This window comes from Cynocephalus volans, chromosome 2 (assembly GCF_027409185.1).
Source record: "Cynocephalus volans isolate mCynVol1 chromosome 2, mCynVol1.pri, whole genome shotgun sequence".
NCBI classification, from domain to species: Eukaryota; Metazoa; Chordata; class Mammalia; order Dermoptera; family Cynocephalidae; genus Cynocephalus; species Cynocephalus volans.
In genome coordinates this window covers 55,048,572-55,460,000 of record NC_084461.1, presented here as the reverse complement: position 1 = coordinate 55,460,000, position 411,429 = coordinate 55,048,572, and the positions used below count along the sequence as shown (strand labels likewise).

Here is a 411,429-nt window from a genome sequence, read left to right as displayed (position 1 = left end):
ACAGAAATAAGGCAATGGTTCATGCCTTCAAGGAGCTCACAGTCTAGTTCTTCCCTGTCCCGAAGACAGATATGGAAGCAAACAACTATAAAATAATAGAATAAATACTTGTACTGATAGAGGTAGGTGTCAAGGGAGAGACAAGTTAGGAATGTCTCATCCTGAAGGGGATTAGGAGGTGATGCTTGAGAGAGTTTTGAAGGATGAGTAAGAATTTATTGGGGAGAGGGCCACTCCAAAGAGCAGAAAGGAGTATGAACAGGGAACAGAGGCAGGAGAGAACGGACGGCACTTGGAGAAGGGCACATAGTTCGGTGCAGCTGAAGCACAGGATCCTGAGTGAGGAGACAATCCTGGAAAGATGGGCAAGGGCCATGTTGCAAAAGGCTTTACATGCCAGTCTGAGGGTCTGAACATCATCTACCAGCAATGGAGAGTTTTGGAGGGAATTTTTGTCTTGTAATAATGTGTGGCAAGTAGGGAGTGACATGGTAAGATTTGCTTTTAGACATATTGCACTAGCATTGGTGTGGAGGGGAGAAAAGAGGAAAGGGAACCAGTTAGGAGGTGGTTACCACATTAGTCAAGACCACAAACTATGAAGACTAGCACTGAGTCAGTGGAGGTGGGTAGACTTGGGAAATACAAGATAGTGCTTGTTGACATCTGTGATGCTTTGTGGCTGCCAGGCATTTCTTAAACATCTCTATGATTGGGGACTTTCCCAACTCATGAGTCCACCCTACTCAAGGAAGAAGCCAGAAACACTTTTCATGACTTCTCTGGCGGATGGCACAAGCATGGGACCTGGTCCCTGCCTATTGAATGCCATCAAGACTCAGATTTGGATATGAAGAAGATGTTACTTGGAATGCATTCTGAGCAAGGATAGTGGTGGGACACTGCATTTTGAGAGACAAGGGTCCTAGCAGTTGCTTTTCACCCATAGTTGACATGCAATCTGCAGCAGCAGCAGGTTTTCCACTGGACAGCTTGGCAGCGGGATTTGGGTACTGTTCCTGTCTGCAAAGCTTCCAAGTCAGGCCTTTGGGCCCTCTTGAAGATTCTGTGTACTACCTTGTAATTTAATGAATTCTTTTTTTTTTTTTTTTTTTTTTTTTTTGCTCAAGCTAGCTAGAGTGGCTTTTGTTGTTTGCAACTAAGAACACAATCTGATAATAAGTAGAAGTGTCAGGGTTCAATGACAGATTGTAGGTGAGGGTGAGGGAGAAATTTGGAATGATGCCAAATCTCTATCTTAGGAGCCTGGGGTAAAGGATAGAGCTGTTAACTAAGCTTAGGAATGACTGGAAAGAGCAACTGGGAAGAGAATGGGAAGTAATAATGAGCTCAGTTTTTCACATGCTGAGTTTGAGTTTCCTTTGGGACATGTGGTCAAAGACAGTAAGAAATGTGGATGTCGATATCAGCAAGGAAGGCTAAAAACAGATTTTAGACTTGTCAGAATATATTCACTTATTAAGGTAATACAAATGGAGCACTTACAGCATGTCAGACAGAGGAAATAACTATGAATATCACAAGATCTCTGCTCTCATAAAACTTACAATCTAATGGGATAAGTCAGAGATAAGTAAACATGTAAATACAAAATATGATCTTGGGAGTGATAAGTGCTACAAAGAAAATAAAGCAGAATAAAGAGAAAAAGGGTGGTGGTTGGAGGTGGGGTTTGAACGGCTATGTAGAAAGGGTGTCCAGGGGAATTCCTCTCTGAGGAGCTGACTGAATAGAATTAGAGAGTGAGCCCTGCCAAGGTTTGGAGATCAGAAAAAGCAATCTAAGCAAAGGGAACAGCAAATGGAAAGAGAAAAATAAGTTTAGGGTGCTTAAGAAACAGCAAGAAGACTAATGTGGCTAGAGTGAAGTAAGCAGGAGGAAAGTGGTAGAAGATGACCTAGAAGACATGAGCAGGGACAGATCATATAGTCTGTATTGTTGACCACAATGAGGAATTTTTATTTCATGCTAAGTTTGGTGAGAAGCCATTAGACTATTCTGAACAGGGGCAGAAGCGAGATCACCTATACTTTTAAAGATCACAGTTGCCATGTGGAATCCTTGTGGATGGCAAGAGTAGAAGAAGGCAGACCAGTTGGGAGGCTAGTGCCATAATCCAGGCAGAAGATGATGGTGGCTTAGACTAAAGAGGTGATGGGGCGGTGGTATGGTTGTGGGATGCTGGATATCTTTAGAAGGTACAAACAATAAGACTTGTCAATGGAATTGCTATGGGTGTTAGGGAGAGAGAAATCTAGGATGACTCCCATGTTTTTGGCCTAAGAACTAGGTGACCAGTGGTTTGATTTAATGAGGTGGGCAAGAGCAGGTTTGGGTAACGATGATGGAAATCAAGCACTTTGGTTCGGATTTAAGCTGGAGATGCCTATTAGTCACCAAAATGGGAAATGTTGGGGCTTGATTTATCAATTTGGAAATCATCAACTCAAAGACAGTGTTTAGAACCACAGGATTGGATTAAGTCACCAGAGAGTGAGTGGGGATAGAGAAGAGGACTCAGGACTGAGCCTTTGGGTTATGCCCATTGATAGAGGTTGAGCAGATGAGAAGGAGCTAGTAGCTTCTATCAGAGAGTAAGAGGAAAGACTGCAGCACCTCAAAAGTCAAGGTTGAATAAAGAAAGGTCTAAGAAATGATCACTGGATTTGGTAACATGGAAGTGGCTGGTGGGACCCTGACAATTACAATTTAAGGGGCATGATGGAGATGACAGACTCCCTAGAGTGGGTTCGAGTGTGAGTGCAAAGTGACAAAGTGGGATCAGGGAGCATAGAACTCTGACAAGGGACAGTGCAATGGGGGACAAGTGGTTAGGTGAACAGTTGGTAGCTGAAGTTGTGGGCACAGCTGAGTCCGCCGAGAAAATGTGTACACTGAAATGAGGACAGAGTTGAAGATAGAACCTTAGGGAACACGAAGGAGTAGAGACAACTTCCTCCGAAGATAGAATGAGATGAATTAGTCAGTGCGAGAAGAAGCAGGAGGGAACCACAACCCAGAAACCAAGAGGGGAGAGGCTGGAAGGAAAAAGTGGCCAGTGAAGTCAAGTTGGAGCTGGCTGTTGAGAAGTTCTTGGTGATCTTAACAGGTGGTAATGGAGGTGGAGGCCAGGCTGTGCCCTGCTGAGGGAGGGACGAAAGGTGAGGTGTGAAGGGAGAAGGGAGAAGTTCAGATCACTCTTTGAGAAGGAGAGAAAACTGCTACAAGGAGGCACAGTTGAGGGGAATTTTTAGTTTTCAGGAAGAGGGATTTCAGCGTAAAGCATATGCTGAACAGGAGGAGCCAACGTGAGTACAGAAGGCAAGGGGGGTGATGGATGGAGGAAGGAGGACATGGGGTGTAAAGCACAAGGAGAAAGATTAACCTTGAGGGAGGGATTTCTTTTCCAAGATAGGAGGAAGAAGGCAAAGATGGAAAGGGATGCAGATGATAGTGTGAGAGGCAGAACGTTCTTACCTGATGGCCTCTATGTTCTTCCTGAAGTAAGAGGCAAGATTCAGTGAGGGGTGGGGAAGGTGGCGGGGATAGGGAGTAGGGTGGGTGGGGGTCAGTGATAAGGAGAATTGGCAAAGAGAGCTTCAAGGGCACTACCCCAGTGTGCTCACAATGCCCTTATCTACCTTTTTGGTGTTTGTATGTCCCAGCAAATCTCTCAACTCCCGTCCAATGAGCACCTCCCTCCCCTCCCCTCCCTCCATAAATCCCTTCTCAAATCCCACCTGCAGCCTTGGGGAAGCTCCCTGTCATGGGTGAGCTATGGAAGGAATCTCTATTTTTCCCCTCTGGCACAGGTCTTTTCCCAGGAGGTCTGTGCTGAGCCCACCACAAGCGAAACAGAAAATAGGAAAAGCTGAAAAACAAGGCAAAAAATTTTAAAGACAAGTATTTTGCAATGCATCATACACTTAAAAATTGTAAGTTAAGTGAATATATAATAGGTGTGTGCTAAATATTTTAGGATTTAAACTTCTGTAAGGCAGCAATTGTTTTGTTTTCTGTCTCCCTAGGGGGCAGTTTGGCTAAGTGGTTTAAGATCACTGGCCTTGCAACCCCACTTCTTAGGTCCAGATTAGAAATGAGTAATCTTGGGCTAGTTACTAAATCTCTCATTGTCTCAGTGTCCTCATCTGTAAAATGAGAATTATAATAGAATCACTCCCTTAGGACTGGTGTAGAGATTAAATAACTGGGTGTATGTAAAGCCCTTTGAATGGTACTCATGGGGTAAGCAGCCAGTAATGGCTAGCAATTAGTCTAGAGTATTCTATAAGAATGTAGACATATTGTGGACCCCACATATGAAATGCTCAAGAAGAGGCTAAAATACTCCTATTAAGATGTCGTAGGGGGAATATCATATCAGAGTGGTGGTGGAGTCCTGGAACTAAGTCTTTCTAATCCTAGATTCTTTTCCACTCTACGAAACTTCTCTGCTGCCTCGAAGTGCAATGTGTTGACTTTAGGACAAAGTGTGAGGCTGGTAAATGAGGAACTTCTCAGTCCCCATTTGATGCCACCTCCTTTCTTGAGAATGCTTACTCTTGTCCCAGATGCTTGATGATCTGCTGTGGTTCCTGCTTATGTGGGTTCCTTCTGCCTTTCCACTCACCCCATCTGGGGAAGTCCTTATGACACATAAAACACCCGTCCCCATCAACTTGAAAAGTGACCTATCCTGGTTCCCACATCTTCTGGTGAGAGTCTTCACTACCCAGCTGAACAGAAGGACTAATCTATGATCCTTCCTTCTAGGCAAAATTTGCTTCTGATGGAGACTATTATGAAGAGGTACAGGGCTCACCGATTCTGGGCACCCTGAGAGAGGGAGGGGATTGCAGAGCCCACCCTGGGATTTGGACAGTTACAGGTCCCCATGACCCATCCTGCTTGGAGCCCTTAGGAGAGTTATTCTAGAAGGGATTGAATTGATTTAAACTCTAAACCCTGGAAAACAGGAAATGAAGTCTGTACACCTAGTGGGCATGCACCATGCTCGTATGTAGCATTAGACTCTAATCTCCCTGGAGAGAAAGGAAAAGATCTTTAAGTACAGGAACAAGAGCAGCAAAACTTCTTTAAAGCTATTTTAGAATATTGTGCTACTAACCTGAGGTAGGCACTATATCGCTGATGGTAAATGTGTGTGGTTTGCATAAAAAAACAATAGAGCCCAGCCATTGTCACTGTCTCAGCACTTTACTGTGTCATCTCCAGGCACTTTCTTCCAGAACTAACTGTACAAGAAGACACCACTTTCTTCCCTGTCTCTCCCTTACTGAAACTGTGAGAAGGGTGGTCCATGTCTAAATTTTGGGGGGCATCTCACAAGGGGAAATCTCAACACTCTCACTGGATCTTTGTGTAACTAAGGGAGCAGCCAATAAAAAGTTCACGTCCTCTGCCTAAAGAAACATGAGAGCCAAATGTAATGGACAATTCCCACCTAAATCCTGAATGAGAAAAAAAATAAGAACTATAAAAGAGATTTGGGGACAACTGAAGACAGTTGAATATGGATTGTATATTAGATCCTTGCTGCTCAGAGTGTGGGCTGTGGACGAGCAGCAGTGGTGGCATCATGGGGAGCTTGTCAGAAGCGCAGTTTCAGCCCCTACGCAGGTGATTATACGCACAGTTGAAAAGCACTCTATTATATTTTGTATCAATGTTGCACTTGTGTGTGATAATGGTAAGGCAGGAGAATGTGCTTGTGTGTGTGTGTGTGTGTGTGTGTGTGTGTGTGTGTGTGTGTGTGTACATGTGTGCCTTCCCAGGTGGAAGAATTCAGAACCATGTCTGCAACCCATAATGAAGGTGAGAACTTCAAGGGAACTGGACCCCAGACTTCTCGGTGGCACCATGAATTGTCCTGCTGGAGCCTTTAGAATCTTCTAGGTTGTGTAGGCCAGGCATGAAGATGTGTACTACACCAGGAAGAAGAATGCTGGAGTTAGACCAACCCTCAAGAGATGAGGCCCCTGAGTCCCAGAGGTGCCCAGAGATTTACTCCTACTACGGGACAATAAGTCAACAAGGTTAGGAGTTTGGGTGTGTCCCCTAAACTTGTTGGAATTTTTTTTTTCCCCTTGTTGGATGACACAGTTTAAAATTCCTTCCTTCATATGTTGTAATTCCCTTTGGTTTTCCCCAACCCTTTATCAAGGTTGGACCCACCCCTACAACTTTGTGTGTTGGTGACAAAAGAGAAGTGAGATCTGCTCTGTGTTCACGGCCCTTGGTGGAGGCCTTTGAAGAGGCAGCAATGTCACTCAAAGGGGTAGAGGTCTCTGAGTTCCAGGCTGCACTTTCCAGAAAAGGAGCTAAGCTGTTGCCAGCTCCTTGATCTCATTTAAGCGTCTCTTTCTCCTTAGCACATTTGAGTACTGTGTTCAGGATTGCTAACCTTTTCTGGGACCTTTTCTCTAAATGCCAAATCACATAAGGGGAAGTGGTGAGGATGGACCTTCCCTAAACCCCATATTTCTGTAGCCCTGGAGGATACTGACTCATGGAGGGGCATTTATTTAAGATAAAAACCAGCACAAACCAAAAAGACCTAAGGAAGTACCTCCTCCCACTCGTTTCCAAATTGCATTCCGGTTTGGAACATATTTGAACAATTTTCATTTTGAAACATGAAAAGGTGGAAGATTCCAACCTCTTTCTACTAACAGTAGACAAAGATAAGCATCTTTCCACAAAGGTACAGGATTATGTTACCCTTCTGGAATCCTGGTAGCCAATTCAAGTTGTTTTTGAAGCACAATGCTACCCATGAGGCCTAAACCAAAAGAACCAGACATTCCAGATTGACTCAAATAATTCCATTTTTTAAATGTAATGTTCTGGCACCTCTGTGATTTCCATATTTGTTCCAGTTTTCATCACACCCAGTGTTATTGAATGGCAAGACCAAGAACAAAATGCTTCTTTGAATAACTCAGCTGCCTTCCTTCCTTGTGGCTGTCAGGTATAGGACGCAGTTTGTCAGGAATTAAAGGAAAACAAAATTTACATTCAAGAATTTAACTTTCTTTCAACAAATACAAAGAGGAAAAATTATTTTGTGGTTTATTGTGGGGAAGGGGAGTCTTAGAAAAAAAACAAAGGAAGGAAATTCTCAATAGAAACTATGGATCTTTGATGAACTTTTCATTTCTTCATGATTAGGGAATTACTAAAAGCCAAAACAAAACCTTTTCTCTCTCTGTCTTATGCAAGTATTTAGTAGGGAAAAGAAAATGACATTAGTAACTACTGAGCCTTATGACTCTCAAATACATAGTAACTTAGCTTTGAAGCAAGTCACAAAGCTTCTAGAAATCCCAAGATAGGAAAGTTAAATACTTTTCATTCTCTTTGGAACTATTTGGAAACATTCACAGCTCGGAGCTGGGATGTCCGTCCTACAGTCCATGTAGTGTAGCTGTGTTGTCTCTGACTCCACAAAACAAGAGTTTCCAACTGAACTGGAAAAGAGTTCTCCTGTACGACGTCTAGTCTGTGTAGGCCAGACTTTATCAGTTTTTGGTACTCCGTGTGATAATTACCCCTTGCCAAAATGCTTGTCTGAATTATTCCATAAAACACACTTGATAAATGGGCTTATCAGGACCATTATGTCTTGAAGAACCTAAATTGGTCCCAGATGACTTTCTTTTCAGTTAAAAAAAAATTAAATGAAACGTGAATGTAAACGTATTTCCAACTCAGAGTTCCATTTCTGAAGAACCGTTGAAGCACGTTCTGGCACTAAGTGCTATATCTATTTTTGACATTTATGACTTTTGTGTTTGTGGGAAACAAACAAGATCTCAGGTGGCTGTATCTGTTTTTTATATTTATGACTGTTTTGTGTTTGTTGGAAACAAAAAAGTTCTCAATTTTCTATCTGCAAAATAAAAGAACAGCTGCTTCATAAGGATCTTAGGATGATTAAATAAGATAATAGACATAAAGTACTGGGCAAGTAGCGAGTGTTCCATCAGTGTTATGACTTAATTTCTTTAGTTCTGCAGTACTCAGACTTGGGGAGATGATTTAAGTATATAATTTTCTATATGTTTTCAAATTAACATATTTATCTTTCATTGTAGAATAATGGATTTCATAGTGATTCGGAGTTAACTTCTTGTCTATTAGTTAACTTTTAAGCCTCTTCCTGACTTGCTTTTAAGGTCCTCTGCTCTATCTGGTCCTACACCCCTCCTTTCATGCTCCAAATTCACCAGTCCCTGTCCTATCCTTCTACACACTGTCCAGTCCTTTTACACACTCCACAGCTTCTTGTATCGTGTCTCCCCTGCCTAGAAATCTTCTTTCTTATGATTTCATTCTTTCTTAAGGCCCAGTTCAAATATCTTTTCTTCTTCGAAGTCACTTCTGACACCCTTAGTCCAAACATAATCTCTTCCTCATAGTCATTCTCGTGACCTTGAATGTCTTTTTATAAGCAAAATTTTAAATTTAGAATAGGGTTAGATTTACAGAGAAGTTGCAAAGATTGCATACAGAATTCCCACATCCCCCTTACCTAGTTTCCCCTAATGTTCAGATCCTACATTATTATGGTACGTTTGCCATAACTACGAATCTAATATTGGTATATGCACTGAGCACTTTTAGCTTATATTGTAGATAGATGACTATAAACTGCAAAATTCTTAAAGTCAGCCCCTGTGGCTCCTAACTTACTCACTTTTGTAATATATATGAAGTCTATGCTTATCTTTGAGCACCCACTGGGCATTTAAACAATGTTTGTTGAGTGAAGGAATAGTTGCTTTCATTGCCTTAATTGCCTACCTTACCAAAAACCCTCAGTTTGTTTGTTCATTTTAAGTAAACTTTTTCCTGAAATAGAACATAACGTACAGGGAAATGTGATTATAAATGTAGAGCTCAATGAATTTTCACAAAGTGAATGCATTCATGTAACTATCACCCAGATCTTCAAATAGAACCTTCCCCGTACCCCCCATGCGCCCCTTCCAGTAACCACTGCCCTCCATCTTGACTTCTTACGTTGCCCTTAGTTTTATTTTAATAATGAGATACAGTGTCATGGTTCATGCTTATAATGTGACTCACTTTAATATTGTTATTATATCCATGCAAAGTGGCTTGAATGTATCTATTAAAAAATTGGCTGCCTGATTATAGGAAGTACACTGCAGTTGATTTTCCAACAGCCAAACAATGTCCATTGTCTTTGCAGTTTAAATAGCTTTTGCATTAAAGCCCAGCTTATGGTTGGGTGTACCCACTTTGAACTGAAGGACAATTCCAGTTCTGACAACATCAGTCAGGCTTGTGTAGGAAGCAGGACATAAACCATTTTTGTTTCTGTCCCCTTAGAAATACATGGAACAAAATAAAGTTTGCCAAATGGAAACATACGGAACCACTGGGGAAATAAATGTTATTTTAAGCTCCTAAGAGGCTATCACAAATAACTGGGAGGAGAGTGGGAAGAATTCAAAAAGATGACCTTCTTACAGGTGACCTGTAACAGGCAGAACACAGCAGGGTCAGCAAGTGCCTCGAGAATGTTGGGACTTGGAAGAAGGGATGCTGAGAGCCCAGGCTGGAGGGACTGACCTCACTGGGCATAATGAGAACAGAGCTTGCTTTTCTCCAATCCTCTGTGAATTGGGTAGCAAGAAGGAAACTATCCTCTAGAAATGAGAGCAGCAAGAAGCCCTGGGTACTAAGAAAAGGAGCAGATTTGGAGATCTGGGAGCTGGTGGGTTTGTTGCTGGCAGCCAGGTCTGGAGTGTAGCCCTCAGAAGGCTGGGTATCCTCCACTCTGAGAGCAAATCTCACCCTATGGAATCACGATGACATGACTTCTAGGTAGGGACCACAGATGCAAGGCAAATGTGTTAGAAGGAGGGTGACAGCTGCCCTGTCAGCAGAGGGAGCTGTTTGGGAAGAGGATGGGAAGACAGTCAGGCACCTCTTCTGGGTTCAGAGGAAAAAGAAAGCCACCATGGCCAGTCTCTCCCTTTTGAAGGTATATCACTGCTTCACTGCTTCTTCTCAGATGGCTCAACAATTGACAGCTAGTTTGCAAAGTATATGCCAATTACACAAAATTGCCTGCTTTGTCATGCAAATTTAATCAAGACAGAGAATGTGGCCAGTTGATCAATCTAGCCTCTCTCACAGAAATACTTAACATTGAGAAAACGGGCTCCACTGGTGAGAGTTTGTGCTGCACTTTCTCTCATAAAGAGAAAGTTGCCTCAGACCAAGCATAGAACAGTATGCATGCCAAGAGCTGGTTATCGCTTGGGTTACAGATAGTCACAACTCTGAGCACAGGGGGGGCCTAGGGTGTTTTGGTATTCATACAAGTAGTAGGGTTGCATGCCCTTTACTTTACTACTCAGACTAACCAACAGTAGAGAATGTAAGACCTTCTGGACAAAAGGCCTTGGGAGCCTGAATTTATTCTCAAACCTCCAGTCTTTCTCTCTCCATCTCTTTAATTACCACAACTTTCAGTCAAGGTGATTTGCAGAAGAAATATAGAAATATGCTTATTCAGGAGCCCACAGAGAAGTTTTGGATGCCTCATGGCCTCCACTTATCTTAGTTATCTGCAGTCTTACAGAAACCTTCAACCTCTTTCATGAAATGGGACAGTGACTTTGGAGAAGGGGCAGATCACAGCAAGGCAGAAAATGCACTAAGTAGTGGTACTCTTCTTTCACCTAGGCCAAGTTCTTTCTCCTGTACTTCCCCGATCTTTTAGTAAATGAGACAAGGACAGTTTTCCCAAATAATACATCGGAGCTGTGACTAACAGAATTAAAACTGAATGTTCAACATTAATGTTCCAACAACCATCAGCCATTTATCTTCACGGGGAGTTTTCCCCTTAAGGTGCAGGCTTACTGGCTTCTCCTGGGCCTCTCTTTCCTACTCCTCTTCTGCCGCCAGCCTCCATCCCCATTGCAAAGCTTTCCTCCTTCCACTCAGGTTGGGGCCTTGCTATACAGGCATGAAAACTCATCCTGCAAACAATCAGACAACCCTGGTCCTCCACAATCAGCAATACGGAAAAGAGCAGAAGTTTCCATGTTCGGTCACTCTAACATATACTAGATCAAATTCTTGAAATTCTTGGTTGGGGCTTGTATGCTCCAGCAACTATCAAACCCTGGCAAACGTGAGGAAGGATGGTCTACCTACTACCCGTATACTAGTAAAAGCTGGAAACCTCTTAGATGCCCATAACTGGAAATAAGATTTAAGTACTTAATGGTACACCCACTGAGGGGACTCTATGAGCTTTAAAGCCTGTTTGATAAAACTGCATAAAATGTTTCTACTACAGTATTAAGTACAAAAGGTACGATGCAAAATTACATATTTATAACGTAACCAGAACTAAGCAATGTTAAAGACCTGAAAGTCTGTTGCAGCGAAGGCGGGGAGGGGGGCTGGGGGAGAAGACTGAAAGAAAATGCACCAAAATTAATATAGGTTGAGTCTGGAGGGTGGTGCTTTGGGTGATGACTTTTCTTTCTCTTAATAATTTCCCACCTTTTAAAAGACCGCGTCCTATTTTTTATAATTATGAATAAAGGAAAAAAAATAACCTCGAGCATTTCATCAGTCAGCAAAAGCAATAAACATTACAGGCGCGGTGGCCGGGGGGCACCCAGGACTCCAGGGGCCACAGGGCGGATGTGACTGTCGCCGCGTGGGAGGGACGGGGACCTGGGACAGCCTCCTGGGCCCGGGCCCCGCGCGGGCAGGAGCCGTCAAAGACCGGCCTGTTTTATCTCTGCGCGGAGATGACGTCACCCTAAGAAAACCCGAACGTGCTGATTAACCGTGATGTACTAATCCCTGAAAAGGAGTCGGTTCTGGGTTAGACGCGAGGGTGCTCCGACTGCCATCGCGGCCGCGGCGGCGGGGCCGGGGCTTGGCGGGTCCCCCCCGTTCATTCCGCCGCCGCCGCCTCCGAACCTTCCCGGGCGGGCCGCGGGGTGGCGCATGCGCAGCAGCTGCAGGCCACGTGCTCCCGGGCGCGACCGCGTCCCTGCCCGGCACGTTCGGTCTGTGCAGCGCCGCGGTCGCGCCGCGGCCAGCCGCGCTGAGAGACGACTGTCGCTACGGTCATGAGACAGTTTTCTGGCTTGTTGGAACAGAGAGCTGTTCCAGTACCAAAGCCAAGAACAGTAAGTTAGATCCCGGACCGTCACTGGGGAGACAGGGGCGCGAGCATTCTTCTTGAAGTGTAGGGTCTGACAGTCATCTGTTTTAATGAGGTCTGTACTCTAGTCACATATTATTCCTGATGCTATTTTTACTACAATCGTTTCTACGGTTTCATTCCGTGGTTAGAACACAGCGGTCCGTGGCCTGGGGAGTCGCTGGGAGCTTTCTGAGCCGCTGCCGCAGGATGGCTCCCGCCAGGCTGGACGCCGACCTTCCCCGTGGCCTGGCCACGAGGCACAGCAGGAGAAACCAGGGGTGTCTAGCAGCGCTGCGGAACAGGCTTGCTGATCCCCGGGAGGCCTTCTGGGAGATAAAGGACCCTTGAGGTGGTCACACTTTCCTTGCAGAAAGTACTGAGAATTTGCAAAGAAGCTGTCTGTGCCCTTGAGGAGAAAAAGTGATTACAGGCCTGGGGGTGGTGGAGCGATCTGAGATGTCAGTAAAGATACCCAGCAAAATATTCTAAGAATAATTCTGGAGGAGGCCAGACACTGTTTTTAGGCCGGTCAAACAGAAGGAAGAGTTGAAGCATATTACGTGGGAAGCCCCTGGGCCTGCTCAGGAGGAAAGGTCAGGAAGAGCGCCCAGAAGCAGGGGGAGTGAGGGACACCTCCATCTTGTCTTCACAGCATTTGATCTTGCAGGAGATTCTCGAAGGAACGTGGCCTCATAGTCAGTCTTGAAGGAGCTCGCACCTTAGCGCCTGCACTTCAGTGCCCCAGCAGCCCCATACTGTGCTTTTTATCTAGTTGATTAGGCAGAATTAAACAAAGAACCACAGAGGCCCATGGTCCGGTGGGCAGGATGTAGGAATGTACCTAGAACCCCGAGATGAACGGAGATAGAGCTGGAGTTTGGGTCCAGGTGGGCAGAACTGGCACCTCTCAAAAATACCCAGAAACACAAATTGCCCTGCTCATTTGTTCTAATCCAATTGAGGTTTGTCACCATCTTTCTTCTATTTTCTTTTCTTTTTTCTTTCTCTTACAAAACAAACGTCTCACTAGGGTTGCTTTACGAAGTTCACCAGTACAGTAAGTGCTAGGCTGCCTTGGCAGGGAGAAGGCCTTTTATCTGCTTTTTATTTTATTTTTTTAATTTTATTTTGTCGATATACACTGTGGCTGATTATTGTTCCCCATCACCAAAACCTCCCTCCCTCCTCCCTCCCCCCCTGCCCCCCAACAATGTTCTTTCTGTTTGCTTGTGGTAACAACTTCAAGTAATTGTGGTTGTTATATCTTCTTCACCCCCGGTTTTTTTTTTTTTTTTTTTGTGTGTGTGTGTGTGTGTGTGTGAATTTATATATTAATTTTTAGTTTCCACCAATAAGTGAGAACATGTGGTATTTCTCTTTCTGTGCCTGACTTGTTTCACTTAATATAATTCTCTCAAGGTCCATCCATGTTGTTGCAAATGGCAGTATTTCATTCGTTTTTATAGCTGAGTAGTATTCCATTGTGTAGATATACCACATTTTCCGTATCCACTCATCTGATGATGGACATTTGGGCTGGTTCCAACTCTTGGCTATTGTAAAGAGTGCTGCGATGAACATTGGGGAACAGGTATACCTTTGACTTGATGATTTCCATTCCTCTGGGTATGTTCCCAACAGTGGGATAGCTGGGTCATATGGTAGATCTTTCTGCAATTGTTTGAGGAACCTCCATACCATTTTCCATAGAGGCTGCACCATTTTGCAGTCCCACCAACAATGTATGAGAGTTCCTTTTTCTCTGCAACCTCGCCAGCATTTATCGTTCAGAGTCTTTTGGATTTAAGCCATCCTAACTGGGGTTAGATGGTATCTCAGTGTGGTTTTGATTTGCATTTCCCAGATGCTGAGTGATGTTGAGCATTTTTTCATATGTCTGTTGGCCATTTGTATATCTTCCTTAGAGAAATGCCTACTTAGCTCTTTTGCCCATTTTTTAATTGGGTTGCTTGTTTTTTTCTTGTAAAGTTGTTTGTGTTCCTTATATATTCTGGATATTAATCCTTTGTCAGATGTATATTTTGCAAATATTTTCTCCCACTCTGTTGGTTGTCTTTTAACTCTGTTAGCTGTTTCTTTTGCTGTGCAGAAGCTTTTTAGTTTGATATAATCCCATTTGTTTATTTTTCCTTTGGTTGCCTGTGCTTTTGGGGTCGTATTCATGAAGTCTGTGTCCAGTCCTATTTCCTGAAGTGTTTCTCCTATGTTTTCTTTAAGAAGTTTTATTGTTTCAGGGTGTATATTTAAATCCTTAATCCATTTTGAGTTGATTTTAGTATACGGTGAGAGGTATGGATCTAGTTTCATTCTCCAGCATATGGATATCCAGTTATCCCAGCACCATTTGCTGAAGAGGCAGTCCCTTCCCCAGTGAATAGGCTTGGTGCCTTTGTCAAAGATCAGCTGGCAGTAAGTGTGTGGGTTGATTTCTGGATTCTCTATTCTATTCCATTGGTCAGTGTGTCTGTTTTTATACCAGTACCATACTGTTTTGGTTATTATAGCTTTGTAGTATAGCTTAAAGTCAGGTAGTGTTATGCCTCCAGCTTTATTTTTTTTGCTCAGCATTGCTTTGGCTATGCGTGGTCTTTTATTATGCCATATAAATGTCTGGATAGTTTTTTCCATTTCTGAGAAAAATGTCTTTGGAATTTTGATGGGGATTGCATTGAATTTGTATATCACATCACTTTGGGTAGTATGGACATTTTCACTATGTTGATTCTTCCAATCCAAGAGCATGGGATATCTTTCCATCTTCTTGTATCCTCTCTAATTTCTCTCAGCAGTGGTTTGTAGTTCTCATTATAGAGATTTTTCACCTCCTTGGTTAACTCAATTCCTAAGTATTTTATTTTTTTGGTGGCTATTGTAAATGGACAGGCTTTCTTGATTTCTTGGAAAGAAATCATTAAGATCAGAGCAGAACTGAATGAAATTGAAACCCAGAAAACAATTCAAAAGATCAATGAATCAAAAAGTTGGTTTTTTGAAAAGATAAATAAAATTGACAAACCATTAGCATGGCTAACAAAAAAAAGAAGAGAGAAGACTCAAATAACAAAAATTAGAAATGAAAAAGGCGATATTACAACTGATTCATCTGAAATACAAGGAATCATTCGAGACTACTATAAACAACTATACGCCAACAAATTTGAAAATCTGGAGGAAATGGATAAATTTCTGGACACACACAAGCTCCCAAAACTGAACTGTGAAGACGTAGAAAATTTGAACAGACCAATAACAATAAAGGAGATTGAAGCTGTTATCAGAAGGCTCCCAACAAAGAAAAGCCCAGGACCAGATGGATTCACAGCAGAATTTTACCAAACATTCAAAGAGGAATTGACACCGATTCTTTACAAACTATTCCAAAAGATTGAAACGGACACAAATCTCCCAAACTCATTCTATGAAGCAAACATCATCCTGATACCAAAACCAGGTAAAGATATAACCAAAAAAGAAAACTACAGGCCGATATCCTTGATGAATATAGATGCAAAAATCCTCACTAAAATACTAGCAAACAGAATACAGCAACACATACATAAAATTATTCACCACGATCAAGTGGGATTCATCCCAGGGATGCAAGGTTGGTTCAATATATGCAAATCAATAAATGTGATACACCATATTAATAAACTCAAACACAAGGACCATATGATCATCTCTATAGATGCTGAAAAAGCCTTTGATAAAGTTCAGCACTCATTCATGACAAAGACCCTCTATAAGTTAGGTATAGATGGAAAGTATCTCAACATAATTAAAGCCATATATGACAGACCCACTGCCAATATCATCCTGAATGGGGAAAAGCTGAAAGCTTTTCCTTTAAGAACAGGAACTAGACAAGGATGCCCACTCTCACCACTCCTATTCAACATAGTGTTGGAAGTACTAGCCAGAGCAATCAGAGAAGAGAAGGAAATAAAGGGCCTCCAGATTGGAAAAGATGAAGTCAAACTGTCCCTGTTTGCAGATGACATGATCCTATATATTGAACAGCCTAAAACCTCTACAAACAAACTCTTGGAATTGATAAATGATTTCAGCACAGTAGCAGGATACAAAATCAACACACAAAAATCAGTAGCATTTCTTTTCTCCAATAGTGAACCTTTTATCTGCTTTTGATCACTGTTGGAGTCTCAGGCCTTTAAATCATTTGAACTCAAGTCTATTGTTCCACACTAGCTGCTACTGATTCTACAACTCCTGTTCTCTCTTGATTATATTTATTTGGCTCAAATATGATGTCTTTTCTGTCTCTTGGGCTCAAGGGACTGGGTGTGGGGAAAAGAGATTCCTAAGTCATAATCAGCAGCTTGATTCCCTATGACCTTTTCGAGTTCGTGGTAACCAGAGTCAGCAACCAACTGGGTTTAGGAGAAACAGCAGCAGGTTCATGTAACTCAGGAAAGATAACTCAGCTTTGGGCTAGCTGGTTAGCTCAGTTGGTTAGAATGTGGTGTTGATAACACCAAGGTCAAGGGTTCAGATCCCCTTACCGCCCCCCCCCCCCACCAAAAAGATAACCCAGTTCCAAAACATGGAAGGAAAAGATAGGGATGTTTGGTAACTGCTCAAATCAGAGCGTCTCTAACTGGGATTATCATCAGAATCACCCAGGAAACTTAAAAATACAGAGTCCTAGGTCTGTAAGAGTGGCAGACATTTGTGGTTTTGAAAGCTCTTGGGTGATTCTGACATCAGCCAAGGCAGGGCAACTGGCTTACAGCTCAGGCTACCTCGAATCCGGGGCAGCTCTCAGCTTAGGCAACACTGCGTACCTAGAGGTAGTGTTAGTGGTAAGAGAGCTTCCCAGTTTGGGGAGATACATTTGGCCCAGTTTTCCAAAATTCTGATCTTGCTGTTGGGGATGGCCTTAAGACTTGGGACTCAGAGTTGAAGGAATATGGGAAAAAGACGAAAGCACCTGACCTCCTGAGTGAGCAGGAGAAAAAGGCTTAGCAGGTACCTAAGGCACAGGGGAAGGATTTTAGGTTCAGCTCAAAGAACCACCAGAGGAGAGAGACAGTAACAGGAGAGTCCAGCATGGCTGCACAGCTCCGGGGAGCATCTGCCCACTGGGCTTCCAGTTTAGCCAGCAGGCAGGAGCTGTAAGGTAACGCTTGCTGGAGTCTAGAACTCAGTATTAGGTAACGGTTCTGAACTACTCAAGCTTGACTAAAGGAGAAAATAATATTAATAGTAGCCATTACTAAAATGAATGCTATTGTGATTAGCCTTTATTGGGCACTTTGCTAAATACTTTACAAGTATTTAATCCTAATTAACTAATTTAATCCTCACAACACCCTTTGAGGTAAACTGTATGTTCAGTTTTCAAATAAAAAAACTGAAGCTCAGAGAGTTTATGTAAATCGTCTAAGGATTCCCAGCTAGTTGGTGGCAGAGAGAGAACTTTGAACTTAAGGCTGTTTGACTCCAGAGTTTGAGCTCGTTTGATGTTAGACGTCCCATTTCCCAGGCCTGTTTAGTCTCAGAAGGGAGTGGAATACAGACTGAAGAGCGGGGATAGGGGTGAGAGAAGCCCACAGAATGAATGGTAGTACTGCTAAAAAATGCAAAGAGTGATTAATTTTAAAACTCACACCTTACATATTTGGGGTTGTTTCAATTTGGTTGTTCATAGTCTGAGATCTTAGTAGGTTCATGACATCTTAATGTCAACCTGAGGACATTAGACGGGTGCATAATACACCAAAGCAGTGGACCTAGAGGATGATTAGGTTGTAAATCATATTTTTTATAAGCAACTATTCATACCCTTCCAGAATCATTTAAAAGGAAACTGGTGTAATTTTGTTAGTATAAACCCTCACATTTTAGCAGTGTCTCTAAAGTGCTCACCAACTTGGTTTGAGGAGATCAGCAATGACTTGGAAACCATGTTTTCCTTGTAATGTGGACTACAGAGTCCAGTGAGGGAAGAGTAGAGGAAATGACAAAGCACCCTTTGAAGGATGATGACAGAAATATACGTATAAAAATAATCACACCTTGGGGATCTTGGAGGGTCTGCAAGCACTACCGATTACTCACCAGTTGTAAGATCTCCCAGCATTAATCCATCTTGGCAGTGGGAAGGACATTACCAAATGACTACATTGCCTGTTGGCTTCTTCTGAACTCCTGGCTAGAAAAGCAAATGAGTGAGTATTCACTCTGGAAGATGGAATTGTTTCTCGCACAGAGCCTACCTCATGGAGGTCCTTCAGGCAAGGTCCTTCAAACCAGGATTTGAAATTTTATTTTTCTGTTTTGACCACATTCCAACAAATTATGGAGCATTTAAGTCCTGTCTTGGAAGGAGTTTCCTTAAGGTTTAACAATACACATCTCAGGTCAATGACCATCAAGGCCATTTTCAAGCCGAATAGTGATTTTCTATTGCTATATAAATATCAGACCTTGCCCCTATTACATTGGCTGAGAAGGGAAAAAACTGCTTGGTTCTTGAAGGTCAATGTTTACTTCACTTCCAGCACATAAGGTGGTTAGAAGAGTGCATTTGTAAAAAAAACAGAAACAAAAACATTTCTCCCCCGTAAATGGGATAAATTTTACTCACCAACAGTAAGGAAAATGCAGGAAAAAAGGCAAAGAGAGCTGGTATTCTGATGCTGGAAGACTTCTTTGATCACCACAGATTTGAAATGATTGCCTCTTATTTGGTTGGTTCTTTTTTTTTTTTTTTTTTTTTTTTTTTTACAGTTTATTATTATATTTTATTGGAAGGTTTAGTTATACATACTTGTGGGGTATAGTGTGTTGTTTCAATATATTTGGTTGGTTCTTGACAGCATTGTTAGGAGAAAAAAAGAAAGCCCTGTATTAATCAATAAGCCTCAGGAGACATTGAGCGTTTTTGAGAGAGCAGGGGGAGGGGGGGGAGAGAGAGAGAGAGAGAGAGAGAGAGAAGTGTACCATTCTAGCACATTACTGACCCTTGTTAGCATGGAGGAGATTTTCTTTGGAAAGAGGCACTAAATACATTACCCACATTATGCATACAGAGAGGGTTCACCCAGGAGCTAGAGGGAAGCCATGGGTCATATCAGAACGTCATCCAGGAACACAACGATTCCCCAGCCCAGCAGGTCATGACGACCTCATTCTTAAACCTGATACTATCACCAGCCTAAAGAAGAGAAGCGTTAGCTATTCATCCGGCCCATAAGGCTGGGAAGAATATATTTGCTCCTCATCTTACTGGGTGGCCGTTGCATTGCAGACTCGGTGAAGAGCCATTTTCCCCAGAGTGCTTCAGAAGGTTGGGGGCCATAGGCAGGCCTGTGGTCCTGGACAGGGATAGCCCTGAAGTCTCTTTAGCTACTACTGAGTCTGAACTTTTATGTCTTTTTTTTTTTTTTTTAATGAATAAACCATGGGTCTCTGCAGGTGAGATGGAACATCATGTGGCCCAAGTCACAGATTCTTGTCACTAAATCTGGAGTTCTAGGCCCCATGTTTTCACAGGAAGACAAGTATTATTTGAATATTTGCCATGGGAAATGATGAAGTAGTGCAGGCTAAGTCACATGGACTGGGCAGCACCTGCACCTTCCACCTGCTAACCAGCGTGGCTCCAATGGCCATTTTATCTCAGGCAGGATTGACCAGATTCCTCAGAACTCGAGTCTAAGAATGGAATCTACAGAAAACAGGCACAGGACAGGAACTGCTGGTAGGAAATTGTTGGTAGGAAAGGGAGGAAGGGAATCAGGATTAAGAGAGGGGGGTGAGAATTCCAAAAAGGTAGACATGAATTTGGCAGGAAGAATATCATGAGTGAACTTTGAGAGAGCAGTTTAATAGAGTTTCAATAGGGGTCTAAGGCACCTTTGGGCTGGCTAGCAAATGCGGAAGGCTGACAGTACAGGGGGAGGGAAGGAAGAGCTGTGCAGTGGGCACTGCACAGGGTGCCTCACCTAAAAGGACATGATTCACGTCATAAACAACAGAGATTTGGTATTTGGCATGACAATTTTTCTTGCAGACTCAGTAATATGTCTTACTCAACCAGAATCAGAATATGACTGCGATTTTCTGACGTATGGAAGTAAAGTATCTTGAGGAATGGGTATCTTTTTCCAATTCATACAGAGGCATCCTATGGGCTAACAATGGCCCTGAGGGAAAATATTATAGTACTCAAAAGCCATTCCATGTAATAAATTATATTAAAGCAGTAGAATCAATGCAGTACCCTAAAGAAGAATCTTCTGTTTATTTCTTACCCTCATCAATATTATGGTTCAGATGGACATAATGAAGGTTAATATTTTCATGTGGGGGTAAGAGATCAGTGGAAATGAATCTTTCTCTCTATTTTAACCTGTATCAGAACACAAGTACTTTGTACTCATATGTTCTGAAGATTCCTAAAGGTTTTCTTTTGCAATCCTATCTTGTCCTGACTCCTTCCCACTAGAGCATGAGACCATCTGCTGTGGTTGCTACATGGGATTTGAAAGTGGTGGGAGAATGGATAAGTGGGAAAGAATTACTACTCAAGTCAAAACTACCTGGCTTAAGTATGAAATCCTGGATGTGTTTCAAAAGCATCATTCAAAGCAAGTTAAAAGTAAATGTGACTTTCAATTGTGATACCTTAGGTAATTAAGGGCCTCTAATAAAATTCTACTAATTTCTTATTTTCTTCCATATGTCTTTATGAAGAAGTAGTTTAGGGAAATGAGTTGAGTTGAAGGCAAATGGAACCATAGTATCAGAAGAAAAAAAAATCCACTAATCTTTCTTATAGGCATAGTAGGTGCTTAGAGGCACCTATGAGATTATATGCAGAGAACAAACACTCTAGTTTTGATGTTATGATGTAGGACATTTTAATGATTAGTTTTTTGAATTAGTAGTTTGCATCTGTTAACTTTGAGGTATTTTTAATAATATGATGGCTATAGGAAGGGTATATTGAAACACCTGGATAAATCACTTGTTTCAGTGAACCCAACTGTTTTTTCCTATCTGATAAACAAGTGACTCACTTAGCCTTGGAGCATTAGGAAGACTTACTAAGATCATTAATTACATTTCTCGATCATGTAAACATAGTGTTCAGGAAGGGGCATAGTAGGCAGTTCTGGGAATTGAGAACAGACAAGCTTCTGGGAATTGAGAACAGACAAGCTGTCCTACTTGTCTTCTGGCTTCTCAGGTTGATTGCATAGATGTACTTAACTTGACGCAATTTCTGTGAAAAATTCTGCATATCAAAGAACACAGTGAATTTCCCTAGGAGCTCATTATGTAAAGGGGTACTTAAGGGAATGTGACTCTTGGGTAAGAGAGAAAATGGTTTTTATGGCCGTTCTTAGATTCTCATGTCCATTGCATGCTTTTCATTTTTTAGCTTTCTGCTTTAGAGCAGCATCTGTCTAAGTCCGATCGTCAGAGAATAGACATTGGAATTACTTGGGGGAGCTTATTAAAAAACAAACAAAAGCAACAGATTCCTGGATTCCCATCCAGATCAATGGATTTGTCATTTCTGAGGCCTAGGAAACTGATTTTGACAAGATCCCTGATCCCTCCACCTCTTCTAGGGTGATTCTGAAGCACATTAAGACATTTATATCTCACCTGTGTTGTTTTTCTGGTGGTGGATGAGGGAGGGAGGGAAGAAAAGAGAGAGACAGAGAGATAAACAGAGACGGATGGATTTTCAGTTCAGTACCAAATCATGAACAAAGAGAGATTAGCCCCTGTTGAAGGTTCTTTCTCTGTTGAAATGACCGAGAAAGTAGTAGGAGACAACATGGGCGTGTTTGCAAAGGGCACACAAATGGCTGTGTGGGCTGATAGGCCTGGGGCTGGAGATATTTGAAACTGCAAATTTGCAAACCATGAATTGCATGGAGATTTAGAATTTTTTTTACTAAGTTGGAACACAGTCTATCATACAACTATCATAGTTTGAATCCTAATAAGTTGGAGTTTGTGACTATTTCTAAAGATAAACTTAATTCTAATCACATAAGATATTTGGAATTAAAAAAAATTCTGTGAGGCTGGTTAGCTCAGTTGGTTGGAGCGAGGTGCTAATAATACCAAGGTTCAGGGTTTGATGCCTATACTAGTCAGCAAAAACAAAAAAGAGAAAAGGTTTGAAAAAAAATTCTGTGAAATATCTAAACCAAGATTTGTACATTCCAGGGTTTCATAAATTAGGGATTTAAAAAATATCATAAATTCTTGGATTCAGCCTTAAATCTTGCCTATTAACAGCCTTCTCTAATGCTAATCTGTCAAGTAATATAGGTACTGTACAATTTCTCATAATCTCATTTCTCTAATTTACTTATACCCTATACATCTTAGTTTATATTATATATCACATAAAAGCAAATGTCATCATAATATTGTCTTTTTAGTTTCACTGAAGTCGCATGTACCTGATAATCTGAATCTAGCATTCTCAATCCTTTCATGAAATTGGGAATAAAGGGAAATCAATTTAGGTGGCTGTAAGATGATTAAGGAACTTGAATGTGAGGGTGGAGTTTGTGGTTGCCAAGTTCCCTGTGCCTGTAGGATTGGTGGTGGCCCTGGACACGAGGCTGTGGGGAGAGGTCTCTTGGGGACTCCCTCTTGGTTTACTACAGTGGTAAAGATGACGGCAGCTGCTTTCCCAGGCCTCAAAGTTTCCAACCTCGGGGTGATGTGCATTTCACTCCCTTGTCTAGCCCATCATGACTTCCTGTTCTTTTTCTGTAATGTTTTTCAGATCCACTTCTTCCTGTTGCCTTCCCAAGCCTGATTCTGGTCCTGGCTCTAATTACCTCACACACACCTGCACTCTCCTAATATCCTCTTTCCTGTCTACAACTTTTCCTTTCACTGGTGTTTTTTTTTTTTTTTTCTCTTCATACAGAATCCTTTTCCTTAAGCATCATTTCTATCACACTCCTCTCCCAGCAGCTCCCAACTACATCAGATCCAAGCTCCATGTCCTCTGCTCCCAAACCCCCTCTCATTGCCCGGACCGTCTATCTCCTTTACAGCTGGATTCCACTCCAGCCAAGCAAACGTCCTGACACTGTGTCTATACGATCCTGTAACATCTGGTTAATCCAGTCAAGTCTGTCAAATCTTCAGTTAATCATCTGGATGTTTTGTCTACAAGATGCCAAACATCTGGATTGACTGAAGAAATTCACTACATTGATGGAAGTTGTATTTTTTGTTTTAACTGAATTGACCAGATGTTTTGGCATCATGTAGACACATTGCTGTCTCCTACATTTGTCTATTTTAATAGCTTGTCTGCACAACCTGCTTTCCACCTGGAACGTGACCTGTCTCCTCAATGCCATGTTTTCCCTTCCTTCCAAATTATGGAAAAAATTTCCTCTGCCACGAAGCAGTTCTATATTAATCCTACTAAATCCATCTTTTGATTCACTCCAGCATTCACTTAGTTTTTACATATATAATTTTTTTCAGCTGAAATCACTATGTTTTGTGTTTTTATTTTTGAGCGTTGCCTTCCTCCTTCATCCCATTAGATTATAAACTCTGTAGGTAAATGTAAAGCGTACCATAAAACCAATTGAGCTTGTGTCATGAGAGGCTTGGCTGCCTAGAGATCAAGGCCAGAAGCTCTAAAAGTCAGTCTTGTTTTGTATTCTAGCTCCTCTACTTACTGTGTGACTTGGACAAATTTTTTAACTTCTCTAAGCCTCAAGTCTATTCTCCATTTGTAAAATGGAGATAACAATAGAGCCTAGTTCATAGAGTTGTTTATAAATGAGTTAATACAGTTGAAGTGCTTAGAAGAATGTCTGGCGTAAAGTAAGTTTTCACTAAATGTTAGCACTTATTATAGTGTTGTTACCTTTGTAAAAGCTTGGTTTTCTTGTCTATTTCTTTTGTCTGTGACAGCACCTTGCTAGACAAGCTGTTCTTGTTCTTATATGAGAGAAGAGAAAATAGATATCAAGAAGTTATATCATTTGCCTATTAAATCAGTTGCTGGTCTAAAGCCTTATAGCCTTCCTTTCTGTACATTATAAGCTGGTCCTCAGTTCTTTCTAGTCTTGGGTATTAGAAGATTGCTTTCTATAACAAGCAGTTACTCTAGGAAGCAATTTAAGTAGAAATGTGTTTCCTACACACCAGTGGTTCTCCAAAACTGGCCTGTGAATCCTTGCCCATCTGTGACAAAGTGTCTTGTGCTGAAGTGAGAAAAGGACAATATGGTGAGTTTCCCGAAAGCTACATTTATTCAATTGTTAGAGCTGTCCCTGAACTGAGGTTGTATCCTTTCTTCATTTTTAGTGTAAACATGTCCTATCTTTATGAAATGATGGTGATATTCAACTATAAAGTATGTAATAACCCTGTATTGGATCCCAAGGAATTTATTTTGAAATGTGCTGGTTGATTCATTAATTCAGCAGATATTTATTAAGTGTCTACTGTCTGTCAGGCATGCTGCTAGGCACTGGAACAATACTGAAGAAAACTGACGAAAATCTTTGTCCTCATGGAAGGCATTCTAGGGTTGAAGATGGTTGATAAACAATAGATAACTTATTCATCTCTGTAAGGCTCAGTTTCCTCATCTGTAAAATTGATAGCAAGAGTTCCTACTTCATAGGGTTGTTTGTAAGAATTAAGTAAGTTAATAAGTCAAAATGCTTAGGAGTTAATAGTGGTGTTGAATACCACTGAACAGGCAGATTGAGAGACTGAGTGTGTGGGGAGGGGAGGTTGCAATTTTAAAGTAGAGGAGCTACTGCAGGCCTCATTGAGAAGGTGCCATTTGAACAAAGACTTGGAGGAACTGAGGGAGCTGGCCATGTGGCCATCTGTGGGAAGTGTTCCAGGCAGAACACAGAGGCCCCGAGATGAACCCCAGGTAGCTTATTTGATGAACAGCAGGAAGAGTTGTGTGGCTGGTGCAGAGTAACGATGCGGAAAGGAGTGAGACAGGTCAGTGAGGCTGAGCGGAAGGGGTGGAGATTGCATAGAGCCTTCTGAGGACTTACAAGTACATTGTAAGAACTTGGGCTTTTACTCTGAGTGAAATGGGGAGCAACTGAAGGGTTTTGAACAGAGAAGTGTAACAATGTGACTTGTGCTTTAAAAGGTTTCATTGGATCCTATGTGAATAATAAATTATAGGGAGACCAGGGTGAAAGCAGGAAGACTAGTTATGGTGCTATTATGGTAGTCCACAGGAAATTCAATGGCCACTTTAACTAGGGTGGAAGCAATGGGAAGTGGTAAATAATGGTGAACTTCTGGATATAATTTGAAGATAGAGCCAACAGAATATCATAACAAACTGGATATATGAGATGACAGGAATCCAAGCTATTTGGCCTGAGCAATGGGAAAGATGGCATTGCCTAAAATAACAGAGACAGGAAAACTGCAGATGAAGTGGGTTTGGTGGAGGCAGGGCTAGGAAGTGTAGATGACAATTCAGTTTTGGACATGTCATGATGGAAATTATGAAATTCCACTCTGAAAAGGAACTAGGCCTCATACAATGTCATGTGTAACTTTTCTAAATTAATTTAAAAATCATTTGTTGAAGTCATTGGTTGCTTGGGAGATAGTACCCATTCTTAATCAGTCTATCCATTTATGCCAATATATAGTATTATCATAAAGTTTTAGAATAGAGATAAAATGGTCACATTCCTCTTACCCTAAATAAAATATTTCCTCAAAAATTTCAAATTAAAGAGCAATTTATACATACCACACACAAGAGAAAGAAACCCATGAATTGTAAGTTCACTTATAACTGTTGAGAACCATAGAGCATAGACATTAAAGTAGTCATTTATTTTCTATACATGGTACCCTTCATTTCAAATATATTATTAAAATATTTGAATATCATGGGCTGGCCCATGGCTTACTTGGGAGAGTGTGGTGCTGATAACACCAAGGCCATGGGTTCGGATCCCTATATAGGGATGGCCAGTTGGCTCACTTGGGAGAGCGTGGTGCTGATAACACCAAGTCAAGGGTTAAGATCCCCTTACCTGTCATCTTTAAAAAAAAAAATTTTTTTTGAATATCATAATAAATCTCCAACTTGATTAAATTCAGAAAATAGATAGGAAAGTCATTTAAGAGTTTCTTGCTTTCAAAATTATCCTGACTATTTAAAAAGTGCCAGAACTTTAGCAATGACTATCATTTTTGGCATCGGGAAAATGAGAAAAGAATAATTTTCTGAAAGATCAAGAACACCTTCTTTTTGACTGGTGCTGTGAAGAAAGCCTCCAGAAGATGTTTTTGCTGATCAAATAACATGAATTAATACCATGATCTAATCTTAAGGGACTAATTCCCAGCAGATGTGGAAGAGAGAGACCAGACTCCTGTCTGCATTTCATTTAGAAGCCAGTCTTTTCTCTCCAGGTAGAAATTCCTACCCCCTAACCCCAAATACTGCTGGTTTAAAAAAAAAAAAAATTACATGATGAATTTGTATATTATCACTTATAGGAAATAATTGGAAAAACTATAATTCATTTCTTCCCCCCATCCCACTTTTTTTCTGTAAGATTGGTTGCTTCTTGAATTGGACATATGACTAACAGGAAAAAAAAAAAAAAGCAGCGGGAAAAATAAATGTGAGACAAGTAGTTTTGGAAAACTCCATTAACAGAGTGTCTAAAGATACAAACTACAGTAGTCACACAAACATAGGTAGCAGATGTTGCTAGAAGTTGGAACTTGACCAAAATGTGAAATACAGTAATCACGTAAAATAGAAATATGCATGAAGGGTTAAAACCTTGTGTGAGTACTTTAGGGCCATTGCAGGAGTTACTATATAAGTTTTTAGCTAGAAATGAAACAGAACGGGAAAAATATCCAGTTGTATCTGGAGCTACCTTTGGTGGCTTGAAATCACCTACTATGAGAATACTTACACCACGGAAATTGGCAAATGCTACAAAATCAGGGCTTTTTTCCTAGTAAGATTTGGTGTTTTATTATTTCTCTTGGAATTCAAATGTCATCGGGTCCTTATTAGAAAGGATTTCTCTACAATATGATTTCTGTTTCACTTCTCTTCATTAAGAGCTAAAAGAAGAAAGCAGATAAAATATATTGGAAAGGGAAAACCTCTTGCTTTCTAGTAAGCAGAACTGCTACCACCTGATAAACTGTTTAGAGTTATTAGAACAGAGTCAAAGCCATAGAGAAACCAGACCTGCTCTTTTTTTGTGAATGACAGTGTTAAAGAATGTAACCCCTCTTAACTTCTCCACACGCCGTACATACAAATTGCTTATACTGATACAACTCTCAATGGTAACTCACTTCACACCTCCATTTTCTTTCTTGTTATCACCAAGATTAAGCAGCATGTTTGGGCAATATTCTGCATTTATCTAACCTTTTCCATACAGACCTCACTGATACAACAGAGCAGGTTTATGTACCTCACACATCAGATCTTGTCAAGAAACTTGGTAGTGACAGTTGGATAAGAAACACCATAGCTTATTGAGCGTGTTCTAAAAACAACAGCAGCAAACCACTCATCTCCTTACACTTTCTAATGACCTTGTTCTATGGTGTCCCCATTTTTAGATGCATTTTTGACTGTGTGGCCTCAGAGCAGACAGAGCTGAGGGCATATGATGAGGTACATTTTGATATTACACATTAAAAATTCTAGAGATTTGCATTTACTTCAATTACCTTCGAAGAAAGGAGAAGTCTAGGGTTAGTTTTAACTTTGTCAACAGCTTCAACCAAAATGAAGAAAATGGCTCGTAATAAAAAGAGAAAAAAATTTGCCAGGAGTTGCTTTTCTCTTTGCTCTCCAGAATGTCCAGCATGGTCACAGACAATGAGCAACAATGCTAACAGACTTCACTGTCTCAGGACAACATCCTTAGGGCAAGACACAGAAAAGAAAAATAACCCCCAAATATAAAATTAGAACAAAATTTAAAGGCTAACTTTCTAACATGTTTTTATTATCTTGTCTTTGAATTTTTGTGCAATTCATTTGGCCCAAACACGTTCCTGTGACATTTCCGAAGACTTTACTATCAGTGTGTTTAATACAGTATTTAACAGATAATTTATGTTCTTAGGTTTTTGAAAAATTATTATTGCTGTTATTCAGGTAAGTTTACAGTGAATTTTATTATCATGGTGAAATTCTTCTGGTAAGATTCTAATCTCCATAGAATTTCAGATCTTTCTGTTCCTTGCAATTAAAGCAGGATGAGGAGGCTTCAGTCAAACTGAGGTTTTAATTTTGTCATTCGGTTATCATTTTAAATCTACATATGTTATTCTCTGGTTTGTGCCCTGGAGGTCTGGGGTTCCCTTTGTTCTTGGGGTAATACTGCACTGGTGCATGCATACATAATACTGCACTGGTGCATGCATACATAATACTGCACTGGTGCATGCATACATAATACTGCACTGGTGCATGCATACATAATACTGCACTGGTGCATACATTCAACGAGGAATGGTAGAGAAACCTATACGATACGGTACTTGAATACAGTTTCAGTGGTAATACATTTCATAATAACAACAGAGACTTTATGAGTTTGGGAAACAGAATTCTGGTTTGTGAATATCTAAAATAAAATGGATATTACAACCTTTGTGGTGAGGGGAAGATAGGGCACAATTCCAAACACTGACTTATTTTTTGGTGGCTTAGAGTCTGATCACCCTGCATTTGAGTGGGCTGACATTCCCCCAGAGCACCTCCATCTCCCTCTCCTCCTCTTTGAAACTTTCTCCCTTTTCCTGAAAGAAAAAAAAAAAAAAAAAATCTAGCTTAAGAAATAAAACATTACGAACACAAGTGAAGCCCTGTATGTATTCCTTCCTCCTCAGGGGTAGCAACTATTTTCATACATGTTTCTAGACTTTTGCTACGTATGTGTACATTCAGGAACAATATATAATGATGTGTTGCATGTTTTAAATTTTTATATAGGTGGTTTCCTTTTTTTCACTTTACTTTTAAGATATGTTAATATATAGCTCTGGTTTGATTTTCACCTCTATAAAGTATTTCATAGTATAGACATGCAACAACTTATTTATTCATTCTTTGGTTGATGCTTCGATGTATCTTAGCGCTTGTCTCCTTGAGCAATGTGTGTGAAATTTTTTAAGGTACAGACCTAGGATTAGAACTTTTGGATTACCGGATATGCACATCTTTAACTGCACCAGATATCGGCAGTCTCCCAAGAGCTTGAACCACCAGCAGTGAGGCCCATCAGTCTGTTTAACAAGCTGTCAGGGTTCAAAGTTTCAGACTCAGTAGTCTGGAAGGGGGGTGGTGGTTGTGGGTAGTAGGTAATAATTTGCATTTCTTCTTTTTTTTTTTTAAGTTTCTCTACAAATGTTTAATTTAAAAAAATCTGATTATTTTCTTAATATCCAAAGAACATTAGGAGAAAATGTCCTCTATTTTTAACCCCTTAACTATTCCTTCTTAATTTAGGCTAGTTATGAGCTAAGAAGACAGTGAACTAAAGACTGAATAGAATTTTAATCAAGAAGCTTCTCTAGAGAATTGATTCCTTCATAGAGTGTAGGGTTAGAAGTTTATTTAGGGAAGAAGAGGGCAGAAAGAAAAGGTGGTAGTCTCCCAGATGGGTTTCTTAGTGTAACTTCATTATTTACTTTGAGGGAGTACATATGCCCAGGAGAGTGGATACATCTATATTTGGATACAAATATGAAATTATAGAACAGGATCTCTGGTTTGTAATGATGTTCTGAGCACAGATCTCTGCCTCCCCTTCCTCCAAAGGTCAGTTTGGAGGCTGAGAAGTCCAAGGTCCAGGGAACATATCTTTTAAGGGCCTCCATCGTGGTGCAGAGTCCTGTGGAGTCGCAGGGTGTCATATGGTGAGAATGGGCTGAGCAAGGGCAAGAGTTTGCATTTCTAACATACATTACATTTTGAGCACCTGTGTTCTGAAGAACACTTATTAGGTTTCAGGTTTTTTTGTTTGTCTGTTTGTTTTAAGATTGCATTTTGGAAGAGAGAGCTGATGAGACACTATCTGAAAAGATGTGATTGGTGAGGTTTTACGAAGTGACTGAAATTATTCTGTGGTACAATTTTAGCATTCAGATTCTAGAATAAATAGCCTAAATATAGATACTATATTTGCTATAGCAAATAACCAGTATAAATGATTGTCATCAAAGGCTAAATTCTTAATGAATTATACTGCCAGAATGGGACCTTTGCATGTGCTCTGTCTATTACTGTGCTGAGCAGAGCAGAGGAGTGGGCAAGTGGCTTGGCATCAGGCCAGTGTGTGCAGGGAGCTCGGCTGACATTGCTTAGAATGTCAGAGTGTCCTGACTGCATCCATAAAACCCAGGCACTGGCCTTGATGGAGGTATTGACATTCACTTGGGGATTCTTACTGGTTTGGATATTATTAGATATTTATATGCAAAACAAAAACATGAATATTTTATAATTTTTTATTACATTTTTATTTATATTTTATAATTTTTATTATATTCCAAAGTTAGTGCCAGGGAGGTTTCCCCCAAATATTCTTTCTGCAAGATCTTTCTTATAAAAAATCTTGAAAAGGAAGCTTTCACATATTTTAGGGTAAAAGGACAGGCTTGCATAGTCTGCAAATGGTTAACATGTAAACTGGAAGGAAAGTGATTTTATTTCAGATTTAGTGATATAAAAGGTCAATTAGGAAAAAAGCATGTGCCAGTAACCAAAAGCATCTCAATCCATCATTTCACAATTTACAAAACAAAATAATTGTTTTTCAAAACCGGACAACAGTTTCAAAAATATTTCTTTTCACACCCCTAAGTTGGGAACTATAGCTGTTATAAGGCCATTTACGGCAGGCACATTCCCAGCAGGTTCTGGCTATCGCTACTCTCATTTTATCTTCTTTCTTTTTTCTCTCTCATCAACTTTTTGCTTTCTTCTCTTCTTCTTTTATTCACTGGATTCCGAGGATCATAGATTTCAAATGTGTCTGAGTCTTGCATGCTTGCATCTTTCACTTTTCTGCTTTTATCCTCAAATTGAAGTACATGTGACATCCTAAAGAGGAAGAGAGATGGTTCAGTGATTTTGGCATAAGAATGAAAGCAGAAATTCTATACTCCACTATCACTGGCATAATGAACCACAAGGGTACAGAACACCAAAATGGGCTTATTGTTTACTGGTGTTTATACCACATGGAAACCAATTTCTCAGAAAACACTTAAATTTGAAAAACATGTCTGGAATTTGTTCTGCTAGTTTGTATTTTTAGAAGTGAATCTCTTTGCCTTGGTCTTCACTTGAGGTTCCTCCCCTGATGTGAGGTTACAAGAGTTTTACCCTACCCAGAAGTGTTCCTCAAACCATATTCAGAGAGCACTCTGTTTCCTTTAAAGAGAACACTCACTTGGCCGGAGTGAACTACACTGCATAGCAAAACGCTATACAATAAACCAGTCCTATCTGATTTTTTTTTTTATCAGTAGTAAAGATAGGTCAAGAGTAGGGAATATGTTTAAGAAAATTTAAGTGAGGTTCAAATGGCATTATGACTCCTTTTTCTGGGGAGTTGCTGGGTTAAAAAAACCTTTTTTTCTTTTTTTTAATACAAAAGGAAACTAAACTTTTGGCATAACTTATCTTACTAACATAACAGTAAGAGGACTAATTTCCTCCTCTTACTGTTGATTACAACAAACTAACCATCCTGCTTTCCTACTTTATCAAATGCTACTGGTCTTAAAGTATCAACATGTGCTTGAATCCTAAGTGGCCATAAGCTGGCTATCCTTAGCAGCAGGGAAATGTGTAAGTGATTAGCTGTGCCCCCATTAGGAGGTGTCAGGAATAAACGGAAGACTTTAGGGCAGTTGAATGAATTTTGGAAGAGAAAAGTTCAGTTTTTATACAAACACAACCTTAAGGCTTTTCCTACCACTTACTTGAACAAAAAATTTTATAGGCATATCCTCTACACACTTTTCTTCATTACAGCAGATAGAGCCTATAGGATTAATACTCCTGTATGCCTGTTGTAACTTTCAGATGAAATCCAAACGTGACATTAATTTCTTTTGCTCAATATAAATAGACATTTGGGCAGTAGGTACTAGCAGAGATCTGTACTGTTTTTTCCCTGCAGTAGCACAAGTGAAAGGTGACCTTTGCTTGTGTGGCAAACTCTCTCATGGATATACCCAGATTTTGAAGAATCCAAAAAAGATTTTGGGAGGGAAGTACAATGTCACAATATTAGTGATGCTACCATTACTAAAGGTTTAGGAGCTGCTGCTCCCCAGAGCTGACAAGTTGAGGCTTACGTGCCATTCCCGCCCTTTCTACCCTACTAGAGAAAGTGTATTGGAATGCAATGAGTATAAGTGATATTATTATACGGATGACCTAGAATCTACTTTATTAAATGAGGTAAATCACATTCACATCTCTATACTTTATTATTAAAAATACATTATTTGTATCAAATTTCATAACTGATTTACACAAACATGCATGTCACACGTGACAGCTGCTGACTTTTTATACCTCTGTTGCATTAGTAAACATCCTTTCTTAGAAGTGTTTCATACAATTGTTGCATATTTAGATGGGTTTCCCAGAGTCTGATTTTTTCTGGTGCTTTCAATTTTCTACTTTTTAAGTATTAGCTTCTGCGAGTAAAACAATCTCCAACTCCTAGAAAAAGGCTGATTGTTCTAAAGCCATGGTTACAAGCAACCACTAGAATCAGTTGGAAAAACAATTAAACTGGATTTAATCAATTAATGATGACTCACCTAGGTCATAATTATGATCAGTGACAACTCACTTCAGCAAATATGCCTCCCAAGGTCAACTAATCAGTGACAACCTTATGTTTTTGGAAGTTGGTCAATCAGTGGCAGACTCACTCCAGTGAACATGCGTCTGAAAGCCAGTCAATCAACGACAGTCTCTTTTGAATAATGGTGCTCCTGAGGCTGATGCCAACCCCTAAACAATTCCTGACTACAAAACTTTGTATAAGACTTGCAACCTGCTTTGCTCAAAGACCCTGGGCCTAAAAGCACAGCTATTCCTTACTTAAGTAATAAATTAAGCCTTTCGTTTCAGATATTGAGAGGGGTCTTTTTCTTCAACACTTCTTAGAGTGTCCACAAAGTGTGCTCTTTAGAAACTGTAAGTATTCTACCATTGATGAGAAACAATTTAGAAGAGTGGCAAGACTGTCCTGTGAAAGATCCTTTACCATACCACAGGGGGAGCCCAGACCCCTATTTTGCATTTCAGTAAGTGCTAGCAGCTTTCCAAGTGCTTAGGGGTTGTGTTGATACCTAAGACAATACCAGAAGTAGCTGGACTCATATCCCCTATAGATCAACTTTATTCAATACTCCTAGGTCCATATCACAAAACAAAACACACTATCTTAGTTAACTTATTAATACCTTTCTGTATACACATTCTTCTATTTAAAAAAATTATCACATTCTCTGCCCCAAAATATATGAGTTTATTTTTTATTTTTTGGTAGCTGGTCGGTACAGGTAGATAAGTTTTTTGTAATACCTATTTCTAGTAGAAATTGTCCATGTTTCAAAAATGACTTTACCAGAATTTGTCAATTAAAAACATAAAAAGGCACCTTCCTCCTTCCTATGCCGTAAGAGAATCATGCGACTGTTGGATTTCCTTTGTTCGGATATAAGAAATGGAATCGAGACATGTGAACAACAGCGTAAAGTCCACAAGAAGAAACTGATTTTCTTACAAACTTGAAAAAACAGCTGTAAATTAAAGGAGCTGTCTTTTTCAACTATTTGTTTCATACACCACTGCACTAAATAAGTCCAATGTTTTGATTAATAACAAACCTAAACCCAGAGGAAAGAAGGGGCTATCAGCTTACAAACTACTTTAGCTTTAATATCATAATACTTAGCATGGCTGGTTACTTGGCAGTAATATTTAATGTTTAATAGAAACAAAAACATAATCATAATGCTTCACCCATTTATCTTTCAACATGCTTTGGTCACTTCATTTAAAAAAGCAAAACAAAACAGTTATTATGATTTTCAGCATAATAAACTCCTGACTTAACGTGCCTCCATAAATCACAGACTGCATGGATTGAAAGCCTGCCTTCATTTTATAGTCTCCTTTGAGGATACACATAACAGACTTAGAATACATACTTAATTCGAGTGCAGCAGGGTCTGGTAGTTTATAATCTTATATGTCCAAATAATTCAATACTACCCGCACTACGGCTGGTCATGGAATCGGCCCAACAAGAGCAATGAATATTTTTGGAATTAATTACTCATTGATCATTTACATATGAAAATTTTAGAACTTGATCACTTCAAGGCAAAGACAAAAATTTAGTTCTGATTAATAAAAAATTTCACTTAGGCTCAGATTCTCAAATAAGAACATTGGCTTTAGTGTGTTACAGAAATACGGAGGCTTACTGTTTTTATAGAGGTTGTGTTTGACAGGAAAACTTTTTGGGGTATGGAACTGTGTAATTATAAACAAAAGTAAACAACTGATTCTTCAAAAAGGACCTAGACATCGACTAAGCTTGCTAACTTGACATACAGTTTTTAAAGTTCTCACACATTGTGAAATAGATTAAGATATGATAGCAATTAGTATCAATTTGAAATAGCAAGAGAGAAACTAATTCTCAGACACATAGTAAATAGCCCAATATAGCATTCTAATATTATTAATTCATTTTTGATTGAAATGCATTTAAATTACTTATGCTTATATAATGTGAACAGCTATCTTTTTCATTGGGAATTCTATAAACCACTCCTTCCCATTTCCTAATTTGGAAACTTATCACCCAACCCTTAGATTGTTGCAGGTGTCCTAATTGTTCTACATCTATACTATTTCTCCCTCTTCAAATTCTTCCAAAGTTTCTAAAATAATCTTTCTAACACATTTCTTTTATAACATTCCTTTAATCAGGAATGATTGGCTATCATATTAGACTGAAATACCTCAGTCTGACCCTTGAAACCCTCTACCAACTGGTTGCTTCCTATCTCACTAACCTTCTTTTGTTTCTTTCATCAACTCTCACCATTTTGTAATTGCCTGTTTACTTAATTGTGAACAGACTGTCAGTTGTTTGAGACAGTTTGTGTCTTGTTCACAGCTGTATTATCAGTGCCAAGCATGGTGATTTGTGTTGGGAATGAAGCCCTTAGACCCTCTATACTGGCTAGGCCTGCTGGCTGGTACTAGCAAATTTACTAACTCTTGACCTCCTTTTGTGGGCAGGGACTGTCTTTTATTACAATAATAAACTCCCTAAAACATCTAGCAGACTCTGCAGAAAGTCTCACGCTCAACACAAGTCCACCTTTTAATGACCTCTCACAGCTCAGCACATCCTGATAGCTGCTTTCTCACTGCACTCACATCAGTGATTGCTAGTTTTTATTCCTTGATAGACAGCAGTGGGAGCATGCCTTATGTTCTTTTCCATCTCCTATAGCACCTCATGTAGAACTGGAGAGACACCATTTTGTTTTTTAAAAAGCAATGTTTCTGAAAGTGTGGTTCTAGAGTCCTTGTATCAAATGCAGGCTGCATGTTAAAATCACCTGAGTAGCTTTAAAAACTATCAGTGTCGGGCTTTCACCTCCAGAGGTATTAATTTAATTGTCCTGGGAAAAGGTCTCAGCATTAGTAATTTAAAATTTTTCCTGGTTATTTTTAAATGCAAAGCAAAGACCACAGAACAAAAGTTTAAGAATCTTTACACTTTCAGATTGATTGATTTCATTAGCCATTTGTTCTTGCCCCTTCAAAGATGGGGAACAGCTGGTTCCTAATGACTCACATTCTTGAAGAAACTTAAGTGGCCTCTGAGTCTATTATTTGAACTAAATAATCTCAAGTGTTATCCATTTCTTATATGTGGTTTGAGGATAAGGTAATGAGCTAGACACAATTATTCATTCAACAAACATCTGAGGGCTTTTATGTGTGAGACTAATGCTAGACACTGGTGACACAAAGCCAAATATGACCCAGGCCCTGCTCTCCTGAGGTGGACAGTCTGTTACAGAGAAGAACACACAGACACCACAACATGGTAAATGACATTTTGGAATTGCCTGCAAAATGTGAGACAACAATAAGCACCCACTGACATAGAACTCTACAAAAAGCTTCCCCATGCTGTCTGGGAGCTCCTCACAATAACTGGATGGGGGAAGCAGGAAAGAGATCATCACCCCTGTTTCTTGGCAGTCTCCCAGACTGAGGATTGAGAAACTTGTGGCTAGTAAATTGCTGACCAGGTACTTTCTTGAATATCTTGAGAGGTAACAAACTTTCATCCTGTGAAGATGGATTTAATTTTAGGAATAAATAAGCAGTTAATTCACTGCTAGGTCTAGTAAGGAAGATCAAAATTCAGATTAGGTAGTGCTTATTTTGGAGTACACATTTTAAAAAATGCAATTCTACAGAGATAAGAACAATTACCTGTGTGGCTCCCGGGCTGGCCTTTAAGCACTTCCAAAAGAGAAGTTCCAAAAGTGTCTTGAGCAATGTGGGAGCACCTTTCTTTTAGGCAAATGTTTACTTTAAAAAAAAAAAAGCACTTTTTTTTCCACTGTAAATCTTTATCCCCTTATTGCCTTTAATCATTGCTCTCTGGAATCTCAGCCCTAGTTTCTCCTTATTCTTCCTAAAATGGGATGCTAAGGTAGGGACACTGCATTCACAGAGAGGTCCAAGAAGGGCAGAGCCAAGGGCTGAGGGCCTGCTCCTACGAGGGTTGATGTCTGGCAATCTCCTCTCAGGCATCCAATAACTAAGGATTGCTTGTGGCGAATGTTGATATCCAGGTCTTTTCTGCTATATATATTTTTCAAAAATGCAAATCTAGACTTGAAAACTCTCTTGTTTTAAATCCTTTTGTGGCTCTCTGTCATCTATACAAGGGAACCCAAATTTCTTTTTTTACCAGTTGTATTCAATTTATTTTTGTGGGTACAGTGTGTTGTTTCAATACATGCACATACTGCACAATGATTTACCTAGGGTAGATAGCATAGTTTTGTGCCCATTAGTCCACCACTTCTCCTCCTGCCCACCCCCGTTCCCTCCAGCCTCTGGTAACCGTTATTCTACTCTCTACTTCTATGAGAGCCACTTTTTTTTTTTTTTTTAGATTCCACATGAGTGAGACCATGCGGTATTTGTCTTTCTGTGCCTGACTTACTTCACTTAACATGATTGTTTCCAGTTCCATCCATGTGGCTGCAAATGATAGAATATCATTTCTTTTTAAAGCTGAATAGTAAGTATTCCATTGTGAATATATTCCACAGTTTTTTATGCATTCATCCTTTTTTTATCCTTATATCTGATGGACATTTAGGTTGATTCCATCCCTTGGCAATTGTGAATAGCGTTGTGATGCACATTGGAATGCAGGTGTCTTTTCTATAAATTGATTTCATTTCCCTTGCATATATCACCAGTAGTGGGATAGCTGGATAGTAAGGTAAATCTATTTCTAGTTCTCTGAGGAACCACCATACTGCTCTCCACATTGGCCATACCAGTTCACATTTCCACCAACAATGTAGGAAGGTTCCCTTTTCTCCATATCCTTGTCAGCATTTATTCTGTCTTGTTGATTACAGCCATTCTAACTGGGGTAAGATGATATCTCATTGTGGTTTTGATTTGCATTTCCCTGATGATTAGTGATTTTGAGCATTTCATGTGCTTGTTGGTCATTTGTATGTCTTCTTTTCAGAAATGCCTACGTAGGCTCTTTGCCCATTTTCAAATTGGGTTATTTGTTTTTCTGCTGTTGAGTTGTTTGAGTTCCTTATACATTCTGAATATTAGCCCAATGTCTGATGTGTTATTTGTAAACACTTTCTCCCAGTCTGTAGGTTGTTTCTTCACTTTGTTGATAGTGTCCCTTGCTGTGCTTTTTAGTATGATGTAGTTCCATTTGTGTAATTTTGCTTTAGTTACCCATGCCTTTGTGGTCTCATTCAAAAAAATGCTGCTCACTCCCATTTCATGCAGTGTTTCCCCTATGTTTTCTTCCAGTAGTTTCATAGTTTCGAGTCTTAAATTTAGGTATTAGATCCATTTTGAGTTGATTTTTGTGTATAGGGAAAGACAGGAGTCTAGTTTCAATCTTCTGCATGTGGATATCGTTTTCCCAGCACCATTTATTGAAGAGGCTGTCCTTTCCCCATTGTATATTCTTGGCACTTTTGTTGACAGTCAGCTGGCTGTAAGAGTGTGGGTTTATTTCTGGGCTCTCTATTCTGTTCCATTGGACAATTTGTCTATTTTTATGCCAGTACCATGTTGTTTTGGTTACTATAGCTTTATAGCATATTTTGAAGTCAAGAAGTGTGATGCCTCCAACTTTATTCTTTTTGTTCAAGACTGCTTTAGGGAACCCAAATTTCTTATGTGGCCTCTATAATCTGGCTTTTGCTCCCCTCTCCAAGCTCCTATGCTACCTTCCCCCATCACATCTTATGCTCCAGATATCCCAAATTATTTGTACTTTCCTGAACAAACCCTGTACTCTCCTGCCTCCTTGCTGCCTCTCTATACACTATATACTTCTCCTCTCCTTCCCATTAACTGAGGTGTCATGCCCTCTGAGAAATGGTCCCTGATTCCTCTCCTGGCCTATCCTGCTCTTTCTTCAGCAGGGTTAAGGCTGTCTGTGGTCTCCCACAGATTCCTGTATATGTCTTTAGCTTATACACTACAGCATAACCACTGTTTCCCTCACTAGGCCACAGGTGCTGTTGAAGGTAGTGGCTGTTTTACTGGCCTTTGTACCAGTACTGGTCAGAAATGCTTGGCAAGAAGAATGCCCTCAATAAATGTTTGCTGAATAAATAAGTGTTTTGAGGTAGCCAGTCACCTCTAAAACTTTTGGTTAGAATTCTGGTTTTGTTCACCCTTCTCCTAGATAGTATTAATATAGGAGGGTACTTCAAAAAATTTGTGTAAAGATTTATATTATCTTTTAATTCTATTTTTCCATAAACTTTTTGAAGTACTATCATATAATTTCAAATTATTTAGCAATTTTGTTTATAAATCCTTGGTTTTCCAGGTAAGTAACTCACTTTTAAAACTCCACAATACCAGAGATAAGGCTAATACTCAAAAAGCTGAAACAAGGTATTTCTATCACCACTAACTTTATGCTATGAAATTCCAACACTTATCTTTCTCAAGTGGGCCAGTTAAACTGCTTAAAGATTGAGATTTGCCTTGTGTACGGTAGTCTTTGAGATGGGGGAAAATGCATGTATTGTCCTCAGACAGCCTTCCCCCACATGGGTAAAAAGACCTTGCCATTCTTTGTGAAACTTTGTCATACACATAATTTGTGTACTGTGTTGATAGCTTTTCATTGCTCCATTAAGTGAAAATTCTTAAGAAACCCAACTAAATAGCTCTCAGTTATTATTTGTTTGTCATTCTATGGGACTATGGATCAAAAACTTAAATGATGTGGTTTAAGTTTTATTGGGGGGGGGGGGGTGGTTGAAAGGAGACTTGTATTTGAAAAAAACCAAAAAACAAAACAGCCCTATCACTTCCTTCCATTGGTGTATGGCCCTGGTCTTTTCAAAGCCCAGTTTAATTCCATTCCCTCTTAAAAATCTTTTCTGACTGTCCTGGGCTTCAGGACCTGCTCCTGCCTTTGAGTTTCTATAACAATTTCTATGGAAACCTTTGTACACTGGAAAGAAGTTACTATGTGCAATCCAGACCTGAGGAGTGAGGTGAGGAGTTATGCTCCCTTGTTCTTTTCATTAAAAATTTTCTTGGCTATTTTTGCTTGCATGTTTCTATCCTTCTTTTTACTGGTATTTTTATTTGCACTATATTAGGTTTACAGAATCATTTGGAGGTAATTTGGATTTTGTTAAGAACATTGCTAAAGGGCCACAAAATATGAATGCATTGTGTAATGACAAATACAGTAATTATCCTGATTTGAGCATCATCTATTACACACAGGTATTGATATTCAATGCTGTACCCTACAGGTACAATCAATTATGTTTCAATAAAAAAAAAATTAAAGAATGTAAAAAAAGAAATTAAAAAATTAAGTATTCTAGAAACATAGCACGATTGACCCTGGAACAATGTGGTGGGTGGTGATGGTGGTTAGGGTCACTGACTGTCATGCAGTGAAAAAATCTGTACATAACTTTGGTCTCAGCTGTGCTGCCACACTGTGTGCCTGAGCCTGGTGAGGGGAAGGGAGAATGCAGTGCCATTTTGTTACTTAAGTAGTATAATGGTCTACTAATAGTCTACTGTTAGGTAGGCTACTTTACTGGTTAGTATGCATGCATTCATGAATTTTCCAATATGTATATGGAAAAAAATTCACATATAAGTGGACCTGTGCCGTTCAAATGTGTGTTGTTCAAGGGTTTGCTGTCTGTTTATCCCTATTTATAATAGGTTGCAGTTTTCTTAATTTACATATAGGTTCTGATAATTCTTTATTAAGTTTATTGCCACATAATTTATATTTGGTAAATTAGATTCTTTTAAAAATTATGTTTTCTAAGTGGTTCATTCAGAGCAATTTGTGTGTTTATTTTGTATCTGGCCACAATACTAACTCTTAGAGCTTTTGGTAGATTCTTTAGATATACAAATAACTTGGTTTCCTGTATTCCATTTTACTGATAAGCAACTGAAGAGAAACTACTGAATGTCATAGTTAGTTACCAAGTGGAAGCCAGATTCCCAGTTCATAGTCTAGAAAATTTGGAAGCCTGAATATGACTGATACTTTTACAGGTACTGTTGTTGCTAATGAAAAAGATGAAAATAGCTTCTGGAGAATTTGGTAAGCATGCCATAACAAACATTTGGTACTTATTACAATTTTAAGAAAGCACAACTAATACAAAAATCACAAACTTTTAGATTCACAACTAGCCATATAAAGAATAATGACATTATTTACCCCCCAAAATCACAAGTACTTTTTCTTCTATGATTCTCAGTTTACTTTTTTCAACTATTTAAAATATAAATGGCTGTTTTGTTTACAATTTTTAACATTTTTCTATGATTTCTAGAATATATTTAAAAACATCAATTGGATGCTTTCAGTTCTGTATTTTGACTATCAAAATGTAATTTTCAGGTTAAAAATCTTATACATTTTTAATTTTAGAGTTTTTCTCCATCACTGATTACAAATAACTTAGGGTTCTGTTTTTAAAAATGTTCAAAATTTCTTTAGGAATTAATAAATAAGAGAGTTTAAGTACTAGCACATATGAAAAAAGTGTAAATCTTTTTTTCAACATGAAGTAGATAGTGGAGATCACAGTAACTCATATAAATAGAGACAGACAGACAAAACATGAATGAGCTCAGAGATCAAAGTATGCAAAAAAAAGTCCTGGAAAATGAGGTCACTGGCACTCTTCACGTCCAGCAGAGCAGGGCAGCACAGGACAGAGACGACTGTGAGAAACAGAAGAGGCCAAAGAAGAGAAAGAACTCAAGGAAGAGAAGTAAAGATGAAAGAGGAATGGGAAACAGAAACAGTGACTTAAAGAAAGCAGAGAAAAATACAGACAAAAATGGTAAAAAACTCGGAAGAGAAATTTAAAAGTTGACAGTAGGAGAAAAATAAAAACAAAAAATATTTAAAAAGTGTTTGTTCAAACACAAACAAGAACAGGAAAATACAGCATTAGGAAGACCAAGCAAAGAGAAAAACAGACACTGACTTTTGGGAGAAAAAAAAACAAAGATATAAACCAGTGGATTTTCTTATACTGTTCACCACTAACATGGCAAAATTTCCTTTGTTCTGAAATTTAAAGGAATGTTAATATTGCCTCCTCAGTTTAGGGTTTTTAAAAGCCACCGCTAAAAAATGTCTTTTGTTTCCTTTAGTTACAAAAAAATTCTCATACAGTGTCTTTAGTATATATTGGGTATTGTTGGAGTAAATGTGAAAGGTGTAATTTTCAAAATATCTTCAGCAACAGGGGAATGCAGTTTCTCGGCTTTCTTGCCTATCAAACATGCTTAACACTCAGCAGGCACAGGTGGGAAAATTTAAGAGACTTTCCAGAATAAATCTGTAATATGCTTTCTTACACCTGCCCTCGAGTTTAACCAACTGTTCGGCCAGTAACATTTAATCTATGGCCAGTAGACTAATGGAACAACGTAGGAAAGATGGGAGTTCCCAATCAAAAAGGCCTGGTAGGCAGCTACGGTGTGTGGCTATCTGCCAGTATCTCCTGAAACAGATCCATGAACAAAGCAAACTTCCCTAACATGATAGAAGCCTATTTCAGGGCAAATGGTATGAAAGCACAGAGTTAATACAGAAGAGTTTTCTTCATCCAGAAGAAAAGGCAGAGAAAGAGGTGACCTCAGGGATTGGACAGAGAGTTAGAATTAAAATAATCACCATTTCAGGGTCAGCAACTCTGTCAAGGACCTGTTTATAAAGAACCACGTTGGTCTTTTGCAGCATTATTTATAGTCTTCTATAAAATGAACACTAACCAGGGAACCTGGTCTATAATCCTATTCCTTCTTGCTTCATTTTATCACTACCTTAGAACTTGGCTAAGAGAGAGGAATGGAATAAAAACATTTACATTACACTGAGCTTATAATTCTATCCTCTCCAAAGTGATGATATTCTTCTGCTTTATATTTAAATTGTATTTACAATGGATGTTCCTTCATATGTGCATCCTCCTCCCCCATCCCTGCTTTTTTAAGATTAACCTCAAGGAAAAAGCCAATATTCCATTAATGAGGCATTCTGTCCACTGAAAAAATATCAAACCTCAAGTTTATTTTATCTCAGGATATTAAGAATTAGGATAGAAACTAAAGCTAACCACTGCCAGTTAGTGTGGGTTAATTAAGAAAAGGACACAAAAACAGTCAAATGTTATAGAAATAACATAAATTCCAATCACCATCTTAATAGCTCTACTGACAGTGGTGAAATATAGAGAAATAATTCTTAAAAATAAACGTTAAACATGAGAACAAAGAAACATTTATTGAGCACTGATTGTTCAGACGCCTTGCTAAACCCTTTATAAACAGTATCTCATTTAACCCCTAAACTGACCTACCAGAAATGTACTATTATTACCCCCAGTTTACTCTTTAAGGAACAGGGTTAGAAAGGTTGTGTAATTTGCCCACGATCACACAGCTAGTAAGTTTCCAAGCTGGGATTTAAATTCAGATCTGAGTCCAAATCCCATACTCATAACCACTTTACTATTTACATTCCTATGAAAAATTATGGGTAAATGTGGCAGGAACTTCTTGTTCAAGTAAAACAAACTTTTAAATAACTTTCTGAATTTTAATTCTTCAAATAATATAGGGAATATAATATTAGGGATATAAATTTAACATCTTCCATAATTTAAAGAGGGTTAAACAATTTTTGACTAAGTGTAAATAAGGTCTTGAAGTCACTTGTTGGGCATTATTATTACAGTTTAAAACAACAACAACAGAATAATACTGCTTTATTAGAAAATATAAAACATATGCAGGATAGATCAGTTAGAGAAATTGTTGCTTGGTGGCAGAACCCCTGAAAGTGACGATATTTTATGTAGAATGCCATGGAATACTGATGCATTAAGTTTCACCATATAAACTAGGAATAATTTTTTTTCCAGTAGAAAATGTGGTATTACATATAAGCAATACAAAATCACAAACAAGGGAGAATGTCTTCAAAAACAAATGGAATAAAAAACTATTGAGCCAGGCATGATTGGCTATTTCTGGGCTTTACCACTCCTAGCTATGAGATGTTGACCACTTTGCTTAACCTTTCTGTGTCTCAAATTCCTCTCATATAATTTGGGAATAATAAAATATCTAACTTATAGGTTTAAAAGAGATTGGTGCTTTGTAAATGTTCAGTGAAAGATAAATTCTTACTTTAACTTTTATTTCTACTAAAAAATAGCTCAAGCCCAGAATTTTATTTATCATGGTTAATTGAATTACCTGCACACCAAGAACAGAACATTGCTATATTTAAGTTGATTATCTGCATTAATACCAGAGAGGAGAAGGGATATTAATAATTCAAAATGGCAGGTAGGTAAAAAGTTACTAACAAATGTCTTTGGAAGAGAATTTTGTGGCTTGCATTTATAACTGGTCATCCTGGATGTCCGGGGGATCCACATCAGGTAAAATAGAAGGAAATGAGATGGTGTCTACTCTCTCACTTTGTTAATCATTTGTGCTTTTGTTCAATATAATAGGGAGATGGAAAAAATTCTGATCAAACTTCTCATAAAAACACATACATCTATACTAGAAAATGACAATCAAACATGCTAGATTCTGTTCTTTTTTATTCCTCATGCTACTTATTTTCCACATGTGATCTTTTCCGTTACTTTGAAGGGTTTGTCTAAAGACTAATTATTTCCTTCTTGGCACTGGGGCTGCAATTCAGGTAGCAGCCACCTGTTAAATAATGGGGCCTTTTTATTGATTCCATGGTCTATTATCTAACTGAGACTTTTCCAGGTGTGGAAAATTAAAAGAAAATAAGAATGTAGCACATTATCCACTCATTTAAGTTTTAAAAGTAAAAATATACGTGTAGAAAAATAAAGGTCCAATTGCCTTACCAGATACTAAACAGTATTATATTGCTACAATAGTTAAGCATTGAGGTATTGGAACAAGAACAGACAAAAATATCAATGTAAAATAATAAAAATGGACCTTTTTTTATTATGATAATAATAAAATGGACCCCAAAATATACACAAAACCTTACTCAACAATAAAGGACAGGATTACTCCGGTGTGGTGACTAGCAATTTAGGAAAAATAATAAAGTTATAACATTAACCTATTATAAAATGCCAAGTCAATTACAGGTGGATTTTTGATGCAAATTTTAAAAATCCATCAGAGTACTAGAGAAAGATAAACCTGGGTGTATTACTCCATTTAGGTTGCTTATAACAAAATACCTCAAACTGGGTAATTTATCAAGAAAAGAAAATTTATTGCTTACAGTTTCTGAGGCTAGGAAATCCAAAGTCCATCTGGTGGTGGCAACAGTGACCCTGGGGTCTCACACTGCAAGATGGTGGAAGCAGAGAGAGCAAGAAAGACAGACTCTCCTGTTTTTTAAAAGTCCTCAGAACCATGCCCCTGACCACTGTTTTTAATCCATTCACTACAGCATGGTGTCACAATCCACCTTTCAAATTACCGTAATAGGAAAATCTCCACCTTTCGATTACCATAATAGGATTTCCCACCCTCTTAACAGTCACAGTGCGAACCAAGTGTCTAATACATAAAACTTGGGGGACACAATTGAAGCTTCAGGGAGTTTTGGGGGACATAATTCGATACAGTACACTGGGTATTTATATAATCTTGGGACTATAAAGACCTTAAAAATGACACTGGGCAGAAAACAAGAAGGAAAAGATTGGCAGATTTGGCAATGCAAATATTTAAAACTTCATGTTAAAAGCAAAACAAAATTTTAAGGCAATGACAATCTGGTAAAAATATCTTAAGTAAAAAATAATGTTCTCAATATTCAAGAGCTTTTGTAAATCAACAAGAAACATAAAAACATAATAGATTAGACAATTAACAACCACCACCACAACAATGAAATATAAATGGCCAGTTAACATATTGACAAAGTTCAACTTTACCAGCAAACAAAGAAATATAAGTTAATACAAGGTAGAAATTGAAAAAGATTAATATATCCATAATTGTAATTTATGATATATTACCACACATACATAATATCTAGGGTAAGAAGAAATGAACAACTCCATACATTGCTGGTACAGGTATAAATAATTCAACTTTCTGGAATGTAATCTAGCCAAAATGTTATCAAAGGCATAATTGAGCTGATAGATATCACATGGTGGTTGTGGGGGAGGGGACTAGCTAGAAAGGAACACGAGGGAACTTTCTGGGGTGATGTAAACATCCTATATCTTGTTTTGGTAGTCTTTACATGGGTGTATATAATTGCCAAAATTTATCAAAGTGAACAGATAAAAACTGTTTTCTTATTTGTAAATTATACCTCAATTTAAATAAAATTAAAAAAAGCCTACCCGACAGCAGTTTCACTTCCTTTAGCCTAAGGAAATAATAATGGACTTGTAAAATATGTAACTACTGGTTTACTCAGTGATGAAAGGCTTATAATTAAAAGTGGGATTAAAAAAAATGGAATGAATTTTTCCAAAAAAGACACATGTTAAATTATGCTATATCCTCATGATAGAATATTATATGGCCATCAAAAGGGATGTTGCAAAAGAAAATATAATGATGTAAAAACTGTTGATAATATACTGAAAAGAGAGAAAGGAAAAAAAAAAAAAGAGGTATGTCATGATTCCATTCTTAGGAAAAGTATCTGCATATAATGCCTGGGAGGATAGACAAAAACACTATGATGATTATCTTATGGATATGAAATTACTAGTGATTTTTTTCTTTTCTTTTCTTTTTAAATAATGTTTTATGTATTGAACATGTATTATAAACACAAATTAGGTTATTCAAAAAAATTAGTATGATAATGAGTATTAATTTCATTTAATAACTATAAAAGAAAATGACACATTGTTTAAAACTACCTTTAAAGAAATACAAAAATCTGTGCACAAATTATGCATCTTCTTTCACTAAACTTCACCTGGAATCTTACTATTTGGGTTTTTCTACCCTGCTTTAAGTATCATTTAATTTTCTCTCAGATATGGTTAACATATCAGAATGCTTGTTGATAATTTCTTGGTTGCCCATGTACAATGGTAACTCTCATTTTGCACTGACTTTGTTGTTGTCTATAATAACCATTGTGAAATGACCTTTTTTTTTTTTTTTACTACATTATGCTAATAATCCCAAGGATCTTTGCTCCTTAAACTTTCTTTCCAATAGAAATAAATGATTTATGCATACACAAATTCTCCCTGTTCCAAGATGCTGTCAGGCAAAAAAAAAAGATTCTGGAGAGAGTCCACAATCCATGACTATATACTCCCAACACAGAAAAGGTAATCTCCTCTCTGCTCTCTCTGCTTCCACCATCTTGCAATGTGAGATCCCTGGGTCACTGTCACCACCACCAGATGGATTTTGGACCTCCCAGCCTTAGAAACCAAAAATCACATTTTGTCATTCCTGCCAGATCTGGATTAGATGGGAGAAAGGAGCTCTATGTACCATGTAATGACAGGCATGGTACTATGTGCATCCTAAGTGCGTTATTTAATTTAATCCTCATTACTACCTTCTAAGGCAAATGTACCAAAAAGAATTTTTTTTAGGAAGTGGAAGATGGCAGAGTAGTCGGTTCCTGGTGTTGCTTTCTCCCACAAAGCAACCAATTTGCAGCTTTTGAGGAGCAGCAACAGAGGACCTGAAATCTGTTCTGGAATGAACAGGACCCACCCACTGCAGGACCCTAGCTCTGGTTGCTCCCCATTTCATAGAGAGACTTTAGAGCTTTTGGGCTCACATGCTCTCGCCTGCCAGCCAGAGAAGGCAGATGGGGCTGGGGAGGGGCTTCTGACGGAGGCTGTCCCGTCTCTGTGAGCGACCTGAGAAGCATGGGTTCCCAAGCTCTGAGCAAGACGAGCTGGTGAAGGCTGATGGGGTGGGACTTCTGGCCTAGGCTGTCTGTCTCCACGAGTGACCTGAGAGGCTCTGGACTCCTGTGCCACCCGATCAGCTGGTAAAGGCAGGTGGGGTGGGACTTCTGGTCCAGGCTAGCTTCTGTTGTCCAGAAGCAGCAGACCCTTCAGGATCCAAGCCAGACCTCAGTGTGAAATGAGTGAACTGTGATGACAAAATACCAAAGGAAAGAAACCAGAAATATGAAATATCAAGAAAGTACATTGCCACCAAAGGAAATTAATAAATTACAAGTGCTAGATCCTATAGAATAGGAAGTCTTTGAAATGACAGACAAGGAATTTAGAGTAACTATGCTAAGGAAACTAAATGAGATACAAGAAAACTCAGTGAAACAGCACAATGAAATGTGAAAAAACATACAGGATCTGAAAGAAGAAATGTACAAAGAAATCAATGCCTTGAAAAAGAATGTAGCTGAGCTTGTGGAGCTGAAGGATTCATTCAATGAAATAAAAAATACAACAGAGAGTTTAACCAGCAGACTTGAACAAGCAGAAGAGAGAATTTCTGACCTCGAAGATAGGCTGTTTGAATTATCACAGGCAGACCAGAAAAAAGAAAAAAGAATCAAAAAAATTGAAGAAAATTTCAGAGAAAACTGACAACCTTAAGTGCTCAAATATCCAAATCATGGGTATTCCAGAAGAGGAGGAAAAAGGAAATGGCATTGAAAACATACTCAATGAGATAACAACAGAAAACTTCCCAGGTATAGGGAAAGTCACAGATCCCCAGATTCAGGAAGCCCAAAGATCACCAAACACATTCAACCCAAAAAGGTCCTCTCCAAGACATGGGATAATCAAACTAACAAAAATCAAAGACAGAGAATCTTAAAAGATGCAAGAGAGAAGCGGCAAGTCACTTATAAGGGAGTGACCCAATCAGAATAACATCAGACTTTTCATCAAAAACTCTAAAAGCCAGAAAAGAATGGGATGATATATTCAAAACACTCAAGGACAAAAATTGCCAGCCAAGAATACTTTACCCAGCAAGGCTATCTTTCCGAAATGAAGGACAAATAGTATATTTCTCAGACAAACAAAAACTGTGGGAATTCACTACCAAACAACCATCCCTACAAGAAATTCTCAAGGAAGTATTGGGTTTGATACCACAAAAACAGCTATCACTACCATGAATACACAAGAAAGAACAATAACTACCAGCAAAACAAAAATGATAACAAAAGAGAGAAAAAATAATCTATCACTCCAAGAAACCAACAAATACAGAAGGCAAACAGAAAATTTGAAAGAAAGGAACAAAAGATGCTTAAGACATCTAAACAAAAATCAGTATAATGCTAGGAGTAAATCAACACCTTTCAATAATAACTCTGAATGTAAAGGGACTAAATTCCCCATTCAAAAGATACAGACTGACTGACTGGATTAAAAAGATGGACTCAACAATATGCTATCTCCAAGAGACTCACTTGACCTGTAAAGACATACATAGACAAAGAGTGAAAGGATGGAAAAAGATATATCATGCAAGTAGAAATGAAAAATGAGCTGGAGTAGCTATTCTTATATCAGATAAAATAGACTTTAAAGCAAAAACCATTAAAAGAGATAAAGATGGCAATATATTATGATAGAAGGATCTATCCATCAAGAAGACATAACAATCATAAATATATATGCACCTAATGTCGGAGCAGCCAGATCTACAAAGCAAACACTATTAGATCTAAAAAAAGAAATAGTAACACCATAATAGTGGGGGACCTGAACACCCCACTCTCATCATTGGACAGACCATCTAGGCAAAAAATCAACAGAGAAACACAAGATCTAAACAATATTTTAGACCAACTGGATTTGGCAGATATCTACAGAACATTCCATCCAACCTCAGAATATTCATTCTTCTCATCAGCACATGGAACATTCTCCAGGATAAATCACATGTTAGGTCACAAAGCAAGTCTTAACAAATTCAAAAAAATTGGAATTATTCCATGTATTTTTTCTGATCACAATGGATTAAAATTAGAAATCAACAATAAACAAAACTCTGAAAACTATACAAACTCATGGAAATTAAGCAACATTCTACTGAATGACATGTGGGTCCAAGAAGAAATTAAACAGGAAATCAAAAAATTTCTTGAAACTAATGATAATAATGACACATCATACCAAAACTTGTGGGATACTGCAAAAGCAGTTTTAAGGGGGAAATTTATTGCATTAAATGTTTACTTCAGAAGACTGGAAAGATGACAAATAAAATAACCTAACACTTCACCTTAAAGATCTAGAAAAACAAGAACAATCCAAACCTAAAGTTAGTAGACGGAAAGAAATAATTAAGATCAGAGCAGAACTAAATGAAATAGAAACACGAAAAACAATACAAGCAATCAATGGAACAAAAAGTTGGTTCTTTGAAAAGATTAATAAAATCGACAAACCTTTAGCAAGACTAACTAAGAAAAGGAGAAGGCCCAAATAACAAAAATTAGAAATGAAAAAGGTGATATTACAAGTGACACCTCAGAAATACAAGGATTCATTAGAGAGTACTATAAACATCCATATGCTAATAAATTTGAAAATCTGGAGGAAATGGATAAATTTCTGGATGCATACAAATTACCAAAACTGAGACAAGAAGATATAGAAAATCTGAACAGACCAATAACAATAAAAGAGATTGAACCTGTTATCAAAAGGCTCCCAACAAAGAAAAGCCCAAGATCGGACAGGTTCACTGCAGAATTCTACCAAATCTTCAAAGAGGAACTGATAACAATTCTCTACAAACTGTTCCAAAATATTGAAACAGAGGCCATTCTCCCAGACTTGTTCTATGAGGCAAATATCACCCTGATAACAAAACCAGACAAAGATGCATCAAAAATAGAAAACAACAGGCCAATATCCTTGATGAATCCTTGATGAATATAGATGCAAGAATCCTCCAAAAAAAACCTAGCTAACAGAATACAGCAACACATACAGAAAATTATACACCATGATCAAGTGGGATTCATCCCAGGGATACAAGGTTGGTTCAACATATGCAAATCAATAAATGTGATATACCACATTAATAAAAGCAAAGGCAAAACCACATGATTATCTCTATTGACGCTGAAAAAGCATTTGACAAAATTCAACATCCTTTCATGATAAAGACTCTCTACAAGTTAGGCATAGACAGAAAGTATCTCAACATAATTAAAGCCATACATGATAAGCCCACTGCCAATATCAACCTGAACAGGGAAAAGCTGCAAGCTTTTCTCTAAAAAACAAGAACTAACTAGACAAGGATGCCCACTCTCACCACTCCTATTCAACATAGTGTTGGAAGTACTAGCCAGAGCAATCAGAGAAGAGAAGGAAATAAAGGGCATCCAGATTGGAAAGGATGAAGTCAAGGTGTCCCTTTTTGTAGATGATATGATCCTATATATTGAACAGCCTAAAGTGTCTATAAAAAAACTCCTAGAGTTGATGAATGATTTCAGCAAAGTTGCAGGGTACAAAATCAACACACAAAAATCAATAGCATTTCTATACTCCAATAGTGAACATGCAGAAAAAGAAATCAAGAAAGCTAGCCCATTTACAATAGCCACCAAAAAAATAAAATATTTAGGAAGAAAGCTGACCAAGGATGTAAAGAATCTCTGCGAAGAGAACCACAAACCACTGTTGAAAGAAATTAAAGAGGACACAAGAAGATGGAAAGATATCCCATGCTCTTGGATTGGAAGAATTAACATTGTGAAAATGTTCATATTACCCAAAGTGACCTACAAATTCAATGCATTCCCCATCAAAATTCCAATGACATTTTTCTCTGAGATGGAAAAAGCTATCCAGACATTTATATGGAACAGCAAAAGAACATGCATAGCCAAAGCAATCCCGAGCAAAAAAAAAAAAAAAAAAAGCTAGTGGCATAACACCACCTGACTTTAAACTATATTACACAGCTATAATAACCAAAACAGCACGGTACTGGCATAAAAACAGACACATGGATCAATGGAACAGAATAGAGAACCCAGAAATTAACCCATATGCCTACAGCCATCTGATCTTTGACAAAGGCAGCAAGTCTACATACTGGGGAAGAGACTGCCTTTTCAACAAATGGTGCTGGGAAAACTGGATAATCATATGTAGGAGAATGAAACTAGACCTGTATCCTTCACCATATACCAAAATCAACTCAAAATGGGTTAAAGAATTAAATATACACCCTGAAACAATAAAATTCCTTAAAGAAAACACAGGGGAAACACTCCAGGAAATAGGGTACAGAATTCATGAATAGGACTCAAAAAGTACAGGCAACTAATGGTAAAATAAAAAAATGGGATTATATCAAACTAAAAGCTTCTGCACAGCAAAAGAAACAATCAACAGAGTATAAAAATAACCAACAAAGTGGGAGAAAATATTTGCTAAATATACATCTGACAAAGGATTAATATCCATAATATACAAGGAACTCAAACAACTTTACAACAAAAAACCAAATAAGCCAATTAAAAAATCAGCAAAGGAGCTGAACAGACATTTCTCAAAGGAAGATATACGAATGGCCAACAGACACATGAAAAAGTGCTCAATATCACTCAGCATCCGGGAAATGCAAATCAAAACCACACTGAGAGACCATCTCACTCCAGTTAGGATAGCTAACATCCAAAAGACTGAGAATAAGTGCTGGAGAGGTTGCAGAGAAAAAGGAACTCTTATCCACTGTTGGTGGGGCTGCAAAATGGTGTAGCCTTTATGGAAAATGATATGAGGTTCCTCAAACAATTACAGATAGATCTACCATATGACCCAGCGATCCCACTGCTGGGAATATACCCAGAGGAATAGAAATCATCATGTCGAAGGGATACCTGTTCCCCAGTATTCACTGCAGCTCTATATACAGTAGTCAAGAGCTGGAACCAGCCAAAATGTCCATCATCAGATGAGTGGATATGGAAACTGTGGTACATCTACACAATGGAATACTACTCTGCTATAAAAAAGAATGAAATACTGCCATTCGCAACAACATGGGTGGACTTAGAGAAAATTATAAGTGAAACAAGTCAGGCACAGAAAGAGAAATACTACATGTTCTCACTTATTTGTGGGAGCTAAAAATTAATAAATAAATAAACATACAAACAAATAAAGGGTGGGGGGAAGAAGACAGAATAACCACAAAAATTCCTTGAACTATTTAAGTCAAGTGCACAGATACGATGTGGGGGTGGGGTGGGGGGATAGAGAGGAATGGGTAAAGGGGCATGAAAATCAAGTACAATGTATTTTGAGAAGTAAAATAAAATAAAATTAAATTAAAAAAACAAAACAAAACAAAAAAATAAAACAAAAAAGAAGAAAAGGTAATCTCATCCGCTTTCCTCCTCTTTCTCTATGAATGCTACATTTATATTAGCTAAACTCTGCCAGCCTCAGCATTTTATAAGCTGGATTCAGGTAAAGCACATATTTTTTTTTTTAACAAAGCTATACTCTTCTTTTCTACATGGACTATAAAATAGAACCATTGAGAACTACTAGCAAACTCATGAATATATCTACATTCCCTCTAGGTCAAAGATAATATAACTGACATAAATTAACATTTGCCTTTTCTTCATATATTACTTTTCTTTGAGGTTAGTAGATCAAGAGGACTGTATAACTGACGTTTTGCTAATTTAATTTAGAATGTTTAGTTTGTGCTGCTTGAGTAATAGGTCAAGCCTTACTACCCCAGTACCATGCACCCCCCTCCCTCTCTCATATCTAGTATTTCCTGAGCTTTTTCCGAATCAACACTGTGTTGACTGCTTTACGTGAATTATCTCACTCAATTCTAATAATAACTCTGAGGTAGGTATTGTTATCTCCACTTTATAGGTGAAGAAATTGAGGCTCAGAAGTCGAGCTGCTTGCTCAGGTCATTCAACAGTCATTGTCAGCGCAGGTATTTGAACCCAGGCTGTCTGATTTAGACAGCCCACTGTATACTTAGGTGATAATTCAATATGTGGGATTATAGAGTAGGTTTTGGTCTCAGAACTCTCAGAGGAAAAAAAGAATGATTGTTTTAGAGGGAGCCTCCATGATGGTACATTTCTTTAAAAAATGTGGAAAGTATTCTATTTATTTTATTTTATTTTTTAAATTTTATTTTGTTGATATACATTGTGGCTGATTATTGCTCCCCATCACCAAAACCTCCCTCCCTTCTCCCTCCCCCCTCCCCCCCAACAATGTCCTTTCTGTTTGCTTGTCGTATCAACTTCAAGTAGTTGTGGTTGTTATATCTTCTTCCCCCCCCCCCCGGTTTTGTGTGTGTGTGTGTGTGTGTGTGTGAATTTATATATTAATTTTTAGCTCCCACCAATAAGTGAGAACATGTGGTATTTCTCTTTCTGTGCCTGACTTGTTTCACTTAATATAATTCTCTCGAGGTCCATCCATGTTGTTGCAAATGGCAGTATTTCATTCGTTTTTATAGCTGAGTAGTAGTGGAAAGTATTCTAAAGATGAGAATAGGTGATATATGCTATAACCAGCTCCAGGAGATGGGTATTATTATTTAAAATCAAAGGCTTCTGAAACTCAAGCTGAATTTTTTCTTCCTTGTCCTAGTGATTATTACTTCACGTTGGAATCACTGTTGGTGGTGTTCTAGAAGCAGCATGGGCTCTTAAGTGTGACAGGCAGCCCCACCATTTACTACCTTGTATTCTTGGGCAAATAACCTAATTTCTTTGAACCTCAGTTCCTCATTTATAGAATGGGAATAATACTAATTATCTGATGGAGTTGTGAGAAACACATCCACCATAGCTGGTCTCTAAATCTATGAGCCCTGTGAGGCTCTTGTGAAGGATAAATGACATGAGATAGAATAAAGATCCTAGCAGGGTACCTGAAATACAGCACATGAAAATATTTGCTTCCAGAATAAATCGGTGGGATCCAGAGACCACCTTTATCTCCTATCGCCAGTAGAAGAATTAGAATAAAAAAGGACAAAAAAGATTTATATTTAAAATCAAGTATAAGTGATTCCTACTCTCAGTTATATTGTATAATCTTCTTAATCTGAATAACTGAGAATTGGCTAAAAATATACTTAACAAGAGGTTTCTAAAAAAAAAAAAAAAAAAATTAATGAAGGGATTTCACAAAGCAACTATTCAAAAATGCCCAAACAAAAAATTTGTTCATTTTCAACCTTTAATTTGTTTCCATTTGCTTTAATGTAGGAACTTGACCTAAAGAATCAAACTTGAGTTAAACAAACAATAGTAGAGTTCAGAAACCTCTCTTAGGTCAAGTAAATATCTAAATAAACATTGAAGGGACATTGTAGAGTACTATCCAAAACAGTCTTGGGTTCCTGCCTCTGGCATGTTACTACCCACTACATCGTATGATCTTTGAGCCTAAAGTTTTCTCTTATGTAACAAGAGGATAACAGTCCCAAGTTACATGGGAAGGGTTAAACCCCATCAGAAGAGTTAAAAATTCTATGTGAATGCAAGATTTCTTGCCAGTGACTGTGAAAGCACTTCATAACTTACTCCAATATCTGTTCTAAGCAGAAAGCTTCTTCCTTATAATGACATCTTATCTCACTTAGGATATTAGACTATAAATCAATGGGGATGGGTGTCATGTCTAACTATATTCCACATTCCACACCTCACACATTATTTACATTAAAAACATTAAAATGAAATAACGATAGTTTTCAAAATATGCAAGCTGAATTAATCTGACCCATTTGAATAAAGTGAGCACTTAAATACTGTTACAGCATTAATGCCACTGAAAAATTTTAGTTTCACTAGATCCTAGTATTCATATAAAGCTTGAGGATTAAGAATTACTTATCACAGGCCCTACTTGTTTTAAAGCACATTCTAAGAAAAAAATCATATTGTTTAGATTTCTTAATTGATAACCAAGGACAGTAGTTGTATGACAGCAGCAGTTTAGTGAATATAAAAGGCTCATTTTTGGAACTGTAAGAAAACAGACAGCACAATTTACCTATAGGCTGGAAATTAGAGAAAAGTTTCTGAATTAAGGATGACATCTAAACAAATAAAAACTCTAGAGCTTTGGTAAAAGCTGCATAAAGCATATTTACAGCAACTACTGAAAATATTACTCCCCAAAAGCTGATGAATAAATATTTGTCTTGCAGTTGATCACTTAGTTGAAATTCTTGGCAAGAAGAACAAGGGGGAGTACTTTATAACTAGTGAATAAAAACCAGATCGACTTCTTTAGAGTTATTTAGCAACAAGCTTTTACAGCAAAATACACTCTCCTTTTGACTCATGAACTACCAGTATTGCTTTCTTCAGATTAACTGAGCCAACACATTTATTAACTTGATTTAAGGTTATAGCTATTATCCTATTATGAACCATCTCTCAGCTGGGACCTTTGTACCCCTTCACAGCCCACAGAAATCCAAATCCCTCCAAGGATTTCTGCTATTGCTAGCATGACTTGTGATCTTTAGGCCTCCTTTTCTTTTGTGCTCTAGCTTCCTCTGGTCTACACCATGCAAAAAGAATCTGAATCTCAGTCCTCCTGAGAGTCACTAACCAAACACCACTCACATAAGCACAATTTCACTGATGGCTGTTAAGAGATCCTGATCACATCAGCCACTGCACCTTCCAATTCCAATCATGTCACTTTCCTCTCTTCTTGTCTCAAGCATAGCAATTTGGTGATCACCTTTTGCGAACTGAGATGCTCCTAAGGTACTGCTCTTCAATCTGTGAGACTTATTAGGGCATAGTACTTTTCCTAAAAAACACATTATTCTCTTTAAGAACGATTCAGTGCCAACCATTAAGATAAAATTTTTAAAGAAAAAAAATTATTCATGCTAAGAAGAATTCAGTACCATCTGAATTTTCTTTAAAAAAAAAAAATGGAATCTTAACAAGTAGCATCTGAAAGAAATGAGACATTCTGCTAGGTGAAACAATTCAGCACAATCTAGTTTGTGACAATTTACTAATCATGCATAAGTCTTAAAAAAAAAAAAAAAGAACAGCAGCACAGTGCAGATTTGTGATTCTCCAAAAAAAGAAAAAGGGGTGGGGTACGGAGTATTGGTAAAGAACTCTGAGGAACTGTGGCCCCTAGAGGGTTGGATAAAGCTCTGTTACTTTTTTTCCCCTCTCTGTTCTACCACAGCTTGGCCCTGAATGTGGGCACAGTTGTAGGAAGTGTACGGCAGAACAGTGTAAATAAAGCTCCAACTTTCTGGCTGGAGGACAAAAAAGAACAGGCCCAGCACAGAAGGTACTAAGGAGACTGTAAAGAAGGAAAGACAGCCTGTAAAGTTGGAGCATGTGTGGGTGGATCTGATCCTAAATTGCATACCAAGGACTCTGAGGGACAGACCAACAGCCAGGTCCCAGACTGGCCACTGGGTGGCACACACACGGGACAGATATAAGCATCAATACAAAGGGCCCTGAAAATAAGACTGATATTAAAACCAACCCCCACAGAAAGCTGGTCAGAACTTGTGACCTGAACCCAAATGAGTTGATTGTCTTCTATAACAAAATATTAACATTTTTCATAGAATTTTAAAAAGACCCAGAGACTCATAATATTCAAAATAATTAGGATTTAATAAAATATTACTCAGCATATGAGGAATCAGGAAAATCTCAACCTGCATGGGAAAAGAAAATCAACAGACACTAACACTGAAAGGACAGACATTGAATTCTGACAAAGACTTTAAAATAGCTGTTGTAAAAATGCCCAGAGAAGCAAGGGCAACCACTCTTAAAATAAATGAAAAGACAGAAAGACTCAACATAAAAATGGACACAAATAGAAGTTTTATAGCTGAAAAATACAAGAATCAAAATTAAAAATCCACTGGTTGGCCCCAGTAGCAGAATGGATGGGACAGAGGAAAAAGCCAGTTAATCTGAAGGCACACCATCAGAAACTATCCAATCTGAGGAAAGAAAAATGATTGAAAAAAATCAACAGAGGCTGGGGATCTGTGGGAAAACACCAGAGGTCTAAAATTCATGTCATTAGAGTCCTAGAAAGAGAGGAGAAAGAGTGTGTTGAAGACAAAATATTTGAAGAAATAATGGCTGAAAACTTCTCAAATTTGGTGAAAGACACAAACCTACAGATTCAAGAAGCTCTGCTAACTCCAAACAGAATAAACCCAAAGAAATCCACACCCATACACAAAAATCAAACTTGTAAAAATAAAAGACAAAGAAAAATATCTTGAAACAGCTACAGAAAAATAATGTATTACTTATAAGGGAACAACAGTTTGAATGAGTGCAGATTTCCCAACAGAAATCATGTAGACCAGAATTTGGTGGGAAAAACATCTTTAAAGTGCTAAAAGAAATGAGGTGTCAACCCAGAATTCTATATTCAGTGAAAATGTCCTTCAGGAATGCAGGTGAAATAATGACATTCTCAGATGAAGGAGAACTAAAATAATCTGTTGCCAGCAGATCTACTTTAAAAGAATTGTTCAAGGAAATTCTTCAGATTGTAGATAAATGATACCAGAAGGTAACTTGAAATATCAGGAATGAAGAAAGAGCAACAAAAAGAGTAAATATCTGGATAAGTATGACAGACTGTTCTCCTGTTGAGTTCTTTAAAACGTGTTTGATAGCTGAGAGCAAAAAATTATAATATTATTTGAGGGGATTTTCAATGTATGTAGATGTACTACATAAGATAGCTAGAACAGAAAGGGAAGAGATAAAGGGACCTTCATGGTGTAAGAATCCTATATTTCACTTGAAGTACTAAAATATCAACTCTAAATAAACTATGAAAAGTTAAGAAAGTATATTTTAATTCCTAGATTAACCAGTAAAACAAAACAAAACACTATTCAAAGAGATATTGTCAAAAACACAGAAGATAAATTAAACTGGAATACTAAAATATGCCCAAATAATCCAAAAGAAGGCAGAAAAAGGAAAGAGAGGAACAAAAAACAGAGGGAGGACACTTCTGGTTTCACTTCTAACATGTAAAGAGTTTGGAAGTCAATCTATCTTTCCAACAAGGAAAAAGTTAAACAAACTGGAGGAAAAAAAAAAAAAATTTTTACTTGGAGTCATCAAAGAATTGAGGTCACGGGGTAAACTGTCATTCCCAAATCTGGAAATACAGGCAAATACAAAGATCACTGCCCAGATTAGCTGACCTGAAGCAATTGCTACTGGAACATTTAAATGATAATTTTGATGAACTGCAGGAAGTTGAGTGTGGATTACTATGACAGTGAGAAACTCCTGGGGACCCAGCCCCAGGGGGCCCTGACATTTTCCCAGGGTTTTATCTCCATAATCAGCACCAGGTTCTTAGAGTAAAGATCCCAGAAAATCCTCTCATGTTTAACATTCTCCACAAAGAAAGGTCTGCTACTCAAGGGAAATGACTTTAACAGAGCCTTAATTACCTAGTGGAAGGGGAACTAGCCAACTCCAGTCCTCTCTAGTCTTACTATCTCATCTAAGATGAGGGGAGAAAAAAATGGCTAAGAAACACTCATGAATGTCACAGCCCAGGGATTTAGGCCCACTTGAGATTTAATTATAAGATTATAGAACACTTCTCCTCCCTAAACCTTACCATCACATCACCAGGGCTCCAGTATAGTAATAGAGAATTACAACTGAAACAGCTGTGAGACATAGAAACTATGGCAACCTGAAGACAATAAGGGGTAAAAAACAACAAGGACAGTAGAGGAAACAAAGCTTCTGGCATCTACAGCTGCAGCGAACTTTAAACACAGACCAGCTCTTCTTCAGATCAACACAAAACCTCAAATTAAACGCCTATTCACCTCAGTTCCTATTATCAATACAACATGTTTGGCTTTCAACAAAAAAAATTACAAGGAATGCATGCTAAAAAGGCAAGAAAAAAAACCCCCACAGTCTGAAGAGACAAAGCAAGCATCAGAAATAGACTCAGATATGATAGACATTTTGGAATTATGAAATAGGGAATTAAAATAACCATGATTAACAAGTTAAAGGTTGTAATGGAAAAATAGACAACATACTAGAATACATGAGTAATGTAAACAGAGAGATGGTATATTAGGCAGTTTTGTTTTTTATAACAGAAAACTGGGTAATTTATAGAAAGAATCAAAGCTAGAAATTAAAAACCTTGTAATAGGAATGAAGAATGTCTTTGATTAGCTCAACAGTAGACTGGACATGATTGAGGAAAGAGTCAGTGAGCTTGAAAATATGTGAATACAAACTTCTTAAACTAAAATGAAAAAGAGAAAAAAGAATAAAAAAAATAAGAACAGAATATCCAAGAGATATGGGACAATTACAAATATGTAACATACACACAATGGAAAGAGAAAAAAGAAAGGAGCAGAAGCAATATTTGAAGTAATAATGCCAAAAAACCTGGTTCTTTGAAAAGATCAATAAATTGATAAGACTTTAGCCAGGCAAACTAAGGAAAAAAGTGAAATGACACTACTTGAAAGACACAATCTGCCTAAACTAAACAACAAAATAAACAGATAAATCAATTAAAGAAATTGAATCAGTAATTAATAACTTTCCAAAACACAAAGCCATGGGTCTAGATGGATTCACTGGTGAATTTTACCAAATATATATATTTTTGTATTAAACACTGTAATTTATACTTTATTTATTTATTTATTTATTTAAGTTTATTTATTTATTAATATTATTATTCTTTTTACATTCTATGATGTTGTTGTGGAGTAGTTCTGGGGGGAAGGGGAAAGGGGAAGGAAATAGGGTGGGAGAAAAAGGAAGGAGGAGGGGCAGGGTTGAGGCCTGTGGCACCCCCCTCATTTCTGCAGAGGTGAGACCAGGGGGCTTCCAGTGGTGGCTTGGTCGTTGCTGGACTGGGTGCAGATGTCAGGGGTGTGTGGCTGAAGCCCTCGCCCCACCCCTCATGCCATCTCAGGAGCCTGGGGCACTTCTTGTGGCGGCTTGGTGGTCAGCAGTGGGCTTGTTGTGGGTGTCAGGGGTGTGTGGCTGAGGCCCTCAGCCCCCCACAACCCTAACTCAGGATCTCTAGGCGCTTCCTGTGGTGGCTTGATGGTCATCACTGGGTGTGGGTGTCGGGGAGGCATGGCTGAGGCTTTGGTGCCCCACTGCTGGCTCAGGAGAGCCTGGGGCACTTCCTGTGGAGGCTTGGTGGTTGTCGCTGGGCTGGTTGTAGGTGGGGGGGGCGTGGCCGAGGCCCTTGCACCCCCACCCTTGGGACTGGTTGTGGGTGTTAGGGGATATGGCTGAGGCCCCCAGTTCCCCCTCTCTGGCTTGGTAGCCCAGAGGATTTCCAGTCCTTCTAGGTGTTATAGGTGTTCCTTGGTGATGTGAGACCTTTACTAGTTAATATCAAACTTTGTCTCTGGTCTGTGGGTATTTTGTTTTTTCTTTCAGTTCTGTGTTGGATTATTTGCTGTTTCTACCACTTAAACCCTGCACTGGAACTTATTTGTTGTCCTTTGCTTACATCTAAAATGGGGGATCTTCCTGTGGGGACCAGCACTTGAGCTCTATGGTAGAGCTCAATTGCTATTTTGCTGCTGATTCCCTGGGAAAGGCTTTTTGTGCAGCTCAGGTTTTAATGGTTGACTTTATTTTTTTTTCTTTTTTTTTTTTTTTGTCGTTTTTTCGTGACCGGCACTCAGCCAGTGAGTGCACCGGTCAGTCCTATATAGGATCCGAACCTGCGGCGGGAGCGTCGCCGCACTGCCAGCGCAGCACTCTACCAAGTGCGCCACGGGCTCGGCCCTAATGGTTGACTTTAGAGGTACTTCCAGATCTTGTGAGATCCAGCACTTCTGGGTTGTGTAGAAACTGGTGCGCCTGAGTCTTTTCAGCAAACTGTGCTCCTGCACTTCTATATTCCTGACCAGTCTCCACTGAGTGGTCCTATGCTGATTAGGGGGCAGATCAATTGTCCATGCTGTGCTCCAAAGTTCCCCCAGTGGCCTGTCTTCCCCATCACCTGCACTCCAAACACTTCCCATGGGACAGGCTGTGCGCCAGTCCCTTGAGATGACTCACCAGCCTCTGAGTTGCTCCTTTTTTTCAGTTTTTGTGGCTCCTTGCTCCTATGTGGGTCCATGGGAACCCTATTAATAGTCTTTCTGGCCTGGGGGCCACCAAGGCCCTGTTCTCTCCTGCTGCCTCCAAGCAACTTCATCTGAAGGGCAGAGTTGTGGCTTTTGCCAGCTCCTGCTCTGTGTGTTCACCAGCTCCAGTTTTGAGGCAGCTGGGGCTCAAAACAGTCAGAGCAGTTCTTTCTTTCTCTCACTGTGGCTTCTCTTGCCTTCATGCATGCTGTAGGTCTCTCCTCCTCTTCCCCTGAGCTCTAGTGGTCCCAGCTTGCCTGTCATTGCTTTTTAATAGTTGTAAATTTGTTGATTTGTGGGAGAGAGTGATGCTGGGGACTGTCTATTCCACCATCTTGGCTGGAAGTCTCTTGACCAGATACTGAAGGAAGAAATTATACCAATATTCTGCAATCTTTTTTAGAACACAGAAGTAGAGGGAATACTTTCTAACTTATTCTAGGAAGCCAGCATTATACTAATGCCAAAACCAGACAAAGACAGAAGGAAAAAAAAAATCCACAGACCACTCTGTCATGAGCATAGATGCAAACATCCTCAACAAAATAGTAGCAAATTGAATCCAACAATATATGAAAAGAATTATATGACCCAGTGGGATTTATCCCAGGTATACCAGACTGGTTCAACACACTGGCAAAAGTGTGGAGTTACAGGAATTCTCATTCATTGCTGATGGGAATGCAAAATGGTACAGCCACTTTGGAAGACAGTTGGTCAGTTTCTTAGAAAACTAAACATACTCTTGCCTGTTAGCCAGTAATTGCTTTTTGCTATTTATTCAAATGAACTGAAAACATGTCCACACAAAAACCTGCATACAGATGTTTATATTAGTTTTATTCATAATGGCCAAAACTTACAAGCAACCAAGATGCCCTTCAGTAGGTAAATGGATAAACTGTGGTACATCCTCGCAATGGAATATTATTTAGTGCTAAAAAGAAATGAGCTATTAAGCCATGAAAAGACATGGAAGAACCTTAAATGCATATTATTATGTGAAAGAAGCCAATCTGAAAAGGCTACATACCGTATGGTTTCAACTTTTCCATGATTTTCTGGAAAAGGTAAAACTATGGAGACAATAAAAAGACCAGTGGTTGCTAGGGTTTAGTGGGGAGGGAGGGATGGATAAATAGAAGGAGTACAGAAAACTTTTAGGGCAGTGAAACTATTCTGTATGATACTATACTTGTGGTTAAATGTCATCATATATTTGTAAAAACCCATAAATATACAACACCATGAGTGAACTCTAATGTAAGCTATGAACTTTGGGTGACAGTAATATGCGAATGCAAGTTCATTGATAGTAACAATTATTACTCTGATGAGAGATGTTGACAGTGGGGATGGCAGTGTGTGTGTGTGTGTGTGTGTGTGTGTGTGTGTGTGTGTGTGTGTGTGTGTGTAGGGGGAGGGTATAATGGGGACTCTGTACATTCTGCATTATTTTGTTGTGAACCAAAAACTGCCAAAACAAAGATTATTTTTTTTTAAAAAAACCTTCTAAAAAAGAAATCTCCAGATTCAGAGGGTTTCACTGGCAAATTCTACCAAATATTTAAAGAAAACATAACACCAATTCTATATAATCATTTTTTTTCCCCAGAAAATAGAAGCAGAAGTAACGTTTTCCAACTCATTTGAGACTAGCATTATTGTTATTTTTTGGTGGCTGGCCAGTATGGGGATCCGAAGCATTATTTTGATACCCATATCAGACAAAAACAGTGGAAGAAAACTACAGATCAGTATCCCTCATGAACACAGACACAGACACCATCAACAAAATATTAGCAAATTGAATCTGACAATGTGTAAAAAGAACTATACACCATGACCAAGTGAGGTTTATTATGGGAATACAAGGTAGTGAAAGTGCTGAAAAAATCAATCACTGTAATCTACCCTATTAACAACCAAAGAAGAAAAAACACAAGATCATACCAATTAATGCAGAAAAGTATTTGAAAGTATTTTATAAAATTCAACATCATTCATGTTGAGAACTCTCAGCAAACTAGAAGAAGGGAACTTCCTCAACCTGGTAAAGGGTATCTAAAAAAATATCCATACCTAATATTACACTTAATGTTGAAAGACTGAATGCTTTTCCCCAAAGGCTGAGAACAGAGGAAAAATGTCTACTCCCACCACTACTACTATTCTTCATACTGGAAGTACTAGCCAGAACAGAAGAGCAAAAAAAAGAAAAAGTTAACAGAAAAAAAAAAAAAAAAAAAAAAGAAAAAGTTAGCAGAAGACATACAGACTAGAAAGGAAAAAATAAAACTGCTTGTATTTGCAGACAACATGATTACGTAGAAAATTCCAAGAAATGTACAGAACAAAAACAAAAATCCAAAATCTTCCTAAAACTAGTAAGAGAGTTTAGCACAGTTGTAGGATATGAGGTCAACACACAAAAACCAATCATATTTCTACATAACAGTGAAGAACAATTGAAAACTAACTAAAATAAAATTTAAAAAATACTATTTACAACAGCTCCCCCCCCAAAAAAAAACCCCAAAAAACTTAGGTATGAATTCAACAAAATATATACAGAATATGTATGCTGAAAACTACAAAATGCTGATAAAACAAACCATAGGATATCTAACTCATATAACATATATGCTCATGGGTTGGAAACCTCAACACAGTAAAGATGTCAATTCTTCTCAGATTGATCAATGAACTTAAATTCAAATAAAAATCCCAGCAGAATTTTTTTTGCAGATATAGACAAACTGATTCTAAAATTTATATGGAAAGGCAAAAGAACTAGAACAAACAATTTTGAAAAAAGAAGAAAGTTGGAAGAATCATACTACATGATTTTAAAGCTTACTTAAGAGCTGTAGTAATCAAGACAATATGGTATTGATGAAAGGGTAAACACACAGATTGGTGGAAAAGAATAGAGAATCTAGGAAAAAACCCATATAAATACAGTCAACTGATTTTTGACAAAGGTGCAAAGGTAGTTCAATGGAGAAAGGATAGTCTTTTTAACAAATGGTATTGGAACAATTGGACATCCGTATGGAGAAAATGAACCTTGACCTACATTTCACACCTTATACAAAAATTTACTGAAAGTGGATAATAGATCTAAATGTAAGATGTAAAACTATAAAACATTTAAAAGAAAATGTAGAAGAAAATCTGTATCGCCTTGGATTAGGCAAGTTCTTAGACTTGACACCAGCAGTGTAAGACATAAAAGAAAAAAAATCAATAAACCTGACTTTATCAATATTAAAATTTTTACTCTGTGAAAGACACTTAAAAAGAGGAAAAGTAACCAATAAATCAATGAAAAAGTAAAAGAAATTTGAAAAAAGCACTATAGCATGGGAGAAAAATCACATATATGATAAAGGACTTGCAAATCACATATCTGATAAAGGACTTGGATCTAGATTATATAGAGTTCTCTCAAAACTCAATGGTAAGACAACAAGCAATTACAAAATGGGCAAAAGATCTGAAAAGACACTTCATCCAAAAGGAAACATTGAAAGCATACAAGCATAGGACAGATTAAAAATTACTACTGGATCACTCACTATAACATGTGAAACAACTAAAAGACATTTAAAGGAAAATTTAATTATATCTCCTTTCCATGGCCATTTGTGTTTGTTATCCCAAACCCTATTTCCAGCTAGTCAGTGATAACAGTATGGTATATATCCAACCATGCCTTTCCTCAGGACAGATCTTGATGCACATAAAATCAATAAATATTTTTTGAAAGCTGACTATATGTGCCAGGCATTAGATGAAGTACTATAGGGACCAAAAAGCAGACAGATATCTTAACAGTGCCTCAATTCCCTCATGTGTAAAATGAAGATATTAACGCTTACCCCACAGAATTATTGGGTTGAACAAATGAGTTAAGGAAGCACTCAGAATCAATAAGTTATTGTTGTAATAATCTAGGACAGACTAGGAGAGATGAGGCACAAATATAAGTAATATAATAATGAAAAACTATAAATAATGCATGATATATTCAATATCCAAACAAGCATCTGACTTCTAAAAACAGAGAGAATGCTCTCTGTGAGGTCATCACAGAAAGGAGCCTTGAAAAATGGCTAGGATTTTGCTAGGTCACAAGTAAGGGCTGAAGAAAGGGGGACTTTAGGCAAAGGAAAGTCTGCTTAAAGGGTGGAAAGGGTGAAAGTGTGACTAGTGGACAATGCATAGATAGCAAAGCACCTTGGAGGATGTGATATAAAAGCTAAGACCTGAAAAAAGTAAGGATTAACAAAAAAGTAAGTGTTGGCCAGGTGATTCAAGGAGGAGGAGGGAGGGGAAAGGGCAGTGAGGCATTCTAAGTAGAGGGGACAGCATGTGCAAAGGCACAGAAGAGAAGAGAATATGTTTGTTGAAAAACAGGTACCTCAGGGAGACCTCAATATGATAGATGAGGACAGAGAAGTAAGCAGAGGCTTGAATTTGGAGGGCCTTGTTAAACCAGGCTAAAGGTATTAGATTTTATCCTGAAGACAAGGGGAATCAAGGACAAGTTTTAAACAAGGAGTAGTAAGATCCAATTTATGAATTAGAAAAGTCCACTTGCTTGCATGGCGATGAATGGACTAGAGAGGAGTGTGACTGTAAGCAAGGAGATGAGTCAGAAAGCTGTTGCAGTAATCCAGGTGAGAGATAATGGTGGCTTGAACTAAGGTGACAGTAGTATATTGATGGCAGGGAGCACTGATGGCAAGGAATGGGTAAATTTGAGCAAAAGGCACAATCATAGTATTCAGTAATGAATTAGATGTGGGCAAATGGAGAGAGAAAGATGATATCTAGGTGTTTGGTTTGAATAACTGGGTGAAATATGGTACATTTTTAAAAACAGAAAATGCATGAAGAGCAAATTTAGGGTTGATAAGTTCAGATATGTGAATATTATGTTTAAGAGACATCCAAGTGCTTAGGAGACATCCAAGAAGAGGTGCTTAGTGGGAGGCTGAATATTTTGCTGTATGGTTTAGCAAATAAATCTGTGTTGGAGGTAGAGATAATGCAGGGAACTGCTATCAGTGTACAGAAAACTAACTGTATAGGTAACTAAAAATAAATAAGATCACTCGGTTAGGATGGAGTGCAAGAGCTCACCAAAGGAAGAAGTTTGATGTTCCAGAAGTGGAGAGAAGCCCTAACATTAAAGGTGTGGGAGAAGAAGAGCATTGAGTGGTGGGTCTTGGGAAGTAACACTGGTGAGAGCACTATAACAGTAGTAGTGACAGTGAATGGGACATATCAAGCCAGCAGAGATGGTGAGGAAGACACTACCACACAACTCTGCTCATAAAATGAGGGGCAGAGGCAAGAAGAAGAGGTTGTCATTCTTATTTTTGATTGGAGAGGGATTTAAGTATGTCTCAACAATAATGGGGAGATGTCAATGAGGGACAGAAGGATACAAGAGAAAGAGAAAATAACTGATGAAGCAAGATTTCCGGAGAGAGAAAAGATATGGGCTCAACAGTACATTCTCACTAGAATAGGAAGGGAGAAAAGGAGGAATCCAGACAATTACTGGAAAAACTATTAGAATTACCACGGGAATTCAAAAAAAATGTCCAAACACAAGATAAAAAGATTCAGTAGCCTTCCTAGATCCTGGAAATAACCAACTATAAAATGTACTAGAAAAAACAGTTCACAAGAGAGTGTACCTGGGGTCCTAGGCATGGAGCAGCTGCAGCCCCCTCTGCCTGGAAGTAGGCAAGAGAGCATGCCCAAGGTCCTAGGCAAGGAAGCAAGGGCGATATCCCCAGCCCAAAAGCAGGCAAGAGAGCATGCTGAAAACACCACTTCCAAGCAGGTGGCCCACCACAGCCACTGCCACAGCCACGGATGCCAAAAAAAAGCAGCTTGACACCACAGTGGCAGCCACAGTCACCATACATGTGGCCCTCTGGACATTTGACTGCACTAACACAAGGAGATTGATCAGCGGAGACTGGAAAAACAAGAGGACATCTCTCTCCTCACAGCCCACTCCGGAGTAATAGAAGAAGCAACTGCTCTACCAGATGGCCAGACATCAACACAGAGATACTAGAAATATGAAAATCCAAGAAAATATGACACCACCAAAAGAATACAGTAATTCTCAAATACCAGACCCTATGGAGCAGGAAACCCTTGAAATGACTGAAAAGGAATCGTGAACAACAATCCCAAGGAAACTCACTGAGATATGAGAAGACTCAGACAACATAATGAAATGAGAAAAAAAAAATCTAGGATATGAAGGAGGAAATTTACAGAGATTAATACCTTAAAAAAGAAAGTAGCAGAACTCTTGGAATTGAAAGATTCACTCAACAAAATAAAAACACAAGTGAGAGCTTAAGTAGCAGGATAGAACAAGCAGAAGAAAGAATTTCTGATCTTGAAGATAGTCTTTCCAAAATAACCAAGGCGGAGAAAAAACAGGAAAAAAGAATTAAAAAAAAATAAAGAAAATCTAAGAGAGTAGCAGACAACTTTAAGTGTACAAGCATTCGAATCATGGGTGTTCCAGAAGGGGAGGAGAAAGGAAAAGGTATGAAAAAAATTATTCAATGAAATAGTAATGGAAAACTTCCCAGGAATAGGGAGAGACATGGACTTTCAGATCCAGGAGGCTCAAAGATCCCCAAACAGATTCAACCTGAAAAGATCCTCTCCAAGACACATTATAGTCAAACTGGCAAAGCTCAAGGACAAAGAGAGAATCTTAAAAGGAGAGAAAAGCGTCAAGTCACCTATAAGGGAGCCCCTATCAGACTAACAGAGACTCTAAAGGCCAGAAGAGAATGGGATGATACATTCAAAATATTAAAAGAAAAAACCTGCCAGTCAAGAATACTATATCCAGCAAGGCTATCCTTCAGAAATGAGGGAAAAGTACTGTATTTTCCAGACAAACAAAAGCTGCGGGAGTTCACCACCACACGACTGGCCCTACAAGAAATCCTCAAAGGAGTCCTGTATCTGGAATCTGAAAAACGATAATCACTACCACAAAAACACAAGAAAGAACAAAACCCACTGGTAGAACAAAAATGCAAATGAGAAAGAGAGAGTAAAACTTACCACCACAAAAAGCCATAGTAACAATGTAATAATGCCCCTACTTTATTTTTGTTTTTAGTTATTTTGGTCTTCTCTCTTTTTTTCTTGGTCAGTCTAGAGAGGTTTGCAAATTTTGTTGATCTTTTTAAAGAATCAACTTTTGGTTTTGTTGATTTTCTCTATTGTTTTTTAATTACTCATTCATATATTTCCATTGTAATCTTTGTTATTTCCTATTTACATCTGCTTTTGGTTTAGTTTGCTCTACTTTTTTTATTTTTGTAAGACGGGTTTACATTAATGATTTGAGATTTTTCTTATTTTTAATATAGGTGTCTACAAGTATAAATTTTCCTCTAAGCACTGCAAGAGCCCTGCATCCTATAAATTTTGATATGTAGTTCTATGATCTTTATCTCAAAGTACTCTTTAATTTCCTTGAGATGTTTCTTTTTACCCATTGTTTATTTAGAATAGTGTTGTTTAATTTCCACATATTTGTGAGTTTTCTAAATTTCCTTCTGTTATTGTGGTCAGAGAACATATTTTCTATGATTGTAGTCTTTTTTTTTTTTTTTTAAAGGAAAAATTTAAAGTTCATGGAAAGATTTTCATTATCTTTCAATTCTATTTTTTCCATGAAGTTGTTGAAGTGCCCTTTCTTCAAATTGCTTTATTGATTTTTTAAATACAATTTATGTTTCTAAACTTAGGTATTTAATTTCTGTTATCAATTTCTTTTTATTAAGTGGATTTGTTGATTGCTTGGAAATTAATTTGCCTTTGAAAAGTATATTTGTCTTCCTCTGTTGAAATTAATTCGATATTTGCATGCTTTTGGAAGACATTAGAGAGCTATTTCAAATAACTGTCAACATTGTAAAATGAAATATGTAAATTTTAATAAGTTTTACATCTCCAGTTTTTGTGAAAAAGACAACTTTCTACAAGGTATTTTGTTACTTATCTGTTATTCAGTTTATGTATTTGTTATTTGACCAAATAAATGTGCATATCCTTAAAAATAAATATATACATAAATAGAAAAAATGGTTCACAACAGCACCGAAAAATGTGGTGCCTGGTAATAAACCTAATGAAAATGTGTAAGACTTTAATTAAGAAAATGACATAAACTTTCTTTGAAAAAAAATTTATAAAAGAAAAGCATAAAATCAAATAGCATGTCACAGACTATTTCAAAACAGTAAAGGGCCAGTATGGGGTTGGTGTGGGAATGGTAAGGATTCTGTTGTAGCAGGCCTAGGCCAGCAATGCTGGGCACACTTAGTTCAGAAAATACCACTTTAGTACTACTTGAAAACAAGGATCATAAACTGGGACCTGGAAGAAAGCTTCCTAGGACCTATAGACTGGGTCATAACCCCTGATGAATAAGAACCATAATGACACACACAATGACTAGAGATGTCTTGTCTAGAGGTTCTCAAAGTATGCCTTGGGGATCCCTGTGTCTGCAAGGTTAAAATTAATTTTGTGTGAATATTAATACAATTATTTGCCTTTTAAATTCTCATCCTCTCCAAGGATTTTTCAGAGAATACATGATGTATGAAATCTAAACAGAGTAAAGCAGATATGAGAATCCAGCTGCTCCTGTTATGCCAGACTTTACGGCTTGACAAAAAAGTGTAAAACAATGCCACTCTTCTCACTAAATTTTTCTGTTTCGCAGATATAATTATCTTTCATAAAAGTATATTATTTATGTTAATATGTAATGGCTTATTATTATTTTTAAGTGATTTGTAACTTCTCAGTTTTAATTTCTAATAAAGTAAATATTGATAGCTTTATTTTATAGAAATGAAAACACTTTGGTGGTTCTCAATAATTTTTAAGAGTATAAAGGGTTCAGAGGCTAAAAGTCTGAGACCTGCTGCCTAGCTAACACTGAAGGGTAAAGAACATCTCTCACTCGGTTAATCTGGGCGTATTCTCACAGCCTCCGTCCTTAACAGCTGTACTTGGCATTTGTCCACAGCATCCTCTTACTCAGGCCTGGCAATGTCCTGTCTGAATGAGGTGGGGACTAAAATTAAAATACTCATTTGTTGTCATTGCACCCATCACTCAATACATGACTGAATTACACAAATTATATAGTACATACTACAAATAAAAGGTGTTTAAAGCTTTGCTAGTATGAGCAATGAGATGAAGCTATATTTTTAATGGTATCTTATTTTGAGGTCTGCCTGGGTCTAAAAGTCAATAATATATGTATATATATCTTATATCTGCATTATTAAAATTTCACTGTTTTAGATACTCAGACAACTAGTGCTTGTTGTTTCTGCACTCCAGAGGAAGCCTTTAAAACTTCTTCAAGGCTGGTCTTGGTTCTCAGAACTTCAGTATCTAGGAGAAACAAACTGTCTGACTGATGGATAAAACTGATTTTTAATACAAGTCGAGGTACAGTAATAAAAGTGAAAAAATAAAAAAATCCAGATCTGGAAGTTCTAACCAGATTATTTTAGAAGGAGAATTTTTCAGAAACAAGAACAAGATTACTTAGAGATGAGGTTCCCGAGAAGAGAAGCTATGTTGAAACCTGTACAGTTTTATTAAAAATAGAAACAAACCAGACTTTATTTGTATTTTTAAAAAATTTACAAAGGCAAAGCATTTCTTTTAAAATGTTATTTTCTTTCACTAAGCACTGCAAATAACCTTAATTAATCCTTGAGATTCTAACAGGCCTTAAGGCAAGTCTTAAATGATATTTACTTGGGAGTATAAATTGGAATGACATTTTGGGAGAGCCATTTGAAAATATTTATAAGCCTAACATGCACACTGACTGACTAAGCAATTCCAGTTTTAGAAAATTATCCTGAGAAAATGGGCAATGACATAGATACAAGGATGTTTACTGCAGCATTGTTTATAATCATAAAAACTGAGAAGAGCCTAAATGTCCAACCAAATGGTCAAGTAAATTTGTGGTTCATCATATAATGCATACTACATGGCCATGATACAAAATATAAAATTTATATCATAAAATTATATATGACAAGGAGAAGTAGTCACTACATATTGCTGAGGGAAAAAAGCAAGTTATAAAACTGTAGTCTGCTTAAAATATGTATGTGCATAGAAATATCTGGAAGGGTATAAATTAATATGTATAAATTAATAGTATACATATATACTTTTACATATTTAGTGTAAGTAGTATAAATGTATAAATTAATAGTATTTATCTTTGAGTTTGAGATCACAGGTGTCTTTTATTTACTTTTTTTTTTCTATTTGAAAATAAGTTTTCATTTATTTATTTATTTATTTAATTAATTTTTTAAAAAAAATTTTGTCGATATACATTGTTGATTATTGTTCCCCATCACCAAAACCTCCCTCCATCCCACTTCCCGCCTCCCCCCAACAATGTCCTTTCTGTTTGCTTGTCGTATCAACTTCAAGTAATTGTAGTTGTTATATCTTCTTCCCCCCGCCCCCCCGGTGTTCTTTGTGTGTGTGTGTGTGTGTGAATTTATATATTAATTTTTAGTTCCCACCAATAAGTGAGAACATGTGGTATTTCTCTTTCTGTGCCTGACTTGTTTCACTTAATATAATTCTCTCAAGGTCCATCCATGTTGTTACAAATGGCAGTATTTCATTTGTTTTTATAGCTGAGTAGTATTCCATTGTGTAGATGTACCACATTTTTCGTATCCACTCATCCAATGATGAACATTTGGGCTGGTTCCAACTCTTGGCTATTGTAAAGAGTGCTGCGATGAACATTGGGGAACAGGTATACCTTCGAATTGATGTTTTCCATTCCTCTGGGTATATTCCCAACAGTGGGATAGCTGAGTCATATGGTAGATCTATCTGCAATTGTTTGAGGAACCTCCATACCATTTTCCATAGAGGCTGCACCATTTTGCAGTCCCACCCACAATGTATGAGTGTTCCTTTTTCTCTGCAACCTCGCCAGCATTTATCATTCAGAGTCTTTTGGATTTTAGCCATCCTAACTGGGGTTAGATGGTATCTCAGTGTGGTTTTGCTTTGCATTTCCCAGATGCTGAGTGATGTTGAGCATTTTTTTCATATGTCTGTTGGCCATTTGTATATCTTCCTTAGAGAAATGCCTACTTAGCTCTTTTGCCCATTTTTTAATTGGGTTGCTTGTTTTTTTCTTGTAAAGTTGTTTGAGTTCCTTATATATTCTGGATATTAATCCTTTGTCAGATGTATATTTTGCAAATATTTTCTCCCACTCTGTTGGTTGTCTTTTAACTCTGTTAATTGTTTCTTTTGCTGTGCAGAAGCTTTTTAGTTTGATATAATCCCATTTGTTTATTTTTCCTTTGGTTTCCGGTGCTTTTGGGGTCGTATTCATGAAGTCTGTGTCCAGTCCTATTTTCTGAAGTGTTTCTCCTATGTTTTCTTTAAGAAGTTTTATTGTTTCAGGGTGTATATTTAAATCCTTAATCCATTTTGAGTTGATTTTACTAAATGGTGAGAGGCATGGGTCTAGGTTCATTCTCCTGCATATGGATATCCAGTTATCCCAGCACCATTTGCTGAAGAGGCAGTCCCTTCCCCAGTGAATAGGCTTGGTGCCTTGGTCAAAAATCAGATGGCAGTAAGTGTGTGGGTTGATTTCTGGATTCTCTATTCTATTCCATTGATCAGTGTGTCTGTTTTTATGCCAGTACCATACTGTTTTGGTTATTACAGCTTTGTAGTATAGCTTGAAGTCGGGTAGTGTTATGCTTCTAGCTTTATTTTTTTTGCTCAGCATTGCTTTGGCTATGCGTGGTCTTTTATTATTCCATATAAATGTCTGGATAGTTATTTCCATTTCTGAGAAAAATGTCTTTGGAATTTTGATGGGGATTGCATTGAATTTGTATATCACTTTGGGTAGTATGGACATTTTCACTATGTTGATTCTTCCAATCCAAGAGCATGGGATATCTTTCCATCTTCTTGTATCCTCTCTAATTTCTCTCAGCAGTGGTCTATAGTTCTCATTATAGAGATTTTTCACCTCCTTGGTTAACTCAATTCCTAAGTATTTTATTTTTTTGGTGGCTATTGTAAATGGGCAGGCTTCCTTGATTTCTCGTTCTGCATGTTCACTATTGGAGACTAGAAATGCTACTGATTTTTGTGTGTTGATTTTGTATCCTGCTACTGTGCTGAAATCATTTATCAATTCCAAGTGTTTTTTTGTAGAGGTTTTAGGCTGTTCGATATATAGGATCATGTCATCTGCAAACAGGGACAGTTTGACTTCATCTTTTCCAATCTGGATGCCCTTTATTTCCTTCTCTTCTCTGATTGCTCTGGCTAGTACTTCCAACACTATGTTGAATGGGAGTGGTGAGAGTGGGCATCCTTGTCTAGTTCCTGTTCTTAAAGGAAAAGCTTTCAGCTTTTCCCCATTCAGGATGATATTGGTAGTGGGTTTGTCATATATGGCTTTAATTATGTTGAGATACTTTCCATCTATACCTAACTTATAGAGGGTCTTTGTCATGAATGAGTGCTGAATTTTATCAAATGCTTTTTCAGCATCTATAGAGATGATCATATGGTCCTTGTGTTTGAATTTATTAATATGGTGTATCACATTTATTGATTTGCGTATGTTGAACCAACTTTGCATCCCGGGGATGAATCCCACTTGATCGTGGTGAATTATTTTACGTATGTGTTGCTGTATTCTGTTCCTAGTATTTTAGTGAGGATTTTTGCATCTATATTCATCAAGGATATCAGCCTGTAGTTTTCTTTTTTGGTTATATCTTTACATGGTTTTGGTATCAGGATGATGTTTGCTTCATAGAATGAGTTTGGGAGATTTGTGTCTGTTTCAATCTTTCGGAATAGTTTGTAAAGAATCGGTGTCAATTCCTCTTTGAATGTTTGGTAAAATTCTGCTGTGAATCCATCTGGTCCTGGGCTTTTCTTTGTTGGGAGCCTTCTGATAACAGCTTCAATCTCCTTTATTGTTATTGGTCTGTTCAAATTTTCTACGTCTTCATGGTTCAGTTTTGGGAGCTTGTGTGTGTCCAGAAATTTATCCATTTCCTCCAGATTTTCAAATTTGTTGGCATATAGTTGTTCATAGTAGTCTCGAATGATTCCTTGTATTTCAGATGAATCAGTTGTAATATCGCCTTTTTCATTTCTAATTTTTGTTATATGAATCTTCTCTCTTCTTTTTTTTGTTAGCCATGCTAATGGTTTGTCAATTTTATTTCTCTTTTCAAAAAACCAACTTTTTGATTCATTGTTCTTTTGTATTGTTTTTCGGGTTTCAATTTCATTCAGTTCTGCTCTGATCTTAATGACTTCTTTCCGTCTGCTAACTTTAGGTTTGGATTGTTCTTGTTTTTCTAGTTCTTTAAGGTGAAGTGTTAGGTTGTTCACTTGCCATCTTTCCATTCTTCTGAGGTGAGCATTTAATGCAATAAATTTCCCCCTTAATACTGCTTTTGCAGTATCCCACAGGTTTTGGTATAATATATCATTATTTTCATTAGTTTCAATAAATTTTTTGAGTTCCTGCTTGATTTCTTCTTGGACCCATATGTCATTAAGTAGAATGCTGTTTAATTTCCATGTGCTTGTATAGTTTCCAGAGTTTCGTTTGTTATTAATTTCTAGTTTTAATCCATTGTGGTCTGAGAAAATACATGGGATAATTCCAATTTTTTGAATTTATTGAGACTTGATTTGTGACCCAATATGTGATCTATCCTGGAGAATGATCCATGTGCTGATGAGAAGAATGAATATTCTGAGGTTGTTGGATGGAATGTTCTGTAGATATCTGCCAAGTCCAATTGGTCTAGAGTATTGTTTAGATCTTGTGTTTCTCTACTGATTCTTTACCTAGATGATCTGTCTAATATTGATAGTGGAGTGTTCAGGTACCCTGCTATTATGGTATTAGTGTCTATTTCCTTCTTTAGTTCTAATAGAGTTTGTTTTATAAATCTGGCTGCTCCAACATTGGGTGCGTACATATTTATGACTGTTATGTCTTCTTGATGCATCAGTCCTTTTAAGTAGTGTCCCTCATTGTGTCTTTTTATGGTTTTTAGTTTAAAGTCTATTTTGTCAGATATAAGAATAGCTACTCCAGCTCGTTTTTCTTTTCTGTTTGCATGGTAAATCTTTTTCCATCCTTTCACTCTGATGTGAATCTTTATGGGTGAGGTGGGTCTCTTGTAGGCAGCATATAGTTGGGTCCTCCTTTTTAATCCACTCAGCCAGTCTTTGTCTTTTGATTGGGGAATTTAAGCCTTTTACATTAAGAGTTCTTATTGAAAGGTGTTGATTTATTCCTAGCATTTTATTGGTTGTTTGGTTGTCTTAGGTGTCTTTTGTTCCTTGCTTTCTGATTTACTGTTTGGTTTCTTTGTTTGTTGGTTCCTTAGGTTGTAGAGAGTGTTTTTGTTTGCTTGTTTTCTCTTCATGAATGCCATTTTTATCATACTAGTGGGTTTTGATTTTTCTTGGGTTTTTATGGCAGTGGTAGTTATTTTTCAGGAACCAAACCCAGTACTCCCTTGAGGATTTCTTGAAAGGGTGGTCATGTGGTAGTGAACTCCCGCAGTTTTTGTTTGTCTGAGAAATATACTATTTACCCTTCATTTCGGAAGGAGAGCATTGCAGGGTAGAGTATTCTTGGCTGGCAATCTTTGTCTTTTAGTATTTTGAATATATCATCCCATTCCTTTCTAGCTTTTAGGGTTTGCGATGAAAAGTCTGATGTTAGCCTGATTGGGGCTCCCTTATAGGTGATTTGACGCTTCTCTCTTGCAGCTTTTAAGATTCTCTCTTTGTCTCTGAGTTTTGCCAATTTGACTATGTCTTGGAGAAGGCCTTTTTGGGTTGAATACGTTTGGAGATCTTTGAGCTTCCTGGATCTGAAGATCTGTGATTTTTCCTTTACCTGGGAAGTTTTCTGCCACTATTTTGTTGAATATGTTTTCAATGCAATCTCCGTTTTCCTCCCCTTCTGGGATACCCATGACTCAGATATTTGAGCGCTTAAGGTTGTCTGATATCTCTCTCAGATTTTGTTCAGTGTCTTTGATTCTTTTTTTTTTGTCTGCTGTGTTATTTCAAACAGCCCATCTTCAAGTTCAGAGGTTCTCTCTTCAACTTCGACAAGCCTGCTGGCTAAACTCTCTGGTGTGTTTTTTATTTCGCTGAATAACTTCTTCAGTTTGGCAAGTTCTGCTACATTTTTTTTCAGGACATTGATTTCCTTGTACATTTCTTCTTTCAGATCCTGTACACTTTTCCTCATTTCATCATGATGTCTAGCTGAGATTTCTTGTATCTCATTCAGTTTCCTTAGAATTATCACTCGAAATTCCTTGTCAGTCATCTCAAGGGCTTCTTGTTCTACAGGATCTAGAGTTTGAGATTTATTAACTTTTGGTGGTGTACTTTCTTGATTTTTTGTATGTCTGGTATCTTTTTTTTGATGTTTATTCATTGTGGCAGGGAGTTTCACAGTCCACCGGTTTAAGACTAATGACTAACTAAGATGTTGCTGTTGTTGCCAATTTGGTATGGCTACCTCCGTGACTGCTCAGTTGGCCTCTAGTGCCTTGTGTGTGTGGTTGCCTCAGGTCTTGGGCCTCTCTGGTCAGCTTGGACTCTGCTGGGCTGCTGGATCACGGGGCAGTACCGCAGGGTGTGTGGTCTCTGCTGAGCTTCCACTTCCCATGCAGGACTTCTCCCTGTTCCGTGTGCTCTGGCCCGGGCTGCTGGATCACACAATGGCGGCCCCACAGGGTGTGTGGTTTCTGTCGAGTCTCTGCCTCCCTAGCCGGACGTCTCCCCACTCTGTGCGCACTAGGCTGGGCTGCTGGATCTCGCAGTGGCAGCCCCGCAGAGTGTGTGTTTTCTGCCCAGTCTCCGCCTCCCTAGCCAGACGTCTCCCCACTCTGTGTGCACTGGGCTGGGCTGGGCTGGGATGTGTCTTTTGCAACCCTCGTCTATCAGCCAGGCCTTCAAGACCCTGCTCTGCACGGCCTCGCCCAGGAAGTCTACCAGGTTTCTGGTAGGTGCAGGCGACCGGTCGCTTTGGGTGCCTTTGTAGCACTGTGTATATCTTTCTCGGGACTTATTACCTTCCTCCTGGTATCGCGGTTATTTGTGTACTTGTCTTATCTCCCACACCACAGCGTTTGCTCCTCGGGGGAGGAGCCCGCAGCACACGGTTCACCTTTGAATCCCCCTGGCACAAACCGACTATGGTGCCCGCCCGCAGTCAGCTCTCCGGCAGGTTCAAGCGAACTCGGGAACGCTTCAACCACACTATTCCTAACCAGAAATTGGTTAGGTGTTTTTCCGAACTGGTGGCCGCAGAGATGGTATCTGCCTCCCAGTAACAGGAAATTTACTGGGGGCTGGAGCCCAGGGTGCGGTGGAGTGCCAGTCGGCCTAACCCATACTTCCTTGCCCTCCCAACACTGGCTGGGGACGCCCCACGCCACCAGCCCCGCCAGAGAACCACAGAGGGAGTAGGAGGGGAGGCCGGCCCGCAGGCCCCGGGAAGCCCCGCGCCGTGGCAAGCAAGTGGGAAGGCTCAGTGAGGAGCCGAGCCGGGCGAGGAGGACAGGCTTGGCCGAGCTGGGCTGGAGCTACCACCGCATGAGAAAATGGAGGCAGCCCCGGGTCCGGTGAGTGGTCCGGTGGGGCAGGCGGAAGCCGGGCGGGCGTCTGCCCCCTGAGCAGGGCTGGGCCGGTGGTCACTCACAGGTCTGGGCCTGGCCGGGCGGCTCCCTCTCTGCCTCCGTTTCGTCGCCATCCCCGTCCTCGGCCGCCGCTGCCACCGTCCTTGGCCGCCGCCGCCTCGAGCTGCTCACTTGGTCCCATGGTGTGGCTTGGGCACTCCCAGGAATCTTCTTTTATGCCGGCCTGAAACCTTGAATCCTGAATAGGGCAGCTGGCCACTGCAGCTAAGAAACAGTTCTTTTCTTGCTCCACACTTCAAAGCTGTTGCCTGTAAATGAGGCAGCCTCTCCTGCCAAGGGCCAAGTGGCGATCAGCCCCCACGACTGGCCACCAGCAGTGGTCCTCCCTTAAGAGACGGCAAGGGGAAGGTCCACAAGTTTCCTGGCTGCCTAAGGCCCAGTGGCCGCCTTTTCCACCTCAGCTACTCAGCGCCAACCGCCGCAGCCACCGCCATCTTAGGATCCCAGGAAAACAAATGGAAAGTACAGAGGGAAGAAGATGAACTGCAGCAAAGCCTTTGTTATATGATAGTGACCTCGCAGGTTTGCTGGGAGTGAGGGCGTGTGTGTGGCTCGCCCTCAGCGGCCAGTCGGGGTTTCTCTATGGGAAAGTGGAGAGGAGCTTGCAGAGCCGCTCTGCCTCCGCTCCACTGTACCTTATTTACTTCTTTTGAAGGAGCCTGTATTCTGATTTTTCTGTAGTGAATATCTTTTACTTATATAATAATCATTAAAATATTTACTTGAGGCAACCATGCAATTTTTAGTGCTTTTCAAATTTTTATAATACTGAATACTGTATGTACTATGGAGGAAAGTGGTGGAGGGGGGAGAGAGAGAAGAGAAAGAGGGAAGAAAGCACAAAGACCATTACATTGTTTATTATTTTATCAAGTACATTTGTTGCAAAATTTTAAGTTAATCTTAGATTTAACAATGTGGAAATAAACCTTCAATAGAACATAGCAGTGAACAGTTAATGTTCACAAGATCTCAGTCTACTCCCGTAGATTTAGTTTTTTTCCTCTCCTTGGAAATGCCAATTTTGTTGTGTAAGGAGCAGGTGGCTTTCTTTTTTATAATTCTCTCCACTGTCTCGTGAGATACAGCTTTCTCAAAAATTGTTTTTGAGGGTTAACTAAGCTTTACCTAACCAAACCTACACTGGCATATGGACTTCACCCACATGGTCATATGAATCCTTTGGTCAAATGCCTCCTGCCATGTATCTAACTGGTGATATAATATCCATGCTTGACAATGGTTCTGTGATGCTATGAGACTAAGGAATATAATGGCAAAGAGACTATTCTAGCTGCTAAACTGGAATCTGGTGCCATCACTGCCACCCAGTATTGGTGGTATGTATCTAAGCAAAGGAAGAATCCTAGTAACTCTGTGTGAAAAATTTCTCTCATGCATTTCAGCTTAGATATAGCAATAACACTTCTTTAAATGCCTTGTTAGACAGTGAAATCTGGGAATAATTATCAAACACCATATACACTGTTTACAATAGAATCATATTTCTTTTCTTTCTCTCTCCCACTTTTTATTTTTTATTCTTTTTGCATAAAAAGTAGAATGCTGCTGAATGGTACCCAAGTGTCTGTTGTATACCATGCCAATACAGCAGCTTAGCCAAAAATGCGAATAGAATAGTTTGCCAAGTAAAAGAAAACAACAAATTGGTAATGGTTTCTATCTTGACAGAAAATGAAAATGATCCCTCAATGTGTGGCCACTCATGTGGACACATAAAAATGTCTTAAGAGCAATCATTTTACCTCAGATAACAGACCCTGACAGTGTAGTACAGCACATTGGCTGACTTTCACTTCTTAGAAAAGCGGCAACCATGACCTACAAAATAGTCTGGGAACCACGTAATTTATGCATAACACACATGCACATGCCATGCAGTCATAATATTTGCTATAAATCATTCTGAATACAAGACTCCTTTCCTGGGTAGAATATACTTTATGAAGAGGGTCTAAATCACCAGAGACTTGATTAAGCTGAACTGGTTTATTTATGAACAGAAATGATGTTGCTTATCAGGGTACAAAAATTCAAAGGTCTATATTGCAATAAAATGGTATTATATATGCGGCCCTATGTATTCTATATGATTCTGCATAGTACCTTGAACAGTAGGTATTTTTATTACATGTTATATGAAAGAAATACCAAAAAAATTGTGGAGGTACATAGTGTACAGCTTTGACTTTCTGTTAGGAGACTGCAGTTGAAAGCAGAAATAAACCCCCTGAAGACCTGCTAATGGTTCCTTTAACTTATTGCCTCCTCCTTCACCAATTATTTCTTCCTCCAAATGGAGAATTAGCCAACATCACTGACCAGTAATTTTTGCCTCCCTGTGTGGTGAAGTTCCCTCATTTCTTTAACTTTCTAATAAGGATGTTAAGATAGAACATTGATTAGATTATCAAATCACATCAAAACCAAGAATGACACTTAAAAAAAAACACAATTGATATTTGAAGCTAAAGAAGAATTCACAATGGGAGAACACTGAACCAAGGGGCTAGGAAGAACCTTTGGAAGTAAAATGGTCTTGCCAAGTTGAAAGTAAACTTGAATACTGTGGGTTATGAGTTTCAAATGAAACTTCTGGGGTTTGAATTTGTTGGTGACTTTCCTGTTCAATAAAAAAGGACTTAAATGGCTTATAAAAAGGTTAAAAAAACTTATTGGGCATCAAACTGCTCTTACCAAACTCCATCTTGATGAGTTAAGTGTAAATGAATCAGAAACACATGGGTCATATTTCCGTAAAAAATGCATATGGATTCAAAAATAAGGGGAAGAGGACTTGGCAAAACATTTTTTTGTGTGTGGTGGCTGAACCGAAAACATTTGAAAGATATTTTGAGACATTCAAGGAATCCAATATAAAACTAAACCTGTCCAGTCATATAAAAAACAGAAAGTTCTTCTGTGCAATGTGCATTTATCTCTATGGGTCAATCAACACTCACTGAGCCTTTGCCTTTGGCACAGGACTATGGGAGAAGCCAGCTTCTGCCTTCAAGCAACTTTGAATTTAAGTATAAACAAATATATATAAGTAATAGAAACCCATTAAAAGCCATCCAGGATTATACAAAAATTGGCAGCATAACCCAGGTCATATGGAAACCATAAATTAATTGAGAAATATTCAAGTGTTTTCAGGGTCCTAGGTTAGGTAGAATTCATTCCATTCAAATCATCATCAAATCTCAGCCCTTTTGATTAAAGTTTTATACAGTTGCAGAGTGGTACTTGTTTAAATGTTTTCTTAATAAGGGTTTTTATGTCTTTTTTAATGTGTGTCCCAGCCCTCCTTCCTCCACCCTCTAAATTTGTGAGTGCTCAACAAATCTTGCTGACTGGTTTCCTGGAGGATGGGAGTGTTGAACAGAGTTTTGAAATAGGGGAGATGCTGTTTGGCAGAGAGGACTCAGGCTATGATTCCGGGTTGGGGTAATGGCACATGTGATGGTTCAGAGGCTCCAGAGGGTGAGTCATGTGTGGGGGGTGATACACTGGCTTGCCTTCAGCAGTGTGCCTGAGCCAGGGTGTAGTGGGAGGTGGAGGCAGTTAGGTGTGGGGAGGCCTAATATACTGCATGTGAAGTCAACTTGAGGACAGTGGGGTGTGATAAGGGAAAACACAATTCTTCTTCTTCTTATTTTTTTTTGCCAATATAGGATAAAGTTCTAAGCACAGGACTGAACATCATTAATTTCTTTATTTCTTATCAGTGCCTTAAAAAGCTGAACAATATCCAAGGATAAAAATAAAATTAACTATGTATGTGTTGCTAGGATCCCATAGATCATAAATCTGAAAAGGAAGTTAATAGGATTATGAAATGGATTACTGAGTTCTAAAACATTTGTGGGAAACTGTAAAAAATTATTGATTTATTGTCTTTTCAGGTTGTTTTCTAGCTGTTTAATGTGTCTTATCTTTTCCACAATATTAGAAAGTTACCTAAGAACAGAGATAGTGTCATACATTTCTTGTGCATTTTCCACTTGCTAGTACAATACTGGGAACACATATCAGCACTCAATAAATGCTTGTTTATTGAGTGTTTGTTTATTTCATTTTATACTGAACTGAAATAAAGTAAAAGGGTACTGAGGTCCTATAATGATGATAGTAAAGCCTGAAAAAAAAAAAAAGGGATGATACTGTGGAAATGTCTCAGTAGTGTCTCTGTTCTGAGCTTATTTGTTCATGGTTAATATAAAAGAAACCAAAGCCCTTACCATCCTTCATCATCTTCTACTTCTGTTTCAGAAACGTCATTTTCAGGAGTTTCAGCAATTGCTTGAGTGAGTTTAGATTTAAACTGGTTCAGCAGCGCAAGGGTCTGAAATAACAATTAGACTGCTAAATTTTTGGATAAAGATAACTATAATTTTAAAAGACACATAAATTTGATAGAAAAGAAAATTACTACTTGGATGTAAACACTTAGATAAATAAATTTTATCTTAAAGGAGAGTAACAGAACTGTCTTCAACAGTGATATTATTAAACCTCTACAATATCCTGTTGGCTTTGCACTGACACTTTTCTCAAAGATGGTTGGCCACTTTCTGATTTTGGTTACATAAATTTACTTATGTAGAAGACATTTCGACTTTAAAAATAAATGCTTATGAATATTTAACGTTTTAGGGCCAGCCTGTGGCTCACTTGGGAGAGCGTGGTGCTGACAACACCAAGTCAAGGGTTAAGATCCCCTTACCAGTCATCTTAAAAAAAAAAAAGTTAACTTCTTAAATGTCTACAAGACAAGGATGGAATTCACCACGATATGTGGAATCAAAAATAAAACACCAACAGTAAATGTTATTTTTCATGTAACAAATTTCCAAAAACATAAAAATATCAATATTGGGAAGGTAGAATGAATGTACACATTAATTCTTGGGAGATGGGTTAATTGGAATAATATCTTTAGAAAGCTGTTGATATGTAGCAGAAACTTTAAGATGATCATCCACTCTGATTCAGTAATTCCAATCCTGGGAATATATTCTAGAACAACTATCTGAAACATAGAAAATGGCTTATGAACAAGATGTGCATTGCAGCAGTATTTCTACAAATGGAAAAATGGAAAAGTTAAATGTCTGTCAATAAGGAACTAGATAAATTTGGTAAAAAACAAAGAATATGCATCAATATCTTTAACAAAAAAACAAAGAATATGCTATTATACTGTTACTAAAAGCTACATACATAAAGCATTGCATTCTATTGTTAAGTAAAAGAAGGAGATACAAACATGTTGAGTATGTTAAAAAAAGGGGGGTTATGACATTACTCTAAATTCTTATTTGGCTCCCATAGCCTTCGTGGGCAAGAAGAAGCAACAAGTGGCTACAATTTTGCAATCACTTTGTTTCTTGGCTATACCTTCATAGTCTCCTCCAGAATTTGCACAGAGAACACAAGCTAAAAAAATTTTCTATTCTACAGTTTTAAAGAGTGCATCATTATGAAACCTGTTTGAAAAATCAAGGACCTAATCAAGATTTTGATATGTTGAATTCAATAATAAAATCCTCACATTTCATAAGGAAAAGGGTATGTAGTAGTTCAACATGTGAATAATAGGTATAATAAGGAGTCACAGTAAATTACTCGGCTCCAGAATTTATATAGAAAATATCATTAAGACCACAGTTCACGAAAAAATAAGGTAGGTTCTGGCAGTCTAGAAAATAAGCTCAAATAAAGACAAGTAGTGGCAAAATAACTGCAATAAAGAAAGGCAGTCATTGCTAAAAAATGATAATGAAAAAGTACCTGACACTTTTCTGCAAAATTTAATGCCCACATAGACAACAGCAGAAAATATACAAATTACCATAGCTGCTAAATGAGATGAGTCTGGGGGGAAATTTATAAATTCCTATAGAATATCATCATAGGCATTCTGAGGGCTATTCATTAAAAAAAAAAGAACATTATTCATTAAAAACACTCCTATTATTTATAAGCTTTTATTGTATTTGCTTTATCATAAAAAAGGTTACTATAGAAATATTGAAAAATAGAAGCAAAACAACAATAACTATTATCCCACTACTCAAGATACCCATTGTTAACATTTTGACATATATCTTTCAGTGGTGTGTGTGTGTGTGCACTTATATATCTACATCTACATCATGTAAATATATACCTTCATACACATATCTTTATATCTATGTATCTACCTAATCTATAGCCTAAAAGTAAACCCTATCAATTTTTAATGGTGGACTTTTGTATACTTGGAAATGTCTTTTCTTAGGGCATAAAGAACAATGAAAACAAAGACTTCTCAGTGGAATGAATTTTCTATTGGCATTTACTCAAAGAAGGGGACTGTGACAAACAAAAAACATCCTCTTAGCCTTTCTTAGCTTCTCCTATATGAAAGATTGGACTTTTCTCTAGCTGCATACTAAAGGTAAGAGAAGACACTGGGCAGAAAAGAAAACATCACAAAAACAATGGGGCACATTACAGGGTGAAGAAGGTAGGATCAGTAGGGAGGCATTTCTGTTCGGCTTCGGCAGGGGAATCACTCAGTCTTCTGGCTTTTGCTGAAAGAATGAATAGCCAACCACGTACAGCATGGGTCTTTAGCACAATGAGAGCCTTACTAGCATGGAGATGCTATTCTGAAGGTGCCCAGCCTTGGCAGACTTTGTTCATGTATATCTACCTAAAAGTCTCCCAACTAGCCTCCACTTTATCTGGCTATTGCCTATTCAACTGTATTAGTCCGTTCCTGTTGCTTACAGCAAAATACCTGGAACTGGGTAATTTTTAAGAAAATAAAATTTATTGCTTATGGTTTCATAGGCTGGGAAGTCCAAAGTCCAGGGAACACGGCTAGTGAGGGCCTTGGTGGTGGCAGCAGTGACCCAGGGTCTCATATGTCAGAAAATGGTGAAGCAGAGAGAGGTTAACCTCTCATGTGCTCTTCTTTTAAAGCCTTCAGAACCACGCCCCTGACCACCATTTTTAATCCATTCATTATGGCATGGTCCTACAATCTAATCACCTCTTCAAGGCCACACTTTTCAACTACCATAATAGGATTTCCCACCCTCAACAGTTACAGTGGGAATTAAATTTTGGGGGGACATTCAACCCATGATATCCTTCAAAGCTCAGCTGACAAATCATTTTCTCAGGGAGGCCTTCCTAGATTCTTAGGCCATGTTAGGTCCTGCTGTTAAATATTTACGTAGTTTCCTGTACCTACCCTTTCATAATGCTCACCCCTTTTTTTATTGGTATTACTTTTTTAACTCTTTTCCCTGACAGCTCAGAGAGGGCAGGGAAGTGTCTACCTGTTGATGACCAAACACAGTGATTAGTACATGCTAGGTTTTTAATAACTATTTGCTACAAGGGGGGAAAAAAGGAACGCATGGGTAAGAGTGATCCTTAGATCTTTGGTAGTATAGTCACTACAGTTGCTATTCAGAAGACTTTGTGACTCCACAAAAACAAGTTAGTGATATACTTTTTCTTCTTTTCATTTCATGTGCCATTTCTTTTGAAAGTTGCACATAAATTAGCTTTCTGTAATTATAATTTCCTATACCTGACATTCTGTTCAACATTCCCTATGATTATTTTCACACTAAATACTGATGCATGATCTTTCATTACCAGAAATTAGTTGTCATTTATAATACAGTCCCTGATTAACTTACCCAAAAATGCTTTGGCTTTTATTTTATTTTATTTTATTATTTATTTATTTATTTATTTTTTTGTCTTTTTCGTGACCAGCACTCAGCCAGTGAGTGCACCGGCCATTCCTATATAGGATCCGAACCCACGGTGGGAGCGTCGCTGCGCTCCCAGCGCCGCACTCTCCTGAGCGCGCCATGGGCTCGGCCCGTGCTTTGGCTTTTAAATTTTCTTTTATTTTGCTTGTTTTATTTATATGCCTAAAATGGCATATCCTCATATATATATTTGGCAGCACCAAAAATAAATGCTTTCAGTCTGCCCCCTAGCTTTTCAACATGCAGAGCTTTTAAGAAATTTGTTTTATCAAGTACCAACTGCATGGTGTATATACAGCTGACTCCCAAATTGTTGAGCTACCTTCCTATCTCTGTTCATTATTGATTTCTTTCTTTCTTTTTTTTTTTTTTGTCTTTTTCGTGACCGGTACTCAGCCAGTGAGCGCACCGGCCATTCCTATATAGGATCCGAACCCGCGGCGTGTCGCTGCGCTCCCAGCGCTGCACTCTCCCGAGTGGCCACGGGGCTCGGCCCCATTCTTGATTTCTGAGGATTTGCTCATATTATTCCCTATGGATTCAGGAATTACTTGCAATAAACAGAGTTCTAATACAGTGTAAGTCAACTAGTAGACCAAATGCCTTATTTCCAGGCAGTGTACAATTTCAAGCCACGCTGGCTGGTCAGCATGTGAGATGCTGGGCTGGGAGAGATCCTCTTGTCATTTACAATCACTACGTCTCCATTTCATAATACGGTATTCACTTAGACAAAGGTTCTACCTGAGTCTTTGAGGCTATGTGGCTTTACAAGGTTCCTATGCTTGACATGGGAGCACCAAGTTGAAACTTGAAAGTTTCAGGCTTTTTTGCCTAAAATGTCTGTTAAGAAGTCTAGAATTAGGACCTTTACAAGAGTGGCCAAGGTACTTGGTGCTGCATCCTATATAAATATACCCTTTTTCATTTTTAAGTGGCAGTGCTTCTCCTGATATATAATCAAATTGGCTACATTTAGCAACATTTGAAGACAATAAAAAGGCAATAAATAATTTACGGGTTTTGGTTTTTGAAGTTACCTGGTCTTCCCTGGAAGTTCCCTTCTTTGCCTTTTGCTTCCTCAAAGCTTCATACTTCTGCTTCTCTCTTCTGTATTCTGCAACAGCATCATCTGGAGCAGCTTCTTCCTCTGAAGAACAGTAGAATATTCTTAGAATAAGTAGTAGAAAGGCTCTGTAGATTCATCATCAATGTATATGCTCATGTGATTAAAGAAGAGGTCAGATTTTGGGCTTAGCTTACCTCCATTTAATTTCAAAACAAAACCAATAAGCTTCACCAGTTCCACAACTATTTCATAAATTAGAAAGTGATTCATATTAATGTATCAACCAATTTTATAAATACATTTGTTTTATACTGCCCTACTGTAATTGTTTTTCTCACTTGTACTTATTTAAGTTGACAATAAAATCACCTATCTCGCTTTTAAAACAATTAAGGTTTTCTTAAAATTGAGTAATATCATTTTACATTGTTCCCTTGCCTTATAAGATACAATCTTTCAAATACTGATAGATATTCCAACTACCTGCCATTTTTGTTCCTCAGTTACAACAGCAACTTCAATTTGATGGCAGCAAAGAAAATAAATATATGTCACAAACTAGTCAGTTAGGATAATTACCATAAGCAGACAAAAATAATTTTTACTAAATTAGAAAACAGATCTATGGCTTTGATTCTGCAATGATTCCATGTGAAGATCAGCGAACATCTGGTTTCACAATATAGTTTGCCTCAAAAAAACAACTACAAACATCTTACAATACCTTACGTGCATATATGTTAATGAAAATTTGTGACAAAAACCAAAACCAAAAACTACACCTATCTCCTCTTATCTTTGGCTGGCAAACCAAGATGAGCCAGAGGTAATCAACAATACTAGTAATCTTTCTACTCAAGCCTTATTTACTTGCCTCTTTGTTACCTAGTTTGAGGAACATTATGAATGTGCAACATATTAACAATTAGCTATTTTGTTCAAGATATTTTCTAGTTAAAAAAAAGTTGTGTGAGCTAAGAAACAATTTGTCTTTTTGTAGTTACCTAATATAGAACTTGAAAGGAATGATCAGTTTTATATACAATCTTATATGGATTCTTTCAAAAGTATGTTTCAGACTGCTTTCAAGACTGACAACTGTAAAAGCTAAAAACTGGGCACTTTAATGAAAAACCATTAAATACAAAAATAATATCTGAGGCACATATCCTTAGCATAAGTGAAGAGAGGATGTTATCATAATTGGTATATATAAAGTGATTCTTATAATAGGTTTTAAAATACTTCTTTATTTTTCTTCTTATCCTATAGTAGTTGGATTTGCATTGTCATAGGGTACAGACCACGCACGTTAACATGACTTTAGATTCCTATATGAGACAGTTAATGTTTACCTTTCCAGCCTTACCACTCACAACTTTACTGGGTCCACCTTGAACTGCTTTCATTTGGCTTATAACTATTACTCTTGGAACTCACCTCGCTCTCTTGACCCCCTATACTTTGCACATGCTGTTGCTTTCTTCAGGAATACTGAAGACTCCATCTCTCTATTTCCCCAATTAATTTTTCTTGCTTAATTCCTGCTCATCCTTTAGGTCTCAGCTTGGATGGCACTTCCTTCAGGGAGCCTTTTCTGATTCCACTCTTGAAATCTGGTTTAGATGTCCCTCCTTTTGAGCTTCCAAAGCACCCTTTATCACTTATCACACTTTATGGTAATTTCCTATTTACTATTCTTTAACCCTCACTATACGTTAAACTCCTCGAGGAAAAGTCATATTTCTCTGGCACTTAGGACAATGCTAGGCAATTATTAGAAGCACAATAAATAGTCAAATAAATGAAGTAATAATGAAACTGGGGAAGGGGAAAATAAGAAGGTAGTAGGCCAATTTGCTGTCTACTTCAAATCCCCCACCTGCCACTACCCAGCTTCACACAGTTATAACCAGTATCTGCCATGCACCTGAAATCTCATGCTCTGTTACACTTAGGGAGTCAATAGTATTTGTTTTCTGCCATTTCTCTATGCAGAATTTTGTAAAATCCTAAGGAAACTTTTGATGAGTATCCTTAGAACTGTCTTATGCTTAATGGTTAAATGCAAAAGAGAAAGGACAAGTTCTTAGATTTTTAGCTACGAATGACTGAAAATCTTTGTGGTAAGAATTTAAAAGTAAATGGAAAGACTAATATAGATGAATTCAGCTATCTCATATCACAGGTAAGTTAAACTTACAACCTTCAAAACAGATGCTTATTTTACTGTGTTTAACATGTATCCCCTTAAATTTGGTCCCCTTTAGCAAGGACCAACCACTTAATTTCACTTTTTAGACATGTGTAGGAAGCAAAAAAAAAAAAAAAAAAAAAAAGCCATAAAGAAACCTTAAAAATCAATTTTAAAAAGTCAAAGACCAATTTAAGTACATAACAAAGCAAGGAAATTGTATAGGTATGTTATAATATTAAAAGTACTTTTAATAACTTAGAAAAAGTAGTCATTTCATCTTGCAAACTACATGGTAATGACAGAATTTTTAAAAATACCTGTAATGAGGTATACTTTATATATAGTAAAATTAACTAGTTTTGAGTATACAATTTGATGACTTTTGGTATTATAAATAGTATTTATAACGTCTACTGCAATCAATACATAGAATGGCTCCATGGCCCCGAAAAGTATATGAACGTCCCTTACAGTCAATTTCCCTCTTCTGGCACCAGGCACAAGCACTCTGCTTTCTGTCACCATAGTTTTGCCACTACTAGAAACTCTTACAAATGGAATCATACAGTATGTAGTCTTTAATGTCGACTTCTTTTACTTAGCAAATATTTTTGAGATTCATCAATGTTGTTGGATATTCCTTTTTATAACTGAGAAGTATTCTCTAGTATGGATATGTTTAAATTTGTTTATTCTTTTACCAGATGTTGGGCATTTGTGTTACTTCCAGTTTTTGGCTACTACAAATAATGCTTCTGAGTATTCAAATACAAGTGTGTTTGTGAACATATACTTTCATTTCTTCTAAGTAAATGCCTAGGAGTGAAATTGCTGGGTCATATAAGTGCATGTTTAATTTTATAAGATACTGTCATACTGTTTTACAAAACGGCTGCACCATTTTGGCTGCATCATTCCTATCAGCAATATAGGGGTCTGAGTTGCTTCACATCTCCATCTATACCTGGTATTATCATTTAACTTTAACCATTCTAGTGGGTGTGATATCATATCTTATTGTGTTTTCAACTCTCATTTTTCTGATAACAAGTGATATTAAACATTTTCATGTGCTTACTGGCCATTCATTTATCTTTTTTTTGCAAAATGTTCAAATCTTTTGTCCATTAAAGTTTTTTTGTCTTATCAATGAGTTATAAGAGTTCTTTACATTTGATACAAACCCGTTCTCTGATATAGATTCTGTAAATGGTTTATCTCAGTCGGTAGTTTACCTTTTCATTTTCTTTAATTTGCCAAAAAGCAAAAATCAAATTTTGATGGACAGCATTTTATCAGTTTTTTATATTATAAATCACACTTTTAGTGTCTTATATAAAAATCTTTCTTGCCCAAGGTCACAAAAGGTTTTTCCAATGTATTCTCTTTAAAGTATAAAATTTTAGCTCTTTTGTTTAGGTATTTAATTTATTTCAACTTAATTTTTGTGTATAGTGTAAGGTAAAGTTGAAGTTTTTTTTTTTTCTTCTTTCTTTTTCTACACAGATACTAATTGTTCCAGCATAATTTGTTAAAAAAGGCTCCCCCCACCACCATTGAAACATGTTGGCATCTTTCCTGAAAATCAATTGTCCATATTATGTTTCTGTTTCTGGATACTCTCTTTTGTTTCATTAACTGATGTCTCTCCTTATGCCAGTAGTACACTGTCTTGATTACTGCAGGTTCATGGCAAGTCTTAAAATCAGTTAGTGTAAGCCCTCTAACTTTGTCTTCTTTATAAGATTGCTTTGGTAATTTTTGTTCCTTTGCCTTTCCATATAAATTTTAAAATCAGCTTGTTAATTTCTTCAAAAAGGTCTGCTAGGATTTTGACAATATCTGCACTGAATGTATAAATTAATTTGGTGAGAACTGTAAGCTTAACAGTATTAAATCTAATATTTTCTTGAATTAATCTGTCACCATCGTTGAGGTCTGCATTGCCGTCCTCTGAGTTGCAACCATCATGTGGAGTTGTGGTACTGGTTGTGGGGGGAATGAGTTGGAGTAGTTATTATCATTTTTGTAACTATCCCAGGATCAGTATTTCAGAGATAGGAATGTTTTGAAATGAATACAGGTAATTGTAAATTGATTGGCTGCTATACATTCTAGAAGAAACAACATGAAATAGAAAAAATAAGGAATAAGCAATTTTTACAAAATGGAAAACAAATAGTAGTATCTCTCTTCTATCAAAATATCATGGGAATATTAAAAAGAAGATATGTGCAATGTAATTAATTCTCATATCAAGAGAATTACCTGTATTACACCAGTAAACAACTCCCAACTAAGATGGGTTAACTGGTCATAAGTTATTCTTAAAAAAACAAAAACAAACACAATTTTTTTATTATGGAAAAATTCCAACACAAATATAGAGAGAACATATAATGAACCCCCTTTACCCATCATCAACTGTCAACGGTATTAACTTATGGGCTATCTTATTTAACTCGGAAGGTATTCTTAAGACATTTTAAACTAACATTCAAACAGGAACCCAGAGTTCATACATATCTTCTCGTGGGCAAAAAGGAAAGAGCATGTACTCCTAGCTTCTATTACAGAAGGGGCCACTGAGCATGGCATGTTTAGAACATAGACTTTGTAGTGAGACCAATATGAATCCTGGTTCCACAATCTACTACACATGTGACACAGGGATAAGATGCATCACCTTTCTGTGCCTTAGTTTCTTCAGCTGTAAAATGAGGATAACAATATCTGCCTTGGGCCGAGCCTGTGGCGCACTCGGGAGAGTGCTGCGCTGGGAGTGCGGTGACGCTCCCGCGGCGGGTTCGGATCCTATATAGGAATGGCCAGTGCACTCATTGGCTGAGTACCAGTCACAAAAAAGACAAAAAAAAAAAAAAAAAAAAAATCTGCCTCAATTGCTGTGGTGAGGATTAAATGAAATACTGTTGGATGTGTGGCGAACATTAAACAAACTACAGTATTGTTATTCTCCGACACACATTAAAAATGTTAAGATACCAAAATACACATTCATACATACTGTACATTTATATGTTAACACTATATATGCTTTTCTTTGTTATGATTGATTTTAATAAGCATTCAAGGGATACTGCATACTCTTGCACAATTTGGGTACATCTTTCTCTACATCTCTTTCTCTCTCCATACAAGTACATTCCTTTCATATTACAGAATTTTTTACTTTAAGGGAGGGGAAGAAGAAACTATTTTTCTGCCAGATTATAAAGCTATATGCATTTTTTAAATGTTTATAAGGATTCTTTAACTGGGATACTCTTAGATACGTTAATATTTTTATTTCACTTTTCCCCTGCACTTCCCACTTCTTAACCTATATTGAAGAGTTAATTAAGACAACTTTAATGAATCACTTTATTTCCTCAGTATTCATCAAACCACACTCTATATTTTCTAGCTATGAAAATAAAAACACGGGTACATAGTTCAGATACCCTGAATATATTTGCCCTGATAATATCTTAATATTGTAGCATTAGTCATTCTTCTTAAATGTACAGTTTCATAAATGTGTTAATAAGGCAATTAGCAGTAGTGATGGCAAGCATCTAGAAAATTAAATAAGATTCACTCACAAATTTTAGGATTTGTTTGATACAATTTCTTTGGTGATAGGAATTAAGTTTAAAACAGTGAGGAGAGATTTACATTCTCTAACTCATGTAAGCAATGGATTGCAAAACTAGTTTTACTTTGAAAAATGTTAAGGAAAAAGTTGGGTAAAACTGTAGGGCTTTTCATCATTATTTAAATAATCTCAGATCAAATAACTAATATAAATTTATCTTTTCACAAGGTTTAAGTCCTGATTCCAATACTATTTTCATCTCCCCCATCTTTAACTATATTCCATTCTTAGCAAAGCTCCAGGTAAATAATTTTGAACAGATGGACTAAGAACTATACAGAATTCTAGAAAGCCATCTATACCACAATTGCTCATCAACTGTCATCTGAGAAAGCCTTGGACTGTAATCTTATCCTCACTGTAGCTTTTTGCTTTCCAAGAGGCAAAGTGTGTAAAAACTAGACTTTTCACTCTCTGATCATGGGTGAGAGACCATTTGGACTTCAATGCAGTTGACTTGATTTTGTAATGAAAGTTAAGAACCCAAATACCTAGCGCCTTAGGGTTGAATTGGATAAATCACAGGCTACATCCTATCATTACATAGCTGTAAATGCTCTGCAACTCCTTCTAGTAGAGAATGCTCATAAGAGATCCACAGATTCTGTGGTTACTTAGGAGTTGTTTTTAGGTTGCAACTATCTTTGGGTTTGAATTGAATGTATTCTGGAGCTTTTAATTTGATTTTGGTGATTAATCATTCAATTCCAATTTAATATATCTTTTAAAAAATATACTCAATAGAGGTATGAAAAAGTTCCATTGAGCACCAACTACAGGTGGACTAATAAGAGCTGAGAAAAATGGTTGAATTACACAAGTTTGATGTTAGGGCAAAACAGATGGTTGGGCAACAGAGACTGTTTTAAGGGTGGAAATATTAATTAACCTATTTCCAGAACACTCAATCTTACCATCGACACATGTACTACTTTGGTTTGGGCTGATTTTATCTTGTGATAATTTTCTCACAAATGGCTATAAAATAAAAGTAGATGTTCTCTAAAGAACTGATGAAGGGCAAATTGGTGCTACTTTGTGTCTGTATGCCTGTGTGTAGAATTAGTTCATTTGATGTAACTCCAAATAATTAAAACTCCATATACTACTAAATGTTCTTTACTAAATTATTCTCTTTCAACGGAATAAAAGGGACGTACTTATTGCTCATTGAAATGGCACTTCATCCTAAAATTTTAAAAGATTTTCTAAAGTTAAATTTCATAAACAAAGTTAATATTAACCTAAAAATTCCAACTAATAGAATACTTAAAATCTTTATTTCTTGCAAAAGCAATTTCCCTGTACAAATTAATATTTGAAATTGCCTCACAGTAAATGAGACATCAATTTGCTAATGAATTTTAATATTCCATCCATAAGATAAAATGTGAAGATTTAGTTGACAGCATTCATAAAAATTTCAGGTAGAAAAGACCTATTGGGTAATCTACCCATCTGCCAATGCCAATGAAAAGTTTAAAAATGAAGGCCAGTTTTGCATCAAGAATGAAGGTAATAAAATTTAGCTCAGGAAGACTGACTCGATTCAGCCAACTGTCTGAGGTCAGTAAAGCTGGACAGTAATATTTTTCATAATGTAGATGTCTTACAGTCCTTTACCAAAATGAAAAACATATCACATAAATACAGAAACCCAGACAAATTCATGGTCTGTCAATTTTTTTCCCACAAAGTCATAAATCTAAGTCTTCAAAGTTGGACAAGTCTAGGAAGTCATGCCACCTTGGTATGCCCACTGGTTGTTTTACTTCTTTGTCTTGTGAGATTTTTAATCACCTGGTTTAAAGATGTTTTCCCTTCTCATGTTTTCATTTCTAGCCAAAATGAACAGGCAAACAGCTTGAGAACAGCTGTGAGGTCTGCTGATATTTCATTATATACATCTGTGAATCCAGGATTAAGCCTGCTAAGATTCCATTTGGACTGCATGGAAATTGTAACTCAAGCACTTTACATGGTATATATAGCTGAATGCAATGACAACTGCTACATAAACCCAACTGTGTGAAAAATCTGGTCAACTCTTCTATTTCTTAACTGGGTATATCATGTTAGTATAAAGTACTTCTATTTACAGTGTGATGAGCTATGAATAATCACAGCACATTAATTTTTCATGTTTTTATTTATCATCAGAATACCCTGAGTAATTTCCTTAGCTCTATATTTCAATTCACTAATTCTCTGTTCAGTTGTATCTAATTAGGTTTTAAGTCATAAACTGAGTCAATGATTTTTTTAATAACTATATTTTTTATTTCTAGATATTCTATTTGGGTCTTTTTCAAATTCACCCACTATTTTTCATAGCCTTAATCTTTTATTATACTTTTTATTTCTTTAAAAATACCTTTAATTATTTAAAGCACACTAATTATGTTGTATTTTTCAGATTGTTCTTGGAGATCTTTCTGTTGTCTTTTGACTCTTTCCCTATAGTGATCACTTCTCTGTTTTCTAATTTTTTATTGTGAGTTTATTTTCTGCTAGGGCTACATCTCCATCATACTCCATAGGAATCCTAGGCACTCAAGACTGTGTAAGGCTTCCTACAGAGAGGTTTGGTCCAGAGTCTTTTTTTTTCCATGTTAACTTCTTGACTAAGGATTCCTATTCCATATTTGTACACTTAGATTTTATAGCCTTGACTGGAAGAGGTTTAGAGTTTTAATTTTTTCATGAGAGACTTTGTTTTTTTCTTCCACATACAGTTCTAAAAACTGACAAGGTTCTTTGTGGCTTCCTGACCAGGTAGGCAGTTTTTTTAGTTCCCACTCTCTAACCAAAGGCCAAATCTTCTGTCCAAGTGTGAGACTGAAACCCCAGCTTTTAGCTATTAGAGACTACATCTGGGTCCAACGTTCTTCTGGACAACTGTAGTATCAACTTGCTCACTTACGGTTATGCTTCTCTTTGTTTCTGGTATTTAGGAATTTTCTTTTCTTTCTCTCTTACCTTCTTTTCTCTCTCTGTTTTTTTTTTCTTTCTTCCCCCCCCCCCCATCAGGCTTAGCTAAGTATTTAAACCAGCTGGGATGAATCATATTTTATCCAGCATTTCTATATATTTGTAGGAGAAGGAAGTTCTGTGTTCACTCAGTGGCCAGAACAGAAAGTAGCACATTCATTTCTCTTGTACTTGAGTCCTTCTGAATAAACAAAAATGGAATAGGTGACTGGAGACTTCAGTGACATAAAACTGGTTAATAAAATACATAAGAAAACTTTAAAATTCAGTTTCTGTAAGTACAGAGTGCTTTACTTTTACTTTTCTTATAAATCTCATTATACACTGGATGATGATTCATAAATAATAATAATGCTAATAACTGTAGTAATGTAATAATAACTATTTATCATTAATTGAAACTTCTATGAAACATGTTAAATAAATAGGAATAAAGGATGGAATAAAAAAGAACATTTATTAAGGACTTACTATATGTTAGGTACCATGCTAAGGTGCTATGATTATCCATGAAGAAAGTACCTACAAACCTATTTCACAAATGAGGAAATAGGACCACTATTAGAACACAGAAAAGTTGGGATATAAACCTAGGTTTGTATGATACTAAAGCCCCACACTGTGTCCTACTGTCTTCAATTAAAACTTCAATTCAGAAAATAAAATTCACAAAGTGTCCTCCATGTGCCTGTTACTCTCAGAGATGCTTTGAAAAACATGTAAGACACAGATGGTACAGGCTTTTAACTCCAGAAAGTAATCTAAAGGATAAAATGAACTTAACATATGTGAAAATAGTTAAGTAATCAAGCCATTGTTTAGAATTTTAAGTATAAAATTGCAAATTCGTGGGTATAATACCAGGATCCTATGCAGCTTAAAGATTACCTACATTATGATATTAGAATAAAATTTTTAAATTATATTAGCTATCTATGGGATAAAATTAGATAATATATATGAAAGGGCTTGGGAAAATGAATGTCTAATTTCACTATAACCATTAGTTTACTACTGGAGCATCAGTTTACTAGAGCTCCAGAGCTAGAAGTTACCCTGAGGACCTGCTACTCTAACTTAGTTTGTAGATGAAGTAACGAAGGTCCAGGTAAGTGAAGTTACTTAGCTAGTGTCCCATGTGGGTTAGCAGCAGAGCCTGGGTTAAAACTTGTATTCCAACTCTTAGTTTGGTTGTTAAGTACTGTACTTTTGTCCCTGCTTGTTATAATGTCCCAAACCCTTCCGTATTAGCTAGTCAGAAACTTAATCCTTGCTCCACTTGAATCTCTTCATTGGCTAGTTAACTAATAAACCAATAATATCCATTCGTGGATCTCATTTTATAAGTAAAAGAGCTTATTCCTTTTATTATCTCAGAACCAGAACTCAAGGAGCTGTCAGATTCAAGTAGCTGCAAATTCATTTGTTAAAAAAATGTTTATTGAGTGGCTATTATGTGGCAAAAACTGTTAATAAGGCTGTTTATGAATGATTTTAAATGGTTCTGGATTTACTACTTCAAGAACATTTTTGCAAAATTCCCATAATACATGAAAATTTTTATATAAATAAAGGTGATGTGGTAATGATAACAGTAAATATTTGAATAACAAAAGGGATAGACTTTAGTAGACATAGAAAAATATTAATGCTACTGATGTCTGATTATATCTCATCATACTTTCTAGAAACTACAAAGTATGTTTTCATAAAATTTAAAAAATATACCAGATCTTAAATTAATTCAAGGAGAAGTGCCAGACTTTAAAATAGCTAGCACAGTAGCTAACATTTCAAATACTCACTATGTGCCAGCTACTAGTAACTAAATTTATTTAATCCTCATAACCAACAACCCTATGAGGAAGGCATGTCATTAACCCCATTTTGCTGATGAGGAAACTAAGGTAGGAAGAGGTTAAGTGATTTATCTCAGGGATTATAAACCTGGGCATATAAATCCATGTAGTGTGGATGTAAAGTACACACTCTTAACCAGCTTTGTTTTTTTTTGTGTGTGTGTGTCTTTTTCGTGACTGGCACTCAGCCAGTGAGAGCACCGGCCATTCCTATATAGGATCTGAACCCGTGGCGAGAGCGTCACTGCGCTCCCAGCGCCGCAGTCTCCCGAGTGCGCCATGGGGTCGGCCCTTAACCAGCTTTGTTATTTCTTCTTCATACTTGAGAAAAAAGAAAACTTGGAAGAAAATATTCTAATTTGACATAAAAAGGCAGCGGGTAATCAACTGGATGTATCCTGATGAAATAAAATCCTATCAAGAAAAGGCCCTAAATTCCTGCTGGACCATAATATATGGTTTGATGGATAATGAGGGAATAAAAGCAGAGCAGGCTGCCAAACAGTGGGTTTACTGAAATATGTTCTACCCAGGGAGAATCCTGCATGAATTTTTCTTGATTCTCCTTAATTAATCATATTTTTCTCTCATTTTAACCTTTAAAATACTTTGTAGCTCCTAAGCACACTGTATCAATAACTGCCTCTTTGTCCGTATCACCCTGTAGGCTGTAAATTCACATGGCAGGAACTGTTATCTGTTTGTGGCCTAGCATATGCCTTGCATGTAATATCTACTCCATACACAGTAGCTGAATCAACAAACAGATTGATCATTTTTAGGTCCTGAATTACAGCACTGTCTAAGGGGTACCTCACTGCTTTTGATGAATGAAGTAGCTCCTTGACAAGCTTCAACAGATAGTTGTCTAAAGAAATTGAGTTATAAGGAATTAGATAATTTCAGACACCTGCTAAATAGAGGTGAGAGAAGTTGGTGAAGTCAACATTAAGGGAGTTATCCCTAATTAAGGCCCCTGGGCACCAAGCTTTCTGGACAGAATCCCTGCAAGAGTTACAGTCGTTCAATGGGGTTTCATCACCTCCTTTACCGTCTCTCTTGAGGAGCTTCTGGGGATAAACTACATATTTCCCCTCTCCAAGTCAGAATAACTTTTGTTTGTTTTATTAAGAAAATCCCTTAAACAAATGATTAGAATGGGAATATTCTGTGACACTTAAACCAGAACCTACATGCAATATATTCTCTACTATCTTTTTTTCGTAATTACAACCTATAACATTTATTCAGTGGTCAGAGATTAAATCCTTACCAAGTTTGTTTTAAAGTCATTGAAAGTCGTTCAGATGATATCTTTAAAAAGTAAGAAGAAAATTGGTCTCTCTATCTGATGAAACTGCCAAAATGAAAACTTATTAGTAAAAAAGAAATTATTTAATGTGGGGGGTTGTCTCTGCATATGTGCACATTCAGAAAAACTAGCCAGAAGATGCTAAAAGTTTAATTTTTTCCGTACTACAGACTATGATAAGAAACCTACCATTTATTCATTGTATTTAAACAATACTGGCTCCATCTGGTGGTCAATAAGCCTTTGTAGTTCCATAAAAATTAGTCAAAAGTGGTTAAACAATTTAGGGGATACCTGAAGTGTACTTGAACATGGAGCATTGAATTATGCCTCAACATCGAACATTGATTAAGTATAATTCAGTCTAATTTAGATGGAAGTGTTATTTTTTTCCTCCATAGTTCATCCTAGCTTCATTGCTTCATGTCATTTTGGTGCTTAATATATTTCTCAAAATAAAATAACACAGAATGTCTTCCTCTGTGTTTTTCTATTAGCTAATTTGAGAAATGTGCAAGTAACAAGCTGTTTCAGAAAATATATAACACAGTTAAAACTTATCCAGTTTTTGAGATTGGATTCCATTTTGAAATATAAACTATTAAAATACTCACTGATTTTCAGTTACATTTTCTATTAGACACTTCCAGAAGGGTAGCTTGGGAATATATGAGTGTTCATATCTAGGAGTTCTGTGTATTTACATTCTACTGGATGCTTACTCTTGTTTTAAAATTCTGTATAAAAGGAGTATTTCCAGAATCACAACATAAAATATTAGTGCTAAGAAGTTCAGAGAGGTTAAATGATTATACTAAGTTGGGAATATCAGAAACGAGATTTTCTGACAAACTAATATTGTCTCCTCTCCATATAAACTACCATATGCATTTTCTCTTTGTAGTATATACTCATCACAGATTTATTTCATTATAATCAAATAATCATTTTGGAATTATATACATCTATAGCACAGTATGACCATTTATGAAATGGAATGTATCCCTAATATAGCTTTAATTCTCTGATTAGGAATTTTCTTAAATTTTACTTTTGTTATTTTCTGTTAAAATGTTAGGAAATTTTAAAAACCTGTTTTAAAGCCCCAGTCCTATCCAAATACAAAATTTTATCTTTTCTTTTAGGAGTATATTGCTTTGTTGAGTTTGTAATTCAAATAGCAGTCACGTTAGTAATAACTTATAAGTCATAATGGCATATAATGTAGGCTACCACAAAGTATTATACTAAAAATCAATTCAAATGAATTTGAGTAATCTTACCTAATATATTGAGATAAAGAGAACTTGGATCAGTATAGACAGGTCCTGAACACAAAACATTAAACTGGTTTAAGTTGGGCTTAATTATCTTATCTTTACTAATAATGATTTTTATTAGAATTACTCTTAAACTTACTACATAGACTCCATCAGATAGACTCTATCTGATAAGTTGCTTTTTATCAGATGTTTCTTTGTTCTTAATAATAAGCACAGGAAAAAACTGCAATATATTAATGATTATTGAGAATTATTGAAGGACAGGAAAAGCTTTTCTTCTGGTAGCTCTAGCTTTCTACTTATCAGCTATAGTTTGTTGCTCCTGTTCAAATTCACACGGGTCTCTGGACTAGCACACAGGTTGACTGATGTTGCCCCCAGGTCTCTCAATAGAGCACACTTCATACTTCTCCAGATGGTGTGACCCACAATTCTTGTAGTTTGATGGCCATTTTGACAACATCCCCATGTTGCCCTGCCATTCTAGATGTGGAAACTACAAATTACATACCCCATGTTGTAGCAATAAGAAAAAAATAACACAAAATTCTTCAAGATAAAAAGATTTCATGAAGCCAGTCAGGGAGGAGATTAAGGAAAGAACTGCTACCTAAGGCTATGATTGCCTACGGCTATGATTACCCTAGCAAATTAAACATCTCAGAATATGTTTCTAACAGTACTTAAAGGAAGGTTCTATTGCTTGAGGTAATTTTCTCCAAGTAGTTACAACAATTTACAAACTTATTTAAAATAGTTCTTAAAATACTTGCATGTGTGGTATGACTCAGCGTTCTTTTATATCTCCTATTTGAGGAAATTGAAGCAATAAAGTGGCTTCTAAAATATAAGTAAGACCACTATTCCCAGCACCAGCACCATTTTTTAGGACCTAGCATGTTTGAGATATACTAAGAGTACTGTGCATGCTTTCTCACTTAATTCTGTAACAACAGAAGGGATATTATCATCTTCATTTTATGCATGAGGAAGCAGAGGTTCAGAGAAGTTAAGTCTCTTGCTCCAGGTTTAATGGCTAATTAACAACAGAGCAAGGATTTGAAATCAGGGCTGTCAGACTTCAAAGCACGAAAAAACTTATAATTGGGGAAATGTGGAAAATTCTTTTGTGAAGTGAATGCTTTTCTACTCGATTACACTGCAAATAGTAGTGGTTGTGGTGGGGTGGTACTATATATGGGAGTGAGGAAAACAATGACAGTTCCCAATATTAGGAGATTATATACTGGACATAGAGTAAGACATACACTGTAACAAATGACATAAGAGAGGTCCTGATAAAGTATTTAGGAAATTCATGCAGAGGAGGCGGAGGGAAAGTTGGGTGGAGTAAGTGGCAGCATAACTGGGCTTTGAAGGAGAAATAAGACTTTGCCATAGCAGGTGGAAGAGATATCATAACCCAGGTATGAAGGCAACATAGTACAGGATGCACATGAGAAAGAGGAAAATTATTCTTTGAAATTTAAGAATGAGCAAATAAGATGGGGAATAAGGAAAATAAGACAAAATTCTGATCATGAAAGTCTCTGAGTGCCAGATTAACAAATTTAAACTTTATTTTGGTAAGCAATGAGCAGATGCAATTTATATCTTTCTGGTCTCTACTGCAAAGAAGTTATTCACAAGTGTTTGTGGAACTTTTATAAAACTAAATGGTGTGTTGAACCACCCTAGATGGTTATGCTGTTTGAACTCATTTCTAAGAATTTTTAAAGGGTTATTTTCTTATTATAGTACTAGCTTGAGTTATTCAACAAAGTGGGGTGTAAAGTTCCAATTTCTCTGATGTTCACACTTCTCTTAATCAATGAACAATGCATTCCTCAGCAGTTCAGTGAATGAGAGAGCAAAAACCAGGTGAGACAGAGAGTGAGAGAGAGCGAGTGAGAGAGAGGGAAAGAGAAAGAGAGACTGACCCCCAAAATCTTGTTCAGATTTTTCCCTAATAATTTTAGAAATGAACTTTGGGAAATATCCTGGTAAAATTATTTTTCCATATCTATTATAATATTCTAACTTAAACATGAAAATATGTGCAACTATTTGAAAGCACCATGTCCAGTTGTGGCTGGCTCTGTTTCACTGTTTCAGAATTGTTTACCTGCCTAGACCAAGTTCTCTGCTATAGGTACACAGATTCTAGTTCAGATTTCACCGCTCCTCCCCAATCCCCATGTTTAATGATATCTCTAACAAATTAAATTTTGAGATAGAGTGAAAGTAGGAAAAAGGTTATTGAAGTAAGCTTCATCTGAAGTCTATCTGTGTCCAAATGGGCTTTCTGGAACCTGGGGTTGAAGAGTGAGTTGGATGGGGGTCACCCTGCTCAATTTTAGTGGTAATTCTGTCAATTGTAGGCTAGCACTCAGTCTGCTGATTCTGGCATCCAGTTAACAGGTCATATTGCTTGTGGTTTGTTTTATTTTATTTTTTAAGGAAACAATGCTTTGCAGTTTTACAGTGGAAAGAATATTGGAAGTGGAAAGAAGTTCTGACTCGTCCTCAAATCTACTGTTTAAGTTATGGTGAGTACTAAATATCTTAATGCTTTGGTTTCTTCATTGACAAAATGGAAACTAAAATATTTGTTTAATCTATTTCTCAGGACTGTTACAGAACTAAATTTAATGAAGCATATGACAGGTCTTTGTAAAGTGTTCATGTTATATAAATATGAGGTATTAATATTATTTGGCAGTAAATACTAGAAACCATATTTTATGCCTGTATGCTAGTTTACAGTTATAACTCTCCTCAAATGATTAAATCTCATTTGAAGAAAGAGGGAGTGGATATAATATTTTTCATTTTATTAACATACTTGTTTGAATAAAAAGTATTTCTGTATATAAGTCCTATTTCCAAAGCACGAAAAAACTTATAATTGGGGAAATGTGGAAAATTCTTTTGTGAAGTGAATTATCAAAACATAACTTACATTTTCTATAAATTTGCATGTTCAAATGTAGCATTGCTTATCATGGGGCTTATAATTCTGAATTTGCTAAAAGAATAAATAGTACTTGCTGGTATACTGATTGTGGAGCTCTTAATCATGCCCCAACCACACCAATTGTGGAGCCAAGGCTAAGCTATGGCTAATGTCAACATCCTGTTGAAATCATCAATTGTAGCGCTCTTAATCTTGTTCGTGATGCCAATTGTCTAGCTACTCAACTATGTCAGTTGTTGGGCTCTTTTACCTGCCGGTAATCCTGCCCTGACTGGGCAAATTGCCAAGCTAAGGCTGGGCCTGGAGCCCACAGACCCCTCAAGCTTGTTCATAGACTGGGTCACAAACCCCTCACCTGCCAGGCTGGGTCACCAGACCCTTTACACATAGGTCTATGAGCTAGGTAACTAGCCAAAAGGTCCTTGGTAGCCATAGGCTGGAAAGCATGGCTGTGCTGGGCAGACGCCCAAGGCAGATGTCTGCCTGCCTGCTTCACTCAAACTACTACTCTTCTCTCTCTCTCTCTCTCTCTCTCTCAAGAACACAAGAATAGTAACAAAACTAAAAAGATACATCGGTGCGCATGCGCACTAACTACACACACACACACACACACACACACACACACACACACACACACACACACACACACACACACACACACACACACATACACACACACGCTTACAAAGGATGTGCTAAAACCACACCCAACTGGACCCGAGGAGAGGGCCCTGACCAAACTATTCTTTTTTCCCAACGCTGATATGATGGAAAATGCTTTGCTACTTCTACGTTCTACCCACAGTTAACACTTACATGTATAGTACTTTCCATCGGCCAGACAGTATTCTGAGTGCTTTAGGCATAATATTTCATTTAAAAACAATGGGAAAGTAGTTGCCACTGGAAAGACCAGGGCATTACACATGGACACCGATCCCTTTGGTAAAGGATGAAAGCTGTGGAAAAGTATGTGACAAGTGAAAGTCCATGAGCTCTGCCTGAGAAGGGCACCAAAGTTAGACACAAGAATGTGAGCTCCTTGAGGGCAGAGACTTTTCTGACTTATTCACTATTTTATGTCCTGAGCCTAGAACAATGCTTAAGCTATCTCACATTTGATAAATACTATTTGAATGAATTAACTAAACTTATTTAAAAAAGGAAAGTGATTTTTCAGGGGAGAATGTATTCCTAGAGAAATAATTGAAAGAGAGAATAGGGAGATGTTAGTTACAAAGCAGAGCAGGCTGAGTAAATGGCTTTTCTTGTCTCAAACCTTAAAGACCTGCAATCATCAATGCTATTTTAGGCTTAATGTCTCTGAGCATTTCTTATGAGTTACTGAAAGCCAAAAGAATGATCAAGAAACAACAGAAATATAATGCTTATCAAGGTGACTTGTCAACTAAAGTCAAAGTCTCTGAACTCTATCTTCTAAAAAACATATTTGCTGGGGAAAAAAAAAATAATTATTTAAAAGTGTCTATTTTGAAATGGCATTAATTAATCCTATGTAGAAGGATTATTTGTGTTTGTCTGATTAGTTCCATAAACTGAATCATCACTAAAGTAATCTCACACATTTTTCTTGGTGAAGTGAAAAATTTCTCACCCTCTTATTTTGGATTAGAACATAATTACAGACACATTCTCACTGATTAATTTTTTTTTAATCTTTGACTTAGTCACTAAACAAAGCCAACACATTGAGTGAACTGGGTTCAATATTTTGAGTTAGTGACTTCACGTTCTTTTCCCAGCTCTGTCACCTGAGGTAAAAAAAGGCTTGAGCCTGACTCACAAATGCTTTGTCTCTATTTTTTTGACATAGAAAACACATTATTAATTACTTGAGAAATATTTCTGAGAAACTGAGTTAATTAAATTCTTTCCCAATTGCCTGCCCAGCATCTTCACAAGATACATACCACAGACTAGCAAAGTCTTTGGCAGTAGTAGAGTAAATGTTGCAACCATTTTCTCTTCAACCACAACCAAATGGGTGAGAATAAACATAACTACTCTTCTTATAAATGCCCCATATGGCAACTTAGCATAGTATGGAATAAAGTACAAGGGACTTCTCCATGGGTTTTGTAGAATGGGAAGTACAAATGACTTATTTTTGATGTTGTTTTACTATAGCAGACTCAAGCCAGTCTCCTGAAGTCTTAAATAATACTGCAACTAAGATGTTCAGTACTAAACCAGAGAGTGGGGAAAAAAAAAAAGCTAATTCTTGGTTGGGATTATTTGGAAGGAGCCCAAACTGTAAAGTTGCTTCTAAAGAGAAAGTACTCTTTAGTAACATAGTGTCTAGTATACACTGACAAATAGAAATAATAAAACTATAGAATTACACAGTATAATAAAACTTTTATTTAGTATTCTTTCTTAGGCATTCCAAGAGTATATAGATGTTCTGTCATTAAGCTTTAAGTTATTATAGTGAGGGAAAGGGTAAAACTGACTGCCTAAAAGATTCCATACCCCTTCTACTTTATGTTCCAGACACACAATTTGCAAAATAAGAAAAAGTGCCATGATTTCTCTTTCTCCATTCATTTGCATGTGCCATATCCTCTGTCTGGGACACCTTTATTCAGCTCACTCAGTCACCGAAGCCAGTAGCTTAAAAAATCTGTATAAGCAAGGGGTTTTTAGTGCACAAAATGACCCATGGAGAAGTGAGAAAAAATGTTATGATGCCATTTATATTTTACTATATCTTTTGTTTGTTTGCTTTTGGAGGCTGGCTGTTACAGGGATCCGAACCCTTGACCTTGGTGTTACAAGGTGAGGGTAACCAACTGAGCTAACTGGCCAGCACTATATTTTTTAAACTCTTCTCTTTTTTTTTGGTATATGTTATACACAGTAGGCAATATATTCATTCAGTAGTATCTACACATGAGTCACAAATACATTTAAAAAATACGTATATTGGAAGTGTTCAACATTTATTTTACAACTCAAATGTTCATGAACTGACAAATAAACACAATGAGTTATAGCCATAAAATAGAATATTATTTGGCAATAAAAATGAATGAAGTACTGATATATCCTACAACATGGATAGACCTTAAAAACACTATGCTAAGTGAAAAGAAGCCAGTCGCAAAAGACTATATATTATACAACTCCATTCATATGAAATGTCCAGAACAGAGAAATTTATAGAGACAGAAAGTAGATTAGTGCTTAGGTCTTGGGGAGAGGGGGCTGGGGGTAGGACTGTAGCAGGTGATAGCTAAAATGTACAGGGTTTCCTTTTGAGATCATAAAAATGTTCCAGTGTTGATGTGGTGATTATTGCAGATATCTATAAATATACTGCATACCTTAAATGAGTGAATTGTAGAGTATGTGATCTATATCTCAATAAAGCTGTTAAAAATAATATAAACAAAACATCTTTATTGTACAGGTGTAATAAAACATTTTTGGAGATGACTGATCTCAATAACTGATGATTGTACTTGGGTTACTGTGTCTAAAAAGCTATATTGCCATCTGGATTTAAGTGCCTCTCCTTTGCTCTTTCAAACCTTCACGAGACTATATGCCATGCTTTAGTACAACTGGTAGTTTGCCTCTTTCCCGTGCTAAACCATAAACTTTATGTCTTCACACACATCGTGAACTAAAATAATAGAAGAATATATGAGGACTGAAATATTAGAGGAGTACATAAAATAATCAGAGGAAGATATAAAGGAATTTTTAAATGATATTAATCAGATATGCTGATCAGCAGGTAAATGCACTTCATATAAAGATATCCAATAATAAATGCAGTATCTTAATATTGAAGCCAAGATGTTCAGAAATAAGCTGGAAAGCAATGGTAAAAAAGAAAATCAAGCTTATCTGAGTAAGAAATAATATTAATTCTATGCAAACTCTTCCGAAAAACAGAAGAGGAGAAAACACGTCCTAACTCATTTTATGAGCCAAACTTTACCCTGATACAAACTTTACACAATGACATTACACAAAAACAAACCCCCCAAACTACAGATCAGTAGCTTTCTTGAATATAGATGAAAAAATCCTTAACAAAATTTTTACCAATGAATCCAACAACGTAGAAAAAAAAAAGGTAATACATATTTTCAAGTGGGGTTTATATCAGGAATGCAAGATTGGTTTAATATTAGAAAATTAATCAATATAACATAACATACCACAGTAAAAGACTAAAAAGAAAAACCATATGATTATCTCAATAGATACAAAAGCATTTGACAAAATTTAACACCCATGTATGATTAAAAATGCTCAGCAAAATAGGAATGGAAGGAAAGAACCTTCACCAGATAGAGGATATCTACAAAACCACCTTAGCTAACATCAAGTTTAATGGTAAAAGACTGAATGCTTCCCCTCTAAGATTGCAAGTCATGAAATGATATGTGCTTTTGCCACTTCTCTTTCACAGGTTCTAACCAATGCAATAAGGCAAGAAAAAGAAATTTAAAAACATACATATTCAAAAAGAAAAATTAAATTGTCTTCATATACAGAAAATCCAGGTAGAAAAATCTCAAAGAATCTACAAAAAGGCTACTACTAGTTCTAATGAGTAAGCTTAGCAAGGTTGTGAGATTTAAAGTTAATATACAAAGTTCAATTGTATTTCCATATACTAGCAATGAACATTTGGAAATCGAAATAAAAAATATCATTTACAATAGCACCAAATAACATAAAATACCTAGGGATATATTTTAAAAATAAGTGAAATACATGTACACAGAAAACTATACAACACAGCTAAAAGATAAATGGAGAGATATACTATATTCATGAGAAAAAAACCCACCAATACTGTTAAGATGTCAGTTCTTCCCTATTCATCTATAGATTCAGCACAATTGCAAACAAAACTCTAGCAGGATTTTTTTGTAGAAATTGGCAAGCTGATTCTTGTCTTGGCTGACCTAGAATAGCTAAAACAATTTAGAAAAAGGGCAAAGTTGGAGGACTTACACTAGTTGATTTCAAGATTTATTATAAAGCTGGATTAATCAAGACAGTGTGGTGCTGGTATAAAAATAGATACAGAGATAAAGGAAACAGAACAGTGTCCAGAAATGGACCCATACACATGGTCAACTAATTTGCTGAAGTACTCCAATGGGGAAAGAATAGTTTTTTCAATAAATGGGGATAGAACAAGTGTATATCCATACGCAAAAAAAAAAAAAAAAAAAAAAAAAAGATTTGGACCTTTACCTCACAACATATACGGAAATGAACTATAGTTTAATCATAAGCCTTAAAGTAAGAGTTTATGCTATAAAACTTCTAGAAGAAAACATAGGAGGAAATCTTTGTGACTTTGGATTAGGCAAAAATTTCTTACCACACACAACACTCAAACCATGAAAGAAAATTATTGATAAGCTGGACTTCATTAAAGTTAAAAACTTCTGCTCTTTAAAACATACTCTTAAGAAAATGAAAAGGCAAGCTACAGATTGGGAAAAAAAAATTTGTAAGATATATACATGAAAAAGGACTTGTACCTAGAATATATAAGGAACTCTTTCAAAGTAAAACCAGAAGAGAAACAATCCAATTAAAATAATATGATTAAAACATCAAAAGACAACCTGGATTTTAAAATGGGCAATGGATTGAACGGAAACTTCATGAAGGAATGACAAGCTCTCAGTCCATAGAGCACAGCCTTATAACACTGAGGTCAAGGGTTTGGATCCCCACACAGGCCATCCACAAAAAAAGGAAAAAAAAAAAAAAAAAGGGAATTGCAAATAAGCATATGAAAAAATATTCAACATCAATGATTACCAGAGGAATGCCAATTAAACCCACAATGAAATACTACTACACATTCTCTAGAACGGCTAAAATTAAAGACTAATAATACCAAGAACTGGCAAGGATCTGAAGCAACTGGAACTTTTCTACATCGATGGGGGATTGGGAGGATGCAAAATGGTACAGTCACTTTGGAAAACAGTTTGGCAGTTTTTTATAAACATACATCTACCATATAACCCAGACATCCCACTCCTAGGTATTTAACCAAGAGAAACGGGTGCTATAAATGTTCATAACATCTTTATTCATAATAGTTAAAAACTGAAAATAACCCAAATATCCATCAATTGATGAATGGATAAATGTATCATGGTATACATACACAATGGAATACCATTCGTCAATAAAAGAAAACAAAGCATTGATATAGTAAATGAATATCAAAAGAATTACCCTATAAAGCCAGACACATACTGCGTGGTTCCATTTATATGAAATTTTAGAAATAGCAAAACTATAGTGAGAGACTGCAGATTAGTGAATGGCAGGGGCTTGGTCTGTGACTGAAGGGGATTAACTGCAAAGGGACACTTAGTAACTTTCGAGGGATAACAGAAATAGCCTATGCCCTGATTGTGTTGGTGGTTATATAACTGTACACTTTCGTCAAATTTCATTGAATTGCATAGTGAAAATTGGTGTGAACCTGTTTGTATGTAAAGTATACCTCAATAAAGCTGAATTTTTAAAGATTCCGTACCTTGTCTTAATTCTCCTTAATGGAAAATAGCAATAAAATTTAAATGGTTAAAATCATATTGGCTACAATCTCTGATTCCTCTGAAATCTGTACAGTATTTGGTAACTTTTTATTTTATTTTATGGAAGTATTTTGGTTTTTATTGTCCTTACCTTCCCAGTATTTCATATATAATAAGCATTCAAATGTTTGCTGAATTAAGAAATTAATGAATATTTTATGAGCAAAATTTTAGTGAAATGAAAATTTATGCAATGTTTAGTTTTTTAATGAAGTTGAACAGGATCAGAAAAAACAACCTCATATGTATACATTAAATAGATACCATATATTAATCATTATTAACAACTTATATACTAGCTCAGTATCATTGTGCTTTGCTCTAGACCAGCACTATCCAATAGAAATATAATGCAAGCCACAAGTGAAATTTAAAATTTTCTAGTAGTTACATTAAAAATATAAAAGGAAACAGAAGAAATAATTATAATAACTAAAAATTTAATCCATATGTATATTAGTCCATTTCTGTTGCTTATAACAAAATACCTGGAACTGGGTAATTTATAAGGAAACAGTATTTACTGCTTATTGTTTTGGAGGCTGAAAGTCCAAAGTCAAAGGGACAAATCTGGTGAAGGCCACATCTGGTGATTAACAGTGGCTCAGAGGTCTCACTTGGCAAATGGCAGAGCAGAGAGAGAGAGAGCTCCACATGCGCTCTTTTAAAACCCTCAGAACCATGCCCATGACCACTATTAAACCATCCACTAAGGCTGGGTCCTCAAAATCTAATCACCTCTTCAAGGTCCCACTTTTCAATTACCATAATAGGTTTTCCTACCCTCAACAGTTACAGTGGGAATTAAACTTTAAAGATTTTGGGGGGCCACTCAATCCACTGAAATATATAAAACTACTATCATTTCAACATATAATCAATATAAAGTTATTAATGAGCTACTTCATATTTTTTGGTATTAAGTCTTCAAAATTTGGTGTATATTTCATACTTATATCATACCTCAGTTTAAACTAGTCACGTTTCAATTCATATTAGAATTTCCTTGAGGAGCTTCAGAAATTACTGATGCCTGGGTCTTACCCCTGGTGTTTTGAGATTTCCAGGTGATTCTAATGTGTAGAGAAGTTTGAGGGATCAGAAAAGGCATTTTAGAGAAATGATCTTAATCAACAACTTGAATACTGAGGCAACATGCATTAGATATAGAAGGCATTCCAAGAAGAGGGAGCCATGATAAGAAAGGCCAAAGTGTGAAATACATTTGTATGTAGAAAAATTTAGCCTGTATGGAGTATAGTATCCATAGTGAGAGATGAGACTAGTGTGGCAGGCAAAGTATAGGCAATGTAGGGCCTTTTATGCCATGCAAAGGACTTTATCTTGTAGGAAATGAGATGTCATTAAAAAAATTTATGAAAGGAATTGACACATGATCATGTTTGTGTTTAAGAAAAGCAACACACAGAACTTATTGGAAGGATCTGAGATTAGCAACAAAGATCTGCTGGCAGCCTATTAGCAGGTTGTTAAAATAGCTCAACAGAAAAACTGTGGCTAAAATTATCGTGGTAGAACATAAGGCTCAGACTAGAAACCTGTAGGGAGAGGGGTATAGTTTGCAAGAGAAATATACAAAGAACAGATTTGTTTTGAGGATATCCTAGTATTTTGCAACCTAAATTCAATTCATTTCACTTAGAAAAATATAGAAACACTAAGCCCTCATTAACACATGACAAATTATGTTTTTCTTTAAAAATACTTCTAGGTATCTAGACAATGAAACAGTTCCCCAAATAATTATCCCCAAGGTCTTGGATTTCACATTCATGTTAAGAAATTTATTTGCTAAGTGAAATAATAATTCTCCTGATGTAATGATTTCTACATTTCCCAAGCTTCTTAAAAGAAAAATCATATGTATAGAAAATAAAAAAGACCTAAATAAAATTAAACTTGTTTTATTAGGTACCAAAAGCTCTAAAGTGAGATTTTGTCTTACCAAAGAGTACAACCTTGACTACATTAATGCCAGTGGTTTTCATCATTGAACTGTTTTCAGAACCTGTTTCATCAAAATTATCTACTATTCATGATTTCTGCCTTATCTAGGTTATTTCTGCTATGGAATCAAGGTTCTGTAGACTATGATTAAACTCTTGCTACAAAAATGAAACATGAATATTCTGTCCCCTCCCCTCTAGTCAGACTCACTGCTTCATTTCACCTCCCTCAATGAAGAAGCTTTTCTTGACTAGTTCTAACTGCTCTATTCCTAAATCTTAGTTTATCTGCACAGCAAATTTTAGCACTTGAAATACTGCCATTAATTATGAATACTGATTAATTATGACTAGTAATTATTCATACTGTTTGACTATTAATTACAAAATATTTGTTTTCTTGTTCTACCCAGCAGAGACTAGTTCTTTTAGAACTCAGGGAAAGTGTCTTGTGGATTTCTCCTGGGCCTAGTGCAGTGCTATTAGATATTTATTCTAATCCAGTGGTTTTTCAATGCTTTTGACTGGAAATATATAGGAAATGTATTTTTCATCCGAACTCTACACACATATATGTTTGATGTATGTATCAAATAAAACCATGTAAATAAGGTTGAACAATATGAAATTACTGACATTATATTGTTTTGAACCTACAAAAATGGCAATCATATTGTTCAACCAAATATGAAAAAAAAATCAAAATTTCATAAACAATATTTACCCTTACTACATGTGATGTACCCTGATGTGTTTTGGTCTATGCCATTCCATTAAATAAAAAAATGCTGATTGAGATACACTATTGATTTCATGATCCACCAGTGAATTACTGTCTATAATTTTAAAGTTAGAGATTATAGTTAGAGGTTACTGCTCTAACCTCTAATTTAGAGATTATGTCTGTCTTTAGCTTAAGCCTTAAGCTAACAGGATAAAAGATTTCTTAAAGGTTCACAAGAGGTCCAGAGCAGCAGGATAAATATAAAGCAAGTAATCAAGGTGGTGTAACTGCCTGGAGACTCCGTGCTCCCATGAGCACTTAGCAGGACTGTCAAGGATCATAATAAATGCAGAGAATTCCAGTATTGAAGATTTTACTAAGTCTTTTCTGATTTGATGCAACTAAACTGATTATATAACACAGAAGGTGATTCAGTGTGGTTGACTGATAATGTTCAGAATGAGAATTAACCCTCAGAACAAAGTGATATGTTTTACAAGGCTCTCTCCAAAATCCTTTCCTGAGTCCAAATGAATTATAGGCAATGCAAGATTTCTTTCTATAAAGAAGGGAAGCACACAGGGAATATTTCTATCTGACACTTCTTGCTTTCTAGAAGATCATCACAATGTTAGGTGAACTGAAACTCAGCATGCTGCATGACATTTTCTAAAAGTGAAGCTTGGGCCGAGCCCGTGGCGCACTCGGTAGCGTGCTGCGCTAGCAGCGCGGCGACGCTCCCGCCGCGGGTTCGGATCCTATATAGGAATGGCCGGTGCACTCACTGGCTGAGTGCCGGTCACAAAAAAGACAAAAAAAAAAACAAAAAAAAAACAACAGTATTTCTCAAATATTTAAAAAAAAAAAAAATAAAAAAAATAAAAGTGAAGCTTATCCAATTCTGTTAATAACTAGTGAAAAAGTACAGATGATAACAGATTGCAGATATACTGCTTATATTCTGACTAGGCTTTTAACTTATTAAAACTGATGTTTATATAAAGATCTTGTATAAAAGCTTAATTACTAACCATTCTGTTAATGAAAAACAGAAAATATGTGTCCTTATCTACATGATTCAATTATTAGCAGACAGATACTGATATATGCATGGGCTAGTGTCATCACCAGCATTAAGGTACAGCTAAATTAGACTAGATTTCAAGCAGGAGTATGGGCACACAGTCTAACACGGGAGCAGTAAGAATGCTGTTAGCCTGCTCACTGGTGCTTGACTGTGGGCATGCATACCACCGCCCTCATCCTTTATGTTACCAACAGCTTTATCTGATGGGACAGTGTTGACAGAACTTGAACTAGTGCCAGCCTTACTGATGGGAAACAAGGTGGAACAGTTGCTGGCTGGAGAGAATGTTTCCTTTTTAGGAAGCAGCAGTAAGATGACACATGGAAACATGGTTGGAATAGGATATCACTGCCTGATGATACAAGAAATGTTTTTAGAAAACAGAGTCAAAGAAAGACAAATAAATGGCCAAAGAAAGACAAATAAATAACCAATGTATGCAAGAAGGTACTAGAAAACTGATGAAAAATTTAAGTCTAAAAGAAATAATAACTGACCACATAGTCATGTGTACTAGCAACTGAGCTGAGTTCTACTTGATGTAAAATGCTGTTTGATACTTTTGCATTAGGCAGATTAAGCTTAAGAAAAATAGTGAAGACACAAATAAGTCGTAGTCAGCTGAGAGGGCTGCTATGATTTGGATATTGTTTGTGACTGCCAAAACTCACGTTGAAATTTGATCGCCAGTATGACAGTGTTGAGAGATGGGGCCTATTGGGAGGTGTCTGGGTCATGGGAGTGGATTCTTCATAAATAGATTAATGCAGTCTTGTGGAAGTCAATTCTTGCTATCCCAGGACTGGATTAGTTACCACGAGAGGGGGTTGGTATAAAAGTGAGTTTGGCTTCCTAGACTCTCTTTCGTTTCCTCTCTCGCTATGTGTTTGTTTTTCACCAAGACTGGAAGCAGCCTGAGGCCCTCTTCGGATGCAGCTGCCCGATCTTGAACTTCTCAGCCTTCAGAATTGTGAGCTAAATAAATTTCTTTTCCTTATAAACTACCCAGTCTCAGGTATCCTATTATAACAACACAAAATGAACTAAGACAAGGCCTTGACTACTTACCATGCCAATCAAAACCACACTCAAAGTAGTAAGCCAATATAAAAAGCAGATGGAAAAGAAATTGCTTGTCTAATTGCAGGAAAGAAGTAAAACTTGAGACAGGTAATTTTTATAACTGGAAAAGCTAATAAGGGCAAATGGAAACAGTAGTTTCACTAAAAAACATCTTTTTAAAACTCAGCAAAGATGCATTCATTCTCAAGTCCCAGACCAGGAACCCATCTGCTTTCATTTGCTCCATCCTCTAATGTCATGTCAGAACATGAGGGCAGCCATTTTGTTTTCTTTACTGAATAGCAAACCTGAATGCCCATCAGTCTATTCTCCACGTTTTGCAAATGTGAAGATGTTTATCCACAATGCAATGATAATTGATGTTCCTGATATCCACCCAAAGGAGACAAAAAATCCAGAAATGCATTTTGAATTGTCAAAGAGGGATAAATTACATTCAGTTTAGTTTTAGTGTTAGACATTTTATTTGTTGTATGCATTATATAATGTGTTCACATTTATGCTATGTCTATGTATATATACATAGCTAATGTACTAGCATTTGAGCATACTTGTCTACTTTAAATAATTCCTTCTAGGTAGAAGAGTTTACAAGTATCTTTTCCTCTTTCCATCACCTAACAAAAAAAGTAAAAATCATGCCTGCTTACCTTACATGATTGATTAAAAACAAATTTATTCAGCATTGTGAGTATTTTGACTTGGATTTTTGGCTTGTGGTTTTGGCTAGAATACTTGCTAGAGGACATAATTTATGGTTGAGAAGACAAGGAAACAATGTGGGCAAAATATAGAGGAATCTGATGGCAAAGCAGTATAATCTGCATTCCACTGTGTAAAAAGTACCCACCAGCAGTAAATAAGATATCAGTAACTAATTTCTCAGTTATTACAAAATTACTTTATTCTAAGATATAGAAAAAAACAGAATCTTACATTAAATATGCAGTAAGACTTTTTTCCCCCCCTTCATTTTCAAATGACAGGCAGAAAAAAAAAAGATCGATTAATAATCCCTTTTCTGGAGGTAGAGGTTTGCTCTCTTGCTCATGTGCTCTACCAAAATACAATACTAGATATACATTGTTACCATTATGGAAAAAGGACTTCAGTTACTAACAGGTAATCAAGGTCCTATCAGCTGTGAAGGTGCTCCTGGGGAAAAAAAATTCAATTACCTTATCTGAGCCAGTTTCCTAGTGCAAAATTCTACCTGTCCTACAATCTTCCTGGGCTCCTATCAGGAAGAAATGAGGGGAAGGGCAAAGAAAAAAAGTACAAAGTTTTTCACAAGTATGAGTTTGTGTTAGACACAGTTGATTGCCCAAGTAATAATTCTTCTACTTTCGTTCTTTGCAAACAAAATCAGATTTAGTTTAGACAACCGAATGCTGAGTATCAAAGGACAAATTATGACTGTTTAAAGCCATTTAGTTCATCTTTTATTCACTTATGCATTCTCCAAATTTTTTCTGAGAATGTCAAACATTGTTATAAGTGCTAGGAAAACAAACATGAAGAAAGCAGACAAAAATTCTAGTGGGGAAGGCAGAAAACAAACAGTAAATAAGTAAACCAGTGTATCAGAAGGTCATAAGATAACACAGAGAAGAATGAAGTAAAGAAGGACAATTAGGAAGTAAAGGTAGGGGTGGTCAAAGAAGGTCTCAATAAGAAGATGACATTTGAGACCTGAGAGGTAAGGGAATGAACCATCCGGATATCTGGAGGAAATGCAGTCCAGATAAGGTAACAGCATGCACAATGGCCCTGAGGCAGGGAGCATGCCAGGTGTGTACTTAGATCAGCAAAGAGGCTACTGTGGCTCTTGGTGTGAATGAGAGGGAAATATAAGGAGATGAGATCAGAGAAGAGGAGAGGAGAAAGTACAAAGAGGGTACAGATTATGTACAGCATAGTGGACAAATGTAGGGGCTTTGGATTTTATGAAAACCACTGGTGGAATTTTTGAAAAGGGAGTGATAGGATCTGACTTAGATTTTAAAAGAACCATCCTGGTTACTATGTTGAGAATAGACTTTCAAAGGTCACTGGTAGGAACACAGAGATCTGTTAGGAGACAACTGCACTCATCTGGGTGGGAGATGATTGTGCCTCTGACCAGTGAAAGTGGTAGAGCTATATATCCTGGATTTGCTGATCAATTGGATGGGGGTATAAAAGAAAGAGAAATCAATGATGACTCTTAAAATTAACTGATATAGGGACAATTTTAGGAGGAGCAGGTTTGGAAGATAAGACCAATAGTTTAATTTGGGACACATTAAGTTTAAGATGCCTATTAAACACTTTGGAAATTATCAGCATATAGATGATATATAAATTCATGAGGCTGAAAGACATTGCCAAAGAAGTGTAGTATAAGAGAGAAGAAATTAGAGACCAAGTAAAGCAGGTGATACAAGGATGAAGGAGTGATCAACAGTGTAAAATGCTGGTTATAGATCACTTAAGAAGAGGGCCAAGCAGTTGATTGTGGAGATGGAAGTCCAACTGGAGTAAATTTAATAGGGAATGGAAGTAGAGGAATTGGAGATGGCAAGCATGTATATTCTTTCAAGGAGTTTTTCTGGAAAGGGGAGCAGAGCTAAAAGGCAGTGGTTAGAGAGGAATGTGGGGCCAAGAGAATTTTTTTTTTAATGGAAAAATTACTGCATGTTTTCATGCTAATGGTAAATAATCCAGTAAAAAGACAAATTTGATGATGCAGGAGAGAAAGAAGAGAACTGTTGGAGTGATGTCTGCAAGTAGGTGAGGATCTAAGGCACAAGGGGAGGAGCTGGTCTAAAACTAGGAACAACTCATCCATGGTATAGGAGGGCAGGCAAGCAAATGGCACAGGTACAGGTGAGTTCGTAGTTGTGAAATTAAGAGTTTTCTTCTGGTTGTTTATAGCTTAGACCCAATTATGGCCAATGACATGCAAAGGAAAGTCTGCTAGAAGGTTCTGGGAAAGATTTTCTTTCCCATAAAGGGAAAAGTTCAAGAGGAAAAAACCCTTTTGCTTTTACCTGTCTTTCCTGCTTTGGATCTGTTCTGTAAAGTTGTTATGCTTAGCACTGCTGCAGACATATTATGACCATGAGGGGAAATCTTCAACATGCCAGGAACTTTGCAATTTAGGTAAATTATAAGGTTCATGAGGGCAGAGGGTCTTTATTTTGTTCCCTGGTATATCAAAATTTCCAAAAGAATGACTGGCACATAGTAAGTATTTATTGAAGAAATGAACTATGATCAAGATGTGTCATATTTGTCAGAAACTCATAGTATAGTGGTATACTCTATCTAGTAGGTAAAGAGATTATATTACCATGCTCTAAGTGGTGAGATAAGGGTAGTACAGTGTTCTAAGAGGCTTAGGCAGGTTCAGCTACCCACGACACTGAAATGCAATAAACTTCATCATATAGCGTAGTGAAAATCAGCTTGCCACTATTTGAATGTTAATTATAAAATGCTTTATTCCCTATCAGTATTTTCTGATAACTTCTTTAAATCCTTTATAAAAATAAACTGAAATCAAATATATTTTGTAAATCCTTGCATTTTTCCTAAGTAAAACACACACAGGGCCATGATCTGGGGTAACATTTGTTTTATTCATTAACTTCAGTATTTCCCCATCTCTATCTTTTTTTTTTTTTGACCTAGGAGTACAATCACACTGACGAAACATTTTACCTCAGCTATCACCAGTTTTTATTGAAAAGCATACAAGATGCCCTGTTTTAAACATTTAATAGTTTCAATGTCTGCTTTTTCTTTAGAAGAGTTGTATTTCTATTTTTCATGCCATCATGCTTTCTCTCCCCTTCATTTTAGCAGATACCATTATTTTTTTCTTCTGAAATCATTTTTGTATACTTGAGTACAAAGAGCTCCTTCACAATACAACAGAAGATAAAATATTCACAATTTTATTAAACAAGCACACATGGCATTATATGCACAGGCATAAAATTAAAGCTGAAGTGTCTAAAGTCTGGACTAAAACCATATTTATGCTTCCGAAGGCAAGAAAAATTATTTAGTCTACAGTAACGAGTAAGTAGCAGCAAAACAAATATTTGGTTGACTGCGGAAAGGCAATGTTTTCATTACTTGTTACAAGCATAAAAGCTAAAAACAGACTGACCAAGCACATTCTGACAGCAAATAACACATGTATTCATCAATCTTTTGGTTCATATAAAACCGTGAATACCAACTTATAAATTTATATGCACTGAGGGTATAACCAACTTTACCTTAAATATATTATATATTATGTCTACACATGTATGTTTTCATATTGCCCATCTATTTCACAAAATCTATTGCAAATTTTTTTCTTTAGTAGTATAAGATATAGCACTTCCTGCCCTTAAAAGTGCTTTAACCTAGTACAATATATTCAGCATACTAACCAACTTATAAACTAACATATTAATAAACTATTTGCATATGCATGTAAATAACTGCTTTGATAATCTGCAAAATAGTTATAATTTGCTGACTGCCTGTTGGGCTAAGAAGTCTGTAAATAGTGATTTATATATATTATTTAACATAATAAATTTATTTATTATTACTCCCATCTTACAGATAAAGAAACTGGGGCTCAGAAATGACATGCCCAAGACTGCTCAGCCCCCAAATCAGAGTGAGTAATGAAGTTGTCATCTGTCTAAGATGGCAGGATTCTGTGAAATCATACTCCTGATAGTGTGGCAGAGGGGTAAAAATGCTTCACAAGTGTAAGATTTTACATTTAGCAATTTAACCAACTCCATTTAAAAAATAAAATATAAATATGCATTTTTCTATGTTTATAATACACATGTTCAGAAAATAAAAAGGAATGATAGTGTATATTGCAGTGGATATTTTTATGTGAGAATAAAGGGAATTCTACTTTTTTTGTTTTATAATAAGAATTTTTGGTAATAAATATGTATAATTTTTAAATAATGTATTTGCCTGAGTAAAGGAAATAGCCTAGAGGCATAGGAATGAGCACACCTAGGAACCTAGATCTTGATTTCTAAATGCTATACTTAAACCAAAGCTCCTCAGAAAAAAGGGTGATTTCAGGGCTTGGGCAGGAAAGTATAATATGAACCTAGAACTTTTTGTTAAATAATAAAATAAAGAAGTTCTCAGAAAATAATGGGAACATATCAAAAGAATACAAGAGCCAGCCTGAAGGGGTCTCCCATTAGCCTAATACAAATAAGATAAAACCATTTCTTTTGGGCATCAAAATAAATGATAAAAACAGACTGTAACCCATGAAATAAGATTCCATAAGTTTATACTGACATAATAAACAAATGGGTAAGAAAAAAAACTCTTTACTATAGTGGGATGCAAACTAATGGATGAAAGTTTGATGAGGAATGAGATATTTACATAATTTCAAAATATCTCCCTACTACCAAATTTTCTGCACAATCTTAGATTGGGTCCTGGACCAGGGACCAATCCTAAAAAGGAGTTTATTAGGACAAAAACCAAAACTTGAATTTTGACTGTTTTAGGTGACAGTTATTAATGTTAAATGTCCTGATTCTGTTAATTGTATTGGTTATATAGAAAAAGTCCCTGTTTTTAGGAAATATACACATAAATACTTAGGGTAAAGACCTGATATCACTAAGGTACATTCAAAGAGTTCAAGAGCAAAACAACATCCAGTCCAGGAACACAGCCAGACCAATGCCTGCCCACCCGAGGGTCCCGAGAGACAGGCACAGTGGGTCTCAGCCCTGCTCCCTCCACCGATCTGCAAAGGAGCCAGCCCAGTGCCTACCCATTGGTCCTCATAGATGGGGCCGTGGGCCTCAGCCCCACCCACACTGCCACACATCCAGGCCAGCAACAGAGCCAGCCAATACCTGGGATCCTGAGATGGAAGCCAGGCCAGCCCCCTGTCCCCATTAATGGGGACAAAACTATGCTATCTACCTTAAGTGAATCATTGTGCAGGATATACATGAATTGAAACAATATACTGTACCCCACAAAAATAAATTGAAATAAAGTTGAAAATAAAAAAAAGAGAAAAACATATGTGTGTGTGTGTATATATATATATATACACACACATACATACATACATAAAACAAGCTAAAAGACACATACGTACATTATTGTAACTTTTCTCTAAATTTAAAACATTTTTCAAAATAAAAAGTAACCATCTCTTCTGGATTGAATGCTTTAGTGCCTGAGACCTTTAGAAAGTTAGTTTCTTTAGACTTTGAAAAAAGGGATTTAATTCTGTTCAATATATGTGCAATAAGCAACTCATTTATGAGTCCATGCCAGATCAGCTAGAGCAGTAGTTCTCAGAATGTGGGAACCAGACTGGACCTGCAGTATCAGCATCACCTGAAAACTTGTTAGAAATACAAAAATTTCAGACCCACTCCAGAATTATCTCTGTTTTACTGACAGAACATAGGGCAATAATAAGGAATAAGGTGGTAAACAACTTGAAAGTAAGATAATGGAGAACAAAGGTAGATGATTTTGTACTTAATTTGGTACATAATAAGACACTACTAAAGGTTTGTAAACAGTGGAATAATAGGTGAGTGTATAAGACCTGCCAATTGGCTAAATGTGGCATAGGCACAGGGTATGGAAGTGGGGGTGAGGATAGTGGAAGTGGTGACGAAGAGACAAGAGCAATCAAAGGTTACTGAGATTTTGAGCCTGGATGATTGATAAGACAGTTTGGATACAGATGAATCCAAGAAAACTTCCTATAGCTGGGCCTTTTAAAGGCCAAGACCCCAGCCTTATAATCCTATAAAAGCATGTTCTTCTATCTGCAATTAATTTTAGTTTCTTTTTCCTTCCCATGCTTGTTGATTTAATTTTTTAAATATGTAAAACATGAATACATTTCCAAAAGTCAAAACTATACCAAAATATGAACTCAGGTGTCATTGCTTTCCCATTACCTCGACCCATTCTTCACCACACCCCAACCCCTTGTAATAGCCAACTTTATTGTTTTCTGGCTTCTCTTTCCTGTGTTTTTTTTCTGCAAAAGTAAGGGTGTGTGTGTGTGTGTGTGTGTGTGTGTGTGTGTGTGTGTGTGTATGTGTGTGTGTGTGTGTGTGTGTGGAATATATTGTCTTGCACTTAGCTTTTTTCCCACTAACTTTCAAAGAATAAAAATTTAAGATCCTAAAAAGGCATTTTCTCAGATAGCCTTGGGGAGGAAGTGGTAAATTATGACTCTTTCCCTGCCTTTATTTGAAGTCTGTCCTCTTATAATCCCCTTTCCAGTACTAGTTTTGGAATACAGAGATTGCTAAAAGAAAAACTTTCTGACAATTGAAAACAAGCAGAATTATTATTACCTAATATTATACTGTATGTTTATATGAATTTTTAACTGTTTATTTTTTCTATGCAAGAGTAAAAAACATATTTCAGAGAAGCAACTGGGATCCCTAGGTTGTAAGCCTAAGGAGGCAATGGTGATAAGAAAAAGAATCAATTTCCTTAAGAGAATATGAGGACTCAGGAAAGGCAGTAAGTATGGGTGACTATTGACTTTTAAAAGAATGATTTCAGTGCAGTCAAGAAGTTAATAATCTACATACCAAGAAATGATTAGGGGCTGTGAACAAACGATTTAAGACTATTCTTTTCAGGAGGTTCAATAGTGAAAGGCAGATTTTGGAAGGGAACACACAGTAGAAACAGGGTTAAAAAGTATCTTTAAAGCTAGGGAAGAAATGAACAGGTATGAGACAGAGTGGGAAAAGTTAGTGGATATGGAGAGACTTCTGCAAAAGAACAAGGAGAAGAGAAGAGTTCCTGAAGATTGTGGGAAGCGGATTGGAAAATGCGTGGCATGCAAAGGCCGTGTGGAAGAACACAGTACAGAATGAGCAATATAAACATGACAGTCTATATTAAAATTTCTTCAGCTTTGAGAGTTTAATAATGTAAAGTATACTTACCTGTATTAATATTGGTGATGTCAATGACAAGCAAACTCTTGATTCACTAAAATGTGAAATACTTGCCAGATTTACTACACGATGTAACTGCTTTAAAACCACTGCCCTCCTTCTATTATTGAACTAAAAATTTTAAGCATTCTCAGTCACAAATGTATCAAACTCTAACTAAAGGTTGAATTTTACATATACATATGACTTGATAAATCTGAATTAGAAATATGTATATTTGTGATTATATACACATGTTCTATTTACATGTTATTTTAAACTAGTAATAATACTATCTCAAGAATAATAAAATGAACTGAATTGAAGTTTAATTTTCAATAAATATTGCTATTACACAGTAAAACTCACCATTCTTTAGGAACAGTTTTTAGGAATGCCTCTTGATTTTCTGAGCAATTCAAAGGAACCCAACTGCTTAGAATATAAAATGGTGGCTAATCCCAGCTCAGAGAGAGACTAAAAAGTGAGACAGTTAAAGAAGCTGAAAAGGCATTCTCTGGGATAACACTGGGAAAGAAATATGATCTTTCTCTCCCTTTATTTGAAGACTGCCCCCTAATAATTTCCTTTCCAACACTAATCTTACAACACAGAAATTAAAAAAACAAACTTTCTAGCAACTGAAAACTAGGAGAATTGCCATTATCTAACATTATATTGTGTATTTACCTCTTTATTGACTGTCAGTACTCACCCCCTGCCCAACCGGAATGTAAGCCCCATGAGGATAGACACATCATCATTTTGTTCTATGATTTATCCCCAATGCCTTGAAAAATGCTGAAATAGTCACTCAATAAATATGGATTAATTAATAGAAAATCAAATACAGAATTCTAATCTACATAAGGAAAAAGCAAACCTCAGTGAACCAGGTTTTTTATGATCTAAGTGAAATCTGCATTGTTGCTTACTCAGAATTGACTATATGTTTAGTTTAGTGGATCATTACTAAATATCTAAGATATACTAGGGTCAAGAGTTTATAAAATTCCTTATTAAAGTAAGGTTAAAATTTTGTCTGGATAAGGGGTGCTTTTCTCTGTAAGCTACTTTTGCCAAAAGGGAATGATTGACAAAAATCCCATATAAGTTTAACATGGAGAATAGTCTGTTTTCTGTGGCAATGTATATTTAGGGAGGAATGTGTAGAATTTTAGGGTGTTTTAAGATAATAAAATATTCTAACAAATATTCTTACAAAAAAAATTTGTCTTAAGTAAAATAAATGGGTTTAAAGTTTCATAAATAATGTATATTTAGTTAAAATTAGATTTAATTCAATGAAATAAATATTTATTGTGAGCCTTCAGAGTATATGATATGGATTGATGCTAGAAGATTAATACAAAGCAGAATATGATAAGTAGCACAAGGTATTCACTGGGATATCCAGGTAAACAGTTTTTAAATGTGTGTCGGAAGCCTGGAGCTAGAAATGAAGATTGGTGAATCATCTTTCCAAGGAATCAGCAACTGCATCTTCTGTGGAATTTTGGATAGGATCTAAGGGAGTTTGGGAAAGGTTCATGGGAGGTGAAGGTGCTTGAGAAAGGACATGAAGAACAAAATTTCCATAAGCAAAAATGGGAGGAGGTGTTCAGGCCAACGGAATTGCAGAAGCAACATGACATAGAAAAGAAAGAGTGGGGTGTAGCCAAGGCTCCATTGGGATAGTTTGGTGAGAATATGGAAACTGTTTGGGAAAGTAATGAGAGAAAAGACTTGAAATCTGTATTAATGCAGATCTTGAGGACTCTATATAGTTCACTGGAGAACAGGATGGGCACAGATGGAGAGTTTTGGGTTTTTTTGCTTACTTTATCTGATTTAATATTCCTGATAATCACATGAAGTTGGTGTTACCATCATGGTGAACACACATCTCCCTGCAACCCTGAGTCCATGTGACTCTAGTGGTGCTGCCTCTATTGCTGTCTTGAGAAATGACATGTGATTCAGCTCTGGCCAATGAGAGCCTTTAGTTCCTCAGCCACAGCAATGGATTCAGGAATGGTGACTGACAAAATCAGCAACACTGAGATGCTAAGAGACATCTGGGACAAAAGCAAGCATTCTTGACCACTAGATTAGATTCCGGGAAGATATGAGGAGTTGCTTTGAGTATTCAAACAAGGGGAAAGTCTGTCTCAGAATGGTGCAAATAAGGGTGTGTATATGACAGTTTGTGTGGGGATGTGAAAGCAGAATCAAGAAATGGAGACATAAAGAGAAAATCTGCGTCCACTTGACATCGTTTGAGCTTCTGATTAAGCTGTACCTGAAATCAGTTCTACCTCTAGCTCCAGTGTAAGCTTTACAGCCTAAACCTGATTTGAAACCATGATTCTCAACTGACAGAATGTCATTCCCATTTTACAAATGAAGAAACTGAAGGATAGAGAAAGTGAGTAATTTGTACAAGATCACATAGGTTTATAATAACAGATTTATAGCTCTAACTCATATCTGATGACTCCAAGCCTATAGTATTAACTACAATTTTTTTACTTTGTGAGCTTTCCTATATACGTACGTGTATGTGCCTAAAAAAGAGTGGGAGGGAGAGAGTATATCAAAACTTAACTTTGGTTAGTGATATAGTTTGGATATGTTTGTCCCCCCAAAGTTCATGTTGAAATCTGATTCCCAATTTGGCAGTCTTGGAAGGTGTTTAGGACATGGGTGCACATCCCTCATGAATAGATTAATGTCCTCCCTGAGGGGTCAGGGGGTTTGAGTGAATTCTCCCTCTGTTAGTTCCCATGAGAACTGGTTGTTAAAAGGAGCCTGGCACTGCCTTCCCTCTCTTTCTTGCTTCCTCTTTTGCCATGTGATCTTCTGCCAGCTGCCCTGCCACTTTTATGTTATGAGTAGGAGCAGCCTGAGGCCCATACCAGATGCAGATGCACCAGAATCATGAACCAAATGAACCTCTTTTCCTTATAAATTATCAAGCCTCAGGTATTCTGTTATAGCAATACAAAAATGGATGAGTGCAGTTAATTTTGGTATATAAAAACAATAACTACTGTAAGTGTAGGACTAACTGGAATAGGGAAACAACAGAGACAAGGAAATCAATTAGGAAGTGACTACAATATTTTAGGAAGAGATACTGAACAACACATTTAGAGCAATTAATTAGAAATGAAGGAACAGGTAAAAATTTATAAGATTGGTTATGGGGGTAAGAGTGAAGGATTAGTAAAGAAGTAGAAGCCAAAGATGAAACTAAAATTTTTTCACCTGGCTGACTGGAGGAACGGTGGTGCTGTTAATAGTAGTAGTAGAGATTTAGGCCTGGGGATTGTTACTGTGGGAAAGAAAATACACTTAATTTTGGTCACTATTAGTTTTAAGCAAACTTTATTTTAAAGGAGAGTTGAAAATGTGGGCCTGAAGTTCAGAGGTAGAAAAATGGAATTTGGGAAGTATTTGTAAATAAGTGGCCTCACTGAAGTCTTCGTAAAACATAGGAAATCAATAGATAGATAGATAAAAAATTCAGTATTCCACAAGTACAATGGTTTAAAATAAGAGATAAACACTGTGTTTAATCCTAAAAAGAGACTGCTTTAGATTTCTAATTTTACTCTCATGAGTAAAATTTTACACTTTAAAATTGTCTTAAGGTGGAAAATTTACTGGGCCCAGATGACAAAATGAAGCAACAAAATCTAGTTATTAATTCTACACAGCACACACACATGTGCATGCACGCGCACACGCACACACACACACACACACACACATAGAAACAGACAAAGAAAACATTTATATCTTTAAAAGATATAATAATGTTTTAAATTGTATAGCAAAAATATATGGAAATAACATAATAAAAATGACTTGTACTTATGCCCTGAATTTCTCCATGGAACTTAAGATCCTTTAACAGACATTATCTCATTGTTTTAAGAACTGCTATGAAACAATCTGACATTTCTATAACACCATTAATTCTCAATAATCTTGAAGGGCTTTATAAACCCTGGAAGAATGGCTTTGCTCATGTTCAATGTGCAATCACTGAGGGATGGAGGTAGGGGTGGGTGGGTAGTGAAGTGGACAGGAATGTGATAGATGGTCCATAGAAAATAGTAGTAACATACAACCATTGAAGAAAGAAATGTGAAAGACATTTTTAAATGAAACCATGCAGAAACAAGAGCAGAAAAGCTACAAGCTAAAATTGTATTACTCTTGTTAAATCTGAAAAAAAATATTGAATACTAACTGGTCTTATTTTAATTCTAGTATCTTAGAATAATATATAGATACTTGCAAGGTAAAAAAAAAAATAAGTATCATCTGATAAATTAAGAACTTCATTTTCTTTATCCCTTTTTAAAATTGACAAAAATTTATATATTTATGGTGTACAATGTTTTGAAATATGTATACATTGTGGGATGGTTGAATCAAGGTAATTAACTTACACATGAACTCACATACCTCACATCATTTTTTTTGGTGATAAGACCACTTAAAATCTACTCTGTTAGCAATTTTCAAGTATATAATACATTGTTATTAACTATAGTCACCATGTTGTACAATAGATCTCTTGAATTTACTCCTCCTGTCCAACTGAAATTTTGTATCCTTTGACCTATATCTCCCCAATCCCCACCTCCACCTCCTCCCCATCCCAGCCCCTGGTAACCACCATTCTACTCTCTGAAGAACTCCATTTCCTATAGCGCTTTTTGTTCGGGCAGTAGTCTGTTTTTCTAACTGTCAACTACATTTGAGATACTAAATTATAACTGATTAGACATATATTTGTGGAGGAGGTGGGCTATATTTTTTGAAGACTTCTCTTCCCCTCCTTCCTTCCCTTTTTGGACTGAGGCTAAGCTGGTGAAAAACACTCACTCACCTAGAAAACATAAAAAAAAGTTTTGTTCTGTTTTTATCAAGTATAGAAGACAGGGTTCTCCAGAAAAATAAAACCAAAAGGATGTGTGTGTGTTGTGTGTGTGTGTGTGTGTGTGTGTGTGTGTGTGTGTGTTTGTATATCTCTGAATCTCTATATTTAGAGAGAGATTTATTATAAAGAATTGGCTCACACAATTAGAGAGGCTGTGAAGTCGCAAGATCAACAGTCAGCAAGCTGGATACCCAGGAGTGCCAATAATGTAGTCCAAAGGCCTCTGAGTATTACTCTGAGTCCAAAGACTTGAGACCCAAGAGAGCTGATAGTGTAAGTTCCAGTCTGAAGCAGCCTTGAGACCCAAGAAGAGCCAGTGTTTCAGTTTGAATCTGAAGGCAGAAAAAGACAGATGTCCCAGCTCAAGGCAGCCAGGCAGGAGGAGTTCCTTCTTACTTGTGGAAGGGTCAGCCTTTTTGTTCTATTCAGGCCTTCAACTGACTGGATGAGGGCCGCACACATTAAGGACAATTTACTTTACTCAGTCTACCAATTCAAATGTTAATTTCATCCCCAAATACCTTCATAGACACACTCAGAATAATGTTTGACCAACTATCTGGGCATTCCATGACCTGATCAAGGTGACACATGAAATTAACCATCACATCAGATTGAAGGTTTTTTCCCACATGGAAGGGAAAACTAACAGAATTCAATCTTGCTGAAGCAGTTGGAGTCAATGTAAAAATGCATATAAAGAAGACACTACCAAATTCCCTATTTGGACAAGGAAATATGCCAACTAATGCCAAAAGGCATCAGTGTGTCTTCTCCAGTCACAATATGGAAAGGGCTACAGAAGATGGGTTACACCTCGGTTGGGAACATGGGTGGAAGTAGAGGCAATACAGGGGAAGAGCTAGACATCATAACACACTGCAAAACTAGTCTCCTATCCCTAAGTCATATAGTTATGAGGGAATACAGCCAGTTTTCCAGAGCAATGAGAATACAAGCCTTATACATACTTGGGGACTTTGAATTTCTCCTTAGCCAGCTCATAGTAGAAAGGGGCATAACATCCCTATTAACCCTTCAAAAATACCACTTGAAGTCCTGAACCTTAAGATCATCTTCCAACAAAGAGCACAAATCTACTACTACCACCATTGCCACCAAAGTTATCATATTTTTCAGATGCTGTATACTTTACATACTTAAACCTTAAAATAAACAACTGAATACGTCCATTTCACAAATGAGGAAACTGAGGCTATGAGAGGGCAAATGTTATAGGTATGTTTTTGTTTGTCTAGTGTGTATCTGACCCCTTCTTCTGATAACAGATCATGCCCCTAATGACAAAGTGACCTTTCATTGTTCAGTCAGTACCTGCCTCCTGGGGGCTGGGTGCTCAAGCAGGTTGGAAAGAAGCTAGGATGAGTTGTCTGAAGATAGAACCTGGAAAGAGTAAAAGAGCTCCTGTGTTGAAGGCCCTGGAATCTTCCTGACCTTCCTGAAACTTGACTATTCAGTGCTTAGTTCCGTTTTGTGTGCTAAGTATCCCATCCTATGGCTTAAATTGTAGTTGGTTATAGGCAAGAAACCTTAAATCTGACTTCAAAGATTGTGCTCTTAACCATGATACCCCACTGGCTTTTGAAAACTAGAATCCTGTAATATTATCTACCACCGAAAGAAATTATAGCACCATCTTGATTTTACATCTTAGATTCTTTAGCAAATTTTTTGAAAATACTTAAGCTAACGTGGAAAATCTTGTAAAATTACTCCATAAAATATAACTTCATTGTTGAAAGGGAAAGTCTTTAGTGAGTAAATCTGAGTTGGGTTATTTGGATATTGTATAATAGGGACAGCCAAAGGTATAAGAAAATGGTACTTCAGCTATGCTATTTCTCAATTAGAGAAGAAAGGAGAACCTTCAAAAATCTTCCAGAGAAGCAGGTGAAGAGAGTGAAAAGAGCACAGGCTTTCTGTTGCAGGTTAATGCAATGGGACAAACCAAACACTCAGATTCTTGTAGATCCACAGTTGTGGGAAAGGGCTAAATCAATTTCTCCAAGCTGTAAAATGGAGATAGTAATACTTACTTTTATAGGGTTGTTGTGTGAGAATTAAATTAAATAATATATGTAAAGCTTTTAGTATTGAGCCTGGCACATAGTAAGCTGTTTATGAGAGTGTAGTTGCTATTATTGTTGGTATTACTAAACTGAGTTATGTGACAATGACGAGAGGGCCAAAAGGACAAGGCTGCTGAGAAAAGTCTGGGAGTAACACATAGTTGGAAGCCAAAAGGATAAAAGTATCTAATTGATAAAAATCTAATTCTTTGTTCATATCTCTTGCCTTTGTGTGTGTGTATGTTTAATCTTACATATATTGTGAAATATAACATACTGAAAAGTGCACAAATATAAAATTTATCAGAAAGTGAACACTCAGGCAGGTCAGGAAATTCTTTGGCTTGCCAGCCCTGCAGAAGCACACCTGTTGCCCATCTCAATTACTAACCTCTTCCTCCCCTACAAAAGCAAATGTTATCTTTTCCTATGTGATAATCACACACTTTCTTTTTTTATAGTTTTACCACTTAAAAATGTGCTACAAATACCACTACTTAATTTTTGCTATTGTAAATATATAAGCCCACACCACCCACTTGCAAAGAGTACCTGAACACGTGAATGAGTGTCCTGAGTAAATAGAGAGAGGCTAGAGTGCAAAAAAGAGCATTTCTTCCCCCACACAAAAAACAATAAAACATTGATTTTTTTTTCCCCAGGCATGTGCTTGGTAATATGAAAGCAACAAACCTAAAACAAAAAATCACTACTAAATTTTGCTTTTTTTTTTTCATATTATATAAATGAAATCTTAGCATTTATATTCTTTTGGGTTTGGTTTTTTTTATTCAACATTATGTTTATAACATTTTCCACATTGCTGTGTGTAGTCACAACTCCTTCATTTTCACTGGTATAGAGTATTCCATTATATGAGTATACCACAATTTTTACCCACTCTACTGTTGATGAATATTTGTGTTTTTTCTTGTTTTTGGCTATTATGGATAACGCAACCACAAACACTCCTGTACACATTTCTGATGACAAAGTATGTAAGGGTAGAATCAGCAGGTCACAGAGTATGCATATTTTTAACTTTGGCAAAAAATGCTTATTGTTTTCTAAAGTGGTTGTATCAATTTACACTACCAAAGCCAGAGGATGAGAGTCCCAATTCTCCTTATTCTCAGCAACAACTGATATTGTCAAGTCTTCTTTTTAGCTATCATGGAGAGTGTGCAGTTTGGTTTCAATTTGCATTTCCTGAATACTCATGAAGTTGAGCAAATATTCTTGATTATTGGAAATTGGGTATTTTCCTTTGTGAAGTAACTATTAAAGTCACTTGCCTATATTTCTTTGAGTTATTTCTTTCTCTCACTGATTAGAATAGTTCTTTAGATATCCTGGCTATGTTGTACATTTCTTCTCCTGTTCTGTGGCTTGCCTCTTCAATCATGTTCAGGGTGTCTTGATGAACAGAGGTTCTCAATTTTAACAGAGTAAACATTTAACAAACTTCCCGTTTATGATTCATTCTTTTTGTATCCTAATCCTTAACTCTCTATATCAAGGTCATAATAACATTCTCCTAAAATATTTTCTAGAAGTTTTATTGCTTTTCCATTCACATTTAGATCTAAAGTCTAAATGGAATTGGATTTTATGTCTGGTGTGAATTAGGGGTCAGTCAAATATTTCTTTTCTCAAATTAATAATCCAGTAGTTCCAGTACTGTCACTGTAAATACTATCCTTTCTCCACTGTTTTGAAATGTTACCTTTTACAGCTGTGGGGCTGTTTCTGTGCTCTCTATTCTATTTCACATGTCTGTTTGTTGGTCATTGCACCAATTGCACACTGTCTTAATTACTTAACTTTATAATAAGAATTGATATCAGACAGAGAGAATTGTCTTTCTCACTTTTGATTTTTGTCTTTATGTCATTTTTGACTGTCTTAGCTGCTTAGATTTTCCTATAGATTTTAGAATAAGCTTTACAGGTTTTATAGAACCTGTTAGGTTTTAATTGAAATCGCATGATTTAATCTATAGAACAGTTTGGGGAAAATGACATCTTTACAGTAGTGAATCTATCCAATCCATAAACATGGTATATCCCTCCATTTTTTAGATCATCTTTAATGTTACTCAATAAGATTTTGAGGTTTTCTGTGTCCTGCGTGTTTGTAAAATTTATTAAACGTGTAATATTTATTCCAAGATATTTGGCATTTTTATGCTACTGTAAACAGAATCTCTTTTAAAATTTCATTTCTAAATCTTTGTTACTTGTATATGGAAAATACAGTTGATTTTTGTATAATGAATTTATATGATGCTATCTTGTATACTAACATTAATTTTACAATTTGTCTATAGATTCATTTGGATTTTGAATGTATATAATTGTATCTGAGAAAGATAATAGTTTCTTCCTTTCCAAACCTTTTCATTTCTAATTCTTGTCTTATTAAACCAGCTAGGAACTCCAGTAAATATTTACCACTGTAATAATGTTGAATAAAAGAGGTTAAAGTGTGAGTCCTCATCTTATGACATATCTTACCCACACCATTATGTATGATATTTATTGTAGGGTTTTTTTAATAGGTTAATACTATTATTTCTAGTGTGTTAGAACATTTTATTAAAATCATAAGTGCATGTTGAATTTTATTAAATGCTCTTCTCCATCAAAATGATAATTTTCCTTTGATCCTATTAACATGATAAATTATATTGGTTGATTTGAATGTTAATCCAAACTTGTATTCCTAGAATAAATCCAAATTGGTCAGGATGTATTATGCATTTAAAATATTATCTCACTTGATATGCTAGTATTTTATTTTGAATTTAAGGAGGATGTTCTATAACTTTCATTTCTTATAATGTCTTTACCAGGTTTTCTTATCAAAGTTATTTTGGCTTCATAAGTTAAATAGCAAATTGCCCCCTCTTTTTTCTATTCTCTGGAAGAATTTCTATAGATTGGTGTTATTTGGGAGAGTTTTAAAATATAGATTTGATTTCTCTAGAAATAACATCCAGAATTCTACTTCTTTTGAGATTAGTCTTGATAAGATGCAGTATTTCTTAGTAGCCTCTTGAGAACATTTTAATATTGATAGGATCTACAATTATGCCCTTTTTAAAAATTCGTTTAATTTTCTGTTCTTTAAAAAAAAAACTTCTTGAGAGGAATATTTACTCAATCTTGTCTTTAAACTCCTTGAACAAAGTAAGCATATTTATTTTAAAGTCCATTTCTGATCATTTCAGTATCTGGAGTCCCTTTAGAACTCTTCTGCTTTGTTGTTTCTGCTTTTTTATTGTTATTTATTGTTATTTTGTTTCTGTTATTTAGTCAATTGATTTTGTTTCCTTGTACACATGGTTATTGTTTATTGTATGCTGGACATTGCATTTGCCAAACTGTTTAAAGAAAAATGTAATGTCTGGAATGATATTATTTTCCTCCAGTGAGAATTTACATTTAGCTTCTGCCAGTGCCAATCCTGGATCATCCTAATCCAATTTCAGGGACTAATGTGATTTGAAGCTATATACCTACACAGGCCTTTCCACTAGAGAAAAGGCTTTAAACATACATCCAAAGTAAGACGTATTCATAAACATCCCCTTACCAGGCCCTGGACTCCAGTCCTTATCCCCTATCCTCGAGAGGCTGTCAAAAACACCATACCACCTTTTAGACTTACCACTATGCCCTCTGAATTCAGCAAATACTCCTAAGGGGAGAGTTGCCCCAAACCTCCATTGGTTCTTAGTCTTGAAATTTTTCACTTTATTAGTTCTCTGATGTCTTCAATATTTAAAAAAATTAAAGAAAAATTATTCAGCTTTTCTAGTTATTCTAATTTAGTCCAAATTACCTTGTCCACCTTTACCAGAAGCAAAAGACTCCTTACGCTACCTCACCCTCTCATCACTAAACCATATGTCTCATTTAATGCCACAATGTATACTAATATTTGCATGTATTTGTAAAATAGTGAAAGGTTTTACTCTGTTACAACACGACAGAGATGATGTATGTGCATTAGACAGTGCTCTATGGTCCAAGCTGGTCAAATGGGACAAAGAACAAGAAAGGAATCAAATGGAATGATGGTTAAAATGGAAAGAGGAAAGGGCAGGCAGCCAAGAATCAACCCTCAAGTTTTCAGGTAATCAGAGAAATGTCTAACGTGTGAACAGAATTTCAGTGTTATATCCAGAAAAATTCTCTTTAAACTTTTGATCGTGTATCCTTATTTGAGCATTTACCCTCAAAATTTACATATTTATTTGTAAATTATGTAAATTTTTACATATGCATTACTAGTATCAAGTTCAGACACTGTCTTCTTTTCTTCTAATGGATCATCTTTGTACCATTTTGGAGACTACTGCCCTAAAAGATAGGAAGTAAAGGAACTGGTCTTGCATGGACAAGAAGCCAGAAAAGTGGGGTAGGAAGCGGCTGAAAGACCTGATCTAATGATAAGTAATGTGTTCCTATTAAGGACGTCTTAGCTTGAGTGAGGAGCAGGTGGTATCATAAAGCTTGACTAACAGAAAAGATATGTATTTATTAGTAGTTTAAACATATAGAGATGTTCTAGTATCTTGAGATTGTGTATAGTGTATTATGATCAAATTATTGTGAACTGACAGAGATCTTAGGAAGTCATCTATTGTAACCCTTATCTGAGACATGGTTGTGTTCAGTATGTTTATCGATCAGTTTTATTTTAGGCAAATGATATTTATTTATTTATTTAATTTTATTTTAATTTATCAATACACAATGTAGTTGATTTTCACATCCCACCAACTCCTCCTTTTCCTCTCTCTCTCTCCCCGCCATCAACATCACATCTGTTCACTTGTCTTAACAAGTTCATTGTGATTGTTGTGTCTTGTTTTTTCCCCTTGTTTGTTTGTATATTTATTTATTTTTATTAGCTCCCACAAATAAGTGAGAACATGCAGTATTTCCTTCTGTGTTCAGTATGTTTATCAATCAGTTTTAGATCTCTGAGCTGCTATTTGTGGTAGTTTAAATTATGTCCACAGATTCTTTGAAGGGATTCAAAAGATAAAGCCTAATTTTCCTTCCCTGAATGTGCGCTGGATTAGTGACATGTGTTACTATTTACAGACTAGTTAATAGTAGGCACTGCAGCTTTCTCCTGACTCCCAACCCCTGCCTGCTTGCTCTCACTGCACACAATCCCCTAACCCCTGCCTCAATACTGGAATCACTTGCTCTGGGGAAACTCAGATACCACATCATGAGGACATGAAAGCAGCACTAGTACCACATGGTGAAGAACTGAGACATCCCACCACAGCCAGTGAGGAGTGGAAGCTGCCTATCAACAGCCAGTGAGGAAGCCATCTTAGAAGTAGATTCTCTAGCCTTCAGATTTACAGCCTCGGCCAACATTTTGCCAATAGCCTCAAGTTGTAAGACTTCCTAGGTAAGCTGTTTCCAAATTCCTGATCCCTAGTGACTATGAAATAATAAATAATTATTTTCTTAAGCCACTAAGTTTTGGAGTAATTTGTTACACAGCAATAGGGTAACACAGATTTTGGAATCTGGAAGTGGGATGCTGCCCTAAACAAAAACCTAAAATGTGAGCATGGTTTCTGCTGTGGACAGAAGCTGGAAGGACTTTGAGAAAGTTGTTAATGAAAGCTTGAAGAGTCTTAAATAAACTGTTTATAGAAGCATGATGGCCTTTGAGGAGACTGCTGGTGAGGGTTTAAAGCAGAGTGGATGCATAAGAATGTTCATAGCAGCATTATTCATAACAGCCAGTTGGAAAAAACTCAAATATCCTTTAACTGATTAGTGGATAAACAAAATGTGCTATATCCATACAATGGAATATTATTTGATTACAAAGAAATGAAGTACTGGTACATGACACAACGTAGATGAACCTTGAAAATAGTATAATAGTATGCTAAGTGAAAGAAGCCAGGCACAAAAGTCCTAACTAATGCAAGATGTTAATAATGAGTGAAATGGGGGTGGCGGGAGGTATTTGGGAGGTATATATCTCTGTACTTTCTGCTTAATTTTTCCGTAAATCTAAACTTCTCTAAAAAATTAAGTCTATTAATGTCAAGAGATAATACCACTTACAGTAGCATCAAAAATGTCTAGAACATTATAGGAGATCTTTGTGAACATGGACTAGGCAAAGATTCCCTAGATCCAAAAATTCAATCTAAAATAAAATAAGTTCATACATTAGACTCCCTCAAAATTTTAGAGGTTTTGATTTCTTAAAGACACTGTTATGAGAAGAAAAAATAAGCCACTGTCTGGGAGAAAATACTTGCAAATCATATGTCTCAATAAAAGACTTGTATCCAGAGTACATAAAGAACTCTCAAAATTCAATAGCATTGAACAAACAGCACAATAAAAAAAAAAATAGGCAAAAGATTTAAATAGACGCTGAGCCTAAGAATATATATATAGATGGCAAATAAGCGCACAACGTGATAGTCAACATCATTATTAGTTACAGAAATGCAAATTAAAACCACAAGGTAACACTGCGAACTATTAGAATGGTTAAAATAAAAGAGTGACCAAACCAGGTGTTAATGAGGATATGGAGTAACTGGATATCTCATGTGTTACTTGTGGGAATGTAAAATGGCACAACTAGTTTAGAAAAGTTTGTCAGTTTCTAAAAAATTAAACATATACCTATCAAATGATCTAGCCATTACACTTCCAGATATTTGTCCAAGAGAAATAAAAGCATATAGCTATATAAAATCTTGCAGTATATCTATAAAATGGAGTACTACTTAGCAATAAAAGCAATGAACTAATGACACATAATATGGATAAATCTAAAAATACATATTCTGAGTGAAGGAAGCTAGACAAACAAGGATACATACAGTATATGATTCCCTTTAAATAAGATTCTAGAAAATACAAACTACTTTATAGTGATAGAAAGACTTTAGTGGTTGCCAGGGCATTGGAGAGAGGGATTGCCAGGAGACATGAGCCATATTGGGCCTTGAAGGATATGTTCACTGTCTTGATTGTGGTAATATACATATATCAAAACATGTCAAATTGCTCACTTGACATTATTCTTCAATAAAGTTATTAAAAATTTCTTTTTCTTTGCGTTTGTGGAGTCTGTCTCCTGACTGGACCATTTCTGATACACACCACTATATCACATTGTCCAGTTTTACATTATTTTCATAGCTTTTATTATCTGAAATTACTTTGCGCATTATTTGTGCACCTGTGTCTTCATTTTTCTATGGATTCAAACTCAAAAAAATTTATCTTGAGTTTTCTTCATTCTCATTCTCTTTCTCCTTATCTTATAAATTGTATAATATCCACTTGAATAAAAGCCAATTTTGTTCATCCCTTCAGCAAATGTTTGCTGAGTGCCTATTATTTTGCCAGTCATTGTACCAAGTACCAGGCACACAGAGATGAATCTATGACTCCTGCCCTACAGGGCACCTTTCCAACTGCTGTTTATTTATGGCCCTTCATTCTGCAGTGGAATCTTATCTCTCAAAACATGGCTCAGATACTTGGTCAAGCTTTTCCTGATCAAAGGGACTTCTACCTCTTTGGTTCTTCCTAGGATTTTGTTTATATTATATAAGATAATCTGCTAAATTTCTAAATTTCTCCCTGAATTTAGTCTCCCCTTTTACCTTTCAGTTAAAACACCAACCCCACAACCCCACCCCTGACGTTAAGTTTTAGCCAGGCACTTGGATGAGCAACTGGAGACTACATTTCCCAGCCATTTTTACCGCTAGATGTGGTGATGTGATTTCAGGATAACATGATATGAGCCAAAGTGCTCTGTGCTTCTGGGTCATCTCAAAGATGAAGTCACTTTTCTGGTACTCACTCATTCCTGTTCACCCTTGCTGGAACACAGACATGGAGGTGGGCCAGGTTCAATCATGTGGACAATGATAACACCTTAGGGGATGGCAGAAAAACAAAATGAAAAAAAACTTGGGTCCTCGAATGACCTGCAGGCCCTGAAGTGTTCATCCATGGATTGTTCTGTATGAGAAATAATGCCCAATCTTATTTAAACATGGTTTTTTTTGAGTCTTTATCTCTCAGTCTGCCTTTCTCTCCCTCTCTCTTTTTTAACTTCTTTTGTAGCTCATAAAACTAGCACTATTAAAAGAAACTTTCCTTATGGTATTCTTTGTACATAGCAAGTAGATTTGCTTTCCCTGTATTAGGATATCCAGGAAAGCACAAGTGACAAATGTCCAATACAACTAAATCAAATCAATTTTCTGGTTATTTACTATGTGTAAGGGACTAAGAAGTTATACTACTGGTCATTTTAATTATTATAACCCAGTTCTAAAAACTGTTTCTATTTTACTAATTTCTGCTCTTTATTATTTCCTTCTACTACATGGGGTTAATTTTGCCTCCTTTTCTTTTTTAAAGCTTTACATGGGGGTACTTTGATAGTAGTTGCCCAAAATATTAGCATCTAAAGTAAAGCTGTAAGATTCTAAGTACTGCTAAAGCTTCATTAACATAATTGGAAATCAGTAACTTTTAAAAATCAGTTGTTACCAATTCCAATTCCTAACAACTGCATCGTATCAGAGAATGTAGTGTGTTTGAAAACCATTCTCTGAAACTTGTCTAACTCATTTTATGGTCCACTATGTGGCTACTTCCCATATATGTTTCAAGAGTGCTAGAAAAGAATGTATATTCTAAAGCCATTGATTGTAATATTCTCTTTATGTGCACTACATGAAGCTTCTTAGTTGAGTGGTCCAAATCTTCTACATTATTAATTTTTTTATATGCTTGTTTACTGAGTTACTGAGAAGTATATTAAAATCTCCCACTGTGATGAACTTGCTTACTTATTATAGGTCTTTCATTGTTTGCTTCACACGTTTTGAGTCTGTGTTGCTAGGTTGATTCAAGTTTGGGATTGTTAAATTTTCCTGGTAAACAAGTTTTGTTATTTCATAGGGATCCTCTTTATCCACAATAATACTTTTTCCCATAAAGATTTGATTGTCCAATATATTTAAGGTGTTTCTCATGTAAGTAGCATATGATTAAATTTCTTTTTCAGTCCAGTGCAGTGTGACAAACTTGGTCTTTTAGGTGAAGCAATTGACCTTTTGCATGATTTCAATACAATTATTGATAGATCTGTATTTGACTTCTCACATCTTATTTTGTGCCATATTTTTTTAAATGTCTTGCCAGTCTATGTTTCTTTTTCTCTTCTTCTTATCTCCTTTTGGGTTGATTTTGTTTTTCTAATTCTATCTTTCCTCTACTAGTTTGGAAGTTAATGACCTTTTCCTATCCTTGTAGTAGTTTTCCTAAAAATATTAACGTGCATATTTAATGTGTTAAAGTCCAAAGTTAACTTGTATCTTTACTTTCTTCCCATAAAATACAAGGACCATAGAATGCTTTTCCAAACTCCTTTTACCTGCTCCCTGAATTTATATGCCACATTGTTATGTATTTTAATTTTATCTTTATTTTTAACACAAGGCGTTATTATTATTGTTTTATTCATTCAATGTCTATTTAGATTTACTCATATATTTACTACTGTTTGCACTGCAGATCTTCCATTTGGGCTCACCTATCTTTTACCTAAAGTACTTGTACATGCTTTAGAATTTCCCTTAGTGAAGATTTGAGGTAGCAAAGCCTCTCATTTTTTGTCTGAAGAACATTTTCGCTCAGTACATTAAAGATAATGTTCTGGGGCCAGCCCGTGGCTCACTCGGTAGAGTGCGGTGCTGATAACACCAAGGCCCCGGGTTCGGATCCCATATATGGATGGCCGGTTCGCTCACTGGCTGAGTGTGGTGCTGACAACACCAAGTCAAGGGTTAAGATCCCCTTACCGGCCATCTTTAAAAAAAAAAAAAAAAAAAAAAAAAAAAGATAATATTCTGCCTATGTCCTCACTTGTTGCTTTTGAGAAATCATCTCTTGCTTTTTTTTAAGGGTCACGGTTTTTCTTTTTGGCTGCTAAGATCTCTTCATGTTGAATGCTCTGAAGTATCATAATGTAACTAGGTCTGGATTTATTTTTATTTATCCTCTTTTAGTTTTGGGGAGGCTTCATTACTCTGTGAATTCATCTCTGTCATTAGTTATAGAAAATTCTCAGCTATCATGCCCTTTGATCTCCTTCTGAAATTAGATTTAGACATTTATTAGATCTTCTTCCTCTTCTTTCAGGTCTTCTATCTCTTTTTGGGCTGAGTTCTACATAATTTTTTCAACTCCATTTTTTAATTAACTGAGGCTCTTTTTAGCCATGTCTAATTTGCTATAAAATCTATTAAGTTTTTATTTTATTTTATTTTATTTTAACTTCTCAATATATAAAGTAGTTGATTTTCATGTCCTTTTACCTGTTCCTCTTTCAAAATCTATTGAGTTTTTCATGTCAACTTTATATTTTTCATTTCTAGATTTCCTTTTTTAAAAAATCTGCTTGTTCTTTATATTTTCAAGCCTATCATTTCTTAAAACAAATATATTTATTTAACATTTAGTGTTTGAATAAAATCTAAAGTTTTTGGGGGTCTGATTCTGTGGCCTGAGGTTTCTACTAGCTTTTGGTTAGGGTGTCTGAATTCTCTGTGTGTGTGTGTGTGTGTGTGTTTGTCTGTGTGTTAACTATGAGCTGTTCATTTTCTTTTTTACTTTCTTTGAGGACTGGGTATGAAAGAAGGTTCCTCCTAAAAGGATTTATGTTCACGTGTATCAGGCTTTGGGGGTACTTAAGATCCAGGACTATTTCAAACTAAATTCTTGGCTAGAAGATTTTGAGACCACTCAGGCAGGGTGAATTTGAGCTCCAAACTGATGAGATGGCTGCCTTGTTGCCAGAGTTCCCAGGACATTCCCCTGACCCCAAATATTGTGTGCCATGATTCAAGATAAGCAGTTTTCCTTATAGTCATTTGATGAGGGTGAGGTGACCCTGCTTATTTCTAACTCTTCTTGTCAATAAGAATGGGGTCCTTTGGGCCTCCAACTGTAGGGAAGTACTTAGTACCTCACAAAACAATGTTCTAGTGCACCAAGTTTAGCAAATGTCCTTAGGGTTAATGTCAGACCTAATGCTCCCTTTACTTCTCTTAGTTCACACTTTTACTTGTTCCCTTATTTATGTATTTCTTGCATTTTTGCGGGTCATAAGAACATATGAGAAGATATTTTTGTATTATATGCAATGTTTTTAGCTGTTTTCAGTGGGACGATCAGTTTGGACTCATAGTCTGTCATGTCGCAAAAAAATTGATGCTTTCCATAACATTAACATTTTTTGTCATTCATTCCAAAATTAAATGTTTAATCTTTGAGAAGACACAAGTTTATGGTAATAATGTGATCTCTAAAGGACTTTGATTTTGCTGAGGGGGTTTTAGAAACAATTATTCCAGCCAAAACCAAACAAATGCCATTAAAACCTTAAAGACTGCATCTACTAAAGGTTGGATCAAACTGAAGAACAGAGCAGAGGAAAGAACACTGAACTGGAACCTAGGTGTCCTGAGTTCTAGTTGTACTCCCTTGCTGTGTGATGTTGGGTAAGCCCCTTAATTGGCTGGCTTTGGAATCCTATGTATATAATGGAGAGGTAGGGTCAGATAATCCTTTTAGGACAAAACTGTGATGATTGCACAGAAGTATGCAATATAAATAAAGCACATTAAATATTAGAGTTTCTCATGCTTAACACATTCCTTCAGGCTGGCTTACTTTCACATTTTAAACATACTGTAGCATAATGTTTTAAACAAGTTTATATTCCAGTGTGGTCATTTTTTTCTTTTCTTTAAAAAAAAAATCAATCAATATAAAATATTTTTTGTATATCAAAATAAATTCTTAATGATTTTTTAAATATTTGGACAACTTGTTAGTTCTGAGAACTTCATTATTCCTCTTGTCCTTTCTGGCATTTCAAATTCTTTAACGTAGCAATTAATATAATTTAGGGATGATCTGATTTTTGTGTGGAAAAAATACTAATATGCAAAAGCTGCAACTGTACCATCTGCCAAGTTTATGTGAAGAATTTTGAAAATATAACCATTTAAAACTGTCAGAATATTGCATTAATCATTTAAAAAAATCAACCTAATACCACGCAGATTAAACTGTCCAAAGTAAGTTTTAATGCAGCATATTTACAGGTTTACACTATAAAGTTGTGAAAAGAATATCTTTTTCAAATTTGATTAAGTGCTGCAAGATGTTGAAGAAACTCAGCACTCAGATGAATTATATGTTTGATGTCATTTTTGGCAAAACCTCAGAAAATGTCACATAAAAGAAAAACATCTTACTTAAAACAAAGTTTTGACAGCAGTCTGGAAAAGTTAACAACTCTATTCTCAAATTGTAACACTGGTTATAATCAAACTTTTAATGAGGATATTAGTACCCCCCTTGAGACAATCTACCTTTTTTTTTTTTTTTTTTTTTGTCGTTTTTTCGTGACCGGCACTCAGCCAGTGAGTGCACCGGTCAGTCCTATATAGGATCCGAACCCGCGGCAGGAGCGTCGCCGCGCTCCCAGCGCAGCACTCTACCAAGTGCGCCACGGGCTCGGCCCGAGAGACAATCTAAATACAAAACAAAACAATAAAACATAACATGTGCACATGTGCGTGCACATGCACGCACACACACACACTCACCCTTTATTATCTTTCACTTTCTAAAGCAAACAGATTTGTTATTATTTCAATATTGGCTCCAAATATCCAATCTGATTCAAATGTTTCCTTGCAGAATTATCAGTGGCCATTTGATAAAGGAAGAAGTGGCAGACTACAACATCAACTCAGGATTCTTTTAAAATAATTTTTTAAATGACTGTTTTTAAATGAGAGGTATAGAAAATTCTCATCAGCAGTGGAGATGGATTCCCTGGCTGTCAATGCTCCCAAATATTCTAAACTCTAGAAAATGGTGGGAAACCTCATCTCTTAACTACATTTAAATGGTCTTTACATGCATCATCCTCTATACCTTATGCTGTCTGATATAAAAGAATTAAGAAGAAATACCCATAAAGCAAGTTGCTCCTTTAAGAGTTATTGGTCAATTTCAATAGGAAAGTTTTTTTTTTTTTTAAACATATTATAAACAAAAATTAGAATAAAATGATATTACAGGGAAAAAATACATGCGTGTTTCTGGCATGAAGATAAAAAAAGTTCAGAAAAATACATATCATGAAGTTAACCATGGTTATCTTTGGCAGAAGTATTATGGAGTGATCTTTCTTTTTATCCTTTATGCTTTTCTACAGTTCTGATATTCTTGCAAAGGTATATGTTACTTTTATAATTATAAAAAATAGAGCTTATTATTTTATTTTTTTTAAACAGACAGTAATGGCCCAAAACTAACATTTACCTGTATCAATTAACAACTAATTTTTACTGGGTCAGGAATGGCACAGATATTAGTAATAGGATATGTTTAGCAGTTATTAAAAATATAGCTAAAGGCCCTTGTCAAATTCCCTACATTGGAATTGCATCATCCACCAGACAGAAAGAATGCTTATTAGAAAACTGTATTAAGACACTGAAAAGATGCAAACAGATATCCTGAATACATTGGTTCTTAAAAGTTGCAATAGATGAGTCCTAAGCAACCCCTAAGAGGTCTGCAAGATGGCCCAGAATTTAAGACATTATAAAAATATGTGGATTGGTTAATTTATATTTCATTGCACATAAAAATTAAATATGCCTGTAATGTATGGTTCAAAATGTTAAAGCTCAACAGGATTTGCTCATGATAGCTAATGAGAAAGTTTCAGATGGATTGTCCAAAAAAGAAGAAAGCACTTTGTGGACTCTCAAACTAAAGATGATCATCTCTTATTCACTTTATCAAAAGATTAAATTGTTCATATAATTGTGAGGGTATGCACATCTTTACATGTGCTATAGAATTTTAAAAATCTTGGGCCGACCCTGTGGCTCGCTCGGGAGAGTGTGGCGCTGGGAGCGCCGAGGCCGTGGGTTCGGATCCTATATGGGGATGGCCGGTGCGCTCACTGGCTGCGCGTGGTGCGGACGACACCAAGCCAAGGGTTACGATCCCCTTACTGGTCACAAAAAAAAAAAAAAAAAAGAATTTAAAAAATCTTTACTATTTATAAAATTATATTATTGAAAGATATATTGTTAATAATATAGCATGCTTTCTAGCATGTGAAGGTAGTAATATGTTCAAGAAAATTTCTCTTGAGAGACTGATTATGCTAGCTATAGAACAAAGTTTTATTTTTCCGGGACTTCCAGTAAATGAGGTATTCTACACAATTGAATATTCCAGATAAGGGAATATTATTTTTAACTGATTAAGCCTATTGAATTATTATTTTATTTTTTTTACCAATTATGTATGAATCATTGCCCATCTCTACATTACTAAAGAATAATAAATACCATCTAAACTTTTCTTTATGAATCAGAGTCATTGTAATGAGCATCAATAACTTTATCTTTTAAAGGTACTAACACACTCTCAGAGTAAGTGAAGTATCTACAGCAAATACATCCATAATATTTGACTACTATGTTCTTGTGTTTCCTTACCTAGTGCCAGTGGTTGGCTATTACCTTTTGCTGCTACCAGAATAGATGTCTCTAGGCATGCCTTTCTATTTCACTTCAAAAAAAATTGTTTTAAGCCCAATAAAATAGTGTGCTAGAAAGGTCCATGGGTCAGCTTCTCCTCTGTTTTTTCTTTTGCTTATTTATTTATTTTCTCTTCTAAATTATTGAGATACACTTCATATCCCATATGTATATGGGAGTATACTCTCCCTAATGTCTATTATTTTTTAATCTGTTTTGAACTTAGAAAAACGGATTATCAATTTGTTAGCACCATGCCCAAAGTAAGAAAAAACAGAAAATGACTGGTGGCTTGAGAGGCTGTCTATGAATCAAGTGCAAAGATACTTTCACTTTTCCATGTAAATAAAGTAAAAATTAGCACATAGGTTGAGTGTAGATTATGGGGAAAAACAGGTCTGACACTTCCGGCCTCCAAGAAAAAAATGATGACTCAAAGAAAAAAAATGATGACCTGAAGAAAGTTAACTGCTTTGGATAAAACGGCGAGTTTGCTGAATGAGAAGAATTTATTCGATGTGGTATTAGGCAAAACAGAGCTAACATTCCAAAAGGGTTTCTGTTTCTTATAAAAACCAAGATTAAGCTGGTTAACATTATATGTTAGACACATGAAAAGTAGTCAAAAACTATTTACTTTCACAACCTATCTATCAAGCCTGAGAGTCCTTAGTCTGACTTAATCCAATATTAAAAAGATAGTTTGAGAAACCTGAAATGGCCCAGTTCAACTAGAGAGGTACTAAGCGACTCAGGGATGTGTTTCATGAAGAGACCTTAAATTTCTTGATTACAAGCTCAGATTGCCCTTTCTCCTCTTATTTCTGGTACTAGTCATAGAGCAAGTATTGTCTGCTTAGAAATTTGAAAAAAGGCTTTGACACCTTATCTTCCTAAAGTTGATTAGAGAATATGTCCAAACCTGTATTCCTGTGTGACCATGTTTAGTTTGGTACTTGTTTTGATATGATAAAACTTAAAGAAACCTGGGAAGGACTTGGAGACATAATTTAATGAAAAGGATTACATAGTTTATTAAAGAACTTGACAGAGCCAACACAGGAAACCAACTCTATCTCCAATTAACTATCAATCTTATTCAAAATTTATTATCCCCTACAACAATCCTATGCACAGGCCTGGATGATTTACAGTGGGACTAGAGAGACTCCAAGGCTGTAAACAGGATTGTCCTGCAGTACATCTCTTTTGACATTGCTGGTATCTAAAGTAAAACACCACATTCCTTGTTTACCTAAGTAGGGGTGTTGGAGCCTACTGCAGATTCTGTATTCATCTAAGAAATGCAACTGTTTTGAATTTTACAAAGTCAAGTTTCATGCTATTTAAAATTTTTTTAATTATATGACTATAATAATGGTTTTATTTATTGATATTCTATTTCTTGCATTTACTGAAGCATACTTTTATACATTATCTGAAGTCTTTAAAAAGTAAATAGATGACAAACCAATGGCAAATATTATGAGGTTATATTTATATAATGTATCTTCCTAAGAAGTATAACTCTATCTACTACCTGACAACATCTTTGTGATATACAGAATAGCAGATCCTATATATCTTTAAATTTATATATACAGAAATGGATGGGTACAGACTTCAAAGTAATTCGCCTAATGTGACAGAACTATGACTACAATATAAGTCTGTAACTGTCTATACAAATCTGGCTAAGGATCTGGCCCTCAAACCTAGGTAAAGACTATAAAACCAATGGAATATTAATCCCTTGATGAAAGGTGATTTTCTAAGATCACAGAATCCCTAGAGAAAGTATCATACCTATTAGAGCACCTGGCTAAATGGGAGACCTCCATTCATGCAATAAGGAAAAAACCAGGTATTTTAATGCACAGGCATTAGAACACAAGGCTTTTTTGTTCTTCCCAAGTGCTTTTAATCCAAAGATAATATATTAGATTCTAAAATGAAGTAGCAATAGTCAGCAAGTGTTAAGACTTATCAGATGTATTCAAAAAACCAGGAAATAATATCACCAGAAGCTTTACTTAAAAACATACGCAAGTTCACACGCGACCCTTTTAACAAAGAATATCATTATGGAAACGCAGCTTTGAAAAACATAGAAAGTTTATTTTGAGATTTTAATTTATGTCATATTTACATACAGCCATATTGATTATAGGCTTTAACTGCAACTAATACAGTATTCATATTTTGAATTTGTAGGATTTGGATAGGAAACAAAATGAAAGCAGAAATGGCTATATTTTTTTCTCACAAATTTAAAATTATTTTTATACAGTACTGTAAATTTATTAAAGGTTTTCTCATGATTTCATTTACTTTTTACAGGAAAACTGAGAGGTGGAGAAGGCATGTTTCATCCCAGGACTTATAAGAAAACTGAATCACAAAGCCTTAAATAACTTCACTGCTAGTAACTGTAATTAAGAATTTTAACACTTCCCTACTAATTTTTTGAGAGGATATACTATTCCAAAGCATTCTTATAACCATTAGTGTTACATATAACAAGTATCTAGTATTATTACCAAAATTACTATTAAAATACCAAAATTAATGTATTTTTAGTCTCTCTATTTAGCAGGTGTGGTACATGCATTCAGATGGAAATTCATACAGAAGAGAGGTCTGTATCACATGACAATTTGCTACATCATACTATCCAAAAGGTAAATTAAATTGCTAGACATAGCATAAAATGTTCAAAAGACCAAATCATTCAGAATTGCCAGAATACTCAGATAATTTAGTCTTGGACTAAAATAAAACACTATAAAAGCCTGATATGTAGCCATATAGTCCAATCAAGAAATCTTTCCTGAATAGGTTCGTGAGGGTATTCAGCTCAATTGATGCATAAAGTTACAGAGCCAAGGTCAAATAACACTTTCCAAATTCTTTTCATGTGAGGATCTTACTATGCAAATATGTATGAGAACCTCTGGATCTGTTGCCAGAGTTCATGTAGTTCTAACCTTGGGATATCTGTCAACTGAAAAGACAGGCTAAGTTCTGACATGTGTTCAATGATGCCTGAAACTCTACTTTGTTTCTGTAATGCTATGTAGTGAGATGGCTCATGTTATCATTTTTAATCATGGGGAAAGGAGTACTACTAGACTTGAAAACTTCTTAGAAATGTGAATTTCAAATTTAATATAGTGTTTACTAAAATTCACAAATCTTTCATAGTAAACCATTTTTCATCATCGTATCAGCTATACTTGTCATTCTGAAAAGATCGTAGGAAGTTTAGAGGAAATACAATTCTGAGAAAAAGGTAATCCATATCATGGATAATAGATAGATCTTAAAAAGAATTTTGTTAAGCATTTTAACAAGGTAGTGATTATAAAATATTACTCCTAATAGCATTCTAAAAATTTAGAATCAAAATAATGGCCAAAATAATGGCTCTTTGTTTCTAAATATAATACTTCAATAAGAAGAACCAGAGTTCCTTGGAGAAATCATTGATTACAGGTCCGGAGAAGGGAAAATACAAGATCAGCCTGGAGTATCTTGTGGTGCCAGAAAGTAAGAAAGTGCTTAACGGATGAGGGCAAGTTAAAAGGACACAGGAACCAACCTGATAGAGCTACCAATGGCCAAAGCTGGAAAAACGTTGAACAAAATAAATAATGATAGTTTGGGATTATAATACATAGGGTAATATAAATATTCACAAGCCCATATTGAAATAAATCAATAATAGATGACAGCACTCTTTTTTACAGAAGAATTCCAAGTAATAAAAGTAGTAGGAGTCAGGGAAATAGTTATAGAAAATCACCATTGGACCACCACAGTAAATAACTGTTGCCCATAGGCAAGATCTAATATCTACCAATGAACAATAAAATTAGTGGGGCGGAAGCTTGAGAAAAAACAAGGTATTTGTATAGTCTCCAAGTGTCTTCTTCCGATACCTACAAATCTCAAAGGTAAAAAGAATAACTGTATAGTGTAGCAACTCAACACATACCACTTTAACCTAGTAATCAAGGTAATATCAACAGTAATAAGACAATAGGCATCAGGCTACCCTTGATATAATACACTGAGAAGGAATACCATTTATGTGGTAATCTTGCCAAAAAATGCATAACCTTAATCCAATCATGAGAAAACATCAGACAAACTCAAGTTCATAGACATTCAACAAAATATTTATCCAGGACTCTTCAAAGTGTCAAGGTCATGAAAGACAAGGAAAGATTGAAAAACTGTCACAAACCAGAGGAACCTAAGGAGACATGATAACTAAATACAACATGAACTCTTGGAATGAATGATCGAGCAGAAGAAGAATACTAGTGGGAAAAATGGTGAAATTCTAATAAGGTCTGTAGTTAGTTAATAGTATTGTACCAATATTAATTGCTTGGTTTTGATCATTGTACCATGGTTGTATAAGACCTTAACTTTAAAGGTATACGGAAATTCTCTGTATTACTTTTGCAACTTCTGTATAAGACTAAAATTAATTCAAAATAAAACAATGAAAAATAAGTAAATAAAATGGCCCATTCTGAGACTAGAAAAGAAATGATAGCAACCAAATGACCCAATGTTTTTGGAAGTTAATTTTTAACTGTCACTCAGATTTAGGGCAAATCCAGGTATTTCTATATGATTTAGGAAACATTAAATTCATAAAAATAATTATTAATATAATTCCCTTTCTAATTATGGAATAAAAAGGATTTAACATGGTTAACATTCACATAAATAGACCGAAACAAGCTCTGTAAGAATCATCTCTTTTGTGTTAAGAAATCAGTCTTTGAAGACTCAAACCTTTCTTTACCTAATTGTATTTAGTATTTCAAAGGCAGATAAATAAACATAGCACTACTTATGTCTAATATAGGCCTTAACTATACATCACTATTATAGTAATTATTTACTGCTTTTACTCCAACTAGATCATGAACTAGAGGCAAGAACCATACATCTGTTACAAACCTTATGCCCCTAGTCCAGCACAGTTCTTAAGATATGTCAGTATTTATAATCATTATCTCAAAAGTGAATAAAATATTTAAGCAAAAGATCTTTCTAGTTGAAAAGAATTAGTTTCATATATTTAAAATGCTTTTAATTATAAGAAATAGTCCGGTGGGAAAATTATATATAATCTTAAAAATAAAATAATCCTCATTGGACTTCTTTCAAATCTTAATATTGCCAATTGAGCTTGTTTCTATTGTGGGTTATTTTTTACCTACATTACCTAGTCATAAATAAGTTTATCCTTTCTTTTAAATTCAGTTTATAATTTGTGCCATTACAGTGAGTTAATTTTTCAATAATTAGTTTCATTCAAATATATATTTCAGTGACTTTCAATTCTTCATGAAGTACATGCCTTTACTACAATAGTCACTGGAGATATGGTGCAAATAATCTGTGAACTATGCCATTTAAATTGTTATGTGGTATTACGTGTGATACTTAAAATAAATAACAACAACTATGGCCAAATGTTCTGCATTAGAATATGTATTCCTTAAGGCTAATGGCTGTATCTCATTCTTTGATATGTCTCCAGTGACTGTTACAGAATCTGGTAGTAAAAACACTTCAAGCTTTCCAGAAGCATAAGAATGCAGAAGATATGTGTACGAAGGAAATTTATTAAGTTAAATTTAGTATACATCATTACAGGCAATACTGAGTAAAATTTCTGGTCATGTTCATTGAATCTACAATGCAATTTATTATTGTTAAAAACCAACAGATTTGAGGCTTCTAAGCTATTACTTTGGAAACTTAACATTGTATGCTTTATAGATAAAATGGTTTTAAACTGAATGAAAGATTTTCAGTGAAACAGCTTTTTTTGAAGCTATTCTTGCTTAATAAAAATCACAGTGAAGCAAAAAACATATTTAACCTATATCAGCAGGGTGTTATTCAGCTTTATCTATATTTTATATTTTTTATGTCTTAACATAATAGTAAAAACAAAAACAAACAAAAAACAAGAGTCGGTATTTAATACTATTAAAACCAACATACAATGTTTATACAAGTCCCAGACATAGAGCTTGATGGAGTTTGGATGTGTTGTCCCCTCCAAAACTCATGTGGAAATTTCATCCCCAATGTGGCAGTGTTGGAAAATGATTGAGTCATGGGGGCAGATCTCTCATGAATGGATTAATGCTCTCCCTGGGGGAGGCGGGATTAATGTGTGAGTTCTCACTCTTTTAGTTCCTGCAAGAGTTAGTTCCTGCGAGAGCTGATTGTTTAAAGGACCCTGGCTCCTCCTCTCTCTCTCTTGCTCCCTCTTGCCATGTGATCTGCTTGTACCCGCCGGCTCCCTGCCACTTTCCGCCATGAGTAGAAGCAGCCTGAGGCCTAGGCCAGATGTAGCTGTCCCAGAATAGTAAGCCAACTAAACCTGTTTTCCTTATAAATTACCCAGTCTCTGGTATTTCTGTTATAGCAAAACAAAATGGACTAAAACAGGGCTCAACACTTTAAAATGTTCTAAAGAGTACACAATATAAAAAAATGAACATTCCATCCCTGTGCACTTTTAATCCAGTTATATAATATGGCAACATTTAAGTTTTGCCTGATTTCAAGTTCTCATTAAACTTGCTTAAGAGCAACAGTTATGATCATGTCTGCATTGAATTTACTTCTCAGACAAATGTCCTCGGTAAAAGTTAATTTTAGTGGCTAACTGTCCAAAGAAAGTATTAAAAAATAAAACTAAAAAGACCACTCAACTCAAGAAACAAGGAGGTAGAAAGGAGGGAGGAGAAAAGGAGAAAGAAGGGAAAAGGGAAAGGAGGAAAGGAGGAGGAGAGAGGAAGAAGGGGTAAGGAAAAGGAGTATTAAGTGAAAATATAAGCCTGATAAATGCCCTTACCTTCACTTCTTTTCTCTGCTTGTTTTGCTGCATTTTCTACTTTTTTTTGTTTAGCTGCTAAGAGTTCCCGCTTTAATTGTCTTGCTTCTTTTCTGAGCTCTTCACTATTAAGCAAAAGACAGTTATGTAAGCATACAATATAATGAGAAAAAAGTCGTTTAGCAAAAACAGAACTGTTGATTAAGTACACCAAATCTAAGGAAAACAAAGTGAATAACGTAATTCATTCACTTTGTTTCTGTGTATGTATACTTGTGGTATGGAAACATACTTACAGGATATTATAAAAGTTGCAATTTTTCATAATAGCAACATAAATTACTATATATTCCCGTTCAAGTATGAAACATGAGAAAAGAAGTGATAAAATGGTCTATTGTCCTCCCAATTCCATAGCAAATATTCTAGCTTCAGTTTAATAATTCAAGGAGACCCTAATCTAGACAAAACTTTAAGTATAAATACTATTCACGAAACCTGGACATACACAAAAAATTTGGCTTCAAATTTTATTGAATTCCTAATTAGCACCAGTAACTACCATTTATTAACCAATTATTACATGCTAGGTGCAATGCTAAAAACTTTTAAAACTCATTTGATTTTTAAACTCAAGTTTTTGACTCATTTAATATCATTTTTTGGCATATAATTTCCTCTTCTGTGAAACCTACCAGGCTGAGGTATTCTGATGATTAATATAATCATGTGTTAAAAGCAAACTGAGCCAGAAATGTTGACTTCACTACAAGTCAAGAACAAATGACTTGTTCCTGAAAGCCAGTTTTAGGGAAGGAGATTCAAATTCATACCTTGGAAAAAATGATTAAATACTCATGTCATGAACCCATACGGTCACTTATGAATAGTCAAAACTATGCATGTATTACCTTTGAATGTCAGGCATTCACTCTATTTTCAACAAACTCTGGAGTTGATCATGGACACTCAGAGAAGGCTATAAGCCCAAGCAGGCACCCCCCCTTTGGAAAACATCTCCAAAGATATCCAAGCCAAGGTTTAGGGAAATCTCAAGTCTAGATAGGCCCATACCGATTCAACCTTTAGAACTTCCTCCTGATCCCAAACCCCATATCCTTTTACCACTATCCTATATTAGAGTTATCAAACTATCAATGTACATGACTCAGTCCTCTTTATCTTTTTTCCACATCGGACAGATACATCCACATTGTGTGTCTGATTGACCTCCAAGATCCTGAATTCTGAAACCTCCCTCTCTAACCAAAATCCACTATCTTTTTAAGTCTTTCATTCCCACTGAACTTGCACTCACTTTCACAATAATGAAAGCCAATTACTTAACCACAGTTCATGGTCCACCAGCCCCATTGGCTCTTGATCCATTTTGGATGCTATGGTCAGTCATTTCAGTGTTCTCATCAGAACTCTTAATTTTTGTGACTTGTTTGTCCTGTGGATACATCATAATCTTTGGAAGAACTTGTCAAAAAAATGGAGGAGACAAACCTCCAGAGAATATGATAATTTTAGATGTGGGATGTTGCCTGGGAATTTGCCCTTGTAATAAGTTCCCCAGGTTGATTCCAGTATGCACTCAGGTTTGGGACCCAATGCTTTAGGACTTTACTAAAGAAATTATCTTATCTCTTTTACAATTTTAAGCACTCCTACTTGACTGATCCTTTCATTCAGCAAACAAACATGCTCAAATTTCTCTGTACTCTGCTTGAATCAAGTGATTACTATCTCTACAAATGGACTTCATTCCTGAAAGAATAGCTTATATGTACAGTCTACTTCAACCTCTAACTTGCTAATCTCTTGCAATCTATCCCTCTTATACTCCACTGAAACCGCACCTGTATCATCCAAATTGAGTGGCCTTTTCTCAGTCCTCCTCTTCCTCTTTGTCCTCTCTATCATTCAATGATGTTAACTACTCTTTCCTTTCCGAAATTCTATCTTGATCATGTACCACTTCAGAATCTTGATTCTCTAGTTTTTCTTTTCCTGGTTATTTTTTCTCTTTCCATCTTATAATTGTTAGCATTTTCTCATCTCTATACCCTGTACACTGGCATTTTAATTTAATCTCACAACATCAACTAGCTCTCCTACATTAGTTATTTCCAAATCTAGATGTTTTGCCTTGAGTTGGTCCTGCATTTCTAACTATGTTACAAGTCTCCATGTAGATTAGTGCTGTCCATCAAAAATATAAGGTAAAACACATATGCAATTTTAAGTTTCCTAGCAGCCACATTAAAAAAAGTAAAAGGAAACATGTTAAATTAATTTTAACAACATATTTTATTTAACTTAATATATCAACATGTCACCAATACAAAAAAAATTAATGCAATATTTTACATTCTTTTTTTGTACCAGGTCTTCAAAATCTGGTGTGTATTTTACACTTACAGCACACCTCAATTCAGACCAGCCACATTTCAAGGCCTCAGATCTAAATGGACAGCAGGCCAGATGTCTCAACATAATTACATACTCTGTTCAAACCTGAAGTCATCTTTTTCTTTCCCAAATCTGTTCATTCTCCTGAAGTCCATATTTTATTGTGCAACCATTATCTTCCTAATGACCAGACTTTAAACTCTCCTGGACTGTTCCCCCTCCCTTTCACTGAATCAGTGTTGACTTACATCATTTTTCCAGTCTCTCTGACATGTAACAGTTCCTCTTGACTCTCACCAACAATACCTAGTTTAGGCTCTCATTATGTATTTCTCAGATAAATACAATTACTTCCTATTTCTTGAAGCTACATAAACAGAATTTTAGAAATCCCATATTTAGTCAGCCTGAGGTGAAATGAAATAGTGTATCACTGCACACGGAACGGCAATCACATCTTTGCTCCATCCACTAAACACCTCTATCTTTTTACTATGCTAGTTTTTATAACTTTTAATTTGGTAAGTAATTCCATTATTCAGATGATGTACTCTAAAGACTAAGGTCTTTGAAGTGGAGATTATTTTGAAAGTTGAAGAGGAAATGCTGCATTTCTAGGCAGAACAAACTAGTTATGAGAGAAATTTGAAGTACACAAAGAATGAGGTAAAATAGATACTGTTTAAGATACTACTGTAGAGGCAATACAACATGGTTACTGAATTAATTAACTTTCGATTCAGAAAGTCCTGAATTAAAAGCTAATTCCTATCACTTATTAGCTGGGTTACCTTAGAACAGTTACTTCACTTACCTGAGACTCAGTTTCCTCAACTATAAAGTAGGGGTAAGGTATGCAAAATATTGAGCACATAATATATGTTCAACAAATGGTAGCCATTATTATTTAGGTCATACATTTAAAATAGCACTACTGTTAAGGGCTGTTTGTTATGAGGGAATATTTCTTTATTATCTTACTTGTTATAAATTAATGCTACCTCTATGAGGGTACTTCAAAAAGTTCACGGAAAGATTTGCATTATCTTTTAATTTTATTTTTCTATGAACTTTTTGAAGTACTGTTGTATATGGAGACCAACTCTGTTCATAATTTTAAAAGAACAATGAATATATCATGCTTGCTTCTAAAAATCTATCCTTAAATAGTCAAATATTTAGATACATTATTGAAGTAGCCATATAATATACAAATTGAACAATGATGGATAAAAACTCAAAAAAGACATGGTGAGATATAGAAAGATAGGTCTACACAGATTATTAAAAATTGCTTCATTATGCTGAATTTTTCAGGTGATTGAGAATTTGCAACGTTGCCAAAATCTGTCAGACTATTCAAACAGCAGCATTTTTCAGTACTTGTGAAATGCGTAACTCTTGGAATGAAGTGCAAGTTTTTAAACTAATCTTTAGATCACAGTCTAATTTTTGGGGTCCCAATCTTACATTCTCTGGAATATAATCCTCTCCACTGGCATTAGAATATATTTAAATCTGTTAAAATGAGAATGAAAATTTTAAGCTTGGAGTACATGACACTGTATATTGCCAAACTATGGGCTTGCTTTCGAGTCCAGACGGCATCTTCTTGGCCCCCAGAGCCTAGTTTCTACTCAAATGGTAAAAGAAATTGCTTTTATAAACTGCTACTAACTCTAAGTAATTAATTTTTTTCTTAATAGGTATGTTACTAATTTGAATTCATTTTTATTTTAATATGGTTTGTAAGACATCATCCTTATCCACCACATAATTCTGCATTGCATTTAGTTTTTTAATCTGGTATTAATCTGTAATATGTTCTGCCCTAATGGAAAAAAGGATTTCTTTCTTTCTTTTTTTTTTTTAAAAAAAGCAACTCAATAAAATATCAGTGGCCTAGAAATTATAGCAGCTTTATATTTTAGTAATGGCAAAGAAATTACTATTCAACAATTTCTGGAGCACCTAATATTTGTATAGTACCATTCTGGGTACTGGCATAAAAATCAAGATATATAAGGAGGAAAGGGAACCTAACTTTGCTAGGTTCTTTAAATCAGTTACCTCTCTCACCACTTAATCATCTCAACCTGTGATATGGGCATTTTACCCGGCAAGAAGGCTGAGGTTTATGGAGATTAAACAAACACCTTGCCTGAAGTTACACAGTCAGTAAGTGATAGAGCTAGAAACTAAACATGAGACGATTTGAATTCTAAGTCTATACTCTTTCCATTATGCTACACTGACACCTTGAAAAAGTCTCCAAGGAGCTTAAATTCCAAGGAGGGACATAAATCATGTACATCAAAAATAAAAACCAGTATGTAATAAAAAGCTTTAACTGCCATGACAAATAAATGACTGAAACATTTTGAAATTCAGTGAAGAAAAGATTACTTCAGGCTAAATAAGAGATGGCTTCACAGGGGAGTCATTTGAACAGGGCCCTGAAAAATGCATAGAAACTAGTGATGTAGAAAGGCATCCAAAAAGTATGTCTAAACCCAGACAGGGAGGCGGAAAAACATAGAGTGCATGCTAAAACACAAAGGTATTTGGCTATAGTATAGAATAATTTAAGGTGGGGAGGTGACTTGTAACAAAAGATAGAGGTGAGAAGAAAATATGGGGTCAAGTCTACATGCCAAGCATTTGTGACAGTCAAAGTGAGAATATTTTCCTTCAATTTTTCCACACCCTTGAGATTGTATTTTTTTTACAACCAATTTTTCAACTGCTCTGATTGTCTTCATTTTATCCACTATCCACCCATTCTAATACCTTACTAGTAATCCATACACTCCTTAAGTTGCTCTCTCAGAAGTAACTTATGATCTCCCAATCACAAATTCCAGTGGCTTCCCTTTAGATCCCCACTTGGACCTTCAGAAAAATCTGACTTTGTTTATCACCTTACCTCTCTCCATCCCCTCTACTAACCTCAGACATAGTACCATGCCAGATCTCCTCCTACCTCCTTGATATTCTTTCTCTGTTTCTGCTGGCTGTATTTCTGCCTACTGCTCCTCTAATTCAGGTACTTCACAGTGGTCTAGTCTCAACCCTCTCTATTCCTCTCCCTTCTTTAGAAATATCATCCACATTTAGGACTTCAATTCCATCTAAATACAGTCAATGTGTAAAATCAAGATCATTAGCATGATACTCTTTACACATTTCCACTCTCAGGATTAAACTTACATTTCTAACTGCCAGACGAATGCTTCCACTAGACATTCCACAAATGCATCAGTTTTTACCTTTTTTTTGAACCCTGGGCCTTAGTGTTATCAGCACCAATCTCTAACCAACTGAGCTAACTGGACAGCCTAAGTTCACCATTTTTAAAGTCAGATGGATCATGCTGGCTCTTCAAAAAACACCACCTTATTCCTATGTTTCCCATTTCTGACAAAGCCACCAGAAGGCTGGTTGTCAGACCCATCTTCTAGAATCACTCCCTTACCACATCCTTCCTTTTTTCTTTACGAAGTCTCTTCCTTTCTGTGGTCAGCGAAAAGAGTCTAGTTTGGGCTATCATGACTTCACTATTGCAACAGTCTCCTACTTGATCTATGTGCCTCTGATCTGACCTTTCTTCCATTCACTTTGCAACATATATGCCAAATCCTACAATTCTACTCTCCTGATGTTCATAACTCCTTAAATCCTGCTGAATTATGCACTAATTTCTTCCTCAAGTATTTAAGTCTCTCTCATGAGCTAGTTACAAACAACTTTTTTCAACACTATCTCCCACAATACAGTTACTCTTTCAGTCAAAACCTACTAGTCATAACTACCTTGGCAAATTTGTGCTTCAGCAAACACACCCCTTTGTTCATGCCATTTACATTGCTTAAAATGATGTTTTCCCCCTATTTCTGTCTACTAAAATCCTCCTCATCTTTCAAGGCTTCATGGAGAAAGCAGCGCTTCAGTACATCCTTGGGGAAGGTTGTCAACCTCATTAAACCTCAGTTTTCTCATCTATAAATTGCAGCTATATTCAGCATATATGTTTTAACAAGGCTGATGCAAAGATTAAGGACTAATATGAATAAGCACACTATCAGGTGCTCAAGAGGCAGCTATTTTTATGATCAAACTATACTACAATTAACTGATGTCTATTAAATTACATCAGCAATTTAAAGAATTAAAACTGTAAAAATTAATGACAAAATTATATTTGATTACAACACTAAAGAAATCTACTCTAATGTCATTGATGGGTTATTTTTTTTCCTTTTAAAACTCATGTTTATTCTTAGCATTCCAAAGGATTAAACAAAACATTTGGGTGGAGGGTAGTGGAAGAGACTTTTTTATCATAAGACCTAGACTCAACCTCATTAGACCTAGACCCAATCTCATTAATTAATTACATTAATTGCCACTAGAAAGCAATTAATCCTCCTTCTTTGCCTCAGTTTCATAATCACATAAGAATAGTCTGTGTCAGATGTAAATTAATATTTCTGAAATGCAGTCAAAATTATACGTGTAAAAAGTTATTACATTAGGTACATCATTTTATTTAAATTCCTTTGTATTTAGAATTTTAAAGCCCATTATGAATTAAAACGATTTCCTCTCAGTTCTCATGTCTAAAGAAGAGTGAGGTGCCAAATATTGTCATCTGCCTCCTAGACACACAAAGATGTTGAAATACAGAGATAGTAAGAGATTTTTCAAAATTGTCCAAGTCAATAATGAAATTGTAAATATGACACAGACATCCTAATTCTTTATGCAGTTTCCCACTTAATCTGCTAACTACCCACTGAATGAAAGTACTTTTAGACTTGTATACCTTACTTTTAAACTGAACGTTTTCTATACAACACAAGATACCATGAATAAGTAACTACAAAGGAAAGTTTTTATAAGTACAGTATGTTAGTATGTTTACATTTTTATCAGATTGTTTGTAGTACTTTATTAAAGTAGTTTTCATAAATCCTGTAATTTTTTAAATTGTGCAGCTTTTGAACCTGAGATCAAGGATTTAAAATGGCAATGTCAAGTATTGCATAATTTTCAGTAATTTTTTTTTTTCCCCTGATGCTTTTCTCATTTTCTCTAGTTTCCAGGAAAGTGCCTTAGGAAAATTTTGAGTTATATCTGTTCTTTTTTTTATGGCACGAAAAGTATTATCTTAATATAAGGGTGGTAAACTGAAGCACTGACCTTCTCTAACATTCACATTAAAAAAAAAATTGGTAAAGATTATAAAGACCTGAGTGTTTGACATGACTTTGAAGAGAGCTTTAATCTACAAAAATGAAATGGAACATGTGTAAGTTTCTTATTTAAGATGAATTTGCTTACTAATGAATTTCCTTAGAGATTTTGTTAAACAAGCTGATGGCTAAACACATATCCATTACAAACCATTGTTTTTTTGGACCATGGATGTAGCACTTGCAATTAGTTAGCTTAAGCCTGCTGTTTCCCAACATCTGATAAGAATTTCTAATACATTGAAACGAATGAAAACTAAACAGTACACCCTTCACGGTTTTTAGTCTGCTGCTTTAATCACAAAGATATCAAATCCGTTTATAATGAAACAGCAGCTTAGTTGTTGATGAAATCATAAAATAGCTATAATAAAAGACCATCTTAGATATTAAAACTATAGATGTATCAGTTTTTAGGCTTATGGTGTCATCAGCTAGAGCGGAGATGTAGGTGTACCATATCTCAGAAACTATGATGAAACACTGTAGTGCACACATGAATTTTGAAAATATAAACATATATCCAGAAAATATCTAACAAAACTAAATCAGGGAAACCCCAGGTGTGTTCAAAGCTCTGTCCTACCTATTACTAGCAGTATGGCATTGGACAACTAAGTTAAGCAATCCAAGCCTCAGTTTCCTTACTTGGAAATGAGAATAATAAGGTTGTTGTAAGAATGAAATAAGATTCCATGAAAATTACTTAGCATATTAACATGCTGCTTGGCTTAGAATATGTACTAAACAGAAATTTGCTTCTATTATTATTGTTGTCGTTCTCACCTCCACTACCAACACTACTCCTATTCTTACTATTTACAGAAGCAATTACTCACAAAATGAGATCTCAGTTTAACTAAAGAGATTAAAAAGGCAATTCCTTTTTTTTTATGGATGTATAGATTTCAAAAGCTTACTGATAAGTTTTTGTGTTTGATGCACTGCATAGATTAAATACCAAATGCTATGAAAGTGAGAAGTGTAACAGTGTAAAAAAACTAAAAATTATAAAATTCACTTACTTATCCTAATTATGGTCACTAAACACTTGAAACTGAATTACTTATTTTCTTTCATTATAATCTAGTAAAAAAGGTAAGGAATAAACAAGACAACAAAGAAATGCATATATACTTACAAAATCTATGAGGGAGGCTAACAGAGGACCTATTTTATTTTAGTTTAAGTGATCCAGAAAGGCTTCCATCAGAAGATAAAATTTAATCTGAGATATAATGTTCTATGTGCCCTTTATAATCTACTACATTAATATGAGGTACTTCAAAAAGTTCGTGGAAAAAGAATTAAAAGATAATATGAATCTTTCCATGAACTTTTTGAAGTACCCAAGTAGTTAGGAATAAAAAACCTATATTCACATCCTTAACTATATTGCAATTTAGAAGGAAGACAAGGAGGAATCCAAATGCACTTGCATATAGTCTTTAGACTTACAATCTTACTCCTTTCATATGAAAGATCACATATACTTTTAAATAAAAAGATTAGACATTTGATGCAGATTGTCATTAATCTTTGTAAGATATCTTTCAAGTATTAGAATATTTTATTTTTTTCAAAAGCAGACTAAACAGAGTGAATCCTGCACAAAGTCATAAAATGTCCATGATAACAGTAAGTGATATTGCTAGTCTGTCTAAACACCAAGTAAAAAATCTCAGAATCAAACATGTTACTTTACAACAAGAACTTGGCTTAGCCAGTATTTCACAGAAGCAGAGTAAATTTGTTGTGGCAGAAATCTGGTCTTTAGCCATATGTCTATTCCACCATCCAACTCTACAAATGACATCAATTCAATATGTAAAACAAATGAAATTTCCATTTCTAATAATGCAGCATACTAGATAACCTGAAAATTCTTGTGATCAAACATGTGGCAGTGCTAAATAAGAACATTTTTAAAAAAATACCTTTAAATAAATAGCTTAGCTCACTAGAAATCAAGAGAAGTATTCAGGGTTTAAAAAATGGGGAAGGGTTTGTAAAGAATCGGTGTCAATTCCTCTTTGAATGTTTGGTAAAATTCTGCTGTGAATCCATCTGGTCCTGGGCTTTTCTTCGTTGGGAGCCTTCTGATAACAGCTTCAATCTCCTTTATTGTTATTGGTCTGTTCAAATTTTCTACGTCTTCACGGTTCAGTTTTGGGAGCTTGTGTGTGTCCAGAAATTTATCCATTTCCTCCAGATTTTCAAATTTGTTGGCGTATAGTTGTTTATAGTAGTCTCGAATGATTCCTTGTATTTCAGATGAATCAGTTGTAATATCGCCTTTTTCATTTCTAATTTTTGTTATTTGAGTCTTCTCTCTTCTTTTTTTTGTTAGCCATGCTAATGGTTTGTCAATTTTATTTATCTTTTCAAAAAACCAACTTTTTGATTCATTGATCTTTTGAATTGTTTTTTGGTTTTCAATTTCATTCAGTTCTGCTCTGATCTTAATGACTTCTTTCCGTCTGCTAACTTTAGGCTTGGATTGTTCTTGTTTTTCTAGTTCTTTAAGGTGAAGTGTTAGGTTGTTCACTTGCCATCTTTCCATTCTTCTGAAGTGAGCGTTTAATGCAATAAATTTTCCCCTCAATACTGCTTTTGCAGTATCCCACAGGTTTTGGTATGATGTATCATTGTTTTCATTAGTTTCAATAAATTTTTTGATTTCCTGCTTGATTGCTTCTTGGACCCATATGTCATTAAGTAGAATGCTGTTTAATTTCCATGTGTTTGTATAGTTTCCAGAGTTTCGTTTGTTATTAATTTCTAGTTTTAATCCATTGTGGTCTGAGAAGATACATGGGATAATTCCAATTTTTTTGAATTTATTGAGACTTGATTTGTGACCTAATATGTGATCTATCCTGGAGAATGATCCATGTGCTGATGAGAAAAATGAATATTCTGAGGTTGTTGGGTGGAATGTTCTGTAGATATCTGCCAATCGATTCTTTACAAACTATTCCAAAAGATTGAAATGGACGCATATCTCCCAAACTCATTCTATGAAGCAAACATCATCCTGATACCAAAACCAGGTAAAGATATAACCAAAAAAGAAAACTACAGGCCAATATGCTTGATGAATATAGATGCAAAAATCCTCACTAAAATACTAGCAAACAGAATACAGCAACATATACGTAAAATTATTCATCACGATCAAGTGGGATTCATCCCAGGGATGCAAGGTTGGTTCAACATACGCAAATCAATAAATGTCATACACCATATTAATAAACTCAAACACAAGGACCATATGATCATATCTATAGATGCTGAAAAAGCATTTGATAAAGTTCAGCACTCATTCATGACAAAGACCCTCTATAAGTTAGGTATAGAGGGAAAGTATCTCAACATAATTAAAGCCATATATGCCAAACCCACAGCCAATATCATCCTGAATGGGGAAAAGCTGAAAGCTTTTCCTTTAAGAACAGGAACTAGACAAGGATGCCCACTCTCACCACTCCTATTCAACATAGTGTTGGAAGTACTAGCCAGAGCAATCAGAGAAGAGAAGGAAATAAAGGGCATCCAGATTGGAAGAGATGAAGTCAAACTGTCCCTGTTTGCAGATGACATGATCCTATATATCGAACAGCCTAAAACCTCTACAAAAAAACACTTGGAATTGATAAATGATTTCAGCACAGTAGCAGGATACAAAATCAACACACAAAAATCAGTAGCATTTCTTTTCTCCAATAGTGAACATGCAGAACGAGAAATCAAGAAAGCCTGCCCATTTACAATAGCCACCAAAAAAATAAAATACTTAGGAATTGAGTTAACCAAGGAGGTGAAAAATCTCTATAATGAGAACTACAAACCACTGCTGAGAGAAATTAGAGAGGATACAAGAAGATGGAAAGATATTCCATGCTCTTGGATTGGAAGAATCAACATAGTGAAAATGTCCATACTACCCAAAGTGATATACAAATTCAATGCAATCCCCATCAAAATTCCAAAGACATTTTTCTCAGAAATGGAAAAAACTATCCAGACATTTATATGGAACAATAAAAGACCACGCATAGCCAAAGCAATGCTGAGCAAAAAAAATAAAGCTGGAGGCATAACACTACCTGACTTTAAGCTATACTACAAAGCTATAATAACCAAAACAGTATGGTACTGGCATAAAAACAGACACACTGCCCAATGGAATAGAATAGAGAATCCAGAAATCAACCCACACACTTACTGCCATCTGATCTTTGACAAAGGCACCAGGCCTATTCACTGGCGAAGGGACTGCCTCTTCAGCAAATGGTGCTGGGATAACTGGATATCCACATGCAGGAGAATGAAACTAGATCCATACCTCTCGCCGTATACTAAAATCAACTCAAAATGGATTAAGGATTTAAATATACACCCTGAAACAATAAAACTTCTTAAAGAAAACATAGGAGAAACACTTCAGGAAATAGGACTGGGCACAGACTTCATGAATACGACCCCAAAAGCACAGGCAACCAAAGGAAAAATAAACAAATGGGATTATATCAAACTAAAAAGCTTCTGCACAGCAAAAGAAACAATTAAAAGAGTTAAAAGACAACCAACAGAGTGGGAGAAAATATTTGCAAAATATACATCTGACAAAGGATTAATATCCAGAATATATAAGGAACTCAAACAACTTTACAAGAAGAAAACAAGCAACCCAATTAAAAAATGGGCAAAAGAGCTAAATAGGCATTTCTCTAAGGAAGATATCCAAATGGCCAACAGACATATGAAAAAATGCTCAACATCACTCAGCATCCGGGAAATGCAAATCAAAACCACATTGAGATACCATCTAACCCCAGTTAGGATGGCTAAAATCCAAAAGACTCTGAACGATAAATGCTGGCGAGGCTGCGGAGAAAAAGGAACTCTCATACATTGTTGGTGGGACTGCAAAATGGTGCAGCCTCTATGGAAAATGGTATGGAGGTTCCTCAAACAATTGCAGATAGATCTACCATATGACCCAGCTATCCCACTGTTGGGAACATACCCAGAGGAATGGAAATCATCAAGTCGAAGGTATACCTGTTCCCCAATGTTTATCGCAGCACTCTTTACAATAGCCAAGAGTTGGAACCAGCCGAAATGCCCATCATCAGATGAGTGGATACAGAAAATGTGGTACATCTACACAATGGAATACTACTCAGCTATAAAAACGAATGAAATACTGCCATTTGCAACAACATGGATGGACCTTGAGAGAATTATATTAAGTGAAACAAGTCAGGCACAGAAAGAGAAATACCACATGTTCGCACTTATTGGTGGGAGCTAAAAATTAATATATAAATTCACACACACACACACACACACACACACACACACACACAAACTGGGGGGGGGGAAGAAGATATAACAACCACAATTATTTGAAGTTGATACGACAAGCAAACAGAAAGGACATTGTTGGGGGGGAGGGGGGGAGGTAGAAGGGAGGGAGGTTTTGGTGAAGGGGAGCAATAATCAGCCACAATGTATATCGACAAAATAAAATTTAAAGAAAAATAAATAAAATAAAAATAAAAATAAAAAATGGGGAAGGGACTGAAAACCAAAACAAGAAGCATTGGAACTATTATTGGAACACTATGAGTTAGTGGTCTTGGTAACCTAGGAATGTGGGTTTTAACAATCATGAGGACAGAACTAGTACTCCCAACACATAAAGCTAGCATCCTACACTCATTGACAAGGTTGGAATAAACACATCTACTGACAAACACAGGAGGACCACAAAAAAGCTTGCCTGTCTTAGGTCCAGGCAGGTAAGTAGACTCTCAAGCCAATTAATATTTTCAGGGTATCTAAGGAGGATTTTTAATTAAAATCACAAGTGATCTGTTGTATTCTAATGCATCTATTAGAACCAAAGGTAAATTCTCTCTGAAGAAAGTCGTCCTCAATTCATATTTCACAGAATTTTGAAAAGATAAGTTGTAAAAAAATTTAGCTCCCAATAAAAAGATTTTATAATATGCAAGGAAACAAGGCATTGTGAGTGAGAACCAGAGGAACAACAAATAACAGAACCTGACGGTAAAAATTTCAGATATGATAAAACTAAAACAAGTGTGTTTATTATATGGAGACAAGGAAAGAGAGGATAAAAAATTGAATGAGATATCTATATCAATAACTGGAAAAAGAATCAAAACTTCTAGAAAGAATAAACAGAAATGCTAAAGTTAAACTCAATAAAAAGTTAAATGACTAAAAAAACATAGCTGAAGAGAGAATGGGTGAACAAGGAGATATATCTGAAAACACACACAACACAGGATGCAAAACACAGACAGAAAATAACAAGTATGAGAGGTTAAAAGACATGGAAGACATCAGAGAAGGTCTACTACATGTATAAGTGAAACTACAGAAAGAAAATAGAGAGACTGAGATTGAGACAATACCTGAAGAAAAAAAATCTGAGAATTTCCCAGAATTGATGAAAAACACTAGTCTTCAGATTCAGGAAGCTCAAGGTATTTCAAGCAATATAAACAAAAAGAAAATCCACATGTAGACATGCCATAGTCAAAATGCAGAGCACCAAAGATAAAGCAATTTAAAAACAATCAGCAGAAATTAAACAAATCAGGTAAATTTACTCCCTCCCCCCAACTTTTTTTTAACAGAGAAAGTAGACTGACAGATTGTGGGAATGAAGTAGTCACAGACTTATGCACCATAAAAGATGTCTTTCATTACATCCATTAAAGCAAGCAAAGAACAAATAATGGCTGGATGCTTAAATAAAAATGACTATGGATTAGTACTATCTTAACTATTCCAAGAATGCTAAATAATAGGTCACAGTTAGTCTTAAGATACAATGGACTAGCTCCTGAACCATATTCTGACATTTTTATTAATGACATAACTATTCACAAGTGTGCATTAAATTGGATGAAAAACATTCTTAAGAAATTCATGAATATAAAAACTGAGAGAGACAGCAAATATTTTAAAAGGATCCTAAGAGTACTTGAAAAGGTAATGAAATTTAATAGTAAACATTATATGCTACATTGCATATAAAGCAAAAGTCAAACCAATTATGGGTGTAGGGTGCATGGATAGCTCAAACAGGGAGGAGATTTGGAGTAATAGTGTAGTGTAGTAAGAATAAAAAATATCGAAGGGCTTGTAATTGACAACACAAGTGGAGTCAAAGCTGTGATGGATGTGGCTGCCAAAAAAGTGTACATGATCATAGGCCTCATAAAAAGAAGTATAGTATGTAATACATGTAATGTAACTGTTCTTTTCTATGCTATGCCAATCAAATAAATCTGATTTGAATTTATTTCACACAGGATAGGATTAAATGAACTAGGGATGTTTTGCATAGAAAGGAGAACTCTAAGGGGAATCATCACAAAAGTCACTATCACTATGAAAAAGAATTAGATTCATTTTATATGGATGCAACAAGGTAGAAAGAGGACTAAGGGGTGAAACTTATGGAAGGACAGAGTTCATGACAAAATTAAGTACTACCTGATACAGTAATGAGTTCCTTGTAGTTATGATCATTTAGGCATCACTTGATGGGGAAATTTTAGAGAGGATTAAAGGATAAGTGGTTGAACTGGATAACTAAGAGCCCTTTCAAATTAAAACACTACAATCTTATAAAAATCTAAGTGTTTGATGACTAGAGTATAATTATAAATATTAGATATTCATCAGAAAACATAAATCTTCTATACATATGAACATCCAGAATGGAAAATTAAAATCCACAATTTTCAAAGGCTCTTTTAAGTCAAATGCATCTGTCATGTTTCTCATAAGACAGAAATTTGAACTTTTTCCTTCCTCTCTTCATATGAATATATAAAATGCAAAGGATTTGAATAATTCATCAACCTAGCACAGTCAACACAGGATTTCAGTGAGTAAAATTCACCATTAAATTAACTGACATCCAGAGATAGGATTTATAAGCAAACCTTTGATGAATACTAACAAGTGCCTACATAACTTCTATTAAGATTTATTTTTAAATGCCTGGAAAATCTTTAAAAACACTTTTCTGCTTCTAACAAAGTATTTCTTTTGAACAATTCTAAATAATGGATTAAGGACATTAACACCTTCATAGCTTATTCCATATGTCATACTGCTTTCCAAATGACTAATACCAGTTTATAATCCTGCACACAATAACTTTAGTTTACCAAGTTTATAGATACTTTAGTTTGCATATCTTTGACAAACATTTCCCATGATGTCTCTCTCCCACCTACTTTCCTATTTATTTCTCATCTACATTTCCCTTTCAATAGACTTCCCATTCACATGCTTCAGGTTTTTTTTAATGAAATTAAATGCTTATAGTATTCACATTACTTTTATATTTTCATGCAAATATTTTCAGTCTTATTCCATTCATAAAAATTCAGTGTGTTTTATTATATAAAAATATGGGCGTTAATTTTTTTTATGCTGTAAACCTCTCTATGATCTTTTTCTTTTTCCTTAAAGCAAATATTAAATTCTACATTTTTGACTTGAATTCCTATAATTTGACTTTTCAAATTATAATTTAATTCTTTATTCACTTGGAAGGACAATACAAATCACTTATTTCTTTGATTTTTAAAATCTAACACCACTGATGAGGTGATGCCACAGTATACCTCATTTTAGAGTCCTACATTATCATGTATTAAAATTTTTACATACGGTAGTGCATATTCTGAATTTTCTATTGGGTATTATAGATTTCATTAATCTAAGTTTCTCCTACTGAGTCAGTATCAAACTGCTTTGAGTATTACTCTTTATGACACACAATCTGGGAAGCCTATATTACTACTCTTCACACTGATAATTTTTATATTCTTGCCCGTTTGGTTTCTACAATATCTTAGGATAAGTTTGTAGATTTAAAATTATCCTGTTGGGATTTTTATTGGCATTACAGTTAGAATCTAACTGACTTGAAGAAGATTAGGCCTTTTTACCATCCAGAAATATGGTGTTCTTTTCCCATTAAATCATCTAAAAAGATTTTATAATATTGTTCCTTCTCACAAAGGCTCCACAGTCAGTAGTTTTTGAAAAGAAGTTTTATGATTTTTGTTGCTATTACACTGGCATCTTAAGTATACTTTCTAGGTGATTTCTTCTAGTGTATTGAAATGTCATAAATTTTCTATATTAATCTTTTATCCCATCATCTTACTTTAAAAAAAAGTCTATTCCTATCATTTTAAAGATAATATAAATTATTTTTCTGTGTATATAAACATTTATTCCATTTTCAACAGTAATATTTTTGGTTATTTTTCTCTGACTATATATTCCTTTTCATGTCTTATTGAATTAACAAGAACTTTCAAAACCAGGTAAAATAATAATTGTGATAATGAACAACCTTGTTTCTTAATTTAAGAAGGATGGGTCTATGGCTGTAACATTTTGAATTTTGGTTTAGGAAAGGAACTCCGATTTATTAAAGAGAAGTCCTATTTATATTTAATATTTTTATTAGAAGGAATATTGTTTTTGTTACTTAATTTGTATTAAATAATTTGTATTAAATGATTGAAATATTTCTTGTTCAATTTACTGACACAGTATATCATACTAATAGACTTCCTTTAATAGATTGACTCTTACATTCTTGGGATAAAAGAGTTCTCTCTTAGGCTATTTTAAAAATAACGCCTATAAATAAACAAAACAAAACAAAAAAGGCATGGATTCCTTTTGCAGCAGTGTTCACAAAAGGTCAGGTATGAAGACAGAGAAGGGTAGAAGTTGAAAAGTCCTATCTTTGGAGGGGATCTACGTACTTAAGCAGCATGGTGTACAAGTTAAAGAGACGTGGAATAAGTAGCCAGACTTTACAGCATAGGGCCGAGAGTATGGGCCTGAAGTCTGACAGACCTAGATTAAATTCTGGCTTTAGTAATAAAGCATTGTACACATTACTTATCCTCTCTGTTGATTCTTAGTTCCCTCAGTTCTAAAATGGGAATACTGCTATGAAGCTTAAATGAGATAATTGACCACCAGGTAAAGTAGTCAGATGAAACACAATCACTATTCTTTCTTCCCAAACATCTAGTTAAGGGACATTGCTATCTCTTATGTAGAAAACAAACAAACAAAAAGTAGTAGAGAAGAAATAATTCAAAGATATGTAATACAGAAAAAAACCTGAATCTGTATATAAATTGCATCTGATAGGGTGTATCTTATTCATGAAAAAATTGATACAAAATGACTGATAATGGAGGCATCTTGATTAAATTAATAACCTCCAAGGATAAAGAGAATCTTCAAGTAATCAGGCAGTATAAGCAAGATACTCTAGGTAGAAGGATGAAGAAAGGCAACTGAGAAGGGAAAGTGAAAAAAATTTAAGTATATTAATTTCCTCAACCTTTAAGGCAGGAAGTTAATCAGTACAATCTAAAATTGAATCAAGTAGTTTAAAAGAATGATTCAATCTCTTAATATTTTCATAACTTTTTTTGTAAAATGGAGGAATTTCTTAGGAAATACCTTAAGACAAAGAAACATTTATATAAAACTGGGAAATTTCTTTAGTCTTACTTCCATTTAGTATTTTTATGTTAAACTCAATTAGAATAAAATATAATATTTTTCTTAAAATGTAGTATGATTCTCTTTTAATAAAATTATCTGTTTAACCTTGCTTTTCCCTCTGTGTGCATGCATGAAGAAATGTCTGAAATAATATTCAGTTACTGTTAATGATAGTTATTGCTTGATATTTTTAGGTGTGTTGTTTGGGGTTTCCTATTTTCTTCTCTCTGTGCTATACTTATAATGAGTAGGCATTATTTTTACAAAAAACTAAAGTCATTTGGAAAAACATTTTTAATGAGCTACCTTTATCCCAGTATCTGACACTGTAACTCAGTATGAAGTTGGAGCTAAATAAGCATAAACTGAGGGAGAAATCATATCAGAATACTAATCCTAAAAACTGTCAGAGGGAAATGTGAAGGCTTGGGAAGAAAAGAAATTCAGTGAAAAGAAAGAAATCTCAAATGTAGCACATAGAATAAAAATCTCTGAGAAAACAGCATCAGATAAAATAATGTATACCTTTTAGGTATAGAATTGAGGAATTTTTGAGGAATTTTGAAGAATTGAGATCATTTCTGTGAAGGCCATACTTCCATGGTAACAGATAAGCACTATGTAAATTATTAAGATTTTCGCATTTTCCACAGTGTTCTTGCCTTGCTAAATTCACTTTACTAACATCAAAACTCTTTGAACATTATGCAAAAGAATGAGTATACGAACAAATGGTTTTAAATACTGTATAGTACGTGGCATGAATTAAATAAGAAAAAAAGTGAGGTCAAAGTTTTCCTGGCATTCAGCTAGATTTTCATCAGTATGGATCAGAATTGTACAAAATGGCTTCTAGGGAATCATAATGTTTTACAGTGTTTAACAAATGAGTTGCATGTAGGTAATCCTCTTAAATCACTGAAACGTTATACATTTTAGGTTTAGGGACTGCTGGCCCTGCCTTTCTCATCCAGTACAGAGGTCCCTCCTTCCCCTGGAAGCCCATTCCACTTGGCTCCTGAGCCATTCATTTGTGATGAGGACAAAGGTATATCATGAGCTGCTTCTATTCCACTCAAGAATAAGGTCTAAAACGAGTCATTCTGTTTTAGTTCTATAGTCAAGTATACCTAAATGTAGTCTTCCTGATAATAACTATACAATGATGATGTAGATAATGATATTATTAGGCCTGGCTTTTCTAATTCTAATTTCAGATTCTCTCCTGACTGGGTGGGTGGGTGGGAGATCCCAAGTACTCCAGGAAGCATTTTGCTTACTTTTTCAAGACAGAAGAGCCATTAGATAAACACTGCTTTTGCTCACTTGACTTTGAAAACTGCCCTTCCTTACTGCCTTGTCTAATTGGTAACCTGGAACTCTCTTAGTACAGAATCCTGTCCAAATCAAGTTCACCACATCCTTTTGACCTTAGGGCTCTGTGATTTGCTTGCCTTAAAGTCCCTCTCCAAACTAGAGCCAGGGTAATTTTTTAAAGCTCAAATTTGATCTCCTTACTTCCTTGCTATAGCACCCCTTAATTCCCAGTCTAAACTTGTTAACATTACTATAAGGTTCTTCATAGTCTCAACTGTGCTTTATTATCCATCTCTATCTCTTGCTTCACCCCTTGCATGCAATCTAGGCATTCTAAAATCCATTAGTTTTCAGAACATATCATATTCTTTGATACCTATTCCTCATGGCCTAAAACAATCCTCCCTTCCACTTCCCTTCTTCTCATAACTCATATTCACCCTTCATATCCTAGCTTCCATGCGACTTTCCCCACAAAGACTTTTCTGAATCCTCAATACTGTTGCATAAACTCCCTATATTTATCCTTAGTATCACACTTACTATACTGTATTTTAACAGCCTGTTTACTTCTTTGTAATCCCCAGTAGTCCAATAAAACTGTGTCATTTCACTTTTGCAACTCTAGTAACTAGCACAGAATCTGACACATAAGCAGTATTCAGTACTCAGTAAATATGTCAAACCCAACTAAATTGCTGATACTAATTATTCTATTAGATTGTCTAGTGCTGTAATTTTTCACTATAATGGTAGGTTAAAAAAAAGGACACTTAACACTAAAAATAATGCAGTGCTCTTAAGCACTGGCAAAATGTATCAATGCTAAATGTGTGTACCATTCCACTCAGCAATTCCAGGCATTCATCCTAAGGAACCAAAAGTGTTCAAGCACCTGACAAGCACAATAAAGAATGTACTGGGTGTTTACTATAACATTGTTTATAATGGGAAATTTCCATTTAAAATAATTAGATTACATGATAAATTACAATAATAAAACCAAAGTATTCCACTTACATAAAATCATGTATTTGTGAATGTGTGTGCATGCTAACACATAAAAACAAAAATAAAGATTTGAAAAGTGGTTTACCAAAATGAAAACAATGGTTAGCTCTGTAGAATGCAATATCACATGACTTAATGATTTTGTAAACTATGAATTTTGATTATAAAGATAAACTTATTTCTGTTTAGGAAATTTCTTTTTTGGATGGAAATATTTAAAATAGTTTCTCCTGAACATTCCTTCTGTGCCTTTCTCTAAAATTAAAAAAAAAAAAAAAATCATAATTAAGAAGTTAAATGAAATCAGATAAGAATACTCTGGTGTTCAGAACACTTAATACATCATTTTTTTTTTACCAATTTAAGAATCCAGTAGTTAAAATTTTTTTATTTCCACCATGGTCCCATGACATAATCTCTAAAAAAAAGAAGCTCTGTCTAATATTTTGGAATAGATATATTAAGCCAAGGCCGAGGGCCACAGCCACACCTCTCAGACGTCTGCATCCAGTCCAGAGATGACCACAGAACCACGGCCAGAAGCACCCTGGGCTCCCCTGCTGGAATGAGATGGATGCCACGGACCTCAACCATACCCCTATCCCTCTTTCCTCCTCCTCTCCCCCTCTCCCTCTCCCCCTCTCCCTCTCATTTCCTCTCCCTTCCCCCCCAACTGCTCTGCAACATCTTAGAATATAAAAACAAACAAACAAACAAACAAACAAACAAACAAACAAACAAACAAACAAACAAAGGCTCTCTGCTCTCTCTGCGCCTCCCCATTCCAGACAGCCATGTCCCCAAGACACAATGGTGAAGGTCAGAGTAAACAGATTTGGCCATATTGGGTGCCTAGTCACCAGGGCTGCTTTTAACTCTGGCAAAGTGGATACTGTCACCATCAAGGACCCCTTCACTGACCTCAACTACATGGTCTACATGTTCCAGTGTGATTCCACCCATGGCAAGTTCCATGGCACTGTCAAGGCAGAGAACGGGAAGCTTGTCATCAACGGGAAGGCCATCACCATCTTCCAGGAGTGAGATCCTGCCAACATCAAATGGGGTGATACTGGTGCTGAGTATGTTGCAGAGTCCACTGGTGTCTTCACGACTTTGGAGAAGGTGGGGGCTCACTTGAAGGGTGGAGCCAAAAGGGTCATCATCTCTGCTCCTTCTGCTGATGCCCCCATGTTCATGATAGATGTGAACCATGACAGAGGAAAACACCCACACGATCATCAGCAATGTATCCTGCACCACTAACTGCTTAGCCTCTTTGGCCAAGGTTATGTATGACAACTTTGGCATTGTGGAGGGACTCCTGACCACAGTCCACGCTCTCACTGCCACCCAGAAGACGGTGGATGAACCCTCTGGGAAACTGGTGTGATGGTTGTGGTGCTCTCCAGAATATCATCCCTGCATCTAAAGGTGCTGCCAAGGCTATGGGCAAGGTCATCCCTCAACTGAATGGGAAGTTCACTGGCATGGCCCTCTGTGTCCCCACTGCCAATCTGTTGGTTGTGGATCTGACCTGCCATCTGGAGAAAGCTGCCAAATATGAAGACATCAAGAAGGTGGCAAAGAAGGCATTGGAGGGCACCCTGGAGGGCATCCTGGGCTACATTGAGGACTAGGTTGTCTCCACTGACTTCAACAGTGACGCGTACCTTTGATGCAGTGACCTCTTCCACTTTCGATGCAGGGGCTGGCATTGCCCTCAGTGACCACTTCATCAAGCTCACATCCTGGTATGACAATGAATATGGCTACAGCAACAGGGTGGTGGACCTTATGGTCCACATGGCCTTCAAGGAGTAAGAGCCCCCACGACCACAAGCCCCAGTAAGAGCACAAGAGGAAGAGGAGAGGCCCTCAGCTGCTGGGGAGTCCCTGTCCCAATTCAGTCCCCCAACACACTGAGGATGCCCCTCCTTGGCACAGTTTCTATCCCAGACCCCCTGAAGAAGGGGAGGGGCCTAGGGAGCCCTACCTTGTCATGTACCATCAATAAAAGTCCCTTGTATGCCAAAAAAAAAAATTTTTTAAAAATATTTAGTCAAGAAGAGCATAAAGGGTGTGTCATATCTGAATGCTTACACAATGTTCAGATTTTTCTATTTGCAGAATAAATAAATTTTATCATAGGATGTATTCCAATTTGTAGTAAGTAATAAGTTTATTACTATGAATATACTGAGAATTTAAAAGAGGTTTCTTAAAATTTCCATTGCAATTTTATTATCCATTACTATAAATAAACTGGCTGTGTACATCTGATAAAACTGTAAGCCTAAATCACTCAAAACACTTTGCTCAAATTTGATCTCACATCTCAAAATTAGACATTTTGGGAACTATACTGATATGCCCTTCTGTTCTGGGAATGAGTCAACTCTTGCATATGGCCATTATGCCACTAAGAGAGTGTTTTGGAGAATTAATACAAACCTTTACATTTTTAATTTTTTAAGCCTCTTTCCAACCCTAAGAGCCATGGGGCAGCAGGCAGGGAAGGAAGCAAGGAGACAGTAAGGAGAAAAGAGGAAAGTTTTTGAAATTTTTCCAACAGTAAACAATAAAGCTCCAAATTTAGGGGGAAAAACACCTTATTTTCTTTCCTCTTTAGCCACCTAAAACACAGAATATAGTATAAAAGCTTTGTGGATATAGTAGGCACTAAGCTATAGAAGGATCCATCAATTTGTGTTGCCTGACTTTTGCAAAAATTCTCACCTATGTTGTGGCTTAAAGATTTGCTCTAAATGAACAAATGCAGATTCTCTGCTTCTCAAACCCTGGCTGACATTAAGCTGAAAACAAGCTGCATCCTCAGAGGCACTCAGATGCAAGAGCTGACTCATTCTCAGGCTATTGCTGCAGAAAAGGCCAGTTTTTCTTTTCCATTAGGCTACATAGACTTAACCTCTCTGTGGGTTTCCTACTCTGTTACCACCTGGCAGACAAACAGAACCACGAAACTTGCTTGAACTGTGCTAGACCAACCCTTCAAGAAAATAAGGACAAGATGTGAGCCAGGAAAAGCACTCTGGAAACTACTTGCACCTAATAAAAACATATTCTTAATTTAGTCAATGTGAAATCCAAAGTAGTTCATTCCAAGTGGAAAAGATGCATTATTTATATTTACGTGAGTTCTAAATTTAGGCTTGATCCATGCTTCGTGAATAAAAACTACCATTTTACAGAATAAGGTAAACATCTGGCCTTCATGTACACCTACCGTTCTTCATTAAACCAATATGAGATATGCGGGAAAATTCAATATTTGCCCTTAATTTGTGAATAAACCAAAATTTTCTTTTATGGAATAAATTCATTAAAAAATTATAATCAATAAAGTAATACAATTAGAATTTCACATGGCTACTTTTTTCTTTTTCTCTATTCCAAAAATGTTCCAAGTACTGTGATAAGCATATCTACATATACTTACTACCTCACTGAATCCTCACATCAATAATAAGGCAAGAAACAGCAAGGCAAATGAGGTAACACTTCAGCTTAACTGGAAGATCGTGCACAATAGCTAGAACTACAGAGAATAAACCTGGGAGAACAAAAGTGATATATTTCACACATGCCACACCCTCAACACCAAAACAAAAGTTTTATTAGACATATGAGCTTGAAGACCATTTACGAAAACAATGGGGGTTGGTGGAAAGTATTTTCAATGCAATATAGTTTAAACTTTAGTACATATAAAAATCACCTGAAGACTTGTTAAAACACAGATTGCTGGTCTCTACCCAAAAGTTTCTGATTCTGTAGGTTTGGAATGGGGCCTGAGATTTCCATTTATAGCAAATTCATTGGGAAAGCTGATGCTACTGGTCTAGGGACCATGCTTTGAGAACTAACAGTTCAAAGAAATGTTACATATGTAAATCTGATATTTTATTAATAATTTCTTAGCTTTGAAAATAAACCTAGGCAAGGAGCTCAACAGAATTAGTTACTTTACATTTAATCAAACTTCAATTTTTATAGCTGAAACACTAAACTGGGAAATAGTGGGTAAGTAAATAAAGTTTTGCTCTCAGGTAAAGTCACTAATAAACTTAGGTATTTTCCAGGGGCCAGAGGAACACAGTGCTCCTCTACAAGCTTAATGTGCCTTCATTGTTGCAGTTACGAAGTTTTCAAAATGACTTTTCTTTATGTGGTTTAGAGCAGGATAGTATGTTTTGGGTGAGGGGAATAGTATTCTAGAATCTTGGTAACTTCTTGATGAATTTTCAACACGTTGCCATTAGCTTTGTGGATGGGACTGTGCTCTGGTTTTACAATGGGTATTTAGAACCTGTACCATAATAAGACTACAAGTTCAAAAGGATTCAAATCTGGTATGTGACACGGTGGTGAATGTCCAAAGGTAATGTGGGGGGAAAAAGAAAAAAAGAACAAACAACAACAACAGCAATGACAAATCAGTTCTGGAGGTTATCTCAAAGTATTTCTTTTGGGAAGCCTCCCCTAGCTCTGGGAGAGAAAAGGTTAGGGTTATTGATAGGTCCTCATGTTCTCTACTAAAAGTAACCTCCAACTTTCACTATGTTATATGTACCTTAAGGTGGGTTCTACTATGTTATTCAGTGGAGTGTGGCTTAGACTTCACACACGAGGTCAGGGCAACTTAACAAGTTCTGGAATATTACGGCTGAGATTAATTTCTCATGTTCCACTGATTTGCAGGGTAATTCCTAATAATTCATACTGGAGGTTTATCTTAATGCCTAACAAAGGTTTCTCTGCCAGGACCTCTGACTCAGTCTATAAACTTAGACACACTGCAGTCTTACCACACAGTTCAGATTTTGATCGGCTTTGTTCTCCCAGTTGTTAGGAATAAGTTAACAACAAAGCATTAACTGCTTTATTAGGACATGTCATCTCCTCTCAACATCCAAGTGAAAATTGTGCCAATAAAATAGAAACTTATTCTTGTTAAAGTGCAGAATCACTTTGTAATATCTCTTATATCATAAAACTTTACAACGTATCTATTTACAGTAACAACAACATTAATAAGAATATCAAGAGCAAGTATCACTTATGTCTTCCCATTTGTAAGTTCTGCATGGAAAAAGCACAAGCTTTGCAATCAGAAAGATATGGATTCAAGTTCTGGCTCAAAAGCTCACTAGATGTGTGACACTGGGAAATTTTATATAAAAATCCCTGAGGTTGCTTCCTCACATATGAAAAGGAGGAATATCCACAGTAGTGTTGGGAGTTGCAACAAATCTTGATTCTCTTTTCTTTCTTCCACTCTTAAGACAAACCCAAATTATTCCTCTTTCTGCTAGAAGCTGCAAAATTCTATTTATCAGTAATGCTCAGGTTTGTGAAATATTTATAACATACTTCAGTAGAAAATGTCAAAGCAAAAGTGTCATACTTTTTTTTGTACATTCTTCCTCATATCTTATAGTGAGTGATCAAAAGTGTGAGCTCTAATCTACAGAACACTTCACCCATCAAGAGCAGAATACACATTCTTCTCAAGCGCATATGAAACATTCTCAAGATAGACCATATTCTGGCCCATAAAACAAGCCTCAACATATTTAAAAGGACTGAAATCATATGAAGTATGTTCTCTGACCATATGAAATAAAATTAGAAATTAATAACAGACAGAAATTTGAAAAGTTCACAAATATGTGGAAGTTAACAGCATACTCCTAAACAACCAATGGATCAAAGAAGAAATCACAGGGAAATCTAGGTATTTTGAGTAGAATGAAATCAAAACACATATACCCAAACTTACAGGATATGGCTAAAATGATGTTTAAAGGAAAATTTGCAGCTCTTAAGTAAATGCTTATATTAAAAAAGAAGAAAGATCTCAAATCAATAATGTACCCTTATACCCTAAGAAACAGAAAAGTACTTTATAATGCTTTGGCACATTGTAAGCCTTAGGTAAACATTAGCCATCGATATTATTACTCTCATAGTCTAGTACTTTTTTCTGCTATCTTTTTTTCCCTACTACATATCATATAATTTATTTAGAAAAGAATCAACCAGTGATCTATCTTCTGTCAATTATCAGTTAGGAATTATACTTCTGGGGGTCCTAAAAGACAACGTGATAAACTGGAGACAAAAAACTGGCCTTGGTCTCTGAATCACATATTCAAATTATATCAGCAAAGTGTGTGTACACATATATAATTTCACTGGAGTAATCATAGAGTGTGCAGGGCATGGGCTTATCTGTTTTATAAATGAGAAAAATGAGGCTCTATTTAAGAAGACTTCTTTTTTTTTTTTTTTTTTTTTTTTTGTCGTTTTTCCGTGACCGGCACTCAGCCAGTGAGTGCACCGGTCAGTCCTATATAGGATCCGAACCCGCGGCGGGAGCGTCGCCGCGCTGCCAGCGCAGCACTCTACCAAGTGCGCCACGGCTCGGCCCTAAGAAGACTTCTTGACAGACAGTAGTCTCAACTTCCACTAACTTTTGAAATCTCTTTTTATGCACATTTGTGATTATTTTAACTAAGGTTTTCTAACATGCTTTCATTATAATGACTTCTGAGTTCTAAACATTTTAAATCCAGATCCATTTTCTTGCAGGCACAACATATGACAGATGTGGCTGGAAGATTTCAAAATAAGTGGAGACATTAAAAGATGATTCAAGATGTACTGTTTTTTAAGATTAATCTTTCAAGAAGATAATGTTTATAAAGATGACTAGTCTGACTCATTACTTCTTGAAAAATATGCCCAACATGACTGTTCTTCTTTGCTCCTTTGTTGGCTGTTAGGGCACAGAGTGATTAGCAATAACGTATAGTTGTACAAATAAAAATTTCAATATTATAAAGTAAAAATATTAGGGCCAGCCCGTGGCTCACTCGGGAGAGTGTGGTGCTGATAAAGTAAAAATATTGAGGGATTTAGTCCTTAAAATTAAACAACTTCCCTCTAAAATAAGGCAGGCAAATTTACTCTCAACTTAATCCCAATGACAAAATTAACCAATGATCTAATCATTTAATTTCTATTTGATGTCACCATTTCCAATTAAATCCATTCCCAAAGTCCATGTTTATGTCACACTAATCTATATAAATTCGACAAAGTTATGCCAAATCCTATTGTCATAAACATCCTTTCTTTCCCCTTACAGATTTATACCACAGAACACTCATAGGTGAAGACTGACTGACTGTTCTATTGTAGAACTTCCAACTATTTCTTTCAAAACTGAATATGCAATTCTTAGAAAGAGACTATGAAGTGGGCCACTTGGGTTCAGTCCATTAGCTGCTTGTGTCAGTTGATTAAGTCACAGTCTCTTTTAGGTTATTTCCCAAATATTTAACAACATGGCCACATTCTGTCTCACTGTAATTGTTACTGTAGTCTACTCTGGCAAACAGAGTAATATTTTTCTATGCCTGGTATTACCCCAACAATTTTTTTTAATACACTTACTATGCTGCATTATGTTTTGTGATAGACACATAATTAATGCTTAACAACTATTTGAGAAATAACTATTTTAAAGACAATTTAAAAACATATTTCTCTTTACCAACATTTCAGATAGGAGGAATACATTTTTGAGATCTATTATACAGCATAGTGACTATAGTAAATAATAATGTATTGCATATTTCAAAATTGCTAAGAGTAAATTTCAAATGTTGTCATCACTAAATATAGGGTATGTGAGGAGAGATAGGTTAATCAGCTTGATTTAATCATTCTACAATGTACACATATATCAAAACATCACATTGTACCCATAAATCTATATAATTATTTGTCAATTAAAATAAAATTAAAAAAACATATTTCTCAATCAATGATAAAAATGCACCATGAACCAAGGATTAAGATTAATCCACAATACCACCTGAGACCTATTACAAACAACACAAACAAGTAAAAATACTACTTATCCTAATTCAGAAATTTATAACAATCGTAATCATTCCATAAAATATATTAACATATGAGTACATGACTTACAGGCAATTAACTTTTCAGGTTCTAAAGGAAGTCTTAGGAAACATAGACTCAGAGGCTCCAACACTAACTATGGTGAAGGCATTTACTGTTTTGGCTAAGCAGGACCCAAACAGACTTCGTATTTTAGAAGAATCCCAAGGTAGCTTGAAGGTAGAACTCTGTTTCCCACTACAGAAGCCGATGATCTGGAAAGCTAGAGCATGCATACATGACCTCAGCAGAGACAAGAAGATGCTTTTGCCCAGGACCCTAAATCTTAAAGAAATATTGGATACGGAAAGTAAAAGAACAGGCTAAAGTTGGGATAATTAGAGTATCAAGGAGAATAATTACTGTCATTTATTTAATCATATTGAATATATAAAAATCCATGAGCAATAAATAATACTCATAAAAGAGAAAGCCAAACAAACAAAAAACTCATTTACCACCCTTACAGGTGACTATTGCACTTGTTACTATAAAAGTTGTAATAAAAGAATTATGAATTTATCCTGCCTTTTCAATAAGAACTACATCTCAAAGTAGCCAAAAAGCCTCAGGTGATGAGTGACAGTTCTTCTTTATAGAAGAATGCAAGCTAATAAATATAGAAGAAATGATAAAATGATAGAAAATGGTTATTTTGCAACCCCTACTTTTTTGGGACAAGAATCACCAATGGATGCCAAAATCTCTACATAAAGGTTTAATGGGAAACTAGATAGTCATGTGCTACCAAAGAATAACCTCATAGAATACCTGCCAGGAAAAGCATAACTCTATAGTAGAGAAGACTGGCTATAAATACCTGAATGTACTTCATCAGTCTTGAGTACGTGAGGGACATCACATATCTCCTGATGTAACACTATAGGCAGTGTCATCCATCACAGTATCACCATCCCAACAGAGTTTAATCTGAACCAACCTTTTAAATCTAACTTTCAGGTAGCATAAAATACAGAGGATAGAGAAACAAGTTGAATGATACCACTTAGAAAAAAAATCAAACAAATCCAGAAAGTCAGTCATTCTCTAGGACAAATGGCCTGGCTTCTTCAATAAGCCAATGGTATGAGGAAGAAAAAAAAAGAGAGTGGAAGAGATCTTTTGTTTTTGTCCCCCCAAAATTCTTAAGTTGAAACTTAATCCCAAATTTGGTGGTATTTGGAGGTGGGGCCTTTGGGAAGTGATTAGGTCATCAGGGTGGAGCCCTCATCAATGGGATTAGTGCCCTCATAAAAGAGACCTCAGAAAGCTCCCTCACTCCTTTTATCCTGTGAGGACACATGAGAAGACAGATGTCTATGAATCAGGAAGTAGACCCTCACCAGACACTGAATCTGCTGGTGCCTTGATCTGATCTTGGACTTCCCAGCCTCCAGAACTGTGAGAAATAAACTTCTGTTGTTTATAAGCCACCCAGTCTATGATAATTTTGTTATAGCAGCCTGAATGGACTAAGACAAAAGAGACTACTAATAAAATTCAATATGTGAATCTTGACTGGATTCTGACATGTATCGATCAGGTGTAAAAGATATTTGAGAACACTTGGGGAAACCCGAACATGGGTTGGGTATTCAATGATTATAAGGGAACTGTTATTAATTTATGAGATATAAGAATGTTATTATGGACATATAAGTCCATTTTTTAAGAGAATAATATTGAAGTTTTAGTAATAAAACATCATGACTTCCGTAATTTATTTCCGTGATGAAGTATTTTAAAGCAAACATGGAAAACTTTTAATAATTGTTAAATCTAAGTGATAGGTATATGAGTGTTTTTTCTGTTTTTTGTTTTTGCTTTTTGCACTGCTATCTTTTACTTTCTGGTATGCCTAAGTTTTTTTATAATAAAATGTTTTCAAAGATTATTTGAGCTGGCCATGGTGGCATGGAATTCAGTAGCATAGTGGTAAATATACAGTAGAGCTGTACCAGCAACTGCGGTGGCAGATATGTAATAGTGATGTTGCCAGGAGGAGCAGTCTGTTTGAAGAACCTAGGCTGTGCCTTGCATCCTGCCTCACCCTGGCTTTCCAGCCTTCCCATCAGTTCTGTGAGTCTGCTGATACCCTTCTGATATACTTATTTGTGGCTTAAATTAATCAGAAGTGTTTCTGTTATATACCATCAAAAATTTGAATATACCAAACCTACTTGATGTCTAGCACTCTGTACTCTGCATATAAAAACTTTCCCTACAACGGATTTTTAAATCCTCATGCATAGGATAATACAGGTATAAACATAATATCATTGGATCATTATCATATTTAGTCTTCAAATAGCATGACATTTCTTTGGAAAGTAATGAGAATAATATTTTAATAATGTAAATTCTTATAGAGATGGAAATATTATATGGAAGTAAGGCAGCACAATGGCAGTTTGGATCTGATATTACCTTGGTGCTAAATTATGTATGCATATAGAATGACCTCAATTCAAGGATATCCATTTAAAATAGTTACCTATTCAAGGCTCCCTATTCTTCTAACCTTATCTATATAATAAAAGTTAATATGGCAAAATAAAACAATTCATATAAAAATAATAGAAAAAGTATCTACAAATGTACTAAATGTCCTTGATTTTAAAATCAATCAGTAAATACCTGATTGTAAATACCATACTCAGAAGTGTGCTAAGCATGTTTAGTATACTGTTACATTGGTGGCTCCAGAGAACCAGCACTTCTGATATTCATACCCTTGTGCAATTCCCTCCCACATTGACTCTAGGCTTGACCATGAGATACCTTCTAGGAAAAACAGAACTCTAAAATAGAGCAGACTAGTTGTAAATATCTGATTTGGCCAACAAGACACTAAAAAATGTGATGCAAGAAGAGGCTTGATAATCACTAGAACATTAGGGCTTGTACTTTTGAAATATATCCTGTTGGAACCTGAGACCACCATGTTACAAGATAACCAAGGCTAGCACACAGAAAGGCCACACATGGAGGAGAACTGAGAAACTGGTCCAACAGGCAGAACCAAAGCCTGAGACATATCACCCCAGTTAAGACATCCCATGGGCTGTCCCAGGAAGCTTCCAGCCACTTGAGCAACCTCAGTTAAGGTCCCAGATATCATCTAGCAGAATGAACCATTCACTTTGTACCCTGTCCAAATTCCTGACCCACAGAATTACGGGCTTCTTTGTTTTAGTTATTGAGTTTTGGGGTGGCAATAGATAACTATAACAGGATGGTACTAAGATGTACAGTCACTACATGTAGATATACTAAGAGTACTCACAATGATATCAACTAATGATATCTTTTGAAGAGGTTCACCCTTATTTATAATTACAAACTATGCCCATAAAGAGTTGAACCAAAGTATTTAATGTCATGAGAAAATGTGTTTACAGTACAACAGTTTAAAACAAACTATTATATACATTAAATAGCCACTCAAAAATCTGATGGGAAATTTCAAGCCAGAAAGATTGATGCTGTTATATCAACAACATTAAAATCCAAAACTGATCCTAATGAGGTCCTTATGTTGAATAAGCACCCATCATGAAACAGTCAAAATAACCAAAGGTAAAACTGAAATCTAGCTTAAAAATCTGGAGTCTGGGCTGGCACTTCAGCCTTATCTGATGACATCTATCACATGATAATGATGTGCTTTGAAATCAAATCCAGGGTAGTTCATGGGATGATGTAGGCACTCAGCCCCAATGGCCTGGGCAAGCAAAAGCTTTATTTAGACAGATGTAGATTTTTGGTGCTTCATTTACTATAAATGTTAAAAACTTTTGCATTTTATTCACATTGACAGTTTAAGTATATTTTAAAATTTAGTATCATATTAAATATTGTAATTCTTCCATTAATAATATTTTAATTCATTTAAATATCAACAAATGAATAAAATTGTTAAATTGCAATGACTTGTTAAGGTTAAGAATGTAATTGTAAGTAAAGTATAGCATAGCAGTTAAATGCATGGTTATCTGAAGTGTGACTACAGGGTTGGAATTTTGGCTCTAGCACTTTTTAGCTTGTGACTGTGGTTCTTCAACTCAAAAATGGGCCTAACAATAGTAACTACCTTGTAGGTTTGTTGAGAAGATTTAATGAGTTAACACAGAAGAGTGTATACATAGATATAACAAATAAACCCTTGTAATTACTGTCACATTTTAACTTTACCAACAATAAAATGTTGGTACTACAGTTTCAAAAGAACAATGATATTTTAAACTTTCACTCTCTGTGGAACAGGTCTCGCTAAGAATGAGAAAATGAACAAAAAGAACACAATACAATCCCTTAGACATAATAAGCAGTCATAATAATAATAGAATCCTAATCTATCCTAGAAAAAAATAGGGAAGGATCTTAAAAAATCATTTGAGTCTGTTGTTAGAATGTTGCCTTCTTATTGTTTGCACACAGTGCCTCTCTTGGACAAACTTTTATAAATCGTCTGTTTAGTTTTTAACGATATGCTCAAAACATTTTAGTAATTTTACTATTCTTGATAGGTCTACTTTCTATCACTTTAATTATGTTTGCCATTCCACTCTGAATTCTAATCACATTTTGCTATCTTTTCTTTTCTTTGAGGTATAATTTAGATACACTGCAATGAATTGTATCTTAAGTGTATATAGTTCAATGAGTTTTGACAAATGTATAAACCTGTGTCACTCAAACCCCTTGTGAGGAAAATGGAGTAGTTTAGTCAGGCCCCCTCACCTTAGGTCCGACTGGGTGTGGTGCACCACATCCTTTGTAAACAAGTTGTGTGGGAGTAGAGTTAGTGCACATGTGTGCCCATGTATCCTTTTGTTTGTTGCTATTTTTGTGTGCTCTACAGTGTGTAAGGCAGTGGCTCTGAACTGCTGGTGGGCAGAGCTCGTGTCTAGAAGAAAACCTATTATTTCTTCACCCATGGCTCCAAAGACCTTTTCCTGTTACCTTGCTCATAGACCTGCGTGTGAAGGGTTTGTGACCCAGTCTGGATGACAGGCTCGAGGGGTCTGTGAGCTCCAGCCCTAGATTTACATGCCTAAAATGTTTTCATCATCTCAGAAAGTTCCCTTGTACCCCTTTCCATATAATCTCTGTCATCCCTACCTGCTACCATCACCACCAGCTCCCACAACTATCATCTGATTAGATTTGCTTGTTCTAACAATTCACATAAATGGAATTATACAGTATGTTCTCTTTAGTGTCAGGCTTCCTCACTCAACAAGGTGTTTTTGAGATTCACAGAAATGACTGTAGCACGTATCAGTAGTTTGTTACTCTTTAATGCTATCCAGTGTTCCATACACATATTCCATATACAACTTTTTTTATCCACTCCTGTTGATGTAATTTTGGGTTGCTTCCAGTATTTGGCTATTATAAACAGTTATAACATACATGTACAAGTCTTTTGTGGATAATGTTTTCATTTCTCTTTGATAAATACCTGGGCATGATAAATATCTGAGCACAATGGGTCATCAGGTAGATGCATGCTTAAAAAGTGTCAAATTGCTTGTCACTTTCTACACTCCCATGAGAGACTTGTGTTTAACAGTTGTGGTTCCTGGGCCAGCCCATGGCTCATTCGGGAGAGTGCGGTGCTGATAACACCAAGGCCACAGGTTCGGATCCTATATAGGGATGGCCGGTTTGCTCACTGGCTGAGCATGGTGCTGACAACACCAAGCCAAGGGTTAAGATCCCCTTACCAGTCATCTTTTAAAAAACAAACAAAAAAAAAAAAAAAAGGGAGAGTGCAGTGCTGATAACAGTTGTGGTTCTCTGCATCCTTGCTAACATTTGTTTTTCTCAGTTTGCCAATCTAGTGGGTATTATACCATAGTAGTTTAACTTATGTTTCCCTGAATATGGTGTTAAATATTTTTCATGTGCTTACTGGCCACCTATTATTCTTCCTATAAATGTGTGGTCAAGTCTTTAGCCCATTTTAAAAATTGTCTTCATCTCATGAAGATTCATAATTTTTAAAAAATTGTCTTAGTATTTTTGAATGGTAAGATTCTAGCTACAACTCTTTTACTAAATATATATGTTGCAAATATTTTCCCCCAATCTGCAGCTGCCTATTTTATTTTTCTAATGTTTTTTGATAAACAGCAATGTTTAATTTTGTTGAAGTCCTTGCTATCCTTTAAAAGTGTAATTGATACTGAAATGATAAAAGTGCAATCACAATTCTAATAATCACCTGTGAAATTCAGAAGAAAACACAAGGCCCTAGATGAGTTTTCAACAGGAGACCTAGATCTGTCACTGACTTCTGATACAGGGTTTCTTCCACTACTTTGGTACATCTGATCTGACTAAATGGCTTTCCATTATTAATTATTATTAATATTAACATTATTTCCATATTAACAAATATTAATAATAATATTTATTATTAACAATTCATAATAAAACATGAATTATTTATTTCTGGAATTTTCCATTTAACATTTTTGGATCACAGTTGATATGGGTAACAGAAATTATAGAAAGCAAAAGCATGGATGAGGGGGGACTGCTGTACACTATAACTGACTATAGTCACCCTGCTGTGCAATAAATCTCAAAAGTAGTCAGTAGCTGAGGGTAGTCTGTCCCCTCTACCCAGGAGCAGGCAAGAGAGAGCAGCACCTGGGGGCCTAGGCAGGAGCTGAGGGAAGCACCCCACTGCCTAGAAGCAGGCAAGAGAGAATGCAGAAAGCACCACTTCCACAGCCACCACCACAGCCACAGCTGCCACAAAAGGGGCTTGATACCACACCAGCAGCCACAGCCACCATGAAGGTGGCCCGCCAGAGACTCGGCTGCATTGACACAAGGAGAGTCACCACCAGAAACTGGAAAAAGAAGAGGACAGCTCCCTCCTCAAAGTCCACTCCAGAGCAACAGAAGAAGCAACTGCTCTACCAGATGACCAGACATCAACATGGACATACTAGAAATATGAAAACCCAAGAAAATATGACACCACAAAAAGAATACAATAATTCTCAAATGCCAGACCCTACAGAGCAGGAAACCCTTGAAATGAATGAAAAGGAATTCCAAGCAACAATCTTAAGGAAACTCACTGAGATACAAGAAGACTCAGTTAGACAACATAATGAAATGAGAAAAAAAATCCGGGATATGAAGGAGGAAATTTACAGAGATTAATACCTTAAAAAAGAATGAACAGAACTCACGGAACAGAAAGATTCAGTCAACGAAATAAAAAACACAACCTATAGCTTAAACAGCAGGCTAGAACAAGCAGAAGAAAAAATTTCTGATCTTGAATACAGACTTTTTGAAATAATCCATGTGGACAAAAAAGGGCAAAAATAATTTTAAAAAATGAAGAAAATCTAAGTGAGCTAGCAGACAACCTTAAGTGCACAAACATTTGCATGATGGGAGTTCCAGAGGGGAGGTGAAAGGAAAAGGCATGGAAAACCTATTCAACAAAATCATATCAGAAAACTTCCCAGGTATGGGGAAACACATGGATCTTCAGATCCACAGGCTCAAAGAGCCCTAAACAGATTCAACCCAAACAGGTCCTCTCTAAGACACTTATAGTCAAACTGGCAAAGCTCAAAGACAAAGAGAGAATCTCAAAAGAAGCAAGATAAAAGTGTCAAGTCACCTGTAAGGGAGCACCTATCAGACTAACAGCAGAATTCTCAACAGAATTTTTATCTCAAAGTAATCTCTAATTTCTCTATGATTTTTCTCTTTACTCATTGTTTAATTAGGAGAGTGTTGTTTAATTTCCGCATATTTGTGAATTTTCTTCTGTTATTATTATTAAATTCCTTTTGTTATTGTGGTCAGAGAACATATATTTTCTATGATCTTAGTCTTTTTAAACGTTTCAAGACTTATTCCGTGGCAAAAACAAAACAAAACAAAACCAAAAACCCAACCCAAATACATGTTACATTTTATAATGATGAATATGCTGGCTATCCTGATTTGACCATCACATATTGTACACAAATACTAATAGTCAACTCTGTACCCCACAAATACATAAAACCAATTGTTTCAATTAAAAAAATTTTAAAAATAATCTCAAAACATATTTCTCCTATCTGTCTGAAACTTTGTACCCTTGAGCAAAAAGAAAGGCTTTTAATACTTTAGCAAGGCTACCTTACTTATGCAAATAAATTGAGTATTATCTTGGTCCTTTTTTTGCAAAGTCAACAAATTGAATATTACCTGAAACAGGCACTCAAAATACCCTCCAGGTTGCCAAAAGCTACAAGCAGGTCCTTCGGGGCTGTAATTCTTAAATTATCTAATAGTAAGTCCCTTCTAGCAGTCCTACTTTTATAGGCTTTGTATTGCTGGATTTGTTAAATCTGGTAGACATCATGTAGCCATCCTGACTGCACATATTCTGCCCACACAGATGCATCTGTCTTTGTCTTTTTTTGGACAGTGGTAGAACATCCACTGTTAGTGAATAAACGTGGTAAAAAAGGAAGTAGTCTTTATTAGGCAGTGATGAATGAACTGAATACTGAAATTTAAACTGGTAATAAATAGTGCTGCCTAGACTTTATCTTTTAAAACAATATATCACCCAGCTCTTAACTTACTCAAACCTTAAATCAAGTACAAGGTTACAATGTTTCCAATCTGGTACCTTCTCAGAAAGAATGGATTGGAAAAATGCATTGTCAACTGACACTATCTTCTTTGCTACTAAAATATTACTGTTCTTTGTAGGATTTTATACATTTGTAGATTTTTATCAACACACTTATATTTTCAACCTGGGCTAATAACATTAGCTAGCATCATCTGGTCCCTCACAAAGTAGTATTGTGTAAAGATCACTTATAGAAATAATGAAATTTAATGCAGATCTGATTTGCAGAGTTATAAAAAATGGAATTTATTATACAGAAAGGCTGTGAAGAGACAACTAAGAATAAGTTAGTCAATTTCTATTGTCTCCAAATATTCCTCCAAATGCTTATTTTTAACTACCCCTTAAAACTACCACCTGATTAATATGAGCTTATTTTTTCCTAATGAACACTGTATCCCTGAATGATCCAAGTCCCTAATTTCTTTCTGGAATTAATTTTTGCAACTAGAGCAATAAGTGAACCTCACAAATTTCTTTAAATAGGCTAAAGTATTAAAAATTCAGATTAAAATCTAGGAACCACTTAAATATATACTAAATTTCTTGAAGATAAGTATGAGAGTAGCATAACAATTTTCAAAATATATATACAGGAAATGGCTTTAAGAAGATTTTAAAATGCTAACTTAATCAGTTTTGTAGAAAATTCTTTATAATTTTTTTAGAGAAATTATTTACATTTGCTTTTGAAAATGTAGTCCACAAAAGTTTTAATTAAGACATAAATATATTACCATTTTTAAAAACAAAAACAATTTCAACAAATCAATTGTGTTCATACTTATTGATATTAAGTGGTGAGTGCTAGTGATGAAATTGGCCCATGAAAGAACCCCTATTTGCTTCTTTAAGAGAATGTGAAATATTTTCTAAACAATTTAAAGATATCTGCTAAAAAATATCATTAATATTAGCGTTTGCAATCACCTAAAAAACACAAAATCTGCATCCACCAAGAATGAAATGTAAGCTTTTGAACTAAAGAGGATGGTGATGTTAATGATATTTTCCCTGAGCTAAGCTTCTTCCTAGTAGCTGAATTTATGTTTGATCTGTTCATATTATGGATTTCTTACAAACAGCCATTTTCTTTTTCTGCTTACCTCTTGGAAGCCTAAAACAAGATTGCATTAAATCCAGAAAGAATTCTTTTCTCTAGAAACAAGCGTGAGGGAAAATATCCAACAAAAAAGGTTATTCCCATGTATTCAATCTGATGGTTATTCGTACTTCCATATCCCCATCTGTCTTGTCCTTTTAAGGGAAAATATGAACCTGAAGAATCTTTCCGAAGAAACTTTCTTGTACTCAATAAAATATTATTTGTGAAATGGTCATAATGGGACATTATTAAGTAGGTACAGTATTATCAGATTATCCCCAACTGTTCACTGTGTACACTTGCTTTGGTCATTATTCGATAAACATTTATTTCTGTAAGGTTAAAAGAAGATGTTCTATTTGTTTGAGCCTCATAGCACTTTGTTTTGATTCATAAAGTATAACTATACCTTAAACATTTCTTATATTGCCCTCAAAGAAGCAATAAATTAATTGAATTCTCCTCATTTTAAACAAAGAACTAATGGAGCCCTGCTCTACATCAACACTATCTATACAAGGGAAACAGCTACAAAGTACCTGACTTTATTATGCCAACATGCTCAGAGAAAGATATATATTTTCTAGTTGCAAACACAACAGTCTCTGAGAATGTTGATTTCACTCATTGCTAATAAAATACTACTTACAACATTCTTCTGCAATAATTACTTGGGGGAGAAAACTTTGTGTTCTTTTCTTATTTATTGCTAAATCATTTTTTTCAAATATGACCACAATAATAAATCTCTTTCTCAAAAGGCCAAGAATTGATCATTGTTAGACCATTAATATTGAGGTTACCAAACATTTATTCAAGATAGCAAAAGTTTAAACATGACCACACTAACTATAAACTTGGCTCAGAATACCAGTGATCTCATTATCAGTCTGTAGGCACTGCAGGGGAGGAAAGGAAAGGAGAAAAACTAAATAACACAACTCTAAATGTACTAAAGTAGATTATTTTTTCTTGAAAAGAATCTTTTTGAAAAAAAACTTTGAAAACCTTTACTCCTAGGTGTACTGTGTAGTTTACCTGTAGAGGAATTAGCATGTCTGTCTTTCACAAGTGTTATAAAAAATTGCTAGTGTCAAGGAGAGAAGCAGACTACTAACGCCATGGAGAGATTATGAGCCTAAGCTAGGATAGTGATGGGTATTTATAAAAATAACACATGAAAATCAACATTAGTGCTGAAAAGTGAAATAATAAAGTAATAGTCATAAGAAGAGCTATTTCTAAAACGTATCTTCTTTATCTAATCCTAAAGTACAGAATAGTGACTCTATTAATAATCTCTATCCAAGATCAACTTTATAAAGCAAACACATTATGAAAATATAAAGTTTTGGAACATCTTAACCATTAGCTTTTATAAAGTAGCTGCTGTGTGCAGGGTATTGCATAAGACAGTGAAGTCAGAATTATGTCAATATTCCTCACATCCATTAGGATGGCTACTATAAAACAAAAACAAAAACAAAAACAAACAGAAAATCGCAAGTGTTGGTGAGGATGTAGAGAAACTGGGAACTTTGTGCACTGTTGGTGGGAATGTAAAATGGTGCAATTGCTATAGAAAACAGTATGGCAATTCCTCAAAAAATTACGCATAATATTACCATATGACCCAGCAATCCCACTTCTGGGCATATATCCAAAAAAACTGAAAGCAGTATGTCAAAAAGATATTTACACATCCATGTTCATAGCAGCATTATCCACTATAGCGAAGAGGTGAATGCAACCTAAATGTCCATCAGCAAAGGAATGGATAAAGAAAATGGCATATATCCACACAATGGAATATTATTCAGCCTTTAAAAGGAAGGAAACTTTGATACATACTACAATACAGACAGACCTTAAGGACATTATGCTAAATGAAATAAACCAGTCATAGAAAGACTGTATGATTCCTCTTATATGAGGTATCTAGAGTAATCAAATTCATTTCAACAGAAAACAGAACGGTGGTTGACAGGGGGTAGGGGAATGGGGAAATGAGGAATTGTTTAATGGGCACAGAGTTTGTTTTGCCAGATAAAAAAGTTCTGGAGTTTGGTTGCACAACAATGTGAATATACTTAATACTACTGAACTGTATACTTAAGAATGCTTAAGATGGTAATTTTTTTGTTATGTGAATTTATCACAATTAAAAATAATTTTTTTTAAAAAAGGTGAATTCTGGAAGGGTTGAGAGAAGGAGATTATGTTAGTACTTTGCATGTGATAGGTGCTCAATAATATTAAGTAAATTAAATTCTTGATGTCATGCTGAAATATGGCTCAGAAGTTTTGCCCTGCTACCTCAGAAGGAAGCAGGAGTTCATCATTTGAGCCAAAAAGAGCCTTCAAGTTCATTTCTTATACCACAAATAAAAAATCCACCCTCTAGCACCTCCGTCTGGGGCCACTAACGCCCATTTGAACATCTGTACTTCTTCATGATATGGCAGCCTCATGCCATTTTGGACCTGGTCTATATGTAAGAAGGTTTGTCCTTATTGTTGAGCCTAAATGTGCCTTGTACTCTCACTCACTGATCCTGGTTCTGTCCTTACAAGCTCTAGAGAGGAAAAAATTACCCTAGTTCTTCTTTGACATGAACACCTTTCAATGTAAAGGGGTTAGGGGAGAATGCTATATCATAGCCTCTTTGCCAGCAAGTCCATTAACTCAATGTCCTAAAGAAGAGGCAATAGGACCCATACAATTCTAAGTCTTTCTCTCCTTAAATGGAGTTCAAAATGTCATGATTAGAAGTTTTCAAAGGAATGCTAACTTATTTGACATCATTTAAAATTTTAGGTTTTCTTTCTATTTGAAAATGCAAATACGAAAAGCCTTTAATTTAATAGCTTACACTAATGGTTTAATAAAAGGTTTTACTTCCTGAATCACCTGTGGCCAGATACTGAAATATTGTTTGGCTCTTTTGTTCTTCCCCCCAAGTAGCTCTCAGCTATCTAATAAATGTTATTAACAAAAATGCTTTGGGCTGAAGATTATAACAGAAGCATATCTTACTAGTAGCCATTTATTTCATTTTCATTTGTGTTAGAGATTTTAGCTGTTCAGCACTCCTACAACCTAAAGTGATTAAAACAATTAGTCACTGTGATCTTTGGGTTTATTCGTGTGCACATAAACATGAACTAGTGCCAGGCATTAGCAGCAGATACAAAATTATTGAAGTACTCTAATTACTTTTGCTTTTATCTCTAAGAAAATCTCTTGTATTTTAGTACTAGTGGAAGTTCATTTCAGGAAATAAGTAATTTACGTAACAATATCATGCTTTCTAAATTATACTGATAGGCTATATCAGTCACTGAAATAGTTGTTCATAAACGTTTTTGAAAGGTCTGGCTTCAAGCACTTAACTGAAACTTTTATTAGCTTCTGAAAGAGTTAGAATTCACCTGTAAAGGGAAAAGAAAATAAATGAGACAAATTAAGCATGATTAAATTTTTAACAAAGTATTGAATAAATGAGCACCCGGCATTCTTTCCTACACTTAGTAAGCATTCAATAAATCTTGAAGTGAGCAGATTTTTACTATCTTTTGCTTAACTAGCATTTAAATTAAATTATATGAATAAATTTGATATTTCTTAAAACTTTTCCAGTGTATTTTATTTTTAAAAAATCATGTAGGTATGTGAAAACTATGACTGCATTTCCATTTTGATTTTCTAGCACTATAAAAAATTCTGTTAATGTTCAGAAAAAGATAAGCAAGCAATTTTTTCTTGAAGTACTATGATCTTCCCGAAATCAAAACATACGAGTTCCTTCCATCTTTTCTTCCTAGAAAAATAAGGTTCTTCTGTTCTATTTGAATTCTTTCTACTAGAAGCAAATACATCAAAACATTTACATAGTTTTAAGTTTTATTGGGGTAGAGGGTAAAAAGAGGACTGATTTCTGGATACAACCAATCTTTCCTGGAAATTACGTCATTAATGGAGTGGAGTTTGAGACTAAACTTGCTAACGCCTTAAAACTTAAAAACAAAACAAAAAAACTTCAGTATAATTTATTTAGAATTGAGATGTTAAAATCAATAATCCCACAAATATGTAGCTAATTCTTGATTCTGTTCTCTCTTCCATAGAAAGCTGCTACCTTTAACTTTTTCCATTGTGGTGAATCTGGTAATCAATGAAAGGTTCTCTGAGTTTCCTGATAATATATAGTAGTGGTCTTTTCAGAATCACAAAATAAATGAGAACAGCAGAAGTAGTAAAAATCTTAGAAAACCTCAGAGTTCTTGCTGGACAAGTAAAATTAATGTCTGGCAATAATATTTACTGTTTTCCTTCTTACTGATCTACACAACTGGTGTTTTTCAAGAAATATCATTTCATAAAAGTACAGGTTCATCAAGAAAGCCCCACATAAGACCCTGAAAGATTAAACCTCATAACATTAATATTAATGGAGATTGACTATTTTTATATAAATGATTCCTTTTAAAATAAACCATTACGAAGGACTTGAAGATTGAGATCTATGTTATATTGGCAAAGGCAATTTGTGGAAGAATTAGAATTTGAAAAACTATACTAGAACTCATCACCTGCCATGCTAAGAAGTTGTAGATTTAACACTGTGGGCTGTTGGTAGCCACTAAAGAAATATGAGCAAGGTGGGGGTTGATATGAATAGAACTGTGTTTTATGAAAATCACTCCATCAACACAGTAAGACCAGAATGAAAACTGGAAAAAGAAAACCAGTTATATTACAATATTGTAAGCCAGGGGTCAGCAAACTATCTGTAGAACACTAGATAGTAAATAATTTAGGCTTTGCGGGCCACATGGTCTGAATCGTAACTACTCAACTCTGCCACTGTAGCATAAAAGCAGGTATAGACAAAATTTAATCAAATGAGTGTGGCTATTTCTATTAAACCTTTATTTCAAAAACAGGTGTCAGGCTGGCTTTGGTCTAGGGTCTGTAGTTTCCCAACTACTGTTTTAAATCAAAAACAAATACCTGAACCTGGCAAATACAGTGGCAATGAAGATGTGGAAAAATAGATCTTAAAAACAAGTGGAAGATCTGATGGGTTTTGGTGACTGATTAGATGTAGAGGTAGACATTACAGAAACAAGAGTCTAGACAACTTCCAAATTTTTAGCTTGGCTAACTATGTGGGTGAAAATACATTCTCTGAGAGAGGGAATCTAGGATGGAGAGTAAGTTTGGTAAGAATGATTATAATTTCTGTTTTTGACATGTTATATTTGAAGCTCCTATGGGACATCTAATTGAGACAGTTATGGCATGCTTTTCTAATTCCACAACTTATCTCCATATCCTGTCAATTCTTCACTAATAGCTCTCAAATTCCTTTGTTATCTCACCATTCACCAATGCCTTGGTTAGCCCCTTATGACCTGGCTTCAGAATTGGTATCCAGGTTTCAAGCCTTGCTGCCCTCTAATCCATGGTTCCCATTAAGGCCACAGGCACCATTCTAAAATGTAAATCTAATCATGCCACTCCTGTGCTTAAAATTCTTCAACAGCTCCCCAGCAATGCGTAATCCTTTTTATGATGTGATTCCTGTCTACTTGCTATACACTAATAGTAACAAGCAATCATAGAAGTTCTCTTTTGCCTGTATATGGCATATACTCTTACCTTCAGATGAAAACAAAAAAAACCCCAAAATATTAACGGTTCTATATAGATGGTTAAAACTATTTCCTTTTCCTTTTTTTTTTTTTTTACTTGTCTCTGTTTTCTAAAATGTCCTTAATAAGTACATATTACTTTTTTAATGAAAAGGGGGAAAAAGTTAAAAACACTTAAACAGAAGACTAGCAACATTGAACTCTGTTTTCTGCCAGCTCCTTCTGCTCAATCTTAGGAAAGTCTTCCCATCTATTATCTCTTGACAGTACTGTTGGGGTGCAGCAGTTGTTTCTCCTCTACCTGGCTCCTGCTGCTGGTCCTCCTGAGAATCTCCTCTCCTACAGAGCTCAGTTCTCTGCTCAGCACACTTAACCACTGTTCCCACCACACTGACTACTTGGCTTCTGCTTCCCAGCAACAGAGTTGAAGATTGGCTCTGGAGAACGCAAGCCTGAAGGGCTATGTCCCTGCCAGAGAGCCCATCTGCAGTAGTCCTCTCCCAAAAAGAGCCTTTGGAGACTAGATCTAAAGGATTTTATAATCTGCCGTCTCCTGGCTACAGATGATCCTGCTCAGGCAGTTGCATGCCCCTTATAAGAAGTGGTAGGTGTCCTCTGACTCCTTCCTCTTTGGTCAATCAGTTGCCATGTCTAGTTGCCACTTCTCCTTTCACAACCAACTTTTCCCCATCTTTTCTGTTTTCTTTGCAAGTGCTTTAATCTCTCCCTTGTATGATTGCCATAGATTCCTAACTGATCTTTTGGCCTCCAGTCTTCCTTCGTTGTAATCTATCTTGTTAAGGTAGTGTTCAGAAACCTTAAATAGATTCCCCAAAGAAAGCTGAAATAGTCTGCCTTAAGATCTCCATGCTCCAGCCCAATGCTTCTTTTCCCAGTATCTGTCTATGGACATAGCTGGGACTTTCTCAGTATCCTCCCCTCACTGGGCCCTGTGCTTTCTTGCTTCTAGGAACTTTCTCAAGTCTCTCCCAAAAAGGAATAACCTCCTTCTACCTGTCTTCATCCTACTAAGTTTTTATGGCCTACCTTAAATGTTACTTATTCCATTAAGCTTTCCTTTTTCACAAAAGTAAACTATTTTTGACTTGAATTCCTTTTTGCTGCTTATTTCACACATACCTATCTACCATTATATACTTCCTTATATTACAGCTTTTTTACCCTCATCTTCATTCTTGGAATCTTCACAGGGTCAATACAATTCAATATAAGTAGATGAATACTAAATGAATGTTTCTTCTCAACAAATGTTTTAAGGGCAAAGACTTTGTCCTTACATCTCTAAACTCTGTACACATTTAAGGGCCTAACGAATGTACTCAATAGATAGAAGTACTTCATAATTCACTCATTCAATAAACATTTCCTGAGCACCTAGTATATGCCAGAAATAGAGGATAGGAATTAAAAAAAGGATTAAATTAAAATTTTGAAAATAGTCCAATCTTCCATTGTTTTGAAAGAAACTCTTTTCCTATCAAAAAAGAGATAGAACAGTTACTCAGTTCTTCTAGGGTCAAGTTTTCATAGCATGACTCATTATTTTTCATAAATTCCCTAAGCAGATATGACTGCATTCAAACCTGAGTATAAAAATCATTCTAAATCTAAACATAAGTGATTTTACAAATTTGCTCAATTTAGATGACTATACTTGTTCTTTTCCTTTGATGCAAAAATCAAGAGTTTACTGGATTATTCTACGATTCAAAGTTACAAATGTCAGCTTTAATACTTAAGGGGAAATGGGCTTTCCAGAACACTTGTAAGTTAGAGGCACAGGACACCTGGGTATTAACTCTGCTTTCTCCCTCTGGATGAGAAGTGTCTTTGCTGACGCTGAATTTGGTTCAAGAACCAGGAAAGTCTGGTAATTGTAAACATTCCCTTAAAAGGAAGCCCACAGATTGTTAGTTCAGGTTCTTCTGGAATAGTGATGAAAATGGAATAGCTCACAGACTGTAAGTTCTTTTAGAATAGTGAATATAAAAGGACAGTGACCCAGTAAGAAATGAACTTTCCTGATGCAGGAGTCCTATCTTGCACGTATGTTGTTATTAGCAGCTGGCTATCCCAGGGGTGGTGAAGAGAAGCTATACAGAGATATATTGCATCTACTTCTACCCTGACTTTACTTCTGATAAAACACTGGATCTTTGGTTAATAATATTGAGAACATAAAGCTAAAAGTTAATGTGTGTGTGTGTGTGTGTGTGTTCTTCTATCAGTCCATAAAACTAAGATAGTAAAAGCAATCTAATTACTTTGATTGAATAAGTAATGCTAATTCTGAGGAATAAACCAATTACATGATCAATATTAATTGTGAAAAATGCTTATTTGATTAGTCGAAGAGAGTCACTCTTAATTAAGGAGCTGAACTCTTGCTCAGGATAAATGTAGATATTTAAAAATCTCGGGAAAAATGAAATATTAATAAGATGCTTTTTGAGGGACACAAACTTTTTAGAAATAATACCCAAAAGACTGGAAAGGTTAAAATGCCTTCTAAAGGAAATGCTATTAAAAGTTTTCAATTTCAAAAATACCTTGGAAAGAAAGGGGTTTCTAGAACCAGGAACAATTACTTTGGACTTTATATTTTGGAACAAGTTCAGCAAAATTACACACTAAACCAAGTTGTTAAGCTCTAAATAAGAAAGACCCCTGTGAGGTGAGGTTTTGTTTGTCTGTTTGCTTTCTTTTGGTTGTTGTTGGGTTTTTTTAATGTCAAAAATGGAAAATATAATGGTAAAATGATAAAATGGAATTCTTTAAGCTGGGACTTGTTTCTTATTGGTTTTGCTAAGGGCAAGGCATTTTGCTATTTAATGGAGATAAGACTATAATGCCAGAGATTAAACACAACGACTTCACTGAAATCTTTTCAGGTTTCTCCATAAAAAAGAGAATGATTAAAATCTTCTTATGAGATTTGAAACCAAATTTGACACTTTAGTAGTCAAAGTAAGCAACGAGTCCTATTAGAAACTTATCAGTGTGCAAAATTTCTATTCTAAAAAGTTAACTAAAATAAAGAAAGCTATTGAAGATCTTAACATCTTTAAATACAAGTCCGAACAACCAAAAAATGTTACATATGATAAAGATTAGACGAGAGCCATTTCACACCAAAAGTGTTAGAATTAAAAAATAAATTCACAAACCTTAAAAGCTGAACTCACTCCAAAAATGCAGAGAGTGCACTCATTTTTTGAGGGTGTCTCATTTGTACCTGGAAAAGGCTTGAGCTTGAATGACTTGTGAACCGCAATTACGCACACCCACAAATGGTCTACTGCAGACATGAGTATTTGTTTGTAACATTTGGTGGGTATGAAATGGCAAGCACAAAAGCCATCCTTTTGAAACTATTCCCGGTTAATGGAAAATCTTAGTTTCTCATTTATGTAAACCAGTCCTGTAACTCAGATAAATACAACTCTTTTGGAGTAGAAACATTACAGCAGCCTTGCTTTCCTCAGCTAAACTTAGAGCACTGAATGATGGGCACATTTTCTGGGATCCACCTTCTGAAAACAAATTTTAAAGTATGGAAAAGTAACCAAAGCTTTACATCACAGAATAACAGATTTAGGAATGAAGACTGGAGAAATATTACAAACAGTACTGCTACTCTGTAGAGTGATTTAAACAGTAAGATTTATTGTCTCCTTCCAGTCTAAATTTTAAACCATGGATTTTGTCAAAGTTTCACATTAACTCACATCAAATTAGGCTTGATGTGAATGGGCCAACTCACTTCTAACCACATACTAAAAAAAGGAAAATAATTTGCCTTTTTTTTTTTTTTTTTGAAAAAAAGGTCATATGCCTAGGACCTCTGCAAACAGTAGTATTATTAAAGGGAAAACTCTTTGTGGTTCGAAGAATGGCAAAAACATCTTCACAGAGGAAACTCTTGATTAGTAATTGAATGAAAGTAAAAACATATCAGTTAAATGAAATACAAAAATAGAACATATCACATAATGCCCTGCAAGGCAACAGGCAAACATCAGTGCTATTCTATTTGTGCCTGACAGCCTTGAGATTCACCTCTTTTCTCTTTCCTGCCCATTGCCTTCTAGAGCCACTGTTGAACATTAGGCTACCTCAAAAGTATAGCACTTTAAGCACTTTGAGAAAAAAATAAGACATTTACTGAAGGTTCACTAAATGATACCATTATTATTTGTAAATGTGATAAGAATAATATACTTTCATCCAAGTGCCTTAAATGTAATTAAATATTTATTTTAATATAATATTCAAATACTTGTTAAACTGGATATGGGATACAATTTACAAACTAGTGTAGTACTTCATTAAATATTTTCTTCTTGGATTAAACAATGTAATGTCTATCTATTTTACCACCAAAATTAAACTAACAAGTTTTAAATCTTTGTTTGGTTTTGATTGCTCACATTTCAACAGTCCCAAGAATTAAGACAGGCTCACAAAGTACAAGAGATTTTGAAGCAACATGTATCTTGACAAGACTCGTCTTTTTTCCTTAGGCAAGAGTACAGTGGTCTCCCTCTTAAAAAAATATAAAGGTATTCTATAAAGTAAAAGTCACCAGAGAAGTCTAATCAATTTTACTAGAGCCTATAATCCTGTAGAAGTTCAGAGGAAAAAGTAAATTATTAAAAGAGACTGAATGTTCCATACAACAAACGAATAGCAAAATGGAAATTCAGTTATACAAAAAACTTGACCATTAGTTCATGGCAAACTATTCCTTCTACTACAAATGAATCTACATTACCTATATTTAGCAAGATAACATAATAGAGAAATATACAGCTATTTCTACTGCTAATCTACATAATGGAAAGTGGAAAAGTTTGCTGTTTCCACATCCCAAGCCAAAGTATATAATTATCTTTGCCAAATGTCCAGCAATCTACAGTTTGAATGCATGAGACATCCATAGCCAGGATTACATCTGTTTTATAAACATGCATGCAAAGGGAATACCAATTTAGTGTATAATCTCCTAAAAATGTGATTTAGACTTTTACTTGAGATAGAAAATAATCATTCACCTATTCAGAAACTTTTTGAAAACTAAAATTTCCAATTATAATATTAGAAGATCTTATTATTTAAAGACACTATGTTAATGTACAGTGAAGAATTTTGTGGAAATAGTCTATTATTAGAAAAGTTTCTTCAGTCTACTGTTATGTGCTTGAAATGGCAGCTTTTTATTTATCAAAATAAATAAAATTATACTTACAAATCTAAAACCGACAAGAAAATACGCATTTTAAAAATAATCTCCATTTCATTCTGTTAATCCAAATTTTAAAAGATGTATCTCTATACTATTAAGAGGGAGACCGATGCAGTCTCCAGAAACCTTTAGTCGTTTTGGCGCTGGGCGCCAGGGGAACTCCCAGAATTGCAAATTCTTTTCCTGTTCTACAACTGAATCCAAGGACAATCTTTAGAAACAATTCTTGTTTCACCAAATATGAAACTTGCTTTTGGAGATGGCTCAGGGGAAAGGATTAAGAGCTTAGGTGTACACAAGCCTGAAGAAATAGCATAGTATAAGCATATGAATGGGAAACTTTTGGATCCTAGGTATAGAATACACATGTGTCCTTGGAGTTCACAAAGAAACATTTTAGTTTCAATCAAAACAAACAGCAGAAAATACAAGGAAGGGCAGATGTCAGTAAAAATAAAGATAAGATAAATGCTTGTAAATCTCTCCACTTTTCTCCTGAATGTCATTGCACTGAGCTTTACCTTTTGGCCAGACTAACAGTGATTATCATCTAATCTAACTTAGAGTGAAAGGTGTTTTATTGAACTCCAAAATCCAAATTATAAACATGAGGTTAAAACAAAATATGAAATTATTCCAGATCTCTTGTAGGAACCTAGAAAATTACATCAAAGTTCCCTTAGTTTATAAAAACAAAACAAAGAGAAAGAAAAGTTCCTTTTGTGTTTATAATATGTAGAATACTCAGTATGAGGAGACAACATCAAAGCTCTACAGAAGAGTTCATTTAAAGTTAGAATAAGAAAAGAGCAGGGTTATATGATAGAAAAAAGTTGTACTTATTACCATATTATGCAAATACATGTAATCAATGTGTTGATATTTTTCAGAAAACTAATTTGGTTTTACTTCTTTCAGGATGTGCAATTCTAATATTAATGATACAATATGACTTCTTTAAAAAAATGACAAATTTTGAGATTGCTTTCATAAAAAATTCATAGTTGACTTCCTCTCCAACTCATGTTTAGTGACAGTATACCTATTCAGGTAATTGTTATTTACTATTCTAACAGAATAGTTTCATCCAGTGTGATTAATCAATAGCATAAACACTCCTGTTGAACCCCAAAATATGATTAATCTGCTTTTACTTTCAATCAGAAGTTCTGATAAACATGTCCAAGAAAGATAGGAGAAATCAACAGCTTGCATATTCTGAATAAATGACGATCTTAAGGAAAGACTAACTTTGATTATATTCAGAGACTCAGCATCCTCCTTGTACACTGTGTGGCAAACATGATAAAAGCTTTGTACTAAGACCACAAAGTCTTATGAAAACCATGGGAAAAAGATAATCAAAACTGTTTGAGTATGTCACATAGCTATCAAACTTCAAATAAATCCAAATTGCAAAGAATATATGAACTGAAAGCAAAAGCCTACAGAAAACAATACAAATGGCTGTTTAACTTTTAAGAGTAGCCAAGTTGTACCATCATTTAACACTGAAGTTCAAAACAATCTAATAACCACTTTGTATCACATTGCAAATACCTTTCAAGGCCATTTAAACTGCAGAAGGAATCATCTTAAGAGCATGCATTGGTCAATGAGAGAACCCTGTTATAGAATACAGATGATGGCATTTACTCTTCCATCACTGCTATCAAAGCAATTCAAAGTACAGGTGGCCTCCCACATCCACGGATTCAATGAACTGTAGATCAAAAATATTTTTTAAAAAAATTGTGTCTGTACTGGACAAGCACAGACTTTTTTTCCTTGTCATTATTCCCTAAACAATACAGTAAAACAACTATTTAATTAGCATTTACATTGTATTAGTTATTATAAGTAATCTAGAGATGATTTAAAGTATAATGGAGGATGTGCATAGGTTATGTGCAATTATTTAAGGGACTTGAGTATCTGTGGATTTTGGTATCTGCAGGAGGTCCTGGAACCAATCCCCCACAGTTATCAAGGGACATCTGTATACTCTTTGCCACCTGAAGTAGTATAAACAAGATAGACAAAGAACTGTTGCTGAGGGTCTTCAGAACTAAAATATGTGTTGTTTATCTGACCTGGTTTAAATATGAGCTGATTTAAAAGCAGTAAGATGAACTTGAATAGTTTCAAACATCCAGAATAAATGAATATATACATAAATCTGTGTGTGTGTGTGTGTGTGTGTGTGTGTGTAATAGAAAATACAGTAATTTGCCAAACAGCAGTAGACTTACTGTTTATCAGGTTCTTTTCTAAGAGCTTTGTATTTATTAACTAATTTAATCCTCATACCAAATCTATGATATAGTACTATTATAAACTCGCTTTATAAATGAGAAAACTGAGGTAAGTACTTGCTCTATATTTCTAGATTTCATAGCTAGGCCTAACAAGATTCGTTTGATCCTAGAGTCTATGCTCTATGCTCTTAAATTATTGTACAAACAACTCAAAACTATGATTTGTGGACCCTGGGAAACCCTGAAATCATTTCAAGAGAGTCTGTGGGTTAAAACTATTTTAATAATAATATTAAAATGTGATTTTCCCTTTTCACTGTTTTGACATTTGCACTGATGGTACAAAAGCAAAAGTTCCAGTAAAACTGCTCGAACTGTAGCATGAATCAAGGCAGTGTCAGCAAGCTGTACTAGCAGTCATTGTATTTGTCTCTGTCAGGCACAAAAAGTAGTTAAAAAAAAAAAAAAGTCAGGTTCACTTACAAATGTCCCTGATGAAGCAGTAAAAATTATTAATGTTATGAAATTTTAATCCTTGAGCACAATATTCTGTGTGATGAAACAGAAGTATCCATAAAACAGTTTTACTGCATATACAGCATGACAGTTGATAGAGGAAAAACGCTTGAGCAATTATTTGAATTGTGAGCTAAAAACTGTCAGGTTTTTTAATGGAACACCTAAAATTTGAAAAAAATGACAAACTTTGAAATTTGAAAGAACAACTGACAAACTTTGGTTATTCTGATTTGGAAACAAAGTGAACCTCTCACTTCAAGGAAAAAGACTCAACATAACTGTTGGCAATGATAAAATTTGAACTTTCAAGCAAAAATTAGAATTTTGGAAAACTCATAATCACTACCATGGAATTGACCAAACACTGCAAGACTTTTGGAGACCAGTGATGAAATTAACAAATGTGATTTTTTTGATATTGTATAACAAAATGTGTCAGCACTTGGGAGATCTGCATAACCTAATGGATCAATACTTTCCAAATGACAAATACATAATGCTACAAAATCATACATGGGTAAAAGATCCATTCAAAGTGCAAAATAAACCAATGAATGCTAACGTAACAGACTATGAAGAGTTTATTGATTTGATTTTAGATTTCACATTGTATGTAACTTACAAGAAATTACTACTTGTTGAGTTTTAGAAAGTATCAGAGAGGAATAACCACATTTATCTGAAAAGGCTATTAAATACTCTTCCCTCCTCAAACTACATATATCTTTGTGAGGCCGGATATTCCTCCTGTAATTTAACCAAAACAACATAGTGCATGCAACAGATTGAATAAAGAGGCAGATATGGGAATCTAGCTTCCTTCTATTAAGCCAGTAACTAAAGAGATTTGCATAAATGTAAAATAATGCCAATCTTCTCACTAAATGGTTTTGTTTGGGGGAAAAAAGTTATTTTTTCTAAAATATAATATTGGCTTATTATTGTTATTTTTAGAAGTATTAAATGTTTTTAAAATTTCTCAGATTTAATTTCTAATGAAGTAAATATTGATGGATATAACTCAAATAAACAAAAGCTCTTTGTAGTACTCAATCATTTTTAAGAGGGCAAAGGGTCTTAAGACCAAAAATATTTGAGAAATGCTGAACAAAAGTCCACTGTCTCTCTTCGACACATGTGAGTGTGTATCTATATACACATGGGGGTTGGGGACAGGAAACATTAGCCCTTGGGCGCTTCCACATTCACTACTCATCTTCTGGAGCTTTGTTTGGCTTCTGATGTAGAAGTCTAAGCTTCACTAATGGGAAGAGAATGTACTGACCAGCAAACATGAAAATTAGCTTAGTAATTACAATTCTGTAATTCAAGAAATTGTCATTCAACATTTTTAAAAATGGCAGTAATGACTAAGCAGAAAATAGTAATAATGAATTAGAAAGCTATGAGGATCAAATGACCAGCAAACCAATTTGAACACTACAGAATGTCTGAAGAACACAAATCCAACGTGTGCTTCGCAAATAAACTGCATTTATAACGCAAGGCAAATATTGATAGAAATACAAAGTTATGTAACACACCACCTATTCAAATCCTTGACGATCCAGCTGAGATACAAGCATCTTAAAATGTGCCCTAATCATACATTAGATGCTCAATAAATATAATAAATGTCAACTGAAAAAAATAAGTGAATAAGCTAATTTAAATGGTTCTCCTTCCTCAGACTTGCCACTGAAATTATTGTTAGCATATGTTCAGCAATCAAGTATGTACAGCCTTATGTATAGTTCTAATAGCATTTCATTGATTTTACACACACACATATTTGTATATGTATACAAATACAGGTTACATATTTATTTTTGATAACTATTTTTTTCCAGTGGAGTTCCAATAGATACCAAATTAAACTTCCTAAATTGGGGAAAAGCAATTATTAATTATAGCCCGTTTGAAGAGGAAAATTTTTCTTAAATTCTAAATAACATACAAATAAAATAGCAAGCACGTTCCATTCATAAGTTGAGTCAGTAAGTACCCTGACATTGAGCCAATAATTCTGAAATTAGAAAATTTGGCCTAATTTCCTGGACCTAACAAATAATCTCACAAGAAAAAGAATAAAACACATGAGTCACAAAGGGTACCGGTAAGGCTTGTTTTTAGAAAATCCAATCAAGAAAAATCGTTTTTGTAAGAAATAACATTAGCAGCCTATTTATTCTATTGTAACTTAATTTGTCTTGAATAAATACAAAAATACTAAAAATCACATTTTCATTTTGTGCTACATTATTATTATCACTTGTGTAATCACAGTTCAACATTCACTCATTTTCTTAAAACAAATGGTTCAGTATTTACCATATACCACAGACACTCATTGCTGTGACCAGCTTCTCTAGGTGGCTTCCTGGCCTTTTGTTTACATGTACCTTTTTTATTAACTATTTAGTGGGTAGGGGAAAATGTAAATTTAGTAGCTGCTTCAGAGTTTAATGTGTTGCTGTAGACTGGTGAGTGGTTTCGGAGCTTTCAGAGGATAGTATAGGAAAAAGTATGCCAGGTTCACATTCAGACTCAGACTACCTAGGTTGTTAGAAACAAAATGATCTTAAACAAATAAATCATTTATCTTCTCAAATCTTTATTTGTAACATGAGGAAACTGGGTGCTATGCTCTGAATGTTTATGTCCTCATGTATGGAACCCTCATTAATGGGATTAGTGCTCATGAGGGAATCAAGAGGGGTCCCTCCCCCTCCGCCATATGAGGATACAGCAAAAAGATGGCTGTCTCTGAAGGAGGAAGTGGCCTTCATCAAACACGAAGTCTGCCCATGCCTTAATCTTGGACTTCTCAGACTCCAGTACTGTCATAAATAAATTTCAGTTGTTTATAAGTCAGCCAGTCTATTGTACTTTGTTGTAACAGCCTGACTGGGCTAAGACACTGAGAGACAGTTGACATGCGTCTTCCAATTTTAAACTTCCATAATTCTATTTCAGTGCCGTAAACATTTGGTGTAGGAAGATTAAGTGGCGCTGAAGATTAAATGCTACTTAATAGGAAAACGACAGTAGTGTAAATGATTCATCCTGGCTATTTAAAAAAATATATTATACATTAATGATTTTTCTTAAATAAATTAAAAATGTCATATAGTAAAATGAACAGTATTCAGAAAGAATCACTTGGAAAATTCTGAAAATACATTAGAAAATATATTTATACATATGTAGTATCTTGAAAACAGAAAAGGATATAATTTAAATAGCTATGATTTATTGAATGTCTACTAACTCATCTCATTTTTACAACAGTCTGGTAAGATAGGTTTTTAAAATTTCTGCTTTTAAATGAAGAAACTGAGGATCAGAGAGATTAAATAATGCATCCAAAGACACTAAGTTAAAAAATGGTACAACTGGCATTCCAACCTAGGTGTGTTTAACTCCAAAGCAATACTCTTTCCACTACAAAAACATAAAGCATTTCTGATTCCTACAAATGAATCCCATTTTTATAGTTAAGTTTCAATTACTAATGGTAATGGGAAATGGAACAACATGGGAAAATAAACCTCAGACAAACATGGTATAATAGCTATGGAATAAATTTATATGGAATAAATTCCAGTAAAATAAATTCTGAGGTTGGGTGAGATACTGGATCAGATGGCTTCAAAGGCCACTTTCAAATCTCAAACTTAAATATTATTTTCAATTCATTGAAACTTATAGGTTATCTAATCCATTTTCCCACTCATTACAGAAGTTTACAATTTTGTATCACATGAATTGTAAATTAATCACAAATAGCAAGTATATTATTTAAAGAAATAACATGAGGAATCCTCTAAGGAAAGGATCCAAAGACCTGCTGTTTTAAGTTTCTATTTTTCTTCATTGTGCTCGTTTAAAAGAAGAACACACTGAAAAATTAAATTAACCGTGGTTAGTACCACTTCCTTAAAGATGGAGGAAACTTGCTCCAGAGAAGAATATACTGATTTGATTTTTCATTTCCATTTACTTTTTCTGTTCTTAGGGTGAGACAAAAAAAAAAAAAAAAAAAAAAAAAAAAAGCCACACACACACACACAAATGCCCTGAAGAAAATTAAGTAAGACAAATCCAAGAAAATTTACCAACTAAAAATTTATTCTTGGATAATCAAAAGGAAACTGAGATTTCCAAGTATTATATTATATTTCCAAGTCCTCTGAAAGCAGAGGACATGAAACTAACAGTTGTATTGTATTATGACCTGTAGCAAAAAACAAAGGTAAAAATTACTACTAACATTAATTGAAATAATAAAACTAAAAACCAGAACTTACTACATTGTCCTTTAGTTTTTCAGGAAAGCAATCCTTTCAAAAATCTGATTGAGGAAATCTGTGAGTTGCCAAGTATAATTTAAAAATTAAAATGCAGTCTAAGGTGCCATAAAAATATTGGGGGCATTTATAGAAAATTCTAAACAACCACAGCAGAATACATATAATTTTCAAGTGCATATGGAACATGCACCAAGATATGCCATATGCTGGGCCAAAAAACAAGGCTTAGTAAATGTAAAATAACTGAAATCATACAGAATATGTCCTCTGACCACAATAAAATTAATTTAGACATCAGAAACAGAAAATACTTGGAAAATTCCCAAATATTTGGAAATTAAACAGCACACTTTTAAATAACCCATAGGTCAAAAAAGAAACCACATGGGAAATTAGGAAATATTTTGAACTGAATGAAAATGTATTAACAGGTACAAAGTTACAGGTAGATGGGAAGAATAAGTTCTGGTGTTCTAGGCTGATTATAGCTAATAATATTGTATTGTTATTCTAAATAACTAGAAAAGAGGATCGTGAATGTAATCACCACAAAGAAAAGACAAATGTTTAGGTGATAGATTTGCTGTCTACCCTAAGTGAATCATTGTATAATATATGCATGTATTGAAACAACACACTGTACTCCAAAGATATGTACAATTAAAAATAAATTTAAAAAAAGAAAAAAAAAGAAAATGTGTCTCATTAAAAAAAGAAAGAAATTGAAAACAGAGCTGTATTAGTCCAGGTTCAACCAGAGAATCAAAACTGGTAGGAGACATATATATAGATTTATTGCACGGAATTGGCTTATGTAGTTGTGGGGGGCTGCCTAGGCAAGTCTGAAATCTGTAGAATAGGCAGGCCATCAGGAAGGACAAGCTGGAACTTTTGGGTATGAGCTGAAGTTGCTATCCACAGATGGGATTTCTTCTTCTTCAGAGAAGCCTCAGCTCTGCTCTGCTCCTTGGGCTTTCAACTGATTGAATCAGGCCCCCAGATTATATGGGATAATTTGCTTTACCTAAAGTCACTGATTAAACACTTCAATCACATATATGAAATACCTTCACACAAACACCTAAATTAGTCTTTAATTAAATAACTGGGGTCTGTAGTCCAGTCAAGTTGACATATAAAATTGACGATGATGACAACATATGAAAATTGGTGAGATGCAGAGACAGCAGTGCTTAGTGGGAAATTTAGAGTTTTAAATGCTTACATTAGAAAAGAAGAAAGGTCCAAAAGCTTATGTCTAAGCTTTCATAATAAGAAGCTAAAAAACAGAAACAAAAAACAGACAAGAAGAAGAGAAAGGAGCAAATTAAACAAGTCAAAAGAAGGAAGCTGGAGAACTACCTGGTTTCAAGACATACTATATTACAGATCATGTAAATAGATACCTCAAGGACTTTTAATGACAAACTTGCCGGTTGGGAAAATTTCCAGCCCAAACCTCTCCCTGCTTACCATGTCCCAGATACAACTTTCACAGACATTGAGAGCGCGATGCACTCTTAAAGGTAGCAGGTAGTTAAATTCTTTCATTTTCAAGAAAAGAATACCCAGGGTCAAATAGCTAGAAAAAATATATATAAGAACTAGAACTCTGGTTTCCAAACTTCTTCCGTAGCTCTTTCCATTATAATACACTATCTCCAAGTTGCCTTACATATTACTAAAAATCTGCCACAGTTAGGTCACCATGATGTAGCCACTGGAAAATCATGCCAGTATACCTATATGATCATTTACTTTTACATCTTAAATTTATCCACAGGCTAGCATACAAGGTACAGAGTGGAGCCCCAGCTAGATTTCAGCCTATATTCACACTCCCTGGTTAAGCCCCCCTTTTCAGGTCACAATCTGCCCGACCATCCTCAGGAGCCCTCCTTACTAATCATTGACCATTTTGTCAAGTGCAGAAAATCAAGTAATGTCATTCTAAAAAAATAATCCACTCAAAAAGTCATATATAGAAAAAAACGTTTAAAACTATAATTCTTAAGCTACGTCTTAAACCTCTTGGCATAGCAAAGTTCTAATATTATAAATATTCAAGCAGAATCGCAACATTAAGAGTAGAATAGGAAAACTTTATTACCAATACTTTGTTTTAAAAAGTGATAGTTTGCTTTCTTTAGTAAGATTTGAAATGTTTCTATATAAGTGTTACTTTTAAAAAACACATAGGTGAAAAAAATAAAGCAACATGCTTTCCTAAGCATTAAATGAACTTTCAGCAAGGACATTTATCTTTCTAAAATAGAACAGTTGCATACATTAGCTAAAATCAGAATTTTTATCTTTTAAAATTTGTTTCCTTAAGTGAACCTGCCCATAAATTACATCTGTAGACATGTTATTTTTGTTTTATGAAGTTGTCATGAAGTTTTTATTAGAAACAGGATGTTCTAAAAAATAATACCTTCATTTTTATAAACATTCAAAATTAAACAAGTGAAATAAAAATAGAAAGTAATGATATAAGTAATGCAACAAATTAGGAAACCCATTATCTTAGAAGAGACCATTCCTTTTACTAGCAAAATTACCCCTACATTCTACTTAGTCCTGTTTGTGTTCTGGCTGTTGGCAGTATAAACCTGCCTTAAACCATACCTTCAGGAAAACTCTATTTAACCTTACCTGATAACATTTATTTGAAATTTCCTGTGTATTTAGAGTACTCAGTCTATCTATGCCATTTGGTACTTTTTAATGTATTACTTAAGTAATGACATGTGCCCATGTCTTACAGAGCATGATGTAGGCAATAATCACTATGATGCAGAGTACATTCTCTGTAGTCAAGACAGGAATGTAGGAAAGTAGAAGGTGGGAGAACCAGGATGTTTATGAAGGACAGCAGCTACTAATTTTTTAGGTGGGCTTGGCTTATCTCCCCAAATCATACCCATGGACTGGGTTCATCAATTCTACTTCATTGGTATTGTATCCTTTAAATGCACATAGCTCTTTAAATACCACTCTAGTTGCCATACATGATTAACAACTATTGCCAATTATCTGACAAATTAATTTTTCATTTTACTTTGAAATGTGCCATTATTGGAAGAAGGTACCAGAAAATGAGCTGCTTTGTGGTTGTCAAATGAGAGGATTAGACTGTGGGGCACCAAAGGCACTTTAAGCTTAGGCCATCAATGGCATCATGTTTTAAAAGTAGTCTTATATACATTATTTCATTTGGTCTTACCAAAACCCTATTGAGATAGGAAAGACAGGTATTAACTACATTTTACAGATGAGGAAACATGTTCAGAAAGATTGATTTACTCAGATCTCATTTCTAGTAAATAATGTTGCAATTAGAACCTAAGTCTTCACAGATCACAGTTGTCATTAAATCTGCATAACACTCATTATTAAAATAAAATTTTTAGCATAAGTTCTAGAAATAAAATTTGTTTGCATCTTGCCACTATATAGATTCATTCCTTTCCCTAAACCACTACCCCATTTACTATAGTGATTAGGTATTCATTTTCAAATTATAAAAGTAAAATAAAATAATTATTTAATAATCTCAGCAAACCTTCCTTCTCATATTGCCCCCTCCAAAAAACCAACATTCGCCCAACTTTGAATCTTTCAAATTAATTCACTCTAGTTGAAAAAGTTGATCTATGTTTATCTGTACACTTGAATTAACACATAAATAAAGCAAATGAGTTATATTTACACTTTATTATCCTGCAAGGTACCTTATGATTAGGGCCCAACCTATCTTTCCAGTTTTATTTCCAATTATATCCTCTCCTTTAGTCACAATAGATTGTTCCTCAAATATACCCTGTACTTTTCTCAGTTTCCTCTGTTGGAAATTCCCTTCCCCACCCATTTCCTCTTATTCAAATTCTACCCCTTCTTCAAGGTCTAGTATTAATGCTATCTACTTGCATACATGCAGACTTCCTGATCCATAAAGTCAAAATTAATCTCTCCCACCTCCATGAAGCTACTGTACTTTCTCTGAACTTCTGTTTTACATACAGTTCATTGTGTACAGATTGTTATCTATCTGGCTCAGCTCAGAGTTTTTTTCGTGTGTATGTGTATGGGCAAGGGTAGTATCATTCTTTATATCTATCACATGGATATTGTAGATGTTTGAAAAACGGTTGAATGCAAATCACCTAGCAAACAGAACACTGCCTTTTTTCAGGTTTTCATCATGTCTGCCTCCTCAATCTCTAATTTTGGCTCCCTCCAGTTTATTTTTCATATCACTACAATGGTGATCTCTCCAAAACAAAAACCTAATCATGTTATTTTCCAAATTTAAATCTTTGTATTGTTCTCCACTCTCTAAAGGACAGAGTCCAGTTTCCAAATATAACACACAACGCCCATTATGACCTGGCCCAGTCTACTTCTCTAACGCTTTCTACCAAAATTCGTGCAGACATGCATCCATGCAGACACAAGTTCCTGCAGTTATCAAAATATCAAAGTCACCTATCCCCTTGGGTCTATTATCTGCATCTTTGGAACACCATTCTAATATCTCATTCTTTAAGCCTCATCTCAGGAGAGGTATAATATGGCAGTTAAGACAAACATATCTTTGTTTAAATCCCACATTGTCCATTACTGGGAGAATAATCCCGACTAAGGTAAACTTTGAAAATATAATTGGGGAAAGGTAGGAAAGCTCTCTAGCTTTACCATTCTTCTACTTTTTTTGCAATACCACTCTGTTCCTATGTAAAGGTGAGCAACTTCAGCATTTTCTGCAAAACACAAAACTAAGAGTCAGCAATAGAATCTAAGTTCTAGGTTTCCTGCAGGTAGAAGTAATTAAGTTCTAGATTTTAAAACAAATAAGCTTTAAATTTTGTTTTCTTCTAGCCCCTTATTCACTATATGTTGAAATGTGAAATAACAGTACAAAGAAAATTTTAAATCCCTTTTTTGCTTACAATAATGGTCCATCTCAGCAAGGAAATCAACATATTTTCATATGTTTATTTGCTTCATATGTCTTCTTTGGTGAAATATCTGTTCAGGTCTTTTGACTATTTTTAAAATTGGTTTGTTTTCTTATTGTCGAGTTCTAAGAGTTCTTTATATATTTGGAATACAAGTCTTTTTATCTGATATATGACTTGCAAATATTGCTCTCCCCATCTGTGGCTTGTCTTTTTATCCCCTTAACAGCATCTTTTGCAGAGCCAAAGTTTTTTAAATTTTGATGAAGTCCAATTATCAATTTTGCCCATAGATCATGCTTTTGTATCTAAAAACCCACTGTCAAACCCAAGTTCATACAGATTTTCTCCTATGTTTTCTTCTAGAAGTTTACTAGTTTTACACTTTACATTTAGGTCTATGATCCATTTTGAGTTAATATTTGTATTAAGGCATGAGGTATGTATCAAGGTTCATTTTTTTGCACACAGATCTCCAATTGTTCCATCATCACTTGTTGAAAAGTGTCATTTTTCAATCAAATTGTCTTTGTATCTTTATTAGAAATCAGTTGATTATATTTGTGTGGGTCTATTTCTGGACTCAGTACTCTATTTAACTGATCTGTCTCTTTATCATTTAGCCATCTTTCCCCCTGCTTCTTTAAGAGTTAATAGGTATGTAATACTTTAGATTTTGGTAAAGAGCATATACTTAAGTAGCTCATCTAGTTCATATATAAAAGGATTTCTTTTTGTTCTAAGAATCAGAATGGAAATGTAACAGCAACAACAAAAAGTTTTCTTAAGCAGAACTTGAGTGACGTAAAGCAGATATAGATTGCTGTAGCATGCAACTATACTAAGGCTAGGCTATTTTTCTGCCTGAAAACTGGGAATTTTTCAATCTTTAAGAGCTCAGATGAGGTAAATCCCATTGGCATAGTCTATTCAGATTTATAGCGTTGTAAGGGTTTTAATTGTTTGCATTCTGCTTTAACCTGGTTTAGGGGCCAGGTGTTCATCTATACTCATCTTCAGCAGTTAATGGTGTTTGAAAGAAGAACAGTTCAAAGATGGATACAACATGAACTTTCAAACATTCTTAAAATATTAGGTAAAACTTTTGATGAAATCATTTTTTTATATGCAAATATGCCTTTTATGTTTTCTCTTATCAGAATAAACAGTATTTATCAGTGTTTTATGAAAAGTGCTTTGAGTTAGTAGGAGTTTTTATACATAGTAAGAAGCTCTGAATGACCTTAAACTCCATGAATTAAGGTAATTCAAACATCCTCCCATATTATGACCATAACATCAAAGACCCAAAGCAGTGATGCTGCACTTCAACCATCCTTAGGTTATAATCCCCTTCTGGAGGACAGGGTCCTAGGTGTAAAATTTTTGTTGCAGGCTATACTTAAGTCCTATAAAAGGTGTTTTGTCTCTTTCTTCCCACTAATAATTGTTGTAATTCACTGACAGAGCTTAGAAATGAGGCTAGTTTGGCTAGGAGAAGGAACACTCTCACTTTTTCTCCTTAGGTCTCCTTAGAGAAGAGTGACCATTGTCTTCTGCGAACATCTGAGTCTAGCATTGAAAAAGACAAAATAATCTAGATCCCAACTTGCTTTTAAACTTTATTTACTTTTATTTACCTGTGCTCCCAATACATAGGAAAAAGGTTAAGCAACAAATGTATTTTCATCACTAACTGGCTATAAAAATTATTGGCAAAGACCTTTAAATATCTTCTAAAATGTAAGCACATTTTGTTCCAAAATTCTTTCCATACTACAAAACATAGGCTAAAATGACAAAAGGAACAGAATATAATTTTAAAAACTTCACTGGAATACTGATAAATCCTACCTGAGAATTTAACAGCAGAAAGCCAAACAATTAAGGCTGTTGAAAAATCTGCAATGTTATCTGGGCCTTCAATTTCTGGGCTATTCTCCAATGCCATCAGGATTAGACATCTTCACCTTCTATCATACTAAATGTACTTTTACAGTATGCATCACTTTTTCTAGGTGACTAGGCGAGTATGTACGAACTTCACTGAAAACTGAGTCTTACCAAACAGCAGCAAGATATAAAAGACAAGGACCTATAACACTCTAGTCTTTGTCCAGGCCTACATGATATCTATCTGAATGCTTTGAAGCCAAGCCAAGGGTTTTTCTTTTTAACTTCCTTAAATAAAGCCTGTCTTTATGATATTTCAAGTTATTGTCAATATTGCGAACAAATAAGCATATCCGGAAATTTTCTATTAATTTGTAATGATTAATAAAACTAGAAAAGTAAATGCTTTTCTAAAAGGAAGAAGAAATTGGCAGGAAGTCATTATATAACTTTCAAGGTTAAGAAAACATTCTTTTTCATGGAGTCAAGAAAATCAAATATATAGCAAAGAACAAATCTAACTTTCTATCTGTTGAGTACCTATGAGTGCCCACCTTTGATCTAATGAATTTCTAGAGCAAATCGAAAATACAAATAAAAAAGAAATAATTCAGCAACTTAAGCTCATATGCCATTTAATAGCCATCTTTGACATAAGTACTTTTCAGTAGGAACAAAAACCAACCAATTATCATATAATAATTCTGAGGCTATTTAAACAAGATAACTCTAAAGCAGCAGCTAAATCAACACCATAAATTTTAAAATCAAAAGCAGACTAAGTTAACACAAAATTACGAATTAGCAAAAACAGGAAAATGTATTAAGGATCTTTAAAAAAAATTTGAGTAGAAGAAAAATAAATCAAATATAAATTTACATTAAAAAATGTAGCAAGCCATGATATGCTTCAAAGTAAAAATGGAAATCCCATTTAAGGTTTAACACTTACATCAATACATTTAAATGGTAAACACATTTAAATCAATATATATGCACATGTATATTGAATGACCTGAGACACATGGTATAGCCATATCTATTTAATAAAGACTAAGGAGGGAAGAGAAATCATAATTCCTAACATATCAAAACTGGCAAAAGGGTAGGAAATAACTGTAATGAATTCTGTGACATTCCTATTCAAAGGTCATTACTAAATAGTTTATATTGTGTCCACTTTCAAAAAGATAACCTTAAGCAAAGGTAAAAATGCAATAAGACTAACAAAACAAAATTCACTCATTTAGAAAATTAATATCAATAAAACATTATAGTGGTGGTTTTCAAAAAGTTGTAAAACTTCCTAGGAAAGCTGATTTCTAAATCATATGCTAGACCTACTGAATAAGATTTCTTTTTTTTTTTGAGGGGAATGGGTCTGATCATATGCATTTTATAAAAGTCAAACTTTATAAATTTGTCCCTAGATAACTTGGATATGTACCCCTAGTAGGGATGGAAGCAGTTATTTTAAATAGTATAGTCAGAAAGACCTCTCTGATAATATGGTATTTGAGCAAGGGACTGAATGAAAAGAAGCAATGGTTACTAAGAATATCTCAGAGAAGAAAGTTTCAAGCTGAGGTAACTCCAAGTGCAAAGGCCTGAAAGAGGAATGAGCTTGGTATGTTTGTGGAACAGTTAAGAAGGTCTACACGCCTGGTGCAAAGTGAGCAAAAAGAATAAAAATGGCTAACTGCTTGGCCAAAGTGTGTGAGAAAGTGAAAGGGTTTGAGGACTAGGACACAACGAGAAGGGGTTTCTTTTGCTAGTAAGAAAATGGATTCACATGCAGATGGGTAGATTTAGTGGTGGAAAAATGAACAAGTTCTCGCACTGCTTCAGTCTCTTAATAAAATAGCAAAGTATTCAGCCCAAAATGAGAAGAGTGGTGGAGACATTTGATGCTGCAAAATAATATGATTCTCTTCCATTAAAAACAAGAAAATCAACTAAGAAAGCTCCAAGAAACAATGAAGCATCTATTCATTCCCTCCCTGCTGCATTCCCATCTTAAAGAACCTGCCCTACTCATAGCCCTGAGAGGCAGCCTTACTGTATGAGTTAGATTTAGATTCTGCTGTACATAAGAGAAACCCCCCCCAAATGTGACTGAAGCAATTTGAAGGTTATTTTATCTCATGTAGAAAAAGTCCAGAGGTAGGCAATTCAAGATGGAATAGTAGTGCCACAAAGTCTTCAAGGACCCATGCTCCTTCTACTCCTCCCTTCTGCCATCCCTAGCTCCAGCCATCAAATCTGTGTGCCAGGCAGGAAGAGGAAAGGATTAAGGCAAGCTAGCCTCTTCCTTTCTTCCTTTAAAAAAGAGTGCCTGAAAGTCTGCCACACTTCTATTTCACCTCATTAGCCAGAATTTGGTCTCATGGCCATACTTAGCCACAAGGGAGACTGGTAAATGTCCTTGAGCTAGACAGCCATAAGTCTAGCTAAATATTGGCCTTCCTTTTACCAGGTAAGAAGGGAAGGATATATAATGAAGCGACTAGCTGTCCTTGCCACATCCACATACTTCATGGCTTTCCAACTCCTACTTCACTATCAATACTGTAATTGAGTGGACAACTGACCTAGTCCAAGCCAATAAGATTTTCTGTCCTGAGCATTGGGATTTAAGACACAGAAATCAAGTCAATTTACTTCTTAAGAGCTGAACTGTAAGAGGGAGCAGACTAGAGCCCTACAGAGAAAACACAGGTTTATAGAAAATAACGGAACAAACCAACAGAGAAAAGCAGAGTATCTGAGGCTACACAGGAAGAGAAGAAATATAACTTCTTGACAACTTGCTTTCTGTGAGGACTGTATGCAATTCTTTTGTCTAATTCTGTGCAACTCCTCTATTCCTTTAAATAGAAATCTCTTTACTTGAGCTAATTGGAGTGGGTTTCTATTCTCTACAACAAAAGGATCCTTAAGAAATCCATTAAGAAAATTATATTATGCGCATATGAAATGTTTCTGCATCTTCTGTGAAACTTGTGGAAGTTGTTCATTGTATTCTTCTCCACCACTGGTGTAAAGATTAATACAATAGAATTTCCTTTAGAATTTGGTACTTTTTAAAAGTCTGAAATAACTAGAAATTGATATCCTTCTTTTTAAAATTCAGATAATGATTATGTAATTTTATTATATCTCTTTTTGTCCTGACTGCCAGAAAGATGATTAAATTTATTACATAGTCCCAGGTATCTATCACAATTCCTAGTTAAAGCACAGAAACTATAGTAGATTGCCTTATTGTTCCCAGCAGTTCATTACTACTCTCTGCGAAAGTTTTATACGTCACCCTATTAACACCAGGTTTAGCCATTTCACTTGCTCTGGCCAATGAAATGATAAAATGACATATGTCACTTCTAAGCAGAAGCATTAAGAGCTAGCATATGATTCCATCATCACTCCTTTCCCTCTTCATGAGAGTAGCACATCTTACAAAGGGGCTGTTCCTTCATCTTGGGCCCTAGAATAAAGATGATGTAGAGCAGATCCTCAGCTGCCCACCAGGATGTAGCCAGGGAAGAAAACAAACATTACTTGTTTTTAAACCACTGAGATCGGGGGGGGGGGGGGGGGGGGGTTGTTTGTTACCATAGACAACCTAACCTAAGCTGACTAATAATGAAACAGTTGAATAAGAAACAATTCAGGATGTACATTTATATAGAGAGACATTGAGGAATATAAAGAGAACTAAAAGAACAAAAATATCTGAGGGCAGCACTAGGAACACCCAGTGTTCCTATCTCAGTGCTTATCAGCATTATGTAGCCAGTCATCCAACCCAGAAAACCTAGGTGTTGTTTGGAATATATCCTTTTGTTTCAGGTCTCCTACATCCAATCTGCTACCAAATCTTGATCATTCTACCTCTTTGATCTCTCTCAAATCCATCCCCACAGATACCACCTTAGATAGTTAAACCCATATTACCTCTCCCTTAGACTAAAGTAATAATCGACTAATGTGTCATTCTGCTTCAGTCTCCTTCTTCTAGTCCATCCCCTATATTCATCTACAGTAATATATCTAAAATGATGTCACACCTTTGCTATAAACATTCCATGTCAGAGTCTCTCTTTAGCTGGACACACATGACTTGGCCTTGGAGAACTCCTTTCTAGGCTCTGTAGAGGTATTAAGATCACTGCAGGTTCAAGTACTGGCTTTGCTACATTCTAGCCATGGGACATAAGGCAAGTCACTTAACCTCTTAAAGCCCAAAGATTTTTTTTTGTTTGTTTTGTTGTTGTTGTTTTTGATTTTTTTCATTTGTAAAACAGAATTATAATACAAACTACCCCTTGTATTATATATCTTGTAGGGAAAAAACTGATCTGGCAAAGTGCCTAGCCCCATCGTAGAACAATGATAAATATTTGTAGAATAACAGAATAACTCCCTGGTCAGAGCACTTATGAACACTTCACAGCCTTTATTTATTTATACAACTGTCTCGCTTTATTAGACACTAAGCAGCTTGAAAAGAGACTAAGACTTTCAAATCTGAGTATCCAGGTATTAGCACAGTGCCTGGTACAAATGTAGAACTAAATGAATGTGCAAAAGCTAACTGATATTTGAAGAATGGTAAAATCTCTGAACAGTTAGAGGGAAAGGCAACAGAAAGAGGAGCTAGAGATGGCAAAAATAAAATCACTAACTATAATCTTCCCTCAGGCCCTTGTGTAACTTTATGTGCTTTTAACTGTTGTGCAAAAAAAATAATTTTGCATCGTGAGTGGCCCCTCTCTTCCTTATCTTACCCACACTATACTTGCCAATTTAATTTACAGGTGAATTCACAACATAAGGCTTAGCAAGACAAGAAAATAGTGAATATTTCAAAATTCTTCAATGTGACTATATTTGTTCCTGGGTAGAGAACACTTCATCAAACACTGAATAACTTAAAGAATGGTTTTCTGCATGTAATCTCAGGTACTATGTTTCAAATGTATAATTCCATTGTCTATAAACAACTGATGTTGCAAGATCAATAGATTTTAACTCTCAAGAGTAATACAAATCAATACATTCTAAAAAGATACAAATACTTCTGCTCCATTTTGACAGGAGAATCTTCTTCCACATGTGCACTTCATTGCTTCCTGTCTGCCATACAAAATCTAATTTGAAAAACAGTAGGGTTGTCGTATTTCTGAAGTATATAACTGAAGTTCAAGGATTTTTGTTTTGTTTTGTTTTATTTTGAAGGTGATTCATTGGATATAAATTAACTGGTTCTCAATGAACTGATTAGGTATTTTAAAAGTGGCATTTTATTTCAATCAGCCTAAGAAACAGTTTTGCCCAGAATATCCACAAATTCTTCCTATAAAAATCCAAACAGAAGAAAAATGGAAGCTTGCAGAAATGCCAAATGATGGTATGGTTTATATTATAAATGATACCATTCCAAAATTTAACCATCACAGGTAAAGGCAATAAAACAAACCATCTAGTCTACATTGGGAGACTATACAACATTAATTTAAAGAACTGAACTTAATGCTAAAGTGTTTTCCCTTTAAAATAGTAATTTCAAAAAATGATTCATCTCACTAGCATCAGAGTCCAAAGCTTAATGTCTGCTGTTAAACAGTTCCTGAAAATACAACATTTGGACCACTACTACTCCATACCAAAGAAATACTAACTGTAAATTCTCTTTATTCATAGACCAATTACCCAGTGTATAGTTCTTGCACTTCTATTTTTTCTTTCTCTCTTTTACTGTCTACTTCAGTCCAATACCTTGGGGCAAAAGAGAGTATAAAGAAGCATAAATGCTCTATGTGGTTAATGTCACTCCTTGCTTGTAAATGTTCTGATAAGATGAAGAGCAGACATCCTAGACATGATGATTCTGATGGTTTAAACTGGGTTATTAGAGGCTGGCCGTTTAGCTCAGTTGGTTAGAGTTCAGTGTTATAACAACAAGGTCAAGGGTTTGAATCCAGTGTCAGCTAGCCACCAAAAAATAAACAAACAAAATAAAATAAATTAGGTTGTTAGAATGTCCATGGATTTCAATTTTTGTTACTGTGCTGTCATTTTAAATTTGTACTATCATTTAAAAATGTATACTATCTTTTAAAGTTTTGAAATTTAAATACTGAACTACCTTTTTGAATTTGCTAAGCAAACCAAGTTTATTTACCAAGGACAACTCTGTACTTTCTAGCTCTGATCATAAAGTAAGTGAAAACAGAACACAAAGACTCAAAAGTTTCAAAGAAGCCTTATTAATGTTTTTGAGAAGTCTACAAATCCTGGGGGGAAAAAAAATTATTCAAAGTTCCATAGGAAATCCTAGTCACATATTTAAAACACATTAGAGGAAGGCTTGAGAGACTAAAATTAGCAAGAGCTCATTTATGTGTTCATCCAGGCCTCAGGAGGTATGAAAACATTACTTATGACTCTTTATCATCCTTTGCTCCATAATTTATTTAATCAATTCATAAGATCTTCAACCTCAACTTTAATATTCATATCTAAATTTCTGGTGCTTTTATTATAGTAAGATATTTCATATTCAGTCAAACCCATGCAGCTTATGACTAAAACACAGATACTACTTAACATTACCAAATAATAGTCGTTTCATGAAAAAGGAACAGTGCCACAGTCAACTAAATATAACAGGTAAACCGAACATGGCTGATAAAATTAGAACCTGTTCAAACACCAAAGCTGATACCATTCTAGTTAACCTTAAAAGATTACTATCAAATCTTCAATTATTGTGATTTGAGGGTGTGTGCCAAGATTTCTTTGACTGATATTTTGATTTGATGAAAATAATTTAGAAGAATAATCATAATAAAATTACAGATGACAGAAATTACACAATATAAGAGAACATTTCTATAATGATTATAATCATCACAACAAACAATTGATTTTTAACTATCTGGTCTGCTTGTTACATCTAATTTTATTGTTTAGCCATTTATTATGAATCAATACACAGATACTAAAAACAAACAGGGCAGACAGCACAATTTGGTTTACATGATTAACTTGCAGCAGCTGAGCTCCACCTACAGGCAAAAAAGGATTCTTTACAAAAAGCTTTAAAACAGGACTTTACCAAAAGACAAGCTGCAACTATCTCAAACTTTTAATCGATCTTGGGTGTACATTAGAATAACCTGGGGCATAGACTGTGAGGAAAACCACCACCACCACTGCCACCACCACCGAGGATGTTTTCAAAAATGTCTTATGGCCCATAACAAAAATTCTGATTAACTTAATCAGGGGTGGGACCTGTTTTCAGTTTATTCAAATTTACACACAACAGGATTGAGAGAAATAAATAATCTCATCAAAAAATGGGTAATTGAGCTGAATACACATTTCTCAAAAGATATACAAATGGTCAACAGGTATTTGAAAAAATGTGCAACGTCACTAATCATCAGGGAAAGACAAATCAAAAGCACAATGAGATATTTCACTTCAGTTAAAATGGCTATTATAAAAAAGACAGAAAATAAATGCTGAAGATGTGGAGAAAAGGAAACTCTTATACACTGTTGGTAGGATCATAAATTAAGACAGCTATTATGGAAAACAGTATGGAGGTTCCTCAAAAAACTAAAAATAGCACTACCATATGATCCAGGGATCCCACTGCTGTGTATATACCCAAAGGAAAGGAAATCCATATATTGCAGAGATTTTTGTACTTCCATGTTTGTTGCAGCACTATTCACAATAGCCAAGACATGGAATCAACCTAAGTGTCCACCAACAGATAAAAGGACAAAGAAAATGTGGTATATATACACAATGGAATATTATTCAGCCATAAAAAAGAATGAAATCCTGTTATTCGTGGCAATATGGATGAGCTTTGAAGACATGTGAAGTAAGCCAGGAACAGAAAAAGAAATACTGCATTTTCTCACTCATATGTGGAAGCTAAAAAAGTTGACCTCATAGAAGTAGAGAGTAGAATGGTGGTTACTAGAGGCTGGACAGGGTGGAGGGTGAGATGGGAAACAGTGAAAGGTTGGTTAATGGATACAAAATTATAGCTAGATAGGAAGAATAAGATCTAGTGTTCTATAGTAACATAGGGTGATGATAATTAACAAAAATTTATTGTATACTTTCAATTAGCTAGAAAAGAGGATTCTGAATGTTTCCAACACAAAGATATGATAAATGTTTGAGGTAACGGGAAAAAAAATCACGTGACATGGTTTCACGGGAGGAGAGAGGGAAGGAAGGATAAACAGGTGGAGCAAAGAGGATTTTTATGGCAAAAATGAAACTATTTTGTATGATACCATAAAGGTAAATACACGATATTTAACAAACCCCCTAGAACAGAAAAACACAAAGAATAAACCCTAATGTAAAGGTGAGTTAATAGTAATATACCAATATTGGTTCATAATTGTAAGAAATGTAGCACACTAATGTAAGATGTTAATAACAAGAGAAACTATTTGTGGGTGGGAAGGGGAGTATGAAGGTATGGGAACTAACTGTACTTTCTGCTCAATTTCTCTGTAAACCTAAAACTGCTATAAAAATAAAATCCATACTTAGAAAAAATGTTTTAAAAAATTTCTTATGGCCCTATACCAAAACTTCTAATTAAGTTGATCAGGGGTGTGGCCTGTTCTCAGGTGATTCAAATGTACATACAGACAAGGTAAAAGACTAATTTAGTTCTTTATTGGCACAAGTATTTTAAAAATGTTCAGATTACTCAAATATCATATTTTCTTTCTTTTACAATTACTTGATTCCCACTATATTGACCCTTTTATCTTTTTCAAGATTAAAATCAAATTTAGTTGATATAAATGTCTTAATCCTGTTAGACTATAAAAAGACCTGAGGTGACCCTATGAAATATCCTCCCCTTTTACATTATTCTATACCTCAGAAGTAATCAAGTGAGTATATATTGGTTGGGGAGAGGATTCTTAGCACCGGATGCACATTAGAATATATGGAGAGCTTTTATAAAGTACTATTGCACTAATTAAAGTATGCTCTTAGAAGTTAGAAAAGTGAATGGCATTAAAAAAAATGCTTAAGAGTAAATTTAACAAGGAGGTGAAAGATCTGTATACTGATAACTATAAAACACTGATGAAAGAAATAGAAGACGCAAATAAATGGAAAGATATCCCACATTCATGGATTGGAAGAATTAACATTGTTAAAAAGTTCATACTACCCAAAGCAATCTACAGATTCAATGCAATTCCTATCAAAATTCCAATGTCATTTTTCATAAAAAAAGAAAAACAATCTTAAAATTTGTATGGAACCAGAAAAGATCCTGAATAGACAAAGCAACCTTGAGCAAAAAGAACAAAGCTAGAGGCATCACATGAACTGATTTAAAATACATTACATAGCTAGTAGAATCAAAACCGCATGGTACTGGCATAAAAACATACATGCCAACCAATGGAACAGGATAGAAAGCCCAAGAATACACCCAAGTATTTATGGTCAAATGAGTTTCAACAAAGGTGCTCAGAAGACACAATAGGAAAAGGACAGTCTCTCAAATAAATGGGGCTGGGAAAACTGGATATCCACACACAAAAGAATGAAACAGGACCCTTTTCTCACACTACATACAAAACTGCCGAAGTCCAGCTTCAGCGAGGGGTGGGTACCCAAAAAGGGAGAGAGAGGGTCAGCGAAAATAACAAAAACAGATGGAGACCTCAATGCATCAATATGCATGTTCTCTCTCTGCGGGCTGTCAGCATGTTGCAGCTGGAGCACAGTAGAGCATGAGACAATGCCTTTTATTTAGATTTTTCTCTGCAGGGGTTTTTTGGGTACTATTTTTTTTTTTTTTTTTGTCTTTTTCGTGACCGGCACTCAGCCAGTGAGTGCACCAGCCATTCTTATATAGGATCGAACCCGCGGCGGGAGCGTCGCCGCGCTCCCAGCGCCGCACTCTCCCGAGTGCGCCACGGGCTCGGCCCTGGGTACTATTTTTATTGTATCAGCAAGTCAATAATCCAAAAAAGCAGGGAGGAAACTTTTTTAGAGGTCAGCACATCTTAAGTGATCAACTCGTGCTTCTTTTTCCTGGAATCAGGTTATGAGATTCAAACCATCCCTTCATTGTCTTGAAGTTATCTTGTGACCTTTTTCTGTTAGCAAGTTGTGGTTAATATCCACCCTGTTAACAGGGTGGGAGTCAAATGTAAAAAGAACAGTGGATATTTGAGCAGCATTATCATGCACACTTTAAGGTTATGCATTGGCTGTGGCCCTGTAATCTTGATCTAAATGTTAAAGTGTCCTTGTGCACAGCACCATCCCTCACAAAACTACATGTACTCTCTTATTCTTTTAAGATCTAATTTTGCAGGTTTAATAATTTTACAGAATATATTTTTATCCCAATACCTGATTTTTAATGATTTATTAAAACTGGACACCACCAAGTAAAGGGGGTTCTACAGTTTCATTCCCATATACTTAATTTGTCCCAATCATATAATTTCTCATTAATGCCAACCATTCTCTTGCCATTAATACAATCGCCAGTAAATGACGTTTGCCAACTTAGATCATACTTTGGACGTCCCCTAGGGGAATACCAAATTTTTCCTTTCCCCATATTATATCCCATCTAACCATTTACCCAGATGGTGGGAAGAGGATGGGGACTTCTTTTATTTATTAATTTCTCTGGTAAAGGCAACTGCTCATGATTAATCGTGACCAATGTTTTTGAAACATCCATTGGCATAATTAATTGACTCAAAAGGGACAAGTTGAAATTGTTCAATCTTCCCAGATCTTTGGTGGGACTATCTAATTTTATGACAACAACTATTTGTGTGTCATTTTCTGCATCTTTTGGAAACTCAGGAAACTGCCATGCTGACCAAAACATCAAAAGAGAGAGTAAAAGCAGTACCACTATGCCAAGGCAGAGATCCTTACAGCGAAAGCAAGTGCTCAAAGCCATGGTCCTGCCAGCAGCTCTCCCTCCAGCGGCCTTGCCAACTCAGAGAGGGCAGCCCAAGCTATTCCTTTCAGGACACTGCCATGGTGTGGACCGTGCCACAAAACTCAAATCAAAATGGATTAAACACTTACACTGAAGACCTGAAACTAAAACTACTAGAAGAAAACACAGGAGAAAAGCTCCTGACATTGGTCTAGGCAATAATTTCTTGGATAGGACTCCAAAAGCACAAGCAACAAAAGCAAAAGTAGACAAACGAGATTGCATCAAGCTAAAAAGCTTCTGCATAGCAAAGGAAACCATTAACAGAATGAAGAGACAAGCTACAGATTGGGAGAAAATATTTGCAAACCATAAATCTGATAAGGGGTTAATATCCAAGATATATAAAGAACTCAAACAACTCAAAAGCAAGAAAATAACCCAATTAAAAAATGTACAAAGGATCTGAACAGACATTTCACAAAAGAGATAAGATTGGCCAACAATATATGAGAAAATACTAAACATCTCTAATCATTAGGGAATGGTTAGAATGGTTAAAATAAAAAGACAAAAAATAGCAAGTGTTGGTGAGGATGTGGAGCAAAGGAAACACTTGTACACTGCTGGTGGGAATGTTAAGTTAGTACAGCCATTACGGAAAACAGTATGGAAGTTTCTCAAAAAACTAAAAATAGAACTACCATATGATCCAGCCATCTTATTTCTGGGACTATAACCAAAGGAACTGAAATTGGTATGTCAAAAAGGTATCTCCACTTCCATGTTCATATCAGCACTATTCACAATAGCCAAGAGATGGAATCAACCGAAGTGTCCATCAACAGATGAACAGATAAACAAAATGTAGTATATATACCCAATGGAATACTATACGGCCTTTAAAAAAGAAGAAAATTCTGTCATGTGTGACAACAGAAATGGAACTAGAGGACATTATGCTAAGTGAAATAAGCCAGGTACTGCATGATCTTACTTATACGTGGAATCCAGTAGACACAGAGAGTAGAAAGGTGGTTATCTAAGGCTGGGGGAGAGGGAGATGGGGAAAGAGAAGATGTTGATCAAAGGGTATAAAGTTTCAGTTAGACTGGAGGAATAAATTTTAGTGATCTCCTGCACAGCATGATGATCGCAGTGAACAATGGGGTACCATGCAGTACCCCATAAATACACGAAATTATCACTTGTCAATTAAATTAAAAAAAAAATTTAGAAAGTGGTTACTACTAGGGGATGAGGGAAGAAGTAATCAGAATAGGTTAACGGGGGGATTTCTAGATATGAGGGATTCTTCAAAAAGTTCATGAAAGGTTAATATTATCTTTTAATTCTATTTTTCCATGAATTTTTGAAGTATCATAACGGCTGTTTTCTGTTTCTTGATCTGGGTAATAGGTATATATATGGGTGTATTTAGCTTGTAAAAATTCAGCAATGATTATGATATGTACTCTATGAAATACAGTTCATACAGATATATTCTGTAGGTATACTAAACCTAAATTAAAAATTTAAAAAGTAAAAAAAAGGGTGTGTCCAGCCTTTACGTCAGACCAAATAATTCAGAATCTGTGGTGTGGGGTTTGGGCACTAGCATTTGTTTTTTAAAGCTCCCCCCAGTGAATCTAATGTGCAGTTGCAAGTGAAAACCACTCCTATAATGAAAAGCAAATGTATTAATTCATTTATTCATCCCCTCACTTCACAAATTTTACTACAGTGACCAATTACTACATGGTTTCTGTTCTAGACTCTGTGGATGTAAAGATAAATAAGACAGTCTCTAAAGGGGCTTTAGTTTAGGCAAGAGAAAAGCAAATCAATAAATCCCATGCAAAAATATAAGCAAGTCACTTACAAGATTTAGAGGAGAGTGATTTGTCAAAGAATTAATTCATTTTTTGTTCATTTATAGAAATATTTGGGTAACTATGATGTTTGACCATGGAGATACAAGCATAAATGGACACAATCACTGTCTTCAAGAAAGTTACAGTATAAGAGTACACAAAGAAGAAAAAGAAACATATAACCTGATCCTGATGTCATACTAACTACCACAGAAGTGTGAGGAAGGTGCAGTAGGTATGCCAGGGGTGTTAGAGAACATAGTACCAAGTGGCTGACCATGGAGCTAAGATGATATAAACTTGAACTAGTCCAATAGTAGTTGAGATAAAAATCAGTATTCTAGAAGACTGCTTCTCAAATTTTAACGTACATATAAATCATCTAGGGCTCTTGTTAAAATGCACATTCTTATTCAAAAGATGTGGGGCCTGAGAATCAGCATTTCTGATAAGCTCCCAAGTGATACTAACGCTGGTCCACAGATCACAATTTAAGTAGTAAGGTTCTTGAGAGAGTTGAATTTCAAGAGGGAAGTGATAAAATTTCCACAGCAGAAACCAAAAAACCAAAAACTGGAAAGTAGCCATTAGATTTGTCAATTAGGTGACCTTAGTGAGAGTAGCGTCAGTGGAATGGTGGAGGAAAAGCCAGATGATGTGTATTTAGAAACAAATGGGAAGTAAGGAGGTGGGCACAGGGAATAGAATGGAATGGTTTTTGTTTGTTTTTCTCTTGAATGCTGGGCGAGGCTTAAGCCTATTCACAAGCAGAGGAAAAGATCCAGTGAAGAGAGAAAACTGAAGGCAAAGGAAACAGAGGGTAGGATCATTTCGAATGGGTAGAGGGATTCCTCTCCATTTAAAACAGGGGAAAAGAAGGTAAGAATTGGTCTGAAGGGTAAGGAGGCAAAGAGAAAAGAATAAGAGTTGAAGAAGTTACTCTTCTTTTGTAAAAGAGGAAGCCAGGTGATCTGTTGAGAGTGAGTAAATTTGAGGTTTGAAGTAAACACTGTGGGGAGTGAGTAATACGGAAGCATTGGAAGCACAGCTGAGGCAGGAAATTAGAAATCCTATTATGGTATTACTATATACTAACTTGTACATGCCTGTGTGATCCTGCTGAGCAACATCCAGCAGTCGAGATACAGGCATAGAGAGAAGGTTGGCTGGATAAGAAAGAGAGTGGGATCGATATCCAGTATTTAGAAAAGGGAGGAGGCAAGGGACTAGAAGTCATAAAGAAGTCAAAATAGGTATAAGCATACCTATTCTATAAGGAGAGAAGGTAGGAAGAGTTTTGAATTATTTTCCTTGAAGCACTAAGTGATTTTCAAAGGTACAGCTAGAGACATTGTTGAGAAGACATTATTAGAGAAAGATTCTATCATATGTAAATTTGTTGAAAATTACCTTGTTAAAAAACCATTCCCCAGCTTAAATATTAAGTACTCAATAAAACCACTTGCAGGTTTAATATTCGAATTGATGAACAGCTTTAACAGATTCCAGATGTTTCCTTACCAATATGAACAATATCACAGATTTTCAGTAAAATTATACTTTGAATGGCTCCTTGCCTGAAGTGCTGGTAGGCTAGGCTAGTCTCTGATTCTATTGCTCAAAATGGAAAATGACCAAAGGATAATAGAGTACTTCAAGCACATCTAGATGAAAAGTTTGTATGTATCAAGAGCACTGATTTTTGAACAGATAATGATTTCACATTGACATCCTATCTGGCTGGCAGCTATACCCATTATAACTCAACTTTAAACTGAGTTAGTGGCTTTCCTTTCAATATAATTATCCTTTTTTACAACATTACAATTTTTTAAGGTTATTAGAGGTGTCCTAGTTTTTGTTGTTGTATTTTAAACCATTAACTCCAGAGACTTATACTATAGTGAATGTGGTATAACGGACCAAAAGTACTCATGAATTTGGAAATTTTATGAACTCAAAAATATGGTCATGAGACAATTATGGAAATTTTTAGAGTACAGAGAAAAACTGTATTTTCCCTTTGACATTCTGTAGCTTCTCCTTTCTTCTTACCCCCTTAATTTTCTTTTGCTTCTCTTTGTAGGTAGGAAAGATAGGATAAAGAAGGGAGAAAGGAGGATATGAATACTGAAAATTTGGGGGAACAGAGGGGCAGCTATAAATAAATATTTGCTATTTGCACCATTTATAAAGGCACATTTTGCCAATTATTTTATGTAAAAGAATTCAATAATGTCGACAATACTCATATATTTACCCAAAATTTGTAAGCCACCTTTGTAGATTTAATTTTACTTAATTTACTTTTCCTAGTAGACTTGCAAAGCATGTGAATACAGCTTTTTCCTCTACAGTGAATATGCAAAATGCTCACAAATTTAAGGTTCTGTAGCTTTAATTTTGCAAGTTAGACTTATTTGTAAAAAGGAAAAAAATTACAAACATGAATGGGCATACATGTTCTTATGTAAGAAATTATCACACAAAAAACTAAGCTTCAAATGATAAGATCAAGAATATCTCTTATAATTTAAACATGATATTCATGTGAAATATTTACAATAACCTGTTCAGCTCACCAGAACCTATAGTACCCTGGTTCAGTTAACCACCATCTCTCACATGGATTTACTAAAAAAGCTTCCCAATTTGTCTGCTTCAGCCTTTCCCCTTCTAATTGACTGAATGTTTGTGTCCCCCAAATTTATGTTGAAGCCCTAACCCTCAATATGACGTTACGTGGAGGTGAGGCTTTGGGTAATTAGTTTTAGATGAGGTCATATGGGTGAGGGCCCCATGATGGAATTAGTGTCCTTATGAGAAAAGAAAGAGCTGTGTATAAGCCAGGAAGAGGGCCCACACCAGGAACCAAATTGGCCAGCGCTTTGATCTTGGACTTCCCAGCTTCCAGAACTGTGAGAAATGAATGACCATTGTTTAAGCCACCCAGTCTATGGTATTTTGTTATAGCAACAGAAGACGCTCCTCCACCAACCCATTCTCCACACTAAACACAACCTCAATGAATCATTCACCTCTAAAAATGTTTCCGCGGCTCCCCATTCTTCTCATGATAAAGATCATACTGCTAAATCTCGTCATCAATACCATGTTTGCTCATCAGGCACATACCACAATCAAAGGAATCTTTTAAGGATAACCATTTGTTGTAAGGATGATCATATTTTTGGAAAATGCAAGCTGTTTAACTTTTTTTATACTAGGTTACCAATTTTTTGAAAGACATTTATGAAAGTTACATTAAAAATAAGCTTTATTTAGTTCTTACAGATAATGCAGCTTTCTTAAATTATAATTTATATTAATTATAGGATATACAAGTATTTGAAATTATGTTAAAGCTAATGAGACAGAGTTGAGAGCTTAGGGAATACTTAAATATAATGTAAATAAATATTTGGTTAATCTATCAAAAATTTTAAACATATTTTTGTCACATTATAAAATTAATCTTTAAAAATTCATAATTTTTAAAAATAAAAAAATGCATACAAGAGGAAAAAAAAATTATGTATCCTTGTTTATATTCATGATTTGACTAAAAACTACAGAGCTAATGAGAGGTTCTTCAACTCCATATATATAGAGGAAAGTATATGATCACTAAAATCTTCAGTCAATATGGGCCCAAAGTTAATCTACTATATTAAATTATTCAACAGTGATTACTTGAGTGAATGTTACTCAAGAGAATGTTGCTGGGAAAAAAAGGTATTTAAGATAACTTCTAAGTACCATTTCTGAATGCAAAAAGTTATAATTTCAATGGAAATTTCTGGGAAACACTTTTATTTCTGGTTACATAAAGGAAAAAATTGAGGGAGCTATGCAATGAAAGCATGGAAATTCTTTCTATTTTTAAGTTTTTCTATATGAGGTTGAGAAACATGATAGAAAAAAAGAATATTATTTATAGGTAGTTACATCTCTTATTCCCCAAATGTAAACCATCTGAAGAAAACAAATACTATTATTTTTTAAAGCAACATTATTTTTAATGTATACCATAGAGTTGTAATAATATAATCACAAAGGAAAGGAGTTTTTCAATTAAGTTGAATTTCAGGAAAAGAAAATGTTGAGTACCAAAATCCAACAAACTTTTATCACCAAAGTAAACTTCATCATTTGCTGCAATTTCTTTTATAATACCACTGAGATTAGGAGGGGTATACGGTATTTGCTAAATCAGACTTGAAAAGATACTTAAGAATGTTTTCAGGCCCACACACTTTCTTTACCAGTTTTGACAAATTTTACTCACCTAAATTATTTCAGGATGTCTCTTTTCTTTCCGTACAATCACTCTACTGTTCTCATTGGTATTAAACAAACACAAGCTTCCGCATCTAGCTAATACATTGCTTATCCTATATGTATATATATATATATATATATATATATATATATATAACTTACAGAGTCTTTCTAAAAAGAGATCAGAGAGAAATGAAGTGGGATTTGACTCACAGGGTCATTTGCTATATTTACTTTAAGCCTGGTCTGTTTTATTTCATGCCCCCACATGGGCCAATTTGCACAACTGTTATATTTATCAAGCATTATGAAAATGGTACTTAAAAAAATTAGTTGAATGGAGGAATCAATTTTAATTTAAATGAAGTATACAAAGACAAAGACTCTGATACATAGAAGCATAATAATTGACTCACCTGCGGCTTACTGATTTCTTCTCTACGTCTCCCTCTCCAGCTGACTTAACATTTGCACTTGTATCCTTTTTTAACTTTTTTGCAATTCTGTCTCTCATCAGGTTCTTTTCATCACCATCAATATACTCATCTTGCTGTGCACTTGCATCTTCTCCATCCTGTAGAAATCGAAACTGAGTATTTGCCAGGCATTCAGTTTCCCCTTTCACTTCCAGAGATCCATCTTAGATGCTCCTCATTGCACTCAAGGCCAGGTTCATTTTTTGTTTTGTTTTGTTTTGTTTTGAATTAGTAAGGGCTTGAAGAATCTGCTCCAGGTGGGAATACCCTGGGGTCTGCTCTAGGCCAACTATGTAAGCAGGGGATACCCCAGGAAGGGTTGTTTGCTCAATTCATATTCAGCATCTCTGTGCAGCCCAGACTACTCCCTCTGCATTACCCAGGATATTGTGCCTATCTACATTCCTATTTTAATCCCAGTGTGAAATGTGGCTTAGATTGCAGTTGGCCATCATACTGACCTCAACCTGAGATTAATTCAAGCAGAAGAGGTGTAGTAGAAAAGCTGAAATTTATTCCTATAATCTAAGTCACAGCAATCATTCCTCTTCTGAAAACCCTCCAGTGGATCCTCAACTCACTCAAGGCCATATACAACCTATTCTTCCCTGACATAGTCTCCTACAACTCTAGCTCAGCAGCAGGAGCCAACTTTGGAACTGTTGTTCTGTCCAACACTCCTATTCCAGACATCTGTATTTCATCTCCTTCAGATTTTTGCTCAAATGTTGCCTTCTCAGTGATGCTTTTCTTGATCATCCTATGAAAAATGGAAGAACCACCCACCCACCTCCAGTACTCTCTATTCCCCTTCCTTGGTTTATTTTCAAAGCATTTATCATCCATATTGTAGTGGATTGAATTGTGTCCCCCCAAAACTCCCTGAACCTTGAATTGTGTCTCGCAAGTTTTATGTATTGGAAACTTAGCCCCCACTGCTACTGTTAAGAGGGTGGGAAATCCTACCATGGTAATTGAAAGGTGGGGCCTTGAAGAGGTGATTGGCCTGTAGGACTGCACAGTAGTGAATGGATTAAAAATGGTGGTCAGGGGCATGGTTCTGAGGGCTTTAAAAGAAGAGGAGAGTCTGTCTTTCTCTCTCTTGCTCTCTCTGCTCTCTCTGCTTCCACCATCTTGCAATGTGAGACCCCTGGGTCACTGCTGCCACCACCAGATGGACTTTGGACTTCCCAGCCTCAGAAACTGTAAGCAATAAATGTTTTTCTTTATAAATCACCCAGTTTCAGATATTGTGTTATAGCAACACAAAATGGACTAATACACATATACTATACTATATTCCCTTTCCTTTGTTTATTTCCAAAGCATTTATCATCCATATACCATACTATAAAATACTATACATTTTAATTACTTATGTGTTAACTGTCTCTCATCCAATTAGAGCAAACACTCCATGAGGGCTAAAATTCTGGCCTGTTTTGCTTACTGCTGTATCTTAAACTTCTAGAAGGAAGAGTGAAAGGAAGGGAGTGGGGAAAGAACGAGAAGGAAGAAACTACCCCAAGTGGATCATTTTTCTCTTGTGATTTGTTGATTTGGTGAGTCATGGTGAGGCAGGATTCTTAACTTGAGGCTTGTGGACCCCTAAAGCAGTAGTCCTCCAAGTCTGTTCCTTAGACTACATATTACATGGTTGTTTCTTAAAAACATAAAATCCCTAGCCCTCATCACAAGACTTAGTGAACTAAAAATCTCTGGGGATAGAGACTGTGAATGTTTTCAGCAAGATATTTAGGTAATTCTTAAGCACTAGAAGTTGATAACCACAAACCAAGTCCTTCCATGCCTGGGCCTCAGGAAACCTAAAAAAATCCCCTGCAAATTCATACAATTTTGTTTTGTGGATGTAGCACATTTTCCTGGGAAAGGATCCACAGTTTTAGTCATTTCCAAGGCTCTGGGATACAAAACAGGATAGAAACCATACACTATCCTTAGATGACCTCATCCCACCCATGACCTAAGAGCAAATCTATATTTTTACATCTTATCCTATACATTGATCCTATCTTCTAGACCTATATTATCGTTACAAAGATGTCTCCAAGTTATCTCAATCTCAAAATGTACAAAATTAACCTCATTTTTCATCTTTCCTCTCACCTCAAGCCTATTTTTTATTTTATATCCCTCTAACAAGCTACCCAAACTGGAAATCTTGTGGTTGTCCTAGACTCCTCCTTGCTCACCTCCTAGTATGGAATCAGTTACCTCCTAGACCTTTCTCAAATCAATCTCTTTTCTGTCTCACAGCTGTGGTCTTACTTCAAGCTCTCTTCCTGTAATAGCCTCCCAGCAGCTCTCTATTTCCTCTAAATTGTTGTCTATAATATCACCAACGGTGATCTTCCTAAAATGCAAAGTTGATTAGAGCACCCTTCTTTTTAACAAGTACCTTTCAACTGTTCCTCATTACTCTTAGGATGAAATTACTCCTTACCATGGCCTATGACACTCTAATGCCCATCTGCCTACCTCTTCAAGCTTATCCCACTCTCCCTCCTGTCACTACACTCTTGTCACACTGGCCTGCTTTCAGCTCCTAGAACACACCAAACTCTCCTGCTTCACAGCCTTTTGCTCATGCAGTTCCCTTTACTTTCAACACTCTTCCTCTCTGCTCTTCACAAGGCAGCCTGCTCCAAACTTTAAATCTCAGTTTGTTTTTCCTAAATGAGGTATAATCTCTCCTTATTTCCATACTTTAGCATATACTGTTCCCTGAACTAGAGAGACCCCAATGTTCACCACTTTCTTTTTTTGACCTAATTAACTCCTAATTCTCCTACAGACATAACACAGCATTGTCTTTTCCGGGAAGGTTTACTTCACAAGGTCAGATATTCATCCTCTCCCTACCATACCCTCTCTTTTGACTGTGGCAATAGATGAATCTGTGTTCATGCATGGAAAGTTATGTACTTCTTACTGAATTATACAATGCACAGATATGGGTTTTTACATAAAGTGGCATGTGGATAATTTGAAAAACTTGATCTCTTAAATATTAAAAGAAAATCTTCCTTCTGTTTTATTATTTTTATTAGCCATACAACTGATAAAGATCACTACAGTCTTGAATGAGAATCTTATGAAATATGTATATAAAAAAGGAATACTACTATAAATGACTGATTATTTCCCATATATTGTGTAAGATGCCCACCCATTAACATTTAAATTTTTAACATAATAAAATTATAAAATCATGATTTTGAGTATTCATGAATGTTATGTGAGGGAAGAAAAAGCAGGCTATAAATTAATATATGATTCCAATTTTGTAAGGAAAGATACATACACACACGTACACACACACGGGAGGAAATATACACTTGGAAGGAAATATACCAATAAATAATTTATATTTTTCAAAATTTTTCAAAATTTTATATATAATTACAAAAGTAATATACATTACTTCTTAAGAAAAAATAATTTAATTTTTTGTAAAAATTTTGAACTTTCTGTAAATTATTCAAACTATATTTATACTAAAATTAATACTCACATCATCCAAATCTCCTGCTGCATCACCTTTTTCACTACAAAAAAATAGATAAAACAAATTGTAGCTTCAAAATGAAACTAATAAAATTATTTAATAATCTAAAAATTTAGAATAGTCTGCTGTGATTAACATACCAAAAATTTATTTCAATGTAGGAATTTCAAAATGGCATTGTAGAGCAGATGAAAACATTCTAAAAGGGAGTCATTTTGATAAATAAAGGTCTGCATAACACAATTTCTTCTACTGGCTTGAAGTATTCTGGCTACAGAAACCAAATCCTTCAGAGAAAACATTACATTGAAATAAGATTTTTGAAAATGAGCTAATAAACTCAGTACATTAGTATTTTAGTCCCCCTTTGAGACCTTGGCCAAACATATCACGTGCAATTATATTTAACACTAACACATGTTTTCAAAGAGAAGCAACAAAGATAATAAGACAATTTTCTGTTAGCTCCTGAAAGTATGTGAGCATTTACACTCAGCAGATTGGCCCAAATTGTGGTGACTTCTTCACAAAAACCTTCAACTCTGATTTGCTTACCCATGATACCACCTGAGACAAAAAATGCTTCAAGGAAAAGGTTAACAATGCAACTCCGAATTAAACGTTAAATTGTTAAAGCAAACAGTTTCTAGTACTCAAACTACCCTAATACTTAAAAGTTTAACAATTAATTTTAAATTTTATTAGTTCAGCAGAGGTAGATAGCAAAAACAGTGAAAGTGATTTGAGTGCTTCTCTCTATCATTCCAGAAGTGCTCAATCTCCATTTCAAAAAGCTTTATTTAGGAGGGGTTTAAAAACTTTGACTTACGAAAACAGACTGTTTACTCACAAAAGAAACAGTTTTGAGCCAAAAAATAAGAACTTAGGATCATACCAGCACCAGACTAACCTTTCAACAACCGGAACAGAACTGAGATGTGGATCATCCTTAAGCAAGTCATGACTACTTTTGCTTTTTCCCTTCATGCTCTGGAAAGGAATGTACAATATAATCACAAGTGAGGAAATAAACAGTCTTCCAAAAGGATAAGTTAACAAATTTACATAAAATCTAGTACTGACATGTGATTAGTAATAGATGTGTTCCTGAAAAGTTCAGCATAAACTAAAGCATTATGAAGAACCCTAATCTTCCACTGACTAAAAATACTATTTTAGAAACACCTTCTCTTTCAAAAAGTGATAACTATTAAAAATAAGTCTGTGGACCCAGAACACTGGCCTGGTTTCAGAGCTGCAGTCCCTATCCTACCGACTTCTCCACTGTAGGGTGGGAAACTTCAAACTTCTACTTATTTCTTGAGGTGGGAAGCTGCTCACCTGTCCCAACCCCCCCAACTAATCATATAAAAGTGAATAATGAGAAGTTAGAGTTGACAGAAAGAAAGAATAATTTCATTTATTTTAAAGGAGAATTTTATTTTGAAAAATCCATTACAAAATATGTTTACTGAAATTTTAAAATGTCATATACAGAGAGGTGAAAACACCTCTTTCTCTTGCCACATTCACCATTTAATTTTGAGAACAGGTTCTTAAATTTCACAGGTTTTACTCTGAGGCAGATGTATACCTTCTGAAATGTATTTCCATGATGAAAATAATAGATTTTTAAATTTCTGTATTAACATGGAGTTCTCCATATTTAAAAAATCTAATTGATTAAAACATGCTTAAAGTCTAGTTTTACATAACAAAATAAAATTTTTCTCAGTTGGTCTAAATATGCTAATATCTATAGTTTTAAAAAGTCATAGAATCTGAATTACTCAATTAATCTATGTTTCTTTCTTTCTTTCTTTCTTTCTTTCTTTCTTTTTGCAGTATGTGGATCTGAACCCTTGACCTTTGTGTTAGAACACTGTGCTCTAACCAAATGAACAAACCGGTCAGCTGCAATGAATCTATATTTCTGATTCCATAACCTTATTTAAACTAAGGAGTGATGAAAAGGCAAAATATCAACTAATTATTTGATAATATGTGTTCAATTATGAAAAATGGAAAAAAATGTTCAAAAAACAGAAGGTGATGTAGTAGTAGGAACATAGGACAAGAAGAAAGATAGTAGTTGAACCCAATGGCTTTCAGAATCTAATATTCCATAATTCCATGGGTTCTAGTCTAAAACTTGTGCCATTTGTGGAAAGAGAATGACCTCATCAGACCTCAGCACCCTTGCCTACAAAACGCTAATAATAAAAGCAGTCTTGCCTGATTCACCCAAGAGACTTAAATATGTACAAAAGTGCAGTGATATAAAATGACCTAAACTATAATAAAACTTGAACATCTTTTGTTCATGTACTTTCCTTCCCTAAAATTCCTTCCTCCTACATCTCCAGCCATCAGATTATCTTCATCTACTGTAAGAAATATTCCCTTGTTAATTCTCCCACCCAGCTCCCTCATGGAGTCACATTCATAAACATCACAGCCAGAATTGGCTTCAGACCCTCTATTCTAGTCTTGTAGTTCACAGATCAGAAAAGGAGAGTTACGCTAAGAAAGAGCATGTAAAATTAGAATTCAGGTGTCTAAGCTCTTAGTCCATTAATGAACTATACTATTTCATCTATTTGTAAATGTTAGTTTACAATCATTAATTTGTTAATTTTTAAAAATGGGTTCTTGTATCACATTCTTGAAAATTGATAAGAGAGTAGAGTGTTTTCCTCACAAAAAAATGACAAGTATGTGAGGTAATGCATATGTTAATTAGCTTAATTTAGCCATTCCACAATTTATACATATGTTAAAACATTATGTTGTACACAATAAATACATAAAGTTTTTGTCAATTTAAAATAATTAATTAATTTTTCAAAGAGGGTTCTTGTTTATCTCCCAAAACTTACTTTAAAACAGCTTGAAGGGAAAAGAACAAACTTGTTACATGCAAATTTAAAATAAGACTCAACAATAGGAGAAACTTGTGAATTTTAATGTCAATAACCATTATCATTTCAAATATTAATTAAGTTTTAAAATTGAATTAGCATAGAAATATATGATCAAAAGCAATTTTTAGGCCTCCCTTACCATGATAGTAGACTGCATCCTGCAGAAGAGAGAACAACTTGGAGAGGAACTGAACAGATTAGGAGACAATCCCAAAAAGGGTAAAATGAATTCAGACATTTCTCTGTAATGCCTATACTTTCTGAATTTACCTATTTTAAGGTTCTGGTACCATCAGATAACAATAATTTTAAAGGAAGAACAAATACCAAAAATATTTTAAAGTGTTTTTAAAATTGCATAAAAGAAGCAAGCTAGTTGAAGAATTTAGCTGCTGAATAAAATAGTAAATATATTTTGTGAATTCAGAGTAAGGAGCCACAGCAAATTAAAAACTATCTGCAAGCAAATCTAAAAAGGAACATCAAAGTGGAAAATTACCATCTTATCTGGCACTTCATACTCGAGAAAAAAGAGGCAGCAAAACAGCAAGAAATAAAGAGAGTACAAGTAGAAATGAAAGAAAGAGGCATGGTGGTACAGAGGAACATTTTTTATATGGCCAAAAAGCTGGAAGGTCAGGGGCTCCACCTCTAACTCCGTATGATGGTAAATTTTATGTGTCAACTTGGCTAGGCTATGGTGCCCTGTTGTTAGTCAAACACCAGTGGAGATGTTGCTATGAAAACTTTGTTTATATGAGATTAACATTTAAAGCAATAGGCACTGAGAACACGGATTATTCTCTATAGTGTGGGTGGGTTTCATCTAATCAGTTGAAGGCCCTCAGAGCAAAGCGCTGAGATTTCCCAAACCAGCAGCAATTCTGCCTCAAGACTGCCACATAGAAACCCTGCCTGAATTTCCAGCCTGCAGATTTTAAATTCATCAGCTATTCCCCAAATCCCTGCTGGCCTACTCGACATATTTTGAACATGTCAACTCCCACAATCACCTGAGCTAATTCCTATAAATCGATGATTGATTGACTGATTGATTGATATTCTCTCTCTCTCTCTCATATCCTATTAGCCTATTGGCTCTATTCCTTTGGAGAGCCTGACTAATATACTCTGAGAAATTTAGCATAAAACCAGGAAAACTTAACAGTTAAAAAAGGGATTTTAGAGGCTACATAGTCAATTCTCCCACCCAATGCAGGAATCTCCTTGACTGGTCAACTTATGTCTCAACACCTAAATTAACACACAGACAGACAGACACGGACATACACATACACGAATGCATTTCTTCCATTATTGGAAAATTCTCTCATTGGAAAAAAAATAAAAAATCTATTTGTAATTTCTAACTCTCCAACCAAATCTAGTTCTACCTTCTAGAGCTATAAACAAGTCCTGTTACTGGGCATACTACATAGAGTTTAGTGCAGATATAAATTGGTGGGCAGAATAATGGCCCCCAAAGATGTCTGTGTTTTAATCCCCAGAACCTGTGATCATGTTGCCTTACATGGCAAAAGGGACTTTGCAGATAAATTAAGGATTTTGAGATGGGGAGATTGTCCTGGATTATCAGGGTGGATCCAATGTAATCACAAGAATCCTTATACATGAAAGAGGGAAGCAAGAGAGTCATTATCAGAGTGATGCAGCATGAAAAAGCTTTACCAGTCACTGCTGGCTTTGAAGACAGAGGAAGGAGCCATGCCAAAGGATACAGGCAGTCTCTAGAAGTTGGAAAAGGGAATGGATTATCCTCAGAGACTCCAAAAAGAAGGCAGCACTGCCAACACCCTGATATTTAGCCCAGTGAAATCTATTACAGTCTTCTGACCTCCAGAACTGCAAGATACTAAATTTGTTTTGCTTCAAGCCACTAAATTTATGGCAATTTGTAACAACAGCAATATAAAACCAATAAAATATGTTAACATCTTTTTAAAATTGGTTAAATATAAACAACTAGAAAGAAGTAAATGAAAGTTGAGTACAACTTGATGGGGCAGAAACATTTTATACATTAGACTGCTTAACACTTCTGACAACCTCCCTGCAAGCAGCCTAGCAGCACTCTCCATGCCATGCCCACCTTACTTCCCAACTTTTTGGGAAAGTTTAATTCCATAGGATAAACTAGAATAGAAGAAACATTCTTACTTTACTCTTAAAAGTGGTGAATCTGTCCACCAGTATAACTTTTTCTGTGTGAGAAAAAGACCATTTTATAACTTTGGATTTGAGATAAAAATGTTATGTCTTACAGTGAGAAAAATACCATGCGCATAACTGTGAATGTGGCACAATTTGATCACTGTATTAAAATCTAGCTATTGAGATTCTTTTATAATAGACCTGCCATTTAACTTGCCTCATGAAAACTACCTGCCTGATTATAAGCTTTTACTTATAAAAGCTGATGTTTATGTTTAAGTTATAGGAAGGATTAATGAGTAAATTTTAAACCAATACAGACATCTGAATGAAACTATTATTTAAGAAAGCATTATAAAGGGAGGAATTTCCAGATAAAAAGCTTTCAAATATTTGAAGTCTAGGACATTTTCACTTGGTTTTTACTTCTCCGAGGCATATCCAATTCCTTGAGCATTTCCTGTGTGAGGTGATGTCTGGCATCATCCCCACCCTCCTCAATACCCTTCCACTGGATACATCTAGTTTGTTAATATCTTTCTTAAATATCTTAAGAATTGAAAAACTGCTACAAATGTGATCCAAACAACGCAGAGAATGTTAAATTCCTTATTCCAGAGAGCTTACTCAGTAATTCAACTAGAGCTTACAGGCTATTAAGTCATATCTATTCAGCTGATTTTATCGAACTGAAGTATGGAATTTACATGTACTCCTATTATATTCCAACTTACTAGTTCAAATAATCAGGCACAGGTTGACAACTAAACACCCTTTAGGCAGAAGTATTCAATTAGCTACGAATCCATCTGACTGTACTATTCTCCCAGATCACATTTTTTCATGTCGTCCATAAGAATATCAATAGAGTCTGACAATGTGCTTTTTCAAACTCCAGATATGATTATTACGGCATTCCCCTATCATGCAATCCTATCAAAAAGGAAATGAAGGCAGTCTGGCAAGTCACTTAACCAAAGTCTCAGTTTCCTCACCAATAAAGAAAGGAAGTTGGACTAGATCCCTTTAAGCTATAAAATTCTATGATTCTAAAGAGATTTTATTAGGTAGGAGAAAGACACTGAAATAAATAACGAAGGAAAAACTCATGTGGGAGAGGCACCTTGTCATGAATAAATGAGTAGAGTGAAGGAGTGTCTGTAATCCCACACTGATCCATAAACCAGAGGGGACTCTGTCTTATTTCTCCTTTCACATAAAGTAAAGCCTCAATTCAGACTTTACCAAGTATTAATTTGTGATCAGTCAGACAGGTTCTGGAATAAAGCTTAACACTGTGGAGTCACTGAAAAAAGAAACTTGATAAGCAAATGAATAATAAAACAATTATTTTCAAGACCTTTAGAAATATTTAATTTCATGCAACCACTAAAACTGCAAATTGTTCTTAGTCATTATAAAAGACTCTTGGCTTTGTGTCTAGTTATTTCATACATTTAAAAATAATAAAGCTAAATTAAAAATATATATATTCTATTGACCATACTTTTCCAATATTCAGGCTAGCCTTCCCTTTTCTTACCAAGGTTTGCTTTCACCCAAAAGGTAAAATATGTTTGAAGGGTACTTGTAGTCCAAAGAACTGTACATAAACAAAGTAAACAAAAATACACCTCTATTTGGATTCTCTCCAGAATTTATCTCACATACTCTACAGCAATATATTTTCCTCTAAGCCAGTAAATGTCAAAAATTTTGTTGTTGTTCTACTTTCTCAAATTAAACTTAATCACTAGTCATTACCTAAAACAGACAAAACAGCTAAATTTGTACACCAGAGATTCTGCAGTGTGCCAAGACCCACTTGCTTGTGAAGAATGGGTTGCTGGTCGTAATGCACAGGTGTATATCCAAGTCCGCTCAAGCTACTATCCAGGACCTTATGGGAGTGCTCAGGAAGGGCACTAGGTCAGTTGTTCCAAGCCTATGGTATCCTACCCTAGAAGGCTGAGCTGCTGGTGAACTTTCTCACCAGCCCTCTAAATTGCTTGGGCATAAGGGCAGCAGCTTCCACATAACTGTGATCACATTAGAGATTGTTTGATATTCTTTTAGCTCTCTGAGAATAAAATACTAAAATACCAACTATAACACATAGTATATTGCTCTATTTTATGACATTTGACTTTCAAAGACATTTTTCAAGATTACATACTGTATTAAAATAAGAATTATCCATGTCCTTATCACCCAACCCCAAGTAGTATATATTATTTCTATGTTACAAAAAGAAAAACTGAGACTCAGAGAGACTAAGTCACACAAGATCACAGAGTGACAGTGGAAAGTAAAGTTTCAATACAATTTTGTATAATCCCAAATCCATGCTATTTCTACTCCAACACACTGCCACTCAAAGATGACACAGAGTCTATCTTCAAGGAGCTCATAGCCCAGTACTCTATGCAATTAATAAGGCAGAAAGTAAAGGGTATAATGTTGGCATAGTATACAACGAGAACATAATCATATATTCCTCATGTAACAAAGCCAAAAAGATGTTTTCAAAAGGAAAATGTAAAGTGTCACAAGAAAGGCAAAGATTAGGTCAGAAAAAGAAAAGATTAAGAAAAACTGGAAAAGATATTTAGAAAAGATGATATTTTAGCTGTCGAAAATAAATATGATTTTGACATCCAGAGGTGGGGTGGGACATTTCAGGCAGGCAAAAGAACATGAACAAAGGCATACAGAAACAGAAAAGACAAGGCATACATATAGAACTGCAAATCACTAAGATTTGCTAAAGCAGTGTTTCCTACATTTCCCTGGTATAAATCCCAGGGGAATTCATTAAAAGTACAGCTTCCCAGTCCCCTCCCTTGGAAATTCTGACTCAATGTGTCTGAAATGGGGCCTACGAATCTTAATTTTTAAAAAGTACCACAAATTATTTTTATCAGCAGGGAAGTTTAAGAAGTACTACGCTAACAGGCAGAGTTGGTGAAGGGGAGTCATGAAAGCAAAGGCTTGAATTAATAGACCAAGCAATTTGGCCTTCTTTCTATAGTCAACAGAGAGTAACAGTAACACAGTAACATCTTAAGCTTCAGGAAGGCTACTCTGGTAGTTATGAGCGGAAGGCCAAAAAGAGAAGGGATGGGAGACCAGTCCACAGACTACCACAAAGCCCAGGCTAAGGATAATGAAGACCTGAACAAGGGTAGTAGCAAAATAAATGAAAAGGAAACAACAGATTCGAGATACATTTTGGATGAAAAATTGCTAGGACAGTGCAACTAACTGGTGGTGCTGATAAAATAAGGAAAAAGTCAGGTACTGAGACCAGGGAATAGAAAGAGAAGTAACAAAACAGGGAGAAGTTTGGAGAAAAAAAGATAATGAGTTACGACTTGACCAGTGCTTGGGTGGGCAACTAGTGAGATATTCAAATAGAGAGGTGTCCAGTAGGCAGCTGGAGAAAAGAAGAGGAAGCCAACCTAGAGGTATAGATGTGAGAGTCAGATACAAGTATTTCACGGTAATTTTATCACACAGCACCCCCATTAAAAAGTCAGATGAAAGAAATATGGTGACATAATACTAGGATAATAATACTCACTTGATAATGTACTGTGGGTTGTAATTTTCTTGGCAGAGAGGATTTTACTTAGTCTTTCTAAACTGTTTGAAGTGTTTCTCAGGTTTAAAAGAAAAAATAAAGAGCAAACCAGCATTATCTGTGGTAGTATCCTTTCACGTTTTAATTTTATGGCAAATACAAATTGCTATTGGAGTATAAATTCACAATATTCAGTATAATTCAAATGTTATTTTTTCTACTTTGTATAATATAAAACAGAAGAAGGAAGATAAGCTTTGAACGTTTAACACATTCTGCTGTTACAAATAGAAAAAATTCAAACTAATTTCCCAGTAAAGTCAATCTCAAAGTAATTGTGAACAAAATTTATTTTAGACCAGTAATTTAATTTCAACAAAAAAACTAACCAAAAAACTCCTTTCTCCTACCCTTGCTCTCCAAGGCTGCTCATCCTACTCTCCACAACCCTATGGGACTTAAGAAAGGGCAGTGGGCCAATTGCACTGAGCATAGCTTCTACACTCCCCCCCCACCCCCAGAATGCCAGCTACCAGAGAAACTTTTCACCAGCTTTTAGATGGCTTGGACTTGAGGGAGAAAGCTTCTGTAGCATTCACAATCATATTAGAGACTTCAACAGCTGTAAAAACCAAAGTTCAAAATTCTGATTCCGGGCCGGCCCCGTGGCTCACTCAGGAGAGTGCGGCGCTAGGAGCGCAGCGGTGCTCCCGCTGTGGGTTCGGATCCTATATAGGGATGGCCGGTGTGCTCACTGGCTGAGCGTGGTGTGGGCAACACCAAGCCAAGGGTTGCGATCCCCTTGCCGGTCCCATAAAAAAAAAAAAAAAAATTCTGATTCCATCACCTCCAAATTATATGATCTTGCTCAAGTGATTTAACCCAAGTATTGATTTATCTTCAAAATAGGAATAATAACATCTATATCACATGGCTATGGAATAAATATGATAAAATAAATATTTAACACAGTTAGCAGATGAGAAAATAAATCATTATAATGCAGTATGATAAGTGCTTTGATGGCCATAGACAGATTATCATGGAACAAAGTACCTAGCTCAGCCTGGGAGGGAGTTCAGTGGGAGAGGGAAGTAGAGGTAGTCAGGTAGTGGTAGTGGAGCTAAATCTTAAAGGAAAAACAAAAGGTAGCCAAAGAAAGGAGAGAGCACACTCCAGGCAAAAGGAAAAACTGGGTGGGAGGACTATTGGAAAGGCATGGCACCTTTAGAAACATTAGTGAAACAGAATCTGGCAATTCCCAGATCCGACATTTGTGGCTTTGTTCATTCACAAATACACCCCCAGAATCATGACATATAGTAAATCTTTCATTCTGATGAAGCACAAATTTGAATCATAAACAATGCAAGACTAATGCATTGACATCTAAAGAAGATGACTCCTGAGATATTGAGATGCCAGAGTGACTGGCAATGTTAATAAGGATCAGGGAAAGGTTTCTGTGTAAAAATAAATTTAGTTTTGACATCTAAAGTAGAGACATTTCCTATAGCAATTTAGAATAAGGGACAAGAGTCCAGAAGAAATATTTGGCCTTATCTCCTAGAGTTTAGAATGTTGGTGTACAGGTAGGTGATAATTGAATCCACAGTATCAAATAGATCACTCAAGGAATGTAAAGAGTAGAGAAAATTGTTAACAAAATATTTCTTATACGTGCTCATTTTAATTCAGTTTTAATGTAAGAGGTGTAAGTAGAGTGCTTACTATGTGTCCAATATTAGCCTATCAAAACCATGCTCACTGATGAGGAAAGCACATGGATAAAGAAGTAAAGACAATGGTAACGATAATGTGCTTTTAGTCAATGTTATTGTTACTGTTGGTAAGAAATAGGTGACTATGTTAAGCAAGTAAGGCAATGCAGAGTTTCAATTACTACAATAAAGACTTTGAACCTAATCCTTTAGGTCTCAGTGTTTGCTAATTTTTAAGAATGATGGCATATCAGAACTTTTGGAAGTAAAAACCCTTGAAGATGATTTTCTTGAGGTATATATACTAGAATCACTGCTCTTACTAATGGGAAGACACTGTAGGTGTTACAGCAATGAGTACTCGGATGAAAGTGATTACTAAGGAAAACCACACTTAGAAGCCCATGAGAAGGATTGGTGTAGTAAAAGGCCAGGCGGCAATGCGTAATCCAAAGACACAGCTTTTAGATGTCTTTGGATTATACATTTCCAGCTATAGCTACTTACTGATTATCAGACTTTGAGAAAATTAAAACCTATCTATACCTGAATTTATTTATGAGTAAAATGAGGATAATAACACCTATCTCAAAGGGCTGTGATAAGAACTAATAAAATTAACAAAATATATATAATTAACATTAAAAAGAATATGAGTTTTGGTCTGTGACTATTTATTATTATAATGATAATAATAATCATTATCATCTAGTAAACCAATTAAACAAATAGTAATTAAAATCTGAATCATAAAGTTGAACCATTCAAATAACCTCATCTAGTTCTGATTTTAAAAAAAGCCAAGATTAAAAATAAATATTTAAATACCACAATTTTTGGACAGCAATCACCTCAGAAGTTGCATATATTATTGACCACAAATCATTTTACAAATCAAGTCAATGAACACTTACTGAGTATACATATAAAAACATGCTGGGCTGGGTACAGCATGAGATATAAAAGGAGTAACATATAGACCTTAGTCTCTTTTCTAATTCAGAACAAGGGGAAATTAGGGATTACCTGACTCACTCGATTTACTTCCTCCTCTTCTTCCTCAGCTTCCTCTCCAAATGAAAGTAAACTAAAATTTCTAGTGAAAAAAAGGAACAAAAAAGAAAAATTAGAAGGAAAAGTTAAACAAAACTTATAAATATCCTACTTTCAAAGCAACAGAAAAATTTATAAGAAGAAATACATTCTGACTGTTTTTAAAAAACAATATTACTTATTATTCATCAGAAGTATACTAAGGGCCTATATTTTCAGCATAATACTAAGGGTTTGGCCTCAGACCGCCAGTGTTTCATATATTATACTAAACCAATGACCAAAAATCCATCCTGAGCATTACCGTTATATATACTGAGTCAAGCATGAAGGAAATTAAGATTTTTACATTTATCAAAACTGGTAGCAAAATGAAGATTTTGTTTATACTAATAAACATATAGCCCTGATAGCACTGTAAATGGGAAGCAATTAATCTAGTATTTGGCAAAATATATCTCAATATTTTAAAATTAATAAGGCGCACAAAATTGTCAGACCAAAAAAATATAAGCAATAAACTTAACTAAAATAGCTCATATAGAAAAAAACTTCTTCCTTTGATCCTTCAAACTAAAGAAATCCCAAGTAGAACAAATGTTATCAAAATTCTCTCTCAAATAATAGAAAAATTAAAGATTTTGCAACAAAAGAGGATTTTTTTTCCCCAAAATCTAGATGCAAGCAATGACTACATCATCACTAACACATTTGCTATAAATGAAAACAAAACACAAAAAAACCATCTTTTGTTGTCAAGATAAATCACAGTGATAAAAAACTGTATATGAATAAAGTGACAGTCATCCAGAGATAAATTAGTCAAAATAGGGGCTGGCTAGTTAACTCAGTTGGTTAGAGCATGGTGCTGATAACACCAACCTCCTGTAACTGGCCAGCCACAAAAAAAACCAAAACCAAAAACAAAAACAAAAACCCCAAACAAAACAAAAACAAAAAACCAGTAAAAACAAATGAATCAAAGAATAAAATAAAAATCAAATACACAGCTGTATAAGAAGTTATTTTGCCACAAGGCATCAAGTGCTTATTAAAGTGTCTGGCTCATGTCTGACAGTTTATGAAAGCAACTTACTGATTTTATAGGATATCAAGGAAAGAAACTAATATGTATTGAACACCTACACTATTGGGTATTTTCACAAACCCCTTCTTTTTAATCTTCACAAAACCAGGTGTTGTACTTATCATAATCTCCATTTTGTAAGATGAAACAACTGAAGCTCAGAAAGACTAGCAAATTTTGCTTCTTATTAACTGGGCTTGGCAGGATATACCTAGAATTACCTGAATCTAAAACTTATAAGGTACAATAAAATCCCTAATAAGGATGCTACAATTCAGTAAAAAAGCTGAAATCTAATTCTGTGCTATTTTCACAAAACAGAAAATATTAATAATGTAAAGAGCATTGTCACAAAATAATGAAATTTATTTTAAAAATAAATTTCTGTCTTTTGGAAAACTATCTTCTGGAAATATTCTAGAATACTGAATAAAGCAGCTTTATGTTTAAAAATATTTATAAGATTATTTCTAAAGTACCAAAAAGAGGAGGGAAAATGTTTAATAAATTTATACAATCACATAGTCATTAAAATATTCTTTATACTTTTCTCCACTTCCAAATTCTTTATACTAAGTGAGTATAAATGAGTACTAATTTAAAAACAAGCAAAAAACAATAGTTTCACAACAACTTGTTTATGTAAATAATTGATATAATGATCATAAAATATTTATCTATTTATTAACAGACTTCTGAGAAGTCTGAGACAACACTTTTTTGGCTTAAGTTACATACTACATGTGAATATAAAAAATGATCATTTAAAAATAAAAACACACATTTAGACTTCTAATATCTCCCTGGTTCAAATTGGCCTTTCCCTTGCTAGTAATCAATCACAAAAAGAAATAAAGTAAACTAAATAAATTAGTGTCACTTTTCAAGCTGAAGAAAAATTTTTCTACTATGATTACTTTGTGCCTTTTGGTTTCAATTTCTTTACTTCCTCCTCTGGTTTCTCTTTTTTTGGCCTTTTAATTTCTCTTGGAATGATGTCATCAAAAGGATTAAACAAAACCTATAAAAAGAAACATTTTGAAAAAATTATTGCATATTTTAAATTTCGCAAAAAATTAAAAGTAATACTTAATTGCATTAACAAGTGTCTACATTTTTCCCCACATGAACATTATTAGAATAGTGATATATATATACTACACAAAGGGCTTCCACTTACACGACCTCAGTGGTTTCTCCCAATAATCCTATGCGCTATTAAGTTAGGAATATTTTATCCCTTTATTTAAAAAAAAGAAAAATATTTAAGAAAACTTAAATAACACATAGGAAGAGAGACAAACTCAGGTTTTTTGACTCCAAATCAAATGCTCATAGGGACTTATGAAGTTACTTCTTTGGGCCAAATAAACCTAATTCCTCTAACTTATGAGTCAAGCTTTTTAATTCATCTTTGAATTCAAAATTTTTAATTAAAAAAAGTTCTTAATCAGAAATTGTGCCTAAATAAAATTAAAGAATAAATCTGAATTATGATGTTAATTAGGTATAAAGTCTTTATCAAACTTTTTAAAAATACAAATAATTGATTCGTCTTAAATGACAACTTAAGTGCTGTATCTCCTAATAATCATGCTCCTACCTCACAACTTTTTATTTTGTGTGGATTATGTGGTCTTTCTTCATCACCAATGTCTACTTCTGTCAGTCGTAGCATGTTATATACCGTATCCCCTGTAACCTATCAAATAAAAATATAAAATGTAATTGCAAATTATTGCATTCATCCTTTAAATTAAGGGGAGACTTTTGAAAATACCTTTTAAATAATTAAAAGGAAATTTCATATTATTACATAAAAGCATATCCATTAAATAATGCAAATAAAGCAACTTCACCATAAGGGAGAAAAGCGCAGATAGAGTTCAATACCTCAATAAGCATTTTGGGAAATTCCCAATATATACTTAATATCAGTTTTTATTAAAAATAAAAATATAATGCCAAGTAACATCCTACTGAATTACAACTTTTCACTGAAACATCATAAACAAAACAATAACAATAGCCATGTGGTAAGTGCTCTGAAGACATTAACTCATTTAATCCTCACAAACATTCTAGAAGTAGGAGCTCTCACTACGCTCTTTCTACAGATAAGAAAATCGAGGCTAAAAGAAGTTATAGAGCCAACAGTGATGGGCTTCCTAACTTCTAACTACCATACTATCCATTGTCTCTAATGTGTAAGTTATATAATATCAATTGTAAAAATCAATGCATAATGACAACTGAAATCTCATTTTGTTTTACACTCTTATTTTTAAAAAATTATAGGGGGAAAAATATGTATAAAGATCATACAACCTGTGCTGCAGTAGCTCAAAAGACTATATTTCCCAAAATTTCATATTGTTAAGTGTTAAGCAATATATTACATTTAATGGTTTTAGTATAACTCCTTTTATTCAACAATTCCCAGGAGTTTTAAAACAACACCATGTTTCCAATTGTACTAAATTTGCTTTTTCCATTTCATCATCACAAAATCCAGTTTTGCCTAGGATATGGGGCAACAATTCTTACTAAACCAGCAGAGGGAGCTGATACACTAGAGATGTCTAATATGCCTAAGACCTAAAATACACAGGGATAGATTTATGAGAAGGGAGAAGAATGAGAGAAGAAAACTTTTAGAATCCCCTTTTAAAGTGAATTGTTGAAAATTCTACAGAAAGGACATTCCCTAATATGACATTAAATGTTAGCAAGATTAAATAGGTACTATTCAAAATAATATTTCCAGTAAAAGGTTTTAGTGTCAATACAACTTACACTTTTAACTTAAGAGAATTCATCATTAATAAAAAAAATTTTAAACTACTAAATATTGTCACCTAGATGTCTTTCTAAAAATATAAAAACATTATTGATTGAGTGGTACAGTAGCTAATACCATTAGTATGGTTTCAAAGTAAGAAAACATTAAAATCAAAACTACATGACTGATTTAAAACACACAAAAATGAATTCAGGTGGTCCCTCATAGTTCATTATAACACCAATATATTCCATCACTTTTGAAAATGATAAATAAATATTCTAGGGAATATTTTTATGAAGGCAGCTCTTAGGTAAGTTGATCATAAGTATCATAGGAGCCTAAGGAATAACATAAAAACTGGGCCGGCCGGTGGCTCACTTGGGAGGGTGTGGTGCAGGTAACACCAAGGCCATGGATTCGGATCCCTATATAGTGATGGCCAGTTAGCTCACCTGGGAGAGCATGGTGCTAACAACACCAAGTAAGGGGTTAAGATCCCCTTACAGGTCATCATTATATAGGGATTATTTAAAAAAAAAAAAAAAAAAAAGGAATAACATAAAAAAAAAAACACCAAACCATAGGTTTAAGATAACTGGACACTAACCTTTCCAAAGATGGTATGTTTATTGTTAAGTTCATCTGCGCGACCCAGTGTAAAGAAAAACTGACTGCCATTATCATGAGGACCAGCGTTTGCCATGGCAACCAGTCCTCTCCGATTAAAACGCAACCGTGAATGAAATTCATCCTGAAACATAAAAAAGATTTAGTGAATATCTTCAGTTAGAAAATCCTTTATATTCAGTCACTTATTCAGCTTACCAGCAAGGTCCCATACGACTTCTAATAAAAAACACTGAAGTTTTATTTAACTGATTTTCAAAGTATAATCAAATCCAAAATTTACTATTCTTTAAGTGCTATTAAACTTGAATTCACTATCCTGTATTTTCTAAATATACTTAGCCACAAACACAGTTTATTTTGTGGAAAGCTGCCTACTTACACATACAAGAAGGGTACTCAAAGTGGAATGAATTTGTAAGAATCATTTCCCTATTCTCATCCCTCAAAGTCATCTAAGCTTTTAAAATCTTCTACTCTTTCTCCAAGAAAACCACCTTAGGACCATTTCAGAGTCTTCAACTATTGCTCTTCCTCATCCCATTCTAAATGTCATGAAACAATTGCTTTCTTCTTGTTTTTTAATTCGAGGAATCAACTATGATTGTGTTATGTGATTTTATAGTGTTCTTGCAAGTCCTAGGATGAATCTTCTCTGAACTGGCACTGATCCCATTTGCCAGTTTTTAAAAGAGGAGGAGAAAGGCTTTATAAGGCGGTTTTCATGCTATGATGGGGTACTTAACATTTATGTGGGTACTTCAAAAAGTTCATGGAAAGATTCATATTACCTTTCAATTCTATTTTTTCACAAACTTTTTGTAGTACCCTCATACATTAATCTCTTAGTTAATAGAATTTCCACCCAGACTTGATATGGGACTCATTTATAATGCAGTCACATTATATAATTAATGCTTTTCACAAAGGAAGTTATCTTTCTTTAATAAATTATTCTCAAGAGATCTGAAGTCAACTGATCATAACTCTGTATACTGTATTAAAAATAACCTAATTGAAAAACTTAATAAGATAACTGTATTACCTGAAAATAGTAAGGTGTAAAATCTCAACTTAGGAAGGAATTGTCAAAAAGGGCTATTCTGTTACATCAGATGATAGAATAAAGGAATGCCTCCTATTAGATGGAGGCTCTAAAATCTTGAGACATGTCACGTTGGTAAAATACTAAATAGTCTAACAGTGACATCTGAGAGTTTTTTATAGTCATTTCACATTTTCTAAGGCCATTATCATCTGGAAATTAAAGCAAACTGTTCAAGTATTTTCTCAAGAATCACACAGTGACCCAGTAAAAGATGAAGGAAAACTCTAAACACTCTATCCCATTAGTACTAATATGAAATTTTTTAAAACTCCCATATTTTAAGAGCTATTGATGTTTCCTCATTCAAAGAACATGACATTAGTCCTATTAGATTAATAAGTAACAACTTTTAGATTTACTTGCACTCACTGGTTTTCTTATTATCTTAACTGTAACATTAACTCTGGTTCTTCTTAGATCTATGTTAGCAGTTAAGAAATCACTGACCTATTCTTGATTAATATATCTTTTTCTAACATTTTTAATGTTGCTTTTTTCTTCTGTTCTCCTTGTTATTTTCCATTGTGGCATGCATTTTGTGCTGCAGAAACTTACTGTGTACAATTTGGAGTAAATTCTGCAATGGACTGAATTATGTCCTCTTTAAATTCATATATTGAAGTCCTAACATCCAATGTGACTGTATTTGGGCTATAAAGAGGTAATAAAGGTTATAAGGTTAAATGAGTTCATAAGGGTGGGGCCTTAATCCAATTGGGCTGGTGTCCTTACAGAAAGAGAAAGAGACACCTAAACTCTCTCTCTCTCTCCCAGGTGAGGATATTGGAGAAGGCAGTCATCTGCAAGCCAGGAAGGTAGATCTCACCAGGAACCAAAATGGCAGACAACTCGATCTTGGATTTCCTAGCCTCCAGAACTGTGAAAAATAAATTTCTGTGTTTAAGCCACCCAGTCTGTGGGTTTTGTTATAGCACCGTGAGCAGACTACAGATTCCATTATAGTATTTAAATAAAATGTTTTAAAACAGGACAGGATATGCAAATGTTCTAAAAATATTTTACATTTACAGAGATGCAGAGATTAGACACAGTTAGACATCAGGAAATATGCTTTATAGGCTTCTTTCTGAATCACATTTTTTTCACTACCACCTTTAACTCCACCTGAATTCAATCTAACATAAAAGCTTGAGATAAGTCAACTTAGAATGCTTGGCAGGGTAAGTATTGCTCTTATTCCTATATAATCCTAAATATGTGACACACATCTGATTTTGTATACTAACATGAAATGTTTTTCTTCTTGTGGAACACAATAATTTTCAATTAAGAAATCTGAGCTGACTTGGAAAGAATAATAATAATAATAATAACAATAATTAATTATAATTCAGTCTTACTTTGAATGGGGCTCCATAGATAGACTCTCCACCAGCCCCTGTGCCAGTAGGATCTCCCCCTTGGACTATAAAACCAGGTACAACTCTATGAAAAATGGTGTTGTCATAATAACCTGAAAAAAATGCAAAATAATTTATCAATGTCTAAAACTAAGTATACCTATACTTATCAGAGCTAATACAACTAGAGTCATAAGATTTATTTTCTAGACTGTTAAATAGGCTCCCAAACCAAAACCTTTTCTTCCCTACTTATAAAATATATACTTTTCAAAACAGCACGCATTTCTACAAAAACATGGTTGTTGTTGCTTTGTTTTTATTTCCAAGATTCTCTCAAGCTCTCAATTATTGTTCTCAAAATAAAAAGTAGAGAGTTTTGGTATAGCTCAGTGGTTCTCAACTTGCGGGAGGAGGAGCAGCATCTTTATGTTCTAGTGGACATTTGACAATGTCTGGAAATATTTTTGGTTATCACAACTGGGGGATACTACTGGCATCTACTGGGTAGAGGGTAGGGATACTGCTAAACATCCTACGATGCAAAGGACAGTCCCCACAACAAAGAAAATGAGCCCAAAATGTCCACAGTGCCCAGGCTGAGAAACCCTGGTGGAGATGAATACCTTATTTCCTACTTCTTTCTCTTCTCCACATACAAAATTAATTTATTAATACACCAACAATATATAAACCCACAATATATCAAAATTACTTATTGATTATAGGTCTGGCACCATCAATGTACTCTTCTCAAGAAACTTTCAATAAATAAATCAAATAATATAATATATACTTGAGTCTAATTAGCCTCTCAGTTGCTAAACAATGGAAATATATTTATATATAAATATATAACTTGGAGGTCATAAACATGCAGGAGAAATCATATGTAATCTCCTATAGTATTTATTATCTGGAACCTAGAATTACTAGGGAGACTTCATAGGGGAGAAAGAAGTTAAATTGGGTATGACAGCGTATGGCATCTCAGTGAGGGGAAGCATAAACAAAGAACTTGGTGGGGGACAAGAATTAGGGCTTGACTGAGTAAGAGAGTTTACATTAAGAAGTGGTAACAATAACCAACATGCATAAGAAAAGATGCTCAACCTCATCAGTCAATAGGGAAATGCAAATCAAAACCACAATGAGATGTTACTTCACACCCTCTAGGATGGCTATCAACAAGAAACATTAAAATAACAAGTGTTAGTGAAGATATTAAAAAATTGGGACTCTCATACATTGCTGGTGGGAATGTAAAATGGTGTAAAAAGTTACACAAAGAATTACCATATAATCCAGCAATTCCACTTCTAAAAAACATATATAAATATATATATATATATCTCCAAAATAATTGAAAACCGTAACTCAAACAAGTATTTGTGCACAAATGTTCACAGAAGCACTATTCACAGGTGAAAACAATTCAAATGTCCATTAATGGATGAGTGGATAAGTAAAATGTGGTATATATATGTGTGTGTGTATATATACACACACACAAACACACAAGCAATGGAATATTTACTCAGCCATACAAAGGAATGAAGTACTGATACATGCTACAACATAGATGAACCTCAAAAACATGCTGACTGAAAGAAATCAAACACAAAAGGCCACATATTATATGATTCCATTTGTATGAAATTTCAAGACTAGGCAAATCTATAGAAATGGAAAACAAATTGGTGCTTGTTGAGGACCTGGGGGGAGGGGAGACTAGGAAGCAACTGCTTAATGGGTACAGAGTTTTCTTTTGGGTTGATAGAATGTTTGTAACTACCTGGAGGTGCTGGTTAGGCAACATAGTCAATGTACTAAATGCCACTGATTTGTACACTTTAAAATGATTAGCTTTAAGTTATATAAATTTCACCTCAGTTTTTTTTTTTTAAATCCTTTAAGTGAAAGAAAAGAAATTATTTTATCTCACTGATGGTAGCTTTGTACTTACATTAGTCAGGTAAATACAAGAGGAAAACGTATGCAGAATATATTACGTTGATTGTTTTATTTATTGAAAGTTTCTTGAGGAGAGTATATTGATGGTGCTAGACCTATAATCAATAAGTAATATTGATATGTTGTGGGTTTGTATACTGTCCCTCCTTTTATCAGAGTTTTGCTTTCCATGGTTTCAGTCACTGCTGTCAACGGCAGAATGAAAATATTAAATGAAAAATTCCAGAAATAAACAATTCATGTCTTAAATTGCATGCCATTCTCATTAGCATGATGAAATCATGCTCAGTCACACTCCATCCTGCCCAGAATGTGAATCATCCTTTTGTCCAGAGGATCCATGCTATAGACACTACCACCCATTAGTCACTTAGTAGCCATCTGGGTTATCAGGTTGACTGTCACAGTATGGCAGTGTTTGTGTTCAAGTAAACCTTATTTTACTTAATAATGGCCCCAAAGCACAAGTGTAGTGATGTTGGCATATTGTTACAATTGTTCTATTTTATTATTAGTTATTGCTGTTAATCTCTCACTGTGCCTAATTTATAAATTAAACTTCATCATAGGTATGTATGTTGGGGAAAAAAACCACTACACACAGTTTCAGCATCCACTGGGGGACTTGGAATGTATCCCCTGCAGATAAGGAGGGGGGGACTTACTGTCCACCTAAAGGAAGTACTGAATAAACCAAAGCTATTATTATTGTTGTTGTAAAAACAAATAAACAAAAAACAAGCAGCAAGAGTAGGTTGAGGTGGAGCCAGTTATTGAGTGTGGTCATAATTCAATCATATGGTGAGAGCTGCAAAGCAGAAAGATGGAAAAAATATAGTTCTCTGAGGACTTCGCTGAGCTGCAGAACACCACATTTCTTGTCAGTCAGGGTGATAAGTGTCTTTATTATTTAAATAATTTTGAATTTATTCTTCCATTACTTGCAACTGAATACAAACTAATTCATTCAATGAAAAATATTTATAAAGTACCTACTGTAGCCAGGAATTGTACTGATAAAATTACTGACATAATTCACAAAGTACCTGTTATAGTGGTCTGCAGGCACCCTCATAATTATTTAGATTTGCAAGTATAACTGGATATAAAATCCATATTGAAAAAGATGTAATCTGTACTCTAACAACTGAATTCAGTACATTGGAAAAAACAGAAATAAAGGCCAGCTGATTTTTTTTCAGTTCCTTCTTTCAGTGAAGAGCTGTTGGACTATATTCACAAGAGTTCCCCAGTGTGGAAAAGTTCCCTCTGGTTACAGATAGAAACTGTAAAAATCAGAAGTCTAAAAGTGTCTCTCCAATATCCCTAAGTAACCATTTTGTCAGTTAGACTAACACTGTATGTAGCAGTCAGGAGTTCTAAGTCTTGACTCTTATTAGCTGTACAACATTAAACTCAATTTTCTCAGTATAAAACTAATAATATTGTTCTAAAGATCAAATAAGATAATGTGAAAGCAACCTATACATTTTCAAGTTCAACAAAAATGTGAGGTCGAACTTTAATATTTTCACTCAAATTCTACAAATTCATATTTGAATTTGAATACAAAATATACTCTGGTATATACTGTACATCATAAAATGAAAAAATTCCTTTAGATCCATAATATACAGTCAATCAATATTTTTTAAGCACATAATAAGAACTGCTTTTCCAAAAGATCATTCAAACTCCCAGTATGAAGAATGGATTGGTAGGAGACAGGATTGGAGGGAGGGGGGAAGGAGCAAGAGCAAATGAGAGAGAGAGAGAGACACAGAGAGAGAGAGCACAGCGCAAGTTCAACTATTGTCCCAAGAGTCAAAACAAAACATGACTGTGGTTTACCTTGAGATGCACAGATTCAATAACTCTTTAGGAAGCAAGATCTATGTATGTAAGACCTAGATATATATTACATGTGTGGGAAGGGGGACATGAAAGGTCTTCCTTACTTGTTTTCAGAAATTTTAAAATTACACAATCCAATCTCCTTTTCCTATTTCCCATTAAGTCCTTCAGTGATGTTGGCTTTTTATTTTAAGGTTTTCTTTATGATTATCTTAATTATACTCATGTTGGATGCATAAAATTGTTAAAATACTATATATAAATGAGTAGGAATTTTCTATAATTTCTACACCGTAACATTGTATTCTGTTATGCCTGGAATTACCAATTTCCACAAATTTTCCATATCCACTATTTCTACTTCCTTATAATTTATTAATAATCACTATTGAAGAATGCATTTATAGTTGTCTTTATAACTTACAATGCACTATAACAAATTTTGCTGCTTGCAATAATATTTATCTGGTTTTCTACTTAAATTTCTATCCATTATCCTCATAAGTACTCGGAAGAAAGAAGTCTTATTATTTCATTATACATTTCATAACGTCCTCCTAAATGTTCTCCATTATTGAGAAAAGAAACTTAAATGTATCTCAAATATGAAACAAAGTTCCTACTTGATTGTTGTGATTTGTCATTACAGTTTTTTGTATTTGTCATTACAGTTTTTATTTCTGCTGTACAATGTATGGACATTATGATATATTTCGGCTAATTATACTTCCAACTGAAGTACATACAGGAACTTCTATTTGCATTTTTAAATCAGTTATATGTGTTTCTTCTTCCAGAATCTTGCTTTGTGTTTAATTTTGTATATATTATCATTTATAACATTTCATCTATAACTCATTTTGTGATCAGTCTGCCCTATTTACTTCAGCCTCTCTGGTATTTTTTTAAACAGTTTTGTGAAGAAATTTCTTTTAACTTACAGCATATTAATATATACTTATGTTTGTCACTTCTAAAGATTATTAAACTAAATAAAGGACGTAGGGGAAAAAAGATAACTGATGAAGCATGGATCATAAAGAGACAAGGCTGAAGTAAAATAAAGTAAAACATTTTATTTACCTACTTCTCTTTGTGCTCCCCAATTCGTTTCACAGACCTAAAATTTTATTCCTTGATAACACTTCAGAAGAACTAATTAAATTATCAAAGCTAACAAGCTTTTCTTTCCTTCCCTTACATATTTTTTACCCTACTTTTTAAACTGACAATTTCTTTAAATCCACTCATTTTAAATGTTTGCCTAACTATAGTGCAAAGACCTAACATGCACGATTAAGCCTGTGTAATTGTAAATCCTTTGGTTTTATAAAGGCCTTGAACCTCCCTTTAATTGTGAACACCATTTTAGTTGAAGCAATATCAGAGGCTACGCTCCCACTTCCTCATGTTTTATTCATTGGCTTTTTTACATTCTAGAAACCATGCTTTTTTTATTTAATATTGACATTAGTGTTACAAGATCTAGAAATATAATACTTTAGGTAAAAACTACTAAAAATGGGGTTCTTTGAATTATATTTTTAAAACCTTGACTTTACTCAGTTAGGAATATCTTTATATCAACTGGTCTTCTCAGGCTTCTTGTTAGCCTTTCCAATAATAATTCTATATCTCACTTGTTCAATTAAGGGAATTGCTCTGGTTATTTTTCTTATTATTTTTTGATTCTTTTTTCTTTCTCCTTGTATTCTTGTAAATAGGGGAATAATTATTTGTTATAATCGAGTTGCATCATCACCTAATTTAAGAACCTCATTTCTTCTTCACTGTCATATTGTATCCAGATGTTTTTTGTTTCTTCCTTTCACCTGGTCACGGATTGCAATTTACCATTCATTCTTTCTAATGTTTTTGTAATTTCACTCTCCTCCTGTAAAATTTGAGCTTTTGATTCTTCAAAACTTCTTACCAGAAACAAGTCTGACTTTTCAGTGTCTCCTATGTTTCTCAGCTTTGTTGACAGTTATTTGAAGCCTCTCTGACTACACGACCTGTCTGACTACTTCCTTCCTGCCTGCCATAGCAATTATTAATAATGGTCTTTGCAGATGTCTTTTTTCTTTTTCTTTTTCTTTTTTAGCAGCTTTTTTTTTTTTTTTTTTTTTTGGTCTGAGTATTTTTTATTCCTTAAATATATTTGTCTAATTATCTATTTTGAGAGCTCTCACTATACTATAAACACCTTGCTTCTGACCCAAAATGCCTGTTTCTGATACCTTGAATAATGTATCTGAAAATCAGATATTATTTAGAAGGACAATAATTTGCCACCACTGGAGATATTCAAAACCATATGCAATCGTAGTATAGAAGCCAACAAGAAGCTCTAAAAATGTTTGGAATGTTTAGTTCCCGAAGAGAATACTGAAGGGAAAAACACTGAAGTGGATGTATAATTCTGCAAAGATTTTTTAAAAAAGAAAATAGTCATTTTATGATTCAAATCTAAAACTAGAGACATTGATAATAACATCACTGAATACTAGACGGAAGATTTTGTAAAGAAAGTGGAATTATGAACAGACATTTAAAAATGGGTAGACTTGAACAGTAGAAAAGGGAAAAGAAAGCATACTCCAAAAAGGATAATCAGTATGAAGATAAGTGTAAATACAAGTGGAAGTGGGAAGAATATTCAAGAAATAATGATAATGGTCAACTGAAACTACATAGTTTGTGCAATAAAAAATAAAGTTGGAAAGCTAGGAAGCCAAGCTGCCTCTGGATCAAATACCAAATGAATAAGAAGGAAAAGATACAAAAGATGAAAAGAGAGGAAAACTACTTGTGTAGATGAAAGTCAAGTCAGTCTAGGGAAGAAACTGGTAAATTAGGTTTTATACTGGCTTAGTTGTAGCTTACGGTGGAAGGTTCCAGTAGAAAAGTCCACTATGCAATTACATATGTAAATCAGTGGTCAGAAGTGAAGAAATGTCTGGAGTTCTAAATTTGACAAGTCATTTGGATGCAAGAAGTAACTGAAGAGTGAAGACAACAGAGAACTAGGGACAATCTTAGGGAATACCTATATTTAGAAAATGAAAGTAGAAGATAGCAAAGGAGACCAGAAAGGATCAAAGCATTATTTGTTGACATAATTTCTCCATTAAAAGTATACAGATTTATTTTGGAGAAAGCTTTTATTTCCTTCCTCTATTTCCTGACACATAGCTCAACATCATGTCACTCATATCAATGCCTATCACTAATTACCACTATTTAACACCAGTCATCAATGCTGTGAAAAAAACACTGCAGTTTATTTTTAAGTTAACAAAAATTTCTCCTACAGAATAAAACTCAAGAGTTACAATTACCTTCCAAACAAAGCTGAATGAAATTTCTGCAAGCTTTAGGAGCTTCTTTTGACCACAACTCTATGTCAATATCTCCAGCTGTAGTTTTCAATAAAACCTATAGAAAGAATCATTAGAGAGAATCATCATTATGTTAAATTACCATTTTGCTTGATAATCAGTTGAATGGGAGCTCAACTTGTAGAATTCTCTAGTGAGTTTTCAATTTTAAATGAAATATTAGAAACTTTGCTTGGCTTTTGTTGTTATACTGAACAAAATGTCAAATATTCACTACAACTCATTATACCTTTAGGTCTTTCAACACATCATTTTCAGAAAAAGTTTAAGATATAAGAAAAAATAGCACATACCTATTTAATCACAGAAAAAACCTCTTTCATTTAAAAACTGATAATGCAAACTTGATATAATTAAAAGTTTCCCATTGCATCATTTTCAATAAAATTGGTGTAGCAAATTAAGAAATTAAATAACAATAAACCCATTAAATTGTGACACTATAAGACATTTTTACAATAATACCCTTTTACTCTACCTTCTCATTTTAAATCATGCAAAGGAACACTCATAATCTAATTCTGGGTTGTAACTTACTAAAGTGATATGTCCTTTGATAGCCTTCATTCCACCAGCTCATGACAGCAGTTAGTCATTGGTGGAACCAGCTATCTTGTAACAACCAGAACCCTTACTGACACAGGAGGAAACAGCTTCTAACTGTCTTATTAATAACCTCAAATAACTAGAAGAATATTAGGCTCTAAATTTGAGTATTGTGGCACAGCAGGGGTCCAATTTTTCCATTATCACTTTTTCTCTTTTTTCCTCCAGTGTACCAAAGTAGATCAGTGTCAGTAATTAGTGACAATCATTTAGAATGCTCTTGCAAATAACAAGTATGCAGTTAACCATTCCAAAACATGAGATGATTCTCATGGGAAGTCAGCATCATTTTGTGCCATACTTTTTATTTTCTAAAACTCCTTTATTTAATTTCCACAAATTTACTTTTTTGGAATTGGAGGAATCTTTAAAACCATTCATTTAAGCCCCTGGGCATCATATGGATGCCCCAGAGAAGTTGTAAATTGCCCCTGAGTCAGAAAGCTTGTTAATAGCAAAGCAGGAGGAATAGCATTTATCTCCTCCCTCCCACAAAATGCATTTTTGCTACAGCTGCCTTTCGATTTGTTTCATAAGCCCAGATAATATTGCCATAAATTTATATAACATTGACGAATTAACTGTATCTCTTTGGGCTTTTACTGGCTACATAATTCTCCTATAACTACTCTTCAATAATAATGGGGGTGGGAGAGGTGAAAATACATGTTGTGGTAGATTTAAAAATGGTTTCCTCAACTCTTAAAGAAATATAAAAGGATTAGAAATACAAATGTGCCTGATTTCCTCAATTCATTATACTTCCTCTACAAAAAGAAGGGAACATTTATGGAATGTCTTCAATGTGTCAGCTTCTGTGCCAGACACTACATATCTTATACCATTTAATCCTCACCTACAAGGTAGGTGTCATTACTTCCATTTTACTTTTGAAGAAACAGAAACTCAGATAAAGTAACTTTATCCAAGGTCTCATAGTGAATGACTTAAGCCAAAGGCTGTCTGTCTGGATACAAAGCCTATGTTTTTTCTATATCATCATACTGCCTCCACAAAGTTCTTTGTATATTTTATACAGTACCGGCAAAATAGTCCATCAAGCTCTAGGGCCCTGCCATATGTCTCAAAAGAAATCCCGAGGTTGCTCTGGTCACAATTGATTTGAATAGAGAAGAAAGTCTAAATCAAAAGCAATCATATATTGGCTGAACAAAAGCAAGGCCTTCTGACTTGGCTTGGCAAGAAACACTGCCCAAAGACTACTCCATACTGGATGGTGACAATCCAAAAAGAGATACTCCATATTGGATGGTGACAATCCAACACAACTTGATTCTCACTCTCCAACTGGGAAGTATACACTTGGGATACAAACTGAGAGGCTGGATAACTTCCCCCACCTCAGAATGCATCTGGAACACTATGCAACATCTTCTGATGTTCCATGAGGCCTGATGTACATCCCATTCTTAAAGTATAGTATACTTAGAAAGACAATGTCCTGTCCTACCTGTTATCCCCTTTGTATACTTGAACTAAAGCACTGTTGTTAAAGGGAACCTAGACATACCTTTTTTTTTTTTTTTTTTTTGCAACCCTACGGCAATGGTCTCTGAACTTTTTCTAAGTGTGCATCCCTATTAGCAAAAAAGAAAAAAAAAGGGTGGGAGGTGGGGAGTAGAGGAGAAGTAAGGGCTTGGAGCACACACACTCAAAATATGTATATTTCAATAAACATAGTACTATCTTGCTCTAGTATGTATATGATAGAGTTTGGATATATTGTCCTCCCAGAACTCACGGAAATCTGATCTCCAGTGTGGCAGTGTGGGTCATGTGGCGGATCCCTCATGAATGGATTAATGTTCTCCCTGGGGGAGGGGGGCCTGAGTGAGATCTCACTCTATTAGTTCCCATGAGGCCTGGTTGTTTAAAAGCCCCTGGCACCTTCTCTCTCTCTCTCTCTTGCTTCCTCTCGCCATGTGATCCGCTTTTACCTGCCAGCTGCCTGCCATTTTCCGCCATGAGAAGAAGCAGCCTGAGGCCTGCCCCAGACACAGCTGTCCCAGAATCATAAGCCAAATAAACCTCTGTTCTGTATAAATTACCCAGTCTCAGGTATTCTGTTATAGCAACACAAAATGGGCTAATACAGTATATTATAAAAGAGTCACACAAAATAAAAATTTTAAAGGATTACATAAAAATAGTATCTTAAAATATTCTTATTTTAGTTTTAATGCTACAATGAACATTTTTATAACAGCTTGACTGAGATATAGTCCATGTATCAAACATTTCACCCTTTAAAAGTTTACAATTTGGTGGTTTTAGTATATTTACAGAGTTGTGCAACTACCACCACTATCTAATTCCAGAACATTTTATCACCCCCCCAAAAAAACCCTGTACCCATTAGCAGCCACTCCCCATTTTTCCGCTATCACTACTCCTTGGCAACCACTAATCTACTTTCTGTCTGTATGGGTTTGCCTTTTGGACATAAATGGAATCATATAATACGTGGCCTTTCGTGCCTCGGTTCTTCACTTAGCATAATGCTGCTTTCAAATTATAGAAGTCTGTCCTCTTGTTCTATATACTTAGTTTCTAAATGTCTTGAAAATCACAATGGCTTTATACTCTCACTGATAAAAATTTCAAGATGCAATATATATTTAAGGCAAAGTTTACCATTAATAATAACAAACAGAAATCCATACTTCATATTATCTTCAAAACAATTTCTAATTTTCTGTCAGATTTCCCATGCTGAGACTAAAATGCTTCCATTTTCTTATGATTTGCTTATGTTTACATTATTAATATTATCTTCAATGTAAAATTTGTGAGGCCTGGTTTAGTTTATCTATATACCATAGTCTATAAATCCATTTAGCTAGTCATTAAGAAAAATTACATCATTGGCTTGTCTGATGGCAGTGTGTTATCAGAACTTTTAACACTAGTGTCATTAAAGTTGGTATACAACTCCCCACTGCTAAATTTGACTGGTTCAAAAAAAAAAAAAAAATTACATCATGATGCAAAGAAAAAGTGATGCAAAAAAAAAGTGACTGAATGAGTATCTTATCTTTTTAATATGTTTTTTATATATAATAAGGATCTTGGTATATATATAAAATATTTCATTTAAACAAATAAATGAGAAAACAAATGAAAACATTTTGATTTTCTCCCTGTACCCCATGGATGATTGTGCTCACCTCCTGAAGTATGCACTCACTGGTTTAGAAAGCACTTCTCTGAAGAACAAACTAATCTACATCATCCCTCCCTCCAAACTAATGTATATCAGCCCTCTGGAGTCAGGTTGCCCAAACTCAAATACTGACTCTTCCATTTGCTAGCTTTGTTATCATGTTTGGGCATGATACCTAATATCTCTGGGACTCAATTTCCTTATCTAAAAACAGGGATAATAATATACCTTCATATGTTTGTTGTGAGGACAAAATGAACTATTATACATAGACTGCCTAGAACAGTTCCTGACAAATACTGTGCTCAAAAAATGATAGCCATTACTATTCTAATTATTGTTCGTATACAATTGTTGTAGAAAGCATGCATATATGGTTGGGCCACCTTGCTCACCAGAGTTTCTTAGTCTTTTCACTGGTAATCTACTGAATTAATAAGGATGGTACATGACTCCTTCCTCCTTTAGCCAACCATTTCCTTTGGCCATCACTACTTTGTCAGGCCTTGGTGGCTCTTTTTCTTAAAGCTCACAAATAAGACAACACTTCAATAATATCATGTTTCTTAATAATGATATATTAATAAACAATTTAGACTAAGTGATGATAATATGTGGAAATCTCATTTTCAGTGAGTTACCTTTTACGCTTAAGAAAGTCTCTAACAAGTGCTACATTTCTGTGCCTCATCTTTAGGGGCTAGGATGATAGCATAACACAGCAAAACATAGCAAATTTATAGACAACAGCTAGAGTTAACAACTGGTATCATATGTCAATTACTTCCCAAGTTGATACTTTACTCTTTGAAGGGAGGAATTTTGTCCCATTTATTCTGAATATCTCTGTATCCTTTCAGTTCCTAATGAGCCATTAGACAGTAAAGGCACTAAACAAACGTTCATTGAGCAGACTTGTTATTATATCTGCCATAAATTCTTGCCAGGCTAAAATTCTTGCCATGCTCTCTATGGTACAGAACTTTGAAGGTGCAATGTCTTCAAACAGCCTTATGCTGGGAAAAGTCCAAAATAGTCTTTGGAAGAAAACCTGGGCGCTGCTTTGTGCTCTCCTTCAGCCCCTTTCTGTGCAGAAGAAAGACAGTACTCATCAAAATTTGTAATTACACCTTTATTTGCATGATTATTTCTTAACGTATATTTCACTCAACTGACTCCACAATAACATGGATGATGATTGTTTTTCTTTCCATTATAGATTTGTATTATTGTTTGATTCTACTTTTCCACAAACTTTTTGAAGTACCTTCATATTCCTAAAACCTAGCATAGAACCTGACATGGGCTAGGTGCTCAATAAATATTGGTTGAATCAATGATCTCTTATTCAGGAATGTATCCTTGTTAAAGCTTTTCATCTTTATGACCATGTCAAATCTTCCTCTAGAGTAAAGCAACTAGGTCTGCCCTTGACCAGAAGCAGTATAACCTTGAACTCACTGATGCTTAATACTTCTCAGAAGCTAAGAGAAATGAAGTCTTAATAATCCATCCATTCACTTATCCAGTACATATCTGAACTCCTTCTACCATTTGTCAAGCGTTGTTCTAGATGCTTGTTTCTGCCCTCATGGTGTTGGCATTTTATGTGGGAAAGGGTGAAGGGAGGATACAATAAACAAATAAATATTACAGAAAAAACTAAAGAGGTTAAGGGAGCCAGGGGATACTGGGATGCAAGGCATGATTAAGGTTTGCTATTTCATAGACAGCAGATAAGAAAGGCCTCTATTGTAAGGTTGACATTTGAACCGGTAAAACAGCATGCTAGAGAGAGGAACAGCAGGTGTGAAGGCCCTGCCTGGCATGATGGGCAATCTATTCAATCTCTACCAGTGTTTATCAACTGGGGGTGATAGCACCCTCAAGAAACATTTGGAATATGAGGAGATAGGCATTTTGGGTTTTCACAATGATGTGAAGTGAGAGTGGAGTATAGAGAGGAAATGCTAACTTACAATGCCAGGAGAAGTTCAAACAAAGAATGGAAAGAACTGTACTGTCCAAAATACCCACTAAAACTTTTGCTGAAAATAACAGCATTTTTGTTTTTGCTTTCAAATTGCCCTCATTACAGCACCAAATATAGATAAATAAAAGATTGTATAATTTATGATAGAATCATGCAACAGAATTCTATTTTAGGTAAATTTAGTTGATCTTAATTCACTATATACTCTCAATACCACTATTTTCTCCATTATGCAGGTTCATCACAGTTCACATGTGATACAGACTAGGCTCAGTTCAAGAATTCAAGTGACACTCACTATTGACTCTTGCCTCATACTGTATATGAACACCTTGGACAGTAGTTAACATACATTGGCCATCAAGCAATCAAAGAACCATTCTCCCATTCTAATGTGGTAACATTCCCTATTCCCCATTTTTTTCTAACTGACAATCATCTCATGTTTCAAGACCAGCTCAAGAGATACCTCCTACATGAGGCTTTTTTCCCCATTTTCCCAATTGCTCACACTTAAGTACTGCCATAGCAATACGTTCCCTTCTCCACAACGCGCCTACCAGACATATCATAAGATTTTTCTTTACTTACTTGTCTCTCAACCCAATCTACAAGCTATTCCGCGGCAACAATTAGACCTCACCCATCCAACTCGAGACTAGTACAGTGCCAGAGCGATCTCCAAGGTAAGCAAAGAGTATGTGAAACTCAGAAAAGTACTTAAGAGAACCTAGGATACTAGAAAACGCCTACATCATTTGGGTTAAGGCAGGATATCGGGCCAGATAGCTGGTAGATAGAAATCTCCACTTCTGGACCTTTTCAAGTACACGATGAGACGTGTCAATTTCAGTGTTTCCGATGCAACACTATCCATAGGCAGGGATAAGGACAACACTTTCTGTGGTCTCTTCCAACCCTAAGATCCCTAAACCCCTCCTAATCGAGGCATCTCACTAGATGCCCAGGTATCCTAGGCGAGGTTCTCACCTTCCCGTTCGTGAGAGGCTCCTGAATGTAGATGTTGCTCATCCTGGTCAGTGCTCAGGACTCTGTTCCTTATTAAGAATAGAACGAACGACTAGTCAGTAAAGCTGTCTTCCGATCAGGACACGCTTCCTTAAGTCGGATAGTCGGGAAAAGCTTCAGAAGGTCAATTATCAGTTAAGACGTTATCCAAACAGCTTTTCCAAAAGCTAGCTCCTCACGGACGCCGCCATGTTGCTCCCGGACCCGAGCACCGCTAACCCTGAGAAGGGGAATTCTAATGTTCTCCGGGGAATTAGAAAAGATTCTAAAGTTCCTGTAACTTAATGTAATTCGTATTACAACATTAAAAAGTAACAATCCGTTTATCTTGGTGGTGTTTACTTCACTACACGCGTGTGCAGGTCACACTTACACCCCAAAGCTAGCAATAATGGTTCGGACCGCGTGTAGTCTCAATATGACTCGCCTGGAAACTGCACCCGCGGCTACTTGGTTCCGCTATCGCTAGGAGCTTGTAGGGCCTTCCCAGTCTGTCGCCAAGGTGCCGCGGCCCGGGTAGGAGGAAGTGGCCGCTTTGGCCGTGCGTTGTTTCTGCAGCCGGCGGGAAGCCAACGCGTTCTCGAAAGCTGAAGGCTCCAGCGACTCCTCTTACCAGCGTCATGGCAGTCCCAGGTGAAGACCAACAGCAGGGACCCTACCTGCGTCTGAGCGAGGAAAGGAGCGAATAGGATAGGGTTGGTTAGGGTGGAGTGAGGCAGGGAGTAGTGCCCATGCGGATGGAGGTGGAGGCCTTAAAAATAATGGAGTTGATGGATTTACTTGAAAAAGTTTACATTCCAAAAATAAACTCTTAAGGAAAGAAACCATCTTCCCCTCCCCCCAGCCAGGCCCCAACGGCAAGGGAGGAGTGAGGGGCAATAGCTGTAGGCCTAAGACGGTGGGCGGCCGAGAAAACTGATTCTGATTTTGATAGGCTTGAAAATGAGATTTGAGGTGGGAACAATTGGCGGGCCCAGGTAACCAGAGTCATTGGAAGTCGTTGGGACGAGGCGGGCTAAGGAAGCGTGCTTTTTAGCTCTTGTTTTATGTAGCTGCTGTGTCGTTGTAGGCCCGTCGATTTGTCCTTTGGGGCCTCAGTTCCCATAGCTGTAAACGAAAGAGCTTTGTTAAATTATGTTTAAGGCTCCTTCTAGCGCTGAAATTCTGTGTCAAGAGGTTACTGACCTAAAAATGGTAAACCCTGCGGAATAAGCGCTTTAGATATTTCCTCTTCCACTACTACCAGCTTATTTGGAAGTTCTAGTAGTGGAGGGCATCTCCCTCAGTTGGCTTTGCCACGGTTTGTTCTGCAGAACACTGATTACAGGAGATATTTTGAGAAGTACGCACCTTTCCCTCTCTTCAACTTGGAGGTTCACAATGCACTTTAGGATAGAAAAGATTCTGAAAAGTACTAAGGTTCAGAAGCCCTAATTTGTTTAAGCTTACCCTTACCAGTATTGTTTGACCAGGATCTTTGTATCGTGGTAGCCTATTCTGTCCTTTATTCTATGAGAAGACTATGCTTTTCTAACAATTGCAGTTTGGAGAGGAGCACATCCGGAGCTGTAAGAGAAGAAACATACACTCTATTAGGTGCCTACTGTGTTCCAGGCACCTGGTACTAGGCATTGGGAATGCAGTGGTGAGCAAGATAGACACGGTTGCTCTTCACACAGAATTTAGAATTTAGCAGTGAAGAGAGAGACATTTACAGAAAGTGGGACAGGTGGTATGGCAAGGAAAATACAAAGCCAGGGGAGCACGTAGTAAGGGAACCTAACAGGGTATGGAGGGGCCAGAAGGACTTTCCAGAGGATGAGACCTAAATTGTGGGAAGGGTGAAGTGGGGGGAGGGGTGACTGCAGTCAGAGGGACTGGATATGTAAAGGAAGAGGAAAATATGAGAAGAAATGAAAGATGTTTGTTATGAATGGAATTCAGAATACAAGTGGGAGAGAAGTGAGAAATTAACTAGAGAGATAATAACAGTAGCTAATATTTAATAAGCAGGGAGCTAGTTTAGAGGCAAAGTCACCAGTTGGGAGTAATTCTCGTGGGGCTTGATGATGCCTGAGTAAGGTATGGTCTCAGTAGGAAAGGAGAGAAGCAGGTTGGAGATATACTTTTGGTGGTAGACTCACTAGGAATTGGTGATTGATTCCATGTGGGTGGGTAAAAAAGGAAATGGGGTTTACCTGGGTTTTACTGTTAAGCAGTTGGGTGGGGCTATTTACTGATGTAGGCAACACTTCACAAGGAGCAGGGGTTAGGGGGATGATGATGATTTCAGTATGGACTTGTGCTGAGATTAGTCAGACGTAGGAATGGAAATATCTAATAGTAAGTGATATAATTTGTATTTTAGGAAAGAAGTCAGAGACAACAATTTGGATATCATCCACACACGTAATAGGAGTTAAGGCCATGGAGTAGATGACTTTGCTCAGGTGGAGTGTATAAAGTGTGAAGGGAAGTTCTGTGACTGAGTGAAACCTAGGGAATACCAGCATCTAAGGGACCACCAGCGAAAGATAAGCTTGCACAGTAGATTGCCTAGGCATCCTGATAGGCCAAATCAGCCCTGGTGATCTTGCATCACACAGTTGCATCCAAGGTTGACCTGTTGTCACTGTGTATTTCATTACCCAAGGAAGCTTTTTGAGCACCTATGTGGTATGGGCACTCTGGGGCACGCAAGGTCATAGTCTGTGCCCTCATAAATCTTAAGTCTGATAATGAAAATGTGCTGCTTAAGAAAGAGGACAAAAGTGATTTTTTAAAAAAACCCTTACTGAAATTCCCTTAAACTTAGGCCAGATTTATAGATATGTTATCCTTCTTTCAATTCACAATAATGCTTCAAAGTATAATAATCTAAACTGTGTCATTAAGCTAGATGGCGAGACATAGATGAACTGTTTAAATCCAGTAAAAATTGAGGTAATAGGCATGACAGCACTGTAAAAGTACAATGCAAGTGTCATTAGAAAATATAGATACAGAGAATGTTAAGATAATTTCTTGAATGATCGATCCAGACAGTGTATTAAAGGAAAATAGGGCTCCATCAAAACCTTTTGAGGTGATTATCAAGGAAGACAGGTATTATGTTGTATTCTTTTATTTTAGGTATAATGGATTCAGCTTGGGATTTTGGGGGGTCCTGCTAGTGATTATTACAAGGTATGATTATATAAAGTGACAAGGCTGTTTTCCACAAGCCACACATGAAAGTCTGCCTTGTTTGTTTTTTGGTCATGTGCTTCAGCTGTTTTTCCATAGGCTTGTGTGTTACCTACACTGTTATGCAGATAACACAATGAAATGTTGTAGATTTTTGGAAAAATCTTAGTTGTTATTAGAGAAATGACAAACAGAGGTTTCAGTGAAATTTACTTTCTTTGAAAAACTGGTTTTCCCGTTCACAGTTGTTGAAATTATCTTTGACATTTGTGGCAGTGATTCACCATTCTCCATGAAGAGTTGACCTGGCACAAGTGGCAATATATGTGACTAATGTGGTTGGCACAAAAATTTGTTTGAGGGAGGTTTTCTGGTTTTATCTTTGAAAAGGTAATTCAATCACATTTCATATTTTAAAGGTACCAAAAAGTGTATAGTGACATGTTTCTCACCTCTTTCTCCCCCAGACTTAGTTTTCTTTTCTCAAGTAACCAATGTATAGCCTTACAGATATATATATCTCCATTCTTTTATACAAATGGCAACATACAATAAGCACTGCTCTGCACCTGGCTTTTTTTCCCCTCTTTACAAAATATGTTATAGATCACATATCATTAAATAACGACCATCCTCATTTTTATACCTTATTCAGCCAGTCCCCTATTGATATTTAAATTATTTCTATTCTTTTACTTTTACAAACAGTGCTATATTGTATAAATTTTCTGTTCAGATCCCTCGTGCATTTTTTCCCCTATTGGTTATTGGTCTTTTTAAAAATGATTTGCTGAGTTTTATACAATGGGAATAATTGTCCTTTGTTAGTACTGTGAGGTACAAATGTTTTTTTCCCCAGCTTCATGTCTTTTGAGTTTGGCTTTGGTGGGTTTTGCCATTCAGATTTTTTATGTAGTCAGATTTACAAGTTTTTATTTAATGGCTTTTGGAATACAGGTCATTGTTAGAAATGAAAACTTTGAGGGGAGCGGGCTTTATTATTTTGAACAGCCTTAACAAACTTCAAAAAGGAGTGGAACAGAGAACAGCATGGGAGCTTAAGATGGGGAAATGGATAACTTACTGAGTAAGGGCCTCACAATATAGCCTTCCTCTCAGTTGGATTTCAGGTACCATGTATCGGCCACCATTGTGTCAGCCAGGGTTTTTGTTCCAAACAACAGCAACTTACTGGTTAATGTAAGCAGAAAAGGAAAAATATCAGAGAGTTCACTGAATCTGAGCAAAGTCTGCATAGTAAGGTCAGAAAATAGAAAAGTCCAGAGGAACTCACATCCAAAATCCTGCACAGGCCCAGACCTGGTTAGGGCTTCTGCTGCTGGTGGCATCATTGCTTCTAGAAACTGGATCCTGACAGCAGAATGAATTAACTATTCCCACTTCATTGCATCACTTGTCTCAGATCTATGATGTCAGTTGCCTCAGATTCCGATTCCCACGTAGAAGCATTTAGTTGGTCAAGCAGTCATGAAAATGAAACTGTAATTTAACTAAAGGCTGGCGAAGAAATAGCTGATACAGTTAATATATTTTCAGTTCTTGTTATATTTCCCTTTCATGTAAGTTTCAACTTTGTTAAAGAAAGTGACCTGACCAGAAAGTTTCATATTTTGTTCATTCTAAAAATGAGATGCTTGAATGATGAGTTTTGTCAGTGCCTTTTGTCGTAAATGAGTTCAATTCTAATACCTGCTGAAATTATATTATTTTGGATCTGTCCATTACAATATTTTTGTCTGTTGTAGGAACAGTAATGGTGCATTTAGCACAGTTTTGTTCAGTATTATTCAGCTTCTATGTTTCTGTTTCTATGGAAACAGACCCAACATTGACCTGGATTCTGAGGTTTTTTTCAACATGTAGTTATTTTCATAATGGAAGGGCCTCAGATTATATTATTAATCCAATTTTATTTCCCAGTCAGTTCTGCTAGAATGTGGCATATGCATATACTACGTAGTAAAAACCGCAGGGCTTATGGGAAAAAACAGGATTAGGGCACAACAATCAAAAACTTCATTTGTGACACATACAAAAAGATAGGAACCTAATAAAAACTGTGGCACAATTTTACACGTTAATGGGTTAAAAAGTACCTAAATACTACAATAAATATGGCACTTTACCTTGGAAAAAACCTGGAGTTTGCTGTGTAAGTAGGCTTTAGAAGAGTTACAGCTTTTGAGTTGTTATTAAGTGGTGGTAGGAGGGTGGTGACATGAAATTGATGGGAAGTTATAATCCCAGATGTGGATGAGTGCTGCTCACACACAACACATGCAGTGAACTGAAGTCACTGGAAATGTTTTGAGGGGTATGCCTTTGTGTTCCGTATATTCCTGCAAGGATCGGATCAGCTGGACGCAATTTTCTGCATTCACTCCATGTTTTCCATGGATGAAAAGTCACATTGTGCTCAAATGTTCCCTAATGTGTCAGTTGCATTAGAACAATATTTGCATTTTTAAAACAAGCATTATAGCAGAACTGATTGTATTTTTTTCTATAACAACTCAATAACATGTACTTTAAAGCAAATTAGGATTAGGGAAAAAATAACTAATATTTTAACTTTATAATGTCAGAAAAATGGTTTAAAAAGTTTTAGTTAGCACTATCTTATATTTGCATTGTATGTATTTTAATGTGTTATTAAGTTGGGGTGATGTCTCCATTTTAAGGGTTTAGGAGTTAGATGCTCTTCATCAAGGAAATGAAATAATACTGTTCTGAGCCTCTCGTTGGTTGATTTAAGTCACTAAGTTAAGTTTTAACTATATGTGCACACAATGGAATATTATTCAGCCATAAAAAGGAATAGAATTCTGATACATGCTGCAATATAGATGAACCTTCAAAACATTCCACAAAGTGTAATAAGCCAGACCCAAAAGGATAAATATTGTATGATTCACCCATATATGAGGTACTTAGAATAGGCAAATTCACAGAGAGAGAAAGTAGGATAGAGATTACCAGGGCCTGAAGGGAGGAGGGAACTTGCTATTTAATGGGTACAGTTACTGTTCAGGATGATGAAAATGTTTTGGAAATGGGTAGTGGTTATGGTTGTACAAAATTGTGAATGTATTTAATGCCACTGAATCGTACACTTAAAAATGGTTAAGATGGTAAATTTTCTTACAAATATTTTATCACAATGAAAAAATGTTTTCATTTATTTCATCTTCAGCATTATCTTCATGTAATACTAATTAAACTGGGATACTGTGAATATTTGTAAACATTTATCAGAACCAGATGTATGAGTATTTTGTTTCCTCTTGTCAAAATACGAGTGTTGAATTTAGATGTTCCTTATAGTACCTAATGATTAAAGTAAATTTCTGAAATTTCATTAATTCCTTTAAGAAGACTGGAAATTTTTTTCTCCCAGTGGAAAGCATAAAAACATTTAACATAAATATTCATATATATATCTAGTAAATTAATTATTTTACATTTGAGGAAAGGCCACAGTACCCTGAAATTTCTTCCTCAGTGTCATAGAATTCCTAGAATGTTTAAGCTCTTCATTGTAATGCTGCATTTCTATCAAATTAGAAAAAAATAAGTTCTTGAAGTATTTGTCAACTAATCTGAGTAAATTGGCCTTTCTGTTAGTTTCTAAGAGTCATAATAATTGAGTAGTGTCAGGGATGGACTTTGGGTTTTGGGGGTTTTTTTTTTTTTTAGCTTTTTTTGTGTGATAAAGTTTTTATGTTTTTACTTATTTATATATTTCCTAAAATATTTTCTAATTGTATTTCAGGTTGCAACAAGGACAGTGTTAGAGCAGGCTGTAAAAAATGTGGTTACCGTAAGTACACTAAAAGATAATGTTTTGTGCATTGCTCTTACTGGAATCATTGCCTCTTTGGGTAATATTACTTAGCATCCTGATTTCAGGGGCCCTGTGCATAATCTTTTAGTCCTAAGCTAAGATTTGCATTTGATTCAGAAATTCCTGTTGGTACTAAATGTTCACTTTCCTTCCCTGCTGTAGACCCAGTGACAAGTAGCTGTGTATCTGGTGTCTAGCAAAGATGTCATGAAGTACAAGTGGTTAATGGTAGTTTTAGAAGTTGGAGAAAATATATATTTTTAAGTACATACATACTTATTCTTTTATTCCTTTTCCTTCTAGATACTAAGTGAAGAGGTGAAGGCAATGCAAACTGAAAATTTTTTCATGTTTATTGAATTTACTTATCCCTTTTTGTAAGGATATAAAAAGGTCTCAGATTTCCTGCTTATGGGCAACAACTTGATTTAAACAGTTATTAATCTCCATTATGATTAATATAATGGAATAAAAAGGTAAACTTGAACATGTATAATTGTATACTATAAAATTGCTATTTTATACTGTAAATAAATATCATTTCTCTAGTTAAATGTAACAATTCCTAAAGCTTTACTAACAGCTACAATAGCAGCATTTACTGTTTTCTAAATTGTTTGGAGACCATGCAAATTAGCCTGGATTGTTAATAATGCTCCAGTTCATTGAAGAGTTTTTTAACAAAATAAGGATGATTTAACAAAAAGATCTCCATGCAAGAACATGTGATAAGAGAGCACTCAAGGCATAAATCTCCATCAGGGCATGATAAAAGTATGCGAGAGAACAAGTCACACACTTCCAAGCAAAGACTAAAACTTGGTTCAAGGAAAGCCTGCTCGTGTAGCAAAATTCAGTGAATAAGTATACATATCCCTCAGATAAATGAAAACTGAAGAATGTACTTGGCATGAAAGAAATGAGTGCAATGAAATCTTTTCTGTCTTTAAATTTGTTTGTGTTTACTTCTGCTTTCTTTCAACCATTGCTCATTTCTTTATTAAAGAATTAAGAATCTATTATATATAGAAATACTGTGTTTTCAAAATCTGGAATGGATTTCCCAATCTGCCTACTAATATCAGTTTATCTACTTGGACTTCTTTTAACCTAAGACTTCTGGAAAAAAATTAAACTCATTTTCCAGAAAAAGAGTATTTGTTGATTTAGTCTCCTCATTGCTATTGTTTTAGATAACAGTGGAAACATCTGTAAGTAATCAGAATTTTTTTTAGGGAAGACAAGTCAGCAAATAGTTTTGACAATCCTTCCAAGTTTAATTCTTTCTGCTTTATTATTCAAGTCTTTAATTTTAGTGATTAAATCATCAAACAGTTTATAATTTGTCTCCTGTAGAAAAATTTGGTAACATTTCCCTTATGTGTTAAATTTACATCTCTATAGCAGTTTGAGATGAAGGTCTTCTCAGTTTACACATCCTTTTGGTAGAAACTACATTTTAAAAATTAGCTTACCTTTTATTTGGGGGGCCAGAATCTTTGTATTGCTTGTATAGAGGTAGAGAAAGATCAACAAGACCATTTGAAATATTTTCAGTGCTTAAAAATATGGGTATTCTTCAGTTATTTACAAGAGTATTGTCTCTGTTGTAAAAAATAGGGGTTTAGATTGTACAATTTTAATAATTTTAATACTTGATTAAAAATATTTTGTCACTACGTTTCAATAGTGGATATATTGTTTTTAAAAATTTCAAGTTAAGGGTGAATGTGTTAATAAATCACATGGACTTCTCTTTTGTGGCAGAATCTCCTCAGCAAAATTAATTTAAAAGAAATTTATAGAAAAAGCGTTATTTCTATAATGAGATTTTATTAGAATTTTTTTTGAAGTTGGCAACTTCTGAATACTTAAAACCTTCAAGGACATTAAGCCTTTGTGCAGGGAATTAATGTCTCAAATAATTAAGATAGTTCTCAGAAAATATAATTAAAAGAAGCTCAGTATAGTAGATTTGGTGTGTGGGGGCATTTGATCGCAGCAGGGAATAAAAACAGATACCTAAATACTTTTAACATTTTATTTAACTTAAATGTAGAGTCATTACCTTTTCTTTGCCTATGGGTACGCTTATTGGTGTTACACAGTCTTTTGTGTGCAGAACACTTCTGAAATGCATTTTCTGTTTTATAGTTTGTGTCTTCAAAGGTGGGCAAGAAGTTAAGATACTTTTAAAGAAATCTAAGTGCAGAATTCTTCTGTCGTTAATTTTCAACTAGGGGTGGTACTGTCTCCCTAGAAATCTGCTTTCTTCTAAGATTTTATCAGTTTAGCTCTTATATTTTATGGTATTTGATCCACTTTGAGTTGTTTTATATATGGTATGAAGTGAGTGGTCCCACTTCATTCTTTTGCACGTGGAAATTCACTTGTCCCTGTACCATCTGTTGAAGATACTGTTCTTTCCCCACCGAATGGACTTAAACTCTTATCAGAACTCAACTGGTCATGTATCTATGGGTTTATATCTAGACTTTTGGATTCTATTCCATTGGTCTATATGTCTATTTTTATGCCAGTACCAACCCTTTTGATTACTATAGCTTTGTGGTAAGTTTTGAAATTAGGAAGTATGAGTCTTCTATCTCTCTTCTTTTTCTTTTTTCCTAGATTGTTTGACTATTCGGGGCTTCTTACATTTCCATATGAGTTTGAGGGTTGGCTTTTCCATTTCTGAAAAAAGCCACATCACTTTTTATAATTAGCTACTGAAATGTTATTACTTCAAATGTCTCTACATATTCATGGTCAAAACTTTAAGTTTCTAAGAATTCTCTGCTCATTGTCTGCTTAGAGTTTGTTAAGGAAAGAAGCCACAAGAACTGTAATTTTGTGCATAATTATTTCCTATGCTTCATTCACTTATTCCCCTATAGAAGAAAAAAAAAAAAGTTTTGTAGCTTCACAAGTAATCTGTCTTATTTTACGGTCACTTTCATTGAAGTAAAGGTAAAATGGGTATGAGACAGAGCCTGCTACCAAGTGTAATTATTATTTAAGCATTTTATTTATTTGAAATATTTATTTCAGTGTGAGGTGTTTGGGTGCAAAGCTAGCTTGAGTAAAGTAAAAATTGTATCATAAGGAGTTCTGATCAAAATGGCAAGCTGAACTTGCTAAAGTCCTCCCTTCTGCTTCAAACACCTAAAGACACTGGAAGAAAATAGAGTGAAAACAACAAAAAACCCAGCTCAAAAGAATGAAAAGGAAGTCTCCAGGTGCTGGAAATGAAAAAGAGCTCAAAGCCAGAGCAGGGAATGATAACCGAAAACTTGGTCTGCGGGCTTACTGGGCAGACCTTTCAGAGCTGTGGAATGAAGCCCGAGAGATGGCAGCATGGCTAGAGTGGAGCCCCTCGCATAAAGCCAGACTCCTCAAAAGGCTGTGAAGTGGTGATTAGAAAAATTCCACTCACTGTCTAGGAAAAGTGTACAAACACATACAGTGTGTTTAAGGTCCTATCAAATAATAATTAGTAGAGAAGTAATAATCAGGAATTGAGAAGTCAAGCTTATACCTTGTAAGTACGTTTAAGTATGAAGAGTGAAATTGTACTGCCTCCAGTGAGGCAGGAACTATTTTTCCTGTGCTGAGAAATTAACATAAAAAATTGGTCTGAACTGAGGCCACCAGAGGTGAGAAAGGCAGAGGGGAAAGGAAGGGTTAGCAAGAAATTGGTAAAGGGCCATAAAAAATGATTACATTGTACAATGTTAAATATACTAATTATCCTGATTTCAGCATCACATATTGCACACAGGTAATGATATTCAATGCTGTACCCCACAGATATGTACAATCAATTATGTTTCAATATGTAAAATAAAAGTTTTAAAAAAAGGTCTGATATCAAATTAGATAAAGAAACTAAGTCTAGCTGCATGTTATTAATGAAACTACATACAAAACTAGAATACACACAGAAAACTAAAAACTACACAGAAATTTTCAAAACGTAGGGATGGAAAAGAAAGAGGAGACAGATGTTAGGTTGAATATTATTGATATTCAGCTGTTTTACCCACAAAAGTGGCAATTTCATATGATTCAATAAGTAATAACCAAAAGAGTGCTAGTAGAACAGTTTTAATTTCAGATGTTTGAGGCAAAAGCAGTACTGAGGATAAGGAGAGATTCAAGAACAGTGAACCAAAAAGATAAAATAATAATGTGCATACTAATGAAATCTCAAAATATATACAGCCAAAACTGTATTACAAGGAGAAATAGACAAAATAATAATAGTACAATTTTAAAGTACTTGTCAGAAATTATTAGCCGCTCCCTCCCCCCCCCCAAAAAAAAGGATGGAAAAGATTTGAACAAAGTAGATGCAGAACCCCTTTCAACAAATACATAGCAAATCTTTCCTAAATTTACTACATCCTAGATCATAAATGTCATCAAATACCAAAGAACTGATATCATACCCCATTCTGTGATAGCAGTATAATAAATTTAGAAATCAACAATAAAAGCAAAGTCTGAAAACTCCATATGTTTGGAAACTAAGAAAGGCTCTTTGAATGATTCATTTGGAAGGAAATCATAATGGAAGAAACTTTTTTCCAGCAATATGGCAGACTAGACCCTCCTATAAACAGCTAGGAAACTTGTATAAAATATGCAATAATACATTAGTATACTAGGAAAAAAATGAAGAATTAAAGAATACTCAAAGGCAAACAACGAATAGAAAGCACAAGATCCAAGAGGTAAACTTTGAGGGTAGTTGATGAACCTGGGGTTATTGAACTTTCACTTTCATGGCTGGCAGGATGCAGGAGATAAAAGCAAGGCCCAGGCCCCTCTGCCCAAGCAAGACTGGGACTCTAGCAGGATGTTCTCTGATATAAACCTAGGACTCCTAGCGAACTTCACCCTCAAAATAAGAGAAAACTAGAAATAAGACCTAGCAGAGTTGTGGTAAATCATTTGTGTTTCACAAAATTCAGTTATTTGGTCACTGTCAGCATTGGTTTTTTGAACACTGAATGTAGTAATGCTTTGTATAACTTTTGTTTAAATTTTTGTGTGTTAGGGTGTATTTATTTATGAATGTATGTATGAGTTCTATTATTTTTTACTGTTGGTCAGTCATGGTCAAGAAAATTTGAATGCTGCTTCCCTAGAGAAAACCTGGTATGTGTGCATATAAAGAGACATGTACAGCTACTCATTTCATCATTGTTTATGACAGCAAAACACTAGAAGCAATCTAAGTTTCTAGCAGTAGTAGGATAAATAAATAAATTATGATTTTCATACAGCGGAACATTAATTGTTAGATAAAATGAGAAAATTATATCTACTTATTTTAACATAGATAAGACATAAAACATAGAGTGGCAGAAACAGGTTACAGAATGGTAGGCAGATATAATTACGTTTATTTAAAAAAATAATACATACAATATATTGCTTGGGAAAGATAGACACCATCTTCAGTATTGTTATTTCTGAGGATGGAAAGAATGGAATAGAATTGAGGTAGAATTCCAGAAGGTGATACAAGCTTTCTAACTGTGTGTGTACTCATGTGCAAGCATTTCCCTTAAAAGGATTGAAAGTGAGTATGACGAAATGATAACATGTGGGTGATAGATATTTAGCTATTGGTTGTATTATTTCTTGTACTTTTCTGTTGTTTGTAATATTCGAATTTTTAAAACATTGTATTATACAGTTTGTAGGTAACTTATAGTTTTCATATAGGGAAGGTCTTTAGGGGAATGATGTCAGAATTAAATTTTTAAGTGTCCTTTAGAAAAGCATATTTATTTACATTAGTGCTTGTCTATTATTATGGCAACTTTAAGTAGATGAAAGCTGTGTAATTGCATGAGTACAGTAGTCAAGCTGAGAAGGAGAAGTTATGGGAACAGAATACAGTGTAAAATCCCAAGTATGAGGGTATATTTTTTACTCAGTTTAGTTAGTTAAAAATATTACTGTACTTTTAGAAAGAAACTACAATAATTTAATACTCAGAAGTCCAATAAAGAGTGGCCCCAAAAAGTGCTTTTGAATTAGAACCTTTTCTTCATCAGAATTTCTCTCTGAGCATTGCGTTCAGGGGAAAATTTGAGGGAAATAACCAAACTGCCACCAACTAACTGAATAAAAGTTAAAGCTTTTTACATTATATAATTAAAATTATAACTTGTTGCTTACCATGAAGCAGTGAAACAAAAAATTCATGATGTATCTATACGTTAAATTTTTAGGTGTATTTAATGTATTTTTAATATGTTAAATTTCTGTGGTTTTATTATTTGCATTTTTCTGTTTGTTTTACTTAGCTGGTCACCTGACTTTTGAATGCCGTAATTTTCTCCGAGTAGATCCCAAAAGGGACATAGTTTTGGATGTCAGCAGTACAAGTAGTGAAGATACTGATGAAGAAAATGAAGAACTGAATAAATTGCAAGCATTACAGGAAAAAAGTAAGCAGTACTTTATTTTTTTCCATTCTTTAAAAATGTTTCTGAATGTTATTGCTGTATTATGTTATTCTTGTCATTTTACTTATCATTAAGACATCTTTTATATTTTATGTAAGAGCTACTGAATATGTAAGGAAATAGGCTTTTTAACATTGTAAGTAGTTTGCCTAAAGTCAAGAAGCTGATCCATGACAGAGCCAGGAGACAAGTCTGTTTCTGACTTATTTTTCTTATTGTTTTTTTCCCATCATACTTGGCTGTGAACCTCAGCTTCCTTTATGGGATAACACAAAGGATTGGAATGTCAAATCATACTCACACAGATCAAAGACATTGCCAGTATCAAGCTTTACTAAATATTTCAAGTAATATGTACAACTGATTGTGAGGCACAGGCAGAACAGCCTATGGGGGAAGAGTGAAGTATGCCCGGGACTGGAGCTGACTTCATTCTGGGGTTGCCTGTTTTGTGTGTTTAGTTTGGCTCTGTGCATGGGTCTCTGAGGGAAATGGGCTTGCTATCTTTGTGAGGCATGGAACTCTGCCTTGAACTAAATGATGCTTACAGTGTGACTCTTTTCTCCTCCTATGCTGGGTAGTACTTGAGGTGCTGTATTGTTAGTCCCCGAACAACATAGTTCAACAACAACAGAACAACAGAGTTCAGGGACTGCAAATACAGCTCCCTAGGTATTTTCTTTCTACTTCAGAACCCACTCTTGTCAAGGTTAACGTAAGTTTTTATATTAGTCACACAAAAGAAAGTCAATTTGGTCATGAAACATCTCCATTTTATGTCCAGATAGTTACATTTTCCAGAGAGCTATGCCCCATTAAATCCATAGATTCCAGGTTTGTTTACAGTAAACAGTCTTAACCCAGTTACATCAGCTTTAAGCATTCTGTAAATAAAGATTCTTTAGCTAGCAGATATCATTTATTTATTTCCAGGAGGTTTGTCATTAGTATGTTTTCAAAGAGATTTGACCAAATCACTCTCTTTCTTTCTTGGGGTCATCTTGCTTTCCTCCAATAGAGAGAGTGGATTGCAGACTCACTCTTTAAACATTTCTTTCCCATCTTGTATATAAAATGGCTCATCCTTGCAATGTGGTTTTTAGGGATAAAATGTAACACTGTAAGTGAAAATACTTTGTAAACTACGAAATGCTATATGGTAGATATTACACAGAAGCAAAATGCAACTTATTTGAATATGGTCTTAGGCATGGGATGCGTTACAAAAGTTAAGCTAATTTTAATTTAGATTATTAGGAGACATTGAGCAATAAACATTTTTTAAAAATTTTAAGCTTTCTGTATTATACTCCATTAAAGGAAGTGAAGAAGTTAAATGCAAGGTGCTAGGGCAAGTTGAGAGAAGAGGGAGAGAATCCCAAAGATAGCAAACGAGTCGTATTACACATATACAGCTTTAGGATAAAGAGAGTTGATTGAATACATGCACCTACTTTTGCTCCCTACTGAAACAGCACTAAAAAGACAGTAGAAAAAAAATTTTTTTAAGGCATAAACTGACAAGGACAAAGAAAAAGGGATAGGAGTGAATAGCAACAAAATTTTGTTTTCTTTCTTTTTTTTTCTTTTCTTTTTTTTTTTTTTTTTTGGTGGCTGGCCTGTACAGGAATCCGAACCCATGACCTTGGAGTTATAAGGCTGCGCTCTAACCAACTGTGCTAACCAGCCAGTCCAACAAAATTTTGGAAACTGAAAAGTGGGACAGTAATAACTGACTGCATGCTTTAAAAAGCTCAATCCTTTAGCAGTTGTGAAACAAGGACAAGGATTTCCTACTTCACCATCTTGCTAATGTCCCCCTCTGTGTTTTTCAATGTTGACTTAGTACCTTTTATTTTTAAACAAGCAAAGAAAAGTACTCTAAATGACAAATATAATCAATTATTGATACAAATTAGAAAATGTGAGGACAAGACTTGATATGAATAGGAACAAACATTACTGTCTAATCACACTGTAACTGTCTGGGACCTGTCTAGCCCTAGAAAGTTATGTCACCAGTGCTACGTACAGGAATAGACTGAGCAATCAATTCATAGCAAGGATAAGTTCTTGTTGACTTACTGCATGTGTGTGTGGTAGCATGCTTGCCGTCTGGTATCACTACAGTGCTTCAAGAAGATTAAGATTTTATACTGTATTTTGTACTTCCTGAAGCAACTTGCCTTTGTAATTCTAAGTGGTTGCTTGAAAGATATGCAAACCAGCAAAACTATCAGGAAGAAATGAAGAGTAGCCCTGCATTTATTAAACTTATATATTTAGTTTAAAAATTTTAAACAAAACTCCATGCCCATAGGGCTTCTCTCATTAATTACATGAAACATTTCAAAAAGAAATGATACCATTTCTACAGAAAATCTTTTTAAAAATTGAAAAGAATACTTTCCAACTCAGATAACATTAATTATCCTGATAAAACCAGGTAAAGATACTATAAGAAAAATAGAGACTCACATAAATACAGACACAGAAATTCTTAAGAAAATTTTGACAAATTCAGCTCAAAAATATATAAAAAGGATAATGTATCATGACCAAGTAGGGTTTATCCCAGAAACAGAACATTTGTTTCTCATTCAAAAGTCAATCAGTATAATTCACTGTATTTAAGAGACTAAAAAAGAAATCCTATATGATCATCACAATATTTTTTAAAAAATTATTTGAGGAAGTCAGTCATGTATTTCTAATAAAAATTCCCAGCAAACTAGAAATAGAAGAGAACATCATCAATTCAATGAAAGACATCTATAAAACCAAAAAGTTACAGTGCACTTAATGGTAAAAGACTGAATGTTTTCCATAACATAAGGAACAAGATAAAGATGTCTACTCCTACTACTTCTATTAATCATTCTACTGGCGATTCTATCCAGTGCAATAAGGCAAGAAAAAGAAATAAAAAGCATTCTGATTGAAAAGGAAAGAGTATAAACTGTCTTTATTTGTAGAGGAAATGATCATCTGTGTAAAAATCCTATGGAATCTATCAAAGTTTCTAGAACTAATAAATGAGTTTAGCAAAGTTGCAAGATCCAAACTAGATCAGTGGGCAGAAATCAACTGTATTTCTATATGCTGGTAATGAACAATCAGAAGTTTTGAAAGTATTTCTTACAATAACATCAAAAAATATAAAGTACTAAGAATAAATCTGACAAAAGATATTCCAGACAGAAATGTACAAAACGTTGAGGAAAATTTTCAAAATGAATAAATGGAAAGATATACCATACTCATTCAGTGGAAGCCTCAGTCTTTTTAAGATGTCAGTTCTCCCCAAACTGATCTATACATTCAAAGCAGTCACAATCAAAATTCCATCAGGCTATTCTAGAAATTGACAAGCCAATTCTAAAGTTATTGCAGAGGGCCAACCCCGTGGCGCACTCGGGAGAGTGCGGCGCTGGGAGCGCAGCAGCGCTCCTGCCGCGGGTTCGGATCCTATATAGGGGTGGCCGGTGCGCTTACTGGCTGAGCGTGGTGCGGCCGGTCATGAAAAAGACAAAAAAATAATAATAAAAATAAATAAATAAATAAATAAAGTTATTGCAGAAATGTAACAAACCTAGAATAGCCCAAATACTTTCAAATAGAACAACAAAATTGCAGGGCTAATATAGACTGTTTCATGACTTATTGTAAAGCTACAAGTAATCAAGAAAGCTATAAGGCCAATATAGGGATTGAACCCTGGACCTTGGTTTTATCAGCACCATACTCTAACCAACTCAGCTAACCAGCTGACAGTGTGGTATTCATGTAAAAATATATCAGTGGAACAGAGTAGTCCTATACATATTACATGTATGATCAACTGATTTTTTTAATTAAACTTTTTATTTTGAGATAATTGTTGATTCACATGCAGCTATTGGAAATAATATGGTGATTCCTTGTGAACTTACCCAGTTTCCTCAATGGTTACATCTTCCAAAACTATAGTACACGTAAGACAAACAGGATATTGATTTTGATGTAGTAATAATACAGAACACTTCCATCACCACAGGGATCACCCATTTTGTCCTTTTTTTTTTTTTTTTTTTTTTTACCTACGTCCAGTTCCCTCTTGTCCCGACTACCTTCTTAACCAAAAATTTGCTTAATATTTCTATAATATTGTAATTTCAATAATGTTTATAAATGGAGTCATACAGTATGTAACCTTTTCATATTGGCTTTTTTAACTAACCATACATCCCCGGAGATTCACTTAGGTTGTTGCATATGTCAATAGTTTGTTACTTTTTATTGCTGGATAATACTCTATGGCATGGATATACCACAGTTTAAGTGTTTACCTGTTAAAGGGCGTCTTGGTTTTCATTTTGCACTATTAATAAAACTGGGTGAAGGTAAGTCTTCATTTCCATGGGATGAATACCCATAGTACAATTGGCTGGACTATATGGTAGTTGCACATTTCGGAACTACCAAAAGCTGGATTATTATGGGGACCTGAGGCAGGGAGCCAGGGACTGGACCCCCCCTCCCACAACCAGGCACACTGCACCAGTGCCTCGGGGCCTCCCTGGAGACCTGACGCATAGAGAGGGGGACTGGACTCCCCTCCCACAACCAGGCACACCATGTCTGCGCCTCGGGGCCTACCTGGGGACCTGAGGCATGGAGAAGGGGACCAGAGCCCCCTCCCACAACCAGGCACACCACATCTGTGCCTCAGGGCCTGCCTCGAGACCCGAGGCGTGGAGAAGGGGACCAGACCCCCCTCCCACAACCAGGCACAATGTGCCAGCAACCTGGGGCCTGCCCAGTTACCTGAGGCATGGAGCCAGGGTCTGGACACTTCCCACAAGCAGGTACACCACCAGCACAAAGGAGCATGCCAAAAACATCATCTCCATGTGGGTGGACCACCACAGCCACCACAATAACCATGGCTGCCGTGAAAGTGGCTAGACACCACAGCCACCACGCAGATGGTCTGCCAGCCACTGGAGTGCATTGACACAAGGAGAGCCACCAGCAGAGATAAAGAAAAGAAGAGGACGTCTCTCTCCACAAAGCCCATTTCAGAGTGACAGAAGAGGCATCTGCTCTATGATAATATTGGGGGACCTGAACACACCTCTCAGCATTGGACAGATCGTCTAGGCAATGAATCAACAGAGTAACTATTATTCTTTCAGAAGGAGAGAAGAAATCTAGGGTAATTAGAGGGGGGACTGGAGAGAGAGAAGGGGATAAGGAGAGATTGGACAAAGGGCATAAAGAATAATTATGATTTGTAATTATATATGCTATTAATATTGATTTGATCAACATATCTCAATGTTGAACCCCCAAAATATGTATAATCAAGTTTGAGTCAATAAAAATTAAAACAAAACAAAAGTGCTATAAACAGGATTTGGGTGAAAATAAGTCTTCATTTCCATGGGATGAATACCCAAGAGTATAATTGGCTGGATTATATGGTAGTTCCATGTTTTGTTTCTTGATAAAATGCCAAACTGTTTCTAGAGTGGCTGTATCATTTTACATCCCCACCAGAAATATATGAATGACCCTCATTTGGTGTTCAGCATTCTGATAGGCATGTAGTTATATCTCATTGTGGTTTTAATTTACATTTCACTAATGGCTAATGATCTTAAACATCTTTTCATCACTATGATTGTTGAATTATTTTCATATATTTATACAAGAGTATTTTTAAAAGTTCATGGAAAAAGAATTAAAAGAACGCAAATCTTTCCATGAACTTTTTAAAGTACCCTCGTATACATACACACATATATACATATGAAGGTTTGTGTGTATATATATATATGTGTATGTGTATGTATTATGGTATTTCAAATAGTTCATGGAAAAATGGGAATAAAAGATCATGAGGTATTCTTAACATTGCCAAGATGTTGGAATAGATGGTCTGTGATGTTGCCATCCCCCACAACAGATCAACTTACAGCTATTCAAACACAAAAACTGGCATCTGGAAATCACTGGAACTTGGGGGCAGAGTAGTAGAGACACATGGAGTTCATGAAGGTGTGGAAGGCTGCAGTGACCAGGAGGAGAGATACACTGATCTGCCCAAGCCCTAGCTGCTCCCCCAGCCAGCATGGCACAGAGCACAAAGCAGCTGCCAGCACACAGAAGCAGCTAACTTACAATGGCAGAGCCATAGCATCACCCTTTGCATGAAGCTACTTAGAGTCTGGAGGGGAGAAGGATGCTCTGACTGCTGGCAAAAAGAAAAATACCATTCTGAGTGCACCATTTCATCCCCCAAGGCAGCAAAATTACTCTCAAGCTTTCCCTGGGCCCGCATAGGAGGGAGAGGTTGCAGCTGATGAGGGGAAGAAATCACCCAGAAGTTGGGGAGTCTTCACAGGAGAGGGGTCTGCCCCATGGGAAACATTTGGAGTGCCAAGGAAGAGGGCTGGTCCACCAGGGGAAAATCAGGGCACAGCACTGACAGCTGTTCTTCCTTACATTTGGCATAGGCACCATATAGTTGAGATCAGTCAGTAAAATAGAATTGCAGGGAGCACAGCTTGCAGAAAAGACTCAGTCCTGGGCCAGATTTCCAACACTGCCCAGCTGAGTTTGTGGAGACCCCACATACCCAAAATGACTAAAAGGACAACAATTAAAATCCAGTATTTATTATCTTCTTAGACTGAGAAACAACAGCAAAGCAGCAATTTAGCTCAGGCACAGAGCTCAAGTTCCAGTCCCCACAGGATGTTTCCTATAATTCAAGAACTAACTACAGAACAGCAAATTAGTTCCAGTGCAGTATTTAAGTGGTGGTCGTTGCTATTAATTCACTGCAGAACAGATAAAACCACAGGCCAGAGACAAAGTTCTGAGATTGAGCAGGAAAGGTCTAACACCACTGAAGAACACCTATAAAACCTGGAAGAGGTAGCCATCTCCTCAAATGTGCAGGCGTCAATGTAAAGACACAAAGACTGAGAATAAACAAAGAAATATGACACCACCGAAGGTAACAGCACCAGCAGTAAACCCAGAACAGTGGATTTATGAAATGTCTGACAGAATTCAGATTAATTCTAAAGATGTTCAGGGAGTCACAGGAAATACAGATAGGAAATTAAACGATATTTGGAAAACAATTCAGGAGCAGTATATTAGTCCATTTTGTGTTGCTGTAACAGAATACCTGAGACTGGGTAATTTATAAAGAGCAGGTTTATTTGGCTTACGATTCAGGGACAGCTGCATATGGTGCGGTCCTCATAAGGCCCATCGTAAGGCACATCACAATCAGATTATCAAAAAATAAAGAAAGAATACTGAAAGCAGCAAGAGAAAAGAAACACATAACTTTCAGCAGAGCCCCAATATGACTTTCAGCAGATTTCCTAGTAGAAACCATGCAGGAGAAAGACTGGGATGATATATTCAAAGTGCTAATGGAAAAAGACTGTCTACCAAGAATTCTGTATCCAGTAAAACTAACCTTTGAATATAAAGGAGAAATAAAGTCTGTCCTAGACAAGTAAAGGTTAAGGGATTTCATTAGTACTAGACCTGCTTTACAAGAAATGCTAAAGAGAGTTCTTCAGTCAGAAAGTGAAACAAGAAAACATTCGAAGGTACAAAACTTACTAGTAAAGTAAATATGTAGACAATTTCAAAATTCTCAAATGTTGTTAAGTGTGGTTAATAAACCACTTATATACTTAGTATGAAGACTAAAGGATAAATGTAACGAGATAATAAATACAACAACCATACAAGAGGCAATAATAAAAGATATAACTTGAAACAACAGAATATCAAAAAGTTGGGGGGAATGATGTTAAAGCATAAAGTTGGCTTTGGGTTTTTTTTTTTTTTTTCTTTGTCTTTTACCAAAGGTAAATTGTTGTTAGTTTAAAGTAATCTATTGTAACTATAGCATGTTTTTTGTAAGTCTTATGGTAACCATTACACAAAAGCTTATAATAGACATACCAAAAATAAATAGCAAGAAATCAAAACATACTACTAAAGAAAGTCACTTAATCACAAAGGAAAATAGTAAGACCAGAAAAAAGGATCAACAAAACAGTGAGGAAAATGTTTTAAAAAATGGCAGTAAAAAGTCCCTATATGTCAATAATAACTCTTCAGCCTTATAACCCGAGGGTCACAGGTTTGGATCCCGGAACAGCCAGCCACAAAAAAACAAACAAACAAAAAACAAAACCTAAATTTGAATAAATTCCCTAGTTAAAAGACAGAGTGGCCAAATGGATTATAAAATAAAATCCAACAATATGCTGCTTATGATAAACTCGCTTCACCTATAGAGACATACAATGACTGAAAGTGAAGGGATGGAAAAAGATATTTCATGCAAATGGAAACCAAAAAAGAGCAGGAGTAGCTATACTTATATCAGAAAAAATATACTTCAAGCCAAGGAATATAAACAAACAAACAAACAAAACATACTTATATAATGATAAAGTGATTAAGAAGTGGATATAATGATTATAAATATATATGCAACCAACACCAGGGCACCCAGATATATAAAGTGATTCCTGTTAGACCTAATGGTAGAGATAGACTTCAGCACAGTAATAGTTGGGGACTTTGATACCCCACTTTCAGCAAAGAACAGGTCTGCTAGACAGAAAATTAATGAAGAAACATCAGAGTTAATCTCCACTCCAGACTAATTGGACCTCTTGGGCATTTACAGAACATTTCATACAACAGCTGCAGAATACATATTCTAATCAGCAGCATATGGAACATTATCCAGAATAGACCATATATTAGGTCAGAAAACAAGATTTAACAAATAAAAAAAAAAAATCCAAATCATATTAACTATCATGTCCAACCACAATGGAATAGAACTAGAAATAAATAACAGAAGGGATGTTGAAAACTGTGCAAGTATATGGAAATTAAATGTGCTCCTAAACAATGAATGGGTCAAAGAAGGAATCAAAAAGGAAATGAAAAAATTTCTGGAGACAAAAGAAAACACATCATACCAGAACCTGTATGATACAGCAAAATCAGTTCTAAGAGGTGAATTTATAGCAATAAATGCCTATGTTAAAAAGGAAGAAAGATTTCAAATAAACAACCTAATGTTATATCTCAAGGAACTAGAAAAAGGAGAACAAACCAAACCCAAAATTAGTAGAAAAGGAGAAGTAACCAAGGTCAGAACAAAAATAAATTAGAGATTACAAAAATAATTCAAAAGATTGATAAAACAAAGAGTTGGCTTTTCGAAAAGATAAATAAAATCAATAAAACTTTTGCTAGACTAACAAAGATTAACCAAGAGAGAAGACACAAAATCAGAAATGAAAAAGGAGACATTACTGCTATACCACAGAAGTACAAAGGATCATAAGAGAATATTACAGACAACTATACACCAACGAACTGCAAAACCTAAAAGAACTAAATTCCTGGGCATATACCATGTACCAAGGTTGAAACAGAAAGAACCAGAAAAATTAAACAGACCAATAATAAGTAATGAGATTGAAACAGTAATAAAAAATCTCCCAACAAAGATAACTTCAGGACCCAGACAGCTTCACTGCCAAATTCTACAAAACATTTAAAGAAGAACTTATACCAATTCTTCTCAAACTCTTCCAAAAAATCGAAGAGGTGAGAATACTTCCAAGCTCATTCTATGAGGCCAGCATTACCCTCATACCAAAACCAGAAAAAACCAAACCAATATCCCTAATGAACATAGACACAAAAATCCTCACCAAAATACTAGGAAAACTGAATCCAACAACACATTAAAAAGCCCATTAACCATGATCAAGCAGGAATCATCCTAGGATGCAAAGATGGCTCAACATACAGAAATCAATAAATGTGATACATCACATCAACTGAATGAAGGGGGAAAAGCCCACGATCATTTTAATAGATGCAGAAAAAGCATTTGATAAAATCCAACAACTTTCATGATAAAAGCACTAAAAAAATTTAAGTATAGAAGGAATGTATCTCAACACAGTAAAGGCCATATGTGGTCAGCCCACAACTAGTATACCGAATGAACAAAAGTCAAAGACTTTTCCTCTAAGATCTGGAATAAGACAAGGATGTCCATTTTCCCCACTTTTATTCAGTATAGTGCTAGAGGCTCTAGCCAGCACAATAAAGGAAGAGAAAGCAATAAAAGGCATCCAAATTGAAAAGGAGGAAGTCATGCTATCTGTGTTTGCAGATGGCATGGTCTATACACAGAAAACACTAAAGATTCTACCAAAAAATTACTAGGACTAATTAGCAAATTCAATAAAGTGGCAGGATACAAAATCAACACCCCCAAATCAGTAGCATTCCTATATGCTAATAATGAAATATATGAAGAAGAAATCAAGAATGTAAAACAATTCACAATAGCTACCAAAAGAAATGAAATGCCTAGGAGTAAATTTGACCAAGGAGGTGATAGACCTCTATGATGAAAACAACAAAACATTGGTGAAGGAAGTTGAAGACACAAATAAATGGAAAAATATCCTGTGTTCATGGGTTGAAATAATTAATATCATCAAAATGACCATATTACCCAAAATAATCTACAGATTCAACACTATTCCTATGAAAATATAAACAACATCCTTCACAGAAATAGAAAAAGCTATCTTAAAATTTGTATGGAACCACCCGCACCTCCTATTGCATGCCCCCCAGCCAAAGCAATCTTAACAAAAAGAACAAAGTTGGAGGTGTCACTGTACCTGACTTCAAAATATATTATAAAGCTATAGTAACCAAAATAAACATGGTACTGGCTATATGAACAGACAGATAGACCAACAGAATAGAATAGAAAGGCCAGAAATAAACCTGTGCATTTACATTTACAGCCAACTGATTTTTGACAAAGGTGCCAAAAATATACACTGGGGAAAGGATAGCCTCTTTTGATTTATCTACAGTGACTTTGAATGTTTTTAAATTTTTCTGTGGTGCTTTGTATAGCTTTTTTAGTGGTAGTTCTAGATATTATGTTTTATGTACATAACTTATCAGTCTACTAGTATTGTCATTTTACCAGTTCAAGTGAAATATGGAAACCTTACTTCTCTTTGTCTCTCTATCCTCTTTTATTTACAATACAATTTTCCTAAATATTACTTCTATATACATTTAGAACCACATCAGACAGTGTTATAATTTTTGCTTCCATCCTCAAACATAATTTAGAAATTCAAGAGGAGAAGGAACCAATATTCTTTCTTACTGTGTTTTTTCCTTCTCAGTGTTGCAGAAATCCTTCTTTTATAATTTCCTTTTTATTTAGAGAAAAAATTTTTAGCTGTTCTGTTAGGGTATGTATGTTGGTGATAAGTTCTTTTAATTTTTCTTTATTTGAGGATGTCTTAATTTCTTCTTCATTCCTAAAGGATGTTTTCACTGGATAGAGGATACCAGTTGACAGTTCTTTTCTTTTAGTACTTGAAAAATGTTGTGCCACTTCATTCTGGCTTTTATGAATTCTGATTATAAATCTTCTTTTACTGTAGTTGTTTTGCCCCTATAGATAATGTGTGGTTTTTCTCTGTCCGCTTTCAAGATTTTTTGTCATTTGTTTTCAAAAGTTTAATTATGATGCGTCTTTATGTGAATTTTATCCTGTTTGGGGTTCACTTAGCTTCTTGAATCTGTAGCTTTGTGTGCCTTGCTAAATTTGAGAAGTTTTTAGCTACTACTTCTTCAGTACTTTTTCAGCTCCTACCCCCTTCTCTCCTTGCAAGATTCCAGTGGTATATATTAGATCTTTCATAATTGTCCCACAGGTCCCTGAGGCTCTGTTCATTTTTTCTAAAGTCTGTTTTCTCTACATTGTTCAGACTGAGTGACTTCTATTGTTCTGTCTTCCAATTCACTGATTATTTCTTCTGTGCCTTCTATTCTTTTGCTGAGCCCATCTACTGAGCTTTCAGTTTATGGTATTTTTAGTTAAAAAAAAATTTTTTTTCTTTTGGATCTTCCATTTCTTTGCCAAAGCTTTCTGTTTTTTTCATTTGTTTCAATGTGCATAATTGCTCACTGAAGCATTCTTACAATGGCTGCTTTAAAATGTTTTTCAGTTAATTCTAATATCTCTTTCACTGTGATGTCATCATCTAGTAATTGTTTCGTTTTTCATTCACTTTGAGTTCTGCCTGGTTCTTGATTTGATGAGTCTTTACTATTGAAATTTGGACTTTTAAAAGTTACACTGTGAAACTCTGACTTTTCTTTAAACCTTCAGTTTTATCTGGCTTTCTCTGATTTCACACCAGAAAACAAATAGGCATTGCTGCCTTGTTACTACCAGATAGAGATAGAAGTCTAGTTTCCCCACTCAGCCTCCATCAACACCCAAGGGTGGGCATAGCTCCTTGTTATTGATGGGTGAGGGTCAGAGTTCTAGCTCCCCATGTCTCCCTGACACCATGGTTGGGTGGTCTTGTTACCACCGAGTGATGGTAACAAGGGCTCCTCTGACACCACTCCAGCACGGATGGGAGGGGTGCCTCATTACTGCCAGGTGACGGTGAAAGTCCTGGCGCCACATGTCATCTCCACTGAAATCATTAATGGAGGCCTCATTACTGGCCAGTGGGGATGAAGCTTCTGGCTCTGTACTTGGACTTCTCTTCCGATACACCCAGTTGGGGTATTGTGATCCCTTATCACAGTTTCACAAAGATTGGACTTTGCTGGCATGGGTGGGGGTGGTGCCACAATTTTTTTCTGTAGTGTTTGGCTGGAGTAGGGAAGTTATTTTCTAAAAGTTCTGTCTTTCTAGGCTGCCCCTTTCTTGGCTCTCTTTCTTGGCTGAAGAGAGCAAATTTTTGTTGGAGCATTTTTGTGCTCGTCATTGCCACGTTGCCAGTTTCTTCAGCTGCAAGTCCAAGATATATGAGGCAAAAAGAAACCCCAGGGAACTTACTACTGTATCTTTCTTTCGATTTCAAGATCACTAACTGGTCTGTCTTTTCTTTATCTTTCAGAATCTTCTTATGTTTATAATATCTGGGATTTTTAGTTGTACTTAATAGGAGAAATGGGAAAAGTGCCTCTATTCCATCTTCCCAGAATTGGACGTTCAACTGAGTTTTGACAAAGGCGAAAAGGCAATTTTGTGGAGAAAGAGTCTTTTCAACAAATGGTGCTAAAATAATTATATTGTATTGAACTTTGATCCCTACTTTGTATCATACATAAAAATTAACTCAAAAAAGATGATAGACCTAAATTTAATACCTAAAACTTTTAGAAGAAAAGATAGGGGAAATTTATTGTGACCTTGGGTTAAGCAAAAATTTCTTAGGTAAAACATCAAAAGCACATTTTATAAAAGAAAAAATTGATAATTGCCACTGATTGAGCACTTACCATACACCAGAATAACACTAGTACTTTATACCTTGATATCTTTAATCCTCACGATAACTCGATTAGTATTTTCCATTCCCTTTTTATTGATGAGGAAACTGAAACTTAGGTTGAAACTTGTCTAAGTTGTCACAGCTAGTAAGTCAGGAGGCTAGATGCAAATGCAGGTGTACCTTAACTCCAAAGCTACTGTGCCATGCTGCCTCTCATGCTTGTTCACGCCTGTTTCTCATGATAAATACACAAGCAGTTTTTAAACAGATAAGCAGTGTTTTCTCAATGCAAGTGTGTACCTCTCCTCTAGTAACAAATTCAGGATTGTGAAATAGAAGCTAATTTGAGAGAATGGGATATAGAAAGAAAACTGAGACTGGAAAGCAAGACTGAAGCACTAGTTTTCAGGTAGTAATCAACAGTCTCTGACATACATGTTGGCTTGGACTTCCCCTTAAAAGTCTCAAGCACCCTGTCCTTTCATGTCTAACAGAAGTTACCTGAGCTGATAGAATGTCTGCTCATTCCCAAGTACTGCGTGTAATTGAGATGTTAGCTTCAAAAATCATATTATTCATTCTGCTTAAAATAGCATAGAATCTCTCCCAGCATGCCATCACTTGCACTGTTTTAGTACTTCTCTCATAATAGAAAGAGAGTTTTTCCGGGAATTTGCCATTGACCAGTTTCCTAAATAGCTGCTGGTATAACTGACAAAAATCCCAAATGCCAGAAGTAGAGATAAGTAAGTAGCCTATGGCACTTATTTTTGCAATTTGAGTCTCCACTGTATATTGTCATTTGAGTAGTTTTTAAAAGATGCTTTCTTTATTCCCCCTGCCCTATTTTTCTTCACTTTGCTTTTTATCATTTTTTCAAATTTACTAAGCCAGCCATTGACATATTTCGCTGATGGCACTCAAGAAAGAGGTGCTCCAGACTCAGAAAGGAAGAGAAGTAACTGAGAGCTGAAAGGCGTTAAATATAGTCCTTGGAATTTCAAGATTTTTCTCCCTCTTAATACATTTTAATCTTTGGTCTGGCCATATTTTTTCCTTTTCTCAGTCACATTTTTAGTTCTACATAGAGTACTTCTCACTGATTTTCTTTTATAACTCTCATGTACATCTTTATATGTTAAAATATCACCATCATATTCTCTTTACCATTAATAATGATGTTGATCTATGTTTAATGATACGGGGGAATATCTGCTGTGTTAAGTGAAAGAAAATATTATATATATCATAATAAGTTTTTTAAAGGTGAAAAAACTTGGGACTTATAAGAAACCACAGTTTGTGTGTATCATTAAATATGTGTATTTGGTCTTATATAGAGAAAGCCTAGAATACACACCAAATTGTGTGTTTTAAAAAACAAGTTAGAGAATAATATGTGTTGCATGATCTTAATTTTGTGAACAAAAGAAAATTTTAAAACTATGTACTGTTGTGTTATCCTGCTTTTTAAGGCCAAGATGGTATGCACCAAAACATAGATACTGATTTGCTATAGGAATTAGAAGTTTTTACTTGATATATTGAGCATTATTTGCAATTTTTCTAAAAAGCATATAATACTTTTATTATAAGGTTTTTGTTTTGTTGTTGTTTTAGGGTTTTTTTTTTTTGTTTTTTTTTTTGGCAGCTGGCCTGTCTGGGGGTATGAACACTAGACCTTGGTGTTACAACACTGCACTCTAACCAACTGAGCTAACTGGCAGCCCCTTAAAGTTTTTAATGAATAAAAATAGTTAAGAAGGGGGATTGTTAAAAGAGAAGTACAGTATCCTGACCAGTGAAATTCACCAGCCAACAACTAAAATCAAAAAATATGTACATATCATATTAATATATAGACTCATGGTGACCTGATTTTTCCTTCCCACCTCTTCCCACAGGAGTAAATGAAGAAGAGGAGAAGAAAAAAGAAAAAACCAAAGAGAAAATCAAATTGAAAAAAAAAAGGAAAAGGTATTCTTTAAATAGCATTTTTTTTTAAAAGCAGGACTATGACCCAGGATGGATTACAAAATTTTATTTTTTATGTATAGTCCAGTTAATTTAATATTAATTTTTTCTTAATGGAGTTAGATGTTCAGTTGTTTCAGTAAAATAGCAAAGTCTTTCATGTTAGGAATCAAAAATAATCTATATTCAGCTACCTTAAATTTTCTTCTTGGAACAAATCAAGGTATGAATAACAGCCCTCTCCCACCTTTTATGTATTCTGTTTGTATTCTAGCTTTTTAACTTTTAGAACAGCAGCTAAGCTTTTAATTGGACTCTTTGCATGTGTTTTGTCCTTATATATATGAAGTTGGAGCTTAAATATTTGTATTCTCATAATATCGTCACCATGGCTAAGAAATTAATTAATAGAATTTAATAGAACTTGTTATGTTAAAAATTCCTTCAGGTCCTTCAGAACCTTCCTGAGTCACCTGTGAATTTTTACCATTAACTCTTTTAACAACTAACTGGTTAAAGAAATTGATCAAAATAAGAGGCAACGTCTTCCCTGGAAGAGGCAGTAACTTCCTTTCCTGGTTAATGAGTGCAGTTTCATTCATACTAGCATAAATGTATACATATAGACATTTTTTAAGGAACTTGGTGTAGTTATTCCTGGTTCGGACCCAGTTGTCTCACAGAGTAGGTACTGTAAATCAGGTTTTGTCACTTTGTAGTTTTTATAGAGCATTTAATACATTTAAACACCTTAGATATCTTATAAGTTGGAAAAGTTAGCTTACTTTCAAGTGTTGGGAGTTAAATAATAATCCTTAACATAAACTATGGGATGTAAATAAGATTAAATAGGAATGTAGAGCTTAGGATTTCTGACTAGTATGTTTTTGAATCATTTGTGCTAGCACAGCAAGATGGATTGCTTACAGGAATCATGAGATTATTTATTGTCTTACAAATTCTAATATACTTGTTTTCTAGTAATTTATTATTTATTCAGGTCTCTCTACCTTGAGCCTTGCAGACTTTAGACAGGGCCTGAGATTAAACTTTTCTATGCACCCTTAGCAGAGATAGTGCCACCTAATAGTGTTGCTATGCCAATGCCTAAAATTTTGACTTAAAAATGAGAATCCAGGATCAAAAAGCCAAAGAAAAATGTGCAGGCAGAGAAGAAGCTCTAGTCAGAATCCAGAGGGCAAGTCAAGCAGAGTCTAAAGGAAAGCAGACAAGACTTGATAATAATAGAGTTGAGAAGAGAGGAAGAGAATACATGAGAAAATAAGCTTAGCAGATGTCTAAGTAGACAGACAAGGAGGAGAAAGGAATACAACATTACAGACATGAGGGAAACTTGTAGTCACTAAAAGAGAGGTAGTCAGTTAAGGAATTCGCACAGGTCACTATACAGACACGAGACAGCCTTGAAGCCGTGTAGTCTCATGGATTTGTTGTTAAACCATTTTTATGACTATCTTGGGTTTTCTTAGTTTGGTTTTAGCTCCTAATATTTAGATCACTAAACTCTTGAGATGTCTTTTTAAGTTTTAAATTAACTCAGTTTCTGCCTTGTCACTCATATTTTACATTTGGATAAGATCTTTATATAAGATCTTAAAAGATGGCTTTTTCTGTTTTTTTTTTTCTTTTTTTAAATAGTAGAGGAAGAAATTTTACAATTTGTTTCAAATTTAGCAGTACAGTAATATTAGAAAAGTAAAGTATAATGATAAGTCGTCCTCATCCATTTATATACAGTGTTAATTTAAAAGCATCCTTTCTGTAACTATTGAAAATTATTTTGTAATGCATATGTTTATCTGTATCACTCTACATCCAGAGGGATCAAGTACTTTAACTTGAAAAATCAAAAGAATTAACAAAAGTGTTTTTATTTTGCTAATTTTCAGCTTTTGTGCATTTATGCCAAGGTACAATTATAGCCCTTCATATATACATATATATAATTGCATCCTTTTGTGGTGCTTTTAAGAGAATATGCTAACAAGTTATATACACAAGTAAATTGTGTATATAATGAGGCTTGGTGAATGCTAATTTTCCTTTTAATATTGTGAAGGGTAGGACAGCATGAAAAACTGAAAATCACAGAAAGTATCATCCTCACTGAATTTAAAACTCATTATAGAGTTGAACAGAATAGACGTATTAGTTTTATCAGTTTCTGTGACCAAGCAGCAAAAATTCTGAATTCAGCATTTTAAGAGAATACAAATATATAAGCACATTTGAGTTTCTTTACAAGGGGACTTTGAAAAGTTTGTGGAAAAATGGAATTAAAGGAGAATATGAATCTTGCTGTGAACTTTGTGAAGTACCCTCGCATGTTTATGCTCCACCTTACTCTAAGTAGAATTTAAGGCAGTTCAAATTCCATTTAAAATTGCCTATCAATCATAAGTGCAATTATCAGTCAGTATTTATTATTGCCCATAGGTCTTATTCATCCAGTTCCACTGAACAAGACACTTCAAAACAGAAGAAACAAAAATATCAGAAGAAAGAAAAGAAAAAAGAAAAAAAGAATAAATCCAAAAAAGGGAAACATCACAAAAAGGAGAAAAAGAAGAGGAAAAAGGAAAAGCATTCTTCAAATAGTTCTGAATTCTCCAAAAAGTAACTAAGACTTTGGCCTGATCCATTAAATTCAAAAATTTATTTTAAAAAATTATTTGTCCTTCCTTGGAATTTCCTATATAATTATGCTTTGCAATGAATCACAGCCATTTTCATATAGACATTTTTCATATGTGGGACCATTATCCCTCTGGCAATGTATTTTTAATGTGCTATGACTATAAAGTATTAAATCAGTCTTGTTACTTGATAGTCATGCCCCAAGTAGAACTATTTATACATACAAAGCACCCCGTGTGTTTGGCTAGTGTTATTACTTCATAAGTTGATGGTAAAATGGCTTTACTATAGTTGACACAGGTAATCTACCTACCAGTTAATGAGTATTGCTGAATCAAGTATCTGCCTCCCAGTGATGAAGCTATGTAGAGGTAATGCTTTACTCTTGACACTGAAAAATTTAATAGCTTTATATACTATGATGTAATGTAGAAAGAGTGAAAATCTTCACTGTTTTTAAATCTCTGGGCATTTTTTAATATCATAGGAGATGTAGGTGCTTTACTGGTCTTGACTAGGACTTTTTAAATGAACGGTTATCTGCAAGAAGATAATCATGAAAATATTTATAAAAAAGTTTCTCTGTTTAATGAAATACAGAGTTTCAAGTTCCTGCCTCCTTTGTTTTTGTAACAATTAAAGTATTCCTTCCTTGTTTAAAGAGACTAGTCTAGTTCAGCCTGTTAGTAAGTCTTGCGGAGAGGAGATCGTACTATGTTGGTCAGGATTTTTAAGATAGATTCCTGGGATTTACAGATATGCCATATTGGCATGTCTTAAAGTGATACCTCAAACACAGAAATTTTTATTTAAGAAGACAGCTAAATCTTCATTAGAACTGATTTTTATTGTATTCAGTATGTAAATTTTATGAAGCTTGTTTCTACGAATAATGTGGAAAATTTTTATAAATGTAAGCATATATGTTTATTTTATCTGAAATGATTTGTAGTTTTGAAGCAAGTTTCACACTGAACTTATGGTTTCATAAATAACCACTTTGGATGTTTCTCTCTTTTACTTCAGTCACAAACCTCAGGAGCAGTTACGAAAATTTAGAATTAAGAATTTTATTCTGTACTCTAAAAAATTTAAGAGTCAGGGAATTGTATCATGAAAGCTTTTATATAACAATGGAAATTTTATATGGATGAACATTTTCTTTTTCTTTTTTTTTTTTTTTGTCTTTTTCGTGACCGCGCTCGCACTGGCCATTCCTATATAGGATCCGAACCCGCGGCGGGAGCGTCGCCGCGCTCCCAGCGCCGCACTCTCCCTAGTGCGCCACGGGGCTCGGCCCTGGATGAACATTTTCAAACATATATTAGTGGATATAAATGTTTCTTGCATTTTAAATTTCACAATGATCAGTGTTACTTTGTTAAATACTTATGTATCCCTTATGCCTAATAAGTTAAATACTTATGTTGTAGCAGCATCTAAAGTCAACTGACTATCAAGGCACAGTACCAAAGATTGCAAATACCTCACTGTGGTGTACTTATAAATTTTCTAATTGGTAACCTACAGACATGGCTGCAATGAATTCATAGTGGTGAAATTTTTACTGATTCTTCTTCACCTGGCATGCTTCAGTAAAAGGTGGGGAGCCTCATCACTCCTAACATACGTGTACTCATGTTCAAATTCTATGGAAGCTGCACCCACATCCTTATTCTAAGCATTACAGCCATGCAAGCTCTCACACTTCCAGCTTTTTCATAACCTAATGTAGTTGTTTGGGCCTGTCAAATGAAATTATTTTGTTTAAATATTTCAGTTAATTCGGAGAGAAACAGAATAATTAAGTTTTTAAGGATTTGTTCTGCCTTTGCTGTATTTTCATAATTTTATGAAAATACAGTTCTTTGGTCATCAGATTAAAAAAATAAGTAAAAAAAAAAGCATTTTGAAAAATGATTGGAAAATGCTATATACAAAATGATGGCCTCACCCCATTGAGTGTGTAACATGGTTAAAATGCAAATAATTATAGTGAAACAGTTAATTGAGTTATTTGTAAGTTTTAGTTCTGTTAATTGTACAGATTATAAATTGGCTCATTAGGTTTGTTTTCTGAATGGTGACAATAATGATTCAGAAGAGATATATAAAAACTCAGCCCCCATTAACTAATATAGTATGCAGATTAAAAGATTTTAATGCTCAGTAATTCTTTCCACCAGTAATAATCTTGGAATTATTCTTAAGTAAATTTCCTGTAATATTAAGATAGTTTATGAAATATCTGAATGAAAATAATTTATCTTTACTAATGTAATTTTCTTCCGAAATATCGTTGAGATTGGATGTAAATCTCACTAATACTTTGCAGGAGAAAATTAATGAAATTTCCTCCAAGGCAGGTATGTAACAAAAGCAAAACTGAATTAGTAAAAATCTAAAAGTCCTGGCCATTCTAGCTACCTGTATGACCTTCAACAAAGTCATTTAGCTTTTCTGGGCCTTGGTGTCTTTCATCTATAAAATATTGTACCATATTATCTCTGAGATAACTTCTGGTCTTTAATGTATGTGATTATCAACATTTTAGTAAAATTCAAGTAATATTCATTTTAGAAATTAGTATAGATAAGCAGCTAGCAGTCTATAATACTAAAGGTTGAATGTATTAATACAACTATTAAACACATTCAACTTCTTTACGCAGATAATTGATATTTGGTTCATATTCTTTACACCCAATGTACATCATTTCTGCAGATGCAGATAGAATTTATATTTAGATTTGCATCTGTAACCAAATTATCTAAACACTTTGACACTATTGTTTTTGTGCTAATGGACCTACTCCCCACAAAGATTTCCCATTTCTCTTCTTTCTTTTGGCTAAAATCTCTCAGAGGTACTCCTAGTTCTTTACATTTAATACATCTTGCTTTACATCTTAGGTTCTATGAGGCCAAAACATCAATAAATAAGAAGTAAAACAACTGTGTGTGTCTGTATTTACTACCCACTCTATGTAAAACTATATAACTGTAGGTAACCTTCAGTAGTAGACTAGGTTGAAGAGGTATTAGTAATATTGATAAAAATGCCATTGCATCTTTTCTTCAACATTTATTGAGTACCGGGCATGGCAAACACTATACTATGTACTGAGGATACAGAAATAAATAAGACACATTTGCTTCCTGGAAGGAGTTCACAGTTTAGTTGGCAGGAAAAACACTAAAACACATCATTATAAGTGCAGTTATTGACCTGAACATGGGTTTATAGAAACACAGAGGGGTAACTAACCTAGAGAAATTAGAAGAGGCTACCTAGGGAAAGTCATGTCTGAATTGCATTTTGATTGCAGATGAGAGTGGGCGCTATGGCAGTTCCTGACAGAGTGGGTGCTGTGAGCAAAGTTCACTTACAGAAAAAGCCGTGTTCTGTGTGTGTCAAGAATTACAAGCAATCTGGTGTTGCTGGTGTGTCGTAGGTGAGGCAGGAAGTAGTAAGAATTGAAACTACCATTTTAGGTTTTTGGAAATGAGAAGGATGTCTTGTGTTTGTTGTTCGGGAGTTTAGACCTTAATCTGTAAGCAGTGAGACAGCATTAAAAAGTTTTAAGGAAGGAAATGACTTTTATTGGGTTTGGTTTAATCCACTTCATAATCCAATTAATTCCACAATTTTTATTTTATTATTATTATTTTTTACCTGTTTTATTTTATTTTTTTAAATTTTATTTTGTCGATATACATTGTGGTTGATTATTGTTGCCCCTTACCAAAACCTCCCTCCCTCCTCCCTCTCCTCTCTCCCCCGCAACAATGTCCTTTCTGTTTGCTTGTTGTATCAACTTCAAGTAATTGTGGTTGTTATATCTTCTTCCCCCCCCCGCCACAATTTTTAAAAGATGAAATTGCTCTCAATAGAAGGCCAAATAGAAAAAAAATTGATTCTTTTATAATCTATTATTTGTACTCTTCTTCTAGACCCACTTTTATTTCTGAGATCTAATTATTATTACCAAAACTTACACAGTGACCTAAATTGTCTAAAAACACGTAAAGCTACTGTATTCTTTAGCAGACCCATCCCCAGAATTATATGTACTTTGAAATGTGTTTTCTTTATAATTTTATATTATTTTTGACTGGCTTAAAATAAATGCTATCATTATGTTAGTATTTGTTAGGTCCAGATAAATCATTCAAAATATAATTTTCAGTGTATAGACTGTGCTGTAATTTGATAAGGCTCCTTGTTTTAATATTTTGTCTTAATCTGTGAAGCACAACTGCTTCAGAGTTACAGAGAGACATAACCAGTTAGTCTACTGGATAAGCCCTGTGGCTCTTCCTCAGGTAACCCAGTGATAAGCTAGCTCAGCTGGGAGCACTTCAAGGACTCCAGCAGATTCTAGTGCTGGAATTCAAACTTGCTGGACAGCTGACATCCAAGAACAATAGGTTTCTTATGCTGAAGCTCAGGGTCTTCTGATGTCAGTTAATTCCTCCAAAAATATGAGTATGCGGAGTGACAGAATTGGGGAACCTCTTCTAGAGCACAGCCCATGTTGCATCCAGCCATGCTCTGCCCCAGAATGCCTCTCCCACAGATTGGGAGTCCTCTGGGGGAAGGGAGCAGTGAGCAATTTTACTGGCCTTGAATCTTAAGTTTCCTGCTTCTTGTGTCATTTATGGCATCTGTTCTTACCCTTGAACAACAAAAGTAGAACCGTACTAGTGCCTTAACTAAACCGTTAACCTAGATTTTCACCTGAGGCAGTATAGTAATATAATTGATTCCTGTGTATCAAGATAAATTTTCTGGGATAAAATATCAAAGCTGTTTAAAAGAAAGATCAAGAAGTACCCACAAAATCTTCATGAGCTGTCACAAAAATAAATGAAAATTCTTTGCTTTTATGACCACTTAAAATGTCATTTTTATAATGGAAATATCTTAGCTTTCAAATTTCCCATATACTGTAAGCAATTTTAATATTTAAGCCTTGGTAAAATAGTACTCTTTTTGAATGTGAAATCCAACTCAGGCAGAAAGATGTTGCAATAATGATTTAGTACTACGCTGTCAATACAGCCACATGGTTATTTAAGTAAATGAAATAATTTATGTCTTCAGTTGCATTAACCACATTTCAAGTGCCCAGTAGCCACATGTGGCTAGTGGCTACTGTACCAGACAGTGCAAATATAGAAAGAACATTTCCATCATCACAGAATGGGCAATGCTGGTCTAGAAAATATCTACAGTTCTTGGTAGAAATTTTGACAGCCTAATGATGAAAAGTTTCTAACCCTGAGCTTCGCATGCCCAAGAACAATAAGGCATTCTTTATATATATATATATATATATATATCAGACCAGAGAAGCTGTATTTGGCACATTTTTGAAAGACTAGTCCTTAACTACAGTAACTTTACACAACACAGTAGATTAGTTCAGCAGAGCTGGCTTAAAATTATTCCTTTTTTCCTGTTGAATTCCATTATAAATCCAGGACTATATTCTTATAATAGAAATCACACTTATGAGTAAAAATCTTTTCAAACAATTATAATTTGCAGAAACTAGTTTTATTTCTAGAGGTCTAGGTGGTATTAATGTGATAGCATTAGGCGGGAACAGAGAACTTGTTTCTCATAACTTTCATTACAGAGATTCTTTACGAAATTTATCAGCAAAGGATTTTTGTTATGGTTATCCCTTAAAATACAGAAAATATTTATTGTACAGATTATACATTGTGATTTTTTTTTTGTTATTGAATATTAGCTTTTATAAAGGCAATATGTTGTCTGCCTGCCCAGGAAATCCTCCAAAAAGGCCTGGGTTGATTTCTAAGAGACTTAAGAACATACCATCTCTAGTTTATAAGACGACATGCTCAACTCCCAAGATTTACCTATCCAGTGCCATCTCATAACAATAATTGACTGTATAAAAATTGTGAAATGCTGGTAATGTGACATTAACTTCTCATTGTTCCTCACTGAGATAGGTTTGTTTATATGTGTTTTTGATCAATTCCTTAATTTCTCCCAAATAATTAGCATAATTTGATGTAATGCTGAAACATCTTAATTGGCAAATAAAAGTAGACTTATGCACATGAAAATCGATCAGAAACCTTTGTGGGTATTCAAATAAATTAACTGAATGTTTGAAAATGCAGCTAGCTGTGTCTTGCTTTATGAGTGGCGAATTTTTGAAAAGCAATATTACAAACTATGTTTGAAATGCATTCTTTATTATTATTGCTCCATTTTTCCAGTGAGCTTTTAAAACACTGTTTAGTTAATAAGCAATGTTGATTTGTGTTGTATCCATTGTTTTTTCTTATATTATATCATCAGCTTCATAGAATGTTTCATTTGTTGAATTTGATGCTGCATTTGAAGTGAGGGCTTTGGTTTTTTTATTTGAGTTGCCTGCAAATACACAAAACAAAATAATTATTTGAAATTATCTCAAAATTTGACTTTTTAAAATTTGTACTTAAAAAATAAATTTTTTTTAGCACTATTGAAAATGTGATGTCATGAAAATACCATGTTGGATGAGTGAGAATTGAGTCATTTCAAAATTGCTTTTGAGTATTTCCTCCTGAAAGTCAAATAAGGGAGATATTCAGTAACATAAGTAAAAATTTTATTTTCATGCTTACCTTTCTCCATGCTTCCATGAGGAAACTACACATTTGATGACAAAGTAACAATTTCTGGGTCATTTAATAAAAGCAAGACTCTCTCCTATGTGTAAAGTTAATAAACTACAGCAAAGCCAATTACAATAATTTACCATCTTAAGGCTTTACCATCATAACCAACTTAGAAGGTATTTTTTAAAAGAACACATTTGTGCCACAATCCCATTAACTTAATGCATATAAGTATGAGTCCAAAATGAGCAAAGGTAGAGGAAAACAGATCTTTGCCCATCAGAAGTTAAGCTAACAGACTTAGAGCAAAGAATAGATTGTCATTTAATGAATATTGTTCATGGAAAAGTTGAGTAACTGTGGGAATGGTTAATGTATAATATTTTACCAAAGGCTCAACCCTTGATTCCAGTCACTGTCTCACTCCCTAATTAGACTAGTCTCATTAGTCCCACAGTTTTTAATACCATTTGTATGCTGATAACTCCCGGATATGTATCTCTAGCTCAAACCTCTTCTAAACTCCAAACTCAATTTCCTAGTTGGCATCTGCACTTGGATTGGATATTTAGTAGAGATCTCCAACTTAATCCACAACTGAAATTTGGATTATTTCCCCCTGCCCCCGCCCCCCACCACCAAAAGGCTACTCCTCCATTTGTCTAGTTGTTCAGGCCCAAAGCCTCAGTCATCCTTGATTTCTCTCACACCCTACATCCAATACATCAGAAATTCTGTTGATAATACTTTAAAATACATCCAGAATTCTCACTATCTTCTCACCATCTTCACTGCTACCACTATTCTGTTTTCAGCTCAACACTCAGAGTGGTCCTTTAAAAAATGAGTCATATCACATCCTCTGCTCAGAACCCTCCATTTCACCCAAGTCTTTACAATGGCCTACATAATCTCATACACACACCGTTAATCTCTCTGACTTCATCTTTTCTTCTTCATTCACTGTTCACTCCAACCTCTGATGAAACATCTCAGGCATGTTCCAGGCACAGGAACTTTGCACTGGCTATTGACTGTCAAGGATGCTCTTCCCCCAGATAAGCTGCATGGTAACAGCCATGTTTCCAAGTCCTTGCTCAAAAATCACCTTTTCAATGGGACACTAGCTTAAACACTCTTGTATTTAAAACTGCAACCTATTGCTTCTCGGCCTTTTGGCTAAGATCAAGTGTAAAACTGCAACCTACACACTCCCCATCTCCAATCCCTTCTGCCCTCCGTTATTTTCCTCCATAGCACTTATTTTCTAATAGAATTTATCATGCTTATTTATTATCTGTCTCCCCTCACTAAAATTTCTGTACCACATGCCAAGGGTTTTTTTTTTTTTTACCGTTTTGTTCATTGAGGATGTGTCTAGAAAAATGTTTTGCACGTAGCTGGTTATTGATAAATATTTGTTGAGTGAATCAATTAGAATAAGATTGAAAGTTTAGATATGTGGGTGGTAAAAGACAAGAATGAAAGCCAACTGGGAAAGAAATGTTTAGAACAAATGACTCATGACTAACATATAATGAGGTCCTACATAATAATATGTAAAACATTAACACTTCTTCGTGGGTGAAGAAATGGACAGAAAAGATAGGATGGCTAATAAATATGATAAATCTGCAATCATTCTAGTCAGAAAGAAATGTAAGTTCAAAAGGTAAGATACCACTTTTCATCCTTCAGGCACAGCTAAAAAGTTATTTTTCTTGGTCAATGGTGTAGCATGATGTGATAGTAAATTGGTACATTTTTTTTTAAGTGTGAAATGTTCTTACTCTGTAACTCCATGTTAATATGAAATTCCCAAGGAAACTGTCAAAGATGAGCTCTCAAACTTATACACAAAGATGTTTACTGGTTACTTTCAAGACCAAAAAAGTAAATACCTTAATTTTCCAATAATAGGAGAATTGCTAAATAAATTGTCTTGCATGTAGTATTATGCAGCCATTTATTGTAATAAAGTGGTTTCCAAGAAATTTTTAATTATATGGAAAGTGCTCAGAATATAATGTCAACTGAGAAAGGATGCAAAACTATCAACAATATATAATGATGGTTAATACCTACCTAGCACTTACTCATAGCACTTACTATCAGCCTCTCTTGGCTTAAAACTTTGGGATCAAATCTGAACTTGGTTAGCTGAGGATCTGGTCCTGCTTCCCTCTCCTGGCTCCACTCTTCCCACTCCCTTCCTTGTACTTGGTATTTCAGACACACACAAATGCTGAGTTTCCCCAAACTTGCTCTCCTCCGTCCCTGCCCCAAGCCTTTGCGCACACCCTTCCAACTGCCTAGTGACCCTTACTCTCCAGCTTCCTTTGCCTGAAAAAGTCTTACTTGTCCTTTAGGTTTTAGAAAATCTGCTCCAGACTTCCCTAAGGGAAAGTCCACTGGCCAAATTCCCTCTTCTATTAGAAGTAGATACATCCTCTTTTTGCCATCTAGCCTATCTTCAGCATACTAGTTTTTAGTCTTTTTTTTTTTTTTAGGTAAGTCTAAGTCTCACCTTTAAATGTATTAATACTTCCTGGCTTTGCCCATTTCTAAGTAATTTCTTCCTATAAGCAAACTGCGTTTTTATAAGTACAAATCTAAGTTAAAAATGCTTTTCTATAAATTGCTTTCTAGAGTCAGTCAGGGCATCCTCTACTCTGGGTTGATTTCCTTGTTGAACACTCAAAGAGCAATATTATTTACAAGTTTTGAAGGATGATGTCTCACTGCAGCTCCCAGATCTTGCCTATAGGACTGAAATGTGTGGTATTGATCTCTAGACTAATATTAAAAGTATTGTAAGTTTTACCATCTAGGGCTTAGACTGGTACAACATATAACTTTATTTCATTACTTCTCTTTTAGACTTTTTTGGTGGTAATGTAAGTTTCTTAATGTTTTACTTCTAAACATTCAATAATATTTTGAAACATATAATTTGTTGTAGACACAGCATTTTCTAGCCTGGAAAATAGTCCTTTGCCCAATCAGTAAGCTATGCTAAGATGAATATAGTAGAGAAAGTCAGCATGACAATTTTATGAACTGAAAAATTCTTGACTGATATTTGCAAATTATACTCTTTTTAAAAAATGTTAGATTAAAATTTAGCTACTAAACACTCAAGTAATGGAATATATCTTACATAGGAGCCCTCGAAACTATTTCTCAAATAACATTTGAAACCTAATTTAAGATGTTTGTAGGTTATTTATCACTTTCTTAGCATTGTTTTTACTATTCAGCATCATAGCAGGTAAAAGCAAAAGACCAAGGATTTAATATATAAATTATTTTCATATTATCTGCGTGATATTTGTACCTCACAGAAGAGCTTATTTAAACACATAAAATTTTAATATTTTATTGGAATTCCCAGAAGTCTGAAAACTGTAATATCGGTCAATTCAAATCTTTTATGTTTCCTAAGCTCTTTACATATTTAAATTCATAATATTTTAATCAGATTTTCAAGATTTTTTTTCTGCTTTGCTAAATTCAGGGTTTTTTTGTTTGTTTGTTTGTTTCTTAATGGGAAATAAGCTCAGAAAGTCATTTCCTAACTTAGTTATTCTGGAGTTCTCTCTAAGTTGTCTCCATTCTGACAGCTCTAGTTTCCATTATGTATTTCTCTGGCAACAACAAAGAATTTAACCTGTCTACTGTCCTCAGATTTAAAAGCTTGCAAAATGCATTCAAGTATTATAGATTTTTCTTCACGTGGGACTTGAAAAGACCCTTATCACCAGCTTTGACTTGTTATTTATTTGGCTACTGGATCCTTCTAAGTACAAAGGTAATTTCTTAGATTGGCTTCTTATGACAAGCAATTCCCCTAACAAAACCAATTTGCTATGTGAACAAGAAAAAATCTGTTATATACACAACACTTCTAGTGTTCATTCTCTTCCCACAGCTTAAAAATCCACAGGTGCTATCAATATCTATCCCTCCAGTAACTTAGAGTAATTGGACATGTGGAAAAACAACTGCAATGAGTGGAGCTGTAGCGATAACAAAGTCCAGCTAACTACATTTCTTAGGGATCATTTTAAAAGAGAAGGAAAATCTCACCAATCATATCTTTTCCTAGTTTTCCTTTAATAAATAGAAGCTAATTTCTTAACCAACAAAGTAGGGATAAAAGCAGGTGTCTCTTTTCTGTCACAAGGTTACAACATGGATTCAATTTTAAATAAGAAACCTGTAATACCATTGAGCTCCCAAGGGATTTGTTACACATAAGGAGTTTTTCTTATTTAATTCTTTAGTCGGGTGCAAATTGCCAAGATCCAACATCACAGTTCTTTCCTGGATTGACATCAGTTGCTCTTTCTGCTACTCATTTCCCATTTCCATTCTTTTTCTTTTTTTATTTTTTTGATCTGGTCATGATAGGTAAATCTCAACCTTCCTTTAATCCTGTACCTCCCAGACTGTTACTTAAATTAAAGTTTTGGCCTTTGATAAAATTTAAATCCAATTTATCAAACAAAATCTACCTATCCTCATCACAAGCTAGGCCAATATATTTTTTCTGAAAACAGTCAAATTTTGTATTTATTTTCAGAGCCATTCCTTAGGGATGTATTTATTTTCTAACTCTTCTGTGAATTTTGCTCTTGTCTGCCATTTCAAGATATCAAAGGAGTGTTAAGGACCTCTGTAGGTCTTTATCTCCTGGCTATCCGGCAGAACTGCAGTTAAACTTTTCTGCCATTGTCTGCCTGTATGTCTCTCTCTATATACCTCCTAACTTCTGTGTTACCATTCTGACGTGTCACAGCAGCTTCCAACTATTAATCTATCTGGATCACTTTATTATTGAACAGAAAATCTACACATCCCACTTGATCTGCAGTTCTTTCTAGCAGAAAAAAGCAATCTTAAATTTGTACCCTAAAAGTGTTTACTTGTAAGAGGATGTTTTCCCTTCAAATTTAATATGATGATGCACAGGACTGGTCTCAACTAGATGATGTATATGTGCTGCTGAAGCAAGCACACTGAGCTGGAGGATGAAGTGAGCAAAACTTGCCTAGTGACCCTATTGATCTATTCACCCCTCCCCTTTTTCAAAGCCTCATCAAAGTGTATATATATATATATATATATATATATAGTTACCTCACAGTTATAAACACAGTTAAAAATTCATCATGAAAGAATCTTTGACTTGCCTTCTTGCTTTACCCACCCATCAATGAGTGGAGGCAGCTCTATTCAGAAATTTTTTTCTTACCCTATTTTTTTTCTAGAATTGGTCTGTTATTTTCTCTTTTGCATTGTTAACTTCTTCCAACCATTAATAATTAACATAGCTTACAAAGGAATTTAGCCAATATTTTAAATCCTTGAAATGAATGTTTCACATACTTATTGGTTCCACCATCAGCTAGGATTGCCTGACCCTGCACTCTGAAGAGGACTTACAAATGCTAAACGTAGCGGAAGCGGTTTTATTTTCAACATTCTAGGAACAAAAACAGTCATAGGAAATTCTGGGCTTATTATTTTAAGTAGAAAGTTCCCCTGAGGAGACACAGGTGGCTTTTTATGCCATTGAGTTCAAATTATTCCATTAACTACTAAGATCTCAATTAATTCTTTAAAAGCCTTTACAAAACAGAGAATGGTATTACTAAATAATTTGGCAGTCTAATTAATAAAAGTTTTGAGCAGTTTTTTTGGACGATGTTAAGGCTATTTAGAAAAATGCTAGAGTACTTCAAAAAGTTCATGAAGAGGTTCGTATTATCTTTTAATTCTATTTTTCCATGAGCTTTTTGAAGTACCCTTGTTGCTCCCAAAGTTATCTATAAATTTACTACAAAACCCATCAAAATACCACTTGATTTTTAAAAAGCTGACAATGTGATTCGAAAGTTTATTTGGAAAGTTGAACATTACAAAAATAGCCCAGAAAGTTTGAAAAATAAGCATTATGGGATGGAGGAGATGGAGTCTTGCCTAAGCAGATTTTTTAAAAACTACAGTCATGCACCATATAATGACGTTTCAGTCAACAACAGACCGCATGTACCAAGGTGGTCTGGTAAGATAATAATACAATATTGTTACTGTACCTTTTCTATGTTTAAATATGTTTAGACACCCAAATACTTACCACTGTGTTACAATTGCCTACATTATTCAATACAGTAACATGCTGTACAGGTTTGTAGCCTAGGAGCAATAGGCTATACCATGTAGCACAGGTATGCAGTAGATTATACCATCTAGGTCTGTGTAAGTAATTTCTAATGTTCACATGACAAAATCACTGAATGATGCACTTCTCAGAATGTATCCGCATGGTTAAATGACATATGATTGTATATAGCTATGGCAATTTTTAAAGCATATTACTAGATTAAGCATAGATCAATTTAACAGAACAGGAAGTCTACAAACAGACCACTGAGCATTCCTAATCTGAAAATCTGAAATCTGAAATACTCCAAAAGGCAAAACTTCTTGAGCACCAATATGATGTTCAAAGGAAATGCTCACTCGAGCATTTATGATTTTGGATTTTCAGATTAGAGATGCTCAACGAGTAGGCATAAATGCAAATATTAAAAAATCCAAAAATATTCAGAATTCAAAATACTTCTGGTCCCAAGCATTTTAGATAAGGGATACTTAACCTGTATTTAAAAAAATGAGTTTATGACAAGCGACATTTTAAACTGACAAGAGAAAGATAAATCAGCCAACAAATATTTGGACAACTGACTCATTATTTGGAAAGCAAAAATAAAGGCAGATCTTTACCTCATGTTTAACACTAAAATTAAAACTCCAGAAGTATTAAATATTTAAACATAAAAACAAATGCATAAATGTATTAGAAGAAAATATAGGGGAATATCTTTATATCTTATAGTGAGGGGAAAACTTTCTAAGTATGAAAACAAAAGGAGAAACCACAAAAGGAGAAAATTCTACAGTTGAAAAATTGTCACATACAAAATTTAAAGGAAAACAACTATGAAAACACTTGCAATATATGTGGAAAAGAGTTTAGTTACTATGTGAAAGTTTTTATAAAGCAATTAGAAATGAACACTCCCATTTTAAAAAAAATGTAAAAAATAAGAGCAAGCAATATACTTCAAAAGAAATTATGACAAATAAATATAAAAATGTCCACTGTCACTACTAATTAAATAAATTTAAAATAAAACACTATTCCTCAATGAAATTAGTTACACACACACACACACACACACACACACACACACACACACACACACACACACACACACACACAAAGACCCAGTGTCACATGTCACAGAGGATATAAGGAAACAAGTAATATGTAATGGTAATTTTTTGGTGGACTGTTGGGAACCTGTATCCAAAGCCTTTAATATCTGCCCATCCATTGATCAGCAATTCCACTCCTAGGAATTTATACTAAGAAAATATTCAAGCATTCGATGTATGTGTAATAGAAAAAATGAAAGTGAGCTGACAGTCAGTAACTTAATAAAATATGGTGCAACCACACTTTGATTTATAAACACTATTCCCAACTAAAATGAAGGAGGCTCCCAGGAGAAATGGCAGATTCCAGGGCTGGAATAGGGAGTATACAAAATGCCCTGGAACATGTTGTGGCAGAAAGCAGAAAAGAACTCCCAAAATGATGGGCACATTTCAAAAGGACACAGGATCCAATTTAAAAGGGCTCCTACTGGCCAAATCTGAGATAGTTTATGGATCAGAATAAATAATGATAGCAATAAAATATTTTATAATAAAGAATTTGCGAGTCCATACTGATATTAATAAGTAAATGAATCAGCAATGCTATGATTTAAATATACATGTTCCTCCAAAATTCCTATGTTAGAACTTAAGCCCAAAGTAATGGTATTGGGGGTGGTGCCTTTGGGAGATGATGAGGTCATGAGCACTCCATCCTCATGGATGGGATTAGTGCCTTTATAAAAGGGCTCAAGAGACCTAGCCAGCCCCTCTTTGCTCTTCCACTCCTTCTGCTATGTGAAGACACAGCAACAAGGCACCATCTTGGAAGCAGAAAGCAGACCTCCCCAGACACTGAATGTAGGTGCCTGGACTTTGGTCTTCCCAGCTTCCAGAACTGTAAGAAATACATTTCTGTTCCTTAAAAATTCCCACTGTCAGATATTTTTTATAGCTGTACTAACAGACTAAGACAGGCAAATGGGAAATGAATTTATAGGGAAAATGATAGCTCTTCTTTGTAGTGAAATTAACAACTAACAAATGTAGACGAAATAATGAGGTTAGAAAATCACCATTTTACAACTACCATAATAATAATAATTGTCAAGAGACATCAATGGGTGAGTGAAAGTTTGAGGAGGAACAGTATATTTTCATAGGCTAAAAGTACCTCCCCACAAATTACTTAGTAATCACAAAGGGAAAAATAGTAACTGCAACAGATTGATTCAGCAACTACCACCTTAACCAAATTAGTATCACTAATGATGGAAAAAACCGGCATTGCACGCTTCCTGCTATGATGCCCTGAGAATATAACTTCTGTGGTATTCCTATCAAAAATTTATAATTTCTCTCCAATCATGAGAAAACATCAGACAAAAATAAACTGAGGAACATTATACAAAATAGCTGGTTTTTACTTTTCAAAAATGTTAAGATCATGAAAGACAAAGAAAGGCTGAGAGTTAAAGGAGACTAAAGAAATATGACAACTAATTACATTATATAATTCTGGAATATCCTAGATAAGGAAAAATAGAGCTTGTAAGGAGATTGGCAAAATTTGAATATGAACTCCAAATTAGATAATATTACTGTATCAATGTTATATTTCCTAACTTTGATAAATGTACTATGATTATGTCAGAGAAAATTCGTGTTCTTAGGAAATACACACTAAAATATTTATTGTTAACAAAACATAATATCTGCAAATTATCCTCAAATGGTTCAGAAAATATACATAAAGAGAGAGCAAATGATAAAACAAAGGAGGCAAAATATTAACAGTAAATCTGGGAAAATATATGCAAAGGTTATTATATATACTTTTCTTGCAACTTTTCTGGAAGTGTGAAATTATGTCAAAATAAAATTTTTTAAAAATCATGGTACTCCATTAAAATAATAAAATGAAACCATTAAAAATGATGCCAAATGTATTTATTTATTGACAAAGATGTCAATATTTTGTAGTGAAAAAGAGCATGTTGTAAGTCCCATTCCTCCCCATTTTGAGAAAAAAATCCATGAAGAATATTCACCACAGTGTTAATATCTGTTATCTCTGGGTGGTGGGATCATGAGTGACATTGTTTATGTGTTTGTTTGTTTGTTTGTTTCTCTATATTTTCTAATTTTACTGCAATGAACGTGAATTGAAAGAAAGGTTTTCTTTCTGGTGGAGCGAGGGTGTCTTCTATGACAAAGAAATACGGTAGACCATTCTGAGCCAATCCAAGTCCTATTTCACTCACAAGCAGAATAAATGATTAAATGATCTTCAAATTTACTTCTTCCGTAGTATTCTATATATAATTTCTGTTTTTCTCCATGACAACTGTGCCTTACTGCTAGTTTACTTGCCCTTTTTCATTCATATCATCTGTCTTTACAACAAAGACCACCAAATAGAGGCTCGTGGTTGTTTATTATTCCTATACAACTGTATTACTTTGTGCCAAGCAGCTCTACTAATATCTGCCCTTCTAATTTTTATCAAAAACTCTGCTTCTAAGAGCCCCTCTCTTTGCTTCAATGGATATTCAAAGTTACAGGATGAATATGCTTTATCTTCCTGGAACATCAATTTTACTCAGATATGTGAAGGAGATGTTATTATTAAAGCAAGCCATTATATTATGCACTCGAGTTGAAAATTCCCATAAATTTTAAAAATAAAATGAGAAACTTCAAATAATTTAAAGCTTGTAACACTCAAGGCAGGTCTTTTCACTCTAGCTCTTAGAATTTGGGGACACAATTCCTTTTTCTATATGTCTTTAAGGATTTTCCAATGGAAAAGTTTGAGAAGCAGGGATCTAAGACATTTACCCTTTGAACTGCTTTTCTATTAGCCATGAATTCTTCCATAACCTGTGAAATGAGCCTTCACCTTCAGAAGCATCTACTCAGAAAGATGCCCTTCCCACAGTCATCTTTTTCTCAGGAACTGTATGTTCTATAATAGACAATTTACAAGCCATGGTATTCTTTTAAACACTGGCATTTGAAATGTCCGTAATCCAAAATACAAAAGTTAAAAAAGAAGAAAATGGCTATGGGACACAATTTAAAGGCCGATCAATTGCTTAGCAATAGGTCCTCTGTATAGAGTGAGCCCTGGAGGTAGTCCAATTAAAGTCTACAGTCTCTATTAACGACCTGGTTTTTTTCAAGAGCAATTCAAAATGAGTAATGCTTGAAATTGCATACATAAAAAAAATGAAATCCAATAGAATAAAGATACACTATGGAAAAAATACTGGTAAAATAGTCTACAGTTAGACTATTTTAGAATCAGACTATTGTCATTTACAGGAGAAAAAAAGTCCAGCACTCTAAGTCAATTTAGTATGTGCACAAGAACATGTTTCCATTTAGGCTATTCAAAATGCCTGTAATGAAAAGTTTCAATTGTAAAAATTAATCTAAAATAATTGGAGATAGATTCTTAAGAACAGATAGTTTTGAAAGAAAAGGGCTGTAACTAGTGAAACCAATTTTTGTCTGATGTAAGGTGTACTTGCTTGATTTATTACGCAAACATTTTATTATGTTCCTATCCTTTAAGACATTCCTTAAATGCAGTAAAGCCCAGACTTGGTTTCTCAATAGCTAGAATGCTGGAATCTATTGCTAAGTGGGAGAATCATTGGAATAAAACATGCATATTTAATAAAGGGTAAGCAGTGTTTAATTATCACTTCAAAGGGTTGCTCTCATGTATAAACCATTTTCTCCTCCTATTTTAGTGACATTTGGATTACCTATTTTGTTTTGGCTTTCCACTATGTCTGATTTGGTTAAAATCAACTCAAGGGACCTCAGTCACATTATTTGAAAACAGTGGGAAAGCACTGATCATATAAGATCCTGCCTTACCAATAGCAAGCACTCAAGAAAGCTATATTAAATTAATTTGCCAACTCAATAAATACAATGTTTTTGAGGGGGCAGGGTGGGGATATTTCATTGCAAGAAAGCAGCCTCAGCTGACTATATAGAAAGTGCATTAATGGACCTCCTTAGCTAAACAGCATTAAGATTATGAGATTTGAATCAACAAGAGAACTAACTCTGTTGCTGAGTTCTCAGAGCCAATATGAAATAAAATTTTGGAGCAGTCCCTGAGCTAAATCAGGAAAAATAACCAATTTTTATTTAGCACAACACATCGTATAGAGGCACTCAGTGAGTGAGTGATGACTGTAATGGTGACAATACATTGTCATTGTTTCTCAAATTACACTCCTTTGATCACTGTATTAATGTTTCTGTTGCTTATAACAAAATACCTGGAACTGGGTAATTTGTAAGAAAATAAATTTATTGCTTAGTTTTGGAGGCTGGGAAGGACTTTGCTAGTGACAGTGACACAGGGGTTTCACATAGCAGAATAATGGAATAGAGAGAGAGAGAGAGATTAATCTCCTAATTCCCTCTTCTTTTAAATCCACCAGAACCACTGCCATTATTCCAAGAATGGATCAATCCATTCCCAAAGGTACAGTCCTCATAATCCAATCACCTCTTCAAGGCCCCACCTTTCAATTACCATAACAGGACTTCCCACCTTCTTAACACTGTCACAGTGGGGACCAAGCCTCCAAAACATTAACCTTTGGGGGGACACAATTCAAACCACAGCAGTCACCTACAATAGAGATGCAGTGCTACTCCACTGAATTCATTCAAGGAGTATTTGTTAAGTGTTCTAGGCACTGGGGATACAGTAGTGAACAAACAAGACAAAAATTCCTACTTTCCTTGAACTTAGTTCCTAGTTGGAATGAAGAAAAGCTAGACAATAGATAAGTAAAATATATACCTTGTTAGTGGTAAATGCTTAGAAGGAAAATAAAGGAGGAAGGGGGTATGAGATGTTAAAGAAGAATTAAAAATGCAGATAAGGTGACCAGGGAAGAATTCCAGGGAAGGTGAATTTTGAGTAAAGATTTAAAGAAAGTGAAAGTGTAAGTCATGCAGATATCTGAGGGAAGAGCATCATAGACAATGGTGACACTATGTGCAAAGGCCCTGAGACAGGAATTTCAAGGAACAGCAAAGGGGTCAATGCGGCTAGACATGAGGAGATGAGAGAAATAAGAGTGAAGAAGGCAGACCACAAAAGTCCCCATAGTTCACAGTAAAGACTTTTATCCATTGAGAGAGATGAGAAGCAATTAAGATTTTGAGCAGAGGACAAGAGACAAGACCTGACTGGGGTTTTAACATGCTCACTCTGGCTGCTCTGTGGAGAGTAGACAGCACAGGAGCAAGGGTGCTGGAAGGGAGCAGGAAGAGGCGCAATGTTTAAAAATCAGAGTCTGGCACATATATTTTTAGTAAGCTCCCCGGGTTATTCTTAGGCACAGTAAAATTTAAGAATTGTGACTTTAAATTATCTAAGCAATGGAGATAAATATTGATTTTATGACCTGATTATTTTATAATCACTAATCCACTGCTTCACTTTGCCTGTGGAGAAATGGGGTCTAAGTCGTTCAAACTAAAGTCAGCTACCAACCTGTCAATTTGGCCATGCAATTTCCAAACTGTGCTTGAGGAAGAGAACTCCAAAGCGATCTTGGCCCATTGCTCTGTCACACAGGATACCCTGTGAAAGAGGCCTCCCCCATGGAGAAGGAAACTAGAGCTAACGCAATCATGTGGTGGGGATGTATTGGATAAGGTCACAGAGCACGCACTCTAAAAGCATGGTGAATTCCAGGATTTGGCTAACATAGAACATATGGGCAGGGACTTTTCTCAATTTTTTAAGAATAAAAACGTTCATTTTCTTTTTAAAAGGAAGCAAGTGAACACTTGTGTGTCATTCTAAATATATACAGATTCCAAATTTATATTCTAAATGTATAGTCTCTACATCTCCTGTAATATGCCTTCTAAATTTATATGTACCTCAAAATAAATTCATGATTAGTGCTTTTTATTACACAAATAGAAATTTATACTCACAAAAATGTTAACAGTTCTTTCTGATTGAATTTCAAAATAACAACTAGCATTTATGCAGCACTTGATAGTTGAGATAATAATGAGACCCAACCCAGTTCCACAAACTGTACATAAAAATTCATTTCTACTTTATAATCACACCACACACACAGCCTTATATTTTAACTAGTTTCTAATCTATTCAATGATAGAGAACAAAAACTGCCTTTTACTTATTTTTTATATTTGCTTTACATACCTCTGAATTATTTTATATGCCTCCTCCAAATTCTGCACATAGTAGGCACACAGGTAAATTCTCAACTGACCACTAACTAACCAATCTGGAGCAATGCAACCCTGAAAATGACTTATTAGATATTTTGTTCCACTATTTATTTGACTTCTTTGGCTCCATCCAAAAACAAAATTTAAGAATTTTAAGAGGATAAACCTTGATAACTGAAAGGGACATAGATATATTTAAGTGGATTTACTGGATCAATGATGTACCTTTCATGAGAACATTTATATCCTGCCGCTTTTTTTTCTTGAGCACAATTTCCTTAGGCATTTCATCATTAAGGCCTGATTCAATATGAATTTTTACAAAGACACATAATAAATTGCATTTTAAAAAGGCATTTATTGTTAACAATATGATCTTTTACCCAGGTACAAGTTATTCTTTTGGATAGAGTACAGGTAATTGGTTGCAAATAATGGATACTGATTACCTTCTTGAGTAGAAGAAGCCTCTAGGTGTTGAAGTTTAAGGCCAGTGTCTAATCTTTGAGGCTTTGTATACAGCCATAAATAACAAAGGACACAGACGCTGATGACAAAGGCAAGTAAAACAAGGGCAGCAATTCCCAATCCAATCAGGGCACCAATGCTGAAGAAAATAGAAAATAACATTATGTCATACAAATGGTTTGCACATAAACTAAAGAGAAGGTTTGTATATCCTTAATTCTTGTTCTTAGTTATTCATAACCAAATTATATTTTAGCATGAACAGTAAATGACTGAAATCTACAGCTCACCTTTTTCTACCATCAAATTCTTGTTTTACTTTCTCTACAGGTTTCTCAGTTCCTTTTAAATTTATATGTTAATATTAGTAGGGAGGATCATGTGAATTCATATTACAGATAAAAGATCACATGATTCTCTAGAGATAGCTCAAAAACATCTTAATCCAATAGACCTCTATTATTAATATATCTTAGGAAGAAAGATCAGGTTTACCGGTAAAAGATGAATAGAAAAATATTTGCTTCTGCAAAAGTAGTGAAGCAAATGTTTACCAAAAATATAAAACTTTTCTTTTGGAAACATATAGAAACATATATGCAAGATATCATTTATTGATATACAAAACCACAACTATTACAAAAGAGGAGAAAAAGGTCTGAATTAAAGGAAAACAGTACTTATGAAATTCATGTGAAGTTCCTGTTTGGTCTGAGTTTTTCTTTTCTTTCGGCATACCACCAACAGCTTCTGGCATTAAGGAAGAAACCCTTGTGCTTTCCTCTAAAAATAAGATGTATGTCCAGTTGTATCTGCTATGCACTAAATTTATAATAATTCCTTCTGGTGCAGCTACTCATAAGGCTAATCGTTTGAGAAGTAATATAGTTTTCATAAACCTGAGAACTTAATACAATTAAATAAGAAAGGAGGTTGGGAAAAAAGCATTATCTTGAAAGGCCTATATGCAAGCATATGTACTTCTGCAACTGTGTGCGTGCGTGCGTGCGTGCGTGTGTGTGTGTGTGTGTGTGTGTGTGTGTGTAAATGTCTACAACTAGATTTTAAGCTGTTCAAGAGCAGATATTTCTGTTGACTTTTCCACAATGTTGTACAGACATTAAAAGTGTTCAAGTGCTTAACTTGTAGAAGATGTTCAATAAATGGAAGTAAATAATAATTGACTGCTGATTGATCTACCTGTAGTAATTTGGACAATACGACATTGAAAAGTAATAATTTTTTTCTTCATTATCTTCCTGGCTTGCCATTAGGCTTCTTCTCTTTCTTAGGGATTAGGTCCCTGACAAATTTGACCTGTACCAAAAGAGAGGGAAGGGAGAACTTGACCAGGGATGCTAGGAACATTGCTGCTTTGGGAGGAAGGAGAACAGGATTGAAAGTGAAGGGCTCAACTCACCCCACTTATCCTCAATTTGAGGAGATAAAGCCCCCCTGCAAGTAAGAGATTGCCTCCTGAGCCACCCACATGGAGTCAGATTTCCAGAGATTCTTGTGCTTGGTATATTAATGTCAGTCCATTCCACTAGTCCTGCCCACAAGTAAAGACTAGGTAATTTTATGGTTCGAGTTAGTATAAAGTTATATATTTAAACTTGGGTTTTGCCCTCACTTGGTGCACTCTCTTCTAAGGGGTAGACTCCCTGAGTCTGGAAGCTCCTTTTTTAACCTTATTTGTAGATTGTAAGTGTCAGGGAGGGTTAGGATCACTTCACTACACACACACACACACACACACACACACACACACACACACACACACACACACACGGGAATGTAATCCACTTAATTAATATTCTCTAGTACACAAGGCAGATAGGAGGCTAGACATCTGGAAAGATTCCTGAAACAAGAACCCAATTATTAAAAAATCTTCAAAGGAGAAAAGTAATTTAGTTAATTTAAAAGTAAAATTGTCAATTTAATTAAATTCAACATACATATTGTGAGCTTTTAATGTACATATTAAAAAACCAGACCACGCAATTATCTAGGAAAAACAAAAACAAAGCCTGCCACTTCAGCTTTCTGTTACAAAAGCATGTCCTTCATAATCTTGGCAAACTGTTCCAATGTCACAGTTCCACTTTACAGAAATGTTGCTTTATGCATGCAAAACTCTAGGTATAGACTCTGGGTAAAGATGAAGCTCTGAAAGTCTCCTAAAATATTCATTTCAGCAAATACTTATTGAATATCCACTCATGCGCAGCTCTGTCCAATACGCATTATTTTCCTAGGTCCTGGAGAAGGTTACCAAAGGAAATTAGCCAAACAATTTATTGATTTATAGGAGGAGAAAAGATGGGAGTGGACCAGACATAGGAAAGAGAGAATTATCCTTTCCTTGCAGCACTACCAGCTGTTGCTTTTCAAACCCTGAGAGAGAATGTGAAGCTGTCATCACATTGATGCAGCAATTCTGCTACTTAGCATGTTCACTTACCTTGTGGTAGCTAAAGCTAAAGCCTTTCTCCAGCCATGGCAGAATCTCAAAACAAGGGCTAGGGACTCCTGGAATATTTTCCACAGTTGGACTATTTTAAATAAAGAGTGGAGAACAAAGAATAGGAGGGAAATGAAGATCTAATAAATTTACCTCCCCATTGTGTTCTCAGAGCTCAATAACTCACAGGAACCCCAGGTTTAACATTGCCAACTGACGTCATCAGTTGAAGTGATTTTTCTCTTTCCAGGAACTGGACTGCGCTGTCCATTTTATCCGTGCTGAATGAAGACCCTAGCAAACTGTTCACTTCTCTGCGCCCTCACAAATTCATGGAAGGTTTTATATCTTTTGCTGCTTGTCACTTCAGAACTATTCAGGGCTCTAAGAATCCCAGGCACATTTTCCAATTGAGTTTGAGTTAGGATTTGCCAGTTCCTGTTGGAGGTGTTTCAGCCATTATTAATCCCTTCAAAGACTCAGATACAGAATATTGTGTTATTTTCCAAAAAGCCAGATAATATGTCAGTGCGATATAGATTTCTTCCCCAAATAATCTACTAGTGTTGTCATTATTTTCTGATATTTTGCCCCACTCCAGCACAATACAACTTTGTGAGTTGAACTTATTTGAAAGTAGGCATTCTTTTTGAGACTTTTTTGAAGCTTGAAATATAGAAACAAATATTTTATTGCTTCAAGAAAAAAAGTTTAGTCATTTGCTATAAACTCGGCATGTGTGCCAAATTCTGGGTCATGGTAGGAGATTGCAAGAAATAATAATCTGCCTCTTACTAGCAGAATCTCTCTCCCGCGCCCACCCCCTCAGTAATAAGCTAATGTTTGTCAGAAACATTTAAGGTGGCGGTGGGAGTTCTTTCCTACAGTCTTGGGACCCCATTCATTCTCCAGGCAAAATGAAAGAAGCAAGTTCAAAATTTTTCCTTTAGAGTGGAAGGGAGAAAAAGCACTTCATAATGAATAGGTCTGTGTAAATACTAGCTGGAATAAGTAAAATTCCCATCATAGAAAAAAGAAACAAGAAAGACTCCACCTTTTAGAAAGTCTCTTCACTTTCTAGCAATGGCCAAATGGCTCAGGTATTGAGAAAGTGATTGTCCTGGAAAGGTTCTAAAGTGTGTAATTATAGCAACTAAAGTTGTCTCTCTGTGGGTATCTCTTCAGTTCTCTTCGGGGTTAGTGTCAGATCATCTGAAAAGGGCAAGTTATAAAGACCCATCGCTTGCGCGCTCCTACACGAAGACATACACACACGCGCGCACGCACACGCACACACGCAGGCACACACCTACTATTGATATTTTAAAGAATACATCCAATTCCTTCACACGCGCAAGGAGACTTCAAATACTCTCTGGTCCTAGGTTAATGCATTAAAAGGAATCCCAAAGGAGCCTCCTTTTTATTCAAACGCACTAAATGACCAAACACACCCAAAAGAATAGAACCTCTCCCTTAAGTTATCTGCCTCTTCTCTCTGTCAGAAGAGCCGTCTGCCTGGAACCGGTCCCCGCGAGACAGGAGAGCAGTCAGTCGGGTAGAAGAGGCGGGTGGGGAGCTAACTGAGCGGGGCCAGCCAGGGCGGCCCCGGTGCGCCCCGGGCGCAGAGCTAGCGCTCCTCCCGCGCGCTCCTCGCCTTGGTCCCGGCTCCCGGAGGAGTTCCAAGCTGGGGCGACATTTCTCTCCCGGACCCTCTCCTGCCCTCGGAGGCTCCGCGTCATTTCAGAGGAACCCGACCAAGGCGGGTGGCCGGAACGCGGACGACCTCCCTGCCCCAGGCGTGGCACTGCTGGTCGCCTCCCCAGCCCCGGGCCCAGCCCGCCGCCGCCGCCGCGCGCGCGGGCTCCCTGCTCTGCCCACCTGAGGCTCCACATGTAGCTGTGCTTGTAGGGGAAGTAGCTGCCCGGCTCGCTGCAGCAGTACTTGAGGTCGGCGAAGCCGCAGCAGTAGACGAGCGCGGCCCCCTCGCCGCGCCGGGGGCACTGGAAGGGCTCCACGAAGCTGCGGTTGAGGCTGTAGTAGCCCGAGCACAGCCGGCTGGCCTCGCTCATCGCGGGCGGCTGCCAGGAGGGCGCGCGAGGCCCCCGAGGTGCCCTCGGACTGCACCGTCCCGTACCGCTCCCCCGGGCCCGCCTCTCCCGCGCTGGGGTCTGGGCGCTCCACCGTGCTGTCGCCTCTCCCTCTCGCTACTGAGTGGTCCTTGTACCTGCCGGTCTCGCCCTCTCCCTCTGCTCCCGCTCCCTTCTTCTGTTCCTTCGCACTCCGCTGACTCCCCTCCACTTGCCCTCACTTCATCAACAGCCTGGAGACCTTAGCTGTCCCCACTCCATGCCGGAAAGTGGAGGTGTGGGACAGGTTTGCCATCTGGCAGAGGCAGCCAAAACTGCAGTTCTGTTTGCCCAGGGACAGGGCAGGTGGGTTCCGGGCGAATGGGGCAGGGCTTGGCGGAGCCCTTACCAGCCGCGTCCACGGGCCATCCCATCGACCCAAGGCGTGGGGTAGAGGGCCGAGCAGCTGAACCACTAGTGAGGGGTGCTGGTGTTTAACTTCTTTAATACGTGCACGCGAAACACTGAAATCTGCCATTTTATAAATCCAAAACAAGAAGCAAATGTTCTCAGAAAGCCAGCATGCGTGTTTGAAATCCATGCTGCAGCTGCATTCTGTGTTCAGCTAAAAAACCTGGAAAGGGAAGGCAAGGCAAGTGATAAACAGAACTTTCTAGAGTTTGTAGAGAAAGAGAAGGAAGCAGGGGAAAGAGGGAGAGACCTTCCATCAGTTTTGGAGTGCTGGAGAACCTCTCCTGCCTCCTTTTTGCTTGTCATTCTCATTTTTCTTGACTGGTTTGTTCACAAAGTCTTTTAAAATAACAGTAGTAATGCACGCTTGTTGTAATAGGACAAATGATACTTAGATGTATAAAGGAGAAAATAATAGCCTTAGGATGGGAGAACGGAGACTGTAGCATCCATAGAATTTCCAAGCTAGACAAAGAAAGCATTGTCTCTTCCTCCTCACTTTCTGCTTCCTTTCCTTGGCCAAGGGCTTGATTGGATGCTACACTGATGAATTTTACCTTGTTGGGTGCTGGATATTTCTGTATTTCTATTAATATTCTCGAGTTTTGTTCTGGGATGCAGTTATTTGGAAACAGTTGGATTCTTTTAGATTTACTTTTAAGCTTTGTAAGCAAGATTAGAGCAAATTTAGGACTAAATTTTTCCCGACTACTGAGGCAATATCCTTCTGAATATGCCACTTGATACCTTGTGGATTGCAAAGCTTGCCATTCTGACTGGTGGGAACACAAACTATTCCTGGCCTTGTAAGAGCTTCAAGGATTGTTCCCTCTGCTTCTCTCAGGTGGTTCTTTTCCTGGCCTTGGGTAATGTCCTTTCAGGCTTGCACTGATCAGTTCTCGGCTGGAGACTCTCTCTCTCTTTCTCTCCAGCTCTCTCCTCTCTGGTGCTCTGTACTGCTACCTGTGGGCACCATGGCTTCCCTGGACTTCCAGCTCTGCCTTCTCAACTCCGAAAGACCATTGGGCACCACTTGGGTTCCCCCTGCCTGTACAGTGGCCTAGAAACTCTCTTGATAGTGAGCTGGGGTCATCATAAGGCTCACCTGTTTCCCCTCTCTCAGGGATCACTGTCTGCACTACCTGATATCCATGTCCAAAATCCATTGTTTCATATGTTTTGTTTGTTTAGTTGTTTCAGGCAGGAGGGTAAATCTGGTCCTTGTTATGCCATAGACTTGGCCCGGGAATTGGACCTGATCTAGGCTAAGCCAGTTAGGGTCTGACTCCTGGAATTGCAATTCCAACAGGTGGACAAGAAGTCAAAAACCTAGTGTATAGGAAGGAGAAAAATGAAGCAAATAGAGAGGAGGAAAAAAGGGTAGAAAGAGTATTCATGGCTTTGCTTGACCTTGCCTGCTCTGTGGTCCCATGTGACTGAGTCTCCAACTCTCTGTTACCAGGCAGGAGTTCTGACTGGGAGTGGGGTGGAGCTGGTCCAACACCAAAAGTTATACCATAAATTTTATTGTTTCCTCTTTTTTCTTTTTTTCTTTCTTTCTTTCTTTCTTTCTTTCTTTCTTTCTTTCTTTCTTTCTTTCTTTCTTTCTTTCTTTCTTTCTTTCTTTCTTTCTTTCTTTCTTTCTTTCTTTTTTTTTTATCTCAGTGATTCTCAACAAGGTGGTACTCCTATTTAGGGAATATTTTGGAAATAAGGAAACATTTTTGGTTGTCATGATGACAGGGTACCCTCCTGACATTGAGAGATATGGGCTAGGGATGCTGGACATCTCGACATCCTGCAACACGTAGAGGAAAATAAAGAACTGTCTGTGACTTTCAAATGTTCTGCAGGACATTCATGTAGATGAAAACCCTATTTATAATTTTCTGTGCCTGGAACCTATGCCTATGTTACAAACTATGTATTTCTTAAATTTTCCAGGAATGCAACTACCATGTAAATTGAGGGAAATTTGTTCTTTGTTTTGTTTGGAACTTTACCAAGAGTCATTCGCTCTGGCTGAAAATCATGTGCCAATGTAATGTTGCTTGAGGTTTTCTGTATTTGTGTTGCCAATACCGCACACATCTGAGTCGGCCTGCATGTGTCTGTCACTCTGTAATGATTTACAGCTGCTGCGTCCATAATATTGATATAAGCATTATGTCTCGTGGCATAGTTGTGCTTGAGCATTTACACATGGAAATACATATCTTATTGTAAATTACATTCCATTTTTTTCTTCTTTATGTTATTATAAAGGCATTATATATAATTAGTGTTTGCTAGGGTCGCCATAATTAAGTACTGCAGACTGGGTGGCTTAAACAACAGGTATTTATTTTCTCACAGTTCTGGAGGCTAGAAGTCTGAGAACAAGATGTCAGGAGGGCTGGTTCCTCCTGGGGATTGTGAGGGAAGGATCTGTTCCAGGCCTGTCTCCTTGGCTTATAGATGGTCTTCCTCTCCCTGTGTCTACATGTCTGCGACCAAATTTCCTCTTCTTATAAAGACTCCAGTCATATTGGGTTAGGGCCTGCCCTAATGACCTCATTTGAACTTAATCACCTGTTTAAGTGCCCTCTCTCCAAACATAGTCACATTCTGAGGTACTGGAGGTTAGGACTTCAACATATGAATTTATGGCAAGACACAACTCAGCCCATAATAATTAGGTAGACACATCATATTATATATGAATTTTATTTCAAGATAACAAAGGGAGAATTATAGAAATGTTTCTTATAAAATGGGGACATTGAGTCTGATGAGGCTGAGAACTGCAGGTCTAACGTCTCAGTAGGACAATGGTAAATGGCATGACTCATAGGTGGGTGCTGCCCCTCACTTCTAATTTCTAGCCCGATCGAGTTCGCCTAGAGTTGGCGTGATAGAACAAGTGGAGAGAGATTAGGGACAAGAAATATCTGGCTATTGGGTAAAAGAAGATAAGAAGTCAAATGAAGCTGACTTAGCTGTAGAAATAATGAAGAGGCCAGATGAGTGCTTTGTTCAGTAGATCTTTATTTCCAAAGCCTCTATAATCAGTGGCACTCTACTTTTCCAACTTGATTTCTCTTGTTCATCTCTCACATGCTCTGCTGCTTTGGCAAATCAGTCTTCTTACTGCCACAAAAATATCATCATGTATATTTTTCTATAGAACAAATGACATGACTTTCTTTTTTCTCTCCAAATCATCCATTTTCAAAGCCCAGCTACAGGATTTTCTCACCATGTGGCTCCCTGAAACTGATAGAATTGAGCAATTGGCAGGTAAAGTAGAATCTGAAAAGACACACACATGAAGAGGTCATGAGGAAACAGGCCATGAGAGAGTTGAAATCATGGTTTGCAAGTTATAAGGCAGAAGAACATGTGAATAAACATAGACAAAAAAGAGTAAAGTGATATGTTGGCAGTAAAAGTAGAGTTAGAAGCAGAGAGGAGAGTTACTGAGTGAGCATAATGATGGTAGGTGGGGTGTTGATGAATTCTTGCTGCTGAAAGGGTTAATAAACTCTGTCCCTAGAGCTGTGTTGTATCCTTCAGGTACCAGTCTCCATGAGAGCTAAATATTTCTGGATTCCTGTGACTGTCCCATGGGTTGGATGGAAATCCTCCTTAATATATTCCACGTTATAGCTCTTATTCAATTTTTGGGAACACATATCTAAGATCACAGAACCTTGAGATGCACTCCCCTCTACAACTTCCAAACTAGATCATCCCAACGAAGGATATTTATTGCTGCCTACCAGTATCCATTCCTCTCTTCCTCTTTTCTGAGGTTATCATATATTAGTTTCTCCACACAGCCCCTGAACTTCAGAGACTGCCCACTCTACCCAAACACTAGGGATGGCCTCTGATTGACTGGCCTCATTCATTGGTTCAGGGTTAAGCATACGACATAAGCATGTCGAATCAGGGTGAGTTTCAAATTCTTCCTCAAAACACTAGGACAGAAGCTATCTGCTGGATGTGCAGATAGGTGCAGGCTTGGATGCAGCTGGCAGTAGGCCAGCCTCCAGCCATGATGGGAGTCAGGTGGGGGATGAAGAGGACCCTGCAGATGGCAGAGCCGAGAGGCAGAAATGAACTGGGTCCTTTTCCAACACTGGACCACTGGACCAGCAAACTCCATGGGGTTTTTGTTAAGTGAGCCAACTTATTGCCTTCATTGTTTTAACTTCTTTGAGTTGGGTTTTCTGTTACTAACAACTGAGAGATCCTGACAAACACTGTGTCCCTTCGACAGTCCTTCTCGGATAAGCTATAGGATGAAGAAAGACATCACACCAATTGGGCCAGTTGGTGAGTACACTGCTCTCTGGCTATCCTAATTTAGAGGGTTGACACAGGAAGTACTGTGCAAAGGGTAATAATCCCTGTGCTATAAAGCCTGGTTTGGGAGCTTCAACTGGGAGTCCAGTAGCTTAAGTCCCACTGTGAGGCTTCTACTGCAAATGACTACAGCAACAGTGGTGTCTTCAATACATCACACATTATATTAAAAGCCATATGACTAATTGTATAGCTGGCACACAGAAACTGGCGACTGCAGCATTGTCAGACAGCAGGCTGTGAAGCATCATTCATTTTCACAGGTGGCCATGGGTAATGCCTGCAAACCCCAGATACCCTATGGGAGATCAGCAACACAGTTTAGGAAGTTATCCAGTGATAACTATCCAGTGTCCTTATTCCCATGTGTGGTTTTACAATACTCCCTCAGCATGAGAGAAAAGCAGAGTGGCCCTCTGTTCCTTCCCACCAGAGGGTCCCAACCACATACAGACAAAACTAATGCTAATGGTTACTGCTTATTGATCACTTTCCATGTGTCAGGCACTGTCAGGAGCACTTCACGTGCATTGTCTCACTTAATCTTCATGATGGCCATTAAGTTAGGAACTATGGTTATCTCCTTCACAGAGATGAGGAAACAAAGGTACAGAGAGGTTAAGGCCAGTGAGGCAGTACAGTCCCATGGCTAGTGAGGGGCAGTGTAGGAATTTAACCCTGCTATCTGGCTTTCATTTCTTACCCCCAACACTCCATGGTTGTAACTTCTGTGCTATAGTCACTTTTCCACCCCTCACCCTTCCGGTGATTTATGAGAGGATATCCATCTTTATACTTTTCAATTATGTATTTTATGCATGTCCGTGTATTTCCCATGTATACTTTATGTACGTAAAAATTACATATTATATACTTTTAATATTTACATTATTTATTATTATTAAAAGTAAAAATAGTCCCCACAGTATCCCCTCCCCTAAGAGGATGGACTTGCTGGGATCTGCCCTGAGACTCTCAGCATCACGTAAGGGTCCCTGGCCCAAGAGTAGGCTTCCGTCCTGAAGAAGCTGCAGGGTAGGAGCAGCAGCAGCACCTACAATTCACAATCTGAGGGAGAAAGAAGTGTTAATTTCATCTAAGATCCAGTTGTACCTGGCAAACGATCTGACCCATGACTAAGCTGAAAGGCTTGTGGTGCATGGCCCAGTGGACACAGCTGATTTATGTCATCTGCTTTGGGCTGAGCATCACCATGTCAAGATGTTCAAGGAGATTGTGCCCTCGCATGAAGAAGTTGGCTGAACTAATGCAGAATTGGGGACTGGGCGACCCAGCCACTGACAATGAGGACAAATAGCACTACATCAGGAAGTGGTTACTGTCACCAATAACTCACACAGATGCTCCATTGAAAGCATGCACACCATGAAACACTTGTGACTTGAGCTGAGAGGAGATCCTTTCCAGCTCTTCTGGAGGTGAAAGTGTCAAAGAAAGAATCAGCTTCTGGTATGGGTCACTGTATCATAACAATCCAGGGACCGATTTCTGACTCTCCCCTTCCCCAGGAACTCTCGGGAGGTGGGGAGGGGAAATGGGTCCCTCCCTCATTTGAAATGGCAGTTTGGTTAGAATTTCATTTGCCAATATGTTATTTTCTATTTTCTGGGGTATTTTCTCTTATTGCACTAACTTACACTTAGTAATTATTAACCTACTTTTCATAGTCTCTGTTTAACCCACCCTCCCCTCTCCAAGAGGAAGAAAAAGACTCCCATTCATTTAGCATTTATACAAATCAGGTATCATTATAATAGCATCTCACCCTTTCCCCTTCTCTCAGATTAAAGTGGAAACTGTCATTCATATTCTAGGTGTCTGGTATAAAGATGAGAGAGGCACTGTCTGGATTGAGGCTGTAAAGTGTGATGAGAATGGGTGATCCAGGGGCAGGTGGGTCTTAGAGAGTGCCAGAAGTGAGGCAGTGCTGTGGTTTGAATGTGACCCCAAAAAGCGTGTGTGGGAAATTTAATTGCTATTGTAACAATATTAAGAGGTGGGACTTTTAGGAGGTGATTAGGCCATGAGGGCTCTGTCCTTATGAAAAGGTTAATGCCAGGGTTTTTAATAAAAGGATGTCAGTCTCTCTCTCTCTCTCTCTCTCTCTCACCTTCTGCCATGGGGTAGCACAGCAAGAAGACCCTTACCAGATGCTGGTGTCTTGATCTTGGACTTCCCAGCCTCCAGAATTCTGAGAAATAAATTTCTGTCCGTTATAAATTACACACTGTCAGGTATTCTGTTATAGCAGCACAAAATGGACTAAGTAGCTTAACACATCTAGATCTTTAGCTTTGGTTCATGGACCCAGTAGTTTCCAATGACAAAATTTATAGTCAATCTACCAAGGTTCTGTTTGATATATATGAGCAGAGAAACTAGTCTAAACCAGTATTTACTCAAAGATTCTGCCCCTCTCTCTGCTAGATTGTGTGGGTTGGGAATCAGTTGGGGATAGGCTCTGCTGGTCTGAAAGTTTGAGTGCCTAGGGCAGTGATGCTCCTACGGGAGAAATGGTCATGCTTTCTATACACTGGGACCAGAGACTGCCTCTTGGCCATCTCAGATTCCTCGCACCTCCTGTGGAACATTCTTTCCTTGTTCTCCTCTTGGAATAAAGTGTCCATGTTCTTAACTTTGGTTGTATTCTCATGTGCTGCTACCCACATTCAAGTGTCCATAGAGGCCTCACAGCTCAAGCCTGAGCTGGGCCACCACACCAGTACTGGCCTATGGCAATCGCATTGGCAGCAACAGCTTTATTGTGGTGGCAGCACTGATGTCCTCACCATGTGGCAGAGGGCCATGTGGCAGCCTAGGTGGCCTTAATGGGCTCCAAGGCTTTCAGGGGCAGTAGTGATCTCTGAGCTGATGGAGACTAAAAGGGCTTATTTGCAAAAAATTATCTGTACCCCTGAATTAATCTGTAAATAAATGCAAGTAATTGAGAAGGTGGAAAGTGACTGGAAGTGCTGAAATGGTGGGTGGAGCTGAAATAAAGGAATGCTTTAAATTACTATGTATATGATACCATTTTACTCTTAGAATGGTATAACCTGGAGAAACACAGACTAGGTAATTTCCAATCCAGGAACATTTTTATTGACTACCAAATTGGAGAGGGAAAAAATAATTTTTATAACCATACCTATATAAGGTTTTTTTTGGTAGGAAAATTATCTAGAAAAAACAATTATTACAGCTTTATGGTTGATTTATTTTGTAAAGTTTTGAAAATTGGACCATCTCTTCCCATATTTTACCAGTAAAAAAAATCTAAGAAAACTTAGATTTTTTTTTTATTGAGAAAAAAACTAAATGTTTAAGTATGTAATATATCATTTATGTTAGCTATGTTGTGGCAGTATTATTAACTGATATGAATTTGCAGCACTCAAGGTGAAAAAAAGACACATTTACTCATTTCTTAAAATCAAGTGAAACCTCATGCCAAACACCAGTCTAACTGGTAGGAAATTCGATCTCAGTCACATTTTGGGAGACCTTTACTTCTCCCTCTGGCAGTGCAAATGTCCTGAAGAGGCACTGTAATTCAGAACAATTTGTGGGTAACTAGAATGGGCTAGTGAGAACAGTCTGCCCCAGGTGTTTTTTTTGTATATAATTAAAAACAGTAATAATGCTGATTAAAAAGTCATTCTGCTTTTTTATTATTACTATGCTTTGGTAACTTTAAATAACATCAGTGGTAAAATACTCTGCCCTTAAAAAAAAATCTTTTGTGGGTCTAAAAATTCTAATCAATTTCTATGAATATTGTTGAATTTTAATAATATATATTTAAGTTACAAATTCGTGTTTTATTATTTATCCTTTGATAAATATTTCATTCTACATAGAATTTAGTTATAAAAAAAATTCAGTTATTTCTCTCCACCCCAACCCTGCCATGGATCAATCATACATATTTGTTTAGTGACAAATTCCTACAGATTAGGAATGTTCTGAGTGAATCTGTTTGGTGCTACATATCCCTGCATTTAAACAGTAGATTCAAAAGAAGCAATGATAACACAGTGATTATGCAGATGAATAAACAAGCTTCAGTTATTTCAATTTTCTCATTCTATATGGCAACTTGTTATTTTGATTTATGTTTAAAATTTAAAACAGTGAGTCACAGTGAAAACTGCAGTGCGTAACATTTTTGTTTGCATTTTAGTTCCTATGTGAAGTATTCTACTGAATTTGCATAACATATTTTAAATTGAAATTTTATATTTTTAATTGTTAATTGTTTAAAACTAAGGAGTACATTATGTGATTAATTCTAAAAACAATTGTTTTGTCTTATGGAAGTAAGGGTGCCAAAAAAGTGATTAAATCCTGATGTCAAATACACTGGCTATGCCCTTGTTATGGTGTCAGTCCATTATTGGTACCATAACTTTTGGCAGCAGGGTTTGTTTAAAGGTGGCAAATCTGACCAACACAGTCATTGGGACAGTTTCCACAGCCCCCGAGCATTGACATACTGCCTATTGATAGCCACTTTCTGCCTTATTGGATAATTCTGCTTTTTGCCTAGGTTTTTGAAAACAAAATTCTCTTAACACGGCCTTAGGGCAAGGAAAACTCAACTTTCCTTTTGTCATGTGTATCATTAGAAGGAAATAGGTCAGGATGGGGACAGGGAATTTGGAGGGATACATCTCATTATTTTTTCAAGTCTGTAGAAACATGAACCATAATGTGATGGTTAATTTTATCTGTCAATTTGACAGGGCTAAAGGATGTCCAGATAGCAGGTAAAACATTATTTTTGGGTGTGCCTGTGAAAATGTTTCCAGACGAGATCAGCTTTCGATTAGTAGACGGAGTAAAGATTGTCCTCACCAGTGTGGGTGGCATCACCCTGAAGGATGATGGATGGACGACAAGCATCGTCCATCCTCTGTGAAAGATCTGAACAGAACAAAAAGGCAAAGGAAGATGAATTTGCTCTCTGCTTGAGCTGAGACATTCATCTTCTCATCCCCTCGAGCATCAGTGCTCCTGGTTCTTGGGCATTCAGACTCAAACTGGGACTTACACCATTGACTTCTCCGATTCTCAGGCCTTTGGGCTTGGATTGAAACTACCCCACCAGCTTTCCTGGGCCTCCACCTTGCAGATGGCAATAGTAGAACTCCTCAGCTTCTAGAATCATATGAGCTAATCACTCATAAAAATCTCTTTCTATGTATCTCTCTCTATAGATCCTATTGGTTCTGTTTCTCTGGAAAACACTAACTAATATACACATAATTTCCTCCTGGGTTATCTTGCCACATTAGTCAAGAGTACTGTCGAACTGTATTTAAACAGCAATTCTTGTTAGTACTATCGAGTTAGAGAAATAAAAATGATTGCATTTGTAGTACCCTTAAATCACACAATCTTAGGAATATTATACTCCACTTGAGTCACTGAGTTTAATTACAGTTCGATTTTATTTTTGTGGGATGTAACCGTGTTCTTTCTTGATTATAACATTGTTCTGTGGTCTTGTCAGTATAATGTGTTATTGTATATAATGCAGGTGATGATATTTCTTTGAAGATAACAAAAAGATCACATTTTTGTAAAATAGAATACATCAATTAAGCCATGAAGTATTAACTAAACACCCAGTTGTGCATAATATTGTGCAAGGTGCTGAACTCACCCTGCAGATTGTTACAATTCTGTCTCAGGATGCTATCTTCTCAACACTGCCCTCAGTTTTCCATTCAGAACACAGTGGATATTCAAACTAGTTAATTTTTCTTACGTGCACATAGAAAACAATAAGTGACTAATTCTTAGAAGTTATCCATGGAGGTTCTTTTAGGTCTGCAGCATTCAGCAAAGGAAGAGAAACCCCCTTTATTGGGACTGGGAGCCATAGGTGGGTGTCCCGAAAAGCCAAAGTATCTCTTTAGCCAAGCTAATTGTTACAACAAAATGACTCCTCCCCTGCTGCCCCCCGACTACATCACCCATTCCTGAACCATAGTCTGGTTTCCTGGCAGCCTCTGTGTAATGTCTTGTTTAGCACATGGCAAGCACTCACGAAACATTAGTTTCCTTCCTCTGCCTTTCCTTTTCCCCTCACTGAATGAATTAATAAATGAATTAATTTCTCTCTACCTCAAGCCAGTTTTCTCTGTCCAATGGCCACCTGGAATCATATGCTGGCACACAGTTCCTCAATTTTCATATTTTGCATCCAGGTACATTGAGATTGTCTCAATTCTTCCAACCTTAAAATTAAATACCTGGGAAGGTGAATGCTTCGTCCTTTGTCCAATCTACTAAGTTCAGGTAGAGTCATTGATTTACCCTTGTGGCCCCAGATAAATGACATGGCTGTGGATGCAGGTGGGGAATAGGGAACAATTCCTCCACAGGGGGTTCTAGGTAGAAATTCTCACAGGTTTTACCACTCTTTACATCTTTCTTCTTCATAATCTTGGTTCTGTCCCAGTTTGCCCTGTCCCAGATATGATACAGCAAGTCTCCTGATGGCCATACTGTGCCATGTTAGTTTCCTGTATATCAATCATATTGACAGCTCAAGTGTGAGGCTTCTCAACAGTCAGTGTCTACTCTACCTCCCCTTCCCACCAGCTGGCCTCCCCACCCCTCAGCTCCTGGTAGCAATAACAGAGGTCAGTTTGCTTCCAACCCTTCGATTCCTACTCCAGCTATAATTAACTCTTTGCATTCCAACTATGACTTTCAGATTTCACTGGCCCTGGTAAGAAACTCTTAAAATGCCCTTTCCGGCTGCTAAAGCTCAGGGACTTGATCTTGGGGCTGCTAGTTGAAACCCAAATTCTATTTCCTCACAGAACTAGTTTTGTCAGAATTGAGATAAAGCTTAAGGATGGTGCCTCTGTGCCTTTTGGATCAAACAGGCTTTTTTAGGCTGACATGAGAGCCTAACTTCAACTTATAACATCAGTTCTGAAATGTATGTTCCTGTAGACTCAATTATTGTATTAGGGATAGACTTTTCTGGGGAACAAAACCATTTATAAATTAGATACCCTCTGATAATTCACACATAATCTGGACCATGCACTCTAGCCAATGCTGAAACACCAGTGGGGCCTCCATGTTCAGAACAGAGGTTCAAAATAAAAACACAAAAGCAAGGAATAAATAGATAGTAACATCATACCTCAGGATTTATCAAAGAGGCATGGGCACTGGAATTTGGGGTGAATGTGGGGAAAGGCTTGCAGGTGGATGGAGGAATGAAGGCTGGAGCCTGGCATTAGAAACTTGTAGTCAGGCAAGGCAAAAACCAGGTGGGACTCAGAAAGGAGCCGAGAAATGGTCACTGTCAGTCACAGACTATGGAGAATATAGGAAACAGGTGGAATATAGGAATACAGGTGGAGACTTAGTGGGGTGAAGGTAGGCCAGGTGATAGCTGAAAGGTGCAGTTTCCAACATTGAGGCACATCTCCAACTGAGAAGCCGAGTCCTAGGAACTAAAATGTGTCAAGAGGGGAAAAGAGAATGTACTTGGGGAAGAGATGCTTACTGAGGCGCAGGAGCTCTGTTATCAGAATAAGGCAGCAGGGGAAGGAGAGGTGGTGAGCTGCAAACCAGGGCCTGGGAGAGCAGCAAGATGCTAGGGCTGAATTTCCATGTTCTGGGCCCACCCTGCACCTGCACACTGAATGGGTCCCTTGAGGACAAGGAATGATTAGCAGGTCTTCTTTATTCCTAGCACAGTGCCAAGACCCAAGCACAAGGCATCCTGCTTGCCTCTCAGTTGCTTAGCAACAGCTACTTCCTTGATTACCCAAATTGTCATAGTTTTTCTGTAGCTATCTACTCTGAAACCAGGTACATGGGGACTACAAGGAACAAGGGTAAGGCCTGGTTGTTCAACCAAATACAAGCTGACTTGCAACTATATGCAAGGACAGGAGCAGCAAAACTGATTTCATGCTGAACTCAAATGTGGAGTAGCAGAGGAAGGGAAGACAGAAATTCTACTGATTCTGTAAATCCCTGAAGTATCAGAGAGATAATGAAAAAAATAAAATGCCAGATAAGGTTATTTTAAATATTAGAAGAGATGTTTTAAATATATATTAAAATAAAGTTTATTCATCAATTTTTTTTCTCTTTCTAGTATAAAAATTATTTAATTCTGTCAAATACAAAGAAAAGCATGTACCTTGCCATTCAAAAGGCCTGAAAATTCTAGATGAAAATAGTCATAGATGTTTTTCAAGAACTGCAAATTTAAAACTGTTGGGAAATTCTGTTCTCTGCAGGGTGGAACAAGGACCAAGTCATCAATCAAGCAACATAATGCCAAAGACAGTTTTGAAAAGTCAAGGGGTAGAGATCTAAAACTCTATTCCCACCTTAAAGATCATCAGCTGGAATGATCAATCACTACCTCCAATATGCCTGTGCATCTTTCTTCTTTTAAATCAGGAATGTCAAATCTTTTATTATTAGGTACTCCCACCCCAAATCAACAAAGATTCTCATGCAAGTAAAAAATGTGTGTAGTTCTTTTGGTCTTTATTTTTTAAAACTATTTTTGTTTAAACAGAAAGATTTTTACCTTTTCATTCATCACCTACTTATTCAATGAGGTATACCTAAAAAAAACATAAAAATCTTTCAGGTCCTGTTATGATGGCCACTGGTAAAAGTGGCAGTAGAGAGAAGGGACAAGAGAGAGAAAGACAGAAGGAAAGAAGGCAAAATAGAGAAAGGGGTTGAGGAACTAGGAGTTGAATGAGAGAGAGAGGCCCCTCGGAAGAGAGGGCCAGCAGTCACCTGGCTCTCCTCACAGCCGCAAGGAGATCAAGGCACATACATCAGGGCAAATTATTGTCATTACTACTCCTTGATGTTTTTATTTCCTTTTTGTAGTAGAAATTATTGCCTGGCTTCTTTCTTAAACTTCAAAGTTTATTTTCTCAAGAAATTACTAAATTCCCACTCTCCCCATCCCCTCCCCTTGCTGAGGGTTTATCTAAGGATGCAATTAGTTTACTTGAAAATACTTGAAGGATTGGTCAGTTACGTAGCTATCAGCCCCAAAGTCCTGTTCTCTCCCTTAGAAACTGTAATTTGGAAAATGAACCAAGCAATGCCAACTAAAATACTATATCTGGATTTTTCTTTTAAATTAATTTTTATTTCCTTATCAAAGTAATGCATAGGGGTAGTTAAGTATTTAAATAGGACTAAAAGGCTTATAATGAAAAATAGTAGTCCTCTAACCAGTTTCCTTCTTGTCTGCCCCCACCCCCCATCCTAATACAATCCCACTTCTTGGAGGCAGCTACTTACTAGTGGTTTAGTTATTAATTTTGATACTTTTTTCCATATTTTAAAATAATATACTCACAGTCGCTATTTATTGATTTATCAATTTTAGATGTTGTCTATTGATTTACTTATGGTGTAGATGATTTTGCTTTTTAAGAAATATTACTCCACCCTTCCTTTCCTTCCCAATATAGTTATATCACCCTTTTTAGTCTAACTTTATGTTATAATAATAATTATAAATAATTACAACATATATGATTATTACATAATTAATCGTTGTAACTTTTCACTAGTGAGGCAAGTCGTCTACTGTGATCTTGCTTCCTTTCTTGTATTTTGTTCTTCTTGAAGTTCTTTTATTCCTCATTGTATGTATCTCTTCCATTTTCTCCAGGGTTTTTGTGTGTGTGTGTGTGTGTGTGTGTGTGTGTGTGTGTGTGTGTTTGTGTGTGTGCATGTGTGTTTTGGTCTCTCCGTTTCATATTAGAACTTTCCTTACATGTCTAGTGATCTTTGACTTGGTTCGTATTGAAATGTGAAGTACTGAAAATCTGAACTGGAGCTCTGGAAGTTGTGTGGTGCTTGCCAGATTTGTACTGGGAACCCACTAAATGTCATTTGTGCAAGTCTTTGTTTCTGAGGTTTTCATTTTTTTCCAGAAAAGAATCCTCTACCTATTGTTTGTGCATGCTTGTGTGTGTGCGTGTGTATGTGTGTGTTACCTTGGCTGCTACCTTGTTACCCTTGGGAGCAGGTTGGATGAAGGAGGCAATAGACTTCACCATTCAGTGTGCAGATAGTCTCTTACTTTCCCAGTTTTTAGAGCCATGCCTCTCCTCCAGGTCGGCGGGTACTTGAGTCTTGCCTACAGACTTTCAACCAAGCCCCTGTTTGAGCCTTAGCTTTTGCCAAGCTCCCAGGTGTCTGTACTTCCGGTGAGTACTGTGTGGTCTGAGGGGAAAGTATCTCCCTCACTTCTGGTTGGTAGCCCCTCTGCAGACCCTGGGTTATGACTTCTTCAGCTCTGCTGAGTGGGGTCCCAATCTTCCACGCACTGCCCATGGAAATTTCCATGTTTAACGGGGAGTCCTATAGAAGGAATTAATCATGAACTAAAATCAAGATCCAGAAACCACTGAAATATAAACTTTAAATGGGTGAATTGTATAGTATGTGAATTATATCTCAATAAAGCCATTAAAAAAATGATCCTTACATCAAAAAACTGGAAAAGAAGCAAATACTAATTTTCTAATGAAATAAATTGGGAGGGTCCATATGTGTGTATCAAGTGATTTAAATTTCCCCTTTATATTGTGCAGGAGAAAAAAAAATAGTGAATAGGCTACTGTGGAGCAATCCACTTGGGAGCAATAAATAAAATAATATAAATATTGGAAACTTTCAAATTTGAACTTATTTAATAATTGATATGTAAACATGCCAAGAAAATCTGATAATATATATACAGTAATTAAAACTATTTTCTGTTAAAGTTCCATTTTCAGTTACTCTCACAGGAATCATTCCCAAAGAAATTAAGGATCAAAATAAAAAAACACCCAACGTATAGAAAAACATAAAGGGCGACTCCTTTAACAACTAGTGCTGGTGGCATACATACACACTGGAAGTAAAAGACAGTGCCACATTTTAATTCCTGATTTAATAAACTGTGGCCCTAAATCATTACAGAAAATACATTGTAATAAGAAATCATGCACATAAAAATGTAATAAGATGTGAAATATTGGATTCAGTATAATGAAAGTTTAAAGCTGTAAAACATGCATGAGAAAATTCCATCTTATAAACATAGGAATAAAATAATGTTTAGAAAAGTCTTCTATCTCTTCCTACAAAGAAAACTAAAAAATCAATAGCAGGTAAAAAAACTTTTAAATCCTCAAAACATTAATTAGGAGAACATAAAACCTCAAAAAAGCAAAATGATAATAAATAAAAGGAATATACATCTTAAAGGACAAAAGCATAGAATTTCACCTATGAAACAACTTCAATGCATACATTATGGATTAAGGACTTGTTTGGTGTTAAACACTAACTGTAGGTAATGAAGATTGAAATAGTTAATCTTACAACTTTAAGAACAGGCAGATGGAAACCTCTGATTTTTCTTATTTTTGCTCTTGATGATGGCTCTGCCTCCTTGCATTATACCTTAAGCATCTCATTTTGAGGCACGGTAGATCAGGTTCCCTAACCAAAAGTACTCACTGTTCTTTCAGTTTTGGGGAAATGGTAGACAGCTGTGTAAGTTTCCTATGATTTCTGTAGCACATACCAGCTCTCTTGCCTCTCTAGCTTTCAGACAACAGATCATGGGATTTAGCCTTCATAATTGCATGAGCGAGTTCCTTTTAATAATCTCTGTCCGTCTCTGCCTCTTGCTCTTCATCCATCCATCTATCCATCCTATTGATTCTGTTTCTCTGGAGAACGCTGACTCATACAAGGCCCTCAGGCAAGGAGCTAACCCTATACCTGGCTCATGATCTGAAGAAGCTAATGGAAGAGATTTGGAAGATCTGGGGAGAGCTGCAGGACTAATTGCTGCCTTGTTCTGCTCTGACTTTCTGAGCATCAAAAGGATGTGGTTGCTACTCTACATCCCTCCTCTGAATCTCACACAAAACATTTCTGGTGGCTCACGCTAACCTGGAACCATGCAGGAAAAGGAATTCTTAGAAATGTTGTTCCAGCTTAACTAAGTTGACTCAATATGAACTCACCGCAAGCATAATCACCATGATTACAGCATGAGCAGTAATTTTCTGGTGAAAAAAATTACTCATGTTTGCTGATGAAGCAGAATGTTTCCTTGCCGTTTCTTGTGTAGTCTCTGCTTCCTTCTCCTCAAATGTGGCAGCTACGTGGGTACACTATTTGGTTCATCCTTCAAGAAAGAACTGGCTACCCACCTGTGAGAAGAGAAGTCAGCTGGTAGTCTCTTGCTGCAGGATCTTCAAGATCCACTGCAGCTCTCGAGTCAAGAGTACATTTTTTTTCTCAGGCAGCCCCCATCCGATGACTGAGGACAGCAGGTACAAGGGTCTGCTTATTTCTAAACAACTGGGACTTCTCTGTGGGTGATTGTATTAGTTTACTTAGGGCTGCCATAACAAATACCACAGACTGGATGACTTAAACAGAAATTTATTTTCTCAAAGTTTTGGAGGCTAGAAGTTCAAGATCAAGGTGTTGGCAGGGTTGGTTTTATTCTAAGGCCTATCTCCTTGGCTTGTAGATAGCCAACTTCTCCCTTTGTCTTCACATGGTCTTTTCTCTGTGCAAATCTGTCTGTGTCCTAATCTCCTCTTCTTACATGGACACTGTACATATTGGATAAGCGTCTACCCATATGGCCTCTTTTTTACCTTAATTCCCTCTTTAAAGATTCTGTCTCCAAATATAGTCACGTTCTGAGGTACTGGGGCTTAGGGCTTCAACACGTAGATGGGAGGGGGCACAATTCATCCCATAGCACTCCATCCTCTGTGCCCCTCCCCAAGCCGTTGTCCTTCTTGAGTGTGAAATACATTAACTCTATCCCAAAAGATCCATTTCAGCATCATCTAAGTCCCGTATCTCATCTAATTATCTAAATCAGATATGGGTGAGACTTGAGGTATAATTTATACTGAGGTAAAATTCTTCCCCACCTATGAACCTGTAAAACCAGACAAATTATCTGCTTCCAAAATGCAGTGGTGAGACAGACATAGGACATACATTCCCATTCCAAAAGAGAGAAATCAGAAAGGAGAAAGTGGTAATGGTGATGGATCTTGGACGTGACCGGCACCATCTTGGATGTGACTGGCACCATTTTACACACACTGAGCACAAAATGGCCACCAGCCTTTCCCTTACAGAAACCTCATGGTTTCTGAGAAATAGAGACTCCTCTACTTCCGCAGGGGGGCAACCTTTCACCTGATTGCATCAGCCATTCTTATCTTCACACCAGCACCAAACTCCTCCCTGATTACATCAGCCTTCCTTATAGCCAATATAAGCTCTCTTACCCTGACGCCAGCTGCTGCTCTCCATTTTGAGTGCAGCCTGTCAGATTCTTTTCTTTTAATAAAGCTGATTGGTACCTGGCGTTTTGGTTCACTTTCTTTCAAATGGGTCCCAAGCAAGCCTAAAACAGGCAAATTCTGTTAAATTTTGTCTCAAGAATAATTTTTTTGGTTTGATGCTCTATCTTCTTTGCCCACCAGGGTGGTGACCCTGCATTCTGAGCACACTGGGGTGGCAGCCTAGCCTCCTCAGCCCTGGGTGTCAGTCCCATCCCCGGGAACCAAGGAGGAGACAGTCTATCCCCTCTTTCTACCGCCCCGAGGCCAATAACATCTAGGCCCATGATGGCAGTGGCAGCCCTGCTGACATCTGAAGCACCTTTGGGGTCATTCTCCTCTTTTCCTAAAGAATAACACATGTTCACATAGTTGTATTGATCCATCCTGCAGGATTCCAGAAGTCCAACAGCCTTCTTTTGTTTTGTCCCATCTTTGTCTTCTTCAGTCCAAGCTGGCAGCATTTCTGCTGAGACAGTTGACTTAATCCATGAGTCACACCTATAGTCTATTTAGCAAATATTGTCCAGTTACACCCATAGTGTCCTCTCCAGAGCACTCTTTTTCTTTTTTTGCAATATAAATGGGCTGAAAACATTCTAAATCTTCAAGTTATGATTCCTTCTTGCTTGACAATTCTTTCTTCAATTTATCTCTCTCCTCTCATGTTTTACTATAAACATCAAGGAGAAACCAGGAAGCACCTTCAACATTTCATATAGAAATCTCCTCAGCTAAATATTAAACTTCAATCAGTTAAAATCTACAAAGTACTAGAACACAATTTGGCCAAGTTCTCTGCCTCTTTATAACAAGGATCACCTTTCTTCCAGATTTCAATAATATGTTTCTCATTTTCATCTGAGATCTCACCAGAAGCACCTTTAACGTTCACATTTCTAGCTAATTCTGTTCATGACTATGTATGTATATCTCTAAGATGACAACACTTTCTCTAAAAATCTTCTTCTTTGTTTCTGAGCCATCACAGGAGTCACTTTTAACATCCATATTTCCACCAACAGTCTCATCAAAGCAACCTAGGCCTTTTCTAAAATGTACCTCAAAACTCTTCCAGTTCCAAAGCCACTTCCACATTTTTAGGTATTTGTTACAGTGGCACTTCACTTCCAGTACCAAAGTCTGTATTAATCAGGGTTCTTCAGAGAAGTAGAAACAATGGCAAGCATATATATGTAAAGAGACATTTATTTTAAGGACTTTGCTCATGCCATTGTGGAGACTTGGCAAGTTCCAAATCTGCAGAGTAGGCTGGCAGGCTGGAGGTCCAGGGAAGAGTTGCAGTTTAAGTCCAAAGGCAGTCTGCTGGCAAAATTTCCTCTTCTTTTGAGGAGGCGAGTCTCTTCCTATTAAGGCCTTCAACTGACTGGATGAAGCTCACCTAAATTATGGAGGATAATCTGTTTTACCCAAAGTCTACTGATTTAAGTGTTAGTCTCATCTTAACAATACCTTCACAGAAACATCTAGAGTAACATTTAACCAAATATTTGGGTAGCATAGCCAAGCTAAGTTCACACATAAAATTAACCATCACAGTGATATTTGCTTCAGAGCTCCTTGTTGGATTAGTTGAGACTGTTGGATCTACATTGCAGTCTGAGGATCTCCCTGAACAATTTTGATTTTGGGGTCAGCCTAAGTTGAACCCTAAAAAAGAAGCTGGGGTCTGTAAAGTAAATGGGGTTGGGGAAAAGTGTTCTAAGCAAAGAAAAATCTGTTTTCTCTGGCATGAAGTTTGACAGAGATTGGTATGTGCAAGATATAGAAAGTAACTTAATGAAAGAGACTAGGTAATACAGTACTTAACAAATCACTTAATGTGGCAGGCTTTTACAGAAGTTAATTAATGATAACAATGCTTTATACTATTTAAGGGCCTGTTGCAAATTTAACTTATACGCTTTGTATAGGACTTACATCCTCCATTGCTTTTACTGAAACTAACTTTTTTACAAAAATGACTCAAGGGAGTTCTGACAAGAAATTGCCAATAGGTAGAGAAAGGAGAGTAGCATGAACCAGGGAGAGAATTATCAGAGGAAGTTAATTCAATGAACTTCATAGTGTACATGTGGTCTTCAGAACAGAAAGAGGACACACTAAGAATATATATAGTGGAATGCTGAGTGTTATTCAGAAAAAAAATTTATTTGTAGCTCAATTTTAACAGTCTACATGATCCAGGGAACCTGAGAAGCATGTTTCTAAAAAGAGAAAATTATTACTACCTAGTATGCTGCATCAATTTACACTGCTATTCTCTGAACTTCAGCTCATTCACTCATTCATTCATTCACTCATTCAGTAGCATTTATCAAGACTAACAATGTTCCAGACATAGCCACTAGCCCAAAATAAAAAGAGGAGAAATAAAAGAATGAATGAGGGAATGCGAAGAGGCGTTAGTCTTCTACTTCTGTAAACAACTAAACCTGAAGTAATACAGAGATCCATCAAAAGTCTGGTCTGCAATCTTAGCAATCTTAAGTCAACTGCAACCGAATCAATTAAACAGTAATACACACACACACACACACACACACACACACACACACACACACACACACACACACACACGATGGCCAACTGAAAAATGACTCCTAAAGATTTGAAACCTTTGTGTACTCAACTTCAGGAGAATTTAATGAGCTTTAAATAAACAGAAATGAATTTTCAAGGAAAGTTCATATGCGATACATTTTAGTTAAGTTGTAAGAATGTGGGCAATTTTCTTAGTGCTGACATGTCCTCATTATCACCTTGTCTTTAACAATCATCATCCTCTTATCCCTTATGAAATAGATTGTTACCTCATTAAATCATTGCAAAGCAAAATTTATTCCAGATATGTCCAACTATGTGGCAGAATAATGTCATTCTTAGTAATCTAACTTAAGTGCATTGACTTTAGATATTTGGATTTCTTTTTTCTTTAGATTCAAGTGTCACTTTTTAATAATAGCATTTATCTTAGTAAGTCACACAGTTACCAACAAGGATAGTCAACTTAATTATTTATGTTTTTATATGGTGCTTTATTTATTACTACATAACAGATTATCCCAAAACTTAGTGGCTTAAGACAACAAGTATTTATTATCTCACAGTTTGCGTGGGTCAGGAATCTGAGTGAGACTTGGCTGGATGCCTCTGACTCAGGGTCTCTCAAAAGGCTGCAGTCAAGGTCTTGGTCAGGATTGCAGCATCTCAAGGCTGTGTGGGGCTTCTGAACTTACTCACTTGGCTGTTGGCAGGCTTTATTGGTTGTTGGCTGAAGACAGTTCTTTGCCATGTCAGCCTCTCACAACATGGCAAACTTGCTGTCCCCAGAGAGAGAGAATAGCAGCAGTCTTTCTGTAACCTCATTTCAGAAGTGACATCCCATTTCTTTTGCCATCTTGTACTTATTAGAAGGGGATAATTAGGCCTAGTCTACACTCAAGGAGAGGAATTACACAGGATGTAGATACCAAGGGGTAGGGATCATTGAAGGACATTTTAGCGACTGCCTACCACGTATGCTAAATTGTCTTCTCTACTATTTATGTTTTCGAATGGTAAGGTAAGACTATGCCATATCATGATTGTAATAATGGTATTTGTTAATTTATTTTTGGTGGGTGGCCTGTATAGGTATCGGCACCATGCTCTAGCCAACTGAGCTAACTGGCCAGCTTGACAATGGTTTTTTAAATTAGGTTTTATGTTCCAACAGCACTGATAAACATTTCTGCCAGAGCCCTAGCCCTGGAAAGGTGGAGTGTTAGCTTTTAGAGAAATGAAATGGTGGATCATGCTATTTCTCACAATTTGTCCTACCCTTGTCATGGTTAATTGTGAGAAAAATATATGTTGCCACCTATAGAGAGTGTTTATAATTTATGTTGCCTCGGCATCCATTTAAAAATATGTTTAACTTTCTCATACCAGAAGCAGGACTCAGTCATCCGTGACACAGTTTCTGATACTACACCCCACCAGGATAGCTCCAGCTGGTAGTCACAGATAAAGACTTAGAGGCATCTCTTCTGCCTAGCAGACCGGGCACCCTGCTTTTCTGCAACTTCCTTTAAAGAGGCCATTCAAACATTTGTCTGAGAATGTAAAATGACCACCTCCAGTCATAGCGTGACCTCCTGGGACTAGTTGCTTGTTTCAAACCTTCCAGTTAAAGCTCCCCATGGGGAACCTGTTTAGATAATGACCTGGACCCAAAAAAGGCATTGGCCTACAGGTTGTCCCACTCCTCTACCTGTACTCCCTGACCTCTCTGAGTGTGTGTGTGTATGTGTCCTCCTTTGGGCAATTAAGTGTACTCCACTCCCCGTTCCAGGGTCTGTAAGTGCTAAAACCTCTTAAACTTTCACATTGTGGCTGTGTCACTGATGCTGTGCCTGCAATCTGACATCTGAAAACAGGGAAATCCCAAAGGAACCCATGCAGGTAGGTCCTCTGCTGCTGTTCTTTGTCTAGGTCTCTCCACTGCTAGGGACGGTAGTTACCAGCATGGTTAATAGAGTCCATTCAAAACATCACCTTGAGGCTGGCCAGTTAGCTCAGTTGGTTAGAGTGCAGCATTATAACACCAAGGTCAAGGGTTTGGATCCCAATACTGGCCAGCCACCAAAAAACCCCAAAAAGCACCACTTCCTTAACTTTAGTCTTGGCCATGTGACTTGCTTTGACCAATGGGACTTGGGAGGAAGGAGCATTGTTCCAGTTCTGAATAGAAGCTGTAAGAGGCATCGTGTAATCCCATGTATTGCCTGGTACTCCTGCCTTCCAGAATGAAAAACACAGACTGAGAGACACCAGAGCCAGGCCTAAGCTGGATGAGCCGCAGCCATCCTGCAGATCTGAAGGGGTTTGTCATTGTAAGCCTCTGGGATTTTGGGGGGTGTTTTAGTGCTGCAGCAAAAGTTGACTGATGCAAATGGAAACAGTAGGAACAGAGCAAACATCCCAAAGAGTGTCTGCTACTTTCAAGTGTCTGTTTCCAGATTCCACCGAGGCTGATTGAAGCTCAGTCCCCATAGGTATTTGCATTGGATGATGCTGTGTTTCAAGAGTATTTAGTCCCCAAGGCCCACTGTTATGACTTTGGCAAAATCCTCAGGGCCCTCAGTGAAGACTTTATATATATATATATATATATATATATATATATATATATATATATATATATATATATATATATATATATATGTAATTTTTTATTATTTTGTACCAGTGTTTTCAAACTATTGTGTTCAAAACTTGGCAAATGTTTAGTGTTCTAAAATTTTAGACATTATATTTTACCTCTCTTAAAATATTTTCAATTTGATTTACTTTATAATCTAAATAGTTGTCATTGAATCCAAATAGTGAAAGAGGAAAGTTCTAAAATGAAATAATATATGCATAATGACTGTTATTGTCAGTAGGGTAGCTAGTTAGTTAATTGATTGTGCTATATCTCTGAACACAAAGTAAACAATGTGAAAGGGATTTGGTAAACAACATGTTCCCTCTAAATATCTCTGAGAACACTGATGTATATCAAGCAATTATATTCTTTACCTAAAAAAGAAATATTGAACAACATAGGACACACTCATTTTAGTGGCTAATTAAAAAAAATTTTGTTTAATTTATTTGTTTTTAAAAATTCTTGCCTGCATATTCAAAGAAAAGCCAAGGACTGAAAAATTACTTAAGACCACCAGATCAGAAATCATCTTGAACAAAGCATTTGTGTTATTCAGGTATACCTTACATGTGTGTATGTGTATGTGTGCTCTAAACCTGAATTATCTGGAGTGATTGCTAGGGCTTCCAAAATTCATTTATTGATAGCTCAGTTCTGTAAGCTAATAATCTAACTGCTTTATAATATATAATTCAAGGACAGAAAGAAGGCAATATATTCAGTTATATTAGAAAAACATTATTCAAATGGTAAATGAAACCTGCAGTTATATTGTTAGTGAATCAGTGTAGTAGAGACAGAATTCCACATAATTTTCTAGTTGTGATGCTCTGTGAATCCCCCTCCCCCAGTGACTTCAATTATTTCTCTATAATTTTTTACATTTTAGTGCAAAGAGAGTAATTTAGACCAAACGCAATTAATTTAATCTTCCAGGCTTTTTCCTGCTCTTCCTCTGTTCTTTCCATTCCCTTTCTATCCCATGGTTATCATCCTAGCCACAACCCTGGGCCTGGATTCCTGCACAGATTCCTAGCTAGCCTTTCCTTTTCCAGGCTGTTTTCCTTCAGTTCATCTAAATCCCTAGTGAAATATTCCCTCACCCCAAAAACTTTAAAACGAAGGAAACCTTGCCCATTAAGAAAAGTCGTGTGAATACTTCATGACTAATAGTAGAGATAACATGAGTTAAAAACAGTTGTGCTCCAAGGCCTGCAGGAAGCTTCTCTGGAACCTCTTAGATGAATTAACATATCCAAAGAGTGTATGAAACGAAATTGTATCATATTGACTAGTGATGGTTATCTCTGGTGGTATCTAAAGGGAGGGTTCCAGAGGTCATTGAATCAGGGCCCTTCCAAGGCCTGTCTTTGGACCTATTCAAAATTACAGTTCTGCTTAGAAGCTCTTAAAAACTACCAATGTCATACCAATGCCTGGGCTCTACCCAGAGATTCTGATTCAATATACCTGGGGTGGCACCCAGTGTTGGTATTTTTAAAATACTCTCCAGGAGATTCTAATCCAGATTGATAACCTCTGTAAACTCTAAATTCCTATTGTAAAATGGGCTGAGCAGGCTACCCCAGTTTCACGTCTGCCATTAGTTCCAAAGCCAACTAGCAATTCATCCTAATTTTATTATTACTGAGCAATCCCCTGATTGCCTTGAAGTTGGCTATAGAGTTTACACCCTTCAGGTGAACTAAACTTGAGTCCTCATCGTGATTCTCTTGCACACTCTAAAAGAGCCTTTTTTCATGATTTTCACGCACGAAAAGAATACATTAAGAGAATTTCCAGTCCATTTGATAGTTATATTTCTCACAGTAAATAAGTGAATTGGGATCCCTGTGTTTATTCTGGTCTCCTGTGAATTTCACTGTTATGATTTTGAGAAGGCAGGACCATGACCCTGACCAGGGACCCAGGCAGAAGTCATGGGCTCCATCACATCCCTGCCCAGACAGAAGACAGGAGTGCAAGTGGGACTGCAACCAGGGACTCAGGAAGAAGCCGTGAGCAGCGCCCCTGCCTGACAGAAGGCAGGTGTGTGTTGCAAGCACCACTTCTGCATAGGTTGTCCACCATAGCCACCACCACTGTTTCTGCTACCATAAGGATGGCTCGCTGCCACGGTAGAAGCCACGACCACTTTGCAGGTTGCCCACCACATACTTGACTAGATTGGCACAAGGAGAGTTACCAGTGGAGCCTGGAAAAAGAGGAGGAAGTCTTTTTCCTCAAAGCCCATTCCAGAGTAATAGAAGAAGCAACTGCTCTACCAGATGACCAGAACCTCAATGTAGAGATACTAGAAATATGAAAAAACAAGAAAATATAACAGCACCAAAGGAATACAGTAATTCTCTCTTCCTCTTTTTTTTTGACATTTGAGAGTTTATTTATTTAATTATATATATATTTTTATTGATTATAATATTCATGGAGCACAGAGGCGACCATCACTACCTGTGCTCAAGATGTGATAGTGACATAATACTATCAGCATGCTCACCAATACAAATGGCAATTATTCCCCATGTCCCCCACTCAACCTCTCCCCAACCCCTGTTCCCTCCAACCCCATCAGCCCTAGGTCTGTTCTCTCTCTCTGAAAGTCCAGTGCACCACTGTGGTATTTCTTTCCTTCCTTCTCTCTCTCTTATCTCCCACTTATCAGTGAGGACATGTGGTATTTTTCCCTCTGTGCCTGGCTTATTTCACTTAAGATAATTTTCTCCAAGCTCATCCATGTTGCTGTGGATAGCAGAATTTCATTCCTTTTATGGCAGAGTAGTATTCCATGAGTATATATACCACGTTTTTCTTATCCAGTCATCCATTGATGGGCATTTAGGTTGATTCCTTATCTTGACTATTGTAAGTAGAGCTGCAGTGAACATGGGAGTGCAGGTATCCCTTTGACACAATGATTTCCATTCTGTTGGGTCTATACCTAGAAGTGAGATTGCTGCATCATATGGCAGATCTATCGGTAGTTGTTCAAGAAAACTCCATATTGTTTTCCACAGTGGTTGTACTCATTTATGGTCCTACCAACAGTGTAGGAGCATTCTCTTCTTTCCATACCCTCGCCAGCATTTGTTATTCTCTGTCTTTTTGATTATAGCCAGTCCAACTGGGGTGAGATGATATCTCAATGTGGTTTTAATTTGCATTTCCCTGATGAATAGTCATGTTCAGCATTTTTTAAAGTGCCTCTTGGCCGTTTGTATGTCTTCCTTTGACAAATGTCTTTTCAGCTCCTTTGCCCATTTTTTGATTGGGTGATTTGTTTTTTTACTGTGTAGTTTCTTGGGTTCCTTGTATGTTCTGGATATTGATCCCTTGTTGGATGTATAGTTTGCAAATATTTCCTCCCATTCTTTAGGTTGTCTTTTCACTCTTTTGATTGTTTCCTTTGCTGTGCAGAAGCTTTTTAGTTTGATATAATCCCATTTATTTATTTTTTCTTTTGTTGTTTGTGCTTTTGGGTTCTTGTTCATAAAGTCTTTGCCCAATTGTATTTCCTGAAGTGTTTTCCCTTAGCAGTTTTACAGTTTCAGGTCTTATCCTTAAGTCTTTATCCATTTTGAGTTGATTTTGGTATATGGTGAGAGGTGCAGGTCTAATTTGATTCTTCTACATATGGATATCCAATTTTCCCAGCACCATTTATTGAAAAGGCTGTCTTTTCCCAAATGTATGTTTTTGTTGCCTTTGTTAGATATCAGTTGGCTGTAAGTCTGTGGGTTGATTTCTGGGGTCTGTATTTTGTTCCACTGGTCTATGTGTCTATTTTTATACCAGCACCATGCCATGCTGTTTTGGTTACTATAGCTTTGTAGTATAATTTGAAGTTGGTTACTGTTATGCCTCTGGCTTTATTTATTTTTGTTCAGGATTTCTTTGGTCTTTTATTGCTCCATATGAATGTTAGGATTATTTTTTCTATTTTTGTGAAGAGTGTCATTGGTATTTTGATGGGCATGACTTTGCATCTGTAGATTGCTTTGGGTAGTATGGACATTTTCACAATGTTAGTTCTTCCAATCTAAGAGCATGAAATGTGTTTCCATCTTTTTGTGTCTCCTTTAGTTTCTTTCAGTAGTGATTTGTAGTTCTCATTGTAGAGATCTTTCACCTCCTTGGTTAAACTGATTCCTAGGTATTTTATTTTTTAGGTGGCTATTGTACATGGGCTTACTTTCTCACTTTCTCTTTCTGTTATTTCATTATTGGAGAATATAAGCACAACTGATTTGGGGGCTTTGATTTTGTATCCTGCAACATTATTGAAGTTATTAATCAGCTTTAAGAATTTTTTTAATAGAATCTTTAGGTTTTCCTATATATAGGATCATGTCATCTGCAAATAGGGACAGTTTGACTTTGTCTTTTCCAATCAGGATGCACTTTATTTCTTCCTCTTGCTTGATTGCTATGACTAGTACCTATAGTACTACACTAAACAGGAGTGGTGAGAGTGGGCATCCTTGTCTTGTTCCTGTTTTTAAGGGAAAAGCTTTCAGGTTTTCTCCATTCAGGATGATATTGGTGGTGGGCTTGTTGTAGACGGCTTTTATTGTGTTGAGATACTTTCCTTCTATATCTAATTTTCTGAGAGTCTTTATCATGAAGGGATGTTGAGTTTTGTTGAATGCTTTTTCTGCATCTGTTAAGATAATCATATAGTTTTCGTCCTTGCATCCAAGAAAAAATTAAACAGGAAATAAAAAAAAAATTTCTAGAAAACAACAAAAATAAAGACATGTCATATCAAAACCTGTGGGTTACTACAAATCACTATTGAAAGAAATTAAAGAAGACACAAAATGCTGGAAAAACATTCTATGCCCTTGGATTGTGAAAATGTCCATACTACCCAAAGCAATCTACAGATTCAATGCCATCCTCATCAGAATACCAGTGACATTTTTCACAAAAATAGAAAAAATAATCTTAACATTCATATGGAACAACAAAAGACTCCAACTAGCTAAAGCAATCCTGAAGAAAAATAAAAATAAAAATAAATAAAAATAAACAAAGCCAGAGGCATAACACTTCCTGACTTCATATTATATTACAAAGCTATAGTAACCAGAGCAGCTTGGAACTGGCATAAAAATAGACATTTGGGCCAATGGAACAGAATAGAGAACCCCAAAATCAACCCACATACTTACATTACAGCCAACTGATCTTTGACAAAGTCAAGAAGAACATATATTAGGCAAAAGACTACTTCTTCAATAAATTGTGCTGTGAAAATTGGACATCTATATGCAGAAGAATGACACTTGACCTTCTCATCATATACTAAAATCAACTCAAAATGGATTCAATTCTTAAGTATAAGACCTGAAACTATAAAACTGCTAAAGGAAAACATAGGGGAAACACTTCAGGAAATACTAGTGGGCAAAGACTTTATGAATAAGACCCAAAAGCATGAGCAACAAAAGAAAAAATAAACAAATGAGTTTATATCAAACTAAAAGCTTCTGCACAGTGAAAGAAAAATTTAATAAAATGAAAAGACAACCTACAGAGTGGGAGAAAATATTTGTAAACTATACATCTAACAAAGGGATTAATATCCAGAACATACAAGGAACTCAAGCAACTGCACACTAAAAAACAAAAATCATCCAAGTAAAAAATAAGCAAAGGAACTGAATAGATATTTGTTGAAGGAAGATATAGAAATAGAAAATAGTACATGAAAAAATACTCAACATCACTAATAATCAGAGAAATGCAAGTCAAAACCACATTGAGATATCATTTCACCACAGTTAGACTGGCTATTATCAAAAAGACCGTGAATAATAAATGCTGGTGAGGATGTGGAGAAAGGGGAACTCTTCTACACTGTTGGTGGGACTGTAAATTGGTACAAGCATTATGGAAAACAGTACATAGTTTTCTCAGACAACCATACATAGATCTGCCATACAATCCAGCAGTCCCATTGCTGAGTATATACCCAAAGCAATGGAAATTGTCATGTCAAAGGGATACCTACACTCCCATTTCATTGCAGCTCTATTTACAATAGCCAAGATATGGAACCAACCTAAATGTCCATCAACAGACAACTAGATAAGGAAAATATGGTATATTTACACAATGGAATACTACTCTGCCATAAAAAAAGAATGAAATTCTGTCATTCACAACAATATGGATGAGCTGGAGAAAATTATGTTAAGTGAAATAAACCAGGCACAGAAAGAGAAATACTGCATGTCCTTACTCACAAGAGGGAGCTAAGAAAGAAGGAAAGGAAGAAAGAAAAGAAGGAAAGAAGGAAGGATGGAAGGAAGGAAGACAGACCACAATAATACAATGAACTTTCAGAAGGAGAGAACAGATCTATGGTTACTAGAGGTGGGAAAGCAGGAGGGAGAGGGAGGTTAGGGAGAAATTGGGTAAGTGACATAAAGAATAATTACTATTTGTAATAGTGAACATGTTAATAATACTGATTTGATTATCATACATTGCACACAAATATTGATCATCAAGCCTATACCCCATAAGTATGAATAATCATTTGTTTTATCTAAAAAATAAATTTAAGAAAAAGAAAGAAAAAATAATTTTCACGCTTTTGTCTTTCACCCCTTAATGGATACAAGGTCCTTGCCTAGAGCCTTCTAAGTAGAAGGTGAGATTCAGTAGACTTTCCCTACCAACCCTGCTAATTTCATTTGTTCCTAGTGTCCACACCCTGCCTATATGAAATTTTTCTAAAGTGCAGTATTGATTATGTTACAATTCTGCTCAAAAAATTTCCAGGACTTCCCCACGACCTTCTGGTACAATCTACCTCTCTTCTGTCAGTGCTTCCCTTCAGAGCCCAACCCTATGCTCCTGCAAATCGAAACATATAAGCTCCCCATTTCCTTGCCTCTTAAATTTGAGCTTAATCTGGTCTCTTCACCTCGCACACTTCTACCTCCACCCCCTTATAACTCCTTTCCATCTTACTTGATGATTTAATTCACTTTAAAAATGTGATCTCATCCATGCTGTGTCTCCTCCTCACTCCAGCCATAAATGAACCATCTAATCCTTCTGTTCATGCCTTTATTGGTGCCATCCTAACTAGTTCCTTCAGTCTAGAACTTTCTCCTTGCCCTCCCCACTTGCTAATACCCACTCATATTTTATTCAGGTCTTTTTTTCTTTTAAGGGAGGCTTTTGCTCACTCCCAAGCCTCAGTGAAATTCTTCATATGCATTCCCAATAATGCTTTCTGCTCCTTTGTTGCAACAGTCATCACACAGCAATTACTTGCTCAGGGTCCATGATCCCGGCTGGACTATGAGTTCTATGTATGTAAAGAGAAGTCTATATTATTCGCTCCTGAATATTAAGCATCTAGTCCAGGCATATGGTAGATATAAATTTATATTAGTCAAGTAGATATTGAATGAATTCAATTTCAATTCAACGAGTTTTATTAAGCACATGCAGTGTCCTAGGAACTGTTCTAGGTGTTTGAAATATATCAGTGAATAAAGAAGACAAAGATCTTTTCCATAATGGAGCTCAGATTCTGGCAGGGAGAGATAGATGATAAATGTAAGTAAACTTTATAGCACGGTAGAAAACAATAAGTGCTATAGAAAAAAATGGAAAAGTAAAGCATAAAAATAGGGGTGTACAATTTGCAGTATTAAATAAAGTGGTCAGGAGGGGGCACATTGCAATGGTGGCATTTGAGCAAAGATTTGGAGGAGTTGAGAGGGTCCGTCTTGCAGATATCTGGGGGAAGAGTGTTCCAGGTGGAAGGATGGCTAGTGCAAAGGGCCTGAGATGACAGCATTCCTGGTGTTTGCAGGAAATAGCAGGAGACAGTGAGTCTAGAGCAGAGTGAGCAAGGGAGAGAATAGTAGGAGAGGAGATCACATCATCTGGAGCCCTTTTTGTAAGGACTTTGGCTTTTATGTGGAGTGAAAAGAGAAGTCATTTCAGGGCTTTGAACAGAATAACATGATCGCACTTGTAGTTTAAAAGAAATACACTGGCAGCTAGGTTGTTAATAAACTGAAAAAGAGAGAGGCAAAACAGATGTAGAGAATGGTTAATAGGCAGGAGAACCTGACATGAACAGGTTGCTTGGACCAGAGTGGTAGCAGTGGAGATAGTGAGATATGGCCAAATTTTGTAATTTTAACAAGATAGGGCCAATAGGATTGCATACAGGATGTGAGAAAGAGAGGAACTACGGATGACTCCAAGGTCATTAGCCTGAGCAAACAGAAGGATAGAGTTGCCATAAACTGAGAAAGGGAAGTTGTGGGTTAGGTAGATTTTTTGGGGCGGAAAATCAGGAATTCAGTTTTGGACATGTCAAGTCTAAGATATTTATTAGACGTTCAAGTGGGAATGTCAAGAATCGAGTTGGTTGTATAAATCTCACATTCAGAAAAGAAGTCTAGGTTGGAGATACAAATTTGAAAGTTATCAGCATGAAGGTGGTATTTAGAGTGATAAGCCCAGATGGCATCATTGAGGGGATGAATGTAGATACAGAAGAGAAGAGGGCCAACGACCAAGTTCTAGGACACTCCCACATAAAGAAATCTAAGAGAAGATAAACCAATAAAAGATACAAAGTGACCAGAGTGAGAGAGGAAGAAAACCAAGAGAGTGTATAGTACTAGAAGCCAAGAGAAGAAGTATTTCAAGGGACAATGATGGATTGTGACAAATGCTGCTAATAGGTCAGATAAGGACTGAGGACTGGCCATTAGATTTAGTCATTGGTCATTGGTGACCTGTATGAAAGCAATTTTAGAGGAGTAGGGGAGGTAAGACCCTGTTTAGAGTGGGTTTAAAAGTAAATGGGAGAAGAATTTGAGGATGAATGAATTTATGAAGCCCTATGACCTTTATCTCATTCTACCTTCTATTATCATCATGTCTTCATCTTATCTCTTCTAGATTATAAACTCCTTGAAGACAGAAAGAGGCTTGTCTTTGACAACTACATAGCTGCCATGGAACCTGACACAGAACTAGCAAACAGCAGGTGCTCAATAAATGTTGTTTGACTAACTGAATGATTGAGAAAAATGAACACTGAACAAAGATAGTCTTAGGTGAAATTAAATTCTTCCTTACCTTTTGGTGTTCCCCCATTTCCTTTATAATTCTTTCATCTCTCACCTCTCACCTAGACAGATGCCCAGTATTCTCTTGCTACATTCATTTCTCACCTGCTTGATAATTCACCCTCACTGAGCCTATTCCCTCAGGAAGGTGATGAGGGTAGGAACAGGACAGGGAATCTAATAGGAGAACTCCAGCCTGAGAACCTATCATTTGACGGTGACTTCTATTGGGTATAATCCACCTAAAAAAGATATCCTAATGCTAGGTAGTAAAGTCCAGTAGAAGTCAGATCTCACAATCCAGCAAAAAGAACTTGAAATATGACACTGTGCTGTTTTTCTTCATTTAATCTAAATTACACAATCCAACAGGAATATTAATCAGCCGTTTCTAATAGAATAAGAAAACCGACCAAAATAAATCAAAGTACTGCAGAGCTATTCTTAATTGCCTTTTCACAGTATTTATTTTTAAAGTTGTAAAACAGTATTACATTTATTCAAAGGAAGCATGGACCTATCTGTCTAATGATTTAATTTACTTTCTTCAAATTAGTTGCTGTAATGGGTTGATTTTAAATTTGTATATATTCTTTAGTTAATTTTGGAGTATAGAATTTGAATTGCTGGATTTTATTCATGCATTTATTTAAGGAATATGAATATATGTTAGACACTGTGGTCTTAAAACAAAACAACAACTACAACCACAAAAATACATTATCTGGCAAAGGCCAGATAATATCACCATAAAAATTAGCAGCTTCTGTTGCCCATTAGGGTAGATAGGTTAAAACTATGTTTCCTCTTGTTTCTTTTCTAACCTCTCCTTTGCAGTTATGAAATTTAACTATGATCCTCAAACATTTATACAAATATATTTTGAGTAATTTAATCCTCAAATAGATTGGAGCAACACATTATTGCAAATGAAAACATTAAGGTACAAAGAAGGAAACAGACTTAGTTCAAGTTATTTGACAATCAATGTGCAAAGAACTCAAGCAACACAATTATCCAGGCGTGAAGTCTGAAAGCAGCTTGATAAATACCTTCTACCAGGGTGAAGGCAAGCACTGTACAAATTCAATAAAGCAAATTATTTCCACAGGGAGAACATACACAGGAAAGGTGCTGTGAACATTTTTGTCATCCGGGTATATTATTTTTCCAGACCATTAGCAAAAGGGACCTGTGATTTTTTCCCCTTGTTTTACAAAGACTGCTTAGAAGCCAAAGATAAGCATTTATGTGACTGACAGTTCTCAGTAAGGTGAATGAATACAGCTGAGCGTGTTCTGTACACAATATCGTCATCAAAGAATAAAAGTGTATACATTATAAATTCATTAGCACTTGCATTTGACACAAAGGAAAACTGAAAAAATGAAGTGAATCATTGGTACCAAGTTTACTCAGGAAATAAAAGGATAATCATCTAAGCAAAGTAGAATAATCATGGTTCAGCTCATCCCTAACACTCCATGTGGTCCATTCTAAGCAGCACCAGCTGTAGCAATTCAAGCTCCCTCTTGTATTATTGAAGCAATTTTACAATAACATAAAGAGTTAAAATAAGCTAGCCTTTTCCATTTTCCTTTGCACCCCTTCACACAACAATCAAGTTATCAGAACAGCAAAATAAAACCCAAACAGTCTCTCGATAAGGACATTTTATGAGTTTCATCTCGTTATTTTCTTTTGGCTGAGCAATCTTTTTTTGACAACAGAGTATTTATCTTTCTTGCAATGCCTGTATTCATAGTCTTATGCCATCTACTGTAGTAATAATTTAGCTGGATAAAAGGTACAGAGAAAATCCATTTTGAAAGTCAATTTGTAATTTTTGCATTTTAAACTTTTCCCCATCATCCCCAAAATCCATTTCAGATGAATTAAAAGGTTGGCTAATAAAATACCAAAGCTTAGAAATCAGAACAAAATATAATTTAATAGTTTGCAGATTGTGAAAAGATACTTTTATAAATTACAAGCTTAGAAACAATAGAGAAAATAATAATGGAAGATACTGACAGACTTGAATGCACGCAAAAAATAACATTTGCACATAAAAAACATAAAAGAATTAAAGTCTCTATTTCATAGAGAGATCTTGGAGAATTACTTCACTGTGATATCACCAGAGCTTCTATTATTACTGTTATCATACTATAAAGACCTTTTATAATGCATTTTACAAAAAAATCCTCAGTGCCAACCAAAATATATGTCAAAAATTAAAATAGATTATGGAAGTCTGAATAAATGAAAAAAAAAAAACATACTAAGCCATAATAGCTAATGAGCAAATTTCATGAATAGTCAATTCACATGAGAAGAGAGCCAATTACTCAATAAACATGGGAAAACATTTCAACCTCATTAGAGAATGAAGAAACGTAAATCAACCAATGAGATGCATTTTTTCTATTGAATTAGAAAAATAATATATAATAATTAAATCTATAATATATAATAAAAATAATATAAAAAAATATATATATAAAATATATAATAATTATACATATTGTTGGTAAGGATAGTGGGCACTATGGTACATTTTAGTGACTATACACATTGCTTCAATATTTTGGGATCCTGCAATGGCACTATTGACCAAGAACAATAAAAATGTCTGCTTCTCCTTTCTGCAAAGATGACAGACTAGACTGAGTTGTAGGCTCCTACCTCCAAAAGCAACTCTGGAGCAACTGTAGAAGTGAGAGGGAGGAATGGATCCCAGGAACCAGCACCAACAACAGTAACAATCAGTGAAAAATCCCTGGGAAGACTGAAGTCTGTCCTAAACAGTATGAGGGGTTGGATGGTTCAGCCTAGGGTAGAGGGCTATTGCATGTGCAATGGGAGAATAGATTGAAGAAGCTTTATAAGTTCTGCAATGGTCTCTCTTTTAGGTTGCTTTGGAACAATCATTATTTGCCCCTTCTCCTGACACTGGTTCCTTGAGGACAAAATCAGGGCAGCTTTAAGTTTCTTCTGAGGAAAGGTGTTAATGAAAACAGTCAAGATCAGTCTTATAGCATTACTCATCTAAACCCTTAGGGTTAGGACTTCCACCTAGTCTACTCCCAATGCTACTCTTCTCTAAGGTTCAAAGGTAAAGTGTTGGTGTAGCGGCAAGAGTTCAGCAGTGGTTCTATTGTGTCCAAGGCTCTCCACCCTTGACTCATCTCTCCTGTTTTAAAACACATCTGGACCAACACAGACTTTGGGGTGTTCACTGTTGCGTATTATCAGAGAGAAGAGCTGATACCCGAGGAGAACATGAGCTCTAAGCCTAAAATAACCACCAGCTGAAGAATTCAACTATCTCAAAAGAAAGACCACAAACCAAACAATATTTATCATCTGAGACAGAAATATTAAAACAGAAATCCTGAAAATTTACAATAAAAATAATGGGATAGATAGTGATAGATTGCTAAGGAGCAAGATAGTGAAGTAAAAAATCAGAAGAACTCTTCTAGAAAGCAGCAAGAAATGATAAATAAAACAGATAAACACTAAGAAATTTAGAAGGACAGGGCCAACATCCATATAATGGGAGACCCAAAAGAAGAAACAGATAAAAATGAAGAGGATAAAATATTTAAAGGAATAATTTTGGATTAAAAAAAAGACAAAAGACTTCAGATGGAAAAGAAAAATAAAGAAATATCCAGATATGATAATGAAGTTTAAGAATATCAAAGACAGAGAAAAATTATAAGAGCAAAGAATAGATCAACAGAAAGGAATAAAAATCATATTCACAGTAAATTTCTTATAAGCAACATGGGACACGAAATGGCAATATGGGAATATTTTTTTAGTAGTAAAAGAAAAGAACTTCAAAGCTAGAATTTTATACCCAGCCAAATTGTCAATCAAATTTGAAAATATAATAAAAATTTTCTCATATGTCCAAGCCTCAGAAGGGATACCACACAAAGACTCTTATTGAAAATACCTGTGGAGAAAGAACAAAAAATCTAGAATCTAAGGCAAGAGATATGGAAATTATGGATGATCAAATAACTTATTAAGTTCTACTGTTTTTTATCTTTAAAAGTCAGAACTAAATAAAATTTTAAAAATTATATCCATAATAAACAGAAATTAAAATTCTAGATATTAGCAACATGATAAGCAGGGGATGAGGTGGGGAGTACTACAAGGACATGAGAGTGTGTTAAATTACTTTTCTTGTGGGGATTAAGTCATAGATATTGATAAATTTAAAAAATCATCAAGGGTAAATGAACTTAAGTATGGGTATTAAGTTAAAGACAGCCACGAGAAGAAAAATATATATAATGTATAACTATTAGATGAAGAAAAATTATTCAAACTCCCTAATGGAAAACAACAAAAGAGAAAAAAGAAACAAAAATAAAGGATAGTTAATGGTAGACACAAAATAACATGATAGAAACAAGTCCTAATATATCAAATTAAAATAGTACAAATGGTTAAACAAATTAATTAAAAGATCTGGGTTAGATTTTTTTTTTTAAAAAAGACAATAATATCTTGTCTATAAGAGCAACATTTAAGACAAAAATTCATAAAAGCATTAAAATAAAGATAAAAAGATACATATACTGGGCAAAAATGAGACAACAGGAAGCTTAGGTAACAATGTTAATAATTTAGAAGTAGAATTTTAGGCAAAAAATATAAAAGACAAAAAGACATTATATCCTAGTAAAAGGAAATATATAGGAACATAAAATATATCCATTAAAATTATATGCATCTAGAAACAGCCTTGATATATAGTAATATAACTGCCAGTACTATAAGGAAAACATAGATAATAATTTTATTGCAGATTTTAACACACCTTTAGAAATGCAAACTAAGCAATGATACCAAAGAATGCCACAAAAACTATTACATGTGCTACAGGTAACTGTGAAGCCCACAAAGAAGACTCATCCTTTGTAAGAGCTCACAGAATATTTACAAAAAATAGATTGTGCAAGAGGCATGAATAGAATTTTATGTCATGTGTTCTAAAAATTAAACTTCAATGAACAAAATATTTTTCATGCTTTACTCACTGAACAGTCACCAGAACATTCACCTGTACAGACCCTCCGTGACATTCCCACTGCTCCTCTGGACAGGTACTTTATGTCTTTGCAAGAGTCAATTTTACTCACTTTACTGTGACTCCCCTTATTTTAAAATTCATATTCAAATCTTTGTTTACTTGTGAATATAATGCCTTCTCTTAGTAGATCTCAAAGCAATTCCTGGAAGGTATATGTGGGAGAATTTTGTATTTTGCTCCTGTATAGAGGAGGACCTTTAAAGTTCATAAGGCAAAAACTGAAGAGTGATAGTCTCTGGCTTCTGGATGATTGTTGGTCATTCTTATTTATTTTTCTGTATGAGGCTCTTCAGTAAATGACAAAAGAAATATTTTGAAAGTTTGAATCTCTGGTCTTTTTTTCCCCAAAATATAGAGCACAATAGAAAACTCAATACATTCCAGAGGATTAATGGCTATATGTAGTATGTAAAAACAAAAGAATACTTAAATAACATACTAGGAAACTCTATAACATTTTTTAAAAAATAGTCTTTTTGTTAAAAAGAATTAATAAACAATTTAGAATTAAATAATAATGAAAACCTTACATGTCAATATTTGTAGGATAGAACTAAAGGAATACTTAAGATGAAATTTATAGCTTTCAATACTTTTATTTGAAAGCTAGGAAAATAAAAAAAAATGAAAAATAAACATGACACAGGCAACAAAAGAAAAAATAGATAAATTGGACTTCCTCAAAATTAAAAACTTTTGGGCACCAAAGGACAGTGTGAAGAAAGTGAAAAGATAACCTATAGAATGGGAAAAAATATTTGCAAGTCACATATCAAATAAGAGTCCAAGTATCCAGAAAATATAAAGAACTCTTACAACTCAACCTAATTAAAAAAGACAAAAGATAAACAACCTAATTAATCAATGAGCAAAGGACTTGAATAGACATTTCTCCAAAGAAGAAATACGAAAAGCTGATAAGTGCATGAAAAGATGCTAAACATCATTAGACATTAAGGAAATGCAAATAAAACCACAATGAGATACTACCTCACAGGGTTAGTATTGAAAGATATATCAGACAGGATGGGATAGTTTATTGCCGAGGTAACAAAATAAATCCTAATCTCAGTGATTTAACAAAAGAGAATATTATTTCACTCATATTACATATTACAGGTAGGCAATGGGCCTTTGATCATTGTATTTACTCAGAAACCCAGAATAACTAAGACTTCATACCTACAAATGCTTCATGATCACTGCAGCAGCAGGCAAGAGCATGATGAATTGCATACTTCTAAAGTTTCTGCTAAGAAGTGACAAATGTTACTTTCATTCACATTTCATTGGCCAAAGTCAGTCACATGGCTACACCTAACTTTAATGTCCTCCCCTCCAAATATGTTAATGGCCTAACCCCCAGAACCTTTGACTATGATAGGTTATATTGAAAAGAGGAATTAAAGCTGCAGATAGAATTAAGGTCACTAGTCAGCTGACTTTAATAGGGATATTATCCTGCATTACTGCAGCGGGCCCAATGTAATCAAAGGGTCCTTACAAGTAGAAGAGGGAGGGTGAAGAGCGAGTCAGACAAAAACATGTGGTAAGGAAAGCAGGGTCAGAGAGAGCTATGTTGATGGCTTTTGAAGCTGTAGGGAGGGGTTCATGAGTCAAGGAATGTGGGTGCCCTCTAGGAACTAGCAAGGAAATGGTTTCTTCCTGCCATGGTTTGAAAGTGTCACTCCAAATTCATAGGTTGGAACTTAAACCCCAAGGTGATGGTATTAAGAGATGGGGCCTTTGGAAGGTGACCAGGCCTTGAGGGCTCCATCACAAATGGGATTAATGCCCTTATAAAAGAGGCTTCAGAGAGCTTCCTGGACCTTTTGTGTCTTCTGCCATATGAAGATACAGCGTTTGTCCCTTTTTTTCCTTTCTGCCATGTGAGGGGACAGTGTTTGTCCCTCTGGAGGATGCAGCATTAAGGTGACATCTTAGAAGCAGAGAGAGAGCCTTTACCAGATACTGAATCTGCTGGCATCTTGATCAGAACCATGAGAAATAAATTTCTATTATTTATAAATTATCCAGTCTATGGTATTTTGTCATAGCAGCAAGAATGGACTAAGACACTTTTCTAGCGCCTCTAAAAGAAATGTAGTCTTGCTGACATCTTGATGTTACTCCAATGACACCTGTGTGAGACTTCTGACCTGCAGAACTGAAGATCATAAATTTGAGTTGTTTGAAGCCATTAAGTTTGTGGTAATTTGTTACCTCAGCAAACTAACACATCAAGAAGGTACGATGTGTCTGGATGGAGGAAGATGTGGAAATACGTGGTGAATAGCACTAATAACCACCACAGAAAAGATAAAATCGCTATTATTTGCATAGAATATGATCACTCGCCTAGAAGAAACAGAGTCAATAGGAGAACCAAATGAACATATAGGAGAGTTCAGTAAGTTTGCTGGGCACAAAGGCCGAGAAGAGCACAAAAACACTCATAGCCCATAAACTAGAGAGCATTCACAATAGAAACAAAACTACAAACAGAACAAGAATTAACTTATGCAAGAATATGCAAGACCTCTTTGGGGAAAACTTTAAATGTATAATAAAAGACATAGAAGATAATCTAAATGAATAGAGATATTCCATGCTTTAGGATGTGTGGTGGGTAGAATAATGGTCCCCCAAACTGTCCATATTCTAACCACTGGAACCTGTGAATATGTTACCTTTTATGGTGAAATGGACTTTGCAGATTTGATTAAGTTGATGTTTAGCAATCTAATTCTCAGATTCCTGGAATGGCTCAAAAATTGGGAATTCAAGGTATCTTTGAAAGCAAGGGAGCTGGAAAGGCTGAGAAGAAGATAGGGTTAATATCTGAAGATGGTACAATTACAAAAGGCTCTAGATTCTTCCCCAACTCTGCCCAGCTAACTGCCTCTTCTTCACTTAATGAGTTATCTATTTCTGTGTAACAAACCATCCCAAAGTTTTATGGTTTAAAACAGCAGTGATTTATTATTTCTCACAATCTTGTATGTTGGCTGAGTGATTCTTCTGCTGTTCTCATCTGAGGTCACTCTTGTGGGTACATTCAGTGAGGGATGGCTGAGGGATGCTGGGACTCTTTCTGCATGTGGTCACTCATTATTCAGTAATCAGCCTGGGCATCTCATATGGTGGCTGGGTTTCAACATGGCAAGCTTACCCATGCAGAGCTATGACTCCCACCCTGGCAGAGACTGGAGGATTATTTTGTTGACGTGTTGAACTAAATTAGGTGTCTGAGGTCAATAGGCATAGATGAGAGTCTGAGTCAGTACAAACTAAATGATTAGAATTCCAGCTGCCTTATTCCCAAGTTTCCAGTATGCTGGCAGCCAGAATTATTCACACAAGGTAGGAGTTTGTAGTATTCTTCTCTGGGGAAACAGATGAGCCTTAGGGAAAAGACCTACATTGTGATAATTGAGAATGGACTAGTGAAATAGGCATAATTCACCAGAACCCTCCAAGGGAGTCTGGCTGGTTAGTAAGCTCTCCTACCAATACAGAGCTCTAATCAGATTTTTAGTGCCTAACTCTTAAATGTAATGGACAGTCCAATATTTCTAGATATTTTTAGTGGCTGCATACTATTTAATTGCCTGTATATGGCATAGTTCATACAACTGATTCTCTATTATTGGGAAATTAGATTGCTCTGTTACTTTATTATTATAAGTAATAATATGCTAATAGTATGCTGGAACAAATATCATTATACATATATCTTTGTATACCTGTCTGATTATATCCTTATGACAAATTCTTAAAAATAGTATTTTTGTGTCAAAAGGTAGACACTTTTTATAGTTTTTGAGGCTTATTACCAAATGGGGGGTAATATCTTAATCCAATGTATTAGCTATCTATTGCTGTGTAACGAATTATCCCAAAACATAGCTTAAAATTATAGTAAACATTTATTATACTTGCATTTTCTATGGGTCAGAACTTTAGAAGTAGCTTAGTTGGGGGGTTCCAGTTTAGGGTTTCTTATGAGGTTGTTGTTAAGATGTTGGCCAGGGCTATGCTCAAGTCATTTGAGGACCTGGAGAGAGCCAGCTCTACTTTTTAAAATCTAGCTTCAGAAGTCACATAGGGGCCGACCCTGTGGCATACTCAGGAGAGTATGGCGCTGGGAGTGCAGCGGCGCTCCCACCGCAGGTTTGGATCCTATATAGGGATGGTTGGTGCACTCACTGGCTGAGCGCGGTGCAGGAGACACCAAGCCAAGGGTTGTGATCCCCTTACTGGTCACAAAAAATGACCAAAAAAAAAAAAAAAAAAGTCACATAGCATTACTTCCCTATTTGTTAGAAATGTGTCACTAAAACTCATCCCCATTGAAGGGGAGGAGTGTCAAATAATTTGTGCACATATTTGAAAACTATCACACCCAGAAAAATTAATTTATTTAAGTATTGAAGCATTTTACTCTTGGAATGATAAACATGCATTTATACTTCAACTTACAGATAGAAATTCTACACTCAAAAATACCTTGTGTGGGCTGGCCCCATGGCTCACTCGGGAGAGTGTGGCGCTGGTGGCCCTGAGGCCGCGGGTTCGGATCCTATATAGGTATGGCCGGTGCACTCACTTGCTGAGCGTGGTGTGGACGACACCAAGCCAGGGGTTACGAACCCCTTACTGGTCACACACACACACACACACACACACACACACACAAAATTACCTTGTGAGATTTTCACTCCAAGTTACATTTAAAATGCTTCTATTAATTTACTAAATTTTTTATTTTTAAAAATTTCAAAACTACAGAAAAGTTGAAGGAATAGTTCAACGAATGCTCTGCATACCGATTATCTGCTTCATCAATTGTTAACATTTTACCATGTTTGCTTTCTCTTTCTTTTTCTCTCTGTATGGTTGTTTTCTAAACCATAGAAATAAGTTCAAACATGGTGATATGCACACTTAAGTCCTTGAGTTTGAATTCCATAATAAGGTATTATCTCACATAGGTACAATTCTTAAGAAAGTTGACAATAACTCCGTGTCATCTAATATCTAATTTAAATTTACCCAATGTTTCCAACAATGTCTTTTATAACTATTTTTCTAAAATTCAGGATTCAGTCAAGGATCATTTGTTTGATATGTCCCTAGTTGTTTTTAATTCAGAACCGTCCTCCTGCTTTCTCATTTTTTCCATGACATTTTTTTTCCCCATGACTTATTGCAGAAACCAAGCTAGTTGATTTGTAGAATGAATCATCATCGTGTAATTTAACCCATTCTTCTCTTCTCTGTGTTTCCTATAAACTTTAAGTTAGGTTTAGAGGCCTGATCAACTTCAGGTAAACATTTTGGACAAAAACACTTTATATTTCATAATGCACCACATCAAGATACACATCACATCACGTTTGCCTGAGTATTCATAATGATGTTTGATCAGTTGACTATGATGCTTCTATTTTTGATTAGTAAGTAATCTGTGAGGTCATATTTTGTCACTGAGTTTTCACAATCATTGTCTTTCACTCAGTGGGTTTAGAATCCACTGAGGATCTTTGTCTCTATCAATTGTTATATTGTGAATTGAGTTACAAAATGGTGATTTCCTCCTTCTATCCTTTCATCTACATTTATTAGCTGCATTTTTTTTAAAATAAAAAGAAGCTTTTCTTTAAGTGTAACTATGGACTTTTGAATGTTATAATCAATTGTTGTCATTATTCTTTTTAGTGCTCAAATTATTCCAAATTTGGCCAGTACAAGTCCCTATAAGTCAGCTCCCATGTCCCTTTGACATGGCCCAATCAATTTTTGAGCATTTCTGTGCTTTGTGAGATGACAATATGCCCAGGTTCACCTTGAATTTTCCCTGCCCCTGCCCTGAAATTAACAATTTCCCAGAGTGTGCTGTTCCTTTTTGTTGGGAATGGTATTTAGAAACCCATTTGGCAGGAGTTTCAAGATGGCGGTGGCTGCGGCGGTTGGTGCGGAGTAGCTGAGGTGGAAAAGGCGGCCACTGGGCCTCAGGCAGCCGGGAAACTTGTGGACCTTCCTCTTGCCATCTCTTAAGGGAGGACCACTGCTGCTGGCTGGTCATGGGGGGTGACCGCCACTTTGTCCCCGGAAGCAGAGGCTGCCTCATTTACAGGCAACAGCTATGAAGTGTGGAGCAGGAAAAGAACTGTTTCTTAGCTGCAAAAGCGAGTCTCGAAACAGGGAACACGGCGCCAGGGCTGCTATGGACGCAGACAGGATCCCGGAGGCCGGGGCCGCGCTGAAGGCGGCCAGCTGCCCTATTCAGGATTTGAGGTTTCAGGCCGGCATTAAAGAAGATTCCTGGGAGCGTCCGAGCCGCGCTGCGACTGAACAGCCCGAGGCGGCAGCGGCCGAGAACAGGGAAGGCGACAAACCAGAGACAGAGAGTGAACACCTGACCTGGCACAACCCTGTGAGTGACCCCAGGCTTAGATCTGTTCGGGGGGGATTACGCCCACCCAACTCCCGCCTGCACCACCAGGCCACTCACCGCCCCGGGGCTGCCTCCATTTTCCCAGGTGCTTGCAGCCCCTCCCGGCTCGGCCGCCACTGAGCCCTCCCACTTGCTTGGCCCGGCCCAGGGCTTTCCGGAGTCTGCGGACCGGCCTCCCCTCCCACTCCCTCCGTGTGGTTCTCTGGTAGGGCTGGTGGCGGGGGGAGTCCCCAGCCAGTGTCGGGAGGGCAAGGAAGTACGGGCGGGCCGACTGTCACTCCACCACACCCTGGACTCCGGCCCCCAGTAAACTTCCTGTTACTGGGAGGCAGATACCATCTCTGCAGCCACCAGTTCGGAAAAAAGCCTAACCAATTTCTGGTTGGGAATAGCGTGGTAGGAGAGTTCCCAGGTCCACTTGAACCTGCCGGAGAGCAGGCTGCAGGTGGGCGCTAGATTTGGTCTATGCTGGGGGGATACAAAGGTGAACAAGCCCTGAGAGAGATCTACACAGTGCTACAAAGGCACCCAAAGAGACCGGTCGTCTGTGCCTAGCAGAAACCTGGTAGACTTCCTGGGCGAGGTGGTGCCGAGCAGGGTCTTGAAGGCCCAGCTGATAGACAAGGGTTGCAGAAGACATGTCCCAGCCCAGCACAGTGTGCACAGAGTGGGGAGATGTGCGACCTGGGAGGCGGAGACTTGACAGAAACCACACACCCGGTGGGGGCGCCACTGCACTATCCAACAGCCAGGGCCAGAGCACAGGGAACAGGGAGAAGTCCTGCACAAGAAGTGAAAGCTCAACAGAGATCACACACCCTGTGGTACGTGATCCACCAGCCCAGCAGAGTCCAAGCTGGACTCTGAAAAGAATCAAGGACATTGAAGAAAATCTGAGATATCAGACAACCTCAAGCGCTCAAATATCCGAGTCATGGGTATTCCAGAAGGGGAGGAAAATGGAGAGTCCATTGAAAACATATTCAAAAAAATAGTGGCAGAAAACTTCCCAGGTATAAGAAAAGTCACAGATCTTCAGATCTAGGAAGCTCAACGATCTCCAAACGTATTCAACCCAAAAAGGCCTTCTCCAAGACATGTCATCGTCAAATTGGCAAAACTCAGAGACAAAGAGAGAATCTTAAAAGCTGCAAGAGAGAAGCGTCAAATCACCTATAAGGGAGCCCCAATCAGGCTAACATCAGACTTCTCATCACAAACCCTAAAAGCTAGAAAGGAATGGGATGATATTTTCAAAATACTAAAAGACAAAGATTGCCAGCCAAGAATACTCTACCCCGCAAGGCTATCCTTCCGAAATGAAGGGCAAATAGTATATTTCTCAGACAAACAAAAACTGCGGGAGTTCACTACCACATGACCTCCCTTACAAGAAATCCTCAAGGGAGTATTGGGTTTGGATCCTGAAAAATAACTACCACTGCCATAAAAACCCAAGAAAAATCAATACCCACTAGTATAATAAAAATGGCATCCATGAAGAGAAAACAAAGAAACAAAAACACTATCTACAACCTAAGGAACCAACAAACACAGAAACCAAACAGTAAATCAGAAAGCAAGGAACAAAAGACACCTAAGACAACCAAACAACCAATAAAATGCTAAGAATAAATCAACACCTTTCAATAACAACTCTTAATGTTAAAGGCTTAAATTCCCCAATTAAAAGACACAGACTGGCTGACTGGATCAAAAAGCAGGACCCAACTATATGCTGCCTACAAGAGACCCACCTCACCCATAAAGATTCACACAGACTAAGAGTGAAAGGATGGAAAAAGATTTACCATGCAAACAGAAAAGAAAAACGAGCTGGAGTGGCTATTCTTATATCTGACAAAATAGACTTTAAACTAAAAACCATAAAAAGACACAATGAGGGACACTACTTAATGATAAAAGGACTGATCCATCAAGAAGACATAACAATCATAAATATGTACGCACCCAATGTTGGAGCAGCCAGATTTATAAAACAAACTCTATTAGACCTAAAGAAGGAAATAGACACTAATACCATAATAGCAGGGGACCTGAACACTCCACTGTCAATATTAGACAGATCATCTAGGCAAAGAATCAGTAGAGAAACACAAGATCTAAACAAGACTCTAGACCAATTGGAATTGGCAGATATCTACAGAACATTCCACCCAACAACCTCAGAATATTCATTCTTCTCATCAGCACATGGATAATTCTCCAGGATAGATCACATATTAGGTCACAAATCAAGTCTCAATAAATTCAAAAAAATTGAAATTATCCCATGTATCTTCTCAGACCACAATGGATTAAAACTAGAAATTAATAACAAACGAAACTCTGGAAACTATACAAACACATGGAAATTAAACAGCATTCTACTTAATGACATATGGGTCCAAGAAGAAATCAAGCAGGAATTCAAAAAGTTTATTGAAACTAATGAAAACAATGATACATCATACCAAAACCTGTGGGATACTGCAAAAGCAGTATTGAGGGGAAAATTTATTGCATTAAATGCTCACTTCAGAAGAATGGAAAGATGGCAAGTGAACAACCTAACACTTCACCTTAAAGAACTAGAAAAACAAGAACAATCCAATCCTAAAGTTAGCAGACGGAAAGAAATCCTTAAGATCAGAGCAGAACTGAATGAAATTGAAAACCAAAAAACAATTCAAAAGATCAACGAATCAAAAAGTTGGTTTTTTGAAAAGAGAAATAAAATTGACAAACCATTAGCATGGCTAACAAAAAAAAGAAGAGAGAAGACTCAAATAACAAAAATTAGAAATGAAAAAGGCGATATTACAACTGATTCATCTGAAATACAAGGAATCATTCGAGACTACTATAAAAAACTATACGCCAACAAATTTGAAAATCTGGAGGAAATGGATAAATTTCTGGACACACACAAGCTCCCAAAACTGAACCGTGAAGACGTAGAAAATTTGAACAGACCAATAACAATAAAGGAGATTGAAGCTGTTATCAGAAGGCTCCCAACAAAGAAAAGCCCAGGACCAGATGGATTCACAGCAGAATTTTACCAAACATTCAAAGAGGAATTGACACCGATTCTTTACAAACTATTCCAAAAGATTGAAACGGACGCAAATCTCCCAAACTCATTCTATGAAGCAAACATCATCCTGATACCAAAACCAGGTAAAGATATAACCAAAAAAGAAAACTACAGGCCGATATCCTTGATGAATATAGATGCAAAAATCCTCACTAAAATACTAGCAAACAGAATACAGCAACACATACGAAAAATTATTCATCACGATCAAGTGGGATTCATCCCAGGGATGCAAGGTTGGTTCAACATACGCAAATCAATAAATGTGATACACCATATTAATAAACTCAAACACAAGGACCATATGATCATCTCTATAGATGCTGAAAAAGCATTTGATAAAGTTCAGCACTCATTCATGACAAAGACCCTCTATAAGTTAGGTATAGAGGGAAAGTATCTCAACATAATTAAAGCCATATATGACAAACCCACTTCCAATATCATCCTGAATGGGGAAAAGCTGAAAGCTTTTCCTTTAAGAACAGGCACTAGACAAGGATGCCCACTCTCACCACTCCTATTCAACATGGTGTTGGAAGTACTAGCCAGAGCAATCAGAGAAGAGAAGGAAATAAAGGGCATCCAGATTGGAAAAGATGAAGTCAAACTGTCCCTGTTTGCAGATGACATGATCCTATATATCGAACAGCCTAAAACCTCTACAAAAAAACTGTTGGAATTGATAAATGATTTCAGCACATTAGCAGGATACAAAATCAACACACAAAAATCAGTAGCATTTCTTTTCTCCAATAGTGAACATGCAGAAGGAGAAATCAAGAAAGCCTGCCCATTTACAATAGCCACCAAAAAAATAAAATACTTAGGAATTGAGTTAACCAAGGAGGTGAAAAATCTCTATAATGAGAACTACAAACCACTGCTGAGAGAAATTAGAGAGGATACAAGAAGATGGAAAGATATTCCATGCTCTTGGATTGGAAGAATCAACATAGTCAAAATGTCCATACTACCCAAAGTGATATACAAATTCAATGCAATCCCCATCAAAATATCCATACTACCCAAAGTGATATACAAATTCAATGCAATCCCCATCAAAATTCCAAAGACATTTTTCTCAGAAATGGAAAAAACTATTCAGACATTTATATGGAACAATAAAAGACCACGCATAGCCAAAGCAATGCTGAGCAAAAAAAATAAAGCTGGAGGCATAACACTACCTGACTTTAAGCTATACTACAAAGCTATAATAACCAAAACAGTATGGTACTGGCATAAAAACAGACACACTGAACAATCGAATAGAATAGAGAATCCAGAAATCAACCCACACACTTACTGCCATCTGATCTTTGACAAAGGCACCAAGCCTATTCACTGGGGAAGGGACTGCCTCTTCAGCAAGTGGTGCTGGGATAACTGGATATCCATATGCAGGAGAATGAAACTAGATCCATACCTCTCACCGTATACTAAAATCAACTCAAAATGGATTAAGGATTTAAATATACACCCTGAGACAATAAAACTTCTTAAAGAAAACATAGGAGAAACACTTCAGGAAATAGGACTGGGCACAGACTTCATGAATACGACCCCAAAAGCACGGGCAACCAAAGGAAAAATAAACAAATGGGATTATATCAAACTAAAAAGCTTCTGCACAGCAAAAGAAACAATTAAAAGAGTTAAAAGACAACCAACAGAGTGGGAGAAAATATTTGCAAAATATACATCTGACAAAGGATTAATATCCAGAATATATAAGGAACTCAAACAACTTTACAAGAAGAAAACAAGCAACCCAATTAAAAAATGGGCAAAAGAGCTAAGTAGGCATTTCTCTAAGGAAGATATCCAAATGGCCAACAGACATATGAAAAAATGCTCAACATCACTCAGCATCCAGGAAATGCAAATCAAAACCACATTGAGATACCATCTAACCCCAGTTAGGATGGCTAAAATCCAAAAGACTATGAACGATAAATGCTGGCGAGGCTGCGGAGAAAAAGGAACTCTCATACATTGTTGGTGGGACTGCAAAATGGTGCAGCCTCTATGGAAAATGGTATGGAGGTTACTTAAAGAATTGCAAATAGATCTACCATACGACCCAGCCATCCCACTGCTGGGAATATACCCAGAGGAATGGAAATCATCAAGTCGAAGGTATACCTGTTCCCCAATGTTCATCGCAGCACTCTTTACAATAGCCAAGAGTTGGAACCAGCCCAAATGCCCATCATCAGATGAGTGGATACGGAAAATGTGGTACATCTACACAATGGAATACTACTCAGCTATAAAAACGAATGAAATACTGCCATTTGCAACAACATGGATGGACCTTGAGAGAATTATATTAAGTGAAACAAGTCAGGCACAGAAAGAGAAATACCACATGTTCTCACTTATTGGAGGGAGCTAAAAATTAATATATAAATTCACACACACACATACACACACACACACACAAACCGGGGGGGGGGGGGGCGAAGATATAACAACCACAATTATTTGAAGTTGATACAACAAGCAAACAGAAAGGACATTGTTGGGGGGGAGGGGGGGAGGGAGAAGGGAGGGAGGTTTTGGTGATGGGGAGCAATAATCAGCTACAATGTATATCGATAAAATAAAATTTAAAAAAAAAATTTAAAAAAAAAAAAGGTGAATTAAGTAACAGGGCTCATTAGTCCAAGGGCTTTGCTAGTCTCCAGGCCTCAGGCTATACGAGAACTCTCCCCTGGCCTTAACAGGAGAGCATGGAATACCGGTTACTGGAGGTAAACATGGGTGGTCAACGTAAACTGTATGTGCCATAAATAATACCAATGTATCCATCATATCCAATTCACTTTTCCAGTTTAAACTTTCTCACTCCAGCCCTGCCGAGCAAACAGAAGGTGACAGGACTCTCACTCTATCCATAGTTCAGTGATCTAGAAATAGTCACCTCACCCAATCAGATTTCCTTTCTCAAGGATTTGAACCAAGGGACTTAAAAGGAGGTTTCAGTCATTAATGATTTTATGTGCGGTTGATTCCAACAGCCATGTATAAGGTGAAGAACTAAAGAAAGAGACCTGAAAGACCCAGACAGTTGGACTAGGCTACAGAAAGAATCAAGGATGAAGAAAGCCACATCATCACTAAGAAACAGAGAGCTTCTGATATTCTAACTCTCCATGTCATTCCCTATCCTTGGAGTCTGTGAAGTTTCTGTATCACTGAAATTAACTTATGTTTTTAGTAGAATTAGTTTGATTTTTCTTTGCAACTGACAAATCTTGGCTCTAATAATATACAGTATAATTGTGCACATCTTTTTTCATTATTTTCTGTTATAGGGAACCATTGTGTTTTGGGTTATTTTATCTGCAACTATCAGATGAATAGGACATTGTCAAGTATTTTCTTAGAAAAACACTGCTGCACAAAATATCAAGTGAATACAATGTGTACTTCTTTTGCAAAAGCAATATATTATTTGTGGCTCTAGGCTTCTCTAGCTGAGATTTGGATCAGTCGGGCTATCCAACCAATCAGAACCCTCCTTCTACGTCAGCCTCACATGTGCCTAGTTATGTTTTCTGTAAGATTTCGGTAGCTCAACTGTGGTTGTACCTATTGTACAACGAAGCAGCATTTATAAGTTGAGAACAGTAAATATTTATTGTTAGTGAGCCATAATAAAATTGAAATATGAAATATGATAGAAATGTAAAGAGGGTAGAAATTTTGAATTGAGTTATGGAAGGGTAAAAATACAGAAGAAAGTGACTTAGGTAGAATGCAGTTAGGTGTGTGTTTGACCTTCTCCTGAGTCTGGCCAGTTCCAGAGCCGCCTCAGTCAGCTCCAGACCTGAGCGCCAGGACAGGAAGTTCTGTTGTGAGATGCTGGACATTGCAGTAGATGCTACTGTTGCCCCCCACCCCCTTCATCAGATTGGTGCACCCATTCCCCAGCTGCTTTGCATGTTAGGTGATGATAGCTCACAGGTGCACACTTGTCCTGAGAATTGCCCTCTGCCAACAAGAGCTGCCTCACCTGGAAATGCTTGGGAAGTTACACGTTCCCTCAGGGTCACCCCCAGTCAATGTCTGACTAACATGCAGGTACAACAGCCTGGCCCCCTTGTCTCCAGTTACGATAACTCTGTGGTGTTCTTCTTGCTCCAGAGTTCCCCGTGGGATCAGACGAGGGCTAGATTTTGACAGAACCTGCGTCTTTGTCTGGCTTTTCCCCTAGCCCCATCCTGCTTTTCTCATTCCTCTGCAGGTTTCACCTGAGAACATTCTCTCAGGGAAGAACTTGCACAGTAACACCTGTCTCAGTTCTGTTTCTAGGGGATCCAAGTTAAGACAGTCATCTGACGTTTAACCTGACTAAAAGATGGCTTCCCGCATTGCGACTGTCTGTAGCTGTGCTAGCACGACAGTGGAGGGATGACTGCCTGGGCTGATCCTTTCATCTCTATCTCATCATATGAGATGGTTACCGTTTACCACCTGGCATTATTACAGTTGTCTCAGGGAGAAAAATGTCTGGTTAGGAAAATACCTTGATGAGCTATTTGAAGGTAGAATGAGAGACTAAGGGCATGTATTTAAAGAGGATGATGAAACAAAAAGATGGATAAAGTGATCTGCATAAGAATAAACACAGATTTTATACTGGGGTGAATCAAGAAGGGTACAGGGAGCAGAGGGAGAGAGAAGTCTGGCAGTAAGACAGAAGGAAGAAATTTTCCAGTGGTGGTGTTGTCAGAAGACATTGAAGACAAATGATGTCTAATATTCGATTGTAAATTGTGTTGTTGTAAAGAAAACTATCTCTGACTCTAAATCTTCAGTAGAAATTTAATTTGCCAGAACAACTTTGTGGGGTGGTGATGGGGGAAATAAGAAGTCAGAGCAGTAAAAATGGCAGTCCCATACTCATTCCTTTATTGACACCTACAGGGGGTAGCAGCATCCTTTCAAGGGAGCAGTAGGCCAAGTGTCCCGGCAGCAGCTAGCAGTAAAGTGAATGATGGCCCTTGGGAATGTTAACAGAGGCAGACAGAAGCAGCTGTGGCATGCTGACTCTGGACAGGCATGAGACAAACCCTTCTTTCCACCAAATGAACTGGAAAAATATGACTTAGAAGCAGAGAGAGAAGGGCTAGTATGTGAATTACACACACACACACACACACACACACACACACACACACACACCCAGTTGGTACCGAACTAAAGACCACACAGTCTTTAATGAAATTCTGGCAAAGTGGAACACAAAGCATTTAAATTGGTAGCATGGTTATATAACCTTTATTTGGCTTTCTTTCTTTCTTTCTTTTCCAGAATAGACAACATCAGAACCTATTAGTGCTGGCCTTGGGAAGATTAAGTGCTTTTAGAAAGTGTACTCTGGTATAAACAAAACACCCACACAATCTGGTAACTAAAAATGGTTTCATAAGAGGACAGACAAGTACTTTTCCTTTCCCCCTCCTCTAAGTGCTACTGATTTTTTTAAGTCTCACTCAAATACTCACCTTCATAAGGCATCTACTAGCCTCTGCTCAATCAGCACAATCTCTTCCTTCTTTGAGCCCTCTGTAACTTATTGTCTGAAGAGTTCTTGCATTAATATTAAAGTTCCCTATGTTTCATAGTGTTATATCCAATCAGGAAAATATAAATTAAGATACAGACGATTTACTAGCAGAATTTCAAGAGAGTTTACTGGCTTCACAAAATTTTTCACATCAAGGAAGTCAATCCACATGCCAGGCCAAGCCTAATTCAGAGAAAGGACTTCATAATTATTTTATAACCTCCAAAAATACAACAATTAACATCTATATAGAATGTATTACACACAAGTTCTTTGCTCATATTAACTCATCTAATTTTTATTGTGATCCTATGAAATAAGTATTGCAATTATCCTCCTTTTATGGATGAGGTCACTGAGGCACAGAGATGTGAAATACCTTCCCCAGGGAAGTAGCAGAGCTGAGATTTGAACCCAAGCAGTCATCCTCACTCCAAAGTCCATGCTCTTCACTGGTAAGCCTTACTGCTTATGGTATGATTTTTTAAATCCTGGTCTACCAATTCCATTTCTCTCCCAACAAAATACCATCTCCACTCACATAACAAAGTTGAGAGGGGTAGACAAAAGGGAACAGGATCAAGAAAACATTTTATTTCCCTCTGTCCTGGGATGTCTCTAATTCTATAAATCCTTGAGCTCTTGGTATTTTCTGCTTTTTAGCAAAAAATTTATGCATTCATTAATATTAAAGGTTCTAGGCTTTGTTATATATCTTGTTGCTCCACATCAATCATCAAATATCTTATATATATATATCACATAGGTGCTGGAATGAGTTCCAGGTCCAGAAACATGTTCATTAAAGTAAGTTTTCTAACCCGAGTATGACAAAGATATATATTCCCACTCAATTACTCTCCCTTGAAGAGCTCGTTTAGTAAAAATGAGGAAAAGACCCAATTTGAAAGTTATCTGCCCTTTCTGAGTTTACCACTCTATGTTAATATTTTACTGTTCTCTATAATGAACAAAATTGATATGTATGATTAATATATAATTGTTTGTATTTCTTCTCATTTTCCTTCCTTGGTTAAACAACTGAAGAGCAGGACTGAATCTTCACAATACCACATTATTTTGCACAATGCCTGTACTCTAAAAATGTATTAAATTGAGTTGACTAAGGACGTTAGGTACATGTTGCATCTGTTAAGGTTTGAGCAGGAAATAGATCAAGAATCAAGAATGATTAAAAGGAAATAGAAGAAATTTAAAGAAAGGACTATTTACAAAGGTGTGGATATTTATGTCCCCCTAAAATTCATATTGACATCCTAACCCCAACGTGATGATATTAGGAGGTGGGGCCTTTGGAAGGGGATTCGGTCTTGAAGGTGCAGCCCTCATGAACAGTATCAGTGCCCTTATAAGAGTCTTCCTTTCCTTCCATGGTGTGAAAGATAGCAGTTGGCAAACCCAACAAGATGGCAGACTGCAACCCAGAAGAGGCCCCTAACCAGCAACCGACCATGCTGGCACCCTGATCTCAGACTTCCAGCCTCCAGAGCCGTGAGAAAAAATTTTCTGTTGTTTATAAGTCACCAGTCTATGGTAATTTGTCATAGCAGCCCGAACAAAGTAAGGCAAAGGACCAGTAAGAGCAGGAAGCTGTTACCTCTCCCAGGTCTGAAGGGACAAGGAGAGGGAGTGGCTGCTAGAATCTGGCAAGAGCTATAGCTGTAGGGAAAAGGCTCCCTAGCAAGGGCTGTGAACTTGGGTGGGGGAATGCAGGCACTGCCAAACTGACCTAGAGAGAGAAAGAGAGAGCGAGCTGGTGCAGCAGATACCTGGACCTCTTTCTCTTCCCATGGTTAGATCTCCTGGAAGGATCTCTCATTGATGAATCAAATGGAAGCTGACACACAGAGCGAATAAAGTTGGGGAGTAATCTGGAAGGGCACATGAAGACTATGCAGAAGATATATATACTGTATCAAGGTTCATTCAAACATTCAACACCTATTGATCACCTAGTGTATGCAAAGCACTAGACTCTAATGTGAGAGAAACAAAGATGGAAATGGCATATTCCCACGGTAAGTGGTTATTTACATTTTGAGAAAGGTTCATAATGGATTGAAGTAAAAAAGGTTATACCTTTTTTTAGGTGTTCCCAAGAGTATGTTTAAAATGGGCTTGTAATGAAAAGTGACAGTTTGCTCTTCTATCCTCACCACCAATCTTTCTGAGGCTGAGTCTGTTTAATTCTGGAGATAATCTCCATATCTCTAAAAATCTGTTTACACAAATTTTAGATTGAACGGATGTAGATACTATTAAATTCCTTCAGAAAACTTTTCTCTGGAAAATAACCCCCAAGAAAAGATCTGCATTTAATGGCAGGAGCAGACCCCACCCTACTCCCACAGCTAGCTCTCTACCCAGTTACCCAAGTTCAAGGTCAAAAGCCCAGAAGCTCTACCCAGGCATGCAGAGCCTCCAATCAGCTCTCAATATCTCATACTTTTGTTAAAATTTAATTTTTTCATAGTAGTAGATGAATAGTTTTTAAAAAATCAATTAGAATTACAGTGCTTTGTCTATATTAATAAAAAATAATAGTCCTTCATCCCTATCCTATTCCATCTACATTTTCTCTCCTCAGGTACTATTTTCTAATCTTGTAGATGTTTCTTCTGGTATTTATCTCTACATTTCTAAATATATACTGCTAAAACTTTGATATGTATAAATATGGAATATTCATAGCAGTTGTATAGATAACATTATATTTACAAACTCTAACTTTTTAAAAATGTTTTTAGCCTTTATTTCTTTTGATTTTTAAGTCCAATTTCTCCACACCTCTGCTGAGGTTTCCAAATGAAAATTCAATACCTTAAAGTTTAACCTATCACAATAGAGCGTAAAGACTGTATCTAATGCCCACAAGTATTTAACAGACATATTCTTGAGATATGCATAAGCTACATTAACAAATTAATGTTGTTTTAAGTTTAAGGAAACTTTAAGAAACTTACTATTTAAAGATATACTTGTCTATGAGCATTTTGTCAAAAATTATCTTCTTTTCAGATCCCTGTTCATTAGTATAAGTGCCTTATTCATTACACTCCAATATCATATTCACTGTTTTTAAAAAGCCTTGTATTTTTTAAAAGACCCATATTCAATTTATGACCTACTGTGCCATAAAGACAATTTCTTTCTCTATTTTCTTGTCTTGCATTTAGTAAGGTTTTTCCCTCTTAAATGAGCTATTCAGTCTTTGTTCTCTCATTTGAATTCTAAATTTATTCTATAATGTAATAGTACATGTATTTTTTCCAGAAATGTCTATATAATCTATGTCTGTATGTTTCATTCAACAAATTTATGAGAAGACTATTATATCCCAAAGTTGTTTTTCAAAAAACCAATTCAGCTCCATTTCTGAATACCATATTTCCCCATCATTACAAAAATCCTTTTGAAAGCATTCTTTCTACTAAATGGTTTGGTATGGTGTCTATTTTGAACGTATGAGCAAGCAAAATTATTTCTAAATCAGAGCAAAGTGTTTAGGTTACAGCCAAAAACTCTATTCAATTCTGTAAGGCTTTATTAGAGATATACAGATGTCCTCATCACAGAATGAGGTGCAGAAATGTGAGACAGGACACCTCAATTCAAAAAATTTATGGTATTTAAAGTGACACATACATGACATAAGTAGAATATGAGATCTACAGAGTTCAAAGCCAGAAAGAGAGTCATGTAGACGAGCAGTGCTCATAGGCTTTCCCAAAAATGGAGATGTTAGTATGGGCTGAGATAGTTGATGGTTCTGTGCAGTTATTGAGGTGGGAGAGCCTTGAAAAATGAGCAGCTGAGCAGTGGGTAGTCAGGGTGGGACACTGACAGCAAGAGACAGTACTGTGGCAGAAGTGAACAGGGCAGCATCTGGGAGATAGTGAAGACACCGATTTGCCTACAGTGAGTTGGAGCAGAGAGAGCTGAAATCCAACCAGTTCAGCAGGGATATTGTGGAGTGTGGCATTTGGCGATTTTGACTATAATAATGCCTTACTGCACACCTCCTAGGGGACACACAAGCCTCAAATTATGCAAAGCAGATCTCAGAAAAAATGTTGCACACTGTGCACCAACAAAGTGTAGTCATGAGAAAGAATTCTGTGTTGTGTGGAAAAACAAAGTGTTTTGAAGTAGAGATGATTGTCTCAAAGTGAGCTCAAGGCAGGCAAGCTCCAGAGGAGAAAGACCTACTCTTTCTGAGAATTTTCACAGCATCAGCTCAGGTTCTTCAGGGTTATTTGTGTCATCATTCAACCTTCCCTGCCTCCAAGCCCCTCAATAACCTCATTTTCCTCATTTCCCCCCATTGCTTTTTTGCATTCTGGTCATGCCTGGAAGGGTTCTGGAAAGACTAGACTATAACTGTGTTTGGAGAGCCACACATGGTTCATTAGATTTCATGTTTATGCCAGAATGGTGAAACTGCAGGTGCTGATATGAAAGCAATATAAATGTCTCTTAAAGTGTTTTCAAGTAGTACAAAATTTGAGTTGCTAAGACTATATACAGAGAGTCAAAATAAACATGATAGGAATGGGGATTCTGTGTATTTTTTTACCAGTAGGCTGAAACAGATCAATTCACCGAAAAGCAATTTATCAAGAGATCAGTGTGCTGAAAACCAATTTGCTGAGCACCCATTTACCAAGCAGTGATTTATGGACCAGCAATTAGCTGGTTGAGTAATTTATTAAAAGATCTATGTGCTGAATTAGCAATACACTAACAACTTTTTTCTCCTGACTGCTACAGCAGAATGGCATGTTTACTGATTCTATTGAAAAAAGCGCCAAGAACATGTGGCTATTTTATTTTTCAACAATTAATCTTTCTTGTAAGCTCCCCCTCCCCCACTTCTACCCTATCAGGTAGTGTGGGCCTGGGGAACTTCAAGCAAAGATTTATTATTACATTTTGACTTCAACTGTTTCCTTTTAGTCTCTGCTTTTTCAATAAATTTGCTTTTCCCAATTCTTCACCTTCTGCCTTGTCCCTGGCAAAGAGGGCTTCTGGGGTCCTGGCCTTAACAGTGTTCTTGAGGCAATGGTGGGGCTCCTCTCTGGCTTCTGCAGAAAGAATGCCCCCGTCTATCTTGTCACTGCTCTCCCTGCTGTCTCCCATTGCTGAAGTCTGGTGAAGATGCAGGAGCCCTTGTGGTCTAGTTTCTTTTGGAGTAGTCCTGTCTGTGCACTTGGAACCCCCCCCCCGCCCAGCTATTGGTGATGCTGCATGTCCCCCCTGAGATTCGGCTGTGAACTCCCATTTTTTCTTGCCCTGGGTAGTGGTCCTGAGGACATGGTGCCCACTGTTGGATGGCCCCTAGAAACTCACCAGCCAGCAGCATCAACTCCATTGTGTTCCCGCACAGGCCACACAGGAGCTACTAGCAACTTTCCGTACCACCAGGCGCGAGGACGACTTAGCAACCCCCCAACACCATACAATCCTTCAATCCTCGAGTTCACTCTAAAGCAGCTGCCTCAGGGCTGGCCAGTGGTTCACCTGGGAGAGTGTGGTGCTGATAGCATCAAGGTCAAGGGCTTGGATCCCCACACAGGCCAAACACTGGGGTGGGGTGGGGGTGGGGGGGAGTCTTTCCACTAAAGCAGCTGCCTCAGTGGCTAAGAGGGCCATTCACATGGTTGTGCCGCCAGGAACTGTGCCATGCAAGAGTTCTTAGGGACCTCTGTGAAGTCTGCAGCTTTCTCTAGAGCCTGTCAAGCTTGCTTTTCTTTTCTGTGATATCAGCCCAGACATCAGAAGTCAGAGGGCAAATACCTCAAGTCTTGCTTCCCCTACTTCTGTCCTCTTCTCTTCTCCATAATCTCCTAGAGGCTGAAAGGGGTCAAACCGCCACCTCTTCCTGACTTGTTAGAACCTCCCTTCCATCCTGCCCTTCCTGAGGGGCTTTCTCACTCCCCTCCACTCTTCTTTGGGGCTCTAATGACAGAATGGTTCTCTGCTTGAGCACTTCATTTATTGGGGAGAAGAAAGAAAAACAATAAACTATCGGCTGGATGCTTTCAAAATTTTATTTGCATTACATTTCCTTCCTAATCTCCCGCTTTCCCATAGTTGGGTCTGTAGGGCTGACTGCCTGTTGAGGGAGCCCAGGTGGGACCAAGTCAGGAGAGGGGAGCACGAGGCTCGGGTCAAGCTGAGGCTGATAGGACAGTGTGACGTGAGGGGAGGAGCAGGGTGGTGGGAGGGGTGTGGGTTGTGTGGGATGGGACACGAGCTATTTCCCCACAGGACATAAGGGACACCGTGCTGGGGTGGGGCTGTTCGGGAGACGGCTGCGGACACGGAAAAGAAAGTGCTGAAACCAGAGATGAAGATATCACAGTGGATGAGGATTAAAAAAATAAAGCTACATTTATTTTTCATATTTGAAAGTAGTTTGAGTGAATTTGTGCAGCTTACTTAAAAGTTTTATAGGAATTTACTTTTCATAGACACTAACCAATGTTCAGTATAGTTTTTGGAATAACAATTTCTTGGACTTTTTCATTTTAAAGCTTTGTATGGGTCACAAACATCAAAGACTTTTTTTTTTTTTTTTTAAATGAGGGGGTTGGTTTCTTTATTTCAAAGTATAAGGGTACTCCAAAAAGTTCGTGGAAAGGTTTGTATTTTCTTTTAGTTCTGCTTTTCCACAATCTTTTTGAAGTACCCTCGTATTTTCCATCTGGCCTATTGGATTTCCTAATGCACTTAATTAATGCCTTTGCTCTCTGGAGTAGGACAAAAGTAGGCAAAGTCACAGTGATTTACAGGGAATCGTCTCTGGGGCCTATTTATGCGTGTGCCATCTGCCTCAGGTACCAGCACCTCACACACACCCAGCTCCCCTCTACTTCAACTCCTCAGAGACCTCACTTTGATCTTATGTTCCTAGGGCCCATTAATCTTCACATATCCAAGAGTTTAAAGGGCAATGAATGGAAAGACTGACCATTTGTGTGTCAAATGTTCAAGTTGATGAAGTGCTTAAGCATGTGAAATGTGAGAGAGCTTGGTTTTGCTTTATGTTGTTTTAGAGCAGAGGCATTAGAAAAATGCCTCTTCCACGCACAATATCTTTCAGCTCCTGTACTTTGCTGCCCCCTCTCAAAGAGCTGCCTCTGAACAGAATACTAAAACTTGAAGGGAGTTTGAAACAAGCTGAGACTAGATGGGGAAATGGTGCCCAAATGGGCTGAGTCTGGAATCAAGAAGAGTGAGTCCAAAGATTACGTACTAGGTAGGAAACAGCAGGAAAGACTTTTTTGGGGGGCGTGAGGGAACAAAACACAAAGCTGAATCACAACTTTACAGATATTTATGGAATAGTATTAAGTGCAAGGGAGTGTGCTGGGCACCACTTGGCAGAGCTTTCCCAGAACTGTTGGACAACCACCATGTAACAAATGGACAGATGACTCAGGGAGCTCATCACCAACTGTCTTGGTTTGCTTGGGACTGAGGGGGTTCCCAGGACATGTAACTTTCAAAGCTAAAACTGGGGCAAAGTCCCTGGCAAACCAGGATGAGTTGGTTACCCTACTTATCAGACAACCTCAGCTCCAAATTATATGAATTTATTTCCAAAACTCTGCTGGATCATAAAAACCCATGATATTTAAAGTAAATTACTGGACCTGTAGATACTTGCTCTTTGCAAGGCAGAGGTGTGCAGAAAGGCATTCCTGGACTTTGGAAAACTGGTTCTGTAGCTGTACTAGTTGAGTGACCTTGAATTAGTCATAATTAACCTTATTACATAAAATGAAAATAACCATCATATAGGTTTGTTGTAAGAAATAAGTGAAATAACGTGAGTGATGGTGTTTTGCGTATTTTAAAGTGTTATGCAGAAGTGAGATATTATTATATTGCAGACATGTTCTTGTAGCAATAATAGAATAATAGAAAAAAAATTCTGTTTTTTTCAGTCTCTCATAATAAAGTTTCCCTTCAACATGTTTTATAATTTAGTGGAGTTAAAAATGTTTGAAAATACAGTGCAGCACAAAGTATTATTGTACTGCCATCTTTGGGACATGTTTTGAACTACACTCATGTAATTCAAGTAAATTGTTTTTCAAAAGCAAGGTAGTTATGTTTTAAAAGTATCAACAGCAGTGATTATGGCCACTGGTGTAGAGTCTTAAGGTTTCACTAAAAAGCTACTAGATCAATCAATCATAAGGAATCAACAGTGATTAACACCTGTCTCAAGAGCTATGCTTATGGATAGCTTTTAAAGCTGGAAGGGACATTACAAGTCAGTTCTAGCAGATGGCTTCCTGTATGCTTCCCCTGAACTCAACTTGGGGATTTAGTAACAGGAAGAGTAGCTGATTTCAGCTCTGGGGAGGTGCCCAAGAAGAGGAGATAGGCAATCTCTTGCACAAAGGGGAGAAAACAGACATCCAGGCTCGGCATACATATGTGTATCATCTGCGTACCTATATGCAAATGAATGAATGAGTGAACAAATGAAACTCTGGTGTCAGAGCCTATTTCTTTCTGACCCTGGGCTCTGTCTGGGTTGAAGGTGGAAGTCAGAGAATTAGCCTTTGAGTCTCCCATCCTGGGAATGTAAGTGCTGGCCAATATCCCTCTACCTAATAATTCACAGTGTGATGGAATGGTAACCTTCAGAAGGAATTGGAGGAAACTCCTTTTAAAATACTCTCTGGCTTCCTTAGGCTGCATACGTAAGTGTTGTCTCCTAAGGAATGTAAGCAGTTATTTTACTGGCGTCAAGAAAGAGAATCAAAGCAGTACTGAGTATGTGTTGGGGAGGAGGTGAGGAGAGGCAGAGAGGAAATAAGAGCTGTGCTTTTGTTCCTATACCTATCATGATGGTCCTGGATGAAGTCTGCCTTAGCATGCTCTAACAAGTATCATTGAATAAATTTTTCTTTAACAAACTTCAGAGGATGTGGCTGCCTTTTCCCTCAACTCTCACATTTTCACAATCTGCATATAGCCCTCTCTTCGCTGCATCTTCCTTCAGGACACACCAGCTTGCTCCTCCAGATAAAGGTTCTCAGACCCAATCCCTTCTTGTCTCCAAGCTCTGCTCTCTTAGGCATTGGCTGTAGGTCAGTAGGGTCTTCCTCTTCTCAGAGCTCTGAATGTTCCTTAGGGCAAAGGGTGAATTTTCCCTGTGCAGAAGAGGATCTGATAGTAAGCCATCAAGACTAGTTTGATTTGGGATTGTTAAAGACAAATTTTCTTTTAAGGTATGTTCAGGCACAGCTTGTTGTGGGAAATGAACTTATTCCAAAGATTTAGCTATGTGAGAGAATGTGTATTCTTCCTATTAACATAACTTGGACCCTACTACTAGTCTAGAGACACTTAATTCCTAGCCTGTTTAACACTACAAAGAATCCCCACCCCCATCCCCACTCCCGACCTGGGGAATGCCTGACAGTCTTACAGATTCCTTTGAAATGGCTAGGGCTACAGATCATCCCACCTAGGTTATATGTGTGCATATAAGCCCCATTTTGCTCCCAAGAGCAAAAGCCCCTGAGACACAGCAGTCACTAAATAGGCTCCACCCTGTACTGCCGTAGAGGGCTCAGCACCCTTTCAGGTATTGCATGAAGTTGTCAAGCTATGGCTTGATGCGGCAGGTCCAGAGTAGACAGGTGGCTCCTGAAAGTCTTCTTCAGAAATATTTCTCACTAAAATCTTAATTGTCAGCCCAACAGTCTGATAATATTAATTATTGGCAAAGATGTGGAGCAACCAGGACACTCTTACATTGCTGTTGGGAGTGTAAAGTGGTACAACCACTGTGGAAAACTGTTTGGTGGTTTCCAATAAAGTTAAACATACAACTATTCTATGACCCAGCAATTCTACTTCTAGATATATATCCAAGAGAAATGAGTAAATATGTCCCCCCAAAAGACTGATACATGAATGTTCACAGCAACCTTACTCATAAAAGCAAAAACTGGAAACAACCCAAGTATCTATCAACTGGACAATGGATAAACAAATTGTGGTATATTTGTATAATGGAATTCTCCTCAACAATAACAAAAGAAAAAACTACTGATGCATGAAACAACATGGATGACTCTCAAAAACATTAAAATAAGCAAAAGAAGTCAGACACAAAAGAGTTCATATTGTATGATTCCACTTACATGAAGTTAAAGAACAAGCAAAATTAATTGATGGGCAAAAAAAAATCACAAAATTGGTTAACTTCTGGGAGGGAATATTGACTTTAAAGGGGCACAAGGGAAACTTTGTAAGGTGATATCAGTGTTTTCATATCTTGATCTAGTGGTGATTGATAGATCTTGGATGTGGCCGGTGCCATCTTGGATGTGGCTGGCGCCATCTTGGATGTGGCTGCATCACCTTGGATGCAATGGACGTGACTGGTGTGATATTGAGTACAAAATGGCCACCAGTCTTTACCCAACCTCATGGTTTCATAGACAAAGAAACCCTTCCACTCCCGCCTGGAGCTGTCTCCCATCTTGACTATGTCACCCCTACCCACCACACCAGCACCAATCGTCGGCCTGATCCCACACACCAACACTGCCTCCCCCTCCCCACCTGTGTTTTTCGTGCCCACCAACCCATATAAGCGCACGTACTCCCTTTAGTGGCTGCTGTCTCACCATTTTAAGCACAGCCTGGCAGATTTTTCTTCCTTTAATAAAGTTTGAATGGTACCTGGTGTTTCGGCTAGTTTTCTTTCATTACGGTGCTGAAACCTGGGAAGGGTCTTGGCCGGACCATCAGATGATCCCCTGTCTTGGGTTGATTGGCTCCTGACTGCCCTTCCCTGACCTGCCAAAACTGGATGCCTCTGGGACTCTCTCCTTTTGCCTTTTCAGACCAACACATCCAACACCAGCCTCAGTTCAGGGTGAGTCAAGGGTCTGTCCTGACTACTTCTACAGCTTCCCCCAACTACTCTCTATGACTCTGGTCTCTATGAAGACCAGGCACTTGACTGAGGGAACTCTTCTCATGCCCCCAGCTATTGCAGGACATTCCTCTAGCTGGTTGGTGGCTTTTCTCTTGAAAAGAAGGTGGGCACCAAAGGGGATGCCCTTTGCTGGCACTCTTCTACCAGGACTGACTGCCCTTTCTCACCCTCTCCATGGGATCCTCACGATCCAAACCTCCATGCAATATGCCTCTGGGCCATCTCCTGACCAATTTCTTGGCCTCCAGGGAGACATTAAAACTCAAATGCCTCATTACAATGGATCCCAGTGACCACAACATGGCCCTTGATTTAGATACTCACCAAAACAGCAAAAGCTGTAGAGATTCCTTTATGTTTGAGCCTTCTCCTATCACTGAATGTGTTCTCTCTGTCAAAACTGTCCTATGTCTCAAATTCCCCTAGCTCATGCTCAACCTTTCCTTCCAGACTTGGATCAATCTTCTGATCCATCAGCCCTCCACATTTCTCTCTCTTCCCCCTACTTGGCCTCAAGATGCTCATCCTCAGCCACTTAACTGCTCTCTTTCTCCCCCTTCATCAGGTAACAACCCGACCTCAGCTCCAGCTTTTTATAACCCTTCTGTGAAGTGGCTGGGATGGAAGGAATTGTCCAAGTCCATGTACAGGGAGCAGGTCTGGATGGCAGCTCAGGTACATGCTCAAAATAATAGGTGGCCTGTGGGAGCCATTGCTGTTCCTTGCATAGACCCAAATTGGAACTACCAGGCTGGCCACGGGGATCGGGATCTCCAGGATAACATGATCACACACTTAATTTACGGCCTCCAAAATGCTACTCACAAGTCAGTCGATTATGTCAAGCTTAGAAAAATCACACAGAGATCCACTAAAAATCCCAAAGAGTTCCTAACCCGCCTCTCTGAGGCTTTACATAAATACACACATATAGACGCAAACTCCCCTGCAGGCATGGCCCTCTTACACTCTCATTTCGTTAGCCAATCAGCCCCTGATATTCGAAAAAACTATAAAAGAAGTCAGGCCAAATACCAGCTCCTGACTAATGCCATCCTTGGCTCACATACTCCAAAGCCAGCTGCCTTAACAGGCAAACCACCCAAGAACTGCTTTAAATGCAGTCAGCTGGGCCACTCAGCACAGGCCTGTTGTAACCTGTCCTCACTGCAAACAGCCAGGTCACTGGGGGATTGACTGTGCCACTTGCCAGAGAGGGTGTGGCCCAGTCCCCAACTTATAGTCTTTGGCTTCACAGCCGTCCCTACTGGAGCTTCGCAGCTTTGTCCAAGAGGAGGATTGATGATGCCCAGGGCCTAAGGCCTGCACAGAGATCACCATGTGTGAGCCCACAGGTAAGCTGATCTCTTTTGTCATCGATACAGGGGCCATTTACTCTACCCTTCCTGAATATGCAGGACCAACAACCCCATTTTCTATCACAATAGTAGGGGTCACGGGATCAAAATACCACCATGGATCACTCAACTCCTTTCCTACACCCTACAACACACCCAATTCACACACAAATTTTTAATAATGTCTCAAAGCTCAACCCCCTTACTGAGATGGGACATTCTTTTCAACTCAAAGCTACTCTTACCCTAAACACTTCAACTCCAACTACAATACTCCTGTTACAGGCCACCCCAGACCTGGCCCCTGGAGCTTCTACCTTCCCCTCCCCCTCAGACAACGTTAATACCTAGTATGGGATGCTTCTTCTCCCTCCATTGCTATGCACCATTCCCCTATCCTTGTTAAATTGCTGAACCCCTCTTTGTTCCCTAATGTCCCACAGTACCCCATCATTAACAAACATGTAATAGGCTTAAAACCCATCACACACAAACTCCTTTCTTTTCACCTCTCATGGCCTACCCACTCACCTTTCAATACACCCATCCTTCCAGTTATAAAGCCTAATGGCTCATACCATTTAGTATAAGACTAATCCTGACATGCGCTGTTCCCAACAACTTACTTGAACAGTACTACTTCAGGGGTTTTGGGATAGCCCCCACTTCTTTGGCCAGGCCTGAGCTCAAGACTTATCTGAACTTCCTCCAACCTCTAGCATGTTAATACAATATGTGGATGACTTCCTCTTTTGTAGCCCCTCCTATGAGGATTCACAGGCCCACACTTTTGGTCTCCTTAATTTCCTGGCCTCCAGGGGATATCAAGTGTCCCCCAGCAAGGCCCAAATTTCTTCTCCTTCAGTCACCTACTTGGGAGTTCACCTCACCCCCAATACCAGAGCAATAACAGTGGATCGCAAGAGCTAATTTCTGAAATCCCTACTCCTACCACAAAGATTAAAATCCTTTCTTTTTGGGGGCTTGCAAGATATCTCCGTATTTGGATCCCCTACTTTGGCTGCTAACAAAGTGATTACTTTATGGGGCAGCCAGAGGGGATCCTGCCATTCCTTTAAATCCCACAAAGCCCATTCATTTCTCCCTTCCAGCGATTAAAAGTCACTCTCCTCACAGCCCCAGCTCTCTCTCTCTCAAACTCATCCTTTTATCCTATATGTCACGAAAACCTAAAGATTGGCAGTAGGGGTTTTGGGACAAAAGGCAGGAGATATTTTCTCCCCGGTTACAAACCTCTGTAAACAACTAGACACCACAGCTTGAAAATGGGTCCTTGTTTACAGGCCTTGGTGGCAGCTGCCCTTTTAACACAAGAAAACTCTAAACTAACTTTTAGACCTTCCCAGCCATAAGGCTAAGTCAATTCTCTCCCCTTCCTGCGTACAACTTATTCACCTTACTTTCATTGAGAATTCCCAGTTTTCCTTCAAACTTTGTCCTCTCTTAAATCTAGCCACTCTCATCCCAAAACACTCATGACCCTTAAAACATAATTGCATGGAGGCTTTAGACCTCTTTCTCAATCCCTTTCCACACATGTCCCTGCATTGCATTACGTGGTTCATAGATGGGAGTGCCACCTCCACGCCTGCCCCCTGAGCAGGTTATGCTATAGTAAATTTAACACAAGCTATTAAGGCTGCTCAACTCCCAAAGAAGGTTGGGGTTATACACGGCGGAGGGCATCAAACCTTCAATGACCCCATAGCCCAGGGAAACAAACTGGTGGATCTAACCACAAAACAGGCTGCTCAGTCACCAGGTCCCCACTCTTCCGTTCCTGCTCAGGTCCTTCTCATGGCCCCCATGCCCTTATCCCAATACACACCCCAAGAAATACAACACCTTCAATAGTTGGGGCACAGAGAAAGGACAACTGGTATACTTGTTCCAGTGGCTATATTCTCCCTGCTACACAAGCTGAGTAAATCCTTTTAAATTTCCATAATTCAGTTCATATAGGCTATAAACGCCTACTACACCTTCTTCAGCCCTTCTATTATTATTCTCCCCACAAAAGGACATGCTATCTTCTAACCTTAGTAGATACTTTTTCAGGTTGGATTGAGGCTTTTCCCTGCACTTCAGAGGATGCTACAGCAGTAACTCATACTCTCACCTCAGAAATCATCCCTTGTCTTGGCCTACCCACCTGTCACTCACTCACCTATGGGCTGCCCCCCAAAAGCCCACAGGCCTCAGCCCCCCTTGAACTTATGTATGGCAGACCCTCACATCTCTCTCTTCTAGCTCATCACCTTTAGGCCAGTATCTCCCTACTCTTTTGCTCATTAGGGATCTTCTTTGGGAACAGGCCAACCTTCTATTACCTCATCCTTTTCCCACCACCCCCTCAGACTTTAAACTGAGCCCAGGACAGCAAGCATATATTAAAACCCGAATCCCAAAGCCCCTCTCACTATGTTGGGAAGGGCCTTATATAGCACTTCTCGCCACCTCATGGCAGTAAAGGTACTAGGAAAGGCCCCTTGGTATCACTTATCCTTGCTAAAACTAGCACCTGAGACTTTACCCAAAGAACCTGTTAACACCAAGCCAAAGGGGTCCCTCTGCTCAACCCCCAACCCAACATCTCCTTACACTTCATCCATTTTAGGACCCACAAAACTAAAAATCTCCAGGACCTCCACTCTATTCCCAATCTCAGAAGAAGGATGATCTTTCGCTGGCGATTATCCTCTCACTCTCGCAGGCCTGCTTTGTGTCCTTCATATAAGAGCTATTCCAAGAATGGTCCCGACCTGCTATCGTGGGTTTGTCATCGTGGGACATGATAAGTATGTGCCACCCCATGCCCCTAACCTTTATTATTCTACCTGTTCTAGTACTTGCTACAGAATGGGCCAGTGCTGCCCCCAAAGAGTGTAACATTATAGGAAGCTTTCTCCTGGCACTCCTTTACCTCCTATCAGTAGGATGCTTCTTAGCAAATTCATTGTGGCAATGTGCCCTTTAAATTCTTTTGTCTCCCTTACCCTTCACATCCTTCCCATGTTTTTCCTCCTATCTCAATACTCCCCCTTACCTGGAACATGGAGGTTCCAGGTCCACAGGGACGATGCAGTCCTCAGCGAATCGGACTGGTCCCCGAGTGACTCATCTGTCTCCCACTTTGTGAGAAACATTTTGTGGTCACCCCCTCCCTGTTGATGCAGCCCACAATGTTTCCACAAACGTCTCTTCACTTTCCTCTAATTTCACCTTCGTTGGGACTGTCAGTGTTTTGCGGGGCCTGCCCACACTCTGCCTCAATAACACCAAATGCTACCACTCACTTACTCCCTCCTCATCATGCCCTAAAACCAGAATATATTTCCTTTGTAAAACTATGTTATCCTGTTGCCTGCCCCACTCCAACGTGATTTCTTGCATATTTGTTTGGCTCCTCCCTACATCACCCTCCAGACAGATGGAGAGATGGAGACGGGACTGGGACTAACTTCAGCTCCCCACCTCAGGAAGTGCCCCTGATCCCACAGGACACTAATTGTACCTTCTAATTGGGGCAGGGATCCTTCCTGCAACTGGAACTGGCATAGCAGGCCTTGCTACTGCTTCTCAAATCTATCAAAAACTCTCAGAAGAACTAAGTATAGACAGCATCTCCTCTCTCCAGCGACAGGTCACCTCACTTGTGACACTCGCTTTACATAACCATCGGGCCCTTTACTTTTTTACAGCCAAGAAGAAAGGCACCTGCCTCTTCTTGGGGGAGGAATACTGTTATTACGTAAATGAGTCCAGGGTGATCAAAAACAACTAAATCATTTCACTAAACCCTTAGATACCCTGGCTTATGCCCCTACTAAGACCCTTAACTGTGCTGGGACTCATCCTGCTTTTTGGTCCCTGTCTCTTTCATTGTTTCTCTAATTTCTTACAGGAACACATGCAGACATTTACCAACCAAAAGCTTGCTGAATTGTTCCTGTGAGGAGGATATCAGCGCCTCAGAATCAGCAACCCTTCCCCAGAGATTATAGCCTCCCCACACGAAACCAATACTCCGCCACCTAATTGTTTTGCCTGCCAACATAAAGCTTTTATTTTTTTCATATCTTCACCCATTTCCAGCAGGGAGTAGCTTGAGAAGAATGAGACCTTTGCCCCTTTCCCCCTTTTCTTATACTTAAAAGTCAGGAATGATAGATCTTGGATGTGGCTGGCGCCATCTTGGATATGACCAGCGCCATCTTGGATGTGGCTGCATGACCTTGGATGTGACTGATGTCATCACAGATGCAACTGGTGCCATATTGAGTACAAAATGGCCACCATTCTTTACCCAACCTCATGGTTTCATAGACAAAGAAACCCTTCCACTCCTCCTGGAGCTATCTCCCATCTTGACTACGTCACCCCTACCCACCACGCCAGCACCAATCGTAGGCCTGATCCCACACACCAACATCGCCTCCCTCTCCCTCTGGGGTTTTTCACACCCACCATTCCATATAAGTGAATGGTACTCCCTTTAGCGGCTGCTGCCCCACCATTCTGAGTGCAGCCTGGCAGATTTTTCTTCTTTTAATAAAGCTAGAATGGTACCTGGTGTTTTGGATCATTTTCTTTCAGTGATCACATATTGGTGTCCACAAATGTGCAAAGTTAGTAAGCAGTATATATAAGGTTTGTACATTTTTACTTTATGTAAATTATGGCTCAATAAGGTACTGTTAAAATCTCCTTTTCTCTCCCTCAACCCTTCTACCAATTAGAATTCCATTTGCGTTTGCTAGCTCTTCTTTTTTGTTTCATTCTGGTGGGGTTAGGTCAGCCTGGAGTATTTTAGTTTAAGGAAGCAGGCAGGAGGTAGGAAATTTCCAAAGGCAACCTGCCTCCACTTTGTAACTTTACTCAGGAGTCAAGTGGTGGCAACTGCTCCAAATGTCACAAAAGAACATCTCCACCTACTCCTTGCCTGTACCCAAATGGATGTGGCTGGAGGAAAAACACAGCTGTGCTAATTTAGTCTCACATTACATTTATCCCCACAAATCTCAAGTGGGATCTCTGCAAATCCTGGCAATCCTATTATATTTCATGAATAAATTTGCTTTCCTACTTCAGAAAATTATTTCATACCTTAACCCTTTCTCTCTTCAAATCAATAGTAACCTCTAAGCTCTGACCTTGTTTCTTATTTCATCGAGAAAACAGAAGCAATCAGAGGAAAATTGCCTCATTTTCTCACCACCAAGTTGATCAGACTACCTGCATTTGTGCTGACACAACCTGCCATTGCTCCTGTTTCAATGTGTTAATGCTCATCCCTATGGGTTGTACATAGAATTTTAAAAATTCTGATGCTCAAATCACAACACAGAGATTCTAAATTAATCTGGTGTGGGACATCTTTTTCCTTTCCTTCTTTCCCTCCCTCCTTTTAAATTCTCAAAGGATTTTAATATGCAGGTGACATTTAGTACCAGGAATTTAGTGTATTTGAGCTCTTGTCCAAGGGCAACTCCTCCACTTATAGAGTGGATCCTCTTCCCTCTCACCTTCTCAAAACCATGTTCCTTCAATGATCTGCTCTCTTTCCTACATGATCAATTTTTCTCTCTCTGCTACATAAGATAAGCATACAATCGTGCTCTAGTATCTTGTCTTAAATAACACCCCTTCATTGACTCCACCTTTCCCTCGAGCTGCTTCCCTTACATCAAAACTTCTTCATATGCCCAAAGCTTCAAGGTGACCACTACAATGACCCTCTTGGGGTGGTGATAATGAGAAACACTGCCATCTTGGACCTACTGAGCATGTGCAAAGACCAAAGCCCTAAATGAGCATGTGCCCATGAGCAACCAGAAAGAATGGAATGGACCAACTCCAGAGACTCAAAATGAGGATGCTGGCCTGCATCTTTAACCCCTTGCCCTATAAAGGACACCAAACAGCTCCCCTTGGGGAACTAGCTTTACTGTAGCTACCTCCCTTATGTGTAAGTTTATCTCTTCTTTTTAATAAAGTGTTGCTTGCTTTAAAAAAAAAAGAGATCCATGTGTTTGACATGTCAGTTGATCGGACAGTAATATTAATAATCTAGTCATTCAAAATCTTTATTCAGGGATGATTGTGTGCCAGACACTCTTCTTGGCACTGCAGGTACAGCAGTGATTAAAAACAGACAATAAACCCTTGCCTTATGGAGTTTACATTTTAGTGGTGGGAAACATGATTGTAAAGACAAGTAAATGCTGTTGTATGTTAGAAGCTGATAAGCTCTTTGGAGGAAAATAGATCAAGGAAGGGAGCTGGAGAGTGTGGGATTCCTATTTTAAATGGGATGATCATGTAAGACCTCAATGGCAAGTGACTACAGAAGATGCTGATGGTGTCTTGCCCAGATCCCCTATCCTGGGCCAGTCACCTTCCCTCAGTTGCCACTTCACAGTTCACCCCCTTACTCCAGAGAACTGCCCTTGGCTGATGAGTCACCTTTTCTCAAGAAGCCCCCTTGCCATATGGTGCACAGCCCATGACTGATGGATGTGAGTGTAAAAGCAGGCATCCTTATCTTAAGGGGGGTACAATAAGGCAATGCAGGACATACCTCAGACCCCGTCTCTCTCACCTCCTACAATGGACCAGGCCAAGCCTAGATTTTACCTGAGACAACATTCTTGCTCCACTCTTTCCTCTTTCTTATCCTACTTTCCTCTCTTAGTCACAGGTTTTTCCAGAAGAGCATTCCCTAAAAAAATTACATGCACACAAATCCGTATTTTAGGATCTACTTCTATGAAACCTAACCTAAGACACTGGGTACCAGAATGAGCTGACTCTGAGGATGGGATTACTCTACAGACAGGTGTTAGTGAGGTCCCTATCCCTTAGAGTAGGTGGTACACACACCCTGGCATGTCGTAGCAGTGCAATTGCTAATACATTTATCTTTGGTGCATTTGGATGGGATACAGGTGGGAGGGGATGCACTGGCTCATGCAATATCTCCGGCATGGAAAAACTAGCAATTAGGGGGGCTGTGGTTTTGGGCGGTCATTTATGAGGGAACTCAATCAACAATTTAAAGCAAAGTATGAGAGTCAGGATATCTTTGGGGAAGAATTTAAAGAGACCTCCATCATTTGTAGCTGGAGAGCAGGCATACCTGAAGACCAGATGCTAGACTTAATTGTGAAAATGGCAGAGTTTCAGAGCAGGCTGAATTCTGAACAATAGAGTTAGGGCCCCAATAGAGATGGAGATCTGGAAAGGGAAATTCTGAGTTTCTTTTTTTAATTTTTATTTAATCATAATTGATTATACATATTTTGGGGTTTCAATGTTGACATGTGTTGATCAAATCAATATTACTAGTATTTATATTGTTACAAGTTGTACTTATTCTTTATGCCCCTTGTTCAATCTCTCCCAATCCCCTTCACCCTCACCACTCCCACCACTGATAATCCTAGATTTCTTCTCTCCTTCTGAAAGAGTAATGGTTACTCTGTTGATTTGTTGCCTAGATGATCTGTCCAATGCTGAGAGGTGTGTTCAGGTCCCCCAATGTTATTATAGAGCAGATGCTTCTTCTGTCACTCTGGAATGGGCTTTGTGAAGAAAAACATCCTCTTCTTTTTTTTTGGTCTCTGCTGGTGACTCTCCTTGTGTCAATGCACTCCAGTGGCTGGTGGACTATCTATGTAGTGGTTGTGATGTCTAGCCACTTTCACGGCAGCCATGGTTACTGTGGTGGGCCACCCACATGGAGGTGATGTTTTTGGCATGCTCCTTGGCACTAGTGGTGTGTCTGGTTGTGGGAGGGGGGGTCCAGTCCCCCACTTGATGCCTCAGGAGCCTGGTTGGGCCCAGAGGTGCTGGCAGTGTGCCCGGTTGTGGGAGGGGGTCTGGTCCTCAGATCCATGCATCAGATCCCTGGTCAGGCCCTGAGGCACTGGTGGTGTGCCTGGGCCAGAACTTTTTGCTTTTGCTTACTTCTAAAATGGGGGAACTTCCTGTGGGGACAAGTACTTGAGCTCTGTGGTTGAGCTAAATTGCTGCTTTGCTGCTATTTCCCTAGGGAAGACTTTTTATGCAGCTCAGGGATTAATAGTTGACCTTATAGGTACTTCTGGCTCTCCAGAGACCTGGTGCACCTGAGTTGTGTAGAAACTCTGATCTGGGCCTGAGTCTTTTCATCAAACTGCACCCCATGGAATTCTATATTCCTGACCAGTCTCCTCTGAGTGGTCATGTGCTGATTGGGGGGAAGATCGGCTGTCTTTGCTGTGTCCCAGAGTTTTTCCAGTGGGTCTGACTCCCCACTGCCCATTCTCTAAACACTTCCCATGGGACGGGCCATGCACTGGTCCCTTGCAATGACTCAACGGCCTCTGAATGTCTCCTTTTTCAGTTGTTGTGGATCCTTGCTCCTGTGTGGGTCCACGGGAACCCTATTAGTGGTCTTGCTGTCCTGGATGCCATCAAGACCCCCTTCTCCCCTGCTGCCTCCAAGCAATTCCATCCAAAGGGCACAGCTGTGGCTTCTGTTGTCACCTGCTCCATGTACTCAGCAGCTCCAGCCTGGAAATGGCCATGGCCTAAAACACTCTGAACAGTTTTTTCTTTCTCTCATTGTAGCTTCTCCTGCCTTCATGAACTCTGTAGTTTTCTACTCCTCTTCCACCAAGCTCTAGTGGCCTCAGCTTGGCTGTTGTTGCTTTTTAATAGTTGTAAATTGGTTGATTTGTGGGAGAGAGTGATACTGGGGACCATCTATTCTGCCATCTTGACTGGAAACCTAAGTTTCTAATCAAAATTCTGAGTATTTTCACTTGAGCACCATAAATCCCCAGATTCTCCTGAACTCTCTGGGACTGAAGATATAGACCACTTCACTTTGTGGAAAATAGAGCCTCCACTCCCTTTATAAAAGCAATGCAGACGTCTCAAATGAGACCAGAACCTTACAAGACAATTCCAGTCTTCCCCCAGGTCTGCCTCCTTTTCTGGCAGTCAGACCAATAACTAGAGTCAGATCTGCAATGGGCATGTGAGAGGCTTATAAAAGGAGGAGGTGAATTATACACCACAGGAGCTGACTTACATGTATGAGCCGAAACCAGAAGACCATGCCTAGGAGTGGATCCTAAGGGTTCTGGTTAAAGGAGTGACAAAAGGTAAAGCTGAATATGGGAACACTCTTCTATGATACAAGGTTAAATACTTTGGTAAGAGCCCTGGAAGATGGTTTTAATGTGCTCCTGTTATGGCATGGGGAAGCTTGAAAAAAATGATGGGCTACATTAAATAAAGATGAGATACCAGAACTACCCTGGCAGAGTACAGAGGAAGGGATTAAAAGGCTCAGAGAAGTGAGCATGCTGAAATAGATCTACTATGAGACTGGAAAACTCACCAGCTGACTCCATTTTTTGAGAGGACCCAGAGAACACATTCTTTTCCAAGACAATAGGAATGTGCCAGTGGGGGAGCCATATGTCAATAAGGAACTTGGTGGTGTCCATCCTCTATAGGCTAGGGTGACGATAGGAGAGGCTGTTATTGGTCTGCCAATGGGGGTGGTTGGGTCATGGATTAGCAAAGGCCAGGGAGAAGTGCCTAACCAGCAGAAGCAAGGTGGGCATAACTACTGTAATGGGCTGCATGATCAGAGTGGCAGCAGAGAGATGGACCTGCAGGGATCTTTGAAGATGGCTAATAATGGTGATCACGGTATTCCTGGGGGTAAGATAAGTGGGCAGGACAGTACTTAATAGACAGTGTGAAGAGATTAAAAAATGGGTGAGCAAAGGCTGACATCACAATCTTTTACCCAGTTTCCAGACCTGAACCAGTTATCAGACCCAGAATGTACCTACTGAATGAGAGGTCATATGGTCATTAATATGGTCCCCGCAAAACTTACAAAGTTTATACAGTAGTGATTCCCCCAGTCCTTCCCCAGAGGGTCCTATGGCCATTTACCCAAGTAAACATCCATGGGGAAAGGAGAACACCTAGATCTCTCAAGGTCTTTGATACAGGGCCGGAGCTAGCACTGATATCCAGGGATCCAACATCTGTTAGAGGAGGAGCAGGTGGAGCCCTGGTCCAGGTCCGCTTCACAGCAGGTGAGCTGCTTCCATGGACTCACCTGGGAATTATTTCTCCAGTTTCCAAACCTATAATAGGAATAGACATACTTAGCAGTTGGTAGTATCATCGCATTTGTTTCTTGAACTGTAGAGGAAGAGCTATTGTAGTAGGAAAAGCCATCCTCACCAAGATAGTTAATCGAAAACATCATTACTTATAAAAGATAACGGAAGAGATTTAGAGTGGTGGTTCTTATCATATCCCCATTTAATTCACCAGTTTCAAAAACTGGATGGATCACAGCAGATGCAGTGAGCAGAATGCCACAAGCTTATCCAAGCAACCCCAACAGTAACTGCTGTGCTGAATGTGGTACCTTCACCAGAACAGATTACCACAGCCTCAGGGATGTGTGTCATAAGAATTTAACACAATTCCAAAGATCTCTACCAATTATAATTGTAATAAAAATTATTACAGAAAAAGGTACAAGAAGTTTGAAGAGGATCAGGAACCCCACAATGAGGGTTCCCAATAGGAGTTGCTACTTTTGTCTTCCCTGCAACAAATCGACTGTCGTTAAGTGTCTTCCGCAAAGAATTTTCTGGAAGCAGGTGGGGAAGAAACCTCTAAGGCCCAAGCTGAGCTTTATCAACCAGCAAGTGCTTATGTACAAATTATACCATGTTGTTAAGGGTCTTTATCTAACAATGAGAACAGCACTCTATTCTCATTGTGTAATACTTATATTATTACTCATCAGCTGTGTATCTGGGGTATAGCCTAACCCCACGTCCTCACCTTTTAGAACAGGCTTCTTGGCCTCTAGTAGACCTCACATGTCTACAACACACTATGTTCTCACTGTATAATTTTTTTTTAAATCATTGGGTGGTTGGGTACCTGGGATATAGCATAACTCCATGTCCTCAGGTGACCTTTTGGAACCAGACTTCTCAACCTCTAGGAAACCTCACCATGCCTCATGGTAGCACTCTGAGCCTACTGATCTCAGCATTCTTTCTAGGGAACATCACATTTGTCCACTAAGTTGATGACATTGTCTTAACTGGACTTGGTGAGCATGAAGTGCTCTGAATGCCTTGATAAGACACATGAGCTCCAGAGGATGGGAGATAAACCTTGCAAAGATTGAGGGGCCTGCTACGTTAGTGAAGTTTTTAGGGGCACAGTGGTCTGGGGGATGCTGGAACATCCTCTCCAACTAAAAACAAGTTAATGTCCCTTGCTACGTTAGTGAAGTTTTTAGGGGCACAGTGGTCTGGGGGATGCTGGAACATCCTCTCCAACTAAAAACAAGTTAATGTCCCTTGCATCTCCTGTCATTAAGAAGGAAATAGAAAGTTTGGTAGGCCTCTTCAGGTTTTGGAGGAAGAATATTTCACACTTAGGGATAGAGCTCTGACCTATTTAGCAGGTAATGTTAAGAGTGCTAGTTTTCAGTGGATCCCAGAGCAAGGAGGGGCTTTGCAGCATGTTTAGGCTATGGTATAAGCAGCCCTGTCCCTTGGGCCATAGCATTTGGCAGAGGCATGATACTAGAGGTATCTTGGTATGAAAGATGCTATGAAGACTCTGGCAAACTCCAATAAGAGAGTCACAGCACAGACAAACTTAGAGTTCTGAAGCAAAGCCATGCTATATGCAGCAGGCAATTATATACCATTCAAAAAATAGCTTCTGGCAGGGATGGAGGCTACGAATAGGCCCAACAGCACTGGTTTGTGGTAGACAGAATAAATGACCTCTCCAAAGATGTCCATGTCCCTTTCCCTGGTACCTACAAATACGAGTATATTATTTTACATGGCAAAGGAAACTCTGTAGATCTGATCCCATTAAGGATCGTGGGATGGAAAAATTATCCTGGATTATTTGGATGAGCACAATGTAACAAGGGTCCTCATAAGAGGGAGACAGAAGGGCCAGAGTCAAGGAAACAGAAGTGTTGATGGAAGGAGGGGTTATAACCAGAAAGAGAGAGAGAGTTGAATATGCTATGCTCCTGGCTTGAAGATGGAGGAAGGGGCCATGAGCCAAGGACTGTAGGAGGCCCTTAGAAGCAGTAAAGGAAAGGAAAGAGATTCTCCTTCAGTGTCTCCAGAAGAAATGCAAGCCTGCTGACCTCTTGATTTTAGACCAGTGAGACTTATTTCCGACCTCCAGAATGGTAAGTTGATAAACGTGTGTTGTTTTAAGCCACGAAGTATGTGTTAATTTGTTATAGGAGCAATAGGAAACTCATACATTCTTTTCTCACCAAGGCTTAGACATTCAGCCTGCAGAATGTCCAACCTGTTGGCAAGAGAGATTGACACATTCCTTAAGGAGAACAACCTGCCACTTGGTGGCAAGTTGATTACATCTATTCTGACTAGGATTAACCTGCTTTCTGGATATGGTTTGCCTCTGCTGTTTGCAGGGCTTTGGCCAGCACCACCATCCATGGTCTTACAGAGTGTCTGATCTACTGACATGGGTCCTGCAGAGCATTGCCTCAGACTGAGGGCCCCACTTTACAGCAAAGGAAGTGCATCAGTAAAAACACATGTACTCCACTCTGCATGAACTCCATCCTGATGGAGTGGTGATGTGGTCTCTTAAATGAGAGGACACCTTGCCACATTGGGTGTTATCCTTCACTGGATACTGATGGTCCATCCTGATGGTCACTATATGGTTCTGAGTCTCCAATAGATAGAACATATGGGTCCAAAAACCAAGGGGTGAAAGTAAGAGAAGCTACAGTGATCCACTGAGGAAATTGTGGATCTAGTTGTAGGGAATTTATAGATCCCTACAACTTTAGAATCTGTGGGTCTAGAGGTCCTGGGTCCTAGAGGGTAGAAAATAGAGTCCCATGAAACTTAAGCTACAGCTGCTACCTGGGCACTATAGATTCCTCATGCCAGTAAACTAGCAGGCAAATAAAAGTTACCATACTAACAGAGGTAATTGGCCCTGATCATCTGGGGAGAGAGGGCTACTGCAACATAATGAGGGTATGGAGGAATATGTTTGGCACTCAGGTGGCCCACTGGGTCATCTCTTGGTAGGCCCATGCTCAGGTTTAACTGTAAATGGGAAAGTACAGCACTTACTGGACTGTGGTCCTATAAGGACATGGTAACCCAGGCCCTCAGAATTCTCTGTGGTGAGGATCTGGCCATCCTACCAGGCAATTCAAAAGTGCCAGCCAAGGATGAAGGGACTCTAGAATGAGTGTAGGAGAAGGGACACAATGAGTATCAGCTATATAGTCTTGGGACAAACTGCATAAGTGGGGGCTATGGTTTGTCCTACTATCCCTCTTTTTGTATACGCTCCTGGGAACCATGACAACAGAATTCAGAAGAAACTGTGGATGGAGTAAACTTAATGTGAGAAGCAAGTGGGTGGGAGCAGTGCAAGGGGTGAGCTGGACAGAAGCTGGGGTGCTTGCCTGGACTTCTTTCACAGGCCTTGGTGTCCACCTCTCAGTGCTGTGCATGGTGGCTGCTCACAGCTGCATGCGTTCTTTCACACATAGCTTTGGTCCGCTTAACATTATAGCAGTTATATTCTTTCATACGGTATATGTAGCTGTAAGGTAGTTCATTTCTTTTTACTGCTGTATAGTGTTCAATTGTACAAACATACCACAATTTACTTACCTGTTCTTCTGTTGATGGATCTTTGGTTTGTTTACGGGTTTTGGCTATCGCTAATAATGCCCCAATGGATATTCTTTTACCTGTCTTTGAATACACACACATATATTTCTGTTGGGTCTTTACCTAGGAGTGGAATTACTGGATCATAAAGTACACATATGTTTTATGATGGCAGATAATGTTAAATAGTTTTCCAAAGTGGTTTGTGTCATGTTAGGAACTATTTCACAACTCTGTGGGTGTAGGGATATTCTCCTATATTACCTTCTGGAATCTTTACTGTTTTACCTTCATATCAGTAATCAACTTGGAATTTATCTTGGGGTATAGTATGAGACAGGTTCAAGTTTAATTTTTTTCCACATGGAAATCAATTAACCATTTGATTTAAAAACACTCTTTAAAAGATCTTGCTTTCCCCACTCTTCTCCAACACAGTATCATGCGATGTTTTGTTTGTAGGTTTTCCTCACAAAAGGGCTTTGGTTCTAAGCAAGTATATAGACAGTTATTTGTTGAGCCTCTTGTGATATTGGTATGACTATCTCCACTTTACTCTGAGGAAATTGAGGCTTAGAGAAATTAATTAATTTAGTGAACATGTTCTTCTGTACAAAGATTTACTGTATTAATGCCTTAAATAAGTTAGAAGTTATTTTATTTATTTATTTACATAGGAATAGTATGGAGCTAGGTTGCCCAGGGCTGCTAAGGAACATCTGTCATCCTCATGTGGTATCCATTTCTGGGTCCAAGATTGTTGCTTCAGCTGCCACACTCACGTTCTCACTGTAGCCCAGGGAAGAAAAAAAGAGCATGCAGATGCATACCCCTTGTTTAAAGGGTGATACCTGGAAATTTCACACTTCCACTCATATCCTCTTGACAAAGTTCAGTTATATACCACACTCACATCCAAGAAAGCCTGGGAAATGGAGGTGGCCAGTGCCTCGCTGAAATTCGGGATCTGTATTAATGAAGAAAAAAAAAAGGGGGGGGGGAAAGAATGGATATTGGAACTGCTAGCCACAGTCACATGCAGCACATCTGAGGTTCTGACAAAGGCCTGTGTAACTCCAAGCTGTGCTGCACAGCCCTCGACAACCGGCTGGGCCACAACAGTTTGCCTTTCGAAAAATGTCTTGGGATACATTCCTGTCGGAATTTAATTTGAATATGTCTGTCTAGATGTGTGTGTGCGTCCTTTTATTAGAAAATAAAATTATTTAACTCAATATATTTCTTTTTCTTCCTGTAGCTATCAGAAAACATGAGCTAAATTTAGAGACATTGCTATTGTTAGTGAAAAAGTTTCCAAAGCCTGTTTTAATCCTTCCTCCACTGACTTCACTTCATAGTTTCTTTCTCTCTTACCTTCTTTTTCCCTCCTTCCCTTCCTTTCCTCCCTTCCTTCCTTCTTTCATCTCTTTTCTCCCCACCCCTCTTTGTCTGTGCCTCTCTTCTGCCTTCACCCTGTCCATATCCCACTGCTCCCATTTTGACAACAAGGCATAAGCCAAGCCAGAGAGGGGGACGAGGATGTGGGGGGAGGGGGGAGTAAAGGAGGAGGAAGACAAGTGGCAAGTCAAAAGCTTTCTCACTTTTTCATTTTTTTAACTTTTATTATTAGTTTTTATTACACAATACATGTTCATTGTAGAAAAATTAGAAAACACAGAAAAGCAAAAAGAAAAAATAATCATCCTTAATCCCACTACCCATAGATAACTACTATTAACATTTTAGGGTGTGTCCTTCTAGCTTTCTTATGCATATATATACATACATAGATATATTTATATATATTTTCTTTTTTACAAATATTGTGTCATACTATACATACTGTTTTATAACGTGTTTTTCATTTAATATATATTGTGAACATTATTTATTCCCTGAAAAATTATACAGATACTACATGCTCATTGTGAAAAAATTAGAAATTACAGATATGCAAAAAGAAAATATAATTGCTCCAAATCTCACCCCCCCAGAGATAAATGCTGCTAACACTTTGGCAAGTATCCTTTCAACTCTTTAATGCACACATGTGTATGTATATTTTTTAAAAGGGATCATGCTATAGGTACTCTTCTGTAACTTCTTTTTTTTCCATTTAACAATGTAACTTGTAAATGTCAATACATATAGATAAGGTGCTTATGCTTAACTGGTGCACAGTGTTCCATTGAAAGGATGTACCATATTTAACCAACCCTATAATGTAGGCTTATTTACATTTTTCCACTCCTCCAAATAATGCTGCTATAAACTATAAACAGTCTTTCTTGCATACATTTTTTGAATAATGAATGAATGAATTTTAGCTCATTTTTTCTGACCTTTTCAAAGGAGAATTTCCCTAAAGTGGAATTACTGGTCATGCAGGAAAAATATATTGCGAAAATATTTCCCAGAAAGGTCAAATCAATTTACACTCCTGCTGACTCTATAAGAGAATGTTCATTTCCATACTTTGTTGTTGCTCCTGGGAACTTAAATCCTTTATACTCTTTGTCTTTGTAACATTAGTGTATGATATTAATTTGCATTTTCGATTATAGTATATTTAAATACTTTCATACTTCTTATTAGTGGATTATTTTAGTTTATGGTGCATTGCCAGTTTGAATCCTTGGCTCAAGTTTCTACTGGAAAGTTTGATTCTTATTGAGTCATAAAATGTCATTCATTCATTCATTCATTATTCACTCATTCAGTAAACACATTTTCAGTATTTGCTTTGTGTCTAGCACTGTGTCAGATGTTGTGGGTACAACAGTAAGTGAAATAGACATGGTTGCTGCGTTCTTGTACTTCCAGTTTAGTGAGGATAAACACACAATTAAACAAGTAATAATGAAAAAAAAGTGCAATCAGGAAAGAATGAAATGGAAACCCTGGGCTGGGAAGGAAGTTGTGGATCATGGAAACTTCCTAAAAGTAGTGGTGTTTAAGCTCTTGACATACACTTATATTGGAGATCTATACTCTTTGTTACATATATTACAAATTTTGTTTTCTCTTAATTTTGCCAATTATTTTTTACTGTACAGGAGTTTTGCATTTTCAATTGGTCATATCCATCCATCTTTTCTTCATGGTTTCTTCCTTTGGTGTAATACTTAGAGCAGCTTTTTGCAAACTAAAATTACATAAATATCCATTCTTATTGTCTGCTATTCTTTTTGTACGTTTATTTTGTGCTTTAATAGTTAAATCTTTACTTCATCTAGAATTTATTTTGATGAGAGTTACAAGTTATAGATCTAATACTTCTCTCAACAAATGGCTAACCAGTTATTCCAATAAAAATTACTTAATAATCCAACCTTTTCTCACAGAATTGAAATATCATCTTCACAATGTTCTTAATTTTATGTTCTTAGGTCTATTAGGGACTGTATATTTAATTCGAATAATTTATTCTGAGGCCAATAGTATCACTGCTTTTTCTCATCCTGAAAGTTGGGCATTTTGCATCTGGTGACATTCTAGAACACAAAGAAATGATAGACATCGTATGGGTGTGTGGGGTGGGAAGTTAGGCTGGATGATATTCTTCATCTTTTCAATGCTGAGACTTTCAGTGTCTGAAATTCCAGATGGAATCATTGTTAATGTGCGCATTTGTTTGCTGTCTATCTAAATAAATGAGATGCTTTTACACTCTCTGTGTATTTACTCACCCCCACTCTGAAGATTAGCTTTCAGTAGGTGGCAGTATTGCCAAACCCTGAGTATCCCAACTGTTTTTACAGGAGTACAAGGAACAAAAAGGTCTGGCAGGATTTTAGAATTTATCTCAAGAGCATTAATTCATTAGAGAAGGCATCAGGGCTGTGCTACTTCTAAAGCTTTCTTTGTACCCCCCGAATAATGGCACAAGCAGAAGTTTGTAGTGAGTCTGTTCCTAGATGCATGCATTAGTGGACAGATTTTTTAAAGCAACACCTTGGCTTTGTGGGCATTTCTTCATACATCTTATCTAAAAGTACCTTTGGACCCAGTCCCCGACTGATTTAAAGCCCAGAAATGTGGTTTTAAACAGTGTGATTGTGATGGAATTCAGGTGAGTTTTATTTTCCTTATATTTGGTGGTATTTTTCAGATTTCCCACAAATATGTATTGTCTTTGTAATCTGAAAAAACAAACAAACAAACAAACAAAAAAACTACATGGATATTAAAAATATGGTGTTAAAATGGGTGACTGTGTACCACAAAAAGCTTATATCCTTTTCTGTTTGAAGCCTGTGGATCCATGCAACAAAATGGGTTCAGTGTTCTTTTCTTACCCCTGGAGATCAGCTCAGTGAAATTGCTAATCTCAAAGCACATTACCAGCAGGAAGCCGAGACAGTAGAACTTTATCTCATGGAACCACACCTGAGAAAATCCTTTGGCAGGTGAGAGGAGAGTGAGTGGGGCAGCGACTAAAAGATGCATTGGCATGTCTTATGGGAGATAGTGAATTACCTATTGCAATCATGAGTCAGGGTAGGTATCAAGACTTTGACAACTAAATTTAATTTTAGGACCTGCACTGAAAGAAGATCTATAAATCTTGGAGTGTGTCCATGGGAACTACAAAACTGATAAAAGGCTGGAAAACAGGCACTATGAATAAAAGATAAGGTAGCTGAATATATTATCTTAGATATGGAAAGTCTGGCTAGGTAATTAGGCAAATTCCCATCTCCATGAATAGTTACTACAGCCTTCCCAGACATGGAGGTGAGATCTGAATTTATTAACAGTCTTTAGTTGTACAAAGGACAATTGCACAGAAGGTAAGTGTTACTTTCACACTGAGACTAAGGCGAGAGTGAGCACAAATTAACTAAGCAGAAGTGATTTAGGTCAGGCATTTAGAAGAACGTAGTGAACAAGGCTGGGCTTTATCAGTTAATTACTTTGTAGGAAGTAGTAGGAACTAGACTGAAGGTAAAGGTTTGATATAATTGAAATGTGGGAGAGGGCAGAGACAGGAGCTGAGAGCATGCCAAATTGGGCTACTTCGTAATTTTGAAAACGACGGACCTTTAGTGAAATAAGCTCAGGGGATGAAAATGAATCAAATTCAGGAAAGGATATTAAGCTCTAATCAAACTTAATTTACAAAAATCAAGATTTGCAGATCAGGTCAGTCTGGGAGTACCTGCTTATTTTGCAAGGGAGTATTCATCCTATTAAATAGCATATTCCTACAATTGCTTTACAAGTATTTGATTTACAAAATTGTGATTTCCTCATATAACTTTTCAAGAGTACTTCTTTTTGTGAGCTAGGCATATCTATTACCATTAGTTACCGGTTCATTGGAACACAACTCTAGACTCCAAGAATAAGGTCAACAACCAGCTGGGATGATCTGAACAGAGATCCGTATAGCCTTTTGACATCTCCTCCAACCCTTTAACTCTTCCACTTTCAATCAAAAGAACTAGAAGACAATCCAAGTATAATTTCCACAACATGAGGTATTATTAGGTTGAACTATATAAAACTGTGATTTTTGTAGGTCAAAACAGTCAAATATCAGCAATTTCATGTAATTCAACCTAATACAATACTTATTACAGTAGTTCATCTGTATCTCTCTTCATCTTCACTAAAGCTAAAGGCTTTAATACATTTAGTTTTTAGGTCAAAGTATTGGTGTATATATAAACGCCCATGAACATAAGTATAATGTCCTGGGTTGGGATCAGAGATGTGTCTTGGATAAACCACTTATAAGCATCTAGCTCATCATTCTATTGTACTAGACACTGGTGGCTCCTGTTTGACTTGAAGGTTTTTTCCGACTGTGGAAAACAAGAAAAGAAGTGAGAAGATGTGATCTCTTAACCCATAGGAAATTCTGTTTGGGAAATGACCCAAAGGAAAAATGGGGAAATAAAACAAAATTTGTACAATGTTACAAGTTTAGTGGAGGAAGATCACAACAAAGCTGTGAGCAGAAAAACAAAGCATGTGTCTTCCTCCTCTCTATAATATAATATTGCTTAGTGTGTCCTGCTTTCAAGATTCTAAGCATAAGATAAGACACTAGGTACACATTGGAAAAGTCATATCTGCATAGTCATCTAAAATGAGACAAGCTTAGCTTAATTAAAAAAATTTTATTAACAATGTAAAATGTTAAATATTTTTACGATCTGAGCTAATTCCAGCATGCCCTATAAGATTTAACACTATGCTGATGTGCAGACACCATGCTTCAGATTTCAATTAGAACAAAATGTGATAATATTCAATTTTACATTTGAGGGTAATTGTATATGTTACTACACCATTTCCTAACTGAATTACTTCATTCTCCAAGAAGCTGAAAAAGACACCATTGGATCAAAAGGAAATTATTCTCCCATATGCATTGTACGAAGGTATTAGGATTATTGTGTATTTACAAAATTTAAGTACTTTTCATATATGGTTTTTGTTGCATTATAAATTAAGGTATTTTTATGCTGAAGCTCTTA

General features: G+C 36.5%; 3 protein-coding genes and 1 pseudogene across 4 annotated transcripts; 2 read left to right on the top strand and 2 right to left on the bottom strand.

The window, feature by feature from the left end:
• Positions 1 to 30,857: 30,857 nt before the first annotated feature.
• Positions 30,858 to 269,463, bottom strand: CWC27 (CWC27 spliceosome associated cyclophilin). Of its 2 annotated transcripts, none has more exons than XM_063086708.1 (14): positions 269,231 to 269,463; positions 262,398 to 262,494; positions 255,229 to 255,341; positions 252,740 to 252,883; positions 250,951 to 251,049; positions 250,265 to 250,368; positions 248,234 to 248,303; positions 237,718 to 237,797; positions 236,814 to 236,847; positions 233,219 to 233,376; positions 152,438 to 152,541; positions 88,053 to 88,162; positions 83,473 to 83,576; positions 30,858 to 31,400 (listed from the first exon to the last, which is right to left on the bottom strand). In XM_063086708.1, exons 1-14 carry the CDS (start codon positions 269,270 to 269,272, stop codon positions 31,238 to 31,240), a joined length of 1,422 nt encoding a protein of 473 aa, XP_062942778.1. In that variant the 5' UTR covers positions 269,273 to 269,463; the 3' UTR covers positions 30,858 to 31,237. The 2 variants fall into 2 exon arrangements, with proteins under 2 accessions (XP_062942778.1, XP_062942779.1); XM_063086709.1 differs by lacking the exon at positions 30,858 to 31,400 and adding an exon at positions 82,975 to 83,041.
• LOC134371057 (glyceraldehyde-3-phosphate dehydrogenase-like) lies at positions 173,836 to 174,868 on the top strand (annotated as a pseudogene).
• Positions 269,464 to 269,754: 291 nt separating the features above from the next.
• Positions 269,755 to 300,862, top strand: SREK1IP1 (SREK1 interacting protein 1). Its single transcript, XM_063086839.1, has 5 exons — positions 269,755 to 269,902; positions 276,249 to 276,296; positions 282,644 to 282,787; positions 298,104 to 298,176; positions 300,631 to 300,862. Exons 1-5 carry the CDS (start codon positions 269,890 to 269,892, stop codon positions 300,812 to 300,814), a joined length of 462 nt encoding a protein of 153 aa, XP_062942909.1. The 5' UTR covers positions 269,755 to 269,889; the 3' UTR covers positions 300,815 to 300,862.
• A 6,294-nt stretch (positions 300,863 to 307,156) lies between these two features.
• On the bottom strand, positions 307,157 to 325,970 carry SHISAL2B (shisa like 2B). Its single transcript, XM_063085328.1, has 3 exons — positions 325,780 to 325,970; positions 321,413 to 321,570; positions 307,157 to 307,248 (listed from the first exon to the last, which is right to left on the bottom strand). Exons 1-3 carry the CDS (start codon positions 325,968 to 325,970, stop codon positions 307,157 to 307,159), a joined length of 441 nt encoding a protein of 146 aa, XP_062941398.1.
• Between the last annotated feature and the right edge of the window lie 85,459 nt (positions 325,971 to 411,429).

What these genes read in the sequence shown, in the direction of transcription:
- SREK1IP1 (XM_063086839.1), top strand. An exon ending in CTGTAAAAAATGTGGTTACC is followed by an intron (nt 276,297 to 282,643) that starts GTAAGTACACTA and finishes TGTTTTACTTAG; the next exon opens with CTGGTCACCTGACTTTTGAA. An exon ending in TTGAAAAAAAAAAGGAAAAG is followed by an intron (nt 298,177 to 300,630) that starts GTATTCTTTAAA and finishes TATTGCCCATAG; the next exon opens with GTCTTATTCATCCAGTTCCA.
- SHISAL2B (XM_063085328.1), bottom strand. Translation starts at nt 325,970, where the DNA reads ATGAGCGAGGCCAGCCGGCTGTGCTCGGGCTACTACAGCCTCAACCGC. An exon ending in AGCTACATGTGGAGCCTCAG is followed by an intron (nt 321,571 to 325,779) that starts GTGGGCAGAGCA and finishes TATTTTCTTCAG; the next exon opens with CATTGGTGCCCTGATTGGAT. An exon ending in GGCTTCTTCTACTCAAGAAG is followed by an intron (nt 307,249 to 321,412) that starts GTAATCAGTATC and finishes GTGTATTTGCAG; the next exon opens with GCAACTCAAATAAAAAAACC.
- CWC27 (XM_063086708.1), bottom strand. Translation starts at nt 269,272, where the DNA reads ATGAGCAACATCTACATTCAGGAGCCTCTCACGAACGGGAAG. An exon ending in TCTATGGAGCCCCATTCAAA is followed by an intron (nt 252,884 to 255,228) that starts GTAAGACTGAAT and finishes TTTATGTTTCAG; the next exon opens with GATGAATTTCATTCACGGTT. An exon ending in ACAAAATAAAAAGTTGTGAG is followed by an intron (nt 250,369 to 250,950) that starts GTAGGAGCATGA and finishes TTCTTTTTATAG; the next exon opens with GTTTTGTTTAATCCTTTTGA.